Here is a 470902-nt window from a genome sequence, read left to right on the forward strand (position 1 = left end):
CTGTTTTTCGAGACTGTTTTGTATCTTTTGGACACCAGTGAAGGCGGTTGCTCGATTTAGTATGAACTCCACCACGAAAAATATCCCGTGTGAAAAACAACATATGAATGTGATTTATCACCTCATTCCACCTACAGGTCCCGGGGCGTTGTAGATTTTAGAGGTCGCGCAAAAAATGAGGCCTACCTTTGTAGGTTGTCCCAGGGCCACCAATCTCAATTAGATAACATCATTCCTAGGTACCTACCTAGGTAGGTATTCTTCCAAGGTTCCTCTGTACCTACTAGTTACATATGCTAGCGCACTTCTGATGTTACAGCACTACATACCTGACAACTGATTTTTCCGAGCACACTCATTCCACCCAAAAGAGATGTAGCACACGCATATTTTGACCCATACCATACGACAACCGAAATTATCTGCAATGCAACACAATCTGAATGTGATATTCAGCTGGTCTCGGGAGCACCGAAGCATAAAGCCTCTGAATCATGAAAACGGCGGGATCAAAGACCGAAGCAAGGGATAACATTTAAGTGCCCGAGGGCGGTCCACGGGACGTCCCTCAGCCCTGACGGTCCACTGGTGCCACCAAACACTATTATATTGCACAGACACACTAGCGCCTCCCCACAAAGCCCAATGGTATTCCCGATCGAGGCACTAGCGTCCGCAAGTGGGTAGCCACTAGTGTTCATTAAGCAGGCGGTCTTGGCTAAGGCTACTTTTTTGTAAGAGTCTAGTTCAACATTCTTCACCACCCGTGGACTAACCTACCTAGGTAGGTACCTACCCCACACGAATTGCCAGTTGAGGTCTTCTCGACATACAGCCCTGGAAGGAGCTTGAAATTAGCGAATACGCAAGGGAACCCGACCCCTGTAAATCATCGGTGATCCTGTTGATCCCGACGATCTCTTCAGCTTCAGCCACCTCAGCTCGAGATGCCACTAGTGTCTCCACACGCATGCGTCTGTTTGAGCAATTTTATAGGGCTCTACCACTCTGTAAAACAGCATGGGCGACATAGCGGACGTCTATAAATGACCTTGTCTCCCACTGCTGTGCGGTCCTCCGAGAGCTCAACAGTTGTAAGCATCCTTCACCATGGTTTTCAGCAAGGCAACCTTCGCGTCCGCTTTTGTCTCCCTGCTGGCATGTGCCGCCGCGGTGGAAGTGCCCAAGACTGATTACGAGGTCATTGTGGTCGGCGGTGGCCCTGCGGGTCTCAGTGCACTCAGTGGTGTCTCTCGTGTTCGCCGGACGGCTCTCTTGCTTGATAGCCAGGAGTACCGGAATGGTGTGACCCGGGAAATGCACGATGTCATTGGCAATGATGGTGAGATTGAATTCTATCCTACTCCGACACACAATGTTTCTTGTCTAACATATTTCATCCTCGTCAGGTACCCCTCCCGCTGCTTTCAGAGGTCTAGCCCGCGAACAGATCTCGAAGTATCCAACTGCCCACTTCAGCAATGAGACCGTGGAATCAATCGTTCCTATCGAGGGAGAGTACACTGCCTTTACAGTGACCGACGGCACGGGCAAGAGCTACACTGCCCGCAAAATCGTGCTCGGTACCGGTGTCCGTGACATTCTACCCCCGACTCCCGGCCTTCGCGAAAACTGGGGCAAAGGTATCTTCTGGTGCCCGTGGTGTGATGGCTACGAGCACAGGGACCAGCCATTTGGCATGATCGGCGATATCAGCCACATGCTGGGCAACGTGTTGGAAACCCACACTCAGTACAGCGATATCATTGCATTTGTGAATGGCTCGCAAACTGCAGAGGGCGAGGCCCGCGCAGCTAAGAAGTACCCGGACTGGAAAGAGCAACTTGCCGCTTGGAACACTACCATCGATAACCGCACAATCGCTTCTATTGAGCGCCTCGAGGATGGCGGCGACAACAGGGGCGAGAACGGTGATCAGCAGTTTGACAAGTTCCGCCTTCACTTCACTACTGGTGACCCTGTTGAGCGCAATGCTTTGATGGTCAACTACCCCACTGAACAGGCCTCGCCACTTCCAGCCAAGATGGGCCTGGTAATCGTCGATGATAAGATCAATGTTACTGCCGCGATGCGTACCAGCGAGGAGGGTGTCTTTGCCATTGGCGATTGCAACAGCGATGGCAGCACCAATGTCCCTCACGCCATGTACACTGGCAAGAAAGCCGCTGTTTATTTGCACGGTATGCTCCCTTAGAGTTCTTGATGCTAGATAGATGACTGACAATATTCGATCACAGTGGAAATGTCTCGTGAGGAGTCCAAGTCCAACATCTCGAAGCGCACCGGTCTCTCTCACAGTGAACTCGAGGAGGAGGCCGTTCGTGAAATCGGAGAAAACCTTGAGCCAGTATGGAAGCGTGCTCAGGAGTAAGAGACTCCATTGATTTAGGTTGCTCCAGTTTGTGTAGGCCGGCTTCGGTTTAGGCCTCTACTGTTTACATAGCCAGCTACTTATCGGGTTCGTCTAGATAATATTAATTAATGGTCTATGTACCGCATCTAATCTCGCTGCATTAATTCAACCTCGTTACTCCAATATAACACGATTCGTGACGCTTTTGGTGCCCTGCCTCATAGGTTCGATTCTTAGCCTCTTTCCAATTATTTACCGAGACATGAGCCGGGTTGATTGTTATTATGGCGCATTGCAGACTTGATGGTATATATATGGGATGTAGGCCGACATGGAAGCAATGAATCAGCATGCGTGTTTGTTAGTCACTGGCAGCCTTGAAGATATTTCTAACTTCATACGTATTACCTACATCGATGTCTCCTTGCTATGTTGGACTGTCTAGCCAAGAAAGCAATTATAATACTAAACCACCGGGTCATGAAGTGTGATCCGTTTCTGAGAAAAGCTATCATTCATTCACAACCACCATATGGTCTGAGCTTGTAAAGTAAAATCCGTTAAGTTAGATTGGTTTGTTTTTATCTCGTCCATCTTCACCTTACTATAGCCCATTGATGGAGCAAGGATATGGCGATATTGCGGAAGAATACACCTGTGTTGAAACAACGACCTGGATTGAAGTGTCAAAGAGCCCAGGGTGAAGCGATCCAGTGTCGGAATTGGAATCTGGAAAGACCTCAGAAAGTGATCTCCTCCTGCCGTCTTCTAATAGCAATTTTGGCAAATGGGTCTGCCGCAAGTCGCATTCCGGACTTCAGCACCTGTGGATTACATCCGTCTGCCACCTTGAAGTCGTACTTCATGATGATGTGACATAGAGCAACCTTGAGCTCTGCAGCAGCGAAGAATCGTCCAGGGCAAGCATGCTTTCCAAACCCGAATCCCATATGCTCTGGGAGGGGGAAACCAGTTGAGCGAAGCTCTCTTGGTCTGAGCCCCGTTGGCGCATCTTGAGGAATCGATGAGGATCAAAAGTGTTGGGGTCGGGGTACACATTCTCGTCCCACATTTTACTGCAGGAAACAAGAATGATCTCACCCTTCGGAATAATAGTTCCATCGGAAAGCTTGACATCCTCCTCGGCGCAACGTGCCATTTTGGCTATTCACAATATTAGTTAGATTGTGGCTGCTTTGTAATGAAGTGGGTAGGTCCTTACCGATCGCCATAGGCTTGACTCGCTGAGACTCCTTGATCACACTGTCCATCAGTTTGAGCTTGTACATTGTGCTCTTATCCCAAGACCCATCCTTGAACACAGAAATGATCTCTTCTCGCAGTTCTTGGATAAGTTCGTCTCGACCGCAGAGATCAAGGACAGTCTGGCTAAGCAGATCAGTCGTTGTGTGAATGGCCGCAGTAGAGAGGGCCAATTGCATTGCAGCAGGTTCAAAGCTGCGATCCTTGGTGTTCTCTGCAAGCCACTGGATCGCATCATGATAGCGCTCCTGGGGCTTCCCCTGCTTGATTGCCTCCTGCTGGGCCAGTCGGCGCTCGTCGATAACAGGTTGGATGATGTCCCGAGCCTCCTCAAGCTGCTTCCGGATCTTCTTGCATTTGGGCAAGAATCTGGCCGCAAGTGGGCGCAGCATTTCAGGCCAGAGCCGGAGTTCGGCAGCTGCCATCAAAGAGTCGATGGTGTAGTTAACGGTGATACGGAGCCAGTCTGGGTTACGGCAAACTTTGTCGCCCAAGAATACTCGGGAGGATAGCTGGGCAACTATGCCGAGAGTCTTGGGTCGGAGCGCAACATCGTGCCACTCTAAGGAAGGAGGTCAGTTATGTTGGACCAGGGTCTTATCCGAGGCACTTACCGGTATTGTCCGTCCACTGTTCTTTCAACAAAATAGTAGCTTCCTCTGACATGGGCTCGGTAATGTTCACTACTTGAATTAGCTACTCCTATCGCCAATGAAGAGTTTCCTTGTCATACAGAGATTTTGAGTGAGCTTGGTTCGGACAGTGTCTTGAATGATATCAGATGTCACAGTGACCTTGACTGCGTCGAAGCCTGCGATATTGACATGATGCTCCTTAACCAAAGCAGCACTCAAGCTCAGATCACGATGACTCCGAATATCATCGGCATAGTTAGGCGACAAGATAGTTCTAGTGCCATTTTCCGTCACGATCCTAAATGCACCGGCCTATACATACGCGTTAGTGACTCCGACTATGTATCCGGGTCACATTAGAATTACATACCTTGGCCAGACCAGCAGTAATTAGGTTATGGGCGTTCTTCAGATATCGCTGACGAGCTTTAGCAATTCCAAATTCAAATGGTCGCTTTCCGTTGACAAGAGGAAGGTCGGATTTGCGCGATGCTGTCAATAAGAAAAATAGGCCTGACAGAAGGACCAAGCCAACCAGGCTCACAGGCTCGAACTTGGCCAGTAATGGCAACTTGTCGACGGCCATAGTGAAAGCACTTTTGGAACGGGACGAGAATTATTTTGGAACGACCACAGATTCGGTCATAAATTTAAAGGCACAAAGGACAGGCACCATTGATGACCATAGTACCTACTAACACGGGTAAAACATAAGCAGTCGTTGCATAAGATATGCAATGGAGTCCTATTCAGCGATCTGCCACCTAAGAACCGCCAGCCTCTCAGTAAGGGTCAACGGTGCATTGTGACATGTATTTTGAATATTTGGTTGGTATGCTAAGCGGCACAGCAAATAGAAAGTACCCACTCAAATAAAGCAGCTGGCATATAATGTCCTATAATACGTCCGGTTACATTTTTGTGTTCACTTCCGGCTATTTGACTACTCGGGTAGGGCTTTAGAGCCAGCTGGTGGCTAGCTGATACTTTTACAGTGGCTGGCTCAGTCATGCACATGCAATGTACAATGTTTTACCGGTTATCTCTCCAGGGTTATGAACCGATTTGGACCTTCGCAACCTTACCATATTACGATGCCCATGAGTGTCATTGGTGCAGGTGGATAAGCATTCGTCATTGCAATTTCGAGACAAATCATCTCAATGCAATCTCTCCTTACCTCCCCCACTTCCAGATATTTCATATATTCGACCTAAATGTGTAAAGGTTACAATTACAGTGTACATGCTAATTTCCAATGATGTCCAGTTGACCATACATCAGATTCATTTACTCACCGCGGTATTGTGGTGCCGGTTTAGACCTGATGTGGTGTCAACAGTAACCCAGGAGTATTCGGCAAAGATTGTGTGCGTCCTACCTTCATATTGTAGCATGAAAGCGAGGCTGACTTGAACCAAAGTAGCAAATTGAGCTGGAGCCAAATACCAGTGTAACTACAGTGAGATTCGGCCTATACATGTAGGACTTGTATTTGCACTTGTTGCCGACCAGGTCAACGGCGATCGTGCATGGTCCACTTTCTGTAGAGTGGTTAGCTCCGAAACAGGAGATATCGAACCACTCTTATGTAGCACTTTCATCCTCGATATATCCAGCAGCTTATAACAATTTACTCAGAGAAGTAGGTCCAGCCATCCTCCACTTTCCAGGGCTAATAGGAAAATTAGGTATCCATTACTAAATTGGCTATACGGAGTACACAGTAATATCATGGCCACAAACCCGAGCACCAGAGATGGGAGTGGGCAAAAGTGGCAACAATGAGAGGGTAGGACAGCATTCACAGAAATCTACCTTGACTGGCCAATAAAATAAATGAGAGTGAGGAATGTGGAATTCGAAGGTTGCGGGAGTAGGGAGTTGATTGCGACCTTGTGATTCCACAGGTTTGATTCTATGTTCAGCCTCATGTCCTTTCCTGCTCGGGTTTCGCACCCCTATTGTTTACCGCATAAGATCTGCGACTATTGAAGAATGTGGCCTCTTCGGGGTGGCCGTTGCATCCTTGGAACATGTATCAGAACCTGGGAAGGAGTACGTATATAGTGTACCGGGATGATCCACCCATGTCGTACAACCAAGAAATGATCGCCATCGGATCACCGAACGTCCCGTTCCGTCCCTTGGCTGAACAGGTATGTACCGGTATGTATTCGTATCATGCCAGAATGAAAGTAACGAGAAAATGTAAACGCCCATACGTGCAAGTATCACCAGTACTACATGTACATATGAGAAAAATAATATACTACTGCCAGGGCCCTTAATCGTTTCGTAACAATGTCATAATACCAATCTCGAGAAAATATAAATAAATTACTATCTTGGAATGTACTTCGCAAAAACTGAGTCAGAACCTCTAGGCTTTGCCCCATTCTTGGCTATAGTGACAATACCCTAGCTGAGATTCATGGCTCTATCGAGTGGAAAATGTTTGTATAACATACATGAAAACTTGATCATCCAAACAATATGCATAGTTGGCTCCTAGCGGCGAACGCCGTACAATGTGAAAGGGTGATCCCGTTTGTATGTTGTACAACATAGTTCTTCCAAAATATATATAATTAAAACATGCAAGTGAGGTCGGCATCATGAATGGGTTTTAATGAATCGCTTAACTTGGGAGCAAATCGAGTCACCACTAATAGAATTTTGTCTGTACTTCAAACGTCTGACAGTTTATTAGGTCAATATACTATAGTTGAAGAGTGTTTAACTAGATGTTCAAGATCGCGATATCGGTGATCTCGCTTTGGGCTGGTTGGTATCTTACGTGGGGTTTGTACGCAGCTAAAGTGTTACATACATGTATTGATATGGTTCAAGAGGTACGGAGTAATACAGAAGGAACGAAAATAACACGCAGATTTGTCACAGATTACTAGAGATCTGCAAAGAACTCATCACACCAATATTTCAAATTTGAGTTTATGCGGGTCATCTATTTACGCAGTTTCGGACGCAATTTCCTAGGGCTGGAACGTCCCAGAGATGCAGCTAGTTGCTTGGCTCGTGAGATATACCATTCTACATCAGCAATACAAAGTGGAGGTCAACGCTTAATCCAGTACAGGTCCCGTATCTAGACGTCGACTTCAGTACAATGTTGTATATTAGCGAGTGTTTCAGTGTCGGTCGACAAATTCTGAAAAATATCCCCATAGTACGGAGTAAATAGCCCGGAAATACTAATTCAATCCGATGCCTTTCTCACCGCCACTAAATTAACCATCCAAGTATGACGCGTTTTGACTAGCCAATATAGGCACAAAATCTTTTTTATAACATGGAGATAGAATGAGAAACAAAAGAACAAAAGGGTGTAGTGATACACATAGAATAATATTAAAAAGCAAGTTTAATGTAAGGGAGGGTGAAAAGAAAGATGAAGAGACAGACGAAGAGGAAGATTTGGAAATAAAGAAGGAAGAAAAAAAGGCGAAAAGAGTGGCGAAAAAGAGTGGTGTAAAGGAAGGTTGAGGGCAAATACCAGCAGATCATTTTGGAGATTTCTGTGTGCGATTCTTCCTTGCGTAGGGTAGAACTCGAACCAGATAGTATAGTCCAATGGCACCAATGATGTTGCAGATGATATACACTGAGAAAATCCCAAAGTTTCTCCATCGATCATTCCAGGAGATATCCCGGGCAGCAAGATATTGATCTGCTACCCGAAGTGGGCAATACTGGCACTGATCGGAGGAAAGCGGGTTGTAGAGCGTGCCTTGTGCTGTTTTGAGATATTCGGCCAGATATTGACCGCAAGTCTGACCCTGCGGGGGGGTCAAAGACTCTCAGCTCTCGATTAGAACAGTGGATCGGACGGCCATGCAATGCAGTCGCACTAATGCCACCCACATAATAGGTGAGAGGTGAAACTCGATTCATGAAAATCCAAAACCGCGGCAGTGCGCTAGGTGGCTGCATGATACCATTGAACAAGAGGCATAGGAGAAACGTGAATGTAGCCATCATACTACCCAAAACCAGATTGGGAACTGCAGCAATCACAAGTTGGGCGAACGTCGACGCGAAGAGGAAGAACTGTACGGTAAACAGAAGAATGAGCACCTGCCGCTGGGGACTTTGGTCGCCACCGTAAACCGAAAAGTAAAACGAGGCCCAGGTACATATCCCCAGTAAGGTTTGCCATGGTAGTTCAACGAGTATCTGACACAAAATGAACACCGTCCAGGAGTAGGTTTTAGCCGGTCTCTCTCGTAGTTCGTATAATGCTCGCCGAGAAAGAAATTTCGGCATGATTCTGCTTTTAGTCAGTATGTTAAGTTGTTATCACCAGATCTCAGGACGAACACATACTGGTTAACGAGCGTGGAGAATATTGTACACAGAAGGAACAAACTAAACAAAACATTCTGAAAGCCTTGGCTTGAATTATCAGAACTCCAGAAGGAGAAGCCGACAAAAAGACCACAAAAGATCCCCGCACCAAACTTGGCCAGGATGTATTCGGGTTGGCGATAATATTGTTGGAGGTCGCGCTTCATAACATGGTAAAATTGGACAGCAGGAGGCATTGCAAATTCGGAGAGCTTGGAGGGCTCGGCGGGGATAGCGTTGGATGGCGACGAGACGAGACTGTCTAACTCTTCAAGAACTTTGGTATGTTCAGAGCTGTTTTTCCACGCGTGAACCCAGTCAATGGGCGTAGACTGGCCTTGGGTGCCCCCTCCGATGACCTCGAGCATGTATTCAGCGGGCTAGAAGACGTGAAATTAGCAAATTCTGTGAAAAGAAAGACAGCCACATCAAGAGTCGAAGAACTCACATTTTCAGTTGGGCCACATTGACGAGCTCCATTCTTCTCCAGATATTCCAGAACTGTCCGACCCTGGTGACCGATGTCTCCAAAGTAGACAGTCTTTCCACCTTTGGCAAGGAACAATAAACGATCAAATTGCTCGAATAGAACGGCACTTGGTTGGTGGATTGTAGCAAGAACGGGTTGGCCACTGTCCGCAAGCTTTCTCATGAACTTGCAAATAGCCCACGAACTTCGTGAATCCAAACCACTAGTGGGCTCATCAAGAAATATCAGAAGTTGAGGCTTGGCAGCAAGCTCGACCCCAATGCTGAGCAGTTTCCTTTGTTCCATGTTTAAACCATCTCCGGGATTTCCAATAACTGCTTCCGCGAAATCCTCCATTCCCAGCAACTGGATCACCTCCTCAACGAAGTTGTACTTTTCCTCTATTGAGATAGACCGAGGTTGGCGTAGTGCTGCACTAAATCGAAGGGCCTCGCGAATCGTGCAGGTCTCTACGTGAAGATCCTGCTGTTGGACATAGCCGGTTTTTCGTGCAAAGCTGGCATCAGGTTCGTGGCCATTGACCAACATGTCTCCTGTAACGACCCCAATGGTCATTCGCCGTGCCAGAACGTTCATAAGGGTTGTTTTCCCTGCACCGGAAACACCCTATATTTATGCCAATGGTTATGAGCTGAAAGTTGTCAATTCAGGTAGATGAGTGGTTACATACCATGAGCGCCGTGAGTGATCCGGGTTTGACCCATCCACTAACGTCATCCAGAAGTCGTTTTTCACCACCTTTCACTGGAATGTCGTAGCATAATCCCTTCCAGCTGAGCGTATCCTTTTGGTCTGCCATTGAGGAACGGGCCGGAGGAGCCAGTGATTTCATCTCTTGAAGGGGTAGAGGCTGCTCTCCGGACTCCAGATCACTTCGATTCAACTTATCGGGTACATCTCCACGGCGGAAAATCAAGACCTCATGTGCGGGGGTGGTTCCTGGGATCAACTCCGTGAGCCAGAAATAAAGTACATAAAAGAAGACAAGAAAGGCAACCAAGATGCCGTAATTTCTCCACACATGGTCGTAGGAGTAATCGTAACTGCCTGCGATATATGCATCCCCAGAAACATGTCGCTCGCCGGGACGGGATCCCACATATGAGCAAGTGAAGGAGACTCCCTTCTGAAAACTCAAGTTTGGAATGTATTCCACGCATTCAAAGTGGCGACCGTGGAACTCATTAGCGACAATGGCCTCGAAAGCGTAAAATATCGGATTCACCCATCGGATCCATGCAAACCACGGCGGCATATCGAATTGAGGAACAGTGAAGCCAGTGTACACCGCGACACAGATAATGATGACTCCAGCCAGAGACATAGCTTGTCCGATAGTCCGGGTAACAGTGGCCAAAGTGCGAAACATTGTGGCCATTGTCATGACGGCTGTGAGCTGGAACAGAATGTATATAAAGAAATGAGACGCCTCTCTCCGGAGATTTGCAAGGAAATATACGATAATAGCAGACAAGACGCATCGGAAAAGCTTGATTGGAAAATCCACAATAACTCCTGCGATAGCTTCTGTAAAGGGATGCACAAAGGCATAGGCAGCTTGTTTCTCCACTATCAATCTTTGGCTGTATAGGGTGTTGATCTCCAACAGGGATATCAAAGCATTTGTCAAAACAGCGAGGAAGAGGACCGATCCCCTCTGCCCTAGTCCAGCGGTAGTTTGTGGAATATCATAGAAGAGAGACCCGATGATGAGGGATACCACAATCTGGGCAACTGCTGAAGCAATCAGGCCTGGGATATCATTTCGGGTCCGTTGCCAAGCTCTAACGATACACAGTCTGATTTGCATCGGTACAGAGAGAAGGTAGGGGCTAGAAGGTCGAGCATGAGCCGATTGCTCAAGGCGCTTGACTTCATCCAGTTTGATCTCCTCTGAGATATCAAGGGGGGTCTTCTGCTTGTATTGTTGCATTGACATCTGCAGCTCTGCGTGCTCGGGGCTGTTCTTCCAGTATTCTTCAAATTCCAGCGACGTGCGTGGGACTGCATGCTCCATACCGACTTGTGGTTGTCGCTCGCCAGGATTAGTGATAGCTGTGAGGAAATCTGCGCTCACTTGTTGGGGTGGTCGTTTCCATCCCATCCTCTCAAAGTATGGGACAGCACTTTCACGAGAGCCAAAATATATTTCTCGGCCTTCATATAGAAGGATGACTTGGTCGAAAGTGTTGTAAAGAGTCTCCGAGGCCTGGTATGCAGCGACTGCATGACAAGATCCCGATAATTTGGCTGACGTGCGGAGAGCCCGAACAAAGTCGACTGCAGTGGCTGCATCAAGCCCACGTGTGCTGTTGTCCCAGGCCACGATGGAAGCCCGTGACAAAACCGTTTCCGCGATACTGTCCATACCAACTGTGTCAGTTCTCATAGCCTTTCCTTCTTTCCTTTTCCCCCAAGCGGAATAGAGAAAGGCTTACCTGACTCTCTTTCTTTCCCCTCCACTGACACCTGGAACATAGTCGTTGCCAACATTCGTGTTGTATGTGTGTGTGAGACCAAACGTCTCCATAACCGCTTTCACAACGGATTTGACGTACTGATCTCCACCCGGGTTGCCTGCTCGATTGTGCGGTGCTCGTGCATGCGCTGCAAACTCAAGTGTTTGACCGACTGTCAGGTTCGGAAAGTGATGATCTGCCTCTTGGTTGTACACTACGTCCCCCGGTACTTTTCCATCATCACCCTGAAGGGTACTCCATTATACTGTATCTCACTCGCGGGATCGACATCAAGGCCTTCGAGATAACCGCAAAGTGATTTCAGAAACGTTGAGCATCCACTACCAGGACGACCCAGGACCAGCAATAATTCGCCGCTGCGTACGATCCCATCAAGTCCATGTAATATGGTACCTGGGTCATCGTGAGATTTTTTGTTACCAACAAGTTTCACGAGCCGTTTGATGGGGTACGCAAGAGGGTATAGAAGGGCCGACAAAACAGTTTGTTGAATCTGGAGCGAGGATCCTTTGCCATGAACTGTCAATTTCTGAAACAAAATATTCTTTTGGCGGCCATCTAGCGTGCTGGAGTCGCTGAAGTGGGATGTCACATTGGTCCATATCCGAGGGTCGATTTTGGGAGATCCCCAATGCATTGCATGCTCTGCGACCTGCAGAATGTCAAGTCGCTCATTGTCGTTCGATGGTGCTCCATGCAGCAACTCTGCGGAACTCGTCGTGCTCAGGGATGGATACGCAGGTTTCTCTTCTTGGAGGCTCATCGCCGGGTCGCCTTCGTCTGGAGCCATGCGTGATGTGTCTTACAACTTAGTTCGGAGAGAAAACTGGGCAATGCTGCCCAAAGGTTTGCGGGTGGGAGGGTGCAATTATCCAACTGCTATGAATTTTGTATTGGGGAAATTACCATCTGTCTGATCCTCTTTGATTTGTTATTATTTCATATACCTTGCATCTACACCATAAAACTTCATGCGATAAGTGCGGCAGTATTACTATTAAATTCTTCAACCTTGGGTAGCATTCCCCAACTGGCTGTCAATCATTGCATGGTATTCGGACAGCTCGATGGACAGCGGAGTCTAAAGGGGATACTCCATACCCAAGGTATTCCGCGGTACAGCGGGATATATCTATGGGATAATTAATTCCCTAAGTTGCCAACGCAATATTCCAAATAAGCATGGCTGAGTACATTTGGGGGCAACCGAGTATCAGGGTCATAATTAGAGAAATGAGACAATAAGCCGGTTTTGGCCCACGGAGTTCTCCGTACGCCATATAGAGACCGAACTGTTCCGAACGCAATATGCATAACACGATAAAGCAAGGACACAAGTCATCCCTTACGGAATGTTCACACCCACTGGTGTGGACAACGATCCAATCTTGGAAATAAATAAGCATTACGGAGTAATAAATGCAAGATGCCAATGGTGTCACATTCCAGGATGCCTAGCGTGAGATGACTCGTAAGTAGTAGGTTAGAATCGACCAAAATAAAACATAAAATAGCCTAAAGAAAATATACTTACGAAAAAAATCGAAATTTAGAACGAATTGCCGAAAGACTAACACTCCATACGGTGAGAACTATAAGAGGATCCGAAACAAGAATAGAAACTGATACTGAAAAAGCAATGAAAAATAACAGAAATACCGAAACCAACCAAAATTCTCAAAATATTTATGTATTTTGGTACCGTTATAACGAGTCTGAAGCCTTAAGAGGTTTGTCGGGGATTCCGTTCCATAATCTTTCTTCATCAGCCAGCCACCCACAAGGAATTGAACCCTGGATATCCGTTAGAATGACACATAGGATCATATACTCTCCATAAGGCGCTGATCCATTGAAGATCCCACACCTGGGTGGATATTGCATGCAGAATCGCTAGATTTTCAGCTCGAGATTCACACAGCAAGGGAGAGACACTGCCAGACCGGGCTATCTATCATCTGTGGTTACATGCGTTTGGACCAGAGATATTCTGCACATGTTGTCTCCGTATTTGTTTCTAAATCCTTGGGTTTTCATTATAATCTTGATGTACCTCGAGGACAACACTGAAGGTTCCCTCATCCCACCAAAACCTGTTCAACATCAGGTTCCATCTTGGGACGATTCTCTTCTTTGTTTGTCTTATTCCTTAAAAATATTCCTTTCCAAATTTTAAGCTGCCATGGTTGATCTATCACAAACCAGCCCGGGTCGGCCCGTTTGCCTTGTCTTCGGGCCCCAGAATGCCGAGATTGATGAAAGTCTATTTTACATCAGCCGCAACATCGACGAAAATCCAGCGTTGCACTTCCTCAAGGATGTCTTGCGAGGACTACCGTCTTTATGGCCTACCATTACTGATGCCTGGGCCTCTTTGTCTCCAGTCCCTGGGGCGGCTCAACTTACGGCGCTCGCTGATTGTGTTCAGGGGCCGATAGCCACTCCCAAAAATCCCACGAATGTGCTCCTGACGCCCCTCACTGTGATTCGACAGATAATCAATGCGTGGAAATTCAAAGTAAAATCCCGGAACGAGTACAGAATCGTGGATGCGCAGGGATTTTGTGTCGGCTTCCTCGCGGCAGTCGCGGTCGCGTGCTCAAATGATGCCAAGGAATTCGCGGATATCGCATCCACCATGGTCCGATTGGCTGTTTGCATTGGAGCAGCAGTTGACCTGGATGGCATTTCGCATGGCCAGGCCCGATCTGTGGCTGTCAGATGGAAGTCTGGCAATGAGAATGAACAACTCAATCGATTGCTGGCTAGCTCTTCAACTGTGCGTGATATATATCAACCCAACCGATACCCCATATTCTTCAACTTCATATTATCCTACCCATCCTATGGTAGCTGTTTTGCGCTTGAGAAGGTGCTAACAATGGGACATATAGGCCTACGTCTCCTGCTTTACGGACACAAACTCGGCCACAGTTACAGTCGCGGAGGACGCAGTAGATGACTTGATCAAGGAGCTGGGAAGCCACGGATTGTCGGTGAAAATTATCGACCTGAAAGGGAGATTTCACCATGCGAGCCATATCACAGCTGTTCAATACCTTAGCAATCTTTGTGATACAGATGACAGGTTCCGGTTGGCAGGCACTGGTCCCTGTGTCCTACCACTAAGGTCCAACGTCGACGGCCGTGTGGTTGGGAAAATATCTGACATTCACAAAATTGCCCTGGAATCGATCCTGGCCAAACCATCGCAATGGGCTATGACTGTTTCAGCCGCGCTTGAGCATTCGAGGGAGACAAATGTCGATGTAAGCCTTGCTCCTATTGGAACTGGCCAGTTTGTTCCACGTGTAGTCAGAAACCGGGTGCTAGATCACACGAACAACAGCTTGTCGGACACCAAACATGAAATGCTGCCAAACGGAATCCACAAATTATCTTTCCCCACGGAATCGGCGCAGTCAACCAATGTGGCTGCGATGGCCGGGACAGCAACCCCAATTGCCATCACTGGCATGGGATGCCGATATGCCCAGGCAGACTCTCCAGAGCAACTGTGGGAAATGCTCGAGTTGGGGCAGTGCGGTGTCAGCGCACTTCCGAACGAGCGATTCAAGATGGACAAGCTTCTTCGTGAGCCAAAGGGACCATTTTGGGGAAACTATCTGGCTAATCCTGATGTTTTTGATCATCGCTTCTTTGGCATCTCGGCCCGAGAAGCAGATGCTATGGACCCCCAGCAACGACTACTTCTTCAGGTCGGGTATGAGGCTATGGAGTCAGCTGGATACTGTGGCCTTCGCAATCCCAATGTGCCGACCGACATTGGTTGTTATGTTGGTGTTGGCTCCGATGACTATACTGAAAATGTTGGATCAACCCATGCGAACGCATTTTCAGCTACAGGAACACTTCAGGCCTTTTGCACTGGCCGTCTCAGTCACTATTTTGGTTGGACTGGGCCGTCGGTGGTGGTTGACACCGCCTGCTCTTCAGCCGCGGTGTCTATCCATCTTGCATGCAAGGTAAGATCCCATTATTAACTTCCTACACCACCGGGTTCTAAGGCACCTCCGAGAACCAATATGGCTGACTCGGTAAACAATTCGGGGCAAACCACAGGCTCTACAAACCAACGAATGCTCCATTGCCGTGGCAGGTGGCGTAAATGTCATGACCAGCGCACGAGTAACGCAAAACCTAGCTGCGGCCTCCTTCCTCTCACCCACCGGCGCTTCCAAAGCATTTGATGCAACTGCCAATGGTTATTGTCGCGGAGAGGGAGCAGGACTAGTTGTTTTACGACCCTTCGCAGACGCAATTCGCAACGGAGACCCCATTCTTGCCGTAATTGGCGGGTCTGCGGTCAACCAGGGATCCAACTGCTCTCCGATCACTGTGCCAGACTCGAACTCCCAGAGATCCCTTTATCAGAAGGCCCTCCTGGCATCTGGAATTCCTCCAGAAGACGTCACTTATGTTGAAGCACATGGTACAGGTTCGTGAAGCCACCACTAACGTCTTGAAGTATATGCCATTAACACAAGTAAAAATAAGGTACGCAAGTGGGCGATCCAATTGAATTTGACAGCATCCGAAAGGCATTTGGAGGACCTGGCCGTAGCGAAAAGCTTCATGTCGGATCTATCAAAGATAACATCGGCCACACAGAGACCGCTTCAGGGGTAGCTGGCCTACTGAAGACTGTCTTGATGATGCAGAAACAACAAATACCGAAGCAAGCCAATTTTGTTCAACTGAACCCCAAGATCCCCGCATTGGACGACGAAGAAATCGCAATTCCAACCAAGTCAATCCAGTGGCCCTCCGCTGCTACTTCATCTTCGAATGCCGTGGCAATGGTGACCAATTACGGCGCTGCCGGAAGCAATGCGGCTCTTGTTGTGAAACAATACAAAGCGCCATCCGGACCTTCAAATCGAGCTTCGCTCCTTCCTACCGAGGTGCCCGTTATCCTTGCAGCCAACTCTGTCGAGTCACTCAGGTCATACTGCAAGGTTCTGCTTACAAGTGTCCGGAATGCACAACTGGGCTGTTGTCAAGACATCGCGTATAACTTGGCAGTCAAACAGAGCAGAGACATGGATTACATTTCTACATTAAGCGTTCCCGCAGATCAACCCAACGAGCTTATTGCTAAGCTAGAGTCGATGTCAGGCGAGACCACCAATCTTCAGAAACAACCGGCTTCTCGTCTGCCCGTCATCCTGTGCTTTGGTGGGCAAAATGGAAATGAAGCAACCCTTTCCGAAGACCTGTTTAATCAGTGTGAACTGCTTCAATATCATTTGGTAAGCCTTAGAAATCCCCCCCTTCCCAGGTTTCTGACTTCTCTGTCATGATAGCTTGCTTACAGTCCGCCTGCACTTGTTTAGATGGAATGTGAAAAGGTTTGTCAAACTCGCGACCTTCCGAGCCTGTTCCCACGTATCTTCCAGACTGGTCCAATCGAAGATACGGTCAGCCTTCATTGCATTTTGTTCTCAATCCAATACGCATCAGCAATGTCATGGATAGCTTCTGGACTCCAAGTGGACCGAATTATAGGTCACAGCTTTGGCCAACTTACTGGACTTTGTGTTGCTGGTGGCTTGAATCTTTCAGATGCTCTCTATCTTGTCTCAGAGCGAGCCAGAATGATCCAGAGCATGTGGGGATCTGAGCGCGGAGCTATGCTCTTAGTGGAAGGGACAGAGTCGGATGTACAGAGTTTGTTGAATCGCGCAACACAGCAGATGGCAGATGCGGCAGTGGATGTCGCTTGTATCAATGGCCCACGCAATATTATATTGGCGGGAGATGAGCGATCTCTACAAATGATTCAGAAGCTGTCAGCGAAAACCCCTTCCATCCTTCGCACAAAGAGACTGAAGAACACACATGCTTTCCATTCCCGCCTGGTGGATAGCATTGTTCCTTCTCTGAGCAAGGTAGCCCAACAGCTTCAATACACGCCACTTTCTATCCCTCTTGAGGCTTGTTGGCAGGACGGCGACTGGTCTTCTGTCACCCCAGACAAGATTGTGGCCCACAGCCGCGGACGTGTTGACTTCCAGATAGCCGTTGAGCGAGTGGCCCAGAGGATCCAAGGACCTGCTATCTGGCTGGAGGCGGGATCTTTATCTCCAATAATCTCATTGGTACGACGCGTTATCGACGCAGTGACAGCCTCCTCAAAAGACCATCTCTACCAATCCCTCGACCTTGGAGGCCCACAGGCCCAGAAAAATCTTTCACAGGCTACTTGTAATCTGTGGTCCAGAGGTGCGAAGGTACAGTTCTGGCAGTTCCATGATTCTCAAGCTAAAAGTTACAACTGGATCAACCTACCGCCTTATCAGTTCGCTCAAACACGTCATTGGATTGCATATGATCCAAACGCCTTTGCGCCGTTGCCGGAAGACAAGCCAACCGTTCCTTCTGCGGGTGGCCCGAAAGAGTTTGTGCAGCTGCTCACCAAACAGCCCACCGAGTGTGTATTTGCAATCAATACGAAGGACCCCCTTTACCAGGAGTGCACACAAGGCCATGCAGTACTTGATCAGAACCTCTGCCCTGCCTCTCTCTACTTTGAAATGATCATTCGGGCCGCGGGACTGATTCGCCCGGAAAACGATACATCCCCAGCTATGCCTCACCTTCAAAATCTTGCCATTTCAGCTCCGCTTGTGCTTAACCCCACTGGAAGTGTTCTATTGAGCCTTACCCGTGCCCGGGCCGGTGACTCCCCTTGGTCATTCTCTCTCTACACTCGTGAGCCCAATAAGAACTCGGTGACCACGCATGCAACCGGCGAGATCAGCTTGCACCCCTTTGGCCAGAACACACCCCTCTTCGTTCGCCTTCACTCCATGAACCGGCTGATTGATTCATCCCGCGTGGATTCTATCGCCAATTCACGGGAGTCGAGCGGCCTCAAAGGATTCGCGGTCTATCAGGCTTTCCGTAGAGTCGTCAATTACGCTGATTGCTATCGCGGCGTTGAACGCGTGTTCGCGACCGAGCATGAGGCCGCTGGAATTGTGAACCTCCTCTCGTCCAAGACAAAGGATGCCGCATGTGATCCTATGCTCGTCGACAATTTCATCCAAGTCGCTGGAATCCACGTCAACTGTCTTTCGGAGACAAATGAAGATGAGGTTTTCGTATGCACTGGGGTTGGTGAAATCTTGATTGGGGAGGCCTTCATGACCCGCGACCCCAAGTCCTCGCTTTCTTGGGGTGTATACTCCAACATGGACCGATCTGTTAAGAACAAGATCGCCTGTGACACGTTTGTCCTAGATCGGGAGACAGGCAAACTTGCCGTCACCATCCTCTCTGCAGAATTTACTAGCGTCTCCATCGCCGGTCTGGCGCGAGTGCTCAAAAAATTGAACAATCAAGCCGATGACAAAAAGGCATCTCCCGACTTGTCTCTTCGGCATGATTCTAAGATTGATGTCAATCCCACGCCTCAGAATACAGCACCTGTTGTTCAGCCCACTCGCCAAGCTGCCGCAGAACACGGACAATTTGTGGTCGTCCAAGAGATGCTCTGTGATCTACTCGGGATCGCCTCCGAGGAGTTGTCGCCATCTTCGAATCTTGAAGAAATTGGCGTGGACTCATTGATGCGAACTGAGGTCCTTGTGGAAATAAAGAAGAGGTTCAATGTCAGCATCGACGCCTCCTCCTTGACTGAAATCCCCGATATCCAGAGATTGGTGCAGACGATTTTCCCTGACGCGGCAACCGCTCCTCTCACGAATGGAGTTCCCCCGTCATTGGAAATCGAGACCACAGATGTACCTGACTCGGAGAACAATACCCATGTCATCCCAACCCCAATTTCTGATGCGGATGTGCATGGCCTCATTGACATCGCACCTAGCCTTTTCACTGACATTCAGAGAAGCATGGCGCACAGTGAATTTACCCAGTGGAACGGATTTTGTGAATCTGTATATCCCAAACAGATGGCCCTTGTCACAGCTTATGTGGTAGAGGCTTTCAAGTCCCTTGGTGTCCCCCCTAGACAAACTTGAGGCTGAGTGTGTTATTCCGCAAGTGCCAGTTCTTAAACAGCATGGCAAGGTCCGAAACCAGCTTTATTCCATCTTGGAGTTCTCGAATCTCATCCGGGCTACCGATCGTGGCTTTGTGCGCACAACGATCCCTGTGCCCACGGTTTCGTCTGATGTATTGCATGAGGAAATCATTCGCCTCTATCCCCAGCACAGATCTGAGCACCATCTTCTCAAGACAACGGGCTCGCGACTCAGTGACTGCTTGAGCGGAGCAGCTGACCCACTCTCCCTGCTCTTTCAAGATGCAGAGGCTCGCCGACTGATGGAGGATGTGTACACCAACGCCCCAATGTTCAAGGCTGCAACTAATCACCTGGCCCAATACCTTGTCAATATCCTTGGCCGCATGGATACCACGAGGGAGATCAAGATTCTCGAAATTGGGGGTGGCACTGGGGGGTACAACAAAGGCTTTGTTGAGTCAGCTCACTGCTGTCCCCGGTCTTCGCTTCCAGTACACATTCACGGACCTGTCCTCAGGGCTGCTTACTCTGGCACGCAAGAAGTTCAAGCATTACAACTTCATGAAATACCAAGTCCTCAATGTTGAACAGACTCCTACGCCTGACATGGTCGGTCAATATGATATCATCCTATCCAGCAACTGTGTGCACGCAACCCGCAATTTGGTTCAGTCGTGTTCAAACATCAACAAGCTTCTACGACCAGACGGGATTCTTTGCCTAATTGAGCTCACGCGCAACTTGTTCTGGTTCGATCTTGTCTTCGGCCTGCTGGAAGGCTGGTGGCTGTTCGAGGATGGTCGGCAACACGCCCTTGCGACTGAGCACGTGTGGAAGCAAACCCTTTTCCAGTCAGGTTTCCAATGGATTGACTGGACACACAATGACTCCGAAGAGTCAAATGTTCTTCGGGTGATTACTGCGTCGCCGACCTCGGCCGTCATTTTACCCCGACCCCGGGAGTCCCTTACGTGTCATGAACGAGGAGACGGTCGCTTATGGCAAGAATGGTGGCGTGGAGCTCTCTGCAGACATTTACTATCCCCGGGATCTTCAGCCTATTGGAAAACCCCGTCCAATTGGTACGTAGACGAACTTGCTTCCCGGTCCTCTTCCTCGGCCCATGACAAATCTCCTTCTTACACTCGACAAACAGCTCTTCTTATCCATGGCGGAGGGCACATCATGCTTTCGCGCCGGGACATCCGCAGCAAACAAGTCAAGATGCTCCTCGACGGGGGATTCTTGCCGGTCAGTGTGGATTACCGACTGTGCCCAGAGGTTTCTCTGACGGAAGGCCCAATGCATGATGTATGCGATGCTCTCTCTTGGGCTCGAAATGTCCTGCCCAAGTTATCTCTTGGTCGTCCCGATATACAATCGGATGGAACCCAAGTGGTGGCGGTTGGGTGGTCTACCGGTGCCCATCTGGCCATGACATTGGCTTGGACTGCTGAGCAGAGGGGCATCGCGCCTCCCGAGGCTATACTCGCATTCTACGGGCCTACTGACTATGAAGACCCATTCTGGTCTCAGCCCAATTTCCCGTATGGAAAGAATGCCGCCTCGCCAGAAATGAGCTACAACCTGTGGGAAGGCATGCACGAGACACCCATCACTGCCTACAATCCTCCGGCCAACCAAAAGGCCCTTGGGGGCTGGATGTCGCCGACGGACCCTCGCAGTCGAATTGCATTGCACATGAACTGGAAAGGACAAAGTCTGCCGATGTTGCTGCACGGAGGCCGCTTCTGGTCGGCTCATAAGGATGGCGACTGTGGCGAGGACTTGCCCGTTCCGACTCTTAAGGAAATCCAAGCAGTCAGCCCTCTGGCCCAGATTCGCAATGGGTGTTACAAGACGCCTACTTTCATTATCCACGGGACGCTTGATGATCTCATTCCAGTGGAACAGGCCCAGAGGACATCGCAGGAGCTGGTTACGAAGGGCGTTGAGGTTGAACTCCGCGTTGTGGATAAGGCAGTGCATCTTTTCGATATTTATCCTGGGTTTGAGAAAGACCACACAGCTGCTCAAGCTGTTCAAGATGGTTACGAGTTTCTGCGCGATCATGTTAGATACTAGTGGATCCGGATTCTTGCTTGTTTGTATCTTACTTCCTACCTGATAATTACTACATTAATATATGAATGAACCTTTTGGACGATCTCACAATATGTCGTGTGCTTTGTATCGATTAAGCCTTCATGGCTAGAATCATATTGCTCCTCATGATTATATTGACGAAGTCAACATGCCGTGAACATATATCTCATAACACCACAATGTCGTCGCAACCTCGGTGCTCTATTAATCTAGTTTTCTTTATTTTGACTGTATCATCTTCCTTCAAAAAATGAATCTCTTTATCTTATTTGCCAGCTAGTCACACAGACACAGGCTGGACTTTCAAAGTTACACCCTTGCGATACCACCCTCCAGGCTGACTTCCAGTGGTGTCCACCCGCGCTGCCCAAAAGTTTCACGCAGTAACTTCTCGGCTCTTGCTGCCGGGATGACATCTCCAAGCGTCGGCTCTTCCTGTACAGGAGCAGCTGGGATACGAGCATTGTTGGGCTGAATTCTTTTGAGGACCTCAATAACGTCCCCCCATATAAATGGGGTTGCCGCGGCGAAGAGACGCTCGGAACGCACGCTAGGACTGATCAGAGCTATGGCGTGTAGACGAGCAGTGTCTTCCACGTCCACAAACCAAGCTATGAGAATTAGTTATTTGATGCTTGGTCTGTCTACCTGATTGATTCGGAATACTAACGCAGCGGAAGAAATTTGAATGGCGTGGTATCTCCTTTGAGCAGTCCGGAGACATATCCCATAGTTGAACCACCAATGTTCGGATGGAGAATTTTACCCAACTTCGAATGATCTCGTGGTTAGTCAACTCTTAATATCAGATATGGACGAGGTGTTCTATTTCTCTCGAATATACTCACTGTAAGCCACGGAAGAACGGAGTTGAGCTCAAAGTGTGGCTGGTTCTTCTCAACCCATTTCCACGCCTGTCTCTCCCCTTCGATCTTACATGCTCGATATATGGGCACAGTTGTTCCATCTTCGGATGCCTGTTCGAGGCTTCTGTCCCATGAGTCTATATAGATTTTGTCAGCCTGGGCTTAACCTTCCTGCCATCTACATGTAGTGTGATACATATATTGGGGTTGTCTTACCAACATCTAACTTGAACCCTTTTCCGGTGGGGTAGCCGGCCGCTACGATAGAAGAAGTGAGAACAACTCGCTTAATTGTGGGCTCCGTCGATGCCGCTTTGAGAAGATTGACGACTCCATTCACAGTGTATGCTGTTGCGCTTTCTACGGTTTCCGCAGCAGTGCTAGAAGGTAAGCCTTGAGCCTGGGTATATCAAAGGTCAACTCGTATTCCTGACAGAACCAATAGTATAAAGGAAACATACAACATGAATAACTCCCGATACACCATTCACGCTCTCGTCAAAGGCATCGGACTGCTGGAAGTCCGAAACCACTATGAGTTCAAAACGCCCCAAGCCGCATTGTTTCTCGAAATACTCAGTCAGCCATGGCATTGGAGTGCGTACCGTGCCTCGGACTAGGTATCCAAGATCTAATAGAACCTTGACGATGTGTGAGGCAATGTAACCATTTGCTCCAGTCACGAGGACTTTAGAGCCTGGAGGAACGATGTAATTCTGAGCCTGCGTCATTCTGTTGGTCAAATTATCTTCTCTTTCCAAGAAGTTCCCTTAGATCACAAAATTTGCTCGAAAGATGCAGTATATTGCTCAAGTCGCCTTCAATTGTGCCACAACAGATCCGTCCCCGAAGGGAATTAGCGGTGAGATCGATGCCCCTAATAAAATATATTATGCAGGGTTGATCGAATTATTGAGACTAGTAATTATGGAGCTGTCTCAAGAGATGATCTATCAAGTTCGTTATTTCTGGAGCTCCACAGTTCGACGTGCATTAACGTGCATTAACGTGCATTAACGTGCATAAACTTGGAAACGTGCAGTGCTTGTTTTTGTGGCTGATCTGAGTAATGTCACTTTGATCTGCATTCATATTGCATTTTCCTTGTCGATCTCAAGATCGAAATGGGAGCTCCACTGCTCTGCATGTTGCAGACGGTGGGTTTATTGCATAGAAGATAGGCAGCATAACGAGATGTAACACAAATTCACCTGGAGTGTTGTATTGGTCCCTTGCCTCGTATAGTCACATTCCTAGTTACATGTCAATACGGACACTGGAGTATACATGATACGCACGAGAGACACGATGATCATACATGTATATTTCTCTTTCCTTGTGCAGGTCAATAAATACGGATTTCCGAAATAGTGGAAATAGTTGGAAGCCTAGAGGGAGTAAATTCGGAGACCTCACGTAGAGAAGACTGTCTCCAACATCTGCAACAAGACTTTTACATCCCAATCAGATTGCACTGTACCAACCCCCTTTCCTCCTATTACTCGTTACACCAACATGTCACTCCTTCAAGACATTGTAAGCCTTGGCCACTAATAGCTCTCATAATCGAAAAGTCTTACTAATCGATATCCAGGTCTTGATCATCACAGGCAGCGCGTCAGGAATCGGACTGGCAACAGCCACCGCAGCTCTAAGCCAAGGGGCTAAAATCCTAGGTGTTGATGTCTCATCGGCGCCTGTGTCACTCAGTGAACATGCAAGTTACAAGTTTATACAGGGGGATCTCACACATGAGGCAACACCGAAGCAAGTGGTAGAAACATGTATCAAAGAGTTCGGACGAATCGATGGTCTGCTCAACATTGCCGGTATCATGGACCGGAATTCCAGCGTCGATAGTCTTTCAGATGATATGTGGGAGCGATGCATTGCAATCAATTTGACTGCCCCAGTAAAGCTCATGCGTGAGGTAATTCCTATCATGCGACAGCAGAAGAGCGGAAGTATTGTCAACGTCGGGAGTAAAGCAGCCACAAGTGGTGCTGCGTCCGGCGTCGCTTACACAGCCAGTGAGTACACCTCTACCACGAATCGGAGTATGTATCAGTGTCCTGACAGTTCATTTTTCAGGTAAACACGGGCTGATGGGTGCAACCAAAAATGTTGCTTGGCGGTACAAGCAAGAGGGGATTCGCTGCAATGCCGTTTGTCCGGGTGGTACGTTCACCAACATATGTTTAACATCATATCTTGTGCTAGTCGCTTATTCTTTCTGATAGGAGTTCCAACTGGCATAGTACAAGCCTCCGATCCAACCACTTGGGACAAGGATGCACTAGCGACAATGTCGCATATCCACCAGGCACATGCTGCTGATAGGCAGGAAGGCCTGGGGGTCGAGGCCGAGGATATTGCCAATTGTCTCCTCTTCCTGGTCTCTAGTCAGAGCAAGAGAATTAACGGGGCGATCATTCCCGTCGACAATGCTTGGTCCGTGATCTAGTTCGAAATCCGTTGCGAACTTTGAGCCCGGAGGGGAGCTGAACCAGATTTCGGATTTCGAATCTTGTAGAGGCAATTGATATTTTATTTCTCCTAAGTATATAAAAGGTCTTGCCATCGAGTTTCTCGGTTATGACAAGCATGTGGCATAGGAAATCTCTGGGCGTAGACGAAACGCTTGAATGGGGAAATTGTACTTGCGTAAAGAAACATAAAGTCATCTAATTACGCAGGCAATATTCAATCAAAAATCCGAATAACCAAAACAAAGTAGCAAGGAAGAAAGCGGACTTGGCGTAGGATTCAACTCCAGACGACTTCCCTACCTGAGTTGCTTTAAGGAGAATCCAGAATCCGCAGAAATGACCACCAACAGAGACGATGAAAAATGACACACCAAGCCCAGTCAAAACTCCTGCCATCGCGAGGAAACCAGTGGATGCATAGAGGAGAGAACATGACAGGAGTTGAATGGAGTCCCTGAACCGGACCGCCATGCTTTTCACCCCGACCTTCAAGTCCTCCTCCGTATCCTGGCGCGAGTAAATTACATCGATCATGATAATGACCGATCCAATAAACAGGAACATGCACACAGTCGGTGTTATCTGTGAGAGAGGATCTAACCCGAGGCTGTGCATTGCCATCGGAATGGCCCATCCGATGTTCATCAAGGTAATCTGAGGATAGTCGGTAAACCGCTTGCCAAATGGGTATAAGAGTGCGAAGAATGTGATAATGAGGCAATCCACAGTGCAGGCCCATGGAAGGAATACCAAAACACTGCCTCCGCAGGCGAACAGAGCGACGGTGAGCAAGAGGGCATTTGACGGGGACACTGCACCCCGCGGCAGGGGTCGGGATTTGGTTCGAGATATTTGACTATCCAAGTCCATGTCGATGAGATCGTCCCAAACGCACCCCCGCTTCGAAGGAATATGGACCAGATGGATAGAAGCATGGCGCGGTGAAAGAGAACGGCGATTGGGATCTTCGTGGATGAAATGGATGCGCTAAAGGCAACGCCCACGAGATAAGGGGACGTATTAAGGTAGAACCCCAACAGTCGATGGATACGCATCAGCTCGGCATAGGGTGCTATTCTGGAGGGAAATGAGTCCAGGATTTTGCCCTGTGGTGGAGCTTCTTCCTTCTCATTTCGTCGTGTCATCGTGGCGTGTGAGGGTGGAATTTCGTGATGAAGCTTTCAAAATAACACTAGGCGACTGTGCGGAATGGGTGAAACGTGGGAGCAATAGTGGAAGAGGTATGTAGTAAAAGCGCGTGGAAAGCCTAGTATCAGATGATAGAAAGGGCCATAGAGATTTTGATGAAATACATCGGTAAGTATCACTATGGTCTCAGACAAGTCAACTCGTAAGTTTGAAATATTCATGTATCAGTAAAAGTGTAAGAACATCCCTTCATCGAGACCATTCCTTTGGCCCTCTTGGCTCCACTGATAGCCACTATGTGGCCAGCTGATTCTCATTCCATTTGGTGAGATTTTGTTGGCTAGTGGAAAGGTAGACGAATCAACTGCATTTGCTCAATTATTTATTCCTATGTTTATGTAGACTACATATGTATGCAACCCCCTAGTGTGTTTTATGCGGTGTTTGGCTGGCCAGCCTTGCGCCTTTGCCTTTGCCTTTGCCAATCAATTTATGATATACTCCGTGTATTGTAGATACTAGCCGGGTCCACTATTTATAGAATAATCCTATGCAAATAATTACTGATATATAAATACGGAGTATAGTCTCATGGGGTTCATGATCGACGCGGGATACGTGCGTAGTCTTTGTACTGACACCGTCACAAGTTTTATGTATAAATCAATCATGTATAGGTTCCTTTACAAAGATATGCCACAATGTGTCTTACCAAAAGTGGTTCACGAGATGGTCGAATGCAGATACGATCCAAGCCAAGGGAAAAACAAGAATAGAGCCAGAGAAGACACCCAGAGTAGCGTCCACTGCCGCTGAGGACTGTCTTGACCTTTGGGAAGTTGTGCCACACTCCCAGCCTCCAGCCGCTCCGGCCGTGGAAGAAAATCAATAGTGTTCCCGCCAGCCAGAGTCTTGACCGTCCGGTTCTCTATGAGACCACCAACATATTGGAACACATATCGACCCACCAGGGCCTTGAGCCAGTTGTCTCGGGTATGGAACCGAGCTCCAAACCTTGACCGCTGGTAGGTACTTTTCGCAGGTTCATATCGTAGAGTCTTGTATTCCTGGAGCATTGTCTCGATGCAACTCTCCGAAGGCTTGTGCAAGTCATCCGCGTGAATCATCCGATTTATCAGAGACGCGAGGACGGCAACATCTTCAATTGCTGTGTTTGCTCCTTGTCCAATATTCGGTGTCATCTGGAGACGAAGAAATTTTGTTAGATAATGTAAAACCCAGTTCATCTAGGGTAGCTTGCAGATCTTACCTTGTGTACGCTATCTCCAAGGATAACTATCCGATTCAAGCTCCAGGTTTTAAAAATCCCTTCCTCAAGTGCCGTCATCGACGCTACCACCTTGGTCTTCCAGAGGTCACCCACGGTAATATCCCGCCATATTACCACGTTTTGCATCTTGCCACAGAGATCCGCTGCGTCATTGGGAGAATACCGAGGAGCATTGGGATAAGTGTAGACACGGTCCAATTTTTGAATGATGAACCAAAACACCCGACCATCCTTTCCGTGGAACGTAATCACGCAGAACTTGTCGCCGTAATGGTTTATATGCTCTCCGCTTCGAAGTCCGGGTATTGGTCGCGATATCCCAAAGACACATGCATACTCAACCGTAAGAGCTAACGAGAAGAAATGCAATTAGTTCAGGTCTTTAAAAAAAAGCGGATTCAAGAGGAGGGTGCTGCCTACTTTCCCTTTCTTGGGGTGTGATCATTCCAGGATATAGTTCATCTGCCAGTCGCCACATTTCGGAGCGTATACGACTGTGGACACCGTCCGCACCGACAATCAGGTCTCCTCGGAATACACTTCCATCCTCTGTCACCACGCTTGCACTGTCGCCCAGCAGTCGCACTTCGGATACCCTCTGGTTGGTGATGATATTTGACTTGTCGGGGTAGTTCTGAAATAAAATTTCAAGAACCTTTTGTCGGTCGAGTGAGACGATGGGGTACTTGAATCTGGATTTGAGCAGTCAGAATACATGTGGGGTATCTAATTCGAGAGAAGGCACTGGGTAAAAACCTTTCGTGAATTGCCTTAGGCAGGAAACTGCTAAATGAATAGTCGTCAGGGAAGGAAAGATGCATGCGATTTATCGGCGCAGTGAGCTTTTCCAGACTTTTGTAGAGACCAAGTTGATCAAGTATTTGTGCTCCATTAGGCCAGACTCCAATAAAGGCTCCTTCCTGGGGAGCAATTTCCGCTCGCTTTTCAATAACGATATGGTCGATATTGGCCTTGGACAAGGAATGGGCTAATGTCAACCCAGCGATAGACCCCCCAACAATGATGACTTTGAACTTATGTGCCTCCATGCTTTCTGCCATGCCTGCGTTAGAAAGATACGAATCCTTCTGATGCTGCATCTAATAATGCTGGTTGGCGGTGAAGAATGTCAGAGATAAGTCTGTTGACCCGGACGATCAAGGATGAAGCCCTGGAGCTATCTCCAAGTTACAAATCACAGCACGGAGTACTCCGTGTCCGTGGACCCCTTCATAGGTATTGCAATGCAATTTCTTATTTAGTTGCCTTTATTACACATTTTTCTTTTCATGTGGTTGTTTTTTTTTTTCCTTTTTCCGTTTTTGGCTCCTTATTTTGTGTACAAAATGTGCATAACTCTCGCTCCTTGCAGATACTCCTTTTCATCAACCCTGTTTATAACCTTTCCTTATTGTACTGTGACACATTTCAGCCACTTTAAATTGTGATTTTGTGATCGATCCTTATAATGACCCTAAAATATAACACTTTTGAATATAACCCAACTGTCCTCATTATCAACCCACTGGGCAGTACATCACATTCCCCCAACGACACCTTTTCATTTGGGTATCACACTTCAAGCTGCCTTTCCTGACTTTGCCTTCTTCTTTTTCTCCCCTCAGCATTGGCCAACTCCTGACGACGAATGACGTAGTAGCAGATCGGATAGGTAAAATCAAGAACCAAGGTCAGGCCGATGTAGAACTTGCACATAGGACTTTCAAACCAAGGTCCTGCAGCAACGCCAGTGAGGTAGTAGATAGTCAACTTAATGAATCCACCAAACGTAGCGACCGCTCTCAATAGCCTTTTGCCATGTCAGCGTCACAAAATGGAACGGCTGGCTTTTGAACTTACCAAGTCAACAAGGAAGCACCGCGGGTACTATTGCGGGAAAGAATCTGAGCAATTGGCCCAAGGCTCGCCAGTGTCTGGCATAGCACACCCCCATAGAAAAATCCCAAGTCAGGCCCAACCTCCCGCGCAAACGAATATTGACCGATGGCAAAGCCAACAGTCACTATTCCATAGAGGAAGTAAAGGTTTCGTTGAACGAGGGGGAAATAGTCCCACTCATTGTGCGCATTCTTGATGATAAAGACGATGACGATGCAATGGACCAAAAACCACATTCGAACTCCTCCTTCCCAGTGGGCACTCGCCTTTGGGTAGATAAAGGCATAGATAAACTCCCACCCAATGTCATTGCAGAGGGGGAAGATACCTGTGCTGGGGATCTTGTCTTTTTGCGAAGTGCGCAACATGCTGAAGTAGTTCAAAGTCCAGCAAATTCCAGCTAAAATTCGGGAGAAATTCCGCGACCGATGCCAAGGCATCTCGGTGCTCTAGAACTGCGGAGAGCAAGCTCGCTTCCTCCATTGTTTGTGGTTTGTATGGAAGACCTCAAATGAGCAGGCGTGTCAACAGGATAATAGGAATGAGAACGGGTGTGTCCTCAAGTCCAGGACATGGTTTTACTTTGAGGGGCTGCGATATCTGGCTGGTGGCTAGCTGTAAACTGCAGAATGGATGATCCAGAATATTGCGTGAGAATGCAAGGACTGATCCAATCGACATTTTTTGTCAGTCTACTGGGTTGAACGGACTTCGACAAACTGCTTCCGAGCATAATTATGCTGGGATTTGTAATTGGAGTTGCTGAAATATTGCTCATCAGCACTGAGTATTAAGATATTATTTTATGTATCCCTTGATCGTCACTGCACATGCTACCTAGGTACATAGCTGAATCAAATTTCATATGCATACCATACCGTACACTAAGGCGTATTTTACTTTGGGTCCGTCCCGTGCGGGCCGAGACGGATCCAACGCTAAATGTTCCAAGGTTCGCCCAACGCAAGTTACACAATACCGTAAGCCCTGCCGAGCCAAGTAGCCGATCTCACGATCTTAGTCAAACTTTCACTACTCGTATTACTGGTACTCCGTACATACTAGTAGTTTCGTTTTGAGTACCTTAATTTACAAATACGTGTATTTATCAGTTACTATGTCCTGTTTACAGGACAGGCCATAATCAGTCTGTAAGTGCTCCGTACAAATTCTAAAGAAGATTGAACACCGTACACCGATATAGAGAAAATCTCGTCAATACAGTTTCGTGATTATGCCACTTGAAATAATGCCTAACTCGAACCCAATTTGTGCAATTGTTCCTCCACATGCGCCCATGCATCCGTTCGTAGAACACCGGTTAGCCACCAATTCCCACCAGCATCTTTCCCTATTACCGAAAGAACATTGCGGAATGAATTTCCCGAGTGCTGAACCCCATTCACATAGCTTGGCTTTCCTTTCTTCTGGGTGTTCTGCGAGCTTGACTGAGCGGAGCTTTGTAATACGGCCGGCGAGAAGTCCATGTCAAATAGACGGGCTTTGTGCCAGTTGGAGCAAGACAGAAGCATCATTTGAGGATCGCCCACCAAGGCAAGATAGCCCGTCTTTTCCATCGTCTGCATTTGCAGTGCTGTCATAGCCTCGACCTGCTCTGGAGTTCGCTGTTCTGCTACTGATTCTCGAATCCGCAGAGCAATTCGGCCTAATGGTTCGTCGGTAATCTGCTGGCCCTGTAGAAAGGTGGGTGACATGCACAGTGCGTTGCCCATGTATGCACTATCTTTGGACATGAAGGATTCATGCAAAGATGTTCGCAGGTTTAGTGCATTGTTTACCAGGATAGTCTGGTCCGTCCTAAGCCCCAGTGCGCCGTAAAGACTGCGCACCCACCATCCCAACAGCACGTCACTTTCACTCACGAAAGGCACTGGGTTTCCTTCGCTGCTTGAGGCAGCGGAGATCTCGCTCGATGCTTGCTGGCGGAGGTTCCGCAAACATGCGGCGGGAATACAAATGGTGCGTCGCTCCTCCTGGCGATACCACAGTCTGTCGAAGATATTCAGTCCGATAAACCATAAGAACTCTTTCCGACCAAACACACGGTTGAAGTGCATGTACTTTTCCGCTGGCGTGCGTTGGCCGAGTTGTGTGAGCGGGTCTGATCGGAATCCTTGTAGTTTGGGAATTGCCTCTCGGTTCCCTTGGAGTACAGCGGTCCATGCATTCAAGATTGTTGTCATCCCCATAACATCTGCTAAGGTGTGTAGCCATGTGATAGTAATTATCGTGGCATCACTGAAGGTGATAACGTGTATAGACAGTTGGGGTCTGTCCGAATAGATCCAGTCATCGATGTGGTTGGGGGCATCTGCACTGCGTAGTAGAGGGCTTAATTCGTCGGGGGATGGAAAGACGGCGGGCGTGCCGGTTGCATGTGGTATTCTGGCCTGGAGTGGGTGGTCGGCGATGCTTGTCTCATGCTGAGCATTGGTCATGTTGAAAGCCGGCCTCGAGGCATCGAAATGCGCTGGAATGTGATATTCAAGTTTTCCATCTCTCTATGAGGCCGCTCTGGTCAGCATCAAACGTGTAAGTCGGAGATCAGTCTCAAACTACCCACGTTCATGCGCAATCGAGCTCCCAGCTGTCTCCAATCTTCCATCTCGAGCAGCTGATCGAGGGCATCGCGCAGTTTTGATATATCCAACACATCATCAAATTTGAGCGAAACGTCCAAAACCGTGCCGCGCATACATAAAGCAGTATTCCAGAAATGGAGAGGGATGATCTCATCGCTCGGCACGGTGGTAGGTTGAGGTGGTTTTGTGCTAGAAAAGAACCCCATGGTCGAATCAATGTTTGTTAATAGATAGTGTTTCAATGGAGAGAAGAGGCAGTTCAAGCGGTTGCTTTTGTACAGACATGGTACGTATAAAGTCGTGTTTTCAATTTGGACCCTATGTATTGAAAACAGTGGGCCTTCGATATGCATACGAATGCATGTACCAGTATGTATGGATGTATACAGCCAAGGCGGCGTATTACCTGTTCAAGTAAAATGACGACTAACACATACGATGTATACCTACCTAGGTAGGTACTTCCAAGGTTACCTTCGGTACTACTTTCCTCTTAAATCAGAATCAGTTCCTCTCCACATCAGCGTTCAGTCCGCTATCTCTATATTTGCAGCAAACCAGCAGGGGACTTGGCCTGGGTTGTGAATTGAAAGTTACAACGTATAAAATACAGCCACTTGCAAATAGGTCCACAGTGTATATTTCGGTGTAATGTACTACAAACGCACACGAAAAATGCCATCCTCTGTCGCATGGGTCTCGGTGTAGGTTTATGAGAAATATTCCAACAGGCGAGGGAACGAAACTCCCAAATTCTCAGAACAGGTCTCTCTCGAGTTATCCGGTCTTTACTCCCGGCGAATCGACGAACCCAGCATATAGATGCCTTCTAAAGGATGCTTCTTTGCCAAAGCATCATCCTGTTCCCAGTTGTCGACCTTCAACTTCAGCCCTGTCTCTTCCTGCACACGCTCCCACAGCCGGTTCCAACTAGCTAGGTCGTGATAATAGTATGGCAGGCGTGCGTTGGTGGCATTCCCGATGGCTTGGTCCCGACACGCCACGACTCGACACACGATGAGCGATCCGGCCTTCGGAGCGAGCAATTCAAGTACCCTCTTTGCCACCTTGATTTGTGTATCAAAGTCAAAGACATGAAGGAAAAGCGAGATATAGACAATGTTGAGCTCGCCTGTCAGCTGAGTGACCAGAGCAGATTTATCATCAAGGACATCGGCATCAATGAAACGCGACTTGATGGTTGGGCGATCCATGAACAGGTCGAGGCCAAGCTCAAGGAACTCAGGACGGAGGTCAGATCCATACAGGTTTTGCGATGGGGCGCCGTCGTAGATCTGGATTTTCCGCATTTATTGTGGTCAGCCAGCTCTAGTCAAGTTGGGGAAAGATGCAATGGTCGCGTGCTATCATTTGCTCGACGCCACTCACCAATTGTCGCAGTTCCTGTCCAAACGCGCATCCCAGGTCAAGTAGCCTGTCTCCCTTCTTGACACGGTCAAGCATCTCCGGATAGCAGGGTGACGATGCGATGCTCAGCTCGAGGAATGAGGCTTGTCCAATACAGGCATAAGGGAACTAACGCGTAGGGAAATTTTCATGTCAGTCAATAACCCTTGGATGTCAGGAAAGGTGGACTCAGAGGAAAACGCACAACTGCAAAGGCACGGTCTCTCTACATAGTGTCAGCGAATGTTGTCGTTCAAGTTTGGGTTGAGCCACAAACCAAGTCTTTCACATGTTGCAAAATATTATCCGCTGGGATCTTGCTATACTTCTCGAGAATCGTTCTCGCTGGCTCGTTGACCTTAGTCAACTCTGTACTGTAGAGGCTCTTTGGGTCAAAGCCGCTCTTGACGGCAGTCTTGAGTTGAGAATCTGGATGCATGATGGGTAGGACTTTCGGAAAAAAGAGATATTCTGCTATCACTCAAACTTGTAAAAAGGAGCTTTTAGTGGGACTATAAAAATATTCAACAAGGCAATGGGTGTGTCATTTGGAGATTAAATACATGTCTTTGGCGGATCAACGCAAGAACCCCGAATAGTACAGGCTTTGGGTAAGGGAAATGCGGTGTAGAAAGGCCCACACAGAAAGAATAACGAAATATGAAGTGAAGGCAAATGCAAGGAAACATTCCGAAAGGATGTGGACGTAATCGGGTGGAAGCTAGCGTGGATTGTCGGCATATACATCATATGCACGATCATGCGCACACGGGATGTAATGATGGTGAGAGTCCATACACTATGTGGCTGGCTGAAGTTGTGCATTAATACGAAGTACTCCGTAGGAGATACCAACATGACGGGGACAGACTTGACGGGGACAGTTTCAGCTGTAGGCATGCTGGGCTATTGCAAACCGGCATTAAATCTGCGGCCGTATATATCAAATATCAAGATTGATAGTTCTATTTGCGAAAAAAGACTATATTGTCGGCCTGAGTGCTCTAGCTAGAAGACGCACAGTTCAGATCCAGCAAATTTTCATCAACCTAAAGTTAGACGAAATAAGTCAGTAAATGTGTTGTCAGCGTTGCACCAATCTTCAAGATAAACTCACATTTGTGCAAGTGAACTGATCATCCCCATTGGGGCTAACAACATCGATGTTACTAGCCTTGATATTTGAGCAGACCTGTACAAGTCAGATGGTGAGATATAACAGGTAGTGTTCCAGCACTTACATCGGGACTTGAGCAGACAATCGTTCCCACATCAGGGTCACGTTTACCAGAGGTGACACCCTTGAAATTCTTGAAGACAATATCTTCGATGGCAAGTTCGCTCTGGGTGGTGTATGTGTTAGCCTTCGGCAACCAGAAACAAATCAAGGCGCTGCTATCAAGGTGGAATGATAGGAAATAGGGACAAAGGATATTGGTGGACACCTACAGGGAACTCGTTGCAGAGAGTCAAATTCTTCTGGCCATAGCACTGGGTCACTTCGATGGCATAGTCGACATTATCAATGGTCATGCCATCGTAAGTAATGTTCTTCACCAGACCTGATCCGCCGCCACCCTGTAGATCGGTCGACATCGCAGCGGAAGCCCCAGGCCAGACCTTGATACGCGCACCATCCTTCATAAGATTGTTAGAAATATAATCATGTCACTAGTGGGACTAAACCTACCGATGCGTTGAACATGGAGATATTGTACACGAGCACGTTCTGCACGATATCAACCTCGCCCGGGTATTGGCCCAGAGAGCCAACGGAGATACCGTGCGAGCCGTTGCAATGGAGGTTTTGGACCAGAATGTCGGTAACATTGGGCTTGAAGGACACGCAATCTTTGAGGTTGTTAGTAAAGGAACATGGTGTCTAATTTTTTTAAGGGAGCCGTACCATCTCCATTGTTGATCACAGAGTTTTGGATAACAACATTCGTCGAACGGTAAAGGTCCCTACCGAATGTATTAGTTAACTCGAGCCATCTCCTCGTGTAAACGCATATGACCTTACCATCCATCGGTGTTCTTGGCCTCATTCTCACTGCTGCTGTACCCACTGATATCAATTCCGTCGAAAAGGACGTTTGATGAGTTTGCCACGAATTGATACCACTGAGGCGAATAACGAAGGTTGAGAGGTCCAATGGTACCGCCATTTAGCCCAACTATACCAACCAGAATTGGGCGCAAGATGAGGGGGTCCTCAGCATATAAGTCATACCAGACCTGACCATTACCATCCAGGGTGCCCTCGCCGTAGATATTGACATCCTCACCACCGATCTGGAAGAACGTCGTGGCATTTTGGAATATTTGCTTGAACGAATGTTCTTGCCAATAATCAGTGTCATCGCTAAATTGGACGTGTCCTTGGATTTCTATTATAGCTTGGGTAAGTACCAACTCGTCTCATACCCAATGCGCATTACATACCGAGGTCCACGTGCTTCAAAAAAGTCATGTCAAGTGCCTTTGCAATCGTATACTTCTTGTCGGCATCGAAGACGACCTTTCCTCCATTGTTGCATTGCTTCAATGCGGTAAGAACATTGGCTGAATCGTCGCGGCCATCGCCATGGTTAGCTACATGACAGGTGCGAGTTCTGGCTTGGCTGCCCGGAAGGGGCTTGAACGGATGGTTCGGCTGGCACGCCTCGCTTCGGGAGTATTCCTTGGCCTGAACTGCGACGCTGAGTGGTAACAAAAGCCCCAAGGCCTGGGTCAAAGTATTTGAAATCTTCATCGTCGGTGTCAAGAGAACCTACGATTTGTCTTAGTTGAATTGGCAGTCTCCTCGACTATAAACACCGTTCGGGCACTTCCAGGACAGCTTATATATAGTCTCGTCATAGGCAACTTTATTTCTCTGTTACCCCGGTCTAACTGGGGGTGAACGCTAAGCACGGCCCTTTGCGGTCATGCGATGGGGTAACCCCATCTCGTTCAAATTGCTCCGGGGAAACAAGCTAGCAACTCCACGAGATGTGGGGAAACCGGGGCATGGCCATGGCTTGTATGGTGAGTTTCCGTCTCGCTGGAGAGCGGACCGGAGATTAAATGACTGGCGTTGCGTAAGAATGGTCCCCAGGCAAGTCTGATAGGAGGAATATTTGAACGATTTCCCCGATTGGGAGGAAAATCCCGGATAAACTGGCAAGCCTTACCAGAGTCCCTAAATCCAATACATTTCAAACAGATGAAGCTAACAGCACCCTAGATTTCCGAGTAGCAACCATCAACAGAGGTCAGTTGGAGTTACAAGACAAATACTACTGGAAATTCTTCGGAATTCTCGACCATGCCTCGCAGAAGGAACGGAACCAATCATTTTGAAACATGATTTATATGTACAACACCTGTCCAATAAAAGGACCAGATTCTCAGCTCAGAGATGAAACAGCGATCATCTCAAGCGAGTGAGCTCGCTCAACCCCAAGATTCTCCTAGAGATTCACCTCGGCGCGGGTGAAAGGTCCCTATAGATACCGGTCTAGATGTATTCAGGAACACTCTTTCAAGCTCCCCTGCCATCAACACAGAATATATCTCATATCTAAGTCGATTTCTCAACAGCCTTCTTGACGGTGCCCTCGGCCGCCTCGGCGGTGGCCTTGACGGAGTCAACAGCTTCATGCTCAATCACCTTGGCGGCTTCGATGCTCGAGTTAGACTGGTTGCGCTGCCACAAGAAGATACGAGTCACCTGGACGGCACCCACGCATCCGAGGAAGAAGTTCACAGCGGCGAGCCTATAGAGTTATGTCGTGTTAGCATTGGTGCCCGGCGGGTCTGGTATCCGGTTAGACATACAGGATGTTACGGGGCTTGATGATCAGGCACCAGCGAGTCCAGATGGCACCAGTACCCATCAGAGCAGCGTTCTGGGTGAGGGAGAGCTTCTCAGCGGGACGGGCGAAGTCGGAGATACCGGCGATGACCAGGCACCACTGTCATAGGGAAATATGTTAGCCACGGTGCTCAGCAGGTACATGGAAAAGCCTTCAATATACGGCGGCGTTTGATAGAGATATAGTATTCGGAAGGGTGGCTCGGGATATAGATGGGATATCAAATGAGTAAATCGAGTTATCGTACCTTCATAACCGGGGCCCTGCGGAACAGAAGTTAGCATCAATTCGTAGTGGCAAAAGCACAAGAAATGTAGCTTTATTGGAGATCTTACCAGAAGTGGACAGTCTTCATACCAACAGGGCTGTTCCATAGACGCTGGAAGGCGCTCTGCTGCTCCGCAGCACCGGCTTCGGAGCTCTGCCAGCGGAAGCTCTGAGCACCCGGCCGGCGGAATGGCGCAGAGGCATTGCGGAATGCAAAGCGAGCGTTGTTCACAAAGCGGAAACCCACGCGAGACGACATGGTGGTAGCTGGGATGGTGGTGCTGGTGAGAGAGAAGATGGGAAGAACGTCCGGTGATCGGTGGAAGGGGGAGTTTTCCGTCGGCGAGCGTAGATAGCGCAATTGACCACCACAACAACAGGTAAGTGAATATATAGTCAATTGAAAACGAATGGCGTACTATCAACTAGTTGGTATAGTCTACTCCAATTAATTCTCCCTCATTTACTGTCTCTCTTGCGCTGCAACTACCTACCTATGACGCTTCGGCAGAGGTGGAAGCTGATGTAAGCATACTGCGCTAGGTGATATCGGGACTAGCGGGATTATGGCTCTGCGCAGCGAATCAACGCCGTCGTGAATAATGCACTGCATCGCAGACTGTCCAGCAAGTCAATCCCACTGCTCCTGCGCTCATCCTCCCGTGGCTCATTCGAGACCTCAATTTTCCTAAACTTTACATCTGCTTGACCATTCTGCCACCATGTCTGGCAAGTACGTTTTCACTCAAGGCCTGAAGGAGCTCCGCTTCCTCTTCTGCCAAACCTCCGAAGCGAGCGCGGCCACAAGGTGCGTACACCCCGACCCAGGGCGAATGGCCTCTCAGCTCATTGATTGACCTTCTTCCTTGCCTACAGGTCGTTCTTGAACCGCGCCTACCCGACTATGAAGAAGCACAACCCCCAGACTCCCATCATGATGCGCGAGGCCTCGGGCACTCAGCCCCGAGTTTACGCCCGATATGGTATGACAGGACACCTATAAGCCATTTTGTGGGCTCTTTAGACCAGCGAGTCAAGCTAACGTGGTGTTCTTCTCAATAGCTTTCGGCAAGGAGAAGCAAGAAGCGTTGTCCGGTAAATATCCCCCGCCAACCATAATTTTGCATCAAGTTGCAATACTAATTGATGTTTCTAGGCCTGTCGGACACCCAGATCGAAGAGCGCATTACACAGTTGGTGAAGCAGCAGCTATAACTCCCTTTTGTTTCTCTGCAGATCTATTTTATGCCCCCGCGTTCCCACCGTCCTACGCCCATCTTCTGTACCTATAGATGAAATCGAAGCTCATATCCAAAACAAATCCAATTGAATTACTTCCGTGATGAATTGATGCTATCTCTCATAACGCGCTACTAGCATTGCCAACCTCGCCAAACCGATACTGCGCCCAGCTCATGCTCCCCTCGGGGGAACGTCCAGATCCTCTTCCCCAGATCCTCGCCCGCAGCACCAGCCCCAATATGAATAGGCAGCAAATGCTCAAAGGAGGGATGAGCCTGGCGTGCATCTGGTCTCTTCATCAGCTCAGCCATGGCCTTCTGCCGTCCAGCTGGCGCAGTCGTCACCGCATCCTTGAGCGCCTCGTCGAAGCTAACCGCATAAGGCATCGGGGTTGAACTGCCAAACGTAAACCGCAGATCGCGCAGGTTATGCACAGCCATTCCAGATACAATGATCAGAATGTTCTGCTCGCGAAGACTCGCGACTGCCTGTCCGAGCCGGTAGTGCTGGTCTGGGTCTTCAGTGTTGAAGAGCGAGACTTGCACGATGGGAACGTTCAGTGGGTTTGTTTCTGGTTCGAAGGCTGCATTGTCCTCGTCAGCGTTGGATATCGTTTGTGTGTAAATTGTCACATACCGCACTTGAAGCTAGCCCAGACGCCATGGTCCAGTCCGCGCTCCACGCCCTCAGCCGTGATGTCGGCTTTCTTCAACAACCTTAGCACTTCGTTCGCTACCTCCTTGCTACCCACATTTGGGTATTTCTCTTTATAGTAATGGCCCGGGAATCCATAGAAGCTAAACCCCGTTAGTTGGGATTTGCAAGTTTGGGGCTAGGATTTTGATATCAACATACTCATAGATCAAATCCGTCTTCTCGGCGGTATTCACCTGGATCGTATTTCGACCGGCCTGCCAATGCGCGGAGAATACCACGACAGCTTTCGGCTTGACCTTGGTGGTTATCTCGCGCCCAATCTCACCGAGCTTGCGGTAAGCCGGGTGGTCGACCTCGTACATGACGTTTGGCTGGTAAGTATAAAATCAACATTTTGTTCATGGTAAGAACCAGAATATAGATAACTCACCCCACCATGGCTGAGGAAGTAGATGGGTGTCTTCATGCTGGGCTGTACGTGACCAGTCGTGACTGCGTCTGGTTGTCCCTTCACTGTCGCTGCTGTTGCTGCAGATGCTGACGCTGATAGAGGTACCGCCGCTGAGCGCGCGGAAGACCCAAAAAGGTGTCGGAGACCGAACAGATTGGCGGTGTCTCCCCAGAGTAGGGTAATAAGTATAGCTGCGAGGACGGTCAAAAGAGAGACAAGAGCGAGTTTCTGTCCGCTGAATGAATTAGGTGTTCGTGTTTCCGTTTCGTTATGTCGGCTTGATTCGGAAGACATATATGGCTTGTTTCGATTAGAGCTAGCAATGTACTACCTTGCAGCGCTCAACAAGGCGGCCTTATTTATATTTAAATGCAAAGGTAAGAAAAGAAAAGCACGTACTATGTACGGTACTAGAGCTGATTAATTAGATGCTCTTAGAAGCACAGAGAGCTGAGCATTGGAAATTGAATCCACAAGCTGAGTGGCAGTGCGGAATTTGGCCGCTGACAACCCATATATCCGCCCTGCAGCATTGGCTCGGATTTACGGGTATCTGAAGGCACATCAGGTTATTTCGATGTTTGGATATTAATACATTGTACAGGTAATAAAGTTGGTCAACAATCCATTAATGTATACAGATGCTACAATCAGTTCTTGTCCGTTCCAGTCATGCGCATCCCATTCGTAAAAAGAAGAATAAAAGGGGAGGAAAGAAGAGTGAGAGAAGAAAAGAGCAATTCCAATCGGAGAAGAGCATTGAAAAAAAAAAAGGATAAGAGGGAATAAGAGATAAAGTAATCATGCAGTTCAGGAGGTAGAAGGGAAGCGTTCTTGACCGGGGTAGAATACACCAAGCGCCGGTGATCATGAAGGGAAATGCATACATCCAAGCCAAAGCGTGGCAAATCACCAAAGGACGAAAATATCCAATCACATGAGAACGCAGTCCCCATCGCTTTGCTTGTTAACAGCTGATCGTGAGAGACGAGTCTTTTGCATTCGGCTTCCACCCTTCTTAAGGTCTTCAAGACGTTCACGAGCCTTGGGGAATCCTTGGGCTGAAATAAAGAAGAAAAAGTCAGCTGTGCTTAAAGCGGAAAAAACAGTAAAATGGAAGTCGACTCACCAGCTGCGCGCCAGTACCATCTCTTTGCGTCTTCTAGGTTAGGAGTAGCGCCGATGCCAACCTCCGTGAAATATCCCATAGCATATTCTGCCTTGGCAAGACCGGCGGTGGCGGCCTTTCGAGCCCACAGATAGGCCTCGGTGTCGTTCTGCTGTAGAATTCCCTCTGATCCGGTGAGATACCATCCACTAAGGGCGAGTTCACTCTGGTGTTCACCCTGTGCCGCGGCACGAGTGTACCAGATGATACTTGTGCGGTTGTCAATGGGACATCCCAGCAGGCCGTATTCGTAGGCAGCACCAAGTCTGAATTGAGAGAACTTGTAGCCTAGCTCGGCAGCTTGGTGGAATAGCTGGGAGGCATATTGCTCGTCGCGGACGATGATGTCATTGCCGCCAGCGTTTTGATACATGAGAGCAAGCTCGTGGAGAGCATGCGGGTTTTCCTCGTTCGCACGGTCAGCTGCCCGCTTGAGCCATGATATACCCTCCCGGGGGTTCCGAGCTTGACCGAGCAGCCCCTTTAGATTAATCATTCCCATCTTGTACATTGCGGGTGTATCACCAAGCGCAGCGGCACGCTTGTACCATTGAACGGCCTTGAATGGATCACGTTTGGTACCGCCACCTTCTTCCTGGCCGATCTCGCAGCATACAGCCACACGGTATGCAGACTGTGCGTGTCCTTGTTTCGCGGCAGAGTGATATAGTGAGAAAGCTTCTTTGGGATCGACTTCGAGTCCCATTTGGCCCTCACCGTGGCAGTCAGCCAGGAAAAACTGGGCTTCAGAGTACCCGGCTGAAACAAGCTTTTTGAGAATTTTATGCGCATCGAGCACGTACTTCTCCTTGGCCTTGGCTTTGGTTTTCGGATCGAGTCTGCTGTTGTCCCCTACGAGAACTGTGGATGCCTCGACTAGCTTTTGGGCGAGTAGAAGTTGCGTCTTCTGGTCAGAAGGATTGGCTCGCGCCTGCTGTTGCAGCCGCTGTATCTCTTCAATCGTGACAGGCGCCTGAGCCGTTCCACCAGGCACCATCATTGGCTGTGGGGCAGCGGGGGCTGGGGTCGATTCAGGAGCGCTGTATTGCCGAACCGGCGCAGGCTTTGATGCTTGATCGTGGCCGGGGCGGAACGGGGCTGGGTGGTGAGGAAGAGCATCGGGATTCTTGTGAGGATCTGGCATCTCGGCCTGGTCGTGGGAATAGACTGGCTGGTTGTTCCGGACCGGGGAAGGGCCATGTGAGTAACCAGCGTAATCTTCATACCCGTTCGACGCATACCCAGCAGAGCCTGGGTGGTCACGGGAAGTTTCTCCAGGAATATCAAACTGGAATCCCGCATTTTCAAACTGATTGGCACCAGCACCGTCTGGCTGTCGGAAATCTGGTTGAGATTGGGAGCGCGCAGTGTCCACCCCGTTGGGGGGATACGCGTAGTCTCCAGGCGAAGAAGTCGGAGCATGCACTGGTTTTTTGACCGGTGTTGTTTCAAGTCCCATCTCATCAATCATGGCGCCCTGATGAGGGTCTGGCATGGCATCAAAATTAGGCATATCGGGCTCATCAGCAGCACCGCCGCCAGACTCATAATAGCTATCCAGAAAGTCCTTAGGAGCATATGAAACACGACTGGCGGGCTCGGGTGGAATCATCAAACCAGCGGGGGGGGATTATCAGGCCTGGGTCTATATCGTTGGGGGCACGAGACCGCGGGGGTCGCATACTTCCAGCAGTACCAGGACGCATAGGAGGTTCGCCCATGGAGCTCGCTGGGTAATCTGTTTCTTGGTAAGTTGACTGGCCCGGGTAGAGTGGTGCAGCTGGGCCGAGCGGCATCGTTGCGCTTCTAGGTGGTGGAGGCATAGAGGGGCCCATGGAGTCTGGATACTCTCTATCAGGTCGACCCGGTCTGCCTGAGCTAGCAGCTCGCACTGGACCCATTGGATAGCCACCTCGGCCCCGCCCTGGTGGAGGTCCGCGCGGAGGTTGCTGTCGCATATCTGGCCGTCTTCCATTGGAACTTGAAGTGTGCGGTCTAGGCGGGCCCCTGCCATTAATATCCATCGCAGCCATATCTCTCTCTCTAGCCCTCGAGGTGGCGGACCGCGCCGATCCCTTGGGTCTCTAGGGCCTCTAGGGTCTCGCGGGTCTCGCGGGTCTCTGGGCGCCCCTCGGATCTCTTGGGTCTCGACTTGGGAAGGTAGGGAAGGGATTGTCGAATGCACCGCCTGGGAGTGGGCGCGCACCAGCTTGAAATCGATTAGTAGGCGCTTTGCGGTCTCTGTCGGAATTTACATACGTGTTCTTGACCGCGATTGTGGCGGCGGTCTCCCACCAGGAGGATAGCCACGCCGATCATCGTATCCAGGTCCTGGGGGTCGTCCATTTCCCGGGCCTGGTGGGCCTGGTGGGCGCATTGAGCGTGGCTGGGATTGCGCAGCAGGATATGGTTGCGAACCGGAGGAGCTGGACTGGTAGCTGTATGCGGCATCGTCGTAACCCGGGTCGTTCTGCTGATAACTATGGCTACTCATGCCACCGTCGCTGTATCCTCCGTGGGAGCCATCTTGCGAATATCCTCCTGGCGATGCCATAGAAGGCGGAGGGGGATTATTGTATTGTCGCAAAGGTGGCGGCCTCTGCGCCTGATGTTGCTGGGGGTATGACATGGCGCAAGGCGACGAGCGTACTATACAATGGTGATTCAAGTAGTCTTCGAGGGCGTTTCACGGTCGTACAAATCTTGTGGGTAGTCGCATGCAAGGAGGGGCAGCTCGGTAAACTCCAGGGCTCCAGGCTCCAGGGCTACAATTTGGTGTTAGCACATCCATTTCACGATCCATGGATATCCTGAGTAGGCAACCGTTGGTACTCCACATTGGTCCTTACCTCGCGCAATGCCAAACCACGTCAAATGACCAAGGCGCCTGTCGCAAGCTGATCAGACACCTGAGTAGGTCAGGACGGGTCCAAAGTTGAATTTGAAGGTGTTCAGAGTAAATGAAGCGGGGGGCAGAATGATTTAGGGGCGGTCGGAGCAGGTGACCTTTAAATTAAACAGTTCTTTTGACCCACAACTGGACACTTTTGCATATTTTCCCATACACTTTGCCTTTCCCTTTTTTTTTTTCATATGGATATCCAATCTCCTTTTGTGCCCTTTTAGACTAACTACTTTGGTTCATTTTCTGGGCTTAGACGGAAAATAGAAAATTCAGTGCCGTCATAGATGTTCCTATTATTATATTCCCACTTAAGACTACACCTCTCTTTGATGCCTTGATACGATGTATAGTTGTTATATACGGATTATTCTTTCTGAAGATAAAGCCCGCGATTAGAAATTAATTCATCCCACTCGGTGCCTGACGATCAGGGGAGGGGGGGGCGTTCGAAAATGGGGCCGGGATTCTGCAGACTTTCTTGTCCTGCAAGTCCATCACAATCAGAATTTCAACTCTGACGGAACTTGTTGGCATCCGGTTGTTCTTTTTTAGCAACTGTACTCTGTAATGCTGGCCATCTGCCATCCGACTCCATAGCTTCAGGGCCCCGGCGTCAAACAATGATGACTAAACTACAACATACCTAGGTAGACCATGTGGCCACCCGCGGTGGATGCAATCAGGCACCCCTTGGAGGGCTACCCAAGGTTGGATAAACACGTTGGTACCTCCGAGGTATGGGAATTGTGCAACATAGTAGGACATGAGAGCATAACAGTCACCACATCTGTCTCGGAACAATTCCTTAAGACGTCACGATCAAAGTGACAAAGGTGATAAAAGTGTGGGAGGGAACAAGAAGATGTGAGACACGCTCGATCGGGCAAAGCGTAGTACTGCGCCACATCGGCTGCGCCACGCCGCCTCCAACAGCAAATGAGAGCCGCGATGATGCTGATGATCGCCATCACTCTCAACGTCTCGAGTTACATCTCCCCGAGTTATCCGGGAACCATATCGTCATACCGAAGTCTTGAATCGGTAATCAGCGTCCGCGTTTCGGATTCACCATGTCTCGCGCCGGATTATGGGCGAAGACTATAGCCGGGTAAGTGATACTCGCCTGTACCGCGACGAAGACTCGTGCTCACAATCCCTTCTCACCATAGTGGCCTTCTCATGGTCATCGGTGGCCCCGCTCTTGTTGAGTATATTCGACCCTCCGACGAAGAGCTTAGGAAGCGATACAACCCGGATCTGCAGAAGCGCGCTGCCGAACAGGGGGACCGCCGGGCACAGGAATTCGATGACTACGTCCATAAGCTGAAGGAGTGGTCAAAATCCGATAAGTCCAGTATGTGATATGCCCGCTATTTACCCTAGAGATGATTCTGCGAGATCGGCTCGCTCGGGCCTGAAAGTGCATCCGTAGCTAATGGTTATGACTCCAACTTTTTAGTCTGGTACGCCGCTCAAGAAGAATTAGACCAAAAGCGAGCAGTTTTGGAGGCAAAGCGCGCACAGGAGAAGGAGCAAACGCGGACGCAACGGGAGGAGATGCGCAAGGAGATGCTGGGTGAAAAATGATTCTCCGACTAAGCCTTATCGCCTCTACCATTGATCTGTGATCATGCTGTGTCCACACAGAGGATTTGATCTACCTACGATCTACCTACACCTCTGAACCTCCGCCTCCCCTGCCATTGACTCAATCGCTCCTTCCACAACTGTTCTTTTCCATCCCGGGGCTTCGGAACCCCGGAGTTTCTACACCATCTTCAATCTTGGATATCCCTGGGTGTATGTCATGATTTTTATTGGCTGTACGATACGTTTGCGACTCTTCTCCCATCTTTGCATCTACAATCTCAATATCTGAGGCTTATATCAATGTACAACTACCGACTTCCGAACTGTGTTTCTTCAATACAATAATATAAAGCAAATCTGGTTCTACTGCAATCACGCCGCATATACTCTATACATTACCCCTCGAGGTCTCGGCTAGGCCTATGCTCGACCGGCCAGGTGCTAGGATAGACGCGCACATCTGCAGCGGGTAGACCACGTCCTCTGCTTGCCTACCGGGTCTGCACGTTGCAAGGCTGCGTCGATACCACTATCTCGTCGTAAAGCACATTGTTATTAACAAGCGCAAGTCCGGATCCAATAACAAGTGTATTTATATTATGAACATGGAGGCAATGCCATTGCCTACTGTAGCATTGGGGCTCGGCGCATGCCGCTGCAGGTTGGTATTTGGAGTAGCAGACGGTGAATTCCGCTAATTGAAGGCTATCAATGCAGCCCATGTAGGTGGGGGTTTGTCCCATACACCACGGAGGGTTCATCGTCGTTAGCAGCACAGGTTGTGTTTTGTCTGGGGGTGCCAGATCTATGTACATTTATATGAATATGGACACTTCTCCCCGACAACAAAGGGTACTAATCGTCATGCGTCTACCGCCTAGAAAACGAGCTTAATAGGGCCATTTAGGTACGACATTGAATAATGTGTTCAACTGGGGTTCACTTTTTGGTGCTTGGCAGAAATATATCCCTTGACCTCCATGGGCTATAACCGCCCGCTAAACATGCAATGCGAAGAAGTATATTTTATGATCCTATGCTTGATATCACTGCGTAAAAGGCTGCAGAATTTGTTGTATGTAAATAGAGCTACAGCCTTTGGGGTTGGGGCTGTCGACAACATTAATACAGTGGGCAGACAGATATATATAACCGGATTCTTCAACACCATCACCCGTTTTTGAGCGCGCGCGTACTATCAGTTAGTTGGCGTCACTGGGTGCGCCGGCCAAGGAGTTGAAAACATTGACTACCGCGCCCTACCTACGACTTAGCAGCCTCCTGACCTGCAAGTTCTCCTATAGGACTGAAACTATCCCGTCCCTTATGATTATTTAGCTATGAAATTGAACCATGTAAAATGAACCCATGCTGGCAAATTGTGCAGCGTTACTGGCTTCTGGGTATGCCAGACTCTCTTTGAATTGCATTGTTATGTATCCCCAACGTGGACCCGGGCTGGGGTTAATGGGGTGTCTGCTTGAATTGTTTTTGTTTTGACGACTGATATCTAGACCAGATGACAGCAGCCAGCAGCACCATAAAGCCCATTATCAAGGTATATCCCCTATATCCCCAAAGGCCGCTTTCAACGTTCTTGCTCTGACCATGACCAAGTCATAGACCAGCAGAAGCACTACCCTCTCCCTCAGCGAGGGCCTTTTCAATGAACTTCTCCAGGTCGTCAATTTCCTCGGGAGTCGCAGAGTGACCAAGGTTTCTGCATGATAGGAATATCAAGTTAGCAAACCATCACAACCCGGAACAACAGCGACTAAAAACATACTCATATTTGTTGAAGGAAACATTTTCAAGGCCAAGCTCGATGAGTTTCTGCGCGGAGGTTTTTCCAGAGGCAAATGGAACAACAGGATCCTCGGTACCGTGGGCAAGGAAGAACGGTGTCTTCTTGTTGGCCCACTCTTCCGGCAAGTAGTTCTTAATCCGGTCGCTCAATAGCATGTAGCATGATAGACCAAAGACACCGCCGAGCTTTTCCTTGCTAGTCACACCGGCGAACACGGACATCGCACCACCCTGGGAGAATCCGCCCAGGATGATACGGGACGCCTTAATCTGCTTGTTCATCTCTTGCTCGATGAGGGTATTGAAGTAATCGCGGGAGCGGATAATTCCAGCTTCGTCCTGGCTGACGAGGAATTCTTCGAAGTCCAACTAGAAAGAAAGAGATGATGGTTAGCGCCGTGGGATTATCAAGGAGTCGGGAATATAAAGCTCACATCACCGCCAAGTTTGGAGATGTCGTACCATCCAGGCATGGGCCTACCGAAGTTCTAATTGATATTCCGTCAATCAATACCCAATTAATTATAGATATGAGGCTCACATACGACTGTGATTGGGATGTCGGGCGCATTGGGGAAGATGAAGGCCACCTCGTCGAACTTGCCGCGGCGGCGCCATGTCTGGGCAAGGGACATCCTATTAAAAATTAGACATTGATGGTCTGGAGCGAGGCTCATGGGCCTGAGCCAGATGATTTATGGGAATTTTCATACCATCCAGCACCGCTGTATTCAAACACTGTTAGCCCCAACACCATCGTCTATCTGCTTCTGGCACTTACCTATCTCCCAAACCATGGGCCATGATAACGGTGGCGGTGTGCTTCTTGAGCGCTGGAACAATGTATGGACCACGAGTCATCTTGACGTTCGATATATGTTATTAGATGCAAAAAACAAAGGTTGGATGGAAGGAACTGAGATTCTCAAACTGTTGATTTCCCCACGTTTCTGCCGCCGAGGTTATCGCCATCTCACCGCCCACTTGATAACAACATCTGGAGATGAAGTAGATGAATTCCAGGGTTCATCCATGGATTCAGCGGATACATTATTAAACATTATAAAGGCTACGTCTAAGTAATCATGAGACCCCATTAATCACACCACATCAAGAGAATATAACTCCTGTTTAGTCGACTCAATGACCTCATTGACGAGATCAGCTTCCACAACCCCTTGCTGCCAAGAGAAAGCCAGCACCAAACACCCGTCTCCCCCAGTGATAGCTGACACCTCAATGGCATTACCCATTACACTGGCACATTGTGAAAACACCATCCTCTTGATAGAAGGTAGGTCAGGGTCTGTTTGCGGATCCAAAACGCCAACATTCGACACCTCAAAGCTCTTCTCTCGGTCCTTGCCAACCTTGGACAAACACAGTTCCTCCTGAAAATCGTCGACAAACTGGAGTAGGCTTGTGTTGGCATTTTTCCCTTCCATTTTCAGGACAGACTCAATCGTCTTACGAGACCGTCTGGCCTCTGCCCATGGGAAGGATCCGTCGGACCGCGCGACTGCCGCACGGGAATAGGTCTCTTCGTAGTCCTGGACCCAGACGCCCATCGACTCATCAGTGATAACATCTGGAAGCCAGCGCCGGCTTGAGAGCGCGCCGGTGCAGGCGAGCAGCGTGAACTCAGACGGGATGTGCGCAAAGACGGAGCGGGCGACGATCGTCTGTAGCAGTGCGGTGATCGTCGTCCCCTCTTGTCGACATTTTTCCCTTACTGTGCTGATGAGTAGTTTGGAGAATGGCACGAGCCGCACTCGGGTTTGAGAGGGGATTAGGACTTTGGAGCCAGTCCATAGACCCGTGGGCCGTCGGGAGTAAATTTTTGCTTGGAACATCTTCTTGGCAAGAAATGACAAGGAAAGAGACATTGAGTGCAGATGCTCAATATTCGGCAGGAGAGGGAGCTTCGGTGACTTGATGATGGATTTAGTCTGGTCCGACGACTCCACTGCGCCTAGGGCTCGTAGGAAGGTTTTATGAAAGGCTTTCCCGGAGGTCCCATCGCCAATGGCGTGGTGATATACAAATGCCACTGTGAATTGCCGTTCGTCCTCTATATCTAGCAGGACACAGACTCTCCAGAAAGGATTTGGAGCCTTGAACGGCGTGTTATGCTGGGTCGCAAGCAAGGTTTGCAGGTCCAGATCTGGAGTGGGCTCGCCATCGACTTCGGTACTTAACAAGCCTGGTTTTCTGTCCTGAAAAGATACAACTCGGTCGAGATCAATTTCTGGCAGCCGCACGAAGTAAGGGTCTTGTGTGTGATCATCTGCCACGACGGCGGATAGCGACGGATGTTCCGCGGTTGTGGCCTCGCATGCCTGATAGACGTAGTCTTTGACAGGAAGCACGAATGAATCTGGCAGGAAATAAGTTGCTGATACTGCAGCATTCAAATAAAACCCAACCTGGTGGCGCGACGTTGAATATTGTTCCAATCGGCCTGGTCGGGGTCAGGTCAGGCATTGTTGACTCTCGGAAAAGGTTGCCGACTGTTTTTGACAGGGACCTACTCACCAACGGGGCGTAGTATTTCGAGGTTCTCCATGATAGACTATTACCAGAGCCTAGCAAACAATCTCCCTTGCTTGTTGGATGCCCAGAATGTCTGGAGATAGACTGGCCCTGATCAATTTACTTGTCTGATTTATGAATCTACCCGTGCACGTGACGCCTCATACTATCCCACGAAAGGCATTCTTCCACTACTGGAAAAGGGCAACAATGAAATTCTAGATTATACGGATAGTTGTCGGCTTGCAAGGTCCTCGGATAGAAGAGAGATGGACCAAAAAAAAGTAACCGCGATAAGAACTAGCCTTTAGCAACAGTGAAGTCATTGGCCGGGTTAGGGCGGCGGTTGTGATAACAGACTTCGCGGGTAACGTGGTTATAACATAGCTAGGAAGGCGGCGTTTATTGTGTTATTATAGCAGGAAACGATGGGGCACAAGACATCATTGTTCATTATGCATCGCTAACTCTTGAGACCAAAGGGAAATAGAGCCAAAATGTCGAAGAACCAGGTTTTTACAGCGCAGCAATGCCACCGACGAGTGCAGCACCAATAACTCCCCAAGCAGCGGTCTGCATCGGCACAGCAGCACCCTTGGAAGTGGAAGAGGACGAGGATCCACTCTGTGCTTGACCCTCAGCAGTAGACTCGTTGGCATTACGTGCAGCAGAATCCTTGGGGAAGGCAGTGGCAACGAGATTGGTGTTATTGGTACAGGCAGATGGTGTCTGGTATGTGATGTCGGAGGAGAATTGGATATCGGAGCACTGTATTGTATTAGTATCCCAATAAGGAGCCAAAATGGACGAAGAACAAGTGAACATACAGCATAGAGACCTCCACTTGGGTCACCATTAGTCTGTACCTGAAGGGTAGCATTCATTCCGTCGGTGAGATTACGGCCAATCAACTCCTGATTGATCTCGACGTGAGGAAGACAGAACTCGCCAAGGCCGCTGACCTTAAAGGTTGGCGAGAGGACAATGTTGAAGTTGTCTCCAGGATCGTTGCCCAGTGCAAGGAGGATCTCAACGGCAGTCTGGGCATGGTGCATCTCAAGAGCGACGGGGAATGAACCACCAGACAATGGTAGCTTGGTACGATCAGAAGACTGGCTCATTCCACCACACGGGAAATTGGTCATGGTATCCTCGTCAAAACCACGGGAGGTTGGGTACATCAGCTTGAAGTGTGCGGAGACCAATGGCACGATGGCCGTGAAGGTGAGGAGGGAGAACTTCATTGTGAGTATGTTGTTGGAGAGCTGAAAAGGACGAGAGAGAGATAAAATTTAGTATGTACAGAAAACTGGGAGAACTCAGCTCTTTGAACCTTTCTATACGAGTTCTGCACATAAAATGCGAGGGAGTTAGCGGGACCTGAAAACGACAGGGCCCACCCGTAAAGTCCTGTTTGATCCAGGATATCGGGATATCGGCAATCATGACTTTGAGATTGTGCATGGATCGGAACCTTCCGACATCCCTGTCATGTTCTGCGAAGTGACTTTGGGCTCCAACCCTCTCTTCAATCCCTGATGCTTCTTTGCGTCGCTATTTCTGACAATTATACATGCGCACCTAAACGCAGTGTTACACACCTTCCGATTTCTCGGCAATGGTTGTATCCCGGACTATACCCCATCTAAAATGGCATGGACCTGCTGTTTTGGTAGCTCGGACTATACCTGCTCCAAAGGTAAATTAAAGCTTTACGCTAGCCCTAAGAGTGGGTATTACCCGGTGGACTAGTCCGGATATGGTTAGTAAATTAGCTCAATTGCGCGCGAAAGGCTTAGTCATGTGATTGCATGCAGTTCTTGGACCGCCAAGTGCCGGAGACAGCGAAGGTTTTGAGTGAAATGGAGTGGAATGAGGGGAAAATAGTGATCTATGATGAGAAGAGCAATTCAGAGCCAAGTCAATTCGTATCATATTACCCCAAGACATTATTCCCCAACGCCAGACAGATGCTATTCAACGTCATAAATAATATCAACATGCATAAGATGTGTAAGAGAAAGTCAAATGCAAAATTCTTAGTGTCTGTGCTCATTAGTTTGAATGAAGCGTCCGACCGCCAGTTCCCCGAGGAAAGCGCCTGCAAGCACCGAGCAGAAATAGCCGATGTTCATAGTCATGACAGCTAGCATGCTAGGCGTGATATTAGCATTTATCCGAACAATGCCGGTAGAGATTAGGACATACAGTAGATATGATATGCCCACAATGCATAGGAACAGGAGCGCTCGCGGTAGATCAACGCTGAAACGCCAGGGAATTGGCCCGTGAGTGACGTTGTGCACAACTTTGACAGATTCCTCAACGCCCTGCGCGGTGACAAGTGATGCAATTTTCGCATCTGGGTCGGAGTCAATGTTGCCAGCTTCTGTGCCTTTGCCGGCCACAGTGATATATCGTCGGTTGAGATGTGTGGCGAGCCAGTGGCGCTCCATGGTTGCTTTGAAAGCGACCAGGCATCGGTCGATGATAGCGAGAACAATCAAGAAAATGCATGTGCCCGCAAAGCTACCCGAGGATGAAGGGGTCCAAGCATTGGAGAAAAGCGACGTGTCGTGGGTATTTTTGAATACCATAGCCATGCTCATAGAGCTCGATGAGGAGCTCATACTGTGCGAAGTCGAGCCGTGGCTGCTGTGGCCGCCCATATCCATGCCTTCCATTATTGATAGGCGAGGAAGCGAGGTCTGGGAGGATCAAGAGAATGTGAAAAGGAAAATATAAAAACATGAAGTGACGCATTGACGCATTGACGATTGCCGCATTGGGCCACAACCTTCGGCACTAAAACGGTGCCCACATGGTGGACCCACCCCAGGTGAGCACGGATGAGCATAATATTGGTAATCTGTCCTGTCATTGGCGATGGAAGTATCCATATACATCCGAGTGTTTTGCAGAGCTCAATCTCATGCTTTCCATTACAACTCCAGCACAAGATGTCCATGTCAATGGGTGACATGCCTGCGGGCTCAATGTCCATGGGCGATGGCGTTCCCAGTCTGTTCACCCTACAAAAGATGTACTGGGCTGTTGTGGGAAGTGCAATCGGTGTAGCAACCCTTGTTAACGTGCTGGATCGCGTTATTGCTAGTCATCGGTATGTTTAATCTCAACATCCGGTGACCTTGACTAACGATAATCAGCTTGCGAGATTCTTCACTCACGCCCGCCAAGCCAAAATCACTGTTCTTCAATATCTATGCCACAGTCACAGCAACAGTCCGCGAAGTTGGCTATGCAACTCCACGACCGCTCCGACTGGGAGGATTGACCCTCCATTTCCCGCCACTTGGCCGCGTTCTCATCATGCTAGCCAACCTGGTGGTAGTCATGGTCCTTTGTTTCTACAAGCTGGACACCCTAGATCCATGGAAATGGGAGAACGTCGGCTATCGCACTGGTTTCATCGGCATTTGCCAGCTGCCACTGATATTTCTACTGGCAGGCAGACAGAACATTATTGGGTTCTTGGCAGGAATGAGCTACGTCAGCCTAAACTGGTACCATCGCTGGGTCGCACGGACATTGTGGTTGACTGCCACCATCCATATGGGATTCTGGTTCCGCAATTGGGATCGTTGGCATTATATCACCCACCAGCTTTATAACGATCCGTTGACGAAGCGTGGATTTGCTGCTTGGATTATCCTGACCTTTATTGTGATCACTTCCTTCGCTCCAATTCGTCGACTCAGTTATGAGTTCTTTGTCATCCAGCATCTAGTCACCTTTGTTGGCTTTATTGTTGCGGTGTGGATGCATGCGCCTGATGAAGTCAAGGTCTGGGTATGGCTCCCAATTGGGCTTGTGGTGTTCGATAGACTTGCTCGTTACACCTGGGGCGCATATGCGAACTTGGCCATTTTCCACCGAAAGAACAAAGCAAATGCCCTCTGGGCACATTCGGCTACGTTTACTCCGCTACCTGGAAATGTAACCTGCATTACTATTGAAAATCCCGGTATCCGGTGGCGACCCGGTCAGCACGTCTTCCTCACCTGTCACTCCGTCGCTCCATTGCAATGCCACCCATTTACTATCGCATCTATCCCAGAAGATAAGAAGATGAAGTTCTTTATTCGCGCTGAGAATGGTGGAACAAGACGCTTTTTCCGGTACGCCTCGAAGAGCGATAGTCTATTGGGGGATGAACAAGCGACAGGGATATCCGATACGACTATTTTTATCGAAGGGCCATACGGAAGCATTCGGCCCTTGCGTCAGTTTGACAGTGCTGTACTGCTGGCAGGTGGCATGGGCGCGACATTCACGATACCACTTTTGCGGGACGTGGTATTAGCATGGAAGATGGAGAGCAATGGCAGCAAGGAGCAGATACCCAGTCGTGTCGCTCGCCTAACAGCCACAAAGCGGTTGCGTTTTGTCTGGGTAGTCAAATCACGTTCTCAGTTGACCTACTTTGACTCCGAACTGCATGCCCTGTTGGCAGACGTGAATGACTGTCGACGCACAAATTCAAATTTTGAGAAGGAGATTGAGGTTAGCATTTATATCACATGTGATGAAAAGCTAGACCCGCCTATCTCTACCTCGCTACCATTGCAGATACAGTCTCCCCCTATACTGGAGGCCTCTACGCAAGGCAAGACCAAGAACATCTCTGGGAAAGACAATATCTCGATTCATTCTGTCTCTGCCGACCCAGCATCAACCCCAGGCGCCGTCGTCACAGGTAGGGGGTGTCTCCCTGGTGGAGACTGGTGTTGCACTACTCAGATCGAAGAAGAAGAGATCAATACTGCCTGTGCATGTACCTGTTCCGGCTCAGCACCTGTTCAGTCTGAGAAGGCTGCTCTGGATATGAAACCCCTTCAATCTGAAGATCTACCAAACAAAACAATCATATATCCTAATATCATCTCTGGTCGTCCCAAGCCACGGACTATCATCCGCAAGGTCCTGGAGAAAGCTGAAGGAGAAAGTGCCGTGGTCGTGTGTGGACCTCGTGGCTTAGCAGACGATGTCCGCCGGAGCGTGGTTTCTCTGAGCGATGAACGAGCTGTGCACAAGGGAACAGGTGCGCAGGGGATCTACTTGCATGTTGAGAACTTCGGTTTGTGAAGGAAGAAATCGCAACCTAGAATTTAATCCTTTATTCCCTAGGTATGTTCATCTTCCGGTGTAATTAACACTTCGGTTTGGCACTGATTAGTATATGCAGGCATGGCTAAGGCGTCTACCAAAGGTGAGGGGTTGATCCTCGCCTTTGCGAGCGAGGTACAATACTATTTGCTTGTGCCTCCACTCATTCCCCTAGTCCCTTCATCAGCCACTCGTCATATAAGAGTTCCAGAGCCGTCGCCCGATCCTCGGGGTTCCACTGCAAAGCCATCCGTAGCCACCTCAAAAACCCTTCTTTGTCTTCCCCTTCAACATTCTCGGCCAGGCTCTCCAGAGTAATGTCTGGAATCGGGGCTACGTCCTTCCAATTGCCCGACTCATCCCAGAAGACCGAACTGAGATGCCTCTGTTCTCGGAATTCGGGTGGCGCAGGGCCTAGCAGGGCAACCAGTTCCGCCATATGCACCCGGTCATCAAATATGCCATCTGTGTTTTTGCCACTGATAAGGGTGCGAGGGCTAACAATGTCCCAGGCCTACATATGTCAAAATTAGCATTTATAGTAAAGCGAAAGTTAAGAATAATGCCACTCACGACCATGGCAACACTCCAAATGTCCACCTTGTAACCCCAGTTCGATTTTAGAACTACTTCAGGAGCTCTGTAACCGTTCGGCATGATATCATCGTTGTGCTCTTTGTCACCCAACCGAGCTTCTCCAAAATCAGTGAGCAGTGGCAGCCCACCTTTTGGAAGGAAGCCCAAAGACCTGTAGATCGTTCGGTCTTTGAGCACCTTTCTAGGTGATGGACCTGTGACTTCAGCCTCTTCGAATCGGGAAAGATAGCTTTTTTCTGGTCCAGGAAGCAGTAAATTCTTCAGCTGAATATCTGCGAGAGTTAGGCCTACGATATAATCTGTTCGGGGGATATGGTGTATTACCGGTGTGGATGATGTGACACTCCGAATGTAGGAAATCTAGGGCGATAAGTAGCTGTCGGATAGCTGGCTTCATGTCATCAAGGGTCATTGCCTGCCCAGGAGACAACTTAACAATAAGATCTGCAGTCGTTCCGAGAGGTTCATGAACAAGACAGATGTGGCGGCCATGAGGGCCCTGGATATAAAAATGGTCGAGAAGTTTGCGAATGAAGTTTCTACCTGGATGGTTTGTTTCCTTCGAATTCATGCGTGTGTAGATGTGCAGCTCTCGCTCGTGGTCCGGTTTTTGGGCCGTCACGTAAAGTTTCAAGACAACGTACGTTGATGTGCTGTATTATATGTTGATATTAGAATCACCATCGTCTGGATAGCTTGAAGTGTATAAATTGCACCTACATCAAGTCTTTCGCAAGCCAAACTGTTGAGGTTACTCCGTACCCTATTTTGGCAAGTGCTTGATATTGATTATTGAGTATCTCACTTGGATCCCGCGGGAAAGTCCTCTGGGGTGCATGTCCATTGTGATGATGACACGACTGTTCGGTGCGGCACAAATGTTGTTCTCCGATCAGACGGTAGGGAATTTCGTTGACAGCAAGAAGTGGAGGGTAGAGACGTAGTCAAGCCCCTGAGACCACCAGGGATACAAATACTCCAAATGTTTCGTGCGGCTCGCTGCGTTATAAAATTGAGCGCAGAAGCTGGCCCCAAGGTAGGTCGAGCGTGTCGGCGAACGAGATGATGCAAAAGACGGATCTGAAAGGAGAGCCAGGTCCAAGGGGGTCGGATTCAAGGGTACCTGCATATATATAAGTAGGAAAATATGTTTCCGAATATTAATTCATGCAGGAAGTTGAGCGATCTGACTAAACGGATCGAAACACTTCATTTATATGCATCTCCACTCTTAAATTAGATACACTGCGTGGGGCTAATTAAGCAGTAAGAAGCTATGCGGACAAGGTACCTAGGTAGAGTCCGAGGTATTGAGACACGTTCAAAATCCGTTTCAAGATAGATGGGCGTAGGGATGCCGTCGCTCTACGTTAGACATCATATGCCAGACCATAGAAAAAGATTATCCTCCTTGGCATTTGTCAAGTAGTCCGTCGCGTCGCTCAAACTCGAAGCTGAAGTTGACTCATTCGGACCAACAGCTTTAGCCCGAGACAACCCGAGCCAGCACATGACATCATCCAGGAACTGAGCTAACTCCAATTCTTCCACCTCCCGTCCACCAGCCTCTATCACCCCAACAGCTTCCCATTGCAAGTATCCAAGCCGTCAAGATGTTCCGCTTCGTAAGTTTCACCAACACCAATTCTCACCAATTCAACCTCCCCTAACTCCCAACCCACTAACACGAACAGAGCAAAACCCTCGACCCCATCACCCTCTTCCACTCCCCCTCCATCCAAGCATCAACCAGAACCCTCAACATCCTGAAACAAGCTTCCACAACCGCTAGCGAAACCGCCACAGAAGACCAGGCTAGCGATCACTCCCGCCACGCCAAGCAACAGCGCGGCGAGTTCGAGCTCGAGGTTACCACCGCACCCCGACAACAGACCAGCTTCGCAATATTCTCGACTACATCTCGCCCGTCAGCGGTGTCGGTGGTCCGGGTGATAAGGTGACGTATGGTGTCGGGGAGCTTGTCAAGGGCGCCCGTGATGCGGAGGATGCGCTGAAGAAGTTCAAGGAGGATAATACGAATTTCGTGAGGCCTATCGTATGTTTGACATTTCCCTTTCTTCCATCGCCATGTTGGATATCTATCTGGATCTGCTTTACTAATGCTCTACTGTACAGACCGTTGACTGGGTCAATGGCCGCGCTGTCATCGGAGACGACCAGTCCGAGATCCTGCGCATGGTGCGCCAGCTTCCTGCGAACTAAAACAGTCTGTGCTTCACTGCGAGGAGACCTATGCGCTACAGATAGTCTACTTGGATTTTGAACACGAACGAAATCAAACTCATATTCCATATTCCATACAATGCAACCATTACTAGCAGAAGACAGGAACTGCGCCATTTTTGGTCTATGGCTGTATCATACAAGAATCGAATTCCACAACTCCCCCACAATAAAACTAGTTCGAGACGATAAGACGTATCATGTTGCAAGTTGCAAGGTGGAAATAAAGTTGAAGTTAAAACAGAAGAGAAAAGACGAAAAGATGAGCCATTAAACTCAATACTGGGACACCTGGCACAAGGAAACCAAGATCCAGCTTGGAGTCCCGCGCGCCATCGGAACATAAGAAGAGACAAAGGTCGACCGAATATGAATGTGAAATCTGGATTTTGGTCAGGAACTTAGAACATTGTCCCGAATGTGCCATCCGTCGCGATAGGCTTGCGTGGCGAGGTGCGGCCGTTACTGTCGACGGCGGGTTTGCGGTGACTAGAGTGGTCAGTAAGAGAACGATCATATAAAAGCCACTCAGCATGGTTTCGAGGGGAACATACCGGAACGTAAATCCGACAAACAAGCCCTTGCCCATCTTATCATCGCGATCCGCCATATCCTCAAGAGCGCGCTGCTTATCGTGGACCTCCTTGTACTTAGCCATATCTGCTTCATTGCTGAAATCGTCAAAGTACCCGGCATCAGTCTCGGAATCAAGTTCAGGCACGAACGGAGCCCGTTGCTCACGCAAACTCTCGAAGTCGACCTCGGCGAAATAGTCATGCGCATGAATCTCCTTGATGTTCTTGAAGCGCTGGTCTTTCCCAGCAACCAGTCTCGTGATGAGATCCCACGTCCGCCGTGACAAGAAATAGTTCGGATCCTCGTAGACGGGCTTCCGCAACACCTTCTGCCAGCGCTTCAGGTTCTGCCATGTCTCCTCAACTGTCGCGCCTGCGAAGGGCGGGTAGCCTGCCAATGCCTCGAAGAGCATACATCCCAAGCTCCAGTAGTCCACAGTGAAATCGTATTGGTCGCCCTTTAACACTTCCGGCGCCATGTAATCTGGCGATCCTACAATGGACTTGGCGTAGTTAACTTCTCGCTGGCGTAGAGACTGGTATCCTTGTCGTCGTTCGGCCATTGTACGTTGTTCCATGGGCCGACCAAAGGGAACGGGCGTGTTCCCGACTTCCTCAAGCTTAACGCGCATTGACTCGATCTTGCCCGGGCTCAGCATACCAGCCGCAAGACCGAAATCAGTCAGCTTGACATGGCCCGTGGAATCGATCAGGAAATTTTCGGGCTTCAAGTCACGATGAATGTATCCCAGCACATGGAGCGCATCAATGCAGCTGAACATCTCGGCAATGTAGAAGCGGGCGTGACGGTTATGGAGAACACCGGTGTTATTCAGCAGTGTGCGGAAGTCTCCGCCAGGAACATACTCCATGGCCAAGTAGATCTGTGTGTCATCTTGGAAGGCATAGAGTAGCTTGACTAGCCAGTCGCTCTTGGCCGCAGTGAGAATATCACGCTCGGTCAGGATATGACGAATCTCATCCAGCTTGAAAAGCAGCTTTTTGCTCATGACTTTCAACGCGCACACTTCCCGCGTATCCTTCTTCTGCGCCAGATACACCTGTCCATACCCACCCTGACCAACCTGAGTCAGAATCTGGAAGTCGCCCTGGCGGAGACGTGTGCGACGTTTCCGCAGATGTGCGCGCTCGCGACCGAGGTATTTTAGGAGGGCGGGTTCGTGCTCGTGGTCAGGGGTAGCAGGGGGGTCGGGGTAGGCGGCTTTGAATTGTGCGTGGCGGGTTTGGCGATTGTGGACGTAGCTGAGGAGATCGAAGTAATGGTCAAGGAAGTCTGTCGTGCAAAGTCAGTCCATTTATCTCAAGATTCTTATGCTGGGTCGCACTTACAGAGTTGGGTCACATTGACGAGGCGCTTGACTTTGGGCTGTGCTAGCTTTTCCATTTCCTCGGGGGTCAGGCCGCGCATCTGGACCTGGCGTTTGGTTGTCTCATCGCGTGGTTGATATGGTTCCTGACGCGAAAGTGCTGCAGCAGTTGGGGTTGATCCCAGCTCCTTCGTTAGACGCGTTGGGTTGGGGGGGTGTGTTCTCCTTGTTGGCTCTCCGCGTTGGGCTCGAAGGGGTTTGGTGGATAACGCTCTCGTTGAAGTCCTCGCCATTTTTGCCGGCAGAGAACATTGGATGATTGTAGTGGTTATATGTCGATTTGGAGGGAGAAGTGGGAGCCAACTTCATGGCCTTGTCGAAGACATTGGGTAGGTCGAGTGCGCCCGGAGGCAATCTTGACTTGCTTGGGCTACCCTGGGGGGGTTTGTGGGGGACTGGTAAAGCCATCGGCAGGAGTGGAGGGGCGATCGAATTGACCACGGGTATGCAACAGGGGTGGTGGATTCGGGAGTCGTAGACCCAGTTGGTCCTCTGAAATAATAGCCATGGTGTTGATGGAGGAGCGATAGAGAGGTTGGTTGTGACCCCCTGTGATAAGGCCGGGACTAGTTGGCACTGTCCAAGAACAAAGACAAAGTGACGAAAGTGTTCAAGGAAAAAGAAAAAAAGGAAAGAAGAAAATGCCTTTGTCTCGGGAAGTATTGAAGGTTTATGTTTATTATTTCAAAAGTCGATCACTCTCCACTAAGATCGAACGGATCTTGATTCTCATTTCTACAATCCACTTCCATCCCGCGATATCCCCTTCCTCACGGAGTTGCTGTAGCAACTCCCCCCACGTCATACACTTCGATGCAAACCCGACTAGATCCCACGAGAGTGGATGAGTTTATCGAGGCGAGCTGAACATCATCTCAACTTCCAATCGCTAATTGTGCTTTGACGGTTCCTCTTAAGTGGGATCGGCTTTAGTATGGAGTTGAACATGAAACCACTGGTGGTCGGACACTCTGTTTTTGACTTTTGCATAATCCAACTAGTGAATGTCGCATAGGTCCGTGTTCGGGGAATAAGAAATAATTGTCCGGTCACTGCCTATATTGTATGTAGGTAAACCATAGGGGTTATGCAATCACAGGAATCTTGAAGCTATCGCAAGGGGGGTGGGCATAAGCAGACTTCCTGATTGGGAATAGTTAGTCCACCTTGGTAACACAGCTGAAGTGTTTCCATGGATTGGAGGCACGGGGACCCCGATAATTGGCAATCACAACCATGGAAACCCAAAAAATTTAAACCGAAATGAAAAATAAATTTAATATCGAGCTCGTATAAGATTCGTATAAGATCCTATTATTCACAGAGCACCCTGCTTCCGTTGGCCAGTCTGATTTCATTAGTCTCACCCTTGAATAGGATTCTGATCTCAGCCCTGGGGTACCCACAAAGAACGCCAGCCCATAGTCATCCGTCGTGAAGGTGATTGTGGCCCCCTTTGGGGAAATAAAACACATCGCCCGGAGTCGCCGTAACCTTCTGGCCCGTCTCGTCTGCAATTTCAAACTTGCCCTCGACGATAATCTTCATTTCGTCGTAGGTGTAGGTGTAGACAAGGGGAGTGCCCTTTTCCAGTCGGTAAAAGCCACATGACATGGGCTTGTCTGGGTTTTCGATCTCGCTGTAGTTTGTCAGCAAAATTGCCTACCTAGGTATCTACCTACCTAACACACTATGAGGCCGTACCTTGATTGAACATCACCCAGGAAAGCGTTTTCGTTTGCGATAAGCGGCGGCTTGAAGGTAGATTGCGCCTTAGCGTGGTAGGTGAATGGAAGTGCCATGGTTGGTCTAATCAGTGTGAATGCGTACAAGAACCAATGCAATGTTTAATAGATAAAAGAAATATTCCAGTCAGTTCCCGAGGACTGCCTCTGCTTTATACCGATGTTGCCGCAGTCTGCCATTGCATAGAATGAGGGGATACTATTCAGAAAGAAGTCTTCCTCAAACTTGGGGCAACTCGATCCGGACAAACAGTGACAGTCGGATCTGATGTCCCGACCAGGCAGTCCAACAGAGAAATTTTTGGGAGAAAGAAACGAAGAGATTGAGGGACTTGCGGGCGATGAGGGGAAGCTTGAAGCTTGAGATAAAGACCTTTACTAATGGAGGAAAAACTACCGACAACTTTTGACAGTATTGCTTAGCTGGATAATCACTGATCTGATGGACTATGAGCCTACACCTGCGCATCACCTGATAAAGTTGGAGAGGTTGAGTACATGGATATACAGATGGGTGCTGAGCTGGGAGGATCCCTTTACTTGATGCGGTTAGCTCTTTCCATCAAGTCCGGAACCACAGTATGTTCAACCATGTCACTGACCTTCTAATGCTTGGCATAATATGTTCGTAGTAGGGAATACTACGGGCACAGAAGATCCTCGAACCTGGAGAATAGGAAAAATAGCAATAGCCCGTCGTCTGTGTAAGAAAGTCCAGGGAACATTTTGCATATTGGTATACTATATTAACAAAAAGGAGAGAGCGATTTTAAGCCTCAATGCCCCACTACATCTACATACAACCTTGGAGATTTCTACAGCTGTAACCGTAAAGCCAAAGAATACATATAAATTTGACTAGATCCAGGGCAACCGGCAGTCAAGGTAGTGCTGTCACTTTCCTTGATGAAAAACATGCTTGTCCTACAGGCCAAGATGGGATGTCTCTGGAAGTGCCCAGCTACATATACGATGAATATTTCTCAACTAGATCGACTTTGCTCTTACACATCAAGCCCTGGAGGTCATGTGAGTGCAGACCCCGTGCATCATCTATCCCCCCCCCACATTGATGCGGCTTCGAAGCTCACCTATCCAATACCAGATCTTCACCGCTAGTTCCCCTCTTCACTTTTAAGCCGCATACATACCTAATTAGATAAACCATCATTCGATCATATATTTATATTCTGCTATATACCCATCCAAAGCTCTCTGATCAACATGACATCGCAAATTTCACCGAATCAAATAGGAATCGACGTTGGCGAGCGTTTATTCAACAGCCCTGAAAATCCCAACAGCTGCACTTGCGGCTGGTATGTCTACTACTCGGCTGTCTGTGGACACGTGTACCAGGAGGTCAAGCACCAATGTGGTGCGTCCCAGAGCGTGAAATACGAAAGCGGAAATAAAACTAGAGCATCTGCTCGAGGTAGGTTCTGCAAGACCCCGGCACCGAAAACCATCGTCCAGGGGGTGCAGATCAACGCCAAGTGCCAGCATTGCTGATTTTCAGTGTTCAAGTAAGTGATACACGTTTTCAATTACGTGGGAAAAGACACACTAAAAAGTAATTTTAGCCATAGTCTTCCTGGAGACTCTTCGACAGATACTCGGGAAGGGTGCTTTGTTGCAATTGCTATGTGGCAGTGAGAGTTGGGAAGCCATGAGAGGATCATTCCAAGGATTATACACAGGTGTACCTGGGGTATGGCGTATACAGGTAGCTGTCTACTGTATTATCTACTCTAATCGGCTATCCAAAAATTGTACATTGGATGGTAAAGTAAGATCAAAGGAAGATTAAAATAAAGAGAAAGTCATTAAAGTATACTATTTAAGTAGTTAAGGAAGGCATGACTGTACTAGGTACTTATAAAGCCTTAAAAAGAAACCTCCTCTCTCCCATCTTTTCTCTAGGAAATAAACTCTCAGTCAGACCTTCTACATACACAATCAAATACAAGACCATCTCGGAAATAGTTCGATCGGCGACTGAGGCAAATCAACCGAGAAGGATTTGCCAGATTGCAAGAACTGCTTCAGGGCTCAATATCTTGTGAGTAAGTGGGAATTCTAAGTGAGATCTTATGTTCTTCCTTTCACAATTGTAGATTTTCGGGTTTCCAATTGACACGGTAGAGAACGGAAGTACTATATTCGGCTACTGGGAAGCCATTTGCGATCCCGTTCGCCGGGCATGTATAACCACAGTGATTGGCTAACTGACCTGAAAAGGGAGTAAGCAATGATTTATAAATTTATACCATGAACACAAGGATGATTTTGAAAGCTCTGATATTCAAGCTGGTGGAAAGCCAAGCCGGTATTTCAGTCGCCGAATGGTGCTTGATCAGGTCGATCGGCGATTCAGATGCATCGCTTAGACACGGATCGCCGTCCTACTTGTTTCAGTCTTCAGCATTCCCAAAACCATTTTGAGATCGTGCTTTTAAGCAGTTCTCAAAGATTGGAATATCGAAAGAGCTGGATCGCAAACAAGTCGAAGTCATGAGTGTCCCTACTCAGGAAGCATTTACCATGGCCAATGTGCCAGAGGCTCCAGAAGATCCGCTTTATCGTTTGATGAGAGAGTATCGGCAAAATACCAATGAAAAAAAGATTGATTTGGGAATTGGTGCTTACCGGGATGAGCATGGCAAGCCGTGGGTTTTGCCGGTCGTCAAAAAGGTCTGCTTGCCTGACTCAGAGCACGCCCCAATTGCGTTTCTGACATGACAGTGATAGGCCGAGGCACTTCTTCAAACACCAGAGTTCAATCACGAGTACCTCCCGATACGTGGTCTAGACTCATTCTTGGCTGCAGCGCAGAGGTTGATGCTCGGCAATGATAGCCCAGCTATCCATGAAAATCGGGTATGCACTCCAAAGCATGAATGAAGGGAAGATAGAGAGGGAGAGAGATAAGGACAATTCGCATGAAGACGCCTGCTGCGACTGTTTTGAAAACCGGACATCTTAGCTGATTCTTCTAGATATCTTCCATGCAAACAGTATCAGGAACTGGCGCAGTTCACCTTGGAGCGACATTCATTTCTCGTTTCTGCCGTGGAACAGCAAGACCCAAGGCATTCATCTCCGATCCCACATGGCCAAACCATTACCAAATCTTCAGCCAATCCGGGTTCGACGTGCAATACTACCCTTACTATTCGGTAGAATCTCAAAAGATTGACGTCGAAGCCATGATCCGGTGTCTGCAAGAGGCTCCAAGAAAATCCCTAGTTGTACTGCAAGGCTGTGCTCATAATCCCACCGGACTAGATCCATCAAAAGAAGAGTGGAGGCAAATCGCAGATGTCATGGCAGAGAAAGGCCATTTCCCTTTCTTTGACAATGCATATCAAGGCTTCGCAAGTGGTGACCTTACCCAAGACTCATGGGCATGCCGATACTTCATCGGACGGGGTTTTGAATGTTGCATCGCTCAGTCCTTCGCCAAAAATCTTGGGATGTACGGGGAGCGTGTTGGTGGCTTTCACTACATCTGTTCGCCATCACCAGATGCCTCTCACATTGCGGATCGGATCTCTAGTCAACTAGCAATCCTTCAGCGTGCTCATATTTCGAATCCTCCCGCCTACGGAGCCCACGTCGCTAGCCGAGTCTTGAACAACCCCGAGCTATTTGCTCAATGGCAACATGAGCTGGGCATCATGAGCGGTCGTCTTATGAAAGTACGCGAAGAAATAAGGTCTAAACTCGAAGCTCGAGAAACACCAGGCTCATGGGCCTTCCTTTCTACCCAAATCGGAATGTTTAGTTACACTGGTCTCTCGAAGGATCAGATCAGACTGCTTAAAAGTAAATGGCACATATATATGGTGAGTTCTCTGCTTCTCTACGCCGTCGACACGAGCTGATAGACCCGCAGACTGAGAATGGGCGTATTTCTGTGGCGGGACTGAACCCAAACAACATGGAGTATTTCATAGATGCGGTCGATGACGTAGTAAGGGCTTGTCCATGAGAAATTGAAGCCATATTCATGTTACAATTCTGCTCCTGTGCCTTTCCTTGAGTAATCTCTATGGTTTCCAAACGATTCTCACAACGTACAGAGTCTCCAGGCACAGTGGTTTCTGTTCCTTATAAAGCTTTTTCACCGTTCATCCCCGTACTACCTAGAAATCCCTTGACTCAGCATCGTAAGAATGCCTATATTCTTGAAAGATCAGAGTACGTGACTGGACAACTAAACGCTACCAGAGGAGTCTTTTGGTCTGTTCCTGCGAAATTGTCATACAAAAATAGCCCAAACATGAATTGAAGAAGAATGATGACAGCAACGTGACCTTGATCCAATTATTTATCGTAGAATTGGAATTCATCCAGGCCACGTCCTGATGGCACCATAGGCAGAGATAACGCTTTTGGAGCAACCTTCACCTCCAGAAGTGCTGGGCCGGAAGTATTGAGCAGCCATCCAATCTTGTTGTCCATATCATCGATCTTGGAGCAACTTTCAGCCTGCACTCCCATTGCTCGAGCAGCGTCCACGAAGTCTGGGTTGAGGTTGTGACTATGACAGAATCGGTTGCTGTAATAAACCGTTTGTAGGTGCGTCACCATCCTTGCTCCTCGTTGTTAAGAAGTACAACTTTGACATCGATACCAAACTGACTTGCTGTGAGCAATTCGCTGATGGTCATGTTAAATGATGCATCCCCGTCAATATCGATGACAAGAGCCTCAGGACGAGCAACCTTCGCGCCAATTGCCGCAGGAAGTCCGTACCCCATCGTACCAAGCCCCCCAGAAGTAATCATGGTTCTCGGATATCTCCATCGGAAATGCTGGGCAGCCCACATTTGGTGTTGTCCGACGCCAGTAGTGATAATCGTGCGCTCCTTGATATGATCCACAGCATCGCTCAGTCGCTCGATAAAATCCTGAGGCAGAATCATATCATTGTTGTTACCACTTTGATTGAATGCTCGGAATGGATATTGGTCTTTCCAGGCCTGGATCTGCGCGAGCCATTCAGGTCGGTGAATCGGTATAGTATAAGGTAACAGAAGTTCAAGGCTCTCCGCGCAATCACCAACAACAGGTATCGTAGCTTCCACCACTTTGTTGATATTCTTAGGAGAGATATCAAAATGGACTATCCCGCCGCGGCCTTCATGCGCTGCCAGTCGTGCTTGAGGCGCAAATTTTGGGATATATCCTGTAACCCGATCGTCGAACCTAGCACCAAGTGCTAGAATCAAATCCGCGTTCTGGATAGCTAAATTAGCGTACCCAGATCCATGTAGACCAAGCATATGCAAGGCTTTAGGGTCTCTTTCGTCAAAGGCTCCTAGACCTTGCAGACTAGTAGTAACAGGAATTGACGACTTATCCGCTAGCTCCTTCAAGAGCCTAGGCCCATCAGAGCTAGCTAGTATTCCTTGTCCCGCATATATTACAGGCTTTTTTGCTTTGTTAATAAGCTTGGCAGCCTTTTTAACTGCTATAAGCAGCTCCTGTCGTCGAGCATCTTTGATGGCCGTAGTGGTAACAGGACGATTCTGGGGACGAATCGGCAGATTCGTCGGGGCTTTTGATAGAATACTCGCAGTCACATCAAGCGGCAGTTCCACTAGCACCGGTCCCGGCCGACCGCTAGTTGCGATTTCAAAGGCCTCTCTAATCCTCTGTGCGAGCTCTTCTGTCTTGCGCACGCTGACGTTCCACTTGGTGCACGGCTGGGACATGGATAGAATGTCCGCTTCCTGGAAAGCGTCCGTTCCAATCTTGTCTGCGCTAACCTGACCACAGAAGACAACCATGGGAGTGCCGTCCGCGAGGGCATCCATCATAGGTGTGATGAGGTTAGTCGCGCCGGGCCCGGATGTAACCAGGATAACTCCGGGCTTCCCAGTGACGCGCGCATATCCCTGTGCCATATGTCCACCACCTTGTTCGTGTCGAGGAAGTATGAAATCGAAGGCTTCGGATTGATGAATTGCGTCGAACACCGGCAGTATGCAGCCACCTGGGTAGCCGACTGTATTGGGGCACGTAACGCGTTAGGCGAAAAACGACAACGATCGAACTGGTGTCGCGAACATACAAATGTGTCGAACATTATGGCGTGCCATCATGTCGTGAAATATCTGACCACCGGTCTTGCCAAGGAGGCTGCAGAAAACAGACCTTAGTCACACTGTTTGTATAGTTTTAAAACTTCAGATCCTTCACTTACGAGGCGTCTGTGGCCATCCCGGAGGCAAGTGGCCTCTCCACTTCTGACGGCGTCTTGAGACCAGGTCCATGGGGGGTGATGGTCGTTCCTGCCATTGATGCTTGAGAACAGATCATTATCGGAATCGAACGGTCAATCCTTGCTTACGCTTTCGGAATAGCCCTTGGCAGGATGCTAGGCTCAACTGACGAGCAAGTGGCTAAAGCTTCGGTCGCCATCGACGAAAGACGTTTTTTTGGAGGATGCGTGACTGCCCGTTTACCCAGGGCAGAGATCCCTTGTCGAATGAATCCTGCCATGGTGATGTCGGCAGGAAATCGGGATGCTTTCCCCTTTCCTTCAAGCAACGGATAAAAATCTGCAGATAATAACCTTGCTATGGTCTAATAGAAGGTAATAGTTAAATGCAAGTATTTATAGCGGCCGTAATACCCCTTGGGGGCCAAAATTACTTGAATGACTCACCGGACTGGCTGGATTGACTGATCACTCCAATACACAATATATGTAGGTCAACCTAGTTACCTTAACTCAATCGGCCTCTAGTTTATGAGTGACTCACTTGCCTCCGCACTCACATCCACGATAGAACCATTGGTTCGACGACGCCGTTTCGACACGGATCTTCTTGCCCTACAAATCCTGTCCGAATCCGGGAGAACTACCTGCGCTGGGCTACCAGTCCAGTATTTCTTCTTCTGGTTCTTGCATTCGATTTCGTCCCCATCTAATTTTGTAGTGAAGCTACCCCAAACACGTAACTGTGCAACCCTAATGACCCTTGTAGGTTTCGGTTAAGCTTACTCATAGTGATGTCTATTATTGTAAGTATGGAGAGTTTCCGGTATTTTAACTCAACGTTTGATGAACTGCAGATCTTTATCGTCGTTAGAATTGCGGTGAATTGCGACATCAATAGAAACCACCATTATATCGATCAATACTGGCATACCGCCAACGCACCCTTCGGTGGAATCGGAGGCCCCGCCGTTACTCGGAAGATAAGTACATGCTGCTTGAGAATTTAACCATTTCTGCTTGTGTACAAACCATGAGTCTAAAAACATCGTCGATACGTAGATAGGCCTAGCCGTACAATCAAGCTGTCCGAGTCTCGGGAATTCTAGAACTACGAATTTGACTAATCTTGGTTATCTCGGAGGTAGACCTCAGGACGACCGGACCCATATACACCTGGATGCCAATCCTACTAGTACTTGGCGTTCCCTTTCCGTTTTAGTGCTCAGACCTTGCCGCCTTTTGCTCACTAAGTACAACTGAGCGTGCCTCTAAGCGCTCTGATCCGCTATTTAACCTTAGTGGTAAGCACTAAGCAAGTGCTGCCTTACGTGGCTGCCATACCAAAAAAGCAAACATATAAAATAACGGGAGGGGTTAGGTGCAATTCCGGCTGATATGATACGCATTTCATTTAGGAAAGAAAATCAAGTCTTTTCAATGTATAAAACAAGTTCAATTTTTAGAGCAGATAGTCGCATAGGGCTCCGTGTATAATCGAGGTGATGCCTCGTGGCCATCCAGCATTGATAGGAAGAGCCTTGATACTTCCGAATAGCCGCGCTTGCTGCACCCGGGAAACAGCAGTGGTGGTTCTGTGGCGGTTTGTTCCCTACTCTTTATTATATAATAGGCAATCACGAGGGTACCTAGCAATATGGGAGCCATCGTTCGCTGCCACACTAGTGAAAATGATCTGCCACCAACGAAGACACCCTGATCAAGAATCGAGACTACTACCTTGCAATACCTGTCTCCTTACAGACTGCTCATGTGGCCTTTTGACTATACATTTTACTTATTAATTCTCCGACAAGATTGTCACTTTCGGGCCTTTGTTATTTTCGTTACTTAGAGATTTTACTGCCATCGATGTTCACCCGTGCGTTCGTCATACCAGGATCTCCCTCACACCTACCTGTTAGTGGCTTTATAGACAAAAATAGCTGTTATCTAGTGGCATCTAGTATGGCATTGATGACATATGAGACGGACTCAAAGGGCAGTGTATGGCTGAGTCTAGTGAGTGCATACTACATTGTATGCAAGCCTTAAGCTTCCGATTTTAATTCAAAAGATCATAGACGAAGAGAGGATGTTCTTTAATGACAGTCAACAGGCGGCATTAGATACATTCGCCGGAGCTACCATTGACGAAAGCATTAAGGCACTGAAAATTTCTGCGGCGGCATTCACTACAAGCTCTGACTTCAGGACTTTCTTTCCTACCCGCAAGGTTCCACCCATACGTTTCGCGGTCGTCGAGTATAGCCCTAGAATAGAACAGACATCTAGACAGCTGAAAGGGAATTCAAGATGCTAGGTCGTTGCAAACTTCTAGCCCAGTCGAACCAATTATAACATTTAGGAACTGGGGAGCAAAGGCAATCATGGCTAAATGCGGCATTCCCAAAAAAACAATATTTGGCCTACAAATATGTGTAACGTCATTTCTGCTTTGTACAGGCCTAAAATGTAACCCAAGGGACAATCAAATAGCATTGATGCAATCCGTCTCCAGCCTTGCTAGGGAGTATTCCTCTTTGAGAGCGCCTGAGGATGGGTTGAGTACATGTCTCATGACATCAGTTGGAAACAAGCGGCTATCATAGTTGTTTTGAGATACCAATAGCTTGCTTGGCCAATTCTTGACCCCTCTACAGGCTGGGAGAACATTGGCTATCACTGTCTGGCGAGGAATGCTGGTGTCATACCTGCTGAATTACATTCTTAGAGGACATATACATGAAGGAAGGTCAAAAAAGAAGAAGGCAACCAATTTCTTAGCTACATCGTGTCTACTCTATAACTTCATGTTGAATGGTGCAATCTGACAAACTATATAATATTAGAGTAGTATTAGACTTTAGTGAGCGGGCCGAAGCAGCGTCCCGGACCCCCTTGCGTAGGCGGGCCGGAACTTTCTGCTGGGAAATTCTGGCCAATAATAATCGGGTATTTAATACTGGCCCCCACCTTTCTTCACGCTTTGGGCGAGACCTACTGCACCATTGCCGAAATCATAAACACTGTACCACCTGCGCAGGAATGCCGCTCCCAAAATGGCGAGAGGACCAGTTGGAGGCTCGATGTCAACGGCCTTGATAATACTGCTGCAGCCGAACTTCCCCTTTTTGGTGTAGTCGTAGGGACCCAAAGTAAAGTTGTAGCCACCTATGGTAAAAGTAATATCTGGCAGAGAGTCGCGAGCTCTACACTTGACATTCCAGTTGCCGTAGACGTCTTTAGTTGCACCCATCGCTTGGTGGCTGAATTTACGCATAAGCAATGATGATCACTAGTGGGGGTTGCCGTAACTCACATGAACTCGGAAATGTCAGAGGGGAAAACTTAGGTGTGAGGTACCGGTATCAAGCATTACACCCATTCCTTCAATATCAGTCGTGTTGTCGCCAAGTGTAACGGCATTCAAGTCGACTTCCCAGAACGACCTTTTGCGTAGGGGTATTATAGCCAAGTCGCCGTGGTAGTGGCTCTTGTCGAAACCGCCAAATGTCACCTCAGAACCCTCTCCATGCTTCTCATCTGTAAGATAAAACGCGAATACTGGCTTATCCAGCAGATTCTGCTCCAGCATGGTATAGAAGGGTGGTGGAGTGTGAAGAATAGAGAGAGAGTCGAATCCTAACCCGAGAACACCGTCAAATTTACCGACCATAAAGGCACGTCCAATCTCTTCGGTAGCTTCTGCAAATAATTGACCTTGAATCTGTATATCCCCGATGGCCAGGGTCTCTCTAGACATATATCCTTGTAGCCTTCCAGAGCCATATGAGATAGCGAAGTGTGTGTCATTTCTCTCGTAGGTGGAAGACAACGATGAGTTGTATTTCTTGTGAAGAGCACAGGCAATCGAGTCACAGTTCTTCGATGGTACCCAGAGATTTGAGCTTCCTGTGTCCAGAATAACTTTGAACGACTGCGGCGGCGTACCAAGCTCGATCTTGGTGAAGTCTAGCGGCAGAGAGGTCAGAGCCAATCACAACGTTAAAAAAAAGGAGATGACATACATTGAGCGTTCAGATAGCTATCGAGAGGCAAATCATGATGCTGCATTCCATGCACAACTTTGTCATCCAATACTTGCTGGGGAGCGTTGCCGTTCATGTATCTGTTTACATTTGTGCCCGTCTCGATTACGTCCTGGCTTTAATTAGCCTAAGAACTGTTTTCGGTAGCCAAAGTTGGGACTGAAGGGAAGCAGTGAACTTACAGGCTCCTCTTCCTTTAGCAGTTTCAGCCTTTGGACTGCGGCTGAGGCACAGCCGAGAAGCAAGGAGCTGGCGAACAATGCATATCTCATAATGTACTGTGCTTGAAAATGTGTAACTTGGGATTGGTTAGCAACCCGGAATACACCAGCGATGAATAGGTCCTGTATGGGGTAGATATAAGTACTCACATTTTCGAACAGCCCTTGGTTGGAAAATGATGGCTTGGGGCCTGTGGGACTCGAATCGACTCGGAAGACGGAATAGCTGTGCAGCGTCATATCCTCCAGGTTAAACTTTTATCAAAATATGATGCTTTCAGAAAATGGGTGGATCGACGCGTCAGTGTCAAGACTTGAACAGCGATGGGCGTTTCATGACCTCAGCGAGCCATAGATGAAGTCTCGACGTATCAATGTAGCAGACATTTGGAACCAATAGACCTGTCTAGAGGACCAAGGTTGCATACACCTGGCTGCAGTCTACCAAGTCCTGACGTATTCTGAAGAGGTAGTAGACAGAAGTGACCTACGTTTATGTTGGTCTGTCTGGTACAGGCCTGAGGTTCTGGATACGGAGTTTGTCGGATGCAATACGATGCTGGAAATAGTGCGTCATTTTCAGCACTGGGCGAGGTACCCTGTGAACAACCAGTTGTTCGTGTGCTGATCTGGCTACTTGCATGGTGGCGAGGGATAAATGCCCCAAGGATAAGTCCGAACAGAACAGTCTGTATCTTGATTTGCGAGGAGGCACGTAAAGATTGCGAAAGCAAGCTTGCTGGTTATAGAAATCCACCCGACCTAGCCGACAGCTTGGCAAAATGTGAGAACGAAAGGGAGCAACATAGTCAAAACTACGACGCCTGTCAATGTTTGCTCAAGAATTGTCAAATCTCGTCCAGTGATTGCAGTGCCTGTCTCAAGGGTCTGAGGGACTGGGCAACCGCACTAAGTACTTGTCCGTAAATGGGCTTGGCAGAGTAGTGCTGATGTGGTTTTCAGGCCCCAAATCGCTCCTGGACAACACAATTGCCAAATGGGAGGAACATCATCACTTTATGTGGTTCCTCTAAGTTTTCCTTTCCAACTGTCACTGATGGACCAGCTTTTGGCAATGCGTACCATAGCTACCTCCTCAAAACGGAGCTCACATCTAGTCACAATTGAAAAACGCTTCGAGGCCTGTTCCCTAGGCCTATTCTGCAGCCTAGTAAATTATAACAGACAGTGGCAGGCTTGCTATACAGCTACCGAGATCAGCAGCTCTGAATCGCACCAGATCCGACAATGATGTGGCATTTCTTGTGCACTAAATTCGAGGAATGCGATGATCCAAAGAATATGACAAAGTATTGATCGTTTTAGTGGTATGAAGAGGGGTTCTTAGACCACATATGGAATGCGAAAATTGTTCATTCCCGCATGCCCTATGTTTCCAAATACCGGCAGCTGAGCCACATTCTAATCGTAAAATGTATAATAAATAGCCTAAGTGCCCCCTAAGTGCCCCCTAAGTGCCCCCTAAGTGCCCTATATGGAACAAAGAACCAGTGATAAAGGCTTGTATTATCTTCTCTCAGCCTGCGCATAAAAACAACACCTTTTTTGTCCCGGATATTAACTACACAAAGAGTACTTTCGTTGTTTGGTCTGCATATTCTTTGAGACTTTGGCCTGTCACACCATCCAAGAAACTGTCCAACTGGACTCTTCGTTGGTCGAATGCGCTTGCATTCAGCTTGCCATTGATGATAAAATAGTCGGCTCTCAGAGTCACACTATCCTCATCAGGGTCTTCCTCTTCTCCCTCGTCTTTCTGACGGCTCTGGTTTCCGAACAGCAGGTCTCTCCAGGATAAGGGAACTTGCTCTGGGTGAGTAGAGGACGGATGCTTGGAAGTAGCGGGATGCGCAGTAGCTTGGGAAGATTGGCGTGTCTTCTCAAACTTTGGTGAGGAGTCGTCTTCCTTCTTCACAAGCTCCTGATAGACCTCGGAGTTCATTCGCACCAGGTGCATTTTAATCAGAGGTGTCTCCAAATAGAACGGATTACTCGGGCCACCGATATTCTCTCGGGTCACCTGGCTAGAGAAGAAAAAGAACCCCATATCCTTGTCGTGAATATCGGTGGGAAGAGTAGAAAGCGCGCCCACGAACCGAGTAAGTTGGTCATCCAGTTCATGCAACACGCTCGTGGTGGTACCGACCACACCCTCAAATAGCACGTTGACGATTTCGCGATGGAGGTCTGCCCTTGGAACCGATCGATTGATGGCAATGCGTGGGGCAGGTCCGATTTGCAGCATGGATGAAAACCCCGTAGTGAATTTGTCGTATGCAGTGTTTGTGACGCTGTTCAAAGCTTCAACAACTTGTGTGGCAGTACCTAGTTGGTTATAGGCCTTTTTGTCTACCACGTCAATTGCCGTAGCGATAAACAGCGCACTTGTCACTTCCAGGAGCTTTGTATGGAGTTCTCCTGGAGATTCGCCCTTTGGAACCAATAGCAGTTTGGGAGCTATAGGGATCTGGCCGGCGGAGACCTGTCCCATGGGCTCAAGGGCAGCTGTCTGCAGAAACTCTCCGAGATCTCCCATGGCGATAGCTGCCGGTATAGTATGGCAAGATGCACAAGACTTAGAAATTCTTAGGTTCTCTTTGAGGTAAGAATTGCGAAGAGGAACTAAGGTATGACACCCATATATTGCAGTCACTAGACTAGTTACTCTCATAATAAGGGCAGAGATTGAACGACACGCCTGGTTGTTCTGGGTTGCTCTACTGACGGGAGCACGGAACCGCGATTCAGCTCCGGTGACTATGACGCCCATGAGTGCGAAAAGACCTCTCTTAGTCTGGCGAATAGTTGCCTATGGTGATACGAACGCAGCAGTTGCATTGAAGAAGGTATCATTGACTTTCTGTCGTCATTATCACCGATATGGGCCGGTGCATGCAACATGTTAGGCTTCGAGCTGTGAAGCTACCATATACGGTGGTAGTCAACTTCATTGTAACTATAGAGCCAGACGTACCGGCTGGTCCAGACCAGCCATGATGACATAAATCAGCGTAAAGAGTGATATCTCAAGTGATGGCGACGCTTCATGCTGCTGCAACCGGCCAAGAGTGCGTTATTTTCCTGTTGTCAACATCATTCGCTTTTCCAAAAGAGAGAAAGAGAGAGAGAGAGAGAGAGAGAGAGAGAGACGTAACTCCAACCACAAGTAATCATGAGCAAGCCATAGAGCATAAACTGACAGGGGCCTCTCATTGGGTATAAAAAGCCTCTCAAATGCCGTTTGAGTGGTCTTTATTCACCCATCTTAATCAAGCAAGCTTCACCTCAACAAGTCGCAATCCCACCGTCTTCACCGAGAATACTTCAATATGGCCCCCCTTGAGTTCCACACAACCACCCTTATCAATGAGACTGAGAATCTTGTTTACATCCTCTTCCCACCGGCACCGCCTTGGAGATCCCTCCCAACAAGGAACTCAAGGACTATTCCGCGAAGATAGAAGAGTTCTTTGTGTACGACATAGACGAAGGAGCCGAGAACTGTTATACCTTGAAGTCCGAAGTCGTCTTAAGCCCCAAATCCCTTGCCAGAATTGTCGAGGATTCCAATGGTCTATCCCTGAAGTACCGCTTCCACGGCAGCGAAGAAGATGAGCAGACAAAGCTTGAGAAGATCTCGGGTGGCCATCAGGTTCATCAAGAAGTCCGAACAAATCCTCTCCAAGCCAACACCGCTCTGCATCACTACTGTGGGATCGCCGACAACGATGCTGAGGACGCAGAAACGATGCTCAATGTTGGCAACGCGCCAGAGCTTTCCAGCTCAAAAGACCTGTTTTGGGAAATGGTGAATGGTCAGCCAAAGACAGATGTAAATGGTCAGACCGCCAAAGCAGGCCCAGGCCCGGCGCCTGTGAGTGGTACTTCGCCTCAGGGTGCAGCAAACGTCGTTATGCTGTCAGGTCAGGCTCTAAATAACCCCAGATTTGCCCCCGCCACCCTCAAGGGCTACAAGGACATGATGAGCATTTTATCTCTGTTCATGCTTCTTGCATCATTTGCCCTTGAGGAGGCTTCAAGAAAACTCGGACGCAAAATTAGCCCAACTCAGGATACCCCTCTTTACACGCAAACCATTGCGGACGCATACTTGAAGGCTCCCTTTGATAAGACACTGAGAGGTATCTTGATTTGCTCAGCGGCAGGTGGAAACAGCATCGAGAAGACCATCCCGCGGGATCAGGTGCATAGAGACTTCCTAAGCGAGTTTGCAGAGGATTTCAAAATTGACGAAGACGCCTACAAAACTCTGGACAAGATGCTGACCGAGTTCACGCGCTCGGTGGCTCGAGGGAATGTTCAGGGGAGCCAAAAGGTCAACTTCGCCATTGCCCGCCCATGGATCCCAATCGAAAGAATCCCGGGCTCGGGCTTTTCTATGGTTATTCCGAGGATCAAAATCTACTACATCAGTGCGTCGTCTCGCAGCTTTACAGAGATCGTTGGGGCGGGGAAGAATCGCAGCAGTGAAGAGAAAGTGAAACTTGAATTTCAGTATACTGCGCAAATATGTGACCTGAATGAAGATGTCTGGGATTGCCAGAAGGCGAAAATCGATAACGGTTTTAGGTACATGACTGGGAAGAGCTTTGACGAAGTCCGGGACTCCACTGGCCAAACTGTGATTATTTGAAGCTAGTCTTCTGATGCTGAATCTGTTACCATGTACCTAGGTATATATCACCCAGTCTGATTATTGACCTGAACTACTATGATATGTCGAACACCAAGGTTTGATACATCCATGGACGGATTTACAGGGTACCATGGATGTAAAGCTGTTAACAAACCCATCTTTTACCGCTGAATTCCTAAGGCAGATAGCGTACCTACCTACCTAGGTAGCAAGGCAGTGTATAGCCGCCAGCGCGCCATATCGTATTCTGCTAGCAGAACATTATAAAACCAGTATTCTGTGTTCTATTGAATTTAGAAATAGAAATTGATAGAAAATGATGGCGTAGGAATTGACACTATAGAAATTTGAGATATTATAGAAGTTGGGATATGTAAGGTGTCAACAAATGAGAGATCATCCCGTCTTTTACCGATGGAAAATACTCGGTCCGAATTGTGTTGTTTTTGCTTACAAATCTGTCCACACAAATTGTCAAACCGGACAGCTGTTCATTTTAGTTAGTAAGAGAATTCATACATTGTGATTTTACCCTGTACGCTCGTATACCATTGATTTCTGTCATAAGGCTATAGAGGTCCACGGGTATCCACCTGGGCACCTGGGCATTCCAAGGCCCTGGGGAAGGTTGTAATCTGCTTAGTAATCTGCCCACACAAATTGCCCAGGTCTCAAATTCAGACAGTTGTCCTTTTTAGATAGAGAATTACACATTGTGATTTTTGCAGTACGCTCGCTCTACACCTGGTTTCTCCAGGGGCTGTCAAAAGCGATTAGTGAGCAACCTTACTGATCCATCACGTGATCTGAGCAGCTCATTCTTGAGCCCGGACTTGAAATCTACCCAGCCTGACGCTGGGTGGAATCGGAGGCTTCGACGTTACTCGGAAGATAAATACGCACTGCTTGGGGGCTTAACTATTTTTTGTTTGTTTACAAATAACACAGCCACAAACATTGATACCTAGGTAGCCGTATCCGTACAATTAAGCTGTCCGAGTCTTAGAAAATCCAGAGCTACGAATTTGACTAATCTCGGTAATCCCGGTGACGCGGAGACCTCGCGACCTCGGGGCCCATGGATATCCCCGACGCCGATCCTATGGAGGAAGTATAAATACTTTGCTCCATATTCAAGTAAAGTCCGGCTTCATATCTCTCAACGTCCTGAAAATCCAATTCCTGCAATTCTGAATCCAGTTCCCAAATAGCCCAACACTCCTTCTCAATCCAAACCAAGATGCCATTGACAATCCATCACCTTGGCCGCTCACAATCAGAGCGCATCGTCTGGCTCGCCGAAGAACTCGGCATCAAGTATGACTTTGTCTTCCACAAGCGCGACCCTATCTTCTCCCCACAATCAATCAAAGACCTGCATCCCTCGGGCACCGCACCGGTGATTGAAGATGACAACTCCCCCTTTACGAAAAACAAGGTCGTGCTTGCTGAATCAGGCGCTATTATCGATTACATTATTGCCGGCTACGGGCACGGCCGTCTCGCGCGCACCCCGAAGGATGGCGAGGAATACATCCACTTCCTGGAGTGGTACCACTGGGCGAATGCCTCCCTGCAGCCGGCCTTATTCCGTGTGCTAATGACCCGCCGCCTGACCAACGACCCAGAAGCAATGCACGTCAAGATGGGCAATGCGAAGTTGGAGTGTGCGTTCTCGATGATTGAGGCGAGACTTGGTGAAACTGGAGCCTACTTGGTTGGGAATGACGTCACCGCAGCCGATATCATGGCAGTCTGTACTCTCACCACCATGAGAGGGTTCTGCCCCATTGAGTTTGATGAGCACAAGCATAAGAACATCCTGGCTTATCTTAAGCGTGTTGGCGAGCGGCCTGCTTATCAAAAGGCTATGAAAATCTGCGAGGGTGAGGATTTCGTGCCTATTCTTGGTGCAAAGGCTGAGCAGTTTGTATTCCCTTATTGAGATCCGGATTTTATGCATCTATTGTGAATTATCCTGTACATAAATGTGAACTTCTACCTTATAGCTTATAAATCTCAACTTACATATCAGCCATGGGCGAGTGGGCCTCTTGGGCAGTAATCGCCTCTAGGCCTAACGACAATGCCCATAGCTATTCACCGGAATATTGATTGTAATTTCTTGCAACTCGATCGACTCCCCAATACTCCACACTGGGGATGAGCATACACTGGTCATAATGGATTGTGCTGATCATCAAAAACTCATAATTTGATCGCAACTTTGCCCATGTGTTTGGCTGCATGCAGGAAATCAAAACCCAGCCTAGGAATCCTCAAAGCTCAGTACTAGTCCGCCCAAGACAGTATTTAAGCGGACTTTCTTCTCGGGCAAGAAGCTGTAGAGGTTCTCCTAGCTGCTACCAAAGCCGACAGCACTTTCCAGAAAGCAGCATTAGCATATCAAACACACACTTAGCTGAATAACTAGGCAAACTGACCGGTTATCGCACTGAGGGCCAGGGCATGCTGCATCAGAAAATGGGTCAACATCGAGTCCACCCAAGGACCCCACTAAGGACATAGTTCCTCAGCGCGTAAGGGAAGCCGGAGTCTTGCTGTAAGAATCGGGGAATGGTCTCTCCAAAAAAAATAGTTCGGAATATTTACATGTTCGCAGTAGGGGCAGTATCGGTCGAGGCCTTGCTGGGTAACGCCTACGAAGGCAAAACGTGGCTTACTGCTCGCGTTGGACGATCAGGGTCGGTAGGTGGGTTTTCCGGGCATAAGGTGTGCTAAACACCGGCAGAGGCAATAATGGCCGAAGGGGCTGATGTATCGGGTAAATGGCGCAACGAAGATGATGTGCCTAGGGCTTTGATAGAGCTGACAATGTTTCCGTATTACTGGAAATTCGAATTGGGTGGCCGTGGGGTGCGTGTGAGCAGTTGCTTGAGGGCTTTCGGAATGGGGTATCGCGCAGGTATTTTGGAAGCTGAACAGGGAACGCGGAAGCCAAATGAACACCCATCATGGTGGACAAATAAGTTCCTAGATCAGCCATAATTGGTAGTCAGAGAGTAGATCACGGTTGCAGAAAAAGAGGTTCAATGGAAATGGCAAAATCAAAAGCATTTTCATAAGTCATGAACGAGAGAAACAGAACCCTAGACGCCACGCTGGTTCAAGGCAGCACCGATTCAGGGCTGCAAAGTACAATTTCAACCTTAGCGCAAAGAAATGAGAACCACGATAATGAGGGCATAATAGGAATCAGAGCAAGAACAACAACTCGGGCTGCTTGCTTTGTTAGCCATCATATTAGTACAACAGGCTAGGATGCAAAGAATAGTAGGTTAATTTTGCTCGGCGCCCGATTTCAAGCAAGATTCGGGTTATTGCTGTAGGGCTAGCCAAGGAAAACTATGAATTGCATGGTCAGCTTTGGATGAAACAGTCTGACAGTTGTCAAGCCCACCTTCCCATCCCCACTCCGCCATAACATTCACCCAGTGCAATCTGCCACGCACAGTTCTTTCGAATTCAATGTTTTCAAGCGACGCGAGTGCGGAACCCCGTCGCGCAGACCCCGATGCAGGGTGTCCCGATCCTCCTCCCGTTGAGCCCTTGTGGGAACCATTGAGACTGTATTTGCGGAAACCGGCTGGCAGCGACGAGCTCATTTTCTCCCTGTCTCCGGACGAAAATGACTCAGAACGTCGCGAACTAACCATTTCCCGCTCTCTTTTGGTATTCATAGCGTCACGGCGTTCCCAGACTTCCTTCAATACCTCCAAACAGCGGTCTACACCACCTAGCATTAAGCGAGACTGAATTGTAGTCCATCGATCCAAGACCCATTTTCGGTCATCGTCGGTGTCGACCTCAGAGCCAGCTGCTAGTAGAGGAAACATCTGTATGATAGTAGTGCGAGAGGTATAGGGAACAGTGGCAAGCAAGATCAGAACCCTCTTCGCTAATTCATCAGCCGGCTCAGAGGGTATCTCTGGAACGGCCTGATGCAGATACAGCAACGTAGCCCAGCGATAGGCATGTGCAACTTGAATACTATGTTGCACCTCGGAACTAGGGTCATCTGGTGGCTCAAACCAGCGCGGTGGCTCCCATTGCTCGACAAGGGCTTTGAGCTCCATAGCTTGAGCCACAACGGACACCGTGTTCGACGAGCTCTTCCGCACTTGCTGAATCAGTTTCGCCACGCGACTCATGAGAGGGTATAGAGTGGTGGCACATCCCATCAACGGATCAATATCATGGACAGTATCACTCGGAAGGTCGAAGATTGAAGAATCCCAGTTTTGAGGGCCACAGTCATCCAAAGAAGTTAGTCGTGCAATCACGTCCATATAGGACCATGTGTTGTAGAGAAAGCGGATACGATCCAGATGTTCGTCGCTAACACCTCCTCGCGTTCCACTGGCGATGACTTGACACATTAATGTTTTTGCACCTCGCAAATGCTGAATGCATGTGCGGGTGTGTTGGTCCCAGGTATCGGCAAATGCTAGCGCCAAACTAGTGGCCAAAGCAGCATCCGGCCTCATATTCTGGATTTGTCCAACTAGACCAGTTATGCTCTGGCGCATGTGCTTCACTCCTTGGAGCCGAAGATGGGGGTTTTGCTTGCCCGAGTGGAAAGCCGTCAGAGCAAAGATGGCGTGGCGAAGTACAGGCGTGTCTTTCGCTAACGGCCAAACAAGTGTTCGCCACGGATTCTCTAATGCGCCATCTTTGATAGATAAAATCCCACATGTGAGCTTATCAAATCGCAATACGAGCATTTCCGGGCTTTCTGGCGGTAGAGATGGGTTCTCCGACATTCTTGGAGGGTTGAGATGGAAGTAATCTCCATCTGGCAAGGTGAAGTTCCAAGGTCCCAGTCCTGGATCTGACTTGCGGATAATCTCCTCGATGTCATCATTTTCATCCTCCAATAGCTGAGAGAAGCTCAGCTTCGATGCATCGAGAGCTGGCTGGTCGGGACCAAAAGGCATATGCCTAGCACGATCAGCATCGACATCAGAAACCAACGAGTTTGCGAGCGACAGTGAATCTTGAAAAGGCTCCAAAAAGGAGAGGAAATTGAAAGGGGGAGAGTCGGCAGACAATGAAACATTGACATCAAGGGGAGGCTCAGTGCAATCAGCCATGGAAACATCGTCTTTTGTGACAGGTAGATCGTCAAGCGATCGAGCTTCAGTAGACAGAAAGCTATTGGTACTAATAGGCGAGCCATGCAAAGGGGAACCTGGAGGCGAACGAGAGCCATCAAACTTGTGAGACTGCATGCGAATGGGGGATGCCGACTGTTCAGTCGTCGGAGGAGTTGGAAAGGTCTGGCCAATATCGGTAACAGACGCAGCTTGTTGGGATGAATTGTTTGCTGAAGAGGATTTGTGAGTATATCAGGTCTGACCCGCAAGGCACCCGTGACCTCTTACCTTTCTTGGCTTTGGTTACAGTAGGCCGCCCAGAAGCGAAGTTGGTCTCTTCGAATGGCCGCCATTTGAAGTCTTTCTTGTATCCTCCGCATTGGACCTTTCGCCTTTCGCACTGATGACAGGACGGCTTTATTTCGTCGCACTTCAACCGCTTTGCCTTGCAGGTGATGCAACCTATAGAAATGGAGACTTGAGTCAATATTGTGGATAGCATGAAGTGGCCGTCTGTGTTATTCTTTCTTCGCTGATAGTGTAGCTTCACCCATGGACAATACTCTAACTTACCATTCCGACTCTTTGTCTGTTTTGGCTTTTGCGTCCGAATATTTCCCCGCGCTGATGCCGGGTTGTCGGGCGGATCTAAAATCGATGGGAATTTAATGCTTTCCATACCAAGTCGATGTTGAAACCCATTCACACGGAAGAAAGCGTGGTATACAAAATTATGGAGATGAAAATAGAGAGATAGGAGACGATGACGGCGAATGGTAAGTGGAAGATAGGGAAATCCTACGGAGAGGAGATGATAAGCCAATGCGGGGGTGCCGATCTTGGAGAATGTCCAGGTGTGTCCAGGTGTTCTCCATTACAATCTCAACCGGGTTGGGCACCGGCTATATCTGATTAATTTTACATCTTGAACTGAAAGGGCTTGTCTGTCATTCCCACCAGAGTGCCTACTAGTAGCCATCTGTCGAAATCTGTGGATATCTGTGGGCATCATTCAATATAAACAATAACAACATCGTGCGGGGATCATTCAACGTTTCTCCAACGGCACTTTTAAGGTTACGGACAACTATCAGCTGTCACAAAAATATCATTTACGGGGAAGAAAAAAAAATTGGAGGGCAAGATCTATCATTTGTAAAAAAAAAAAAGAAGAAGACAAACGGTGGCTGACACCCCCAGCCAAGGGGCACAGACACAAACAGTCCTTACGGTGGCAACTAGTACCGTTGCCGGTACTTGTTGGTGGACGGGGCGGCCACAGGAAGGCAGGGCGGCACCACGGGAAGGGAGGGGGCAACCACCGCGAGGGTGGGCACCACCAGAGGGAGGGAGGGAGGCACCGGCACCGTCATTGGGGCAGGCGGGGCGGCGGCAGACACGGGCCCAGTCTCCGCACAGACATCCATGTCCGGGGAGATATCCCGGATCATGGTGTCCATGTAGACACCGGAGACGGGCACAAATTCAATGCCCTCCATGGGCATGACACCCTCCATCGGTAGGAGGATGTTGGCGGCGGCGGGCTGCTGGCCGGGGCGGAGGGAGGAGCCGTAGGGCTCGAAGTGAGCCCATAGGCGGAGGACGAGGGACTTCCACTCGTCGCCGATCCCCAGGTTTTGGTGGAGGGCCGCAGACGCGGCCAGGGGGCGGGAGTGGAGGAGGTTGAGGAGGCCGGGGGAGGAGGTGGGAACCTGGGCTAATGGCAGGTTAGTGTGCGTCTTTCCTTCAATACTTGAAGAGGGGTACTTACCAGGGTGTGGCATCCCTGCCCAGTGCAAGCCGAACCACGCAAACTCTGGTGCGAGGACGACACGGAGGAGGTACGATTGGGGGGAGCCGGCCCCCACGACAATGACCATGTTGCAGAGGAGCTCGGTCAGCTCCCAGGTCAAAACGGACATCTCGGGCTCGGAGCTCGCGGCAAACAGCTGGTCGAACAGGGACATCTCGTCCCACTTCAGAAGAGGACCAGCCAGGTACTCGCCAGCGAGTACCTGGAGGCCGCTCTTCGAGAACGGAGGCATGGTGGCCAGCACCATTTTCGAAGGACAAAAACAAAAACAGAGAAGACACAAGAAAAGAAGGGAGGAGGCGGATTGATTTTTTGATTTACGGAGAAAAAAAGGAGATCAGATGGGAGGGATTTACAGGACTTATATATGTCTAAGCAGTGCTGAAGCCATTGATAGTCGACTTGAATAGAGCTCAAGATTGAGTCTAATGTGGATGTCTCCATGGGGTGTCATGTGTATTGGGTGATGCCTTACACAATTCTCTCAATGGGTTTGTCTGTTGTTGAACAATATAGGCTTGAATGGCGGGGTGTTTCAATAGAATCTCTGAATAGCATTGTCAATCGATTCACCTATCAGTGCCTGCCTTGAGCCCGTTTGTCCCTGACGGAGTATATATGCATGTTATTAATCACTTTGATTAAAGAATGAACGGAACTTTTCCTATTGGTTGTGTTAATTTTTGAATTGTTAAATGCTCAGTCGAATTAATGGCCTTGTGTGGTGTAGTATGGTGTAGTGCGATTTATTATATCGTTGTCCATTGGTATTGACTTCAGAAATAAGAATGAAGTGAAATGCCGTTGAAATTAGGCCGAAGTGCAGGTAATGTAAGGCCGAAGTGAGAGTGTTGTCAATTGAAATTAATTGATATCCAAGCACACTAGTGGTGAAACTAAAGCCCATCCCTCTTGCTGTAAGGTACCAAGACCTCGTAGACCACAGTGATTCCCACACATTTATGTATCAACAGACAGATGCAGGAAGCTCGGCTCCAAGCACGGCCATGATTTAGTCAGAAGAGTAGACCCTCTTTGCATTTTCAACATCGAGGATGTAGAGTTCGTGTTCATCCTCCCACTATCCAGAAAACAGATACTACAACAAAGTGCTTGAGTTTTGGGCTCTCCATATAGCCAGGCAAGCTATGAATAAATAAAAGCCTCATCCTTGAAGTGGCTGACTCAAGTCAGACACGAATACTTTTGGGAGTCCGCGGGCAATACTAATATCCATGGCCACAGATATGTGACTGCATGTCTTGACCTTGGGAGCTCTGAAGCCATGAATAACAGGGTAACTTGCTCATAGACAAGTCAACATATCATGATAAGGACATTCTCACTCGTTTTGCAGGGCATATGGAGATCGTAGACTTTGGGAGGATATTGCCCACAACCAACCTAATTTTGGGTGGCATATTTAGATTTATGGAATCTGTCAAAGCCGAAGGGAAGATTGAGGCACAGCGACATTTTTTTTCTCCATGTTGTAGTCCCCATGTTGTAGTCGAGGTACTCCCGAGGTCCACCCTGGCCATGATTAGTCATGTAGCGAATTTCGGACTTCCGGAGTGGCGGGGAAACCCCAGATGTTCACGGCCCGAGGTCAACCGCAGCCCGCTGCCCTTATTTTGTTTCTCAATTCCCTTTCTTTACTTTCTCTCTGTTTCAATTCACCAATTACTTGTTCTTCCACTATATTGTTAGCCATGTTCCGTTCGATACGGCGTTTGCCTCGACGCGTTCCCGTTGTGTCTACTGTTTCTTCACGTTCATTGCGGCCTTTCACAAGCGGTTATACGCGGATGACGCCTGTCCAACCCCCCATATCCACCACCCTCCCCTCAGACGCATACCAGCTCCTGTCCACACAAGAAAAGGCCGGTGCAGCTGAAGATGCGCTTTACGACCAGCAGATTCGCGATGTGGAGTCATGGTGGAAATCGCCTCGTTATGAAGGCATCAAGCGCCCTTACACGGCGGCAGATGTTGTGAGCAAGCGCGGCTCCTTGCAACAAACATACCCCAGTTCTTTGATGGCGCGCAAGCTTTTTAATCTTCTCAATGAGCGAGCAGCTGCTGGTCAGCCCGTTCATACCAGTGAGTTTTTGGCCGGTTGAGCTTCAATTGTGACGAACCTGACCTCGATTCTGCACACAAGTGGGAGCTATCGACCCCGTCCAAATGACCCAGCAAGCCCAGAACCAAGAGGTTCTTTATGTCTCTGGCTGGGCTTGCTCTTCACTTTTGACAAGTACCAATGAAGTATCCCCCGATTTCGGCGATTATCCCTACAATACCGTCCCGAACCAGGTCCAGCGTCTGTTCAAGGCCCAGTCCATGCACGACCGGAAACAGTGGGACACGAGACGAAAGATGACCCCGGATGAGCGGAAGGCTACCCCCTACACTGATTATCTGCGACCAATTGTTGCGGATGGTGATACCGGGTACGTTAATAATCGGGATTGAACTCACGAAGTGTTACTAAATTTTCTCGATGCAGCCATGGCGGTTTATCGGCTGTTCTAAAACTCGCCAAGCTATTTGCAGAGAATGGTGCGGCGGCTGTTCACTTTGAGGATCAATTGCACGGCGGAAAGAAGTGCGGCCATCTTGCAGGCAAAGTGCTCGTCCCAATGGGTGAGCACATCAACCGACTTGTCGCAGCCCGATTCCAGTGGGATATGATGGGATGTGAGAACCTGGTCATTGCCCGCACAGATTCCGAGAGCGGCCGACTCATCAGCAGCGCAATCGACGTGCGTGATCACGAATTCATCCTTGGTATTACGGAAGATGTGGAACCTCTGGCCGAGACCCTCCAAGCTATGGAACGGGAGGGTGCCTCGCCCGAAGAAATTAACAAATTTGAGCTTGACTGGGTCAAGAGGCACAAGCTTGTTACATTCGACCAAGGTATGCTTATTGATCCTCTGGTAAATGATCCCACTTACTAATAATATGTAGCTGTCGATGCTCATCTTGAGTCGGAGGGTGCTCCCCAGTCATCTCGGGATGCGTACAAGGCCTTTGTTAAGAAGAACCCCGATCTTTCCTTCTCTCGTCGCCGTGCGCTGGCGAACGATTACACCAAAACACCTGTTGTCTGGTCATGTGATAGCCCGCGCACTCGCGAGGGATTCTACCACTATTCTGCAGGGTTCCCTGCTGCGACCAAGCGCGCGAAGGAGTTTGCTCCTTACGCAGACCTTCTCTGGGTTGAAACTGGTGACCCAAACGTCGAGAAGGCCGGAACGCTGGCCAGCGAAGTGCGGGCAGCGTACCCAGGCAAGAAGCTTGTCTACAACCTCAGCCCTTCGTTCAACTGGATGGGACAAGGATTTGATGAGGCTTCCCTCAAGTCCTTTATCTGGGATATTGCCAAGCAAGGGTGAGTCAACACTTGGATATAACTTGGCGGAATTCGCTAACTTCTTTCAGATTTGTTCTTCAACTCATTTCCCTGGCTGGTCTGCACACCAACGCCACCATCACCACCGAACTTTCCCGTGCTTTCAAGGACGAGGGCATGTTGGCTTACGTCCGTCTTGTCCAGTCTCGCGAGAAGGAGCTCGGCGTCGATGTTCTCACCCACCAGAAGTGGAGTGGCGCGCCTTATATGGATGGAATCATGGGTGCTATCCAGAGTGGAAGCAGCAGCAGCAAGAGCATGGGTGAGGGTAACACAGAAAAGGGTAGGTTCTCATGCGTCGACTCCGAGAAAAATCAACTTGCTAACAACAAATCCTAGGTTTCTAATTCCGATTGAAAAGATGTGTATTGACAACTGTTTGTTTGTAATTGGCGAGTATTTGATATTTAGATACATCCGAGTCCACGTGACGTGCAAATGTCACAACTTCCTTTTGATTTATGATGCAACTCACCTGTAGGGAGTTATATTTACTAGTCTTCCCATGGCTTGATAGATTGAGGTGACCCAAATACATATGTACCATTCGGTTTGATCGCTGTGTACAACATGGGCGTTCATGGTTCTGATTTGATTCAAGAGCTACTACTAACACTTGAGTGTCTCCGGGTCTTAGACTTAGTAAAGCTATTCTTTTTCCAGATCTCATTCCAAGAGCCATATTCAGTTAGAACCAGCTAGCGTCAACTTTCGAGCCAGGCTAACCAGTCCGCCCCTTTCATATTTTATCCGTAGGCGATTTCTTTTGGGCAGGAATATTGGCTCCTCAATCAATTCAAACGAATTTTGAGATACGCAGTCTACTTGCATACACCCTCCTTATCTTGAACAAGTTGCTGCATGACAAGTTAGTCTTTGATGCGACGATGCTTCGGTAAAGGGCAAGAAATCATACCAGGCAGAAACCGCTGGCGCAGTTTCCCGCGCTGCCGTCGGCTTTGCAAGGGTGTCCGGCAGGAATCTGAAGAATGATTAGAGGCTTCAATGCCATTGGGATGTCCATTTGTTCCAACTTACCACAGGAGCAGGAGCAGGAGGAGCAGGAGGAGCCTTGTCTGCAGCCAAAACTGTGCTGATAATGGCCATAAAAGCGATCAAGACGAAACGCATATTGAATTGAAGCAAATATTTCTTGATTTTGAAAATGGCAAACGTGAAACGATGGAGGGATGGGCTTAACTCAAGCTTAGCAGGGTGATGGTATTTATATTGCTTTATGAGCCCTCATGTTACTCGGCATATCAAATGTGAAGATGTGACTGGACCGGAGAAAAAGCCTGGTCAGGTACATTTTGCTTTAAAATCCGCCCATCTGCACGTAATGAGAGCACTGCCTTAGGAAACCGCCTCGAGAAAGGGGTTCGTTATCTTGTTGCATTTTGAACGTTTTCTTCTACCCTTGGTAATTATGTACTTCTTATTTAAAATCGGCCCAATGTTGTATTACTCTAGACCCGCCACGGTCAAGTCCAGATTAGCTCCTTCTTTTCTGTTTGTCTTTTGCTTTCTATCAACTCGAACTTTTCTGCCCAATTCGTGGAACCGCATTTCTAGCGATCGTGTTGTGAAGAGGTATGGTGATTATATTGGTAGCAATGTGCACACCCTTTGGATAGCTCGGGCAATTGATCGAGTAGCATTTCAATTCAGTCCACACGGGTATTTAGGCCTTTAAATAGTTCGAGTACAATATAGTTTGAACTTGTTTATCCTTCATTGGAGGCTATAGATTGTCACACAAAACAATGAAAGAGTGAGGATTTCTGCAAGGGGATGACGCTTCTAATGACCGTGCGAGGTACGGAGTAGGATACTCGGGCTTCTCGGTACAAATCCAAATCTCGCATGCCATTGAGGACCGAACAGCAAGGGTAAACACGCAGTCTCTTTGGTTTTATCACACGTTAAATTTCCCTGACTCTCTACATAATTCTCGGCGATTATTGTTGAGGTTGGGGCTCGGACTCTGGAAATCCAGATAACAAGCTTCCCCTGCAGACAAACAGCGACTCGACGGTAGATTGCTGATGCATAATGTGCCCAAGTATATTCTTTTCCTTTCTTCTGCTGATGGGTTGAGACTTAGCTTCATGGAGTTTAGCTTAGGTTATTGGATCAAAGCATATCAAGGGAATATTACTGTCGAGATAAGCTAGTTACGGCCGCCCTCTTGAAATGGTCATATAAATTGAGTCTCAGCCGGAAGACTAGAACGGGATTTGCGCGTAGGAATGAAAATAAAGCGTTGATTTCTATTAAACTTGGTGATAAGGAAGTGACAACAGTTCAGAATCTAATTGTACATGGCGTAGTTGAGCCCCCCTTCAGAGGTATCATAGGATGAAAACAGGTCGAATATCGAATGAATAGATCAAGGAAACGCCAAATAGGCAAACCATTGGAGTCGTCTACCAAAAGCCCACGAAGAGAGAAGAAACAAACAACTACTAGAGATGAATGATAGCCGCCAGGCTGATAAGGGCCTTGAGCAGAGACAGTCACCCTGGAGGTCATCAAATTCCGATAAACAGGACAGAGGCAAACAGAGTTGAGAGAAGCATGACAGCCTTCAAGCTGGTATGGGCCTTGGGGAAAGAGACATCCGCTCCAGAGGCACTTGTGCTAGTTGGCGCGCTCTCTGTCGAGGTACCTGATGTCTTGTCGGCAGATGACCTCGAAGAGGTTTCCGATGCAGTCGGGTACGATGTCGCCGTTGCAGTGGCATTGGTTTCTCCGTGACACCACACGTCCTTCCAGGCGACACCGGCTTTGTAAAGGCAGTCGGTAAGATCTTGGACTGATTGATCCACGGCCAGAGCGTAGATAGCACAATCGTCATCATAGGCAGTTACCCCAGCGGGTTTCGCGCATTTTGAAAGGAGTCCTTTGTACTTGTCGGTGTTGGGAACTGCACATGATGCATCTTTGACGGGAATTTCGTACTGGGCTGCTGTTCCACAACCTGTGCTAGCTGTCATAGCTCCGGTCGTTGTTGTGGTGGCCATGATTTTGGGCTTTGAGGCAAGGAAAAGCCAGAAACAAAAAGGTTTCGAGAGGTAATTTTGACTTCAGATTCAATCGGGGGTTTATTGTAGCATCCCTGGTTCATGTAAGCCTTTATAGTTATCTGGGCTTTATTTATGGACCGTTCTTTCAATGAATCACAGCCATGGGAGTGTGCCGGCTATTTTTAGTCGGCCTTGTCGGTCTTCTTAAAACCGCCAAGGCAGATCCTACGCCATTTGTAAATAAGAAGACATGTCTCCTATTGCAGCCACAGAGATGGATAACACAAGAGCAAGGTAAACCGCTCTATAAACCTGCTTATTCTCCTGATCTCTATTCGTAGTGGATTGTCAGCCTGAGTCGGGCTTTGCTCCTGGTATGACACGCGGAAGTTTTCAGCTCATAAATCGCACTCTGGCATCAGTTTCCTGCACAAAATGTACCTCATATTACCCATATCGTTACTACCACTGCTTTTGAAGAGTAAAGTAAGATACGGTAGTCGGAGCCTTTCTTGAGACGTGTAGTTGTGCTGTCAATCAGTTCGCAAGGGGTGAGGGACCGAACGCGAGCTGCTATACGACGGTCCCGTCATCAGATCAATTCGTGGTCTGCGATACTTCGAAAGCAATCTTGCGTTTGTGAGTCCGTCTCGTCAATTTCGATGCCATCGACCTGGGTGCTGCGCAGCCGGGAACCATCGCATCAGCTACCGTCCTCGGATAGCGGGAAGTTGTCTTTCGGTTCAGATACTTGTCTTTGAGCAAGGCCATCAGGTATATGCAATTCTTCCACTACAGTCCAAAATGGAGAGAAAGGGACCCGGCTGTGAAGTCTGAACAAAATATTGTAAAGATATACTGAAGACAAGTAGTTATATGAAGCTAAAGGAGCACTAGATATGGAGATGGAAAAATACCAGACAAAGAAGGGATGCACAAAGAGACATCTGGAAAGGGTGAGACAGTAGGAGAAAGGAAGATGTAGAAACGCCCGAATGAACTGTCAACCGTATGCTTTAAGGGATGGGGTTGAGCCCATAATATAGACTGGAAATTCGAGTTCTCGGATGATTGTTTGAAACTGAGTGAAAAGTGTCGTATTAGCCATGGCCAAGATAATTATGAAGGGCTAGAATATCCCTCCATTTACGGGTATTTACCTTGGATTGTCCAACAAGAAATGCGAGCCTCAAGTTAAGCTTGTACATTCTCTTGATGTTGCAGACTTCGAAGCTCGAGGTGATCTCAGGGGGCAGTCGGCTGTTGGCCCATATGGTATCCCTCAAACTGACCGTTGAGTCTGTAGGTGCATCTTCAAGACCTATTGGATAGTTCATGTTGGCCATACTTTGCACGATCCGAGTGCTAGTATATGACTCTGGTGTCCCTCGCACTTTCACTTGTGTAGTTTCGACCAGCATGGTTTGAAATGCACTCAGCAGGATTTTGCACCGTGGATGTCCAAGCTTTGTCACTTTTATACTCAAAGGGATTGAGTTACCCAGGAGAAGGCAAGGTCCATTTTGGAGCTCGGTATCGATTCTGAACGATAAGGGTGAATCATTGTCAAGGATGTGGGGGTTGATGCTGATGAAGCAGTTTTGCTTAAACGGCTTTTGGGTCGGTGTTGGGTCTGAAAATGAATGAAATATAATGTTTCGAGTCTTGATAATGATCAGCAATGAGTTCAATGCAATGTTCGTTGCTATATGATTGCTGGAGACAGCGCGCAGTTGCTAACCTTTTTCACTGTACTTTTCCCAGAAACAACAACACTCAGAGAATATTTAATCTGAGCCAATGAGTCCGAGTCCCCTGTTGAGGGCGGAGTCTTCCTCAGCAGGTGGGATTTCCTTTTGGGCCAACACGCAATATTTGGACATGCAATTTGCGGCTTGTTTGACCAGTGACCGGTTTTGTAGCATTCGATAACTTGTGGGACCTAAAAAAAATCCAAAATATTCAGTCAGGTACCGCTAGGCAAAGGTGGTTCAGATTTCTTGATTGGTACTGACCTTGATAGAAAACCGGAGAATATGATTTCCGCATCCGATAGTTACACTGGAGGTGTTTGAATCATGCATCAAATGGTCTGAAGGAAAAAGGCGGTAAGATTTTTGGAACAGCTGCAGGATGTTAATGACAAATATCGAGTTGCAATCGTTGGTCACTTTTCCACATACATTATGGGTTTCCGTGCGCCTGCTTTGAGTCAGGCGGGAAGTTGCTGTTCCCGACAACTTTAGGAAAATCGTTGACAAGTCGGCCGGCGACTCAGTTTGCAAAATTACCTCGCCTGATACTGTATCTTGACAAGTATAGGCTGGCTCTGCCTGGTCCAATCTCAACTCCACTTCCATCGGTGATCGGAAGAGCGCAAGTGAACTCATTTTGAATAACATATGGAAAATATGTTAAGGGTAGTGTTATATTGAAAAAATTATCAGGAGGTCTCGTACTTATTCTTAAAAGGCTTCAATCTTGCCATTAAAAGCCTCTGTACGTAAGGAAACTCCACTGGATGTCTCACTTCAAAGTGACCCCAGATTTCGGCGCAATCAGAATTTTGTGCCTCATGGGAATTCACGAAATTTTAGTTATTTTTAGCCGGTTAATAAGGCGACTTGAATATGCTGAATTTCCATAAAATGATGAACCCTACCCAGGTGGACAGCTGGAGTGCCTGTAATATACCTAGGTGCCTAGGCACATAGTTTGCCCGTTGGTTGAAAATAATAAAGGTGTTTTAGCCTCACGCTAAGGAATAGGGCCTGTCATTTGATTGGCGAACCCTTCAAAGAGAGATGTGGGGTCCCGGCTTAAAATAGCCGCTTATAGTTAATTTCTCTTAGAGCGAATTGAAGTGCTTTAGTTTGTTATTCTCTCACGCTGGCGGAGAAAAGGAAAGACCCTGGAACACTTTCTAGCTTTAATCATATCCCATGCAAACTGCTCGGCTTATCTGTACAGCCTGTCATACCTTAATCAATTCGGACCGGCTTGGCATCAGGGATTTCAGGGATCACATCTCGGACTTTCAGCTTACACACCCCGAGTACTTGTTCCACATCTGGTCCAGACTGGTACACGATGAATCCTTTTGATCGAGCTTATTCATATCGCTATGCACAGCAAGCTGATGAAAGCGACGGCCTGAGTGATGGTCATTCGCGTCGGGTAAGTGTATATGAAGTGGAAATTGCTTGATCTCCGGACATGCGGCAAGCCGAACTGACTTTCCCACCCTTGTCAGAACACTGGACGCCCAAATGAGCACGCCTTGTCCCTACTTCATTCGGCCAATTCTTCTGCCTTGTCTATCAGTTCCTCCGAAGACCCAATCTATTCCAGTGAACGTCGACCGTACACCTCTTCATTTGCTCAGGCTAAACGCCCGAGACCAGATTCCATGGAGTCACTCGATCTCCCCGACCAGATCAGACTACACAACCTTTCCAACCAGGGCTCTGCTGTTTCCTCTTCCAAAGAGTCGGGGACACGACAGAAGGGGAGCGCCATCCGTCGATACCCAACACGGCGAATCAAGTTGACACAAGGCTCGGTCTTGAGTATCAACTATCCAGTACCGAGCCCTATACGCAATGCTATCCAGCCTGAGTATCGAGATGCAGAGGGGGAACTTTCCGAAGAATTTACCCAGATGAGGTGTGAGTATCACACCAATGTGCCAGTTGACTCTCCCCGATCATGATAACCTGACCTTTCTCCCTTTCTTCATTAGACACTGCTGCGACATGTGATCCAGATGAATTTACGCTACGCAATGGTTACAATCTTCGTCCTTCGATGTACAATCGGCATACCGAACTTCTCATTGCCATCACATACTACAACGAGGATAAAGTACTGACTGCCCGAACCCTACATGGGGTAATGCAAAATGTCCGAGACATTGTGAAGTTGAAGAAGACAGAATTCTGGAACCGAGGTGGTCCCGCATGGCAAAAGATCGTCGTCTGTCTCGTCTTCGATGGCATGGATCCCTGCGATAAGAACACACTTGACGTTCTGGCAACTATCGGCGTTTTTCAAGACGGCGTGATGAAGCAAGACGTGGATGGAAGAGAAACAATTGCTCACATCGTTTGTTTCCCTACCTCCCAACCCTTCTGGATTCCAATTGCTAGGGAAATTTTCAAGTGCTGACGGTTCTAGTTTGAATATACCACACAGTTATCGGTCACCCCGAAGCAAGAGCTTGTGCGCCCACACAAAGACAACCCCATGAATCTGCCCCCGGTACAGATGATGTTTTGCCTCAAGAAAAAGAATGCGAAGAAGATCAACTCACATCGGTGGCTGTTCAATGCATTTGGACGCATCTTGAATCCTGAGATCTGCATCCTGATCGACGCGGGCACGAAACCTGGGCCTAAGTCTTTGCTAGCCCTGTGGCAGACTTTCTACAATGACAAAAATATCGGCGGTGCCTGCGGTGAAATTCATGCGCTTCTTGGCCACCGATGGGAGAAGCTGCTCAATCCCCTGGTTGCGGCCCAAAACTTCGAATACAAAATCTCCAATATCCTTGACAAACCCTTAGAGAGCAGTTTCGGCTACGTGAGCGTACTTCCGGGGGCTTTTTCGGCCTACCGGTACCGCGCTATCATGGGCAGGCCTCTTGAGCAGTATTTTCATGGAGACCACACCCTCGCTCAAAAGCTCGGCAAGAAAGGAATTGACGGGATGAATATCTTCAAGAAGAACATGTTTCTTGCCGAAGATCGCATTCTTTGCTTCGAGTTAGTCGCCAAGGCGGGCAATCAGTGGCTACTCACATACGTGAAAGCGTCGAAAGGAGAAACAGACGTCCCGGAGCGACCAGCTGAGTTCCTAAGTCAACGGCGGCGATGGCTGAATGGATCTTTTGCAGCATCGCTATACTCAATCATGCATTTCAACCGGATATACAAGAGTGGGCATAGTATTATACGGTTGCTATTGCTTCATGTTCAATTGGTTTACAATATCTGCCAGTTGATCATGACATGGCTTTCACTCGGTAAGTTGGCGGTGCTCTCTGAGTCTTAGATTAGTTGCGTACCAGACTACTAACATATACTAGCATCCTACTGGCTCACAAGTTCCGTCATCTTGGACATTGTGGGAACACCCAGTGCGACCAACAAATTCAAAGGCTGGCCGTTTGGGAACGATGCTACTCCAATTGTCAATAACATTCTGAAAATTGGGTATCTGGCATTCTTGATGCTTCAATTCATCCTAGCTCTTGGGAATCGACCAAAGGGGTAAGTATCAGGACCTAGAGATGGGTACTCGCTTTCGCTTTATAGCTAACCTCCGACCACAGATCAAAATTTCTGTACACGCTCTCCTTCGTCTATTTTTCCGTGGTCCAGCTCTATCTCCTCGTTTTATCATTCTACCTCGTCGCGCAGGCCATGACTCCCGAAAATCTCAAGTTTGATTTCAGTCATGGTTTGGGGGCATTCATATCGGGTTTTTTCAACTCAACGGGCGGGCTTGTTCTGATTGCCTTGGTCTCAACATACGGGATCTACTTCCTTGCGAGCATACTCTATGCCGACCCTTGGCATATGCTCACTTCATCATGGTCCTATTTCCTCGGAATGCCTTCTTCGATCAATGTTCTGATGGTCTATGCATTTTGCAATTGGCACGATGTTTCGTGGGGAACTAAGGGATCAGACGCACCAGAAAAGCTTCCATCCGTGCAAACCAAGAAGGAGAACGAAACGCCTTTTGTTGAAGAACTGGACAAGCCTCAAGTCGACATTGACGAGCAGTTCGCATCCACTGTGAAGCGGGCCTTGACTCCTTGGCAAGAACCAACTCAGAAAGAAGGGGTGGCCCTTGACGATTCATACAAAGCTTTCCGAACGAATCTCGTTTTGCTGTGGACATTTAGTAATGGTCTTCTGGCATTGTGTATCAATAACCTCAGCATCGACAGGCTTTGCCTAACGGTAAGTCGACTTCAAGTTTGTTCGTCTATGTTTACATGCACTAACTGATATAGTCGACGTCTACAACTCGCACGGCGTGGTATTTCAAGATCATTCTGTTGACCACTTCCGGTCTCTCGATTTTCCGATTCTTTGGGGCATTGTATTTCCTATTGAGGACCGGAGTCTTATTCTGTGTTTCTAGGCGTTAAATCAAGACTCGGGGCCGTAAATGAAAGGGTTCGGGGTTGGAAGGGCGTATTTCGGTCTCGGAAGACTCTATATCTTCCAGGTACTACTTGCTAAATTTTTTCCTTTTTTTCTTTTCACTTTTCTCATTGTTTGATACCATGTTTGATTTAGTCTGAGAATCAATATTGAATAATTCTAATAAGCTCATGGCGTAAAATGTAGATAAATTCACCCGAAGTCTCGCCGAAGTTCCAAAAAGGGGTTTCCACGATTTTACGGCCAACTGGAGAGTATGCATATATATGTAGTAGATATATGGACGTACTATATACCTCTCTAGGGATTTTAACTGAAGTACTCACTCAGTACTACGCCTAAAGTACTGCATAATTAATAAAGATATGTTTGGACAATATAGGATGCCAAGAGCACGGGCTCATTAACGCTGCCTATTCTGCGCCAAAATCGGTTCGCTCCGGAAATTTTCTGATTCAGTGGACTTTGGATTATTTTTAGGACCTAAGCCTGGACAATATTTTACTCCACTCTCATAGAGTGAATAGCTTCTTCATTTTGAAACAATCAAAATCAACTATGTCGACAGGGCTTCCACTGGAAAGACTATTAGTGGTACGAATCTCACCAGAGCTGAAACCAACCCAACTTCACCCGATACTAATGGCAACCGCAGTGTGACCTCTGCCATTCGCGCAAGGTAATATCCCTCAAGAAAGATGTGATATATACAACCTGCAATTTACTGAGCAGATACACAGGTCCGGTGCGATAGACGCGATCCATGCGGCAATTGCCAGGATGCAGGCATCTCCTGTAATCGTCGGCGGGCTGTGAAGCGCAAGTGTCTGACCACTCGGCCCAGGGGTAGTTACTCTCCCAGGTCTTCCCACAGTTCCCGACGAAGACCAACGCCTGATCATCAGTTTGATCAAGGTAACTCGACGGATGCAGTCTTACCAGTACTCCGCTCTGTCCCAAGTCGTAATTTTAACGACCTACGTGGACCCCAAACTGGAGTTTTGTACGATCCGGTATATGATGCGCAGATCACGATTCAGCATCAACTATGCCATCTACCGGGTCTCACTCTAGACAGACGCAGCGTGCTCGAGACAGCATTGTCTGTCATAAGAGTACTGTCTGACAATTCGAGAGCATCGGTACAAGACAGTCTTAACCATCAAGAGGAAGTTCACTCTCGAAGCCCGTCTATTGAATTTCTTACCTGGATGTTGAAAGGTACACCGAGGTTAAACTATCTGAATGCGTTGCAAAATTGACACTGACCATGGAACTCTAGATATCCGGACTGACAGGTTCGGAACTTTTCGTTGCGGATTATTTTAGACATATTTCAATCCCAAAATTGAAGCAGATGGGACTTGCACTTCTTCGCAACAACATACCGACTCGGGACTCCGTCATTTACACCGTTTGCGTCAACGCCGTTGCCTACAAGTTTATCACTACGGTGGTAAATCTTGAAGAAGACACCGACGTCGCCCTCGAGCTGAGGAAGAGTGCCTCGGGGTATCGAGCAGCAGCTCAGGCCGCATTGAACCAGATCCCACTGCTAATACCCCCGTCTCTTGGTCTATTACAGGCCATCATATGTGGTGTAAGCCTTTGAATGCTGTCGCTATATCCTTTCTCGACGGAACTAATCCATATACAGATATTTCTTCACCAAGGGTCTGGAGATGTTGACCTAAGTGGTGAGCTCACTAAGGCCGCCTGTAACACCTGCATTGACTTGGATCTTCAAGCGAAAGTTCTGAGTGGAAATGCAAGCGAGGAAGAGCTTTTCTGCTTCCTTTGGTGCTACACTCTGGACAGAAACCATGCATTCAAATCACGAACTTCACGCTGCCTTCTTGATGTTCAGCTACCTCCCACTTTCAGCGATCTTTATCCAACTTACCCTCCTATGGCCGAGCATTTCTTGATTTATCTTGATCTTGCCCGGGTGCAGGATACAGTGGTCTCATATTTACCCGATAGCTCATCAAGTCACCACAATCCCTCATTGTTACATGGTACTGGAGAATACATGCTGCTGCAGATGCAATATATCGAGCAGAGAATGAACCACGTGAGTCAAGAACATCTCTTTTCCTTTCCGCACAGAGATTTCTAACCGACGCAGATGGCTTCGTTGTCATCCGAGTGGAAAGGGCTCGACTCTCAGACCGAAATGTCGGCCCTGAAGTTCGCCTATCAATCCGTCATGACCGGAATCCTATACCTCCTCCAATCCGATCCCAGCCAACCAACCAGCTCAACAGAGACCTACCTTCAATCAGCGCGCCGGGAACTTTCAGCGCTTGTATCCATGTGTCACTCGGCAGAGAAGCAAACCGCGGTCAACTTTTTGAACTGGTGAGTACCCAGCATCGATAATAATAAGTTTACCTCTCTAATATGCACCTCAGGACGATTTTGCTCTACCCAGCGACGGCATACTTAATCCTATTCTGCAACGTTGTTGCGACATCCGACATCGGCGATTTCAACCTCATGAAAGCTATCGCAGAATGCCTCACTCAAACTGGACTCAGTTACCCCCTGGTGCAATTACGAACACTCTACCAGAAATTCCTGGGTCTTTCTGAGGAGTTTTTCAACGATGAGCGCAATGCGATGCAGACGATCGGTTCACCTCAGTTGCGAAGTCCGCTTTCTAACCCGGTTGGGAACCCCTTTGCTATTACATGGGGTGCAGATGATTTGCTTTTCGACCAGTTCGTTTTTACTGGAGCGGAGAGCTTCTCTGGTATGCTGATTCTTCCAGAGATTGATCCGTCTCTGCCATACAGCTTTGATTAAGGGGTGTACAACATATAATACTTGATTGTGTGTTCGTCTGTGGAGTTGGTATGGTGTCCTTGTATTGATGGCATACAGGGCTTTCGTGAATATATATAGCATCAAAATAAATTCTTCGGTTTCTATATATAATGATGATATACAAATGTCTATGAAATATTCAAAGTTATGTTCCTGGTATGTACACGTATATACCGTTGGTGTCAAGTACGGTCGGTACATGACGGGATATATAACCCGTTCTATATTATTCCAAACCGAACGAGATACGTTTCAAAAATTCAGGTATCTTAATCATATCTCCGTAAATTCGACTAATATCTGCTTCAATAGATACATGTACATATATATAGATAGAAACAGTCCTCATGCAAGCATACAATATGTAGAGTTACCAAGACTTTGTACGGGGAGGTACCAGGAAACAGAAGAGAATACAACAAATCCAGAACGATGACCATTCCTATCATTGAAAATGACTACAGGCATACCAAAAGAGAGTTTACCTGAAAACGAAGAGTCAAATTGGGGACAGGACATGAAAAGCCGAGATCAAGATAACAAGAAACATCTCAAAAGCTAGCAATACCTTACAAGGCCGAATATTCTGATATAGCCATCAAAGAATTACATCAGAAGGGGGAAAAAAAGAAAAACTCGAAAAAGAGGTACGAAATAAAGAACAAAGACATTGCAGAGCTCAAAATCGGCTTAACTGCGGCGAATACGTAGAAAACCAGGGTGATATACCCATGGTCCGAAATCAAACAAAGAGTTGGAAGAACGAAGTCGTGGAGAGAAGAATCGAATCATAGAAACGTTGCGCCGCGTATCAAGAAATGGCAGAGTAGAAACACCGTTTTCCCATCACAAATTTGAAGCTGAAGTGGAATAGACATGAACTCGCTGAATAACGGACAAGACATCATCGGTTGACAAGGGCATTGACCTAGTTCACACGGAACGAGTCGAAGATGACTGCATAGCTAGTTAGTACGGATTAATCGCGAAAAGAAAGGATTGAAGAAGCCTACCTTCATGACCTCTGCGGCAACCGCTGCCGATCCACATCAAGGTGTTCAAGAATGTGTATCGCTCATCGCCGGTCTCCATGGACAGATTGACCCGGTACTTATAGCTGCCAGGGTTGACACCATCTGCCATGTTGGCATCAATGACCTTTTCGAGAACATCCTTGGCGCCTGTCAACCATCCTTCCGTGCGCACAATGATAAATGCGGGTGGCTCATCGACAGTCTGAAGAATGTAACTCGCACGAAGGTTGGTAGTGCAGTCCTTGGTGACGATCTGTGTATCTTGACCACCGGGCTGTTTTCAAGAGTTAAACACTGGACTAGAAATTATTGGAGGTTGGGATTCAGCCTTACCAGAACGATACCCTTACCCCATCGACCGGCCCATTGGCCGCCAATGAACGAGACCCACTCTCTCTGTCCCCAGACACTGGGTCCAACAGACACCTTGGGGTTCATTTTGATGCTCATGCGGAAATCCAGCTCGAGCGATGGCGCGGGTATCTGAAGTGATCGGGCGACGTCGCCCTCGGGGAATGTGTGCAGCAGGTTATTGGCGGGGATCGAGTCCTTCATCACGCTGAGATAGGTAGGGCATTCGAGCAGATGCTGGCGCTGACGACTAGTATTCTTCGCGCGAACTTGCTGGCAGTAAATACATTGAACGGATAGGCACTATTCCGCACTATTAGCTTGTATGTTCCAATGTATATGGCCGAGTTCCGTCGCCGTACCTTGTCTTCTTCCTTTGCGCGGAACTCCACGAAAGCTGCGTGTACATCATCCAGCGGGGGCGCAGGCAAGCTCGAACTTGCTGTCTTGCTCTTTGGCTTGGGAGTTGGGCGTGAGGGAACGGCACTGGGCGGCGCGGACGGAGGACCGGTAGCCGGGACCGGGGTTGCCATTGTAGCGCGGTTCTGAAGAGCCCCAAGCGGGGTCTGCAACGGAGTAGCATGAGGGTTGACACCATTGGTCATGAGGGTGCCGTTGGGAGTTGGGATAGTACCAGGACCAGCTGGACCTGACGGGGTGGCTGTTGGGCCATTGGGGGTTCCGGGGTAGCCATTGGGAGCACCGATTCCGTTAGGGGCGGCCTGGGCGGGCTGAGAAGGCTGAGGCGCGTTGGGGTGGCCGCGCAGACCGGGACATTCAAGGAGATGTTGTTTCTGTCGCGAAGTGTTCTTTGCTCGAATTTGTTGGCAGTATATGCACTGAACGGAGAGACACTAACACATGCACAAACCCCAAAACGGGTTTTCGTATGTTAGTGACGGACAGGTCGTGGGTGAAATATTACGAAATACACAGTCACGCACCTTGTCATCTTCCTTGGCGCGAAACTCGACAAACGCCGCGTGTACCTCCTGGTCGACGGTACGACCCATGATGAGAGGAGTAATAGGAGCAAGAGTATTCGGGATAAACAAAGAAAGTCGTAAAGAAGAATGGGTAAGGGCGCGTATGAGGTGTAAAGTTGGAGGGGTCAGGGAGAGAGAAGAAAAGAAAATGGAAAGATGAAGACGGGAGATTACGCGGGTTACGCGCCCTGCGTAATTTGGAGCACTGCTTACGGTACGTGCTATCGGTACTGAGGTATATTACCTTTATATTCTTATACTATATTGAAATTTATTAGAACATAGCTATGTTTAGTTTCATTTATTAGTCTCTTTACTTTTACTTCATCTTTATAACTAGCTGGTCTAACTCGAAAACATCGGCTAATAGACGAGACCGGGCCATAGAAATATGAAAATACTTAGTTATATGAGAAACAATGACTAGGTTGCCTAATAAAAGCCAATTTCAAAGTTGAACGCCTTAAATATTTCCTATTTGATAGATAGTCTGCTACGGATCATAATACATATCCCTCATATCCATCCATGGATGCATGGTCCTAGAGGTGTAAGATCATATCTCGGAGAATTCAGGGCGAACAAGGCAACACTCGGATCAGAGACTGCTATGATTGGATTTGGTGGGGAAAGACAATTCTCAGTAAACCTTGCAAAATAAGAGCATATGTGATATTAACAAAATACATATGTAAATACAGATATAAATGATTATTGACATCTTATATACTTCCCCTATACTTCCGCTCATTTCCAGGGTTAATCGAAACAGCTTCGGGTATTATATTACTGTAACTGAATCTATTATGGACGTTCCGTATCCCATACGCAATACTGTCAACTACTTCAGTTTACAACATACACGTTCCTGGTAAGATTGGGGTAAAGGAAGATTGAAACATTGAATTAAAGATAAATTCCTGGCTGCACTGTAGATCCGTTTCGATGGTCCCATACATCCTCGTATACCATAGTTATCACCTTCTCTCGCTCTTCTCTCACACTTCGCACTGTAAAAATGTTCCTCCATCTGCATTCCGGGTGATGTAATGCGACAGCACAGATCGCGTCAATAGGTTCCTTTCACAGCGATCGTCATGGCCGTGACTCTCCATTTCATTTTGGTGTTCTATTGGTAGTCGCACGCGACTGAACAGAGCCCCTCATACCTTCCTTCCATTTGCATTTCAGCGCTTCGACAATCCACCATCATGTGTTCCTCGACGTCACTAAGACCTAGTACGCACGGTTCACGCTCAGATTCCCGATAATCGCAGGAAAATTTCGCCATAGCGATAGCGGACTTCCCACTCAGTGGTTTCGTCGATGTACTCGTCTTGGTGGACATGCAGCACACCCTTTGTCGCAAGCGTGAGAACATTCATCAAAGCCTGGGTCGCGACAGCTCGCGTCGTACTTCCAGGAGGAAGGAGACTCGCGAATGTGGTCTGGCCGAGTCTGGCCGCGACCTTGCTGGACACGTTACTGTTCGGGGTTTGTGCATCTCCTGCTTTGTCATGGTTAGCAGTACCCATCTTGGTCTTCATGAACCCGATGAAATTCAAGCTTTCCCGATCAAGAGTTGACTTGACACGTTCAAGAGCAGAGCGCTTACTTGGCGAGAGTGAGCTGATATTCTCGCGGTCCGTCGCAAGCTCGCCTTCGAGATAACGAGTAAGATCTAGGTCGTCTCCGAAATCGCCTAGGAGCTCGAGGCTATGTTGGTCTTGTCCCCCGAAATAGCTGCGCCCGGCAAGCGGACTGGCGCTAGTGAGACGGCTTCGGGGCTTACGTCCTGAGAAGACAGCTCGCTGACACTGCCCAGTCGATGTCTTTGTCGAGAGCTTTGGATAGACGCGGTCACATTCCATGGCATCTGGGACGAGTGGTCGTCAAACAGACTCGAAGGGGCATCACGACCGACTTCAACTTCCCTGTTGAGACGGTCAATGTTCTCGCGGCTGAGATGCTCTGCTTGTTCGTCTCTCGCGCGTACTCGACGTCCCTCCGATAGTTCATCGTCATCTGCGCTGCGCTTTCGCCCTTTTCGCTGAGGGTATCCACCAACGGCTTCAAACAGATCCTCGCCTGAGTAGAGGCTGAGCGGATGCTGTTCATGGTCCATTCCCAGTCCGACTCCAACCGAGCCTATTCCCTGACCGAAAACCCAGAAAGCAGCATTCTTCCTCGAAATGGTTGGAATCTTGTTTTGCTGCTTCTGGTTCAGTGCTTGGATCATGTTCGCAACGTATTCATTGTTCCATTGGGCCAGCGTCATGTTTCGAAGCGCCGTGGTGTCGTCAGAGATGATCTCCTTTGGGCGCCTGACACGGCGGGTCCTCACTGCTTGAATCTCAACTGTTTCTTCAACCCCACCAAGTCCTTCATTTGTCGGGAGAATTGCGGCATCTGCGGTCCGGGTGTCGAGATCCATCATGTCGTTGGTATCAGCCACTCTGACTTCCTCGTCTTCAATCTGCATCTGTCGACCAGAGTCAGTGGACATCTTTTTGGTTGCGGCATGGATGTTTGGTACTCACCGAATCTTCGCAGAGCTGGCGTTGTTGGTCGTCTGTCGGTTCTTCACTTACTCTCGGACCAACGGTGGATTTCCTTGCATGAGGAGACTTCCCTCTGGTATCGAGCTCGATGATATTGCCATCCTCGTCAAATTCAAAGTCAGGTTGAAGGAGAACACCCTCTTCATTGCCTAATCCTAGCCCCGTCACGTTGCCGAAAGGGTCTTTCTTCTGCGCAGACCCATTGATCTCATCAAGTCCTAGGATAGTACCCTCACCCAGGATATCATCCGATGGGAGCTCAAGGTGCAAGCTTGAAAGCTGTGAAGTCCCAGACAAGCTATTGTTGGGCGACTTGATCCAGAGGCCACTTAGTTGGCTCGAGCTATCGTCCGTGGTGGTAGTGAAGGAGGAGAAGTCAATTTCGAGTCCCGGCAGAGCTGTCTCGGGCAGGAAAGACGGGTCGTAAGGTAAGATAAGATTGCTGGGCCTGGGATAAGGTTAGTACCCGACGAATGTCTTGTAGACTTATACCACCAATCAACGGGGCATACTTGGTCTGGCCAGCGGCGGGATCAAGGCCACTTCCCGGGATGATCTTCAACTTGGAAACCATCTTGTCATGCATCGCCTGTGTGTCGAGCAGCGTGTACCCGCACTGTTGATTGTACACTCGAGAAACACCGTACCTAATACAGGCAAGTTGTTAGCATACCCATGGAGACATCACTGAGAAACAGATCTTACAGCAGGCTCCCCTGCAGCCGAAGGGCCATGGGTGCATCGGGATTGATAATAACTCGACATGCATTGGGGACGTCCACATCCAGGATGGCTTTTCGGTTTAATCTTCTGGCAATGGACCTGGATCCCAGAGTTGCGACTAGCCTGTGGAGGCGGTATTATTAGTCGTGGGTGTGGAACTGTGGGAGTCCTGGATGTTCTTACCATATTGTCGCGACACCGTGCTCTGGTGAGGTGAGGACTAGAACATGACAAGCAGATGAGCGTTCGGTCCGAGATAACAATTGCACATGGGGAACCTGTCGACTTACTTTCATGGCTGTAGAACATGGTTGCAATGCAAATGGACTCGAGTGACGCCCAGGCCCTCGAATCTCCACACGGCTTGGAGATGCAGCAAGAATAGTAGGATGGAGTGGGTTTTCAGGAAAACAGAGTAGGTAGTAATTGGGTTACCTTAAAAGGAAGATGCTCGCCTCGGGTAGAGGGTCAGAGGGTCAGAGTGTCAGAGAGTCAGAGAGTCCCAGTGGGATGGGATTGCTGCACAATCAGAGAAGAAGCGTGACCCCCAGAAGCAGAACTTCACAGTCCAGGAACGAAGCCTTGATCTCCAAATTCCATTCTACACATTGTGTGAACATCAAGTATTTCCTTTCCTCTTCCTTATCCACTTCGATCTTTCCTTCCATTCTGAATTTCTAATTTCTTCGTTCTTACGCATCATAGCCTATCTTATATGGCAGGCTCTAGGCAGTCAATTTGCATCATTGGTTGACCCTCAACGAGATATGCATTCTCGACTCATAAGTACAATATCTTTGAGACTATGGATCTGTAGAGGTCAATTGGGGGAGGGAGGCAAGACAAATCACTGCTGAGCGATCAAGTGTGCAGATCACTCTTCCAGGCTAAAGCTCCCATCTCGCAACTCTTCAGGATGTCCCCTCCACTCAAAAGCAAAACCCTGGGCTTCCTCTTCTCCTGTATCAGCAAAGTCAAGCAAAATCCATACCAGATCATAGTGATCGGAATAATAGGCACGAAGCCGCTCCCAATGCTCCGGCAGACGTATTTCATAGGCTAAGCCATCAAGTGGTTGAAATGGCGGTACCTTCCCCAGAGCTTGGTCCTGTAGCCTATTACCCTGGCTGGTCGCATTTGCAGAGGCTCGAGCAATTGCACAACTCTAGCAAGTGTGGAAGGGTCCATCAGTGTCCCGTTGAAGAAGAATAACCTTCACTGAAAGGCGTCTGCGGCCAGTTTGTTTCGGGACATCCAGGGGACCTGGCTGGGAATGCGAAATGTGACTTTGCATCATCCGAGGCCTTGTATTCGAGGAATTTGCGGACCATGAGGGATGGCGGGGGAAGTTGTCTCCGGTTCTCGCTCATTCTGGCCGTCTCGAAACGCTTCGGGAGGTATCTGGCTTCCTATGGGCTTCGAAAAGCGGTTCAAGTCGAAATCCGGTTAGATAGACTGGATTCGTAAGTTGGAGTGTCAGGCCTGGGTCTGAATCTCACGCCCTTCACGATCTCGAGGACTTGCCGTTAGATGCGTGGAGGATATCCGTGCTGGACAAGGAGGCCAGACTAATCCAGGCGCAGTGAGGATATTGATATCATTCAGGTAGACTTGGGTTATCGTCATCATGTGTCTCTGGAATGAGAGATGGTTAGGAAGCCAAGTTGATCGCCGGGGCCGACTTGAGCTCCTTGTGTAGGGAAGCTCTTCTCCTCCATGGATGGAATAGATGGATTCTTTGGGTGAAAAAGAGTGGAAGATACGATGACGGTGCGATCGACGAGGACGGGTCAGACTACGGAAGACGAGGATACAGGGAAGAGGGAGAAAGTGAGGTTTGATATGCGAGCCTGAGCACAAGACCTCGAGGTACTGCAGTCTCCAACCGCCAGTGCGCCACGCCATATAGTATTTTCCATACTAAATTTTGACCTTCCATAACACCAATTTACTTTTGATATCTCACTTTCTACGGTATCTCAATTCTATAGTCAATAAAATATACATATGCTAATACTATGAAATGTTCTGCCGGCGATATACGTACGGTATGGTGCACTGGCAGTAGTTGACTGCCGTCAACTGGTACCTTGAGGCGTGAACAGATGCGTTGTGTCCCAACACACGGTCCACGCTGGCGATCTCGAGTCAAAGGTTCCTATTAAAGTACATTGTTCTCTACTTACAATCGATTGGAATTCCACGTTCCCAATCGTTCAATAAACCAAATCGACTCGCATATGGTCCTGGGGCAGGGAACAAGTCGCCGGGGACTAAGATCAAACGCCAGCATTAGGAGAAAGCAGAATTTACTTTTCTTGGGACTCTTTGAGAAACCATATGTCAGTTGAGCACAAGGAAACGAAAAACGATGAGCCATCTGAAAGGATGGCAGCAGAATTCTAAGGGGCAAAATGGACCGAGACCAACAGAAACCGCACTCTTTTGACACAAATGTATAAGCGTAGACATAATCAACTATGGAAGATCCGAAAATAGATAGAGAGCACCCAGAAATCTCCAACCCAGAGCGATGTATAGGATGCACGGGGGGTATGAGACAAAAGACATGCAAGAACAACACACAAACACACTCCGGTAACTACTCGTCACTGACTTTGAGTGGGAGCTTAGTCGAGAGGGATGCCCTCGTACTCGGAGTAGCCCAGAGCCAAGTTCATGTTTTCTATTGGAATTCGTTAGCGTCATGGCTGATGAAGTAGATGAATTCAACACTTACGCAAGCACTGGGTGGCGGCACCCTTCAGCAGGTTGTCAATGGTGGCGCAGACAACCACGCGCTCGCCGCTGGAGTGGACGGCAAATCCACCGATCTCGACACCGTGGCGACCGGCAATGTCCTTGACAAGAGGGGCTTCACCCACGATCTTGACGAGCTTCTCACCAGCGTAGCGATCCTGGTAGAGGTTGCGGATATCACGGGAGGTCATCTTTTGCTTCAGAGGGATGCTGATGGTGTGCTTGATATAAATGTTAGCAAGTGTAGTGATCAATGAGCGGCCAAAGGGCACTTACGGAGATACCCTGGAACCAAACCGCGACGTGAGGAATGAACGCAATGTTAGTGCCCAGCTGGGAGCTAATCTCACGCTCGTGGATGTGGTCAGTCAGACTGTAGGGGATGAGGTTGTTGGTAAGGAACTGCACGTCGTTCTTGGGGCTGGGCTTGGTACCCGCGCCGGAGTATCCAGAAACACCAAAGGTGGTGGGCTGGCCGCCAAGGAACGGAACAAGAGGAGCAATTCCAAGCTGAGCAGCAGTGGCGTAGCATCCGGGGTTGGCGATGCGAGTAGCCCGGGCAATCTTAGACCGCTCGACCAGCTCGGGAAGACCGTACGTCCACTTAGGGTCGAAGCGGTAATCAGCGCTCAGGTCGACAATGACGTTACCCGTCTGGGAACCTTCGTCAACAGCATCGACAAAAGGCTTGCAAATACCATTGGGCAGAGCCATCACCCAGCAGTCGATGTCACCGTTGGCAGACATCTTGCGCACATCTTCGGGGCTGAGATTCTCGTAGGTAATTTCGCGCTTCTCATAGCCTTGGAGCTTCTTACCAGCCAGCTCGCGGGATGAGACGTGACGAAGATCCATGTTAGGGTGAGCATTGAGCAGGTTGATCAGGGCCTGGCCGGTGTAGCCACGGGCGCCAATGAGAGCAACCTTGGCGGGCTGGGTGTTGGAGATGTTCTTCTCTCCAAGAGGAGGGTTGGGGTTGGTAGTGGCATAGGTGCGGAAAGTGTTCACGGCAACGGCGGGACGCTTGGCACGGTTCATGCGCAGGGCATTGGTGGTGGTCGAGAACGCACGCCTCTGCTCAACAGAAGCACCGCTAGCGCCGAAGCCCTTGCCAATGTTGGCGGCAGCCTCAGCAGCGCGGTGAAGGCGCGCCTCGAGGTTAATGTCACCGAACATCTGGCGACCGTGTGCGTTGAACTCCTGGACCAGCTGCTTCACTTCCTCGCCGTTCTCGGCACCGTACCAGAAGAGGACCTGGCCATCACGGCTCAAGCTGCCATCGGCCTTGTCAAAGAACCAGGTCAGGTTCTCATCATCCTCCTTGACAGTCCATGCCAGCTTGGGGAAGTCCTTCTTGATGCTGGCGAAGACGTTGTCAGCAACGTTAGTCAACCAACCAGACTTGGTGATGGTAAAAGTGGCCAAGTGAGCCATCTGGGAGTTGGGCTGCGGGGGCAGCACAACGGCCAGAGCTTCCATAGGATCGTCGTAGTAGATCTTGAAGTCCTTCTCCTTCATGCCCTCGACATAGCGGTCAACAACAGCACGGGCATCAAGACCCTCGCGATCACGGACCAACACCTCCTTCAGGGCCTTCATGTCTTCAACCTCGGACAGAGAGGTCTTGACGTGGATCTTGTTACCGCGGCGGATCAGGGTACCAGCGCCAGAGTCGGTGAAAAGTTCCTTCTGAAGATCGGCAGGGTGAATGATTGCGACGCTAGAGGAGCGAGGCAGATCGCTAAGGAGCTCCTTCATTTCCTTGATCTTCAGGCGAGTGCCGTGGCGCACCCACCACTGACTCATCAGGTGGTCGTACTCCTCGTCAAGGTTGATGGCGGAGATCTTCTCACCAGTGTCACCGTTGAACAAACCGCCCTTCTCGGCCAGGTAGACAATCTTGAGGGGCTGCAAGGCGCGGGCAAGCTCACCGGCAGCCACATCAGCATTGACATTGAGGACCTGGCCGTCGGGGGTCTCGGCCATGGAGGTCAGGATGGGCAGACATCCAGCGGCAATAGCCGACTCAATGGGGGCCTTGTCAACACCATCGATCTTACCGACCAGGTTATACTTGGGCTTATCGAGGTAATCGGCCGAAAAGACGCCGGCGGTAATGGGACGGGCACGGATACCGATGCGCTCGAGTTCCTCAACCAGCTTCATGTTCTCCTCCAGGAAGAGCTTGCGGGCGAGGGCCAGGGTCTTACCATCAGTCACTCGGATTCCATCCTCGAACTGAGGCTCAACACCAGCCGCCTCCAACATGCGGTTAAGCTGGGGGCCGGCACCGTGAACGACGATCGGGTACAAACCGACATGGTTAAGGAATGCGAGCGCGGATGACAGGGTCTGGAGGTGCTCAGTAATAATAGCACCACCAACCTTGATCACGGCGAATTGCTGAGAGGACACGGAGGTGAAGTGTGACAGGTACTGCTGGACCTCGCGCTTAGAGCCAATATTGCTCAGCAATTGCACGACGGTGTTGCGGGTGTTGGTCAGGTGAGGATCCGCCGAGCGGGAGTAGGTGCGAGTCTGGCGCAGGGAGGCAGTCTTTGCTGAGACTCGCAGAGCAGTCGGTGCGGAGAGAGAACGGAGGGGCTTGCACGAAGCTCTCCGCACAGCGGAGCGAAGGGACATCATCTTGGCAACGCACATGCGGCAGCCTCAACGGTCTCACGGTCGGCCCTGGGTGGGAGAGGCCCCAAATATGTATAAGTAGGTGGGAAGGTAGGGAAGGTGAGAAAGCGCTGAGTCAAAAAGAGATATTTTTCAGATCATCGGCCGGGCCTCGGAGCGATAACTTGGCCCGATGACGGGGAGAAGGCGGTGGGCCCCCCTGTCTAGCGAGTAGCCAGTGATTTATCTCCATCTTTTCCCTTTTACGTGCGGCATTTGATTTTTATTTTCATGAGCCTATTATTCCGATTCTTTTTTTTTTTAATATCTCATATTGAATTTTATACTAATATAGTATAGAGTGATGTTCCTTGACTTCTTTAGTCTACATGTATATAAGTGCATATTAACATTTGTGCGCCGTAACCGGGACCAAAAAGTATAAGAAAAAAGAATCTTCACTTTCGGATACATCAACCTTGGAATCTCTTTCTCAATCTCTTTAGACTTCCTCAAGCGAGAGTGTTTCCTCCGAAAGAGCCCACTTCTTCTGCTCGGAGATCTTGAAACGTCATCCTGCTTGGGTTTAGTCTCAGTTATCTGATCCTGTCCCTTCTTCTTACTCGTTGCGTTTGGGTCACGGCTATCCACTTCTCCTCCGCTCGGACTGGATCTACTCTGGGCGTCCTGCCGACGGTAAATGCGAGGGCCTCTCCAAGTGGTCTAATTGAGGATTTGGTGGACACTTGTTCTCGTGCCAAGAGTTCCCAGAATTATCTGATTTTTCTTACCCCTGCTCAACAGCCTTCGGTAGATGAATTCCCGAAGAGTTCATCATGAGGGGCAAGATTTGCGCTGCTGCGCTCCTATAGCGAGAGAACCACGGGAATATTTAGATCAAGTTAGATTAATAATGAGCAGACAGACACTTGATGCCAAAGGGTTCGGGCATATATAACGGGTTCCTTGTTGGATCTTATTGGCGAATTGGAACCTCACAGGTCAGATGGGTCTTGAGCCACATGGACTAGTAATTGTGCTATGCTACTAAACGGCCTCGTCTACAGAATAACAATATAAATGGTAGGCAAAAATTGAGACACTCCGATGTACTGTCAGACTCAGTCGCCTCTCCATGACCACTTGCGCATCCTCATGACAACCGAGACTCAATCGACATGCACCAGAGTGGATGTTGACTGGTTCATCCAAGTGTGGATCTACACTAATGTTCTACCTCGTACAAATATAATGCTTTTCGGGTATTCCAGCAAGACTGGGGAGTTGAAAAAGAGCATAAGAGCATGATAAGGGAGTTTCATTGCAGTGAGAAGCACCCAAATGGCAATGTAGTAAGCATACTTAAACACGGCGTCATGGAAGTATCATTTACATCTTCACCCGTCGACAGGTCGCCACGTAGCGACACAACCTAAAATCGGATGATCTCGTTTCGTTGCATGTAAAAGTCAAGGAGGATTTGGTCATTGAAAACACGCCCATAAAAAAACAGCAGGAGGTATTAGCGGCTGCGAAGAAAACGGAAAAGGCCACACGGCCCCAACAACAGTAAGCCCAGTAAAATTCAAGATTCCATGTCCAAAGAGAAGTCGTAAGTCGCGCGCAGTTCAGGTGCTTAGTGCTTGGTGGCAATCACTATGTAAAGTGTTAGTGGCGAGCTGGGAAGTCAGGAGAATGCCAGGGAGCGCTTACCGGACGGCACAATAATGACAACGAGAAGGAGAATCACGCAGATGACGAGACACACGCGCATCTTCATGTCCTTCCACCACATATCTTTGCGTACGCGATTGGCACCTCGGCGGAAGCCCTGGGCCGAGACGGCAAGGTTGTCGGTCTTGTCCTGGAGAGAATCCAAGTTCTCACCACGCTGGGAGACCTTGTTGATGTTTTCGCGCATCACACCGACGGTATCATCGATTTGCTATAGAAGATACCCATGTCAGCCCCATTGCGGGTATCAATTGCCCCAGCCTTCGCATTTTGATATATCAACACGACAACAAGCATGCACCATCCACCAGGTAGCATTTATGTGTCTTCTCAATAGCTAGGTTTGCTAGGAGCCAAGAGATCGTTGATGATTGACTTACTGCTTGCAAAGCGGCGGTTCGCTGGTTACCATTCTGCCCGGTGGCACCAGGGGCTCCGCTGGAGCCAGAGGGGATATAAGGGTCATAGGGTTGTTCGGTAGCAGCCATTATGTGAGTCGTGAAAGAATTTGAGAGAATCTCAGATCTGGATTGGCCGGAGATTGGGAGTGTCTAAACGACCTCGTGGGAGCAGGGGTTGTATTGTTTTGATGGGGAAGCGCAGCGAAGGGACAGTCTGGGTGACTAGAATCGATGCGGATCGTGGGTGTGGGAGGAGATTATCGTAGAACGATAAGGATTAGGATGTAGCGCAACGGCGAGGGACGGAGTGAAAGGATTAATGGTGTTGTCTGAAGTGAAGCTGACAAGTTGCCGCTGAGGCGGCTTTGCCCAGAGTCACGTGCTGTGGCGTTTCACAGTACAAAACATGCTACGTAGGCTCCCGGCTTTTGTGTTTGGGGTCTTAAAGGTTAATTAATTTCAAGTCTATGATCATTCGCAATTATTGCTGGCAAAGGACATACTCATCATTAGTTTGGCCTAGATAGTTCCGCGGTGTCCTTCCATTAACATTGGGAACTTCTTTACCGCAAACAGGCACAATGTGAGAGTTACAGTACAAAGATGAACAAGAGTAGACGATAGTAAGTTGTATTCTATTCTTCGCATAACTACTCCGTATCTACCCAAAGTTACATATATGTCGATTTTTGTGATTTTTTCACTGCATAAATCGTAAAGCTCTTTGTTATATGGTTGCCTATTGATATGCCGATAGAAGCGTGTTGCTCGACAAACGGGGGACCACGGGTCCACCTATTATTAGTAACGCGGATTAGCCCTGGGGGTCACATTTTCCAGACCCTTTCCAAGGTTGATTTGACATTTCATGATCAGTTTAGTAACTCGATGATAAATGTATGAAACCTCAGACTGTAACAGAAGACAAACGTTTTGGTCAAATCCGATATTGAAAGTCACGAACTCAGGCTGATGAGATATTTATTTCATGTACTTTGATGGGATTTCCAAGCGACTCGGTATACACTGCTTTGTGTGGTATATTCCATCGAATTCAATCGGAATTCCCCCGTCAGTATTTGCGTTTCTCCTTGTTATAGAAGGCAACTTTGTTTAACCGTTCGAATATCTTCGTCGATCCACCTGAAGATCTCATCTTTATATAGATCGATCAGCGATATAGGCATCACTAAGAAGATCTTGCTGTATACCAGAAAACCTGTCTCGAATCATTATACAAAGGTCCTCAAGGTTCTCCAACTCCCCCATTTAACCCAATATGCCAAGAATCACTACAAGCTCAGTGGAACGCAGGATGTCAAAGTAGTTCAGTATTCCTTTCCTAGTTGGATAGACAAAAGTGTGGCAAGATGAGACTGCCAGGGCCCCAACAAATGCAGAGTAAACCGGAAATGTCGGTGCTGTTGCTATCTAGGGCTGCAAGTTTAGAATTTGCTTCCACCTAGACCGCTGCCTTTATTTATGATATCATAATATCTCCAAATTCCCACCTGGGCATCCATCTCAGCTAACCCCTAATAGCCTTGGCAACAGTCTCCTCAATAACCCTAATCATCTCCTCCGTGTTCTTCATATCAAACGGAACCATATGCTTAGAACCATGATCATAGAAAACCGCCTTAGCGGGTTCACAAAGCTCAAATAACTTTACTCCCTCAGCGAACAGCGGATCCGCCTTGCCAACAATATTCGCCGTCGGAATGGCAATCGGGTACGTGTCCGGCTGCGGTGATATATGCTCCAGCCCGGAACTCTCCCATGGTGCCGCACCGCAGATAAACACCGCAGCACGAAATAGCGGTGGTTCGGCCGGTTGCGTCTTCTTTTGGTGGATTAAAAGTGAGGCTGCTAGTGCTGCGCCTTGTGAGAAGCCTATCACTGCATCGAAGGGGCCTTCTTCTGCGATGAAGCGTTTGGTATGGTCGAAGGCTTCGAGGACGCTAGAGCCTGGTGAGGTACCTCGGGTGTAGTGGTTATAGAAGGGGCCGTCCACTATTCCTTCAAGTTCTGGATTGGAGTTGGGTTAATAGATGGGCTAGGTGGGGTTAATAGCTATGGGTAGTCAAGCTTACCCTCTTCGACTTTGGCGTTTATCTTGCCGTTCATGAATTTGAAGCGGTGCCCACTTTTCTCTAGTATTTGGCGGAGGCCTCCAATTTGGATTTCAAAAATCTGTAGCCGGTCAGTATTTTCTATATCAAAGCTACTGCATAGTGCTTACTTCGCCATTGGTGCCGCCGCCGTGCAAGCAAAGAAACCTCATTGTGGTTTAAATATTCCGTGTCTCAATTGCGGGAACTGAAACGTAGATTGTTTGATAAGAGACTATGCCGAAACAGTTCAGAATTTTGTGTTACGGCCGAAATCCTTGGATTTCTAGGATTCGAGGAAAAGAGAAGAAAAAGTAAGTCTGCAGGACAGGTGGCCAAGAGAGGGGAGTTTCAAGACACGAGGGGGGGTTTAACCTGCGGGGGGGTTTGCAGGACTGGACTACTAGCTTGGCGACGAATTATGAGATATACAAAGATCTACAAAATACCCGTGGACAAAAGGTTTATTGTTTCTTTACCTAGGTATGTTCTTTATATTACAAAGTTAAAGAAGTCTTCAGGTTTGGATATTCCAGAAATGAATCCCTGTATGGACCAATAGAAAAACTTGATAAGATCAGGAGATCTTGAAAACTTTCCATCTCCGTACACTTCACATGCAGAAAAGAAACGATGTCATTCCTTGGCCCCAGGCCATTCTTAAGTTTTGATGGCTACTTAATCTCCCCGTCCCGGAGCTAACCTGATTTCAACTTTTACTCCTCATATCCTTCATTCAAGCTGATCGCACCCAGTATGGATCTCCGTGATATTATAGCCACTCGTGGCTTCGCGACCTATAGCTTGCGTCATCCTCGGGAAGCACTATCGAGCTTTGGCCCGACCCTGAATGAGGCCACCTTCGGTTATTTAGGGCCCTCGTTCAAGCCGGAGCGCGACATTCGCAACCTGGATGGCAAGGTCATCCTTGTAACAGGAGGTACATATCCTCTTTCTATATCCATCGCATCTACATATCTATAGCTTCCAGAACACTAACACCGCGATTGATTGACCTAGGTAATGCCGGTATAGGCCAAGAGACCATCCTTCAACTTGCCAAGCATCGCCCGTCGCGTATCTACATGGCCGCCCGTACCGAGAGCAAAGCGCGCGAATCAATTGAATCGTTACAGAGCCAGCTCTCCTCCCCGCCGATATCCGCTTCCTCGCGCTCGATCTATCTTCCTTCAAATCTATTCGCGCCGCCGCAGACAAGTTCAAGTCCGATAGCGATCGCCTAGATATCCTGATCCTAAATGCGGGTACGATGGGCAACCCTCCTACCACGACGGAGGAGGGCTTCGAAGTCCAGCTCGGCACAAACCATATTGGTCACTTCCTACTCACAAAACTGCTTCTGCCTACCCTGACAGAAGACGGTTGATCTTCAGCGCGCTAAGGATGAGGTCCCCGATGTTCGGGTCGTGACTCTCGCTTCGGCGGCTCACGCTGTTGGCCCCTCCACCTTTGAGGAGATTACATCTACCCCTGGCTTGTTGGCTTCTAGTACCTGGACGCGCTACGGCGCTTCCAAGTCAGCTAACATCCTCTTTGCATCCGAATTGGCCCGCCGGCATCCTGATATATTGTCTATTGCTGTTCATCCTGGTGCGGTTGATAGCGGGCTCTATGGCCACACGAAGAGTCTCAACTCAGTGATGAAACATGGTCTTGCTGCTGCTGGATCCACGTTCTTCCGCAGTGTTGCTACTGGAGCCCTGAATTCTCTTTGGGCGGCTGGCACGCAAAGCGAGAATATTATCAATGGAGCTTACTATACTCCCATTGGCTACCGCAGTGGTGGCACTGCGACTGTGCAGGACGCGCAGTTGGCTCACAGGCTCTGGGATTGGACCGAGGCTCAAGTTTCGAAGCGAAAATGAACCACCGGGACATCTATGATGAATATATAAAATGACTAAAATGTTATCGGTGATTTAGCTTGTTTCTGCATTTTAAAATCCGCGCTGCCATTCTCCCGCCTATGGAGGCAAATGGCATCATGATGATTTCGTTGTCGGTCATGCTGCCCTAGTCCCTAAATAAGTGCTCGCCTAGCTTGTACATTTCAAAGACCCCAGAATCAAACAAGGCATCTATTAAGCGGCGATCCCAACCCCCAATCCCGTGTCTGCCAGACGCTATCACCAGGATGGGCCACATTGTTGTGACCGGCGGCTCCGGCAAAGCAGGCCAATTCGTCATCAGCGAGCTCCTCAGCGCCGGACACATAATCCTGAATCTGGACCTAATGCCATTAGAACACCCAAAGGTGCACACCCTAAAAACCGACCTCGCCGATAGCGGCCAAGTGTTCAACGCCCTGTCCGGCCAATGGGCACTCCGCGAGCCCTTCCCGGAAGGCCTCCCGCCACGCCCAGACGCCGTAATCCATCTCGCAGGCTACGCACGCAACATGCTCGTACCAGACAACGAGACCTTCCGCTCGAACACGCAAGGCACATACAACATCATTGAAGCAGCGTGCAAGCTAGGGATCCGGAAGATCATCATCGCGAGCAGCGTAACAGTGTACGGAGTAGCTTTCGCGCAGGGCGATAAAAACTTCCCTTCGTTCCCGATCCACGAAGACCTAGACGTTAACCCGACGGATACGTACGCGATCGCGAAGCTGTGCGGGGAGCGCATCGCGCGGGGTTTTGCGGCACGCTTCGGGGTGGATATATACATCCTGCGTATTGGGCGGGTTATCGAGCCCGAGGAGTACAACAAAGAGATCTTCTACAGCTATGTGCATGAGCCGGCGATGTGGAAGGTGCATGGGTGGTCGTATATCGATTCTCGCGATCTGGGCGGGATGTGTGAGGCGGCATTGCGGACTGATGGGCTTGGGTTTCAGATCTTCAATGCTACCAATGACCATATTACCAATCTTAGTCCTACGAAGGACTTTTTGAAATCGCAGTTCCCGGATATACCTATCACGCGCGAGATGGAGGAGTTTGAGGCGCCGTTTTCCAATGCGAAGATAAAGAAGCTTCTTGGGTTCCAGGAGAAGCATCCATGGCACAAGTATTTTAGTAATTGGGAGAAGAAGCAGATTGAGATAGAGAAGAAGGAGAGAGCTAAGGTTAGTGGTTAGTGGTTAGTAGTTAATAGTTAGTAGTTTTGGATGGAATGAAACTGTGTCCACTGCTGTGGCTTTGGGGATATACCAAGGTTGGAATTTCTGCAATAAGGATATTGAAATATATAGAACCTGTCAATATAAGTCTAATGTTCGAATGTTGGTTGAAAATGGACTATGTCTCTTGATATATCTCATCTACTCGAGATCAGCCCGATTAGGGTTTAGCCGAGCGTCAATATCCCACAATCGAACAAGCCTGTGACTTTGCAAAGAGCCAAAATCACCAGAAAGAACAGATAGATGATATTCCAATAGAATCAATTTATAAAACATATCAGAATGTAGACATTAAACAAAAAGACTGCCCGTTAACCCAAATCGGCGCATTAGCGAATATTCTGGTCCAACTCCCCACACAAAACTCATTGGGGATGCATCATCATTCCACCCACTTCCACTTCACGTTCCCTCCTACCATCTCCCCCTCAACCCTTTATTAACGGTACGCAGAGATTAATTGTTGGAATAATCGAACAGAATCTCTTGTCCCTAAATTCCACCGAATTACCAGCTAATCCCGCACCAGGCGATCACCCCTCCCGACTTCATCATGGATCAGGCAAAGTTGGCTAGAATGCAGGCGAGCGTTCGCATCGGTACGTTTCTGTCTCTTTTGGGGATTTTCAAGGATTTTGGAGCTTGAGATATGATCTGGGTCATGACGTGGAGCTGTGATTCTTATGGAATTGGTGGCCCTGGAGCTTGGTCATATCTCAATCCTGCAATTTACTTGCATGTCTTGGTGGATGTTTGTGCAAGGTTGATAGCTAACATGATTTCTCTTGATAGGGTATGTATATTCTGTCTAGAACACTCCTTTTAATCCCGACCTCTCGATTCTCTATGGCGGAAATGAATTTTCGAACTGCAATACCCGGATTCGACACAGCCGATAGTCAGACTACGGATTCTTGATTCTCGAACCTGGAATTTATGCGACGTCGCTATATCCCAAATATCGAACCGAAGATATATATCGCATGGCTGAGAGAATCCGGTGTCCAGTTTGACTCTCGGCCTCGTCATGGATCCTCGCATTCCTTCGATCTTTTCGCCCCCCTCCCAACTCATTCCCCCACCACGCACATCCACCCACTCGTCCGCACCGATACAACCACATTTCTCAACCAATGTCCAATCAACTAACAATTTTACAGTGGCAAGGGTACTCCCGCCGCAAGGTCAAGAAGGTCGTCCGCAACTCCGGTGCCGATGACAAGAAGCTCCAGGCCGCTCTCAAGAAGCTGAACGTCCAGCCCATCCAGGGCATCGAGGAGGTCAACATGTTCAAGGAGGACGGCAACGTCATCCACTTCGCCAACCCCCGTGGTGAGTAGACACCACCCGGAAACCAACTTTGGCCTTCCAACACACAAAAGCAAAGGAGAAGGAAATAAAGAGGAAGGAAGGAAGAAAGCAAAAAAGACTAATCACTCATCGCGATAGTTCACGGCGCCGTCCCCTCCAACACCTTCGCCCTGTACGGCAACGGTGAGGAGAAGGAGCTCACCGAGCTCGTTCCCAACATCCTGAACCAGCTCGGCCCCGACTCCCTCGCTTCCCTGCGCAAGCTCGCCGAGAGCTACCAGAACATGCAGAAGCAGCAGGGCGATAAGAAGGACGACGAGGAGGATGATATCCCCGACCTCGTCGAGGGCGAGAACTTCGAGACTAAGGAATAAATACGCCTAGATGCGAACTAAATCGAGTCTTTAAAAACTTTCGTCTATGATCAATGAAATTTAAGCTCCGGTTTGAGAGTTGTTTTTGTTGAGTCCTTTTCTCTTTTGCCCTTTTTTCTTGCTGTTTCGTCTCTTCCTCACGGGCAGGATTGAGAGGTGCGTTTATACTGTGTCGGGGCTATTGGTGCACCTGGTGACGGAAAGAAGGAATTCTACTTCTGACAGTTCGATGATTTATCCGAAGAAAAGTTAAAGAAGTATGAAGAATTGTACATGTTACTGTCTACGGTATGTCGATTTGGGCGCGATTCGTCGACAGGACAGTTCATTATGTCTGCATCAGCAGCTATCGTACAAATGATCCATTGACTAACGCCCGAGCCATTCTACCACAAAGCCTTTGGCCTCAATGCAATGCGCGACGCGCGAAGTACTGTTGAGGACTGACCCTCAAGCTGCGTAGCGATTCAGATTTTAGGTTGATCGCGCCCAAGCCTTCGCAATTGTGGTGAAAGATCCGTGATGTAGTGAATAAAAGACAAAGAGGTATTCCATTTCCATAGTACTTGATGGCCTTCATGTCGACTCAGCTATCCTCCTTCAGTCCGCACATATCCGTCCTCAGGAAATAATCGAACGTATGCCAGAACCTCCAATAAAGGCCAGACTTTTCCGAATCGAATGTGCCGTCCTCGCGGAGTTGCGGGCCCTCGCCCACGATGTCACCTGTGAACCAGCTCAGGATGGGGATTGAGCGCAGGATGCGCTCGGTCATGGTTGGCTGTGGAGGGAGTGCCTCGACCATGGGGCGCAGCTTGGTGCGGCGGACGGTTGGGATGTGCGTCATGAATTCGTTGTCGGGGGCGGGTTCGGCTTGACCTGGAGCTCGGCGTTGATGGACTGAGGTGCGATCGTTGCTGGACGAAGCCCCTGTCGTCCATGTCGACGAAGAAGTCGTCGTATTGAAACTGCCCTGTTGGAATGAGGGTGTGGCAGTGGCAGTGGCAGTTGCAGAGGTTGCAGTGGATGTAGTTGTATCATCGGAGGTACCAGCGACCGTCGAGGAATCGACCGAGTGCCGTTCGTCCTCTGGCATATCCGGTACACTGGAGAGGTTGTTCATGGCAAAGGATCGAGGCAGTGTCATGCGGTCCTGGTCTTTGCTGGAGTTGGAGAGGAAGGCGGTCGAGTGTGAGGTAGTCAAGGTGCGCGGTGCTTTATTGCGAATCCGACTGCTTGCAGCAGAGTCTGCAGGGATGGGGGCGTCTTCGGCTGGGCCGTGGCCACTGTAGAGCTCGCAGAAGACCATGTGCCCATCAATTTCCTGTGGCGAGTAGAAGCAGGCGCGGTCTGCCGACTGGGTCGAGTCGTAGGTGACCTTGATCCAGTGGTAGCCACCGGCATAGCGCTTCGACTTGCGATTCGCATCGGCCGACAGGTTTCGGATGACAACGTCGCCTCCGCTCAATAGCTGGGTGTATTGGTTCGCTGAATTTGGGTCGTTGCGAGGGTAGTCTTCGCAGATCATGCCCTGGGAAATGCGCTCGTATTTGTCGATCACCTTCCACTCGTTGTCCTTGTTTTTGTATCCATAGAGTATACATTCGGTGGCGACCTTCTCTGTTTGCTTCCGTGGATTGTCAAGACTGGATGACGATGATGATTTGGGCAAGCCGTGTGTTTTCTCCTCCTCCTGCTGTTGTTGCGAGAATAGGCGACCAAACTCGGCGACATTGGGGTTCTCGCGCTTTGCTGGTGTTCCAGTTCGTGTTCGTGAGCGGGCATTATCGTATCGAGCATTTCTTCTCTTGCCGAAGGGTCCTGATTCTTCAGGTGGTCGTCGAGGGTTGCGAGATTCACTGGGAAGGAGGTGGTCAGCTTTGATAGGAAAGGAGCTACAAATCTCATCGGACATACTCTTTGTAGACATAACCCCAAGGGAGGAGGTTGCCATCTTCGTCTCTGGCGCGTTCCTCCGGTGGGACGGAGTGGTACTCCATGACGGTAGATGGGATGTAGTCAAGGGATAGGGTGAATGCGGAGGGAAGAGACGTGAAAAAGTGAGAGCTCGAGAAAGGGAGGTTCTGCGAGATAATGCGCAAAAGGGTAAATTTGTCCGGCATCGAGGGATCCAAAACTTTTGGTAAACACTGGTTCGCCGGGATACGGTCACGTGGGGCCATATCTACAAAAACTTCCATGATTTCTGCTTTTATATTCAATCTAATGATTTATTTTTGAGAAAAAGGAGTTGCCTTCGTCAATTAAATGAGAATTTTTATTTTATTTTTGCAATTCAATTTAAACCTCAACCTTAACATCTCTATCTAATATGGAAACATATCACAGATGATGCTAAATTGGGAAATACAAATCAACTCCAGATGCCAGTCGCATTACCTAGGTCAATTTTGATGCAAGAATGATATATGTCCAGCGTCCCCGTCCAATCCACACCGTTCTGCAAAATCCCCCACTTCGTGTCTTCGTTGGTGAACATATTCCACGAATTGATCGAGAGGACAAGACTCCCCAGGACCTGACTTGCAGAAAGGCAGTGGTATGATTCGATCATTGATATTAACTCGGACGTACGGATCCTCGTGATTTGGCGAGCAAGATAATCGTTCAACTGTGACCCTTGCGCCCATAGGGAGAACGGGAGAAATGCGCCATTCCCGGTTTGCGGCAATATGGGTGGGAAGAAGTTTCTTGTCGCCAGTGAAGATTCCTAGTGCTGTGAGGAACGGGGCTATATCGCCATCATGTACACTGGGTATCAAATTAGCAAAATGTGCTTCACACGAGACGAATGATGGGCTGGGCTTACAAACTCAAGAACATGCTTCCCACGATCGGTCCATCGTGAAGCAGTCCAGTGGTTGCATTCAACCAAAGCCATCCCATCGCACCAGCGTATGGGTTGCCCGGTCCAGCACGGTAATAAAGCAACAAGTCGCGAGCATACTCGAAGTTATACCAGTCCTGCTCCGTAAACACTTCACACCATGGACTCCTTCCTCGCACCATAGTCTCGAACCCACACATCTCCTGCATGCCATAAACATCTTCACTTGAGAGGTTGTTCAGTCCGACATTGTCCTCGTCGATCAGGCGGCTTGCAATTGCAGGAATGTATGTCTCCTGGAATTGTGCAAGCATCTCCATGCCATTGTCATGGCCAAGTATAGTATCCTCGAGATACTTGAGGCAGGTATCACCTGGAGTCAAAGTGTCTGCGCCCCTTTCAAAAGATTCAGGTATAACCTGCAACTGTGCTTTTCCAGAGCTCTCCCAGTCCAGGCCAAAGAATCCAGAGGCGAAATGACGGGCTGTATCAATCACACGGTCCGAGTCACTTGCCCATAGACGCGTGCGGATATCTTCGGAGACTAAATCTCTATATCGTGTCCTGAATCTGACACCAGTCCTGAAGGCACCCAGCGTTCCAGCGTAAGGGCCTGTGCTGGTCAACTCCCCAAAGTCTCTTTCGGGTGTGTCGGAGAAATAGGTCCAATCATTCAAGAATTCAAGTGAGCCATTCAGGGGTAGCCCTATCTCCTTCACTCGCTTCAGAAACTGGAGATGTCCTGTCATTGGGAAACATTAAAATATGTTACTCCTAACCGATGGACTGACCTACTACTCCCGGCAGAGGGTGTTGGATATCGTTCTCCATGGCGAGATAACTAGATCGTATTAGCATAATCATAGTAAGGAATTGTAATTAGACATACTAAATGCACTTGGTCTACTGAGCAGCCATCTGGGGGTGCTAGATTCGAAGCTGCCCCTTCACCGGCGTTTTCAATCCAGGGCCCATTTCCTCCCAGGTGGTGGAGCACATTCCACCCCTGCACTAGAGACTGCTTTGAGCCTGTCGCTTTAGGTTGAGATGGATGGAACCACGTTTTCCAGCTCCCAAAGTAGGACGACACAGATTGCTCTTCGGGTGATGATGCAATAGATTGGAGGGACGAAGATTGAGACGCTTGGTAAATAACGAGACCCAGGGCAACAGTGAAGAGGAATATTGGGATCTTCAATAAACGAGTGAAAGCCATGTTTTGCCATAAACCATACTCAATACAAAAAGGTCAAGGCGTTGAATGAGTTGGTCCACGTTCCAAGGATTGTGGAGGTGCTTATGTCAATCCCTTTGTGCGGGCTGGGCATTCTACAAGGGATTGAGACCGAGGCGTTATAGATGTTTAGATGTTTAGATGTCTATATTTGTATATTTGTATATTTGCATATAATTAACATGAATAAAAATACATCAAAGCATAATGCTAATTCAAATAATTGGAGTCAGTAAAAATTCTCATCTATATTCCATCCGTATATATATATATCCACGTCACATTGCCGCCTCGGCAGCAACACTGAACGCATGCACACTTCCTCGGGGCTGGAAAGCCGACGAATTCTGATGAGTCTTGCTGCCGCTCGTCGCTAGTTCATCGTCAGATGCCTTACCCCAGCCACCACCTCCAGGTCTAAGCCAAATGAATTGTCAGCATATATCTTCAGATAAACAGGGAAGGATGTGCTCACGTATGGATCAGAATCCGCTCCCCAGGCTGGACCACGAGCTCCATTTTGCCACCAATATTGATCATTCTCTCCGTTCCATCGAGCTCCTTCTTCAGGTAAAGATTCAAGCCTGCTTGTCCAGCCTCACCCCCGCCAACCCATACGGGCGATACACGCGCCGTTCACTGAGCATAGACACCGAAAGAGGCATACGGAACTCCAGCTCACGGATAACACCATCCCCACCGCGGAAGCGACCAACGCCACCAGAGCCATCTCGAATACAAAACCTGCGGAGTATGACCGGGTACCGCAGCTCGTAGACCTCTGCATCTGTGATGCGTGTATTTGTCATGTGCACATGCACGCCCGAGGTGCCATTCCAAGATGGGCCAGCACCTGAGCCGCCGCAGATTGTCTCGCCGACTCCAAATCCAGGAACTTCAATGCCGGTCTTAGGATCAACGCCACCCATACCAAATGAGATGATGTTGCAGCAGCCCTGGGAGGCAGCACAGGCGTTGAAAGCACCTAGGACGACGTCTGTAATACGCTGTGAGGTAATGGGATTACCGGCGCAGACGGCGGCATGTCCAGATGGATTGAGAAGTGTGCCAGAGGGAATTATCACATTGACCGGGGCAAGACAGCCCTGGTTGAGCGGAATGTCAACATCAATCAGCGCCCGCAGACTGTAGATGATGGCTGAGTGGGCGATGGCTTTGGGGGCATTGAGGCAGTTGAACGTTTCCCGGCCCGTGCCTGTAAAGTCGAAGTCGGCAGAGCCTGTCTCAGAATCGATGCGAATTTCAAGCTTGATCTCGGTGCCGTCGTCCATGAAGTCAGAGAATCGAAGAGGAACTCCCTTATTCTTGCGGCCAATGGACTTGAGCAGTTCACGGACGGCGACCTCTGCGTTGCGCTTGATTGCGTCCATGTAGAAGTGGACTACTTCCAATGTGTTCTCGATCACCAGAGCTTCCAGGAGCTGTGCACCCTTGTGGTTTGCTGCAATGGCCGCCTTCAAATCTGAGACGTTGTCGTTATATGTGCGGGTACCACTGCAGCTGGGGTACGAAGCGGGCTCATCATATAGGAACTTTCGGACTATCTCCTCGTCAAAACGGCCTTCTGATACTACCTTAAAGCCCATTGTCATGGCACCCTCTTCGTACAGCATTTTGCTGTTTGAAGGCATAGATCCCGGGGCGATCCCACCGATTTCAGCTGGATTTGGTTAGAACGACACGGCAAATAGTAAAGGGGAAGGAGAACAGCTTCATGCTTACCATGGTGGCCACGGGAGGCAACATAGAAGACAATGTTTTTGCCCTCACCATCCCAGACTGGAGTGACAATAGTAATGTCGGGAAGATGTGTTCCACCGGCAAGAGGATGGTTGGTGAGAATGTGATCGCCAGGCTTCAAATTGCCTCCGAATTTCTCATGCTGATACCGGACAGCATACTCCATACCTGAAGAAGACGTTAGCATACCATTCCTTTGGCTAACAAGCAATACTTTCAAAACGAGGTCTTACTTCCTAGATGCACTGGCACGTTTGGCGCATTTGCAACCAATTTCCCATCAGGAGAGAACACGGCACAGGAGAAGTCTAGTCGCTCTTTGATGTTTGTTGACACGGAGGTCTTTTGGAACATTCGACTCATCTGATCAGCAACAGACATGAAGCGATGACCAAAAATGGACAATCTGATAGGATCAACGACTGTTGCATCGGCAGCCTGCTTCTTCGAAGACTGAACATCCAAAATCACATGTCGAGACAGAATCGTAGCAGTCGCCTTTGGCTCAACAACAATAGTTTGAGTTTTGTCAATGATCATCGCAGGACCCTCAAGGACATATCCTGGTTCCATGTTATCTAGGAAGAAGACCGGCGTAGTAACTTCACCGACGCCGGCAAAGTACACAGACGATGAATCATCCTGCTTCTCTGGGCCCACCGGCTTTTTCTTGACTGATTTGAGTTCTTGTTGAGGTGCCTCTGGCGCAATAGAGGTTGCCTTTCCAACGCCACGGACTCTGATGTCTTCAACAAGAATATTGCGGCCGGGAAATGTGAAGGAAAACTCGCGGTTGTGCTCTTTGACAAACTCAGCAATAAAGTCTCCGTGACTAGGTTCGAGCACCATCAGCAGGTTGTCGGTACCCTGGTACCGCAGATTGAGGTAGACTTCATGCTGGATCTGGGTCTCCTTAATGCCGTCCGTGGTGAATGCGATAGTGACCTTAGACTTCAGCGCAGAAATACGCTCGGTGATGCTTCTCATGGCTGTCTGGTCCAGCACTCCTGATGCTGGCTCTTGGGCCTCATGGACAACGTCCGCAAGAGCCATGCCATAGGCGGATAGGATAGACGAGAATCGATGGATGATGACAGTCCCAATAGACAACGAAGAGGCAATGGCACAAGCATGCTGTCCTCCGGCACCACCAAAGCAGGCCAGATTATGCGCGGAAGTATCGTACCCACGAGCCTCTGTGAGGGCTCGAATAGGCTTTGCCATAGACTCGTTGGCTACTTGAATGTAACCCAGCGCAATCTCTTCTGGAGACTTGTTTTGTCCGGTCTCAGCATTGATCTTGCCAGCGAGCTCCGTGAACTTCTTCCGGGTGATTTCGACATCGAGAGCTTCGTTCTCGTTCGGGCCAAAGATCTTAGGGAAGTATGCCGGAAGAAGGCGGCCAAGGAAAAGGTTGGCATCGGTCACAGTCAAAGGGCCTCCCTTGCGGTAACACGCTGGTCCTGGATGGGCACTTGCAGACTCGGGACCAACGGCAAACAATCCATGTCGCCAGAAGAGGATGCTGCCGCCACCCGCGGCTACTGTGTTGATGTCTAATTGGGGTGCCATTATTGTCACGCCGGAGATAGTGTTCTCGAAGGTGTGTTCCAACTTTCCGTCATATCTCGAGACGTCTGTGCTAGTACCACCCATGTCGAATCTGCAGAATTAGTTGACCATTGTATAAAATAAGGTGATCCAGACTCACCCAATGACAGGCTTTTTATCTGTCTCATCGAAAGAAGTTCCCGCATAGCCCACAACGCCGCCTGCCGGCCCAGACAAGATCGCACGAAGACCAGTGAATCTACAGGATTAGCAAAATCAATTTTTTGAATTCCAGGTAATTGCCAACATACTTTTCAAAATTAGCCAAACCTCCATCACTCTGCATGAACTCGCAGCGCGTGTCGGCAGAGCTGAGTCCGTCCTTGAATCCAGAGCGGAAGCCTTGAATATAACGCTGAATGACTGGAGTTAAGTATGCATCTGCAGTCGCCGAAGCACCACGAGAAGTCATCTTAATCATGGGTAGCAGTTGGCTGGATAGCGATATCTGGGTGAAACCGATTTCCGTTGCAATCTTCTCAATTGCAAGTTCATGGTCTTGGAATGTGTATGAATGAACCAAGCAGACCGCAATAGAGCGATAGCCCTTCTCGTACAGCTGCTGAAGGCTTTGTCTTGTGCTTTTCTCGTCAAGAGGTTCTAAGACGCGAATAACCTCTCCACTAACGCCCATTTTCAAACACGCATCTGACTGCAAAGACTTTTGCAGACTCTCTTTATCTGGAGTGGGATTCTGTTGATAATCCTCAATTGTGACACGCTCATCAACCTCCACAACGTCCTCATACAAGACATCAGGACGTTGGATATTGAGCGCAAACAGCTTTGGTCGCGACTGGGTTCCAATACGTAAGGCATCTTTGAAGCCTTTCGTGATTAAGAGCGCATGACGTTCTCCCTTACGCTCTAGTAAGGCGTTGGTAGCGACTGTTGTACCCATGCGGATGCTAACATTGGAGAAATCGGCAGTTGTGAGCCTCTGATCGCGAGGAAAGGTCTTGCCTGTTGCTTTCTCCAGAATACGCCGAATGCCCTCAATTGGAGCATCGGCGTAGTTGGTTGGATCTTGCGAAAGCAGTTTGACGACGATTTCCTCATCGTGACCATCAACAATACCTAGACAGTCGGTGAAAGTACCGCCACGATCTGGAAGAGGTATTAGCTACTTGTATTATATATAGAAATTGTGAGATTGCAACTCACCGATGGCGATCTTGATGCTTGGAGCATCCAATTGAGTAGACATGATGTGCGATATGTTCTGCCCTGAGAAAGCAAGGACCAAGGCTTCCTTTTATGGATCTCCACTGGGACTAATCAGCAGGTCGAAGCGAAGTACTTTAGGAAAAAAGCGCCACAATCTAATCCAATCGGCTGGTGGATGCCGAGACAGAGCGGGGAGGGAGACGCGGAGAAGCACTGCTTATCAGTCGCTCCGACCTTCCTGTCGCACCCAAACCCTAATTCACCTGACTTTTTGAAGATAACCACCTGGGTGGCTTTCTTTCACGTTCATCTATGCTCGATTGAAGTATAAAACCATCCCAAATGACTATCTTCGTCGTTTTCGATGTGTACATGCCCCTTCCTACCACCTGATATATAAGATCATCTACTTCAATACCATGGCAGACGAAAAGCAAGCTGCCACTCCGGAGATACAACCCGCACTTGGTCAAGAAAAGACCCGAGCAGGAGAGATCATTGAAGCCCAAAACCAAACCGATGGCAAAGATGTTGCAGCACAATTCCTCGCTCGTCTCGACCCGGCTATCGCTGTGGAACCTGTCACCGAGACTGAAGCACGTCGCGTGCTGTGGAAAATTGATCTGATTATCATTCCCTTGGTCATGGTGACAGTGGTTCTAGCCGCTATTGATAAAGTCATTATCTCAAATGCGGCGATCTACGGTATGAAGACAGACACTCACTTGACTGGCGATCAGTACTCGTGGGTAGGCTCAATTTTCTACTTTGGATACCTCGCCTTTGAGTACCCTGCAGCACTGCTCATCCAGCGGCTTCCTGTGGCCAAACTGTATGTGGGCATGGTCTTGGGGTGGGCAATTCTGCTGCTGTGTACCGCGGCAACGCAGAACTTTGCCGGTTTAGCCACGGTGCGCTTTTTGATGGGCATGACGGAAGCCGCTGTGTTTCCAATCTCCAGTATTCTGACGGTTATGTGGTGGAAAACGAGCGAGCAGCCAATTCGAGTGGCGTTTTGGTTCAATCAACTCTCCTCCGTCTTCTCCGGTCTGGTGAGCTACGGCATCGGCCAAACAAATACGGCATTAAGTCCCTGGAGATTGCTCTTCATTGTGCTGGGTGTATTCTCCTTCGTTTGGGCTGGCATATTGTACATATTCTTGCCCGATTCACCCGTGCAATGCTGGTATTTCTCGGATCGCGAGAAATTTGTCTGCCTCGAGCGTGTCAAAGACAACAATACCGGCATGGAAGATAAAACCATCAAGTGGTATCAAGTGCAGGAGTGTCTGCTCGACCCCAAGACTTGGCTTCTGGCGCTGTTTTCGCTGGCCCAGAACATTCCCAATGGTGGTCTGGTGACCTTTTCAGCTATTATCGTGACCGGTCTGGGGTATTCCCCGTTGATTACTACTGTACTGGGTATTCCCACCGGTGTGCTTGCAACGGTTTGGCAGATTCTGTTGGGCTTTATTGCTGCTAGCTTACCCAACTCCCGTTGCAACATCATTGCCATTGCCAATCTGGTCCCCATGATCTGTGCGATCCTGATGTGGAAGCTGCCACGTGAGAACCAGCAAGGTCTGCTGGCAGCATACTATGTCTTCTACACCTATTGGGCGCCATACGTTCTGTCCACTTCGCTTCCAATGGCCAACACCAGCGGCCATAGCAAAAAGTTGACCATGAACGCCATCTTCTTCTTGGCGTATTGTATTGGCAATATCATTGGTCCTCAGTGTTTCCGTTCCGATGATGCTCCTTCGTATTCCCGAGGATATGAGGGTCTTCTGGGCTGTCTTGTTGTGGCTATAGTTTCCATTCTCTCCTATGGAGTTCTTTGCCGATGGGAAAATAACCGCCGTGATAAGGAAGCCCAGTCAAATGTGGAGACATCGGAAGTTGTCGCATTCTCAGATCTCACTGATAAAGAAAAACGGTCGTTCCGGTATACTTATTAGTGACTGTGTGTGGAGATATGGGTTGCTGTTGATAAGGATGGATATAGTGACAAATGAGACGACGTTCAACCGGACATGTCATCTTTGGCATAATTTTGGAATTGATAGTCCCTGAATGATGTAATTGTCAGTCCCAAGAACATGGAATCGAGGAAGGTTAAGTGCCTGGGTAATTTCTTGGGGAAATAGATGTTGGGGTAAAAGAATGCAGGTCGAAACGAGTACTATCCACTCGGAGAATCTCCGACTACCCCGAGCTGTGAGACCTTTATCGGAAGGTTAGAACGAAGCAGTAGATTTTTGCCCCGCACCTACGAATATCTTCATGATGTATACAATTGTGCGCGAGGAAGCTGGTAGCGAGATGAGATGCTCGGAAAGTAGGCGGCTCGGAGCAAAATGTCTCAATAAATATGGCGGCGCCACCCTCAAAAGTTTGAGAGGTTAAATCAAGTCACGGAAACAATTCAACTCACATGATGGACAAAGATGCGCGAATTCTCATCGTTGGCGCTGGTTGTTTTGGCACTTCGACCGCATACCACCTTTCACAGCGCGGCTACACTTCCATTCGCGTCCTGGACCCATACCCACCTCCCTCCTGCGAAGCAGCTTCTACCGATATTAGCAAGATTATCCGCAGCGACTACAACGAGCCGTTATATGCACGTCTTGGAATTGAGTCGATTGAAGCGTGGCGGTCTTGGCCGCTGTTTCGTGGGCTCTACCATGTCCCCGGGTGGATTCTCAGCGCAGCGAACCTGTCTCGGCCCTTTGTCGAGGGTTCGATTGAGACATGTAAGAAGCTAGGAGTACAGGGTCTTGAGAGGCTCACGCCGGACCAGATTCGTGCTCGCTTCTCTGTTGTCACGGGCAAGTTGGATGGGTGGAATATCAATGTGTGGAACCCAACGGCCGGGTGGGCAGCTGCCGGTACAGCTATCGAACGGATGGCAGGCGCTGCTCAGAAGAACGGGGTAAAGTACGTTTCGGGGGAGACAAAGGGGAAAGTGCAAGAGTTGGTACTGGATGATACCACGGGCAAGTGCAAGGGAGTTGTCACTGCGGATGGCACGAGACACGAGGCGGACGTGGTCGTTTTGGCCGCAGGAGCTTGGACACCTTCACTGCTAGACGTGAAGGGTCAGTTGACTGCCAAGGGACATAGCGTTGCTCACATCCAACTCACCCCCTCCGAAACGCAACATTATGCCTCGATGCCCATCATGGATAACCTTGAGCTGGGCTACTTCTTCCCACCTCAAGAAGATGGGATCTTCAAGATGGCTCATAGTCAATTCATCACCAATGTGCAAACCACCGAGTCTGGTATCACAACTTCTGTTCCACATACTTTCGTTCAGGCACCCACCGATGGCCTCCCCCTCGAGATCGAAGCTCAAATGCGCAGGAACTTGCGGCGCGTGCTGCCCGAGCTTGCAGATAGACCCTTCTGCTATACGCGGCTTTGCTGGGATGCTGATACAGCTGATCGGCATTTCCTTGTCACCCCTCACCCTACCCACGATTGTCTTTTCCTGGCAACCGGCGGGTCGGCACATGGGTTTAAATTCCTTCCTGTCGTTGGAAAATATGTCGCAGATTTGCTCGAGGGGACTCTTGACCAGGAGATCGTGCGTCAATGGCAATGGAGGGCTGGACAAAAGAGCACTGCGAAAGACCTGGCGCACTTGGACCCGGAGATGGAGTTGAGCGACCTTACGGGCTGGAAGGGTAGACAGATACCTGAAAGAAGCCATGCTGCTAAACTATGATCCGCTGTTGGGTGTCTGAGGAATCAGGTATCCGTTGTGACAGACATCTGTTTGCTACATATCTAGCTAAATATCCATAGAAAGCTCTCTCTCTATCCCTCCCTCCTCTTCCCACCCAGTTCCTTTTGTATGAAAGTACAGGACAGTCTTTCTCTCGCAGATACCTCTCCTAGGTGGCCTTCCCTACATGTTATGAGCCCCTTTGTCTCCCAGAAGGACCACTAACTATTCATTTGAGGCTTTTCCTGGACCCATCTCCTGCGCCGATCGCAGATCCCGTATTGACCAGGGGGGGTATGATTGGCTGCCTACCGGGATTGTACAAACAAAGGAAAGACCGGCTTGCCTGTTGGCTGCATACGTGTCCACCTCTCCTCGGTTTATAATAGAAAATTTATAGGTAAGCAAAGCCAAGAAAAGAAAGATTAACCCCTGGTGCAAGATTGTTTCTTGCTCCGAGAACCAACGAATGCGACAACTGTGAGGACAGCTGCTAGCATAACGGTCGACTTTTTGACATGGTCATGGTGACTCCAACGGATTATAGGCAATAGGTTGTCCTATAGACCGGTACCTTCATCCGTGATTCCCATAAATCCACAGAGCCCAGTGCCTGTGATAAGCCATGTGCGTTTTGCAACCCTCCTTCCACCCAGCATCTCGCAATAATTGGGCCAAGCCAGAGCCCATCAGTGCTAGGAAGCGAGTCTCGAGGTGGCCAGATAGCCCGAACGTCCAGGGGAATACCTCCCCTGAAAGAGATCGAAGTCGCATTCTTGTCGGGTGATCACTTCGTATATTACTGCACCAAGCTGCCCGATGTCTGTTTGAATTGAATACCCGTCGTCGTCGGTCACTTCCGTGACAGTCCCAACGGGTAGAAGAGAAGATTCGCTGAAATCACATATTTTGATAGATAGATCTGAATTGAGCAGAAAATTGCGACTAGCAATATCTCCTACTAGAACACATTTATCGTGAACCTGTTCAAGGGCTTGGGCCATTTGACGAAACCATGTAATCTGAACTGCACGAGATGGCTGATTCTTTGCCAAGTAATTGCGTAGGTTTCCATTCTCCATACAAGCCAAGTGAGTGGAATTCTTCTTGAGCCCGAGACAGGGTACGATATGATTGACTTGCTCCCTTGGAAACTGATTGAAACGATGATACACGTCTTGTTCACGCTCAATGACCTCGATATTTGACTGCACGTCTGTGTCGCTACTCCAGGGATGCCTCAAGGGAATCTCGATTGCCAAATTGTCGCGGCAGATGACTACCCCTGTTCTTCCATATCCTAGGACCTCGCTGTCACTAATGGGTTCGCCATCTAAGCCTAGGAACAAGGAAGACGCCATTTCCTTGAACAGAACAAAAAAAGATAATGAACGATTGATGATTGGAACCAAGTGAAGATTGCTAGATCACGATAACACGTCGTGGTCCTTGAGCTTTATACGTCTAGGACTGATGGACAAATGGTTCAACCCGTGACCTTATGCCAAGAAACTTGGAAACCAAGATCTTGTGTCAGACTGGGATATGGCCCCTCTATATTGGTCGATTTCTACCATCTGATAATTTGGATAAAGAATATCGGCATAACAATCTTTTCATCTCTCGATCAATATGCCCCGAGCCCTCGCTAAGATAGGTGACCGTATCATCGCGGAGACAGCGAGTTGGAAGACTGTAGAGAATAACGTCTATGTAACTCCCACGAGATTCAATTCGCCCCTAAGATTGACTAATTTGACATCGTACAGTTTCCCCGCTCAGCAATCATCGACGATTCCATCTTGCAAGACTCGGATCGGTCGACTTTTTGTTCTTGGAAAGGCTACGCCTCTTACTGGCATCTGAAGGTGGATGGGCGGACGCTTGAAAATGCAGCGTGGTATTATCGGGATCCGTATGATGCAGCGGCCGATATCAAAGATCATGTTGCCTTTTGTAAGTTGTCTGCCCCCTTCAGTTGGCCTTTCACGAACGTCTTCTGAAACCTAACTCTTGCGTAAACAGATAAAGACAGTGTCCAAATAATACAGGAGTCATGATAAGCTGAGGGGAAATCTGCTTTCTGTTGCCTGATCTGTGAGGCCACCAATGAGTGACAGGACTAACTAGTTACATACATAGTTACCTCTCTTTCTCTCCCTTCTTGTCTCTCTCGGTAGGCTCCACTCAGAATTCAACAGTCTTTTTACATAAATCTTCTCTGCGTAGCCTTCTCAACACTTTCGGCTCCGGCTGCACATGGTGAAGCGTTCACTAAAATCAACAAGACAAAATGAAGTTCCGACTTCACGACGGGTGAATTATTGCGGAGTATCAGCAGTACCATGTGCTTGCAAGAATTCAAGATCGCTCCTCACCCTTTCTATGCACTTTCTCAGGTTCCACATCAGCTGAAGAAAGAAATTCCAAAGGTGCACTCGATAATTGAAGAGATCAGCAGTTCTGGACCAAAGAAGATTATACTCTCGACGAGATGGGTGAAAACTGCAAAAGCTTGCAAACCGTTACCGATCATTTGTCTAGATAGGTGCGAGTAGAATGCAGTCGAACAATTGAGACACAGTTTGGCTGTTGGCTATTCAAATTGAGATCATTTCACTTGAACAGAAAATAAACAAAACCCTCATTAACCACGTAGAAGCTTAAGTCAAGCTTAGTTTCCACCCGCCCAGCATGACCATTGCATGCTCCCATGAGAAACGGGCTTCTTGCAAGGGCTCTCTCTGCTGCTGTGTATTGACCCTCCTCTGGAGTTTTCTTTCATCTTGCACGGACAGATCCCGTTGGCGCCAAACCATTTCGACAACTTCAATCGCAGGGGTAATGTTCTGAGAAACGGTGACATGTTAGCCAACCAATAGGAAAGATATGAAAAAATACACATACCCCAAATCGGCGAATACCCTCCAGCTCTCTAAGCAACTGCAACACAACGACCCTCTCCTCTTCCCTGTGAGCACAGCACCCTGCCAAGAAGAGAGGCCATAAGGGCGTAACTGCAGTACGCATCATATTTACTTTCTTTTCCAACATCAAGGTCAGTATCCGTTCAACATAGACATTCTTCTCCTCAGACTCCAGTGTCGGGACACCAGAGCGATTAATAGGCGGTTTGGTGGAACAGATCTCGTGCAGAAGAAGAAGGGCCCCGAGCCTGTTTGCTTCAGCGATTGCAGCACACTCCATGTCAGGATCGATATGTTCTGTGGGTATCCTTTGTTGAAGGCTATCGAGATCCGTCTTGAGTTGATGAACATCTTTACGGTTGATTTTTATGTTGCCATCCTGACGAGTCCACGCTAGTTCGGCTACTTGGTCGATCATCAATAAGAGAGCAGGGCTCAATCCCATGTATGGATCAATCGTATCTGATTTTTCCAGTATACTGTCCGGCGGTAGAGGTGATATATGGGATGAAGGAGGAGTGATCCGAAACGCCGTGCGGGCTAGAACTATGTGGAAGGCGAAATAGCGATTGAAGAAACTAGCCAATTCTTGACTGTGACATGAGCGACCGGGGCGTTCTTTTCGTGTCCGAATTAAATTTTGGAACCCGTTGAGATGGGTGACCCATGAAGGACGACTGCTATCTGATATCTGCAAGGAATTAGGAGGCTCTCTCGTCAAGGAAGCAAGGGTGGTCGTACATCAAACCAGCATAACATCAAGACCAGACCGAGCATCTCATCCAGCTCATTTTCCGTCCAGTTGTCTTTATTCAATAGACCGCGCAGGTGATTTATTGCCCGATGGTGATGCTCCAATGCCGGAAGCCGGTACCGCTGTTCTGACAGCTTGAGGGTGTTGGCTGCGATAGCTAGGGCGGCATGATATAGCCCCTCGGACTGTAGGGCCATGGGGAGTATGAGATATCGATATGGATTGTAATTCGCATTATCGACGAGAGTTGAACTGCTGCAGATGATGTGTTCGAAATAGGACATAAGCGCAGGATCGCAATCTGATCGCTGGCCAGGAGAGATGGTATTCAGCCAAGGCGACAATGGGCTTGGTTGAGAAAACGTTTTTATTCCCTGGTAACTCGGCTTGGTACCATCGAAATAGATCTGGAGATCGATCATAGTCGTGTTCAAAAACATCCAGGTTCTATCAGCGCCCGTATGCTCAGGCTGTAGCGATAGTTTATCGTCCACCTGCTCTAACGATTCCTTCTTTTGAGCATCTTTTCGCTTGGACCATACCCCTGCTCTTCCATGGCAAATGCCTCGGGCTAAAGATTCCTCATGCCAGACGAGACGAAGTCCATATCCGCATGGGGCATTGTTACGGGCGCAACGACGGCAGATTGGATGGGTTTCTAACGAGGTTTCGATTAGGACCGTGCTTGTGCAGGGCTTAATGGGAAATTACCATCACATTTGATGCGTCGTGCTCGACATGTCCAACAGCCTGTACGAGCTCTTGAAATCGCGGTCATTCTTTAACGGCTACCCCGCATGAGCGGAGGGTTTTCTCCTATTATATGCGAGCCAAGGAGATAAGCACATAGTACTCATTGGCATTCTTATTCATATTCATTCTTATTCGCTGATATTGGACTATCCACTCTGGGATTTATCTTTTGCTTTCATGTGGCAATAGGGGCTTGGATTGGGAACCTACTTGGTTATACCTTTTCAAGATTGCTAGTTGATACCTACATACCTAAAACAATTGGAATGACAGATGGCAAGTGCCTTCACAGCTACTCGGCCCCACTGACTTCGAGTTTACCCTTTGTTTTAGTGAACATCCAACGTGGATATGGAATACGTACCTCAAAGTCTCCTGACTTCCTTGACACGAACACATTCAGGATTACATACAACTTATTGTATCAAATGAAGTGCAGTCTCGGACCGGGGTCCTCGGTAAAAGCACCCAGGTGAGGTGCACGGGGATAAACGGGTCAACCCCACCCTATAACTGGACCTTTCAGCCTTCCAAGGTTCCTTTCAGGGGGGTTTCTCCACATCAGCTCACCATGGGATTCAGCACTACGGCCGAATTTGATCAGGTAAATATCATCCATACTAGGTACATATGTATTCAAGATCGCTCACATTCTCTAGGCGTATCAAAGTGTTCAGGGTGCTTTTGCATCTGGCACCACCAAGAACAAGGAATGGAGGCGTCGTCAACTGAAGCGTGCTTGGTGGATGATCGAGGACAACAGGAAGCGCATCTGCGATGCCCTCTATACCGATCTGCATAAGCACTATCAAGAAGCCTACACCGGCGACTGCGCTAATACTCAGGCCGATATTCTTCGCACTCTCAAAAAACTGGATGAGTGGACCAAGGATGAGAGACCGGAAAAGTCCGATCCTCTCAACTTCCTCAGGAAGAGCTACTGTCCGCAAGGAACCTCTTGGTGTGACTCTGATTATCGGCGCATGGAATTTCCCTGTCACTCTGCTCCTGCAGCCCATGATTGCCGCGATTGCCGCTGGATGTGCCGTTATTCTCAAACCATCGGATGTGGCAAGCGCCACCCAAGATGTCCTGATGGATATTATTCCCCAGTACATGGACCAAGATGCGATCCGGTGTGTTTCTGCTGGTCCACAAGAAATGGGGTACATCCTTGAACATCGATTTGACCACATCTTCTACACTGGATCCCCCAATATTGCCAAAATCATCCATGCAGCAGCGGCAAAGCATCTGACCCCCGTCACACTCGAGCTGGGTGGTCAATGTCCTGCTATTGTCGCAGAGTCGGCGGATCTCGATCTCACCGCAAAACACATTGCCGCAACTAAATTTATGAATGCTGGACAGGTAGGCCCACGCCATTCACCCCCAGCTATCAGAAGCTAACTCATCTTGACTGATCACAGATTTGCTTGAATGTAAACCACGTCCTGGTCCACCCGAGCCTACGAGACCGCCTTGTCGCTGATTTGATTCGACACTTTGACACGTTCCTTGGAGGCAAAGACAACAACCCGGAGTATTACACACACATCATCAACGAGCGCAACTTCGACCGCCTTGACAATCTACTCCAACAGACCTCCGGAGAAGTTGTCTATGGTGGTCAGAGAATTCCTCAAAGTCGATACTTCGCACCAACCATCGTCACCGGAGTTAAGCCCGGCGATTCCCTTCTCTCCGAAGAGCTTTTCGGTCCGATCCTCCCAATCGTCGATGCCGACTTCGATACCGCTCTCTCTTGGACGCGTGCAGGAGAGCATCCACTCGCGATCTACGCATTCACTACTCAAGATGCCGACAAGGCTCGCATCTTGAACGAAACCCAGTCCGGAGGTGTGACCTTCAACGACTGCGGTCTCCATATAGCTGCTCGCGACGTGCCATTCGGTGGTGTTGGAAACTCCGGCCAGGGACGTTATCATGGCCCCCATGGTATTTTAACTTTCTCTCATCTTCGTACACACATCAACGCCGTGCCTTCGTGGATGGAGGCGCTTCTCGCTGCGCGGTATCCCCCCCTACTCGGTCCAGAAGGCTCACAAGATGATGGCACCGGTCACCCCGCCGTTTGACCGGGATGGCAATGACACGACTTCGGCTGTTTCAAAGTGGGCCTTCGGGGTTGGTATTCTCGCGCTTTCTGCATTGTTTGTGTCTCGACGGGATCAGATTGTCGCTGTCGGTTCCAAGTGGCTTAAGTAATTTTAACGCGTATGCGTAGCAAATGGAACTCTTATCTTTCTTTGCAGCTTTTGTATACCTGTATCGATGATAGGTGGAATTATATCTTGCAGATCTCCAATCTTTTGAGCGGGGAAAGGTATAAATCGGCAATTCTCCGGAAGCCAACCGGCATACTCGGAGATCACGGCGAATCACCGGATATCGTTGAACTAAACTAATACGATAGGCATCGGTAATATCAATGCAGCTAAGCTAAAATGAGATATGCCGAAAGCCAAATTGAAGACACTATAAAGACAGCAAGGAGACAGGGGACGTAGAGCGAAAGAAATTGCGCTTCTTTGGCAATTCACTCTTTGCCTACTATTTTCATATCGGGGAATCTCCGACACATCATGAAGCTATCACTGGTTCTCTTGGGATTGAATGCTGTCCAAAATGCCGGCATTGTCTCTGCTGCTCCACTAGACAGCTGGTCATCCAGGTTCGGTGCGTCGTCGCACGCGGTTGACATGTTCAATACTGCCATCGAATGGAATGACAAGTACTGGGATGATGAGGCCGGCTATCTGATTACATCAACCAGTAGTCGCGGACGCTATGATAGTCGGCACACAGCCTGGTATGCGCCCCAATTGCTAGCGAGAAACGGGCCGGGCGATGTTGAAAAGGCCATCCGCATCTTCGACAATGTCATCTCTGGCCAATATCTCGACCCATCTAAACAGTGGTATGGGAATTATCAACAAGCGCCTTCAGAACCAGAACCTGGGACACTGAAATATCCCGATGATGGCCCATACAGCTCGGTAAGCCGGTGATTCCTGGTCTAGTCCACTATGTTGCTAATATGGATATCGTCAGTGGGATCCAAACATTCGTGATTTTGTGGGCTGTGCCTGGATCGTGGCCTTGAATGACTATGGCCACCTTCTCCCAGCAGTGACGGTCTCCAAGGTGGAAAGGTCCTTGCACATCGCGGCCAAGGGCGATCTCTACCGTGTTGGTGGAGTTGATGGCGACAATTCTTATCCTTGTTACTCCAATCCTTGGTTGATGCGAACCATTCTCCATAACTGGGTTGGCGCACGAGTCGGAGATGCAAACTTGACCAGCTCCGGTGAGAACTTCGCACAGGAAATCTACGACCTCTGGAGCATGCACCACACATTGTCTGAATTTAATTCTCCGACATACGCTGGCGTTGCCATGTGGGCACTAGCTCTCTGGAACCAGTACGGGACAAGCGACAGTTTGTTGAAGAAGTATGGACCGGAGATGCTCGAATACAGCTGGAATGAACTCGCTGAGCTCTATAATGCAAATCTGAAGAACGTTGCTGGCCCTTGGGATCGCTCATATGGCTACGATATGAAACAATATGCGTCTCTCACTGGCGCTGTTATTTGGGGCGTTATTGGCCGCGAACAAGCTCCTGTCCCTCAGCAGGAACTAGGGATGTTTCATCAAGACGATTTCGCGTTTTACCCTCTGTTCGCTCTGTCAATGCCTGAAATGGTGAAATCTTTGCCCCCAAAGGCAAAGGTAAATCTGCTTGAATTCCCCGGCGAGCATATGTATACTTCGCAGGCTTACTCGCCCCCCTTTGATGTTTACCCTCGCAATATCACCGCTTGGATGTCTAAGGACGTGACCATTGGCGCAGAAACGGTTGCTGAGACAGTTGTCGGAGGTCCCGCTATCAACCCTAGTCAATTCAATCCTGCCGTCATTCAGTGGGCTATTGACGACGATAAGATTGGTTGCATTTCACACTGGGTCACAGAGTCGTCTATTCATGCCGTGGCTGCCCCTAGGTCTCTGAACATCTCATATCCAAATGCAACATCTGCACATGGTCCGGTTTCCTTCAACTTCTTATTCAGTGGTCTCACGGTTAACACCGGGTTCAATGTGACTGGACTGGAAGGTCTACCTGGTTTGAATCTCAAGGTCTCAACAAATGCACAACCGGATTATACGATCACTTACAACACTGATCACTCTGTTAACGAATTTGTGTTTTACAACATTACATATACGATGCCTGAGAGTTTCACCGGGGTACCATTTGTGTCTCTTCAGGTAGTATGAGGGTCTGTCTGAACAGAATATCATACCCTTGGTGTTCAAAATCAATGTCAATCTTATATGCTATATAATTCAGAATGCGTATACTATACAGAACCACATGTCCTCTCTCTCTGAAGAAAATGCAAGACTCACTCATCCTTTTTCTCCTCAGGCTGATCCTCTCCATCAGTCGACTCCGATTGCGTCCGAGGAAGCCAAAAACGCGCAATCACACCACCCAAGAACCGCTGGTCAACCCACTTGACCAAACCATAGAGAATCCAACCCCATCCCCACATACATATGCCCATCATGCTCGTGACCAGCAAAACCGGACCAAGAATGAGCAATGACAGAACAGCCCAGAGCAGTATTGACACCGCGGCGAAGACCAACACGCCAGCCAAAAATACCAGTATAGGAACCCCACAGCAAATCATTTCACAGACGATCAAGCTTGTTGCCGCAGGGCGCTTCAATGCAGCTTCATATATCGCGGCTTGACGGGGCGGAGGGAGCAGCCTGGCGACCAAGCTCTGTATGCAGGACTCGAAGTAATCAAGGGCCTGGGGGAATAGCGAAGAGAACCATGTTGTGATGGTGGACCATATTGATGAAAACGAGATATTGTTGTCGATGCCTTCGCCTTTCGGGGGAGCATCGTCCGAAGGGAATTGACCTGGGACGGCAGGGTCGGTCAGGTCTTTGGTTGTTCGGTTTAGCTTTTTTGGTGCGCTTTTCTTGACCACTCCGGTTGTTGTTGATTGGACTTTGTCGACAGGAACTTGTCCGGTCACACCACTGGTGACATTATCCAGGGGCATTGCGAGGGCTGCTGGGGATTTATCTGTGATCAATGAAAGTGTAAGATAGGAGAAGCAGAGACGGAGGTGAGCTATGTTCTAGTAAAGATTAGTTAAATTCTGCATTTAGGAAACCGACAGATATTCGAAATATCTATACCAACGATCAGGTCCTTAACATGACGTATGGGGCGTTCTGCCAACTGGTTTGCGCCGATATTATTTCTGCGTCACCATCGGCAGACATTGCATTTTACAGTTGTCCGGGATTTCACAACTCATATATTCTAAATATACCGACTCACGCTTGCAACAAGACCGGCAAGACCTGGAAAAGCGGCTTATCCACATGGATTATATCAACACGGTGTGGGGTGGGCACAGCAGACTAATCTAAGCTTTACACATATGTTGAAGGCATTCGGAGCAGTGGATATTTTATATGACGATCATTTTTAACAGAGAACAATCTCGTCAACTATTTCTTTAGGGATATATCAGTAAAAGTGTAATAAAAACGAACGCTATGCTACGAATCATTGGTCAGAAGTGCCTTCGCGATCGTCAAACATCATGAAATCGGCATCATCAGCCTCATCTCCTACGACTATTTTCCAAGCCTCTTTTACAAGGTCAAGGGTGTCATCTTCGAATGCCAAGTCGAGGCTCGATGGAGGGAAATGATAGCAGTCAGGAATTTCGTCCTCAACAGTGAGGCGCCGGGGCTCACCATTGCTGAGACGACCGCTCTGGGTATATCGCAAGGACCACAACACGCGGGCAGGGAGTCCCTCCGCCTGAATTAATCTATCCACGGCGGCCTCGATAAGTGCTTGACCTTCCGGCCCAGGGAGTGCCACACTGCAATAGATAACACCTGTGACAATCAATTAGCCACATGAACGACGATATTGATGACAAAATCAAGTTTGGAGGAGGATGCTCGTGATCAGGTAAAAAGGTTTTCAACATAGCAAGTTCAGGCAATGTAGATAAGTTTTTGAAAAAAATCATCATGCGAGCGGGGAGGAAGAACATATTAGGCAAGACTGCACACAGGATGACTTACTCTGCTGGTGTGGACACTCGCCAGTGTCGCTCGAATGAACCTGAAGATAGACCGGCGGGGATTTGGGGCTCCCCAACGTATCCCCTGGGAACATCAGAACTGCAGTTGCGGGCACAGGAGCACCTTCGACTGCAACAGGGAAAAGAGACGGGAAAGTAGCCGACACAACACTGATCGAGCGGGCGACCTCGGCCAAGGGGGTTGAGCTCTCTTTGGGAGAAGTCTCCGCCGCCGAGGTAAACAAGTGTTTCGCCTGAACAGACCCTTGATTGGCCAGTTTCAATAGAAAACGATGCTCTGAATATTCAGAGCCGTGGCGCCATAAGCAATCCTCAAGACAGGTGTCCAGGGCATATACACCCCCTCCCACAGCGGATGCACGACAGGCGGCCTGCAGTAGTTCAGCTCCACCGCCATACTTAGCAATCACAGCTCCAAACCCAGGGCCAAGATGGCCAATGGATGACAGATGTCTTTGGATCCTGGGCAAAGCATAGCTGGCGTGAGTATCTTGCTGGGACAGCTGCGACAGGGACAGGGACAGCAGAGGATTGTGAAGTTCTTCCGGGACGCTGAACTGGGAAGCTAGATAATCGTTTAATGGCATTGACGTATCGTCGCCTTCATTTGAAGCTTCATCCTCAGTGGGTTTAGTGATATGACGCAATAGTCGCATGAGGGTTCTCTTGGACTTCATGCTGATATGACTTGCAGCAAACACATCCTCCCGGTTGCCAGGTACTCGGTAGAGTACCTTTTCCGCGCCGAGCTCATCTTTTTTAGAATCTGGATGCCCAGGTGCATAAATCCACCAGCTTCCAACAGCCATAAACTCCAGCTGGCGGAAGACCTTTGAGGATACAAGCGCTGACATTAGTTGAGAACGGGCATATAGGAAATAGGGGGAGAGGGACAGAGTATAAGCACGACTGGACGCAAGTTTGGGAGGAATGCCTGTATCGTCAGACGGAGCTGCATCATGTTTGAGGATCGAGGCATCTTTAAACGGTGATGTATCTGTGTCTGTTTGGTAACAGAATATTAGCCTCGAACCAACCAGGCACACACAGCAGGAAACTCACCTTTATTGACCTTCTCTATCCACTCTTGGGCCTCATCAAGACTGAAGGCTGCATCTGAACCACCATAGTACTTGTTTGGGTCCATGTGAAGAACCTTCTTTCCGGATCGTGAGAGTGCCCTTTGGGAGTGTGAGTGCAACTCACAACCACCCTAGGATAGTCACTCACAGCGCCAGAAGTGACTGGGAAACCCCAGTCCCAACAATGACCACATCCCAAGTCGTGTCTGACAGAGTTTCCATGGTGTGGAAAATCAGGAACAAGAGTGCTAGCTGCAGGTAAGTCTCAGGATTACAGCCAAGTTTGGCAGCTCAAGTTCTCATGAATTTGAGAACTGGAATATTTAGGTCAATTGAAATATTCCCTGTCTTTCCATAGGCTTGGATGCTGGAAATCCCACAAAGGTGAGGTTGTTGGGGGAAAGAAGAAGAAGAAAAGAAAAAATTGGAGCAAAAACCGCGGGAAATGCGCGTGAAGGCGGTCACCCGCCCCACTTCAGTCAACAGCCATCTTGACCGAAATCAGCTCAGCTACTGACGACGATGATGTCGCAACGAGTCAATTCACCCAACTGCTAAAACCGTACTATGAAAGTGAATCATCCAAGGCTATTCAGGTTATGCCACCAGGTATCGTCGCGGTTGATTTTGTGCTTCTCTCACTTCCGCCCGGTCAAAACCCAATCCCATATGTTTACTGGAATATTGGCGTGACAGACCGAGGGACATGGGAGAAGGCAAATAGAGAAGGCAAGTTGAGAGATCTGCCTCCAACTCACAGCACTATGTATGCCCCGGCAATTGAGCCTACCCTGCAGACCGGAATTGAGGCATTGGCTTTGTCTGCTTTGACATTTCTTGAAATTCTTTGACGACACTTGGCTGCAGGTTACCCGTGTTAGAAAAAGAAAATGATCAGTATGAGGAGAGGGAAAATAAATTGAATATTACACATCCATTTCATTCGTTTTTGAGCCTTCTATCATTCATTAAACCCTACCCTCTTTGATATCCCCTATACGCTCGATAAGGATATAACTATCGAAAGATTTCACAGCTAGAGCTTTTCTCCATTCTGCTTCCCATGCGGCCCTGGTCTAGAAGCAGCAGTCCCAAGTCCCAGATCGAAGGAGGATCGTTTCCTTTATATCATTGTGCACGATTATCAACTGAGCCATCAAACTCCATTACTTTGACCACAAACATATATATCTCAGAAAAATAGGTTCTTGGAAGAATATGAGAAACGGTTGGCAATAGCCAAGGAACGTCTAATGGGGGATAATTGCGACCAGATGTTTGTTCGACTTCTGCAGGGTGGACGGGTACGGTCAGTCGTACGAAGAAAATATGAAGATGAAGACCATGGCAGTGTTATTGCTGCGCCACTGAGCGGAGCTATCTTCTATTTCCTTGATCAAGAGGATGAAGAAGAGTGAATGGCCATAGCTGCAGCAACTTCTACTGATGTAATCGAGCCGCCCATATGGATGTGCGACTTTAATTTTCGCTCTTCTTTTCGCTCTATCTTCCACGTAATTACTAACCCCAAGGACACTGCTTTCAGAAGCGCCCGACATCGGCTTCCATGTCGGAAACATCGAGATGTTCTTCCACACCTTAGATCGAGGGCGGCAGGGGTGATCGATATCGTAATGAAAGGGCCCCTGGAGGTTTCCATAAATCAAAGAGTCCCCTCTTTCCTCAACCCTTCCACTTTTCCTGCTAAGGTGGGGTTCTTCCTTTTTAGGAACTCCACAAAGCCATCCATCATATGCGTCTTTATGGCGTTCATCTCCCTCCATGGCTCAACTTGACTCGGCACCGTTGGCCCTGTATACACCTTTGTCGGATGTTCCCGCGCCTGGAGCCAGAGATTCTCAAGTCCCACAGACTGCAGCATTACCATGGGAAAGAGCTCGCTCCAGACTAGGTTACCTAAGATGCGCATCTGACCCGGATATTTAAAGCCTTCATCCTGGGGATCTTCATATGCCATGCTGTCTGCACTTGCGTTTGCACTGGCACTACTATCGAAGTCTGGGTCGACAGCCAGGACATGGCCTTGGAAATCCCCATTGAGGAGGCTTGTGTCCTCTTTGGAGGGGTGGAATTTGTCGCTGGTATATGAGCCAACGCCCATGTGATCGATGAGAAGGAAAACAGATGGTGCTATTGTAAGGTTCCACTCGTCCGAGGACCGCATTTGTTGGAAGTGTCTATAAGTAGCATTAGTTCCTTGCTCATACAAACCTTGGCATGGAAGATTAGGACCGTCGTACCTCCTTGCTGCTGTTACGGGTTTGGTTGTGTCGGGGTCTAGTTCCTCGCAGTCGAACCAATGCAGTTTGAGCAGTGGTTTGAGCTCATCGGCACCCTGGATATCATCACCCCATGCCGACAAGTGAGCTTCCAAGTTCCGCTGTAGGTTTTCCCATTGCTCAGCGGAGAGCTTGTGCGCAGCGCGGTAGATCGCTAACCCGAAGCCGAAGTCAGGTCTCTCGCACGAGTCCATGCTCAAGCTCGTCTCCTGCGCCCGAAGGAGTTGCTGGATCCAGGGCTGTGCAGGTGGCTGTGGCGATGGCACCCGGCCGCGTATCTTCTCACGTAGTTCATCTTGCACTGCTATGCTAAGGGAAAGGCGCTCGCGGCGGGCCGCGTCACTCTCTGTCGCACTTGGGCCTTGAACCGTCCCAGACTCGTTCTGAGCCTCGATACATTTTGTGATTCGGTCAAGCAGGGGCTGGGAAAGCTCATAGTTCTTGTCTTGGTCCTTTAGGTCAGGGTTGTGTAGCCCAGCAATAATCTCGGGGGGCGCGTGGTAGCCGTTGTACCCATCCATGGATATCCAAATATTGAAATCTGCCATTGAAGTGACAGAAAGAAGGTCGCTCCACCGCTGCGAGAAATTTTCCATTTCTGGGCTTTCTGGATTTTCGGCCCAGATCGCACTGAAGCTGTCAAATGTCCGTTCACGTAACTCGGCAACGCGAGCTAGGACCCAGGAATGGGCGGTGCTGGTCATGACTTCGTACTGTGCGCGAATGAATTGTTCCCAAAGAGCAGTAATGTTGAGATCGGGAGAAAGGCTGCCTTCGGCCTTGCGCCGTGCATTCAAGGCGTCCTGCATTTCTTCGAAGTCACCGGATATTTTGTTGAAGGTGTCGCGCATGTTAGTCCTGATCAAAGGATTATTTAGGTACTCGAAGACGGCAATGATAGAGGTCAGGTATTCATGAGCGATCGTGAAATGGTCCGGGTTGTTGAGATCCTTTTCGCGCCACCGTGATGCAGGCACGGGGACAAGACCTCCCCAGATTCGACTTTTGGGAAATTCAATATTCTGTCCAATACGGCACAGCCCGCTGAAATCCTCCGGGGCCGTGATCCGTTCTATGGCCTTCTGCATAGTTGGTAGAGCGTCCTTGTTGAATGGCGCAGGCGCCCACTCTGAACTCGGGGCCATGAACAATGGGAATTCATCTGGATCGAGTAAAGCTAAATCGGTCTTCTCCCCGTTCGGTAGAATACCACACGACATGAATTCAATAAAATGCAAGACAGCTTGTGGTTCAATCAAGGTGTCCACTGGTTTGGTTAGCGACGTGACTGTGACGCAGTGACAAGTAGGGCCGTACCGACCGGAAAGTCCTGGCTCATCCAATGTTTCTCCGTGATGCTCGATCCTTTGTAAGAGGTAGCGTTGGCAATGGAAGCGTTTGGTTTGACTGACGAATCAGAAGCTGTATGGGAATATCGCGCCATATTAGCCTGTGTTACGCGGCAGGTCCAAGGCGCGAGATTCCAGGTATTGCGATGTGCCACCAAGCCAGCATGGGCACTGGCGTTCGCTACGCGAGGTATCGCGCGGGAAGATAACCCAGTGAAGACACGGCGGTTGACATGTGGCAGGCTTCGGGAAAGCCTGGCCGCCATTCTGCGTTGATGTGATCAGCAGGCTTACACTTGGATGGCAATGATGGCGATGATGGCGATCTCAGCAGATAAACTCGGGAGCTCTGGAGCTGAGCTCCTTTTTTTAATCAGCCGCAACAGAAAAAGAAGACTAAGCTCAGAGCTAGCCGGTCAAAGTTAACCACTTTATCCAATCTCTGGCACTTTTTCTTGCTGCGATGTTATCTTCAAGATCTTTTAACTATGTTGTATGCCTAGTATGTTATCGACCAGAGAGTTATTTGATCCAGGAATTAAACATTTTCTGGATAATTTTCTGGATCAGTCATACGAAATACATACGTTCAAAACTGAAACATGATCCATAAGTACGGGAGTAGCCATATTTGGATTTGGAGGATCATGCAATTAGGGCTGGAAAGAGCATATCTGGATATTCGCCAAGAATGTTTCTGCCTCAGGTGTAAATAATGCCTAAGGCTATGAATGACTCAGCATTTCCCAAAGAGGTTAGGCTGCACGGCTATATGAACCGAAATTTCGGCGGAACATTTTTCTCTCTCCATACCACTCCTGGTGTTCTGCACAGAACGGGTTACTATACTATGGTAGCCTGGTCTTCATTGGCGCAGTCCTTCACTGGGCTTCGCTTGGGAGTGGTAGATAAGATTTCTTGTCACTCTGTATCTGCTGCTCTTGATGGAGACATTTGATGGAAGCGGTTCGTTTTGTAGTGATACATCCATAATCTCATTATTAGAGTGGTACATTGCTATGCCACTCTGATATTGTAGTTTGTAGAGTCCAGGAGGCTTGCATAGAGCACCTTGAGACAATAACAAGAGAATGCTGCCCTGGCCTGACTTGGGCCGGGCGCGCCGAAGGTTGTGCCTGCAATTTGCATCGCAGATGGAACCTAAACTCTCCAAATTGGGCAACATCTGTTTTTTTCCGGGAGAAGATACTTGACGTGCATGGCCCTCCACCTTAATCCGATGGAATAAGCCACACCGGCACGACTCTCACTCTTGTGTGCCTGCTTCAACCACCCGAGCCCGAATGATCTTCAGCTCATCCACTGGCCTGTCCTCCGCACCGGTCTTGACTAGTCCCATACGCTGGATCACTCTCATGCCACTTTTCACTCGGCCAAAAATCGTGTGGTTTCCGTCCAGCCAGGGTGTCGGCGCAAGAGTGATAAAGAACTGACTGCCATTGGTATTCGGTCCGCTGTTCGCCATGCTCAGGATTCCAGCCCCGGTGTGTTTCAGGTCTCCATGAATCTCGTCCTCGAATTTCTCGCCGTAGATAGAGCTACCTCCTCGACCGGTGCCAGTGGGATCGCCAGTTTGGACCATGAAGTCAGGAATGATGCGATGGAAGATGACATTGTTGTAGTAGCCACGTTCGGCGAGAGTCGCAAAGTTCTTGCATGTCTGAAGAGCAAGAGATTAGTAAGGGTTCCCTAGAAGCTGCAAAGGGGCTAATACCTTTGGTGCATGGGTATTGTAGAGCTCCACGGAGAAGGAACCCTGCGCTGGGTTAGCGAGTGATCTTGAGAGAACAAAGAGGCACAAGTTACCATAGATGTGTCAAAAGCCACTTCACTTGTCATGATGAATATGTGAGCGTAGAATCGTAAACAGAGCTGAAAGATGAGAGTTTGCGATAGCTGAGGGATCAACTCAATTCCCAGTTTGTCTGGCAGAAAGATGGTACCGCCCTAGCTATGGATGTGATAATTCTTTTCTAGAAAAGGAAATACGCATACAGCGTATAATAAAAAATAGAAAGAAGCAGAATCTAGATACCTATGAGCTTGGAACTTGGAAGAAAGGACGAGATGAATCGTAATAATGGATAATGTAAAAGAAACTAAGGTAATATGGATGTGAGCAGAAAGCGGTGACGTAGATTATGCTGTGGTGCTAGGAAGCTTCCCAGGAAGGCTACAGACCTCAAAGAATCCCCCACTTTACCAACCCTTCGTGGCCATTATGGTCTGATTCATTCATTTTTTAACTTGTTCATTGGCTTCAATTAACTGTCATTTGCCCGTGCTTACGGTCTATAAGTTCCTGTCCACAATGGCCGACGTCAGCCCTATCGCCGAGCTACTTGGACAAGCCCTCTACCACTTCGACCGTCTGAGACCACTTCTTCCAACTTACGGACACCTACTTGTTTCCGCTCTTTTTTCCAATTTGGATCGGTGCACATGCATCTCTGACAAGACCTTCCTCCGCCGCTAAACCTCCGAAGAGAAAAGCCAACAAGGATAAAGATGAATATGACACAGATGATGAAGAGGGACATGGCCCTTTGCAGAAGATGGAAGGGCTTGAGCCATCAGATGCCCTGATATTTCCGTTGACTGCAGGACTCACCCTCGGCGGTTTATACTTGGTGATCAAATGGCTGGAAGATCCAGCCATTTTGAATAAAGTCCTTAGTTTTTACTTCTCTCAAATGGGACTCTTCTTTGCATTTGCATTCCTGAAGGATGTGCTATTGATGACTCGTTCATTTGTTTTCCCTAGATACTATCGTCAAGGTGGACAATTGTGGAAAGCAAAACAATCTGAACGCCTTTTCATGGCGTCTGAGGACTATCCAGCCAAGTTCCGGCACTCACCTCTTCCTGGGATTTTCAGCCGAGTGCCCCTCCCGTGTATGGTACGAGGACTGCTTTGGAAATGCCGAAATGTCTGTTATCAGCGTCTCAAGGTGCGAGCTCATATACGTGGTTTATTTGACTTCAAATGCCTCGTTGGTCTCCTTGATATCATCAGCGGGATCTCTGCATTATCTGCTGTAGGATACTTCGCATTCGTGGAAAACCCGTGGTGGTTGACCAACTTCCTCGGGTTCTGCTTCTGCTATGGCACCCTGCAGTTCATGTCTCCCTCCACGTTCTGGACTGGGACGCTCATTTTGGGATCCTTATTTTTCTATGATATATACTTCGTCTTCTTCACTCCATTGATGGTCACTGTTGCAACTAAGTTGGATGTACCAATCAAGCTCCTCTTTCCTCGCCCGCCTAACTCTCGCGATGCCCCTGGCTCCGTGCCATTGGCCATGCTTGGACTGGGTGACATTGTCATTCCGGGAATGATGATTGGGCTGGCACTTCGCTTCGATCTATTCCTATATTACAAGCGGAAAGGTGCTCATATGGCACGTCCTGAAGGGTCAGACCGGGCAACTGTCAAGCCTGAGTATCAGTCGGCAACCGGCGCTTGGGGAGAGCGGTTCTGGGCACCATCAGTCAAGCCACTCCAGCCGGAACTTCAGCCCCCCCCTATCACGACGCCCGGCGTTTCCCAAAGGTTTACTTCAAAGCTAGTATATTCGGTTATGTTGTAGGGATGGTCACCACCCTCCTTGCCATGCAATACTCGAATCATGCCCAACCAGCCCTTCTCTACCTGGTACCGGGTGTTCTGACATCGCTTTGGGGCACTGCGCTTATTCGAGGTGAGGTTCATACAATGTGGGACTTCTCCGATGCCGAGGAGGTGGAAATTGAAGAGGAAAAGAAGCCAGATGAACCTGAGGACAAGCCTTCTCCCGAAGATCAGAAGAGCCTTTTCATGCGCATCTTCTCCGGTGCTTACCTGCGTGCATCAAAAGAAGAGAACAAAACACAGACCGAAAAACCCAAAGAAGAGGAAATCGATGGCTCAAAATCACAAACTAAACCGTCTGAAGAAGGCGGGCGTGGTACCAAGACGAAGAAGCCCAAAAAGGAACGTGCCAGTTCGGACCTGATCTCCTTCTCCGTATCAATTCCTCGCAAGTCCAAACGTGAAACCCAGGCTAATCTGCCGACAACTTCCACAGAGGAAGAGGATGGAGATGTGTCTGTTTCCAGGGATATCAACCGGGACAACGAACCACCGTTGAAGAGAAGGCGACGCAGCATGATGAGCAAGAAATCAGGCAATTAGAGATCTGATCAATTGATCGGACAAAGCGCATGTATTAGCTCAAATCTATTATTTCATGTATTGTCGACATGCCAGCCACCGTTTAGACCTACTCCGATGCATAGCTCCATTTAAAAGCAAAATGGTAAGAAATCCTTGTAGTGGTATCATTCATCTGTATTGCACATCAATTCGATCAGCATTGATCCAGTATCCGCTTCATCTCATCCCATCTCTGAGCAGAAACATCCACAAGCTGGCGCAGATCATCACTATCCACAGTCCAGCCACCATGCTTCTCCATCTTCACAATGACCGTTTTCCCGTTCTCTTTATCAACAACTACAGAAGCCCGCTCTTGACTCAATCCCTCCTCGTATCCGTCCGGATCCGCAAGGATCCATCTTTGCTGCGCGCCCTTCTTCTGCTTTTGCTCTTCGGCATCGGGAATGGCAACCGCCCTCCAACCAGCAGCGGCATCGCCCTCGAAAGAGCAGAACGAGCTAGCAATAGGCAAGCCACGCAGAGACAACTTTCGCGCATCGGCAACATTATCCGAGCAAAGAATCGTCTCATTATCAGCATCCCACCATGCCTTGGGAAGCTTTGTGTCCCGAAGCGCAGCCAAGACAGAGGCCCAGGCCGCGTCGAATGGGTTTCCAGCCAGAGAAATGATCATGACATCAATATAGAGCACCCAGAATGCCTTAATCTCCCCTTCGGGGTCCTCGCTCTGTTCTGTATCCACGTCCATCCCCTCGCCCGCATTGCGGAATTCCTCCGAGTCCAGATTCGGTGGCTGGTACCAGATGCGCAAGTCGTCTGCTCTCACGAGACGAGTGGAGTGCAGGAGAGAAAGGATTTGGTGGGAGAGTGACTGAGCCAGCGCAGAAGGTGGTGCACCGGGCGTAAAGCCTGGCGCGCAGCCAGTGCTGAGAGAAAGGTTGGGAACAAGTAGGTTCAGATCTTGGATGTGGCCTCGATCTTCCTCGTCTTGGGACTCTGAGACTCCCATGTCATTTGACTTGTCGAAATTTTGCTCTGATGAGGCCCGCAATACACTCCAGGAAGCGATGTCCTTGGTGTGAAGGATCTCTGCGCGAACGCCGCAGACAGCGGCTGTGTCGCCGATTCGTACGACTGCGCTGCCATTTGTGTGAGTTAGAGAGCCAGCATTGGCAGATGTGACACGGAATTGTGAGGTGGCACGACCATTTGCGCGGATTGAGGGCTGATTGCTCGCTGGTGGAGGAGAGAGGTGGGCGAGAAGGTAGGCGTGGGGTTGGAGGCGGGCGAATTGAGATGGTGGAAGTGATAATGACGGAGGTGTCGGGTTAACGGGAGTAGTGGAGGATGCCATGACGAAGTAGAATGCGTCTACTTTTGTCAAATACTGATATGGAAATGATCGAAGACGCAGAAAAAGCCGACGAGCATAAGATGGCAGAATAATTTATTATCAAAGGCGGCCAAAGCTGTCAGTGATACCTCAGGCACCAAGTGGAGTTTATCTGCCAAGACTTCCGCGGGGCCCTTATGTGTACAATACCGTCTGACAGCCCTTGGGACCCAACTTGAAGTTTTCTAAGTATTGTTCATATTAGAAGAGGAGCGAATTACAAATTCCTGTATAATGGGGTATCAAATATTCCAAGGTTGAATATGACACGGCAGTTGTCTGCTGTATACTCCGTACAACGGGACAAGATCATTGCCGTTATGCAGGGATCGGCGCAGTGCCTGACCTCCAAAGTCGACATGACTCCCTCACAAATGTTGAAATGTTGGCGTCTCTAAGTGGCCAGGTAGGAATGGTACTAAAGTTCTGTCATTTGTCAATATCTTACTGTGGCGGTCATCGTCAAGGGAACTACAGTATACTACTGGTTGCTATTCGCTTCGGCTACGTATACTCCGCATAGCCAGCTTCTTCGATCTCTATAGCTTTTCATGGAGTCGCAGTCACTAACCCAGTTGCTCGTGCCTACTTATACATACCTATGTTGGAGGAACGACTACGAGGGCTCCGGCCAATAACCGGCACGACCAGGCGGAGATTATGAACTACACCTGCATTATAGTTCAATTATAATTGGATGGGTATTTTCGACATGAATATCAGTGAGAAAATGATAACCTGAGTGTCCTGGATCTTCCCCACCACGCTAATGCGGCTCGGTCACCCCCAGTCACTCTGCTGCTGATATCGCCGCCTGTGATTGGGCTTCAGAGCGCTAAACCGTCACACATCACTGGAATATCCCTCCGTATGCACTCTGACCACTACCACCATGGCGAGACGCCTGTGTTCTCATAAATCCGTCTGCAATCGCCGTCTTCCATTGGCTCAGTGTCTGACCAGCCACAATATTCCGTTGTTGGGCTTATGCTATCACAATGCCGAGAATGCAAGCTTGTGTGACCCCCCGCCTCCATTTTTCCATACATTTAGATAGGATTTCCCCCAGAAATTGCTTTTCTTCTTGACTTTGATGACATCAATATTCATAGCTCCAGTAAAGATATGAGCTCGGTCCGACTATAGTACAAGAGAGGAAGCCTCTTGCGCACAGGTGAACCTAAAGGTATGATACCCTGTACAAGACTGTATCTTGAGATCGATCTAACTAGAAGCAATTGCAGAACAAAGTATCGCTGTCGAGTGTTGCCGAAAAACGCACAAAATGCTGGGCACTATCGCCAAGCGCATCAATGTCGCGATCACGGCATCGACGACTGCAGCTGAGGTAGCTGAAATGCAGCGAGATCCATGGTCAAAGTCAGCAAAATACGGAGTGGGATTTGTCTATTTCGCCGTCGTGCTGCTGGTAATCACAATCTTTATCCGATGCTGGCATAAATGGGGCGACAAGATGCGAATTGCCCTTTATAAAGAAAACCGACCAGAAATCTTTCGCGATGACTCGGTACCGGACGAGTACGAACTCCCAAGTGCAGGAACTGATGCTTCCAACGCCCATTTCTTTCCATCGCCGACCACAGTCTCCCCGCCTAAGAGGCGTGAATCGATTCTAGCTACGATAGTTCCCTTGAACAAGGCAATTGCCTTTATGCGATGGATCTTCTACCGACCAATTCCCGTCCTGAGGGTGGGGAAGATAGAGCTGGTTTTCCCGTCTCTGGCAGTTACGGCGATTGTCTTGGTTGCATTTATCTTCGTCACATTATATTGTTTCGTGCCACAGCCCTTATACTACTGGTCGATTGCGCTGGGGTCACCGCCACTGGCGATTCGGGCAGGCATGCTCGCAGTAGCTATGATCCCCTGGATTGTTGCACTCAGCACCAAGGCAAACTTTATCACTATGATGACTGGCCTTGGTCCCGAGCGGCTGAATGGCTTGCACCGCTGGTCAGCCTATATCTGCCTCTTCCTCAGTTTGGTTCACATGGTCCCGTTTTACATCACTCCAATCTGGGAAGACGGCGCTTTGGTCAACTATATCGTAGGCATCCCACCACACGCCTATGTGTATGGAACTGGAATTGCAGCGCTAGTTCCTCTGCTTGTGCTGTGTATCCACTCTCTTCCAATCTTTCGCAATTGGGCGTATGAGCTTTTTGTCTTTGTCCATATCCCAGTGTCGTACATTTTTGTAGCGATGCTCTTCTGGCACACGAGGAACTACCTGTCATCATGGGCCTATCTTTTCACAACCCTTGCAATTTGGGCTATCTCATACACCATCCGGCTGTTTTACTTGAACTGGACGCACCCTTTGCGTTCGTCGTTTTTGATCGGAGAAGAGTCGGCCATAACCTTTCTTCCACAGAATGCCATCAAGGTCACCATTCCCACAAAGATGCGTTGGAAGCCCGGACAGTATGTCTACCTACGTCTGCCGAGGATTTCCGTGATTCAGAGCCACCCTTTCACGATCGCCTCTCTTTGTAGCGACGACTTCCCATCTGCGTATGGTGAGAAGTATCGTGATATGACACTTGTTTTCCGTCCATTTCATGGTTTCACACGCGAAGTATTCCAGAGAACCTTGGAACATGGGCCCTACAAAACATACAGCGCGTTTGTAGAAGGGCCCTATGGAGGCATGCAGCGCGAGATGGCTGCTTTTGACGACGTGATATTCTTTGCTGGAGGAAGTGGTATTACTGCCATTGCAAGCCAATTGCTAGACCTCATCAAGAAGATTCGAGATGGCAAGGCCATCACTAAGTCGGTCAAAGTGGTTTGGGCGCTAAAGAGTCCTGAGACAATGGAATGGTTCCGAGAAGAACTACGAATCTGCCGTGACTATGCACCTTCGAACATCGTGAGCTGTCATTTCTTCCTCACCGGAGTGAAGCAAGACGACCGAGTTGGACGGGACATGGTCCAGGAGAAGATTTATGGCATGCTCCAGGGCATTGATAAACGAAACTCTGCGTATATACGCGATGAAGCTGCCGGCAACCCTGATCTAGAAAAGGAATTGCGCCGTGAGAATGAAGACGGTGTTGCTGCCCTTCCCAATGCGTACATGGCCACCCATGCGTCCAATACCCGCCAATATTACCAGCCTTCCATGAACCCTCATGGCCTCGCTGCATCAACTGGCTATGGCAAACCAAATTTCGACTTCGGATTCGGCGCACCTCAACCTGTGCCACAAAGGCCACCGCCAGCACCTGCACCACGGTTTGCCTATTATCAGCCACCTGGCCGCGATAACTGGCGGACTGATTACTTCCGTCCCAACATCACTCAGATGCTCAATGAGTTTTCCAAAACCTTTGGCCGTCGTGCATGTGTTTTCGTCTGCGGTCCACCGAGCATGCGAGTTGAAGTCGCCAACACGGTAGCCAAACTGCAGATGCAGGTGATTATGGACTCGTCAAGAGACGAGATCTTTTTGCATGCCGAGAACTATAACATCTAACGTAGCGTTGCTATCTTCTGTTAATTCGATACCCATGGCGTTGAAGTTATATGAATATTATGCCAGTTCTTTTAATGCTCAACTTCAGCATGTAGGAGTGTATAGCGAGAGATCATTTGTCATGTTCAAGTAAGATTATAATCACCGCACGCAGCGGGAATTCAACACACGCACTCTTCTAAATCAGATGTATAAACAAATGCAAAGGGTATCCAAGGTATATCAGAAAGCCACACACACATGCAAAGCACATCTCACTCGACCTGAGGCTTGTGGTTGTCGTCTTCAGCCTTGCGCTTGCGCGTAGGCGTATCCTGCTTTTGGAGGACTTGCGACTCGTTCAAATGCTGTATTCCATGGTCATCTTCCTCATCATCCTCCGCCTCCACCTTCTCCCAGTCCTCGTCTTCTACGTCGTCGGGGGAAGTTGTAGCCTGAGCATTGCTTTCTGTCGAAGCAGACGATTCGTCTTCCTCGTTCCAGTTCAAATCTAGTCGTACGATTTTCGCGCCCGACGGCTTCAGTCGCCGATAGTATTCGGCTACATCACCGTCAACCCTAAACCCACGCGCAATATACCATTCCAGCCCCTCTTCGTTTGCCTCATGGACGTGTGCTGTAACAGAGCAGATGTTATAATGTCTGACGAGCTCGGACACCCGGTATGAGTCCTTGCCCTTGCTTTCCGGTGGTGACGCAAAGAGAAGCGAATTCAACAGTGATGCTGCCACACCACAGCCTCGGTATGGCGAGAGAAGATGCAGGGTCTGAATGTAGAGATTTGTGGGACATCCATTCTCTTGTATTTGGGTCTCTCTGTTTGAGCCCTCTGTCTGTCGGACTCTCTCTAGGCGACACCGAATGCCGCCGATCACCTTGTCCGTCCCGGGAGATGCGCCGGACCCCGGGGCTGCAGCAACAGGGTGGTCATGGTAAATAGCAACCCGTGAAATAGAAGCAATCACTGGGTCGGTTATGGTAGCTGTGTAGAACGAGTTTGGGTAGCGGATGGGAAGGAGCAAGCCCGTGATCCGCGTCAACGAAGGGATATGCGCAGTGTTGACTTTCTCGACTGTGATATGGGGGTGTGGAGTCACCACACCTCCTGGAGTATCATGAGGATATGGGACAAAGGTCTCTTCCTTCGAGCGTTTCGGGCCAGACGTGTTTGCGACGGCTGATTGAGGCGGCTGGACTGGAGGGGGGGTGGATGGGAGGCCGCGCAGCATGGCGGTTGGTCGGGGAGGAGACAGCGAAGTCGAAGAAGTCGCGGGCCTTGTCTGATTCTTTGCAAACAGCTGGTATGCCATTTTGCAGCAAGACTTAATGGTTTCGTGAAAGAACAAGCAGAGAGGCACCTAGCGAATGCGGAGATCCGATAAGAGATAAGCCCAGTGAACAACTTGCTCCAGCCTCATCCGTCTCTTCATCTCCCCGAGTAATATTTGATTCGCAAATAGACACCTCAATAGGTCAGTGCCTTACTTGTTGTTGATGCCTGCTCTCTATTGTTTGCGTTGATAGAACACATTCATTGATCACATTGCTTTCCCCTATTATTGCTGGTTATTAATCCTACCTCATCCCCCATTATTGAAACTCACTGACAATAGGCCCTACACTAGGCCATACAATTCAGGCCCCCCCTATTGTCGTCTTCCTTCCTTTATTTCGGCTTCTATGTTTTGGACTTTCTCTTTCTTCTTCTCTCCTACATCCGTGCACCCATTGCGTCAACCCTGCATAGATTTCCGGTACATGGAGAACTAAACCTCGGACCTAGCGGTTCGGAGCACTCACTACCTGTGTCGCGGGCAGGCACAGCCGTCGGTCAATCAGGACCGGACGAGAAATATTTGGCGCATCCATCTCCGGCCGCGATCCGAAAATGGCCGACTCCAGCAGCAGCGGTGGTCGCAGGCCGACCTATCCTGCCGGAACGATCGCTAAAGTGGTATGATGGCCCTGAGCGAACTTCATGGGTCGTGCAACGCGAGTTCTAATAACTATATATTTTTTTTTCTAGGCTACCGACATCCTCAACGAAACATTCCAGAACATCATCCACGACCTTGTGGCCAAAGTCCACCGCGAAGAGAAGGTGGCGCGCATGCGGTCCGCGGTGGTTCTTGCCCGACAGAAGGCGGAGGAAGACGCAATCATGCCGGATGAAGCACCTAGCAAGACCTCGACCGATACAAAGAGAGAAGTAGTTCTCGACACCAAGAAGCTCGCGGGTATGCGCATGGAGACGGACGCAGCCGTTTTCAACCGCGGGAAGGTCTTCCTCAAGGGCAATCCCATGCAAACCGTGAAGGAGCATGTGTGCCCAGATTGCCGCCTCCCAAGACTCATGTACCCGACCACCGGAGCTAATTCTTGCCCCCCCCCCGATCCCAACGCTGAATACTGTACAAATGTGCCTATGATCGACCTGCCTGGTCATGATGTCCACGGCAAACTCTTTGCAGTCATGCCGAACCCAAAGAAAAAGAAGGGTGACCGAGACAGCACCATTCCTGAGATTCCAACCACCAAGTGTCCTATCTGTCCGCGCTACTTCGTCATGACCCGTCTCGCCCAACACCTTGAACGCTGCGTTTGTGGTGGTCGCACCGGCCGCAACCAGACCCCAACAGACAGTGGAGCTAGCAATGGCAATAGCCCCGGTTCATCAGCACCCAAGCGCCCTTACGGGGACGACGATGAAGAAAGTCCCAGCCCAACGAAGAAGAAGAAACTGAATGGGCCCAAGAAGGGCTCCACTACAAAGCCCGGTCCCAGTAAGCTCAAGCAATCATTCACAGTTGAAGACAACGACGATGACATCAAGAGCGAAAACGCCGACTAAGCTTTCATTTGTTTTTTCATACCTTTTTTTCCCCCTATCATTATGTCCGCGGCGTTTGAGCTTTGTTTTGATGGGCTGGTTATGTCCCATGGCGTCTCTGGGTCTGGTTTGGTCTGGTCATGGTTTGACCTTTCCTTCGAATAAATCTGCATAGATGAATGATGACGAGGGGCACGGGCTTTGTAGGATGTACATTACTTGATAACATGAAATACAACTGACAGAGGCACTGCAAGCGATATGCAACTGATTGTGCTAATATCACTATTTTTCTTCGTTTCTTATTACCTTGAACTCATTGGCCAAAAGGTCCATGAGGTATACAGCTTAACATGTACGTTCCAACCTGGTCTCACTAAGAAATCATCTGGGCATAACCAATCTCGTTAGGTGTTCATATACCACAGCACATCCATGGATTCTATACATATGTGGCCTAGGTGCTCCCGGTTTAATCCCAGAGCGCTCAGTGAACCCACTAGTAATGGCTGATATCCGAGTCTAAGGGGAAATTATGCGCTGATATCGGATATATGGTTAGTCCAAGATACAGGGTTGAAGTTGATTTGGGCCTTGATTGGAAATTGTGTGCCTCTGTGGTTAGCCCCCGGGGCCTGTCCCGGCCCCGGGAACTGGAGGTGCTTAATAAGTGCGGGGACGGGCATTTCATCTTTCAACAACGACGCCGAAATATTTTCGAACATGGCTGATATTAACGCATGGGCAGCTCCTCGTCTCTCCCAGCTTCTCCCGCTGGATCCAGACTCACTTTCTCAGGTCATCGACTATGCCCTCAGCCTTTCGAGGGAGGCATGTGCCGACCATCTCAAAAACCTCCTAGGCGACTCCCCGGCTGCCCTAGAATTCATCTCCTCGTTTAATTCACGGCGAGAACCCCAGCGACCACCTCAGAACCCCTCTACACAAAACAGAGATGCATCGAGATCAAGTGGAGGAGCCAAGAAGGGCAAAAAGAAGGCCCCGCTGCACACTGCCGGCCCACCACGCCGACCAGACAACTACGGCGATGTAGGAGGTGCCTACAAGAAAGCCGATGAAGAAGACTATATGTCTTCTCGGAAACCAACTGCTCCCGCTCTTGCACCATCCCCGCATGGGTCCTCGGCCTCGTCACGCATTCCCTCCCCTTTACCTGCATCATCCCCGAAGCCACCACCATCCGCGAGCGGCCCTACGATCTCAGACATGCTACCAAATGTGCGATCCAAAGTGAGCAAGTCAACACGTCAAGGTGGAGGAGCCGGATCATCTTCCAAGGGAAGCACAGCTCTCTCAACCAACGATATCTCCGACCTCACCGCAGCTATCGCCGCCCTAGAGGTATCGACAAATCCAAGTCTCGGGGAGAGACGCAACTGCACCTGCTATGGTTCACTACACCCAGTATTCGATCCAGCGCCCAATTGTCTTAACTGCGGGAAAATTATTTGCTCACTCGAGGGATTACAGCCGTGCTCATTCTGCGGCACACCACTCCTCTCCGCCGAAGAAGTGCAGGGTATGATTCGGGAACTACGGGCGGAGCGGGGACAAGAGAAGATGCGCGTACACAATGAAGGTGTTCATCATGAAGGGGGTCCCAGACCTACTCCCGGGTCCGAACCTTCCAAACTGGATGCCGCGAAAGCACACAGGGACAAGCTGCTCCAGTTCCAAGCGCAGAACGCCCGCCGAACAAAGGTTGTCGATGAAACGGCGGATTTCGAGACTCCGAATGTCGCCTCAACCTTGTGGATGACACCCATCCAACGAGCGTTGGCGCTCAAGAAACAGCAGCGCATTCAGCGCGAGATGGATGAGAAAGCTCGTCCCGAATGGGAGAAGAAGAAGACTGTAATGAGTCTTGATATTAAAGGTGGCAAGGTCCGCCGAGTCTATCATTCCGCACCGGCAGAACCAACTCCAGAGGTCAGCGAGCCTGAGCCTGTTGATGAAGTAGGTGCGGAGGACAGCCCTCAAGGACAACGCACTTTCAGTCGCAATCCTCTTCTCGCAGCCGGTGGTCTTATGCGACCTGTTTGGCGTGCCCCGGAGATAAAACAGGCTGAAGCAGTGGGACAGACCGAACGAAAACAGACTTGGCGACGTGTGCAAGATGACAACGACGACAACGAGCAATGGATTTTGGACGGAGGAATACATGGACACGCCAGTTAGACATAATCTTACATGGATTTAACCGCCAGCTCCAAAGCTTGAGCCTCCGAAAATACCATTCGGGCCATCTTCATGATCCTGAATCGACCACCTCGGGAGGCACTTTATTCGGGTTATCACCAACTTCATCGCCGACATCGGTGCTGCAGGACAGCCTCGCGCGACAAAATAGCGTGTTTACTCTGTGTTGCTGACTGTGTTGGCGCATTCCTGAAAATGTGGAATCCTCGGAGCGGATGTCTCTGATTACCCACTGTACATCGGCTAATAACGGTGGTACTATCACACCTCCAAGGAGAAACCGAGCCAGTGGAGTCGATAGAGGGGAACATCTACAGGGGATCCTACTGTATGACCGAGTTAGTGAATGACGGCAGCCTGCCAAAAATAGAAAAGATAGATTCATGTTGCATTCCTATGTAACGACAAAGAACCCCTACAATTTTCACCACAGGGTCTCAGGTTGAAATGTTCATTTCCTTTGTCTTTAGATCACAACTCCACTGGACCCGAATCCCCACAAAAGTACCAGGCATGAAACAGACTTCCCCGCGGATACCATAAAGTCGATGCGTGGGTATTTAAGCATAACCAACCACCCTGTACAGATCATCCCCAAACAACCGCCTATAACCGAGTCAGACATAAACCTATCTACAGTATGGAGTAGAAATTAACAACACTTCATTGGAGTTCCAGTCCCACCACCAAAGGCCGACCTGTTTCGTAGGACGGATCCGTCGTCATTGACCAGGTTCGGTTGGGGGCGGGTATCGACGGTAGCTGGAATATAAAGGAAGTTATGAGACATTTGATAAAGTAACGTTTTGAAAAGGTTATTCCTTTATGATCATCTCTCAAAATGCTCGTTGAATCTGTGCTAGAGTGCCTTTCTCTACAGAGGGTTCTGGGAGGCTTGGTAGGGCTATTAGCCGTAGCGGTACGCATATCCTGTCCTTTCGATACATTTTGATGCCCTCCCACTTCCAAGTATCATATCTTAGAAGTAAAATAATCTAACTCCCTTCAGACCATCGCCTACACCCTCTACAATCGATTCCTTCACCCGCTTCATCATATCAACGGCCCCTTCCTCGCATCCGTCACGCCCTGGGTCCAGCTCTACCATGGCCTGAAGGGTGACCGCCATCTATGGCTACACAAGCTGCACAGTCAGTACGGAACACACGTGCGCGTTGCGCCTAATTTTGTATCTGTCAACTCTGACCGTGGATTGCACGATATCTACGGACACGGGAAACGCCTTCAGAAGGCCAAATTCTACAATGCTTTCCCCGCCATCAAGGGTGTGTATAACACGCACAATGCCATTGATAAAACTATGCATGGTCGCAAAAGGAGAGTGCTTAGCCAGGCTTTCTCGGAGAACGCTCTCAAAGGCATGGAGGATGTGATGCTTCTCCATGTGCGTCAGCTGTGTGCGGTACTAGCTGGGTATGATGGGGATTTCGAATCGCATGACCAGAAGGGCAATGTCAAGAACATGGGTGACTGGTTTAGTTATCTCTCGTACGATGTTATGGGCGAGCTCTGCTTCGGGAAGAGCTTTGATATGCTTATTTCTGAGACTCGGAGATATAAAGTTGGCTTGGTGGATCGTGCTGCGAACAGGCACTATGTGGTAAGCACTTCTATTTTTTCCATCATTAGGGAGCACATTTATCTGATTCTGTCATAGTGCGGACTTTGGATGCCCCTGGACACATGGGGTCTGGACCAGATATTCATCCGCAAGCTGACGCGCGACCGATGGAACTTCATTATGAATTCGCGCGTGGAAGCCAACGAGCGCGCCAAGGAGCGTACTCAGATTGGTCGGGACGCTAAGAAGGACTTCTTTTATTATCTGTTGAACGCAAAGGATCCGGAGACCGGCAATGGACTCAGCACACCCGAGCTTTGGGGCGAGTCAAATGTCCTCATGATTGCGGGTAGTGACACAACCTCGACTACACTGGCAGCCACTCTCTTCTACCTAGTTCGGAGACCAGAGGCACTGGCCAAGCTGTGTGCCGAGGTGCGCGGCGCCTTCAATGAAGTCGAAGAGATCGTTACCAGCAGCCAGCTCGGCGAACTGGTGTATCTCAAAGCATGCATCGACGAGGCGTTGCGTCTGGCCCCAGCCGTACCCGGAGCGATTCCCCGCGAAGTGATGCAAGGCGGCGCTGTGGTCGACGGCGTCTTCTTACCCGCTGGCACAGACTGTGGCACACCGACATACTCCATCCACCGCCAAGAGCGATACTACCGGGAACCAGGGACGTTTATCCCCGAGCGCTGGATTGAGGACGCCACCTGCATGGGCTCTGGGATGTCCTGGAAGACGACCAAGGAGAGCATCGAGACTGCGCGACATGCATTTTGTCCATTTAGTATTGGACCCCGTGGATGTATTGGCAAGAGCATGGCTTTTATGGAGATGAGGCTGACTCTGGCGCGGCTGGTGTTCCTCTTTGACATGTCATTGGCGGATCGTCAGGGCGAAGACGCGGGGGGGCCACCTGGCGTTGACGGACCATTTCACTTCCGCAAAGAATGGACCGAATGTCGTGTTCCGGCGGAGATAATTTAGTTTTATATTAGGCAGTTTCTTCTAAAAGCGGTGCAGAAGATATAAAATAAAAGGTTGAAACATCCAAGTGTCGCTTAATCTCTCAGCCTTATCCGCCCCCTACCGGCTAGCTTCTCAGGACACGGTTGCGCAACTTGGCAAGCTCTTCTCGACTCATTTCCATTTGTGTACATTTGGGCATTGATATTTACATGGATTTGGTTGGAGGGACATATCCAATATGACCTCCCCATTAATTGTGACATTCGTGCAAGCGACGGTTCTCAATGCCCTTGCTAATGTTTTGGCACAATTGATCGATCAAAGGCACAGCAAAGTAAGGACTTTCTATGCTGTGTGTTCAAACATGACAGAATTAACAAAGTCTCAGGCTCCATTCACTTTAAACACGCCGGCGCTGCTCCAATTTCTGGGCTACGGCCTCTTAATTGTGGCCCCCAATTTCTACTGGCAACGCGCCCTTGAAGCGCGTTATCCAGGATTTCCTACGCGCGCCGAACTCTCAAATGCATTCAGTGTTCGGTCACTGAAATCTTTGTTCTCTCCCCGCTCATGGCTCTCTCTCTTTTCACGGTCTCGCCAGGAGGATTTGCTCCCTAGCCACAAGGACAAGGAGAAACATGTCCGATGGGCGCCGCGAGCGCAGACATCTGGGCTGCGTAGCTTTGTCATGAAGTTCTTCTTTGATCAGACGGCTGCCTCAATTGTAAATCTCGTGCTATTTGTGGTTCTCATCAATCTGCTGAAGGGAGAGACTCTGGCGAAGTCCTGGGATTTGGCTCTTTTGGTAAGTTGCTCTTCTGTTGAACAACGGTGTTGATTACACAGATGCTGACTTGTATAGGATTTCTGGCCTCTTATGAGTGCCCGTCTGAAGTACCGGCCTGTCGTTTCGGTCTTAATGTACACAGTCATTCCTGTAGATCGACGGGTGGTCTTTGGAAGCGCATGCGGGGTGATCTGGGGGGTGTATCTGAGTTTATATGCTGGGGTTTAGGTCTGTCAGTTCTGCTTCTGTGCTACTTCAGCGTTGTATTATCAAAGGAATTGTTACAATAATATGTCAAGCGTTTTTACCAATAAAGACCAAATGCTTCTACTTTGACAACAATATATATTAGGTCTATCGCAAACCACTTTACTGCGAATCTCATATCGATATAATTTTCTAACGCTTCTTCAAGGCCGACGATATAAACTGCCGTGAATAGCTGATCTATATCCTCCTACGTCTTCTCTACTATACACTATATACTACACACTTGAAATCTGCTGTGCACTTTCTAAGTCTCATTCTTCGAACACCTACTTACGCCTCAGTTTCTCCCCACTTGGGACTCATTCTTTCTCCCAGACTATCCTCACTTCAACGTCATAAGTCCCGTTCTCCGCGGTCCGCACCTTCCTCCGGTAGGTCATCGCCTGAACCTGCCACCGATGGTTCGTTGTGTCGTTCCTTCTCCAGTGCCATGTTGTTGCCACGAGTAACGACCCAGCTAAGAGGGTATTATCCCCCCTTCACAGTTCACAGACGTTGAACTATGCCGGGGAGACCCATCGAAAATAACTCAGACGCTGTCAAGTACCTTAGGGTTGACCATTTCCTTAACGTCGCACGTCGGCAGTACGATTCAACATGTCTTCGATGACTTGTGCACTGCCTCTGCCTGATACGACTCTCGACATGTCCTCTCTAGCGGGTGTCCTGCCGGGCCCGAATAACACCTTCAATATGAGCTCGCTAATGCGTGCTCTTCCCGATCTTGATGCTCCCTTCGATGTCCGTTGCTTACGTCTACGCCTAAGGGCGTGGTTTCTCCCCACGCTTGCGAGCCTCGCACAATCTACCCCTAAAGGTTCATATACGTGCGCTCCAGACCCACGTCCAGGTTGGACCGTTCTCTCCAGCCTGGTTCTTCAACCTTTGAGTGGTCTTCCTTGTGATGGAGAGGTATTTTTCCCCGCTCACTTTCGGTCTCATGGAGATGTTGTGGGAAGCTTGGCCTCTCTAGACCATGGTGACCCATTTGGACTTTGTAGGGGTCACTCTTGGGCTTTTCCCTTCTACACCTAGCCCGCATCCGCCTTGCTCCATCGGGCGATGGGCGCAGGTGGTAAAAGAAGAGGAAGAGACGCTCAAGACCCTGTGGCAAGAGTCCGCCGAAGTGCTCTGGCACAGCAAGCCCATGTCTCTATAAATTTCGGAATGTGATATGGCAATTGCATGGGTGTCAGATGCTATACATGATAACTGGCATTGGACAAACACCATCACATTCTTTGGCGTGGTCCTACAAACGGCGACGGGATGCCGGGTGGGCGACATGATCAGATCGGGAAGCTACACAGGATCGGAATTTGTAGCATGGGGCGATGTGGACCTCCGGTTACGTGGGCCGATGCACACGCCAGTTACTGTGGAAGATTTGGAGTGTGTCATTAGGATACGTTACGTCAAAGGGCCAAAGCAGGATCCGCCCAACTTCCAGTTGAAGAGGATCGGTGCACTGCGTGGGGAACCTGCTTTGTGTTGTCAAGCTCATCCTTATGGGTTTAACCTGCAGCGTCAAAAACGCCTTGCGGGTGCCGAGGACCGATTCAAAGGCCTCGTCAAAAACTTTGATCTTATGCTTGCCGCGGCCATGCAAGCCACAAGGGACAGCCAGGTGCGGACTCGCAGTGCTCCGACTGCTTGAGTCCTCCACCCACCCTGTGGGTATTGCGCGCCGCCACGTCGTGGGAAGCCAGGAACCAGGCTCCCGTGGGCATGCATTTGATCTCCATCCGCAGGAGCTCGGCAAAGGGAAGGCTCGTGACCCGGGACCGCTCCCTTCTGAGGGTCCCCATGCTGATAGTGACACCGAGTCCGACGTTTACGATGGCGACTGCTCGATGGGATCGCGATCGGAAAGTCCTAGCGTGCTTTCTGACGTGATTCATTGGACAGCCGTAGATCGTCGCGGGCTAGTTCACCAAACCACATCAGCATGGAGGGCACAGTCCAACAACTTGTCGCCGCCCCGTTGCAGGAAGATGGGTCCCAGGCGACCACCAACGACGACTGGGTGGGGACAATTGGGGGGAGGCAACGATAGAAGCGTTACTTGAGAGAATACTATAACTACCTGGTTGTATATATAGTACAACCAAGATCCTTTGATCAGACTATACCTTGAGAGGCTTGAGCCAGGATGTTGCGAAGATCGTGTTATCGTCTCCGGACGCAGATTCTTGCGTTCTATTGGCCTGTAAACGCCAACTACGGGCTCCAAAGAGCAACCTCCGTGTCTGAAAGCTCCCATGCGAAGGCCACCACGAATATTCAAAATGGACGCATTAATACCTGCTTGTTCATTGAGTGCAAGAGGCCTGACCAAGAGAAGAAATGAGGCAAAAGTACCTGGAGCCAACGAATCCAAGACGCCTTTCGCCAAGCTGGAAAAGTATATGCGGCAATGGGGGAACCGGGACAGAACACGCACGGCTTACGGCATTGTAGGTAACGGAAAGTATGTGCATTTCTAGAGAACGCCGGGGTCTTCTATTGAGTTGAATGGTTACGGGACACCGCGCGACCGCTACTGGGATCAACCCTTCGCTGGATCCTCCATTACACAGACCCAAGCAGTGAAGAAAACCGATAACTCTGGTCTAGGTCTCTGAGCGAGATGGAGACAGGCTTCTCTTCCAGTCGAGAAATAAATTAGCAATCATTCAAAAGATATATTCGATCGCGCAAAGCAATGATATTGATTGGGCTTTTTATCTGATATTAATGTACGCATGAATTATCATAAACAATAGAAAGATAGAGGCATATGGCCTAGTGCAATACTCCGTAAACCATCCATGAAGACAGAAAGAAAAAGATAGAAGCGGTGCGAAAATTAAGAATGTGCACGAAAAAATCCTTCCCAGCCCAAACTTAAGCCTCAAACAGGGGCCACCTCGACCTTCTTGCCCTTGACAGACAACCACTCAACGAAGATGGGCCCAACGAGCGACAATGCGCCCATTGCCACAGCAACGTAGAAAGTCTGCACAATAGCAGCATTGTAGGCAACCAGGACACGCTGCAGGGCATCACCACTAACAACAGTGCGGAGCATAGTAGCGCCAACAGAGACGATCTTTGCGGCGTCCTCGTTCGGCGCATACTTAGCCAAGTTGTGGACGAGCTGGTTCTGGAACACATTTTGCCCGACCGAGACGAAAATAGCGCCACCAAGAGTCTGGGAGAACATGACGATAGCGGTGCCACTAGGAATGTCTTCGACCTTCAGGGCAGTCTGAGCGACGATCATGGGCTGCTGCATGCCCAAGCCCAGACCGATACCAAAGAGCGCCTGGTATCCGATCCACTTGGAGTGATTTGAGTCTGCTTCCAGAGTCGTCAGGAGCCCTGCGCCAATGGTTATGATGATGGCCGAGGCGATCATGAAGGGAGTGTAGTATCCGCAAGCGGTGACGAGGCCACCAGCCAGGATAGAGACAACCACAACTGCGATGATCATGGGCAGGTTCATGATGCCGGATTTCAAGGCGGTTGCACCCTTGATTGATTGGAACCAGATAGGGAGCTAAAAGAAGTGTTAGCGCTTTGATTGGGACGAGTGGGAAGGAGGAACTAAAGGGAAAGAGTGCTCACATAAAATGTCAAGACAAAGAACGCAGCGCCAAGAGCAAGGGCATACCAGGACGAGCCCCAAACGTTACGGTTTTTGATAAGGCGCGGCGGGACGGTTGCCCGGTCTCCGGCCCAGATCTGTATGCCAATGAAGACGAGACCGAGGACGCCGAAGACCACAAATAGGCCGATAATGCGTCCACTGCCCCACGCATACTTGGTGCCACCCCATTGCAATGCAAGCAATAAGCTGATGATAGAGGGCAGGAAAAAGAAGGAACCAATCAGGTCCAGCTCCTTGATTTGTTCCTTAAAGGTGTTCTTCTTCAAGATGGCTTTCGGTGTCTGGAAGAAGAACAACACAAAGAAGAAAGTCACTCCTCCAAGGGGCAGGTTAATGTAGAAACACCAACGCCAAGTAAGGTGGTCGGTGAACGCGCCTCCCATACTGCCGTAAGTTAGCATAATTCGGCAATCAAGAAACAGGATCAACATACAGAGGACCGGCTACATTGGCAATGCCGAACATCGCGCCAATGAGACCCGTATACACAGGTCGCTTGACCAGGGGTACACTCTTGCTGATGATGAGGATAGAGCCCGAGAAAAGACCAGCCGCTCCGAGTCCGGCGATGGCTCGGCCGCAGATGAGTCCGACCGAGGTGGGAGTGACAGCACAGACAAGCGAGCCGACCTCGAAAATGAAGAGCGCGATCAGGTATATCCACTTGATTGAGTAGAATGTGTAGAGTTTGCCAAACATCAGGGACACGGCACATGTTGTCAGGAGATATGAACTTCCGTACCAGCCGACGTCTTCGAGTGAGTTGAATTGATCAGTGATTTTAGGAATTGCTGTTGCGATGATAGTGTTGTCCTAGGGGATTCAGTGTTAGCTGGATAGGAACATCCAAATAAAGCAAACTGGTAGTGCATACCAATGCCACGCAGAACACGCATAGACAGAGAGCAATGCTGATCAGAGTCAATCTCCATGCGTTTGGGTACTCTTCCTCGTCTTTCGGCGTTTCTGCGCCATCGTCCTCTTTTTTCTCTTCTGGTGTTGGCTGCTTGTCTAATGGTTCCTGGGTGACCAGCTCCCTGTTGGAGTCGTTGTGAACGGGCGTTGGGGTGTCACGGCTTGCAAGCTCTTTGTCGGTGTCATTATTAGGAGTCGCATTTCTCATCAAATGCTCATCGACTAGAGTGCTCTCTTTTTCACTCGAGGGCTTTGAAGTTTGACCCACAGACTCGGAATGGGTGTCATCATTGGGTGGCGGGTTATTCTGCTCCGTGTTGTGCTCAGCTCTGTCTCCAGGTCCATCTGCGTCCTTGCGAGATTTGACTTTGAAGGCATCAAGGAAGCCCATGATGAACAAAAGGGGAAATAACCAGCAGTACTAAGAAATCAAAAGAAGCCCGTAGTAAGAATTAACGAAAGTTGGGGCATATGAACAGGAAGAGGAAAATACAGAGTTTTAAAAGGAAACAAAGAAATAAGCCAAGGTTGACCTTGTAAACACAACCAGTTCGTACAGGTCTCATCTGAAACCTTGCCTGTGGATTTCTTGGGAAGGAGAAAAGGGCCAATCCAGGTTGCGCAGAACCCTGTGATCATATTTCAGGAGTCCATGTGGTACATGAGATCCTCCACTAAGCTGCATATCCTGCAGACTTTTGCTTTCGTAATTAGGCAGCGAGGTCTAGTTCCCAAGGAGCCACCTAGTCGATTAGTATTCAATAGCAACAGTTGACAAAGCGGTTATGCAACTATCATTAGTCGCACTAGTCCCGAATATCATAAGCCATCAGAAAGTACAACGGAGCTGTTCGCATTTGACAGGGTCTGAGTTAAAATGTGCTCTTGAACACAAACGAAATGTCCAGTTCAGTTTGGATAGGTGGGGCTGCAGTCAGGAGAATGCAAGGACCAGCGTGATCAATTATTTAATTGTTGCATGAACTGATGTACAAGTCTTTGGTTGCAGTCGTTCGCCAATCAGCGATCAGGGGGATGTGCATAGTACATTGCCCCTTGCTCGAGCATCCCACAAAGAGAAACATTGTTCCTGCAACGGATTACGAGTACACCGCTGTTGACAAAACAGGGGGGGAAAGATAAATATTGGATCCGACCGAGCAGTTTGAAATGGAGGAAGGGGTTAAGGGTTTACTCCAGATGAACAAAGCGTTATATGTAATTGCGGAGTTTACAATGTTGTGAAAGGCTCAAATGATCGACAGCTCAAGCTGACATGACTCTAACGGGATAGGGTTTAGTGCGGCTTGGAACCACGGAAGCAACTCGGAGATCGGGGTTAAGCTTGTCTTTGTTCCTACGTTGTGCTATGCTTCATAGTTCTCTGATGATTCTTGATATGGCCATACTCGTTTTGTTAAGAGCATAAATCAACCAATATAGGTCACAAGGTACTTCGCCCAATTCTTAGGGGTGTTTCAAAGGTGTATTACATGGCCCGAGTACAGTATATACAGGGCCTATCCTAGCCGATCTATACTGGCATTGCACTCCTATGATGAGCCCTCGATGATATCTATATTCCAGGGAATACCCATAGCTTTCCATGGGGAGGGCAGTGTTAAGGACTTATGCACGACAGACCACAACTCCACGTCTGATCTAGTAGACCGTACAATATAAACGGAGATATAGTTGCGAGTAAGCTTTAATTCCGAGCACCAAGGTTAATAGGTGCAATGCGATGACGAAACTAGTATTTCCAAGGTTAGCACCGAGATATTAACTCCGTTAGCGAAAGTAAGAAGCCCAAGTATAAAAGGCACCTCAACCGACCAGAATACTTCATTCCACCACCAACAATCTTCGTAACAAGAACATTACATTACACCAACTATACAATGGAAGAAATCTTCGGAGCTGCACCAGAGCCTGCCACCCCTCTTGGTCGGTACCGGGTTCTCTCCTCAACCGCAGGAGTCCGCGTTTCCCCCCTTCAGCTCGGCGCAATGTCCATCGGCGACGCCTGGAGCGGATTCATGGGCAGCATGAGCAAAGAGCAATCCTTCGCACTGCTCGATGCCTTCGTCGCCGCCGGTGGCAACTTCATCGACACAGCAAACAACTACCAGAACGAGCAATCCGAGACCTGGCTCGGCGAATGGATGGCCGCACGCAACAACCGCGACCAACTGGTTCTAGCCACCAAGTTCACAACCGACTACCGTAGCCACGCGCTCGGTAAGGGCAACACTGTTAACGCCTGCGGGAACCATAAGCGTAACATGATCCTCAGCGTCCGTGACTCTCTCCGCAAACTCCAAACCGACTTCATCGACGTCCTCTACGTCCACTGGTGGGACTACACTACCTCCATCGAGGAAATCATGGACTCCCTCCACATCCTCGTCGAGCAGGGTAAGGTCATGTACCTCGGGATCTCGGATTCTCCTGCGTGGATCGTTTCTGCGGCGAACACATATGCGCGCGCGCACGGCAAAACGCCTTTCTCCATTTACCAGGGGCGGTGGAACGTGATGCGCCGCGACTTCGAGCGCGATATCCTGCCCATGGCGCGGCATTTCGGAATGGCGCTTGCGCCGTGGGATGTGCTTGGTGGTGGTCATTTCCAGACTGCTAAGCAGGTCGAGGAGCGGAATAAGACGGGTGAGGGTCTGCGCAATGTAATGGGTGCTGAGCAGACAGAAGAGGAGAGGCATATCTCCGAGGCGTTGGCCACTGTTGCTGCTGAGCATGGGATTGAGTCGGTCACTACTATTGCGTTAGCTTATGTGCTTTGCAAGGCGCCGAATGTGTTCCCGCTTATTGGAGGCCGCAAGATTGAGCATCTGCATGACAATATCCAGGCTTTGTCGATTCGGCTTACAGATAAGCAGATTGAGTTTTTGGAGGCAGCGACTACTTTTGATGTTGGGTTCCCCAATAACTTCATTGGGATTGATCCGAGTGTCAATGGTGGCAAGGCGTCCTTCCTGACGGGCTCGGCTGGCCATATCGACTTTGTTCAGGCACCTCGGGCTATTGGATATGAGCCTAGTAAATAGGGGACTTTGAGATGTTTCAGAAGATATAATGCCAGTAGGACTAGTGCAAATATCTTTTTTTTTATCCGCCTTTTGGTACACCTACTTGGAGAGGTTCATTAAAAAGCAATGGAATTGTGAAATAAGAAATAGACAAGAAATGAAGATGACAATGGGTGTAGAAGTCAGTTCAATGCAATGTACTGTCATCGCATGCCGTTCCACGCCGGGAAGGCCTCGAAGGAAGTCTCTGCGACTTCAAATGAAAAGTCCAGCCCTAATATAATGTGACATTGTTATAGGAAGTAGACTGAATGGGGTGCGGTAATTGTGGATGTCCGCACCCGCAGGTAGGGAACTCTCGCGGGTTGGCAAGTTGGCCATCAAGATCTGAATCTTGGTTTCAGCTGACAGAGTTGCCATGGGTTTGGATGAGCGAAAGATGAGAGAACTTGAATAGGGTATTTGTTTTCGGGGTAACGGATTGTGGCAGGTCGGAGATTTTGAGTAACATCAGGGAGGTCGACCAAGCCAGCTTTCAAATTCGCTGGGGGGAGAGAAGGGGTTGGCAGCGCGCTGTAAAGGTCGTGAAAAACGAAGAGTTGCAACCAACAAAAGACGTAAATGAAGGGAGCCATGGGATAGTCCGGTCATTTAGTTCTCGCGGGGAATTTCGAAGCCCTCGGTCTTGTTAGCGACGAGCGCAATCAGAGCTGCGCCAACACCGCTGCCATCCTTGGAAATGCCAATACGGATCTTCTTGTCGCCTGCAGCTCCAACCTCGGGAACTTCGCGCAAAGCCTCACGCAAATACCCTTCAAAGTTGGGGTAGAATTCAACGAGGCTGCCATCGACACCAATGTCGATGATATCATCAGTCTGAAGCTTGTTAGTGTGCACGACAATAGCAGCCAACGGGACAGCGCTCAGGCGAGCGGCACGTTTTCCAATGGCGTGAACTATGATTTTCACAGCCCGGCACTCTTCGAGGCTGGGGTTCTCAATCTCGAGGTGATCCTTCAATGCAGTCTTCACATCCACCAAGTCCTCGCTGGTATCAGCTTCGACTAAACTCAGCATGCTGGTGTCAAGACCCCATTGACGGAAAAGCATGGATCCTTCAGGAAGGACGACCTTGGAGTCCTTGTTGGCCTGGAACAATCCCAGGTCGGCACGGTGGAGAGACAGGAGCGCGCGGCGGAGAATTTCGCCCAAGAACATGCCCGAAACACGCTTTTCAAACATCTGCACACCGGGGTTGTTGCTGTCGGCATCGAGCTCATCGTCGAACACGGTGGTAGGGAGAACGCTCATGTGGTTGTCGAAGCTACCCCACTCAGCGTTGATAATCATCTCGCCTGTGGAGTCTTCGAAGTGGGCATCCTTCATGTGCTGGAGCTTGGTGATGTTCTTGGTCTTCTCCACGTAAGCACCGTTGGTACCGGTTCCGAAAATGGCACCAATAAAAGTGCCAGTCTCGCCTGGCGAGGTGTATGAGCGGGCCATGAGAGTACCGACGGTGTCGTTCACTAACGCAGCCACACGTACTGGCAGGTCCAACTCATCAATGGCGGACTGAAGCAGCGCGCAAACATCGTGACCAACCGCATCGGGGATATTAAAGCCCTTGGTCCAACGGATCAGTGTTCCGCGGTTGATACCACACTGGCGCACGGGGAAACTGAAGGTAAAGCCCAGATCGAACAGGTCCTCTTCGGTGTTACCCTCCCGTCGGCGGAGCTGGTGGGCCTCGAAGTGTTCGTTGTGGTGAATGCGAAGGAATGCCTCGATTTGACGGGCCAAGAATAGGAAGAGATCCTTTGATGTGCCAGAGGCCATCAATTCCCGAGGAATTAAGATCTTGGACTGGGTGAGGGAGAAGGTGGTATCGCCGTGCAGGAGGACCGAGCACACACGGAAGTTAGTGCCACCGAGATCAACAGCCAAGTAAAGACCCTATACCAGATAGAATCAGCACGCAATTCCCGTTGGAAAATTAGTATGCCTTCATACCTTTTCTGTGCCATTTGGCACCGCAGTCACGAAAGTAGGGATTTGGCTCAAAGTGGTGCCCTCTTTGGTCAAGCCCTCGTTTGACTGCTTGATGTACTCGGCAACCCCGCGCTGCACTTTCTCGGCGGGGTAGTCGAAGTCACGCGCAATGCGCGTAGCTTGGTCCAATAGTGAAGAAGACATGGTGGGACAAGAAATGAGATAGCCGGGTTGGGTAGAGAGTTGAGATACCGGCTAATGGGAGAAAGGAAGGGGAAAGAGTAGGGGAAGAAGAAGGTAAGAAGAAAAGCGGGAGAAGAAATAAGACACGAAACACAGAACCTCACCTGGGCGAAAAGGTGGGATGACGGAGGGGGGTATCCATGAGGTCAGTCCCCAGTCCGATACCTTGGCAGTACTTTTCCCGCCGTAATAACTGCCACTGGTAATGAAGTATCTACAATGTACTTTTAGGGTATTTGGGGAATTGCCGGGTTCACCGGAGAGAAATGTTACTTTATTCTTTTATATCTTATAGTTGTTATACGCTTTCAATTCAATTCTTTGAATGGAGAAATCAACAAACATTCAATGTTGTTTTGAGTATTCTACCGATCCCATCTATGACCGAAAGCAGCCTCTACATTCCTAGGGCATTCGTAGCCTTTTTTTTTTCCCTTTTTTCCCCATGACGCCATGAACAGAAACATTTAATTTTGGCAGACTTTGGCAATGTGGGGGGACATCATTACTGGTCAATCGTTTCAACCTGCATATTTCCCCCGAACTTCACCGGTGAGCGACACAGGTTAAGACTGGGGCAGGGACGGGAATATACAAATCCCACATCGGGGGATAACCCTGGTATTTCGCGCATCCCAAAATGTATATGCCTGCATATGCTGATTTGGGTGATTTGAAAAAAATTGACATTTTATGTCGCGCTTATACGCAGATGTACAACAGATGTATGTGCACACTTTACATCATAGAGATCGGGATAGATCGGCCCCATCCCGGTATACTCGGCCCCAGAGCCAAATGGTCAACCGAATGCACGGAATCCCGAGTGTGGATGTCTGAAACCCCATGGAGATGATGAGACATGTGGCTTTTCTCTTATTAATATAAATTTGCACTCCGTACTGTGTACGGAGTAGTTCCATGGGTACATATGTATTCTTCTTTTCTTCCCAACCGGAACAGGTTCTACGTAAGATTCGCCTGTCTTTCAACCATCGAAATTCCTAACCGTCACAACACTATTCCATTTTTAATTCCCACTATATATAAGGAAGTATATATAAGGAAGTTCAATTGGTTCATAACCAGAACAGAATACTATGATGTGCATTTGAATGTAGCCTCAGAGGTCTGACATCTTGCACTGATTCGATTTAGTACTATTCGTCGAGCATGAATTAGGGCTATAAAGCTTTGTGATTGATAGAATTTAACACATAACCCAAGCCTTAGGGGCCATGGTCATACCTTGTTTGTCTGGAGACTAGTTATGCCGCTAGCGTAGTAGTCAATCTTATTCTTTGTCTATACAACATACGGCACATTGTCTTGTACAGTGCTTTTTCTTCCCATGTACAGGCGAACTTGCCTTTTCCTACTAGAATCACCAGAATATGTCGCCTATATGTCTATATATCAATAGGATCTGCAGAAACCAAGTACGCAGCGTTCGCTTTACCATCATACAGCGTTGAGGTGTCGGAATCGTGGCTGGTATAACCTTTTTAGCCACACCAACCCCATTTAAGCAATACCCGTGGACATTTACTACATGTAGTTAAGCATTGAAGAATTGACTAAGCCCAGACCAAGACCTCGGGACTCTTTCATCCCAAGTATTGCTCTCTGGTTCCGTCATATATCTCCTTTGCAATACGTCATCTTGTTTGCAAACCTGCATTTGGTATTTGAAGTCGTTGGCGCCGGGTCCTTCACTGTCGGTGGAGTGGCCTACTGCTGTTAAAGAAAGTCGTAATATCGCTCGACTATTATATCAATGTACATCATATATAGTTGACCGTAGTTGATTGTTAGGATGCATGTTGAGATCGTGAGACTAGCCGGCAACTGGCGCCCACGCCTTGCGAAGATGACTAATCAACCCACGTGACCTCCAACATCCTCCGAACTGAACGGGTGTGAGCGGGCATTTCGAATCATCACTGTCTATCTATCTTAACAGGACTCGTCCTTTTTGTCCAAGAATGGGTGCTGGAAACTCTAAGCCTGAGGCTTCGGCTGGCTCACAACATGTGTTCTCCAGGTATTTGCTCTCCGACCTCAATCTCAGTTTCCGCGGCATTTCGTGCTTGATGGTGGAGAGAACGGGAACTACCTTTCAATTGGCGCCAATTGCGAAGGGCAGATGGTTCCTGTCGATATAAACGAACTCTCAAGATTCCCTCAGCATTTGCGACAGCCAGGAGCTCATCTAAAGCATCCTACAGACCACGCTAACCATGCATGCACAGCAACTCTCCCGTCCAATTCTCCTCAAACCTAGTCGATGCACTCCAATCGAACTCAGAGGTAAGCACGACGAGGCTACAAGCAAATCCCCAGCTCAATGCAAGAATCTCACAATCCACCAACCAAACAGTCCGACTCCACCCGCGCCAAAGCCCTGGAATTGGAGATCCAGAACCGCGTCGCGCAGGAACTGCAGCGCCTCCGCGAACGCGAGCAGCAAACCCTCGCCGAGATCGAGAAGCGCATCTCCGAGTCCAAAGACACCACCTCCCTGCCCGTCACAGCAGCGACCGCGCCCCTCGCCCCCCTCCACCTCGGGCTACCCAGCCGGCTCATTGAACCTGGACGCACCGCGGATCCCCTTCGCCGGCCGCCACCACGACCCCGTTCCTACAGACTCCGCGCCGCAGGAGCCCGCTGCCGCTGCACAGCCTGTCGTTAAGCGCGATATCTCGCGCGACTCTGTAGCTGCCGAAATCGAGCAGCTGCGGAGCAAGCTTGATGGACGGAGGAAGCTTGTGGAGCTCGATGATGGTGTTGCTAAGGCTCGTTCCGATGTTATTAGCTGTCTGCAATTGAATGACCGCCGGCCGTTGAACTGCTGGGAGGAGGTTGATGCTTTCAAGCGTGAGGTTGCGCGTATGGAGGCTGCTTTCGTGGATCGCATTGTGGGTTAGATTGGTGGGTTCGGGAATACAGCGGCTTGATATGAAGTCTCTACATTTTATGGCACCTGATTTTGGGCTAAGAGCTGCTGTACTGTATGTATAGAACGGGCATTTTTCTTTGTTCCATTTGTTTTCATCTGAATAGGATAGAGTTAATCCATGGATGACAGTGGACATTCGTCGTTTAACCCTTGGGAGGGCTATTCTTTTGCTAGTAGAAAATCTACCAAGTACCCGGTGACTGGGGCAGAGGTGGTATCTAAACCACAATTGGGCATCTCCACTGCTGGGCAAGGTTCATCAAATTTGATATCATACAAATTCCCATACCCCTAGACGCCCGCTCTTCTCCCCTGCGGCCCGAATAATACACATTCTTCTCTCAGAGAGCTTGACATCGGGTGCCAATACCTTTGAAAGCTGGATAGACCCAATGCCTGTCCCTTTGCCTTCGGAAAGATTATAGTTTCCTGTAGTGACAAAACCAATCAGATCGTCTTCGGTTGGTACTTCCAATGGCTCAGAGTCAGGTTCTCCATCAGTAGTTGAGATGAGAGCCTTGGCAAGAAGACGCCGAGCCTCTTCAGATTCGGGCGCAGTGTTTCCTGCCTTAGAGAGCTTCGGTTGTCCAGGCTTCTTGGTCCTTGCCGAGCCAAGATCGAGCCATTTCTGGCGTAGAGCTGGATCTGTAGGAAGCCGGTAGATTCGCGCACGGGGGGTGGGTGTGCCACGTGTGGTGAGAGAAAGATAGACAGTGGCAAGGGTGGAGACATCGACGGATGCTGTGTCGAGCTTACTCAGGCTTTGGTAGGTATCAGCCGAAGGAAGACGAATGTTGTGAATATCGAGGGGTGGGATGATGGGAGTAGTGGGGTCGTTTTTCTCAGCCTCCTTGAAGGCAGTTGCCTTTTTGACTGAGCTACCATCGGCAGTTTCTGTCATAGCATCGTCCTGTTTCGGCCCTTGAAGGAGCCTTTCCCAGTCACACGCCCACCCATGGCCTATCTCGCCTTTTGGACGACCATCGCCCAATAAAATGTTATCAAACTCGGGACGTCGCCCCTTAGGACGTCGCTCCCAATCACGTCGTGATTTCTCGGTCTCGCGCTGATCCCATCCCCAGCCAGCTCGTGTTCCTGGGAAATCTCCAGGGAACCAGGCCTCGCCTGCTTCGAAAGCAAGCTGCCGCTGCTGCTTCAACCCGCCAAGCAATGGGTTTCCTCCGCTGGATAGTGGGTAGAACATGATTGAATACCAGACCGGGACAACACATTTCCACGGTAGTAATACGGTCCAGGACCCTGGGGCATTGCTGCGTTTGGCCCGGGCATGTGGCTTGTTCGCGAGTATCATGATCGGAATTTGAGGGTCTGATGGTTGGGATGGCGGATATTCACCGGGACCGGCAAGAGTGCGGCGCCGGTTGACAGCCTTCTGGCTCGGGAGCTGACGAGCCGCTGTTAACCGAGTGGATCGGTCGAACAGCTTAGAGGGACCTTGTGTTTTGTCCGGATGCCATGTAGAAAGTAACACAGCTAGGTCATTCATGTGGGATTCATTGTCGGGGGCGTGAAGTGTGCGTGGCGGGAAGTGCAGGCGAGGATCTGAAATAGCAAAAGAGAGCAGGGCATTATGCGGTAGTGAGGACGGATTCGAGACCCCCAAAAGAGATGGCCAGATGGCTTCCGGGCTCTGTGGTGATGAAGCATTACCACCTGGCCCAATAATCGGTTTCAATGCCGACAACAAGGCCTCAGTTGACCCTGGCCCTGTGATCTCAATACTGCCAATTTCGAATCGTAGGTCCTCGACCATGACAGGGGGGGTTTTGCGATTTCGATACCGCAAGGACATCCGTCCACAGCTGGAGGAACGCCGAAGGATGGACTCTAATCCAGAGTTTTCGGTGATCTTTCTTAGATGACTTGGGCTGAGGTTCGTCGGCATCAACCATCTCAACATCTTCCTGCTTGGCACACCATATCAATGTCACCGGTGCAGTTGGACGTTTCGTATGGTCTTTTTCAAAAGTCCAGGCCTGTAGAGACCGAGTCCCGGCTCTCCATTTCTTCCCCTTGCTGCCCCATACGTTGTCCCCCTTGACACCTACTGCCATCAGGACAGCCTGGATAGCTGATTCCGCTCCTTCCAACTGAATAGTAGACATATAGCTCATATCCCACGCCACGGCACCCCGGGCGCCTCGAGCACGGTGAGTAGGCCGATAGCTTTTCTCGGTGGGGGATAATGGAACAGCAAAACGCCAAATCGGATCTTTTGTCGTCGCCATATGAGCTCGCTTTGCATGATACAGATGAGTAGGTAGCCATGTCTTGGATCTCTGGCGCTTGCGGTACTTAGGCTCTGCGGGAAGAGGTCTCGACAGCTTGTTTTTCTTGATCTTGGGAACTCGTGGCGCAATATCGAAGGCATGACTTCCCTCCTTTTCCAACGAAGTTTGGTTCTCTTGGTCGCGCCTTAGTTTTGCGGCCGCCCGTCGGGCCTTTGTTTTCGAGTTTATAGCCTGTAGCCGCCGAGCGGTATCGAGTCGAATGCGCATCATTCGGGATGGCTTGCGTCTGCGCGCCGTCACAGTAGGTGTGTTATCCTCGGCCATCTAACATGGTTGAGACAGCGGGTTAGTCAATGGCCATTGCCAATTCGTACATTATTGTCAATAAATACCTCTCGCTTAGCTCGAGCCCTCAACCTCCGCGGAACTCGCTTCACATTATGACTCGCCGTCCGCCGCCGCAGGGAGCGGGGAACTTTTTGGAAGGCTCGGGTCGTGAGCGCATTCTTCGAGCGCTGCATCCCCTCCTCCAGAGCCTGGATCTCAAATGCCCGAGCTGCAGAGTAGGCAGCGACATCGAGCTCGCCCGTGGCGGAGAGGGCGGCGTCGGCCGACTGCACGGCCAAGGTGCGTGCATCAAAGGTTCTGGCGCGTTTGCGAGATGCCCCGGCTGCGCCATGTGGACCTGAGGGAGCGAAAGGTTTCCGCTTGGCGGAAGGGTGGGATGTCATGGCTGCTGATTGAAGTTGCGTGTATGGACGTTCGCGAGTAAAAAAAGTTGCCGGGCTTGGCGCGTCATGATCGGCAGCCCCATGTTGATCTTATTTACGGCTCTTTTACTATTATCTTCGTTCTTGATTTATGTTGTATGATATCTTCCCATCACATTTAGAGACACTGTTCTCATAATTAAGATATTTCCTGGAAGCGAGAATATTTCGCATAAATCGCAATTGGGATATGCCCTCACATTACCACGGCAACATGGTCTGTCATATACTTCTGGATGTCGCCCAAGAAACAGGCGGCCACAATGGAGACGCCACCGAATGCAATGCTGACATAGTATACCCATTTATATCCCTCAGCATATGCAATCTGACCAGCCCCTACTACCATTTGATATGCAGTCTCATTACCAGCAATACCAGGGATTGTGCGCAGCTCGCCCAGCAACGACTCACCTGTCAGCTCAATTGCTTCACCAATCAGTTTGACGTCGGTGATGTTGAGTTCTTTCATCATCACACCACCGATGTAATGTGTTGCCGCTGGCACAAACTTCGAGATGAAGACATTGTAGTAAATGGTGTAGCCGATGCCACCGCCTACCACGCGAATAGAGAGTGTGAGCGCAGAAATAGTGGCGATTAGATCCTAGAGAAAGTCAATGTCAGTAGGCATATTCCCTCCCATCCAGCAAGACAACTCACGTCTGGGCAAATGATTGTGGTAATAATCGAGGCTGGCACCACAATCCCTCCAATTCCAAGGCCAGCAAGGATGAGAATTCCCCAGAGCTGATACATATTATCGGTGCGGCCGATAGCCATTGCACCACATCCTGTTTGAGAAAAAAAACAATTTAGCTTTTTGGAGACTCTCGTAGCCATCGACGAAACTCACCTGCAGTCATCAGCACACTACTAACGATCAAGAGCTCCTTGTTGTGCCCACGAAGCACACTTAGCAGCGCAAGCACAATACAAGCTCCTGCCATAATCCCAAAGCCAATAGGGATACTGCGGACACCCACATCCACTGGGTCATGACCGTAGACATTGAACGATTCCGTGGGCCAGAACATAAGCACAGAGAAGAAGTTGGCACCGGAGATGAAAGTAATGACGAGGGTAAGTCCAAGGATTCGAGGCTCTTGCTTGAGGCGAGATGGAAAAATGGGGTATTTAGCTCCGTAAATTTCCCAGAAAGCAAAAGCAACAAGCAGAAGGAACCCGATGATCAATGGTGCCAGGACATGCGCAGATGTCCATGGATACTAAATCGTGTCAGTAAGATATAGCGCCGGACGAAATGACTCCAAGCATACCATATATCCACCCCATTGCAAGCCGGCCAAAAAGACAATGAGACCAGTGATGCTGAGAAATCCACCAACAAAGTCGACTCGTCCAATTATCTCCTTCCGGCTCAAACCAGCTGAGTTGACTCGTGGCGGAGGGAAGTAGAACAAAATAGTGATCAATAGACCAAAGGCGCTCCATGCAGCACAGAACGCACCGACATAGCGCCAATGGCTGTGATACGCGATAAGCTGGGCCCATAGCACGGACGGGCAAAATGGTAGGATGGTGAAGATAAGGACTGACACATAGACTCCTCTCTTTCGAGTCGGCGCCATCTCGGAGGTTGCAGCCAGTGCTGTCAGTTCATTGACCCCGGCACCGGCACCAGCGATGGCCATTCCCGCTGTATCCACGTCAGCGAATATCTATAGGCTTGCTTATCCGGGCAATACAAACCGATGAAGTTGTTCATTGTGTGCACTGTGCTGCATATGATCATTCCAATAACTATCAGAGATGCTCCAATAATAGCGACTGGGCGGCGTCCGAGTAGATCTGATAGAGACCCAACGAAAGGGCATACACCGGCAAGGCCGAGCAAATTTGCAAGAACCTAAGCAGAAGCTCGTTAGTCGATCACCCTATACTTCAATGCGTATATACTCACAAACCAGACCCATCGGTCTGCTCCACCAATGTCTCCATAAATGTAGGGAGGGATACCGCCTATCGAGAAGGCATCAAAATTATATCATAACTCTCATGTTGTTTTCGACTTACCAAAGAGGTATACCGGGATCTGACTCCCAGTCCACAAGAAAGCCATGGCAGTAAATCCCATGAAGCGGCGGAAGGTCATCTTTCTAATGGTCAGTATTGTTGCAACCGCAAGTTGTACAGCCGAATCCTACCGGGATATCCTTCTCAGACTCATGCATACCTTCCTCCGAGCCCGGTCTGGTCATTTCCTGGTGACCATGCTGTGAAGTATCAATGTGTTCGTGATGTTGCATCACAGCCTTCTCCTCGACTGGCTGGCTCGATTGAAGAATTGATTCCGCCATTGTGAGCGTGAGTCAGGGGCAGCACAATCGTAAACAAATGGGGGACTGGCCCTAACACAAACAAAATTGGATGTAATTCGAATTCGACTGGAATGTGGACGATATTGAAAATTAAATCTAGAGTTCGAAGAAAGGATACGAGGATATAAATTCATTTGAGCTCAAACCAGTTGGCGTATGTCATAGAAGTGTCCTCGGGGATGTAATGAATCAGAGTGGGGAAGTAAAAAACAAGCTAATGAGCGTTGAATTAGATAGCCGGGACAGTAATGCTTGGAATCCAGAAAATACCGAGGCAGCTTGGCAATTCCCTCATACATAACGGTGATCTTGGCCAAAGACGCTAGGGAAATGCGGGGGAGGAAACGTGGAGGTGGAGGCAGTTGGTTCAGGAGTCTACGGGGCACTCCGGAGGCCCATGCCAGAATGAGGATCAGCCCCGAAATCCGAAAAAAAAAGGAACAAGACACCGGGAAAGTTTTAGTACAGAATTGATAACCTCGTTGGATGTACAAGAGACATTGTATCTGTAAGAAGTCATCAGATAGCGCATACTTGTACATAAATAGTTCATATAAGAGGTCTGGTTTCCCTTTGCTAGCTTCCTGCTTTTCAGTTGACTTCTTCCCAAGGGGACCAGGAGGCCGGTGTTGAGTCTATTACAACCTCGGCCGAAGCTGGGAAGAAGCCACACGATCGAGGAAAGCCGCGTATTCGTAGACTTCAAGCCGTCCAGCAGTAAAAGTGTGTATATTTCTGCAGCTCAGAAATATTCCCCAACCTTGCTCAGCTTGAGTGTCTTGGGGACAACAAAAAGTCCTGTCGCTTCAACACATAATCGACCTGCCATGTCACGGACCTCACACTTGGCGTATGCCTTGGTGTCTGTGCTCTGTTCCTGATCTAGGGTTGTATGCAGGGTATAGAAATTGTCCGAGTGGACCGGCGCCCGGTAGTTGAGCTCGAGGTTGGCAGTGACACCTGTGCGCGCTGGGAAATGCCGAATGGCTGCGCGCCCCAGGTTCTCATCGATCACAGTGCCCAGCGCGCCACCGTGGACCATGGTTGGCCAGCCTTCGAGGCCTGGTCCCAAGAAGACCACGCTAATGAGTTTCTTCTCTTTGTCATTCCAGAAAACTTTCTGTCAAATATGAGAATAGTTAGACAAAGCGGGATCCCGAGGTTCGGCAGTCAAAAGGTCCGGCATTCATGTAAGATGGACATGCCTCGGACCCTAATGAGAAAACGAGAGACCAACCTGTAATCCCAAGCCCCTACTGCCAGCCAAGGGGCCTGACGTCAGCCGATGAGTTTTGTGCTTATCCGAAAAGTTTTCGTAGACATCCTTTTCGACGTAATCGGGGTTACGACGCAGCTCCTGCACAATGGGGAGTCCAATATCAAACACCCGCTGGATTTCCTGAATCTCCATTTGATCTTCCAACGACCCAGGCACCGCTGGCGCTGCAATTTTGTTGTCCAGCCATTTCCCTGTACTAACGCCAAGGGTTCCAAATATGCCACCATAGATCAGACGGCGCGTCCAACGCGATGGTTCTCGTGAGGCATTTGGTTGTGCCGCGGTGCTGACGTTTCGGACCGCTGGTCGCCAAGAAGTTCGTGTCTGTATCGAGTACCGGCGAAGGGCCAACTGGAGGATATTGCGGTAATGTGTCATGGTGGTCACATTGCCATTCCTCTAGAATTAGGATGTTGATTTAATTGGAGCTTTGGGCAATCCGGGCCGAGGCTCAATCAGGTCACGTGTACTTGTCATTAGTCATGTGTCGTCACTGCTCAGGCGCGAGGTCTCCAGGTGGAAGAAATCTAAAGATAGACGAGGACTACAGAATGCGTATTTGCAAGGCGTAAGACAATCAATTGGAAACAGTTAAGGCGTTTGAGACGAGCATCATTCATGTTCATCGTTTCTATTCATCTAGAGGCAACATTTGCAGATTCCTTTCAAATGTGAACGGATGCTTAGGCAAACCCATTTACTCGGATTTGGGCAGCTCAATCGCACGGTAGAGGCAAATGAGTGCGGAGTGTGACTCCCCTAGATATGTCATTAGAAATGATCTTGGATTGTAGGATGCGGTTCACTTACCACCACCCGAAAGGGTCTCGATCTTCTGTGCCTCAACCTCAGTAACTGTATCGTCGTTGAACCACCACCACTTGTCATCCGTCTCGCGGCGCTTGCTGCCTGTCTGAGGATCATCCCGCTCCTGTTTCTTGACATATGCCGTGTAGTGACCGCTGTCGGCGCTCGCACCCTGGTGGGTAATCACGGCACGAAGCTCATACAGACCAGACTGATTGGTACCGCTGTCTCCAGCACCCCGTTGGTTGACGAGCTCTTGGAGCTCTCTCTTCGCGATGCGGATAGATTCGGCTTTTTCTGCTTCGTACTCAGCATCAGTTTTGAAGGTTTCCTCCATCTGGCTATCGCCATCCTTGTCGTTGACTTTGGACTTGTTCTCCTCAGCAGCCTTCTTTTTCTGCATTGGCTCCACGCTTTCGCCCAGGTTGGTCTCTTTTGCCTGTCGCTCCGCACGCTCTTCGGCAACTCTTTGACGTTTCTGAGAACGTTCGACTTCCAGCTCCTCCTTGCGGATTTCGCGAACCTTGTCACGAATAGGGATGAGCTGCTTTCGGAGGTCATCGGTGCAAAACTCCACAACGTCCAATTCGGCAGGGAATGTCACTTTGCGCATGATCTTAGCCTTCTTCTGGGTCTCGCGCTTCCAGTAAAATCGGACAAAGTGAACTGTGAGGTACTTGGGCAGTCGTGCGATACGAGAACGCTTTTTGTACACAGAGTTGCGCTCCAAAAGAGGAGAGTTTTTCTCAATCTGCTCTTCAAGGCCGGCCAAAATTCCATCCTGCAAGTGGTTCGTTTCTTTTCCGATATGACAATCAAGTTTATAGAAAACATCAGAAGTTTGACTGGGTTGCTCCCCAAGTTCCTTAGCGGCGGGATCCTCACACTCGGTGACAGATTCGAATTGACCCGCGAGATATTTATCCACGAATGAGGTCGTAGTGGCAGACTCTCCCTCACCCTCGGTGATGGTCAACTTGGTCCGCAATTGGTTCAAGATCTGGGAGAAAGCCTCCTCGGCATCCTGCTGGGAGTATCCTTGTCCATTTCGGTCACGTTGGGCGAATTGAGGGAAGACGGCTCGGAGAGCATTGAGGAACATCAGTGGAGGAATGCCCTCCTGGGTCTCGGACATTTGCTTGAACAGATCTCGCAAAGAAGCGGCCAAATCCCGAGAACCTCCAAGGCCACCAATACCAAAGCTGCTGAGGTCTGACAGACTCGACTGTCCAGCTCCCCCCACTTGGCCGATACCGCATGAGCTCTTCCTGAAGCTCCGGGACACTCCGCAAGGTTTGTAGGGAAGAGTTGAGGTAGCATGTGTTCCCTAGGTTCTGTAAACCGGCAGGGATGGCACCCTCCTGTCGTGCCACCTCAGCCTCAGTCATGTCTTCAAGGAATTTGACGGCCTCCTTTGGCCGACCAAGGTCAGCAGAACCTTGACCTCCCGATGGGGTGCCCATCATCATGAATATCTGCCCGGGTTTGGCATTGAGTGACGAAAGAGGTGTATCATCTTTAAGCTGGCCACCTTTGACCAAAACCTTTTGGCGGTCTGGTTCCACGCCAGTCAAGGAAAAGAGCTGGTACTTGAGAGTTTCACCGTTCGAGGTAGGATCGAGCTCGACTTCGTGGCGCTTGCCGGCGTGTTTGACAATAACTGTGTATCTGTTAGTAGTGGTGCAGGGGATGCCAATACATCCATACATACTCGGTATAGCTGCCATTTTCAATAAATTGTAGGGATGGATGATGTGAAAAAGATAAAGAGCTTGAAAGAGCTTACGATTGCTGGGGCAAATGGTAAACAGCCTGGGATGAGGAAGCGTGGGGGCTTTCTCACCGCCCAACCACTATCATCACCGCCCACCCCGACGTCAACTCCTCTTCTGCCTAGAACAACCTGTTATCCAGAGAACTGCCTTTCTCGTTCACTTCTTTGGGTTGAAGGGTCTCACCACGGGCTAATTTCAATTGCTTCTCAACCAGCTCCCTGCCGTCCTATCCTCTGTGACCATTGCATCCTCGTGGCCTCGACAAACGCCCCTCACCATGGTGGGTACAGCTCCAATCAGCCAGCCCGTTCTATACTAATTGATTATCAGAGTCAATCTCTCCGGCCCTACCTCCAGGCGTGTGTTTCGACCTTTGACAATTATTCAGCGGCAAGCTTGCTCACACTTTACTAGTGTTCGGTCCTCTTTGACCGCGGCTCTTACGATCTCCAACTTCGCTTCTCAGACATCGGAGCGGCAGTAGGTTGACATGCTGCAAATGTTTGACATGAAGTATGCTAATATACTCACTTCCACCAGCAACTGCCCAGAGGTTGAGGCAAATTCTTCGCCCGAGATCCTACTGAACCCGTACGTCTGACCCTCATTTCTCCCCAAGGTCGCATTGGTCATGCGTATTGATGGCTTTCCAGGCTGCACATCAGCAGGAATGAAAATGAAAAGGTGAAAATTGAGCCAAGCTACAATTCTGTACGCATAAGTATCAGAATCAAGCAGGCAGACGAGATCGAGCACATTCTTGTCCACAAATTTACTCGGTTCCTCACCCAGCGAGCGGAATCGTTCTTCATTTTGCGCCGGAAGCCAGTGGAGGGATATGACATCAGTTTCCTCATTACGAACTTCCACACGGAAAAAATGCTTACCCACAAGCTAATTGATTTTGTGATCGAATTCATGGAAGAGGTGGACAAGGAGATTTCGGAGATGAAGCTCTTCGTATGTGTATGGATGCATCGTTTCCGTCGCAGGTTACTAAACAGTTCATTAGTTGAATGCCCGTGCTCGATTTGTTGCCGAGTCTTTCCTGACACCGGTATGTTTTTTATTGAATTGTCTACCATTGACTCACTTGCTGACTGTCGTTTAGTTCGATTAAATTGCCCAGCGTTTTCTTGTTGATTCCGAATAATGAATGGTCCTGTGTTTCCCACTTTCTACTCCTGTACAGATAACATAGGCTTGCATTGATTAAGAGTGAACCTCATACCGATGTCCGTCGATCGATGTCTTTTGTCCAGGTTTAATTCGTTCCTTTTTGCAGCAAAGTAACCCATCCACCGGCGTAGTGCCTCACCGAGTATGCTAGCCTACTGCTGACCTGGTACTTCCCATCAAGACGGGAATTACCTCCATAACAATAAAATAATATATGAAGGAGAAGAAACAAGGTTCTCAACAACAGTGACATAATACATATCTCCAAGACAACCTTGATCTATGGCTCAGAGCAACCTAACAGGGCCAAGGGACATCATTGAGGGGACGCGTTTTATGCTAATAACAGTCTATTATGTAAATCCAAGTCTATTTACAATGACAATAATTCGTAATCTAAGGAAAAAGTCAAACAAGGACAGGGAGACGATTACCTAGGTATCTGTGGACTACTGGACAAGGGAGGAGTGCGTGGAGAATAAATATTGTCTGGGTGGGACGCGTGGAGAAAAGCAGGTATAGGGTATATTAGTGCGTGGTAAATAAATGCTTAACTCAAAGCTGGACGAAATGGAAATACTTTCGAGAGGGGTGTGGAATTTCAGTTATTGCGGAGCAGGTGCGTGGACATAGTGAATCATCGCGGGAAAAGTGCGTCGTGATAAATACGTACTTTGACAGCGTCCTGATAGCCTCGAGGATTAATATTTTTCTAAATATCACCACAATGACGGTGTTGAAGAAAACGACATATATACTACTCTAGCTCATTATTTTTAATCTAAAAATATTAAAAATATAGCATACCATATAAATTTATCGAGAAAATTGAGGTCAAAATCTAGGTTTTATAGGATGTCTGGCGTCACTGAGGTACCTTTTTACCCCGACGACCTGTACCCGCGCGACGTACCTTATTTCCACGCGTATAAATAGCTTTTTCTTACCCACACGCACTTTCACTCGAAAATATTCTTTGTTTCCACGCACTATCTATTCGTCTGATATCGGTTCTCAGCCCTAAAATGAGGAACAACACGTCTGGGCACATGCCCGAAATGGGCGACTGGCCTGCCACTATGAGTCTCCTGGCTGCGGACCTTGATTTATTGACTCTCAATGAAAATACCCGACAAGACTCACAGACTGCCACCACTCCTGTCTGCGACGCGAAGAGTCACTCACCTGGATCCGCACCTACTCTCAAGAAATCTTCGTCCGATTCTGATTTGGGCACGCATGCTCCTGCTCGATATTTTGCTCAGGTTCCTCCAGATCTGATTCCTCCTCAGATTCCTCCTCGAGTTTCTGCTCAGGTTTCTCAGTCTCCCATTTCTTCAACCCCATCCTCATTCATTTATTCCCACCATCAGAGTTCATCTTCCACTTCCACCATCCGTCCTTCTGCAAATCAACGTCTTCAGTTAGCATCTGGATACAATCCTGGAGCTATTGAATTTGTGCCCCAGGCCTATCCTCCCAGCTTTCAATCCCAATTCGACCAGTCTCCCCTTGAGACCATACCTCAAGTCTACCACGATCCTGTGGACTTTGCTGACCAGTTCCAACCCAGTAAGTATCTTCTGGCTGTAACACCATCATCAAAACTGTTTGAATTTTACTGATAATAATCTCACTACAGCAAACGTCTTCGACCCTAACAAATCTTCACCCAACGCCACCAACATGGGTTGGCCATTTGACATGGGTGTGACCCCCAATCATGGGGAGTTCGAGCGTCTTGAGAATTTCTCGATCGAGGAGCTCCTTCAGCAATCGTGCATCCCGTTTGGTAGCATTGCCGAGATGCAGCCACCTTCTCGTAATGGTGTTCTGATGATTTCTAACGTGAGTTTACTTTTCACCATATTCTGCCTGCGCTGATGCTTCGTTCAATATTTCGTTACTAACGAGTAGTTACAATACCCAGATCCCGTACACCGTGACTCGCCAGGAGGTCGCCTCGTTCCTTGGACGCAGTGCTAACCTGCTCCCATCCACTCAAGGATGTCCCATTCACATCATCATGGAACGGTCCACTGGCAAGACCATGGACTGCTATGTTGAGTTTCCAACACATAAAGATGCTGAAGATACTGTTAACAGAGTCAGCCGTGCCTATGATGCTGGCAGCGCCCCACGTATGGGCAGCCGCCATGTTGACATAGAACTCAGTACCCCAGCCAAGCTACTCAAAGCTGCCTTTCCCCGGGCGAAGTGCATTTCATGGGAGGGTGGAAAGCCTGTCCAGCTTGTCAACAAAGACAATTGGTCTACCGGTTTTGATGGCTTCCTCACTGACGAGGAGCTCTTCTGTCTGACTCGTCATGCTGAGCAACCTCACCGGGTACGTCTGACTTCGCTTTTATATTCTTCATTTTTCATGTCGCTGATCTTCTGATATATTACAGAGTGCATTTGCTAGCAAGGTTCCTCAACGCTGTTATGAGTCGTTCATTACCACACTCTGGAAGGTAAGTCATTCATTGTCTATACATCTCCGTTTGCCCTTCCATGGTATACTTACATTCTTTGTCCTATGTTATAGTTCCCGTGGTACGCGACCGACCTTTACACTGTTCATCACCGGAATGCTCTTTTCCATACTCTCAATGCTCTGATCAAGGCTCTGGTAGAGCGCATGCAGAGAGGAAACACAGTGGGATTGGATATTCGCCTTCTCAACGAGTTGGTTCATGCAGGCATCTCTTGCCCGGCTTTCAACCCACGCATGAAATACTGTTTTGCTTGGCATTCGAAGGAGCAGAGAGCAATTGAGTCTTTGGACCATGACTGGTGCCTGTACTTCCCATTTGATACTCTCACCTACATCCCTGGACAGAGTACTGCCGCCTATCAGGTATGAGATATGATTGAGACTATGTCTTCATCTGAAATATTGCTAACTCATTCTCCAATCGGTATAGTACTATGCCTATGTCATGTCCAACGGTTCTGTTCTACGCACCGAGAATGACGGTTTGCCGAACAAGCATACACACCCGGAGATCGAGCGAATCTTCGGAAGGTTCTGGTTTGAGTGGGACGACGACGTTGCCCGTAAGAAGGTCTTCAAAGATGCGATTATCTATGAAGCCAGTGTCTTTCGGAAGTTCATTATCACTGGCTTTCAGCAAATGCACAGAAGAAAATCCAGTGTCTCGACCATTGGCACTGCTCCTGGTTCGTCGCCAACTCAAAGTGTCGCCTCAGTTGATAGCCAGCGCACCATTTCACAATCCCGCACTGGCTCTGTGAATCCCAGCCCTGCTCCTCAGGGAACCTCAACTGTTTCAACTGTCAGCAACATTACTAGCGGTCCCCGTAACCATGGTACTAACCGGAATGTCCCTGGTAATCCCCGTCGTCTTTCTCAGCAACTTGATGCTGACCAACACCTGCTGGACACTCCCACTCACCGGCCTCGCGCATCAATTCCTCCGTACGTTCCGCCGCACCAACGGTCTGATACAGCCAAGGCCCGTAAGCCATCGGTTACCTGGCGCATGCCTCAAACTCAGGAGGCACCTGCGGTTGGCTCAGCTCAGGGCCAGACTGATTTCCAGCCCATGTATCGTGCTCCCCATGCGACTGCTCAGAACATTCGGTCGTCCTCTGATCCTTTCGGACCTGGCCCTTCGATTGCTCCCAGTAGCCATCGCTCTCGCTCCGACGCCGCCCGCCTGTCGAACATCGATCGCCAGGTGTTTGATGAGCTCCGAGCTGCTGGCCGCGGTACCCGATCCGCAAAGAAGTAATCGGACGTGGTGGAAGCCCTTAAGCAGCACTCCTCAAAAGAGGAGTGCTGGTCCATCAGACCGGTAACTGTCTTGCTGTTTTCTCTGGTTCTTTGTTTCTTGGTCTTTTCTCTTCCCGGTTTTTCCTGCGTGGATGTATGGAGACATCCACCAGGTCTACTCAGAAAACCCTTGTCTCCACTGTTTCCCTTTTTTTTTTTTGTCTTTGAGTTGATTTTTTCTTTTACTTCCAGGGAGATCGACCATCCATGGCTGCTGCCTTCGGGATATGCTTGGCCAGTTTGCGAGGTCTCCCTGTGATCGGAACTCATTTGAGTTTCATTTTTTTCTAGCTCCGATGTCACTTCTTAGTTAGTTGACTAGCTAGATTTCTTTGCGTTGAATTCTTGCGTTTGCTTTTACTTCTTGCGTTCTTGTTCTTATTGCTTTGGGTAGGTTTTCTTTAAGCGGGCGTTGTTTTGCCTGTTTGTAGACTATGTAGGCTATGCGGCAACATGCATATAGTAGGATGTCAATGTAAGACTGGTCGGGATTAGGTGGCAGCACACTGAGGCCATGTTGGTCAGGGCAATCTCACAGCGTCACCTCTTTGTTTCCCGGGTGACTGCCGAAGTAGGCCAATACTTTACTAACCTCCTACTCGCTGTCTGCTTTGATCATATCGGCGTCGTTTTTCTGAGTTATTCGCTCCTGATTTACCTTCTGTCTCTTGATTTTGATCTTAGAACTATGGGTCCATCAAACATACTTGTGTCTGACCACTCAGTAAGGTCAATCCTAACGAAGCATCTACCAACACTTGCCGGCGGATCCAAAAACATACGTTCGTGACCAAGTTGTGGGAAGGCAGACCGCATCTGTGACCAACTGAGCTCTCATCGTCGACAGCCAACCATCGGCCCTTGGTAGAGACCATCGAGCGCAAGCTACAATACGGTTGAAGAGAGAGTGTGAGCATGACTGCCACTCAGCCAAGCGCTTTGGTTGGTACCAGATGAGTTGACTGGGAGGTTATGTTGGATTAGCAATGACAACGAGACGCAGCTCACGCTTCACGTTGCAGATTAACAGCCTCCGTCAAGGTGACGACGAGATCCACTGAGATGCTCATGGTAGGAGCGTGTTAGATCGAATGCATGATCCTCATCTATTTCGGACACCTTACGACCGCTATATACCATGCAAGGACGCCTATTCTCCGATTTTGCATGACCATATTCATGGGTTCGGGACTCGTTGAAAGACACAAGAGACATTCAAAGGTCCCCGACATCGGAGAGGATGAGACATCATACAAGCGGTTCGGGGGGTTCTCAGTGAAGTCAATGACCTTCTGCGACCTTCGTAAAGCCGGCTCTATGTTGAGCAGAACTGCTCATACTAGAGGCCAGCGCAAAGCGACCACCGATATACATGTCTCATCCCTCGTCGATTCGTTCAGCTACAGATGAAGATCGGAACATTGAATGTATACAATGTATACTCGTTGTTTGGACCAGACAGCTGTTTTCAACTTAGCATTCTTCACATCACTTTTCAAATATTATTTTTCTCAAAATACGAAAGATACATACGTACATATGGAGAGGGGGAAGCGGGAAAAAAAAACGTAAGGGAGTACTAAAAGCGGAGCCGTATATTACAGGCGGTTTTAAAGGCATGCGGGCCCTTTTGGTTTTATTCGATTTATCACTTTTTGTCTTCATCTACAGTATTTTTGGCTTCTTTTCTGCTTTTCTTGATTTCCAAGTTGGCAAATACAAAAATCGGAAATTTTTGACTCAACGTATAGAAAAAGAAGGAGGGAGAAAGACACTGTCAAGTTCAATCGTTTTCATTCAATTCATCTGTCTAAGTATGCCTCGACGGTCGTCTCGGCCTGATCCTGCGTCGCCTGAAGCGCCTATGGCGTCAAAGCGACGCGCTTCAGCCAGACTGTCCGCCGCCGAACCGGGGGTCAAACGGGTCAAGTCAAAAGCCGACCTGTCCCTCCGCCAGGCAAAGTCCACGACCAGCAAGAGCAAGTACTTCGAGCCGGAAGACTCCGATGAGCCCGACTCTGAGTCCGATGCGTCTGCGGGGGGGTCCTCTGGCTCTTTGTATGAGGAAGCAAAGGAGGAATCCCCCGCCGAGGATGCGGAGCCGGAAGAACTTTCCGACCCCGACGAGGATGCGAGGAAAAAGCCCAGCGCGAGGGGGAAGCGACGACACAGCACCGGCAGCGGAAGCGACCTTATAAAGGGCCAGGAGCTCTGGCGCGAGGGTGTTAGAGCGGGCCTAGAGCCCGGGCAAGAAGTTATCATCGCAAAGCCCAAGGCTCGAGAGGCGGGGAAGATCCCGTACCAGGATGAGACGCTGCATCCCAATACCAGGCTGTTTTTGATCGATCTAGCTACCAACAATGACCGCCAATGGCTAAAAGGTGAGAAGTGCACATACACCCCAGTTATCGAGTTGCTGGCTGACTTGCGCAGCGCATGATCCGGATTACCGAGCGGCAAAGAAGGACTTTGAGACATTCGTTGATTCCCTCACGCCGAAGATTGCAGAGGTAGATGCTACCATCCCGGAACTTCCTGTGAAGGACTTGGTAGGCTTGCGGATACTCCTGTATTTTGTTTGTGACTGGCGCTCATAACCATTTGTCTCAGGTATTCCGCATCCATAGGGATGTTCGATTCAGCAAGAATCCGCTTCCATACAAGGTAGGCTATCTTCCTCCCCGGGTCCTGTCGATGTCCCTGTCGCACGTATACGTATGTGGCGGGTATGCGTATGGTACTATGGGCTGTCAGCGGTGATTGTGCTGATTCAAAATGTACAGACGCATTTCTCTGCTGCCTGGTAAGTGTTAATATTCGATGACTTTTTTGGGAGAAACAAGTCACCTAACATGGTGCAGGTCTCGGACTGGTAAGAAGGGCCCGTACGCAGCATACTATGTCCACTTCCAGCCAGGCTCTTGTTTTGTTGGTAGGTTGTTCCCCGGCTGGTTCCCACTGTTGCCGTCGCTATCCTGCCTTTCCTTTCGTGATTCTCATCCATTGCGGCTAATACCACGCTGTGTATAGGCTGCGGGCTGTGGAATCCGGAGTCAGAGCCACTTGCACTGCTGCGGGAGGACATCGACGAGAACTCGGCTGGCTTGAAGGAGGTACTCCGGGCGCCGGGGATGCGTCGTGAGTTTCTGAAGGGAGTGTCCGACGATGACGATGCGGTTGTGGATGCTTTTACGCATCACAATAAGGAGTCTGCTCTCAAGACGAAGCCCAAGGTATGAATTTTTCTGTTTTCTATTCCCCCTAACCCCAATGTGAAGTATGTTGCCCATTGAGCCAGACCTTACTCCCCGTCATCGCCTTGTGCTTTGGTCGCATTGTCAGCTGTTTTGTTTATTATTTATGGGCTGGGACACGAAGGTCTTCAAGACAGGGGGCACAAGGTTCGCTACCGAGGTTGCGTCCATCGTCCGACCGGGATTGATTGGTCTTGGAAACGGAATTTACTCCCATCCTCATCGACCAGTACCATCTTAAAGGCTTGACGGCAATGGTCTGATGAGATCATGGAGACCAAATCTTTTGGTTGACCAAGAGATGCCTTGGTCGGGCTGATAGGCGCGACCACGGCTTCTCACCCAGATCTGAAAGGAAACTGGTACATGACGGCTCGAGAGAATCCAAGAGATCCGAGTATCCCAAATGCTTGTCAAAACGTCGAAAGAGATGTGGAAGACATACGCGCACGGGGTTACGGGAAAGACCAACCCGTGTTTTAGGCCAATTTTCGCTCCCGGGACGCAACCATGGAACCATGGAACCCAGGAAAGCAATTTGGTAGTCTGATCTCAATGGGGGAATCGCACTTGCTAGAAGGGGATTTATTCCCACGCCGTCGAGTTTGGTTCCATGGTTCACACTTGCGCCAGGATCCACGTCTGATCCAAGGGATTCCAAGGTTTCTTGACCGCTGACACACCTGGGCACCTTCTAGGGTTACGAGGCAGACAACAAGAACATCAAATTACTTCGGCTACGCAGTTTCACTATTGGAAAGCCCATTGCGGACAATGAACTCACTGGAGACGATGCACAAGAGAAGATTGCTGCTTTGGTTAGGGTCATGGAGCCTTTCGTAAGCCTTTGTCCAATCTATCGATTCCCGATTTCCCTTTCCCGCCGGTTTTGCCCCCCTCTTGACTAGTCTGTTTTCCATTCTGAGCTAGCCACTTTGGCGGTGTTACCCGTCCCTTTTTACCCACCCAAATCAGCGCTGGTGTTACTATTGTTGTTTTTTCCCCCTTCCCGCTTTGACAGGATTGGAAGGGTGTTCAGACAATAACCTTTATGCTGTATACTTTGTATTGCTGACCGCTGACCGCTTCTCGTTTCTCGAGCAGGTGACGTATCTCAATGGTGTGGTGATGCCCGATCAATGACATGATTGGGGAAAATCACCCGCGCCTAATTGGCATTGGACGGGACCTCGGGAAGGAGGGGGGGAGAGATCAATCAGTCCTATTTTACCTTCCCTTTGACTTCTGGGCATGCTTGTGTGGTAAGAGAATTGTGGAATGAAGTTGTTCGTATTTGTTACCTGTCGAATTTCACCATTTTATTTTTCCCATTCAACATCTGCCTTTAGCTCGGGTCTTTTGTCTCGCAACTTCTCGACTTGAAACCGGGATCTCATCCCCCACCTTGACGCCTCCTGCACATGGCTTCTTTCGTCAGTCCCCGCCGCGTTTCCTGGATTGCTACTGCAGGCCCAATACTGGCGCGGGGCCAAATAACGTACCTAACACTCGCTCTGCGGTCATATCACCTCTAGTTGCTGCACGCTGCACGCTGCACACTGCGTACGACTACAGCAGGCGGGCAATGCTCCAAATTGAGACATTACTACTGCCTTCCCCCTCAGCATGGCACATATACAGTTCTAGACACTTCGACGCAATACTGCTACCCGCGTCAGCACCCAATGGCTGCGAAGCCCCTCGCGTGCAATATGCAATTTAACCTTTTTACAATCACCCTCTCCTCCCCAGCCAAATCCCGAATGTACAGCATAGTTATGCAAACAAGAGAATACAGAAATTTCAAAATTCAGTGAAGTACTCAGTTGACGCGCATGATATCGCCACCGCAAGCGCCCGCATTCGGCCCGTTGTCGGGCATGCCCGCTAGGCTAAACTTGGGCTTGCAGGCAATGTGGATTGCCCGGATAGTTTTACTCCGCCGTCCCAAATTTTGGCCCTTTGGGATGAGCACCTTCCTTCTCTGGAATGGACTCCATTTATTTGACTGGGTGGTATTGTTTTGTTTCTTTAAAGTGCATCCTGCATGTTTTTGTACGGAGTATGCATTGCGGAGTTTTATTTTTTGGATGCTGTTCATTTTTGGCAGGGTCCAAGGGTATCAGTTATCAGTCCAGCATGTCTTGGTGGTCATGTATCGACTCGGTACTCGGCTGCCTGCGATGCAGATAATTGAACAGCTACACCCAAGGCTATGTTCTGTCTGTCAGTATACTGTCATGGATTTCCACGTATAATCGCAAGACTTACATCCCCACTAGTATTAGGAACTGGTCCCCGAAGACCCCGGGTCATGGTATGCCAAAGTCGTTTGCCAATCACAAAGGCTGTAGCATTTAAAAATCGATACGAGGTACGCAATTGTATGCTCAGAGAATAAGTTGACATATACATGGTTTTGTAAACAATTGGGGCACAAAGCTCAAAGGTGGTGGCCTCAAACCACTAGACACATGGAGAATAAGATATACCTACTCGAGTATTGCGGGGTATGAAACGTTACTTTGACTGCTTAAGGGATATATATTTAGGGCTATGAGCTCACCGTCCATGGCCACCGTAGGTCTATAATCAATTGTGTGTATTAATGCTAATTATAGTCATCGCTGTTCCCTAGATATATCTCCGGAATCAAAGTCTGTATCCTCGAACTATACCAAGTATTTTATCGTCCAGGGGTTCGCAAGATACCTAGGTATACACTTAATGTAAACGTTTAGGGTAGAAATAATCACATGTCAGAATTTGTCTTGTTTGTTCAGTCATGCTGCATCGACAAGCATGATGTTTGTTGAGACTTCGAACAGCCAATCAACCCAAACCCAGGGATCAAGGTCGATGCCTGGGCGTGCGGGGATCGACCTTTAAAACCTTGAGAGAGTCTCGGTCAATTTTATGAGGCACCTGCAGTTGAGTTAGGTTGCTGTACTGTGCCCTAGGTGCATCTGTATGCAAATCACACAACACACAATACCAATCTAGCCGAAAACACATAGGTAGTTTCAAATGCGAAAAGTCAAAAACAAGCCGAAAGAAGCGAAAGGTACTTGAAAAAAGCAAAAAAAAGAAATCGGTTAAGCCGCATATATTAATTAAATGTCAAAGTCACTAGCTCCACGCAGGATCCCGAGAAATCACTTGGCAAACAGCATCCAGAAAAAGCAAGGTGAGATTGACTCGCTTTGTCTCCCGAATGGCGCCCGAATAGAGTTGGGGAGGTCAAGCGTGCAGCATGATATCCTAGTCAGTCTCACCTATGTGACGAGCTAGGTAGACAAGATGGGAAGGGCCAATCAGATGCGACCATTTACGCGGATCACAGACAGAGAAATAATAATTAAGAACTTGTCCAAGCCCAAGAGAGCAAAGAACAAAAGAGCAAAGAAACATCAATGGCTCGGCTAATGATGACTTGTCGATCTCGCATATGCTTTTCCCAGGATCAGGTAGTCATCAGGCATCTCTCATCACACGACCTGCACGTTCGAGTTTGTTGTACACCGACTTTGAAAGCACTGCCTCGTTCCGGCACAGTGCAGGAAAAACTCGCCACGTCAGATCCCCAGCACAGACCTTGACCACCCTGTTATTATTTACCCATTACTACATTGGTGCATATTGTGTTCCCGTGACTGTAACGACATGCGGGCTGCGCCTATTAGTGCCCGACCCGTCTCCATCCTTGCTGATAGACGCGCTCCCGTGTGGATAAAGGAGGGGGGTTCTATGGCTAATAGAAACCTTAGAATCGAAATGAAAACTTAAGGGGAATTTTAAAAGGGGAAAAAAAAAAAACAAAACAAAAAGTTACACTAAATGGAAAGTTGAAACCAGAAAAAAGTACAAAATATGATATAGTGTAAAAATAATAAAAACTTTACGATGGAACGTCGCAGCCTGCAAAAAGGCCCGGAATGGGTCCCCTAGCGTTGGGCTTTCAGTTTCGACAAGCAGCGCTCAGCCCCTGTCGGATGGGCTAGTTTTGGGAACAGCTAGCGCGTCCCCAGGACAAACAGCATCGAGTGGCCAGCATCTTTGGATCGGGTGGACCTTAGCGAGTCTCCGGAGAGTACGCTAGAGTAGAGGGACAAAGCTGAACAGACCACGCCTGAGAGTGGGGAACGGAAAGACGCGGACGGCAATGCAGTCGATTGGGTTCAAAAAACGTGGCCTCAAAGGATTCCAAGGTTGTCTTATATTGGTACTCTATTGTATGCCGTTTACTCCGTATTACCCACACTGTACTATATTTATGTATAAAAACGGAGTCCCAACCGGACACAATATGCATGGACCTATTTTTAGTAGGTACATATTCCAATAACCATATAATGTATATTTGAGCAACTACATAGATGTCGTCTAGTGATAGACTAGAAGATATATGCAAACTCGAAATGCAGACAAATACTGTACTGTAACAACCGAGGTATTTTTGCCAGATGGCACACATGCATAGATCGGCGGGAAGGCCGGAGCGGCCCGTGGGACAAGTACCCCGAAACTTGATTGATTCCAAGGTTAACCCTGAGCAATAGTACTCGTATTATTACGATTTACCTACTTAGGTAGGTATCGAGGTATATTATGCATTCCATGGTTCCGTAGGTGGGCGCCTTTCCCTTTTCCCCGTCGCTATGACAATCTGCTATTATTCATATTATATCTCAGAACCCACATTTCCGGTATATTGCAAATTACTTGGGCTGAAAACTTCATCAGGGATTGGCGGTGACGGGGGCGTACGCTAAATAGCCCCCCGTACAACGTGGTTGTGGCTCTTGGACAAGGAACCCGCCCTGTCAGCGCAGCGCTAATGCAGGTTACCTTGGCTCATTATGGGCTTTCCGGATCCAGTGCTACAGCCCTGGGAACTTAGGGCACTCCACCCCCTTCGTTCTCTCCCTATTTCCCTCCAAAGTCTGGTTCATTTCAGTCATAGAAATTAAGGGATCCGCTCTCGCCACACTTTTTCCTCCCACAGACTTCGCGCCATGCTTCCATTATCCAACTATGGTCTTCTAAGGTTTCTATGGATGCTCCATTCGTGTTGAAGAGTGGCGAGTGGTCCAGCTGAACCCCACTCCCTCAGCTGAAGTCTGATCGCCACGCTTTCACCGCTTGAAATTTTTCTTTCAGAGTACCTACATGCAGTAGCTTCATGTACTTTGATGGACTAGGTAGTCCTGGTTAAGGCAAGAAAAACCACAACAAAGTTATATAATATTGTCATTAAATGGTTGGAATAAAACAAAATAAAATACATCAAACCAACCTCAATGCGCATGGGAATGTGTCGCCCCGACCCGAGCCCATCGCCATGGAAAATGATCCTGGTTCCGCGGGGCCGGTTGCGGTTGTGCGACTACGGTCCGAGGCGGTCGTTCGTCCATGGACGGGTTACGCAACAAGGGTCACTCGGAGGAATTGACGTGCATGGATTGATCCATGCAAATGAGAGGTCACCTGCCACATTCTTGATGATGTCAAGTCTGACAATTGAATCTGATCATGTAGAACTCTTCCTATTATTCTGTAGGTACTGTTCGGTAACACTGTAGAGTGGCAAAACGTGGAAAGTTTACTCTCGGGCGCTACTGCTAGTTGGAGAAAAAAAGGAAAATAATAATAATAAAAATAAAAATAAAAAAGAAAAGAAAAGAAAAGAAAAGAAAACGAAATCAGAAAATAAGAGCGGTCGCCGTTCTCGGCTCCTCAGCAACGGGAAATCTGGTGCCCTAAATTGCAATCCATGGTTCAAAGTTCTTGTCTCCCATGTTTCACTTGACGAAATGAGAGCGTAATGTAAGGTCATCGTACTCGGTGTATCCATGCAAGTATTCGGCATGGACACACAACCTGTTACATACAAGGCGTCCACGAGCGTATAGATACACTGTACAGTAATCCCCCCCTCCATGTCTATGGGTCACTGGCGCCGCTTTAGCCCGCGCTGCCCGGGCTCCACCCCGTTCTCTAAAAATTCCCCTGTGCTTTTCCAATCAAATAATTCATTTCCTTTTATTTCCTTTATTCTCTGCCCATTCCGATCTGAGCTTCTTTTTCTTCTTCTCTTCTCTGCTTATCTTGTCGTGGGGTTTTCAACTTCTTTATATACCTGCTCACGTCATAATCACCGAGGCTTTCTCTTTTTCTTTTTCCTTTTTCCCTTTTTTTCCTTTTTTTTTTTCCCCTTCTGCTTTCCTATTTCCTATTTTCTGTTTCCGTTCTTTTTGGGATCTACCTGCATCTACCCTCCCCTTCCCCTGCGTGACCGCGCTATGCTCACTTTGTCCGTGTGATTCGATCTCCCTTTTTTACAACTCGACGTCACATCCCTGCATCCTTGACTCACCTTGTCTTATTCTTCCCCCAACAACACAAATGTCGGGCAATCCCAACGATCACGACCCTAGCCGTCAGGGTGATCCAAATCGCCAGGATCCTCGAGACCCAAGAGATCCTAGAGACCCTAGAGACACCCAGTGGAACAATCCGGGCGACCAGGCTTCCTACCCAGTATGTCCTGTCTCGGAGCCAGTTCCCAGCGCTGTGACTTTTCGATGGCTCCGGTTGCTGATAGCTTCATAGTATCCGCCGACTTCCTACCCTCCGCCACCTGACCAGGACCGTGCCTATCAATATCCCCCTCCCGCACAATACGCGCCATCGCAGTATCCCCCTCCTCCACAGTACGCCCCATCACAGTATTCCCCGGCGCAGTATCCGGATCCAAGATATCCGCATCCACAAGCCATGAATGCTATCCACGGAGCGCAAGATCCCTACCGTCTCCCACCTCCGCCGGGTCCTTATCGCGCCGATGCATATGGACCCCAAGCAGGACAAGGGCCTTACCAAGCAGCAGCTCCGCGACAGCGAACGGCCATTGCATGCCGGTACTGTCGGCGCCGGAAGGTACGGGGAGAGATTCCTCCCCATGTCCGAGTTACCATGCACTAATTTCTACCCGACAGATTCGTTGCTCGGGATTCGAGACCTCCGCAGATGGACGGTGTAGCAACTGCGTTCGATTCAACCAGGACTGCATGTTCACTCCGGTCTCTTCGCAGACCCAAGCCTTTGTGCCTGCACACACCGCCTACCCTCATCTACGACCTGGACAGAATGGACCAGGGGGTCGCGGTGCACCGCCTGTCCTGTACGGCGCCCACGGACAACCTCTGCCCCCTCAACAGCAGCCACAGGGTCCTGAGACCACCTTGCCGCCGCCCCAAGGGATGTACTATCAAAACGGACGACCTCCCATGGATGGTGCCCCGCTGCCCCTTGCGTCAACCATGCCCGATCCGGTAAGGCTGCCATTCCCCCTCTGGTAAGAGGGATGGACGAGACAGAAATCTGAGCTGATGTTTTGATGCGTAGAGACACCGTCGCGGTTCAAACTCGGGATTCGAGTACCCCGATCCGACCAATCTGGCTCCCGTGACACCCGCTGGGTCTGCTCCAGGATACCAAACTCACACTACGCCGAGCCCTTACGCATATCCCCCTCCGCCTGCTCACGATCGACGCACCTCGCCGCCATCGGCTTATAATTACGATGCACGCCCCTCCTCCTCACCTCACGGCTCGCCCTTCCCACCTATGCAGCCCCACCAGGCGCCTATGACTCCCCACCAGGGCAGCGTGCCCCCAGTCCAGGCTCAACCTGGCAGCGCGCCAATCAAGTCAAGTGGCACCCCTCAACCAGGGGGGGTGACACCGCCGCCAAGCTCTACCCCCGGCGGTTCGCAACGAGGTGGATTGAACGTGCGCGATATGCTGAACCCCGGCGACTCCCAAGGCCGTTCCAGCACCGATAGTGACATGCTCAACGCGCTGAATCGCCGCGGTCCGCAATAGTAATTCCTACGTTGCTGTTTGGCATCCTAGTTGAAACTAGGAAACGCATGAAGAATGCGATGCGGGACCGGTGAGGAATGAGGATCATTCGGAATGGGCCGTGTGCTGGCCACACGTCTCGAGAGCCATGTGTCGAGTGCTGGAATTTCGAAGGAAGATTTGAGGTCTCGTCGGACCGTTATGGACGCATTAGGTTGCAAGGGGAGTTCGGGATGACATTCCCGACAATGACGAGTACCTGGACGATGAACGCGACAAGAACATCACTCTCTGGTCTATTTATAAGGTCATAAAACGCGAACCCACGAGCTTCACGAGCACGAATTTGAACTTGATACTGAGATTTCCAGGCTTATGGGCTCTGGTTCTATCGGCATATGAATTTTTTACTTGTCTTTTTTTTCCGATTTTTCTCGGCTTCGATATCTGAATAATCGCAATTCCGAAAATTGGATTCCCCAGCGTGTGATTTGGCATGGTTTCCAGGTGCATGCAGTTCATGTACTTTCAATTGGGTTACCTCGCATATCACGCGATTCTAGCATGAATGCATTCTGGACTCGCACCATCAGATCACTCTCTCCGGCTGTCTTCTCCGAGGAATTCATTTCATCGCTACCGGGCCGCAGAAATTGTCATTGTTATTTGAATTTCGGGTGGCTATCTGTTTTTGCAATTTGTCTCGCTTTCACTCATCGCGTTTTTGCACTGCTGTCGGCTTTTGTCCTTTCCTCGGGTTCTTCATTTCATTTTATATTACTGGGAAGGCATTCGTCTCTTTACTACTCTTTTACATCTTCTACGATGTATGTGTGGCCATCTGTTTTTTTCGCCTACGCGACTAAAAGACGTGGGTCGGCTGTGTCATCTCTTCCCTTTGCCTTGATTATTCTCGTTGGAACTGTTTTGATCTTTTTATATTTGTTGCTCATTTTCTTTCAGTTGCCTGTCTTTTCGTTATCAAATATCTGCTTATACTTATATCCGGAGGTTGTCTGATCACTCTTTCTGCTATTCAGTTATTGCCGCATGCTATTCCACTTTCCGTTGGGATCTTGTATCTCTGAGCGCTTTCTGATGAAATTCTATGATGCGAATTATACCGAGTATTCCTCCCTGGCTTTGCAGATCCAGCAGACCCGGTCTGGTCTCCGATCCGGTCTGATCCGGGCAAGGGCCATTTCCTAGTTGCCTCTTTATTCTGGGGTTCGCCTTCCCTTACTTCCCGCTTATCCTCTTTTCTTGTCGAGAGTGGAGTGTTAGAGGGGCTGAACGGGTTCTCGGTCTTAGATACTGGGACTATTGGCTGTATGGGTTGTCCCTGCGAAAGGGGGAGTCTTGGCTGCATAATGGAGCTCGAGTGTTGCATTCTTTTCATGCGACATCATGCACCTACCCCATCCAGCATGCTGCCTAGACCGCGTATGTACTTATGTACGATGTAGGCCGGACAGGGGCAGGCGCCTACGGAGGTACCTATGCGAAACCCTACCACGTGACTTGCCCTACTCCGGACAGGGTTCGAGACTACAAGGTCTACGTCGAGGATAGTACAATGCGTGGGCAGTTACTAGCACTTGAATGACACGGTTTAAATACACATTTTCCTTCGGTGATTTAGAGCAGCGAGGGAATGGATGGTGTACAAATATCGACTCGCCGAAATTAAGCATTATGCCACGGTATCGAAGTGCAAAAACAGGAAATAAAGGGAGTGGGAAGCGAGGGATTGAGAAATCTGCTGGAATTGACTAATGGGAAGGAACCCAGAAATAACACACAAGCTGGAAAGAAATGGATAATTAACAAGTAGAGAAAGTGGCTGACAGACAAGAAATGATCGAGGAGAAAAAGAAATGTAAGTATGAATGTGGCCTGCAATACTAAGCCTGTGTCGTTTCCGGGTCTTGGATGAGATGAAAACGAGTGTGGATGTGAATGACCGGACGGTATGAGATGAAAAGGCAGTGCTTTTGCAGGGCTGGAACGCAGCATGCTAGTGTAGGTGTTTTGCGAGTGAAATGTCGAAAAGTGATAGAACATAGTTGGCTGACAGTATTTGAAGGACATACTTCATGGTGAGATAGAAGGGACATCAAGGAAATGCGTCGTGAAATAACTTATTTGTGGTTAGGGACAGAGTCCAGAACGCGCGCCATCTTCTTTGCACGAGATGGGTCTTCAACAACCATGCCACGGCGCGCTAGTGTGTTCTGTACAGTCTCAACGACCTTGCTGAAAGACGAAGCAGCGCCACGCTCCTGTTTGAAGCGAATCAAGCTGAGGTTGGCTTGGTGGCCGTGCTCAAGGACAGTGTAAAATTCAGCAGTGAACTCAACCTCTCGAAGATGGAGGACTAAAGGGCGGTTAGTATAAGTGTTGGATCGGATGAAATGAATAGCTCACAATTTGCTTCGCTGACACGGCCGTGAACAATGCTGTTGGTCTTGTCCAGGTACACATCTTCCATGCCGAAATCCCTCCACTCGCGAAGGAGCTTGTAGAGTTCCTTGCGTCCCTTGACCTTGGATGTGTTCAGTGCAATCACTTGGGTAGCAGGCTTGATCTGGAAGACCCGGGCAAACCAGTTGTGGTTGGCAATTGAGCGACGCTTGTGGCGGGATGAGTTTGGAGGGTCATCAGCTTCGACGGAGCTGTCGGTGTCTGCAAGTCCCTTGCACATCAAAGAAGAGTAACGACTATCCTTGGTTGGCACGGTTTGGATGTCTGTCTCCTTGCCTATAGATTGGTTAGAATATTCGACGGAAGTTGGCGATGTTGCACTCACTAGCAGGAGGTTCTTGCATATTCTGGTTGGACTTCTTGGTCAAGAGTTTCTTGAAAAATCCACCGCCAAAGCGATCCATAGACGTCTTCCGTCTTGGGACTCGCTCCGTATTCTCTGCATTGGGAGGAGAAGCAGGCTCGAGGGTAATCGGATTGTGCACAGTCGTGCCTCCACTGGGAACAATGAGGTGGCTGTCCTTGGGTGGGAGAGCAGGGGGGATTATCAGAGCCCTGAGAGCGATGCTTGAACCATGACCATTTCTTCCCTTCGGAGGCCCGGGCTGTTGTTTTCTTAGGGGACAGTGGGATTTCTTCGATTGGAGCCAGCCCACTAGGTTGACCGGCATGTCGAGATCCAACGGAAAAGTTCCGATCGCTGCCCGCAGACTCACCCATAGCAAATTCACGAACATCGGAGGAAGCAAACTTGCTGTGGTTTTTCTTCCGAATTGTCAGAGGCTTGACTTCCTCCATAGAGCGGAATGAGCTGTGGGGGACCATCCGAATGGTTGCCTTAGCATCGCCGCCCTGGGATGTAGCGAGGGAAGCCCTTGGCCTTTGGTGACGCCGAGGGCTGGTCTCACTGGGTGCGCGGACAGGGCTTGCGGCATCCTCACTGATAGCAGGGAGGAAGGTCTCGCTCGGTGAAGTGATGAAAGGATCTTGAGAAGGTGCTACATCCAACTCTCTCCGTGTACCGTTCTGGACCTGATCTTCTTCAATCAAGCGATCGAGATGAGTGATGACACCAGACAGATAGGCAGGGACATTGTCCTTTCGGCCACGGCTGTGTTCAATGAGCTTTTGGCGTGTCTCGGTGAGCTCCTTGATATTGTAAGATCGGGATGACTCCTGGGGAGTATTAGACACCGCGATCGTTGAAGTAGGCTGAGCTTGCTCGGGGCTTGCCATTGACACTGGAGTTCCCGGGGTTTCGTATCCAGATGCGCCGCTCGTGGTGCGAATGGTTGTAGCAGAGCTTCCATTGAATGCCTCCTCGCAGATCTGGCTGAGCTCATGGGAGACTTTTCGAGTGTCCTCCTTCCATGTGTAGTCTGTATCGCGAACTTTCCTGATTTGCCCCAAGCTCTTAACCTTCGGACCATTCGCTCGCACCACGGTTGGCTGTGCTGGTAGGGGCGGGCTGCTTGGCATGTCCGGGAGATCAAGGCCATCTGCCATAAGTCGCAAGCTGCAGGTGCTCGGTGACCGCTTAATCTCATTTTGCTGCGTTGGTGTCGCAATCTTTCTCTTCTTGGGTTTGGCCGATGTAGATCCATGAGACCGGTTGCGAGCGTGGTGGAAAGAAACGTTGCGACGATAGCCCATGGAGTGTGTCGACATTCCGCGAGCCCTGGAGCTGGAATGAGGTACCTTGGAGGAGACGAAAGACTTCATGGAGCTGGGCCCGTGCTTACGCTTCTGGAGAACAGTGAATGGTGAGCCATCCGGCCCATCTGACTCCTCTGGCTCTTGCTCCTCCGCAATGGAAGGGGGAGGCTTCACCCTCGGCGATGATAGAATAGCTTGGGGGTTTTCTGATGACTCTCGGTGCACAGTAACATTTGCATATTGTGCTTCGGAGCCTGTGCCACCATGCTTGGGTGACCGGTATGGGTCATAGCTCTCCACAGTACCTGAGGACATCGGTTCCTTGAAGGAGCTGAGGCGGCGAGGGAACTCTTTAACAGACGGGAACTGAGCCCGATGCTTAGAACTACCCTGGCCCGTCTGGCTGCGGCCTCGACGAACTCTACCACCGGGGCGGGAGATGTGATGATAATCACTAGCCGAGTACTCTAGAGGCTGTCCTTGGTAGTTTTCCAGCTGCTCATCCCGGAATTTTGCCAAGGCGTTATAGAACATCCGCTCGTGGGTCGGTCTGAGAGTGATTTGTTAGCGTCATTGAGCTCGTCCTGAGAATTAGCAGGGGTACTTACTCGATGCACAGAAGCCTTTGAATTAGGTCGTCGACCTTAACATCATGCCACAAAGTCTGCAGATTGCGAAGGATATCAAGATCAATGTCCTGCCGACTGGACAGGGTTGGACCGCAGTCATTCACCGACAGGGCAGGAGGAGGGCCAACATAGTGATCAACCATGGCATTGTGAAGTTTTTCATATTTGGTCAACAACGGATGCAACCAAATATTTTGCATAGATATCCGATCTTCTGGACGCTTTTGGAGGATACGCTGGATGAGGTCGGCTGCTTCATCGCTCAATTCGGGAGGAATGATGTAGTCTCCTTTCTTCACAAGACGCAGGGTGCTTCCCAAATCCCCTCCATCAAAAGGCAAGTAACCAGTCAAAAGGGCATAGAGAATAATACCACAGCTCCACATATCAGCTCTGTCGCCGCGGTATTTTCGACCATAAATGATCTCTGGTGCTGCATAATGAGGGCTACCACATGAAGTGTTCAACCAATGACCAGCAGGTTGCAGTGCAGCCATACCAAAATCAGCAAGCTTGACATTATGGTTTGAATCAAGCAAGATGTTTTCGGGCTTCAAATCGCGGTGACAGATATTGAAACGATGGCAATACCCAAGGGCCGCGATGATCTGTCGGAATAGTCGCACAGCCTCTTCTTCTGGTAGTGGACCATTGTTAGATACATAATCGAACAACTCTCCACCCTCGACGTGTTCAAGCACAAGGTACCTAGCTATTGTGTTAGTGTGTTTCCAATTCCGAGGGTGGTGTGCACAAACAATTCTCCCCGGTTTTCCCAAACATCATAGAGACTGATCACATTTGGATGTTCAATCAACTTCATGATAACCACTTCACGTTCAATTCCACAGGGCATTTGTCGGGTGGCTGAGTTGGTAGGGAAGTTTCCCATATTACGGTCCATCGCCGCGATACTCTCACTCTGAACCATAGCAGCTGACTTCTTGGAAACGATCTTGATAGCGGCCGTGTGCCCGGTGACAGCATGCTTGGCCAGTCTAACTCGCCCAGTGGCCCCCTTCCCCAGTGTTCGTCCCAGCTGCCATGGTCCCACGTGTGTTTTTCTTTTTCCTTTGGTTGATAATATGGATGCCGCAGACATGATGGAGTTTCGGGCTGAGTCGGGCTGCAGGTCGGTGGCCACGGAGAGGCGCTCATTTTCCTTGTTTCTTTGGGGTGTTGGAGTCATAAGAACAGACATCCGGTCCGGACTCTTCAGGTGCTCGGAATCCTGGATCCTCAAGCGCGGTGTCTCGATATTTGGCGACTTGGAGTTGTTCATCCGGCTCGACACATCTCTCAAGGGCTGACGCCTTTGCTGAGAGTCATTAACATCCGACATTATCTGGTCCATGGTTGCGGTGGTGCAAGACGTGTTGGCGTTGTTCTTTCCACGTCCCCTTAAGCTTGGGTGGATTAGTCGTTAATCTAGATCCCCATTAGCTGACCATCCAACATCAACAACCTTGGAATGATATCGGCCCCCCCCCCCAACGCACAGAAAATTAGATCAAACGCAAAAAGTACAACTCCTTTGAGTGTCAAATGAAAAGAAGTTACGTGTAAAGATCGGCTCCAGAACTCTTCTGGGAAAGGGAAAGAAACAAAAAGAGTGACAAGGACTGGTCAACACCACATCATCGACGGAGATGCGGGAAAAAGGAAAAAAAGATCTTGAGCAAGAAACCGTTAACGACTGGAATTGAGATGAAAACACAAGAGGAAACAAACCATCGGGAAGTGTCAATGTTCATGAAGGACAAGAGGTTGGCTTGCATGCTTCGGCTGGACTGGAATGAGAGAGATTCCTTCCTTCCCATCGGAATGTCCTCAGCACTCTATTGTTTACTTCGTACTGCTTGTTTGACTCCATGGCATGTTTGCCTCTTTTTGTCGTATTTGACCTATTAGCGTGGAGGTGACGAGGCAGAACCGTCCAAAATTCCAGATGTCACTATTCACACTTTACACCTCCCCGAGACTGGCGCCTATTATGAATGAACTTGTTTTTCTTTCTTTCTTTCTTTCTTTCTTTCTTTCTTTCTTTCTTTCTTTCTTTCTTTTAAGATAAAAAAAAGAACACAATCTCAGGTCCAGACTCAAATAGTATATGTACTCAACAGTCTAAACCAGTATAATGCTTACATTGTCAACATCAATTGCGATCGACGGGGGAGATGGTATTCCCCCAAAGAAGGGGGATAATAACAAATCAATCAACCAGGGCTATTAGCTATTTTATCTGTACAGGGATCTATTTGTATTGAACATTCCACATCCAAAGCCATTCATATTCTAATATCCGGTTCTTGAGGTCAAATTAAGAGTCCAGATCAACACGGCATATCGTTCTGATATCCATGGTGATCAAAACAACAACCACATCCCCACCCCCAGGTCGAGTTCAACTATTCATATACATCTGTATGCATCGTAACATTACCAATGCTGCTCACTAATATGTACATCGTTCACATTAACCTCATCTGCAAACCATCGCCCTTCACCATTACCTTCCGGTCCGATTAGAACGTCATTTCCACTCATCATACGTTTGCGCATCTTTCCCGTCTGATCAAAAGTCCAATCTTCCAATCCATAGCACCGCTTCCAGCGCATTCCATCTTCTGCGTCCTGAAACTCGTACCAAAACTGCACAGCGATGCGATCATCCCGGAAAGCGAAAAGTTCTTTCCGAAGTCGATAACTACGCTCACGTTTCCATTTCGCTTGCAAGAATGCGACGATAGATTCTGTCCCGGTGAAAAACGAGTCTCGAACACGCCAGATACATGTTGGGGTGTATCCTTGAGCGACTCGGGCAGGGTCCCTACATCGCACATGGTCAGAGCGGGGAATGAAATCACTACGTCATTTATTCTCGCGAAGCAAAGAGCAAGAGTCCATCTCAAGAAAGATAATCCCTTCTCGTTTGAGGTATGCTCGCATCTGTCCGAGGCGCACAGACAAACAATACAAGTCGGCAAGAATGCAAGGGATGAAACCTTCAATGCCCTTCTTTTGAACACATGGTCTGTCAAGGGCCGTAGTGATAGGAAACCCGAGACGTACCTCGTATTCCACATATCCTGCGCTGCTTTGACCTTTTTCTGCGCAGTCTCCTCGGTAAATGGCGGGTTGAGATCTGCCATGGTGGGAATTTGGGATATGAAATCAGATTTGTCAAGTCGGATTGCGAGGGAAGCTTAACCCCTTCCAAGCCAGCCCTACCTACTTAGACCCGCCCGTAGACAGCATTAGTCAGGTCCCATGTAAGACTGCCCATACAACGCCGTCCAACTACCAGGGCTTTTTTCGCCTACAAGAAAATCTTCCAAGGGTGTGCATGAACATAGCAATAAAATAATTTTATACTTGATTTGCTTTTAGGCAAAATCGATACTTGGGTACCTTAGTGATCCGACTGACAGCCATATAACCGACAAGCAGATATCGTACTGGATCTTGTCACTAAGAATATACATACTTTGGCCTCATGGTATCTGATATAGGCTTATTCGAGAACTAAAGAAGTGTCTTCTGGCTATTCATACTTAAAATTGTAGGATATTAGTTTAACATTATAACTGAACTTTGGGTTAAACGTTGCAGTAATGTGAGAAATATATATTTGCGTTCCAACCAGCATCCGATCTCCCAGTACGTCAAAAATGATATTGTAAATCCTGAGCTAACTTTTATTAGAGGTGGATGAAAAAATTAGACATTAAGTTACAAGAATGCAACCATACGTTCCAAGTTGATGTGATATTTGGTGGCCTTAGTTATGATCGTTGCGGCCTCCAATCTTCGAAGGTTGGAGCTCCCCAAGTCGCGCCAACCCGCAGCCCCAAATGAACTATGCCTAGAGCGAAGCCCGAGGGTAAGAACATAGATGTCTTTTACCTATTAGGTCCATTGTGCTTCCCACTCATGACAGATAAGCCTTTGTTGACAGAAACACGATTATGTATTGCGGTCGCGGGCAACTGCGTCGAACCAAGGGGTTTTGTTAAGCCACATGGTGTGACTTGGGGCATTCGAGATCAAAGGCCCGCCGTGCTTATTATAGCATAATATGCATGTTGCTGATAATAATCCTCTAGGCTTATAATTCTAATGGTTCTTCCAAACCTTCAGAAACATCCTGGTCAATGTGTTCGCGCCTATATGAATATCCATACTAAAGTAGTACTCATACCACGACTATCAATTACCCTGCATTCTAGAAGTCACCCTACAGGCAGATTCAGTCTTACATGCAATCGCAGACTACTTCGTGTTATCCCAACTACGAAACAGTAACCCTCTCGCTTAGAACATAGTGTGCGTGGTCAAACTTAGGTAGTGACATCGGGAGGGCATTGTTGGCAAGTGGAGAGGTAATTATTCCATTTTCCCGCTTCTTAGGTACCGTGTCAAATTCACAACAAAAGAGGAAGAACATCTGACATCAGGATGAGTCGTTCATCAGCTAGACCTCAAATTTAAGGATGACCTTCCCATATCTCATAAAGTACCTAGATGAATATATCTCGATCTTCCATACCTGACACGAAAATAAGCTAGTATCTACTAGCAGTCAGCTTCTGTGGTCAACAATAGTCAACATGCAATCTGCGGACAAGCCGACTCAACCAGGAATTGACCTGGCCCTGCCAAGAGAGAAAACTCAAGAGGAAATCAATATTGAAAAGAGCGGAGATATCGATGCTCTTCAACGGTATCGGCGGAACGTCTTTATCAGAGGGTCGTGCTATATTGGTCGAGCGGTTGAGCTTCTCCGGATAGAACAAGAGCTTCGAAGTACTACCCAAGAAGAGCAATACCTCTCTAAGAAAACCGAAACTACAGGCAGATGGCCATTGTATAGGAATGATACACAGGCCGAACTCCAGACTTTAAACAAGAGGTATTGGTTGCTAGAACGCCAGTGGTGGGAAGTCCGAAACTCATTTGTGGAGGGGCCCCTGATACGAACATTTGACCTATGGCGATCACATCCTCTATGGTATATGCATCGAGTTCTGTTCGAGGATTGTGTAAGGAGGGGAGGATGCTGTGGCCGCAGCTGTGGATGTTGCGTTAATCGCAAGATTGATAAGACAAGGCAGCTTGGAGCTGGACATTGTACTATGGAATGTGGATGCTGTTATCAAAGTCGGGGCTTTGATCTTTCTAAAAAAGAAAAGAAGAAATTGCTTAAGGATTTTCATGTCGTGGATGACAAGGGTCTTTACCGTGAGAGGATCAATCGAGTTTTAATATGGGGGTTATCTCTTGATAGTCATGACAGCCCCTTTGATCTGATTATAATTCCCCCAGGATGCGAGAGGGGGGTTTCAAAAGAGCGGATGACAACAGCCAAGGACGAATCCGATGAGCTATTCATGCTTGTCGACGAAGAGGACTGGGAAGAAGTGCCTTAAGCGTCTGTGCCAGACCAAAAGGTGCCTACTTGCTAACTTGAAAATTTTCTGGAATGAAATCACTTTGGCTTTGAATCCCATCAAAACTACAAGTTGTTAACACCCTGAGCATAACCTACCTACCTAGGTAGGTGTGTTGTTCCTTCCTGTTTAGGACCGTGCCTGCCATTGTAGTTCATGTTTCACGTGGACCCTCCACTACCTTACCACCTTACGTAGAGCAAGATTCTGATTCTGTAAACTTCGAAAACCACTATCAAACAATAAATTTCTCATCGTGAGTCTTTCTAGCACACTTGCCAGAACTCTTCCAGCACACTTGCCAGCACTCTTCCAGCACACTTGCCAGAACTCTTACCAGCACTCTTCCAGCACTCTTCCAGCACACTTGCCAGCAATCTTGCCAGCACTCTTGCCAGCACACTTACCAGCACACTCTTCCAGCACTCTTTCTAGCACTCTTTCTAGCACTCTTTCTAGCACTCTTTCTAGCACTCTTTCCAGCACTCTTTCCAGCACTTTTTCCAACGTTGGCCACTAATAGAAATTACAGTTACTACCCCCTTCCGGACCGAGGCGCGCGACCCGCCGGAGGCAATGGAGCCGCCCAAGGCGGTGCTGGTGATGGCTAGCACCAGGTAAGTCCATTGTGCATCTTGAGTATACTAAAATATAGATACTATATACTATTAACTGAAAATATACATGCCTACATATTATTACGTCGATATTCTTTATGTTCGTGGATTCCTTTTCTCTTTTCTTGACGCACTGGATTGTTCGGAAGTGCTAACAAATTACGCTACAGATTGGACCAGCTTTTTTTCTTTTTTCTTTTTTTTTTTATAAATGATATATGGGCTCTCGATATATAATTACAGAGAGCAAAAGAAATGCAACAACAAACATTATTCCTTCATATTAGCTTTGACCTTCTCCGTAGCATTAGCAAGTATGGATGAAGCACCGACAATATTGTATCAATATAGTTAATCGTAATGTAGATTGAAAATCAATTGGAAGTTGAGAATGTAAGAACAGTACATATTTTTGGGACAAAAGTACATGTATATGCATTGTTCTCAATCATCATTGCAGGGCTCTTTGTCTCGGACAAAGCAAAGTCTAGGATGAAAGTAATCCAAATCCAACGCCATTTATTTCATTGAGCTCCAGGGCTTTCTTAATATTCTACAAATACATGGGTTTACTTCCAAACTCCATATTCTCCTACAGCCTCTCCCACCCAAGGCCAGTACCGCAAGTACTTACCACAGAACTCTACCTTTTTCAGCAAACCTATTATCCATCATGTGCAAAGTGCGTTATAAATGGTACCGCGGCCACTGCGGCATCAGTGGTTGTGGGCACACAGAAGCAGTGTGGATCGAACGCTGCAAAGCAGCGAATGCCCGTGAGAGGCGAGTACCTTGCCCGAATCCACGTCCTGTCCTCCGTATCACCGAGGCTTTTGCGATGGGTCTTTGTCGTCCCTGTCTTGGTTGGGCTGTGTTGATTCCGGGAGCTCCTGAACTGCTTGATCCTGAGCGGGTTGATAGGCCTCGTCGGCAACGCTAAATATTGACTCATGGGCTTCCTAATCTGACTTCTAGCGTCTAAAATGATTCGTAAATAAAGTGCAATTGTCTTACTTTTAAAGACCATAGTAGACCTAGGTTGAATTTTTGAAAGTTGGGCCTTTAGAAATAGTTCGATTGTACATCGTAGGTCTCGACACCAAGGAGTCCAAGTCGGTTCGAGGACCGGGGATTATTGGAATGATCCTCAATATATCGATTGTCGTTCGATCCTTGACGAAACCCCTTCACAGCCTAGACAAGGGTTGATGTGGAATCGCCGCAGTTGGTTGACCGCTCGTTGCCTCTAAGAGATCTACGACCAGTGGTCCCACCAAAGACATCTTAGACTTTTGTACCAAATTCCCCGACAGCAGTATAACCGAGGAAGATGTGTGTGGCACGTATTCCACAAAGGAATTCGGGTGGGTGTTGGTATAGCAAGAAAGGGGTATGGCCAAGGAGTCGGGCGCATGCAACTGGCCAATTTCCGATGTACCGGTATCCCCAGCTCCCGCATCGATAATGACGAGCGACGAGGGATAGAATCCAGCATTCCTTGTGCGGATACCAGCGTTCTTTTTACCGGCCAAAGTGCTCACGTAGGATATTTGGTCGACCTGTTGCCCCAGGAAAAATCGCACGCCTGCATCTTGTGCTGCACGATAGACCTAAATTTCAATATAGCCATCAGCAATCATTCTATTTCCCCCTTTTCCTTTATTGAGATGACCGGTTTTTAGGGACACACTACATTTGTCAAGTCTCCGAAGGGGATGTAATCATCTTTCGTGAACACGGAGACATTTGTGTAGCCTCGTAGAGAAAGATGCAGGGCTACCGAGAGACCAAAAGCACCAGCGCCGACAATAACGATAGAATCTGATGTTGAAACGCCCATGATGAAGTAAAATAAAGTGCATTTCTTTTATTTGTGGGTTATTGAGCTGATATAGTATATTCTCCCCGCATTTCCCCCAAACAGGTTAAATTATACGGAGTTGGAGAAAAGTGCCCTCACCAGATAAGAGAGGGGAAATTATGATCGGGAGGACTCCCGAGCACTCCCGATGTTTTCTCCAATTCTGTTGTTCTATATATATTTTGTATCTCTTGAATCGATCTTAAATCGAATTCATAGAAAGGTGCTGATTCCGAACACTTAAACAGACTTGGTCCCTATGTATCAGAAGGGAGCTCTTTAATGCCTGAGGCAGCAAGGCACCAACTCCACAACATATACAACATAGTCAAATTGACTGGGATGTATCCAGGAAGTACTCGAAGACTCAGAAATAATTGCAAACAAGTATAAATTTGGGAGAAAGCACTTTTGAATGGCTTGAAATATCCCGAGACCCGTGAAGCTCAGCTTCGATCCAAGCGGGGTATTCAATGTTCTCCACACTCGGAAGGGTCCCCGATGTGCTTCAAAATTCAAAGTTGTCTTGTGGTTTGGTTTCATTCCAATAACTTATTCACTTGCATTGAATTTCAACTAAATCATGGATATTCAAAATGGAACCCTTTGTATCCTAGGTTGTGGTAAGTACGCAAGTCCATACGCAAAATACATCGACTAATGCTCCTACTTTGTAGGAAACCTGGGCATTGCCATCCTAGATGGCTTGGTAAATGCACCCGCAGAGAAGTCTAAAGAGTTACCATTTGCTCGATACACTGCATGCGTGCGCAGTGAAAACTCAGAGAAGAGGCTGGCCGAGCGATTCGTCAAGTACTTGGACAAAATAAACATTTCTCGCGGCAACAATGTACAGGCTGTACAAAGTGCCGATGTGATTATTCTAGGCGCAGACCCCGCCGATATCGAGACCGTCCTGACGCAACCTGGACTCCGCGAGGCCTTAACCGACAAGCTTATCATCAGCATTGCAGCCGGCTGGACAAGGCAAAAGCTCGAAGCCACAATATACGGCAGCGCAACCACCGCCGATAACACAGCTGGCAGAGCCTGGGTGGTGCGTACATTGCCGAACATCGCAGCCCAGGTGTCTCAATCACTTACGGCTATTGAAACATCGGAGCCTGCACTGCCGGAACGGTATCTCCAGATAACGACATCGATTTTCGAGCAAATTGGCAAGGCTGTACACATTGACCCGAGGTTGATGAATGCTACTACCGCCGTCGGGGGATCGACGCCGGCTTTCTTTGCTGTAGTTTGCGATGCAATGATTGATGCCGCAGTGGCGGTTGGTATGCCACGGGACCTAGCTCATACCATGATCTTCCAGTCAATGCAAGGGACGGCAACCATGCTTCAAAGTGGCATCCACCCTGCCCTATTGAAGGATCAAGGAACGTCTCCCGAGGGCTGCACGATTGGCGGCTTGATGGTGATGGAAGAAACTGGTGTGCGTGGACATGTTGGACGGGCGCTTCGGGAAGCTGTTACTTTGGCTCGTTTGATGGAGACGACACCCCATGTTAATGATACAAGACATTGAGCTGCTATTTTGGGAGTCATCCGTGACGAGTACGCTGGATGTGGAGATTGCTGTTTCTATCATTGAGATTGGACCCGAGGGCAGGCTTCAATAATGTGCACATATGAAACATTGCATCAAATAAGCAAAGAGAATATACTATTTGCAATCGCTATCCATCAAGTCTTGGAACTAGCACAGATCCACTAATCCCATGCTCTGATAGCGTTTCAGACCTTTCTGAAATATAAACATTAGAACCTTGGAACATCGGCGACGACTCCTGACTCCTGACTTCTGAGAAGGTAACGAAATAGGCACAGATATCTATACCAAACGGAAACTGCCAGTTTCACCCTTCTCTATGTATTGTAGCATCGGGTAATCCAAACTCTGTATGCAAATCTTCCGTGAGCTCCAGTTGCTTAATGGGTATACAGAGAAGCAACCCGATACCACCAAACGGAATCGAAATCCACCAAACCCATCGTAAACTATCTTGATAAACACTGAGCACTTCTGTCATAAGATTCGGGGTATTATGCAAAGTACGCATCAGCCCTTCACTAGCCATGGCATATGCACCGCCATTAGCAAGCTTTGCACGCAGAGTCACATCACTGACGCGATACAGCAGTTCCTGAACACGTGCGTTGAAGATAGTGGTTGGAACAACAATACCCCATATACAACCAAAGCTGCGCATAAACGCCCAGGTGGAGGTTGCAGTAGCCACATCGGACTCGGGCAGCGATGCCTGAATCGGAGGCAGAGTGCTGGAGAAGATCATACCAGAACCAGCGCCGAAGATTATCTGGAAGCCAGCCCAGTCGCGAGCAGGCGAATGGTCATCTAGCAGTGAAAAGAGGCCACTGGCAATAGTGAGGAGTATATATCCCAGGAAGTGGAAGACTCGATATTTGCCAGTCATAGCAATGATCACTCCCGTGATGATGCCAAAAGGCGCAATTGCGGCAGTGATAGGAAGCACGTATAGCCCAGATTCCGTGGCAGTCGAGCTACGTACAGCCTGGAAGTAGACTGGTAGGAAATACCCGACCCAGTACAGCAGGACAGACTGAAGGAAGGCAATCCACAGTGCACACATCCCAGTTCCGCTTGAGAACAGCCGAAGCGGAATCGAGGGCTCGGCGCAGAATCGCGACATTTGATGGCCGTAAAAAAGAAACAGCCCTGCGAGCCCTAGGATAAGAGGCACGAGGACTCGCCATGAAGACCAAGCGTACTTTGTTCCGGCCCAAGTGAGGGCGAGCAAAATGGAGATAACGGCAGCTGTAAGGATGGCATTACCAACGAGGTCTACGCGCCTGAGCTGGTGCCACATGGTGCCACTGTTGCGCGGGTGTATGACTCGAAGGAACAGCACTAGCAGTACAAGTGATGCAGCGCAAAGTGGCAGGTTGATATAGAAGACCCAACGCCACGAGACGTACTGGGCGAATGCGCCGCCTACAACGGGGCCAATCACCGTTCCGACTGCCCACACAGCTGCCATGAGCGCGACATATTTACCTCGCTGGCGGAGGGGGACCAGGTCACAAATGACGATGTCCACCAGGGTGTTGATACCGCCACCACCAATGCCTTGGACTGTCCGTCCCGCAATAAGAAGTCCAGTGTTCTTCGCACCCCCGGCCATCCCACTCCCCAAGGCAAATATGACAACCGAGATGATCAACATCCATCTCCGACCGAATATGTTTGCGGTCTGGCCAAACAGTGGCAGGACAACCGTGGATGACAGAATGTATGAGTTCATAATCCACATGTACGACTCACCGGCGTCAACATCAAGGGCGATGGTGGGAAGTGCTGTTGAGAGAATGGATGTATCGAGGGCCGAGAGGAAAGTTGTCACGCATAGTGCTGGGAACACTGCCCAGAAGCGCCATGTTTTGTTTGGAGTGAGGCAATCATGGTTAGATTGTGTTGGTGCTTCTTCATGTTCTTGATGTTGTTCTGCTAGTGCGCGAAGAGGCTCTTGTACAACCGGTTCGGCCGCCGGCGATGGCTTTTCCATGACTTTTCTCTCGACGGTAAATCTACTTCTGCCATGGTGTGGACATCTATGGATGTCGTGAAATCACGGTGCATTAGGGCATGAATATGGAGCTTACACTTGAATCCCGAAATCCGGTCCTCAAACCCGCTCCCCAAACCCGCTTCAGGGGGAGACTGGTGTTGATCTTTGTCCAAAGAGAGTTAGAGGTGGCGTACGGCTCCGGGGGGGGCGATCTGGCGGTATCCATGGATTCTGCCTGACAGGATGACCAGGAGTGCTGGTTCACCAATGACATTTTAAGACTGGCAAACATTATGGGTCTCATGAAGACGGCATTATCAAAAGTGAAAGGCGGTGAATATTTGATTCAACTTTCGCCCCCGGAACTCCGGAGACTTTGCTAATCTTTTGTTCAATGAAAGACGGCAGATTATCCCAAGGCATTGCCAATGCCCCCTATCATGCCAAATTTTGGCTGAACCCGCCGAAAAGCCTTACCCCTGCAGTCAGCTTACCCATCTCCTGATGCATAGCACCCATGGAACTTCTTATGACAGATGACTAGCAAACTATTGCTTCTGATCCGACAGAGGACACGGATTTAAGGACCAGATTTAATTGGCATTGCAGAGGTAAGTATGTATGTTGGACCCCGTATCAGGGGTACATGTAGTCACATCGCAATTCGTTTGCCGCGAGGCTATACGTAGTATGTACTTTTGGTGTTTATGTAGGGAAACCCCTGGAAACAAAATATGCGAAAAGGAGCTAGAGGCTGCTTAGTTATAATTAAAATAGGGATTTCTTCTTCATTTCGGTTCTGCAATATTTATTGAGACCTCTTTTCGTCGCAGTTTCCAGGTAGAAATTAGTCGACTGAAAGATATCAATCTATATCATCATGCAAACCAAAGAAAATTGTATTCTTCCGTTGACACGGTCCCCGTGACTATAAGATTTCGGATCGAGTGTGAAACGGGGTCGGCCCGTTCCGCAACGCTAGCGGTATCTTGCACTGCAATAGCACCCTAGGTATCCCGTAAACTAGATATCTCAGACCTCAGAAGACAAGCTGCTAATGCCCAAGTCATCTATGCGGTCTATATCCAATGTTGGCCAGCGAAGATTCTCCACTTTCGTGCAGATCCAACATGAAGCATACATATTGACGCGATCGATGCAGGCGCCACTTAGACGAGCACCAACACGTTTGGGGGAAAAGCCGTGGGTCTCGAACGTCCTCATATACCAAGGGACAAGTGCTGACGAGCGTAGGAGTACGCGGCCACCCATCCTGAGGCTGCGATTCAATTTGGTAATCTGAGAGGCTGCAGCTGCGCCGCTCGGGTCGAACCAGTCCATGCTATCCATGACAACGGCAACGGTCAGTGTATCAGGAGTTATGTGGCTGAGAACCTCGTCCACCTCCTCCGTATGGATGCGCAGACCGTCTAGAGCACCTGGGCTAGAGAGCTTAGCATAGGCCTCCTCAGAGAGATAATCTGGGTGACACCTGCGGGTGAAGGCGCCAGTCATGCAGACATGGTAATAGGGATTATTAGCACCGACATGCGTCTGCTCGGCGACTGGATCAAGGGTATTGACCATGTATCTCCATACTGCATGAGAGCGGGTGTTGCGAGATGTCGGGTTAGGGCCATTGACAGCCTCGCTTTCGGCGTGGTCGCTTTCAATCATGGCCAGTTGATTCTTGGGGACTCCTAGAGCGGCCCAGAGAAAGCTTTCTTGGCTGACAACGAGTTTGCATACCAGTTTGGAAAGCAAGACCGGGCGGATCCTGTTGACCCAGATATCGCGTTGTTCGTTTAGGGTCTTCGTGGTGAGGAAATCCCGGAAGGCGGCACGGCAGCCGAAAATAAGGGAGATCCAACGGACGGCGCGAATCGCATGACGCGAACCTCCTGTATCATATAAGCCATTCCTTCTGGTATCAGAGAAAACATGGGCGTTGTCGAACCAGTACTGAAATGCTCGGCTGGAAAGGTGCGGAGAGAGCTTGGTGAGTAGCAAGGTACGAAAGCAGGGGTGTTTTCCCTCTCCAAAGAGTTTCCAGAAGTCCTGGTAGGATAAGGCCACGTAAGACGCAATCTTTAGCTCGAGAAGATGGTTCTGCGTAGGGTTCAGATCCACAGCGTGGATTCTGGCCGGGCTCTTTGTCGCATAAGAGAGTATGTTATCTCCAGCGCTGGTAATAGCCAACACTACATCTTCTGTCCCCAGATTGAGCAAGCCCTCATCCACTCGAGCATCTTCCCACGTAAAGGCGTAAATGTACTCGTCGTTGAACTGTGCGTGCTTTTGAAGCTGGTCATCATAGTAGATACGCCAGTGATGATTCTGATAGAAAAATGAGGGCAGGGGCATGTTTGTAGAAATGTTCTGAGTCGCAGCTGTAAAAGCTTTGGAACGCATTTTCGGCGCAAGTCTCGTTATCGCACCGGTGAAAGTGCAATCCTGACTCTGGTCGTAGGGAGACTCCGTGGCGAAAGCATCAATTTTCTCGATAATCTGGTGGGAAAGAAGCGCACAGGAAAAGTGTTTCTTATGGCAGCCGACCCATATGTAGTAGGGGATGCGACCGAGAGAAAAGTTCCGGGTGTTGACATTGAGAACAGTGCCAAATTTGTACTCAAGATAGTCTCGGCGACTACCCTCGAGACCTACCCGGTCGAGGTCGAACCACGCGCGCCAGAAGGACCTCAGGAACCAATTCACATGACGTCCGAGAGAACCACCAGTGTAGTTTCTAAAAGCGAAGTCTACTTTGGACTGGACATAGAAGTCGACGACACCTATTAGACCGTCGGGAGAGATGAGCGAAGTCAGCGACTCAATGACGGAGTAGTAGTCAGGCTGTGCAGATGGATTATTAGCTTAATGTCTTTGAGACTTTTCTTCCTGATATTTACCATCATGGACAAACTATAGGACATGGTGACAAGATCCACACACCCATGCTTGGTGTGGTTGTGGTGGGAATCACCCAAAGTGGGCGTATAACTGCCAGGAAGGCCATTTTCATAATTCTCGAGACGAAATCTGGCCGCGTCCTCGCAAACAACGATGACATTCTTCCAGCCAAGACGTCGGAAGCGTTGTCGTGCAACTTCGCAGAGGGACGGTGAGAAATCAACAAGATAAATACTCGAGAAAAACTCAGGGACATTAACAAAGACGGACATGGCCTCAATATTCCACCCCGTTCCGCCGCCAATCTGTACATCATGTCAGTTTGAATCGACAAGCACGGTATGCGTCACCACTTACGTCAACCCAGATTATGTCCTCTTGCTTGTGGCTTTTAGCCTTAGCTTTTAGTTGTGCCGCAACTAACGCGAGCATTTCTTCCCTGCCTTGGAGGAGAGTCTTTCTGGTTGCATCGTAAGCGCCGGCTTGCGTCTTGTAGAAACTCTCTAGGGCATCCTGCTGGGTGCCTTTCTTGTTGCCACTATGCGGCTTCATAAAGCAGGCATAGAAGAAAACCAAAAACGACTTGAGAAGACTCTGGACCTCGCCATTCTTCAGTCGATATTTGGTCCGAAACTTGGATATCAGCAAGCCACCGAGGGCTACTGCGCTGAATCCAGCTAATATTGTTCTGAAGTCAAGATCAAGGGGAAACATGTTACCACCAGGAGAAGCCATGATACTCTCTCATTTCTCTGGGCATAAAGAGGAGTGTGTTGAAGCTAATTCAGAATGTATCAGCAAAATTAGAACGTCTCCTTATCTGAAGTGGTGGCTTTTCGGGGTGTCACGAAATGTAAGCTCTTCCACAGTGAACGTGCAGCTTCTCCAAGTCACTATTTCTCTGTTTCTTTGCAGAATTACATAAATAAAATTATTTCTCTGGGGTCTACGAGTGTGCAGAGGCACAAGATCGCTGTCATAGGATGTTTAATGTTTGATACTGGGATTAGTAGTGTCGCTACCGGGGTTATATTGCGTGGTGTACGTAGTAGGGCTCGGCCCCCGTGTCTCACCAATCTTTCTCACAGCCCGGACATGCATATGCAATGCAGGGTGTTGAGAAGCTCGTATAGTCAGTCCTATCTGCGTTTATATTGTTGCATTGAAGGGTCAGTGTGATGCAGTATGGTGACCCAAGTTCTAGTTCTAGACCTCGGGGTTTTTGCTCGATTCCTTGGCTGATAAATTTTCTTTTGAATTCTGGGATCCCCAATAAGTCTATATTGAGATATGGTACTAATTCGTAGGAAAGTACTCAAGGACTTCGCACCTTGTAGCCGAAATTCAAATGTTGGGGCCATTAGGATTGTATTTCAATCGGGCTCGACGTGTATACTACAGGACATTGGTGCCAATCTCAATATATTACATATCGTTGTGTATTCATATGTAGCAACGTAGGTATATTGACTCATTTTTCATGGGTTTGATCGGTTGGCTAATTGCTCGATTCCCCTTTTTCAAAATGATTGTGTAGGTACTGAGGCTATGTCAAGACATGTTTCATAGTAAGGGGTAAATACTTGCTCATCCTATATCAAAAGGCCTTGATCCATTATCAAACCGGAATAATATCTTATGCCATGCCATGTTAATGCTTATTGTGGTATACTCAGACGCACATATGCAAATATTGCACTAAACAGCTATCGAAACTATGATACAAGGACAATAATACACATATTATAATAGCTAGAATAGGCAGTTGTCTCCTGCGAGGTAGGAGGCGCTGGAGACCACTGTTGGGAATTAAGAAAAAATGCATTTAGTAAATTCAGTGAAAATTGCACCTACTCCTGGGTATATCCGCTGTATATAAATTGAAGCAGTTTTATCGTTTTCAGCTTGATCTGACGGACTTTGACACCCTGACTTGGATTCATATGCCCTTAGTGGATTCTTCCCCGTACTAGTTTTGAAATTCGGACGTTGGTGGTGCTTTTGACCCAATAATATGAGTGACTTTCAAGATGAGGGTATTGCCATTGTTGGAATGGGCAAGTCGTTCTCTTGTTCCTCTCTCTTGTTGTTCCCTTTGCTCTTCCGCTATTCTAGAGCCCCCGTCTCACTTTCCACGCCTAGTGTCCAACTCCAACTAACACTTCTCTTTCCATCAGCATGTCGACTTCCCGGGGATGTTCAAGACCCCCAATCTTTCTGGGATCTTTTGATAAGCCAGAAGCTCGCCCGCGGCCCTTTCCCAGCTAACCGTTTCAACGCCGATGCCTTCTACAATCCCCAGAAGGGACGCCCGGGGAATATGCGGTACACGGAGGGTTATTGCATCTCCAATAAACTGGAGGATTTCGATGGTGGGTTTTTTGGCATGACTGCCTCGGATATTCTGTGCCTGGATCCTCAGCAGCGTCAATTGCTCGAGTGCTGCTTTGAATGTCTTGAATCCGGAGGCATAACGCTCGAAGATGTTTCCAGCACCATGACTGGTGTTTATGTGGGAAACTTTGCCAGTGACTATGAGACACTTGCATTCAAAGAACCTGAGAGGATTGAAGGGTATGGCCGTTCTGGGAATGGGAAGGACGACAGTGAGCAACCGTGTGAGCTACTTGTATAACCTCCATGGACCAAGGTTTGACTTCTCCTGTTTCATGCCCCTGGACTTCCAATATGAGGACAAAGAGTTTTAAAGCTGACCCTTTTTACAAAGTGTTACTATGGACACAGCGTGTTCTTCGACGCTATATGCACTACACTTCGCGGTTCAAGCGCTCCGCAACGGTGAAATTCCCGCGGCTTTTGTGGGTGGTGTCAACCTCATACTCACTCTTGAGTATCATTTTGCTATTGGTCAAATCGGCGCTCTTTCCCCAACGGCGCAGTGTCATGCATTTGATGCATCCGCAGATGGCTACTCCCGCGGAGAAGCTATCAACGTTCTGTACCTGAAACGTGTGTCGGATGCAATTCGGGACGGCGATCCTATCCGTGGAGTTATTCGAGGATCCTCATTAACTGCGTAAGCTACTCACGTTTATATCTGCTCATTATTATCCTTTGGGTGTATACTGAAATATTAATGCATACAGCAACGGCAAAAACAACGGAATCACTCTCCCCAGTGCTCTTGCTCAAGAGCTGTCTATCCGAAAGGCATATGAGCATTCAGGGCCTCTTGACTATAATTCAGTTGGTTACGTGGAATGCCACGGGACAGGAACTCCTGCAGGAGACCCGATTGAGACAGTCGCCATTGGTAATGTGTTTGGAAGCCATCGTGAGTGGCACGAGCCATTATACATTGGGTCGACGAAGCCACAGGTAGGCCATGGCGAAGCATGCTCAGCAATCACGAGTATCATGAAGGTAGTGTTAGCAATGGAAAATGGAATTATCCCTGGCACTATCGGAGTCAAAAAGCTAAACCCGGCTTGTGAGTATTATACACGCGACCGTATGAACCCTAGCTGACATGTCTGACACTATAGTGGATCTCAAAGGAGGCGCTCTGGCCGTGGTCACCAAGAACATTCCATGGCCAGAAGGCAAGGCAAAACGTTCGTCAGTCAACTCCTCCGGATATGGCGGTGCCAACGGACATGTTGTCATCGACGGTGTTGATGAGTATTTCAAGAGCATGGGTCTCTCTAACCCGTACAACATGGCTCCGGAATTCAACCCTTATAGCACGATTCTTCAGAAGAAGTTCCTGCTGCCGGTTATGGGGCATGATGAGTACTCTATGCAAAGGTTGCTGAAAATTGTGACTTTGGTGTTCGGTAGTCAGACTCACGACTTCCATGAGCTTCTGTATACCATGATTGCTCGACGGACGCGATTCTCTCACCGTGCCATGATCCCAGTGGAAATCAGCGACAAAAAGGGATTGACAATCGGGGACCCAATAACTGGTCGTACGAACAACAGCGTCCCGATTGTAGCCTTTGTATTCACGGGACAAGGTGCTCAATGGGCAGAGATGGGCCGTCAGTTGTTGGACTGTTACCCATCAGTGCGAAAAACGTTCAAGAATCTCAATCTCGCACTTTCCCACTTGGAACAGCGACCAACATGGACACTTGAAGGTACGCTTACCTGCGAACGCTCTTCTTTAAGAATTATGGTATACTGATACTCCTATGCCAATTCATAGAGATTCTGCTAGAGCCTGCGGAGACTAGCAAGATTGGTGAAGTTTCCTTCTCCCAGCCTATCTGCACCGCCATTCAGATTTCCATCGTCAATCTGCTACGCGAATGGGGGGTCAAACCAGAAGCTACCATCGGCCATTCATCTGGTGAACTTGCCGCAGCCTATGCAGCAAAACTAATTACTGCAGAAGATGCTATAATTGCTGCCTATCTGAGAGGTGTGCATGCGACGCTCACTCAAGCCCCAGGAACCATGATCGCCGTAGCACTTAGTGCGAGCGAGGCGGAGAAGATCCTCGCTGAGAATGATATATCGCCAGATGACGCCGTTATCGCCTGCATCAACTCGCCTGAGAGTGTCACTTTGAGTGGCAAGTCCGAGCCTATGGATGTTATTCATGGAATTTTGAAACAACGTTCAATCTTGTGCAAGAGATTGCCTACTGGTGGGAAGGCTTACCATTCTCCAATCATGAAAGAGGTTGGATCAGACTACAGTGAAGCTATTCTAGAGGCTACAGCTCGCTCTAGCAATGGTGCCCTGGCACTTGGAAATGGAGACGACAAGGGACAGAGACCCGTGATGGTGTCGTCGGTGACTCTGGAGCAGCTTCAGCCAGGGGACATTAATGGAAGCTACTGGCAGAAGAATTTGGAGAGTCCTGTTCTTTTTGATCCCGCTATGAAGCACCTTCTCAGTCTTCAATTTGGCCCAGAGGAACGCCACGTTGACTGCCTCATTGAAATAGGGGTATGTGAATAACTTTCTTTTCTTTTTCTCTTTGTCGGCTTCTTCGTCTCCATGGCATTTCACTTTCGATCTCTGGCTAATGCTTGAATATCCTCTATAGCCTCATAGTGCGCTCAAAGGTCCTATTCGCCAGATTATTGCTTCGGCTGAAGTTGAAAATATTTGGAATGTGAGCCTGGGAATTGCTCCCAAGGTGACATATGACCAGACCCTGGAGCGTGGACACGATGCCGAAGATGACATGCTGCGACTTGCAACTAGCCTCTTTATAAAGGGCTACCCACTCAATCTACTTCAAGTCAATGGCCATACCACCTACCGTCCCTCCAAGATCATCCTTGATCTTCCCAAGTACCCCTGGAACCACGAGACTCCGCAGCCATTGATCGTCAATCGCTCTACTCAGGACTATAAATTTGCCACTCATCCACGTCACGATTTGATTGGTAGTCGGCTACCAGGAGGAAACCGCATGGAGCCTATCTGGAGAAATTACCTTCGCCTGGATGATGTACCCTGGATCAAAGACCATGTGGTAAGAATACTATCCAACTTTACTCCAGCTGGGATTTCGAAAAAAAATGCTGACCTATACGGCTTAATTTAGATTGGAAGCACCATCATCGTACCTGGTGCAGCATATCTTGCCATGGCTGTTGAAGCAGCAGCCCAGTTTGCCGAAGATACCATGCTTGGCGGTCCACCATTTGACTTCGAGGATGCAAGGTTTCATCTTCACACTGTGACGATAAAAGCAGCGCTTGTTCTTCCAGCCAGTGGCACTGCCGATATCATGATTAACCTACGTCCCACTGATGCCTCCGTAACGTCCAACAGATTTGAGTTCAAAATCTGCTCAGTGGCGGATGAACGATGGATTGAGCACGCGCAAGGTATTGTTGCATTCGAAATGACTCACGGAAAGAGGACAAACAAGATCCCCTTCAACAATGAGACCGAGGAACCCATTTTTGAGCAGAAGTTTGGCAAAGATACCTGGTATGAGCGACTCAAGTACCGCGGCTTCGATTTTGGCCCTCTGTTCCGCATTATCGATGAGATTGAAGTCCTGCCCCATGCTTCCCGTGCTCGTGCAAAAGCGCCTATACTCAAGACAGCCGAGAAAACTACGCTATATGAGTCTCGATATGCGATCCACCCTTTGACTATCGATGCCGTACTCCAAGGGCGTGTAGCTTCCGTATACACCAGCCGCGCAGACCAAGAGGCAGCCACCCAGATCCCCGTTTTTATTGATGAGATGACAATTAGCCCATCTTCATGGGCGAGGAACCAGACAGGCACCATCGACAGTGTTGCGTGGACTGAGGGTGCCCGCAGCGGCGGCTCCCACTCAACCCTGACTACAGATAGCGGCTATGAGATTATTTCGGCGCGCAATGTCAAATGGCGGCAATTCGAGAACCAGGGAAGCCAGGAAAAAATGAACAAGGAAGCCACACGTGAGCCATATTACCGCTTACAGTGGAAGCCAGACATAGATTTCCTGGACACGGATGGGGCACACAGCCTGTACCACAGTGATTTCCACTCGCGAGCTGGAGCAGCGTATCTGGATGAGGTCTACAATATTCGCACGCGACTGGAGACGGTGACAGTCCTGTACATCTGTGGCGGCCTGGACATGTTCCATCAGGATGACCTTCCCACAGATCCATCCTTAAAGTGGGTTCACGGGTTTTACAACTGGATGTGCCACGTGAAGACCGAAGCGACAGCGGGACGCATGCGTCTGTGTGAGAGAAACGCTACGAGTCTGAATTTCCAGCAACGAGAACAGCGCATCGCGCAGCTTCTCTTGGAGTTACCGGAGGACTTCCCCCAGCTCGAGTTCAACGCCATAATTTATGACAACATGGTTGACATACTCACTGGCAGGGTGGCCGGCATCGACTTGGCTGTAAAAGCAGAGATACTGGCACGAGTGTATGCGGACGGGTCAATCCACGATGCGGCACGCAAAAACCTATCGTCGGTGGTGGATATACTGGCCCACAAGAATCCCACGATGCGTGTGTTGGAAGTTGGCGCCGGTACAGGCAGCTGCACTAGCATTGCGCTAGATGTGCTCAACATCTACGATCGTGATATGCCTGGCCATCATGCCAAACGCTATCATGACTACACCTTCACCGATATTTCACCGGCGTTTTTCGAGAAGGCCGAGGAATTGTTCAGCGCGTATCCTCCTATGAATTACAAAACATTCGACTTGTCGGTAGATGCCGCTGAGCAGGGCTTCGAACTTGGCGAGTACGACCTTATCCTCGCTTCTAATGTAATGCACGCTCCAGGAAACACGGATAAACTACTTCAGAACTGCAGTCGCCTACTCAAGCCAGGCGGCAAGCTTGTGATGCTGGAAATAACACAAACAGGCAGTCTTACCCCCGTTCAGTTTGCCTTCGGTACGCTGCCCAGTTTCTGGGAATGTCTTGACGATAAAGATGCGGACCGGGTGCTGGGGCCCTTCCGTACTCTGCAGTCATGGGAGCAACAGCTCAAAATATCAGGCTTCACGGGTTTAGACATGGTTTTAACAGACTTTCCTGAGCCATTGGCCCTGGAGAGTGTCATGGTTGCCAGCAGCATCAAAGAGCCTTTGAGCAGCAATGGGAAAGGTATTAGCCGTGTTGCTATTGTGGGTATTCTCCTATCCCTATTTTTGTTTTTACTTCTAGTCCTAACATAACCCTTCCAGATCCATTCAACAGCACAATACGAGCTGGCCCGAGACATCGAGGATGAGATTACGATGCGCTGTAGCCTCCCCCAAAGTTCCATCGCACACTGGTCCCTTGAATCCATGCCTTCAATCGAACTGGTCGATGAAGGTGAAGTCACATATATTGTGCTTGAAGAGATGCAGAACTCCGTGCTTGTGGACATGCGGCCGGAGCAGTTTGACGGGTTAAAGAAACTCGTCTCGTCAGCGTCAAGTATCCTGTGGGTTACTGGAGGCGACTTGACAGTTGGCAAAAACCCGATACTAGCAATGGCCCATGGAATCAACACCGTCCTTATGAACGAAAACTCGACCCGAAACCTCAAATTTGCGACTTTTGATATCGACTATACAAGCGCAGTTCAGCCGTTTGATCTCGCTAAGCCTATTACAGATGTCTGGACGACAGTTGCCACAGCCGCAAACAGAGCGACGTGTGAGACAGACTTCATTCTCAAGGATGGCGTCATTTATATCAGTCGTGTCGTCCCCGATATGGAACTGAACGAGGAGTTCACTCTAGACACGGGAACAGGGAGAGACGAGCAAGATTTCCCAGTTTTTGGTAATGTCCAGCTGGCACTCGAAACTCCAGGTCTTTTGGATACTGTGTATTTCCGAGAGAGACCAACATGTGACATTGCCCTTGGGGTTGATGAGGTTGAGATTGAGGTGAAGGCTGTGGGATTGAATATGAAGGTTCGTTCATGGTATCCCTACTGTACTATGCAAGGTCAAAAGCGACTAATATTATTACCATGGTAGGACTATGTCATTGCAATGGGTAACTTTGAAAGTGTCACGTCAAGCAACGAGGGCACTGGGATTATTTCTAGGGTTGGAGAGAACGTCACTCACCTCCAGCCTGGGGACAAGGTCATCTGCCTGGAGCGCGGCTACTATGACACGTTCCTTCGCAGCCCGGTACACAAGTGCCTGAAGCTCGACGACAATGCTGATCTTGTGGAGATGGCTACCGTTGGAATCGCGCATGGAACTGCAATATATGCGCTAGACTATCTGGCACATTTGGAAGCCAACGAAACAGTGCTGATTCAGGCCGCCACCGGTGGTTTGGGTCTCGCGGCCATCCAATATGCCAAGTACGTGGGAGCCGAAATCTACGCCACAGTGGGAACACAGCCAAAGAAGGACTATCTCATCTCTGAGTGCGGAATCTCGGCCGATCATATCTTCTGGTCCCGGACTCTGGAGTTCAAGGATGAACTACTCAAACAAACACGAGGCCGCGGTGTCGACGTTGTCCTTTCAACCATCTCTGGTCCCGGATTCCACGAGAGCTTAAGATGCCTAGCTCCATGTGGAAGGCTTATTGATGTTGGGCGTGGAAATGTCCTGGACAAGGGAATATGGGATTGTATGCTTTTGATCGGAGCATCAGCTTCTTTTCCTTTGACCTCAACTTTGTCCTGGAGGAGAAACCGAGGATTGCTGAACGGCAAGAATCCCAGTCATTATCTCAGTTATAACGCATCGAAGTCACTAATATGTGAAAACAGGCTTTTGACATATGCAGTAGAGCTCCTCCGAGAAGGCAAAATCCACCCAATTAGACTGGATAACACATTCCACATCACCGAGATGGAGAAGGCCCTTCGATACTTTGGTCAGGGACAGCACATTGGTAAGGTTGTGCTAACTTACGGCCCAACGTCGAACAAGGTCAAACTCAAGGGTGCTCGCCGACCTCGCGGCATTAGCAGCAGCAACAGCTATGTGCTCGCAGGGTGTCATGGTGGGCTGGGCCACAGCATGGCAGACGCCCTGATTGAGCATGGAGCCAAGAACCTTGTCTTCCTAGGTAGATCAAGCGAGAGCAAGGCAGAAATCGCTACCTTCTGTAAGCGAGCACGGGGAAATGGCGTCAATATAGTGACTATCCAAGGTGACGTCTCCAAGATGGAAGATGTTGAGCGAGCTGTGGCTCAGGCCATCTCAATGGGCCCACTGAAAGGAGTCGTACATGCAGCTATGGTGCTACAGGTGAGTCAGATTTCACATGGGGTTTTGGATCTTCGAGTCTAACATCATCGACATCAAGGATGCTTTCTTTGACTCCATGACTCTGGAACAATTCAACGCTGCCGTTCGTCCCAAGGTAAACGGCGCCCTAAATCTCCACAATGCCACCATTAATGTCAACGCGGATCTTGATTTCTTCTTCATGACGAGCTCAACAGTCACATACGTTGGCCACATCTCGCAGTCCAACTACGCAGCATCCAACGCGGTGCTGGACAACCTAGCACGGCAGCGCATCCACAGTGGCCTACCAGCAGCGACAATCTCACTGGGGCCGATCAAAGGCGTGGGCACGCTGAACCGCAAGCCCGAGTATGCCGAGAACCTGTTGCGGTCGGGACTGATTGAAGCCGAAGAGTCGGAGTTTATCCGGCACTTTAACCGCTTCACGCACCCGCAGCATGAGTCAAGACACTTCGACATCCTCACGCAGGGTCATATTCTCACTGGCGTCGAGTACTCCAAACACGATCTCAGCCTGGTGCAGGTCACACGCATAGAGCAAGATCGCCGCTCAGCGCTGCTGGTCACAACCCTCGAGTCGCGCAAAGCTGCCGGCAGCAGCGGCGGCGTGATAGCCGATGCCAATGGCGATGACCTGCTGATATCTGACATCCCCGACGACCGCGACAAGGCGGTTATCGTGTTGGCAGATGCTGTTGCACAGCGGCTGGCCAAGCTCATGTTCATCCCCATTGAGGACATCGATATCAGCCGGCCGTTCTCGCACTTTGGTCTCGATAGCATGTCCGGCAGCGAGCTGATCCATTGGCTGAGCCAGAAGTTTGGTGTTGGTATGTCATTTTTGCAACTTCTGGCTCCCTCGTGCACGCCAAAGAGTCTAGCAGGGACTATCTTCAATACCCTTAAGACAAAGGCCGCTGCGGCAGATACTGCAGTACCAACTGCTAACGTAGATGGCATGACTCACGAAACTTCAAACGGATCTCTTGGGTCTAATGGCGTGAACGGCTCCACCAGTGTAAATGGTTCTAATGGCGTGGATAGCAGTTCGGCTGGATCTCAGATGGAAATGTTCTCTCAGTCAGTAAGAAGAGCAATTACCCATTCAAAGCCGGTCATGCATTCTTATGTGTGCTCAGTCGTCAACAACAAAGGTACGCATATACGATTTCCATGCCACATGCGAAATATACTCACTCATCACAATTACAGGTGAACAACTCTATGCACTGTCCGAGGGCACACTATCACAAGATTCCAATACCAAAGTTGGCTTTGATGCGGTATACGGAATGGCTTCTCTCAGCAAACTCATGACCACAGTCGCAATCATGATTTGTGTTGAACGCGGCCAGATCTCCCTCGATGACGATGTAGCTCCGGTCCTCCCAGATCTGTGTGCTCTCCCCGTTCTGGATGGTGTCGATTCGGAGGGCCAATGCTTGATAAAGCCCCGGACGAAGACCATTACACTTCGATTGCTGATGAGCCATCAAAGCGGGTGTGGCTACCATTCAAGTCCTCCACTTGCGAGATGGGCGAAACAAAATGGCAAGACTAACAGCGTCTTTGACAATGACTTTGTAAGTCTTTTCTCCCTATCCTCTTATGTATGCCACAATTATCGATGTGCATTTAACACTCCTCACAGGAAGTCATGAAGACATACCCACTCCTCTTTGAGCCCGGAGAGGGCTGGATGTACGGCTCTGGCACCGACTGGGCGGGTGAGGCTATCGCGCGAATCAACAATACCACACTCGAGGAATTCATGAGATCCAATATCTGGGAGCCACTAGGCATGGCCTCGACGACCTTCCATCCTGAGCTGCACTCAGGCATGATGGACCGCCTCATCGCGATGTACGAGCGCAAAGACGGCCAAGGTCTAGAGCGCGGTGCCTGGCTCTCACGCATCCCAGCTCAGCATGACTGCGGTGGCCACGGTCTGTGGTCAACACCGCGTGACTGGACGAAGTTCCTCAGCATGGTGCTCGCGGACGGTGGATCCATCCTCTCAAAAGCCAGTATCGATGAGATCTTCAAACCGCAGACCATTGGGTCGAGTGGCCTTCAGGAGCTGCTGACGGGCCCGCTCCGCGCCTCCCTACGCTCTACGGTTGACATGGATGCCGGTCGCATTGAGATGGCGCTAGGCGGCCCACTGTATATGGATGCCATTCCTGGGAAACGCTCTGCAGGTACGCTGCAATGGGCCGGTCGGCCAAATCTTTTCTGGTGGATTGACCGGGCCAAGGGTGTAGCGGCCGCAACATTTACACAGGTTATATCACAGGCTGATGCCAGATTCGAGGAGTTGACCAGCGAGTTTGAAATGGCGGTATATGCAGAGTTCACTTAAATGGGGGTATGGTGTGGGGTATGGTGTGTCTCGGAATCATCCTGGAATGTTCAATTTCTTGCAAGTATATTCCGTACACGACGTAGATTGTAGTTAATGGATGTGTGGCCTAAGGCATCCAGACATACAACTATAATAGTCACATGACCTTAATACCTTATCATCCCACCTTCTGCCTTAGGGATCTGGCATTTCGTAACATCATCCCCCACCTCGGTCCCTCATTTTTGGCCAATAACAAAAATTTGACTCTCCAAGAACCCCTGAGAACAACTAAGAACAGGAATACAATAACGGAGTACTAAATCCGAATTACCGTAATAGCCGACCTGTGATCCGAGATGACTCATCTCCCCTCCGATTCGTCATGAATAATATAAATCAGATAAGACTCACCTGGGCAGTCTCGGCGGTCTTTCTTGATAATCCATGTGGTTCGGTATCTTTCTTCTTCGGATCACCTCACTTCCCACTGGTAAAGTAAATTCAGGGCGAGTCTCCACTTCGTCATAAATCCCGATGGGCCGATATGTGTCAGCCGTGGTATTAAATACTCCTTCTCTTTTCCCCTCCATCTTCTTCTCGTATCCACCTTAAAACTTCCATCTTTCTCTCTTCGAAATACTCAATTCAATACTCAAAATGTCTACTAAGGGTTTCAAGTCTGGCGACGCCTTCCCCCAGGACGTGGTGTTCTCGTGAGTTATTGAGTTAACCCCCGCCAATTCGCGTCCCTCCAACTAACAGACCATAACAGTTACATCCCCTGGACTGAGGAGGCTGGCGAGATCACCTCTTGCGGTATCCCCATCAACTACTACGCCTCCAAGGAGTGGGCTGACAAGAAGGTCATCCTCTTCGCTCTTCCCGGTATGTGACCGCTCTTTCGAAATTTTTCAAATCCCCCTCTGCCGTCTGCCTGCAAGGTTCTCACGCTGACCGCCACTCCGCTCTACAGGTGCTTTCACTCCCGTCTGCTCCGCCAACCACGTTCCCGAGTACATCCAGAAGCTCCCTGAGCTGCGCGCCAAGGGTGTCGACCAGGTCGCCGTCCTCGCCTACAACGATGCCTACGTCATGAGCGCCTGGGGCAAGGCCAACGGTGTCACCGGAGATGACATTGTATGTGATCCATCACCTCTCCAATTTCTACCAATCCCCCAAGACAAATCGTGGACTCAATTGACTGACTCGTGTCTTCTTCTTTAGCTCTTCCTCTCCGACCCCGACGCCAAGTTCTCCAAGAGCATCGGCTGGGCTGACGAGGAGGGTCGCACCTACCGCTACGTGATCATCATCGACCACGGCAAGGTCATCTACGCCGCCAAGGAGGCCGCCAAGAACACCCTTGAGCTCTCCAGCGCCGACGCTGTCCTCAAGCAGCTGTAAATTCACTCCTTTGAAAATAGACTTGGGTAAATGGGCTGGCGCGTTGTTTCATGGGTGATTGGGAACTCAGACTGCGATATTTTGTGTTTTGCGAATATCCAACACTGATTCTCCCTGCTTTCTGCGGTTTTCCGAATTTTTAGATCGCCCTGTTGCTTGTTCTGTTGCCTGAAGAGTGAAATACATTTAATGAAGCCACGAGTTCATTCTTTCTGTTCTTTGTTCTCTCTATCCGAGTATGGTTTGTTGGTAGAAACAGGGTACAATCTAGGAACTATACCTTGTTGTTTTGATTGGTGCGCTGCTTTGATATTGCACTAGTGCTGAAGGCCAGTGCCACCGTCGTCCGTGCTCAAGGCCTCGGAGATCTAGATCATCGGTCAATTGCCAAGCACGCAGACTTCATAGTGTACTCGTATCGGAAGTGGAGATTATTAACCTCTCTATACTGAAGATTGTATGTTGTACTACATAGAGAATGAATGTATATGGATAGTGTCAACCGTTGAATTTCTTGGATCAGATTGTCCAATCAAGTTGTTAGCCTTGGAATAGTAGAAACTCCTTCCCAGTAAAGCAATGGATATCCGCAAAAGAATAAACACCATTCAACGCCAACCTCGGAAAATCAAGAATTCCTCAAATTCGATGCCAGGGTGACAGATTTATTCTTCTTCCGATCTTCTTTCGTCCGCAAGCCACGACTCAGCCCACCGCCGAGACCACGCGCCAGAGATGCAAACGGCGACGAATCCTGCCACACATCCAGATCATGATCAAGTTGGCCAACGTCCTTGGGGCGCGGTTCCTCTTTTCGGGTCGGAGTCGACACAACAGGCTCAGATTGTCGACGATGAGAGTGTTTCGCCCGTACAAGGCTGTGCTGCGTGATGGGTGCGTACTTAAAACCAGGGGATGGCGGTTCCAACAAAGGCATGGGGACATCAACGGCAATATGCTCAGAGCATTGGCAGCCGCATCCTGTTGGACAGGTCGGAAGGAACTTGTTCCGGTCTGCGTGGTCGAATGGGCTGTCGAATTTGTCGGCCGGTCGAAGGAACCAGAGCCGATGGCAGTCGAAACAACTCACATGTCCGCAGCTCAGACAGGGGATCAGCATACCGCTGACCACCTCGCCGCAGATGACGCAAGGTAGTTTGGTTGGCAGTGGCTGCCGGGGCTTGCAGTTAGGGCATCGGCGGCCTGATGGTTTGCGCTGGTGCCGCTTGGAGGGGTATTCGGGGCTAGGGGTTCTTTATTGAAGATGGAGAGCTGCAACGCGTGGCCGCAGCTGGCGCAATGACGCTGGAAGTCAAGAGCTTGGGAGTCTGACTCCGGGTGTGGGTCTTTCAACGCGCTCTCTTTGGAGCTGGTGCTGTTCCAGTAATGGCTCGAGGTCAGGTCGTCCACTCGATCAGCCACAGCTCCAATCTTTATCACCTCGCTTTGTTGAACGGGGAGGTCCCAAATCGACAATAGATTGGCATAAGCGACGCGGTATGATCTATACAAAAGCTCCTCATCTTTGTCAAGAAAAGAGTCTTGCGCTGGTCCATCGCTTTCGAATGCACTTTGATTCTTGTATGTGACCTTAAATCTTGCGGGTGGTGTAGGTTCGGGTGCGTGATCGCTTTCAGTGTCGGATTGAGCTTGCGACTAGAGAGCAATGGAGGTCAGACAGAACAGACTTCGTGGCCATCTAGGACTAAGATTAGAGCTACTCACCACTTGTCCGGTTGCTACACCTGGGCTGTTTTGAGGAGTCGGCTTTTTCTTGTCCAACCTACTTGTCGGTGGTGACGCAGATGACGGTCCGAATGTAAATGAACGAGATAGGGAGGATGCCAACACCGATCCAAACCCAGATCCACTTCGTGTCTGGAATTGCTGGTCGGGCGATGCAGCCATGGAGACATTTTGGCTCGGAGTTTTTCGGTCAGCAGCAATGCCTCGCGGACGAGACATAAATGGAGGCGTAGTGCCTGTAGAATATGGGGAGTGGAATCGAGGCGCCAGATCTCACTTGACGAGCGTGCTGATGTCTGTGGTGCGGGCATAGCCTGGACCTCTTTGGGGACAGATGAAGCCGGCGTCGCAACTGGTGGCTTGGTTGGAATTGCTGACGAGACAGGGGAGAAATCCGATGGGAAATCATGTTTCCCCGGTGTCTTTTTGGCTTGCTGGCTCTCCAAATAACCCTCTTGATTGGCTTCCAGCAGTACACATGAGAGCATTGCCACCATTTGCACATCACCAATGCGCTCAAAGTGTTCGAAGAGAGCAGGGACAAGCCAATGACTGCCAAGTGGGTGGTCGCCCCAGCGAATAATGCTGCCCGTTAAGTCTCTATAAAGCCCATCTCTCCCCAGACTGCCAATTCTGCTGCCTTTTCTCTGTATACGCCTTTGCAACGGCCCTGACTCAGGCAAAGTGCCAGGGCTTTTCCGGACATGCAATATCAACTTGATCAGACCCCAGATTTGGGCCAATTCGTAGCAGCCAGCGTCAAGGGCAACAGCCGCGTTATGGGCACATACATCTGTTCCTTTGCCACAAATGCGATATTGACTCGCCAACTCCCGCTTGACTGGTAATATATCACTCAGGTCATGGATAGATACGATATTCTGGGGTGCCTCTGATTTCACTGTCGCTCCACCTCCAGTCGATCGCTGAGAATTATCTGTTGATCGGGGCCGGTGGATGCCATAGCTGCCGGCACTGCGCCATGTCTGAGGTGCTGGGAAACGTGTCGGTAGCCCAGAAAGAACGTCAGAGGAGCCTGAAGAGCTCGATGTGTCTGAGTACGAGTCGTCTGAATCGTCCGAGGCACCATCATCTGTGCTTGTTATCGTTCCCATTCCGCGTGGACCGGGTGAGTTGGTATGTAACCGGCCGAAGCCTTCAAAAACTTTATCGCCTCTAGACCAGCGAGTCATCTCTTTGAAGCCCATGTTCTCAAACAACTCGGCTGATTTATCCTTCTTTTGTTTCGGTGGGAAGAAGCATATGAGGCGGCCGTCATTTGCCCAAAGCGCCCCGCATGCTTTGGCCACAGGCACCATGACGTTGGCATTGACAGGGCGAAGTAGCTCAGAACTCATCCCCAGCTCTTGGCTCTGAGTCATGCCAACTTCATCCTCGTCGCTGGATTCACCTTCCAGTTCACCATTGATAGGGGGACTTGAGGGTATCACCAGTTTCGCCCAATATCCACGCGATGCTGTCCTCCAGGCTGCTTTCACCTAAAAGATAACGCACAGCACCTTCCAGGCACCCTCGATTTCGGGACATATAGGTTTCAGCAATTGTGCGCAGTTCAGCAGTAGTCTTCGCAGCCCACTCATCTGTGACGGCTGCGGTCTTTTGGAATGCAAAGGTCGGGATAGCAGTCTTGGGGTAGCTCATTGGAAACTTGATATCAACTTTCAAGAACAAGGAGGCCCCATCCGCACCCCAGGGCCCGTTGAGAGAGATGGAAATCTTTCTTTGTCGCACATCAACTGAATCAAATGCTACCTTAGTAAACTTTTCACCGACCTGGCTGATTTCATCCCCTAATGTCTCAATGTCCCAGCCGGAGATCTTCACACCGCGCATCCAAGCAATCGGATTTGTGTCGGCTCTTAAATTTGACCTCGGTTGCATGCCAACTCGATCAACATGGCCTCCCTTGATCCAACCCCGAGCGTGAGGAACAGTAATGGCGTTCATCCCAGTACCTGCTGCAGTATTTTGGTTCTGATGCCCAACAGAGGAAGCCACGTCGACGTCATCAAGATCCAAATCTGAATTCACATCACGGAAACTCCGATATACGGCACCAAGCCGTGTCACAGTTCGTGTCGAAATAAAGGACTTTCCCTTTTCGTACCCGACACGCGCCAGAATCTCAGGGTCAACTTTGTGCAGACGAAGCTCCCTGTCTGCTCCCCATGTAACAAGTTGATATTCGCGATGGTCAATTCCATCCGCTACCCCTCCGCGTGGTCTCCACAAGAACTCTTTGACTTGTCCCTTATGTCCAGGAAAAGTATGTACCAAAGGCAAGTCGTCCTCTGGATTTGAACCCTCTCCGGCTCGCCGGCTGTAAAGGTGAAGATCATTGTTGCCTCTCTGCGGCATTGCGAGCATACCCCATCCAAACGGTGTATTGCGTGCACGCCACACGGGGAATGGTGTGTGAATCTGCTTCTCTGGAACATCTGAATCGGTGGTGTAGTCCCAGAACTTGATAGTTCTATCTAAGGAACAAGTAACTAGAGCACCGCGCCGAACACGATTCCAGTCAACTCCATATATCTTGGTGTTGTGTGCTTCAATCGATTTGATTGGATATGCACCCATGCGGTCGTCCCAAATCCGAAGGAACCGGTCATGAGAGCTTGCAATGACATGAGGGTCTTGTCGATTCCATTTCACCTGGGTTGCACCAGTAAACCAATCCGAGAATGAGACGGCTGGTCGCGACGGAGCACGTAAATCCCAGCAGTGAACAAAGCTGTCCACGGAACAGGTCGCTAGGACATCTGGATGGAACGCCGAAAAATTTATATCCGTAATTGCTCGAGAATGGGCGTGAAGCACAATTTCGATGGAGTTCTGCCATGTCTTCATGGCCAAATTCCAGACCAACGCTTTCTGATTGGATGTACTGACAACCCACTGATCGCGTGCAGCGAATGGCGACCACTGGACATCAGCTACCTCCCATGGTGTGTGATGGGGGAGATATCGCGGCGGGGAATATGGCGAGTCCAGGTCGATGACATGTAGACCCTCTTTGGACGCTAAAACGACATCGCGTCCACAGGGGGATATTGACATAGAACCCACCGGTTGCTCTACATGAAAGGAGCTGTCTTCTTCAAACGTCGGGCTCTCCATAGCCGAGGTGAGAGGCCTCGGTTCCATGGAGCTAGACATGGTGACTGCGATTGCCGCTCTGTTTAATCTCCGGTGTTCGTCGGGCCGCGATCTTGCATGAACCGGGGAGTCAGAGGTCTAAACATGCATATAACGCAAGACCATATGTATTTGGGAATGATGTACTTGTTCCCATTTTCCACAATGGCATTTGCTATCCTTGTTTCATGGTTGGAGATGACTTATATCCTCCACTTGTCGCGAAGACCGCACATGTGGAGAGTTGGGTTGCGATAACACGATAAGGACAAGGGCGTGGCTGGTGCTGTGGCTGTCGTGGTGAGATTATGACATCACATGATCTCGTATACGGGACGCGAAATAACCCCGCCATGCAGGAGCCCCTCGGCCGGTTACGTCGAGATCGGGATCTGTTTTTTTAGTTGACTTGCGGTTTACTTTCCTCTGTTGACTTTTCCAATTACATCTTGTGGTTCCACGCAACGTTGAAAGTGTGCGAGTTTTTGAGTCTCCTTTGGCAACAGTCTCATCATCTGAAATTGCGAAACCAGGCCTACACGCGTGTCGATAAGCCAGTTCGCTATGGCTTTACCCAAGAGAATTATTAAGGAGACGGAACGTCTGATGGCAGAGCCGTAAGCAGATCATCTCGCCCAGGTAACTTGCATAGCAGCTAATATGTTGTGCTTGGGTTACAGTGTTCCAGGCATTAATGCTGTGCCCCATGACGATAACCTCCGCTATTTTGACGTCTCAATTCACGGACCTGCGCAATCTCCATATGAGGGTATGCTGGTGGTGATAAACCCTCGTGCCAATTGAAGTACTAATATTTCTTTTTCACAGGTGGTATCTTCCGACTTGAACTCTTCCTGCCAGACGACTATCCTATGACCCCACCCAAAATCCGCTTCCTGACCAAGATCTATCACCCCAACATCGATCGTCTGGGTCGCATCTGTTTGGATGTCTTGAAGAGTAAGACCCAATCAGATTCGTTCTCAAATTGTGGATATCTAACCATGTTTTCAGATAATTGGTCTCCCGCTCTCCAGATCCGTACGATTCTACTCTCGATTCAAGCACTACTTGGAGCCCCGAATCCCGATGATCCGCTCGCCAACGATGTTGCTCAGAGATGGAAGGACGATGAGCCTGCTGCGATCCAAACGGCAAAGGAGTGGACTCGGACACACGCTATGACCTAAGTCCGTTGGTGTTATGTGACCATGAAGTGCAGGACAACCTTTTCTATTTGCGATAGCAGGCATTGAATTCCAAGCGTTTGTTATTGGGCAACCTTGTTGCTTTGAGTAGGATTACATTCTCTGCTCCTTACATTACCCTTGTCTCAAGTTATTCTGGCTTTCTCTAGAAAGCGTTGCAGAGAGCCTAACCTCGTCCGGCGTGTTTAACTGACATCAGTCTTCTTAACAACACATCCGCCATCGCTATCATACATCTGATGTAGTCCAGCCACTTACAATCCCCGCAGTGCACGGTTGTGATCCTCACGTCGAGAATTGTATATATATGTCAACTTTCTCTGTTCCTAACTTCCCATTCTGATAGAACGGGCCGTTGAAGAAGAGATGTACTCCAACCTTGTAGGCGTAGGCTAAGTACACCTTGTATATGAGCATCATGCTTGAGCCGCGCTACGACTAAAAGCTTCCACCTGCATCTGCAGTCCAGATTCAAAGGAAATTCGACTTCATTTGACGGCCAGAGGTGGTTCGTTAGCGTGTTCCTTGTGGTCTACCATGGGCTTGGCGAAAAAAAAAGTGAAGTTCATGTCATTTGATGTACTTTGGCCACCTGCGCTCATATCAATATATAACTCGAAGCAGAGCCCGAGTAATAAAATTCAAGATATGCAACTATCCTGGTCAAAGCCCATAAACAATCGAAGTATTGGAAGAGAAAGACATATCATGTGACCTTATCGATAAGTCAACCCGGAAAGGGCAGAGGCGGTCACGTGTCGCACTTTAGCGAGCGCCCGCACCACAATTGGGTCAGTAGCATCACCGCGATCCACGATTTACGACAACCACTCAACGCCAACCGACCCCCGTCAGCGCATCTCCATCCGTCAAGATGCGTACTTACGACGACGCCTTCAGCGGCCAGAAGATCTACCCTGGCAAGGTGCGTTTGCAATTCCCGTCGTCGCTTTGGGAGGAATTTGTGTGCGAGGGAACAACGGCATCACGGATTCGACATTCACACTTCGATATTTCAATACCGTCACAATTGTCGCTCTCCGTCTTAGCCGAAATGCCGCACATTAATTTCGCCGACTTTTTATTGCTACTAGAAGCTAATCTTTGATGTTGAATGTTTTAGGGCAAGCTGTTCGTCCGTGGCGACAGCAAGATCTTCCGCTTCCAGCGTGGAAAGTCCGAGTCTCTTTTCCTTCAGCGCAAGAACCCCCGCCGCATCGCATGGACTGTTCTCTTCCGTCGCCAGCACCGCAAGGGTATCTCTGAGGTCGGTCGCCCTTCCCCTTGGATGATTGTTAGGTTGTGTGGAGGGACAAAAGGCCGAATCGAATGGTGACGCCCAAACCATGAGACGGAGCAAGAGGAGGGATTATCACGTCACCACCATGATTCGGATCAAATGATGGAAAATGCGACTACAGATTACTGACCGGGTTATCTTTTTGGATATATAGGAGGTCGCCAAGAAGCGCACCCGCCGTGTTGTCAAGAACCAGCGTGCCATCGTTGGTGCTTCCCTCGATGTGATCAAGGAGCGCCGCTCCCAGCGCCCCGAGGCCCGTGAGGCTGCTCGCAAGCAGGCCATCAAGGACGCCAAGGAGAAGAAGGCTGCTTCCGCCAGCGCCAAGAAGGCTGAGAAGGCCAAGATCGCCGCCTCCAAGGGCGGTGCCCAGCGCATCCAGAGCAAGCAGGGTGCTAAGGGCTCTGCTCCCAAGGTCGCCGCCAAGTCCCGCTAAATTTCTTTATGAGATAGTTGGGAATGGAGGTGTTCGGAACGGAGCAGCGCTGTGACGGTTGCGATATGATGGAACTTACGGGCACCGGAGCTGGAGTACTGTCTGTGAGGACTGGCCTTGGGCCTTGACCTTGTTTCTGGAAATACTTTATGCAATACAATTTCATGCAGAAAAATGGGAACAAAGGAATCAAAAAATGAATCCCCATGCGAGTATTAAAACTATGATCTCATCCAACCTCCAGCAATGGAACGTTTCTTGCTTTTTCCTCGAGATATCATATCTACCAGCCCTACTCATGAGTGGTTGGGTATGTATCTCTGTCGGATCTTGTCAACGAAGTAGTCCAGATCCGGCCTCCCGATCTACAATTGAATCTCATGTTTTGTTTTGTTCTGACCTGGCATTAGATAGATGAGAAATAGCCACTTTAGTACATAGCCTCTTTCTGGCATCTTTAGAGTGGCTGGAATTAATCTAGGATGTTAAACCGAACCTTTCCATTCTTTGTCTTCTTTGGTGGTCTTTCAGGCCTTCTTTTTTCGGATTTATTGTAGATATCTTTCAGATATATTTGAGCAGACGATGATCTTCCAAGTTGAATGCTATTGATATATAATTAGAATTGTCATGTTTCATGCACATCTATACTTAGACCATCTGGGTCTCCGTCTCCGCAAGCATTGGTTTCAACTCTCAAGAAATCAAAGACAATACAGACAACATCAATAGTGTTACAAGGTAAGACGAGGATCACCGCAATGGCAGAAGCACCGTCACTATGATAATGGTTGGTAGACCAAGCACTCCCCAGCCCTGGGACTTTCAGTGCGCAATTCAGTCGCCAGTAGTGGAGGGCAGGTTGAAAATGCTAGAAATGCCCCAATTGCTCCTTGCCATGTGCCGAGGGCCATACTAATCACGATGGATTAGTGTCATGTGCAGCTCCCGTTCTCTCAAATGCAACGATCGCGTGGTTCGCGTAAGTTCCTCTCGTGGACAACGGCGCTTCCCCGAAGTCTCGCCGGACTAACTGACCCAAATGATCCAAACGCCATATCAAAAAACCGGCCTCAACCGGATTTAACCAAAAATACATGGATTAAGAAACGCTCAGTAATAATGCGCCATCTCGAGGCCGGCTCGCTTGAAGCCACACTTGACGTAGAAACCCTCATTGACTTCGGAGCAGTCAAGAATGCTCTGTAAACGAGTCAGCAATGAACAGTGATACAGAGCTAGAACCTTAGACATAATGAATAGTTAAAAACACATACCTTGTAGCAGCCAACCTGCGCAGCAACATAATCCAAAGCCTGGATAATTCTCAAGCCCAGCTTCTTGCCCTGCTGGTTCTTCTCAACAGCAATGTCTTCAATGTGTCCGACCATACCGAGCGAATGAATGAACTTGCGCTCAACGATGAGACTGCCGGTTCCGACAACTCGGTCCGCACCATCACAGACCACGAGCATGTAGTACTCATCATTGCGCGAGGTGATCCAATCGTACCGTTGGTTCCACGCGTCCTCGGTGATATCGCCAACAGTTGTCAGCACGCGCAAAACGTCCAGGTAGCCGCGGTGGTAGTCCGAGCGGCGCATGGGCCGGATTGTGTAGTCTGTTGGCAGGAGGGAGAGCACTTCAGGGGAGATGAGGGTGGAGGGAAAGGGGGCCGTCGGAGACGGTCTCAATTGCGGCGTCCACTGGTGTGACGGTTGAGTTCATGATTGGCTTGACGGCTTCGGGAATTGTGGTGCTTGGAATGGCATGTGCGGTCATCTTTACTGTGAGACTCGGAGAGTGGGAGTGTTGAAGAGATTGAGGGTTGAGAGCGGGTTGTTTATCAGGGGCGGGGGGGGGGTCGCAAGGTAGATCGGCCTTGGGGTTGAGTAAGTTGGGTTTGTTTAGGCGGACTTTGATATGTAATTGAGGAGAGATACAAGAGTGTGTGAAAAAGAAAAAGAGGTTAAGATTTTGAGAAATAAGTAGTACTCCGTACTTGACTTTGAAAGGTTCAGGTACCCTGCATGTGAGACACCGCCACTAAGGGGGGGGTTTTCTATTAATACTCTACCACTAGTGGACTCTTGTTTTGTCTCTTTAGGTTTTCTCTTTTTTTTAGTATAATCTGCTTATTTCTGCTTTCAAAAATCTGAAGTCTACGAAAGTGTACATACTAATGTATTAAAGTGATCGCGGCAAGTCCTAGAGTTAGTTCTACGATCGGCTTTGCGATCGAAGATGCTATTTATAACTCGAAAAGAAGTTCGGATCTACATACAAAAAACTACCTAGGTATCTACCATCCCAACACAAGGTGATTAAACATATAATTCTTTCATTGTACACATGCTATTGGAAATGGTCTATAATATCACAGGACAGCATTGCTGTTCATTTACTTCAACTCCTTGGGAGCCAGCATCAGCTCGGGGCGGACATACTGGTCGAACTCTTCCGAGGTGAGGGCCTTGAGCTCCATAGCGCTCTCCTTCAGAGTAAGGTTCTTCTTGTGGGCATTCTTGGCCACCTTAGAGGCCATGTCATAACCAATGACAGGGTTCAGGCAAGTCACGAGCATCAGACTATCATACAGTTAGAATTTGCCATCAAAAGTAAGGGGGGGATTTAAGCGCATACCTCTCGTTGAGAAGGGAGTTAATCCGTCCCTCGTTAGCCTCCAGACCCTCCACCAGGTGGGAACGGAAGCTGTTCATGCCATCAGAGAGGATGCGCACGCTGTGGAGCAGGTTGGAGATCATCACGGGCTTGAAGACGTTAAGCTCGAACTGGCCGTTCATGCCACCGATGGTGGCAGCGACGTGGTTACCCATAACCTGGGAGCAGACCATAGTGAGGGACTCGCACTGGGTGGGGTTGACCTTTCCGGGCATGATAGAAGAGCCGGGCTCGTTCTCGGGCAGGCTCAGCTCGCCCAGGCCGCAGCGAGGGCCGGATCCCAGGTAGCGCACATCCTGGGCGATCTTGAAGAGGGAGGCAGCCAGGGTGTTGAGGGAGCCGGAGGCCTCGATGATGGAATCGTGGGCAGCCAGAACCTCGAACTTGTTGGGCGCGGTCTTGAACTCGGTGCCGGTCAGCTTGGTGATCTCAGCAGCGACAGCCTCGTCAAAGCCCTTGAAGGTGTTGAGACCAGTGCCGACAGCGGTACCACCCTGGGCCAAGTAGCGCAGGTGGGGAAGAGTGGCCTGGACACGCTCGATGTTACGGTCGAGCTGGGCGACGTAGCCAGAGAACTCCTGGCCAAGAGTAAGGGGAGTGGCATCCTGCAAGTGGGTGCGGCCGATCTTGATAATGTGCTCGAACTTGTCGACCTTCACCTGGAGGGCGTCGCGGAGGGCCTTGAGGGAAGGCAGAAGGGACTGCTCGATCTCGACAACGGCAGCGATGTGCATGACGGTGGGGAAGGAGTCGTTGGAGGAGGCGGACATGTTAACGTGGTCGTTGGGGTGGACTGGCTTCTTGGAGCCCATGGTGCCACCGAGGATCTCAATAGCACGGTTGGAGATAACCTCATTGGAGTTCATGTTGGACTGGGTTCCGGAACCGGTCTGCCAGACGACCAAAGGGAAGTGGTCCAGCAACTTACCCTCAGCGACCTCAGCGGCGGCCTGCTTGATAGCTTCACCAATCTTGGGGTCTTATGCAAGTCAATAAAACTGGCAACATCTGATTTCCGCAAGAGTCTCACATACCAAGACCGTACTTCATGTTCACTTCAGCAGCAGCACCCTTCAGGATACCGAAGGCCTTGATCACTGGGGCAGGCATGCGATCCTGAGGCTGGTTGATGTCGAAGTTGCCCAGGGAGCTGTATCCATCAGCGCCCTTGTTCTTTTGTCCATTGTAACGTATCGATTTGATGGGGGGCGTCTTACCGCTGGGTCTGCGCACCCCAGTACTTGTCTCCAGGGACCTATTGAGAAAACCATTAGCTCGGTGCGGCACCATTGCTGTGTCATTGTTAACTCACCTGGATCTCACCAAAGGCATCGCTCTCAGTACGAGCGTCAACAGACTAGATCACACACATCAGTTTGTCTGGAATTGTTTGTCTACCGCGCTTCGAAACTGCATACCATTCTGACGGTAGTTCCAAAGGCTCGCTTGTTGGAGAAAGTGTTCAAGGATTGAAGGCGGGGGAACTGAGCGAATTGACGGGTATTAGAGCTCAGAGACCGGGTAGCAAAGGGCGACAAAACGCTGCGAGCTGCGGGGGTGGCTCTGGCCGCATGTGTCAGGGTGGCCATAGAGCGCACCGCGGCTCGGGAGGAAGTTGGATTCATTGTATGACAATTGGGTCTGTAGCTGTACCAAATAAGGTATGCAAAGGCTCACACCAAGCTCCTGAAGCTTCTATGGGAAGTGAAATCGAGGATTGGTCTCCTTTAAAGAAAAGTCGCAAATTTGAACTCAGCTCGACTCTCCGAGTCCCCAGCCGAAATTTCCCGGTATCGGCAGGACGGAAGGGAGACGGCTTGTTCGGCAGTGAGGCTGGTAATATTCGGTAATACTCGGTATTATCTGGTTTAGTACTATGAAATTTATTTGTTTACGAGTTGAACTTATCCCTTGAAGCTGCCCAGGTGCCGTTTCATTGTTGCAATCACCTTCTCGTTGTATCGCTGACCTCCCTCCAAAATTCCATCGAGTACAGCAAACACATGCGGAGCACCTGCAATTCGGTCTACCTCTACAGATACCCCAGCATCTTGAAGCTTAGCTGCATACGCCTCTCCTTCATCGCGCAGCGGATCCAATTCCGCCGTAGACACCAACGCAGGGGCCAAGTTCTGGAAGTTCGGTGCGAGAATGGGCGATATCTTCCAATCCTAGTCAAATGAGCATCACAGTTGCAATTACTCCATGTCCGAACTCACCTTGTCAGACTCTGCTGGTCGTGGGACTCCTAGGAATTGTCGATGGAAATATGCCATGCGCGCTGCTGGTAGCGCTGGAGCAAACTCCATCTCCCGGTATGACTCGTAGGGACAACCCTCGCGGTCAAACTCGCCTTCGGGAGTGAAGACACGGTGCAAATCTGTCGCCGGCACGGTCAAGACTTGCAAGCGCAGAGGAATGTTTTCATCACGGCAGAGATGGCTGATGACGGCCGAAATCTGGCCTCCAGCTGACGCGCCGCCCACTGCAAACCTATCTGTGTCTAGGCTGAACTCAGTCGCTTTGTGGGAGCGGATCTAGACGTTACCTTGTCAGCACTTGGTTCCCATTCGAGGTCTTCGCCCGAGAGGTTCCTACCCAATTGAATGCAGTCCAACAATCATCCAGGGGAATAGGATATTTATTCTCGGGGGCCAGCCGGTAATCCACATCAAATGCGACAAGGTCCCCGTCAAGACCATGGACAACTCGCTTGCAGAAATCGTGGTCGTAGGCTAGTCCACCAAACACCCACCCACCACCATGGAAGTTGACATAGGCTGCTCTCCTCTTCGGCTGACCCTGATCGTCAAACTGGGGCGCCGGCTCAAATATTCGTACCGTTATTTCACCGCCATCGACAGGACATTTCTGCTCTGTGATGCGGAATATATCAGGGCCGGGAGCCCGGCCATAGGAAATGGTATAACGGGCAGGGTTCTTGCGGAATTCTTCAATCGGGATCTCGTGCGTATGTAGTCGCCCAGCATTAAACTTATTATAATATTCGACGTAGATTGGGTCATACCGAGGGAGCAGCTCCGAGGGGATGCTATTGTGAAGTGGCTGGACAATAGTTGGAACCCGAAACTTATGCAATTCAGAATTACCAGCAGCTACAGTTTGAGAGGCCATATTGGTAACCAAAAAAAGCACGCCGTCTGGGATATCGGATGGATCGTTTAAAGAACGAGGTACAGAAGAGGAGGGGGTTTAGAGCAGCCTATCGAAGTCCACGTAGTACAGATCGCGGGGTATTATTTAGATACATACATAAATGTACCAACTTCGGTCTATATTCCCTAGGCAGATATGCACTGGATGTCATCAGAATATTTGATATCACGGTACAAGCTGAGTGGTAGAATCCCTAGTCCAAGCGCCTTTACCCTCATCGGCTGCAGTCCAATATATGTCAAAGGACCAAACAGTGGCTCGAAGAAAGTCTGACAAGTTATGGCCAGCTCAAAATACCTCTCCTTTTAGTATGTTTGGTTTTGTTTCCTGTTGAAGTATATTTCCTATGTGTTCATCTTGAAATAACCGGATATAGATCAAAGCACACCATACAATGAAGGATTTAGTCGTGTCTAGGCTTTTGCACATTAGGGGAAAGCATTGAGGGTATATATCTATAAGGCTAGAAAGAATAATTGGGACTAGAAGGGAAAGATTCATAAAATGTCGTAGAAGAAATAAATAAGGATCGAACGTAGATGTATATCCCCGCCCACTATATATTACTGCGCGGCCGCCTCTTCCGACTATTTTCCAACAACACACCAGGAGCTATCATCAACCCCTCTTGAATGGAGTGCTACACAAGAAAATCTCACATTTATTCTCTTGAGAATACAGTGCGTTTATAATTTGTGTCAGCAGACCTCCGATGACATTCCATGCTGATGTTTAAAGTTTAGTCCTCCAAGATGAGGTCAATAACGTATCTTCAAAGGCCATTCATCAACTAGCACATGGTCAAAACAAGAAGGCTATTAACGGCTATCTCTTCCTTTGAATCAAACGAAGATGAAGGCATTGCAAGTTGCGTTCGTTGCAAGCACACCCGTGGACCCCGGAATCCGCTACTAAGCGGGACTTCCCGCGGGGCAAAAAGACAGCGATATCGGGTTGACTCAGCGGACGATTCCCAAAGTTTTGATCTTTACTTCCAAGGTTACTTATACTCGCCGCGGCCTCGCCACATTTTGCCTGAAATTGATCCTAGGAACCCCAATTGCAGCGTGTATACATCACAATGAGCAAAATCGACACCCGTCTTAATGTCTCCCCAGTGCCTCCGGATGAGATCTTCGCCCTGAACGGAGCCTACGCAGTCGATCCCCACCCGCAGAAAGTTAGCTTGGGCGTGGGTGTCTACCGGACAGATGATGGAAAGCCATGGCCCCTTCCCGTCGTGCAAAAGGCCGAGAAGGAGCTGGTGGTAGACGACGACCTCTTCCGCCATGAATACACTGCGATCGAGGGCGATGTGCCTTTCCTGAGGAATTGCGCGGGATCTGATGTTCGGATTCGAGGGCAAGCAGGGCGAAGAAGAGGCCAAGGCACGCATTGGTTCCGTGCAGACCGTCGCCGGCACCGGTGCCAACCATCTTGGCGCCCTGTTCCTTGCTCACCACATGAAGCCCCCCACCGTCTGGCTGTCCAACCCATCCTGGGCCAACCACCAGACCATTTGGGAGCTGGCCGGAGTGCCCCGCAAGACATACCCGTACTACCATGCTGCAACCCGGTCCTTCGACTTTGAGGGCATGATGTCCTCCCTCGAGTCCGAGGCGCAGGAGGGCGATGTTGTGCTGCTGCACGCCTGCGCGCACAACCCAACCGGCCTGGATCCCAACAAGGAGCAGTGGGTTGCCATCGCTGACCTTTGCGAGCGCAAGAAGCTCTTCCCCTTCTTTGACTCAGCCTACCAGGGCTTCGCCTCGGGCTCTGTTGAGGAGGACGCTTGGGCCGTCCGCTACTTCTTCAACAACAAGCCGGACATGGAGATGTGTGTGGCACAGAGCTTCTCCAAGAACTTCGGCCTGTACGGCCAGCGCGTTGGTGCGTTCCACTACTGTACCAACCGCGCCTCAACCACCCTGCGCGACATCGTTGTGAACAACCTATGCCACCTGATCCGTGGCGAGTTCTCCATGGGCCCGCGTGTTGGCTGCAGCATCGTTAAGAAGGTTCTTACCAGCGAGGAGCTTACTGCCGACTGGCACCAGGACTTGCAGGTCATGAGCTCGCGCATCAAGACCATGCGTAAGGCTCTGTACAATGAGTTGGTCCGTCTGCAGACTCCGGGCACTTGGGAGCACATCATCCAGCAGGTAAGCGATCTGGATTTTGCTATACATGTAGCTTGCTCTGTACTAATTCTTTTCTTAGAATGGCATGTTCTCTTACACTGGCCTTACCCCCAAGCAAGTCTACGCCTTGAAGGACAAATACCACATTTACCTGCTTAAGTCAGGCCGAGCATCTATCAGCGGCTGTAATGACCCCCAATCACAGATACTCATAAACACAAGCTGACATTGCGCACAGTGAGCCAAAAAAACGTCGCCTACGTCGCACAGGCGATTGACGATGTCATTCGCAACGAGAACTAAATTTCGAATGAGTCCGAACTGGATTAGTTTTGAATTTTCATTTTGTTTAGTCTGCCTCGATATGCATTCTAGTCTCTCAAAAGGAGCTGAGTTTTTTTTTTCCGGTTGACTACTGACTTCAAATGTTTGCATCTGGCGGGCCCATCTGATTTACGACGTTTCATGAGATAGAATTCCAATTTAGAGAACCATAGCCACACGTGCAGTTTGTCGTTCTTACCTACAATGTAATCATCTGGTTTCCAACATATATCTAGGTAAACCGGATCAAAGTCAATGAGCAAGGCTGCATTAGGAAAATTGCGTACTGTACATATAACAGTAAACAGAACATGAGAAAGGAAAAAGATGAATCAAAGTCGGAGCACGTTCGTAAGAGTCCTATGGTTTGTCCGCTTAAGTGAAGAGACACGCCACTAACCACAACATGGTAAAACTGTACTGATAAAGTCGTAGACGCTGGTCGACAATGGGGACAAAAGCAGGGTAAGGATGTCAAGTGATTGACCACGAAGCAAGGGCAGAGCAGAATATGTCATCAGAGGGCCATTCAGAGAGGCACTTCGTTGAAGTCACCCTCACCCTCTTTGCCTTTGCCCTTTGGGCCTCCGAGGTTTGTCGACTCGGAGTCATCCTCGGGTCTGTTCTGTGGAAGGGTTTGCTCTTTCTCTGTATCTCCATTGCTCTCCTCTGCAGCTTCGGCTTCAGGCTCCTCGTTCTTCGCCTCCGGAGAAGGTGCCGCTTCTGCCTCACCGTTCTGCACAGGCTCATTTGTATCTTCGGATTCATCTTTGGGCGGGGGCGGAGGAGGTGGGAGGTCATCTGACCCATCTTGTGATCCAACCTCTTGTGCCTGGGTCTGGGTCTGGGGTTGGCTACTCGTCTCACCCCCAGGGAATGGAGTCAGAGGAGGCTCCTCGGGCACCTGCTCTTGCGCAGGGCTCCGTTGGGGCTGAGTGCTGAGTCTTCCCTGGTTGGCGCTTGTCGCAGTTGAAAGAGTAGAAGTAGTACGCTGGTGGGACGAGCCGTGGATCACGCCGAGTTGACGGGCCTTGGGGTCTGCGTTGAGATAGTAGCCACGCACGCCGGCAATGGTCCCCTCTGTTTCGCAAGCATCCACCCACTCCGGCACCACAACAGGGATGTTCATCTCCACAGCCTTCTCCCACTGCGCACCACGTCCTTCCGTGCAGACGAAGTGAGTAGTGTCGATACGGACCGAGTCGATCATCTTGCCTCCAATGCGGTCCAATGCAGCACCGAGTGCCTCTTTCTGCTGTGGATCGAGAATGCCCGTTGTGACGGTGATGCCAGACAGATCGGTCATCTTGTGTGTGCGACACGTCAGCTTCTCCGACTGGTAGGTGCCTGCCGTAGTCCGCAGAACCAGATGGAATGAGTACTCGGAGTGAATGGCCAGACCGCTGATTTTTGTGCTGCGAGTCTCGAGCGGGCGTGGTATGGAGCCGGCCTTTGAGCCATTGCGGTAGAGGGATAGCGATTTCAGGGATGCAGTGGCTAGGTCGATTGGGTCCCACTCGAGAACGAGCGAGGTCTGGGTTGCATTTCGCAGGCGCAGAACGGGTGGCGACGGGGCCTTGACACCGTAGGTATTTAAAATCCGCTTCTGGAGGGATTGGAAGGCAGATGCGCTCGCTGCTTCGGCGGCATGGTTGCGCGAAACGGTGATATCGACAATGCTGCCTGAGCTAATGTTGTTCGGAAGGAGGACTGAGGGGAATTCAATCTGCGCGAAAAATTGTCAGTAAAGCATACTTGTTTGCTATTGACGTTCTGCAGAAATGCAGGTCGTCGATGTCTGGAGAGTAGGGAGCAGGCGACCAGGGGTTTGAGCTTACGAGTCGATTGTCTTGGGTGAGGAGCACGGCGACACCCGCGTCAACCTTGCCAACTGTCAAGGAAACCAACATAGCGAGGATGAAAGAGGGGAAGTTTAGGATAAGTGGTGGTGGTTGTCAAGTGAGTCTTTAGACCCTCGGGTCGTTGATTCCGCCAGATCGGCATTTAGCGAGTTATCGGGAAGCTAAGATACTCGCGCTTCTATATTTACTTCTGTAACCCAGAGCCAACAATAAATCATTTCCAAAACTGGAGGGTATAATGAACAGAAGGAATAAGAGTTGAGATAATTTGAATCTCAGATGCAAACCAATTTCCCCCAAACGCCATAATCGCAAGGTCTCCCAGATAATGCACAGCAACAGTCCATCAGTCGACTGCTAGTATTATACAAAATGTTATGGTAATGGTAATATACATTGAATCTCACCGGGTCGCGTGATGTTCATGACTTGCCCGCGATTCGCCTTTCGAGTGTGGCTCATCGACAATAGGTCATTTCCGTGCTGATTCATGATCCAGAAGCAAGGATATTAGATGATGTACATCCTTCTGGACCACCTCGAAGTCCTGTGTCACACATGGCGGCTGAATGTAGATGTCCATGGTTCCTGACAATTTTTTGCTCCGCGAAGGGGACTCAGAAATGAGCGGTTTCCCCAGCTTATCCAATCCTTGCTGCCTCAAAGCCTGCTCAACAGCAATTCGCACTCTGCGCGCGCACCAGGAGCGAACCACCCGCTTGCTTTGCTGGAGTTGTGTCACCGAAACCCGCCACCATAATGTGTTTCTTTCACGATGTCCACAGAGATCGACAATTTTGGGCCGGAGCGGATGGGTAGGGGAATTCAGGTAGCGTGCGGCAACTGGAGGGGTGTTGCATTTCGGCCAATACCGAAGCACCAAGCTTTTTGTAGACGTGATAAATTTCACTGCCATGGTAAAAGAGGTCTATCGGTGGTCGTAAGGGTATGCTGGTTTGGGCGGCGAAATATAAGGAGGGTCGTAGGACATTGATATCATGTCGGGTTTTGAACACCACGATGTTTATTAAACAGAGCCGGAGCCGGTGAAGGTTTACGAACACCTCAAAGGGGCAATTGGAGGCTCAGAACAGAGGTCCAAAGAGATATCATCGAGTCACCAAGGAGAGTATAACAGATTATTGTGAATGTACTCGGGAGGCGCTGAATCTTCGGAGATTGTGTCGATAAAGCAGTCGCGTGCTTATTTGTTAGGACACGCCACACAGAGGGCAAGACAGCTGTAATTGAAATGAATCCTCAGGCTCTTGTCAGACCTGACAATACCTTGTATCGCAAGGCCTCAGATTCTTCCTCAGAAATGCCCTTGCAAACTTCCAAGCTTGGCATCCATGGATTGTGTCTTTCTCGCCTCATCTTTTTCTGCCAATCAAACCAGGCGGTCAAATTTTACCCCGAAACCAGGCATCAAGGCAGAAATCTGCCGTAAGCGGGGGCGAAATCGCTGTGACGCCACTGGGCAGCGAGTGCCTGATTATATAATAAGAAAGATTTGAATATCAGTGCGCAGAACCCCCACCTCCTTCTTTCTTCAACTCTCACTTCCCTAATCAACTTTCGATTAGGCCTCTTCAGATCTTCGTTGATCTAAGGAAAAAATCTACACCAGAGAGACTTGACCTAGGTGAAAAGGTCACAACAACCGTCATGCCCAAGAACAAGGGAAAGGTAAGCTTGCAAAATATCCCCCCTCCTGGCGATAATTTCCTCGCCACATCCACCGTCGCCCGCTCAAGGGTAGCCACCTACCCCTCGAGCTGGTGACTTTTTTGGACTCGTGGAAGATTTTTTTTTTTTTCGAAAGCGATATTACTGTATGTGACATATTCTGACAATCAAATATAGGGCGGTAAGAACCGTCGTCGCGGCAAGAACGAGAACGACAATGAGAAGCGTGAACTTGTCTTCAAGGAGGAGGGCCAGGAGTACGCTCAGGTCGTGAAGATGCTGGGCAACGGTCGTCTAGAGGCACTCTGCTTCGATGGCGAGAAGCGTCTGGCCCACATCCGTGGCAAGCTCCGCAAGAAGGTCTGGATCAACCAGGGTGATATCATTCTTCTCTCGCTCCGTGACTACCAGGACGAGAAAGGTGATGTTATCATGAAGTACACCGCCGATGAGGCCCGTTCTCTGAAGGCCTACGGCGAGCTGCCCGAGCACGCTAAGATCAACGAGACCGATACCTATGGCGGTGAAGGCTTGGACGACAACGTCGAGTTCGACGAGGATCGCGAAAGCGAAGACGAGAAGGAGATCGATGTCGACGAGCTCTAAGCTCATCCCCTGCTACTCCCAGAGTTCGATGCTCTGCCCTGCAAGAATACCCTGGATACATCCCCCTCGGTATTCTCCATGTTCGCCAAATCCCTCTCCTCCTACTCGCCACCTTTGGCACAGTGCCGTCGCTCATCTGCTCCGAAAAATGCCTTTGACTACTTGCCACGCGAGGCACTTTGGACATCCGATTCCCTCTATACATTCGTTTGAATGGGACCGAGAGCATCACTCGCCTCCCCAGCCTACGGCGCTGCTCCTCAACTCGGCTTGCATGAGGATAAGGACACCCCTCCATTCTGGCGCTACTGCGACAACTTTTACGGGCCTAAAGCCATCGAACAGAGGACCCTCGGTGTTTGTCCATTGGCGATCTTGGATTCTCCAAGGTGGATCGATCCTCGATACCATTTTCGTCCTTTTTGCAAATATCTTGGGATCATGACAGAGACTAAAATGATTGCTATGCACACATCATGGACCTGTGTGCTTGTTTTCCTGCATTGCATTGCATGCGGTGTGTTTACTCTGCTCAGCCTCGACTTGCTTTTCTTTTCGTTCTTTTATGATAGAGTCATGAAATGGGCCACGAGAATTGAAAATATCATTTTTAGAAGACATATTTTCTTTTGTAGACCAATTCAAAGAAGTAATCAGACAAATGAACCTTGGGAAGTGAATATCGTAACCAAGCCCCAGCCATCTGCGCAATTTCAGCCCATGTTGTTGTGTACAAGTCAGGTATATCTTGGATGTGTTCACGTACAATTCAATCTAATTACTATGTATTCTAGTATTCATGTCTTTCTGCTGAAATATCAATCAGATCAAGAATCCAAACTACCCTTCCCCTTAGTCGATCCCTCTACACACTGCCCATCTCCAAACATAGCCTTCGCCGCAGCCTGCCAAACGGTCTCCCTTTCCAAATAATTATCCAGCGTATAGAACAGGCGACATTCAGCAGCTTCATAAACAAACTGTAGCGGTGTTTGGTCATCCTCCGGGTCATACTCATTCCGCAAATTCAGGTTGCCACTCCACTGAAGCGACGCTGTTGTGCTCGGGCTGGACTCATTAAATGCCTTCCACTCGGCAGATGTCAGTAGTGGCGCTCCACTGTTGGTCGAGTCTCTAATCAGACCGTTCGCTTGCTCGATATACCCATTGATGTAGTTGATCCCAAGAGACTGGCCGCCCTTGACGCCACCGACGCCCTGCATGGGCGCCTTTTGTGGACGGCCGCCGAAGGTGATAGTGCGGACACCCTGGCGTTTCATCAGCTTGACGAAAAACGCGCAAGTAGAGACACAGTCGCCGTCTGTGATCTGTAATTGGAGCTCGCGTTAGTTTGCTTTTCTCTTTTCCGTATCCTTTCCTGGGACAAACACTTACAATAGCGATGTTATCTGCCGAGAAGGGTGATTTGCTTGGGTTCAACGGAACTGGGCCATAGCCGTTGATGGGGAAGTTCTTTGATGAGGTGGAGGTGTAGTTGAAGTTGGCTAGGAGGCTAGAAGCAGAGCTCCCAAGAATTTCATGCGGCCCATAGAGATCTTCCCACGAGCTGAAGCCGGTTCTCTGGTCAGGCCGAACCATCTGCCGGTATGCAAAAACATTGCTTGTGTCCGTGCTGTTGTCACGCGAGTATGCCTTAGTGAGATATTTGGCTGCATCGTGTGCTCGGAACCGCGTGGCTGTGTATGGGGCAGCGTTGGGGAAGAAGATACGAGACAGGTCGATGCCAATAGACATATATCCACCGGGGTTGGATGAGAGGTCAATCAGGACGTTCTTTTTCCCAGATTCGGTGCTGTTTTGCAAGAAGTCAATCGCAATCTTAGAGACCTCTGATGCGCTGGATGAGAACGTGGGCAGAAAGATGATTGCTGTGTCCTCTAGCCCTGATAATTTGGAGTAATATCCAGCAATCGAATTAGCTGAGCTGCGCCAGGTAGTGCTGGGGAGTCCCTTCATCTCAGAGGAGGCTTCTTCAGCGCCAGATGGGCTGCTCGAAGCTGTAGACAAGTCTCGGGGAAGGCACGCTATATCGTAGAGGCGCGTGCCGTTTCCATAAGAAAAGAACTTTTCGCTCGGTGTAGCCGTTTTCTGAATAGTCTTCTCGGTGCCATTGCCAAACTTGAGGGACAGCTGAGCGCCATCAGTCCAGTCTCCAATGGAAGCCCAGATTCCATTCACACCAGTAGGAGTGTTCGTGACACTGCGGGCTGGCGCAGGGAATACTCGATTGTACCTGTGACAGTTAGTGTGATTTAATACTGTAGTTACAGAAGGATACCCACTGTGCATCACGATCCTGGAGGTTCTGATCACTGGCATATGATTCAAGGTATGTAGCCGCGTTAGTGCCGTTGATGGACACCAGAGGCGAGACGGCGTCTGGGTCGACCTTCTGCAGTTTTGCATCACCTGGCATGTTAGTTTGAGGTTTTGATACAGATATCGAGCCGAGCATACCTAGAGCGTACACTTGAGGAAGCGCGAGCCCGTCTGTTGAGATTGACACCAGGGGCATATCGATTTGATATGTGAAGATTGACTGCGAGCATAGCTGGAAGGCCAAGTGACCATCATGGGCTGTTTTGATAAGGCGGTTAATTTCTAAGTCCATCTCAAATTGGCTGGTATAGCTGTTGCTCTTGGCCTTGCCCATTATTGTATCGATTTCCTTCATGATATCGGTGGAGGGCATTGTATACCCAGATGGCGGATCTAACAATATAAGTTAGCCAGGTTAAAAAGTTCTCGTTCAAATCGGTATCACTTACCCTTCAAAATATCGATAGTTGACTGGAACTCGAGGATCTTGCGAACATGAATCAGGAAATCAACGGCACGGTCCGAGTCAAAGGGCATAGATAACAGACACTGATGTGCCATCTCATGAGGCACAATGGCATTTGCTGCGACAGTTAGCCATCAGCTAATTCACGATTCTAAGTCCATGACATACTCTGGTCTTTATTGGCATCTTCCACCAACTTGCTAACCTGAGCACATGGCTCAACATCGCGTATACTCCCGGCAGCACCAACAACAGCCGCCAAAGCGACCGGAGTCAACACAGTCTTGAGATGCATGGTGATAAGTTGGAGATGTCAGGGGCCTGCCATAATAATTCTGACCTCAAAGGGACCCATTCGCTTCTCCACTCTTTCTCAGGGGTCCTTGCTTCGGCTGTTGACTGGGCTGTTCTGTTTTTAGTTGATCTGCAAGATCGTCGCCAAGGCGGAAAGAGGTCTTATGGGTACGGGGTACGGAGTAGGCCAGGTTCAAATTGGTTGAGAGTCCACATGTGCAGATGTCTCAGTTGTTTGCTGCTTTTATTTGTATTTGTATGATGATTTGGGTAAGAATACATGTATGGAGATGTGATGGGATGATGCACATGTAGTTTGGTTGTATTTGTTGACGTACACAGCAAGTTTTTTGTACTTTATTTAAATTGCATCAAAGTCATAATTTGATTGAGAATGCACCAGTGACTCAAGGCTGAATTCTCTATTAATCAAATACGCTTTTCTGGAAGAAAGCAACTATCTTACGTGCAGCTTCTTTGCCAACCAGTGGATCCAGCTGCTCGACCTCCATGTTGGCAATATCACTAATATTGTCGGTTTCGATGATCAGCCGCTCTAGAGCCTGGGGTGTAACACCTGGAACAGCTCGCAACATGTCTTGTGGAAGAAGATTGAAAGTACGGTGCTCAATCCCAGCGGCAGCCATGAGGTCGGCGGAGCCAGACGAGCCAGGCGAATTAGGTATATCAATATCAAGACCTAGCTGAACTGCGCGGAGTGGATCTGGTTCCTGGGCGTTCTTTTTGAGCTCAGCAAAAATCTCAGCTGTCTGATAAGGGGATGAAGACCAGACTATCTTTAGGCGTGGGAAGGCGAGGGTGAGGAGCACAAGTAGATGCTGAGCGGACTTTGGATTGGACGGATTGGCAAGCGAGCTGCTGCTTGTGCTGGTTGCAGTGCCGGAAGATGAGAAACCGTAGTCTGTCATAAACGTGGGCCCTGTTGGAACGGAGGCGAATGCATCAAAAGTGAAAGATTTGTTTTGATCAAACTCGATCAATAGTAATGGGCTCTTGTAATACTGGAGCATGGTCTCAGCCTGATTGTAAAGGCGGCCATTCTTGAGAGAGCTTATGAGATCACGGATCGATTTCCTTTCGACACAAATGTCTGGAGTGAGAATGTAGTCACCCACGGTGAGCTGGCAGGGAATCACAATCATGTTGTTCCCATGTAAGAGAGATGGCAGGGCACTTCGGAATTCCCGGACATCAACTACAACCCGAGGAGGAGATGCTGTAGCTGCCAGTCGTCCTCCTCCAGCAATACGAGTATTGACTGTCCGGAGGAATTGCTCCTGGGGGTCTTCTGCCTTTTTGTCGTGCGTCAAGGTGACTGCCATGTTCTGAAAATCGAGTTAGCTAGCAATTCGGAAGTGTTGTAGCTGGGTAGCTTACCCCCTTCTCTTTGATCAGCTTCGTGAATGAGTCTTTCTCTCGTCGGACAGCACTCAGATACCGTTGTTCCTCAACAGAGCCACCATAATACATGAAGTAGACCTTCACGTTTCGCCCTGAATGGGAACTGCGATATACCTCGACCCTTCGAATGAACGCGGGATCGGGTTCGTACATGATAATATACCGTGGACGCATTTCCTCGAGTATATGCTCATCCATGTCACCGTCGTAAGGGTGTATCATGACTAGATCGTTCATATCATATAATTCGTAGAAATCTTCCATATCCTCCAGTTCATCGAGAATAACCTCCTCTTTCTGCGTTTCTTCCACCTCAGTGGGCTGAATCTCACTTAGCAAGCTGACAACCTGACCGGGCAATTCAACTTCGGTTTGGACACTGCTATTTGGCACACGACCTGCAGCCGAGGTGACTGCGCCGCCGCCACGTACTCGACGACGTTTGTTTGGAGGAGGCCTTCCTTGATGCGCACTCTGGGCGGCTGGTGACTCAGAAGGTTTTCCAGACCTGTCGTCCTCCCCTGACTGGGACAGATTTTTGTTGACATTTGAAAGAGACCTCTTCCAATTGAGGTACTCTCGCAGCCGACGGCGCATCATAAGCTCCGCAGAAGGCTTGTCATCGCTCGGATCACCGTCTTCGGATTCGGACGCTTGAGCAATTTTGGCATGCATGGTGCCAATGTACTCGCGAAGCTGGCGGCATACTCGTTGATCACTACACATAATCAATATGGTACTATTCGATTGATCCATCCGCACAGGATGGAGGTAAGCGTCGTGTTCGATTTCTGCAAGGACCTCTGACAAGACACTCCACTTTGGGAGTTCCTCTAGAGCTGGGTTCAACTCAGAGGAAAATGTAGTCGAAGATGAAAGCCGGGTCAGTTCGTTGTTCAATTTGCCTTCGTAGACTCGCGATTTGGCGGTCTGGAAAAGAACATGGGCAGCATCAAGGAAAAGCCACGGTGAGTAACTATGCCTGCTGGAGCCGGGAGGCGGAGCGTTCGCAGACACGATAGTATCAAGGTACTTAACAAAAGATACCGCATCGTAACTGAGTAAAGCACTGCAGAACTGTTAGTATAGATAAATGGAAAGACACATGGGAGACACACTGAAGGATTGCTCGTAGGTCTGTCAGGTCGCTGACGATTTGTCTTGTCCTAAAGCTCACACGGTGCCAGATTGGGTCAAGTTGACGTCTGATAATCATGTCAAAGTTCCTGTGCAAAGCACTGTCTAACGTCCACTCTTCCATATCCAACCCCGTGTTACTCTTCCTAAGCTCAGTGATACTGATCTCTACACATTCCAGAACAGCATTCTGAATTTCCCTCATTTTGTCGCTCATGGGAACTTCCAATTCGATCACTTCTGCCTTGCGATTTCCTTCTAGGGACTCAGCAACAGAAACGTGGAACCTAGGCCACAGTGAGGCCTTGCGTAGGAAAAGGTTCCGCAGCATATTAGCCAACGGGGAAAATCCCGTAGTAAATGGCTCCGGAGAGTCGGAGAATGCTTTCAAGAAGCCACGCTTGTTCGATTGCCGGTAGACCCGGACAATAAATGCTTCGAGGGATGTCGCCAAGACCTTATCGGCATGCAAAATGACCATCCCAGTGACTTTCTCGGGATCAAGAAGTCCTAGAAAGATCAGCGAGTGTCTTGAGCCCATTATACTAAACATGCATACTCGATAACAAGTCCACAACCAATATTCTGGATGTCACACTCAGAATACCCCCTTTCGCCATACATTCTTTCTCTGGGCATTTTGTCAATACGTCGCAATCGACATGGCAGAACGAGAAACCCACCGCAACGGCACCGTAGCTTTCTCGGTATTGATCACTCTTAACCCCCTAGCAAGAGGGGACTTGCTGGTAGTGTAATGCTCCGCCAATGCTGGTTTCAGAGTCCATCAGCTTCCAACACCAGCGTCCGACTTGGGGTGTAAACCAATCCACATACCCTCTCCGATCCATTCATTCTCACGTTCATCTGCACCCACTACCAGGACCAGATTGTTCCCCGCTGCATCATAAAAATGGAGGAGGTTCGATATTAGGTGTAGAAGCCCGAGGCCTCGTGCAAGGATGACAAGCTCATCTTCGGCGCGTAGTTCGGTAAAGAGCTCCTGCTGGTATTGCTTACTGAGGGTTAGCGGGAAACCTGCGCCGGGGTAATAGGGTACTTACCAGTGGTAGGGACAGCTTCACCGGCACACTAGACCGTTCTGGAGGCATTGGGACCACTTCTTAACGCGTTGAGCAGTGAAGGGTCCGGTCGACGAGATATCGCGCGATCACGTGTGCTATGATGTATGACGTAATGGATTGGTGAGCCCGTCCACGGGTGCTCATTTGGAAGTATACGCAGCCTAAGAAAGGAGCTGAATCCCAAATGGTATACTTATTCTATTTTCAGTATTGTTTGTTTAATAACTATCAAGCGGCTACCTAGGTACTTTCCGTATGTTGCTGATGGACCTAGTTTGGGCCATAACCCGCTATAGGTATACTCGACAAGAGCAAGTTGCCTTGAATGGCAGAAACTGGTATTGTATTAAGTACAGATAGATAAAGATTGTTGATCAATAGTCTCTCAGTTAGACGGCTTGTTTAGTTCCTTCGCGCGTGCCTCGAGCTCCTCTTTAGAAGCCTTGGGAGGCATATCTACAAAGTGTCAGTCGCGGGCCTGTGTAGATCTAGTAGCCAACTTACTGTCCGGAATCTGGGGTCCCTTTGACAAGAAGTCCGCTGCAGTCGCTTTTTGGGGTTGTTGCCCTGGTGTCTTCTCGGCCTCATTTCCTCCCTTTTGGGGCACAGATGGGAAGTCTGACGACTCGGGGATGACCGGCATTTTGTAGAGATAGAAGAGTTTCTTGTTGGGCTGTCACTAGCTAATGTAGCTCTTGTTCACTGGTAGATAGATCAAATAAATCTGGTAATTCGTTGATGGTGAGTTGAAGAAACAGGTCTTAAAGGTTGGTTGGATGCCTGCTTTATAGATCTCAAGCGGGATGACGTCGGTGGTCGGATTGCAACGAATAGCATGATATACTCCCTAGTTGCCTAAACACGTTCACTTCGAGAAGAAACAAGAACTAAATGCAAATGCAATCCATTTATATCTACTCCGTACCTACATATGTAGGTATAATTTGTTGATTATGTTTAGTGGATACAGTGGCGCCGTGGGTGTAAGGAGCACAATTAGGGGCATGCTGTAGCTACCTAGTACATTATGATTCAATTAGAATTTATGGTATAATCAAGATAGTAGTAATATGAAGAGTTGAAAAGCATGATAAAGCAAATTGCTCTTTATTGAAAGGTAAATACTACATAGGCATCCTACCGCAACAAGTATATCCATCCATATCCATCCATACATAGTCAAAATAGGTAGGTAGTTAAAAGTATTACCATGTAGTCAAAACCATACTCTCAAGGTCTTCTTGACATATTTACACATCCTACATGTACATATTATTCCTAGAAAGCCATCTGGGCACGGTCACACACCGCATAATCAATCACCTAAAATTGAAGTGAGCTCGCCTCTTAAAGTATGATATAGGACATTCATTGAAATGGGCGTATTGAACTGCAGCCCACAATCCTCGTCACTCATGAACATGTCAACAATATTCTATCAATTTGTATTTTTAGAATGTCTGTTTTGAGATTTGGCATATCAAATATCAAACAGAAAGAATCCTAAATAAGTATGTAGTGACCGTTAGTCATACCTTAAATAGTACAAGACAAGTACCACGTGCCGGTATGGCGGTGCTGCGGTAGGCCTAGGTCACTTCGGTGTATTGCGCCCCGCCTACGCCTTCTCACCTCCGAACCTCTCCAACACTCAAGGCAACCGCCGGTCGGCTCCTCTCTAACACCTCGGCCTTCGAATCTAATCAATTACAAAGAAACCTTACCTCCCGCCACTGCCGTATCAGTCGGTGCGTCGAGGGCGCTATTTCATCATTCGAAGATACCCGCCCGGCTGCAATGTGTGCTCTACCCACCTAACCACCCTTCGAACTATCACCTTTCCCCTTTCTATTCAGTGGGGGACCACTTCGATTCACCATGCCCTCCATACTCAGTGACGCCGACAAGGAGACTGTTAAGCGGAATGTCCCTAAACCGGCCAACAAGATCCTCGCCGTAGCTGTCGCGCGACTTTACGTCGCCTACCCGGATGGACAGAAATGGACATATACCGGAATTCAAGGGGCTGCTGTCCTCTGCAATGACCTTGTTGGGAGGACTTTTTGGCTTAAAATAGTCGATGTCTCGGTAGGCGGTCCATACTGGTGTTGAAGAAAAGAGTAGAAGTGCTGACAAATGCATTGTTTTATGAAGCCGGCTGGCAGGGGCGTGATCTGGGACCAGGAGATCTATGACAACTTCGCTTACAACCAGGATCGAACCTTCTTTCATACATTCGAGCTCGAAGCTTGTCCCGCCGGCCTGTCCTTTGTCGACGAAAAAGGAGGCCAAGACCTTTATCAAGAAGGTGCATGAGCGCGAGAAACATGCCAGCAAAGAGACCAGCAAGACTCCTTTCGCATCTACTCGAGGCCAGGGACCTGCTCCTGTTACCAATGGGAAAGTAGGACGGTCTTTGTTTGGCAGCTTGTTGCATCGTTCGAGCCCAGCTCCAAGTGCACCACCGCCGACAGCACCTGCGCCTTCAATACAGGTTGCTCCTCCACCTCCGACGCTGTCCCCAAGCGCGCCACCGGCTAAGCCAGATTTACCGTTTGACACGAGTGACCCCTCTTGGAAAGGACTACTTGATGAGCTCAAGGGGATGGGAATTACCGAAGACCAGATCGCCGAGAATTCTGAATTCATCAAAGCTTGGATTGACCAGAAGCAGGCGGCGGCGGGCGAGTCTGCTCCTGCTGAAGATCAGAATAAGCCGAAGGCAGCTCCTCCACCGCCACCCTCTGCACCCCCAGCTCCGAAAGTGACCTCGATCAGTCCTCAAGACACGGGTTCAAGCTCAACAAGCAGACGGGGACCGCCGCCGCCCCCTCCGTCACGGAAAACACGTTCTGAAGCACCAGAAGAACCAGTCTCCCTCCCCCTCGTGAGCCATCTCCGCCTGCGCGAAGATTCAATGCGCCGCCTCCACTTCCAGACGCAGGCAAGTTCGCTGAGCCTGCTGGCCCTGTACCCCCGCGGCGTCCACGCGCAACTTCGAACGTCAATGCTGGGCCTCCGCCGCCCCCGCGACCACCAAAGACACCGATGGATGATAGTCATAATGTTCAATCGAGTCAATCTCGATTTGGAGTACCACCACCTTTCTCTGGTGATCGCAAGGTGTCTGCGCCACCGGCACCCCCCAGCCGTAGCCCTGCACCAGGGGGCCCTCCCCCTCCGCCGCCTCGCACAGCGAGCCCAGCAGCACCACCTCAACTGCCGCCCAAAGTGCCGCCTATGAGCACTACAACCGGACCTCCTCCACCCGCCAGAGGCCCCGTTTCACCCCCACTTCCACCCCCACCAGCGCCTCGACCCGTGCCAGCTGCACCGTCTTCTCCCGCAGCTCCTCCTCCACCTCCGCCAAGAGGACCAGTATCGCCTCCCCCCGCCCCGCCCTCGGCACCTACGTATTCTCCTAGCGTCCCTCCGCCCCCTCCCCCGCCTGGCGCTGCAGCACCAGGTGGCCCCCCCCCCCCCTCCGCCTCCGGGCCGTGGTGGCCCATCAATGCCTCCCCCTCCCCCCTCCTCCGGCGCCTGCTTCGCGGGCACCAGGTGGACTACCGCCGCCACCTCCACCACCTGGGGCGCCTGGAAGTGGTGCTCCTCCTCCACCTCCACCCCCTGGTGGTGCTGCACCACCCTTGCCAAAGCCCACCGGAGGGCGTGACGATCTGCTAGCGTCCATCCGGGCTTCGGGTGGCTCCGGAGGCGGAGGCTTGCGCAAGGTCAAGGATACGGAAAAGAACGATCGAAGTAAAGCCATGGTACCCGGTGGTGCTAATGAGTCTTCAGCTACAAGCCCCAATGCAGGAGGCGCCCCGCAAGGTGGTTTGGCCGGCGCATTGCAAGATGCTCTCAACAAGCGAAAACAGAGAGTCAGCGGAAGTGGTATGCCAATCCCAGCACGTAAATGCGGATCTATATTCTAACCATGTTGATAGATGACGAGAAAGACAACGACGACGATTGGTGAACAGTTACTTTTCGGTGGGATTGTTCAAGTATTCCAAGATACCAATGGCTTTTGCGCATTACTGCGAGCATCGAGCATTCTGTTTCTTGGTCCAGCGTTTCGCCTAAAAGTTTGGCTTCACAAGTGTTAACAAAAGAGGGGCAATGCACTCTGTATATAGCTTTCAATGGTAGATTCAGTGGATGCAAGAGATAGTCTCAGCACAAGGAAGTAGATGAGTCTTTTTTTTTTTTTTCTTTTTCATTATCTGTCTTAGTCTGATGCCGACTACATGCATACGCTTATGCTCAAGTGGAGTTTAGCTTGCACCCGTGGATCGCCACCATAAATAGCCAAGGGCTGGGCATAACCGGGCATCCATAGCTTTTACCATTATCTCCAAGACTGTCCCTCTATCATAGTCACAGGTTTCGAGTTTCGCCTCAAAAATACCGCTCTTGATCCGAGATGAAGCTTGATCCTCCATCTCTTGGGTCTTTGCCCGTTGGGATTCTGTGCTCGATCTTCCGTCTCTTGGACCCTATTGGGCTCATATCCATCAGCCAAACGAACTCCAAATTCCGCACAGTGATTCAGCCAAAACGAACTCATTTACTGGAGAGGTTGCTTGAACTTGAATGCCGAGAAGAAGTCGGAGGGGTCACGCCCGTCTTTCGATCGAAGGACAACCACCTCGTCCCTGACTTCACGTCAAAAGAATGGTATGATATGCGCTGGGCCTGTAGCATCTGTCTCAAGATGCTTCCACATACATCATTCGACAACCATTACATTCTACGACTGCAGTACCGCAAGCCATTGCCAGGATCCCCGGCAGCGAGATCTTACACGAGCTGGGAGTCAACACGAGATGGGAAACTTCGCAGACCGTACCATATACACAAACAACAAGTTAATTCCAATGATGAGGACCGGAAAATACGGCGTCGATATGGTCTCGCATCTAGGTGCAACACATTAAGACCGAACCATCCTGTGCGCGATAGGGGCGCAAGATTGGCCAGCTTTCAAGACAGCGGCATGATCACATTCCAAGGCTTTAGTCTGGACGAATACTGCAGTATCACACAAGAGGAAGAACAGGTGCTTCTGGACCATGAAGCACGCCTTATTGAGAGGGAGCGTTGCGGCTTCAAGCGGCATTTGCGCAAGTGCAACGAATGCCGTTTCCGGCGTCGTGAGCTTTCGTCTACTGTGCAGAGAGGCACAAATAAGGTACCCATAGTACCGAGCCGTCGTCTACCATTTGCCAGTGCCTTGGACCGATATTTCCCAGGTGTTTCCGCCATAATGAACAGTGTGTGCCCAACCACAAATGCCCCTGTTCAACGCGTGCATAGCAACAACGCTTCTGATTCTTTCTGGACTATGTATATGGTGCGGTGTCCAGTATGTTCGCGCTGGCAGGAATTGCGTGCGCTTCGCCTTGGTGCGGCTTTCAATCACTGGGCACCTACCGCCAACTCTGCCTCGGAGCTCCAAAACTGGGACAAAACTAAAATCACCGGAAGTTTCATCAATGGCTTGTCCTGTAATCATTGTTTTGCTAAAGATCAGGGGCACAAAAAGCTTCGTGAAGTACTTGTGAATTGGTTGGACTGCTGCTTGGATAGCGAGCGACAGCGGTTAGGGTATCTGCTTTTGGGTGGCTGGGAGACGCTGTTAAGCCGATACCGACGGCTTGAGGAGGTAAGCGACGTCATTGAGGCTAGACATTTTCTATTTGACATTCAGCTTGTTGTTGCAAAAGTCCAGAAAGACCACAACTATCTCAGAATTGTCCTCAGTGATATCTTGACATTGTGGCTGGGCTTTCGTAAGTGGGTTACCGTATGGGAGAACATGGGTTCCGAATATCGAAGTTACTTCAAATGCAACCCTCGCGATGATATGTGGTTCAATAGCTATGAGCTGATTGAGACACACTTGATCTGGGTGATTGGATGCAAAAGGGAGATAATGGAGGAGGACAAGGGTAATGACCTGGTTGACTGGGCACTGAGCCGAGAAGGAAGTGCTTGACTTAAGCAATTAGTATTAATCGGTACCAATATAGAATCATTATTCCAATCTCACAGTACAAGGCATTTGAGAAACAGCTAACAGTGTTATAGTTCTACAACAGTTCCAAGGTTGTATAGTTCTGGTTCTCGGGTCAACATTGTTCCATGCAACGGGAAAAAAGCGTATCTGATCTGATCGGGAGAACCTGCGATACAGCTCGGTCGATAATCCAGAGACATGCTGTCTCCGAGGTTGTCTGCACCTTCTGCCTCTTTATTGCGCTTCCTACGATCACAGTCTGGGTTCCTAACCGCACCATCAGCATGCGCTTATCCGAAGCGTCTTGCTAGTCGCGACAAAGGCTTCTCGACAGGACCATCCCCGAAACTCTCAAGCTGGACGCGTCTCAATGCTCCCCATAGCACCGCAGCACTTGGTACAACACTGTGCGACACCCACTATGGAAAATCGAACCCCACTAGAGCAACAGTGGCCTCGCCCTTGGCGCCTACGCAGCTGAAATTGTCCCGTCATGCGTCAACCAAAAGCCGACCTTTTCTCCGACGGCTGTTTGATCTCAAGCGGAATAAGGCCTCCGACTACAAGCATCAAGGCCCCGCTGGCCCCGGGCTTATGGATGAAGGGACGGAGGGAATGTTCAATATTGGCCGCAGCCTATCAGCCAAGGCGTCAAATGAGCTGCGAATTCGGTGCACGGAGTTTGATATCAATGGAGATGTCACACTCGTGAACGGAGAGTTCCGAAAGCAGGAGCTGATTGCCAAGGTTGGTAAAAAGGACTCGAGTTCGAGTTTAATATTTGCTAACTGGTGAATCACGATACAGTATGGCCTTCTTCCTCGAGATCTACGCAAGATTGATTCGTCAACTCTCCCTCATATCCTGGTGCGACCTAGCGCAATTCTCATCAATCTCTTGCATCTGCGAGTTCTCATTAAAGCGGACCGGGTACTCGTATTCGACGCCTACGGATCGACAGACTCATACATGCAGTCGCTGTTCATATACGATCTAGAAGGAAAGCTCCGCCAGAGGCAATCCCAAGGGGCCGCTCAGCCTAGTCAATCGCTGCCGTACGAGTTTCGCGCGCTGGAAGCCGTTCTCATTAGTGTCACGAGTGGCCTGGAGGAGGAGTTTAACGGAGTGAGAGATCCCGTCGTGCGGGTTCTTCGTGCACTCGAAGAGGACATCGACCGAGATAAGCTCCGGCACCTCCTGATCTACTCCAAGAAGCTCGGTACATTTGAGCAGAAAGCTCGCTTGGTACGAGACGCGATTGATGATCTGCTGGAGGCCGATGACGATTTGGCAGCAATGTACTTAACTGAGAGATCGGTCGGCAAAGAGCGAGAAGAGCATGACCATCAAGAAGTGGAAATGCTTCTGGAGTCATACCACAAAGTGTGTGATGAGATTGTTCAGGCCAGTGGCAATTTGGTGACGAATATTCGCAATACGGAAGAAGTGTAAGTTTGATCGCTCATTTTATGCGGAAAGCACCTCTAACACAACTCAGAGTCAAGGCTATTCTCGACGCCAACCGCAACTCGCTCATGCTCATGGATCTCAAATTCAGCATTGGAACACTCGGCCTCGCAACAGGAACATTATTCTCTGCTCTCTACGGCATGAACTTGAAGAATTTCATTGAAGAATCAGACTTCGGATTCGGCGGTGTCTCCGTGATCTGCTTTGCTCTGACTGGTATTGTCTGTGTCTACGGTCTCGCCAAACTGCGCAAGCTTCAACGGGTCCGCATGTGGGGTGAGTCCGGCATGGGAGGCTCTACTTTCGCTCCCCTCTCCCCAAAGCGCAGCGCACTCGGTGGAAATCGCAATAACTGGCGGGCCGATTCGATCGAACCGGTCTGGGGCAGTCTCCCAGGAGAAGGCCGGTCTGAGCGCATAAGACGTCTCAAAGAGAATGCAGCTGCAGCTGCCGCTCAAGCTGCATCGAGAAACTCAAAATCGACACCTGCCAATTCCCAGGCTACTATGCAGGCATCAGCTACGGCCTCTAACAATGCTCGCGCGGGAAAGAGCAACGATCATGGGAAAGAGACTGTCTGCCCCGAAGGTCGTACTAAGCCTGATGCATGATACGCAGTGATTGAAGTATGTCTGACGGTTTGATTGCGTTGTAACGGGAGCCCAGGCGTTTTGATTTAGATCTTCAACTCAAGGGAGTTGAAGAGGTCTGTAAAATCTTTGTACATTAACACACTCCTTTCTCTATTCCCCCACTCTATGTTTTATATTTCGCTTAGATGTGAATAGATCTAGAGAATATCTGATGACATATCAATACCATTCGTCTTTAATTATCATTTTCCTTGACAAAGGCCCTCTGACCTGCTTCATTGGAGCTAAGTAGTTGCTGATCTTTCTATCAACCTTGGAAGATTTTCTTACAATGTACCCTGTCAACACCCATGTGCTTAGCCCCGGTAATTCTCTGGGGGAATCTTCACCATACGGCTATAGGAGGTATTCTTGTCTCGCTAATGATCGAAGCAGCCCTACCAAGAAGTAGTTGTTGCCTTCGAGGTTCCGTCAAGTCAGTATGAGGGTTTTTCTGGTTACCAACGCCTTGCCCATTCCGGACTTGGGACACTAAGGCGTTAAGTTGCAATCATTATGGATGCTATTTACAGGAGATTATATTCATTTTGGTATCCTTACTTAGCTTGGTGCACTTTCGCCTGTCCTTGGTGAAGACTCTTCGTCCGTTCAACCCAGAGCCTAGCAGCTACCTGGATGCCACCATCTTTGGAGCATTCACGCTCAACCACTTCCATGATTTTTTTCAAAACAGCACCTGCTTGGTCCTGTTCCATTGGAGAATCTCTAGGACCCCGGTTCTTTGGCCATTCACCTGTGACCTGCTGTCGACCTCCAATCAACGCCATGTTAATCGCACCCGGAGTGCGTAGCCATGTCTTCTCAACATTGAACCCAATTTCCTCGGCAACACTCATTGTTTTTGCGGCGAGGGATCCAATCATTGAATTCAGAAACCCGCTCTCGGTCTTCTCTTCGATCTTGATTGCACGAAGTGCCCTCAAGTCACCAGACGCAGGCTGTGGATTCTGCTCTACGGCACCATCGACTTTCCTTGCCTCGGGGTTCCCATCCAGACTCTTCTGCATTGGACCACGCTCCTTTGGCGGGGGGTATCGATACGACGAACCAGCAAGTGAACGAGAACAGCACGGAACCACAAAGAATGGCAATGGCGACGAAGGACATGATAGGGCGGCCATTATAGGAGTCCATACGGTTAGCTCATCTGCATGGTCGGATATGATAAATGTATTATCCGGGAAATCGCCGGTGTGTATCTCCACGCCAATTTCTTGCAAGTCCAGTACATCCACAAAAGGCCGAGGGATGAAAATTCTCTCTTCCAGGCATTCCTGTATCTCGGCTGGAAATGTCTCCCAGGACTTTCGATGGCAGGCGTCAAAGCCTAAGCCCTTGTATCCTTCCATGAGAAGTACATACACGAGGATACCATTTCCACAAGCAAGATCCACGAACCCTGGGAACGGCGCTGTGTTTTTCAATGACTGCTCTTGTTCTGTTGCCGGTCGAGCGCCGTACATGCTCCTCCACAGTTCAATTAGACATGCAGCGAGAGATAACTGCTCCAGGGCTTGGTTGGGTGATTCAAGTTGTTCAACCCAGTTCTGGCGCAACTTTTCTGCATACTGGAGTTTGAGCCGGGCGTATGTGTTTTGAATGAGATGGGCCGAGACAATGTCCCTATTTTGATGGCCTCGCTCAACCCAGTCCAGGCTCACATTCCTAGATGTGAGTCGGCGTTCCATACTGGCGTTTTAGATGAGCAAATAGGGCTGAGAGTTTCAGTGACCTGCTCTCCCGGGGGATGGATGGCTTCCCTCAAGGCTCATTTGGGTCAGGGAATTAGGCTTTCCACTATATTTGCCTGGCAGAATATTCAATTGGATGCAAAGAGTACAAACAGGGCGGAGAGAAAGGCGGCAGAGTCTATCTATACCTAGGTAGAAGAAGCATTTTGGATGGCCAGGAAAAGGGTGAGTGGCACACTCTGTAGTCAAATGGCCCCGGTACTATTCCTGGCCTGGTCAAGCATAGCCTTTGACGTTATGACAAACGATAGAGGGCCATTTCAAGGTTGTCATACGGCCAAGTTGCTGTGTAGACTAGTTGATTGAGGCAAAAAAAGAACTCTGAATCTTGTCATAGATCCACGGATGTATGCAAAATATCCTGTAAGACGAATTGAAAAGTACCAAGTGTGTCCCTATGGCCCATGTGCAAGATGTGCGCGTCAACCCACGGTAAGACTACAGGAGTCACCACTACGCAACCATAAAAAGATGCTATAAACACAACAGACCAAAACGAAAGAGAATAAATCCTCTCAACTCTTCCAGTTCGCATGCCCCATTGAAAGAAAACAATCCACCAATACAAAATGAACCTGATCCAATTTCTCCTCCTTGCCCTAACCCTCCTCCCAGCGACCATAGCTGGCTATCCCACGTCTCATCCTCCTACCGAAGAACACCATGACCACAAACACAACTGGACCTTTGACCTGTTTCACAACAAGCACTGCGCCGGAACAACAGTCAGCTACGCGGGACAAGGGTCAACGGGCTGCCGCACTAATCTCGAGAATGGAGGTGCGGAGGCCTTCATCAATGTCAATATCGATCGGAACTGTAAGGTGAAACTGTTCCGGGATAAGAGGTGTTCACGACATGCGATGATCGAAGAGATCAAGACTGGAACCACTACCAAGTGCAGGCCTATCTCGCGGAAGAAGACGGCCCACAGTTTTGAGGTCTCTTGTCGGATATCTTGATACCCTCCAGGGTTTGGGGGTTGGTTATTCAGCTACAATGGATATCGTTGGATACCGAAAAGATAACATGATGTCTAATTTACTAAAAAAAGAAATCCCAAATAGCTGAAGCCCAATGTGCAAATGTGCAAATGTGCAAATGTACCTTGGCAACTTCCATAGAAAGAGGTGATAAGCCCGTTATCGGGGTCCACCATGACGCAAAGAGAGGAGCTGAACATACTTGAACCGGATTCTCCCAGTCTTCGTTCCTTTTCTTTTTTTCCCCTTTTCTTTCTCTATATTCAATTCAATCATATATAATGGCTCCCCGGTGCTTTATCATCCGCCACGGCGAGACAGAATGGTCGCTTAATGGCCGACACACTGGTCTCACCGATCTACCACTGACAGCCAATGGAGAGAAGCGCATTCAAGCAACAGGCAAAGCCCTCGTCGGGAACGACAGACTAGTTGTTCCCAAGAAGCTCGTTCATGTGTAAGAAATAATCTGTCTATGCTGCTGACTCACTATTCCACTCCAAAGACAAAGACAACTAACACGCCGTTCTAGCTTTGTCTCGCCCCGCACCCGCGCTCAGCGAACCCTAGAGCTGCTCGAGCTTGGCTGTCGAGGAAGAATGCCTTGGAGTGAACAGGGGAAGCCTGAACACAAGGAGGCGATTCGGACCGAGGCCGAGGTGGAGGTTACGGAGGCGATTAGAGAGTGGGACTACGGGGACTATGAGGGGTTGACGAGCAAGCAGATCCGCGAGCAGCGGGCTGAGAGAGGCGAGGGGCCGTGGAATATTTGGACTGATGGATGCCCCGGTGGAGAGTAAGTGGTTCTTTTCTTCATTGTCTTCTGATTCTAGGCCTTGCTTCCAGCTACGTATTGAACATTGTTGTGGTGTTATCTTCCCATGCTAACATGCATTCCCCTCCTGCCAGATCCCCCGAGGACGTCGTTCGCCGCCTTGACGCTCTGATCGACGAAATCAGAAACAAATACCAGCGTCCTTGCTTCGAGAACCCGGATGACCCCAAGGGCGATGTCCTTATTGTTGCGCACGGCCATATTCTGCGTGCTTTTGCCATGCGATGGACTGGAAAGCCATTGACGGAAACATCGCTGATTCTCGAGGCTGGTGGTATAGGCACACTCAGGTAAGACTCGGCCCTTTAAGCAGAGGAAACCCCCCCCATCTGCCGTATCTGGAGCATAACTAACATGACTGGGAAAATAGTTATGAACACCATAACATCGATGAGCCAGCAATCATTCTGGGTGGTCAATTTGTGGTGGAATAAGATAACACCTTGGTTGGATAGAGAGAACATAGGAGAAAGGAGGTCATATCTCTGCTGTTAGACATTAGACATATGTTAGCATAAGTCATGGAGCCCGTCACCCACGGCACATTGTGAGCACTACAACAACAATCATGATCAATCTGACTGACCATATCATATCAAATCAATACCCGTCTCAATCATTGACGATTCATCAACTCAATCCTCATCACTCTCCTCCCTCTTTATTCCCCCGTCTTCGGAATCGGCCTTTTTATCCTTATCCGCATTTCCCTTAACCCCCTCCTCGCCCAGAATCTTCGCAGACCCCATAAACAGGGCCCCAGAATACCCGCCTAGAAAACGCATGTCCCCCGCCTGCACAGCGGTCATACGGGAGTAGGTTCTCTGTGTCGGCGAGGTTGGCGTTGAGCTGTGCGAGCTGGGCATGGAGGTGGGCGTATTGGCGCGACTTAGCAGCGGACATGGATGGGGTCGAGGCGCTGGAGTTGTAGTTGGGGGTGTATGTAGTGTTCGGGTTTGTGTTGAATGTGTGGGTTGCTGTAGTGTTGTAGTTGCTCCCTGGGAGTATTGAGGGGCGGGAGTAGGTAGTGTTTGATTCTTGGCGGCGATGGATTGGAGGGGGTGGCATTTTTGGTATGATCTACTTTGAAAACTGGATTGGGTGGGAAATGTGGTGCTGGGTATGGGTTTTCTTTATGTGCAGGTTATGTTTTGTTTTGAGGTGGGTGCTTGTTGACATTATTTGACCGCGGGTTTGTTTACTATCAGGTGGTCACGTGAAGATACGCTAATTTATACTTCCAAGGATGTATTATGTTGGCATCCGAATCTCTCATGTTGTTTGTCAAACAGGTACTTGGAACATTTGCATGCAATAAACTGTAGCTACCTCAACGATATAACGGAAAGGTCTATCAATTCGTGTGCTCCTTGGAAGAATAAAAGAATGAAGTGCTGTTCAAAAGACGCAGCGAAACTGAACACTGCGGTGCACCCTTCATTCATTTTCTCAGCAAAGCGCGAACCCAGCAAGCAGATCAACACAACTCAATGAACCGAATAAATTCAACCCCCGCTCTTTTGGAATGCGCCAGAGACCAGACCACAAAATCAAAGACGAGGCCGTTTGCATCAAGCCAGTCGGATGAGAGACAAGGAAAAAACGGACAAATGAAGGGGATACCCGGGAGCGGAGCGAATGATGATAAAACAGACAGAATGAAGACGATAGGCGTATACGAGTCTAGATGGGAGGGGAAAGGAATGCGCCAGCTGGTAGTATACAGTCATGCAGAGAGATGAAAAGGTAGGCAGGGAGGCCGACGACGCTATATCGACATGCTGTAAAGATGAAAAAGGAGGTAGGAAGAGAAACAGCAAGGATAAGGATGTCCCAGTCTAGGCTCGCGTAGTGGCCTCATTAAAAATCGATAATGCCGCGAAACAGAATGAGTATCGATGCAGAGCAAATCACACAAAAGGAAATAAAACACGCACGCACACCTCGTTATACCAACCACACTCCGAAACCGGAAAGAAAAAGGGAAGAGAGAAAAAAAAAAAAGAGCAACGAATACCCCTATGTCCCTCATGTATATGTAAAGAAGCGAACAGCCCAGTATTAACCAGTGCTTCGAGAGCACGGGACCGAAGAATAAAGTCCCCGCATAATGACACCATGATGCAAAAAGGTCCAAACATGACCAATTTTCAGCGGACGATGACGGTCCACGCCGAGGAAGAATGCAATGCCGAAAGGGAATTCAATCATGGAACGCCGGTCAGGCGTTGGGAAAAGCGGAGGGAAACCCGTTCCTTCTTAGCGAACGGGCGCCGCGACCCCCTGGCCGCCGAGGCTGACCTGACTGCTGTGAGACGAGGGTTCGGAATCAATATTTGCACTGGCTCCACTATCACCACTCCCCGCGCTGGCGCTCGCACTTCCGGTCAGATTCTGGTTTTTAGGAGGACCTTTAGCGGGGAACGCGTTGCTCACCCCATAGTGTTGCTCAACTTGCTGCGGCCCTACCGCGTTTCCTTGTCCCGGAGGATACCGCGGCACCGGCGTACGCATGTTACCAGGAGGCGATGGCTGGCCATTGTGAGGTCCACCAGGGGGGGCCAAGACTGTGTTCACGGGCATTTGGAGGGCGACCCATCCGGGGGCCTCCTGGGCCAGGGGGTCCGGGAGGTCCGCCCATTGGAATTATAGGAGTCTGGCTGTTTCGCCGGCTTTGTGGGAAGGGTCGAGGTGGGTAGTCGCCCATATGGCTGGCCGTTAAAGAATTGGCTCGAGAATCCACGTGCATCTGGTTTCGGTCAACGGCTCCATATCTGTTGGATGAGTAGCTCATCATGGGGTTGTCCATGAGCGAATCATGGAGACCTGGGATTTCTTGCATCACACGTTCGCTCGTGCGTTTCCTGCCAAAGTAGCGGTTGAAGGCTGATGAGGACGGGCGGCTGCCTCCAGAGGAGGAGTGTTTATACCGAATTCGGGGTTTTTACGCAACTGGCTGTGGCTGGGGCCCTTGCGTCCACGGCGGGAAGTCATGCTCATCATATCGACACTGTCAGGGTCGATGTGAGGGATCGCCATGTTATCCATTGGATCGAAATAATCCTCATCTTCTTCGTCAAAGGCTGTAGCAGGGCGGGAGGGAACCGGTCCACGACGTCCTGGGCCGGGGGGCCTCTGCGCATGCTCATCTCCTGTTCACGCAGCTGCAGCTCACGTTGACGAAGCGCCAGCTCTCGCTCCCTTAATGTCAATTCGGCAGCAGGGCCAGATGCTGGCTCGGGGTACCCATTTCCATTCTGATGCGGTATAGTTGGTTCACCCTGTTCGTCATAGACAACCAAATGGCTGAATTCTTCGAGTCCCTCCAATGATGGGTCGCGCTGAACTCGGTTGGGAGGCGGCATCGGCATCGGTCCGCCTGGGCCTCTTGGCATCATACCAGGGGGTGGGCCTCGTCTCTGTGGCGTGGGCATGCCCATGCCCGAGGGTGTTCGGCTTCCACGCATAGGTGGCGGGCCACCATTCATCATGGGTCGCTGCTGTGGAGGTGCGGAAGACAATCGGGGAGGCGGCTGACCCATGACGGATGCAGGTGGAGACTCCTGCCGGGGCTTGTTCTGGTTTGTGATATTGACGTGATGTAGCATTGCATACATTGTCTCGATTCGGGGAATGCGGACATTGGACTCGATTGCCAACTTGATTGGTGACCCTAGGAAAGTCTCAACCTCCATAGGGCGTCGGCCCTGGAAATCCGAGTACATTGTGGTCGGAGAGTCCAACGCGATCATTCTTTGGACCGTCTTATCCCGGAAATCGCTGGGGAATGAGCAACCGTGCGCAGAGGCCAGCTCCATCATCTCGTCAATGATGCCCATTACTAGTGGACGAACACCGGTCTTTTCGAGGAGTTGTGTATGGTTTGGGGTTTCGAACACGACACTTGCGGGATGGAAGGCGATCGGGCTGGGAGACGTTTAGCATGCAAATTCTAGATCCAAGCGAATCCGAAGTAACTCACCCTATCATTCGGTCGAACTGCTCCTGTCTGATATTATCCGAAACCTTGCAGTCAACCTGACCGGAGTTCAAAGTCATTGCTAATGCCGCTGCCATATCGCTCTGGATTGATGTCGGGATGGAGGAAGATTTGTTGGTTGCGCCCACGTAAATCTCGCTCGAGCTTAAATGTTCGAACTCGCTAGGGCCCGTTTGGGAGATTTCCACGTTGGAGACGAGAGAAAGGATGACGTTGGTAGGGTATCTTTGCTCAAGGTGGGCTTCAATGCCGAGGGTATTTGTGGTATTCACCAGGATACAGGTGTGTTGGGGAGTGACGACAGATTCAATAACGGAGGCAAGGTCATAGACATCCGGCAGGGCTTTCACGCAGAGGATGACATAGTCGTAGGCATTTTCACGGGATGAGGCTTCTTCGGGAGCACGAACAACTATAAATTGGGACAAGTCAGCCGGGGTCCTGGCTAGGGCTCAGGCCGAGTGGTGAAATCCGAATCTCACCATGTCGGGGTTTGAATCGTTCGTTGCCGAATGCTTTTGATCTGCGGAGGGAATTAGCCATCTGTCTGTGACACAAGAACCTGGATACATACTTAAACGAGACACCGTATTGAGACACAGCGTCAAATCCGGATTTCCAGACCAGCGTAACGTCACAGGAAGTTGTCGCCTGAAGTCGCCATGAGAGAAAGGCAGAGATCGCATTGCCGCCGACTACACAGACTCTAGTTAGACGACGAACCATCTTCTTTTTTTTGTAGTATCCCAGACGTTGAAATCTAGGCTGAAGTTGAACTCACCGGACAGAATGCGCAGACGTGGAGGAGGAGCCATCTCTCAAAATCTGGAAGGAACTGGGGGCGGGAAAGTCCCAGGTCAAAAAGGTCCAGGTGCCCTATAACAGAGGAAAACGAGAGAATGGAAGAAAAGAGCGAAGGGTGACTGAGGGAGAGAAGAGGGAAGAGGAATGGGGGGACAAAAAAAAAAAAGGAAGGAGAGTTGTAATCAGGAAGGATGAAATTCGAATGGAAGTTTAGACTGGGGGAAGAAGGAAAAGACAGGGTTGTCCACGTTCAAGTTTATTTTTGCCGTGTTAGTTATCTTTCTCTTTTCCCTCTTACTCTCACTCTTGACTTCACGCTTTAGGAGAGAGAGAGAAAAAAAGAAAGAGAAAGAGAGCAAAAACGATTGAATGCGATCGGTCAACAAAATATCTTTTTATTTTTCTCCTTGATACTCGCAAGCCCTCAATGATCGTGGATCCCCTCAGTCCGGAAACGGAAATCAAGGAGCGATAAGAATATTTGACGACGGGAAAGAGATGGATGCAGATGTTCTCGACCTTGTTGTTCGTGATCTTCTTTCTTTTGCTCTTTTTCCGTCTATCTTGATACACACTCTATCCATTCTACTCCCATTCTACTCCGTACTCCGTACATAGTAAGGATCCAGCCTCCACCTCATCTAACCAGTTTGAGGCTCTCTAATATGACAATAGAAATAATGGAGCTCTTTTCTCATATCCTACATACAACTAGTAGATACTTAGACACATGGATAGTTGGTATCTGCACCTCAATTATATATAGCAACCTATATTGTGTACTAGTATAAGCTAAAGTTGAAGGTTGGGCACTGTACGGAGTACGGAGTACATATGCCTTGATAGTCTGATGCTATATTTAACTTGATTTCTTTTTCCGATCATACCGAGAAATACGGTAATTTTCAAATTGATTTTCGTTGGCCCACAAACGGTCTCTCCGATCTGCTTCGGGCCTTGTATTTTTTTCTTTTTCCCCCCCTCTACTATGTACTTCGTGGTATACACTCCGTATTGTACTGCTCTTTTGAAGTTCGTTCTCGGGGATTTTCACTTAAACGACGCGTTTTATGCCGCGTCTTTAGTCTCGTCATCTACCTCCACTCTAAGGGCATTCAACCCACTGTCTATCTCGGCCGGAACTCATGTTGGGCAAGATGTAGACCTGTCAACAAGGATAATCCTATAATCGGGAATCCCACCAACGCAGTACTTTTGTACTTTGTTCCTGGAGACATGGACCGTAGGTATTATCTTCCGGTATAATTTTCATTTTAAACCCGAAGTAGACAGCATACAATATAAACCTGTATCTCCAGTTGCTCAGATGAAGACAACATATCGGGCACATTCTTTGAATCATTCCAAGGGGATAGGTCTAGTTTGGCTCCCTCTAATCCCACATACGGCATCAAGTGTGCATGTATACGGTACCTGGAGTGGTTCACACAACATGCAGATGAACGCATCAATTTTGTATCCCTGATCGACATCCAATTGACAACTGGACTGATGTACCACAGAAAATGGCCACTGGGCATTGTACATCGTATGTTGTACGACTTGGAACAACGGTAAGAGGGGTCGATATCCCCTCTTCCTCCCCACCATCGTGACATTCTCTTGAACCTTGGAATGTTGTATTTCTGGAACAGCCTGTGGTAATACAAAAGAGTGAAAAAGTGCATCAAACCTGATAACTTTGGCAAGGATATTCATGACCTTTGATTTTAGACTCGTTCAAACTACCTGACTGGGGGGGACATAGGTCACCAATCGATCCTGCACAAGGCGGGAGGCTGAGAGGATTCCAAGGGATGTCCAGGATCGACCGTCCGCATGCCTTGGAAGGGGGAGGCGGAGTTGATAATCTAAGCATACCAAAGTAATGATCGACGCGCGTGCCGAAGCAATGATGCTTGCAGCTTGGACCGCATCAAGGGATCGTCCCCAAGAGTCTTTTTGATATCGGGGAATTTTCTTTTAGTTCATTCAATCTGATAATGACATAAAAAATAGGCCTGGTATGTTATGGCATGCTCAAGCAGTGAAATGCAGGCAGTAGCTGCAATGGCTGCAATGGCTGCAATAGTTGCAATAGTTGCAATGTGCTGTTCCGGTCCAACATGAAAGGGCTAGAACATGGATTAATCACATCTCCTGTAGGCTGGGGTTTATCACTTGGGACCAGTCCAGATCTCTGGGGGAGACGGAACATGCGATGTAATAATAAAAGTAAATTTGCATGTGCACAAATAATAACCCCTTGTGCAGGTGGAACCGCAATGATGACACTACATTCGACACCTCTCTTTCTTCTCTCTCGGAGCCGGAGATAGACAGAACCGACTAAGTAGGATGGTATATTCTATTCAATTCCGGACAATATACATATATCCATTCAAATGTTGATATGTGGCCATGTCGACAGGTGGCAGGGGCACGAACCACGTTTGCGGAGACCCGGAAGCAGATCTTCAATATAAGAGCATCATACGGAGTACATATGTATTGTGTTCTCAGCCACAATCGGTCTTCGCTTTGAATGATTCTATGGTGTTTGGGGGGGGAAGCCACAGATGTCATGACTGCGCCCCATGAATATCGTAATTGGGCCTGAAATTGGACTGGATACAGAGTACTCCGTACTCCGTATATGAGTACCCATATCCATATTAAATACCACGTTTTACCATAGATTAGCAATATCAAATGCACACATCATCTCACTGAAACCAAATTAATCTTACAGAAACCCCCGGCCCCTGGCTTCCATAAAGCCTAGAGCCCATGCACAAGTCGATTATGGTCCAATTCTTCCGGAACCCCGCGGATGTAAGATAAAAAGGAAAGGAAAAAAGTGATGAGAATTGTGAATCGTACTCGTACTTCGTACAGAAAAACACGTTTGTACTAAGAGGGTCCCTTGATCGTATCAATGCAGAGCCATTGGCCGATCATAATTTCTGATCGACCCGTTCCACGCTATTTCTTGTGTCTCGTTGATTGGGCTCCCAAAGTTAAGAAGAGCTATGGTTTCCGTACGATACTGGGTGCCCAGGTGCATATTGTAGCTTACAAATATGAAGCATCCCCAAATCATGCATTGAATGCAGACTTTGCACAACTTTATGAGACTCATAACTCGCGACAGCTCTAAAGCGAGACTGGACATTTGAAAATTCAAGATCCGAGACATTGTCTCTTGTTTTCTTGGTTTTCTCTAGTGCTTGGGGCTAAGGTCTGTTTTCACTTTGATTTTCGCCTCAAACAGGGTAATGTATTAGGTAACTGTAATTTATCGGGCAGGTCTTTTTATGTGCTTTGTGCTTTTATGCTTTATGCTTTATACCTAGCTTCGAGTTATGCCGTCCATATATATATTTACGTTACCTCAGGTACACACGGCACCTGGCATTTCACAGTAGATAATCTTGATTTTCATCTACGTACATATCTTACTACTTGCCCTTCAAGAATATCGCGGTTTCCTCATATGCATGTGTTCAGCTTCGTAGTCGTCCTGATTTCCCTCCAGGGCTTCAGTATGGCCTTGCTAACCATACATGTACATGTTTATGTTAATTGGCAGGTACCCTAAAGCACACATATCTCACCCAGGTCAACGTGATGCCCCGCATCAGTCAAAACCACGTCGCTGATACAAGGATCGGGTAATGGATGATCAATGTTGCTACGAAGGCTATGCAAGTCAGATTGGAACCACAACCACTACATACATTCAGGTTATAGACACATTGCATGGTAGGCGTTTATTCCTGGGCCCCTAGTGTTACAGATGGACCGGCTCTGACAGTCAAAATGATGGGAGATTGAATTCTGGTGTATATCCACTTTGGCTGTGATCGGATCTTGGCAGGGTCTTCCGGTCGTCTGGTTGACACCACGACCGCAGCGCGGTGCATATTTTCTATCTGATTGTCTCCGGCTTTGACTTATCTCGCAGACGTCGATAACTATGACATCGCAACTCCACATTGAGATCCCAAGGTCCCTGTCAGGATACAGTCAGGATACGGTTGGACAGTCGTGCAGAGCTAACCCATTCTTGCTTCCATTGCTGTTTTCGAATACATGGAAGGGTTGTGCCTCACTTCAAAACCACAGAAGGGCAGAGGCAGGTCCCAACGGCGGAGAAAAACATATCAAAACCCGAGCTAGTGCGCCATAACAATTGAAAAAAAGGAAAAGAAATTTCAAATCAACAAAGTTTTCACCTAGACACGCCTAAGCCATGTAGGTGGTGGAGTCAACACCAGCCTCGGGGTACTCACTGTGAAGGACAGGGTTAGCCTTTTGTCAAAGGGCATCATGAATTGGAATTGAGGGAAACTTACGGAAGGGCAACCTCAAAGCGCTTCTCAATCTCCTTAAGAACCTTCTCGTCATCCTCGTTGCTGACGAAGGAGATAGAAAGACCCTTGGTACCGAAACGACCGGCACGACCAACACGGTGCAGGTAAGAGTCAGCGTCGGCGGGGAGATCGTAGTTGATGGCGAGGTTAATGCGCTCGATATCAATACCACGACCGAAGACATCAGTGGCAACACAGATACGCTTGTTGAACTCCTTGAACTCCTTGTAGCGCTTGATACTAGATGGAGGTCAGCAAATCGCTGCGGCCAATGGCGAACTCGGATGAACTTACCGCTCCTCCTGGCTGACACCAGAGTGAACTGCGATACTGGGGAAGTTGCACTCGCGCAACAGCTTGTCCAGCTCGTTGGCACGCTGGGTGCTCTTGACGAAGATGATGACCTGGTTGAACTCGAGGTTGTCCAAAAGCTCATTCAGCTTGCGGTTCTTCTCCTTCTCGTCGAGCTTGATGTAGTACTGCTGCAAGCCGTGGAGGGTGAGCTTGGTATCATCATCGACATAGACCTCCAGCGGGTTGCGCATGAACTTCTTGCAGATGGGACGAATCTCCTGGGAGAGGGTAGCACTGAACATCATGACCTGCTTGTCGGCGGGAGTCGCACGGAAGATTTCCTGCACATCACGGCGCATGTCTGGGCGAGGGTATTAGTGGGATGTGATAATTGGGTCGCATCTCGGATGCACATACCAATCTGGTCGAGCATCTTGTCACACTCGTCGAGAACGAAGGCCTTCACGTTGCGCAAGGACAGTTTCTTGTCACGGACCAAGGCGTTCAGACGACCGGGAGTGGCCACCACAATGTTGGGATGGGTTTCCTTGTTGGACAGGATTTCGACGTCCTTCTGGATCGGAGTACCACCGTAGAAGACTGCAGTCTTAACGTCGGGCAAGTACTTCGAGAAACGGGCGTACTCGTTCTTGATCTGATAAGCGAGCTCACGGGTGTGGCACATGACCAGGATTTGGCACTCGCCAGGAACGGGCTCCAATTGGTGAAGAGTGGTGAGAACGAAGACCGCGGTTTTACCGAGACCAGACTTGGCCTGGCAAAGAACATCGACGTTCAGAATGGAAGTCGGAATGCAAACTTGCTGGACTGTTGGAAGGCGGAGCCGATGTTAGATTGGGTTCGACGAAAGAAGAAGCAAAAAAAAAAAGTCCGTCTCGCAATGTCCGTCCATCCCCTGACAACATCACATCGATGCGTGGGCGGTCATCTTCCACCGCTTGATCAGACCACCATCACTGTATGTCACATTCAAAAGCCATGCTCTTTGTGGATATCCTATCATATTCTGCAGACAACATGAGGTGCGCCTCACAAGGAGACAAACGTGATAGATATCAGTCTTGCACCGCATGCGCCAATATCCACGAAGGACGTGGGAGTTGGAGATAGAGGCTCAGGCTCAGCGCAAGAGCGCCGCAGGACCAAACGCATGTATATTGTAAAGAAATATTGTCCTTTTCCAGGAGCAATAATCCCCATGTCGTCTGCAGATTCGAAACACGACGGATTGCCAAATACCGACAGAAGAATCTTCCCCCAAGGATGGACGGACGTTGGAGATTGGACAAATGGAGGAACGCTTGTGGGAATAATGAGTTAGACTAACCCTCCGATGGATGTTCGAAGCCGCAGTCGGTGATGGCGCGCAGAAGTTCACCCTTCAGCAGGAAGTCGCGGAAACCGGTTGAGTGGATACCGACGTAGCTGCCCTTCTTGTCAGGACGGCCACCGGTTACAGTCAAGTCACCCTGCTTGTCGGCATCGCCATTGGTGGCGGCAGGCGCAGCAGTGGTGGCCGGTGCTGTGGTGGTCTGAAGCTCCTCATCAGAGTAGTCGATAAGATCTTCCTCGTGAGACATGGCGACGTAAATGGGCGAGTTTTTAGGGGAAAAGGGTAAAAGTATTGCGAAAGAGAGATAACGTGGGGTTGAAGTGAAAAGAAGACAAAGGTAGTAAGGAGAAGAGTATGGACCGCGGGAATGTGGCAGGTCTCGATAGACAAAGGTGCAGGGGAAGAAGTCGCAAGGCGGTAGGAGGAAGACCTCACCAAGGGAGCATCACGTGATTTGTTCAGCCTCACCGCTTGCGGACTAGCGTCATTGGGAAGCTTTTCTCGAGTTGCAAGTCGCAAACAATTTTGAGATCCACTTGGTGATCTGTTGAATTTTCGAGAATGGCAAAAGCCAAAGGAAAGAAGGAAGCCAAGAATTCTAAGAACTCTCAGAGCCATATTCGAGCACGGCTGGATTACCTACACCAAGCCGCCGCATATTTCCAGGGCAAATCTACACTCGCCAAGGATCAGAACGCCAAAGTTCACAACAATGAGCACCCCTCAGTTGCTGGTCATATTGACTCACGGGATAATCGACGCACAGTAGATACTCAGCAACAAGTCTGCTCCGTGAATCAAAAGAAGACTCAAGAGCCATTGAGAAACCTCTCAAGGGTATGTGTATCACATCTACGCGCTGTGGCAATGAAGACGCAGATTCGGCTGCCGATCACACTGAAAAGATCAGTGTGCAAGCGCTGTGATACAATCCTGACGCCAGGGGTGACTTGCTTGCGCGAAACCAGAAACGCAAGTCGCGGCGGCAAGAAGCCATGGGCCGATGTACTGGTCATCCGGTGCCTCTTATGCGGGACTGAAAAGCGATTTCCTCAGACGGAGAAACGCGGGAAAACGCTCGTTGAGCGCCGCAAGGAAAAGGACTCGGCCTTGCTACGCGGCGTGAATGCACAAAAAGCGGATACTTCTGCGGCGTCGCAAGGAGAAGCAGTCGAATTGTGTGAAGAGAACGTGCCAATGTTGGATGCTGCGGATGTGCCAATGACGTGAATAGCGCCCGCCAAATCCAGTTACTACGTGTGGGGTCATTTCCATCTTGAATTTTACGCCCTGCACATTGTCACCTGTCCTGCAGAACACAAAACCGGGGGGCAGGTCACACATTCAGCGTGCGCAGCGTGCGCTCGTCGACAGGCGAGTGTGCTCATTTTTGCTATATCAACGATATGATCAAGGCGCTCTGGTGAGGTCCGGTCGGCCACAGTTTTGATCGGCTTTTACCATGACATCTCAGCTACAATGACCAGGGGTGTCGATCAAACCAGGACAACCGTGTTCACCCTCATCACCTGAAGAAGCCTCAAACCCCGTGAGTAGCCTCAATATACCTCCAGCAACCACCCCGACGACCTGCTTGTTCAATTACAGGCCCTGACATTTCAATATTCCATGTCGACCTTGGAGGACTCAATGCAATGCGACGTACGATTCAGTCGTTTTGAAGAGACTTTCCCAGTTATATTGCAGTGAACACCATCAGCCAAGCTATAATCATCCCAGCGATGGACATGGCCCAACATCAACGCAGAAAAAGAAAACCCAGAGCAATGTACACGCAACATGCAGAGAGGGGAATCGAACAACATGGGGAAATAGCAGAAGCATCAAATCAAACAAGAAGACACAAAGACGAGTCCTGTTTATGCGCTTGGTATCACATTAAAAATCCTTCATGATAGTCATCAAACCTCATAGATCTCCGGTACCGGGTGGAAACCGAGTTGTCATGGCCGTCATCGGCGCAGCTCAAGCAGTCGTGACAATGCGGCATTCCTTTCGAAGTCGCATGCTCAACACCGGTGTCTCGCCTCGATAGTGCCGCGAGGCATGCAGTTCTTTCAGCCAATTGTTTCATAAAGCAGATACCCAGTCCAATGAAATGTGACAAATATTGAATACGGTGGCTGCCGCGCATTCAAAAAGGAAAAAAAGGTCCGTGAGGACACATTCGATGTATAGGTTTTTGTTTTCTTTTGTTCTGTCGGCCTTGGTATGTTCTGGTTCGGTTACTTGTGTGGAGAAAATATAGGTGTGTCTCGGTCGGACCATCCAGTGGTCGAGTAAAAGCGAGATGTGCAGAAACGCATGACCGTACAGGGTCTTTTGGAACGCTTCAAGATAGGTGTGTGTTTGAAGGAAGTATATGGAGGGAGTGTTTAGTGTATACGGGAAGGCATCATCGTCGGCGCCGAGAACTCTGGTCAATGCGGTGATCTAGGTTCTCGATCCGGCCACGGAATGATTTGACAATATCACGGATATGAGCGATCTTCGCCAACTCATTGTCCAACTCGTCGATAGAGGCCAGGATTTCACGGGTGCGGGCAATTTCGGCATCGGCATTGCGAATTACGTTTCCCGCGCGGTCGTAGGTGTTTTGGATAGAGCGCTGCATTTGATCCTCGAGCTAGCAAGGATGTCTCATGTTAAAACAACGAAATGTGATTTCCCGATGATATAGACATGCGGTCAAGAACCGCCAGGGGAAACATACATATTCGATCCGGTGACTGATCTGAGCCTGCAAACCGTCTAGCTGGTGCGATAGTGCGCGGAGGCTCATAGGGTCTAGTAGTAAACGGCCCTGACTGCTGGCAGCGCTGGTTGCGCGCGAACTGGAATTGCTGGTTCTCCCGGTGCCTCTGCCCCTGGCCACCCCATTGCCGGAATGGCCGCCCTGCAAGGCAATCTGCTGCTGCTGTCGGAGGATCTGGATCTCGGAGGAGGTGAGGCCAAGCGAAGTGTCGGGAATCGAGGCTGAGACGGACATTTGGTCCCGGCAGAGACATGCTCCGACCGCGACAGTCTACGAGGCGCCGATCAAACTCGATGTGAGACCAAACGGACCACAGGTCATGATGGAGGATGGAGGGTATCAAGAGGATAGTTTGCGATATACTGCAGTCAGATCGGGGAATGCGACTATTGACGGTTAAAGAGGGGAGGGAAGCTTCCTTTTTTCCCTCATGAGGAGAAATCGAAAAGGAAAAATAAGAGGCGGAGAAAGTAGGTGTGAGCCGCTGGGAGTTCGGCGGCAACTAAACAGCGCGCGGCTCGAGGGAAGCCAGTTACACTCCCCGAGGAAGAGGCTAGTGCCAGACCAGATTTTATATGTTCTGGAGCACAGGCTCAGGCGGAAATATGACACCTCGGACCTCCCCCCATAAAGAGGGGCTTGATGATGGAACGAAAGTCAAGAAAAAGCAATACTTAGTACATTATGTATTTTTTTTTAATGCTTCAGTGCCTTACTTTTGTTTCATTCTTTAGTACTTCGATGTATTTTATATTGGATATTGCGCGGGTTAGGCTAAATGCCTTGCACCTATCTCAACGAGGTGGAAGAAGCAAGAGGCTCTGCAGTAGGTCTGCCAAAGCTATAATATAATCGGGTGCAATAGTTAATAATATACATGTGCAATGCTAACAATACCTCTATTAGTACTCTGGGAAATATAAAAGTCCATATAGGGATGTATAATGGACGATGTATGTCGTCGTAGTTCCAATTCCGAACCATGGTAGCTCTCTCTCCACTCTTCCTACGGAGGGCGGCAGCGACCAGGCGAGACTTAACTTTGATTGGGCTCAAAGTGCACCGCTTGTTTCTCCGCCTTAGCTGTGTGTAACTAATTAAGTAGTTTTCTGCCTGCCAAAATATCCAGGACTTGACCTTGGAACTCTTCCGTGGTTGCTGCATCACTCTGCACTTCACCAAATCCCAACTTCAACCTCAACCTCAACCTCAACGTCTTTACTCAGCCGCGGCTACCACACCCAAGCTTAGTTGCCTAGATTGTGAGGCTGAAACTGGCAATTTTGCTTGACACAGCGCTCGTTCATAAGACATTCTCACATTCTCACATTCGGCCTGTGAGCGTCACCCAATCGCAATCCCGGCCACCTGCAGTCTCGACCTGACGGCCCGACACGATCCATCCAGTCGAGGCGACCTAATGCACTGATCACCTGTTGGTCTGCGAAACAGACAAACCGGCTACCCTCATTGCGCGCTTTCTTTTCGAGTTTGCGCCGTGAATTATTGTTTCCAACCATACCCTTCACCTGCGACAGCCCCACAGAGCCCAGACATTTGTACCGTGCCTAGTCTGCGATCTCTGAAATTGATTTGACGAGAGCCCGTGGCATTTATTACCGGCCTGGGCAGCTAGCTCATGCCATACCGATAATTACAAACACGCACACCAATCCCAACACCAACACCAGCACGACGTCATGGCCAAAGACAAAGAGCGCTCGGTCAACCCTGCCGTAGCGCAACGGAAACAGGATAAACAAAAAGAGTTGAGAAAAGGCAAGTCAGAGGCAATAGCGCGCCGAAACGAGAAACTTGCGCGCCGCAATCCAGATCGAATCCAGCGCCAGATCAATAGCTTCAAAGAAGCCGAGGAATCAGGACAACAGCTACGGCCGCGCGATAAGGAGCTTCTCGAAGCGCTGGAGAAGGATTTGCGGAGCGTTTTGAAGGCGCGTGAAGCTCTTGGCGACAAAGCGCCCCGGTTCGATCATGGCGGCAGAGGAGGCCGCCAGGGTGATGGTGCGAGGCGGGGTGGTGGTGATGGCGTGCTTGGGAAGCGAAGGCGAGGCTCAGATGAAACAAGAATGCCTCATGATAGTGACAGTAGCGATACGGATGAGGACGTACGAAGGATACCCATGCCGCGGGATACACCGCCACCAATCCCGCGCCAGCACCAGCGCAGACGGGATGAAAATGTGCCTTCAGAACAGAACGTTGAGCGCAGAGCTCCTCATCCACTGCCATCTCGTCCGACCGCGGTTCCAGCGGCCAGGACTGTTTACGAGGCGAAGCCCCAAATTCGGGACCTGCGTCAAGAGGCAACCAAGAAGTTTGTTCCGGCTGCCGTTAGGATGAAGCAGCAGTCAATCAAGGGACAGGGGAAGTTGTTGGAACCAGAAGAGCTGGACAAGCTTGAGAAAGCTGGGTATAATGCCGGCCCCGCTCCGGAAGCACAGGCTGGCGGTTCGGCACAGGAGGATTGGATGTTGACGTTAGAAGAAGAGGAACGGCGTCTTAACCAGGAGCGTAAGTCCGTTCAGATAGAGGAGGTCGAAGATGAGGAGGCGTGGGCTTAATATCTGACCTCTCGAATAAAATATTTCATCAAACGTGATGCATATCACGCTGCGGATTTCAATGAGATGTGCATACTAGTGTAGCATATAGTAGTCAGAAGGAGTGGCGAAGTGTATTGGTCATGCATCTTAGGGCTAATACTTCGGAGATGTCTCGACTCACATGTCTAGAGCCAGCATAGCATTTACAACCCTACTAAAATTCTGGAATGCACGATGTATGTTTGCCTATGAAGATAGGTATGTACATCCAACATTGAAGCATTGCAGCACCAGAACTCCAAATTTGTAAACATGAGGCACCAAAATGCAATGAGCACACTTGAAGAACATGCCTGAGGACGAAGATTCCAGACTTGAAGTAGGGCCAAGGACTCCCGAGTGGGAGGCACTGCAAATATTAGTCCAACAATAACACAGCAACATATGTGCAACGGACGAGGATACGACGAGTAATCAATTAGACATTCAGAGAAAGAGGAAGCAGAATACAAAAATTCAACAATCTATGCATGGCTAATGCAAATAAATGTACAAGAGACTCGGATCATCTCCTTCTTTGAAGGAAAGGGGCGTGACGGCATGAACAACAAAAGAAAAGTAGTAAAGAGTCGAGTCGGTGAGGCAAGTGTGTAGCCAACGAAGGCAAAGATCCATGGGCGTGCCCATGGACATGTGTATCAAACTCCGTGTCTTGCATGTGGCAAGGATGCTCCGAAAAAATTAGGGCCAACTCCGTGACATAGTGGGAAAGTATGCGCAAGAAGCGAAAGTGCAAAACCCCAAAACGGTGGGCAATAAGGGTAACTGAGGGTTTCCAAAGAAACCGAATCATCCAAATCCAAATCCAGTAAAAAACAAAAACCTCCAGTGGGAACAAACTCCAATCACACCAAGGCGCCATAAGAAAACCGAAACCAGAACCAACCCGAAAAAAAAGTCAAAGTAAATGCAACGGAAATTCGATCTGAGTGAAAGACTACCGCAGGTTGCGGATAACCTTCTTGCCGCGGGCAAGGAAGGGACTAGGCATCTCATCCAGTTCAGGGTTCCAGATAGCAGGAGCATCACGTTCAGAGCATTTCACGCTCATGGTGGGACCGCCAGCGCGTGAGTCACTGGCACAACGCTTGACTTCATCCATCGGACGGCCTCCGGCTCTCGCCTGTGCGAGTTCAACCAGAGTGCGGCCACCCATGTTGCGCTGCATAACAGCCTTGAACATCTCTTCACCGCCACCCCCATTCTTGACAGGAGGTTGCTGCTTCGAGGCACCCTTACGAGTTGGCGATGTGCCCGCATCGGCAGCGAGATTGGCAGATGAGGGGATTTTAGTTAGACGGCGATGGGGAGACCTGGATCTGCTCTCACTTGCATTGCGCTCTTCAGACTGGGAAGTAGATGCACTCGTCGATTGAGGAAGGCGAGTACCGCTGGAAGGGAACAAAGAAGGCTGAGTGCTAAGTTTCTGCATGAGAGCCGCGGTATTCTGACGAAGTAGAGGTCGTCGAGGCGCCTTCAATGGGTCGGGCTTCACCTTGGGCCGAGTTGGTGAGGGCAAGTCGGGGGTATCGTCCTCATCATCAGAGTAGGCCAGGGTGGGCTCCCACTTAGCTTTGTTCCGCTCGGCCTCTGCAAAGATGTTGCGCGCGCCTCCTTGACCGGAAGTGCGGCGAGGGGACAGGGAAAGCGAAGCGATTGAAATGGGTGACGGCTCAGCCATTTGAACGTCCACCGGTGAATCAACAACGGTCTTGGACCGACAAAAGGGCGTTCGCGTCTCTTTCTTGGGCTGTTTTCGGGCATTTGATGGAGGAGAGCCAAGCGACAGCTGGCTGATGTCGGCGCTTGACGAGGGAGTAGTATCGCTGTCGTCTGTCATATTTGCAGAAGACCGAGAAGACCGCCAACCTTGGTTGCTGGATCGAGAGGACCCAGAGCCGTGGGTACTTGTGCGGAATACATCGTCTCGGGCGGTATTGTTATTGGAAGTGTTGTGCTTGTACTTCTTCACCTCAATGGCAACCCTTTCTTGCACTTCAGACTCAAATCGCTTGCGGAGTCGATCAAGTTCGCTTTGCACCTGGCGATCAATTTCCAAGCGTGCTTTGACCTCCCACTCTCGTCGAACTGTATTTTCGATTTCGGCCTTGATATTTTGCTTTTCTGATTCTCTCTTAGCGAGGTTCTGCTCCATTTCGCGGACTTTATGAACAGCAATCTCCTCACGTCGGCGCAGGGTCTTTCCGAGGTCAACAACCTCTTTCTCCTTGCGCATCAAGCGGATGATAGGAAGATTAATCAGGGCGGAAGTATCAGGGCGGTGATCGGGATTGACCCGCAGACAGCTTCCGATAACGTTCTTGAGCTCTGGTGAATAGTAATCAGGCAAGGGAGCGAACTTTCCCTCGCGAATTTTTTGAACTAGTTGAATGTGGGTGCGAGCGTTGAAAGGGGGCTCTTTCTGGCAGAGCTCGTACATGATACAGCCCACCGCCCAAATGTCGGAGCGCAGGGTGTATTTTTCAGCCGCACAGATTTCCGGTGACATGTAGAAAGGTGTACCAACATAAGTTGATGCAAAATCATGGGACTGCATTTGCTTGGACAAGCCGAAATCGCCTAGCTTGACGGTGTTGTCACTACCGAGGAAGATGTTCTCCGGCTTTAGATCGCGATGCAAGATAGTGACTTGCCCCTGTTTTCCCTTGAGACCAGACGGCTTTGGGGGTGGGCCCAGAATGTTTGATCCGACCTCCGCGGGATCAGATCCGTAGTGACACCGGAACAAAGCAGTGACAAGCTGGGAGAGAATGCGCCAGACAAACTCCTCTTCGGCGTATTTGTTGGCTTTCTTCAGGTTCTTGATGACCATACCTAGGTCTCCGCCACCACAATACTCCATATAGAGGTACAGGTCCTGACTGGCCTTGAGATGCTCCCGGTGGTAGTATGCGACGATGTTTGGGTGACGAAGGGAACTCAAAATGTTGAACTCGGCAGTGAGTTGTTCGCGTTCTTTCTGTGACATTTTGATGTAGTTGATTTCCTTGCGGCATAGTATCTATAGGAGCAAATTGAGGTTAGTTCTGGTTGCAAGATGCCAACAATGCACTACACTTACGAATCCATCTGACTTCCGCTTGACTTTGCGAATGATCCCGAAGGAACCGCAACCTGAATGAATAACATAAGATTAGTTTTGAACATATAAAATATGAATAGAGTCACAAGAAGGCAGAGCATACCAATTTTGTCCAAAATCTCATACTTATCGGCCTCAGCCAAAGCAATCGCCATGGCTATAGATTGCTGTAGAGTTTAGGACAATAAGTTGAAGACGAAACAGGAGAATGAGAGTCAATGATGCATGAACGTTGTGAGACTAGATCCTGTGTTAGTAAAAAAAAAAGAGTCGAACTGCAGAATTGAAGATTTGAGGAAGAGTCAAGGCAATATGAATTGGAGCTTTGAAGATGGGTGTTTGGGGGATCGTTGCTATGCAACGGTGATTATGGCGCTTTCCCGAACCCAGCAGGCGGTGGGGAAAGTAGATCAAACGGTCGTCAGGAGAGGCAAAACCCTGAAATGACGTTTGTTCAATTACAGTTCGATGGCTTGCACACCTATGTACCTATACTTGAAATATATATATCGATGGATACTTCAACCATTAGATGTCTTTTTATCACACTACTAATTCTCGACGTCTATACAATATAGAAACCCCCTTAATTTCAGAGTTCACAGGTACATGGTCACGTGCTACTTATCGATAAGCCTGTTTCCGCCCCGCCATTGCCGTTTGCCCTCATCCCACTTCGACCTGTTGTTGCTGGCAACCTGCATGATGGATGAGCCAACTGTGCTGCGGAAGGACCAGCTGGAGATTAGCTTAGTCAATGAGAAGCAGTTGATTAAGGAGGGCACTATAAAGGATGATAACCCTTTAGATCTCAGTGAGCCATTCCATCAACTATGCAGCGCATGTCGTCAGGGCGATTTGAAAGTCTGCCAGGAGAAAATCACCGAGGGTGTCAATGTTAATGCTCGTGATCCCTATGATTACACGCCATTGATACTGGTGAGTCAATATATTGACAAACCGACCATACCCATCCCGCGTACCACACACTAACCGAATGAACCGGTAGGCGAGTCTCTGTGGTCATTATGAAGTTGTACAACTTCTTCTTGAGTCTGGTGCACTTTGTGAGCGAGACACGTTTCAGGGCGAAAGGTAATTAGCAATTGATTCTATATAGAGTGGCTAGAATTAACGATGGTGGTTTTATAGATGTCTCTATAATGCCCTAAACGACCGGATACGAAACCTCCTCCTGGAATATGATTATTCCAAGTCCACGGACCCCCTCCAGCCGCTAGCCGCGCATATAACTTCGCTTCTCACCCGAGAGTCTCCATTAACGACAGATATTGTTGTGACTGCATCCGATGAATCGCTTCACCTTCACAAATTCATCCTCGCGGCACGCTCTCCATATTTCCGTGATAAACTAGCTGCAGCACCAGAATCCGCAACATTGGATCTCCCCAATACCATTCCTCCGGAGGCATTCGGGGCCGCTATCAAATACATGTACTTTGGAGAAGCCCCTCGGGACTTGAGAAGTGGACCTGGAACAGGCTTCACGGAGTCAGAGACATTCGCAGGGGTGGATAGAATCTCCAAGTACTTGGAGATCCCCTGGTCTTCTAGACAGTATCCTTGATAGCGGAGATAGGAGACGTGCCAGACAAAGAAGAACCGACGATATTTCCAAGGGTCGAGATCAAATGGAACAATGGTTCCAGGAGAATATTCTGGGGAACAAGCTCGAGGTGGAGACTTCGAAAGTGAACGAGGTGAAGTGGGATCGAAGCAACGCAATCTTCGCTGATGTTCTTCTGAGGGCGGATGAACTCCCCGAGGAAGAGGAGGAAGCGAACATTGATACACCAGAGGTCAGCAATGGCACATCCAGTTCGATTCCCGTTGGCCCTATCTCTACCTCAAATGAGAAGAAACTCGACAAGCCGAAATCAGTTATCTTCCCATGCCATCGAGCAATGCTTTTGCGGTCTGAATTTTTCCAGACCATGTTCACATCCACTTTTCGCGAAGCTTACCTCAAGGAGCATCTGACGATCATCGACGTCAACTGTTCGCCCGAGGTCTTGGAAATTATTCTTACGTTCTTATACACCGAAAGAGCCGATTTCCCCTTAGAAATCGCTATCGATGTCCTATTCGCCGCAGATATGCTCTTCATTGAGAAGCTGAAGACAAAAGCCGCCGTGGTTATCAGCACCCTCGGCAGTGCTGGGATGTCCCAGGCTGAGGCTGCGAAAACTCGAGGAATGGCGGACGAAGATGATATTGACATTTACTCAATTGTTCGAGCTGCGTGGTTGACGCGCGTGCAACGGTTGGAAGAATTCGCTGCTCGATATCTCGCTTATCGACTGGAAGCACATATAGATAGCCCAGAATTTGCGGAGCTGATTCAGGAATCAGCATCTCGTATTAAGGCGAGACAGGAAACCGATTCCATTGAAATGCTGGATGATATCCGGTTCTATCTTGGAGAGCGGTTTAGATTGAGATTTGACGAGGCTGGTCTGCATGAGATGATGGAAGAAAAAGAATTACCGGAAGATCTAGACGAAGACGGGCAGCCAAAAGATGTTATAAATATTACAGAAGGTATCCAGAACCTGGATGTTTCCAGAGAGGCTATCCCCAGTCAAGGCCAGCAGCCGCACGTCCATGCCCCGGAGATTCGAACTCTCGACGGCGCCGTTGTCGTGGACGAATTCTCGGAAGATGCGATGAACTATGAGATCTTGCTCGAGAAGCTGGATAACTTGCTCGAAAGACTCAATCTCGAGGCTTAGGCGTTCGAGGTTTCGCCGCTGGCCTCCAATTAGCCGGCCAACAGCGTCTCCTGATACCATCGGACTGTTCAAGTGGCTTCTGGGCTGATTGATTTATCCAGAGGCCCTGGATTGGAGATCAAGACAGTGTCTGGAAATGAAAGGTGCACCTGTGATGAACTTCAACATGCATTCAGCCCTCTGATGGAAACTTTGCGGTGACACTCATTGCAGACTCCCGGCAGGAGGGAAAAAGATATATTTTTTGTCTATAAACAAAAGAAGTAGTGCCTGGTTTTGAATAGCCCATCAAGTTATGTACATAAATACTGATATTGCCCAGTGACAAGCAGTCAACTTCATTAATAGAAGTCCAATGTTTCCAGACTTCGCAGGCCATGATTGGATCGTGTAGTTGCGAGACTCGAAGATCACCTTCAAATGAAACTGGTCTGGCAGGAAGTTTATTACGCGGCTAGTGGATGTTACGCCCGTGTTGGAAATAGTCGATAGCCGTCGCCTTGTATTTGAATCGAAAGTGGTGCGCGGCCCTTCGGAAGATCAAAGTGTGCCGGTTGCATCGTGGGTTGGTTCGCATAAGCGGTAGTTGTGAATCCGTTGGCTCCGTTCGGCAAAGACTTCGTAGTGCTCATCGACTTCCATTCTGTTGATCCTGATCATTACCACCGATGCCTTTCTGCTGCTTTTCCAGCATCCTTGCATCCAAGTCCCGTATCTGGTTCTCGATTATGCCTCTCCGAGCGATCAAGTTGGAGCGCATACCCTGCAGGGCTTTTGTTTGCTCATCAAACGTCGATTCCTGCCGTTTCTTTGCTGTCTATATCGCATGAATTGTTAAATCTGAAATGGGATTCAATGACATGACTGGAGACAAACGGATGACTTCGGTGAAGATGGATCCGCTCATACCTCAGCAATTTCTTGATTTGTTTTAAGACCAGCTCCGTAAAGAGTGCCCGTAATAGTAATAGAAACGACGGCAGCAGTTAATACCAACCTCTTGATATTCGGAGGAGGCATGGTGAGTGCTATACAAAGTCGAAGCTGTTTGGTCGCAACTAATTGGCCATTTCGAGGCTCTCACCGCCTACTAAAACCAGACTTTCTATTGATCGCGGACGCGTTCCCCTCGCGTTTGACTTGAACAAAGAAACGCCGAACAAAGCGAATTCCACAGACAGCCCATGAGGCTCCCTCTACATCTACTCGAGGGTTCCAACCAACATGGCGTCACCCAGTATTCCTCGTCGTCGACCTCACAGCGAGGATGAAGAGGAAGGCGGAGACCCTACGTTTACTCCTCCAGCCCAACCCTCGAACCACAAACGCCCCCGCTTGAACCCCACTGAAAGCGATGATGACTCCGAGCTCGGAGACGAGAGTGAAGGTGGAGGCGAAGGAGAAAGTGATGGGGATAGTGCTGGATCTGAAACACCAGAAGCAGCTTCTCAGGCCCCGCGTGCGATAGCCCACGATGGCCTTGGCCCCGGTGGATATAAACCGGGTGCTATCGTACGGATCAAGGTGACAAACTTCGTGACATACACGTCGGCAGTATTCTATCCTGGACCAAAGCTCAACATGGTCATTGGTCCAAATGGAACGGGCAAAAGCACCCTGGTCTGTGCCATCTGCTTGGGCCTGGGATGGGGACCTCAGGTATGACCCGGACTATAATACTGCACAGCCTTCTCATACTGACACTAACGTGATTGCTAGCATCTTGGACGCGCCAAAGACCTAGGCGAGTTTGTGAAGCATGGGGCCCGGGAGGCTACGATTGAGATTGAACTATGCGGACCGCCCAAGATTGGTCGCAATCCTGTCATCCAGCGAACCATCAAGCGTGATGGCAATAAGAGCTCATTTACAGTCAATGGAGCGAACGCTTCTAAGAATGATGTGTTGAAACTGGCCCAGTCTTTCGCCATCCAGGTAGACAATCTCTGTCAATTCCTTCCTCAGGATAAGGTCGCCGAGTTTGCTGCACTTACACCGATTGAGCTTCTTCATTCCACGCAAAGAGCAGCGGCTGGTCCGGAAATGACCCAGTGGCATGATGCCTTGAAGAGGCTAAGGGCCGAGCAGAAGAAACTCGAGATGGACAACAGTGGCGACAAGGAATTGCTAGAAAACATGGAGAATCGTCAAGAGATGCAAAGAGCCGATGTCGAAAGAATGCGCCAGAGAGCCGTGATCAAACGAAAAATCGAAATTCTTGAGCGTTGCCGTCCAATTGTGGAGTACAAGGAACACCACAATGCTGTCGAGGCCCTGAAGGTTACCAAGGCTGAAGTTGAGCGTGAATATCATCGGATCCAAGCAGAGAATGAGCCTATTTTGCGTGCAGTCAACGCCAAAGAGGCTTATATCGCGCAATTGAACAGCGTAAAAGATGACCGAAAGGATTCTGTTGGCGAGACATCTAGGGTCGCTACTGAACGCGGCCAAAAAATCGATGAATTTGAGAACAAGATCAAGGATCTCAACGATCGGATTGAGGCCGAAAGGAAAAGTGGTCAAAGGCACAAGTCCGAAGCAGCATTGGCTCAACAAGCTATCAATAGACTTCGACGCCAACAAGAAGAGGAGGCCGTGGAGTTCGACCCAGAATTTTACAACGAGACCTTGGTAAGTAACTCTATTTTCTCTATTGTTGAACCAGTATGCTTATCACCACATTAGAGAGAGAAACGGCGCGAAAAGCGCGAGCTTGAGATAAAGGCCAGAGAAATCCAAGACAGGAGACAGCCTCTTCAGGACCAGCAACAACAGGTTCAAAGGAACATCCAGCAGGCAGAACGCCAGCTGAGCAGCTTGGACTCGGCCTCCGGCCAGCAAGAACTCAAGTTGCAGAAACTATCTCACGATACGCTGAAAGCCTATAGGTGGCTTCTTGAGAACCAAAGCAAGTTTGAAAAGGAAGTCTTCGGCCCTCCAATCGTTACGTGCTCAATTACCGACCCTAAATATGCTGATGCAGTCGAGTCTTTATTCCAGAAGACAGACTTCACATCGTTCACCGTGCAGACCAAGAATGATTTCCGCACCTTGCAACTTGCGATTAACCAAACGTTGAGACTCCATGACATTAGTATCCGCACTTGCTCGCTGTCCTTAGATACTATGAGGGCTCCAATGTCTAACGATCAACTTGCCCAATTGGGATTCGATGGTTGGGCAAGGGACTTTCTGGCCGGGCCCGATCCTGTCATTGCCATGCTGTGCAGTGAGAAGAACCTGCATTCGACTCCTATCGGACTGCGTGAAATCTCAAATGAAGTGTTTGCCCGTTTGGAGGAGGGTCTGATGAGCTCCTGGGTATCTGGAAAAAGAAGCTATCAAGTGACTCGGCGTAGAGAGTATGGACCTGGTGCCACCTCAACCCGGGTTCGAGAGATCAAACCTGCTCAGGTGTGGACCGAACAGCCTGTTGATGTTTCCCTTAAACGTGAACACCAACAGAACATCATGTTGTGGAATGAACAGCTGCAGGACATCAAGGAGAAGCTCGAGTCCGAGAGGGCTGCCGTGCTAAAGATACGCGAAGAACACGAGCAGGCCGAGCGAGAAATGGTATTTTGAACAGTTCTCTTGCTTTCATCACACCTCATACTAACTTTTACTGCAGAACGACATTGAGAAAGAAAAGAGCGCAAAACAGACCGCTCACACTCAGTATCGAGCAATCCCCGAGAAGATCTGTATGTTTCATTTCTTGTTCTGCCGTCTGACACTTGTCTAACAACTTGCAGCTCAACAAGAGGCCAAATTTCGAAACATTACATCGATGTTTGATGGGGTACGGGAAAGAGTGCGTGGATTTCGCAACCAGCAAGACGAAATTGCAATTCAAAAGGCTGAGGCCGCCGTCGAATATGCCGTAAGTTCACCACTGACATTTCTGTCTACTTTTATCTAACGCAATGCAGGATGCCGTGGAATTGTTCCGCCAGGCTCATGAGGAGCTCATGAAAGTCGAGGTGCTATTCTTGGAGGCAACTTCCGATCTTCAGACCCTGCGGCATCGCAACATTGATAGTACGAAGTTACTCGAAGCAAAGAGACGAGAGGCCCAGGAGGCTACAGTCAAATTAAGGGAATCCAAAGTGAAGGCCAGAGCAGTTTTGCAAAAAGCCCAGCGAATCAGCCGGGAACTACACGACGAACCCGACGCGCAAGCTATACTTGAAGGACTCGACGACCATGACATGGATAAACTGGAAGCCGACATTGACTCTGAAAAGGCCCGCCTGGAGCTCACCCATGGTGGTAGTAGCCACATGATCAAGGAGTTCGAGGACCGTGAAAGATCCATTGAGAAGTTGCGCTCCAAACTCGCCGATTTCCTAAACAAGCTTACGGAACTTGGCAACGCCATCGCAGACATCCGCAAGGACTGGGAGCCCAAGTTGGAAGCGCTCATCGAGAAGATCAGCGATGCCTTCTCGGATTCCTTCCGCCGCATCGGATGTGCTGGCCAGGTCACCTTGGGCAAAGCAGAAGGTGAACCTGGACCCAATGGCGAGCCTGGTGCTAGCGAGTTTGGGGAGTGGTCGATCGTGATCCATGTCCAGTTCCGCGAGGGCGCGGGACTGTCGGTCTTGGATTCACATCGCCAGTCTGGTGGTGAGCGAGCCGTGAGCACCATCTTCTATCTCATGGCACTCCAGTCGCTCTCGGCCTCGCCCTTCCGGGTTGTTGATGAGATCAATCAAGGTATGGATCCGCGAAACGAGCGCATGGTTCACGGACGCCTGGTCGACATTGCCTGTGCCTCGAGCGAGACCGAGGAAACCGACGAGAATGGCAACCCCATCGGCGGCGGTGGAGGCGGCCAGTACTTCCTCATTACACCGAAGCTGCTTGAACAACTATCTTACAAGCCGGGTATGCGGGTGCTTTGCATCTACAGTGGAGAGCATATGCCCGAAGATTATGATAAGACCAACTTCAAGAAGGCAATCAGGAGCATGAGGGCAGTGGCCGCCAGCGCGATCACCAGTGGGCCATCTGAGCCTATGCAAAGTAATGGTCAAGTGGACGTCTATGCCTAATAATGAAGTTCTCGGGGATTAGTTTATTCTTTGCGATACCCAATTTACCCCAATTTATCCATTTACCAGTTTACCCTGTGCTACCCCATTTGCCTCATTTGGCCAATGTACCCGACCCTCCGACAAGAGGCTCTTTGATTTCTGATTTCAGAGAAAAAAAAGGAGCATATCTACGGAGTACATATGTTGTAGTCATGAGCAACTTTGTTTTACTATAACATATTGTCCATACAAATACTCCGTAGATCAGAAGATATGAAGATCAGACCAATCCCAACGTGGGTCTCGCACAGACACGGAGTGGCCGATCATGCATATGGGGTCAAAAGGGAGCCGCAGTGACCAATTCAAAGAGGTTAAAGAGGCCTTACCAAAGACGGCAAGAGAGGTCAAAGACCGTTTACCTACGCTTTTCTTGGCTTGTTTCTCTTTGGCGTAGAAAGTTCGATGAAAAGGATTCTCATCCCTGCTTCGGATCGGACGATTGGACCGAAAAAGAAATAGATCGCTTGGTATAATCCAAAAAGGAAAAAGAAGAAAAAAGAAAAGAAATAAATAAAAATACAAATACAAATGAAAATGAAAATAAAAATAAAACCTGGAAAAACCTTGGAAGCCTTGGAAAGAGAGCTCAGATCGAAATGTCGATCACCGGAGGATTGCACACCAATAGGCGGTCGACAATGACATTTCGCTATCAACTCTAATCCGCTTTTGATTTCAGTCCTCTTGTCTTCTATAGGTATACCATGCATATGCACGTTGATCGACGCTTTTTGGTCCATTCATATTCTACGCATCTTTGCCTCTTTGCCTGTATATGTTTCAGGTATGTATTATCTCTTTTTTTTCTTTTTTCTTTTTTTCTTTTTACTGTTCAAGTTCTGTCACTTGTCATTACAGCGCTTACCTTCCCGAGGTCACCAAATTGGCTTACTAAACACTTTCTATTCTCCAGGGCTGCCAGGTGTAATGAGTCACTTGTCTCCTTCTTACCTGCAAAGCCGATACATCAGGTTTCAATACCAGTGATGCATCATGGCGGAGAGTCCTGCACGGCCCTCAGACTCAGATCAACGCATTGGTCGCTCTGTTGCTTGATCCTTTTCAACGGCCCCCAATAACGTGGCTTGGGGTCTCTCTACGTATGTTGGAGAGGGCAAAAGAGAAAAACGTAAAATATGCCATATACTGTAAAGCGCCACGACAGAGTTCAGGTCGTAGCATCGCAGGGTCACACAATCTCGGCCACACCCGGCATATTCAGATCTGGACGGCCTGGTGACTTGGATTGTTTGTATATCATTGCAGACTGTCTATGCAGCCTGGAATTATTATTGAGAACATGTACCTTGTACCATGTCACTACATATAATGTAGGATATACGGAGTACAATGCAAGCCCTTTCCACCTGTACTGGGGTCTGACTTGACGGCTTCGATCCTGTAATGCGGCGCAGGATAACCAATACCAAGAAGACGGGACCCAGGCCGGCCCTGTATCCAATAATATATGCTACCTAGATGCATATGGAGACCCAACGGATCACGGCGTGGCGAGTTGAACTTGTACAGGGATGTCTAACCGCCAACAGGTCCCAGGCCCCAGGCCCCAAAAAGTAAAAAAAAAAAACCTGGAATGCAACGGTAGTATGATCTACCATTCGAGTCACGAAAAGACCTCTCTACCAATCCAATGACCTACGGTACGGGTACTCCGTACTCCGTACTCCGCAATGCTTTCATAATAATGGGCTCAACATGCCTTTCCTACCCAATCCCCGCACAAGGGAAGAAGCAATTGCCGGCATGAAACAAGACTGTGAAAATCACACGGTCGATCACCCAGGATCTACCATTAGCGTCCACACCACATCGTACATACGTTCTCCTTGTACGGAGTACGGAGTACAAGGTTCACACCGAAATTGCCTCTCCGACAGGGATGATTTGGGGATTGCCTTCTACGCGACCGAAAAATAAGTATGGCGCCCGGTTCGATGAATCACTATTGTGCAGTCGAAACTCTATATATAATATATACATATAGTTAGAGAGAGAGAGAGAGATATATATATATATATATACTTTGTACCCTACAAATGCAAATATAGACAATGACAGAACTAGGTGTGTGGATTTCTTATTGGCAATGACATTGCAGTGGCATTGCATCCCAGGAAGCGATCCATGCTATGGGCATTGATCTCGTATGTACGGAGTATGTCACCATCAGCATGTGCCTGGGATGTGGGAGGCTGGGCATGATCAGACGCTTGCCCAACCCTCCCCGCTCCTTTGGTGTGGACAGGGTACGGAATATGTCCGAAGTAGTTGATTGCATACTTGCATACGTAGTGTGCTTAGTGTGAGGTTGGGATGCTGGATGTGCAGGCAATCGTGAGCGAGTGGATCCCGAGGAATCCATCACATAACCCTGAGTCATCCAGGTTGGAATGATATCTCAACGGTTGCGACAATGAATCCTTCCGAACAAAGACCCGAAACCACATCCGAAGGATTACAATATTGTAGGGTAGAAAAATAGAAAGCTAAATGAAAGGAAGAGGCGGACGTATGATGCCCGAATAGGCAGGACCTTAATCAAAGTAATCAAAGACTGAACTTTATTCTTCTTGCTACAGTCTATGTTGTACTCCGTACGGATCACGGAGGTATGGAGTATGCCCATGAAGTATGTACTCCGTAAATATAGGTAAGTACGGAGTACCGAGGCAAAATTCGAGGTATCCTAGTTAATGAAACCGACTATCGAGGACTATCAGACAATTCCTTAAGACTATGCGCGGGTATATGGCTTCATTCGGATATGTATTAGTTTAGCGCAGGGAGGTTTCTCGGGTGTTTCATAGCTCCAGTGGAGCGAACGGAGTGCAAATCGCAGATATCCAGATAGATACGACCGTAGCAGAGACAGAGGCTCATCGGGGGGGGGGGGGGGTCAATGTGGTCCAGATCTACTGATGCACTGAGGACGGGTGGGAAAGGGGTATACATAAACAGATCAGGAGCAAGCACAACTCCGTACGGAGTATTCCGTACTCCGTAGGATCTACGATGATGACGATAGGCCAGGTATCACCTCCCTAAAATAGCCATCAAGCGCATGGGAAGAGCTCCATTGCTCCATGTTCTCCAATTTTTCTTTTCTCAGTCAAAATTATGGAACCCCCGACATGGTCAGTTCACAGAAGTGTAACCCGATGCTAGGGGCCCCACGGCCGATCCTACACGGGGGGTTATACCGAGGCGGGAAATCGTACCCCCCGGTACGATGCCGGTAAGCTCCCTAATTCCTGTGATCGCCCTTGACGAACAGGTTGTTTCACACAGCTAAGACATGCCGGATTCCTACCGTCTCTCGCCTAACGCCCTTTCTGGCAATGCTCCGTACACCTAGCTGGGACTAGTACGCTTCGGTAGGTTCCTACCGGAGCCCTGATTGCTTATTGTTTCTCCTGGGCCCGACTCCTCGGAAGCGACAGCCCCCTTTTATTAGATCTGTCTTATTCGAGACAATGAAATAATATGTACGGGGTATATTGTAGGTGATCGCTGTCGATCATCCCTCGTTTAGCATTCGGTTATACATATGTAGCAGGTAATTAAGGATCTTTGTTTTGCTTTTTTGGGGTTGACTTTCTATTATTACTTTTCCCCCTGATTTTCAGTGTCCAGGTTCCGATGCGGCTTGCTATACGGCGAATACGCCGATGACAATCTACGGTGTAGAAATGAATGTATTTCTCCCATTTTTTGGGGCTGGAAAAGGATCAGACTGTCGGGGTATCGGATCCTGAAGGAGTGATCCATACTCCGTTAATCAAATATGTTGTATGCAGTACATCGTACAGCAGAAATATTATTCCATAACGTGGAAATCAATAATTAGGTTCATGGCAAATTGACCTCGACATCATCAGATCAGGTATCTAATCTAAATCTAGATCCCAACCAATATTCCGATACCACGCGTTGCAGTGACCAGTACGTTGCATAAGCACCAGGGGCCAAATACGAGTCAATGCATAACAATATCAACATTAGGTGGAGGACCGCATCGGAGACACTGCCTAACCGGTCGTCGCTTAGCGATAGGGGCGATCATGGGATGAGTAAGCTGGAGCTATGGCCATCGGTTATGTCTCCCCCTGAAATTTGATCTTCGTTGATCCACCGATCATCTCCGAATAGGAAGGAGGTTAGTTGGTGGGATGGAGGGTTCATCATATATTGTCGATATCATACTCATTGACTTCTACTCCGTAACATGCAATCAGTGCAGATGAATCTAGAAATTGACCACTTGGGAATGAGTATGGAAGCAAGGTGTTATTGGACACGTTCGTATTACTGGGAATTCAATATTCAATAATCCAATACCTGCATAAATAGGAATGTGTACTCCGTCCTATGTACACTACTGCAGTCTTCGTGGCGGGAAGATCCCATGCGGACATCCGAATGATCGGATGCAGACAGGTGCATCGGGTTGAATGCCAGATTAGGGCTTTCTGCCACGTGAAATGGAGAAAAATAAAAACAAAGGATGCATATTAAATGCGTGGCACTTGCATTGCCAGGCGCGTTCGCCGTCCAATAAAAGCACCTTCCCAAGTAGGACAAGCGTAAGATCGGATCTACCAATCGTCGATCGGCATGTAACAAGCTTGGAGGTTTAGAATTTACAGTGCGACATACAATTGGAGTAAGGTAATTTACAGCTTCCAAACTTGGAATGTAGGGCCCGGGTGTTCGAACATTGAAACCACTTTAACTTTTGAAAATTCCGTCAAGGTTCCAAGATTGACGCTTGGGGCTATTTAATTTAATTATAGTTTAGGATTTCCCTTGATGAAACACAACACGATGTGATATGTGATACAGCAGACACAATGCGCATATGAATATGCAAGTGCCATGTGTCAACCTTTTCGCAAGGCAACCATTACTTTAATAGTGGACGTCGTATTGAACGTATACATCTGCAGAGGGCATATATGGTACGCAAGATATCACATCTGCGAAGATCCAAGTTTGTCGCGTGGCTGGATATGTTTCGCCCCACTGATTTGCGACCATTGACCCAACCCGGATAAGCCTGTGTGTTCGGGAAGAAAGGGGTGAGACAGTCGCGTGGCATGGGCCCAGTGCCCCGGGATCAAGAGACGATCAGCGATCACGGCTGAATCCGTTCCCTACCCGGGTCTATGTCCTAAAGAGGATAGCTCGATCACGGTCAAGGTGATGTTCCTCGGTCAGATTGACCAGACTATCGATTATTGACTGGAAAAATAGAATATGTACGTGGAGTGAGGATAAATATAGTCGAATATAGTAGAGTGGAATGGAAGGGTGGAAATAACCCTTGGTTTAGCCTTCGAATGAAAAATCTAAACGAAAACGCAAAGCGTAATGTCGCTCCCATGGGATTTGGGCGGATCACACTTTTACCGGTTTCATGACCAAAGCGAAAAAAAAAAGCAAAAGCGCAAAAGCAAAAATAGGCTTCCGGGCGTGAAATTTCTCAGAATGAAGATCGCTAAAAGAAATGTATGTCCTATACAAATGACACTGCTCACGGCTATGACTTACATGGCTTCATTGAGTGAGATGAAAATGAAAGGGCAAATATCCATTTACCCTGGGCCGAACCAAGGGAGGCCCAATCAATGCCCACGGAATACAAAGACCGGCACCAGGCTCAGTTGAGAATAGGCGATCCGTACCAAGTGCCGACCAGGGGGTTGATCATCCGTTGGACCGGGACGATCCTGACGCTCGAGCCATTTTAAAATAGTAACCAATAAATCAATACGTTGTTGGATAGGGGGGATTGTCAGGTGAGATATGGAGTGTAGAAGTAAAATATAATTCAAAATTAATTCACGAATGTATGACTTATATCCTATTTCTATCTACTTTATTTTGCACAGTCCGTTCTATAATGGGTATTGATTACCTCCGTCACCGGCGATCTCTCGTAAAGGGCTAAATAGTGGAGCTCGCTTCCACGAGGCCGGGATGAACCCACATCTAACGGCCAATCCCCAATCGCGCCTGTGCAGAAGCCGTGCACGGCCGGAAAGGGTCACAGGTAAAATGGTTATAGGAGCAATGTTCCAGAACGCCGATCATGTCAATAACTCATTTACGATGGTAGCCATAGTTCATTTCCACGGCTTCGAGGAGTGATCTTCAGGAGCATGGTCTTAGATCGACTCTAGGCCTTATTACCTTCTTAACTTAGTATCAGGATGGGTTCTTAATTACTGAAGCGATCTTTCCTTTCTCAAACCAGTTTCACGATTGGGCTAAGACTAGAGATTACATGTAGATTACTCTGTAACTGGATATCGTTTACGTATCATGCACTAAAGTGGGAAGGAAACAAGTTTTTCTCCCATGTACTCCGTATGTTGTATGATGATATACATACATCGATGTATGTTGTATGTACTCCGCTCACTGTGCCTACAAGGTTCGTGTAAGCGAGGCAGGGCCATGGATTAATAAATGTTTCAGGCAAAGGTTCCTCTGGTCTCGCCCCCAGCGCTTAGAGCCGCCCTTGGTGATGACCAGGATCAATTGCAGCGGAAACGGTAATTAATATATTAAATTAAATTCGCAGTGCATAATCAACCCATGGATAGTATGTATGGAGTAGCCTGACCAGCGTATAAGCAGCGCAGATGTAAATATGGTTCCAAGGTTCCGGAGGTGTGGCCAAAAGCGGACTAGCGTTATCGCTTTGTGACCTTCCCTTTTGGCTTGCGCCGTTTTCCAAGGTTTCTCCATAGCCACGCGACATAATGATCTCCTGAACCCGTCCGCGGTGTCATCCCCGGGGTTTGAACTTATATTAATTATATTATTATCATAGTTCAAAGGGAGAAACCACGAGAATTATTATATCGATGTTTACACCGTATACAACCGTTCATGGCTGTCGCAGATCAATAGATCCCTGATCGATCAGCCGTTTATGGGGTTGGGATATGTGACAGGTCTAGCAGGATCTGCACTAACCGTAGCCGAGGTGCAATCATCCAACGGGGTCTTTACGGCCTCCCAATTTGGATTTAGGGCGCTGCACATCCCACAAGGCTAGAAGGTTAGGGCTTCTGCCTTCGCGTGGGTAAATCGTCATTCCCCCCACGTTAATCTCCGAAAAGAATTATTAATAATTATCTATCTCGCTTGCATTAATTTTAATTTGAATTTATTAAACCTAAAGAAGTAAAAACCAATTAAATTAAGCTTTGGAGCAGACTGCGTCTCATTAAAAATAATTTAAAAAGGGAAAATTAAAAAAATTAAACAAAAAAATGAATTAAACAATGTCGTAACGTAAATCGTAATTTTTGCCTGAGTCGGCAGAGTCCGCTGGCGATCATGGAAAGCCGCCCGCCTGCTGTGAGGTATAAACCTCGTGGCATCCCCCACTCACTGAACAAAGCCGGACTTGGAACGCACCTGGATCAAACCTCTCCAACACATCTTCTTCATCATGGATCTCTCCAACCTCCTCTCTCACAGCGCGGCTGTCAAGCCGATCTATACTCCTGTCGAGTCCAGTTACTATAAGCGCTCGCCGCCTCTGTCGCCGCCAGCCGAAGAGCCTAAGGTCTCATTGCCTTCAATCTCGTCTCTCTTTGAGGGCGCTGACGGTGCTCAGCACGCAGCTAGTGAGTGCTTGGAACCATATTGCAGCCCACAAACGGCCTCGCTAACCCTAAACCTTCCAGAGCGCCAACGCCTATCACCATCTCTCGGTGACCGCCATGTCCGGGTTCAGTCCTACGAACTGCCCCCAACACCACCTCTGCGCCCCGGCTCTGGCCACGCCCACCGCCGCGCATCTCCCGTGGAGCCGCTGTCTCAGAAGGAAGCACACCAGCATCACCTTCACCGTTCCTCTATCTCCAGCAACAACTCAGTCCACATCCCCCGCAACACAGCACCCTACGCCTCGCCTGCGCCAAGCGTCTCATCCTACACATCTCCAGTCGACGCTCCTCAACAGCCAATGTACTACCCCCGCCCGCCAACCACATCCTCCTTCCAGCCCTCAACACCAGCATCAGCACCCCAGATGCCCCCTGTCCAGGTGCAGACGCAGCAGCCGCACTCGCACTCTCACTCGTCTTCAGCTCTCATCTCTCCTGTCACCCCGGCCTGGCAACACCACCACTACTTCCCGCCCTCCACCACAGCCCCGTACCAGCAGAACCACGACCGCTATATCTGCCGTACATGCCACAAGGCTTTCTCGCGCCCTTCCTCCCTGCGCATCCACTCACACTCGCACACTGGCGAGAAGCCCTTCCGCTGCACGCATGCCGGCTGCGGTAAGGCGTTCTCCGTGCGCAGTAACATGAAGCGCCATGAGCGTGGCTGCCATTCTGGTCGCCCAGGCCCTGCCCCTGCTGCTACTGCGCTTGTTGTATAAGCGGTTGTGAATTTGTTGTCTTGGCCCTCTTCTGATTCTTGTCATGTTATTTTTCTTAAAGGTGTTTTTCCTTTGTCAGATGGGGATTTCTTTTGTTTGGCGTTGTGTGTGTGATGCCGTGATACCCTGGATCTTGGTTATGATTCTTTCTATCGGATTCCCATTTGGTTTAGATGGGTCGGTTCTATACACTATATAAACTTACGATTCTTAATGTACATTCTATGATGAAGACTCTTTATGTTTTATCCTGTAGTCGTCTTCGTGGCGTTTGTACTGATATTCGCTCTTTATTCCACAAGTCGATGACCCTCTGGCAATGCATCAACTGCTTCTCGTTCGGACTGCTCCGATCATGAACTATTTACCGGGCCGGCCAGTTCCAAGGGATCCGTTAGCTTGTAAATTCTCATTCTTGTCTATCTGTGCCCTAAGATTATCATCAAATCATTACCAACACGACTTTGGAAGTTATTTCCAAATAACCATGTAACTTCCCAATATCCAACTCGCAAGTGAACACCAAAATGAAAATAAAACATAAACACATAGATACCAAAGGCCTTCCGAGGTCTACTCATCCAAAACACCCCTCACCAACGCAGCAAGACTAGTCTCATACCGCGCAGGATTATGATCACTCAGCATGCCACCAGCGAAGCGCAGCTCACCAAACCAAGCATCAACGTCCCGAATAAACCGAATCTGCACGCGAGTCGCAGGCCTCCCAAGACGCGGATACCCATCGACCCCGAGCTCCCGCGCCGTAAACGCATCACGCTGCAGAACCCGCATCGTCTCAACGACAAAAACCTCACCGGGCGGCATGAGTTTCGGCGCACGCATCTCACCCCGCAGCATTTTCAACGTCTTCCAGGCCCAGGCGTCTTCGCCGACCCCATCACCCGCGTTGACGACCAGCGGAGGCTGGTTGACGTAGAATTTGTGGATGATGCTTTGGCGGAGGGAATCGCTGACCCGTTGGCGGATGTGCGCTTTGGCGCCCGTGGCGTCGTCTTTGAAGGATACGGAGGCTGTGTGCATGTCGTGCAGGATGCCTAATGACAGGCTGGGGACTATGTCTGAGCCATTGACGATTGTTGTTATTAGGCCTCGTGTGGCGAGTCGTAGGAAGGGGGACATCACGGCTGGGGGGGCCGTAGGCGTAGACATGGATTGGCCGGTTCGCTGGGAGGGTGTATTTTGGTGGGCTCGGGTCCGGGATGCTGAGATTGGGGTTGCTATCTGCAGTCAAGAGGCGGGGACGTGTGGCGGGTTGGTATGAAGCTGTTACGAAGGAGGTGCCTGCTGTGGAGGGGTTGGGTTCTGAAATCATCGTTGCGAGAAGGGCTGCGACACCTCCACCGAGCGAGTGCCCGCATAAGACTATACCGTAATCTTGGAATTCCTCTAGTGCCGCACGTAGGGTGATCATGACTCGGCCGCCGCCGCCCTCTAGGAGTCGCTTGGCTGAGGCGTGCATGCCTTTGTGCACCTTCCAGCTTTTGCCCTGCCATTCAAGGTCATCGTAATCGCAGGTCATGTCTGTGAGGATGTCTTCGAAGCCCCATGTTCCTCGTAGAGTGAGAACCACGGCTTTGGAGTCATGGTCGATAGAAAGGTAGTGAACCAATGGGAAGCCTGTCTCTGTCTCACCAGCTGCGTTCGAGCCACCAGCTGGATCGACGAATGACGATAGGAGGATCGTAGAGGGTGGAAGGCCTGCATTCTCTGAGAACGCACTGTGCTCGTGGCCGTCTGACTTTGTACTAGGTAGATTCTTCGAGCCACTAGGAACACCCATGACCGTGAGCGCATTTGAGCCATATGAGGCAGAGGAGAAGCGGGAGAACCGGCGAATGTTTTGCACGAAGTGTCTCTCTGGAAAAATGCCTGGAACATAGCCATCGCGATTGAGTGCCTGGATGGTTTCCATATCTTCATATGCGCTTTTGCGAGGCCGGTGCGCCAGCAGAAGTGACGTCTCAGACCCTGCAGTCGCTAGGGAATACAGGCTAGGGGTGAACGAATGGGATCTGCGATGCATACCTGACGAACCGGGACGGTCATCATTCGCAGACAAAGTCCCGTCCGCTTCCGATCTTGTCACAGACATGGAGCTGCTGCTGCGAACGTGAGTCTGGACCGCGGTAGGCGATCCAGAGCGCATACCAGCACTACGGCGTGAAAGGAATGTGTCAGTTTGAGCGAGGAGTGACTCTTGGCTCTTCTCTCGCACTGCGAAATGTCCCCCTCGTGGGCCCCTAGAGGCAGGCATTTCGTGAGACGGGACGTGTTTCGTTTGCGACTGTGGCGACAGCCTTTGAGGGGAGTTTGGAAAGGGCGACCTTCGTAAACCCCGGTTCGGGCCAGGGGTTGTCGGTCGATAATTCAGAGGTTCGGTCTGTCTCTTCTTGAGAGATGGTCTGCTGGAGACCTCTCGTGCAGTCGCTTCCTTCACAGACGCCGTTCCTTTTGTAGCCCTGGGAGGTAGACGAGGACCTTGGATCCCCGAGGGTTCGGGCGAGTCTATAGATGGTTTCTTTTCCAGTGGCCGCTTGGCCTCATTTCTTTCAAGGCCAGCCGGCCTAACCTTTTGCGCAAATTTTGCGAATGGGCCTTTGCTAGGTGCAGACTTGGGAGGTTCTTTCGGCGAGTCGGGAGTTGTTCCACGGTGCTTGAGAGCAATGCCCTGTGTGGCATCGGGATGCGAACGCGACAGATCATGATGGGGCTTCGTCGAACTATTGGACAATGGCCTGCCCGGCAATGCTCGTTTATGATGATCCGGCTCAGGTAGGGAAAAATTTCCAGAGTCGTCATAGGGTCGCAGCTGAGTGCTCTGGGATTTGGTGAAGGCTGTCCTAAACACCACTGTATGCCTGGGGCACCGTCCTGGCCATCAGCATGATCATGGTGGAATCTCTCCTCTATCAGTTTCGTTCCAGGCGGTGCGGCGATCTCTGCCATATCATCATCGTAGATATCGACGGTGATCGTTCGCGCCGTCAGGGCTTCCGATCTGATAGATGCGTGACAGCCTTGAGGAAGCTGGCTCATAATATAAGCGCGGATATCTTCATCGGACACTTGCTCTTGACCGTCCAAGGGGATAGAGAGACGATGCCGAAACGAATCAGATACACTCGACCGTCGGACTACATCAAAAGCTTCGTCGCCATTTCCAGGCATCACAAACGAAGCACTGCCAGGCTCAACCAACTCTTCATTATTGCGCTCGGGAAATTGCAGTTCATGGGATCCGATCACGTCTGCTCTTGCGCCGTCATCCAGGATGACAACATCCCAAACAATCTCATCCCCGCCGTTCTGCCGCAGATGTCTCTCGGTATTCTTCTTACCCCAACGCTGCAATAGCGCGAAGCCTAGGGAGCCGATGAGAAGGTCTCCGACGCCGATGTTCTCGGTACTTGCGCCGGGCTCAAGAGATCTAAACTCACGTCGAATCAGCGTGATAATAGCCGCAATGGCCCTCGAAGACTCGGTGGATCCAAGAATGGCATCCAAAGTAGATAGAAGTGCCTGGGAGAGATTCGCAACCGAAGACAAAGTGGTCGACGAGAAATGGAATGTCGCTGCGGCGAAAAAAGATGCCGAGGTCACCGTCGTGTGGAGTGTCGCCAACTAGGGGGTGTTACTCAAGACCAAGTTGATAGGCCTAGAGGGTCCAGGAACATACACTTCGCTCCAGAAGAGACTCGGCTTCTGTCCTACCGCGATCATCGCCACTACGAATGGCGACATCTCTTCCTGCCCTGGTCAAGATGCCCTCGACTAAAGCCCGGCTTAGTTCCAAGCTGGTCAGAGTCGTGGCTCGCGCACCATCCAGGGCCGCCCCGCCAAAGAATGTGCCCAGTCGCAACGATAACGAGGTCGACTGGGTAATCAAAGATATCAACGACGCGACTGGTCGCGGGAGCAGAGTCGATCCCGTGGGAACGTGAGCGTGCGCATGGTCTAGATTCGTCTCGACATCGGGTTTTCCCCGGTCATTGGACTTTGTAAACATATCAAGAACAAGAATAAGGGATATTCAACCCATAAGATTATTTTTACATTGATAGTGTGTCCCTCCATGTAGGTTGTAGGTTGTAAGCCAAGTTGGTAGCCCAACAATTGAAGATCGGCCTTTCACATGTGATCGACTCCCAAGACTTCTATACACGTTACTATGTCCGATTCTACATCATCGCTTTCACATCGCCTCCGTATTGCACCTTGCGAATCTGACTCCGGTCGCAATCTTTCACCCTCCGAATCCCCGACAGGCCCATGTTCTGCCACAAATCGGTTAAAAGCCCCTTAAGGACCTGTCTAGCCCCGTCTCGGCCCTGAATGCTCAGTCCGTAAATCACCGGTCGACCAACAAGAACTGCTTTGGCTCCTAAGCACAGTGCCTTGATCACATCCGAACCTGTCCGAATCCCCGAGTCGAAAAGTACCGTCATCTTGTCCCCGACAGCATCGACTATTTCAGGAAGAACGTCCAAAGACCCGATAGCACCATCCACTTGACGACCTGGACGGAAATTAGAGAAGAACATGAAAAGCCGATGAAGGAAGCACCTACCACCATGATTGGATACCACAATCCCATCACACCCATATTTCAGCGCTAGCCTCGCATCCTCCACGTGCTGGATCCCCTTCAACACAATCGGCCCATCCCAATTCTTCCGCAAGAAAGCCAAATCCTCCCACGAATGCGGACTTCCAGCGAAAATGCCACCGATCCATGCGCGCGAAGCACCGATAATATCCTCCTCAATCTTCGATCCAGTTTCCTTCTCGAACTTCGCGCGGAAAACAGGATCGCTAAACCCGACCTGGTTCCCCACCCCCTTGATAAAGGGTACGTAGGCGTTATCCAAATCTGCCGGCCGCCACGCCAGCGACCAGGTATCCAAAGTAACAACCAGAACTGAGAACCCGTTCTCTTTCGCCCGCTTTAGCAGCGACAGAGTAATATCGTTGTCCTTCGGCCAGTACAGCTGATACCATCGCTTCCCGTCCTTGTTGGCGGTCGCAACCTCTTCAATCGAGCTCGTACTCGCCGTGCTCATCGTATACGGCACCCCGACGTCCTCGCATACTTCTGCAAGGCCTGCCTCCTTGTCTTCATGGAAGATGCCCTGTACGCCGACCGGTGCCATGATAAGGGGATTATCGTATTTCTGACCGAAGAGCTCGACCGAAACGTCTTGCTCGGGTGTCTGGGTATGTCATCGGTCAGCGAGAACGTAGTCGTAGTTCATTGCATATTGCCTCAGCTCACATTTCGCATCATTCGTGGGATCCTATTGACCTCGTCAGTCGGTTTCTGATTATCGTTGTAAATGTCTAGAAACCTACAGCTTCCACTGCCGGAATGCCAGCCGATTGCTATCCATGGTCGCTTTCTCGCCTGCTCCGCCGGCGACATAATTGAATGCGCGAAGGCCTAGAGACTCTCGAGCTTGCTCCTCTAGCTTGCGGGGATCGGTGGTTACACCAGGCAGGATGCTCATTAAGGCACCCTTGCCATAGATCTCCGTTTGGTAGCTACCGTAGTTATCAGACATTGCAATCGTTGTAGATCGTTGGAAATTGGAAGGTTAGAGAAAACCAAGTCCAAAGCTGGGGGGTCAGCTATACCCCCGGTGGTGCGGAGATGAATTGGACCGAGGTTGCATGGCTCCATGCATTACAACACGTTGCGCAAAATATCGTGTTTTATAAAGTCATTGTCATCCCATAATACGCAGAAAGTCAAGTGAATTATAGCTATTCATACTTTACCCAGTAGCATTACTACTTCGAGCTCTAAGTCGATCGCCATGCCCAGGACAACAGGAACCGACCTCGGGAGCAGCCAATAAAAACAGTAAGCATAGTAAATCCCATCCATAACCCAGCGACTGAGACATCCTCGGATGGAAAAGACGAAATCCGAACCCCTTCAATCCACGAATAATGTAAATAGCACCTGTCGCACTAGCCGCATACAAAGTAAAGGCTTCTTGCAGATATGCACTGGCACACTGAAACAGAATCATCACAGCGTAGGCCAACAGCCCCATGCCAAGACCGGCATAATCCAATGCCTAACAGCCTGCGCTCCCCATCTGTACCACAGCAGACCGACCGGGGCGATGATCGATCCCGGGAACATGAGGACTACTCTGAATTCTTTTGGCCATGCTTCTTCTGGGCTCCGCAGATTGGGTTGCGAGAAACCTGCATACCTGTGAATCAAGGAATTATCCGTTTCCTGAGAGTAAGGCCCCGTCGAAGTCAAAGATAGATGTCACCCAGACAGAACAGTCCCGGAACAGTTGCCATGTCGTGTATTGCGTGGTAAACCCACTAGCGACAGCCCCAATAGAAGGCCCAAAGACAGACACAAGATTGTAGACGGCTTGACTGAGTCACGCTCTCTGGAAAACAGTGGCCGATGATACCAGCGCCCACCTACATTTAGCACATTAGAGCAAGGCCTGGCCGCAGAAGAAGGGGCATACTCGCAAGTCCACCTGCGCATCCTATGCCGCTGAGTAGACGAGAAGCGAGTAATGCCCCCTTTTCTTCGAGCGACCCAAAACACCAGGTCGAAGATCAGGGTAGAATGAATTCCCGGAGGGCAAGACTGCGGCTCTCCCAAATATCTCGTTCAATGGGCCTAGTCTCAGAGGGCTGAGACAGTATGTCGAGACGGAGGTTGGGAGTACCAGGACTGCTTCTATGGGCTGACCATATGCAGTTCGTTTTTGACGGTGCTCAACTCAGGTGCAACAATCGATGAAGGCAGTGGCATTGGAAACACTGAAAGAGAGACAACAAGTGTTACGTTCCATTTGTTTGGCCCGGGCCAGTTCAGTGGGGTTGTAGGTGCGTTTTCTTCCAAGGCGATGGTCAAGCACTGGTGGGTTTGATGCTGATCTCATCACAGACTTGGTGAGGATTGCCATTTGGAATCGGCTATCTCATGGCCTCAATCCAGGGAAAGATATGCACTGGCAACATAGAAACGTCGAAGGGCACATTTCTTCAAATTGAGCCAGAGAAGTCGACGAAAGCAGGGGTTTTGATATTAGAGCAGAGTGGACGATCTTTGTCGGCTCTACCGACTTCGACCCAACTGCTCAATCCAGACAAAGGGAAATCTTTGGTTGCGGCTTTTGATCAATTAAAATAAGTTGATTGCTAATCGCAAAGAATTGCATGCCAGCTGAAGAATCAAGAACATTGGTGGGTATCTCAAATAAAACAAAGAATAAACTAACGCGCGAATCAACGAGAAGGATCTTCCCTCCACGAGAGAGAATCACGCCGAGTTCCAGACTTTGATAGTCATGTCATCAGATGTGTAAACCGCCATTTTCTCGTCGCACGATAAAGTCATGGCCCGAACCCACCCAGAATAGCCCGTTAAGACTCGGACGCAAGCAAACTCCAATGGCACAGCCCATACGCGGATTGTCAGGTCATCGGCCGCTGATGCCAGCAGGTTCCCATCGGTACAGAATGTGATCACGCGCAGAGGTCCAGAGTGTCCCCGGAGGACGTTGAGCATGGCGCCAGAAGCCGTATCCCAGATGCGCAGGTCCTTGTCTTGCGATCCCGACGCCAGCAGCTTCCCATTAGGAGAGAAGCAGACGGCTCTGATTGAGGAGTGATGGCCGCTTAGTTGATGGATTTCATTGCCGGTGGTTGTGTCCCAGATGCGAATTGTATTATCGTCCGAGGTTGAAGCGACAGTTCTTCCATCAGGCGAAAAGGCCACAGCGCGCACCCAACCCGAGTGCCCATTGAGGGTTTTGAGCAGCGAACCCGAGTTTGCATTCCATAGTCGTACAGTGAAATCATCTGAGGCTGAAGCGAGGGTTCTTCCATGGGGGAAAATGCTACCGCTCGAACTTTACCAGTGTGGCCCTGCAGCATGCGGTAGGTGAACCCGGTGTTCACGTCGCTGATGCGAATGGTCATATCATCGGAGGCAGTGGCTAAGAATCGGCCTGTGGGGGAAAATCTCACAGAGCGTACCCAGTTGGAATGGCCGTTGTCTTTTGCGGCGCCGCGCTGGAGACCGGTGTTGGCGTTCCATAAACGGATCATCATGTCATTGGAGACTGAGGCGAGGATTTGGCTATTGCCGGAAAGAGCCACATCCCAAATGAAGCCAGTATGGCCATCAAGAGTTTTGGATGCGACTAACTTCCCAAAAGAAGGAGTGACTAAGTCTGCCATTGGTCCACGGGTTGAAGCGGTACTTTTTGATTTGGATGGATTTTGGTGGTGCGAGACCCAGAAGAACAGAAAGTGAGGACGCCGTCGTTCCAGATCTCCTTATGGCGGAGAAAGGAAAGGAAAACACCAAATTCAGTAGTCGTTTGCAAAGGTCTGTAAAACGCGTGGACGTGAAGGATTTCTCATAGTGGGAAGTGAAGTCATGAGAGATGTGTGTCTGTCAGCAGTGCATTGCGGGGTGAACAGAATTGCAGGGGAAAAAAGTCCCGTTCATATCAGATATCAATCCTAATTGAATATGGTGCAGAAGGAATCAGAAAGTGATAGTTCCTCCCGAGGTCTTTCTGCAGCAAATAATAGGCACAAATAGGCAAAAATGACAGCGGAATTTGCTATTAGGTAAGCTGGCTAGGCCGGTCCACGGGTCTATATTTTTTGATCTGCTGACCTTCCTATTTTGCTGTGTCAATGGAGAACTCTTATACCAGAAAGGAGACTTGCTATGTAACAGATAGATACCCATGGATAGATAGAATGTCCCACAGGCGTATCGAGACCTACCTAGGTACTGCCATATCGGATTTGACCTGTATTGGCTTCCATATTGGCCTCAGGCGCCGTATTACGTCATCATATGCGAATCCCGAGGTCAGCTCACTACATATGTACATATACTCAGGACTACCTACACAGGACTACGCAGCTACATTGAATTGATTTAATATATCGATGATACGATCATTATGCAAAATTTGAATAAAATCCTAAGAAATAGAAGAAAGGAAAGACATAAAAACACAGTTACCTAGGCCATAAGTACTTTCTCTTATCAATCGGCAAGGGTCGTTATCCGAAATCTTGGCGCTTGGCAACTTTAATTCTTCCTTTCGCTTTTGGCTTTTTGCCTGAGATTTCTCCCTTAACCTTGGAACATAAGCGAAAGTGACTTCGGGAAACGTATAGGCCCAGGGGCCGAGTCCATTCCTCTAGCATTCTCTTCTATCTGATTTTCGGCTTCTCACCATGGGCCATACTGAGCCTGACACCGGTTCACCTAATGACCAACATGTGCCTGATGAAATCAGCTTAGGGCCAACTCTGGAGGGACAGATCGAGAAGACTCTGATCAGGAAGATCGACCTACATATCCTTCCTATCGTAGTGTTGTTGTATCTCTTCAGTTTCCTAGATCGAGGTACGTGCCCAGGTGGGGGTGTCTGACTCATCCCTTTGCGATTGCAACTGGAATCAAAAACATTGGCTGACTTGAATATGCAGTCAATATTGGAAATGCACGCTTGTACGGTCTGGAAGAGGACTTGGGTCTTGTTGGCAACCAGTACCAAGTCTCCGTGTCCATCCTTTTTGTGACCTACTGTGTACGCATATCACGCAATCCAGTCACCGCACGGACGCTAACCCTAATGTTTTAGTTCTTCGAGGTCCCTTCAAATCTTGTCCTCAAGAAACTAAGGCCATCTCAATATATTGCCACAATCTCAGTGATCTGGGGTATCATTGCAACTCTCACAGGGATCACTCAAAATTATGGCGGCTTGGTTGCCTGTCGAATCCTACTCGGAGTCGTAGAAGCAGGTCTTTTCCCGGGTTTTATAACCTACCTCACTCTCTTCTATAGCAAACGCGAGATTGCCTTGCGAACAAGCTACCTGTTTAGCAGTGCAGCTATTGCGGGAGCCTTTGGCGGTTTACTGGCTTATGGAATTGGGTTCATGGACGGCATCTGTGGACTTCGAGGCTGGCGCTGGATCATGATCATCGAGGGGATTCCGACGGTTCTAATTGGCGTGGTAACTTGGTTCGCCTTGGCGGATGACCCGGACACGGCTTACTATCTCAACAAAGAGGAGCGGGCACTTGTTGCCCTCCGCCGGAGTCGTTATATCGGCCAGACAGAGTCTGCCCAGAAGTTCCACTGGGCGGACGTGAAAGAGGGTGTCTTAGACTGGAAGATCTGGGCATTCTCCATTGGCCAGTTTGGTATTGATACCATGCTCTATGGATATAGTACCTTCCTTCCTACTATCATCAAAGGCATGGGCAACTGGACCGTCGCCGAGGTCCAGGCATTGACAATCCCTTGCTATGGACTCGGTGCAATTGCATACCTGTGCGTTGCCTGGTTGAGCGATCGCTCCCAACACCGTGCATTTTTCATATGTCTCTTCTGTGCTATCTCAGTCGTTGGCTATGGCATCTTGATTTCGGACTCGTCCTCGGGAGTCCATTACTTCGGTGCCTTGATGGTTGCCCTGGGGCTTTACGTTGCTGTCGGTTTACCTCTCGCCTGGCTACCTACGAACCTGCCACGATACGCAAAACGCACCTATGCCACAGGCTTGCAGCTTACCTTTGGAAACATCAGTGGAGTCATGGCCCCTTTCTTGTATCCCAATTCCGAAGGCCCGCGCTTTGTCCGTGGTAACGCTGTCACTATGGGTATGGTGGCATTTGCGGGGGTCGTGTATGGTGTCATGTGGTTTTCCTATCGGTATATCAACAAACGCAGAGTGCAGGGTCTGGAGGACGAGAAAATATCATCGCTGTCGGAGCAGGATATCCAGGAAATGGGTGATCGAAACCCCAGGTTCTTGTACAGCATTTAAATACCCAAGCTGACCTATCTCCTTAATGTATCTTCTCCTTTGCATGATATCTTCTGCATACTACAGCGGGGCATACAAAAAGGTTTCGGCCATTAAGCCGCCACAGTTCAATAATATTATCTGGTCCTACCAACTGCACATGATTAATGTCGCATACACAACTACTGCATTTTCTTTTCTATATACATTGAATTCTTGTTGAGGCCACACATGCTTCGCTGGTAACAGCCAGTGGGGATCTAGGATACGAATTTCATGGGGACGAGGGGGGAGGGGGGGTTTATACTCGGAGGTGGGGACATCCGCTCCTTCCTCCTGATCACCTGCCAGATGCTGTCAACCTTGGAAGCACCAAATTACCGGATTAGGCTACCGCTCTGAGAAAAACACCATCCAACCATCTCTGGACGCCATCAAAAAATCATGATGTCATTCCCAACTTCTCCACGTTTTAAGTCTACAAACATCAACCTTTCCACTCTGATCCACTCTGAACTCCAAATACTCACCGTTGTCAGATCCATCAACTTGATAGCAACCACCATCAAAAACCATGAAGAGCTTTAAGCCTCTGAACCGGGCATTCCAAGCAGCCAGTGCCACCTACCCCACACACTCACTTCCCCTCCGCAGCACCTGTTACCTCCAAGCACAGAAAATTCCTCAAACAGAGGACCTCATCCTTGAAAGGTGTATTCTCAACCCCTCTCGGGCGGAAACCTGCCAATCAGGTACCGACGACGAAGTCGGGCGTCACAAATCTCCATATGACCCGTCCAAAACAGCACCCGAGAAGGAACACCTCGCGTTGGAGGAAGAATACAGATTGGAAGGAGATACTATTCACGATCCGCTTTTTGTCAGTCCTGCAAATAGGGATGTCAGTCAACTTTTGGATCCGAGGGCTGGCGTCCATGGTTTACAACACTTGAGGAGTGTCAAGGGCTGGACTAGAAAGGGGAAGGAGGCACTTCTAAGGAAGTCGCCGTACGAGATGAGGAAATACGAGAATGTATTTTGTGAGCTTAGGAAGCCGCTAAAGGTTTGTTTTTGAGATCGATATGATTGGCTTTCTTTAGGGCTGGCTGACATGGTCTTTAGAAGGCTTGAGTCCACCAGTTCACAATCACAAGGATTTTGTCCACTCTTTCTCATTGTTATTAAATTGAGAACAATGACGTTTCCAGGTTTACTATTGATTAGTTCTTGCACATTGTTCGTACACAAGATATTTAACCCACGTCTAGGCAAATTTTAGCTTAGCCCAACCAGGACTCCATTTTCGTTCTCGAATGTCATGCTAATCCTTTCCGTCCACTCTTTAGTATTATAGTTAGATACATTTGAAAAGGTCTGGAAAATACGAGCCACAATGTACGTGAGCACAGTCATAGCATACTGTCCTGCATTCAAATGTTGTCATCAGTTGGTGTGTTGACCATGGTAGCAAGGGAAGAAAACTTACGACCAGGGCAAATCCTAGGACCCTTATTGAACGGGATGAAGCCGGGCATATCACCGTTTAGGTGTTCCCATCGCTCTGGGTAAAATTCCTCTGGACTTTCCCCAAAATCCTTTCCTAGGCGATGCCGAGCCCAGGTTGAAAATACCACAATATCACCTTTTCGAACTAAAACTGGCGACTGGCCATCAGTTCCTCCACCACTTGGCATTGTGGAATGCTTGTTTGCTACTCTTGCGTTGAACACAACGGCAGGGAAAACTCTCATCACTTTACAAGCTATGGGTCAGTGCATGCTTTTGATGCTAAACGATTGATCAAGCTTTCCTCACCTTCCTGGAGTACCCAGCGAACATAATGCAATATTCCAAGCTGACTCCACGTTGGTGGCGTAAGCCCGATGGCATCGATGATGCTAGTTCGGAGCTTTTCGACGATACGTTCGTCCCGGGATAAGCAATAGAAAAGACCCGAGAGAGTGGTGCTCATGCTATCATTTGCGAGCAGAATGCTCATTGCCTGGTCGGCGAACTGGGAGATCTTTTCGAACTTGTTGAAATCATTGCCAGCGCGCCCACCTTTTGTCTTTTCAATCCTGCTACTCTCTCTTTCGACCTCCCGCCTGGCACGAGCCATTACATATTTCCGCGCTCTACAGCACGACCGATAAAAAGCTCGTTTAGGCATCAAATGACGGAGTGGGCCACGAAAACCATCTCGCACGATCCTCTCTTTGATGACATCAAGATCGCCTACGAACTGCTTCTTTTCTTGGGATTGAGCAAAGTCGAGGGCATCAACAGACTCTCCGAGAGAGAACCGGGTCTGCATATCCAAAGCGAGAGCGGAGGTACAACGTTGAACGTCAAAGACCTGGCCATTTGGTGGAACATGTTGAAGAAAGGCCTGAAAGTGCTCTTCGCATAATCCCAGGTCAATGACCTTGCGGAGGTTAGATAGCCGATTCCGCAACTGCTCCCGACTTCTCTTCCAGTCTTCGCCGTCGAGAGTAAAAATCCCATGTGGAGTGATTGGCTCAAACAGGGGTTTCCGCAGGGGAGAACTATCGAAATCGGCAAACGCTGTGGACAACATATGCTTGATGTTTTCTGCACTGCAGGTGAAAACTAATCGGTGACCGAGAACATTGGAAGCATATGTCTCGCCATATCTCTGGAACAGTGAATTTGTATAGAGGAGTGATGTTCGCTGCCGAAAGTGAGAAGCCAATTTCGTTGCTTTCAAAATACTGAAGACGTCATATCGAAAATGATCGCTTTCACTAGAGAGCTTCTCGCAACCATACAGTCGTTCAAGTGTTCGCAGTTTTTGGATCTGGTATAGTCCTCGTGCCAGGAGAACAATCGGGATTCCGATGAAAGCAAATAAAATAGCCCGCGAGAGATTCACTTGCCCGGTAGCTCCTGGCGATGGCTGAATTGTCATGATTGAGGTATTGCGTCGGTCCGCAATAAAGCAGAAGTTATCGACAGACGGCACGTGTTGTGAATCACCTCCGGGGTTGACTGTCTGCTCTTCGGAAAAGAAATAAAAGATTTAACGATCAGATATTACTGCGGGGATGATGTGTCATACTATTTATTGTACAAAACTGTCTTGTCAAGATCCACTCGAAGACAGATCATGCTGCAGATATATTGCTGCCACGCCAGCACACATTTTTGCTTTTTGGACTAATGCAGCTACGGGAAAAGCAAGAGTTCAAAATTCCCATTGATTCCGGTCCGAACATTCGCAATCGGATTGGCAACATGTATAAATTCACTTATCCTGAGGATATACTTCAATATTATCTTGCAGGTTGCACATCATTCACACTCAGCAATTGACACAAACACATCATGAACATGACTTCACGAGAAGACCATGATGCTTCCTCCCTTATTTCTCAAGTAGAGCATGCGTTGAAGCTTTCAAATGACTATGCTCTCGGGTTAGTACATCCTGATGGTCATTGGTACGGCGAGATGAATACCAATGTCACTGTCACTGCCGAATATATCTTCCTTCGACAGGCCTTGGGACTGGATCTCAAAGCTGACGTCGCAGCTTACTGCCATTATCTACTATCGCAGCAGAATAGTGATGGCTCCTGGGGGCTGGCACCCGAGTACCCAGGCGATGTGTCAACCTCGACCGAAGCCTACCTGGCGCTGAAGATATTGGGAACAAGCCCGCATACCCCAGCCATGCGGAATGCTCGAGCATTTGTGCTGAAAGCAGGCGGAATTGCGTGCGTGCGCATGTTCACCCGTATCTTCTTGGCCACCTTCGGTCTGTTCCCTTGGAGTGCAGTACCAGAGCTTCCCGTGGAGCTCATGCTTCTGCCATCCATCTGCCCAATTAATATCTACAAGTTTGCATCTTGGGCTCGCGGTACTATTGCTCCTCTGTTGATTATCTGTCACCATCAACCTGTGTACTCGCTACCGAATGGAAAGTCCGCGAATAACGACTATCTAGATGAGTTATGGCTAGATTGCGCCAACAAAAGTGTGCCTTACGGTCTGCCACTCTGGGATTTAATGTCCCAAAGAGAATTTGCGGGGCTAGCATTTGGAGTTCTGGACAAAGTGCTCTACCAACTGAATGGACTTCGTTCCATTCCTCTTATTCGGGCATACGCCCGAAAGCAGTGCATCAAGTGGATATTGGAACGCCAGGAAAAGACTGGCGATTGGGCCGGAATCTTCCCGCCCATGCATGCCAACATGTATGCGTTTACGCTGGAAGGCTACGGACTAGACGATGACCCAGTCCGCCTGGGATTCCAAGCATTGGAGAGATTTGCCTGGGAAGACGAAAAAGGAAAGAGAATCCAAGCCTGTGTCTCACCTGTCTGGGATACGGCTTTGATGACGATTGGGCTGTGCGATGCTATGTCACCCAATAAACAGACTATCGACCATGCTCTCGCGTGGATCCGGGCTCGCCAGTTGCTTGAACCCCGCGGAGATTGGCGCGTATACCGGCCCCAGTTAGCTCCCGGTGGTTTCAGCTTCGAGTACGAGAACAGCTGGTATCCCGATGTGGACGACACAGCTGCGATTATCCTGGCCCAGTTGAAGCACGACACTGGATCTATTGGCTCCAATTCTGTAATTGCAGCAGCCACATGGATTCTGGGCATGCAGAACCCTGATGGAGGGTGGGCTGCTTTTGATGTGGAGAATGATAAACTGTTTCTCAATAAAATACCCTTCAGCGACATGGATAGCCTGTGTGATACATCATGTGGTGACATCACTGGGCGGATCCTTGAAGCCTACGGTCTGATGATGAAGAAATATTCTTCCGCAAAGACTGACGCGGATCCCCTGTTGCACACCCTACGTGCCGCATGCGTGCGCGGTATGCATTACCTTGCTTCTACACAGGAACCCAATGGATCTTGGTACGGAAGATGGGGCTGCAATTATATCTACGGTACGAGTCATGTGCTATGTGGTCTGGCATATTTCGTTGATGAAAGACTGGTTCGCGTGATGGTTAAATCGGCTCTGCAGTGGCTGAAGTCAAGGCAAAACGACGATGGCGGGTGGGGCGAGTCACTCCTATCATATCAATCGCCTGGCCAAGAACAGCAGGCCTCCACACCGTCGCAAACTGCATGGGCGTTGATGGGGTTGCTCTCTCATCTTCCAGTCACAGATGATGCTATTGAGCGCGGGATTCGGTACTTGGTATCCTCTCAAAGACCAGAGAAAGGCATTGGATCGTCGTGGCCCCAAGCGGTATATACTGGGACTGGGTTTCCAAACCATTTCTATCTGGGCTATGACTACTATCGCCATTATTTTCCTATGATGGCTCTCGGGCGGTATCTACAAGGAAGTCATGGCTTGAACTGAAGGGGACTTCGAAGTCAAACGACTACTCCGTGCTTATGGTTAAAGATTGCTTTCAAATATTCGCAATATGCTTGCCGGGAAACCAAACCGAATCGAAACTCGTCCTAAATCCCAGAAACAGGGCCTGTAGTTCAAGAGAAGTCATATGCAGTGTTGTTTCAGACGTGCATAGTGAGCGGCCCGTGGCCTTTTGACAAGTATCTGTTTCCCAAATTGGAGCCATAGACTTGCGGCATCGTAATAGATATGTGACTGGTACTTGCATTAGCGCTGGGTAAATGCGATAATAATATGCAGTCCTACGGAGTAGACTAGGTCCTCCCCAAGAAAAGAAAAGCGACTAGCACACAAATCATCTGCCCCGATTCATATCACTTATTTTCTTGTGACTCTTCAGATCCATGTGTTAACGCCAGGGAAGCATTATTTCAAGTCCGGAATAAAAGCTGAGCCTTGATACTGATGCTTATTTCTCATGTCACCTATGTGCAGGAAAAAGCAAAATGTAAGTAGATATGGTATATCTGAGCTACCTATATTTGCAGGATGATTGCTTTTTCGGCAGACCTATATAGCAATTCATAGATTCTCTCCCAAAGAACAGACCACAGGTATGCAAGCTATATTAAAAGATAATATTTCATCGATGATTTCATCTCACCACAATCTCTCCACTATCTTGCAAGCTGAACACCCACCTCCCATTAGCTGTCAGAGATGAGCTTTTTATCTACATTCTGGCGTAAACGCCCAGAAAGAGTGCCTACCGATCGGGTTATTCCTCTGCGATACTGGGATGACCTGGATTACCTACGTTCTATTTGCCATGCCTTTACATTCCGCTTTGACGACTCCCTGGATGCGTCCAAGCTCGAGGCAGCGCTAGGACGACTGATGGAAATCGGAGATTGGGGTCAAATCGGGGCTCGGTTGCGCCTTAATGTATAGTCTTTAGTCTTTCCCCAATCTAATTATGCAAACACAGCGTAACGAACTATCACAGGATCATGGAGAGCTGGAGTATCACATACCAGCACGGTATGATGAGACACGCCCAGCATTCATTTTCACTACTACGACATATGGCATCAACATAAACGATCACCCGTTAGGCTCCCAGCTGCCTAAGGCAAGCCAAGATCAGACTTTCTTGTCACCCTCTTCCGATTTCTTTACCTCTATAGTCTGCCACCCAGAAAGTCCTCGAGAGTTGGCCGATTGGATCTACACCGACCGTCCACAGCTCCATATCCATGCTGCTCTCTTCCAGGATGCAACCCTGCTCACAATCAACTATTTACATACCTTTTCTGATGCTATTTCACGGACCAACTTCTTCGAGGCTTGGATAGCTGTTCTTCGTGGCCATGAAGAAGAGGTGCCAGCCTTTATTCCTTATGACCATGATCCTCTATATACGTTGGGCAAAGAAGCCCCTAGACAGAGCTACCGCAATCTCGGACGACTATTGAGCGGGCTCAGCCTTGTGATCTTTGGGCTTCGGTACATGTTCGAGATTCTGTGGTCCCCAAAGTTGGAAGAACACCCGATCCGCCTTCCGGGACGGTGCGTGGACCAAATGAGGAAAACTGTACTACAGGAGCTGGCTATTACTGCTCCGAGGGGAGCAAAAACGCCGTTTGTGAGCGAGGGTGATGTTGTGGTTGCCTGGTGGGTAAGGACAATGATCAAAGCGTTGAAACCTGCACCGGACCGGACCATCATGGTGATGAACGTCTTCAATGTGTGGAATCTTTTCCCGGAGTGGTTCCCCCATGGCGCCGCAGGCCTCATCGGCAATTCATTCTTCTATTCCTACACGCTGCTTGTTGCAAGCAAGGTCCTCCAAGATACCGACTTGAAGTATGTGGCGTCCACGAACCGCAAGGCCCTCATGGAGCACAGAACGAAGCAGCAAGTTGAGGCCATGACTGCCATCCAGAGAGAGAACTTTATGAAAGCAGCGCCTGTGGTCGGAGATTCGAAACTTCTCTTCATGGCTGCTACTAATCAGCACAAAGCTCGATACTTTGAAACGGACTGGTCGGCGGCTGTTATTGCCCCCGGCATGCCCTTAAGTGGAAGGCCCCATGCCCTCGGTCGACCATCTTATGTCAACGACATTGAGTATTGCCGAGGGTACCCAACTCGTAACATTGTGAGAATTATTGGGAAAGATGCTGGGGGTGATTGGCATCTTTTGTTCAAGGCTAGAGCCGGCGCATGGCCGGTGATTCACCAAGAGTTGCTGGACCTGATCGAGACAGGCAAGCAGGATTGATATGGTCCTCGACACGTCATACCTTGGTTCAAGCGCTGATTTCAGCTGCTGTTTAGCCACTCGCATCACTCTGTATTTGATATGGTAGTGATATTATAGTTGGACGTGTCTCCATAGCCAAATGACCTACGAATATGGCTTAAAGATGTATTCTATTGGCCATTGTCCTTGTGTGCCATGTGGGACTAAAGCCCATGCGTGGCTCCTTATGCGCAATAGGCCTTACTACCGGTGCCGTAGGTTTCCTTCGCTACCCAGACCGAAGCTGGATAGCTGCACTATGTCTATGTTACTTTTATGAAACACAACCTTGGAAGCATACGAATGTTGGTATATCTTACATATGATCATAAACCAAGTTCGGCCTTCAGGTAGACAACAAACTTCCCATGAATCCCCGTATCAATCGTTCCATCTCCCGGGGGGCCTCGGTTGGTGGAAAATGCCGAACATCCTTGAGCACCTCTAGCTTGCAGGACGGCATCTCCCGCAGAATTGGAGTGATCAATTCTTCCAGAACAGCCGAATCCTTCTCCCCGACCACCATCAGAGCAGGAACCTTGATCATGGCATACTTATCGCCCATTGCAAAGCTCAGGAGCGCATTGGCATTATTCCGACGACCATGAGCGGGCCATTTTGCTGCTTCCAGGGCCGTGACTTTGTCCAGCCCCATACTGGTGTAAAAGAAGACGCATTGGCTCGGACTTTCCACACCAGAGATGAGAATCTCCTGAGACAGAAACTTCTTCACACGTTCACCGTCATAATAACCCGCCGAGCAGATAATGCCGGCGACACGGTCCGGATGGGCGAGGTAGTATGCTGCGGCGATGTTGCAGCCCATAGAATGGGTTACGAGCACAACCCTATCGGTGACGTCACATGCTTGTAGGACTTCGTGCAGGTCAGCGGCATGACGAAGGATGGAATAGCTGTCGGGAGACGTAGGCTTGGAGGAGCGCCCGTACCCCCGGTTGTCGTAGGAGATACAGCGGTACTGTGTGTGCAAATTCACGATCAAGGATTGCCAGATGGTGTCGACACCGAAATAACCCGATACGAAGACGATGATGGGACCTGTGGTGCCGTGGGATCGGAAATAGATTTCCTGGCCGTCGTCGGTTGCTGCGAAGCTCATAATGATCAAGATAAAACTGGGATTTGACTGTACTATTGCCCACTTATGTAGAGAACAGCGTCAAGCGATGGGATACTGTGGATAGATTTTCATATGAATAAGTATTGGTCAGATTTTTCATCGATGAATGGACTTGCCGGTGGGATGAAGTTTACAAATCAGCTCCACGCAGACTTCAGTCGCATTACAGACATATTACAGACATGGAGACTGCACCTGTGGTAAATAGCTGTAGATAACTCTCTTCTTTCTCTTCCCCATTTTTCCCGCTCCGTTAGTGAATGCAGCACAGTCTTTGTCTTCATAGAGATCCTTCATTGTATAGCAGTCCGTGGACATCAGCTTGAGCCGGGTCTCTTCGTTTATAGTATTTTTCGCCTTTCTCCCTTCATAACAGCACAATTTCAGAGTGAACTGGAACAGTCCTTCACCCATCTGGCAGATTTTCATAAAATTTCTCTCCCATCCTTCATATCTCTACAGCTTCCACAATATCATCATATTGCGCTTTCATGTTTTATGGTCTCACCTACTAGCTCGTAGATTCAACGGCAATCTGCATAGCACAGGGATCCATCAGAGCCATTGCCAATAAACTGACCACAGATTTGGAACAATCCTCTCGGAGACACAAGCAGTCCAAGCCAAGATGCACGCCCTGAACTCCGCCTTTTGCCCCTGCCACCGATATGAGAACCGAGTCGAAGGTTCAAATGCCTCTTCGTCGAGACTTTCGTCTCATTCGCCTTTTTCCCAAGTCTGCAGCAACAGCCCCGGTCTTCAAAATCGCATGCTCGGTATCATCTTCTCTAACTGAACGATCCCCACAAGTCTCGCCGACATACGTGCAGTTTGGCCCCGGAAGTCGCCGAATTAGTGGGTCGCTCCCCTAGCGCCTCCATTCCAATCTCGGTATTTCGGCCTCATTTACTATACACCCCTACAAAGTGGGATTCAAGCAAATCCAAAAGATCGCCGATAGGCTTTGAGGTGGGCTCAATGAATGCGCGTGTTTGGCCCCCTGATAGAACAATATCCGACTAGTCCGTTGCTCAAATACTCTTTGTATAAATGGCTACCCATATCACCTTGCGACTAAGTGCAGAGTTGTCTCCGAAAAATGAATGTAAAGACAATGCCCGAACTAACGGAGCAGTCGCAAAAAGATGCTATTGTATCAGATTGGGCCAATGATCCTGATAATGCAAAGAATTGGCCGACAGCCAAGAAGCTTTACAACACTGCTGTGCCTGCTTTACTGTGTTTTTTGATGTAGGTGTGCATTCCATCGTGTATGTGATGATTTCGCTAATACAAGACGCATTTTCCAGATCATTCGGACTGGCGATCTATTCGCCATCTCATGAAAGTGCCCAAGAGGATTTCCACACTAGCACCACACTCGCCCTCCTCCCCTTTACGTTATACGTGTACGGTCTCGCATTTGGCCCGGCTGTCTCGGCACCGCTAAGTGAAACATTTGGTCGGAGATTCATTTATGTCTTTGTGACCCCGATCGCGTTGCTGTTTATTCTGGGCGCCAGTTTCGCGAAGAACCTTGCGACTCTTGCCGTCTGCCGGTTGTTGGCCGGTCTCACAATCTCTGCGCCGCTGGCTGTTGGCGCAGGGACTATCATGGACATGTGGACGGGGATAAACACCAATCGGGGCGTGGTCTTGATCATGACCATCGCATTCCTCGGGCCAGCGCTGGGCGAACTGGTGGGTGGTTGGGTTGCCCAATACAAGAACTGGCAGTGGTCGCTGTGGACTACGTTGTTCCTCGGTGCAGGTGTCTGGATCTTTGCGCTGGGAGCCCAGGAGACTTATGCAGGGCCTGTGATGCGTCGTAAGGCTAAGAAACTTGGCTTGCCCATACCGCCGGCCCCTATCCCAGCCGGCATGGCTGGAGTTCGTTTCATGGTCACGGTCACACTGGTGAGGCCACTTTACATGCTCATCCGCGAGCCTATTGTGACACTTTGCTCACTCTACTCCTCTCTGAATTTCTCTATCCTCTTTTGCTTTTTGGCATGCATTCCGCTGATTTTCAGCACTACGTACAACTTTACGCCGGGAGAAAGTGGGCTGGTGTTGATTGGGATTGCTGTGGGATGTGCTCTCGGAGGTGTATTTTTGATCCTCCTTGATTCTTATACTCTGAAGCAACATCTCTTCAAGTACAAGAATGTCACACCACCACCAGAGCGAATGCTGTGGGGTGCAATGATAGGAGGTCCTTTGATGGCTTCCGCGTTGTTCTGGTTTGCTTGGACCGCACGGCCAGGGATCCATTGGATTAGTAGCATCGTGGCGACAGGTCTGTTTGGTTTCTCAAACATTCTGGTCTTCGTGGGTTCCCCAAATCTGGCTGCATTGATTACTACAACGTCGCTGACAAGGTTATCCCTAGGTTTCGACAATGCTTTACTTGACTAATGTATACGGTGCCAAATACGGAGCATCGGCGCTGGCGGCCAACGGGCTACTGCGATATCTAGTCGGTGGCTCATTTCCCCTGTTCACAATTCCAAGTATGTCGCTACGTCTATTTCCTCTGGAGGGACATCTTTCTCATATCTTTCTCAGTGTACAGAAATCTCGGTTACCCTTGGGCCTCAAGCTTGCTGGGGTTTTTGGCAGTCGCGTTCGCCTTTTTGCCATGGATCTTCTACATATTCGGCAACAAGGTCCGTCAGTCTAGTGCATACATCCAATAACACTTGCACATATTGAGGCAAAGATTGCTCAGCACATACTCATACATATCCCCTGGGCTTGGAATTGTGTTGAGAGCGACGTTCAAGTTGGCCGATTTTAGGAATAGGAACCAACCTAATCACCTCACTGGTTAACCGCCGTGTTCCTATTGAGATAATTACGCTCATAATGCCTCAGGACTGGCGTTAACGAGTATTTTCGAATCTGTTCAGAAAGGCCACCTGTTCTTGCCTTGCTTATCAGGCTCCATCTAGCTATACCTAGGTATTAGCTAGTTCCTACTTTTTCGTAGAGAATCAATCCTCCTTCCCTCTCTCAGCTCCCTAGAAGTCAGGTCAGAATCTGACTGACTCCTTGACAATGAAGTGGACAGAGAGACTGACTGTAGGTTGGTTGATATCATTTCATTCATCTGGAGCGCTTCAGATAGTATACATACAGGAGCGAACAAGTGGCTAGCGCGTCGGATTCCTGTAACTGACTTCAACTTGGTATGGTATCTACAGGCCTAAGGAATGCAACAGCGTTGCACCCAAGTTAAGCCATTCCACGAATCAGGCATTTTCCACAAACTCTTCCAACTCTTTATCGACAACAGGCTCCCCAAGGGATCGACAGACATGGGACTTGAATGACCGAGTTGCAATTCCATCCTGGAACATTTGGTCGATTTGCTCTAATGTACGTTGTTTCATCTCCGGGATGAAAAACCAGGCAAAAGCAAACGATGCAATCGAGAGAGCCCCGTAGATGAATGCAACTCGACCACCAATTTCCGCTTGGGTGTAAGGATTGACGAACACAATGATCAAGCCAGTGATATAGGCTCCCAGACCAGATAGCGCAACTGTCTTCTCTCTCACCTGGCTGGGCGGCACCTCGGCTGTCAGGACCCAGGTCAATGGTCCCCAAGTGACCTGGAACGAAAGGAACCATAGCATCAACATCACCACAGCTGTAACTTGCATTGTGTACGACATGCTGGCAGCCCCATTGACAGTCAGGCCGCCGATAACGAGCATACAGGCTCCTAACATAAGAGCAGAACAAGTTAACACACTCCGTCGGCCAAGAATATCGGTCGTGGCGATGGAAATGAGGTTCGCCACGACGCCAATAACGTATACCACCACAGACATCAGGAGAACTTCCTTGAATCCTATCTGCTGGAGGAATACAGCTTGGTAGTTCGCGACAAATGAGATCCCCTGTGCCTGCTGGAAAATCTGGGCACCCACACAAATCAGTGTGCGACGCCGATTAACTGGATCCGTGAAGCAAACAGTCCATGTTGCGCTGGCAAGTCGTTCACGCTGCCTCTGTAAATGCTGTTGCAAGGCGACTACCTCAGCCTCTGCTGGGAAGGATAGTCCTCGTAGGCGACGAAGGGCTACGACTGCCTCGTCGAGTCGTCCGCGAGATACAAGCCAGTGAGGTGACTCTGGCAAGAAGGGCAGACTGACCCAGCCAGCGGCGGGAATGGCAATCTGAGCGACCACTACCACACGCCACGCCCAGTCGCTAGGGATATGCCGGCACAGATACACAGTCAGAGCGGCGGCGAGACCACCGACCATGAGGAAAGCGTTGTATGTGCCGGACATCAAGCCGCGCAAGGACACCGGAGCGCACTCTCCCTGGTAAGCAGGGATGACGCTGGTGGCAATGCCTCCGCCCAGGTAGACGATGAGCTTGCCGACGATGAATTGTGCGTAGCTTGTTTTGGAAGTAGACTCGATAACAATGCCAATTGTGACAATGGCACTCTGAATCCAAAGGGTATTCTTTCTCCCAAGTCGTTCATTAATGGGCGAGCCGCAGAAAATTCCGAGGATAACTCCAACATAGCCAAGCCCGGTCCCCAGTGACTGCTGTTGAGAGGTCAGGGCCCATGTATGCGTGGCGGGATCAAGGACGCCGAAATTTTGAACAAACTGAGAAGAGCTCATCAGGCTTGCCCACCAGGCTTGGTCGAAACCAAACCCAGCGGAGGATATGGAGCCAAAAATGACCACCGCCCAGATAAGCCATGGCAAATGCCGGATCGAATCGCCTGAAGATTCTGCTTGTGTCATGATGAATGGTGTCAATGAAGCAGCCGTATGGATATGGAAAAGAATAAATGATTTGAAGCTGCCTGGGACCAAATTCTTGGGTTTCAATCCTTACACTGGAGGAAATCGATGCCTTTTAAGACACAAGGAGTCTATCAAAGGGCTCAACTTACATGCCAACTTCGCCTGGTCCACCATTACAGAGACATGGAGCGAAGAACTCGTCCAATTGGATGACGAACAGAAATAGTCGCCTAACTTTCCCAGGATTACTTCCGCTTTTTGGTTATAAGATGTATGGTGGCTTTGGTATATGTGGGACTCCTGATGCCACAGTCACTAGCGGGACAGGCGTAAAGTAAGCCTTGGAAAGATTTGATGACACGTTCTATATCAGCATGGATATTCATACATACACACGATCAAAATCACTATTTTCACTATTTTTAAGATTCAATTTCTCAACTCACCCGCAGTGCATGTCTGCTTCCCCGATCTCTATACTGGGGCTCCCCACGACCAAAACTGCGGAGTTTTGAATGCGGGGACTGGAAACTGGAGATATGGGGCCAAACCAGGCAAAATGGGAAGAGTCAAAGGCAAAAGATGTACGGAGTATAAAATGAGGCTCCACCACTTCGCCGAACGGAGTATCAGCCAGAATGGGAAAAGAGTGCTCGGGGATCTGAGTCTCCACATTATCGCCGAAGCTCAACATTGTACTCCATACAGCAGGTGGCCTTGATGAAGTGATCCCCACAATTACGAGGTCAATCAATTCAAATAACGCATAAAGAACTTGCCATTCTCTTGTAAGCACATTTTGCACCCGTGGACGTCTTCTATCTCTACTCATCTCTTCTGGTAGTGCCATATGGAAAACCACTCAATACCATGGCTTCCGATACTATCAGCACCATCGTCGAAAGACTCCTCCAATCGCTTACTCTCGAAGAGAAGGTGTCTTTGGTGGCCGGCCAAAATATGTGGCAGACTGCCCAGGTCGAGCGATTGGGGATTCCGCCTCTTCAAATGACAGATGGTCCAGCGGGTGCTCGAGGCACCAAATGGACAGATGGTTCTCTGACTACTTTGGTACCCTGTGCTATTTCACTAGCTGCTACCTGGGATCCTTCAATGGTGAAGAGAGTTGGCACTGTTTTGGGCGAAGAAACTCGCCGCAAAGGCTGTCATGTGCTTTTAGCACCAACAATGAATTTCTCCCGCTCACCACTTGGTGGCCGCAACTTTGAAGGCTATGGAGAAGACCCCTTCCTTATCGGTACCATGTCCACCGAAATGATCCGTGGTATCCAAAGTGAAGGCGTCGGTGCTTGCATGAAGCATTTCATCCTCAATGACACCGAAACACGTCGGTTCAATGTCAATCAGACTATTGATGAGCGTACCTTGCGGGAAGTTTATATGAAGCCCTTTTTTATGGCCCTCGAAGCATCGCCCTGGACAGCGATGGTCAGCTATCCCTTGGTCAATGGTGTCCACGCGGATATGAGCCCCTTCGTCCTGCCAAAACTGTTGCGGGATGAGCTGCAATTTGACAGACTGGTCATAAGTGACTGGGGAGGCTGCAATGATACCGTTCAGAGCTTGATCGCCGGCACCGACCTTGAGATGCCTGGTCCACCAGTTCGGCGCGGCCAACGTCTCCTTGCTGCTATCCATGAGGGGCTGGTCGACGAAGCGCAGCATTTGGACCCTAGCGTTCGACGAGTTTTGCAACTGCTGGAGAAGGCGAACCTTCTACCCTCACAGCCAACGGTCAGGAGCTCGGAAGAGGCATCCAATGGCGCAGAGTTCCCTAAGATTGTGCGAGAGGCCGCAGAGCGCGGATTGGTTCTCTTGAAGAACGATGGTCTTCTGCCACTCCAGCCATCTTCATTGAAAAAAGTCGCTATTATCGGGCCAAATGCCCGCAAGCCGACCGCAGGTGGCGCCGGTAGTGCAGCCGTAAACCCATTCTACATCACTACACCTGAAGAAAGCCTCAAACATGCCCTTCAAAAGGCCAATCCAGCGATTGAGATCTCGTATGAACAGGGTGTGCCGTTTACCTTGCGCCCAGGTCTCCTTGGAGATGCCCTTGCCATTCCTGACGGTTCGAAACTGGGACTTCAGGTGGATTTCTTTGCTGGACACGAATTCCAAGGCCCGGTTGTGGCGACAACATTTTGGGCTAATTCTCTGACTTATATGATGAGCGATGGTGATGTACCCCAGTCACTTCAGGGCAAGCCGTATTGCTACAGGGCGAGTGGAGTTGTCACTCCCAAGGTCTGTGGCCAATATGTGTTCAGCATTGCAAACACTGGCAAGGCAAAGCTCTTCTTAGATGATAAGCTCATCATTGACAACACTGACTGGACAACGACCACCGGGGGCTTCCTCGGCTGCTCCAGTGAAGACCGAACATGCTCCGTTGAGCTGAGTTCTACCCGTTCATACGTCTTGCGAGTAGACAATGTCGTCACCCTACCGCTTATGGAGTCATTTGACAACACGGTCTTTCCTAGAATTTCTGGCTTACGCATCGGACTATCTCTACAGGTGGATGAGACAGAGATGCTGAATCGTGCTGTGGAGTCTGCACAGGAGTCGGATGTTGCCATCCTGGTTGTCGGTCATAATAAGGATTCCGAGGGCGAAGGCGGCGATCGAACGAATATGGATTTGCCAGGTCGGACCAATGAACTCGTCTCGTCTGTCTGCGCTGCCAATCCCAACACTGTGGTTATTGTCCAAGCCGCCAGTGCAACCACTATGCCTTGGGCCGATCAAGCGCACGCTGTTGTGTTAGGCTGGTACCAAGGCCAAGAGAATGGCCCTGCCCTGGCAAATGCACTGCTTGGAACTTGCAACTTCTCTGGCAAGACACCAATTACCTTCCCAAAGAACTTGGGCGATCATGGTTCAAGCGACTGGTTCCCTGCTGAAGCGGCACGGGACCATGCTGTCTTTGGCGAACAGGTACTGATGGGGTATCGGTCGTTTGAGGAGCGCAACATTGAACCACTATGGCCATTTGGATTTGGCTTGTCATACACATCCTTCACGCTGTCCAACATCCACCTTAGTGGTACATTGACTACCTTCCCTGGTTCTCATGTGACTATTCACGTCACGGTCAACAACACTGGCCAGTGCGATGGTCATGAAGTAGTCCAAGTATATGTCTCACCATCAGTCTGTATTCGCGAAAGAGGTCTGGTCAGCTACCCCAAGACCTTGGCTGGATTCACAAAGGTGTGGGTACCTGCAATGGAATCTCGAGATTCGAGCATTACCATCAAAAGCGACGAGTTCCGGTGGTATGATAAAGAAATCTCATCTTGGAGGGTAGACACAGGCGATTACCGATGTTTTGTAGGAACTAGCGTGAAGGACGTCAAGTGCGAGTTAGGTGTCGAAATTGTTCAAGCTTGATATCGAAATTGAACGGCTCCTTCAATACAGTGCTCGCACAACTCTAGTTTCGTATTTTTTTTGAGTACTGTATGGCGCAGACGATGGTATAGACGAGTCCAACAACTCGGCACATTACTACGGTGAAGTACGGTAAGTACGCTAAATGACCTTTCACCAGATGCCGCCCCTTTGGTTACATAATATTCTGCCGGTTTAAATCCCATCTCCAGGGCTGGATTCCTTTCGAACTATATGGCGGTGTAGGCTATATATAAAGGCGGTAGGGTCAACCACTTTTACTTGTAGGTATTTGTTTTGACTTTGATATATTTTCGTGATTTGGTCTCAATAACAAGACAATTTTTCGATCAAAAATCTCAACAGGTGAGACTATTGTCTCATGAGAGGCCTCCCTGATATCCCACGCCCATTAGGAATGTCCCCGGAAAATGAAGGCAAGAGTGGACTCTCCGGGTTTTCGAGAAACTTTCGAGAAACTTTCTGTGGAAATCTCACCGTTTTCCCTGAGACATCGCCGAATTTGTGGGGCTTTCAGGGGGCTAAATATTATGTCTAGAGTTTTACACTTCCCTTGGAATGGCCCCGGGGCAACTAGATTACCCATCTCGTATTCTGGCGAAGCTAATTGAAGGTTCCACAGCTTTGGATTCCTTCGAAAAGAAGGATAAGCAGAAAAGGCCCCGAGTATAAAGTGCTGAAAGATGGCCATGCTCTCTATCAAATCAGCTGAGATACTTCATTCTATTTCACTACCTTGCAATTGCAGCGAGAATGAAGCTGAAACTCCTCCTTAGCTTCGGCTGCTTGGTAGCCGCTGTGGCTGCAGATGCCTCTTATGAGGATTCCGATATGTCAAGCCAGTTTCTCGCTGCGTCAATGCCCAACTTTCTCTTAATCATGACCGATGATCAGGATCTGAAGTTGGACTCCCTCTCCTATACGCCATTGACTATGAATCATATGGCAAAGAAAGGCACAACCTTTGCCAACCATTTCGTCACTACCGCTCTGTGCTGTCCGTCTCGTGTCAGTCTGCTCACTGGGCGCCAGGCACATAATACGAACGTAACCGATGTCAACCCACCCTGGGGTAAGCCAGAATTTCCTTTTAATTTTCTGATTCTTCCGTTTGATTTACATCTGACGGATATTTTAGGAGGATATCCCAAGTTTGTTGAACGCGGGTTCAATGAGAACTATCTTCCCGTTTGGATGCAACAGGCTGGCTATGATACCTATTACACTGGAAAACTGATGAACGGTCACTCTCTTGAGAACTATGACAGTCCTCATGCTGCAGGCTTCAATGGATCAGACTTTGTTCTGGACCCTTACACCTATGACTACATGAATGCCACGTACCAGCGGAATCACGAAAAGCCTGTCAATTACCTGGGCCGTCACACGACTGAGGTTCTCCGCGAGAAGGCAATGGGATTCCTGAGACGACGCTATAGCTGGTGAACGACCTTTCTTCATGACTGTGACACCCATCGCACCTCATTCAAACATGAATGGGACGTATGGAGGTGGTGCGGGTCCATTGTGGATGGACGAGCCCATTCCTGAAGAACGCCATAGACATCTCTTCCCAGATGCGAAAGTACCTCGAACGGCCAACTTCAATCCCAAACACGTGAGTGCCTCTTATGACATGTAAAGTTTTGGTACCTACTAACAAAATCCCTTTACAGCCGACCGGTGTGAGTTGGATCCATGACCTTCCATACCGAAATCAGACCGTGATAGAGTACAATGACCATTATTATCGCCAGCGACTTCGTGCTCTTCAGGGTGTCGATGAGCTAGTCGACAATCTCATCACACGTCTTGAAAAATCGGGAAAGATCGATAATACGTTCATTATTTACACCTCGGACAATGGTTTCCATATCTCCCAGCATCGGCTTCCCCCCGGGAAAACCTGTGGCTTTGACGAAGATATCCGAGTTCCTTTCATGATGCGCGGGCCTGGTATCCCAGAGAACCATGTGGAGAACACTGTTACCACGCATATTGACATTGCTCCCACGCTCTTCCAGCTCGCCGGGCTTCATCCGAGATCTGACTTTGATGGAACACCAATTCCAACTTCTAAGTCTACAGGTGATCTCCATGAGCATGTCGCAGTTGAATATTGGGGACAGGCGATGCTCGAAGGTGGCTTGTCAAATCTTGGTAGGTCTGCGCCTTGCCTCCCTCCGTCTATCTAATACTAATGCTTATAGGGTCCCCCACTGTACCTAATAACACCTACAAGGCTGTTCGTCTGTTTTCCACTGACTATAACTTGTTCTACTCCGTGTGGTGTAATAACGAGCATGAGCTCTATGACTTGACTGTGAGTTTTCTTTGGAACAATGTAGGTAGATTAACTAAGCTGACCAAATGTTCAAAGACGGACCCTTACCAGGTGCATAATCTCTGGACGGGAGATGCCCAAAAGGTTGATATTCTCGGGCATCCAATGAGGGAAGTAATTCCAAGATTGGATGCCCTCCTCATGGTACTCAAGTCATGCCTTGGCTCCGAATGCATCAAGCCCTGGGATACTCTACACCCGGATGGCTCAGTGACGAGCCTTAGAGACGCACTGGATGATAAGTATGATATCTTCTATCAGTCCCAGCCAAAGGTCTCCTTTGGTCGCTGCGCCTATGGCTATGAGATTGATGCCGAAGGACCCCAGCATGCCCTCAGTTTCAGAAATGGGTACGGTTTAGAGGCCTGGGTTTGAAGATTGAATGTGTGTGCCAACATTGAGCATTTAGTATATAAAATTAGACAGTAGGTGCTCCAATTTCTGGTCCGGGAGGTATACTCGGACGCTGTCATGGGTTGGGCAATCTATGTATCCAATTGGTGGGTATCTTTCGAGGGGTATATGCAATCATGGTGCTAGGCCAAGTCATGTTAATCCTGATTTTCAAGCGGAGAATGCGACCATGACTCATTGGTTTTCTAGTATCTGCAGGCAAAGATGGGATATCAAATCTACTGTACCAGTCTCCTTTTCGAAATTCACAAGTTGCTTTGGAGCCTCACTGTACTAGCAATGCCCAGATGCCAAGTTCGCCGACTAGTGGGTCCATTGGACCCACAGCATTCTTGGCGTCCATCGACCCATCCCGCAGACGCAGGTATGTCCAACGGCAAAGCTGGGATTCCTGAGATTACAGCCTTCAATCATTTGCCATCCTGGCACTGAAATCATGTGATATTTCAATAGCTAAGTGAAAAGAAGAATGATTGCTGGAAGCAATCACTTTTTTGAGGATAGGAGGAATAAACATAGATCCAACGAGTTCGTGACCTGCCTCGACAGAGGCTGCCTCAACCTCGCGTGCGGTGGCTCGGAGTTTCCCCACAGAAGAGGCTGCGATTTCCCATACGCTGCCCATCGATTTGAGAACGCCTATGTTCAACGCCAAATATGAGTAATGCTTCCCAAATGGCTGCCCGATAGGGGCAGCCAGAACAGTCACCTGGATTACAGAGCTGAGGACGAGAGTACAAGCAAAAAAAGGAGAATGACCTGTCACGGACGTAGAAAGAGAGGCGAGCTTAGAAAGTTCGACAGCTGCGTTGACAATTTTCGCTGTGTGTGTTTGGGCATTCGGCGAGGGGATGCTATAGGTGGAGGCCTGGAACAAAACACCTCGCCGGTATTTGGGAGGAAGGAGACTAAGAAGGATTTCGGGAAATGGAGGTAAATAGAGGCGCAATGCATGATCATAGCCGACTGGAAGTCAATTTGATTCACTTTTCCATCCATCTGGAGAATAGTGCTGTGGTCGCTGGGCCATCGGTGAAACCAAGCCGAGATCATTGAATCCAGTACCTCCAATGTGTCTTCACTAGCGTGTGTCTCGCAGGCGATAAGACATCGTCGGAGAATGAGTGTCGCCTCGACACGATAAGCAAGTGCTGAGATGCGATCATCATCAGAGAATGCCCGGTAGCCCAAATCCTTCGCAGATATAGAGAAGACCCCAGGGTGACCGCCCAAAAACTTCTCATCTTCAGATGGCAGGGACACATCAGGCGTCTCCATGTTGAATTGTAAAGTCCCTCCAACTTGCACGGCAGCGAGTAGAGTGTCCACGGTGAAAATCTCCCACAATGTCCGCCTCATGCTTTCAGCACGAGCGGTGTTCTGCATCTCGACAGTTTCGGAGAGCTCTCGGCAATGGAGTCCGAGCCTGAAGCTGCATTCAATAGCCGAGCCAATGCATTTCTTTGCGCATTCAGGGGCTTTACGGCCATGAAATAGGATGCTCAAAAGAAGATATGCTTGTGCTTTTTCCAAATCAAGTTCAGCGTTTTCAGTGGCAGCCCAAAGATCGTTTGAGCATTCAGGGGTTTGGCCAGGCGAAAGATGATACAACCCAATGAACTCGATGATGTTCACGAGATACTGAGGTGGTGAAGACATAACCCAGAGATCAAAGGGCGGCAATATTGGATGTGCAAGGTGGAAGTACTCGTAGAATATCTTAATCAAATGGATTCTCATTTGGGGTAAACCCTGTGGAGGCTCTGGCATGTAGGCTGGGGTAAGCTCGCTTGACGCCATAAGAGGTAATGAGGCATCAGGGAGAAATGAAGTTTCTTCAATGCTCGGGGCATAGCACGTATCGAGGCATGAAAATTCACTCGGTTGTCCTCTCCGCCCTCGACGTGATGGAACGAAGTGACAAAAGAGTGATAGAGTACGACACCGGTCACATCCCTCTAGGTTACCGTCGCATTTGAGATGTTTCTCGCGACAGTTAAGACATGCAACTGAGGTAGCCGGATTTGTGCTTGTCTGGCTGGGAGAATCCATTTGGGTTATGTTAGTGAAGAGAAAACGCTAGGTCAAGGCTCGATCCGAGATTCCAGGGCTAGTCGATGTGTGGCAAATGTGGCTGGCGGTAATGGAGACGCGTGGTGAAGCTATAGCAAAAATTCAATTGAAATGCTCCAGATTTGCATAACTTCAACGCTGCATCAGACTAGGCCCCTCGGCCAGGGCGGGCTGCGCCCCGATGAGTCATCCCGAACGGGCCCATCCGGTGGGCACAGATAGGTACCTATGTACCTGGATACATACATTGTAGGTTAGACTCTAATACTTTCTGTCTTGATACAGTGTTAGACTCTACTGGTTATGAAGCATGGAGCACAATATGTTGATATTGTGCCTACGGGTACTGCGTAAAATTATGTAAAGTGAGGGAGCGACTATGGAAGATTTCAAAGACACGGTAGTCCGTTGACAATTTGCATGGGCACCTTCCTATGTAGGTATAATATACTTTCTATTGGCGGCAGCATCCTGCCTCGTCAACAGAGTTGGAAAGTCTGCAAAAACATGAGGCAGTAATAGGTATGTCCGCACTTGCCATGGCAAGATCTCGCTGCGTGCGAATAAACAGAGCTTCGGGTTCCTTCCCGGATCTCACAAAGCACTCATACAGCCCGTGCAAACCCCATACATTGTTTAGCCGCGCCCGGCGACGAGGAAAGCCCGGTTTCAAGCCAAGATCTTCCCTGAAGACGATTTCAGCCTCTTCAACATGATTCTGTTCTAACAACAGTGCGCCAAGAGCATGACGCGACGGTTGAATCCATGCAGGTGGGTCCGCGTATGGGAGAGCATCTTCCAATTCAACCGCTTTTCTGAGGCTGGAAAACGCTAGTAAATAGCGTCCTTTGCGATACTCAAGCTCTCCTTCCAGCATAGCCATAGCAACCTGTAAGACATCAATCTCACGGCTTGGCAGGCTTCCCAGCCGAGACGAAGGGACAGCGGCATGAGCAGCTCTAAATTGTAACAGGATTTGCTGTGCTTCTTCGATCCTACCGAGAACACTCAATGCAATCCCCTTTGCATAATAGACCATTGCGACGGTGGAGCAAAGCAGAGTCTTATCTTCCGGAAGGTCCAACTGGAGGATATCATTCCAGCGCCCAAATCGAACCAGCACGTGCGGCAATATGCCCAAGTAAGCTTCAGCCCAGTCAGCCAAAGGAGGGCTGGTAACCGACAATAAACTTGGGGTCAAAATTTCACCAATCACCCTAGCAGCTGAAAGAGCCTCGGTGAAGTTACCCAGCATAATAGCAGCATATGATTTGGCATAGGCATTATGCGCCCTATACATCGTGTACATGACGGAACTGTGTTCACGGGCAAAGAACTTGTTATCGGCAAGAATAGCGGCATCATTAGCCATCAATGCGCCGCGATAATCGCCGCAGGCAATGTCGATGTGGCTTGCCATATGGAGGAGATGAGAGCCGTCGGGCACGACGCGACGGAGACTGTCGGCGGCCTTCAAGGCGATCTCGGGGAACGGTGACATCTCCATTAAGTGGATATAAAGGTGACAGAAAGCCGGGTGCTCCATGCCCCCCTTCCGAGCCATTGCAGGCTCTAAGGCTTGACGAGCCTCGACGGTGCATCCCGCAGGCTCGCCTGTTTTGACATTCCACAGATCTCTAGGTCGTGTGCACATGAGAGCTTCAATGAAGAGAGCAACGACATCTGGGTCTTCCGGGCTGAGAGTGTAGACAGAACGCATCTCGTTGACATATGCATGGTTTAACGCGTTCAAGTCGAGTGGCATCCCTTTAACTGGAAACCTGGCTGCCAGGGCTTTGATCAGGGCATATTCAATGGGTGCTTTCTCTGACTTCTGGGATAGTTCTTGGGCAAGCTTCAATGCGACACTTGCAGTCTCGACCGTCTCATCGAAATCTCCCTGGTCGAACCGGCTCCAAGCTTTGTTGTAGTTAGGTCCTAGAGCGTAGGCCAGACCCCAATAGGCCATGGCGCAACTAGGGTCAGATTCTGCTGCTGTTTTGAAGCATCGTGCGCCTTCTTCGTGGTTGAAAGAGTAGGACCACTGCAATCCACGGTCAAACCATAACTGCGCATCGCTCACGGTAGTGTTTATTGGACGATGGTATGTGCCCAGGTTGTAATAATCTGCTCCTTTATTCTGCGGATCGATGGCAGACCTGTAAATTTCTCAGCTGATGTGGGGCTTATTGAAGGGTCCCAAAAGCAGATCTTACCCCATATTTGGTGTTGAAGAATCTCTTAGACTTCACCCGATTTAACTCCAAAACTTTGACTTGAGTGTTCTAAGATACGCACTCTTATAACTGCTATTAGAGGGGGCAATGCACCGACACAACATGATATACCCAAAAGCGCCCAGTGCATTGCTATCAGATGAACCCTTGCATCAGGTTCCACCAATTCGCCGACCTTTTCGGGTCTCGGAATCCCAAGCCCAAAGCCCGAGCCTGTGGCCATGCACGAACGTGACAACATATTTGTCATTCCGATATATCGAGGTCTGGTAGAATCCATGCCTAGGTAGTGTCAATCTCTTACTCTACTCAGCTTTAACGTATCATGACCATTGGCAAAGATATCCAGCACAAGTAGAAGCTGATTCTTAGTCTTGATTAACAAAGGCAGTCTTGGTTATTCCGAGTAATTAGATGTTTAGTCTAATTGAAAGCCAACGAAGGCGCTTGGTGAGTCGGTATGCTCATTCTGGAACGAAAAATCAAGACTATGCCTTTGATCCTTTCTTCTCTTTCCGAAACTTCTTAGGCTCATACTCCTGTAAGTCACCCAAACAGGGTGCCACGAACAGACTGCGATTGAAGACACCCTTCAGAGTGAAGAGCGATACCAGAATCCACAATAATAGAACACAAACGGATAGTATCTAGGGTTATTTAGCAGCTTGAAGATGAAACATTCGACGTTGAAGTAGCATACTGTGCCTAGGACTCTGAAGAATCTGGAGGGCATCTCTCGGCCCAGCTGGTTGGTGCAGGTTGTAAAGACGCCGAGCGGGAAGGTAAATGCCCACCATCCAAGGTTGAATGGAAATTTCTTCGACCGAATAATCGCTGCCACTGCGAAAAACAGCCATAAACAGCCAAATGACCACAGGAGAAGACCTATTAGGAAGCCGATATCGTAGAACGTATCGCCTGATCCGGGTCTCAACGTTCCTGTAAGCGGGAAGACCTTTTGTGCAGCCATCCCCAACTTTTGAATCCTATACAGAAAAGAATATTGCATTAGTGTGTGGAACAATCATATCTTCTAGCCATTTTGAGGCTACTCACCCAAAGCCTCCTTGACCAAGAGGACCAAGGGGCAAAAACGTGCTAACAATAACTGCTTTCGCTGGTAGTTTGTATAGCATAAGGCGCATCAAATAAATGACGATGACCATCATCGCTAGAGGCACTCCAACGCCCCATAAAACATAACTCACGACGATAGTCCCTAGAGCATACTGAGCATTTGGGAGTATGTCAGCCATAATACCTCCCGATGCCGCCGCAACGACACAAGACACAATAGGAAGCAGCCAAGCGGCGCCCATTGTCTGTAGCTCGATGTCGGCCATTTGAGTCATCCTAGAAAGCGAGTCAGTCCTAACAGTACTTTCCAAAGAATGAGTTGTATTCACAGCATACATAATAAATGGCATTCCGAAGCATGTCATTACAGACACAACAACGTCGGCAATCCACAGACCCCAGGCAAAGTAAACAGCCCAGTCTCCCCACGCCGGTACGCAGACGTAGCAAATCATATTGATAATTGTAGCAAGCCCCATGGGAAAAGTTCCGAGGAAAAGAGACTGCGTGGGATGAGTTACCATGAGGTAAAAGATTTTCGGGTAGAGGACATAACGTAAGATCGTGATGATGAGGAAAATTATGAAGAGGAGAACATTCAAAGCGAATATCACCACTGATATCCAGTATAACCATCTGCCGTTGTAGGGTAAAGTGTTCAGCAGAATGGAAGTAATCCCCGTGCCCATATTGACTGAGAACCAACTTAGGAAGCAGAGTTAGCGAGGTTGACAACCTACGCTCGAGTTACTTACGCGGGTGTGAAATTCCGCACAATACGGCGCCAGCCATGGTTATGTTTCAACTTGGTTTGGGTAAGAATCTCCATTCTCACTTTCCGGTGACTCTGATATTACTTACATTCGTCTCTTGAATAGCCTCGCTGCCGTCAGGTAAGACCTCGTTTTTATTGTCTCGTAACGCCATCGTACCAAAATAGGTTTGAGTTAATTTCTGAGATATTCGGTACTTCAACGGTCATTGATAGAGGAAAATCCATTGAGTTTGATATATTCTGTCGCGATTCAAATCGTTTAGAGTACAAAATAAAAGTGCAAACGAACAAGGCAGATTTTTTTGAGGACTTACGAGTCGAGACCAATGGCTACCCCTTCATAGTTCAACATAGTCATAGGTACCCTAGGTATATGATGATTCACAGAATGATGATTCATACTTGAGCCTTGCCCCCGGGAGGCGGGTGAGGTCGGCGACACTAACGCCCTTTGGGGGATCAGGTGGGTCTATGTGGGCCCTAGAGGTAGCCAATGAGAGACAACCTGGCACCGCCCGGATATTTTACGGGCTGCTATGAGCTTCCAAGGTTAACAAGAATTTCGGAGAGATGTTCAAGATCATTACCTTCAGCATAGATAACTACTGAGGCTCGAGAAGAAGCAATTCCCCGAATCTCTGAAGTCCAGCATATGCCCACTTAGGAAACCGGATTACCCGTGGACGGTTTAACTGATTATCAGCCAAACCTTGCGGGGTAACTATATGCAAGAGAACACAATTTGTGATGTAGACTGTCAAGTCGCCGAAGTCATTGGAGTTCGGGGACTTATTCATCTGATTATTCCTGCGATCCAGGTCATGTGTATTCAAGGTCCACGGGTACTATTTCCGCTGACAATTCACTTCGCCTCAACATTTATAATAAAGTCCCGGTGGGCTGCACAAGCCGAAAGCCCACCGGCCCCACTCATGTATGGCTTGGGCAGCACCCCTCTCCATACTCCTCTCCATATATATATCAAACCCACTACGTCCGTAGATTGAAGGCCCATCAACTCATATAGCAAATCTTCCATATCTGATCACCCTCTCACCGACTCCACATCTCATCATGTCTTCCACCGTCAAGTCATTCCGTCAACTCATCGGCATTCCCCCTTCCACGGCCTCCACCAGTGATTCGACTCTCATCATTGTCGACGCTCAAAACGAGTACGCCACAGGCCTTCTGACAGTTGAGAAAGTCGCCGAAACTCGCAAGGTTATTGCCAAGCTGCTGGAAAAATATCGACAGAATGGCAATGGCAAGAACATTGTCCACGTCGTGCACGAAGTGCCTGCCGGCGCACCCGTCTTCACACCCGGCACTGCTCTCGCTCAGGAATTTGAAGAGCTGACACCTAAGCCGAACGAAAAGGTGGTCACTAAGAACTTCCCCAGTTCTTTTGCTAAGACCGATCTGCATGATTACTTGCAGGGACTGGGAGAAGTAGGTCAGAAGATTGTACTGGTTGGCTACATGTCACACGTTTGCATTTCTACCACTGCACGTGCCGGTAGTGAACTTGGTTATGATGTGCTCGTTGTGCGGGATGCTGTGGGCGATCGCAACATCCCTGGTGCAGATGCGGAGACTGTGGTCTCCGTGGTTCTCAGCGAGTTGGCCGATGGCTTTGCCACAATTGTCTCTGAAAGTGAGATCAGCTTGTGATCTAGTTGGGTGGATACTGGTATCTTGTACATACTTATGAACAACTCAAACCTCTTCTGCGTTGAACCGATCTCGTCATCATTCTGCGCGTAAGATATTTAAACTCAATTCGGGGGACTGTCCACATTAAAAGCCGATTCGAGGGGTGCTAATGATAAACGTAGACCGAATTTCTTCTAACACGATTGCGAAGCGCCCATCACTGACCTAGAAGATTCGTGCGAGGAATGGAAAGCTTGACTGGATTACTGGGCAAACCCGTCATAAATGTAGGACACTGGAATATGGAGAAAACATAGAATAGCATTGCACTTTCTAGTCCCGATACTGACTCTTCTCCAACCACGCCCCCTTTCGCTAAACCAGCCAAACCCCCAGCACAAAACCGAACCCATACGCGTATTTCACCCAGCTTAGATGATTTCAACCCTTCTCTTCAGTTATGATAGCAATATAACACAGATTATTCAAGGTCCAACCCATCCTGCCTTGGACGGCTACCCATCCTGAAAATGTTCAACAGGACCAACTTGATTACATATTTTGAGCTCCGAATAGCTTAAGATTCTAATGAGATATGCCGATCTCTTAGCTGGCCAGGAATGATGTGGATCACAAAACAATCTAAACAGAGATTTCTCACACCTTTCCCCAGATATCAGATACCTAGCATTTCCATGAAACTTTCCAGGCAGATGAACCACCGAAACCATCCCTTCAGTGCCAATGTCCCTGGATGACACTGAAGTGTTCGTTAACAAGTCAAGTTCGTGACGTTTTAGTTTGCAACTCCACAAGAGCACCAGGAAAAGGAAAGCACCTATATACATGAAGCCAGTAAACAATTGCGTGCCCAAATATCCGCGGAACCCGGGTGTGCGAAGTACAAGCCCAATGGCTTCACCGACTGTATTCAATCGTCAGTCACATAGTCAAGTTAGAAGGGGCTCATGGGGGAAAGGCCATACAGGTTGCAGGAATAGCGCAGGTCAACCACATTATAGTTAAACCTGATTGGAGGTCATCCAGGCCGACCACCTGGTGACAGTTAGCATAGGACATAAAACTTAGCTTGAACAAAAAGCAGACTCACAGTCCAAAAGGTGCCAAAGAAGATACCCGCAAGTAAAGCAAAGATTGTAAGTGATGCATATGGTCGAGCAAATACTCATAGCAAAAGGCAAAGCAAGCCGCTAATGCAAGTAGCAAAGGCAGCCATATTGGTACGTCCAATTCGATCACTCAGTAGACCCACGGTGGGACGTCCAAACATCTGTCCAATGTTCATAACAGCCGTGACAATAGAACCTTGCGTCGAAGTCAGGCCAACACTTCTTCCGTAAGTGGCAGGCGAGAACCAGATAACCATGAGCCCCATCACACTGAAGAAGCTCCATCCGATAAACAACCACATTTCGTAACGGAGATAAAGTCGGAAGTTGATTTTTGGCATTTGGTACGCCCTGACCCCCTGCGGCCTCCTATCCCGAATGACGAGCACGCAGATAGCGTTGACTACCAACTGAACAATTGCCAGGATACGATAAGACCATGGAATGCCAAATCGCGCTAGCATAGCATGCGTGGCTAGAGAGTAAATGATCCCACAAGTCCCGGTACCAGCGGTGCATATGCCTGCTGCAAGACTGCGGTGCTTTTCAAAGCATTGGGGGATCAAATAGGTCGTTGAAAGGTACTGCATTCCCAGTCCCCAGCCAAAACAGACGCCCTGGCTCAAGTATAGCTGCCAGATTTCTGTGCTCCAGGATGCACCTAGCAGTTCAGCGGTCTCTAAAAGACTCCGAGGGCGAGTGTCGTCTTGATGCCAAAACGGTGATGGAGGATTGTGACTAGAGGGGATATGACGAGCACATGTGACGCTGAAAGACCCCCAATGAAAGCGTAATCCAGTGTTCTTGCCCCCGCAAATGTCGAATGCGAAGTAAGATAGGCTAGAAACACGCCATAGCTCTAAGGATCTATTAGCCTTCTTCCATGTCACTCGATTCTCAACGATTGGGTTTACCCACGGAGAGGATTTTCCCCAGTGGGCATTATTCCAGAAAACAGCGACGACCATAACCCAGGTCTGGGGGCCATCAATATTGGACCAAATCATAGAAGATAACTGTTTCATGCAAGAAAAACTTTCTGTTTGAATAGGTCGATGCGTGTATGTTGTTTCCGGAGGTGAAAGGGGCCAAGAGGCGCCAGTTCAGCCTGATCGTATATACCGAAATGAAGAATATCGCCGAGGAGCCGTGGCAAATTCTGACGGTTTGAAAGCCTCGTGAGCTTCATCATTAGGCTGTGGAGTTCGGTGGGATGGGCCTGTGGGATAGTGGGATGATGACTGAGGCGCAAGACGCCCGTGGGCACACGAGAGTATAAGTATTTCAAAAGCATTATCAATGCGAAACATTTTATATTAATATCTCATATTACTCTCCACTATGAATTTTTCATCAGAGCTATAGCTTATGAAGAAACTGACACACGGTTAACGGTTTGTCATGTCATACATGGTCCACGGTTGGATGAAGAACGAGGTATCAGGAATGGCAGACTATATAAGTCCAGAAAGCACTGCTGCTCGGCTTTTTACCTCACATTCTTCAGTTTGTCATTGCATCAAGTCAATAATCCACACCAAAAGTCACCTCAACCCAACGGCACTATGTCCACCTTCAAAGGCAATGTTTCCATCACCCACATCACGACTGCCACGGCGATCATCAACATTGATGGTGTGCGATTCCTCACCGATCCTGTATTCTGCCCTGCAGGCTCTGAATATGTCTACGACGGTTGGTCCAAGGCCCCCAACCTTGGGGACTTCGGTTTCGAGGGTCAGCCTCCACCGGGAATTCTACGCAGCTTTGACGGACCAGCCCTCCAATTGCACGACATTCCACCCATTGACGCGGCCTTGCTCAGCCACGAAGATCACGTCGATAACCTCGACCCTCTAGGCCGCCAGCTGCTCAACGGCCGCCATGTCTTCACCACACCTGATGGTGCGCACAACCTCCAGCCACGCCCTGGCGTCGTCGGCCTTCGCCCTTGGCAGACCGTCTCGGCCAGACTCGGAGACAAGGATTTCCGCATTACCGGCACCCCCTGCAAGCACTTCCCTGGTGGCGAGGTGACCGGTTTCATTGTCGAGTGCGACTCCTTCGGCGTTAATGAGGCCGGTCTGCCCAATGTGGTGTACTTCTCCGGAGATACTGTGTGGATTGACGAGTTGGCGGAGATCAAGAACAAGTGGCATGTTTCTGTCGCTGTCTTGAACCTGGGAAATGCGCTATTTGAGCACCCTAACGGTGTTCTGCAAATTACCTTCGATGGGAAGCAAGCTGCTCACTTGATGCGTGTGCTAAATGTCGACCAGATGGTTCCTATCCACTTCGAATCGTGGCAACATTTCACTGAGCATCAGGCGGATTTGGCAAAGGTCTTTGATGACGAAAAGGTGTCGGATAAGGTGCTCTGGCTTACTCCTGGCGACGAAACCCCGGTGCTGGTTGGCTAGTGCGTGTGAAGGTGAATGTTCTTTGTGGCAATGTGTATGATCAACCAAAGATTAGAAAAGTCAATTACGTTCTTGATGTTTACTTCGATTCATTGAATTATTTCTCTCCCTAGCGGAGGTCCAGAGCAATAGAAATTCAAAATAGCTGTGTTGTGACAAAAAGCAGTTTCATGGACAGGCTATAACACGGTAGAACTTTCTTCAAACCGGATTTTGAGTCAATTCCACCAATTTTCGTCAGTTTCCAATAAAAGTCCGCTTTGTGAAATCCATTTGGTACCCCTAGGGTCATCCGATTTATCTTCTCTTCTAGAGTATATCAAAAGAAGTCGAGCCAATTCTGCATTCGAGCTAGCATGCCAGAGATTCTTCTTATCTGGCATAGGAAATTGTAGATCAGAGAGGCGAAGAAGTCGGCCATCGGTCTCACCAGACTCTCCCAAGCAACTCCCCCGTCCACAGAGCCGAGAAACCTTGTACAAGGCCAAACCGAACCTTTTGATCTCTTCGACCCCCACCCACATGCAGGTAATGGACTCCACATGATGATACCTTGTAAGCATATTGGGATAGTAGAATATGTTGTTTTGTAGACAGGTTTCGATCAGAGCGGAAAGGATTTGACGGTCAGACAGATGTAAGGTCAGGCTGAGGTTAAGTTCGAGACCAATCGGAACCGATGCCAGTAATGAGAATATGATGTAGAGAAGAATGCCTTGGTAGGTTGCAATCGGCCATCGTGAAGTTGGCCTGCCTGAAGCTTCGTTATCGTGCTCCCCTTCCACCGGCAATCGTCCCCAGTTGTCCTACGAATGACCATCAACGAACTGGACAATCTTTCAGGTCGGACGAGTGCCACTAGGTAACTTACCCGCTGTGCGGAAATCGCCAGTCCAATCTTGGAACGCAAGTTCCGAGCATTTTGCCGCGCCGCCGGGCTCCCACTGATCCAGAGTCCAATCATCAACACTGCCTGAAGCAGCAATGGGGGCTCGTCAGGAACACTGAATGTGTGTCGATGCAGAATTGGCCAGTGCGGATGAAAATGCGCGAAGTAAAGATGTATATAATGGTCAACTCTGGCATTATTCTCGAGGGAAGTATTGATCGGATCATTTTCACCACTGCACTCCAAGAGTTCTTCTTCGGGATCCGGTAGTGCGGGCTCGATATCGGGGAGATCCGGACCATCAAAGATGCATAAGTTTCCCTTCAAAGAGCACTCTGTGCATGGCGAGCCTCCCTGGCATCGTGTTTTGGCCATACGACAACTCCTGCAGGCCTGTGTGGCGCGAGCGAGAGATCGTCCGGGGACTTCATGATCGCGACGAATATGACGTCGAAGGCTGTCACTGTATAGCTATTCATTATCAAATGATCAATTGTATCTGGAATCAAGGATCACTCTACCTGCGAGAAAAGGCACGACCACAAACTGGACAAGTGCGAAGGTGATTTCCACGATGTTGCGCTTCGTGGCGTCGGAGATGCTCTTTACGACGGTAGCTCGAGGTACAGCCGGGGACCTGACATTGAAACTGTGCCATCTTGTCACTGTAGTCCCTAGAAAGGTGATGTGAAAGGTTATCCTGTTAACATGACTACGTTGTTTCCAGGGCCGCCCACCGGATGTCAGCCCACCGGATCAAGAGTGGGGCCATTTTCGCCATCTACGAGTTCATCTCTTCCACACAAGTCGTCCTCTCTCTATGAGCTTCGTCTGATAAAATCTAGTTCAATAATCTGATATATCTGGTACAAGGTTAAAGGGACATATGCAAGATAACCCTAGGTCTTTTTTTTGGATTATCTTAAATTTCTCTTCAAATCTCTTTTCCAATGTCATTTTTGATGTCATTCTAGATTTCTTCCGCGCTGTTATAGCAAAAAGGGAAAATTAGCTCTATAGAAATACTAGGTATGGGAATAATAGCATATAGTAGTGTGGAAAATAGAAGGCAGTATAAAGCCCAAACCGTACAGACGACTTTTATGGGGTGGCCTCAGCCCTATGGAGCACCTGTTTTACCTCCTTCCCTCTCTCTCTCGCGTTCTTTCTCTCCGTCCCACACCACAGTGGATACACGCAAGTGGAAATATCCTGGTACAGCCCCCGGACCCGTTCGAAGGGCTCAATTCCGCCTGGCCTTGCAGACAAGGCTTCCGATATTGAGGCGCCCGAATAGCTGCCACAGGTATGGCCAGCGACACCAGGGCTATCTGTGCCAATCCTGCCCGCTGTCTTGCCAAAGGCTATTGGATATCTGACAGAGAACCTGGAACTTTCGGGAGTATCTACCTAACTGGGAGGAGATACACGGTCGCTTCTATATACAGTGCCACCAGTGAATGCAAGGAAGCGGCACTAGGACACCTCCAGATGATGGCGCACTTCAGCATACGTGGATGCTTGGTATCAAATTGCTGCGAGGACAGGAGCTGGCAAGTGCGGATGTGGTGCTTATGGATGTTACCGGAGGCTTTTGAACCTCGAGACAATGCATGGTCAAATGCATCCAAAGCTAAACTACATTCTCTGGAGGATCACCGGTCAAACCATAGTGCCAACCGTGCAATAAGAGGATTGAAGAAGCAGAGAACGACCGTGATCGGCCTACGCTTACTTCTTTCTCAGCCATAGGTGATCTCTACAAAGTGATCTCTACAAAGAATACTGAAAGTTGAGGATTGGTCTCGAACAAGAGGGTATTCTGGCCGAAATGAAATAGCCTAGCATCCTGAAGCTCCAAGCGAATATTGGACAACAAAGGCCTCCGTCAAAGGACCAGAGAGTCCAGTAGTATGATGAAGAGTCATGAATCACTTGTGAAGCAACGAGTTCTTTAATCACAGTTCTTTTCCCTCAATATTGATTATAATGTAGTATTGATTGAAATTGTGTCCTCATATCTATCATGTACCTCATTGATTAAAAAATAGATTCACTCGAATTACAACTTCCATCGGCGAGCCACTGCTTGGCCATAGGGATCAAGTGTTAAGGTGGCCAGCAGCAGTTTTTAGCCCCAAACATACTCAGACAACCCAAAGCAAATCTTATAGGACGGGCAAATATGTAGCTCTTAGAGGACCTTCATTGTGGTCCTTTCTGGAGTATCGCACTCAGGAATAAGTACATATATAGACGGAACCTAGGGATCTCGAATATCTATGTACAACATAGATGGTAGATGGAGGATGAAAGTCAAAAAGTTCGAGGCGCTTCTACATGTAAAGTGGAGGAAACAGTTACACAGTGTATTGTCAAATCCAATATGGCAAAACTCATAAGAAGATATGCACTCGTTTACTCTGTACATACAGTACGGAGAAGAGAAAATTCCGTAGGTAGAAAGACCCTTGAGCGTGGAATCTCCCCCTTTTGCCGCTTTGATAGCAACGCCAAGACGACTATTCAAGCTTAAAATGCCACAAAAATGACCGGCATATCTTTTGCATTATATTAGCGGCTGTTTCGTGACAGGGATTGTATTTCGTATTACCAGGGGACTCGTAAGTGCTGACACGGCTTTTTTAACCTGATACACTGGACACATTTACAGATGTACAGGATTAATAATAGTCTATTTGGATGCTATAAGCAACCCTGACAAAAAGCGTGCCCTATTAGTACGTAACTATTTGTTCCGTACCGTCCACATGTGTAAATGCCAGATGGGCCTGGACAAAAGTGGATGATTCTCCACAGTTCAGGTGCCTTCACTATTATACATCGATATACAAAGTAATATACTACAAAGTCCTCCCGTGCTCCGGATATACTCCGCACGTTCTTAACTGAAACAGTATACAAGTTCCGGAAAACTTCAAGTTCATATATATAGAACGATGAAACAAAATAAATCAAACAGAAACCACATTTAAAAATTCCCATTTAAATGGCTGTCGATCCCGGCCCACTTGTGAGGAAATCCATGGCCCAGGAAATGCTATCGCCACTGAAAATCCGTTACCCGATAAGCTTCAATCTTTCAGGGTCTATCTTTTTCTTTTTATTAAAACTGGGAACTTGTCATGTGACATAAAAATAGATGCCAATTACGACGCATCTTTAATATGTAGGAATGTCTAAAAGGACAGATTAGATAAAGGGCTAAACATCCAAATAATGTATTATATGAATACGAATACCAGCGCCCAGCATTATGGTATAACGTCGTCAAGAAGGACGCGTGTCTGTGGGGGGGCATTGGCCTCATTTGCCCCTCCGGCTGATTTTGACTGGCTGATGCGGCTGGGTGCCAGGGCGATCGTCTCTGATCATTTCCGCTCTTTCTGCCTCTGATACGGAGTACAATTGTTGTATACCTGTCCTTTCCATTCGATACTGTTCCAGGGTCAAGGTAGTTAATAGTTAGTACGGAGTCCTCCGTCGTCCTCCGTGCTTCGTACGTATAGCTCTTATTATACAGACCCTTAAGACTTGTCTGGTCCTTTTACTTTGATGGTCAAAGCGCCAACCTGATAACAGTGACGTGATCTCCAGTTCGTGTACGGAGTAATTATTATGTTCACATCATCATGATGGGGTCTCGGGATACGAACGGATGTTTCTGGTCGCTTATATTGTCCGGGATTGCTGGTTGTTGAGGTTCAGACACAGGTGCAATCCGATTTGGATACATAACGTATCTATACATAGTAGTATCTATATGCAGAAACAAGTACTCCGTACTCACGATTTCGTACAACATACATATAGAGATACTGGGAGAGAGCAATCGGAGTTATCTGTAGGCATGAGTTTCTGGCCTATCATACAGATCTATCTATGCAGATGTCCTGAACAGCTGATCGGCATCCTCGCGCGAGCCCGCATCCAAATACGTGTCGCCGCAAACAGCCTTTTCGACCTTGAAGATACTTGGATTATGTTTGTTTTGGAGTATCAAGAGCCATATGACCATTTCCGACTTGAACAACCACACCTGTTCCCGGGTTAGACAAAAATATTATTGTTGTGCTCGAGACAGGGAAAATGAATAAAAAACCAGTGCCGATCCTCAGTTTCATGGCGGCGTAATCCTACGGAAGCTGGGAGGGGATGATCACTCCCAGGGCTACCAGCATTCCTTTTTCCGCCATGATCGACACTTCGATTCAACAGCAAAAACGAAGCAAAAGGAAGAAAAGTATAAGCCACATATCATCAAAGATGGTCCTGTCGAAAGGGCTCCGTTCCTGCATCCCACATCCCAACTTGGCATGAACACCGCAACGGGGGGATGAATACCAAAATGTCAATATCACCTGGACAGCAATTCATTCTTATATCACTGAAGACAGCATATTAAATGAAAAACGGCGAAGGGCCCGAACATCAGATATGTACACATGTACACCGATGTAGAAAACGGATAGAAAAAGAAGTTAAAAAAAGAAAAGATCTAAATAATATATTACGGTAATACCCATACACGGCCAACCCTGTCCCGTTAATTGCTTCGGCGGCCTCCCTTTTTCTTTCCTCCTCCAACAACTTGACGACCCCAATACTACAAGCTCCCATCGACTCTTCACTCGGACTGGGCACATCGTCCAGCCGCGTTAGTCTTTTCTTCTCTATTCTCTTCCTGCCCTCCTACTTCCCCCTTTACAAACGTTCCCCCCTTTGGACCGTGTCGCGGGTCCCGACGCTGCCAGCCTCTCGTTGAAATATCTCGGCACTTTATTTGCCTGCCACTCTTTAATCCACTCTTGGGACACTCGTTTATTTGATTCTTCACTCAACCGAGAATTGCATTCTTGCTACCAGCTTTTGCTGCACGATATTTCCCGGGATAAGATACCTCGCACGCCAAACCCATAACTTTTAATTCCAGGGTTCATCTGCTCCAATTTCGCCTGGCCTTCTATTTACATGTTTGAAAAGACGTCATTCAATACTGGAAAAGCCAAAATGCCTCTATTTCGGATGAAGACGGTATTCCCGTTGGTGGCTCTGGTGACCATCGGAATATTCTTCTTTTGCATGGAACGCTACGACCGCTCAGCTTTCCTTCGGTTCAAGCACCCAATTGATCGGGCCTCCTTCGGTGGAAACAAGCAACCCCAAGTACAAACGCCGGCCCAATCTGATTCGCAGCAGCCGACCAGCAGCACCTGTGAGGCTGACCCGAAATTGGCCGCTCCCCTTCCATTCCCTGAATGGCTCCCGCGCAAGAACTACACTCGTGCCTATTTCCGCCCTCGTCATGTGAACCCTCGCACCGAATTCCACACTTTGGAGGAAATCGAGAAGCCTGTGCTCCCGCCCATGGTTGTCATGGAGCGCGGTATGGTCGTATCTCCCGAGAACAGGCCGGAAAACTTTGTTTGTCCCGAGATCATCGATGTTGATGTGGCCGCCGATGACGATGTCGATGAGACCTCCAAGCTCCTGTTCGGTCTGGCCACTACCGTTGACCGTCTGGACCGCCTGCTCCCCTCTCTGCTTTACTCCTACGGAAACACCAAGGCCGGTCTGATTGTTCTAGTCCCTGAGTCTGACGACGACCTGGAGAAGCAGGAGACCTACTTCCGCAACCGCGGTCTGGACTTGACTCTCAAGGCCTCTCCGCTTGACTTCACCGCCCGCTACTTTGGTATGGTCGAGGCGTTCACCGAGCACATTCGCAAGCACCGCCCGCACACCACTTGGGTTGGTTTCAGTGATGATGATACGTTCTTCCTGTCGCTGCCCACTATTGCCGAGGAATTGAAGCTCTTCGATGAGAACAAGAAGCACTACATCGGATCTTTGTCTGAGGCCAGCTGGCAGGTGGATACTTTCGGCCACATTGCATTCGGTGGTGCCGGTGTGTTTGTCTCGAAGCCTCTTTTGGATGTCCTGATGAAGCACTACGATGAGTGCCAATCCTGGGGCGAGCAGCCCGGTGACCAGAAGCTTGGCCAGTGTATCCAGCGTTTCGGTGACACACCCCTGACCCTGTGGCCTTCTCTCTACCAGATGGACATGACAGACCCCGTGGACGGTGTTTACGAGTCAGGCAAAAAGATCGAGTCAATGCACCACTGGAACAGTTGGTACAGCAAGGACGTGGTTAAGATGACCACCGTTTCTGCTGCCGCAGGCCGCAAGTCTGTTCTCCGTCGCTGGGTCTTTGATCAGGAGGAGACTGTGAACAGCGCTACCGGTGAGACTCTCCGTCACTTCTGGGTTATGACCAACGGCTACTCGCTGGTGAAGTACACATACGGCGAGCATGTGCCGGATGATGCTATCAACTTCGATGCTACCGAAAAGACCTGGCCAGAAGACCCCCGCGGCTATGAAGACCGCCTAGGTCCCCTGCGTCCCGCAGAGGAAGACGGCGTTGCGAAGGATCGGTGGTTGCTTCGTGATGCATTCGTGGTTGGTCAGAACGTGCACCAATTCTACGTTCGCGAAGAAGATGAGGGCCACAGTGTGATTGAGATTGTCTGGCTCGGTCCCAAGGGCGGCGGTGGCGGTGGTGTGAGTGACCATTACCTTCGCGGCACTTACCAGCAATAAAATTGCACCGTTACTACTTGAGGCTGGTCCTTGGGACTGTTGCTCGTACCTCTTCACTTCGTTGCACATGATTCGGCTCTTTTTTATTTTCTAAAATACTACACATCTTCTTTGGCCCTTTTTTTTTTTTTCTGCTTCCCGACTTCACGACGCCAGCCCAATATGATTGCACAATCGACCAACCCCACAGCCCTTTTCTTTTCCGGATGAGACTCGTGATCGTGACTTGCCCTCCGCGTCCTCCAGTTTCTGTTTCATTTATCCGGCGTTGCATTGGCGGAGTCCAGTACGGTCCAGGAACCTCGTGGCTTTGCGTGCTCCCTCTATATCCTGACGGTGTATTCCGTTTTTTGAAATGTTCAGTGGCTTTTTTTTAACACCCTATCCTTGGACCCATGCGGGCCCTTGGCCGAGACTTGCCACACTTGATCGGTTTGGCCTTGCTCTTATCTTTCCTTATTTCCTATTTTCTCCATGTCTTTCGGCCTTGAGTGGGCTTCGGGGCAAAGCCACTTTTGTGCCTTATGCCTTGCATCCTTTCTGTAAAAATAGACTTGACAGCAGACCCGGTTTGGGGTCTCCGTTGGTGATTAGCGTTGGACCTTTGTTCATTATGCGAGGAATATGATCAGTTTTCGTCATTTCAGTGTTGTGCTGGGTATTCGTTGATTCGTTGGTATGCAGGAAGGGTTCCTGAAGCGACTGAGCTGGACTCCGCTGTATCGGGTCTAGGCCTTCTCGGATCGGCCCGTTGATCGGCTTTGGTTGCTTATTGTTGCTATGTGGATTCGATGGGATGGTATTATCTTTCATGGACAGTCAACAGCGGTTGATATTTGCCTGAGGCTCCCGATGTGATTAAGGAGCCCCATTGGCAAGGTGGCGTAGTAGCCACCTGGGCAGGTTCCAGGTGTAAAGGGCAATGAATGTTACGACTTTACGCTTAGAGAAATATCAACCCAGATCACCTGATGTGAAGGTATTGCAGACTTGTACACTGTAGATGTGGGAAGTAATAAATAGGAGTAATAATAGACGAAGCATGGAACAAACCCTGACTCTGGATTCCCCTGGCTTCTGCTGAAGGCCTACTGACCAGGTCACCCCGACTCCTGTGAACCTTGCAAATCCATGTCTGTGAGACCCCAAAATAGTATCTCTAGGGGCTCTACAAGTTCCATGCAAGGCATGCATGTGTGTGTAAGGGGATATGGGATATCTGGGATTATTGTATCCAGCCTGTGGCCTTGTACTTCGTACTTTTGTGCAATGATGAATGTGAGGTCGGCCCTTGTGATTGCAATCAGAAAGGAATGGGGATGGCTATAAGAGAGATAAGAGAGTGGTGACAGGGTTGCCCTTTTGGGGCTATTTATGATGTACTCCGAATGCAGCCATGAGAGTATGTTGTATACAGGGCAATTATTCCATTCCACAAAGCAGGTGCAACCCGCGCCTGTGTGATGTGAGCTCTTATTATTTTATATATATTCCACTTTGTAGATGTAACCTTGAAATAGGATGTTTCTATGATACCAGGGTCTTGATAAAAAATGACGGATACTCCTCAGGCATGTTTAGAGGTGGAATAGCCAATCACATAGCAGCGTAACGTGAGAAGTTCTGCCCCGTCGAGGCATGTGAAATGGAATGGAGTACTAAGTATAGAAAGGTACATATAGATTTTTATATTATTTCTTACACTCCAGACTTCAAATCAAGCAGAGAAATAACCGAAGAAACAGAACCAAAATTGGGGCCGGGGATATACCTAGGTAAGATACCCGTGGACTTGGAATCAGCAACAAAGGAAAAAGAGTCCAGACCAGAGGGGAAAAGGGCAAAAAAGGGCAAACGGGGGGGGCCGAAGGGAAAATCAGCAAATGAGCGGTCGGAGCCAAGAATCGTGTCTGGTTCAGATGAGGCGAATACGGCTTAATTACAACACAATTACAACACAATACAAAAATAATAGTAGTAGTACTTCTGCCTAATATCAACTTTGCTAGTACAATAAGTACCCGAACTTATTCAACCTTACAAACTGTACTAATACTATACTCTCACGTGATCCATGTAACAGACCGCCTGCCCATCGCAACTCGCACTTTGCCTTCTTCGCTCTTCCCCCCCCCATCGATTCCCCCATTCCCTTTCTCTCACATCCCATAAACGCGTTACTCGATTGGGTCATCTCTTGCTTTCCCCTTTCGGTATCCCCCCTCAAATCATAACCACCCCCCCATATTAAACCTCTTTTTTGTTCTTCTTTATTGCCAATATGTCTGCGGTTCTCGACGAAAAGCTTTCCCCTGGTCACGATGACCTTCCCGGCAACGGCGCCGATGCCCGTGGCACCAAGCGCAACCGCATGAGCGCCGACGATGAAGATGATGATGATGATAAGCCCGGCCGTGAGCGTCGCAAGATCGAGATCAAGTTTATTCAGGATAAGTCGCGTCGGCACATTACTTTCTCCAAGCGGAAGGCCGGTATCATGAAGAAGGTACGTCGCGTCCCGAGCCCCCTCCGCATCAGTTCCCCGATCGAGGTTCCTTCCACATTTGCTCGATTGGGACACTCAACTAACCATCGTGGAACTACATAGGCCTACGAACTCTCTGTCTTGACTGGCACTCAAGTTCTCCTCCTGGTCGTCTCCGAAACCGGCCTTGTCTACACCTTTACTACCCCCAAACTTCAGCCGCTGGTTACCAAGGCCGAGGGCAAGAACCTGATTCAGGTAAGCCATGTTCTGCTTCAATAATACTCTTTCAACCAGCCACTAACACACTGACAGGCATGCCTCAACGCTCCCGACCCAGCCGCTAGTGAGAACGGTGTCGACGCCCCCCGATGTCGCCCCCGAGGCCCCCGAAGATGTGGCTCACAACAACGTCAACGCACCTCAGGGGAGTATGCGCCCAGGTATTCACCCTGGCTACATGACCAATGAGCAGCAACAGCAGATGGCGTACTACCAGAACCTCCAGCAGCAACAACAGCAGGCTGGTGGTCAGTACCCCATGCCGGTCGGCGGTCGCATGCCACCCCAGCACCAGCCCACTGCTTGAATGCTTAAATTATGATCTGATCTTTGGGGTCCTTCTTGCTTAAGGTCCCTGATGCTGCGTCTTCTTCTCTGTTCTTTCCTCCCTGCGCCTCGATCTCGCGTTCATTTGATACCCGTCTCTATGCCGATCCATCATCCCACTCTTCCCTCGGAAATGGTTGCGCTGTATCTGCATGCGCCATTTTCCGGGGCACTCTCGTGAGACTATTTGTAAATTGTCAAGCACCGCGCTGGAATACCCTTCCAGTCTCTCTTTGATGATACTGGATCTGGTTTTTCCCTTTGATATTGCTTTCTATCTCGGAAAAAGGAGAACCCCAATTTGCTGAGAACTATGGCTTTCCAATAACCCAAAAAAACTTCACCAAAAAAAATGTCCGTCACAAAAAAAGAAACCAACTTCAAGAAAGAGAAAGAGAGCGCAAGCAGGCAAATCTGGGCTTCATCGCTAATTTGGCTTTTGTTTTTCCCCCTCTACCTGACCATGGCGGAGGATGGAGGTGTTCGTGGTGCATTGAAACTTGTCGGCGAAGTGGCTTTTCCTCCTTAGTCTTTTTTACTCTTTTAGTTCTTAACCTATTTCCTTGTCCACTGGTTATGTTATTTTTCCTCATTGTCTAATCTCAAACTGTGTGTTGATTGTTTTTCTTTCGTTGATTCCATGCCGTGATGAGACCGTCTGTCTTGGCTATGACGGATTTTCAATGCCTCTCGGTTCGAACTTCGCACCGCTATGGCTCTGGCTGGGTCATATTATGTATGCTATGGAGCAATCGGATTCTGTTCATTTGGGCTGTCTTGTTGCTTGCTGTAGTCGTGATGGTCTATGAGTAGACTTGTGTTCTGCTCTGTCTCCATATAGTGTGAGGCCCCGCTACGATGTATAGCTGGAGGGAACAGCAGATCCAAAATATATATCCTCGCCTGTGTATTTATTAGAGTAGATGGTCTCAGAACGCAGTTCTCTAGGCGTTTTAGTATAATTTCAGTGTTAAAAGACCAGTTGGAATAGTATCCATGGACGTTAATATTAGGGTTACTATACGATTTGTCAGATATATTTCCAACCACATTCAATGACATTCGATTATTTTGATATGCTGTATGACTGCTGCTGCTTTGTTCTAAACCTGTCCAACCTACATCCAAGCCGAAGAGATGTATACCTTGACATGCATGAAAAGAAAAGAAGAAAGATTGCTGACCTGCATATCAGAGGCCAATGCCACGACCGAGGGGGTTTTGGCAGGCATTGTGACTGGTTTGCCTAAAATCTTTGTATTATCACCATAACGGAATATAGACTAAATACTTGGGTAGTTGGAATTTGTTATGGTGTAGGTCTGATTATTATATATAAGTGCGAGTAAATTGTATAATTGATGGTCTTATATTCATTCGTATGGAGCTATATCATCGATTGGGTGGTATCATATCATAGTATCTTGACAGTGTATGGCGGAACATAGAAGAGAGATCGAGATTGATCTTTTCTCGACCGGAGCCAGGAGCGACGGAAGCAACAGTGCGTGGTATGCCCAAGGAAGAGGGGCTACTGTACATGGGGATTGAAAGGGCGAAAAGCTAAGAAAAATCCAGGATGGTAGTGTTCTGAAGGCAGCGATTGACTGATCGGAGCAAGGGTCAATATTATGTGGAGCTGATTAGGGGAAAGAGTATATTGAAAAAAGTGTCAAGGGGATGACGATGGCTGAAGGGTGTCGGATTCAGGGACCGGGATTCCCTGTGTATATCCTGTTCGTGGAAGACGGACGCCAGAGTGCGGGAGTAGGGACGAGGAAGAGCCAGCTTCCGGGTCAATCTCAGCCTGACTGCCCGCCTGCGGGCTGCTCCACCGAGAGAGATATTGTCTCCCAAACTTCCAGACACCTGCCAGAGCCCTCCTTGGGTAAACAAGAAGGCCAGATCTGGCGCCAGAAGAACGAATGATGGGGAAGTCGTTGCGCCAGTGCGTATCATCGCCATCCTCTTGGATAGTTCCGTACCCACCGACCTCTTGGTTAGACGATGATGTAAACGGACCTCCAGCCCCCCGACGTTTACGATGGGCGGCCGACAGTAGCCCACTCTGAGGTGCTGAGGTACGACGCCATGGGTTCCCACGTAGTAATCCCTGGATTTCGCGAGATCCCCTTTCGCGATCATTTGTAGTAGCGCCGATCGTCGACTGCCGTGTCAGACCCCGTAATGGGCCGTTTAGAGTTGCGCTACCACTGACGCTGCGTAGGCGATCTGCCGACGACTTTTTATCCCCATCTGTGGAATCGTAGTCTGAATCGTCGAGTTCAGCCCAAATAGATGCGGGGTTTAGATCAGCCGAGTCGCGATCAAAATGTAAGTTGAGTGGTAAGCTGGGAGCTCTTCCCCGCTGATATGAAAGATGTCGAGTATGGGTCTTCGGGTTGAGAAGTGGCTCGCATTCTCCAATCTGTGATTCCTCATGCTGGCCATCAAGCAACCCAGGCGATGTCGGAGAGTGCTCTTCCACGATTGCCATACCTGGCCCAAGTCCGGTCTGCGTGGAACCGACAGTGGTAACAGCGGCGTGTGTGTCGATATCCTCAAGTCGCCATGACAGGCACAAGACACCACCTAGGAGAATTATTGTTCCCAGAGCGATGAGACCGGCGTGAAAGCCCGCCAGTTGAGACACTTGCCGGAAGTAGATCAGGCCATCCAGGATAGCAATGATGTTGTAGATGCAGAACACAAAAGGATATAGTACACTAGTACTACACAGCTTTAGCCCCCGATGGAGATAGAACAACTGCGTCAGTGCTAGGAAGATCATCCCTAACAGGATAACCCATGATTGCCAATGATTGAACTGGTTCACACCGTCTACCACTGTGCGCACGAGAAGCTCCACTGCCGACTTTGCCAGCAAAAGGGAGTGAGCTGACAGTATACCACTGACGAATCCATAGCTCATGCCGCGGATCAATCTCATTCGGCTATGCAGTCGCAGCAGATGTGGCGAAAAATGACCGGAGGCCGAAGGTTTTGCGCGTGAGGATGGCGGGAAGTGTTTCAGCATTTTGGTGCTTACCAGTACCAAACAAACCACCAGGGTGGTGGCGCCCATCCACAGAAGAAATGGCCGTCGCTGGAGGAGGTCCAGGAGCTGATCCAAGGTATGTGCGGGTTCCCCGATGGCGCCGAAGGTCGCAATCAACAACGCGCCGATGCAGACGAGAATGGTGCCTGCGAGAGAATATCGGGTAAAGGGTTCACCGAGAATGAGGGTCGCAAATATGGTGTTGAACACTAGTCCAGACTATTCGGCATTCCCATCAGCAACTGATCTACGTCGTGGCATGGAGGGGGAACCACTGACCGCTTGGAGCGTCGAGAGAACTGGTAATGGAAGTGTGGTGATTTGGATGGTACTTCCAACAATATTGGAAATCACAAACATCCCCATTCCTACTTGCCATCGTCGGCGCTTGTAGGGGGGTCTGCGCACATCGTAGGGGTGCTTCTCGTCCTCAAGCAAATGCGACTTGCGTTGGAGCGTGAGCCCTATAGCTTGGAGGCTGGTTGAGATCAGCCCAACAATTACACCAACCTGATATCGATATTAGGCATTAGTTTTGATATTGTCCCGCAGTATATCCTGATTTCTGTGGTCTTACCGCAACACTTCCCTCCGGCGATAAGTCACCTAGATTGCCCATGTTGCGTATCGTGCATTGGTCGGGTCGAGGGATAGAAGAGGCGCACCAAGTAGGAAAAATTACCGGAGTAAAGAAGCCATAGCTCAGATAGATTATAGGAAAAGACAGGATCACGCTGAAAGGGTAGGTTGTCGAGGGGAGTGCAGAGGACCTGGATGCGGAACGCCAAGGCAATGCAATCCGAGCTTAGTTGGACACAACATCCTTTCCCTTTTCCCCACGTCATTCCACCCCAACAGGCTATACAGCAGTGCACCGCCAAAATGTCACAAAGCCATGCTCTTTCAGATGATCAGGTATGTTCGATGTTGACTCTAAGTTTCGGGGAACTGAGTTGAACTGATGGCCATCGAATCCAGGTCGCGGGCGAGCTCCGCAAGATGACCGCCTTCATCAAGCAAGAAGCCCTTGAGAAAGCTCGAGAGATCCAGTTGAAAGCCGACGAAGAATTTGCGATCGAAAAGTCGAAGCTGGTGCGCCAGGAAACTGCGGCCATCGATACCCTCTACGAGAAGAAGTTCAAGCAGGCCGCCATGTCCCAGCAGATCACTCGGTCCACACTTGCCAACAAGACCCGGCTCCGCGTGCTCGGTGGCCGTCAGGAGCTGCTTGATGAGCTGTTCCAGAATGCCCGTGAGAAGGTCTCCAAGGTGGCTGCCGACGACCAGAAGAAGTACCAGGCCATGCTCAAGGGGCTGGTTCTCGAGGGCCTGTATTATCTGAACGAGGATAACGTTGCGATTCGCTCGCGGAAGAAGGACTTCGATATTACCAAGAAGGCTATTGAGGAGGCGACCAAGGAGTATAAGGACAATGTTGGCTCCGAGGTGACCGTGACCTTGGACGAGTCGGAGCCGTTGCCAGAGGGATCGTGAGTTCATTCGCGCCCCTCCCCCCCTTCCTCCTGATATACGCCAATGAGACTAACTAGGTTGCAGTGCTGGTGGTGTGTTTATTGTCGGTGGACAAGGCAAGATTGAGATCAACAACACTTTCGAGGAGCGTCTGCGGCTGCTGGAAATTGATGCTCTCCCTGCAGTCCGAGAGACGCTCTTTGGCAAGAACCAGAACCGGAAATTCTACGACTAAGTGTGCATTGCTTGTTCTATCTTGGTTTTTCGCGTTTGCGACTGCTGTATTTCGTGTGTTATAGTTCGGGTAATCTTTGCCTCTCTTGACCATCTTCATAGACAGAGGGGGTTTCTTTGCACAGTTCAAGTCTGATCTGGAATATGATCGAACTCTTTTAGCGATCGTTTTCATTCCATGTTTTTGACTACATTGGTATTCTGTAATAAAACGCCTGGGAGAAGAATTCGCTTTCGAGGGCATTATCATAAGGGTCATAAGTCATAGGGTGATAGAAGAAAGTCCGGTATTTCAACATTTCAACCCATTCGCGCAGTATTTCTGCTTCTTCAGGGTAAGTTGAGATGTTGAGACTCAAACTGCCAATGTGATCAGGGTACCTGACCATGCGCGCGGATGGGAATCTCTGTGTCACCATTCTCCGCGTCGCCTGGCCCTGCAGACGGATTCATTCCTTGCCTGGTTTCAGGATGTTGCTTTCCTGCAGCAAGCGCAGCAAAGTTGCTGAAATGTCTCCGAATGTTACCATCTCTCTCCTTTACATGTGATTCGAAAATGGTAGTTTTCGGCGGTGGCTTGGACCGAACTGAATAGACAACTCGGTAATGCAAGGCCTCGAGCTCACTCTTTGCCACCGTCCGTGTCACATGCGAGGCTCCGGAATCCTGAATAGAGCAGAATATCATTTTGATCTGAGCTGCCAGCCTGTCGATGGCAGCGTCGTAGTCTTTCTCGGTTTGAGTACTGCTGAAATTTAACTCCAACGCAGACGAGTCAATTGCGACGTTGAGAAGAGCAGTGAGTGCAGTTAATTCCCTCCAGTCGTAGTCGGCTATACCCTTGAATCGCTTGACTTGGAAACGCTCATCGCGGAGCAGTAACATTGTGATACGTTTGATATCAAGCAACTTTTCAGGAGGTTCGGTGAGAGGACTAGGACTCCGTAGCAGAAATGCCACGGCCAGGCGACATCGTATCAGTGCAAACCATGGAGAGGTGGGCAAGATATGATGCACAATTTGACTTTGGATGCAAACATCATGTATAGTGTTGTAGAAAGTGGTGCAGACTCGACGCAACTGATGTCGTTAGATTTGAGCAAGGCATAGCATATAGGAGACAATACTCACCGAATCTTCGGCACTCGCTTCATGGAAATTCTCAGGATCTAACACAGCATTGATGGTCCACTGAAGCTCCGAAGATACCGTCGAATCCGCCGTTAATGAAACATCAAGAGTAAGACGTAGCAGTAGGAGTACCACCTGCTCTTGGGTGTCTTCTGCAAATCTACAGATTTGTAAGCCTTGCATTGGCAGGATTTGGGGAGTGAAAACTCACAAGCCAGCAGTTTCTCTGAGTAATCTCAGGACTGAAACAAAGGTTGCATGGTCTTTCAACGCAGAACCCGGAGGAATATCTGACAGCGTTTATTAGCAAGATCGGGAGCTACAAGCAAGGTGGTCGAATCATACACTGAGAAAGAACTGGGATAATCTTCTCCGAAGTATCCAACGCCTGGCTCCGAGCACCCAATCGCGAGAAAAGGTCATTGATATCAGCTGGACGGATGAGCAACTTTAGGCGCTCGATATTCATATTCTTATATATTCAGTTAGTGAATACCACCTGGAGTTTGATATAAGAGCATTTACAAACCTTAATAATTCGGTAATAAGCATTGCTCAATTCCTCCCGACGTTCATAGGGTACTGGGAGGCATGTTAGCTTCGTGCCAATGAGTAAAAGATGGAGAAGACGGACTGGAACGAAACATCCACAAAATGAATTCGTCCGGCAAAAGTCCTTTGGATAAAGCCATCTGAATAAATTCGCCTGACATGAACTGACGCTCACGAGTGTCGGATTCTGCAAGTCAGTTAGCATGTAATAAAGAAAACAGCGACCCATTTGAAGCTCACCCCTTAATATATCCATACTCGTCCCAGGTGCGAACAGATCCCGTGGAAATGGGGGGACCGGCGGCAATGTCTGTGTGCAATCAAAAAATCGCCAGGCGCGGCCGTGATCAAGAGCATCGGTTCTTCTAATAGCACCTATCAGACGTTGACCTCCAACACCGTCTTCATTCTCGCCAAGCGCTGAGATCAACATGGTTTCATTCAGGGCAGTGCTGGACGGGTCGTTTCCGGGATTCTTGCCGTTCAGTTGCTCCTGTACATAATTGGCTCTCGCCCGAGCGACACTGGCTTCAACCTCGTTATCATCCACTGCATCGTGAACGAGAGAGTCAATGTTATGTCTGTATTTCTTTGGCGATGATATTTTCGTGGTGAATTTGGCCGGTGCGGATTCGTCCATCTTAGACTTTGGAGCGAAAAGATTCTTCGGGTCTTCCAACGAGCATATCGAGTCTGTGTCTTCCCCGTCAGAGCTGATGACTATCTCTCTGCCATCCTTGACAATGCGCTGAGATCCGCTGAGGCTCTCGTTCAGAGATGAAACCCCCGTGGCTGACTCGATGCTTTGGAAACTTTGATGTAGTGTAGGGGGGTTGAAGGAGGGTATCCTGAGTTGATAGATACAGCGCCGCGTTTAAGTGGGCCTCAGCATCTTGTTCGGATTCTGGTGATATCTGATCGAATACAAAGGAAGAGGGGGGCTCGGTGAGGGGTGAGGATTCGGTTGCAAGTTCCGCGGTTTCATTCTTCTCAGGTGTGCTGTTCGAGTTGACATGATCAAATGCAGGCCTATTGAACCATAGATCTTTTATGGTCCGCATGATGGGGTATGCTGAGGGGATTCCTTTTTTTCCTAAAATAGAAGAGGCATATATCGCGTCGTCGAACGCGCCGGTTCGGCGCGATGTCACATGAGTGCTGACTCATTCTTTCTTTGTTTGCTGTGGAACCTCGGGGCAACTTTGGAACGCTAACAAGTCAATCTCTTTGAGACCAAACTCATATTGAGGTCAAAATGAGGCATTGAACTGACATATCTACGAGAGTACATACCTCGTACTACCTAAAACATACTTGGCTATGAAGTATGCTAGTTATATACTATATGTTTTATTGTCTATTGTAGATCTGACAGCCACATTCCTGGTGGCGTCGATCTGTGGGCTGATCCTTGATGACTACTCCATCCACGGATACTTCCAAGGTTGGAACTGCCTAGGTGTCCAAGTGCAAATTTTGTTTGAACGACAAACTTGCGAGAGACGTGACCGATCCTGTTATATATGTTCACTGTATCAGTCTAGTTCTAGGAGCAATAACGCCCCAATTAAGTTTAGTTAAAACGACAATACGCTAAATATCGGGTCCCACCAGTATAGTTCGTGGCCGAGCGGGCTGACGACACCCTGACCTGCATGTCTTATGTTGTATCAGCACACCATTCGAATGCTGCACTGTATACAGAGCGCTGTCGCTGCTTTTGCTTTAGACCCTTGCCTCGAGATCTGTACGTCAATACTTTAGAGTAACATATCCGTGAGACATGGGTTTTGGTATGGAGTAGGGCTAGTAGAAAGGGGGAACACGAGTCCCGGGCAACCCGCGAACTCTACGAGCGCGTTGATCATCGGGGCTGTTCAGGAGTATTCTCCTGAAGCCAAGAGTTTTCTTTTTGTTCTTTTCCTGCCAAGAAAAAAGGGACCGAGATGCATATACGGAGGACTGTTGTAACATAAATATTAATACACGCGGCATAAAAGCATGGGTCCAATGATATTTTGATCCATACAGGGCACGCCTTGGGAATTTGGCAGATACTACCCACAACATAACTAAATACCTATCAGAGCGAAAATTAAGAAAGCTGACTCAGATGCCCAGGTGGGCCGGAAAGCTCGTGCCGTGTCGGTGGTTTCAGGATTGATGCTCCGACCCCGAGTTCTGGGTCTCTGATATCATTAAGGGACGTGTGAGCCAGTGTGCTCAACTCGGATTCTTCAAACATGACCATATATGTTGTATTTCTATCTTTTTTCATGATCGCTACCCAGATAGAAACTTCATCTTCAGTAAGAATTTTAGCCTGGTAACTACCTAGGTATATAAAACTTGGAACACGAGGAAAGGCCAGCTGTTAAATTAATAGTTCATAGTGGGGGCAAAGAAACAAGAGCTGTGGGCCAATAACCGTTACTCCAGAGTCTTCATACGGATGAAACGGATATATACGGAATACGGAGTACGGAGCACACTTTCTTAGTGAAGAACTGGGGAGAATTACTCCGTACGGTAGGTAATCCCCCGTTAAGCCTAGTCGTAAGCGATCATAATGCTGACGGTGGCAGTGCGGCGATACGCACTAATGAAAGGAAACCGAAACAAACAAGAATCTACTTCCCTATGTACCCAATATCTCCAAGCGACCAAGATACGTATTCATACTATGTATATCAATATATTCCGAGCGTCCCAGAGTTCAAGTGCCGAGTACCCCGATTGCCACTGTCAGAAATTTAGAAGGGGGAGGTCGGAACGGGGCTGGACGTTATAATTACCGGACTTTACACGTATTGTCCCTTGAGTCCGAGATTGTATACATCGCTACCTAAGCCCCATCAGCCCTAGGTGATTATTTAGATTGCTGGTTCTAACACGAATTAAGCTGCCTAAAGGTGCCTAGAACAACAGAAACAGGCAGTGTAAAACACGGTCAAAACATATTATACCAAATTATACAAGAGAATTATACCCAAATTATACCAATATAACAGTTGACGCGTGTAAAGATCTCCCGCCGAGCCCACTTTGGATGACAAAGCAGAGGTATCTTGACCCGGCCCCATCGGTAAGCATCCATGGACGGGTGGTAACAATATTACATACTCTCCTGTACTGAGATCCATACGAGAGTCAGGTGGCTGCTCCATCTCTCTCTCTCACCCCTCGAAGCACAGAATAACCACTTTGGTGCTTCTTCTCTTTCTTTCTTTTTTTCACTTCAGCATTTTGAATGGCCCCTTGCGGGTGCGCCCTATAACCTCTCGGCTTTCGCATTTCATATTCCCATCACGATCGGCCGCAGAAACCCTGTTTTGAATAGTTTTGGTCAATTCCTCGAAGCTCATCGACGAGAACATCCCCAACGTGCGCAGCTTGGCCCCCTGATTTGCTCGAGACTTGCGTCGCCCATGACATTGCGTTTCCCTTACCCCCGAACCCTGTGAACGCACCTAGACCGGCAATCTTTCTCTGCGCCCAGCGCTGTCGGATTCCGGCCCTCCAACCGGATGATTGTCAGCTACCGATAATCAAGGTCTCTGCCAAGTTATATTCCCTTTTTGGGTGCATCAATAGCCTAGATGGCTTCCGTGCGCTTCCCTGGGGACAATGGAGAGGACAACAACGAGCAAGGTGGTGACATCGGGGAGGTCAGCAGCAACGTCTCCAAGCCGACGAAACGACAAAGATGGGCTACCACGCGAGCTCCCGGACCTGGTGGCATCAAGAAGCGTGTTTCTATCATTGATCGCTTCCATAAACGGTCAGATGTAAGAGACGAAAAGCGAAAATCGAACAATACAAGCACCTCAGCCAATAGCGGACCGGAGACGCCGCAAGGAGGGTCAAACCGGAGAATCTACTTCAGCATTCCCATTCCGGAATCTGAACGAGATGAAGATGGTCATTTGCGCATCACGTATCCCAGAAACAAAATTCGCACTGCCAAGTACACACCACTCACCTTTGTTCCCTACAATATCTGGCTACAGTTTCACAACATTGCGAACATCTATTTCTTGTTCGTCATCATTCTTAACGTACGCAGTGACATAATTGGTTCCCTGGCTCCAATCTTTTGGCATTGGCTGATGATATTCTAGTTCTTCCCGATCTTCGGCGCCAACAACCCCGGTCTGAACGCTGTTCCACTAATCGTTATTATCGTTGTGACCGCTATCAAAGACGCCATTGAGGATTGGGGGCGGACAGTGTCGGACAATCAAGTGAACAATTCTCCGGTTTACAGATTGGTCGAATGGAACAATGTCAATTCTACAGAAGAAAACATCGATCTATGGCGTCGTATCAAGAAGGCTTGTACCAGGGCCTCGATTGCTTCGTATAAATGGATTTCTTCTCAGTTTCAGAAGAAAGAGAAAGGCGGAGATGACGATCAAGGTCAAAGACGCGCCTCATTCTTGAGTACAGCAGATCCCCGGGCCTCGATTTATACGCAACGCAACTCGATAGCCCCCGAAGATGTCGCCATTCCCATGACTGATGTTCCATCGCCTCAACCCGAAGCTCGTGAAGATTGGCCGATGATGAGCAGCAATGAGAACAAGTATTTGTCTCCGAACAGCGCAGCTCGACAGAGCGTCGTGGAACCTACGCCGGACAAGAAACATGGAACCGTCCTGGACGCGTCCAAACAGACACCCGGCAAGGCGCGATTTAAGCGAGAGCAGTGGAAAAGTCTGCAAGTTGGCGACTTTGTCCGGTTGTACAACGAAGATCCAATTCCAGCCGATATTGTGATTCTGTCCACTTCTGACCCGGATGGCGCCTGTTATGTCGAAACAAAAGGCCTGGACGGAGAGACCAACTTGAAGGTTCGCCAAGCTCTCCATTGTGGCCGTCAAGTTCGACATGCCAGAGACTGCGAAAAGGCTGAATTTGTGATCGAAAGTGAGGCCCCGCATGCCAATCTGTACTCTTACAATGGTGCCGTGCGTTGGGACCAGCGCGATCCAAATTTCCCTGAAGCTCCCCGGAAGGAGATGGTTGAGCCCATCTCTATCAACAACATCTTGCTTCGTGGTTGCAATTTGAAGAGTACCGAATGGGTCCTGGGTGTTGTCCTCTTCACCGGCGGAGAGAGCAAGATTATGCTCAACTCCGGTGCAACCCCGGCCAAACGACCTCGCATGGCAAAGGATCTCAACTGGAACGTGATTTACAACTTTATTATCCTATTCTTCATGTGTCTTGTCGCAGGTATTGTGAATGGAATCGCATGGGGTGCGCCAAACAAATCCCTAGACTACTTCGATCTTGAGTCTTACGGAGGTACGCCACCTGTCACTGGTATTGTCACTTTCTGGACCGCTGTCATTCTGTTCCAGAACTTGGTTCCCATTTCGCTTTACATTTCTCTTGAAATTGTTCGGACCATCCAAGCGGTTTTCATCCACAGCGATCTGTTCATGTACTACGAGAGACTAGGGATCTATTGTGTGCCCAAGTCTTGGAACATCTCAGACGACGTCGGTCAAGTTGAGTACATTTTTTCTGACAAAACTGGTACCTTGACTCAAAACGTGATGGAGTTCAAGAAATGTACGGTCAACGGCCAGGCATATGGAGAGGCGTATACAGAAGCCCAGATCGGCATGCGGCGCCGCGAGGGAGCTGATGCTGATGCAGAGGCCGCAGTGGCTCGGCAACAAATTGCTGCTGATGCGCAGCAAATGCTGGACCTGTTGCGTGGCATCCATGACAACCCTTACCTGCACGACGACCAGCTGACGTTCATTGCCCCGAAATTTGTCGCCGACTTGGGAGGACAATCGGGAGAACGGCAGAAGCACTGTACAGAGGACTTCATGTTGGCTCTTGCCTTATGTCATACCGTTATTACTGAGCATACTCCCGGCGATCCTCCTCAAATTGAGTTCAGGGCACAGTCCCCCGACGAGGCAGCATTGGTCAGCACTGCTCGAGATTGTGGATTCACTGTTCTGGGCCGAGCCGGTGACGACCTTCTCCTGAATGTGATGGGCGAGGAACGCACATACACAGTTTTAAACACCCTTGAATTCAACTCATCCAGAAAACGAATGAGTGCAATCATCCGAATGCCCGATGGGACTATTCGCCTGTTCTGCAAGGGCGCAGACAGCATCATTTACTCCCGTCTGGCCCGTGGCAAACAACAGGAGCTGCGTCGACAAACCGCAGAGCACCTCGAGGAGTTCGCTAGGGAAGGACTTCGGACTTTGTGTGTTGCCGACCGACTGCTTACTGAGGATCAATACCAAGCATGGGCTAGGGAACACGATATCGCTGCCGCTGCGATCACGGACCGTGAGGAGAAACTAGAGAAAGTTTCCAGTGAAATTGAACAGGAGCTCATGCTTATTGGCGGAACTGCCATTGAGGACAGACTTCAGGATGGCGTGCCCGATACAATCCAGCTTCTTGCAGACGCTGGTATCAAACTATGGGTCCTTACCGGTGACAAGGTTGAGACTGCCATCAACATTGGGTTTTCTTGCAACCTGCTCAATAACAACATGGAGCTGATTGTGCTGAACATTCCCGAGACTGAACACCAGCAGGCCTCTGACGAACTCGATAAGCATTTGCAGACTTTCGGACTGACCGGTTCTGACGAGGAACTTCTTGCTGCCCGTGCTGATCATACACCGCCTGAGCCTACTCATGCCGTGGTTGTCGATGGTGAAACCCTCAAGCTGATGTTGTCCGATGAGTTGAAGCAAAAGTTCCTTCTACTCTGCAAGCAGTGCAAGGCTGTTCTTTGCTGTCGTGTTAGTCCCGCACAGAAAGCCGCTGTCGTGAGCATGGTCAAAAACGGACTGAACATCATGGCTCTTTCTGTTGGTGATGGTGCCAACGATGTCGCAATGATTCAAGAGGCGGACGTCGGCGTTGGTATTGCTGGTGAAGAAGGGAGACAAGCCGTCATGTCTTCTGATTATGCCATTGGCCAGTTCCGGTACCTCCAGCGCCTTCTTTTAGTGCATGGGAGGTGGTCTTACCGTCGCCTTGGAGAATGCACCGCCAATTTCTTTTACAAGGTATGTGACCTTGGCATAGAATATCATTTTACATTATCACTGACTCCTCCCAGAATCTTGTGTGGACGTTTGCTCTCTTCTGGTACTGTATCTACAACGACTTCGATTGCTCCTATCTCTTCGATTATACCTACATTGTGTTGGTCAATCTCGCCTTCACTTCATTGCCTGTGATCTTCATGGGTATCTTCGATCAGGACGTGGACGATAAGGTGTCTCTTGCCGTGCCTCAATTGTACATGAGAGGCATCGAGCGTAAGGAATGGTCGCAACTTAAGTTCTGGTACTTGGCATCCTTTCCCCAGTGTTCTGAGACATACTAACTTGGATAGGTTGTACATGGCCGATGGCATGTACCAGTCAATTATCTGTTTCTTTATGCCTTATCTCCTATACGCGCCAGCAAACTTCGTCAACGAGACTGGACGGAATATCAATGACCGAGCCCGTATCGGAGTTCTTGTCGCGTCCTGTGCCGTGATTGCTAGCAATCTCTACATCATGATGAATACGTACCGATGGGATTGGTTCACTTCGCTGATCAACGCCATCAGTAGTCTTCTCATATTCTTCTGGACTGGCATTTACACCTCTTTCACCTCCTCTGGTCAATTTTACCATTCCGCCGCTGAAGTCTATGGATCATTGAGTTACTGGATCGTCCTTCTGATGACTGTACTGATTTGCTTGCTTCCGCGTTTCACATTCAACGCCGTTCAGAAAGTGTTTTTCCCGCTTGACGTCGATATCATCCGCGAGCAAGTGACGCTGGGAAAATTCAAGTATCTGGATGCCATCGAAGATCCCCCAGTGCCCCCAAAAGAGGGCGACGCGAAGGCCGCAGCTTCCAGTGATGGATCAGCCACCTCTTCGGAAATAGTGAAGCCAGTGCAGCCGGCCATGAAGCAGGACACTGGCATTCTTGATGAGGAGCGGCCCTTCTATGCTCCATCCATGGCCCCAACCGCACACACCCACAACCCCCGCAGTCAAAATGGCAGTAACGGCACCAACTACACCGCCAGTCTCGATCATTATCCGCGACCACAGTCCGTGGACTATGTTCGCCGATCTCACGACCGGACACGGCATTCGTTTGACCGGAGCCGACCGAGCTTCGAGCAAAGCAACGACTTCACCTCCGCTGCCATGCTTTCCCGAGTGGAATCGTCGCAAACCTCACACCGTCCACATGAAGACCCGTTCCGGACTCCTGACGATCCTCCTGTACATAATAATGTGATATAGAGGAGTCGCATCTTGCGTTGCATGGAGCTTGATGACCTGTCACTGATGAGTTTACCCCTATCAGACCTTCTGGTTTGTTCCTTGCGATTTCTCCTCGCCGTTCCTATCTTGACGAGCGATATGCTGTGGTGTTTTGATTTTTGAGAGCCTTTTATATTCCCTGATAGAAAGCAGGCGTTCTGGTTTACTACTTTACTCGGTCGGATGCTTAGCGCGATCTTCGTTTTTACCTCCTTCACTCTTACCCTTTCCTTATTATCCACTTCTTCCAATATTTTCCTTTCATTGTTCTGATGCATGCTCTACACTAAGCCTATCCGGCCTACGTTATATTTCCCTTGTATAAAAGCGTTTCTGTCCCTGCAAAGTGCATGACACCTGCGTTTGAAGGTTTCCTCTTGTCTGGTTCCCATCTGGATGTTATATCTTGTTGAATGATCTTCTTGCTTTTGTTTCTTGTTCATGTGTTTTGTTTGTTTCCTCGATCAGAAAAACGACAAGCCGGCATGGGGGGTCGTCACATTCATGTATTCTATTCAATGCCTTCAGTGAGGAAATTACTCAATGTGGCTACCTACTGCTCAGTTCTGCTTTTTCCAAAGTGTAGTTGCTCAAGGAAATCTGCCTTATGCTGCAGTCTTATATTAGATAGATATCGCGACTTCCACATAGTGTCCCAGTTGGGTAAAATAGAGCGCGTCTACGCGTTGAGAGCTGCTTCACCGCCCAGATAATCTGCCAATGACACTTCGGCATCTCGGGTTTGCTCTGGGGATTTTTGTTCGCCATCTCCTCCTCGTTTGCTTTGGCTAAACATAAAGAAAGTCTCATTCTTTGAGGCAGAAGGTGTTTTAAATCTTGTCGCCTCTCCACCGCCTCTTCCGTCGCCGAAGTCTCAGCATATCGTGGTCAAATACGGCTCTTGGTTGCGAGGCCACTCCTCGCTGCTATCAACATTACTCTGTCCTTCGTTTGAGCCTGCTGCCACTTCATTCGATTCTCTCATTGGCAGTTGATCAAAGCCTACGCAATCACTTTGATATCGGTGTTCCTTCTCGACAAAACGATGTACTAGCTGCTTTATCTATGGGATGAAGGAAATGCACCGCTGTCATTTCAATTCAACTATCTCCACAATTCGAGACTACACTCGTCATGGAGTTTCTGGCTGCGATTAGGTAGGCTCGGAGGAAATACTTCAAGGCAAATGAGCTAGAATTAACCAGATTCCGTGTTGCACAGAGAACTCAAGGCCCTCCCGGAGGCCACCCACCTCTTCTGTCCGCGGAAAGACGACGACGATCATGGTCGCTACGAAGATTTAGAGCAAGTGGATGAAGCGGGAAAAGCAATTAAGGATATCGTGGCCGAAGCAAAGGCTCGAAGGGAGAGTTTTCTCTCCTCCATGCGCATCCTTGCATACCACAAGGATGGCGTAGAGGACGATCAAAACTGGATCCTGGGTAAACTAGACGAGTCGCTGGAGAAATGTGACCTATGCATCAAGCATTATTACATCGGCAAGATCTGGCTCATGGACTTGCTGAAGGAGGAGAACTATCACGAAGATGATATTGAGGCATTTGCTCAGAGAATCGATGAGTGGGACATTCGGAGAATCACTCGCAACTTGACAACAGCCACAACACAGTTGAAGCAAATCCCATTGGAGAAGATTAGATTGGATGTCTTGGACAGGGCTGCGTTGCTGTCAATATTCGAGACACTGAGCTGTGAAGCCATGCTGCGCAACGAAAGCCTCCTGCAGGAATATTTCGATGAGCCATTCAAGCTCATTCAAACAAAACGAAGCTTGAAGGTTTCAGATTATATTCCTGCAGTCTCTCGCTTTCTGTTTGATTCCGATCAATTCAGAAGTTTCTGGGCTGTTCAGTCATGGACGCGATACGCACGGCCTCCCACCACTCAAGAATTTGAATGGGCGGTACGCGATGGCTTGTTGATGGGCCTACGAGCTGCCTCACAACAACCACCGCAATTTGCAGTGATTCAGAGGCTGTGGCGAGGCATGCAGCTTGTCGTCCGCAAGCTGCACAAGGAGCAGATCACTCATCAGCTCCGGGGATTGGACATAGATCCCTGTCGCCTCTCCGTGGATCACCTTGCCATACCTGCGCCGAGCTTGCGGTTCCTTCTCAACACCATCCAGTTATTCCTTGAGAAGGCCCCTGTTGACTTCTGGGATGCTATGCAAACCATTTCTCCTCAAGCAATCATGGAACATACATTTTACAACACACAATTTAATGCATTTCTCCTCGAAACCTCCGAGGGTGAGCCTTTCGAAAAATCCGCATTGAAAGACATGCTCTCCTGGATCAATCCCTTCCTCGGCTCCCTGAAGGGCGCCCACCAGCCATCTGCCTGTCGGTTCTTGACATTGCAATTACTTGGCCGCCTTCAAGATACCCAATACCCCAATTTGTCAAGGTATCACTGCTTTGATATTGGCTTGGCCAGCCTCCTTCAAACACTACGCCGCTTCACGGAAAATGAGTCTTCCCGGGGTACAGTTACTCGGATCGTGTTGGCAGAGACAATGGGAGTGGTTGGTGATACAATCAGCACAATCATCAAACCCCCGACTTTTGATGTTGAGCGAAGTCGGCAGGAGGATATTCTCACGCAGTGCATGGAAGTTGTACGCAACACATTGGCATTGGAGTGCCAGTCATTGAAGACTGATTATGAGGCACTTCTGAAAGACGGTACCCTCTCACATGGAGTATCTACTTACTCGGCGCCCATTTGGGATGCTGTCATCAAAAACCTCCATCGGGATAACCTGCCACTGTCAAGTTCGGCACTCCTAGGAATCTTGCCTCTGGTGGGGTTGGAGATGTTCCCCACGAAAGGAGAAGGGAACAAGGAGAAGACCCACTTCAACATGATTTATGGCCATCTCACCAACCTCTCATGTCAGATCATCGGACGTCTGGCAGACTTCCCACCCGAGCACCTCGAAACTTTGTTCCGAAGTCAGGATACCAGTAGCGCTGTGATTTCGGCTCTGTTTGCCGCCGACTATGACACCTACACGGCTGCGGTTGACCTGATCAAGGCCGTCAGCGGCCAGTCAGCTCGACGAGATGCAATTTCTCACCTTCTCCAATCTTCATTCACGACCACGGTCTACGGCCTCAGTTGGTCATTCCGTCGGATCTCTTACATGAAGACGTTTGCGCCAGCCCCAAGAATGCTATACACTGGTACAGACATCGTAGAGATATTATGTGACAGTCAAACCGGTATGCTGCGAACTCGTAATCTCGCTGGTCGCCGGGAGGTCATGTCGTTGCAAAGGCTCTGGGAGTATTTGTGGCTGGCATTGACTACGATCTTTGATGAGACCGAGACATGGCACCTTCGGGGTAATGATAAGGCTGTCATGCTCGAATTTTGTCGTGACACGATTCAATTCGCGGACCTTCTCTTTGATCAGTATGGTGTGTTCTTGGGAGCTGTAGGGAATGCGGATTTGGGCCAGACCTCTGCATCAGAAATTTTCCTCAAGTCACCAACTGCCACCATGAGTGCCATGGTAAAATGGCTTAGGTTGAAGGATGAGTTCCTGGCAACGACGCTCGTAGGGTTGGTGGCAAAGCTTTTACGGAGGCTGGGTGGGATGAATGTGACCACTGTGAAGCCAGATGCATTGAGCTTTATTGAGGGGGTTGCTGTCAATGGCACAATCAAAACAATACTCAATCAACGTGAGAAGGCAGAATTAGTCCGCTCATTGGAGGCGTACTATAAGAAACCCGTCGTCACTGCCTCAACTGCTTCTCTCAAAAAACAATCTTCGATCACCGCTTTTGCCAAACCCTCTGATATCTCGAGCCCCTCCTCTCGCATCACCAGTGATGATGATTTTGATGATGAGAATTTGACCGACCAAACTCTTCTTGAATTGTCTTCTTCTGTGGAATTCAACAAAGCTCGCCTTGCCAACCAAGCCAAACGGGAAGCTGAAAAGGCCGCCAAAATGCGATCTTCAACGGCTGTCAAGCATCGCCCGGAGATGTTCACTCCGGGCATGTTTCCCAAGTCAGTTCCCCGTGTGCGATCCGACGATGACACCACCCACGTCTTGTCTTTCCGTGAGAAGCGCGAACGGGAAAGGGAGGCCAAGAAGAAGCGTGATCAGATTGAGCTCGCCAGGCTCAAGAAGAACATGCCCGCATATGGCGTTGGGGAGCAAACAGCCGAACAAGGCTCTGGCCTGAAAGGTATTGGTATCAAGGGTAAAGATCATACAACCCCCGCAGATAGCATGATGGTTTCCTCTGGTGACGAGTCTGATTCTGAGAGCGAAGATGAATTAGACAAGGAACTCTTTGGTTCCAAACCGAAGAAACCCGATGCTGTCGCGGCTTACGAATTGAGCAAAAAACAATCCCTTCAACAGCAACCCGTCAAAAAAGTGAAGCGCCATCGGTCTGTCAGGGACATGCGAGCTCGCCTGGCTCCAGATCTCGGTTCTCTTCACCACTCAATCCTCTCCTGGGACTTTTTCGCAACCGGCGATCTTCCTCCTACCTCGGACCGCACTGATTATTCCTTGGTTTCAAACACATTCCGCACACCCGATGACTATCAGAGAACATTCGAACCTTTGTTGATTCTCGAGGCGTGGCAAGGTTTCCAGCAGGCGAAGGACGAAGGTTCTTTCCGACCCTTCGAAGTCAAAGTCATGACCCGATTGGCTGTTGACTCGTGGATCGAATTCAGCACTCAGCCGCTCGGTCTTCCTCCCAAGGATTTCAGCATCGGTGAAGGTGACTTGGTCCTGTTCTCCAACTCGCCCAATCTCACAAGCGACCCGAGTGCGCCCCATGTTCTCGCGCGTGTCTGTGGTGTCAACCGGAAGAACAAAAAGATGGAGGTCACATATCGGGTCAATCCTGGGAGTAACAAGTTCCTGTCTTCTTTCGGGCCGGGAACTGAGGCTTGGGGCGCAAAGATCACTTCTTTGACGCCAGTGGAGCGTGAATATGGTGCCCTGATGGCGTTGCAGTACTATGATCTATGTGAAGAGATTGTCTTGGCTAAGCCTTCACCTCTTCTCACTTATTCAGACGCAAGGCTGCAGACCATCATGGATAATTACTCCATCAATCGTGCTCAGGCAAGAGCCATCAAGTCAGCTGTTGACAATGACGCGTTTACTCTCATCCAGGGTCCTCCTGGTTCAGGAAAGACCAAGACAATCATCGCACTTGTCGGAAGTCTCTTAAGCGACGTGCTTGGAAAACAGGTGTTCAAAGTTAATGGTGCCCCCGTTGCGAGAAATGCCCTCTCGAAAAAACTACTCCTGTGTGCACCTAGCAATGCCGCTGTCGACGAATTAGTCATGCGATTGAAGGATGGTGTGAAGACGACTCATGGTCGCCAAGAAAAGGTCTCTGTCCTTCGTCTAGGAAGAAGCGACGCGATCAATACCAAGGTGTTAGACGTTACCCTCGAGGAGATGGTCAATGCCCGTCTGAACCAGGATCCCAGCAAAGGAAACGGTGTCGACTTGCAGAAGCTCTATGAAGAGCATAAGACGACTGATACATCATTCAAAGAGCTTCGTGCGCAGCTCGACGAGGCGCGAGCGAAGGGACTGCCTCCCCCGGAAGAGCTGGAGCGCGAGTTTGACTTGATGAAAAAGAAACGGTCTCAACTGAGCACGTCCATCGATAAGGCCCGTGATCAGAACCACACGCTGGCCCGCAATGCTGATATGCATAAACGGCGGGTCCAAGAACAAATCATCAACGAATCCCATGTCATTTGCACTACTCTCAGTGGCTCTGGACATGAAATTTTCCAGGGTATGAATGTCGAGTTTGAGACCGTCATCATCGATGAAGCGGCACAGTGTATTGAACTCAGTGCTCTTATCCCACTGAAGTACGGCTGCTCGAAGTGTGTTCTTGTTGGTGACCCTAAGCAGTTACCTCCAACTGTTCTGTCAAAAATGGCCTCCAAGTTCCAGTATGAACAGAGCTTGTTCGTCCGCATGCAGAAAAACCACCCTCAGGACGTGCACTTGCTGGATATCCAGTACCGTATGCACCCGGCCATCAGCCATTTCCCCAGTGTGACGTTCTACGATGGCAAGCTGCAGGATGGACCGGACATGGCTAAGCTTCGCCAACGTCCCTGGCATCAAAGCGAGCTTCTTGGTCCTTACCGATTCTTCGATGTTCAGGGCATGCACTCATCTGCAGTCAGGGGTCACTCTTTGGTCAATTACGCAGAGTTACAAGTAGCCATGCGACTGTATGATCGTTTGATCACGGATGTCAAAGAATACGACTTCGCGGGCAAGATTGGAATCATCACACCCTACAAAGGCCAACTGAGAGAGCTCAAGAACCAGTTCACTCAACGATACGGCGAAGACATTCTGCGGAAGGTTGATTTCAATACGACTGATGCTTTCCAAGGTAGGGAAAGCGAGGTCATCATCTTCTCCTGTGTGCGAGCATCCAACAAGGGTATTGGTTTCTTGGCTGATATCCGCCGTATGAACGTCGGTCTCACCCGTGCCAAGTCATCGCTTTGGGTTCTGGGCAACTCGCAGTCCCTGGAACAGGGTCAGTTCTGGAATGGACTGATCAAGAACGCGCGGGAACGAAATGTCTACACGGAGGGTGATATTATGAAAATCCTGGAAAAGCCGCAGTTCACTGGCTACAAGGAGATTGAAATGGTTGACCTTGACGCCCAAGAAAGACCAGACTCTCCCGACTATGAACCCCCTGCACCGCAAATCTCTCGACCTTCATCAGCCTCTATTGGACTTGACTCGCGCTCTGTCTCGGTCTCTGCCTCTGGGCGCGGTACACCCCCAATTCCACGACCTGATGGACCTTCTGGGGGACCTAAGGGTTTAGACCCGACGAAAATGTGTGGGATATGTGGAAGCGCCGACCATTTCACTCACAACTGTGACAATGACGAGGCAAAGGCAAATGCTCGAGGAACCTGTTTCCGCTGCGGTCAGTCTGGTCACACCAAGGTTGCCTGTCGCGCTGAACGATGCCTTGAATGCGGCGAATGTGGGCATTCGTCCCTCAACTGCAAGTCCACGAAAGTTCTTTCAAAGTTCGAGAAATCTCGCCTTGAGAGAGACGAGTTCAACCTTAAGCGACGTCAAGATTCATTCACTGAGCATCAGCGAGAGCGCCAACTGGGAGGACACAATCCCAAAATCCCTGTTGTTCAAGCCACAAATTCAAACCCGCCAGCGAACGCTGTTGATAATTCCGCGAAGAGGAAACGTGAAGAATCTACTTCTGATGGACCACAAGCGCAACGTCCTCGTACAGGGCAGCCTCGTCCCCCAGTCAATGCTCCAAGGGGCCCATTGGGACTTGGCCATCCCGGTCTATCTGGTCCCACTGCTCGTGGTCCGATTGTTTCAAGGGTCAGTGGCCACCCCGGCCTTTCTGGCCCCCCTCGCGACAATCCGGTGGCCAATGTTCGCAATGGTTCGAAGGGCCCGCCAACCAACGGCCCACCAGGAGTGAGTTTTTCCGCCCATTAAATAACTGGCTTTCATGTATGCTAATAGTACACAATTTCTTAGGGTCTCATCAAACCCTCTCGCGATGGCCAGGCGTATCCGAGCGAAAATGACCCGACGAGGGCTCCGCCGACGAGGCCAGGACCAAATGTAAGCGTTATGCTCTTGAATTACTTTCGTTTAATTACTCATACCGATTTCTTATCAATATAGGCTCCCAATCCAGGTGCTCCCAGGCCCCGACCCCCGATGGTACGCAAAAAGAAGGAGACAGATCCTTTCATCCGACCCAAGCCAAAGCGCAAGTAAGCGCCGCAATGCCAATCTCGATGTACTTGTGAGCATCCACATGACGCTATGTCATGCCTGTCACGCAGTTGAACAAATAGTATCAAATACCAATGATGAATCTCATCTTGACATGTATCTTCCCTGGTCTTTCCAGCGTTACACTACTACCCACCTTCGGGTCCTCTGATCACTTCGCCATGTCATTCCTTCCCTCAATTTACTTTCCGAAAGAGATGCCTCTTTGTCGTCTACGGAGATACATCCAGATCCTGATGTTTCCGAGGCACAGGTTATCGGCCGCTTATACCCGTGGACGGTCTTTATTCTTACATAGGTAATGAGGATGTGACCTAATCAATCGATCTAGATGTAAGATGTAAGATCAGCGCATCACCACTTGACGACTTGTAATGCTATGGAAGAAGTAGAATGAGCAAGACGCCAGAATACGCGTGTAGGGTTGTTCGAGCGATTGACTACACTACCTAGGGATTGATATCTGTTAATCATGCTTCAATCTTGGTATTATAGCTGCAATGGTTAGTTATATCTTTTCCGACATTTGTGGCATCTTTTGCAGTATCTTTTCAGGTTCTTTCATATTATTATTGATATTTATTGAGGCCTAGGGAGGTATCACCTTATTCATTTCTCATTCATTCTCACGCCCCACGCATTTAGATCTCTGCCAGCCTGAGCCTTGGTCTTTTTCATTTATTTTCTGACAAGTAATTGTCCAGGACCGGTGTCATATTGGCCAAGAACAGCCAGCTATACTTGGACCCGGAGACCGAAGGAGAATCAGTGGCGCCACTGGCGGCTAGAGACTGCCGTAGGTGGTGACGTGACTTGATCAGATAAGATTGCTATCAGCTGATGTTCTCCGCACTTCTACTTTCATTCTGCTTTCTTCTTCCCTCCTCTGAACCTCTGGAAATTATTTCGATGCCAACTTGTCTATCTGATTAGCCGTCATGATGGTCTCTCGTTCGGCCTCCATCCTCACTGGCGCTGTCGCGCTGCTTTTACCCCTTGCGGCCCACGGCTTTGTTGTCCCACCTCCAGACAATCTCCAGGCCTTCCTCGGTGCACCAAACAGTGTGGACCAGGGTCCAAACTCTAACCATGTCGAAGACCAAAGTGCCTTAAACCGCCCGTCCTGGTTTACCTCGACTCTGATGGCCCGCCGTTTGCTTGCGTTGTCACCCTCTGCCGTCATCTCCACCAACTTCCCTGAATCCATCCCACCCTCCGCACACGCCCCCTCAGATGTTGCCGGTCTCTCTATCGCGCTCCGCGAGTACATTGCCGATTGTGATGGATCCCTGCCCTCGGATGTGTCTCACGATGATAACGGCGATCCAACAATTCTTGGCCTTCGAATTGGAACCACCTTTAAGAATATTGCAGCGGGGTCTAATCTCAGTCTCCAGTTAGACTGGTGGGATCACCTTAATGAGGCTGGTCCGGTCTATCCTGGTCTTCCTCTCAGCCCGGCTGCTCTACCTCGGGTCACCCTCTTTGGATACTTGGATTACCTCCCGTCCCCGCTTCCCGATGACGCAGCTGCGGCCCTCGAAAAGTGTTTCCTCGAGCCTCATCCTGATGCTAAGGTCTGGCTACCTGGTGCTTCTTACTCACCTCATGCGAGTTTCTGGGCCCGGTTGGTGGTCACCCATGCTTACTGGATTGGCGGGTTTGGAGATGTGCAGCAGATTGGGTGGATCAATCTCACGGAGTGGCAGGGGATCCGACCACACGGCAGTGTAGAGGGCGTTGGTGATGGAAGAGGGTGGCAGGATGTCCGTTTGCCGGGTGAGAAGCAGTAGAGAGAACACCTAGGTACTTTCTATAGGGATCGATGAATGGCATAGTGCGGCGCAGTGACGATCGCATGAGTTTCGTTTTCTTTTGCATTACTGCGCATGCAGCATGGATAGCAATTAAGCATATCTCTGTATCTCTCCACCCTAAACGAGTTTTACGAGGTATCTTTGAGCTCTTCCTTCTCATTCGTCCCCCCTAGTCTTATCTGCATAATGCAGGCTTATCATTCTTATCATCCCTGTTGTGCACGGGACAGAACGGGGGGCAAATCTGGGGATTAAGAAGACGTCGGACCTGCATTTATTTTGCTCTCGCTATCTTATGTTTTGTGTCGTTGAGCTGTTCCGCTTGTGTGGTGGTGAGACATCAGCCTATACAACGAAAACTTTCGGACCGGGGTTCGAACCCTCCTTATATTAGAACACCCATCCCACCGATTCATCTTCAATTATGGAGTTACGCATCTCTAGGCCGCATATACGGGTCTCACAGGGCGAGTCTGCATTTGCAGCAGGCAATGCACGATGGACAAACCGTGATCTGGACCCGATTGCCAAAAATGCGCGCAAATGGGGTGTATCCAGTATAATAGGTACAGCACTTGTGCTTATCTTTGGTAAACACCAGACTAGAGCTAACAGAACATGTTGTTAGCATATTGGATCTCCGATGCCTTGCACGCAGCAACCTGGCAATTCGCCAGCGGTATGATTGCCGTCGGCCTCACCTACCGTGAAGCTCTGGGCATTGTCGCCTTGTCCTTCTTCATCATATCGTTGGTCATCGCAGCAAATGGTACTGTGGGCGCCATATACCATGTTCCATTCCCTGTGATTGCTCGTGCCAGCTGGGGCTTTTGGGGCTCATATATCGCCATCATCTCGCGAGTCATCCTTGCCATTTTCTGGTTTGCTATCCAAAATGTCAACGGCGGAAATGCTGTTCGTGTCATGATTGGAGCAATCTGGCCAAGTTTCTTGGACCTTCCAAATGCTATTCCCGAGTCACAGGGAATCACGACAGCCGGTATGGTCGGGTACCTGATCTTCTGGTTGATCCAGGTCCCGTTTCTCTGCATGCATCCAAACAAGCTGCGCTGGTTATTTACAGTCAAGTCGATTCTGGTTCCCATCGCTTGGATCACTATCTTGATATGGTCGTTCGTCACCGTACAAGGCGGTGGTGAAGTATTCGCAAAGCAGGCTCCGACAGTCACCGGATCCAAGTATAGCTGGCTGTTCTTGGCCAATATGACATCGGTACTCGGCAATTATTCCACTCTTTCTGTCAACATGTCTGATTTCACCCGCTACTCCCGCGTCAGTCCCCGGTGGCAGCTCCTTTATATCCCTATGCTGCCTATCGTATTCACCTTCTTCTCCTTTATTGGAATTGCTGCCTCGTCCGCTGGTCAAGTTCACTATAACCTCTCTTCTATCCCGTGGGATCCAACAGTCCTGATCAGCTACTGGTCCAATCGCGCGTGTCGCTTTTTCGGCGCAGCTTCCTTCGCACTAGCCTCCCTGGGCGTCAACATCTCGGCCAATTCTCTTTCGGCCGCTAACGATTTCACCGCACTGGCACCAGGGTATATCAACATCCGGCGAGGGCAGATCCTATGTGCCTTGCTGTCATGGTGTCTTGTTCCCTGGAAGATCCTTGAATCGGCAAGTAACTTCCTCTCTTTCATGTCTGCATACGCCATCTTCCTCGGTCCTGATTGCTGCAATCATGATGTTTGACTATTGGGTTGTTAACCGCCGTCGATATGACTGCCTCGCTCTATACCAGCCTCATAACCCGAGATATCGCTATACATTCGCTATCCCGGGCCTCTCGGGCAAGAGTATGTCTGGCACGAACTGGCGCGCCGTATTGTCTTTTATTGTGGGTGTTGCACCGAGCCTTCCCGGGCTGATCAACGCTGTGGACTCTCATGTCGATGTCGGTGTGGGTATACATCCGTATGAGTTTGGGTGGCTGTTGGGCTTTGTTGCCACATCTATTGCCTATCTGTCGTTATCATGGCTATTTCCCGCGCAGGAGACTCGGATCGACCGGGCTGTTCTACCTGACGAGATATACGATAGAGGTATGGTGGTCGAAGGAAATGGAAGCAGATGCCCCAGACGGGAAGGATGTGGTTCTTGATACACAGGAGAAACATATGGATGTGGAAAAGGCTGTCTGAGCTTTCTTTGATATTGATGTGAATATCCATTTAGCCCGGGCTGATATGAAATGTTATATTTGACGATACCATGTTGCGCTCTTTAATGCATTTTTCAGTGTGCCCTTTTTATCTTCATGTTGCTGCCAGAATGGTTATATCGTGTCTGATATTTAGGGCAGTTATATGGTCACGTGGTAGCGAGGTGACCGGAAGATGAGTACAGTGGGACCTCCGAAATATTGGGCTAAACCTTTGTACCACGATATACCGCCCTCCAAATTCTGCCGGTTCTGCCAGTCTAAAGCTCCTAATATAGTTAGCGTGTAGGCACGTGATTCAGCACTAACGGTTAGCAGTCAAAGGTATGTACCCAAGGAGACTACTAACAAAGGCGACTAAAAAGACATTTAAGAAGACTACCGGAGAAGACTACCTGAGAAACTATTAAGATGACCACGGCCGGATAAGCAGCCGACGATATATTCTTGTGACAGTATAAAACGAACAGGCGGTATATAGGGCGGTAATATGTACAAAGGCTTAGCCCAATATTTCGGAGATCCAACTGTACATCTTCGTTTCTACAAGTACATAGGTTAAGCATTTGCATCCATATTTGACTTACCAGGGGTATTTCATCAAATCAAGCATCGGCGATATGCGAGGAAGCAAGAAGACCTTGTTAAAGCGCACCCTAGTGTATTGATTAGTATTGGATCAGGTTTAAAATTGGTCGCAGATAGACATGGGACTTTTGTCTGCATATGCTCAAGCACCCCAGTATTGGAATAAAAGTACGCAGCTCCTTGCAAAAACCAATCTGTGAATGATATGTGCTATGCATAAGGGGCTCCACTCTATACTTAGAAACAGGGCTAATGCCTGGGAATATTTCCACAGCCACATGAGCCACAGCCACACCCAGCCATTGTTGATGCCTGGATGACTCACAGCGGAACCATCCATGGATGGATTTCCCATTCCAAGGTTGGAAGGTTGCACGGTCAGACCTCCTATCATGTGCCTTAGAAATACGAGGGGAGCCGATATCGCTGTTAAGCTGTATTTGGATTGACTATCCTATCTGAGGGTGAGGAACCCTCGGGATGGCACTTATACCATCCCCTAGATGGATGAGTTGATACAGGTATAATCAGGGCAGACGCCCGCTTTCCCCCAATAACCAGATAAATAAAAGACCATAACCGTCCCATGCCGACCACACTCCGTGCGCAACCACAAAAGTAGATAAAAGAAAGGGGGAAAAGTGAGAGAATAGATGCACGATGCAAGTAGAAGACACGCCAGTCATCACCACATCGTACACTTCGTGGGAATCAAACGCCCAAGTCCCAATACGTACGACCGAGTACCCGATAATAGGGGTATGTACAACGGGGTCAGATCGCCGTAGGGAGAAAAAAAAACACAAACAGAAAGACGGACTTTTTTCTTTTTTCGCCTCACACAAAGGAAATAAGAAAATAAGGAAAATCCGCTAATAAATCGCAAGTCAATTCAAGTACTCCGCAACACGGAGGCTTGGGTTCAACGCGATCTTGCGTGCTTCGCTGCCACAGCAGGCGCGTTTCATGCCTGCTGGTCCAGAGACTGAGCCAGTCTGCACGGGGGTAATGGAGGACCCATGTTGCGCCATGAACGAGCGTGGAAACTGTCCATCAGGCAACACAGTGTGATCTCCGGAGGTCCCGAGGTTGATCAGATGACGCACATGGTTTTGGAGCAACAGATCGTCGGATCCAGTACGTCCACGTTTTCGGCACTGGCGCCGTTCGGGCGTAGCGCCGGAAAGTTCGCAGAGACTCTGAGCGGCTTCGCTCAGGCTGGAATCCAGGGAGAAACTAGACAGGTCTGGGACCGAAGTACCCATGGAACTAGGATATTCAGGAGAGCTGTAGACGCCGACCAGACAACTCTCGTCAATCGGAGAGGCGATAGCCAGAGTCTTACGGGACTCCTTGAGGGAATTGCTCGTGCAGCGCAACGTAGCCTTAACAGCCAGACGGGCTGGCGCTGAGCCAGAAGTACCGGAGGCGTTGGACGAGACTGATGACGACCGCGAAGAGCGGGACGACAAGGTAGAGACATCCGAAACCATCGAGTCAGGCGACGATGCCGAGGAGGTCGAGCGAGCCAAAGATGACCGACGGGTCGCAGCCGGGTAACCATCGAACGACTGAGTCCGGGGGCAGAATGAAAGGGGCGGGCGCTGATCGAGTGTTGATCGCGCCATGCACGCATTCTGCGCCTGGGACATGGCCGTACAGATGGATGGGCGGCGGGTGTTATAAGCAGCCACACTCGCAGCAGGAGTGGCGGACACTTGAGATTGGGGGGTCATCTGAGGCGTGGGAAGCATCATAGGCCGTGGAATACTAGGCATGGCCAAGTTGGCATAATCCATGCGCGGAGTCGGCTCCAGGGTTCGCGGAAGACTCCGAGCGTAAGTCGGAGTTTGTTCGCGCGACGAGGAGCGCATAGACTCATTGATTGGCAGACTGCGAGGCGAAGGGTATTCTGAGAGACCGAGATCCATCCCACCCATTGCCGAGACTGGGGTCATGGGCTCTGACTCTACAAGGTCCAATTCAGGGGTGAGTCTGGGTAGGACAGTCTGCCAGCACTGACCTTTAGTAACCTGGGGACCACCGGCACCGGGGGTCAGCTTCAAGACCAAATCAGTCCAGCGCTGAAACGTTGCTTCATCGATGTGCAGGCGCCATCCGACAGCCTTGAGGAACATAAGCTCATTCTGGTTAATCTCGAGAGTATTAAGCCCAGAAATCTTGCTCCATGCACGAGCGGAGTAGTTGCGATCCTGCAGATACTTTGAAGCGAGAATCAACGCTGCCAAGAACATCCGGCGTCCACACTGCATCGCCCGCAAAGACGACTGATCCCGAGGCTGCTCCTTGGTGAAATCATGCGTGGGCACGTGCGGCTTGACTTTAATCAAATAATACAAGGCCACCTGCAAGGTACTGTAGCTAGTACGCGAGCGGCGGAGTGTCTCCTGGATAAAAGTGCGGAGAGGAAGGACCCCTTTAGATCCGGTCGCGGCATCACTGCGGGACGCCGCGGCGGAAAGGGGCCAGATGGTTTCAACGATCTGTGATGCGGTGTCTTAAAAGGAGGGGGGATATCATTTAGCTGGGTGTACATGACGTACGTGAGGAGTCTTTTTTTTAAGACTTACCGACGAGGTTGTCGACGAAGTTCACCTTCCGTTCCGACTGCCGTAGCAGACATGGCGGAGGGCGCGCACTGGGGGGCGCTAGAAGAATAACTGTTAGTGCGCCGAGGGTGCGTTCGCAGCTCGGATGGCACTACACCGTCCACCTTGGAAGCAGGTCCCTTGACAAAAGCCCGGGGGCATGCTCCGTTCGGATTTCTTCCCAACTGGCTACTATTCTCATTTTCCCAAATCACGTCAACCGGGTTGGTCGATGTCGATGATATCGAGCTCTGCGAGGAGACGCAATCCAGAGAGAATACAGATGAGGAAGAGGAGGAGGCGGAGGAGGAGATCGAGGATGCATAGGGGTGAGCGTGGTGAGACGCTGTCAATTGAGAGCTTGGGTTTGAGAGGTTCATCCCCAAGACGTCCATCCCTGACATATCCGGAAGTACTGTGGAGTTCATATAGGGCGTTTGTGTGAACAAAGTTCAAATGAAGAACAACCGGATAAAAAGCGAGATGGTCCGATTTTTGGAACCGTAGTGTCAAGATACCGTTAAGCAGGGAACCGGGAACGAGAGCCGAGGAGACAGAAGCCGTCTTTGCGACGAAAGGCGACGGCAGACCTTTAAACGTAGAGATCCAGGTTGATAACCAGATGTAGAAGAATAAGCGGAACCGCCGGGTGTAGCGGCTAAAAAGAGATCAAAGGGGAAACAATCAACTATAAAGACAAGAGAAGGAAAACGTATTCACGATCCGATCAACCAAGTGCTTCTGATATAAAAACCAAAGCAGGGGCACGTGGTAGTATGACTCTTTTTTTCCGAGTGTATTAGATGGAACCAGAGACGGTGACGATGCGGAGGTCGGTAACAGCAGCACAGGCGATCGGAACGGATGAATCAATAAGGTACATTTTGAAATGAGTCGTGTGATAGAAAAGAAGTTATATCAAGGCATCCAACGGGCCGTGGACAGGCAGAACCAGGCTGGTGGCTGTCTGAACAAGGCAGTCGTTGAAGCGGGCTAGGCAGAGAGGGAGGCGAGAGTCGGGGGGGGAGAGGAGAGGCTGAGGGGGAGGCGAGATGTGTTAGCGGAGGAGTCAGAAGGAAAAGGAAGGCATTTATGGAACGACATTACCTATGACTCTTTTCAAAATCTGTTCTTAAGTTGACTAAGAGAGGGGGGCAAAAATGGGAAGGGGAAAAAGAATAGTCACACTGTGGCGAGAAGAAGTGGGTGGCGGGTTAGGAAGATGCCGGGAGGCGCAGGGACCACACGTATATAGAAATAGAATATAGTCAAATATTCTACTTCTTTTGTATATATATGAATCCTAAGTAGAATCGTAGAATCAGGAGAGGAACATTGTGAAGATGGTGTGAGAGGGAAAACCCGGATGCGGCGAAGAGACTCCGAGATAGGAGAAGCCCTGGAGTGGTACGACGGTGACTCACGTTTCTATCAGCTTTTTGTTATATATACACCATTAAATATACTATTAATATACTATTAATATGCTATTATATTCTATATTAGATAGTCTGATATCTTGTATCTTCTAGATATTCTATATCTATTGATCACTATGATATTATTATCATTATCTAGGCATAAAACGAACTTGGAATGACTTGACCATGCAGTGGCACCTTACCTAGGTATGTCTGTGTAGCCACTTATGTGATTTAATCTTATTTTGAGAGAAAAGTACCATTTTAACAAATCAGCAAGGGAAATATTCAACAATAACTATAATCCATCCATTCTTAAGGTTCTCTGTAAGCACTGTCCATGTTCCACTGAGTCATAAAGCCGCTTGCCACGCTGTCTTCGCATCTTGGCCAATCCACACGCGGCTGTTAGGCTGTGATCCACTATCATTCCCATTATTCCACCATTATCTCTATGCTTATTGGTTGACCCTGCGATCGGCGTTGCTGGTTGGGGTTGCCTGCAGCCTTCATGGAGCTGGGGAACCTTGGGAGTTCTCAACTCAGATGACCTCACGGTGGGAACTTAGGCTGAAAACAAAGAAATGTTTTACAAGGTCAGGCTTCAAGTTGGATTTCTCGAAAGTTCGGACATCCGTTAGAGATAACTGCAGGGCAGGTGGCGAAATATGCGGTCTGTAGTAATGTAGTGGGAGAAAGCTTGGAAACAAGAAAATCCTCAAAAATGGAAAATATCTCCATAGCATATAGTGATAAGTAGATCCAGGTAGTTATTTTGCACGATGCACATAAGCTATCTACAACGATGCAAGCACCTCTCGCAACACCTCTACCAGCCCCCGTACTTCGGCCTCTGTCCTTGTTAGTATCGAACGAATCCAATCGAGCTACCCACTCACCGGTGTTATAGTGCAGGAAGCTGACCCGCACCACCCCATCCTCCACATCCTCCAATCCGCATACGTCGGCCAGTAGCCGGTGACTGTACATATGGCCGCTGCGGAACCCAAAGGCCGATCGACGCTCAACCTCCTCCACAAGGCGCTGGCTGCCCACTCCCGGCACAACAAAACTAATAACAGGCACGCGGAGCTCCTTACTGGCCGAAGGTTCACCGATAATATCGATCCGGCTATTAGAAGCTAGGAATTCAAGTAGAATCTGCTGTAGCCGCTCTTCGTGCTCGGCCATCTGGGCCCAGGTCCTGCTAGGGTCGGAGCCAAAGTACTCCACAACCTCGGTGATACTCTGTGTAAGCTCATAATTAGCCGATGCAAGGTTGAGCTTCAGGTCTAGTGTATCTGTGGGCTTGAAGAAATGCCCCAGTGACTGGATCTGGTCGTGAACGCGTGATGAGGCATATAGTTGTGCCAAGTGTGGTCCATACACCTTGTACCAGGAGAATGCCTATGTAGTGGGGTTGATCAGCAATGGACCAGTCACCCAAAGGTTTTGGGTTGCAATTACATAGAAATCCACGTCCAACGCCTTCACGTCGACCTGACGATGCGGAGCCAGGGCCACTCCATCCACACACAGCAGTGCCTGTATATATGTCCGTGCGAGCAAATGCATATAAACCAATAGATTTCGTAGTCACCCACACGAGGATAAACATGAACCACGTCTGCTATCCTTCGGATATGGCTGATAGTGCCAGTGATATTGGAAGCATGTGGGCATGCTACAAGTCTGGTCTTATCGGAGAGCAGGGACTTCAACTCAGCCGGCTCGCACACTGGATTCTTTGGGTCGGAAGCAGCCCACCACTTTACGGTCAAGCCCAACCTCTCTGCTATATGGACCCACGGGGAGGTATTGGCCTCATGGTTGAGTTTGGAAAGAACCAGTTCATCACCAGCTTGGAATTTAAGCGCCGTAGCGAGATTGTGCAATAGCTGGGTGGTTGAGATACCAATACTGATCTGTTTCCAATTTCATGCGTTAGCACCCGAAGTTTGGCAGTTCTTATATTTCTTGGGAAGTATGCGCCATGGCTTATAGTAGATACCTCCTCGGGCGCGGCGTTGATGAACCCAGCAGCCACTTTGTATGCATTGTCGTACGCATTAGTCGAAATCTGGGAGACTTTATAGCTGGCTCCGAGCTGGACGTTCGTGTTCAGCAGATAAGAACGGATGCTATGGCCGCGTCAGTATATAGCAATCTACAATGAACGCCGATGGGACTAACGAGTCAGCCACAGTATCAAGAACCTGACTTCCGCCTGTAGTTTAACAATCAGCACAAATCTTAAAGTTACCGCGGCTATAAAATGGAGGTCCACCTCACCAGCATTGTCCATGTACACTTGCTCCTGTTGCAGTGCAGGGAAGCGAGAGCGAGCTGCCGAAATATCGAGAGCAGAGGCCATTTTGAATATCGTCTAATCCACTTGATATAGCTTGATAATAGCTGCACTATTTAAGGTGGGAATTATTGCAAGATATGAAGGATATCTGTCCAATTAATAGTTGTCTGGCATAGGGCGTGCTGAGAGGGGTAAACAGTGGAGCTGGTAACGGATTTACTCCGGTCTCAAGCTACATACTATGTACGTTGTGTTTGGATACCATTCCATCTCGGGGTTCTGAGTTGGGGACATGCCGACTCTACATCATAGAGCTTGCGGCCAGCACATCTACATGAACAGCCCTGAAGAAGAAGTAGGTTGCTTCACTCAAACAGCCACGCGCGGTGCCCGCAGTCATCCCTAAATAAAGCAATGGAAAACGACGTTATGCTAGAATAGTGCAGATAGACGCCAATCCTTGGTGAACCGTACATGGGCAGTTCTACACATAGCCATGACATGGAAAACATGAATTAAATGCGAAGATTTTCCTTCCATCGGGTATATGTATGAAATCCAAACCAACAAAACAAGCCCCTGCAAAAACACAAGAAAAACCCCGAGAGAACCACATGAAAGCAGCCATATCCACAATGAAGATCAATAATTCCACTACCGGGAACGTGAGTTCGCTGCCCCAGCTCCACGGGGGAGGCATCGTGTACGACACACAGCAGGTATTTCCGATCCGGCACGACAACAATCTCATGTTTCTTTGTGCGCATTCGAAGCAGTTTCACTTCCCCGTCCTCGTCCCGGTCAACACCATCGCCGTCCCGGTCCTCCTCACGTGCTGCGCCCGCCTCGTTCCCATAGTCGTAGTTAACATCCCAATGGCTGTCACTGGAGCGCTGCACAGTGGGCGTGGGCCGCGATAGCGAGATACCCAGTGCCTCGGCACTGGAGACAAAGGCAAAGATGTGGGCAGCTAGTGTCTCGGCTTGCGAGGGTTGGTAGGGCTGTGACACGGCGGGCGAGGCAGGGGACGGGTCTGTGGGTTGGGCGGCGGAGAGGGGGTTCGAGTCGGTTGTGGATTGGGGGATCTGTGCGGTGCGAGAGCTTCCATTTTCTTCGGTCGTTTGTGCTAGCTGTCCTGTGCTTTGGATGATGGATCCGTCTTTGCGGGAGAGAATCAAGGTGGATTGCACGCCCGGGCGGGAGGTGAGGTGTGAGAGCAGCGTGGTGACATGCTGGGGGACCTGCTGTGTGCGCTTTCGAGGTTTGTCAGAATAGTTGAGCGCATTTGGAGGAGAAATTGCACTTACTTGGCCTGAGTCCGCCATGGTTGGGGGGTTCCGCGGGGAATGTGAAGAGTGCGCTGGTATGCGGTGTGAGAGGTTATGGCCAGGGGTGGGTTAGACTAGCACTGAGCATCTCATGTCTTTGCAATTGCTGCTTCAGCTATGTGTTTTCCTTCAGCCAGAATGATTGAAGCACATGGAGTTCAAGAAGTTGACTGCTTGGGCGTCCCCAAAACAAATGACTAAGCATTGCGATGGGCACAAAAACATCGGTGGATATCCTGCCCAGGTGTAAAGATCTCCATGTAAGCTCCTCAGGTACGAGTAAAATAGAACAAAACAACTAATAACTCCTCTTGTAATTAAAGATCTACCAAATAATTTCAATTATATACGAGAGGGTTATTCGGTCCTACGTCAACCTTGCAAGGAATGGAAATTATATAGATCTAGATTGTTTCAGTGATAAATACCGCAAAATTCAGTGCAATAATATAAATTAAAAAGAGAGTAAAACACAATGGTATCATGGGAAAATAAGCAAAGATAGACAGGGTCGGGATATGTAGAAGTAAAAGCCAAAAAGATCATCATAAGCCAATAATGAGTAATATGGTTCCGTCAGAAGGAATGAAGATGTAAAAAAGAAAAGAATATAAGGAAAGCAAGGGAAAATATCGTTATTTATCGTTTGCGGGCAATTCGGGTTCCACTGAGACTGGACTTGTCCGACAGCCAACCAGTCTCGATGTCTTCAATCATGTTGTCTAGCTGTTTGACGCTTGCCCGGCTCTCTCGGTAGGAGCTAGAAGTCTCAAATCCGCTGTGCTCACTGCTGCGAGAAGAGCTGACCCAGCTGTCAGGCCGTGATGTATGGCGGCCGGGATATTGGTGCGCAAAGGGAGCGTGTGGGGAGTTTGATGACATGTTCGGGTCAAGATTGAGACCCTGGAAGGGGTTCTTGGCTCCGGCATTGAGCGCCGCCATAAGAGCGGCCTGTAGAATCTGGTTCTGGCGTTCCAGGTTCGCAACCCGGTCTTCGAGGTAGTGATCCTTTTGAGGAGCAGCGCGGATGTGTTGACTGCTTTGAGACTCCCTCGATCTGTGGGTTGATTGGGAGTATTGTGACTGAGGAGACGAAGTCTTCTCAAGACTGTGGATGCTGCGGCTTTGGGGTGTCATAGGGCGCGCAGGATTGGGGTAACGAAGTTGATTGCGGGAGGATCTTTGCCGTGGATCAATTGTCTCGTATCCTCGGCGTGTTGGCTGGATGCGCTGGTAGTTATCGGCCTCTCGGCGCGAGTGTTTGGTGTCTATCTCTGGGCCAAAAACCTCGTCATCTGACGATGGAAGTGGGGACTCGGGGCGAGATTCAGGGCGACTTTGCTGGTATGTTTCAGGGAAACTCTCATGTCGAAGGCTGCTCCCTGAGCTGTTGCTCCGGGATAAGGCCGAACATCGGTAGGACCCCGGTGTAGGGTGTGCCTCCATGTTCCTCATTGATGGTGGAGTAGCCACATTAGGTGCAGTGTAGTTGCGCTGGCCAATCTTCCGCCCAGGAGGCGGAGGAGGTGGGTGCTGAGGAGGTGGAGCTGATGGGAGTGATGCAGTGGGTGGAGGCGATGGCAGACCAAATGGAAGATTCTTCCGACTGACTTGGGAATTGATCTGAAGCCCCTTCAGAGCAGCACGTTTGCCATTGGACTTTGTAGGGATAGAGTGTCCTAGGACGGGAGAGTCGGCCAAAGGCCGCCCCTCGGAGACCTCCGCATCACATTGACTTGAAGGGCTTTCGGGGAGTTCTTGCACCCGAGGGATGCGCACACTTGAAACACGTCCTCTAGGAGTGCAATGTTCCGGGGTTGGGTTGTAGTGTTCCGAAAGCGAAGCGGTCAACAAGCTTTCCTCGTCATCGGCGATTGACCCTCCAGCACCGAGGCTGCCAAGAGCGGTTGCCGGACGCGAGCCAAGGGCACAAGGACTGTCGGTAGCGGATCGGATCTCCTGGTCTTCAACCAATGTTGCAGAAGGAGAATGCAGGTTGGAAGACAATGTCTCCGAATCAATCGCTCGACTAGAGCGAGCGTTGGTGTCCGGAGTAGTCGGCGAGCATTTGGTCTTGGGCACTGAGGGCAGGGGCTTTGTAGGCGCTGGGAGAGGAAATGCCTGCAGTGTGCCTAGAGACAATGAAAGCGGTCGAATTGTGGTCTCATCTTGGGAGGCAGAGTCCTTTGAGGCTTTTACTGCAGATAGTGCTTCTGCAGAAGAGGTCGCACAAGGTGCAAGGGCGTCTGGGCACTTTCGTTCTGCCTTGCTGACTGTAGCATCTATGAAACCATCTGATGATGTTCTTGGCTTATCTGGAACTTTGGATTCGTTGTCAGAAGGCCCAATTCGTGGGCTGGGCACCGGAGATGTCGGCGACGCTGTGGTATTCTCGATCATTTGATACCGAGGAATTGATGAATTTCTCCACGGGCCCCTGCTAGATGTGCGAGGAGGTGCAACATCTGGGAAAAGTTTCAAGGTAGGCGACATGGGCGTGACATTGCGGACAGAAGATTGTTCTGACTGATTTCGCTTTGGGATATCGATAGACGGTTTAGGCTTTGACTCTGTCCCATTCGCACTCACGGATGCATCTAATGCGTTGAGAGTGACTTGTGAGACAGGGTCAGCGCGGGTACTTGACTCTGTAGAGCTAGATGGCCGTTGGATTTGCTCATCAATTGACATATTCCTATACGAATGACTGGTAGAAGCCAACGAGGAAGTTGGTCGGGTGATAGTTTGAGGACTGGGGTCTGCTGCAGAACTTGACGTCGGGAAAGCTGATGGGGATTGGGAGGTGTGATCGGTTGGCTGATATGGCGGTGGCATAGAATCGTCCAAATCGGGAGCGAGTGAGACTGCGACGTCGACCATTGAGCCAAAGGCAGCAAGATCCATTGAGCCCAAGCGATGTCTTGTCTCAATCGGTCGTCTGTCGCAATCGACTTTGGCTTGCAGCCATGGCTGTCCAATGTTTTCCACATCTTTCTTTGATTTGGAAAGAGTCCGCGAGAGAGATAGTGACAGGCTTTCTTTTGATCGCTTTGCCTCCTTCTGCCCCTTTGATTCATTTGGAGGAGCCGCTGGGATAAGATACCCTCCCCGCGTTAGTGCTTCTATTTGACGCTGCTGCTCTTCTTGCTTTGACCTGGGCGATGATTCCTTCTTTGGGCGCTGGGCAAACTGCAAGAGGCGACGATGAAATGGCTTCGGATCCTGTTTTGAATCTGGCTTCGATTCTGACTTCGATTCTTTAGGCGAAATAGGAACAGGGAGTGCAGTAGTTGTATCAGAGGGACTTGAGGGTTGAGGTTGAGAGGGAGCGCGAGAGCGGGGTTGAGGTTGGGATGGAGGTAGAGATAGAGGCGGGGGCTGAGAGGGCATATTTTGACTCTGGAGGAATCGAACCATGTCCACTAGGCTTTCATTTCTACCAGCCCTTTCAGCCATGCCTGCTGATCGGGCTTCATGTCGTGGAGCACTGCCGCCTCGAGGCCTGGGGGGCGGCCAGAGGTTTAGGCGGTGGTCCAGTCTTTGTAGACGTCATGTTCATGTTGGGGATCCTACGTTTCGAGGGAGGATCAGGTCGATAAGTCCGAACAATTGGGCTTGGTGCGACAGCGCAGTCATGCGGTGAATCAAGCTGATGCATAGGGAGACGGAGCATCAATTACTGGCTGACTTTGGAATCCGACAGTTCCCGGTTGTCGACATGAAAATCCAGGCTGTTCGGGTAAAACAATAGACAATTCTAACAATTCTATACTTCCCAAGTTAGAGAGATGAACAGAGACACTAGCTCGGGAGCGAGGCATGCTCACCTGCACAAGAGGGCCAACACGACAGGGGGCCTGTGAGGCTATATAGACGCGCGGGGAATATGATATGTCGACACAAGTTGACACCACTATGTACAAGAGTCCATATGTACAAAGTCGACAAGAGTTGAGGCGTTCTTGGGAGAGTCGAAACGAGCGACCAAAAGTCGAAACTGCGAGACGGAAATAGAGAGAGTTTAATAGGATCCCAGGTAAACCTCTATCCTTACTTGTCCTGAAATAGAAAGACAGGAGAGTACCTAGGTATTACGGGTAACCCCCTCCCGGAAGGAAAGGCACATATAGGTTGAGGCTAAAACGGTAGTACGAATCCGAAGGACAAGTCCTGCATATAATGAAAAGAGGTTCGTCCAAAGGGATTCGTCCAAGCAAGGTCTTGTGGAGAACCTTGCTAGACTCGATCAAACAGACTGATATCGCGATGTTTAACCGGGAAGGAAATATGACACAGCAATTGGATGACACTGGGCAGACTGCTGATGGGGCTGCATGTTGCCGTCTGGGTTTTCGCCTTTTCTTTTCCATTGTGTTTATTGTGGCAGGGACAATGCTGGCCAACCACAGACTAATCATCAATTGAACTGATTTTCCTTTTAATTAGCTTTTCTCCTTGTTCCCCTTCGATATGAATGCAAGGGGGGTAAAGAGAGAAAACGTCAGGTCCTGTACTCCGTCCTTCCCACCTCCCCCACCTCCCCACCCTCCCCAATATGAGGTATCAGATCCGAAACTTTTCAAGTCACTTCACTTAGCGTGATTTTCCCAAATAAAGCAAGAGTTTAGATCGGAGCTGTGCATATCAGAATTTTCAGGGATCCGTTAGACGGGTAGAAACAGTCGATCATGGTCGATCATGGGAAAAAGTACATGTAGATCGGGAAAATATGGAAAATATGAGAGGGCGAGATAGCTCACACACACAATTCATGAACTATTGGAAATAGACTAGGGAATCAATAACACATTTAATTTAAGCTGAATGATTTGAATACTATAATTATCAAGATGTCAATATGTTAATATGTCAAATATGCATGCACTCCATACAAATCACACCGGGACAGGGATAGACATGTACGAAGGTACAGCCCTGTGGAACACTGATATCATTAATCTATATCGGCATTATAAGTGATATATAGAGAAAGTTAGATGGCAGTTTCAATTTAGGAATAAGATTCTGTGCAATCACAAACTGAACTCGAAGTCATCCCTTGCTTTCGTTGTCCCACACTTTACCAACTCAGGTAGTTAGTACACCATCTCTATGTTGTATGTACGATTGCCTGCATTAATCTCCGAAAAAACGGCTCTTCTTCATGCAGTGTTCGACTTCATTCTTGATTTCCCGAAATTAAAAGAATGAAAAGTAGTGACCCACCTACAAGACATGTCAACTCTTCCCCTCTTGTCTTAAATGTGTAAAGACTATACCCACTTCCGAGACGGCAAAGAATCTATAAGCGAATAAAAAATTGTCTATCGTGCACATACCGCAGCAAACATATTCGTTCCAAGGCCTGGATTTGGTCTTTTGGGCCGGGATCCATCGGGAAGTGACTCGATGTCCATACATGCATGTATAACAGTACAATGCGTTAGAACCTGTCCAATAATAGGACTTTGATGTTTGTCTTTTCAGCGTTTGTAAAGAAATAAGAAGTCCAGTTCTCTCGTCCCCCAATTTCTAAGAAAAATAAAAAAATTTGAATGAATTTCCCATGGATAACATTAGATTATTTCGTTCGTGGTTTTCCGGCTCGCCACCTGGGCAGGGCTATAGGCATAAATGACTAAGATTGAGGTTCCATGAAGAGATAGATATATGAGGTTCCAGCTTAAGACTCTGGCTCGGAGCTTTGGTATTGTATATATCTTGCTTGTACCTGCTGCAAGGGCACAAAGCCCATGACCACCCCGGCCAAAGGGCGTACCCGAAGGGTCTATTCGACGCTGATTGCAGTTTCGCAGGGCGAAACCGTCTGTATAAGGACAGACACTGTGGTATTCATGCCCGAGCTGGCTTGAATTGGATGCGTGGTCCACTGGTAGCTTTATAGGTAGAGCCCGCAAGAATCTTAGGTCCCAGCCTAGGCCCAAGTCACGGTACCATTCTATTGGATGGATTTGGTTTTGCTCATAAACCGTGGCTGAACAATTCATGGACCTGGTCCATACGCAATCGCTTCTTTTAACACCTTGCTCACACCGGATGATGCACGGCCTAGTTCGCCACCTTCCTCTCTGGCGCTCTTGATTCCACGCTCGATTGCTGGCTGGAAACGAGTCGAGAACACGCGGTACCTATCCTCACGAGTTTCGTACATCTCCCCTTCCTCATCGCGCGGCTTCCCAAACAGATTCAGATATGCGAATGGAGTAGATGAGTCCGAGATCATGTGCTGGGCGGTCTGGCAAAGGGGGAAGGGCCAGTCCGGACTCTCATCATCACCAGACATTTCACTATCCACACCGTCGACCGAAGGTTTTCCGATCCCCGCATCCAAAAACATCGCCAGAGCCCCAAGCGTTTTGACCATGGGCTTGCCCTGGCTGCCAGACTTCCCAAATGAAGCCCGGCTTGAGGACCACTGCGATGACTCTTCGGTGTGCCAGCCCAACACGGACAAGAAGCAGTTGAGCGTTTTGATCCAACCTCCCGCGCAGGAAACTGTTGATTCTCCCGCTGCCTCGACCATCCATGATAGGATCTCCACAGCAGAACTACGGATGTCTGCTGCAAGATGGGTCATTCCTGCACGAACGTAGGGAAGGAGTTGCGCCACATGGTCTTCGACATCGCCCGGTGGCAGGGTCCGCAAGAGCTTGAGGAGCTGGGTCCGTACACTGGTGGCTCCATCGAGGATGAGCGGCAGCAGAGATGGTAGAATAACGCTCACAGGTTGTGGTAGAGGAGAGTTTACTGGCCGAGAGGATATCGAGGTAGTCAGATAAGCGAGCGAGTCGCGTCGTTGGCTGTCGGACTTGGCGGAGAGGAGAGATAAGTTATGCGTGAATGTAGCATTTGAAGTCGGGGCGGCGAGGTGGAGGGATTGTTGTGTGAGGACAATTGCTAGTGATTGTGAGCATGACAAGATGTCAAGCAGTTATAAAAATGCACTTACACTTCGACTTGAAACTGGTATCGGTGTAGTTGTCGGGCTTCGCTTTGGTTTTCCCAACTTTGAGTTTAGGTTTCTGCAGATGTTAGTTGGTTGAAGAGAAGAAACGGAGGTTTGTGATTCTAACCTGGAAATCCTTTTGCTTATCCTTCTTTCTTTTAGAGCTGGACCCCATGGCTGCGCAAAATCAATTGATTGTTGGAGATGGATGGCTGTCAGTGATTCTTTTTTTGCTCTGATTATCACACGTGATTCATCATATCAGTTGTTGCCTGAGGCATAAACCTTCCTGAACGGGAAGTATATTGTGATAAATCCTTCTTTTCCGTACAATGTTGTAGGTGATTCCACTTTCGGCTTATTAAGAGCTACTTATGCTTTATAATCCTTTTATTGCAGAAATTCGATGTATACTTCACACAAACTATGTTGATATTTCGAAGTATATCCAACTCAACGATCCGAGTCCGCAATATCCATTCGGCATCTATTCGCTAGGAAGGTTGGCACAACTGAACACAGTTTACATCCTGTACATTGTGAAGTGGGAAGTTACCGGACTTCGATGCATAATTTATTCAAAATAAAGGCGTAGGAGAAGGAATGGTACAGCCAATCCTCACAATGGATGTATAAACATCACCTGAAATTCCATCCTATATAACTATACATTTGTAATCGGCTCATATACCTAGGTAGGCATTTAGGTTGCACCTGAAGCATTCGATTAGCAAAACCAAATAATCAAGTAACTACCATAATCAGCAACTAACCACGAGACCCTCCACCAAGGGCCTTAGCCACTGTCTCCTGCGCCGACTGCAGCAGAGACTTTTCCCTCTCCAGTCCATAATCACGCTCTTCTCTCGGACCACCCTGTCCAAATTGCCAGATATTGTCGGGTGTATCCGACGCGCGACGAGACGTCGCCTTCGTATCTCCTGTAGAACGCAATCAGTCTATTTAGCTGGTGCTCAACAAACAACACTTAATTCATTCCCAGAGCAAATGTCATCCGTCGTATGCGCAAAGCCCGCGGCCTATCACTGCGGGAAATACGCACCGGGTTGGAACTTTTCAGCTATCTTCTCGCGCGCATTACTGGCAGACTCATGGACACGGCCGGTGACCCTATCTGTGGTATTCGTTTTGGTTGTGAATGGTTCCGAGCCTTCTACGACGTGTGAGCTGGTTTCTGCATGGAGGAGTCCACGAGATAGCTACTCACCGTCCGTGTTAGACATGTCGTCTTGTTGAAAAGAATCAGCTATGCCTTGTTAATGTTGACTGGAAGAGGTTCCATACTGCCTTTCCAAATGTCTTGGGTGTTAAGTTGATTGCTGGCTTAGTGTGCTGTGGTCTGATATTGGGTTGTATGGCGTAAAAGTAATATATTTTGAGGAAGCGCAAAGACGTACTGCCCAAATATTCGTCGACATGACGTGGATTGTTTTCCCGGCTTAATGTCCGGGGATGAAGTTAGTTGTGATGTCACTGTTCGCTCAGCCTGCAGTTGATGCTTAGGGCTTAGGTAATTACACCTAAGTTGATAGGCTAAGCGTGTCGAGAGAATGAATTGGAGAAAATCATGATCATATTGAAGGTCTAGAAGTAATCACGCAAGGATGAGATCCATTAATCAAAGCCTGCTCAGCAGCGCAAGAATCCAAGAATAGATGAGTAAGTAGTATCAGAAAAAAAAAGTCAAAGGCGGGAGAGAGATGCGCACTTCTGCCCGGCTCCGAGCTGCGAAAACAAAACAAAAAAGCAAACGTGAAAGTGAAAACATAATAAGCAGCTCGGGTCCCGGACAGACGCGGTTGTATCAATCAAATCAACAAAAAGAAAAGCACACGTGACGTATAATAATCAGAAAAAGCATGAGAGTAATAAAGGAGCCACGACCGCAGGGGACATAAGTCGTGTAATACGTGAGATTATAGTGGTGGCTAGCCCGGTCACACATCGGCAAAACTCAGCAGAAGCACAAGGCCATGTGGTAGAAGCCAACTACAGACTCATTGTCAGCCACTCCCATTCCTGACTCGCACCCTGTCCACCGGCGATACTGTGGTTCGCTGGGTTTGCGGCAGCGGGTGGTGCCATCGCCGGAGCTAATGGCACGACTTTGGACCGGCTCGGGGGAGCGGCTGACTTAGGGCTGTCGTCTGCATCTGGTTCTCCAGCTGGTGCTTTTTCGAGTCTGCGCTGCCGTCTGGGTGCTACTTGCACACCAGCACGGGCCTGAGCGACGCCAGCCGGGGACCGGACTTGGGCGGGGCAGCGGCAATTGGCACAACACCGGGTTTCCCCAACGTGCTGGATCCATTGATCGAGGGTGGAGACTCAGAAGTGTTCATACGGGAGGATATCGATGTGGATGGGGCATGCTGAATGGAGTTCTTGCGGGAAGATTTCTTAGATGACCGAGAAGTACCAACGGTAAGTGTGTTGGCGCTGCTGCGGTTTCGCTTCTTGATCACATCGGTCTTGAGCGAAAGTGGCCTGACGACGCCATGGAGTTTCAGAAACAGGCCACATGCATTGCACAGAGGCTGGCCCTCTGGGTTGCGTCTCCAGAGAGGAGTGGTCTGGGTGAAACAGTTGGTGCAGGTGGTCGGTCCCGCGTTCGGGTCACCGTTCTTCGACCCACCAGGGCTGCCTGGCCGGGAGGGTACCGCACTGCTGAGACCGGACTCCGGAGGGGTGCTTGGTGAGGGGTGGTTTGTCGGAGGCCCGCTGGCTGAGCCATTCAAGCTCTGACGGAGCAGTGCAGCAGCATTGGGGGTCGATGCTGTACGAGGAACCTTCCCGTAGCGACGAGGGTCCTGGTTTTGGTTGCGCACCTCGCTGACCGAAGCAGCGGATCCATGCGCACGACCAAGAGTACCTCCCTGATTCCATTCAGAGGGGCCATCTATCATGTCTGTGGATCCTATCGTAACATGCTTGCGGTGCTGAGCACTGAAGCCTGGGAGCGACTGTACTGATCCGGGGAAACCTCCGTCCCAATGAAGACCGGCGCTCATATCAACAGACTCATCCAAAGATGCAAAGTCATTTGGCATGGTAATGCCTCCGCGTTCACCAAAGTTACCATCGTCATCCTCATTGTCTGAATCTCCGCCAAAGGTAAACATGCTGCTGGCAGGCGCCGTTGCGGAGAACTCGCCGTGGCCAAGCACCTGTGATGGGTTGACGTGCTGCGGTTGTGGCACCGAAAATCCAGACACATTAGTGGTTGGTGGCCCTGTAACTGCGCTCCCTGGGTGAGATTCACCGTTGGACATGTTGTACATATAACGTGGCTGCAGCGATGCAGACAGGTTCGACTGACGCTGCTGGATATAATTAGGAATGCGGCGCTGGGTATGGGATTCCGCGGAGGGCGCATCAGAAAAGAATATCGACTGCTCCCCTTCATAAATCGGTTGCGGGGTCGACACAGTAGACTGGTAGCCAGAAGGCGGGGGTGAGAAGAACTCAGTTGAGTTCAGCGACGAGGCGAGCGGCGTCTGGGCATATAGACTCGAGAAAGGATTTCCTGCAGTCATTGGAGAATCCGACGGCGAAAAATGGAAATTTTGCTGATATGGCCCGGCTGAATTGAGCCCGTGGTCTTCGTTGATGCCATACGTATCCAGCCCGTAGGGAATGTTGGAATGCGTGTGATGATGTTGAGGTCTGCGCGGGCCCACTGTGCCATTGCCAGAAAGAGCAAAAGCAGAAGGTGGATGATCGAGAGAGTAATCTGGCAGTGCCGCTGAAAGTTCCGAGTGCTGCGCCATCATAGCGTTGGACACCGGAGGAACCTGGGGTGAGGCCTCGGCAGGGCGCTTGCGGGTAGGAACAGAGAGGCCGGCGAAGAACTGCCGCTCGTCGACGCTCGTTTTGCGGACCCGACGGGGGACGTATCCAAACTCGGAGTTTGTTCGCTGATCCTGGGGTGGGTGGGGGAATGAGGCGGCGGTCGATGAATCCGTCATCGCATGGTCCTTGCGCGATTTAATAGGAATTGATCCAGTGGGTGTCGCTGTGAAGTTTCGATCGACCGAAGGATGCGTGGAGTGTTCGGCAGGCGAATCAAAGGGAACGATGAAGTCATCCAGATTCATTGGATCTGAAGTGGCATCAAGGTTCATATCGTGCGAAGGATCGGGGCCAGCGGGCGATACTTGGTCGGACAAGCGCATCTGCGCGATGCCGCTCGGTGTCGGGCTTCGAGCTTCCGAGGCGCTGTTCGGATATCAGTAAATCAGCTATATGCTTTAGGATTGGCAGGAGCGTTTCTTACCGAGCCTGCTGTTCCCGTTCCTTGCGCTTGAGGTTCATGGCCATCATTCGCCAGGTCAGATTCTCCATGCGCTCTTGGTTGGGCAGCTGAGACTTTGTCCTGGTATAGAGCTTCCAAATCTGCGCGGCCAGCGGATCTTTCCTTTGCATCTCATCAGGATTGTCGCCACGGGATGCACCGCTCGTCCATTCCGGAAAGATGGAGTTGCCGAGGACACCATCATTGGCGTTGGAGGAACCAGAGGGACTGAATGGGGTGTCGAAGGAGAAGTCGTCGGACACCATATGAGAATCGGCGTCGAAATCGGGGAACGCCATAGGCTGGGATGGCCGGGCTCCCCCATGCCCTCCATGATGTATCCCCTCCATAATCTCCGATGGAGAGGGTTTCAATCAGAGGGAACAAGTAATTCAAATAGAGGCGACCGTGGGGGGGGGGAGGGGATGAACGGCAAACAGGTGGGTTGGATTGAAATTCCTCCGTACCCGCCGTAAACGAGACCCTTGCCGGAAGTTGATGATCGAATGCAGCCAAGCGACAGACGATTGGCAGGATTCAGCCAACGACCAGGGTCTGTCAACGCAAGACGCCTATTAGCACGGAACGGATCTTATGATAATAATATATTATAATAAGATAATTAAGCTGACGACTGGGATGAGAGAAAACGCACGATGGGATCTGGAGACCACCACCCAGCCTCGACGCCTCTTTGGATTTCCTGATGAGTCGTGGAGGGGGGGCTAGACCCTCCAGACGCTCATGCCCCGAAAAGATCTATCTTTTGATGGAAGAGAAAATCCCTCCGAGGATGACAAAAGGAAAGATGAGAATAAAGTGGGATGAAAGAAGAAAGATGGAGAGGAGAAGGGAATTGTGTGGGAAGACGGGGAAAACGGAGGGCAGTTTACTGCCGACCACGCAATGACTATAACCAAGAGGTATAAGTTAAAATCAAAGATGTACTCCGTGTAGGTATTCTCAAAAGAACAAAAATAACAAGAAAAGAGGGAAAGAATAATAATATCACGTCCCTAAAGAGAGAGAGAGAGAGAGTGACTCTGAACAAGAAGGACTTGTAATCTATGTAATCTATATGTAAATGAGCGTACCGGTATTACTCTTGTCACGGGGAAATGACCGATTTACGGCGCTTCGCTCGATTCCATTGATTTTATGTGCCACTCCCGTCTTCTTAAAAGCCCGATTACTCTTTTTTTTTTTATAGTATGCAGACTATTTGGGCCTACATATACATTACTCCTCCAATCAACTTGTGTCAAGGTAGTACTTTGGTATCGGATCTAGAAGGTCATCCTTTCATTCTCTGCATACTCGCACGGCCCCAGTTTTGTTTTTGGGTTTAAAACATATCATATAGTCTTACATGGGTGTTATTTTCGAGTATAGATCTGACCGGCATCTCGAATAATCATCGGCCCGACTGGTCACAAGCTCGGTACTAAAATTGAAACTAATGTACCTCGCCCGCACCTGTGAGTCGGGACCGGTCTATACGCAGGTACTATCAATTCCTATGGCTACATAGTTGGAGATAATCGGACAAGCTTGAGAAGACAGAACATGGAACTGCCAAAGACATCACATTCCTTAGCGTCCCCGGAGCCAGTCCAGATGCAGGCCAAGTGGGTACTATACGTTAATGGTGGAGTACACCTCCCGGTCCAGTCAAAGAGGTTTTGTAGGATAAACGAACAAATGCATTCATCTCGCCTCGAGGTCTCAATCTCTTATTCTCTATGGTATTTCAGACAAACGATGGGAATTCTACTAGGGAAACGATGTATCCGTGAACAATTTGCAAGAAAAGAAAAACACAATCAGATGTGTTGATATCGAGGTTTATAGTCCATGTTCTTAGCGGGGCGGAATGATGGTAAACCGAGCAACGGGTGGATCCCCAAAGATAAGGAACGTTCTACGGGTCTTCTTTTTTGATCTCTTATTTCTCCAAAAAAAAAATAATGGAATCTGTGTCTCTCACAGCTTTATAGGTTGGGTAGAGTCTGCCATATATCGCATAGTTATATTCAATGACAGGTGATCATATAAAATATAAAACCCCAGCAATCAATATCATCTCCCAACGGAGTCAAGACTCACCGAGAGGCTCAGAAAGAGATCCCTATATTACCCGAAAACGGTACCACCCGCGTATGGAGACAATATACAAGACTGCCTGTCACGGAATTTCCCCGATATTCGCCCCAAAACGAAGTAAAGTACCTCGAAAGGCAAACAATTTCGCAAATCAAAGTTCGTTGACGTCTGCCGCCTTCGTGGGGGAACTTGAGGAGGTCTTCCGTACCGGTTAATATCCCTGCTCTTTTCAAATGTTCCCTTTCTCTATTCATTAGTTTGCCACCGGGACACTCAAGGCGGGGTTAAGGTACAACTCCGGCCGCCTCATATGAATTCAGAGCCGATCGCAGGATTCCGTGTCATATAGATATCAAACATCCTTGTGAGCCTGGTCGACGCAAGTGGGGACGGGGACCCGGATCGGGATACGGAACAGGCACGCGAGGCCTAAACGAACAAGATGCTCCCATCCAATAACGCCTTGGGAGTAATCAGCTCCAATATGCATGGAGTAGGGACTGTTTTTTTTTTTGGCCCCACTACCCACCCTAAGTCGGGGAATCATAGATAAGAAGTGCTGATAGGAATGCAATTAGAATGTAATTAACCATGGTCATCCTGATAGAATGCAGATCGGTGGAACTTTCCACCTTATCTCTCTTTGTTAGCATAAAGTACATGACCTGAAGGCCATACGTGTTCCTAATCATATTGTCAAATCCAATTTAGATCAGGGATGTGAGTGCGGGAATATCACTGTCTGTCTCAGGCACCCGGATCAACCCGGATATGTCTGTCGCGGGGGAAAGCACTGGGCAATTATTACCATCGACAGGTGGGCCGTGGCGTCCTGCACATTCAGCCCTCGACGCCAAATCTGACTGGTACTTTGGTCATGGTCTTCTCCCATAGCAGTGCGGTGAGGGGTTGTAGGGGTTTTTTTTTTTTCCCCTTCCCGTGCGGTTCTTGCGGTTACGCAAGAAAATCTTTAGAAGGTCGAGACAATTGACTGATTCCATATGAAGAAGCGTTTTCCTAGGGGCGAAGAGCGTGGAGACAGGAACCCGACTCTGCGCATATGTAACGAAAGCAAACATGGATTCCGTTTTTGGGTGAGCCGACTTGACATGGTTGCCATTTGACAGATTGGACCGATTTGACCGAGTTGAACCCGAAGTGAAGCTGGATTCCAAAGGGAAAACCAGGGACAATGGACTATATATACGTTGTACTCAGCAGCCCAAGAATATTGACGCCATGCCGTGTGGTTATCCACCAAACCGTCTCGATAAGACGCGACGCTACCTAAGGGGCTAAACAATGTGCTCACTGAGACCGCAGCCAACAGGGAGAATCCTAGGTATCTCCAACGAAAATTCAACGTGCAGAGATAAGACCCCTGGCACAATTATGCATTATCATTGGAGCTATCACCTACACCGCCATCATACTGTGACTCTGCTATCTCCGGATTTCGACCCCAGAGTCTTACTTCCCATCGGATCTCTGGGGGATCCTCCAATGCGGATCCCGGGGTGTCAAGTTGCTATATTGTAAATGGACAATGGACCCTTATCTCCTACATCTTCCAGGGTCGGCTCTTGTGTGAGATAAAGTGAAACATATCTCTGATGTGACTGATCTTCAAGATTCTTGATTACATCTCGCACAGATATGGGAATGACCGAACCATTGGTGCGATCTGGGATATGAACACTGACGCTCTGCCATCAACGGAGCACGCAATCAAAGATGACAACCCGAATGCTCTGGTTTATCTTCCCAATCTCTTCTTTTCTTCTATCTTCATGCAAGTGCCCTATCAAAGTTGATTCACGAACACATTGATGTACAAATCAATGCTGGTTATTTGTTATCAGAACTTCTCGCAGTTTTCTATCTGCCTATTATCTATCTGCCTATCTGGGTCATGGAATCTGTTATCACGAACTCGGATGGCCCCTAGTCCAGAGTCAATTGCCATTTATGTTCGTATATCCAGCGATAATTTATCCTTACAGGCGCAATGCCCTTCGCGGGTATCGAGCATTTGATTTGCTTCTCTCGACGAACCAATAGCCAGACCGGGCTTTTGTGCGGGTTTCCGTTTCGAACAGAAAGGATTCCGGACCAATAGAGCCTCGAGAACAAGTCAAGGTCCTGACATGTTGTTCACTTGTTTGCATGTGAGCTATTATGCATCACTCACTCTCAGCTTTGCCACAGCTTTGCCACAAATATTCGACGCAAGCAAGAATACGATCCCCTGTACGGAGTACTCCGTGCTACTATTGTGTGACCTACAATTAGCCTTTGACAAAAGCAAGGGTGCACCGTACATCTACACTTTTATAAGCAAGAAACAGGAAATTCATATATCATATCTATAGTTATGCTTTTGCAGTACATTGAGGATAGACCAATAAGGAATCTGGAAAGAAGGCCGAGGCATTCTAGAAAAGGTAGATATGCAATGGAGGTATTGTGCAATATGTACAAACGAAGTATGCATTTCCAGCACAACTTAGGCACGTGCCTTGAAGAATCCAGCGATAAGATCGTAGCCCATTGACAGAAGAATAGAACAAGGTCTCGCAATCACCCCAGCCGTGATTGCAACAAGGTATAGTAACCCTTGAATTGGTATTCTATCTTAGCCGTTGAGCTGGTCCATATCTTTCCCGCATACGGGTGTTTCATCTTCCTAATGAGACAGAGGCGACAGAGATGAAAAGGGTATCATGTATTGACGAAATAACACATAAATTGACCATGAGAATAAAGGGGAATGAAGAGGAGAAAAAGTCTATATCGATGACCCAAAGAAAAGCTCCAACATATGAGGTGAAATGTCACTCCAATCCAGACAACCACCGGTCAGAAGGAAAGGCCCCCGCGTACAAACGGGGGAGAATGCCACCAAATGAGATAGAGAAAAGCACGCAAAAATAATCGGGTTCAGAAAGAGCCCGAAGAGATGGAAGGGGAAATGAAAATGTGGGACTATGCCATGATAGAAAAAGAAGAGACAAGAAACCATGAAAAAAAAAAAAAGCCACCCGAAAACCCTTGCGCCCGCTAATGACCAGCTGCGAAGCAGACCCGCCACGGTATATGAGGATGAGGTGAAAATGTAGAAGATGAAATGCCAATTGGGGGTAAAAGTGTATGTCCCACGGGGTATTAGAAATAAAACAGGCCGTCTAGGAATGTGATGTGCAACGTGAAGAAACTTGGACTCGAGGAAATGCGAAAGATGTGAGCGTGGCAGAAGAAGAGGTAGAATATGGCGAAGAAAAGAAAGGCTTCATGGGTTCGGTGACTGTGACGGGCCTCCGGGGTGTCCCATGGGAGCAGGATTAGGCGGGTATGCATGTGGAACTGCGTCCGCGGAGTACATGGGATATGGCACCACGCCCATTCCAGACATAGCACTCATATCCTGCCATTGCGGATAGTTCATTCCTGGTGGGTATGAGACTGATCCAGGCGTATGCATCTCAGGCGTGCCTGGCGAGCCTTGGGGGGCCATGGCACTCGGCGCAGACAGGGATTGTGCAGGTGTGGTCATTCTCCGTTTGAGCTCTGGAGGCATTTGTGGGTGAAATTGATTAGGGTATGATGAGGCCATCTCCTGTCCAGGATAGCTCATGGTTCGTGGCGGTGGCGGCGGCACCTGCCAAACTGTTCCGTCTGGCTGCATAGCGTATGCCGTCTGGCCCAGAGGCTGTGCTTGGCCTCCCATTGAAGATGCTGCAGATATCGGCGAAGGGGGTGGTAGGCCGGAGGGTATGCTCCCGGGGTTCCATAAGTTGGGTGACATATTCATCATCTGACCCTTTCCGGCTGCCATTGTATTCAACAGCTGCGGGTCCGCTATTGTCGTAAATTCGTCCCACGCGACCCCCGTGTCCATCGGTTGATGCCCAGCAAAGTCTCCTGGTCCCATGGGCCGGTCTAGTTCGGGTCAGTCAGTCAATGAACGCGCCTGGATTGCAGTGCAGAGATGATATTCTGCATGACATAAACCTACCTGGCGTTAGACTCATGTTGGTTTGAACCATTCCGACGTTGTAGGTTGACATGTCCTGCGCGGACGAGGTGCTCATTGGCATAGCCTGGTATGGGTAGAAAGTTTCGGCGGGGTCGGACATCAAATTAGTCGGAGAGGAAGCAATCGGTGTGGTGTTTGAGCGCTCGGTTGAGGGTGTCTCCAATCTCGAGCTTGGTCGTGATTTCTTTTCAACCGGTGGTTGCTGGTCCACTGGGAAAAACTGACAGTCCTTTCGCAGTCGAATGCAGTTTTCACATCGTCCTTCTGTATCATCTGGCGCCACAAGACATCGGATCTTTCGTCGTCGACAGTGCACTGTAAAAGTATAAGTAACATGGTCACATGTGAATATCCCATTCTCAAAAGCAGGGTTCGTTTATTTTCTCTGGATCACATTTTCGCGTTGCGAAGAAAGACGACAAGCATAAGGGTGGTGGTTTCTTGGGATTTGTTACTGACCACATGCGACAGAGGTCCGATGATATCCTAACTTATTGCGCTTCTTATCATTTGCGTCCATGGCGCTTTGTGAGTTTGCTGTTGATGCCATCTGGTCGACAGCTGCTGGCATAGCTCCCACGAGCACGGTTCTTTCGTTGTATCGATCGAATGCGCATCAAAACCTCGGGCGAAGCGAAAGGTGTGCTTTGCGAAGAAGATGGCTGAGAGTACCTCGAGGCGTGATCAGAGGTGAATGCGACAAGGACCCGCGCAAGACCATACAGACACTGCCGAGAGAATTTGACCGAGGAGTGCCTCCAGAGGACGACGCTGCTTCAATTCTCAGGCTCTGATCCACATACGCCACACTGGACAAGGTATGATATTGCGCGCGTTTCAGATCGAGGATATTGGGGGGGTACGTTAGGGCCCGCCGTGTGTCTCAAAGTATAGAGGTAATGGTGCAATAGAATGGTCGAGGATAGATTGGATTTCTGGAAGCCCCAAATTTCCCAAGTCGAGTAACTGCGAATTAATCAATGACAATTATAGTGATTAAAGTGTTGGAATGCCGGGGATTTGAACGGGGTTAGGGCCTAGAAGTTTATTGTGGCCCTTGAGATCGAGGAAGAAACCACACTAGGACAAGTTGAACGATAATAACCAAAAGATATTAGTAAGAGGGGAAAGGGAAAAAGAATAGAAAAATAGAGTATCCAAAGGAGCGAATATGAAGTGAACGGTGTGAAGAGAAGAAGAGCAGATCGAAGATGGTAGGTATAGTCCAACAGGTAGAAGCTAATCGCGGGGTGAAACGCCCAAAGGTCTTTTATTTTTATTTTTCTAGGAATTTCTTTTTTTCCCCTTGAGATTTTTTATTTAATTTAATTTTCACAGGTATGTATATCAGTACGTGGAACAAGGTGGCTCTCATACCAACTAAGACTAACACGGATGTATCGACTTAGCCCAAATCAACTGTAGGTCATTGTCAACGGATGATCAGTTCAGGGGTCCACGGACAACTTCCAACAATGCTCTAGAATTACTCCGTACGGAGTACTACGAAGTGTATTGTAGATTTACTGGCGCTTGAATGGTTGAATGGGAGAGTATTTCTTGTTTTCTGCAAGGTTTTTCCTTTTTTTATCCTTTTTCGTAATCTCTCTTTTTTTTCCTATGTAGTTCCTGTTTCCAAATCCTGGCACCTTCAGATTGGTCCTTGGTTGATTAGGTAACTGGCCAATCCCCCTGATTGCGTACTATAGACCCCGTTCTCCAAATGAAGCAGAGACGAGGAACCATGGTCTGGGAGCCCTGACAACAGTGGGGATGTGTGGATGTTGGACGGTGGCCTCTCAAAATGTACAATACCAGTTAGGCTTAGGGCCAACAAGAATACCTGTCAATCATTGATGAACTGGGGAATACTTCCTTCATGTCCCGACTAGGTGATTGGTGACGCGAGCTTAGGCCGGTACCCAGAACCAATAGGCTTGTTGGTTTGAGGGTCCATCCAAAAGAACCTTCTGTGTCCGGTCATTTCGGAGGCTGATCACTAGAAACCTAGAGGGCTTCTCGAAGGGGAAGCAGTACACTTCGATCTAAGGGATAATGACCACATGGGCTTCTGGAAGGCTAGAAATTCCGGTATCCCATCTTTCTACTCCGTACTCCGTACTCCGTAACATTATATGAACTGAAACGAACCATCAGTTAATTTGTGCTAAAAACAGATTCAGGGTCCACGACCGAAATTGTATCAGGTTATTGGTTATTGTTTTAAATCCGGTTTTCTTTCTTTTTTTTTTTGTAGTTCGTTTAATCACTACCGTTAATTTTTTTTTTCTAAAACGGAAAAGAAAAGTAGGTGATTTTGGTATTTGCCCCTTTTCAGTAGCCTTTTTATCCTTATTTGGCTGCCTTTAGCCAAAAAAAGAAGAAAACCGTCAAAAGATCCATGGAAATAGTGGACCAATCAGTGACCACAGACCTTTCTTCATGGAACCACAATGTACCTTGGATGAAAAGTCTCTCCTCCGTACCTAATTGTATATCCAATGCTAATAGGGCAGTCTCACTGTTTCAGTGTTTAGGATGGCGTGTCTGGGGACAATCTCTAGAGACACGTACGTGGCCCTTTAAGATTTGATTCTACTACAATCAAATATAACATTGTACTTTGAAGACCAATAGACATAAATCTGTATCTACACAGCCCTGGACTACACCCAAGTAGGATAACCGCCCGAAAGCCTTATAAGATTACTACAGATAATATAATATATATATAATGTAATATACAGCATAGGTAACATAATGCGAATTGCAAGCGATCTCACAAACCCTGCGTGGGGCAGTCAAGGTTTAATTAAGGATCGTCTCGACTTTGGTAGCGTGTTACAGGTTAGGTCTTGGCATTCGCATGGGGCTCATCTCGGGGCTTTTTCCTTCTGTCTCAGCTTCCATGGAGAATCATGGAAGGGAAGGTTCTTAATGGAGAAATCACGGGGAATCAGTGCTTATTTTACTCGGTATACTCCGTACAGTATAATGTACCTGTTCGAAACGATGAAACAGGGACAAAAAAAAGGGGGCTATTATCAACTCCCACCGGTTAAACCGAAGGGGAAATCGTGTCAAATCCGGCGTGGGCTTAGGGAATATTGTTCTCGTAAGTGGACTCGAGTGCCCAGGTGGACAATGATCTTCATACAGTGTTGTATGGTGTATCACGTCAACAAAACCCCTCAAGGCCAATAAACGCCACCGATTACCGTACTCTCCCTGTGCTTTCCAGAACATGCACTAGGAGTGTCTAATGTGTAATGTACAATATATTGATGCTGCATCTTCGAAGTTTTTCGAGGGATGCTTCCACCGCCCTTTTGCGAAGGGAAGACTACATACAACATTATGCTGCCCACGCTCTGGCCCCGCAATTCAGCACACATTGGTCGAAGATCGACGAGCACGGGTCTCAAGAAATGCACTTGAGCCGATATTATTGGGTCTCTCATAGAGAATCATTGGAGTTGGGGTGTGTCCGCAACTAAACTATCAGCATATGTATCGTGACGCGGCGAATGTACCTAGGTAAATGCGATAGATCTCGCAGTACAACATAGGTGCGAGGCAACTCCGCAACCATAAAACCAATGTATGTACGAGTGGATGTTGTATGTTGTATACAATATACAACACATTGCGGAAAGGTCCGCAATCGGGCTCGCTTGGACAATTAGGCAAAGCCCCAACGGGCGTCGCGTCGTTGTCGATCGGTCAATTGTTTAACCTGAAACAAGGGACAAGGGTCCAGTAGCCAGATCTCGGTTGTTAATCTTAGCCAAGAATACACTTGGTGGATATATGTTGTAGAAGAATCTTTGCGTTCTTAGATGTCGCTTAAGCAGGTCTATACTAGTTTACCTAGGTACATAGTTAATACTGTGAGATTTTATTGTTCAACATCCAATTCAAGAAATGCCCCTAACTATTCCTTTCTGGGATTAGTGGGAAAACCCCTGCCAAATCCCAACTGCCGAGCTCCGCAGTGGCGTGCAGGTATACCCTATGTTGTATGGGCTAGTTATTAGACGTGCTATGATGACAGTTGTTTAAGGGAATTGGATAGCCGACGGGGAATTTCTTTCACTTTGGTCTCTCGCGTAGCATGCTTTCGGGGTTGGTGACAGGATATTTTAGAATGCCTACTCCGTGAGCCCTACATCCCTGAACCAGGAACTCTACAACAAGGTGACAAGGCTTAATTATTTTCCCAAGAGACTATATATGCACAAGTATGCATAAATATGCAGATGACAAGATGATATGATCTAATATGTATAAGATCCATAGATGAATTTTGCAGATGTGATATGATCAAGGCAATATAGTACAATTAGGTTCGCCTACAACATACGGAGTACACCTTAAATATATAATGGATAGTAACATAACTCCGAACTCCGTACGAAGTACGAAGTACGGAGTATCATATATTGTAAGAGATCGGAGATCTCCCTGTGGGCCAACAATGCAGAGACCTCACTGGTCTCTCAGGTTGGGTCCGGCTGTTTCACCATCTTTGGGGCCCTTGACTCGATTCGGTCATCGGTTCCCTCAAAGGGGAGGGTCACCCTTTTTAACCTGCAACCTGCCTTACGCGTCCTCCCAAGAAAAAACCCATTCCTCTCTCTATTTTGCCCCTATCAAGATTTTGCGGCGTTTTTATTTTTATTTTTATTTATTATTTTTATTTGATTTCAGCTGAAGGAGAAGAGGAAGGTGGTATTCACTGATTGCTATCTGGAGTTCTCCGATGGCGCAGAGGGCGTTTTCCCTCCTTCTCGACAGGCTTGGATTTCTCTCTACGGCATCTCCGCAGAGAAAACCCGTTGAAGCCACCAAAGGCTTTTCCGGTCCCAAAAAGGGGCCAATGTCCGTGAACTTATTACTACATTGTACAACATGATCATAGAGACAATGCCCCGGTTTGCGCGATTATGGCCTCTCGTGTTTCGGACTCTATTGAGCCGGACAGTCCCCGAACTAGGCACCCAGAAGTAGCAGCATCCGCGATCAATTTCTATTCATTTCAAAAATGCCACCTCATTCGCCCACACGCACCACAACCATTGTGTCAATGGCTCTCGCTTGCCTGATTGAACACGCGACACAACATGTCACACGAGTTCCCCCGGACCGACTTATGATCGCATGACATCCAACAGCAGCACACCACGCCCGAGCAAACGTTTCCCTGTCTCGGCTGCCCCGCGCGTCGATGACAATAATCTCCGGGCCTTGAGCTGTCTCCGAGCCTTGCGACGATGTCGATTGCGGCGCCGGGGTAGAGGAAAGGGAGTCCAACGAAACATACTTGTATCGATAAGAGATGTGCAGAGGATGGCCTGGTAGACGTGTGCACTTGGACACGGGTCTCGTAGGCTGTTGGGTTTCACTTTTCACGCGGTCGGATGACTTATGAGACGCGACCCCCAATGGTGGACAGCACTCATGGGCGGAGATGAAGCGCACATTATATTTGAGGGGGAAACAAACTGTAGTCGAAACTCTACCAGTATCTGCGTCTCCGATCGAGAACGACATGGATGCCTCAGCAGGTGTAATGCCGTTCCCGTTGGGAGGCCTGTAATCATCGACCGATAGAGTCAGCCCTTCGATGTGCACCTTGGTTGTCGCACTCGGCTCTGGGTTCTCCATTGGGAGTGTAAAGGCCTCTGCTGTGATATCTCCCATGCCTAGCGGTGTCGATTCCATCGCAAGCCTAGCTCCGTGCTTGATTCGAGGCTTGCTCGAGATCTGCGGAACCTCTTCAACTGGGACTTCGAGCCATCCACATTTAAATATTTCGCGTGTAATCGCATCGCGCGGCATGAGGTCGCTGCTGATCCACCCCATGCATGTCTTAGCTCCCGTTGAACTAGACAAGACACGCCCGACAACGCATGCTTTGCTCCACCAACTCCGTCCGCCATAAACGAATCCTCCATAGAGGTTGGCAATCGAGCCCAGTTGATCCAGTGCATCGGCGTCATTCTCAAGGAGTGTCGCCATGAGAAGGTGGCTGATCCCCTCTCCGGGTATCACGAACCCGGAGAGCCAGGAGCGCGAGATCCAGCCTAAAGTTTTAGACTGTGGATCGCCAGAGCTACAAAGCTTGACGCATCGGCGACAGGGGTTTCGTGTGTACATATCCTCCTTGGCCAGTAACATCTCCTTGGATATTTTCTCCCGTCCCCACCTGTCATCGACGACTAAAACTGGCAGAACCGGATTGTTAGGATCTCCAAGTTTGAGCTCCATGGAAGCTTTCAGTGCAGCCAATTTTGGCCATCCAATATTTTCTGCGAAGACATACAGACCCTCCAGCTGCTGTCGAACATGCGAAGAGCTCAGTTCACAGTCCCAAGCAGACTGTAGATCCGCGACAGGGGGCGAGCTACGCCGAGTGATGGTCTCACGCAGTGAAAAACGATGGCTTTTCTCATGCGACTTGGTGGCTAAGGGTTTTGACGAGCCACCTGGAGATGGGCCTGATTGTGGCGCCGGGCAAGTGATATTGAGACTGTTGAGGAACCGGCGCACAACAACCAGATCCCAGTTCAGCTTCCCTTCTCGCAATTGCTCGAATTGTGCAAGCTCATGTACCGTGATATGACCACCGTGCGGATCATACAACATGCCAACTCGGACGAACGCATCCAAGCGAAGAAGCAATTCAGCAGAGAGGAGCAGCTGGATCAGCAACCACTTTCGCTCCATCCCGGACTTGGTCAAAGTATCCCCCGGCTCTTTCTCGTTACCTGAACTGGGGTCCAGACAGTCTCCATCGCCATGCAACGAAGCCTCCCATAGGACCTGCCCTACCCGAAAGCGCCATTCGGGCAGACTGAAATTAATCCATGCTCCTGGTGTGGCCAGCACGATTGCCAAAGTTTTGATCTGGGATTTGACGCTTTGCGGATGACCCCCTATAATGTCGGTAGGTGGAGGGCGAGGGTGAAGGAATTGTGTGTGTAAGATTTCGTGCAACTCGCGCGAACTTTCAATATCCAAAATTGTTTTCGTCGATCCATCTGTGAGCATTTCATGTCGGAACTTGCGCAGATGCTCTAAACGTTGGACGAGCGATCGAAGATTGATATCTCTTACTCCGATGCGCTTCCAGGCATCAGGGCCTTCACAGATGAGCCTATGTCGATCGTACACGGCACCGCTTTGGCATTGTGAGTACGGTTTGCTATATCCCTCCATTAAATCGAACGCCACGGTTGCCGCCATGGTTGGGACTTGATGTAAATATGGAGGGTTCCTTGGCTTTTCGGGACCAGTGTATCGGATCGCGTCAGCCACCGGTAATTCAAGAAAGTGACGGAAACCGACGGTGCCGGGTTCTTTGCCATTGTTGGACAGCATGTTGGGTACTTCAAAGATGCTAACATCAAACGTTGCCCTGTTGACAGCGCCCGTTCGGCGCCAGTCAAGGACTTGAATCGGAACGCCGCCTTTGACAGTCCAGTCGTCTGGGAGCGGCAAATGAGCGTGAAGTGTGCTCAGAGTAAAGGATGCATGGGGCAATGGCTTGCGATCCCACATGTGTTGGATTACCGGGTTCTGCTCATCCCACGGGAAGATCACCTGGGGATACCATCGACGATGCTTGCCCTTCTCCAGAAAAAAGTGAGGCGCCCCAGACAACATTGCCTTGATATCTTTCGTTGTGAGTCTTGATTCCTCTGATGGGCTGGGGCTGACACCGGGTGAGTTGTCTTTTGGTTTGGCCGCCATGTCTAGTCTATATTCAAGAAAATCATAAATATTTCCAGGTGGCGTTGGCTCACAGCGTTCTGGCGAGTCGCGCATAGGGGAGCCACGGGCATCTTTGCTGTCATCTCGTCGAGCACTACTCCCTCGTCGTGATTTGGGCGTGCTCTCATCGATTGAATTTGGCTTTTCTTTTTCCTTTTTCGCCATGAGCTAGCTGTTCTAACGACAAAACAGACATTCTTACTTGTGTTGCAGTTGGAGAAGGTATGTCCGAACTGCCGCTGTGCGTTCGAAATAAACCTCGGAACCCCTCGTTGTTGGTATGGTCATATTGGCGAGAGTCGGGTATACGGCGATGCGATGATGATCGCTTTAGTGTCTCGGACTCATTGTGAGCGGTAGAAGCTGAGTCTGAGGAACGACGTCGGCCAAATAGGAAAGACATCAGAACCAGTGATGCAATTATTGCATCAAATAAATAAATACAATGTGCTGATAAAACAAATAATAAGGAATGGAAATAAGAAATAAGTAGTATATGCAGAGTGCTGATCTCGGACCCTCGGCTCGTGTCGTGACCCTGGAAGCGGAAGCGCGGCAAGTGGGTGGGAGTGATACCGAGTTTTTCCCGTAAATGCACGGCTGTTGTTGATATGAATCGATCCAAGATCAAATTGTAAAAGTTAAAAGAAAGCAGGAGGTCAAGGAGGCTACCTACATAAGGTAAGGTGATATTCGGAAAGTAATGACGTCTTGCGGACAAAAGTGGCGAGCATCATATATATCATCCGGCATCCATCGTCCTACCTAGGTATATGTCTTTAAAGGATAATACAAACTGAAAACCAACAAGCTTGTTTATGTATCTCTTAATATCTGTTCCCAACAAAGGAGAGACAAAAATGAAGAGCACCCTTCAAAAATAGACCAACTATAGGGCTTATCCTTAAGACATACAATATAAGGACTCAATGTGTACGCACAGGACAGATTACCATTCTCTCATTTAAAACTAGTTCTCATATTACCATCAAACCTCCGCGATAAGACATCCAGCGTCAATTGTGCCCTTTTTGTTTTGTTTACGAGTGCTGGTGGAAGAATTCGAGAACAGTCTTGTATCCGCGCTCGTACTCCTTGCGCACCTCGGGGTTCTCCAGATCCGATCGTGCAGCCATCCAGCCGTGGATCTGAGTTGGGAAAGTCTCGACATACTTAGGAACCTTCAAGTTGGCCTCAAAGTCCTTGACGTCTTTGGGGGTCTCGTCTTTCGAGGCGAGGAACACCATGGGGATATTCACGACCTTTGCATCATTGGGGTCGACCATAGCCGGGTGGCACTGTGCAACCGCCTTGAATAGCTTGTTATCAGCACCGGAGGCGAGGGTAGCGATCTTGCCGCCCCAGCAGTAGCCTAGAATCGACCAGGACTGGAAGTTGCCGCCAGGAGCTAGCTTGTTGCCTTCAGCGACGACATTGGGAATCTTGGACAGGGTTTGTGGTGGGGCAGCCTTGGTCGAGAAGAAGTTGCCCAGCTTTTCCTTGTGCTCCTGGGTGGTGGGGGGATACCACGAGATGTCGGCGGGGCTACCCTCGAAGAAGTCGGGGATGAACACGCGATATTTTTGGTCGGTCGAGGTGGCTAGGATGTCGGCACCCTGGATGGTCTGGTCGAAGAAGCCGAAGATGTCTGCATATTACGAAATTGTATCAGTTAATGGTCGGATTATATCTCTCATGGGGAAGTGAGTGACTGACCATATATGACTAGGATAGCCTTCGTGGCCGACTCTGGGCCGGTGACATCTAGAAGTAATCCCATTAGCTCAATTAATAAGAGTTCGGGCGGTGGTAAGAACCCACAGGTCTTCAGGCCATTGATGGTCTTGTATTCTCCCTTGGCCTGGTAACCCTTGGATACAACAGGGGGGATTCTGTGCACAGTGATGGTCAGCGACTCGTAATTGGGGCATCACAGAATTCAATTGATCTGGGGATCACGAACGAGCAGCAGGCTTTGCTGATTCCAGACATGGTTCTAGGGAAGCAATGGAAGGGAGGTGTGTTAGAGTGGAGTTTGGTTGCAAGCAACGGTCTTTGGAAGGTCAGAAATGGCCGGTATTGCATTGGGCGGGGGGGGGGAGAGATAAGAACATACAAGCTCGACTGAAAGCGAAGTTGAAGAAAGTATAGCCTTGGAGGTAGAAAAGAAAGTCGAAAGGCAAAGAGGAAACATTAAAGTTGTACCCCGCCGTTCGACGTCATCGGAGCCACATTCGGCAATTCAAGGAGATGCAACCCGGTGCAACTAGGAAATCCCAGGCTATTGAGATATTCTTCTATTTTATTGTCGGTTTCGACTATCTCCCAAAGATCCGTCTGGTCTGGTCAGCTTGTAATGCGACCGGGTAATCGATCTATGTGAATATATATGGCCGAGCCAATAGCCGTGGCTTTTGTCATTTATATATCAACACCAACGGACAATCTTGGAAGCAGCACGCACCATTTACAATTAAATCTGGGTTACATGTACTATTTAGGTGATATATTCGAAAAGCTGGGGTACTGATCCTGTGCAGCGAAAGACTCTCCGGACTTGATAATGTTATTTTCCTGCAGTAAACCAAAGAGAAGTATCACAAAACATCATCGGGTCTTGGTGAGACCGCCTTATTGATACACCCAAGGGTTTCACCGCAGAGACTGTCATACCGGACACCTAGCTTTATGAGCTTGACGACCTCGGGAGAGCCCAAGTGTGATAAGGACAGTAAATCCAAATCAATTGAGTTTTCATGATAAATAGATCAACACGACGCGAGAGGAAGTTGATGTCTCTTCTTGATTCTGCACTCAAGGCAATACAATGCAAGCAGATCCACTGGCGGAGTCTTGCCGCAAGGGAGTCAGTCTTGCAGCGACAGATGCTCGTGGGGCTGATGTCGAGAGGCAAAAAAAGCAAGAAATAAATAAGAAAGGGAAAATCAAAAAAATCAAACGCCGAGACAGAAAAAAAGAGGCTCCAGCTTGGCCCCTGATTATACCTTGGAACAGAGAGATCTCCGTGCTCTATTACCTTTGTTGAGTTTGAGACCTACTTAGCTATATATTAGCACATTTATATTATACAGACTATTAATAGTCCACGTAAAGATCGCAGGCAAAGTGTGGGCTCTGAAATCGAGGAGCCGGGAATCACACTTGCAGGAAAACTCATGGCCGCAGATCTCCCGGTTAAGAAAAATTGTCAACCTTCCAAACGCCATTCCCGAGGACGATCGTGAACGCCAACCGTGAGCTTCTCCGAAGCCACGCCGGCAAGAGCCGATGCAGGCGACACTAAGGCGTCCACGATCAGCCAGGTGGATCCTTGCGCGCTGTCACATCTGGATTTGGAGGAGCCGCCTTGCATGAGATGCATGAGAGGAACCACTGATCGGCTGCGAACCGTAGCATAGTGTGGTCCGGGGATTGCACCTGCGAATCGAGAAAAGGCTGTGCCAGGCCGATCGACCGGGAACCAGCATAGGATGGGGCCACAGATTGTTGATGATCAACCGATCGTCGTTGAGATGGACCTTTTCGGGCAGAGCGATGTGCGGCTACAGACGCGGTGGAGTGATGAGCTCTATCAAATTGACGACTTTATTTCGGGAGGCCAAGGTCTAGTGAATAGTCAGTCTACTGCATAGAATGTATATAGAATGTACAATATTGAAATGCTGTGTCATTCACGAGACACAGCTAAAGGGCAGAGGTATGCAGTCCTCAAGAATGTGACTCGGCTATGTTGAACCTCTCGTTTCTAAGACTTGCCCCCCTTCCCCCTTCCCCCCCCCCTCCTTTTTTTTCCAGCTTCTCCCCCCTCTTCTTCTAGTTCCTTACTCCTATTCCTATCCCTATTCTTAATCTACTTATTTATATATATATATATATATATATATATTTGGAGAGCACTGCATGTCTACTCCGTTTAAACGAACTTGCTACCAAATACGGGGGAAATGCAGACCGGATCGTAATATTAAATTCCATGCGCCAGTGGACATGTCTAAGCTGTGCCAAGGAGGTCCAGGGATCCGAGCATCGTATGCATAGATGGAACCTCTACGGAGTACTCGGGGCATATCTTTAAACCATGTTATTATTAGTTTGCGGCAGATCAGCTCTGTCAAGTTTTATATTTATATAGTTATGTACGGGGTACGGAAATACTATGTTCTATGCCCAGGTGGTGACAGACATCGATCGACAGGGCATGTCGTCCCTTCTCTTCCCCCTACATAAGCAATCTGCCACGTCCGTGCAGAAGGCAACGAAAGAGATGCCTCCATTGGATGATTGAATGAGACATCTGGACCGAAGCGAGAAACTTCGCGTGGAGTCGAGACCCATTTGGCATTTCGCCACCCAATGAAGTACCTTAGGAACGAGGGAAACCCGAAGGAGTGGATGCTGGAGGCGATTGGCTTTCGGGGGAGAGAATAACGGGGATCCATGGGAATTGTTGGAGTGTTGAGTTGACCTTTTAAGGTCCGAGCCAAAAGTAAGAAAAAAAATATAAGACAAAATAAAAGACAAAACGAACGGAGCTACCATGGCCGGTGAACTCCGGGGACCAATCAAATCGATCTTTTACTTTGACTATTGGGGGCCGAAAAGAAAGGGAAAAAAAAGGAAAGAGCAGATGACCATACTCCGCAGACCAGAGACATACCTAGACCATAGTCTCTACGAAGTACTTCATACGGACTATATCGTCTACAATATACGGTCTGATATTGTATTCCGTATGTTGTCTATGAAATGGGAATATGCTAAAAAGGACAGATAAAATAATGAAAAAGAAGACTAACTGAATTGGATGATTTCAACGAATGACCAGCCAGACAGCTCGCTTGCCTCTGCCTTTTCGATGGTCTCGTATTCTGGCCATTCCGGTCTTGTCCGTGCGTTGACATCTTGGTCTTCTTATTGGATTATCCTATGATAGTAGGAAAGTATGGATCCATCTTATATTTCTTTTTCCTTCTTTTTCCATTTCCCTTTTTCTCTTTAATAAAATTAAAAGGGAATTTGTCTCAATAGCCGGGTCCATTCCTGCTAGCACAGATTCTCTCCGGAGTGCACTAGCGCCCTTTATTTCACGCGACCAGTATGGACGCAAGGGATTCCCCTCGAGGAAGAAGGGTCTTCTCTAATTTTTATTTTTTTTCCCTTTCGTTTTTGTTGTAGGTAGCTATAACATACCTGGGTAGGGACTCCATACACTTTTGTGTTATTTTGATAGAATTAATGTTAGAAAGTAAGAAATCTTAACCAAACATGGGTTTTATATCCATACCGAAACAAATAAAACATAAACTCAACAATTCGGAACAGCCAACCGGGAGACTATCATGTTTTTAGCTGTCAACCACGTTCTGCTTACACCCCTCTTGTTTTTCGCTCCTTTCGCTCCTTTCGCTCTTTTTTTTTTGAAATCTTTCTATTCGGTTCTTTAATATCTGTTTATTATACCATTCCCAAGGCCTGGCTAGACCCGCGTCGACTCCATTCCCGAAAGAGAAAAAAAGAAAATCAATCTTATTTACCTTTTTTTTTTTTTGTTGCTCGACTTGTCTGTTCGCTGGAACTCCTTAACTCTCTTATTATAACACCTCCCCCGCGCTTGCTGTCGCCTCCTACGCCACGGTCCTTTGCCCACCCCCCCACATCTCTTCTCTTCACTTCTTAGTGTCTCAACTTTCAACTCCCAATTCTCCCCGAGACCATGTACTACACGCGCCTTCGTCGACCGTGACAAACTCACTCTATCCTTTTGCTGGTGCTTTTTCCGCTTCGAGAGTACTCTAGTCCTTCCAGAAATTTCCCTGTTTCTCGGGAGAACCTGAGTCCCTCGACTCTCTTCATATACCGATCGCGAGCCCCAGCGATCGACGATCGCCCCTCCTGGATTCTACCAGCCCTCCCGGGGCCGTACCTGGCGATCGAGATTGGGCGTTGAGCGGATCATCTTTCGGCCAGCTCACTAACATCAACGACCCCGAGTTCTACGTGGGAGTGAGGGATCCATCCGCAAATCTGGCGACCCTAGCATTGCCATCGGGAATGGGCCCAGCGTTAGACGCGCTGTCCGCCCCGCCGTTGAACATTCGTCGTCCAGCGGCCCCGACGTTACCCAGCTTTGAGCTCCCACCACCACCGTTCACGTTGGGTGCTGCACCCGCACCTGCAGCACCCAAGTACGGAAATCCCACCCATCCCCCAGTCTCCCACGCGCCAGTGAACGTGAGCGTGGGGAACCTGCTAACGCCACCCGCCACGATCCAGACAGGGGAGCAAGCCACACCCCAGCCATTGGCTCCATCAACAGGCGCGTCCTCCGAGCTGGCACCGGCATATTGGTCAGGGGCCAATCCATACGGACAGTCCTGGGCATCCGGGGTCAACCCATACCCAGCCCGAAATTCCTTCTCACCATCATCCGGCATGCAGCGCTCATCGGTAATACCACCGCCGACGACGGATGGGTTGCCGCATCCATATGAAGCCCCGACATTGTCTTACCAACCTTTACCCGCCCCGTCAACCATGCCTCCCTCCGCTTCACAACCTGCCATGGCCATGTATCCTGGAGGACCCGCTACATCCCCCGCCCCCCTGCCATCCAACGATCCATATGCCCCCAAACATCAGCATATGTATGCCACTTCTCCTCCCTTGCACAGTCCCCACCAGGCCGGCTTCTCTCCCATGTATGGTGCCGGCGGGCTTGGCATCCACCCTCCAGGGCGAATGCCTGCTCACAGTCCGTCAGCCGGACAGCCACCGTTGGGATATCCCCGCCAGCCGTGGCCCTCGTACTCTCTCCCGGCAATGAACGGTCCGGTCATGACCAATGTGCACAGCCCCGGTGGGCCCATGTCGATGATGGGTGGAATGCAACCCGGGCTTCTACCGGGATTCAACAGTGGACATGTCGCCAGTTCTCAACATCTATATGGGGGCCATCAACCCCCGCATGGCATGCCCGCCCCTGCGGCCGACCGACCTTTCAAATGCGACCAGTGTCCCCAGAGTTTCAACCGCAATCACGACCTCAAGCGCCATAAACGTATCCATTTGGCCGTTAAGCCTTTCCCTTGCTCGCACTGTGACAAGAGCTTCTCACGCAAGGATGCTCTCAAGGTATGTTATCTGCGGTTCTCGTGTAACAATTGCCGCATTACTGACTTTCGACAATAGCGACATATCCTTGTGAAGGGCTGCGGGAAGGATGGCGACTCGGACGCGAACAGCAACCAAACTGGGGCCGATATCAAGGGGGAAGGGCGGAGCGAAGACGGCAGCCCCCTTCTCAATGGACGCGTTTGAACGTGTTCCGGTCTTCCCGCCTGTGACACTTTCGTCCTTGCTGCGACGTAACTTCCCAACGTTCACCCTCATATTTATGGGCGAACTTTGGAGACATGTATGTATCTACTGAGGCATTGGGAGTCGGGGGGTTCTTACCGGATTTTACTATTGATTTACGTTATTTTTTGAGCTTCGGCGAAGGGTTTGTGATTTGGGCATCATGGGAAGGTCTGATCTCTGCTTTTTATCTCTTTTTTCTATCCGGATCTATGTTTACTATATGTGCTTATCGGACTCATGTGTGACGTGTGTATCTATCCTGTTTCTCTGTGATTTACAAGCGATTAAGCGAACTGTTAATGGGATGGGCAACCCCGGTATATAAACACCCCTGCATCAATTATGATACATATGGAAGATATCCCGAGGAACTCCAACCGAAGTACATTAATCGTCTTAATTTGTGTAATTGAACAGCTTCCAAGCCATGCTTTTAACTCAAATATTATCGGCTACTCATCTGCTCATTGGCGCTTGAAATGGGAGTCCGTGAGACCTGTGGCTGTCTCATTCTAATTTAACAACAGGTGTGAATCTAGGTATCTGCATATACTGAAATGGATGATATGGTCTCCTATTTTATGTTTTTGGGGAACAAGGATATAGATCCCCATTGTAGTCTGAAATAGGTATCATTGTGTTGGCCCACCACAAAACCAAGGAACGATTCTCCGTACAAGTAAAGGATCGCCATCTCTCTTTGAGCTTGGAAATTATACTTCGAGTCAATCTCCGTAGGGTCCCGCAATATTCCCCCCTTTTGCTATATATCTCTTGAGTGGCCGAAGCATGGGGCCAGCTCGGCTGCATCCTGGCACCTTACACAAGTCCAATATATCCCACGTCGTTCCTCCCTACTTTTCCTGTTCCCCTCACCGCTGACCCAATTGATAGTGGATAGACCACATTCTTTCTTCGTCGAGATCTATCATTGAGTAGCATTCTCTATATGTATTCGACCGTGCTTCCACTACTCTTGCTATGTGCTCCATTAGCACAACAGACCCGAGCATTACCTAGCCAACATAAGGCCAGCGAGAAAGCCTTGCCATATCTCCTCCGTGCTGGCAGAGACTATCGCAGTGGGAGCTACCAGATCCCTAGCGCTGTCCAAAATGGAACTAGCAAGGCTCGGTTTGACATCCCAACACCAGAAACCACTCTTGACATAGAAACCCTCTTCAGGTTGGATGCACCTCAGATAGATTCTATCAATGACTCCGTGTACGACTGGTGGTATTTCGATGCCGTCTCGGAGACCAACCCCGATGATTCCCTAGTCGTCACATTCTTCTCCTCATCCGCGGAAGCATTTCCATTCCTCGACGCGAATGAGACCTCCGTGCTCAACGTTTGGTTATGGGCTTCGTTCGCCAATGGAACTGTCTTTGCCGATTCTGTCCCGGCGACTGAGGCGACCGTGACTGGCGCAGATGCCGCTGGCACTAATAGCTCTGGCGAGTGGTCCTCCACAGGCTTTAGCTGGGCTGCTCTCACAGAGAATCTATCGCAGTATGAGATTATCATCTCGTCCGAGAAGCTTCAGGTCGAAGGGCGACTCACCTTGACTTCGGTAAGCAGTGATTCAAATCCCAAGAACAGACAGATTGCTAACATCGCCCAACAGCGAGTACCGCATCATCTGCCCTGTGGAGTTCAAGCGGAACGGACGACACTTGAGATTGCGCCTCATATCGGATGGGTTAATCTCATACCCGATGCCGTGGGTGAGGTCGACATGAAGATCCATGGGTCGACGCTGAAGTTCCGAGGGCCTGGTTACCATGACAAAGTAAGCGACTTGACCGCCTGCTGGGCATGAACCTTGAGAAACATCAGCTGACCAAGTCATAGAATTGGTCTGATCAGCCTTTTACGGACTCTGTCCAAAGCTGGTACTGGGGCCACGGCCGTCTAGGTCCATACTCGATTGTCTGGTTCAGTTACCTCGCCATTGATGACCCAACCAACGCCACATATGTGAGCAGCTACGTTGCCAAAGATGGCGAGCTGCTCATATCGGCCTGTGACCCCTCTATTCTCACCGTGAGGCCGGTCGGTAGTCCGGGGACTACTGGTGGGCGATATCCGCCACGCATGGGTGATATACCGGATGGATTCCGATTGGAATATGATTTGGGAGAAGCTAGTGGTCAGTTGAAAGTGAATGTCTCCGTGAGAACTTTGGTCGCTGGGAATGGAAACGATTATATGCGATGGACAGGAGACATAGTTGGGGAGGTAATCGAGTCTGAGAGCCAGCGAACAGAAGAGGCCGGTGGTGGTGGCCCAGGAAGAGAAAATTCACCTCTTGTTGGTGTTGCGGTTTTGGAGCAATTCGTTATGGTGGAATAGATGATGTCGAAGGCGAGCATTATCAAAGAAAGTCATAATATGTTCATATAATATACTCACTTATAGTATATAGGAAAACACCATTCTAGTGGCTTGAATAATTGCCAGCTCATGAAAGAAAGAAATGGGAGTATCACGAAGATACTCGAGCGACGCGAAAAGGGAAACGGGAAGACAACACAATACACACCAAACAGGATGAGATAAAAGAAAACGAATGACAGTACTCAAAACATTACTGGGTAGTTTGCTTAGATTTCCACTCTTCGACCAGACCCCGGTAATCCTCAACACCATATGGCTGGAAGCATCGGGCCAGCAAGCCGTTCTTACGCTGTGGTGACAGACCTAGTTCTCCCAGCATCAAATCAACATATGGGATCGCGTCAAACACGAAGTCGGGGTTTCGCCGCCCGAATCCTCCAGGGTAGCGATATTTGCCAAATTCAGTAAACAGAGCTGTCTCCCAGGCAAGGTCGATTTCTGAAACGTCTTCTGTCTTGAAGTCACACGCACCACGTACAGCGAGTGGGCATCTTTCGCGTGTAGCTGGGGTCAAATCGCCTTTGAAATAAGCTGAGATCCACAGTGCCTGGGTCTGAGCAATTAGGGTTGTGTTGATGGTCATGGTGATACCCATGAATGCCAGCGAGCGTTCCTTCACCAGCGAAAGTGGGACCATAAACTTCGCCATCCGGAAGGGGTGTGGCACAGCCGCTTCGGACTGCGCGTTTAACGGGGTGTAGTTGGGGTTCGGTTTTGGTTGATCACGCAGACGGGGGAACCGACGCAAAATCTCTTCATCCGCCGCTTTCACCAGGTTGTCGTTCAGTGGATCCGCACTCCAAGGGAATCCCAAGTCGCGGTCAATTCCTTCCGGCAGGAACTTGAGGTTTGGAGTGCAGCGCCAGCCTGTCGAGCAAATTAGCGCCGAAGATCGCAGCGCATCACCCGATGACAGATGAACAGTGTGGTCGAGAGACGGTCAAGATCAGCGACGTGTACCTTGATGGTGCCATCCTTGATCAGATCAAAGAAATTGGTCGGATAGTTCAGAATGCTGAGAGAGGAAGCGATCCAGAATGGGCCCACCCAAGGCTTCAGCTTCTTCATCTCCGGGTGCTTGTCGTAGCCGTTCAACTGCACGACATCATCGGCCAGAATAGCCCAGAACGCGTCCACGATCTTACGACCCAGCCAAGTACCATGCAGGAAACTGCGAACACCAGTATACCCGTCGGCTTCTCCCCAGATACATGGACTGAACCAGGTCAGCAGGCGCGTAGTGACCAGCTTTTCCAGCCATTTTTTCAAGGGCGTGACGTAAGGAGGCGCCATCCAAATAGGTCCATGACCGGACTCGCGAATGATCCAGTCTACTTTCATACCTGCCGTTGCGCAGGCATAAGCCGCATCCCAGGCCGACTTGGTCCCGCCAAAAACGGTTGCGCGCTCTCCGGGTTGCAGTACTGCATCTTGATACTGCAGCAGATCGCGGCAGTGGAAAAGCGGCGCACTGAAAGACTCCTGGCCTTGGAATGTAGGCAAGTATGCCTGTGATGTGATGCCGGTGGCCACGATCATCTTCTTGGTATTGATTGTTGTCGTATCCGCTCCGTGCAACACGCTCAACTGCCATGTTCCGTCCGAATTGTGTCGCGCGCTTTCCACATGGTGTTCCAGTCGAATGCAATCGGCAAAGTTGAAGTGTTGTACATATGCTTCCATGTATTTTTGAATTACATGACCTGGAATGTGTTGTCCAGGCTTGATTCCAAAAGTCGCCTCGTCCATTGGGAAGTCGCTATACTCATAGGTGCCCAGCATATTGTTCGACTTGAGGCCTTTGTACAAACGGTGTTTAGCCCATACTCCGCCAATAGAGCTAGCAGCTTCCAGCAAGAGCACATTATGGCCGGGATTAACCTCGCGGTATGTCTTGACGGCGGAGAGCCCGCTCCAACCTATTGGTAGGTAATGCTTGTTAGCGAAATAGCTTGCGACGGTGAAATCTCAACTTACCTGCGCCTACCACCACAAGATCCACGGATTCCATTTTCAAAGAGTCCCTTGCTTTCGTCTTCTTCTTTTCCTTGGGAGGGGTAGAAAATAACCGATTGCGCGACTAGGGACTAATGCACGAATTTATGTACAAGCAAACAAACACAAGCGACACCAGATTACTGGAACCGAAGGAATGATAACTAAAAGTCTTAGCGCAAAGCACTTGTTTCTTTTTGGGCTTTTAATTTCAGCCCTTGCTGTCGCAAGCCGGGAGGATGGAATGGTGGGACTATTAAATTAGCACACCTAGGGAAAACCTTGTACTTTGACAGTTCTTCCCGTACTAGTAAACTTTAGCATCTGTATTTTTATAGAAAAGAACCCGAGACATTTAAATAGACCAGAGACAGTAAGGTGGTGATTCTATAATGGTATTATGGCTCACCAACTACCCGACCTTGATCCTAGACCCCTTGACCCATCTTGGTAACAGACTACTACTTGGCACTTATTTTGTACTCCGTACGGAGTACCTACAACATAGACTCTTTCGGTGTTACCAGGGGCTCTTCTGGAGAATTCGAATCAGCACTGAATATTTTAGCTTTGTCCCGTTGTTTGACCATTTTAGCCTTGTTATCAAAGCGTGGCCAGACCGTGGGGATCGACAGTTCTTCTATGGAGTACTCCATAATTCTTTAGGTACAACATAAGTCAGGTCATCTTAGCGTCTATGTTGTATAAGGGTTCCGAGATGACAGAAAAGCCAGAAATACCCCACTGTTATTTTAGACAGATTTTACTGTGGGAACAGCGTGTCATTTGGATTTGTCAATTTTTTTTTAAAAAAAGAAAAAAGAGAAAAAACAAAAGTCGGGACTAACAATATGCAGGTTGCCATTCCTCGGTTGGTATCTCAATCCGACTATTGTCGTCCAATTAAATAGATTGATCTCATGCAAAATTATTGTGGGAATCCAACATTGTACGGAGTACAAAACTCACATTTGCCGCGGCATGAATCCTATGGGAAAAAATGAACCGTTAGTCGTATAAAATGACCCGCTTTTGGATCCACCAAAGTCGTTGGCAACGGGAATTTCCCGCTGTCGTTGACGTGAAACAGCCCTTTTGAGGGGATGTTGTATGCACGAGGTTAAAGTTAAAGAAGTAGGAGCTGTCAACCAGACCAGACACCATAGTCGAATTCAGTACTTATGATATCCCCTAGGAAAGACGGCCTTGATCAATTAATAATAATACTAGTAGGAGAGCCCCTGGCCGCGAATTTTCTGTTACCTACATACATATCGGAGTAATTTCCGGTTTGATCAACAATCAAACCAAAAAGAGAATGTGGATCAGAGAAATCGATACATACATACTCCATACCTGCCTCTGCGACAACATTGTATGACCTGTCCCGAATGACGTATAATTGGCCAAAGTACGCAAGCTTCATGCAACTGCGCTACTCCGCTACTCCGTATGTTGGTCTGTGAGTCCGTTTGCACCCCATATCACAGGGAACCCTAAAGAGATATCCCCGACATTGCGGTTCATTGCTGCTTCTCAAGATTGGCCCAATTGATATTGTGCCTGAGTGTTGTATGTTGTACCTTTGTGTAACCGGGGAAAGAAAAGACTTCTCAGGTTAAACAATGTGAGTTCTATCAAGGTACTTTGTACTTTGATCGAAAAGTCGCCTTTTACTCCGATCGTTCCCACAATGGGAAATGTCATGTCAACTCAGGGGAGGTGTGGACCTTTTGACTGCCCGTTTACACTTCCGGGAACCAGTAAGCTGGGAGTGGAACAAACGGCGCTCTCGACCTTAAAACTCCTCCCCGGCAAGTTGAAGGACCCATAACCCGCTTTCCAGCACCCAAAGATAGCCCGTCGCTATCCAATGAGAGATGTGGATGCTGCCACTCTAGCATGAAGAATCCGGACCTGTCAGAAATTCTCTATCGTGCGAGCATCTCCATAATAGCCATCGCTTGCAGTTTAGTTTAATGGCCGCCACCATAAGTATGGAGGCCCGCCATCGGACATTTCAGATCGATCTTGTCCTTGCTTTTTCCTTTTCTCTGTTGGTATTGATAAGTCGACTGAGGTGCGGGCTTGGTTCTTTATCCGGGCTGATTCCAATAGCAACGAGCAAGAGGGTAATCATTGAGATACTGTCTTCTGCCACTCGTCTCCCCCTCAGCGCAATTGACTTCCTCTTCCTTTATCTGAATGTACACCCTGGGTTGAATGGTATTTCCCTTTCATTTTGATGGCTTATCGTACAAAGATATCACCACAACTCGGCAACTATGGATGGGTTTAATACAGAAGCGTTCACTCTTCTGGGAGTAGCCATTGCCGTCATTGGCCTACGAACGACCGCAAGATGGATTATGGTTGGCCCAAAAGGGTTCCAAGCTGATGATTATCTAATGCTGGTGGCGTGTGTGAGTAGGACTGGAGCCTGTGGTCTCTTTGCTTTCGTGCTAATCGATATGGTGTGTAGGTGGTGTATGGACTAGAAACCGGTGCTGCGTACATGGTCGGTGCATGGTTCATGGGCCTTGCCAATAACGCGATGACGGATGAACAGCGAAAGAACCTGTCGCCTGATTCGGAAGAATATCGTCTGCGTGTGGGTGGCTCCAAGGTCCAGGTGGCCGGCTGGTCATTATACACACTGTTATTATGGTTGCTGAAAACATGCATGGCCATTTTCTACTCTCGATTGACGTGAGATCTCATATCGTACCTACTATTGGGTCCATTGTTACTAACGTATATCCTACTATCTAGTGCAGGCTTGGTGAATATGCGAGTCCGAATCCATGTCGCCTACGTTCTGATTGCCATAACTTATATCGCTACGATCTGTTCGATCCTCTTTGGATGTCATCCAATGGAGAAAAATTGGCAAATACATCCAAACCCCGGGAGTATGTCATATCCTATCAACAGCTTGTCACCTTGAGACCGTGCATCTGACTATTTACAAGATTACTGTCAGCCCGCTGTGTCCAAGATTGATATCTACGTGACCGTGGTACTTAACGTCGCGACCGACCTCTATCTCATTAGTATTCCAGCACCGGTAAGCCTCTCTCCAAACATTTGTGTGTAATTTCGCTAACCGTACACCTACCTGTCAAGATGCTTGTCAAAGCCCGACTAAAATGGCGGGAAAAGCTCGAGCTCCTGATTCTGTTCAGTGGTGGCCTGTTTGTTATGATGGCCGGTATTTTACGCTGTGTGCTCATCTTAACAGTAAGTTGTATTGAGAGATATTGCCTGGATAACAAAAACTAATAGTTCATTAGGCTGGCGCAAATGGGGCTCAACAAGCTGGCAGCTGGGCCTGCCGCGAGACCTTCGTCGCCGTCATCATCGGTAATGTTCCCATGATATACCCGTTGGTAAGACGCTTCACAAGGCGTGCTGGTCTATACATTTCATCAAGAGGTGGCTCACAGAGCTATCCTGGCTACCCTGCCTACCCTCTATCAGATGCAGATGCCGACACCGGGGGCGGCGGCGGGTATGCCAAACGCAAGAAGTTCCGCCACCCGCTATCGATTCCAGACACTCAATGGAATACAATCAGCGACGAGCAAATGATCTTACCTACCTCACGACAGCAACCGCCCACGTGCACCGCTGGCGACGGCGACTGGGACTCCCGCAGCCAGGGTAGCCAAGGGGGAATAAAGGTTGTTCATGAAACGATTATTCAGAGCACCGAGAAGTCTCACCTGTAGTACGAAGATTTTCAATATGAAAAAACTCGCATACACTTTTCACTTCCCTCATTTTTGTTGACCCTATTTGAGCGCTGGCATGTCTTATCATTTTAATTTATTTCTCTTGTACATATTTTTATACCCACTGTCGGCTCGGCTTTGTTCTTTTTTGTTTTATTATGAATCTAAGATCCATCACGGAGGGCTACATCCTGTTTCATCCAATAAATGCGTAATTCGGCACTCTAATACCCGAACCTGTTTCCAGCTCAACAGGTTGCGAGATAGTGTGATTTGAATACATTTTAATCCATGAACATCGTTACACAAAATTTAGTTTCAACTGAGCGGATGCAAATTTCCATTGACTTGCTGTAGCAAATTTGTCAAGTCTCGCATCAAGGGGCGGGAATTCGGAACCGATTGAAGTAAGTATGCAAGGAGGATTTACTGAGGGTGAAGCAAAAGGGAGAAACAACCATGGATGTTGACTACCCGGGAAGAAGGAAACTCCGGAGTAGGTCTATAGCGAATTAATAGGAGGCCTTGGCAGCCAGGTGGTCATGCAAGTGATGCGATAGGCTGCCATATACACATACTATGCAGGTGGATGGGTACATACATATGTAGACTAGGCGGTCCTCTAATTGTACTTTCTTCACTGCAAGTCTTAAATGTTTCAAGGGTATGGAGTACTTGTGTTTTGTTTGTCTCTCTTGTCTCTCTTCTCCTTCATTCCCTATCTCCTTCCATAACGGGATGTAGTCTATCTCCGACCTGCAATTTTAACCTCCGGAAATTCGGTCTCACCACGTACATAGTGTCACCTGCAAAGGGGCTAGTGGAACGATGTGAGCCGAATTCAATACGCCGGAAATGCAAGTGTGCAACTGAACCTGCATTGAGAGATTCTAAGGTCCCTGTCATGCATAGTACAATAGGGAACACTACAATGATCAAAAGCAAGCGACATAAGAGATAAATACTTCATTTCGTAGGTTGCTACTATGTGGTTTTGCAAGGACTTGCATGTCATCACATCGCACATTTGCCGCAGAAGATACAAGGATTAAGCTTTATTCGAAGAGCGCGTACCCTCCCTTAAATCCGACCGGAGACATACTTTCCGCCGAGGCGAGTATTGATATCGGAATCACCGATCTTTGTTGAAGAGAGAGTTAGAAAGACTTAAAAAGATCTCCCGCATCCGGAGATCAGCTTACATACAACGTGAGATGAATGATCGCCCAGATCTAGCCAAAATGGGTATAGCATAGATAGGTTGCATAAATAAGCCGCACCTCATGCACACTACGCGAAGTAATTATCACCAAGCAGACAGTAGTTGCTACTCCGGAAGCTAGTAGAAGAAGGAATATGCCGTGGACCATCCATGAGCTGCGCTGCCACGTGACGATAGACCGGCACTTGAGCGTATGATGTCATCAACTCTCGGCTCCAGGGCTCTGCCAAAAGGTTCGAAATCTTCTGTTGATAAGCTCCTGGCAAGGCCATGTGGCAATCAGTTCCGAAAATATAAGATCTTTGCTTCAACAACTCTTCGCATCGAGCGTTTAGCTCAATTTTTGGAATTCTAGGAAAAGGCCGAGGTTTGGCCTGCCTATCTCATCAAACAGGATGGATTGTGGACATGTGGATCTCCCACGGTTGTAGCTGCCCAGTGGGAAAACATGGGTAGTGACGTACTAGAGGGGAGTAGCCTATAAATCTGACCGTGTTAGCATCTGAATCCTTCTCAATACATTCCAAATTTCACAAGCCCAAACCGTATTGTGCATCAATATTTCCCACAATGACTATCAAATTCACCGTATACAAAGGCTCCAAGGATGGAATCAAACAGGCGGAGACTGAGAGGGAGGACCTCAAACGGGACGACGTCCTAGTACGAATCACGCATTCGGGAGTGTGCGGCACGGACATCCACTACAAGTCAGCTGAGATGGCCCTTGGTCATGAGGGAACGGGCGTGGTAGAAGCAACTGGTCCAGACGTGAAGATTATGAAGAAAGGCGATCGTGTGGGTTGGGGCTATGAGCATGACTGCTGTGGCTTTTGCAAGCAATGCCTCACGGGCTGGGAGACATTGTGCAGTGAGCGAAAAATGTACGGCTTGAACAATCTCGATCAGGGATCTTTCGGCACCCATGCCGTGTGGCGCGAAGCCTTTTTGTTCAAAATCCCGGACAACATGACCAACGAGGATGCGGGACCATTGATGTGTGGCGGATCGACTGTTTTCAACGCCCTCCATGTTGCGGAGGTCCGTCCGACCTCTCGTGTTGGTATCGTCGGAGTAGGAGGTCTGGGACATCTGGCTATTCAGTTCGCCGCAAAGATGGGATGTCAGGTCGTGGTCTTCTCCGGCACAGACAGCAAGAAGGAGGAGGCGATGAAGCTCGGAGCCGGCGAGTTCTATGCGACCAAGGGTGCGAAGGAGTTGAAGATCAAAGCTCCCATCGACAATCTCATTGTGACGACCAGCAGTCAGCCAGACTGGTCAATCTACCTGAGTATCATGGCTCCCAGTGGCGTCATTTCGCCTCTGTCTGTCGATTCGAACGATCTCAAGATCCCATATATGCCGCTGCTCGCGAATGGTCTTCGCATTCAAGGAGGAATCGTGGGTTCGAGACAGGTCCACAAGGATATGCTTGAATTTGCCTCATACCACAGCATCAAGCCTGTCAAGATGACTTTCCCGTTGACGTTGGATGGCATCAAACAAAGCTTGACGACCCTGGAAGAAGGAAAAATGCGTTACCGTGGCGTTTTGGTGGCATCCTAGAGCATCTATATGTGGACAAAAGAGGCGCATTGGGTGTTACTGATCCAAGCGAGAAATTTGGGAGGCCAAGGCTGTATATAAAAACACAAGTCAGACTGGATGCAAATCTGCACATGTGAAGTCGTTCGTTCTTGTTCGTACTTACTTACCATATGTGTGGGGAAAGGTAGAAAGGCGGCGAAAGAGCAAGGCGTTTGGAAACAGCGTAGAGATTACCGAGAGAAGTAGGACTGCTGGGAGGAAAGAAAAAGGGGAGAGGGAGTAAGGGAGATAACACAGAGATCTGTAGGTATCTACTGAGAGAATTCTGTGACTTATTGATGCCTCAGACACCAATGGTGGGCTGATGGTTTACCTTGAGGGAAATGGAGACGGAAACTGAGAATGGGAGAGAGGCGGTTTATATTCATCAACTGAAAGGCGAGGACCTTGATAGAGGGTGGATTGAGCCATCCAAGTCAACCACTTGGAGACGAACACGACGTCACAACTTTTAGTGCAAAATTTCACAAAAATACTATCTTAGGCAAAACCCATCCGGCCGAGGCCAGTTTCTACACGCAAGTTGCAGCAGAACCAACTCAAAGGCGCCCTCGAATTGGTCTATCCTCCCCATCCCGAACATCCGGAAGGGGTAGGCGAGGCTCAGGCAACCCCAAGTCGCGTGCAACCTCCCGGGCCGCCCAAAGACCTGTCACGAACGCAAGAGCAAGACCACCGGCGTATCCGAGATTACTGAAACCGCCAGCGTCAACGCCCGCGACCAGCAAACCTGGAACTTTGGATTTATCAGGTGTCAAAGCGTGTCCTTTCGCATCAATCGCGATACCGCCGTAGGTGAATGTGATTCTATCGAACGTTAGGTATGGGGAATTGGAATGCGCAAGAGATAACCTACGACGGCTGGACCTCCATGGCATAGAAGGGACCTTCCCCATCGACCAAGGGTGTAGGGGGTGAACCAGCACGACCGATAGGTGCGTCAAGGGAAATGCTCTTATCCCCTAAACGCACCACTCGATCATACTTCTCGATAGTCCGTCTTGCCTGTACATCGTTCACACCCCATCCTTGAAGGATATCTACCAGACCGCTCAAAGTTGAAGCACTTCCAACATTACAGCCATGTTCGCGGGCTTTCTGCAGACGATCGATGTCCCCTGCATTAGGGAACAAGGCAGTGACGCAATGTTGGAGACGTGTTTCCTCGCTAATAAGGGGACACAGGTCAGAATATTGCCTCAATCCCCTATCTCTGGGGACTAACATACTTGAACAATATAAACCCGCGGCGCTTTTCCTGTTTGGCGAGATATTGATTGATGATCTCGTCACCTGTGGTCTCATCGGCAAATCGCCGACCTGCTTCGTTCAGTAGTAGGCAGTACTTGCTTTCTGTTGCCAGATTAGCCAGAAACGCTGTCTCGACAAGGACTTGCTCTTACGGTATTGTGCTAGTGGAAGATACTCCTTTGGATCCACGTCTTCAGCGCGAATTGGAGCTGCCAGAAGATGACCATAGTAGGTGTTCATTCCTCTACTGGTTCCCGCACCAGACTCAATCGCCAGTTTGAGTCCATCACCCACCGATCCACGATTGGAGCGCACAAAGATGTTGTCTCCGCCTTGTCCCAAGTATTTGGATGTCATCGCTGGAGAGCCTTGGAAGCCCCCAGTAGCCAATACCACCATTTTGGCCCGGACTTCGTAATATGCAGCTGGAGAGTTGGAGGAGTTCCTGCAAATGACAGCGCCAGTTATTCTCGATCCTGAAACCCCGGGCTCGCTCTGGATCAACTTGACCACCGACGTGTTGGTGAAGATATCGGAACGTGTCTCACTAGACTGAATGCGCTTTCGGTGGAGCTCATGAAGGCGTGGGATCTTAATTGGGAACCCGATACCTATGACATGTCAGTGTAACGGTTCACTAGATTCCTTTTGTAATCCTACCGATTGTCATGATACCGTCGAATCGGTTTGCCGTTGGAACGCCATTTTCACGCATCCACTGAACAGCGGGCAGATAATCGTTTAACCAGGCCTTCTGCAATGTTGGGTCTCCTTCCGGGACCCAGTTTCTCAGCTTGTTATAGGTTTGCGGGGCCCAGCTGTCCGTTGATGGAATTAGCAAACTCGCCTGTCCTGAAGATTGACTCAATTACTTACAACATTCCTGCAGAATAATTTGATGAGCCACCAACTTCCGCTTGCTTCTCGACGACAAGTACTTTGGCTCCTGCTTGTGCTGCGAAAGCAGCGCATGCCATTCCAGACATGCCTCCCCCGCAGACGAGAACATCGACTTGAATATTCTCCATTGTGGGTAGGGCTGATGTCAGGCCAGAGACGTAGAGGCTAGACGATTATCTGTCCAAAGACTTCTCAGAGCAAGTAATTAATATTTAACATAATGACTATGCTGTCGAATGTTGATACTCCGGGACCTATAGATGCCTTGGCACCGGCGACTAAATTAAGTGACCGGTGGACCCGCGCAGCGATGCAGCCATACAAATATTTTCTGATAACGGCTGAATGTAATCCCATAGACCATCATCCCGTGTGAGTGACGCCCACAAAGGGAGTTTGGGTCTTCGATTCGCCTTGTTTATCCTCTCGCATTAATGTAGTATTTGGAGGCCCGTAATAAGTCGCGCAATCAGATTCTGGTATGAGGTTATTGACCAGCGTAGCACTGGATATACACGCCTCGGCCGGGATTTGCCATTTACAACGCTTCCAAAGCAGCCGTAGAAGTAAGTGCAAGACTAAAAGGTCCTGGATGTGCCAAATAGTGACGCGTTTCTAGGGTGGCGACGAAGACGATGGCTTTAGAGTATGCCCCAGCTGTTCGATTCAACTGCGTTTCCCCTGCTGTGGGAAATACTACTATGTATGTTGGTCTAAAAATCACCTCCAGGCCATCATTAACAAAAGAATCAGGCTTCAAGCTAGCATTGGAAATGGCGAATATTCCCGCCAGCGACTACGCCAAGTGGAAGACTCCTTGCCAATGAAACGATTATGCCAGCCGGTAGATATTGCCAATGCAGCATGGTATTTGGGATTGGAACAAAGTAGTTTTGTAACCGGAACGACATTGGAGGTGGATGGAGGTCGAGGCGTGTAGAGTCGTAAATCTCATAGCCGAAAATTGCCCCCGCAGTTTTTGAAATTCCGGGGAGGTGATTTCTCCACTCTCTCGCTCCTTGAATCAAGAAATATTTCCCTTCATTACCTATATTATTATTTACTAATTCTTAGAGCCCCCATGTCATCATATTCTGGGGATGATAATCCCTCTGGCCAAACTCGCCCCGCCAGCTCGGCCGCGTGTGAGGCATGTCGGAAAATGAAGGTAGAACCTCCAATCCTTAACTCCAAGCTATACCTAGGTACGGTACCTGCTGATAAAGACTTCTAGATGAGATGCATCCGCCCGCAAAGGGAGCAGCAGGGCAACAAATTGACAGAACCATGCCAACGATGTAAGCGTACCAACCGCGAGTGCAATATCCCAGAGCCGAGAAAACTTGGGAGAAAGCGTGGTGCTACAGGCCGCTATCAAGGATTTGAAAAGGCCTATCGGAAAATGCAGTCGGAATTGAAAAAAGTGAAAACGTCTCGTGTGAACGAGAACGATGAAATGCATAGCTTCGTCGCAAATGAAGAACCGTTTCTAGGGCTTTTATCCCCGAACCACCCAGCTGAGACAACCAACCCCGCCCAAACGTCACCAGGGTTAGGGACTGAAGGCTCTTACCGTTCATGTTCCGATTCAAATTTGCCAACTGTACAAGGTGATGAGCCGTTAGCAAACGTTGTCTGTCCTGCATTCCGCAGTGGCGAACTCTCTCAGTCCACCCATGAACCAATCAGTAATCCTCTGGCCTTGCTGGCAGACGCATCCGATGCCGCCCAGGCTTTGGAGCTGCACTCAATATCTGCCAACCCTTCACCGGAAACAAAAAACGCATCTTCCGTGAACCAGTCGTCGGCCGGTCAGTCAACTGGAGTAAGCCTGGGTCGTCAACTGCTACATCGGCCAGGTTACGTGTCACTTGGCCTACAACTGGGCAGAGATACTCTCGAAGCAGGAATAGATACCCTGGTCGGCCCTTATGAACACCCATACCGCTACTCGAACTATTTCAAATCGACTCCACAGGTTCGTCCCCGGGATGTTGGCCCCGATGTTGACCCAGTGGACCTTGGTTTGGTGACCATGGATGAGGCCTGTTATTTGTTTCCAGTGTAAGCCAAAATATTTGCTGCGCTGTCGACGACATCCACTGATTGGCTTTAGATATTTTACACGTTTGCATCCAGTCAACGGAATTCTAGACCCGATGCTCCACACTCCGGATTTTGTGCGTTCACGATCGGCTCTTTTGTTCACCTGGATACTGGCTTTAACGGCACAATTCGATCATGGATCGGCATCAGTCGCCAAACGATTACGTCTCCATGGCGAAAAGCTCTCGAAGCACGTTCATACCAGTGGATATAAGTCGGTTGAAATCGTTCAAGGCTACTATATCTCATTACTATCAGCCACCCCCGCAGAGTCACTAGCGCAGGAGCGCTCTTGGCTCTACACAATGTATGCCTTCGGTGTAGCAGCTGAGCTAGGTCTGGACCAAGATTCCCGCGCCAAAGACGCAGCCCCTCTGAACTCGAGCAATGCTTCCTATACCCGAACACAGGATGCAGCCCCAACACCACTCCGGGGAAATGGCTCGTCATCTTTATTACTGGAGTACCCTTCAAAAGACCCCACCGAAAATCAACGCATGGCGCGAAATCGCGAGAGAACGTGGCTAAGGATTCTACTATGGGAACGGGCGAACAGTGCAGCCTGTGGTAGGATACATACTTTCCCGGAAACGGATTTGACACAAAGCGTCGATAGCTGGTGGCTCCACTACCTGGCGGACCCAACAGACAAGCACACATGTGCGTTTATCACTCTGCGACGCATTCTAGCATCGCTACAAAACGAACTCAGGCATCAAGCTCATTTGACACATGCGGATCCCCATTGGGTACGAGAAATGGTTGATACAAATCTGAGACCCTGGTGTGACCTTTGGCTATCACATCCAATGCCCAATTTAGTCACATCCCCGTCTGAAACGCTGTCCAATATTTTCCTCCACTATGTTTATCTCCACGGAAGGCTTTGGACATTGTCATTCGCTCTTCATAGTTCCATAAACGGGGACCAAAATATGGATGCAATCCGAGCCGATTGCTTCGAGGCTGCAGTCAATTCTTGCGAGCTCGCCGTGCGCGATCTGCATAATATCGGGGAGCCATTATATTGCATGTTAGCCCCGACTTGGGCTATGATATCCTATGCTGCCGTTTTGGCTTTGAAGCTATTCCCCGCCTTGTACGGATCCCGTGTCGGAAATGATGTGGAACTTCTGGCTCTACTCAGCCAAGTTGCCATTCAATTAGAGCGTGCAGGCACAACGCCATCGCATCGATTTGGGATCGCTGCGTTGCTTGGGCAACACCTGATGATGATCCTGAGAGCCAGAGCAGCGGGGCTGAAAGACTCAAATCAACCTGGACAAGCAAGAACAGATGTGTTTTACACCAGCACGGGTTCTAATGAAAGAGTGAGACAGTTTATGCCACAGAATTTCCCCCATTCGAAACCATACGAGGCTCTCATTTCAGATTACGATCCGTTCTTGACTACAACTTCAATGTCTACACAGGGAGGTCTAACTGGCGACGGATTTGCTGACTTCTTCCGGGAAATGTTCGGGCCTGGATTTGGGAGTGTCTTTTGACAAATTCAGTCAAAGGAAACTCGAGAAACACAGCGATTGTTTACGCTGTTTTAGTGTTTAAAAGCGACCATGAATCTATTGCCTTCATGCAGTCTATATTGCCCAGCCATGTTAAAATTGGACAGAAGATAGAAGCCGGTGGAAGCTAAGAAGAGAAAACATATAATACTTCCCAATATTCCCATTACCTCGGCGAATACACTGTATGGGCTACAGTATCAACCTACAAGTTACTCCTGCGAATCTCCCCACGAAGCACCTTGTTCACAAAGTCTGGATCTTCTCGGAGAGGTAGACCCAAACCACACATGTCGATGTCTCCGGTTTCCACAGTCTCCGACATACGATGGCTATCCCGCCAACCACCAGTAGTTCCAATCACAGCCCGAGACTAGCGGTTTCCCAATCAGATCATTTGATTACAAGTGAAAGAACAAGGGGTGATGTACTCACCAGGACCTTCTTCAGCTCCTGCGCCCACTCAATGAAGTAGCTTCGCCTAGTCAGCATATGGATACAGTGAAGCAATTGAACCCAACTTACCTTCCACACTCTTTCTGGGATGGACGCTCTGCCAGCTCAGTCATGATGTTGCCACGCCATGCAGGAGAGGAATAGGTTCCCCCCAAAATGTCGAAGAAGTCCACGCCAGCATCCTCTAGCCATTTTATCACAGCACATTGCTCAGCAAAACTTTGGCCTCCCTCGATGACTACATGTACCTTCCAGTTAGCTCTTCTTTTTAAACTGTGTGATGGGGTAAACTGACAATCTTGGCAGTTTAGCTTCGCTGCTATCACGAACTTGTCCGAGGGAAGTTTAGCCTTGATCGCATTGACAATCTCCAAGATGAACCGTGCCCGATTTTCCAGGCTTCCTGCATACTGCAACGGCCAAAAAATGTTAGCGTTGAGTGCAAGAGGAAGAAGAGATCTAATATTCATACCTCGGCTGTTCGCTTGTTGATCTTGGGCGACAGAAATTGGTTGATGATATATCCGTGGCTGGGCATGCAGCTACCAACACCGGTCACTTAGCTTCTTATAATAGGTTGATGCAGACGATCAACCCCACTCGGTGCATTAAAGAACGCACCGGTTTGTGGAGGTGGCGTGAAGTGGCGTCAACTAGTGGAGGCAAGCCACATGGGTAAAGGCTACCCGGGTAGCATTTACCCGGGTCCAGGGTATTCGATCATCCTTCAGTTATATCAATAGACGGGACTAATGACCAAAACGGATCAACCACCATATCTGGAGTTATGACAGTCTCCTGGGCCCCATCTAAAGTCAACTCATTCGGTATCGCCACGTTGTCTCTCGGCAACTGGAGAGAGCATCGTTTGGAGCCACGCCTGGAAGCTGCGGCGAAATCGGGATATCAATGGATCGACTTGTTCGACGAGTGTTGGGCTGCGTACCTGGAAGAGCATGGACTGCCGGGGGACCAACTTTGGGAACCGACTTCGGAAAATCTGCAGGTTGCTCGAAAATTGGCGGGTTTTGTCAAGTCCTTGGGAATGCGGATTGCTTGCACCCAGCCTCTTCGGTCAATAGAGGGAGTCAAAGACCCAGCTGAACGCCAGGCTATCTTTGAGTTGGTCGCTAAGTGAGATATACCTTACCTCGGTAATCCGATCATAAAGTCGATGCTAACTTGGTATCACAGACGATTCCCATTCATGCGCGCCTTTGACACCGATCTTGTTTTCATGTGTGCGAGTATACGCACGGACAAGGGGGTTACTTCTGATCTAAAGACGGTGGCGCGAGATCTCGCGGAACTGGGCGACATGGCGGCAGCATACGCAAAAGCCGATGGTGGGCGTATGCTAAAAATTGGATACGAGGGCCTATCTTGGGCAACTCGAAATACATGGTCAGCCTCATGGGAAGCTGTGCGATTTGCCAATCGTCCTAACGTTGGGCTGATCGTGGATGCCTTCAATATCCTCGCCGTCGAATTTGCTGATCCGTACAATGTTGCTGGCCACGGGCGGGTCTACCCAACCTTGGAGGAATCTCTGGATGTCCTTACCGGATCACTTGCATCATTGGTCTCGACGGTACCAGGTGACCGGATATTCTTCTTCCAATGCGGCGATGCAGAGCTGATGGATCCAACAACTTTCCTCCCTCCAACTGACCCGGAAACACCAGTACTCCTCCCATGGTCGCGGAGTCATCGGCTATATCCCCTTGAACAGTCCAGAGGTGCATATATGCCGGTTGAGCTTGTCGCGGCTGCTGTGCTTGCTACCGGGTACCGAGGCCCAATTTCGCTTGAGGTGTTTAATACATCACTGAACCAACCAGGACAAAATGTTCCTGCAGAGCATGCTTCCAGGGGACTAAATGGCCTTCGCCTCTTGTGCGAAACAGCATGGTCCGTTCCAGCGTTTTGGCAAAGTCATGATGAACGTAAGAATGCTGTCGCACAAGTGGTGCGACGGCTACAGCCAGATGAGCACAAACATAAGCTATGAACGGAGAATATATAGCTCGACCAGTCCGAAATCTGAAGTCATCAATTGTATTTACTGAGGATGACAGCCTCTTTCCCCTTCCCCACTGGTATTAGTCTAGTGTCTAATATATCCACTAGTCAAGTGTGAAGCAGCACTCGCCTTTTCTATTCAATCTTCCGTTTTTAATGTTTGAATAGAGTAAACCGTAACGCGAGTGTGGTGTTGCAAAAGATATGGGCCCAAAATAGTACGCTGGTTGCAAGCTGTACTCGAGAGGTAAGCCAGACCATCCCACAGTTCAAACTTAACGTATCGTTTTGTAAAAGGGTGTTCTGCGACTTGAGGAGCGCCCGAGTACCGTTCAAATGTCCAAAGTGAATTTCCCGACTTTGATGGTCCAGTGCAGATATGAAGTCAGGAGTATACGTGCCCATTGAATATCTCGTCTTGCATGTATCTTGAAGATTTGATGTCACAATTTTCTCTCCTGAACTGGAGCTCGGTGTCTCCCGTCCGCGGGGTCCCCACATGGGCTCCAGATTTGGGGAGTTTGGGACCTTTTCCCTTGTAGTCAAAAGACATCATGAGCGGTTATATCATTTCAAATATGATGATTATCACTAGAACTTCCAATTGTTAGTTGAACCAACCCAGACAGCAAAAAGAAAAAGAGAAAAAGACAGAGAGGGAGAAGGGAGAGCTTAACCAGCCGAGGTCGGCGAGCTCCGCCCCGATCACCTCAGATTAATCAGCTTGACGTTGAGACAAAACATCACCCCGCCATTTCCAAAACCTCAATTTCTTTCGTATCTTCTCAAATCTTTCCTCTCTAATATCCATCTTTACCCCAGTATGACTACACTCAAGCCCGGCGACTCGTTCCCTAGCGACGTTGTTTTTAAGTGGGTAAACCCTCAACCCCGCAAAGAATGACGCTAATCCCTCCAGGTACATTCCATGGAGCGAGGAAAGTGGTGAAATTACCTCCTGCGGCATCCCAATCAATTACAATGCCTCGCAGGAGTGGGCCAACAAGAAGGTCGTCTTGTTCTCAGTTCCCGGTAAGTTGATGTTGTACCCCTCTACCTGAAGTCGGATAATGCTAACGTGCGTGTGAAACAAGGTGCCTTCACCCCAACCTGTTCCGTCAACCACGTGCCAGGATATATCCAGAACCTGCCCAAGCTCCGTGAGAAGGGCGTTGACATTGTCGCGGTCGTTGCTTTTAACGATCCGTTCGTGATGAGTGCCTGGGGCAAGGCGAACGCAGTCCGCGGGGATGACATCGTGAGCATAACCCCACTTTGCACATTTCTGGGCAGTATTGATTTTGGTGAATAGCTTTTCCTCTCGGATCCCGATGCCAAGTTTTCCAAGAGCATTGGCTGGGCTGATGAGGCGTCGGGCCGCACAGGCCGGTATGCGATCGTTATCGATCACGGCAAGGTCGGCTATGCCCAAATCGAGACCGAAAAGGGTGTTGTCAAGGTATGGATTTTATTCTTCTTTTCTGGTCCTTTTGGCTAACAGCTAAATTCGTCTACAGAAATCTGGCGCCGACGCCATTCTTGCTTCCCTTTAAATACGCAAATTATAGAATACCCTTTGATCACTGCAAGTTCAATTGCAAATGTTATTTGGAATCATACATGGATCTTTCTTTGTGAGAATGCGGGTTCTGCGGAAAACACAGAATATATCACCTTCTATTACTATCTACGGTCTGAATCAATACATTTCGTTAAGAATAATCCAGAACTTGGATTGAGAATGAAGAGGGGGAGGTCTGGTCAATCATCTAAACAGTTGAAATTTCAAGTCTCGCGTCAATATAACCTAAAATCAAATGCAAGTCTATGTAATGCAAATCTTCAGGTGGTATCTATCATCAAATCAAATGCTGGGGAATGCAAGCCCAAAGGTTGCTGACGAATGGGGACAGGGAATCAAATATGCGACAGAGCACGGTCGTGAAGGTGCAACTCCAACCCAGCACTGACACAGTCTATATGCAAAGGCTCAGCAGCTTGGTATATTTTGTCCTTGATCACAGCTTCAAGTACTTCCGGTCCGGAGTTGGTCACCTGATCATCGTCATCCGACGAGACATTTTGGAATGCACCCTCGATATCAACACGCTTGAGTTGAGGGAAACGAGTCCGGCGATTTTTGATCACCGTCTGTAATTGGGAAACCAACATGCCCAGATATCGCTCCTCACATCCTTCAATGTAAAGGGTCTCAAGCGACGATGGAAGACATTCCATGAGAGGCGTGGTTGGTTCATTCTGGTAGCGAATGTCCAGAAGATTTGGCAGTCTCACACGCACTTCCTTTAAGGCAGTGAAATCAACAAGAGAGCCAAACCACTCATCGTGGGATTGATTCAAACCAGCAGCCGTGAACGGGTAGTGGCTGCCATAGTGGTCCAGCCACAGTGTTTGCAGGCTCTTTTTGCTGTGGGTCAGAGAGCGATGGAAGGCGGATGGTTGGTAGCCATGCGAAAGGACGTGCGAGTCCGAGTGCTGGTATTTGAATGACCTCAGGTCTGCGCATGAACTAACCAATGCCTCCATGCCGTGGTTTCCACTACTTGCGCGCAAATCAATGTCGGTGATGGAGGAGAAGCCAAGACGTGGCATCTCATCATCCGTCGATCCCTCGGAGCGTGGAGTGATGGAACTAGGGTCCACTACCGAGTTGGCTGTGATTGTACGAACAGATGGTAGTTGGAAAAATGGCAGGAGCAGTGTTGATGATAGTTGAGAGTCACCTCCCACATCGCTCAGGTGCTCGTTATGATCAAGATCTTCCCGCTGATGCAATGAGACTTCGCGTAGGTGCCGGAAGGGTTGGACGGAGAACGGCTTTTCACGGTCCACGGCCCTTTGCATGATCAGGTCCAAATAAGGAGAGTTTGTCATATAAGACAGCGAAGTCTTCCTGAGCTGACTTAACAATGGGAGGATGAGCGCAACCCAGGCGTCGGAAAGGCCTTGTCCAAGGCATTGGGCCCACTGATCACTTTCGAGTGTTGAGCATGATACAGCATCTAGCCATGTCCTCAAAGCTGCCGAGGTCTGAATTTGGCTGCAGTCGTCGTCCGATACGCTTTTTGCATGCCAGTCTGTTAGGTCTAGCTCCCGGGCGGCCCGCGCCAGCGCAGGTCGTTTCAGTATGGCATGCAGGAACGAATTGGCATCTTGCCAGTGGTTGATAGACACGGTTCGATATACCAGCGGGAGAAAAAGATCGTGAAAGTGACGGGAGACAAAGATAAGGTTCCAGCGGTCTGCTTTCTGTTCCAGCTGCTCTCCAATTAAGAGAAGTACGTCATTGGGCAGTGCCAGCTGCATGATAGCACATTCGAACTTCAAATTAAGCCAGACAATGAGTGGAACATATGAAAATCGGAAGGAAAGAACCACAAAAATCAATTGCGGATCAAAGCAGTGAACGAGGAGTTAGGAGTTAGGAGTACTCCATATTTAAGATCAAATTTCAATTATCGTGAAATTGGCCACCGGTCTGGAAGATCAAACTTTGATTCGGACCGGCCAATGCCATATTGCCCAGCCCGGTGGATCTATATCCGGACACTCTGAGAGGCCATAAATTGTTCGTTTCCACTTTTAAGGGAAAAAAAAATTGGACGTCTTAATCCCGAGATTGCGTCTGTATGGGAGGTTTGCCGATTTCTCGGATTATAATTCCGACTGTTTCTTCAACCGAATATCGCAGATATGAAGAAAATAATGAAATGAATCGTATCGAGTCCTCTACAGTATCTCCCGAATTTCGCACGATTGGGTGTGGAGTGGTTAGGTCTGAGGGGCAGAGATTGGCAGTCGAAGGACCACTTAGGTGCATAGATGTGCAGTTATTGCGACGATACCCCGTGTTAAAGATGGTGTCCGAGTCATGCAGTCGCGGGGTTATAGGGCATAGACGATCCCCTCCACATCGCTCCAACGCGATAGAAGTCATCGGAGAACAGCAAAAAAGATGGCATGAAATGTATATTGAGCAGCATAAGTATGGAAAACCCCACGATGACAGAGGTGGATCAAACCGAGTGTGGGCTCGCGGAGGGTGATAGTGGAGAGAGCTAGAGGTCAACTGAGACATTGGGCATTGGACTTGGACACACCTACAAGTGCAAGACGAGTACGGAGTAGAGTACAGATCGTGAAAACCACGAAGTGGGCCATGTCAGCGACAAAGTTCACATGCCATTATTAGCCCAAAATGCCCAGTGTCCCTCGATAGCTTGATCGACGGATTGTCATCTTTCGGAGATTTCCACGTTATTATCCGCTCCCGCAGATGCCGCCACGTTCATCAATGCCCATCCGACCTAGGCACGTGGCTCCCAATGCCAAAGCTGCATGCTGTACCATAAGTCCATGCATGATTTCTAGTGCAAATATTCCTCCCTCGCACGCCATGGTCAAACTCGCGCCAGCACAAGCAGGTTGACCCCAATCTCTTTTCAGCGGCAAAAGTACTCCACGCTTGCGCTACACCCCAAAGGAATCACTCGATGGAGATGACATCCAACCGGCGATGTTATAAGGGCGATCAGAAATCCATCGAGCAAAATCAGCACGGCCATGCGTCTATCTCTCCAATATGGAATATAGCCATTGCGTCAATACAATGGACCCGGAGAGATAATGTAGTCGAGACAACCGCTGGAATTATATGTAATTTAGAAGCTCAGAGTACAATAGAGCCGGATCCGCGGTTGATTTAACTGGTGCCAGCACTTGCAGTAGCGGCAGTAGCAGCTGTGCCTTGCACGTCTATAAACCACACCTGGAGAGCAGAAGTCACCACAACAATCTCCCAATTTTCTCCCATAGTACCAGTCAAGCCTACGCCCATGAAGGCAAATCGAAACCCTTTCGTCATGCTCCAAGAAGCGTTATGCGCGATGAGAGCCACAATCTGCAACCCATCGCTCGTATAACCCCGATCGCGCTCCTTCCTGCTCCCGCCTACACTATTCACCGGTCCTGTCAACCGCACCAGTTTCCATCCATAGGAATGGCCGGCGAGTTCTTTGATTTCGTTACCATGGCTCTTACGCCACTCGAATCTCTCGGGTGTTGTTCCCTTCGGTCCCACGGCTATTTCGAACGTGTAGCTAGGTGAAGTATGCTTCAGCGATCCAACAGGAACGACCTGTGCCACGATAGCATCTGCATGTTGAGCTCCTGGACGAGGTGGGAGGGTAATTGCGATGGGCCTGCTCCTTCCCCACTTGTCGCCTTGGGCCGTTGCCATTACTGGGTGCTTATTAGTTGGGCCATCGTGTAGCACAACCGTGGGTTTGTTATTGAAAACATTCGCGGGGGCTGACACCGCGTACAGCTTTTCTTCCGCGGTCGGCCCAAGGTGGAATGTGGTTGTAAGTTTCCATTGAAAGTATCCGTTCATGGCGGGTGGGAATTTGGTGGTTGCAGATGTACTGGGAGATTCATTATAGGATGGTGTGTCATGTTGGGGGGCTTGAGCCGCAGTCTGCGTATCATGCTCTGTGTAAGGTGGTGGTAAAGCATCGAGTGGATCGGTGTTTGAAATAGAAGACGGTAAATCGGTTAAATCGGGCGCAGCGCCCATTATTATTATTATGTGACACTTGTGGAGGAGAGAACAAAAGGGGAAATAATGAAGGAAATGAGAATTCGCGGGATGCGGCCCCCCACATTTTGGGCCCCAACGCCACAGGCGCCAGACTTCCCGATGTTGTTCCCAAGGGATGCGACCTGACCGGTCATTCCAAAGATGATTCCTTGCATATGGCCATCTCTGCTTGTTGGGTAGTTTTGGTTTTATTATTAGAGACTTCAACGTCGCGCACCTGTGAGGGAAAAGAGACCATGCAGCAGTCCTCCTGACCTCGTGTCCGTTAGGAACAACTTTTTTTTGGGCCAATGTACGAAAAGGATTCGTAGTAAATATATGGGCTCACTGAAGCCTTCAAAGTGCACCTGATATAGTATTTACCTGGAAGCATTGACACAGAACCATCATGCGCAGGTATTTTGCGGGGTCAATGCAGGCAATTCGGGGTCAATGCAACCCCAGTGGCGCCATAGTATGGAATTATATTGCAACCACGACACCAGTCGTTAGATGTTGTATCTGACTCCAGGCGGGTCACTTACTATTCCTTGAGATCTGCACTTGAAATATCCGACCATGGTAAGCCAAGGTTACATCAAACGCTTACGAGGATCTGATCGAATGATTGGTTTTATGAATGGTGTACTCAGTCATCGAAGAAGCTACCACCCACGAGTATACCCAGGCCGTGAGAACCGGAAATAGGACTCGATCCATGGTAGGCTGTAGTGGAAAGGCGGCTGAAAAGGTGACCTGTCTCGATAAACGACTGTCGACCGGATCTTCCAGGATAAAAGAAGCATTAGTAAAGGGAGCTAGAGTGCCACAGGCGTAGTGGCGTCGACTATCTGCTAGGATTCGGGCACGGGCCCAAACCAAGCTAGCAAATTCGAGAGGAAGATTCACGGTTGGTTGGACACATTTTCTTGGTCTGACTGTTCAATCTGGACTGCATGAATTCTCAGCCCCGGGTTAACGGCAAAAGATGCAAATATGGTGTATCACATTTAGTACCGGCTAGTAAGTGACCTGGAATCAGTTGGAAGCGACAGACGGCGGGAAACGACAGTAGAGAGTTTGCACACGGCCCGCGACATGGTTTTGGACAGGGATGCTGGGGCGTCCCAGGGTACTATTCATCTAGTAAAAGGGAGAGGAGGGGGAAGCTGATGCATCGTTCCCGATTGTAGCTCCTCGAGAGGGCCCCTCCTGTGTCATTGACAGTCGTCGTAGGATGAAGAAACCGGGTCCTAAACGGCCGAATCTTGGTGGTCAGCAATTGACGTGAGCAAGCAGGCCTTTGTTTCGGGCTTTCGCCCCGAGAGTGAAAGTCTCGAGTGGCATGTTTGAACCTGGTAACTGTAGTCTTGATGGCCCACTTGGCGCCGTAATTTACGGCTTCGCAGGCTGCGCACTCAATCCTCCAGCCGCAACCGTAATGTGGCGCTTTACAGCTGTACCGAAATACAAGGTATGTGGCCTGCTGGGATTTTGGGATGGAGGTTCAACTTAGCAGAGCCTCTGGAAGGAGGTGGTACAACAGTCATCAGCATGGAATTTGCTTCCAGAGTGTCGTGCAAATCATGGTTTTTAGTCGGGTCGTACCACAGACACGAGCGTTTCTTCGTCGGACAAACAGGCCCCGAGGGCGTTGCCTCATGGATGTGCCGTGTCACCGAATCATAGCGGGAGAGGCGTGTTGCCAAGGAGAACTGACCGCTAGCCGTCTGGCGATGGCGCCCTAAGTCAAGCCTCTCGTAAGCCAAGATCACAATTTTGACATCGACACAGAGCGGATGACGGCTCTCATTGGGGTGAGTGATACTTGACCCTTGGTCCTCAATGGCGGAAAGTTATTTTTGTGTTTTACCCTTTTTCTGTATTGTCGACAAAGGAGGGGAAATCAGGAGACTCTCATCCATGGACCTTCCAACAAGACCCTTAAACAAAATAGGCAAATGTCCGACAACGCGATGATACCATGTGGCTTGAGGCGACACATGAAGTTACATACAGTACAAGGCTGACCGGCATCTGATCACAAACTAATTTGATATCCAGCTGATGATTGGTGACGCGGTGACTTGGTCGCTTCCAAAGGTTGGCTTTGATAGGGTCCAACATATTAAAGTAGAAATGCCGCGTTTCCTTCGTATTTACGGTGTTCCTTTTGGGTCCGTACGGACTCTCCGTACGGAGTATTAATTTGTACATCCATTTGTAGTAGCAATGCCACTATAATGCACGTAGCATGTATTCCGGGGAACCCACGATACGCTTCTTCCCCGCATCTCCACATCTCCGCGTTTTGTTTTAGGACTTTTTGGGTTTGACCCTTTCCTCTTTGGGAATTTAATGTTTTACTGTTTTACTGGGATTCGTATTTTTTCTTCCAGCTTCGTATCTTTAAAGTCTCTCACCCTTGCTCTTGCTTGTCTATTTCCTTTCCCCTTTCTCCCTCCATCTCTGACCTGACTTCCTTGCGGACCCTCATCATGGGGTACAAGATAACTAATATCTATGTCATCACGACGGTGGCCGTCATTGGCGGCGCACTATTTGGTTTTGATATCGCTTCCATGTCCGCCATGTAAGACTTCTCATCCTTTCACAATATCAGGGCGAGGAGTGATCACTGACTATCTCATAGTCTCGGCACCCAACAGTACAAGTGTTTCTTCAACCAGCACGGTACCAACGAGGAGGGTGATTGCGGTGGCCCTACCTCTGCCAATCAGGGTGGTATCTCGGCATCCATGCCTGGTGGTTCCTGGGTGGGCGCTCTAGTTTCGGGTTTCGTAACTGATTATCTGGGTCGTCGCGGGGCCATCCAGTCTGGCTCAGTGATCTGGTGCATTGGCAGTGCCATCGTGTGTTCTTCTTTCGGAATCCCCCAGCTTGTCGTTGGCCGCTTTATCAACGGTCTTTCCGTCGGTATCCTCAGTGCCCAAGTCCCCGTCTATGTCGCCGAGTTAGCCCAGCCTAGTAAGCGTGGCCAAGTGGTGGGAGCACAACAGTGGGCGATTACATGGGGTATCTTGATCATGTTCTACGTCTCATACGGCTGTAGCTTCCTTAAGGGTACTGCTGCATGGCGCACTCCGTGGGGCTTGCAGATGGTTCCTGCCGCCCTCCTTTTTGGCTTGGTGTTCCTATTGCCTGAAAGCCCGCGTTGGTTGGCCAAGAGAGATCGCTGGGAGGAGGCTCACGAGGTTTTAGCTTCGGTCCATGCCAAAGGTGATCGAAATGCGCCGTTCGTGCAGTCCGAGTTACAAGAGATCCGTGAAATGGTCGAGTTTGAGCGCAGCAACAAGGATGCCTCATACCTCGACCTTTTCAAGGGCCCTATGCTGTACCGAACCCATCTCGGTGTGTTCACTCAAATTTGGTCTCAGCTCACCGGTATGAACGTTATGATGCTTTACATTACATACGTCTTTGGTATGGCCGGTCTCACTGGAAACTCGAACCTTGTCGCATCCTCGATTCAGTACGTCATCAACGTGGTGATGACCATTCTAGCCTTGCTCTTTATCGACCGCTGGGGCCGTCGCACCCCGCTTTTGATCGGTTCTACCCTCATGATGGTTTTCATGTTTGCCAACGCTGGAATCATGGCATCGTACGGCAAGCCAGCTCCACCGGGCGGTCTCAACCATACCCCTGAACAGTCGTGGGATCTCTCTGCGGCTCCCCAGGCTGCTAAGGGAGTAATCGCTTGCACCTATCTTTTCGTCGCCAGTTACGCACCAACTTGGGGCCCTGTCAGCTGGATTTACCCCCCTGAGCTCTATCCTCTTCGCCTGCGTGGCAAGGCTGTGGCACTTTCAACGTCGTCTAACTGGATCTTCAACTTCGCCCTATCCTACTTCGTCCCTCCCGCTTTCGAAAATATCAAATGGAAGGTTTATGTGGTCTTCGGGGTCTTTTGCTTTACAATGACAGTCCATGTGTTCTTCGCCTTCCCCGAAACAGCTGGCAAAACCCTGGAGGAGGTTGAAACTATGTTCAGCACTCCTGGTCTTACGCCCTGGAAGACCGCGGTGCAGTACCATCACGTTCGCAGGCTGGAGCAAGGAGCTATTCAGTCAGATAAGGCGGCAGATCTTCGCGCAGAGGAAGGAACCGCCCCAGCTCCCAGGTCCAGTGAGAAAGATGCCACCGTTGCGCAGGTTGAATAGGTACCTAGTGTCCATGACTCGATGCAGAATCTCGTTCACTGCGCCCTTTCCATTTTGTAAATGGATCCAGCCTTTACTAATTGCACAATTTGCCTTTTATTCCTTTCGCGTTGTCGGGCTATTACCCCCAAAGTCTCCTAATCATGATTTAACCGCGAAATACCAACGGGGTCCGAGCCCCTCTTGCTTTTTTCTGAGTGTCCAGATTGTAGTTTTTGTAAGCCAAGATAAATTAATGATAGTTCCTACTACTGGTCACGGAATTATCTTGCTGAATTGCTCGTCGATTGGCGCTCCAGTGTCTGCTGTGAGTTTTGACTGGTTGTAAAAGACTGGCTGTTTACCAGTTAGGTCGCGGCATCTCTAGGGTTCAAGTCAGTAGCCCAGAGCGCCAAAGATGGGGATCGAAGGTTGTTCGAGGCAGATTGTACTAAGAGGTCCATGTTAGTCAGAGACAGCCCCGGGGCCTCCGGTCAAAATAATTGATGGATGGGTACATAGACATGACTGACATAAGTGATGCTAACCCTTGGAAGCCCAGAAAGTAATACGATGAGCTTAGTTGAAATATCTACATACTACTATTTGCACCACAGACAAATCCAGCCCACTGTGCAACGGACCCGTAGATATCCAAAATCAGGTTGGTAATATCAATGTCAGAAGGTCTTCTTTCACGCTGTAAATACACAATAACTTCATAATGACACTTGATGCTCAGTGGTATCTTCTGTTCAAATGTGACTTATAAAAATAATCCGGCCGACAAGAAGGCCGAGCTGAGCATGAGGTTAGAAGCATCCAACACCCGTGGACTAGTGCGGATTATTTAATCATCCAATTCGGGGCAATCCTCGTAAGTATCCTGAGACATTTCGTCGTAAGGCGCCGGGAGGGTCCAAATGAGGTCGAAACTATATGAATGTTAGGGAAGTCGAGCCAAATTCATGAGATGAGCAATACTGACCTATCGTCGGGATAATGTGGCGCATCATCGACACCCAGTGTTTCCAGGATGTCCGTCAGTGTATCGTGCTCCCAGCAAATCAGTATATTGCCTTCTTTGTCGTAGTCATCGATAAAGTCCTTAACGCAATCTGGGTCGTCCCGGTCGCAAGACGTATCCACAGTGAGACCGAGATCTCCAGCCAGCGGCTTAACGGTGTCGCGGGGACGGGCGCGTTTTCCATCTGTCCGTTGATATTAGCCCTTGGTCTAGTCTATAATACTGCGTACCGAAACCGCATAGGGGAAGGGTATAACCATACTGCTCTTAGGTGTTTGCGCCATAATATGGGTGATATTATAATCGGAATTCTCGCCGAAAATTTTGCGAAGGCATTGTGCACGTTGGACTCCTTGTGCATTCAATCCAGTTCCTCCATCACTGGGTTTCTCTCCGTGTCGAATGAGATAGACTGTAGGAGAGTATGCTGCTGCAACAGAAGCAATGGCCAGTACACCGTAAGGCAGAAGTCCGAGCATGGCGCCGAATTATCTGGGGATAATAGAGAAATGGATGTTCATCTCACAGGAATCTTGGGGGTAAGAAATTTATATATGAGATTATAGTCTAATCCTACGCTATACTAGTACTTGAGCGAAGGCCAACCATTTTAGTGGTCGACAGGCCATGAAACGTTCGTGGTGTGCGATTGGTGGGTGGTTGGGGCGAGATCTTATGGGGGAAATGGGGCCCGAGACAGATCGGAGCCAATACTAGGATTGTCAGAGTAGCATTGAACTTGCAGTGGCTTCACTCACTGGCTACAAATGGAAACTCCTATTTTCTGCAGAGGATTGTATCCTGCATTCACTATTAAAGGGAAAGATGACCCATGTCATATGTACCATAATGGGCATCTCAGTCCGCTCATCTCCACCCCCGCCAGCCTCTTGAAGGCTGCAAAGCAACAGCCCAAACTAAGCCAATAGCTGAATATATACGGCGTGTACATTTGGCATATCAGATCTAGGTTCCGTTCTTCCTTTTCCATTTGAACACGTGAATGGAGGGTTTCCAATGAGTTTTTGTGCTGTTCCCACTGATTTTACTTCTAGACGAGTACCCGGTGGGCAAAGAGAATTTATTCGGGCCGTTGCTTCCGTACCTAACCCTTTTAGGGGTGCTGGCCCGGATGAAAAAAAAATATTTGTAGTCATATAACTTTTAGCGAACTGCTATCCACCTATATCATCTATGATGCATTTATATCGTACAGATCGCTGCTGCGTCCAGTGGGCCTTATCCTCGGGTGCCGTATCCGGCGACGACATGATATATTACAGTATTACAGCATTGGGTAGACCTGGCGAATAGCTGCGGGGCTCGGAACAGCAAATACGAAGGGCATGAGTGGCAGAAGCTCAAAGGTGTTGTTGCGTGGAAGACGACGCCGACCTCTCAGAAGCCAAAACCCATGGCGCACGCCACCCGAATGTGGCCACTAGACTGGACGCAATAAGAGACACCTGGGAACTGAATATACTGAGAGAACAAGCCGGTAGAAGGAGGGTCAGTGCTGATGGCAGAGCGATTCCAAGGTTGGCTTAGAGGAGATTATCAAACGATAGTGTGAGGAGAAAGACGAAAGAGATCGAAGGTATGGCAGCAGCCAATGCCGACACATTACGTGCTTATTGACTATTTTGACTAGAAGTTGGAGGTTTCTAGTTCAATTGGAGAGGGCACTCTTTCCTTGGTGAAAACAACGGTGCGCCTTGTAGGGCTACCTAGGTAGGTTATAGCTTTGAAGGCTTGGCGATCTGCCAACCGTGGTGCAAGGGGCCGGGCCTTGGCAACCCCGATATGGCCTCATGTCTGACATGCTAGGACTACCTACGATATTGGAACACGATCGGAAAAGCTAAAATTTAGCGGTTTGGGTGCTTTAGTTAAGACTTCGGGTCACATCGGCTTTGTTAGAGTTCGTTAAATTCCGAGCAGGGCTGAATAATTTCAAATATACTAAATATATATTTCTTTTCTTTACATGGACGCAGATATTGTTGACTTCATAGTTTAGCCGTTGCTACCCCTAACCCGTCTGCTGCTCTTCGTAATGACTTCCAGTATTTATCCTTTCGTTGGAGAATCTCGAATCCTTGTTCTGCCCATCGATCATCCCAAGGGGAAAGTAGGTAACCCCCTGTTCCCGGCGCTGGGTTGCCGGCCAAGTCTGTCAAGAAATCGAAATATTCTTTAAAATAGCCTCTTTTAAATCAGGGCTGTTTTCTCATCAATTAACTGTACAAAAGTAAGCGATGATGTCAAAATACTCCACCTTCTCGGAATTGCAGCTAAGGACGTGATGGACCAGTATTGCTAGACACCAGCTGTGGGGTGACTGTTCGTTGGGAGTAACCTGCAAGATTTATTTAGGCTAGTGTTGACGCAATTTGAGATTGATATGGTTGCATCTCGGATCCAATCAACATCCGCCATACTGGTCATATAGCTCTCTTTTGGTGTGCATTCAACGTTCTTCGGGCAAAATCCCACAGAAGACGGATGTGCAAACAACGGCAGGTCTGGATTGCGACTATGTAGGGGAGGTTGCACCGAACGTGAGACTATACGGTATGAGATGTCTCAAGTTCATTTAGCAGCGCGCTCCCACTCAACCTCACTCAGTTCTTTCCAATAATCCGTGCCACTCGGCGTAAAACCGAGTTTCTGCAACAACTTTGCACTTCTGCTGTTTTCTCTCTCTGTCTCGGCGATGAATCTTTTGATCCCTCTTTCATCGACAGACCACTGCATAATCGCCTTGGATGCCTCCTGTGCAATTCCTTGCCCCCAGAACTTCGGCGAGACGCCGTATCGAAGCTCAATCATTTCGACCCACGATGGCAGCGCAGGATCTCCAGGAACACGTAACGGCATCGAGGTTGTTGTGGCATCACGGAGACCTGCATACCCGACCCATTCGGAGGAAGCGAGATCGATATTATTGAGGCCCGCAACCCGAAGATAGTCATCGCCTTTGAGCGTAGCAAAATCGTCATTTTGTGTGGAGTGATTATCAGGCTCGAATGTGGATGGTCCGCGCCACCCCACAGCAAAATCACCCAACCCGCGCCTTTGCCAACAACGCTCAATATCACGCGTCTGGATCACATCATGCGTCTCCTTATCGCTCCATATCCTGGCTGGAAAGTGATGCCCGAAACCCATTTGACAGAACTCCACATTTGCATGTAGGTCGGAATAAAGCGCCCGGTATGAATTGAAGGAGATTGCTGTTGGGGTGGGAACAAGGACCAATCGAGGTGTGAGGATAGCGAATTGATCAACAGATTCTCCGTTATCTGAACCCATTTTGCGGATGATCGGGCCCTACAGTCAATCCGAATAAAAGAACACAACCCGGACTTGTATGCTTTTGGGAGGAAAAGAAAAGGAAGTGTTGATCTTTCCCTGTAGGTCACGTGTACGTGATGTTGGCCGTTTGATACCCTTCCAACCATGGAAGCTTGATATGTTGACTGTTAAGATAGTTGTATCCGGAGGCAAGAAAGAAAGAAAAGATTGCAGGTGGTTGCCTCGTAAAGCACGTTGGCTCGCTGGTCAGCGCCTTCTTTGGATCCGCTCTCGAATGCCTTCCAAAGTTCTGTTTTGACTATCCATAGTTGGCTGTAGCGTGGTGACTCTATTGCGAACTGAAGCCTAGTATGGCGATCTTAATAACAGGCGATGGTGGTTTACAAGCCATTGGTGGATTGTAATTCCCCAACTTTCTCGCGTCACATTGTGAGTGATATTCGCCATCTCGGTGAATATGTCAACACCATGACACTACTACATGTAATATATTAACTTACCTACCTCGCAGATTCTAATGCTGCATAGGATTACAGCAATATCTCTCTTCGGTGTTTATTCGAACCAGCCAAGCTCATTGCCACTGCATCTTCAACCCTTGCTTTTGCAGAGGCGGATGCCATCCCTTTCTCGGGTCGGACAAGCCGAACAACATCTGACACAACGCAAACATTTCGTTATTCTCCAAAGTGACAACTCGATGAGTAGCCATGGCCGAGGCTCGTCTAGCTAGTCCAGAATCGGTTGAGCAAGAAATCGAAACCATCCCACCCCCTGGGGATGTAGAAAAGTCGCAAAGCGTCATAACAGAGATCAATACGAATGCACAGATTGACGAGTTCCCTCTTCCCACAGAGGCTGAGAGCCACACGTTGCGCCGAGTCTCAGGGACACTGCCACTTGTCGCCTTCTCACTCTGTCTCGTTGAATTCGCCGAACGTGCGTCCTACTATGGATCTAAAACAGTGTTTTCCAACTTCATACAATTTCCACTTCCCGAAGGTGCGTGGTTAGTTTCGAATGAGGTGTTTGCTCGCAGTTGACCAGGGATTTGTAGGCGGCAATGGAGCTGGCGCTACGCCACGGGGTACTCAACAAACTGCCGGGGCTTTGGGTATGGGGCTTCAAGCAAGCTCTGCATTAACATTGCTGTTTGTCTTCTTGTCATATGTGATTCCCATATTTGGCGGCTGGTGGGCAGATGTCCATGTTGGTCGGTACAAGGCGATCATGGTCGGTGTGGTCATTTGTGGCGTCGCCCATATGATCCAAATTATCGGTGCTATTCCCTCTGTTCTTCAGAAGGGCTCATCCAATGCTGCTCCCCCCTTTATTCTCGGCCTGCTGGTATTGTCTGCTGGTGCTGGAATCTTCAAACCAAACGTTTCACCCTTGATCCTGGACCAAATTCGCCAGAAGAAGGCCTACACCAAGCAGCTCAAATCCGGTGAAAAGGTCATCGTCGATCCAGATGCCACGAACACAAGAACCATGCTGATATTTTATGGCTTTATAAACATCGGTGCTTTCTTCATGCTCGCTACTACATATGCCGAGAAATATGTTGGATTCTGGCTGTCGTTTCTGTTGACGGGAATCATTTATTTGCTACTCCCGATTCTACTTTTGACAGTTCGCAATAGAATACACAAGGAGCCACCCAGAGGGGGTTCTGAGCTCGCACGAGTGTTGAATATCACAACGATCGCACTCAAGCAGAACAAGTTTCGAGTATGGCGGACGAACTTCTGGGAAGCAGCAGACCCTGATACCCTGCGCAGTAAGGGCATCACAGTGGACTGGACAAGGGATGCGGTGAAGGAAATTGCAAGGACTCTCGGTAAGTCTATCAAGTCATACTCTGTTCATTCGCCCCTTTGAGTTTTCACACACATCTATTGCAACACCGCGGTGTGTGGCCTTTCCACTTCTGATACCATCCCTGACCCAACTTTTTGAACAGGCGCATGCGATGTGTTTTTATTTTTCCCTATCTGGAACCTCAACGTCGGTGGCATTGGCTCAGTCGTGACGAACCAAGGCGCAGCCATGATCACAAACGGGGTCCCCAATGATGTTCTGAGTAACTTCAGCCCACTGACTATTATTGTTGCGATCCCGCTCTTGACCTTCGTGGTTTACCCGACTCTGCACCGTTATAGAATCCATGTGGGCCCCATCACCCGTCTCACGTTTGGATTCTTCTTGGCGATGATTTCCGGCATTGTAGGGACTATAGTGCAATGGAAAGTATACAAGCTATCGCCGTGCGGATATTATGCATCAACATGCGACACCGTTGCTCCTATTAGTATTTGGTGGCAGGCTCCAAATATTGTTCTTGGAGCATTGAGCGAGTGCTTTTGCAATGTTACCGCATACGAACTGGCATACGCGCGATCACCTCCGAGTATGAAAGGCCTGGTTGTGGCAATCTTCCTATTTATGAATGCGCTCTCGAGCGCACTTGGTGAAATTTTGATTCCAGTCACGAAGGATCCCTGGCTATTATGGATCTGGGGCGCACCGGCAGTTGCGTTGGCTCTCCAAACAATCATTTTTTGGGCGAGATTCAAAGGGCTCAACAATACCATGGATGGAACAGATGTTCCCCATCGCTCTGAGGATGAGGTGAAGAGCGATAGGCGGACGCCCACGGGAAGTACAATGAATGTTTGACCTTCGAGCCGAATATCTCCTAGGTTCGTCATGATATGAAAGAGTCCAAAGTTTGAAGCTCTTGCTCTCTCGTCCTTGGTGAGACGTTTGCCTCCCTGAGACACCTCTTCTAAGTGTATATGGATAGCTGGTCATATTATATAATTATTCTCCATCGAGCTTTGTATAAACATCATGCGTAGGATAGTGTTTCCCCAAGATCAAGCCCCTCAAAACATGCTTAGCCAGTTCTTAAGGCTCAGCTTCCCATGTCGCGGACTAGTAGTAGATAGTCAATCATTACTACACGTCGTCCAATGGTTCCTAATATGATTCAAAAATAAATCATACACACAAGTGATATTGCAAACAGCCGCTAGAGGTAGGGAGTCTAGCAGTTGCAATCAAGGGTCGTGGGAAAGTCAGTAGGGGCGGCTCGGCTGGGCTTGTAGAACGAATAGAATGACACCAATATATGTTTCATACTTTTCATTTAACATGTGTCAGAGCAGCTGGTGTCAGGTGTCAAATCTATATTAGAGACTGCGAAACGGAATTCCGTATCGGGCGAATACACATGCAATTCGGGTTGCTGTCCACGGGTGAGATGCTATTATTATTCAAGCACGTGCAAATCTTGGAGACTTTTTCATGTGATCCCGAGTGTTGTTCGAAGAAACGAGGGCGGTGTGTTAATGCCATCACATGCATCCGCACTCCCGGTGGTGCTTAACTTTAAATAAGGTACGGAGTACTCCGTATGGGGAGGCGACTTAAAGATGCCCCTGGCGGTTGTCTGATCTCGGGGCTGATGCGCGATAAAGAAGTTCTAAAATTATCTCATAACCTCTTTTTTGGGTCTCGATATCCGAACTGTAACACGAAACATTAAATGAAAAATGAAAAGAATGACTGGGACGAAACGACACGTTGTTTTTGGTAGCTCTCTGATTGGGCAGTTGTTAGAAGAAGAGACATCAATGTTTATCGTGATGATTGAGCCAATATTAAACTTCATTCAAGACAAGATCAGTGCAGATCTCACGTACATTCCGGGCATAGAGGTACCTAGGTAGGTAGGTAGGTAGGTACGAAATCCGGAGTTGTACAACGTTATACGAAATTAAGCTTAAAATAGGGCCCAAAACAGCCCTCCAATGTGATGATCATGCTCCTGGTATCCAATGGAGTGAATTGGCCGAAAAATAACGAGTGATCTCGATTTAGCAATTTTCAGGCAAATCAAGTTGGATGATCAAAAAGAGCTTAAGTTTTCGACAAATGAGGGAACTCCCATTGTTACTGACAGAGTCAAGTTGAGGACTCGAGTGCCGGGGCGCCAGGGCCCCGGGGGTAAACACACTTCGTCGTCCGTACTCCGTACTCTGTCCAACACACAGTAGGACAACGTGATACCTGCCAAGCCCTTTTATTAACTTTTTTTTTCCCAACTTTTGCTTATTAGTGGATCCCTAGATTCTCCCGAGGTCGAAAAAGGGGGTTGAAAGACTTCCCGTACTGTGGATAGCCTCGAAGGCAACGCCGAAATATATCGCTAGTGATCTGATAGCTTCGATAGATTTCGCCGTAGGTTCTAGCATGGGATAGTGTCAGATTGCATGAGTGCCCTTATTTTGGTAATTGATTGTATCCCGAGGTCATTTGTATCACCGAGCAGAAAAAGTTTCAATGGACTAAAATTCCGTTGGGCCCCAGAAACGTTGAAAAGGGAAAAAAAAGAGAAATGAGGCTAGCGTAATTTGAATCCATGGGACAAGCGCGTCCACCCGCTAAGCGATTATCCAATCAAAAGGTCTCTCCCCTGTCAGTGCGCCCAATTTGACAGTGTTCTGGAAAAGAATTGGAAAAAGGGGATTGGTCAATGTGTTTTTGAGTTCCGACAATCTAGAGCTCATTTTTTTTTGGGCCTAGGGGTTCCTTTATGGGGGCAAGGGGGCGAAGCAGAAAAAAAAAAGACAAGAAATTAAAAAAAACCCTCAATCCTCTACATATTTTCTGATCTCTGTCTTCTCCAATTCAACGATTCAACAATTCAAAATGGCTGTGACACAAAGGCAGCCTGTCAAGCAGGCTGAAAAGGTGTGGGATAACTCCAAACCACGCGATAAACAGTCGTGCATATACTAATCTTTGGGTTCTATAGCAGACAGACGTTCCCAGCTTGCAATCCCTCAAAGATGCAATCCCCAAGGAATGTTTTGAATCATCCCTCGCAACCTCCCTCCTCTATCTTGCTCGGGATATCGCCTATTGTGCAGCTCTAATTTACGCTGCACTCCACATTCATCTCCTCCCTACTCTGCCTATGCGAGTTATTGCCTGGGCCGTGTATGGGTTCTTCCAAGGCTGTGTTGGCACAGGACTATGGATTCTTGCTCACGAGTGTGGCCACGGCGCCTTCTCAAAGCACCAAGGGATCAATGATTTCATTGGCTGGGCTACCCACTCCTTCCTTATGGTGCCATACTTCTCATGGAAGATCACACATGCTCGCCACCATCGCTACACCGGTCACATGGAAAAGGACACCGTCTTTGTCCCCTGGACCGAGGATGATTTGGCATCGAAGCGCAATGTCAGCATTGAGCAGTTGAAGCACCTTGCTGAGGAGACACCCATTGTCTCCTTTATCCAGCTTATCGGACACCAATTGTTGGGATGGCAGATGTATCTCATCCTGAATGTAACCGCTGGTACCAAGAGTGGCCCTGAGGGATGTGAGAAGGTGAAGTATGAAAGCCACTACAACCCATCGAGCTCAATCTTCACCGCCGCCCAGTGGAAGCTCATTGTCTACTCCGACATCGGCTTGCTGATCATGGGCTCTATCGTGTGGTACACTGGCACTATCATCGGAGCGTGGAATGTCTTCTTCCTCTACGTGGTGCCATATCTCTGGGTTCACCACTGGCTGAGTACGACTTCATTCCCATCTTACCTGCGTCCTTAGAATGAGAACTAACAGAATACACAGTTGCCATCACATACCTTCAACACACTCACCCCGAGGTTGCTCACTACACCGCAGAAGCCTGGACTTACACCAAGGGAGCCCTCGCTACAATTGACCGCACAACTGGCTTCATTGGCCGTCACTTCTTCCACGAGATCATTGACTACCATGTGGTCCACCACCTCTTCAGCCGCATTCCCTTCTACCATGCTGAGAAGGCCACCAAGGCCATCCAGCCCATGCTCGGTGAAAATTACCACGAGCAGAAGGATGAGGGCTTCTTGTACTCCTTGATGGTGACCTTCCGCAAGTGCATCTATGTCTCGGAGAGCAAGGGACGCGCTAATGGACAGCCTGGAGTTCTCCACTTCGTTCTCTCAGATGAGAGCAAATAAAACTTGGTACTGTGAGGTGCCACCAGCATAGCCATATTATAAAATCATAGACTAGGATTCGGTTATAGATTTTGGTTATACCCCTGCAAGTGTTTGCGAACAACGATATATTTCGCCGGTGTGTTTGACTTCTGGTATATAAGGTTTACATTTGGATATGAGTAAACCTAAGTTATTGCGTGAACATGGGATATTTGACGACGGAAAACCGTGGAAGGTGCCGGTCACAATCAGTCCGATGTATCTTTCCTGATAGTAACTGGCCCCGGGGGTGCCCATTGCCTCCATAAGAGCCAAGAAATACCGTTGTTGCTCGGGTAACCCACCATATCCACACATATTCAATCTTACAAATCTTGCATACGATCGGGACGCAGTATGTTGTGTAGTCGGGGGTCTGGCCAATGGCTTCAAGCGTCGTTTGGCGCGCAATGGGTATCCGTATATGATTCGCGAGCTTCGACTAGGGTTTGAGCGAGTCGAACAAAGGTGGCGTAGAGAGCGTAGAGCTAGCTCTCTAGATGCAACCGAGGCAGTTCGGAGTATCTAGGGTTGCTGCTATATCAGCGAGCAACGCAAGACGGGTAGTTTCAAAGTAAATAAAGAACACAACGAACTGGACAAATGATGGGTGCAGGAGTACCCTAAGGAAACCGATAGTCAGTACTATTTAGATCAAACAAATGACGGGCAGGACGGAGAGTATAAAGATGCTTGTTTGTATGCATAGTTACGGAAGGCTGAACCATGTGAAATGTGAAACCATGCGGAATGTGAAGCCACATGGGCAGTGCGAACAATGAGGAATGCGAACCGAGAATTTGAGAGCTCTAATAACCGAGTTTTTCCACATTATATAGTTTCCGAGAGATGATTTGGGTCGTGTGGATGCGTAGCATGTGGGATCTAGTCGAAGTCTGTAAATATAATGCCCAGCAACTTTGCCCTCCATATAGTCACTGACAGACGCGACAGACAAGATACCTGGCCGTTGGGCGTTGTGTGTAGGTTGAGCATGAGGCCTGCGGCGACTGGGAATCCTAAAAAGTTATGGTAGGCTGACTCGCATCGGTAATGACTAGCTTAGCGTCGAAATCGTTAACGAGGAGGAAGAGTTCAACTTGAAGTTTTAGACGACAAGGGATAAAGTGAGCCGAGGGTGGGAATGAGCTCAAAAAGCTTTCGGTGGGCGGATCTGGACAATGAAGACACTGTAACAGCAATTATGGAGAGTCGTTATGAGTTAGCGATAGTGGAGAAGCGTGCGATGCTGGAACGTAGACTCAACGGTAGGTGATTCGGAATGTTCGCAGCTAGGTATATGGTATCAACGCCGGCTGGTGACGCCGGTACTCAACGGCTTGTGGAGTGGGCGTCAGATGTTGGGAGAGGCTCAGATCGGACGATTAGGCTGCTGAGGCAAGCCTGTATGTATTCGAGGGCGAGTTGCAACAAGTCGCTCATACCAAAACGTTGTACATTGTGCTCAGAAACCCGAGAAGCCAGTCGTTATGGTCTGTGGTGCTGGCTGGATCGATGATCGGTGGAAGATGAGGTCGTGAGACGCCGCCTATTGCGAGCTGTGGATCTCTGTAATAAAATCAGATGACGGGAAGTTAATTTGCACTTGGTTACTGGTAGGTGGCGTGGAA

At 49.1% G+C, this 470902-nt stretch overlaps 176 protein-coding genes across 176 annotated transcripts; 80 read left to right on the forward strand and 96 right to left on the reverse strand.

Annotated features, from left to right (window-relative positions):
* Window positions 1-1110: 1110 nt before the first annotated feature.
* On the forward strand, window positions 1111-2392 carry N7519_010243 (NAD(P)/FAD-dependent oxidoreductase; the record flags this gene model as incomplete). Its single annotated transcript, XM_057297016.1, has 3 exons — window positions 1111-1342; window positions 1410-2201; window positions 2259-2392. The coding sequence occupies 3 exons, from the start codon at window positions 1111-1113 to the stop codon at window positions 2390-2392; spliced, it is 1158 nt and encodes a 385-aa protein (XP_057144898.1).
* A 722-nt stretch (window positions 2393-3114) lies between these two features.
* Window positions 3115-4858, reverse strand: N7519_010244 (cytochrome P450; the record flags this gene model as incomplete). Its single annotated transcript, XM_057297017.1, is given in 6 exon segments — window positions 3115-3327; window positions 3345-3538; window positions 3597-4199; window positions 4252-4323; window positions 4371-4584; window positions 4643-4858. The coding sequence occupies 6 exon segments, from the start codon at window positions 4856-4858 to the stop codon at window positions 3115-3117; spliced, it is 1512 nt and encodes a 503-aa protein (XP_057144899.1).
* A 2938-nt stretch (window positions 4859-7796) lies between these two features.
* N7519_010245 (uncharacterized protein) lies at window positions 7797-12400 on the reverse strand (the record flags this gene model as incomplete). Its single annotated transcript, XM_057297018.1, has 7 exons — window positions 7797-8092; window positions 8145-8563; window positions 8620-9020; window positions 9089-9736; window positions 9801-11490; window positions 11569-11761; window positions 11866-12400. 7 exons carry the CDS (start codon window positions 12398-12400, stop codon window positions 7797-7799), a joined length of 4182 nt encoding a protein of 1393 aa, XP_057144900.1.
* Window positions 12401-13792: 1392 nt separating this feature from the next.
* Window positions 13793-21709, forward strand: N7519_010246 (CAZyme family CE10; the record flags this gene model as incomplete). The annotated part of the gene is given in 7 exon segments (XM_057297019.1): window positions 13793-14389; window positions 14505-15596; window positions 15694-16069; window positions 16129-16883; window positions 16968-19596; window positions 19610-20060; window positions 20083-21709. 7 exon segments carry the CDS (start codon window positions 13793-13795, stop codon window positions 21707-21709), a joined length of 7527 nt encoding a protein of 2508 aa, XP_057144901.1.
* A 330-nt stretch (window positions 21710-22039) lies between these two features.
* N7519_010247 (uncharacterized protein) lies at window positions 22040-23327 on the reverse strand (the record flags this gene model as incomplete). Its single annotated transcript, XM_057297020.1, has 5 exons — window positions 22040-22341; window positions 22401-22500; window positions 22579-22733; window positions 22813-22996; window positions 23058-23327. The coding sequence occupies 5 exons, from the start codon at window positions 23325-23327 to the stop codon at window positions 22040-22042; spliced, it is 1011 nt and encodes a 336-aa protein (XP_057144902.1).
* Window positions 23328-24111: 784 nt separating this feature from the next.
* On the forward strand, window positions 24112-25060 carry N7519_010248 (SDR family NAD(P)-dependent oxidoreductase; the record flags this gene model as incomplete). The annotated part of the gene is made up of 4 exons (XM_057297021.1): window positions 24112-24132; window positions 24191-24626; window positions 24688-24774; window positions 24837-25060. The coding sequence occupies 4 exons, from the start codon at window positions 24112-24114 to the stop codon at window positions 25058-25060; spliced, it is 768 nt and encodes a 255-aa protein (XP_057144903.1).
* A 220-nt stretch (window positions 25061-25280) lies between these two features.
* Window positions 25281-26230, reverse strand: N7519_010249 (uncharacterized protein; the record flags this gene model as incomplete). The annotated part of the gene is made up of 2 exons (XM_057297022.1): window positions 25281-25897; window positions 25981-26230. The coding sequence occupies 2 exons, from the start codon at window positions 26228-26230 to the stop codon at window positions 25281-25283; spliced, it is 867 nt and encodes a 288-aa protein (XP_057144904.1).
* Window positions 26231-26956: 726 nt separating this feature from the next.
* On the reverse strand, window positions 26957-28586 carry N7519_010250 (FAD-dependent oxidoreductase; the record flags this gene model as incomplete). The annotated part of the gene is made up of 4 exons (XM_057297023.1): window positions 26957-27436; window positions 27505-27875; window positions 27946-28217; window positions 28282-28586. 4 exons carry the CDS (start codon window positions 28584-28586, stop codon window positions 26957-26959), a joined length of 1428 nt encoding a protein of 475 aa, XP_057144905.1.
* A 511-nt stretch (window positions 28587-29097) lies between these two features.
* Window positions 29098-29864, reverse strand: N7519_010251 (uncharacterized protein; the record flags this gene model as incomplete). The annotated part of the gene is made up of 2 exons (XM_057297024.1): window positions 29098-29335; window positions 29386-29864. The coding sequence occupies 2 exons, from the start codon at window positions 29862-29864 to the stop codon at window positions 29098-29100; spliced, it is 717 nt and encodes a 238-aa protein (XP_057144906.1).
* Window positions 29865-30677: 813 nt separating this feature from the next.
* On the reverse strand, window positions 30678-32233 carry N7519_010252 (uncharacterized protein; the record flags this gene model as incomplete). Its single annotated transcript, XM_057297025.1, has 2 exons — window positions 30678-31946; window positions 32009-32233. The coding sequence occupies 2 exons, from the start codon at window positions 32231-32233 to the stop codon at window positions 30678-30680; spliced, it is 1494 nt and encodes a 497-aa protein (XP_057144907.1).
* Window positions 32234-32815: 582 nt separating this feature from the next.
* Window positions 32816-33873, reverse strand: N7519_010253 (uncharacterized protein; the record flags this gene model as incomplete). The annotated part of the gene is made up of 4 exons (XM_057297026.1): window positions 32816-33322; window positions 33417-33563; window positions 33640-33660; window positions 33712-33873. 4 exons carry the CDS (start codon window positions 33871-33873, stop codon window positions 32816-32818), a joined length of 837 nt encoding a protein of 278 aa, XP_057144908.1.
* A 565-nt stretch (window positions 33874-34438) lies between these two features.
* N7519_010254 (putative extracellular exo-polygalacturonase) lies at window positions 34439-36189 on the reverse strand (the record flags this gene model as incomplete). Its single annotated transcript, XM_057297027.1, has 8 exons — window positions 34439-34483; window positions 34552-34626; window positions 34676-34777; window positions 34884-35072; window positions 35125-35285; window positions 35341-35399; window positions 35458-35824; window positions 35880-36189. 8 exons carry the CDS (start codon window positions 36187-36189, stop codon window positions 34439-34441), a joined length of 1308 nt encoding a protein of 435 aa, XP_057144909.1.
* Window positions 36190-36999: 810 nt separating this feature from the next.
* Window positions 37000-37820, reverse strand: N7519_010255 (mitochondrial pyruvate carrier family protein; the record flags this gene model as incomplete). Its single annotated transcript, XM_057297028.1, has 4 exons — window positions 37000-37195; window positions 37257-37393; window positions 37542-37557; window positions 37630-37820. The coding sequence occupies 4 exons, from the start codon at window positions 37818-37820 to the stop codon at window positions 37000-37002; spliced, it is 540 nt and encodes a 179-aa protein (XP_057144910.1).
* Window positions 37821-38176: 356 nt separating this feature from the next.
* Window positions 38177-38776, forward strand: N7519_010256 (L51/S25/CI-B8 domain-containing protein; the record flags this gene model as incomplete). Its single annotated transcript, XM_057297029.1, has 4 exons — window positions 38177-38369; window positions 38438-38544; window positions 38624-38656; window positions 38718-38776. The coding sequence occupies exons 1-4, from the start codon at window positions 38284-38286 to the stop codon at window positions 38774-38776; spliced, it is 285 nt and encodes a 94-aa protein (XP_057144911.1). The 5' UTR covers window positions 38177-38283.
* A 182-nt stretch (window positions 38777-38958) lies between these two features.
* N7519_010257 (DODA-type extradiol aromatic ring-opening family dioxygenase) lies at window positions 38959-40205 on the reverse strand (the record flags this gene model as incomplete). The annotated part of the gene is made up of 4 exons (XM_057297030.1): window positions 38959-39386; window positions 39440-39600; window positions 39659-39831; window positions 39891-40205. Coding segments are annotated over 4 exons (1077 nt in total), but the record flags the coding sequence as incomplete, so codon positions are not given.
* Window positions 40206-40844: 639 nt separating this feature from the next.
* Window positions 40845-43530, reverse strand: N7519_010258 (uncharacterized protein; the record flags this gene model as incomplete). The annotated part of the gene is made up of 4 exons (XM_057297031.1): window positions 40845-40972; window positions 41041-42676; window positions 42764-43288; window positions 43339-43530. 4 exons carry the CDS (start codon window positions 43528-43530, stop codon window positions 40845-40847), a joined length of 2481 nt encoding a protein of 826 aa, XP_057144913.1.
* A 1524-nt stretch (window positions 43531-45054) lies between these two features.
* On the forward strand, window positions 45055-45571 carry N7519_010259 (uncharacterized protein; the record flags this gene model as incomplete). Its single annotated transcript, XM_057297032.1, has 3 exons — window positions 45055-45092; window positions 45154-45338; window positions 45444-45571. 3 exons carry the CDS (start codon window positions 45055-45057, stop codon window positions 45569-45571), a joined length of 351 nt encoding a protein of 116 aa, XP_057144914.1.
* A 1620-nt stretch (window positions 45572-47191) lies between these two features.
* Window positions 47192-48241, reverse strand: N7519_010260 (palmitoyl-(protein) hydrolase; the record flags this gene model as incomplete). The annotated part of the gene is made up of 6 exons (XM_057297033.1): window positions 47192-47294; window positions 47361-47749; window positions 47815-47868; window positions 47926-48016; window positions 48094-48105; window positions 48162-48241. 6 exons carry the CDS (start codon window positions 48239-48241, stop codon window positions 47192-47194), a joined length of 729 nt encoding a protein of 242 aa, XP_057144915.1.
* A 239-nt stretch (window positions 48242-48480) lies between these two features.
* N7519_010261 (uncharacterized protein) lies at window positions 48481-49946 on the reverse strand (the record flags this gene model as incomplete). The annotated part of the gene is made up of 2 exons (XM_057297034.1): window positions 48481-49841; window positions 49916-49946. 2 exons carry the CDS (start codon window positions 49944-49946, stop codon window positions 48481-48483), a joined length of 1392 nt encoding a protein of 463 aa, XP_057144916.1.
* A 482-nt stretch (window positions 49947-50428) lies between these two features.
* On the reverse strand, window positions 50429-51156 carry N7519_010262 (putative GPI anchored protein; the record flags this gene model as incomplete). Its single annotated transcript, XM_057297035.1, has 2 exons — window positions 50429-50680; window positions 50740-51156. 2 exons carry the CDS (start codon window positions 51154-51156, stop codon window positions 50429-50431), a joined length of 669 nt encoding a protein of 222 aa, XP_057144917.1.
* Window positions 51157-51951: 795 nt separating this feature from the next.
* N7519_010263 (copper transporter family protein) lies at window positions 51952-52596 on the reverse strand (the record flags this gene model as incomplete). Its single annotated transcript, XM_057297036.1, has 2 exons — window positions 51952-52066; window positions 52121-52596. 2 exons carry the CDS (start codon window positions 52594-52596, stop codon window positions 51952-51954), a joined length of 591 nt encoding a protein of 196 aa, XP_057144918.1.
* A 276-nt stretch (window positions 52597-52872) lies between these two features.
* Window positions 52873-55018, forward strand: N7519_010264 (ferric reductase family protein; the record flags this gene model as incomplete). The annotated part of the gene is made up of 2 exons (XM_057297037.1): window positions 52873-53033; window positions 53080-55018. The coding sequence occupies 2 exons, from the start codon at window positions 52873-52875 to the stop codon at window positions 55016-55018; spliced, it is 2100 nt and encodes a 699-aa protein (XP_057144919.1).
* Window positions 55019-55202: 184 nt separating this feature from the next.
* Window positions 55203-55696, reverse strand: N7519_010265 (protein kinase domain protein; the record flags this gene model as incomplete). The annotated part of the gene is made up of 2 exons (XM_057297038.1): window positions 55203-55553; window positions 55613-55696. 2 exons carry the CDS (start codon window positions 55694-55696, stop codon window positions 55203-55205), a joined length of 435 nt encoding a protein of 144 aa, XP_057144920.1.
* A 1553-nt stretch (window positions 55697-57249) lies between these two features.
* N7519_010266 (uncharacterized protein) lies at window positions 57250-57859 on the forward strand (the record flags this gene model as incomplete). Its single annotated transcript, XM_057297039.1, has 4 exons — window positions 57250-57261; window positions 57331-57504; window positions 57534-57692; window positions 57773-57859. 4 exons carry the CDS (start codon window positions 57250-57252, stop codon window positions 57857-57859), a joined length of 432 nt encoding a protein of 143 aa, XP_057144921.1.
* A 422-nt stretch (window positions 57860-58281) lies between these two features.
* Window positions 58282-60251, reverse strand: N7519_010267 (putative serine/threonine protein kinase; the record flags this gene model as incomplete). Its single annotated transcript, XM_057297040.1, has 4 exons — window positions 58282-58369; window positions 58435-59749; window positions 59806-59968; window positions 60054-60251. The coding sequence occupies 4 exons, from the start codon at window positions 60249-60251 to the stop codon at window positions 58282-58284; spliced, it is 1764 nt and encodes a 587-aa protein (XP_057144922.1).
* Window positions 60252-61268: 1017 nt separating this feature from the next.
* N7519_010268 (cupin domain-containing protein) lies at window positions 61269-61645 on the reverse strand (the record flags this gene model as incomplete). The annotated part of the gene is made up of 2 exons (XM_057297041.1): window positions 61269-61482; window positions 61548-61645. 2 exons carry the CDS (start codon window positions 61643-61645, stop codon window positions 61269-61271), a joined length of 312 nt encoding a protein of 103 aa, XP_057144923.1.
* Window positions 61646-62812: 1167 nt separating this feature from the next.
* N7519_010269 (uncharacterized protein) lies at window positions 62813-63100 on the forward strand (the record flags this gene model as incomplete). The annotated part of the gene is made up of 1 exon (XM_057297042.1): window positions 62813-63100. One exon carries the CDS (start codon window positions 62813-62815, stop codon window positions 63098-63100), a length of 288 nt encoding a protein of 95 aa, XP_057144924.1.
* A 1002-nt stretch (window positions 63101-64102) lies between these two features.
* Window positions 64103-65582, forward strand: N7519_010270 (uncharacterized protein; the record flags this gene model as incomplete). The annotated part of the gene is made up of 4 exons (XM_057297043.1): window positions 64103-64282; window positions 64340-64468; window positions 64588-65436; window positions 65487-65582. 4 exons carry the CDS (start codon window positions 64103-64105, stop codon window positions 65580-65582), a joined length of 1254 nt encoding a protein of 417 aa, XP_057144925.1.
* Window positions 65583-65917: 335 nt separating this feature from the next.
* N7519_010271 (uncharacterized protein) lies at window positions 65918-67897 on the reverse strand (the record flags this gene model as incomplete). Its single annotated transcript, XM_057297044.1, has 4 exons — window positions 65918-66134; window positions 66182-67604; window positions 67671-67738; window positions 67803-67897. The coding sequence occupies 4 exons, from the start codon at window positions 67895-67897 to the stop codon at window positions 65918-65920; spliced, it is 1803 nt and encodes a 600-aa protein (XP_057144926.1).
* Window positions 67898-70779: 2882 nt separating this feature from the next.
* Window positions 70780-72144, reverse strand: N7519_010272 (uncharacterized protein; the record flags this gene model as incomplete). The annotated part of the gene is made up of 4 exons (XM_057297045.1): window positions 70780-71081; window positions 71187-71795; window positions 71852-71984; window positions 72055-72144. 4 exons carry the CDS (start codon window positions 72142-72144, stop codon window positions 70780-70782), a joined length of 1134 nt encoding a protein of 377 aa, XP_057144927.1.
* Window positions 72145-73675: 1531 nt separating this feature from the next.
* N7519_010273 (uncharacterized protein) lies at window positions 73676-74650 on the reverse strand (the record flags this gene model as incomplete). The annotated part of the gene is made up of 1 exon (XM_057297046.1): window positions 73676-74650. The coding sequence occupies one exon, from the start codon at window positions 74648-74650 to the stop codon at window positions 73676-73678; it is 975 nt and encodes a 324-aa protein (XP_057144928.1).
* A 793-nt stretch (window positions 74651-75443) lies between these two features.
* On the forward strand, window positions 75444-76768 carry N7519_010274 (uncharacterized protein; the record flags this gene model as incomplete). Its single annotated transcript, XM_057297047.1, has 2 exons — window positions 75444-75497; window positions 75548-76768. 2 exons carry the CDS (start codon window positions 75444-75446, stop codon window positions 76766-76768), a joined length of 1275 nt encoding a protein of 424 aa, XP_057144929.1.
* Window positions 76769-78011: 1243 nt separating this feature from the next.
* Window positions 78012-78716, forward strand: N7519_010275 (glutathione S-transferase family protein; the record flags this gene model as incomplete). The annotated part of the gene is made up of 1 exon (XM_057297048.1): window positions 78012-78716. One exon carries the CDS (start codon window positions 78012-78014, stop codon window positions 78714-78716), a length of 705 nt encoding a protein of 234 aa, XP_057144930.1.
* Window positions 78717-79531: 815 nt separating this feature from the next.
* N7519_010276 (uncharacterized protein) lies at window positions 79532-79780 on the forward strand (the record flags this gene model as incomplete). Its single annotated transcript, XM_057297049.1, has 1 exon — window positions 79532-79780. The coding sequence occupies one exon, from the start codon at window positions 79532-79534 to the stop codon at window positions 79778-79780; it is 249 nt and encodes an 82-aa protein (XP_057144931.1).
* Window positions 79781-80109: 329 nt separating this feature from the next.
* On the reverse strand, window positions 80110-82567 carry N7519_010277 (Zn(II)2Cys6 transcription factor; the record flags this gene model as incomplete). The annotated part of the gene is made up of 3 exons (XM_057297050.1): window positions 80110-82118; window positions 82177-82350; window positions 82462-82567. 3 exons carry the CDS (start codon window positions 82565-82567, stop codon window positions 80110-80112), a joined length of 2289 nt encoding a protein of 762 aa, XP_057144932.1.
* Window positions 82568-83126: 559 nt separating this feature from the next.
* On the reverse strand, window positions 83127-83933 carry N7519_010278 (uncharacterized protein; the record flags this gene model as incomplete). The annotated part of the gene is made up of 2 exons (XM_057297051.1): window positions 83127-83605; window positions 83660-83933. The coding sequence occupies 2 exons, from the start codon at window positions 83931-83933 to the stop codon at window positions 83127-83129; spliced, it is 753 nt and encodes a 250-aa protein (XP_057144933.1).
* Window positions 83934-85413: 1480 nt separating this feature from the next.
* Window positions 85414-87466, forward strand: N7519_010279 (methylisocitrate lyase ICL2; the record flags this gene model as incomplete). Its single annotated transcript, XM_057297052.1, has 6 exons — window positions 85414-85804; window positions 85866-86154; window positions 86211-86623; window positions 86675-87098; window positions 87149-87402; window positions 87459-87466. The coding sequence occupies 6 exons, from the start codon at window positions 85414-85416 to the stop codon at window positions 87464-87466; spliced, it is 1779 nt and encodes a 592-aa protein (XP_057144934.1).
* A 2187-nt stretch (window positions 87467-89653) lies between these two features.
* On the reverse strand, window positions 89654-90145 carry N7519_010280 (uncharacterized protein; the record flags this gene model as incomplete). The annotated part of the gene is made up of 1 exon (XM_057297053.1): window positions 89654-90145. One exon carries the CDS (start codon window positions 90143-90145, stop codon window positions 89654-89656), a length of 492 nt encoding a protein of 163 aa, XP_057144935.1.
* A 3093-nt stretch (window positions 90146-93238) lies between these two features.
* On the forward strand, window positions 93239-96308 carry N7519_010281 (uncharacterized protein; the record flags this gene model as incomplete). The annotated part of the gene is made up of 7 exons (XM_057297054.1): window positions 93239-93325; window positions 93402-93816; window positions 93891-94252; window positions 94325-95171; window positions 95235-95418; window positions 95481-96117; window positions 96171-96308. The coding sequence occupies 7 exons, from the start codon at window positions 93239-93241 to the stop codon at window positions 96306-96308; spliced, it is 2670 nt and encodes an 889-aa protein (XP_057144936.1).
* Window positions 96309-96882: 574 nt separating this feature from the next.
* N7519_010282 (fungal specific transcription factor domain-containing protein) lies at window positions 96883-99132 on the forward strand (the record flags this gene model as incomplete). Its single annotated transcript, XM_057297055.1, has 6 exons — window positions 96883-96918; window positions 97065-97545; window positions 97623-97924; window positions 97982-98398; window positions 98453-98685; window positions 98739-99132. The coding sequence occupies 6 exons, from the start codon at window positions 96883-96885 to the stop codon at window positions 99130-99132; spliced, it is 1863 nt and encodes a 620-aa protein (XP_057144937.1).
* Window positions 99133-100081: 949 nt separating this feature from the next.
* Window positions 100082-101551, reverse strand: N7519_010283 (DUF3237 domain-containing protein; the record flags this gene model as incomplete). Its single annotated transcript, XM_057297056.1, has 5 exons — window positions 100082-100110; window positions 100167-100461; window positions 100521-100841; window positions 100901-101392; window positions 101483-101551. 5 exons carry the CDS (start codon window positions 101549-101551, stop codon window positions 100082-100084), a joined length of 1206 nt encoding a protein of 401 aa, XP_057144938.1.
* Window positions 101552-102780: 1229 nt separating this feature from the next.
* Window positions 102781-105117, reverse strand: N7519_010284 (Rad21/Rec8 N terminal domain protein; the record flags this gene model as incomplete). The annotated part of the gene is made up of 7 exons (XM_057297057.1): window positions 102781-103335; window positions 103389-104006; window positions 104065-104533; window positions 104598-104732; window positions 104791-104931; window positions 104992-105028; window positions 105099-105117. The coding sequence occupies 7 exons, from the start codon at window positions 105115-105117 to the stop codon at window positions 102781-102783; spliced, it is 1974 nt and encodes a 657-aa protein (XP_057144939.1).
* Window positions 105118-107426: 2309 nt separating this feature from the next.
* Window positions 107427-110229, reverse strand: argEF (bifunctional acetylglutamate kinase/N-acetyl-gamma-glutamyl-phosphate reductase; the record flags this gene model as incomplete). The annotated part of the gene is made up of 3 exons (XM_057297058.1): window positions 107427-107494; window positions 107549-107789; window positions 107845-110229. The coding sequence occupies 3 exons, from the start codon at window positions 110227-110229 to the stop codon at window positions 107439-107441; spliced, it is 2682 nt and encodes an 893-aa protein (XP_057144940.1). The 3' UTR covers window positions 107427-107438.
* Window positions 110230-111826: 1597 nt separating this feature from the next.
* On the reverse strand, window positions 111827-112412 carry N7519_010286 (SNAP receptor SNC2; the record flags this gene model as incomplete). The annotated part of the gene is made up of 3 exons (XM_057297059.1): window positions 111827-111846; window positions 111904-112135; window positions 112305-112412. 3 exons carry the CDS (start codon window positions 112410-112412, stop codon window positions 111827-111829), a joined length of 360 nt encoding a protein of 119 aa, XP_057144941.1.
* Window positions 112413-113853: 1441 nt separating this feature from the next.
* Window positions 113854-114609, reverse strand: N7519_010287 (uncharacterized protein; the record flags this gene model as incomplete). The annotated part of the gene is made up of 3 exons (XM_057297060.1): window positions 113854-114353; window positions 114419-114518; window positions 114568-114609. 3 exons carry the CDS (start codon window positions 114607-114609, stop codon window positions 113854-113856), a joined length of 642 nt encoding a protein of 213 aa, XP_057144942.1.
* A 583-nt stretch (window positions 114610-115192) lies between these two features.
* N7519_010288 (Nascent polypeptide-associated complex subunit beta) lies at window positions 115193-119379 on the forward strand (the record flags this gene model as incomplete). The annotated part of the gene is made up of 9 exons (XM_057297061.1): window positions 115193-115376; window positions 115457-115531; window positions 115573-115745; window positions 115813-116267; window positions 116591-117530; window positions 117749-117871; window positions 118102-118186; window positions 118755-118919; window positions 119037-119379. The coding sequence occupies 9 exons, from the start codon at window positions 115193-115195 to the stop codon at window positions 119270-119272; spliced, it is 2436 nt and encodes an 811-aa protein (XP_057144943.1). The 3' UTR covers window positions 119273-119379.
* Window positions 119380-119858: 479 nt separating this feature from the next.
* N7519_010289 (uncharacterized protein) lies at window positions 119859-123336 on the reverse strand (the record flags this gene model as incomplete). Its single annotated transcript, XM_057297062.1, has 7 exons — window positions 119859-121131; window positions 121190-121457; window positions 121673-121811; window positions 121858-122044; window positions 122103-122862; window positions 122916-122961; window positions 123010-123336. 7 exons carry the CDS (start codon window positions 123334-123336, stop codon window positions 119859-119861), a joined length of 3000 nt encoding a protein of 999 aa, XP_057144944.1.
* A 296-nt stretch (window positions 123337-123632) lies between these two features.
* Window positions 123633-127933, reverse strand: N7519_010290 (uncharacterized protein; the record flags this gene model as incomplete). Its single annotated transcript, XM_057297063.1, has 8 exons — window positions 123633-123771; window positions 123830-123938; window positions 124022-125035; window positions 125098-125283; window positions 125349-126778; window positions 126827-126925; window positions 126978-127833; window positions 127891-127933. 8 exons carry the CDS (start codon window positions 127931-127933, stop codon window positions 123633-123635), a joined length of 3876 nt encoding a protein of 1291 aa, XP_057144945.1.
* Window positions 127934-128312: 379 nt separating this feature from the next.
* On the forward strand, window positions 128313-129854 carry N7519_010291 (uncharacterized protein; the record flags this gene model as incomplete). The annotated part of the gene is made up of 1 exon (XM_057297064.1): window positions 128313-129854. The coding sequence occupies one exon, from the start codon at window positions 128313-128315 to the stop codon at window positions 129852-129854; it is 1542 nt and encodes a 513-aa protein (XP_057144946.1).
* Window positions 129855-130333: 479 nt separating this feature from the next.
* Window positions 130334-131629, forward strand: N7519_010292 (NAD(P)/FAD-dependent oxidoreductase; the record flags this gene model as incomplete). The annotated part of the gene is made up of 1 exon (XM_057297065.1): window positions 130334-131629. The coding sequence occupies one exon, from the start codon at window positions 130334-130336 to the stop codon at window positions 131627-131629; it is 1296 nt and encodes a 431-aa protein (XP_057144947.1).
* Window positions 131630-133261: 1632 nt separating this feature from the next.
* Window positions 133262-133689, forward strand: N7519_010293 (DUF427 domain-containing protein; the record flags this gene model as incomplete). Its single annotated transcript, XM_057297066.1, has 3 exons — window positions 133262-133342; window positions 133399-133585; window positions 133655-133689. The coding sequence occupies 3 exons, from the start codon at window positions 133262-133264 to the stop codon at window positions 133687-133689; spliced, it is 303 nt and encodes a 100-aa protein (XP_057144948.1).
* A 603-nt stretch (window positions 133690-134292) lies between these two features.
* N7519_010294 (fungal specific transcription factor domain-containing protein) lies at window positions 134293-135750 on the reverse strand (the record flags this gene model as incomplete). Its single annotated transcript, XM_057297067.1, has 3 exons — window positions 134293-134478; window positions 134537-135247; window positions 135298-135750. The coding sequence occupies 3 exons, from the start codon at window positions 135748-135750 to the stop codon at window positions 134293-134295; spliced, it is 1350 nt and encodes a 449-aa protein (XP_057144949.1).
* Window positions 135751-136634: 884 nt separating this feature from the next.
* On the forward strand, window positions 136635-138292 carry N7519_010295 (uncharacterized protein; the record flags this gene model as incomplete). Its single annotated transcript, XM_057297068.1, is given in 5 exon segments — window positions 136635-136667; window positions 136723-136943; window positions 136972-137434; window positions 137494-138071; window positions 138082-138292. The coding sequence occupies 5 exon segments, from the start codon at window positions 136635-136637 to the stop codon at window positions 138290-138292; spliced, it is 1506 nt and encodes a 501-aa protein (XP_057144950.1).
* Window positions 138293-138669: 377 nt separating this feature from the next.
* N7519_010296 (uncharacterized protein) lies at window positions 138670-140368 on the forward strand (the record flags this gene model as incomplete). Its single annotated transcript, XM_057297069.1, has 2 exons — window positions 138670-139083; window positions 139139-140368. The coding sequence occupies 2 exons, from the start codon at window positions 138670-138672 to the stop codon at window positions 140366-140368; spliced, it is 1644 nt and encodes a 547-aa protein (XP_057144951.1).
* A 128-nt stretch (window positions 140369-140496) lies between these two features.
* Window positions 140497-141171, reverse strand: N7519_010297 (seipin co-factor family protein; the record flags this gene model as incomplete). The annotated part of the gene is made up of 1 exon (XM_057297070.1): window positions 140497-141171. One exon carries the CDS (start codon window positions 141169-141171, stop codon window positions 140497-140499), a length of 675 nt encoding a protein of 224 aa, XP_057144952.1.
* Window positions 141172-141686: 515 nt separating this feature from the next.
* On the reverse strand, window positions 141687-143543 carry N7519_010298 (putative Rab geranylgeranyl transferase escort protein; the record flags this gene model as incomplete). The annotated part of the gene is made up of 4 exons (XM_057297071.1): window positions 141687-142027; window positions 142220-143242; window positions 143302-143420; window positions 143470-143543. The coding sequence occupies 4 exons, from the start codon at window positions 143541-143543 to the stop codon at window positions 141687-141689; spliced, it is 1557 nt and encodes a 518-aa protein (XP_057144953.1).
* Window positions 143544-144984: 1441 nt separating this feature from the next.
* On the reverse strand, window positions 144985-147236 carry N7519_010299 (uncharacterized protein; the record flags this gene model as incomplete). The annotated part of the gene is made up of 2 exons (XM_057297072.1): window positions 144985-146888; window positions 146939-147236. The coding sequence occupies 2 exons, from the start codon at window positions 147234-147236 to the stop codon at window positions 144985-144987; spliced, it is 2202 nt and encodes a 733-aa protein (XP_057144954.1).
* A 1001-nt stretch (window positions 147237-148237) lies between these two features.
* Window positions 148238-148830, reverse strand: cyp1 (putative peptidyl prolyl cis-trans isomerase (CypC); the record flags this gene model as incomplete). Its single annotated transcript, XM_057297073.1, has 3 exons — window positions 148238-148651; window positions 148706-148747; window positions 148798-148830. The coding sequence occupies 3 exons, from the start codon at window positions 148828-148830 to the stop codon at window positions 148238-148240; spliced, it is 489 nt and encodes a 162-aa protein (XP_057144955.1).
* A 472-nt stretch (window positions 148831-149302) lies between these two features.
* On the forward strand, window positions 149303-151168 carry N7519_010301 (aspartic endopeptidase; the record flags this gene model as incomplete). The annotated part of the gene is given in 3 exon segments (XM_057297074.1): window positions 149303-149427; window positions 149450-150547; window positions 150565-151168. The coding sequence occupies 3 exon segments, from the start codon at window positions 149303-149305 to the stop codon at window positions 151166-151168; spliced, it is 1827 nt and encodes a 608-aa protein (XP_057144956.1).
* Window positions 151169-151343: 175 nt separating this feature from the next.
* On the reverse strand, window positions 151344-152507 carry N7519_010302 (3' exoribonuclease family protein; the record flags this gene model as incomplete). The annotated part of the gene is made up of 1 exon (XM_057297075.1): window positions 151344-152507. The coding sequence occupies one exon, from the start codon at window positions 152505-152507 to the stop codon at window positions 151344-151346; it is 1164 nt and encodes a 387-aa protein (XP_057144957.1).
* A 1324-nt stretch (window positions 152508-153831) lies between these two features.
* N7519_010303 (putative metalloreductase transmembrane component) lies at window positions 153832-156045 on the forward strand (the record flags this gene model as incomplete). The annotated part of the gene is made up of 1 exon (XM_057297076.1): window positions 153832-156045. The coding sequence occupies one exon, from the start codon at window positions 153832-153834 to the stop codon at window positions 156043-156045; it is 2214 nt and encodes a 737-aa protein (XP_057144958.1).
* Window positions 156046-156299: 254 nt separating this feature from the next.
* On the reverse strand, window positions 156300-157355 carry N7519_010304 (GNAT family N-acetyltransferase; the record flags this gene model as incomplete). Its single annotated transcript, XM_057297077.1, has 1 exon — window positions 156300-157355. The coding sequence occupies one exon, from the start codon at window positions 157353-157355 to the stop codon at window positions 156300-156302; it is 1056 nt and encodes a 351-aa protein (XP_057144959.1).
* A 578-nt stretch (window positions 157356-157933) lies between these two features.
* On the forward strand, window positions 157934-158896 carry N7519_010305 (uncharacterized protein; the record flags this gene model as incomplete). Its single annotated transcript, XM_057297078.1, has 2 exons — window positions 157934-157999; window positions 158072-158896. 2 exons carry the CDS (start codon window positions 157934-157936, stop codon window positions 158894-158896), a joined length of 891 nt encoding a protein of 296 aa, XP_057144960.1.
* A 702-nt stretch (window positions 158897-159598) lies between these two features.
* N7519_010306 (C2HC5-type zinc finger protein) lies at window positions 159599-161074 on the forward strand (the record flags this gene model as incomplete). Its single annotated transcript, XM_057297079.1, has 1 exon — window positions 159599-161074. The coding sequence occupies one exon, from the start codon at window positions 159599-159601 to the stop codon at window positions 161072-161074; it is 1476 nt and encodes a 491-aa protein (XP_057144961.1).
* An 862-nt stretch (window positions 161075-161936) lies between these two features.
* On the forward strand, window positions 161937-163667 carry N7519_010307 (cytochrome P450; the record flags this gene model as incomplete). Its single annotated transcript, XM_057297080.1, has 3 exons — window positions 161937-162014; window positions 162105-162716; window positions 162774-163667. 3 exons carry the CDS (start codon window positions 161937-161939, stop codon window positions 163665-163667), a joined length of 1584 nt encoding a protein of 527 aa, XP_057144962.1.
* Window positions 163668-163887: 220 nt separating this feature from the next.
* On the forward strand, window positions 163888-164664 carry N7519_010308 (Mpv17/PMP22 family protein; the record flags this gene model as incomplete). Its single annotated transcript, XM_057297081.1, has 3 exons — window positions 163888-163983; window positions 164038-164454; window positions 164512-164664. The coding sequence occupies 3 exons, from the start codon at window positions 163888-163890 to the stop codon at window positions 164662-164664; spliced, it is 666 nt and encodes a 221-aa protein (XP_057144963.1).
* Window positions 164665-165880: 1216 nt separating this feature from the next.
* On the forward strand, window positions 165881-166363 carry N7519_010309 (uncharacterized protein; the record flags this gene model as incomplete). The annotated part of the gene is made up of 1 exon (XM_057297082.1): window positions 165881-166363. One exon carries the CDS (start codon window positions 165881-165883, stop codon window positions 166361-166363), a length of 483 nt encoding a protein of 160 aa, XP_057144964.1.
* A 631-nt stretch (window positions 166364-166994) lies between these two features.
* N7519_010310 (uncharacterized protein) lies at window positions 166995-167330 on the forward strand (the record flags this gene model as incomplete). The annotated part of the gene is made up of 2 exons (XM_057297083.1): window positions 166995-167162; window positions 167193-167330. 2 exons carry the CDS (start codon window positions 166995-166997, stop codon window positions 167328-167330), a joined length of 306 nt encoding a protein of 101 aa, XP_057144965.1.
* A 269-nt stretch (window positions 167331-167599) lies between these two features.
* On the reverse strand, window positions 167600-169664 carry N7519_010311 (MDR family MFS transporter; the record flags this gene model as incomplete). Its single annotated transcript, XM_057297084.1, has 4 exons — window positions 167600-168247; window positions 168316-168742; window positions 168792-169171; window positions 169233-169664. The coding sequence occupies 4 exons, from the start codon at window positions 169662-169664 to the stop codon at window positions 167600-167602; spliced, it is 1887 nt and encodes a 628-aa protein (XP_057144966.1).
* Window positions 169665-171174: 1510 nt separating this feature from the next.
* Window positions 171175-172338, forward strand: N7519_010312 (uncharacterized protein; the record flags this gene model as incomplete). The annotated part of the gene is made up of 1 exon (XM_057297085.1): window positions 171175-172338. One exon carries the CDS (start codon window positions 171175-171177, stop codon window positions 172336-172338), a length of 1164 nt encoding a protein of 387 aa, XP_057144967.1.
* Window positions 172339-172971: 633 nt separating this feature from the next.
* On the reverse strand, window positions 172972-174513 carry glkA (glucokinase glkA; the record flags this gene model as incomplete). Its single annotated transcript, XM_057297086.1, has 2 exons — window positions 172972-174273; window positions 174331-174513. 2 exons carry the CDS (start codon window positions 174511-174513, stop codon window positions 172972-172974), a joined length of 1485 nt encoding a protein of 494 aa, XP_057144968.1.
* Window positions 174514-176537: 2024 nt separating this feature from the next.
* N7519_010314 (Mic19 family protein) lies at window positions 176538-177479 on the forward strand (the record flags this gene model as incomplete). The annotated part of the gene is made up of 4 exons (XM_057297087.1): window positions 176538-176596; window positions 176805-176862; window positions 176933-176980; window positions 177087-177479. The coding sequence occupies 4 exons, from the start codon at window positions 176538-176540 to the stop codon at window positions 177477-177479; spliced, it is 558 nt and encodes a 185-aa protein (XP_057144969.1).
* A 303-nt stretch (window positions 177480-177782) lies between these two features.
* On the reverse strand, window positions 177783-180494 carry N7519_010315 (ribonuclease P/MRP protein subunit POP1; the record flags this gene model as incomplete). The annotated part of the gene is made up of 3 exons (XM_057297088.1): window positions 177783-179276; window positions 179314-180087; window positions 180156-180494. 3 exons carry the CDS (start codon window positions 180492-180494, stop codon window positions 177783-177785), a joined length of 2607 nt encoding a protein of 868 aa, XP_057144970.1.
* Window positions 180495-180729: 235 nt separating this feature from the next.
* On the reverse strand, window positions 180730-182854 carry N7519_010316 (putative MFS drug efflux pump; the record flags this gene model as incomplete). Its single annotated transcript, XM_057297089.1, has 8 exons — window positions 180730-181140; window positions 181197-181327; window positions 181390-181762; window positions 181814-182193; window positions 182247-182403; window positions 182458-182516; window positions 182571-182649; window positions 182702-182854. The coding sequence occupies 8 exons, from the start codon at window positions 182852-182854 to the stop codon at window positions 180730-180732; spliced, it is 1743 nt and encodes a 580-aa protein (XP_057144971.1).
* A 763-nt stretch (window positions 182855-183617) lies between these two features.
* Window positions 183618-184532, reverse strand: N7519_010317 (PaaI family thioesterase; the record flags this gene model as incomplete). The annotated part of the gene is made up of 2 exons (XM_057297090.1): window positions 183618-183995; window positions 184113-184532. 2 exons carry the CDS (start codon window positions 184530-184532, stop codon window positions 183618-183620), a joined length of 798 nt encoding a protein of 265 aa, XP_057144972.1.
* A 319-nt stretch (window positions 184533-184851) lies between these two features.
* On the reverse strand, window positions 184852-186688 carry N7519_010318 (ubiquitin-specific protease UBP6; the record flags this gene model as incomplete). Its single annotated transcript, XM_057297091.1, has 3 exons — window positions 184852-184913; window positions 184965-186166; window positions 186216-186688. The coding sequence occupies 3 exons, from the start codon at window positions 186686-186688 to the stop codon at window positions 184852-184854; spliced, it is 1737 nt and encodes a 578-aa protein (XP_057144973.1).
* Window positions 186689-187013: 325 nt separating this feature from the next.
* Window positions 187014-187856, forward strand: N7519_010319 (actin-related protein 2/3 complex subunit 4 family protein; the record flags this gene model as incomplete). Its single annotated transcript, XM_057297092.1, has 7 exons — window positions 187014-187016; window positions 187067-187095; window positions 187151-187216; window positions 187277-187327; window positions 187390-187696; window positions 187749-187793; window positions 187848-187856. The coding sequence occupies 7 exons, from the start codon at window positions 187014-187016 to the stop codon at window positions 187854-187856; spliced, it is 510 nt and encodes a 169-aa protein (XP_057144974.1).
* Window positions 187857-188940: 1084 nt separating this feature from the next.
* On the forward strand, window positions 188941-191673 carry N7519_010320 (uncharacterized protein; the record flags this gene model as incomplete). Its single annotated transcript, XM_057297093.1, has 6 exons — window positions 188941-189487; window positions 189558-189763; window positions 189846-190262; window positions 190327-190389; window positions 190464-190775; window positions 190843-191673. 6 exons carry the CDS (start codon window positions 188941-188943, stop codon window positions 191671-191673), a joined length of 2376 nt encoding a protein of 791 aa, XP_057144975.1.
* A 636-nt stretch (window positions 191674-192309) lies between these two features.
* Window positions 192310-192784, reverse strand: N7519_010321 (uncharacterized protein; the record flags this gene model as incomplete). Its single annotated transcript, XM_057297094.1, has 3 exons — window positions 192310-192393; window positions 192497-192599; window positions 192723-192784. 3 exons carry the CDS (start codon window positions 192782-192784, stop codon window positions 192310-192312), a joined length of 249 nt encoding a protein of 82 aa, XP_057144976.1.
* Window positions 192785-193530: 746 nt separating this feature from the next.
* N7519_010322 (DUF2461 domain-containing protein) lies at window positions 193531-195876 on the forward strand (the record flags this gene model as incomplete). Its single annotated transcript, XM_057297095.1, has 7 exons — window positions 193531-194095; window positions 194148-194263; window positions 194325-194429; window positions 194498-194517; window positions 194576-194646; window positions 194745-194947; window positions 195667-195876. 7 exons carry the CDS (start codon window positions 193531-193533, stop codon window positions 195874-195876), a joined length of 1290 nt encoding a protein of 429 aa, XP_057144977.1.
* A 5497-nt stretch (window positions 195877-201373) lies between these two features.
* On the forward strand, window positions 201374-202855 carry N7519_010323 (Zn(II)2Cys6 transcription factor domain-containing protein; the record flags this gene model as incomplete). The annotated part of the gene is made up of 4 exons (XM_057297096.1): window positions 201374-201508; window positions 201581-201907; window positions 201967-202302; window positions 202376-202855. 4 exons carry the CDS (start codon window positions 201374-201376, stop codon window positions 202853-202855), a joined length of 1278 nt encoding a protein of 425 aa, XP_057144978.1.
* A 2120-nt stretch (window positions 202856-204975) lies between these two features.
* Window positions 204976-208957, reverse strand: N7519_010324 (serine/threonine-protein kinase; the record flags this gene model as incomplete). The annotated part of the gene is given in 6 exon segments (XM_057297097.1): window positions 204976-205211; window positions 205262-205594; window positions 205644-205873; window positions 205893-207524; window positions 207583-208311; window positions 208362-208957. 6 exon segments carry the CDS (start codon window positions 208955-208957, stop codon window positions 204976-204978), a joined length of 3756 nt encoding a protein of 1251 aa, XP_057144979.1.
* Window positions 208958-210042: 1085 nt separating this feature from the next.
* On the reverse strand, window positions 210043-210755 carry N7519_010325 (nuclear transport factor 2 family protein; the record flags this gene model as incomplete). Its single annotated transcript, XM_057297098.1, has 2 exons — window positions 210043-210433; window positions 210676-210755. The coding sequence occupies 2 exons, from the start codon at window positions 210753-210755 to the stop codon at window positions 210043-210045; spliced, it is 471 nt and encodes a 156-aa protein (XP_057144980.1).
* A 3588-nt stretch (window positions 210756-214343) lies between these two features.
* On the forward strand, window positions 214344-214610 carry N7519_010326 (uncharacterized protein; the record flags this gene model as incomplete). Its single annotated transcript, XM_057297099.1, has 1 exon — window positions 214344-214610. The coding sequence occupies one exon, from the start codon at window positions 214344-214346 to the stop codon at window positions 214608-214610; it is 267 nt and encodes an 88-aa protein (XP_057144981.1).
* Window positions 214611-214857: 247 nt separating this feature from the next.
* N7519_010327 (uncharacterized protein) lies at window positions 214858-215510 on the reverse strand (the record flags this gene model as incomplete). The annotated part of the gene is made up of 2 exons (XM_057297100.1): window positions 214858-215280; window positions 215361-215510. 2 exons carry the CDS (start codon window positions 215508-215510, stop codon window positions 214858-214860), a joined length of 573 nt encoding a protein of 190 aa, XP_057144982.1.
* A 604-nt stretch (window positions 215511-216114) lies between these two features.
* N7519_010328 (pyrroline-5-carboxylate reductase family protein) lies at window positions 216115-217077 on the forward strand (the record flags this gene model as incomplete). Its single annotated transcript, XM_057297101.1, has 2 exons — window positions 216115-216154; window positions 216209-217077. 2 exons carry the CDS (start codon window positions 216115-216117, stop codon window positions 217075-217077), a joined length of 909 nt encoding a protein of 302 aa, XP_057144983.1.
* A 331-nt stretch (window positions 217078-217408) lies between these two features.
* N7519_010329 (MDR family MFS transporter) lies at window positions 217409-219097 on the reverse strand (the record flags this gene model as incomplete). Its single annotated transcript, XM_057297102.1, has 1 exon — window positions 217409-219097. The coding sequence occupies one exon, from the start codon at window positions 219095-219097 to the stop codon at window positions 217409-217411; it is 1689 nt and encodes a 562-aa protein (XP_057144984.1).
* Window positions 219098-220132: 1035 nt separating this feature from the next.
* Window positions 220133-222745, reverse strand: N7519_010330 (class I SAM-dependent methyltransferase; the record flags this gene model as incomplete). The annotated part of the gene is made up of 3 exons (XM_057297103.1): window positions 220133-221953; window positions 222010-222315; window positions 222368-222745. 3 exons carry the CDS (start codon window positions 222743-222745, stop codon window positions 220133-220135), a joined length of 2505 nt encoding a protein of 834 aa, XP_057144985.1.
* Window positions 222746-224024: 1279 nt separating this feature from the next.
* N7519_010331 (uncharacterized protein) lies at window positions 224025-234045 on the forward strand (the record flags this gene model as incomplete). Its single annotated transcript, XM_057297104.1, has 12 exons — window positions 224025-224626; window positions 224739-225047; window positions 225118-225461; window positions 225517-226113; window positions 226182-226930; window positions 227031-227465; window positions 227538-229592; window positions 229653-230375; window positions 230442-231680; window positions 231739-232837; window positions 232896-233266; window positions 233335-234045. 12 exons carry the CDS (start codon window positions 224025-224027, stop codon window positions 234043-234045), a joined length of 9234 nt encoding a protein of 3077 aa, XP_057144986.1.
* A 642-nt stretch (window positions 234046-234687) lies between these two features.
* N7519_010332 (peroxiredoxin family protein) lies at window positions 234688-235434 on the forward strand (the record flags this gene model as incomplete). Its single annotated transcript, XM_057297105.1, has 4 exons — window positions 234688-234743; window positions 234803-234915; window positions 235004-235167; window positions 235255-235434. 4 exons carry the CDS (start codon window positions 234688-234690, stop codon window positions 235432-235434), a joined length of 513 nt encoding a protein of 170 aa, XP_057144987.1.
* Window positions 235435-236062: 628 nt separating this feature from the next.
* N7519_010333 (Mtc5p) lies at window positions 236063-240360 on the reverse strand (the record flags this gene model as incomplete). The annotated part of the gene is made up of 5 exons (XM_057297106.1): window positions 236063-236519; window positions 236564-237090; window positions 237160-237416; window positions 237458-238617; window positions 238712-240360. The coding sequence occupies 5 exons, from the start codon at window positions 240358-240360 to the stop codon at window positions 236063-236065; spliced, it is 4050 nt and encodes a 1349-aa protein (XP_057144988.1).
* Window positions 240361-240876: 516 nt separating this feature from the next.
* N7519_010334 (E2 ubiquitin-conjugating protein UBC13) lies at window positions 240877-241529 on the forward strand (the record flags this gene model as incomplete). The annotated part of the gene is made up of 4 exons (XM_057297107.1): window positions 240877-240956; window positions 241020-241108; window positions 241168-241299; window positions 241354-241529. The coding sequence occupies exons 1-4, from the start codon at window positions 240904-240906 to the stop codon at window positions 241527-241529; spliced, it is 450 nt and encodes a 149-aa protein (XP_057144989.1). The 5' UTR covers window positions 240877-240903.
* An 892-nt stretch (window positions 241530-242421) lies between these two features.
* N7519_010335 (60S ribosomal protein eL24) lies at window positions 242422-243283 on the forward strand (the record flags this gene model as incomplete). The annotated part of the gene is made up of 3 exons (XM_057297108.1): window positions 242422-242472; window positions 242671-242814; window positions 243002-243283. 3 exons carry the CDS (start codon window positions 242422-242424, stop codon window positions 243281-243283), a joined length of 477 nt encoding a protein of 158 aa, XP_057144990.1.
* Window positions 243284-244380: 1097 nt separating this feature from the next.
* gup1 (glucosamine 6-phosphate N-acetyltransferase) lies at window positions 244381-245065 on the reverse strand (the record flags this gene model as incomplete). Its single annotated transcript, XM_057297109.1, is given in 3 exon segments — window positions 244381-244486; window positions 244561-244989; window positions 245000-245065. 3 exon segments carry the CDS (start codon window positions 245063-245065, stop codon window positions 244397-244399), a joined length of 585 nt encoding a protein of 194 aa, XP_057144991.1. The 3' UTR covers window positions 244381-244396.
* A 619-nt stretch (window positions 245066-245684) lies between these two features.
* Window positions 245685-247598, reverse strand: N7519_010337 (class II fumarate hydratase; the record flags this gene model as incomplete). The annotated part of the gene is made up of 6 exons (XM_057297110.1): window positions 247384-247598; window positions 247278-247322; window positions 247183-247220; window positions 247000-247115; window positions 245927-246944; window positions 245685-245871 (listed from the first exon to the last, which is right to left on the reverse strand). The coding sequence occupies exons 1-6, from the start codon at window positions 247588-247590 to the stop codon at window positions 245685-245687; spliced, it is 1611 nt and encodes a 536-aa protein (XP_057144992.1). The 5' UTR covers window positions 247591-247598.
* A 271-nt stretch (window positions 247599-247869) lies between these two features.
* On the reverse strand, window positions 247870-249100 carry N7519_010338 (alpha/beta hydrolase; the record flags this gene model as incomplete). The annotated part of the gene is made up of 3 exons (XM_057297111.1): window positions 247870-248136; window positions 248185-248502; window positions 248564-249100. 3 exons carry the CDS (start codon window positions 249098-249100, stop codon window positions 247870-247872), a joined length of 1122 nt encoding a protein of 373 aa, XP_057144993.1.
* Window positions 249101-250223: 1123 nt separating this feature from the next.
* N7519_010339 (putative aspartate transaminase) lies at window positions 250224-251586 on the forward strand (the record flags this gene model as incomplete). Its single annotated transcript, XM_057297112.1, is given in 4 exon segments — window positions 250224-250490; window positions 250504-251304; window positions 251363-251468; window positions 251522-251586. 4 exon segments carry the CDS (start codon window positions 250224-250226, stop codon window positions 251584-251586), a joined length of 1239 nt encoding a protein of 412 aa, XP_057144994.1.
* A 550-nt stretch (window positions 251587-252136) lies between these two features.
* On the reverse strand, window positions 252137-253530 carry N7519_010340 (putative chitin biosynthesis protein (Chs5); the record flags this gene model as incomplete). Its single annotated transcript, XM_057297113.1, has 2 exons — window positions 253446-253530; window positions 252137-253333 (listed from the first exon to the last, which is right to left on the reverse strand). The coding sequence occupies exons 1-2, from the start codon at window positions 253515-253517 to the stop codon at window positions 252137-252139; spliced, it is 1269 nt and encodes a 422-aa protein (XP_057144995.1). The 5' UTR covers window positions 253518-253530.
* A 411-nt stretch (window positions 253531-253941) lies between these two features.
* Window positions 253942-254385, reverse strand: N7519_010341 (uncharacterized protein; the record flags this gene model as incomplete). Its single annotated transcript, XM_057297114.1, has 1 exon — window positions 253942-254385. The coding sequence occupies one exon, from the start codon at window positions 254383-254385 to the stop codon at window positions 253942-253944; it is 444 nt and encodes a 147-aa protein (XP_057144996.1).
* Window positions 254386-255137: 752 nt separating this feature from the next.
* N7519_010342 (translation initiation complex factor eIF1A) lies at window positions 255138-255764 on the forward strand (the record flags this gene model as incomplete). The annotated part of the gene is made up of 2 exons (XM_057297115.1): window positions 255138-255158; window positions 255336-255764. 2 exons carry the CDS (start codon window positions 255138-255140, stop codon window positions 255762-255764), a joined length of 450 nt encoding a protein of 149 aa, XP_057144997.1.
* Window positions 255765-256591: 827 nt separating this feature from the next.
* Window positions 256592-258865, reverse strand: N7519_010343 (uncharacterized protein; the record flags this gene model as incomplete). Its single annotated transcript, XM_057297116.1, has 6 exons — window positions 256592-257092; window positions 257160-258018; window positions 258068-258194; window positions 258243-258497; window positions 258554-258688; window positions 258739-258865. 6 exons carry the CDS (start codon window positions 258863-258865, stop codon window positions 256592-256594), a joined length of 2004 nt encoding a protein of 667 aa, XP_057144998.1.
* Window positions 258866-259289: 424 nt separating this feature from the next.
* Window positions 259290-262535, reverse strand: N7519_010344 (ssDNA endodeoxyribonuclease RAD1; the record flags this gene model as incomplete). The annotated part of the gene is made up of 7 exons (XM_057297117.1): window positions 259290-260210; window positions 260263-261355; window positions 261405-261933; window positions 261983-262008; window positions 262074-262194; window positions 262261-262438; window positions 262488-262535. The coding sequence occupies 7 exons, from the start codon at window positions 262533-262535 to the stop codon at window positions 259290-259292; spliced, it is 2916 nt and encodes a 971-aa protein (XP_057144999.1).
* A 358-nt stretch (window positions 262536-262893) lies between these two features.
* Window positions 262894-263151, reverse strand: N7519_010345 (uncharacterized protein; the record flags this gene model as incomplete). Its single annotated transcript, XM_057297118.1, has 2 exons — window positions 262894-262964; window positions 263013-263151. The coding sequence occupies 2 exons, from the start codon at window positions 263149-263151 to the stop codon at window positions 262894-262896; spliced, it is 210 nt and encodes a 69-aa protein (XP_057145000.1).
* A 1235-nt stretch (window positions 263152-264386) lies between these two features.
* N7519_010346 (uncharacterized protein) lies at window positions 264387-266556 on the forward strand (the record flags this gene model as incomplete). The annotated part of the gene is made up of 5 exons (XM_057297119.1): window positions 264387-264596; window positions 264757-265343; window positions 265382-266111; window positions 266165-266402; window positions 266456-266556. The coding sequence occupies 5 exons, from the start codon at window positions 264387-264389 to the stop codon at window positions 266485-266487; spliced, it is 1797 nt and encodes a 598-aa protein (XP_057145001.1). The 3' UTR covers window positions 266488-266556.
* A 378-nt stretch (window positions 266557-266934) lies between these two features.
* N7519_010347 (uncharacterized protein) lies at window positions 266935-268509 on the forward strand (the record flags this gene model as incomplete). Its single annotated transcript, XM_057297120.1, has 1 exon — window positions 266935-268509. The coding sequence occupies one exon, from the start codon at window positions 266935-266937 to the stop codon at window positions 268507-268509; it is 1575 nt and encodes a 524-aa protein (XP_057145002.1).
* Window positions 268510-268728: 219 nt separating this feature from the next.
* N7519_010348 (CorA family magnesium transporter) lies at window positions 268729-270611 on the forward strand (the record flags this gene model as incomplete). The annotated part of the gene is made up of 3 exons (XM_057297121.1): window positions 268729-269277; window positions 269338-269978; window positions 270029-270611. The coding sequence occupies 3 exons, from the start codon at window positions 268729-268731 to the stop codon at window positions 270609-270611; spliced, it is 1773 nt and encodes a 590-aa protein (XP_057145003.1).
* A 578-nt stretch (window positions 270612-271189) lies between these two features.
* On the reverse strand, window positions 271190-272341 carry trm44 (tRNA (uracil) methyltransferase; the record flags this gene model as incomplete). Its single annotated transcript, XM_057297122.1, has 1 exon — window positions 271190-272341. One exon carries the CDS (start codon window positions 272339-272341, stop codon window positions 271190-271192), a length of 1152 nt encoding a protein of 383 aa, XP_057145004.1.
* Window positions 272342-272973: 632 nt separating this feature from the next.
* N7519_010350 (uncharacterized protein) lies at window positions 272974-273366 on the forward strand (the record flags this gene model as incomplete). Its single annotated transcript, XM_057297123.1, has 1 exon — window positions 272974-273366. The coding sequence occupies one exon, from the start codon at window positions 272974-272976 to the stop codon at window positions 273364-273366; it is 393 nt and encodes a 130-aa protein (XP_057145005.1).
* Window positions 273367-273668: 302 nt separating this feature from the next.
* N7519_010351 (histidine phosphatase family protein) lies at window positions 273669-274656 on the forward strand (the record flags this gene model as incomplete). The annotated part of the gene is made up of 4 exons (XM_057297124.1): window positions 273669-273844; window positions 273920-274183; window positions 274297-274512; window positions 274593-274656. The coding sequence occupies 4 exons, from the start codon at window positions 273669-273671 to the stop codon at window positions 274654-274656; spliced, it is 720 nt and encodes a 239-aa protein (XP_057145006.1).
* Window positions 274657-274857: 201 nt separating this feature from the next.
* Window positions 274858-275290, reverse strand: N7519_010352 (DASH complex subunit HSK3 family protein; the record flags this gene model as incomplete). Its single annotated transcript, XM_057297125.1, has 2 exons — window positions 274858-274994; window positions 275023-275290. 2 exons carry the CDS (start codon window positions 275288-275290, stop codon window positions 274858-274860), a joined length of 405 nt encoding a protein of 134 aa, XP_057145007.1.
* Window positions 275291-276481: 1191 nt separating this feature from the next.
* N7519_010353 (uncharacterized protein) lies at window positions 276482-276805 on the reverse strand (the record flags this gene model as incomplete). Its single annotated transcript, XM_057297126.1, has 1 exon — window positions 276482-276805. One exon carries the CDS (start codon window positions 276803-276805, stop codon window positions 276482-276484), a length of 324 nt encoding a protein of 107 aa, XP_057145008.1.
* Window positions 276806-277063: 258 nt separating this feature from the next.
* Window positions 277064-279037, reverse strand: N7519_010354 (ketopantoate reductase family protein; the record flags this gene model as incomplete). The annotated part of the gene is made up of 6 exons (XM_057297127.1): window positions 277064-277341; window positions 277398-278149; window positions 278205-278634; window positions 278705-278745; window positions 278797-278917; window positions 279004-279037. 6 exons carry the CDS (start codon window positions 279035-279037, stop codon window positions 277064-277066), a joined length of 1656 nt encoding a protein of 551 aa, XP_057145009.1.
* Window positions 279038-283274: 4237 nt separating this feature from the next.
* Window positions 283275-285297, reverse strand: N7519_010355 (ATP-dependent RNA helicase SUB2; the record flags this gene model as incomplete). Its single annotated transcript, XM_057297128.1, has 5 exons — window positions 283275-283320; window positions 283385-283642; window positions 283697-284057; window positions 284114-284524; window positions 285045-285297. 5 exons carry the CDS (start codon window positions 285295-285297, stop codon window positions 283275-283277), a joined length of 1329 nt encoding a protein of 442 aa, XP_057145010.1.
* A 314-nt stretch (window positions 285298-285611) lies between these two features.
* On the forward strand, window positions 285612-286280 carry N7519_010356 (ribonuclease P Rpr2/Rpp21/SNM1 subunit; the record flags this gene model as incomplete). Its single annotated transcript, XM_057297129.1, has 1 exon — window positions 285612-286280. The coding sequence occupies one exon, from the start codon at window positions 285612-285614 to the stop codon at window positions 286278-286280; it is 669 nt and encodes a 222-aa protein (XP_057145011.1).
* A 1186-nt stretch (window positions 286281-287466) lies between these two features.
* On the reverse strand, window positions 287467-288060 carry N7519_010357 (uncharacterized protein; the record flags this gene model as incomplete). Its single annotated transcript, XM_057297130.1, has 2 exons — window positions 287467-287697; window positions 287785-288060. The coding sequence occupies 2 exons, from the start codon at window positions 288058-288060 to the stop codon at window positions 287467-287469; spliced, it is 507 nt and encodes a 168-aa protein (XP_057145012.1).
* A 1466-nt stretch (window positions 288061-289526) lies between these two features.
* N7519_010358 (WW domain binding protein 11) lies at window positions 289527-290408 on the forward strand (the record flags this gene model as incomplete). The annotated part of the gene is made up of 1 exon (XM_057297131.1): window positions 289527-290408. The coding sequence occupies one exon, from the start codon at window positions 289527-289529 to the stop codon at window positions 290406-290408; it is 882 nt and encodes a 293-aa protein (XP_057145013.1).
* A 979-nt stretch (window positions 290409-291387) lies between these two features.
* On the reverse strand, window positions 291388-293708 carry nimA (serine/threonine protein kinase nimA; the record flags this gene model as incomplete). Its single annotated transcript, XM_057297132.1, has 3 exons — window positions 291388-293472; window positions 293533-293585; window positions 293657-293708. 3 exons carry the CDS (start codon window positions 293706-293708, stop codon window positions 291388-291390), a joined length of 2190 nt encoding a protein of 729 aa, XP_057145014.1.
* Window positions 293709-294162: 454 nt separating this feature from the next.
* On the forward strand, window positions 294163-296306 carry N7519_010360 (ankyrin repeat and BTB/POZ domain protein; the record flags this gene model as incomplete). Its single annotated transcript, XM_057297133.1, has 4 exons — window positions 294163-294492; window positions 294563-294648; window positions 294706-295101; window positions 295133-296306. 4 exons carry the CDS (start codon window positions 294163-294165, stop codon window positions 296304-296306), a joined length of 1986 nt encoding a protein of 661 aa, XP_057145015.1.
* A 628-nt stretch (window positions 296307-296934) lies between these two features.
* Window positions 296935-297326, reverse strand: N7519_010361 (uncharacterized protein; the record flags this gene model as incomplete). Its single annotated transcript, XM_057297134.1, has 2 exons — window positions 296935-297123; window positions 297216-297326. 2 exons carry the CDS (start codon window positions 297324-297326, stop codon window positions 296935-296937), a joined length of 300 nt encoding a protein of 99 aa, XP_057145016.1.
* Window positions 297327-297530: 204 nt separating this feature from the next.
* N7519_010362 (DNA repair ATPase SMC5) lies at window positions 297531-301363 on the forward strand (the record flags this gene model as incomplete). Its single annotated transcript, XM_057297135.1, has 6 exons — window positions 297531-297965; window positions 298026-298937; window positions 298992-299882; window positions 299938-300010; window positions 300062-300189; window positions 300239-301363. The coding sequence occupies 6 exons, from the start codon at window positions 297531-297533 to the stop codon at window positions 301361-301363; spliced, it is 3564 nt and encodes a 1187-aa protein (XP_057145017.1).
* Window positions 301364-308894: 7531 nt separating this feature from the next.
* Window positions 308895-309836, forward strand: N7519_010363 (C2H2-type zinc finger protein; the record flags this gene model as incomplete). The annotated part of the gene is made up of 2 exons (XM_057297136.1): window positions 308895-309072; window positions 309133-309836. 2 exons carry the CDS (start codon window positions 308895-308897, stop codon window positions 309834-309836), a joined length of 882 nt encoding a protein of 293 aa, XP_057145018.1.
* A 573-nt stretch (window positions 309837-310409) lies between these two features.
* N7519_010364 (uncharacterized protein) lies at window positions 310410-313866 on the reverse strand (the record flags this gene model as incomplete). Its single annotated transcript, XM_057297137.1, has 4 exons — window positions 310410-310912; window positions 310983-312695; window positions 312728-313481; window positions 313537-313866. 4 exons carry the CDS (start codon window positions 313864-313866, stop codon window positions 310410-310412), a joined length of 3300 nt encoding a protein of 1099 aa, XP_057145019.1.
* A 172-nt stretch (window positions 313867-314038) lies between these two features.
* On the reverse strand, window positions 314039-315418 carry N7519_010365 (lactate 2-monooxygenase; the record flags this gene model as incomplete). Its single annotated transcript, XM_057297138.1, has 4 exons — window positions 314039-314376; window positions 314428-315070; window positions 315133-315154; window positions 315210-315418. 4 exons carry the CDS (start codon window positions 315416-315418, stop codon window positions 314039-314041), a joined length of 1212 nt encoding a protein of 403 aa, XP_057145020.1.
* Window positions 315419-317160: 1742 nt separating this feature from the next.
* Window positions 317161-318083, reverse strand: N7519_010366 (WD40 repeat domain-containing protein; the record flags this gene model as incomplete). Its single annotated transcript, XM_057297139.1, has 2 exons — window positions 317161-317708; window positions 317759-318083. The coding sequence occupies 2 exons, from the start codon at window positions 318081-318083 to the stop codon at window positions 317161-317163; spliced, it is 873 nt and encodes a 290-aa protein (XP_057145021.1).
* A 1023-nt stretch (window positions 318084-319106) lies between these two features.
* On the forward strand, window positions 319107-320710 carry N7519_010367 (putative MFS transporter; the record flags this gene model as incomplete). Its single annotated transcript, XM_057297140.1, has 3 exons — window positions 319107-319278; window positions 319362-319462; window positions 319517-320710. The coding sequence occupies 3 exons, from the start codon at window positions 319107-319109 to the stop codon at window positions 320708-320710; spliced, it is 1467 nt and encodes a 488-aa protein (XP_057145022.1).
* A 553-nt stretch (window positions 320711-321263) lies between these two features.
* Window positions 321264-321764, forward strand: N7519_010368 (uncharacterized protein; the record flags this gene model as incomplete). The annotated part of the gene is made up of 1 exon (XM_057297141.1): window positions 321264-321764. The coding sequence occupies one exon, from the start codon at window positions 321264-321266 to the stop codon at window positions 321762-321764; it is 501 nt and encodes a 166-aa protein (XP_057145023.1).
* Window positions 321765-322451: 687 nt separating this feature from the next.
* On the reverse strand, window positions 322452-323618 carry N7519_010369 (uncharacterized protein; the record flags this gene model as incomplete). The annotated part of the gene is made up of 1 exon (XM_057297142.1): window positions 322452-323618. The coding sequence occupies one exon, from the start codon at window positions 323616-323618 to the stop codon at window positions 322452-322454; it is 1167 nt and encodes a 388-aa protein (XP_057145024.1).
* Window positions 323619-324034: 416 nt separating this feature from the next.
* N7519_010370 (terpene cyclase/mutase family protein) lies at window positions 324035-326044 on the forward strand (the record flags this gene model as incomplete). The annotated part of the gene is made up of 1 exon (XM_057297143.1): window positions 324035-326044. One exon carries the CDS (start codon window positions 324035-324037, stop codon window positions 326042-326044), a length of 2010 nt encoding a protein of 669 aa, XP_057145025.1.
* A 973-nt stretch (window positions 326045-327017) lies between these two features.
* Window positions 327018-328325, forward strand: N7519_010371 (uncharacterized protein; the record flags this gene model as incomplete). The annotated part of the gene is made up of 1 exon (XM_057297144.1): window positions 327018-328325. One exon carries the CDS (start codon window positions 327018-327020, stop codon window positions 328323-328325), a length of 1308 nt encoding a protein of 435 aa, XP_057145026.1.
* A 367-nt stretch (window positions 328326-328692) lies between these two features.
* Window positions 328693-329466, reverse strand: N7519_010372 (alpha/beta fold hydrolase; the record flags this gene model as incomplete). The annotated part of the gene is made up of 1 exon (XM_057297145.1): window positions 328693-329466. One exon carries the CDS (start codon window positions 329464-329466, stop codon window positions 328693-328695), a length of 774 nt encoding a protein of 257 aa, XP_057145027.1.
* Window positions 329467-330586: 1120 nt separating this feature from the next.
* N7519_010373 (MFS transporter) lies at window positions 330587-332186 on the forward strand (the record flags this gene model as incomplete). Its single annotated transcript, XM_057297146.1, has 4 exons — window positions 330587-330738; window positions 330798-331818; window positions 331880-332000; window positions 332056-332186. The coding sequence occupies 4 exons, from the start codon at window positions 330587-330589 to the stop codon at window positions 332184-332186; spliced, it is 1425 nt and encodes a 474-aa protein (XP_057145028.1).
* A 555-nt stretch (window positions 332187-332741) lies between these two features.
* On the reverse strand, window positions 332742-334262 carry N7519_010374 (uncharacterized protein; the record flags this gene model as incomplete). Its single annotated transcript, XM_057297147.1, has 1 exon — window positions 332742-334262. One exon carries the CDS (start codon window positions 334260-334262, stop codon window positions 332742-332744), a length of 1521 nt encoding a protein of 506 aa, XP_057145029.1.
* An 873-nt stretch (window positions 334263-335135) lies between these two features.
* On the forward strand, window positions 335136-337682 carry N7519_010375 (uncharacterized protein; the record flags this gene model as incomplete). The annotated part of the gene is made up of 1 exon (XM_057297148.1): window positions 335136-337682. The coding sequence occupies one exon, from the start codon at window positions 335136-335138 to the stop codon at window positions 337680-337682; it is 2547 nt and encodes an 848-aa protein (XP_057145030.1).
* A 774-nt stretch (window positions 337683-338456) lies between these two features.
* On the forward strand, window positions 338457-339149 carry N7519_010376 (uncharacterized protein; the record flags this gene model as incomplete). Its single annotated transcript, XM_057297149.1, has 2 exons — window positions 338457-338775; window positions 338842-339149. The coding sequence occupies 2 exons, from the start codon at window positions 338457-338459 to the stop codon at window positions 339147-339149; spliced, it is 627 nt and encodes a 208-aa protein (XP_057145031.1).
* A 13-nt stretch (window positions 339150-339162) lies between these two features.
* N7519_010377 (uncharacterized protein) lies at window positions 339163-340422 on the forward strand (the record flags this gene model as incomplete). Its single annotated transcript, XM_057297150.1, has 4 exons — window positions 339163-339321; window positions 339380-339863; window positions 339914-340026; window positions 340084-340422. The coding sequence occupies 4 exons, from the start codon at window positions 339163-339165 to the stop codon at window positions 340420-340422; spliced, it is 1095 nt and encodes a 364-aa protein (XP_057145032.1).
* Window positions 340423-340867: 445 nt separating this feature from the next.
* Window positions 340868-342261, reverse strand: N7519_010378 (fungal specific transcription factor domain-containing protein; the record flags this gene model as incomplete). Its single annotated transcript, XM_057297151.1, has 2 exons — window positions 340868-341369; window positions 341429-342261. 2 exons carry the CDS (start codon window positions 342259-342261, stop codon window positions 340868-340870), a joined length of 1335 nt encoding a protein of 444 aa, XP_057145033.1.
* A 727-nt stretch (window positions 342262-342988) lies between these two features.
* N7519_010379 (uncharacterized protein) lies at window positions 342989-346775 on the reverse strand (the record flags this gene model as incomplete). The annotated part of the gene is made up of 7 exons (XM_057297152.1): window positions 342989-344693; window positions 345309-345418; window positions 345472-345757; window positions 345828-346124; window positions 346185-346553; window positions 346604-346653; window positions 346710-346775. The coding sequence occupies 7 exons, from the start codon at window positions 346773-346775 to the stop codon at window positions 342989-342991; spliced, it is 2883 nt and encodes a 960-aa protein (XP_057145034.1).
* Window positions 346776-347697: 922 nt separating this feature from the next.
* Window positions 347698-348297, forward strand: N7519_010380 (uncharacterized protein; the record flags this gene model as incomplete). The annotated part of the gene is made up of 1 exon (XM_057297153.1): window positions 347698-348297. One exon carries the CDS (start codon window positions 347698-347700, stop codon window positions 348295-348297), a length of 600 nt encoding a protein of 199 aa, XP_057145035.1.
* Window positions 348298-349465: 1168 nt separating this feature from the next.
* N7519_010381 (uncharacterized protein) lies at window positions 349466-350416 on the reverse strand (the record flags this gene model as incomplete). The annotated part of the gene is made up of 1 exon (XM_057297154.1): window positions 349466-350416. One exon carries the CDS (start codon window positions 350414-350416, stop codon window positions 349466-349468), a length of 951 nt encoding a protein of 316 aa, XP_057145036.1.
* Window positions 350417-350974: 558 nt separating this feature from the next.
* N7519_010382 (MBL fold metallo-hydrolase) lies at window positions 350975-351829 on the forward strand (the record flags this gene model as incomplete). Its single annotated transcript, XM_057297155.1, has 1 exon — window positions 350975-351829. The coding sequence occupies one exon, from the start codon at window positions 350975-350977 to the stop codon at window positions 351827-351829; it is 855 nt and encodes a 284-aa protein (XP_057145037.1).
* Window positions 351830-352047: 218 nt separating this feature from the next.
* On the reverse strand, window positions 352048-353390 carry N7519_010383 (Zn(II)2Cys6 transcription factor domain-containing protein; the record flags this gene model as incomplete). Its single annotated transcript, XM_057297156.1, has 3 exons — window positions 352048-352635; window positions 352701-353189; window positions 353235-353390. Coding segments are annotated over 3 exons (1233 nt in total), but the record flags the coding sequence as incomplete, so codon positions are not given.
* A 4359-nt stretch (window positions 353391-357749) lies between these two features.
* On the forward strand, window positions 357750-359345 carry gfsA (glycosyltransferase family 31 protein; the record flags this gene model as incomplete). Its single annotated transcript, XM_057297157.1, has 1 exon — window positions 357750-359345. One exon carries the CDS (start codon window positions 357750-357752, stop codon window positions 359343-359345), a length of 1596 nt encoding a protein of 531 aa, XP_057145039.1.
* Window positions 359346-361626: 2281 nt separating this feature from the next.
* On the forward strand, window positions 361627-362419 carry N7519_010385 (MADS box transcription factor Mcm1; the record flags this gene model as incomplete). The annotated part of the gene is made up of 4 exons (XM_057297158.1): window positions 361627-361851; window positions 361954-362088; window positions 362146-362203; window positions 362274-362419. The coding sequence occupies 4 exons, from the start codon at window positions 361627-361629 to the stop codon at window positions 362417-362419; spliced, it is 564 nt and encodes a 187-aa protein (XP_057145040.1).
* Window positions 362420-364111: 1692 nt separating this feature from the next.
* On the reverse strand, window positions 364112-366116 carry N7519_010386 (uncharacterized protein; the record flags this gene model as incomplete). Its single annotated transcript, XM_057297159.1, has 3 exons — window positions 364112-365716; window positions 365777-366007; window positions 366075-366116. 3 exons carry the CDS (start codon window positions 366114-366116, stop codon window positions 364112-364114), a joined length of 1878 nt encoding a protein of 625 aa, XP_057145041.1.
* Window positions 366117-366271: 155 nt separating this feature from the next.
* On the forward strand, window positions 366272-367234 carry N7519_010387 (H(+)-transporting V1 sector ATPase subunit E; the record flags this gene model as incomplete). The annotated part of the gene is made up of 3 exons (XM_057297160.1): window positions 366272-366412; window positions 366476-366987; window positions 367055-367234. 3 exons carry the CDS (start codon window positions 366272-366274, stop codon window positions 367203-367205), a joined length of 804 nt encoding a protein of 267 aa, XP_057145042.1. The 3' UTR covers window positions 367206-367234.
* Window positions 367235-367576: 342 nt separating this feature from the next.
* On the reverse strand, window positions 367577-369948 carry N7519_010388 (uncharacterized protein; the record flags this gene model as incomplete). Its single annotated transcript, XM_057297161.1, has 8 exons — window positions 367577-368284; window positions 368336-368495; window positions 368547-368625; window positions 368681-368807; window positions 368865-368917; window positions 368970-369074; window positions 369128-369699; window positions 369752-369948. 8 exons carry the CDS (start codon window positions 369946-369948, stop codon window positions 367577-367579), a joined length of 2001 nt encoding a protein of 666 aa, XP_057145043.1.
* A 2538-nt stretch (window positions 369949-372486) lies between these two features.
* Window positions 372487-377196, forward strand: N7519_010389 (uncharacterized protein; the record flags this gene model as incomplete). Its single annotated transcript, XM_057297162.1, has 4 exons — window positions 372487-372945; window positions 373009-375948; window positions 376002-376231; window positions 376281-377196. The coding sequence occupies 4 exons, from the start codon at window positions 372487-372489 to the stop codon at window positions 377194-377196; spliced, it is 4545 nt and encodes a 1514-aa protein (XP_057145044.1).
* A 1155-nt stretch (window positions 377197-378351) lies between these two features.
* On the forward strand, window positions 378352-385045 carry N7519_010390 (putative tRNA-splicing endonuclease; the record flags this gene model as incomplete). The annotated part of the gene is made up of 4 exons (XM_057297163.1): window positions 378352-378374; window positions 378439-384736; window positions 384800-384886; window positions 384950-385045. 4 exons carry the CDS (start codon window positions 378352-378354, stop codon window positions 385043-385045), a joined length of 6504 nt encoding a protein of 2167 aa, XP_057145045.1.
* Window positions 385046-386001: 956 nt separating this feature from the next.
* On the forward strand, window positions 386002-386856 carry N7519_010391 (uncharacterized protein; the record flags this gene model as incomplete). Its single annotated transcript, XM_057297164.1, has 1 exon — window positions 386002-386856. One exon carries the CDS (start codon window positions 386002-386004, stop codon window positions 386854-386856), a length of 855 nt encoding a protein of 284 aa, XP_057145046.1.
* Window positions 386857-387304: 448 nt separating this feature from the next.
* N7519_010392 (uncharacterized protein) lies at window positions 387305-389045 on the forward strand (the record flags this gene model as incomplete). The annotated part of the gene is made up of 5 exons (XM_057297165.1): window positions 387305-387446; window positions 387509-388442; window positions 388468-388490; window positions 388527-388946; window positions 388975-389045. 5 exons carry the CDS (start codon window positions 387305-387307, stop codon window positions 389043-389045), a joined length of 1590 nt encoding a protein of 529 aa, XP_057145047.1.
* Window positions 389046-390540: 1495 nt separating this feature from the next.
* N7519_010393 (putative G1/S-specific cyclin Pcl5) lies at window positions 390541-393145 on the reverse strand (the record flags this gene model as incomplete). The annotated part of the gene is made up of 4 exons (XM_057297166.1): window positions 390541-392171; window positions 392245-392322; window positions 392484-392852; window positions 393073-393145. 4 exons carry the CDS (start codon window positions 393143-393145, stop codon window positions 390541-390543), a joined length of 2151 nt encoding a protein of 716 aa, XP_057145048.1.
* Window positions 393146-394480: 1335 nt separating this feature from the next.
* Window positions 394481-396057, reverse strand: N7519_010394 (putative aminotransferase; the record flags this gene model as incomplete). Its single annotated transcript, XM_057297167.1, has 7 exons — window positions 394481-394536; window positions 394583-395090; window positions 395151-395228; window positions 395288-395608; window positions 395695-395824; window positions 395877-395910; window positions 395976-396057. The coding sequence occupies 7 exons, from the start codon at window positions 396055-396057 to the stop codon at window positions 394481-394483; spliced, it is 1209 nt and encodes a 402-aa protein (XP_057145049.1).
* A 1904-nt stretch (window positions 396058-397961) lies between these two features.
* Window positions 397962-400712, reverse strand: N7519_010395 (uncharacterized protein; the record flags this gene model as incomplete). The annotated part of the gene is made up of 1 exon (XM_057297168.1): window positions 397962-400712. The coding sequence occupies one exon, from the start codon at window positions 400710-400712 to the stop codon at window positions 397962-397964; it is 2751 nt and encodes a 916-aa protein (XP_057145050.1).
* A 2614-nt stretch (window positions 400713-403326) lies between these two features.
* N7519_010396 (IPI1/TEX10 family protein) lies at window positions 403327-404464 on the reverse strand (the record flags this gene model as incomplete). The annotated part of the gene is made up of 3 exons (XM_057297169.1): window positions 403327-404240; window positions 404293-404365; window positions 404417-404464. 3 exons carry the CDS (start codon window positions 404462-404464, stop codon window positions 403327-403329), a joined length of 1035 nt encoding a protein of 344 aa, XP_057145051.1.
* Window positions 404465-405057: 593 nt separating this feature from the next.
* Window positions 405058-405533, reverse strand: N7519_010397 (transcriptional regulator family: GATA type zinc finger; the record flags this gene model as incomplete). Its single annotated transcript, XM_057297170.1, has 3 exons — window positions 405058-405230; window positions 405353-405463; window positions 405518-405533. The coding sequence occupies 3 exons, from the start codon at window positions 405531-405533 to the stop codon at window positions 405058-405060; spliced, it is 300 nt and encodes a 99-aa protein (XP_057145052.1).
* A 766-nt stretch (window positions 405534-406299) lies between these two features.
* Window positions 406300-408951, reverse strand: N7519_010398 (GATA-type transcription factor; the record flags this gene model as incomplete). The annotated part of the gene is made up of 3 exons (XM_057297171.1): window positions 406300-406497; window positions 406524-408525; window positions 408584-408951. The coding sequence occupies 3 exons, from the start codon at window positions 408949-408951 to the stop codon at window positions 406300-406302; spliced, it is 2568 nt and encodes an 855-aa protein (XP_057145053.1).
* Window positions 408952-413993: 5042 nt separating this feature from the next.
* Window positions 413994-415311, reverse strand: N7519_010399 (putative C6 finger domain protein; the record flags this gene model as incomplete). The annotated part of the gene is made up of 3 exons (XM_057297172.1): window positions 413994-414643; window positions 414720-415055; window positions 415200-415311. 3 exons carry the CDS (start codon window positions 415309-415311, stop codon window positions 413994-413996), a joined length of 1098 nt encoding a protein of 365 aa, XP_057145054.1.
* Window positions 415312-419792: 4481 nt separating this feature from the next.
* On the reverse strand, window positions 419793-422681 carry N7519_010400 (uncharacterized protein; the record flags this gene model as incomplete). Its single annotated transcript, XM_057297173.1, has 1 exon — window positions 419793-422681. One exon carries the CDS (start codon window positions 422679-422681, stop codon window positions 419793-419795), a length of 2889 nt encoding a protein of 962 aa, XP_057145055.1.
* An 875-nt stretch (window positions 422682-423556) lies between these two features.
* On the reverse strand, window positions 423557-424508 carry N7519_010401 (dienelactone hydrolase family protein; the record flags this gene model as incomplete). The annotated part of the gene is made up of 4 exons (XM_057297174.1): window positions 423557-424164; window positions 424233-424280; window positions 424338-424408; window positions 424480-424508. 4 exons carry the CDS (start codon window positions 424506-424508, stop codon window positions 423557-423559), a joined length of 756 nt encoding a protein of 251 aa, XP_057145056.1.
* Window positions 424509-428588: 4080 nt separating this feature from the next.
* N7519_010402 (putative C2H2 finger domain protein) lies at window positions 428589-429854 on the forward strand (the record flags this gene model as incomplete). Its single annotated transcript, XM_057297175.1, has 2 exons — window positions 428589-429668; window positions 429726-429854. The coding sequence occupies 2 exons, from the start codon at window positions 428589-428591 to the stop codon at window positions 429852-429854; spliced, it is 1209 nt and encodes a 402-aa protein (XP_057145057.1).
* A 991-nt stretch (window positions 429855-430845) lies between these two features.
* Window positions 430846-432251, forward strand: N7519_010403 (uncharacterized protein; the record flags this gene model as incomplete). The annotated part of the gene is made up of 3 exons (XM_057297176.1): window positions 430846-431469; window positions 431524-431688; window positions 431751-432251. 3 exons carry the CDS (start codon window positions 430846-430848, stop codon window positions 432249-432251), a joined length of 1290 nt encoding a protein of 429 aa, XP_057145058.1.
* A 235-nt stretch (window positions 432252-432486) lies between these two features.
* On the reverse strand, window positions 432487-434307 carry N7519_010404 (uncharacterized protein; the record flags this gene model as incomplete). Its single annotated transcript, XM_057297177.1, has 3 exons — window positions 432487-433163; window positions 433211-434215; window positions 434274-434307. 3 exons carry the CDS (start codon window positions 434305-434307, stop codon window positions 432487-432489), a joined length of 1716 nt encoding a protein of 571 aa, XP_057145059.1.
* A 2269-nt stretch (window positions 434308-436576) lies between these two features.
* N7519_010405 (uncharacterized protein) lies at window positions 436577-438022 on the forward strand (the record flags this gene model as incomplete). Its single annotated transcript, XM_057297178.1, has 6 exons — window positions 436577-436714; window positions 436774-437000; window positions 437064-437203; window positions 437264-437358; window positions 437418-437531; window positions 437585-438022. 6 exons carry the CDS (start codon window positions 436577-436579, stop codon window positions 438020-438022), a joined length of 1152 nt encoding a protein of 383 aa, XP_057145060.1.
* A 1795-nt stretch (window positions 438023-439817) lies between these two features.
* N7519_010406 (NAD(P)-dependent alcohol dehydrogenase) lies at window positions 439818-440813 on the forward strand (the record flags this gene model as incomplete). Its single annotated transcript, XM_057297179.1, has 1 exon — window positions 439818-440813. The coding sequence occupies one exon, from the start codon at window positions 439818-439820 to the stop codon at window positions 440811-440813; it is 996 nt and encodes a 331-aa protein (XP_057145061.1).
* Window positions 440814-441394: 581 nt separating this feature from the next.
* On the reverse strand, window positions 441395-443134 carry N7519_010407 (uncharacterized protein; the record flags this gene model as incomplete). The annotated part of the gene is made up of 6 exons (XM_057297180.1): window positions 441395-441662; window positions 441712-442023; window positions 442085-442208; window positions 442259-442717; window positions 442767-442924; window positions 442983-443134. 6 exons carry the CDS (start codon window positions 443132-443134, stop codon window positions 441395-441397), a joined length of 1473 nt encoding a protein of 490 aa, XP_057145062.1.
* A 953-nt stretch (window positions 443135-444087) lies between these two features.
* N7519_010408 (Zn(II)2Cys6 transcription factor) lies at window positions 444088-446620 on the forward strand (the record flags this gene model as incomplete). Its single annotated transcript, XM_057297181.1, has 3 exons — window positions 444088-444174; window positions 444241-445070; window positions 445123-446620. The coding sequence occupies 3 exons, from the start codon at window positions 444088-444090 to the stop codon at window positions 446618-446620; spliced, it is 2415 nt and encodes an 804-aa protein (XP_057145063.1).
* A 223-nt stretch (window positions 446621-446843) lies between these two features.
* Window positions 446844-447632, reverse strand: N7519_010409 (Aldolase-type TIM barrel; the record flags this gene model as incomplete). Its single annotated transcript, XM_057297182.1, has 5 exons — window positions 446844-447011; window positions 447074-447119; window positions 447164-447332; window positions 447390-447504; window positions 447567-447632. 5 exons carry the CDS (start codon window positions 447630-447632, stop codon window positions 446844-446846), a joined length of 564 nt encoding a protein of 187 aa, XP_057145064.1.
* Window positions 447633-447881: 249 nt separating this feature from the next.
* N7519_010410 (sugar phosphate isomerase/epimerase family protein) lies at window positions 447882-449105 on the forward strand (the record flags this gene model as incomplete). Its single annotated transcript, XM_057297183.1, has 2 exons — window positions 447882-448228; window positions 448289-449105. The coding sequence occupies 2 exons, from the start codon at window positions 447882-447884 to the stop codon at window positions 449103-449105; spliced, it is 1164 nt and encodes a 387-aa protein (XP_057145065.1).
* An 834-nt stretch (window positions 449106-449939) lies between these two features.
* N7519_010411 (peroxiredoxin family protein) lies at window positions 449940-450669 on the forward strand (the record flags this gene model as incomplete). Its single annotated transcript, XM_057297184.1, has 5 exons — window positions 449940-449989; window positions 450036-450148; window positions 450211-450374; window positions 450429-450575; window positions 450634-450669. The coding sequence occupies 5 exons, from the start codon at window positions 449940-449942 to the stop codon at window positions 450667-450669; spliced, it is 510 nt and encodes a 169-aa protein (XP_057145066.1).
* Window positions 450670-451033: 364 nt separating this feature from the next.
* N7519_010412 (uncharacterized protein) lies at window positions 451034-452443 on the reverse strand (the record flags this gene model as incomplete). Its single annotated transcript, XM_057297185.1, has 1 exon — window positions 451034-452443. The coding sequence occupies one exon, from the start codon at window positions 452441-452443 to the stop codon at window positions 451034-451036; it is 1410 nt and encodes a 469-aa protein (XP_057145067.1).
* A 1396-nt stretch (window positions 452444-453839) lies between these two features.
* On the reverse strand, window positions 453840-454712 carry N7519_010413 (uncharacterized protein; the record flags this gene model as incomplete). The annotated part of the gene is made up of 1 exon (XM_057297186.1): window positions 453840-454712. The coding sequence occupies one exon, from the start codon at window positions 454710-454712 to the stop codon at window positions 453840-453842; it is 873 nt and encodes a 290-aa protein (XP_057145068.1).
* Window positions 454713-457213: 2501 nt separating this feature from the next.
* On the forward strand, window positions 457214-458899 carry N7519_010414 (sugar porter family MFS transporter; the record flags this gene model as incomplete). Its single annotated transcript, XM_057297187.1, has 2 exons — window positions 457214-457308; window positions 457369-458899. The coding sequence occupies 2 exons, from the start codon at window positions 457214-457216 to the stop codon at window positions 458897-458899; spliced, it is 1626 nt and encodes a 541-aa protein (XP_057145069.1).
* Window positions 458900-459728: 829 nt separating this feature from the next.
* Window positions 459729-460384, reverse strand: N7519_010415 (uncharacterized protein; the record flags this gene model as incomplete). The annotated part of the gene is made up of 3 exons (XM_057297188.1): window positions 459729-459813; window positions 459867-460089; window positions 460168-460384. 3 exons carry the CDS (start codon window positions 460382-460384, stop codon window positions 459729-459731), a joined length of 525 nt encoding a protein of 174 aa, XP_057145070.1.
* Window positions 460385-462497: 2113 nt separating this feature from the next.
* Window positions 462498-463220, reverse strand: N7519_010416 (GNAT family N-acetyltransferase; the record flags this gene model as incomplete). The annotated part of the gene is made up of 1 exon (XM_057297189.1): window positions 462498-463220. The coding sequence occupies one exon, from the start codon at window positions 463218-463220 to the stop codon at window positions 462498-462500; it is 723 nt and encodes a 240-aa protein (XP_057145071.1).
* Window positions 463221-463933: 713 nt separating this feature from the next.
* Window positions 463934-465902, forward strand: N7519_010417 (putative MFS peptide transporter; the record flags this gene model as incomplete). Its single annotated transcript, XM_057297190.1, has 3 exons — window positions 463934-464225; window positions 464281-465063; window positions 465187-465902. The coding sequence occupies 3 exons, from the start codon at window positions 463934-463936 to the stop codon at window positions 465900-465902; spliced, it is 1791 nt and encodes a 596-aa protein (XP_057145072.1).
* A 2037-nt stretch (window positions 465903-467939) lies between these two features.
* N7519_010418 (oleate delta-12 desaturase) lies at window positions 467940-469250 on the forward strand (the record flags this gene model as incomplete). Its single annotated transcript, XM_057297191.1, has 3 exons — window positions 467940-467981; window positions 468046-468817; window positions 468877-469250. 3 exons carry the CDS (start codon window positions 467940-467942, stop codon window positions 469248-469250), a joined length of 1188 nt encoding a protein of 395 aa, XP_057145073.1.
* Window positions 469251-470902: the final 1652 nt, after the last annotated feature.

This window comes from Penicillium mononematosum, assembly GCF_028829835.1.
Source record: "Penicillium mononematosum strain IBT 11891 chromosome Unknown utg000005l:1.0-9366267.0:1.0-9372171.0, whole genome shotgun sequence".
NCBI classification, from domain to species: Eukaryota; Fungi; Ascomycota; class Eurotiomycetes; order Eurotiales; family Aspergillaceae; genus Penicillium; species Penicillium mononematosum.